We start from the raw sequence: 576,521 nt of genomic DNA, 5'->3' as shown, positions 1-576,521 counted from the left end.
ATTAGACAAGGAATCAAGAAGAAAACTGGAAACATCATTATATACCACAGTGTAAATCTGCATTGTCCCCATATCTTAAAAACAGTATTTAGCTTTGATCACCCTACTTCCAAAAAAGATTCAGTAGAATAACAGGGAATTACATAGAAGGGAGACATAGACAACCAAAGGGATAGCATGAAGAGCAACAGAGAGAAGCAAATTCCTGGATTTTCTTGAGATAAGTTACACACAGGAAACTTAAAGAGACATACCACCTCTAGAAAATTTTTAAGAGCTCTACAAGTGAACAAAGATTAATAAAAACTGCTCCAGAATTTGTCAAGCAACTATCTGTGTGGGGGATAGCTTGTTACTGTGTGTAGCATAGAACTACAAATGTCCCTCTTTTTAACATTTTGCACTCAAAATGTAATACTACTAGAATGACTCCTGTGCTTATCTATGCCTATTCATGCTCACTAATCCAGTAAGAATGTACAAGGTTGTATCAGAGAGGAGAACTTGCACCTCAGACTTCAATTTTACAATAAGCTCTATATAATAGAATGACATCTTGCACATATACACACCAACACACAGATGCACTCTAGCAAGGTCGGTGCCTAGGTTTATATCCAGTCTCTTTGTCGTTACAGCAGTACTTCTAAAGACCTGTTCTGCTAAGAAGTCCATTTTTTTTCTAGTTTATCTTTAAACAGCTTCATCAAAAAAAGCCAGGACCAGATAGAGGACTAGAAAATCAAGCACAGGTGGATTTGAAGATGTGAAAGCTAAAGGCTAATGCCAAAATAAAAAAAGATTCATTATTTAGATCTTAACATCTGAAAAAGAAAAATAATACATGTTACTTAATGGTTTGGGGCAGTCTGGCTCAATCCAATTTAACTCATTAACATTTAACTGCACTGAATGACACCGTCTATTTCTCATGAGGTACTTAGAGTTTTTTATCTTGTGTTGGGATCATTGACATTAAGAACCATGAGGCAGTGTATGTCTGTTTTGGTCCACTCATCTTTGAAAATGTGGGGGGGAGCTGCTTTTTTTTTGAATGATGTCTTGATGAGATGTTTATAAACACTAAACAGTGCATGTCCTTGCCTTAATCTTCATTGATATTGGACCATTTGTTTCGTTCTCTTGCATGTTGACATTAGGCTGCCATAAACAGCATAGTTTGTGATATGTGATATGTGTTTTTGATAGTTTGTGAAATTAATGGACCGGAAAAAGGCCATGTAGTAAATTTCTTCCTCATTCTGGATTACAGGTTGATCAATGGTGCTGTGCTGTAGCTGTCCCTATTGATATAGGAAGTTCAGTATTCAATGAGATACCTTTTACAGTATCATCACTGTTTTTTTTTTAAACAGGATGGAAGGGCTTTGTTTTCTCTAAGCTTTATGATTGATTGTATCCTGATGCGCACCAGGCAGGGGGATCGCTTCTTAGATGTCTAGCATCATTTAGGCACTTGCAAAAGGCTGTCCAGTGACTAGTGCACCCAGTGACTACTGAAGTCCTGTGTGCATCACTCTTTGAACAATCTTTCTGGGAAGCAGCTCTGCAGAATCCTGTGTTGTTGTTTTTTTCCTCCCAAATTTGAAATATATTTTCAAAAGTGATACATGATCAAAGATGCTGGCCTGCTTTAAATAGCTTACCAGAAGTCAGATGTTATTTTAAATGCATCAATCCTCCAAGAATGTAGTGTCTGAAGCACTCAGGCACTGGGCCTGCAGTGTATTTTCACCTCACGATTAACATTCACTGCAAACCAGAAGAAAAAGTTCTCTCTTTCACAAAGTTTATTTTTTCCTTGAGGAAGGAATCTCTGGAGTTTTATGACCTGCTTACCCATTCCCTCCCAGAAGTGGGAGGAATGATGTAGTAGTACTGCCTTGCAGCTATTGATTGTATCCCATGGAAAAGTAATTAGTCCTGGTTGCATCACATAAAGAGGACAGTTTATTATACAGAAGAGGTGAACTACTCTCATGAAAGCTGTACTGTTGTATATGTGAAATAGCAATAATGCACCAGGAAAAATATTTTTATACATCTACGGATGCTGCTTTTAAAGCAATGTAAAAACTTTAGACATGATTAAGTTTGCTACTCTTCAAGTGAAACAGACTACACGGGATTTACTTTCCTTGGCTGCTGCAGCATACAGAGCATGCTGTCTCAGGGTCTGGCTCTCATATGTCTGCCCTGGTTTTGTACTGGCTTTTGTGAAATCTCTGCTTGTTCAAACTGGTGCAAGTGAGAGCAAAACCAAGCCCTCCACTTTGAATAGTGTGCACGTGAGGGGAGAACTGGACATTGCCTCGATCCAGCTGATGCTGTTAATGCCTCTGGCAGGTGCTCCCCCCACTCATCTTTCCTAGCTGAGTATTTTCACTCCTGTGGTTTGAGCAGTGGGATGAAACATGCAAAACTTCCTACTGCTGTGCAAAATCACGAGATTAGCTCAAACCACTGAAAGCAGTCTCAGTTTATATCAGAATAAATAAATTCTGCAAAGAAATGAACAGGGCTATTTCAGACAATCTCTTATGCATGCTCTGTTTTGCAGTGTGGTGACTTCCATCGGATGTTCAGAGGTGTTTTCACTAGTCATTTGCTAATTTGCCACTAAACCTGGAATTGGACTGCAATTTCTGCACAGTATTTCCAGTCTGAATTATGGGCCAAAATAAGGCCTGCTTGCATTATCAGGCAAATACGTAGCGCATTGAAACAGGCAGCCTGACCTCCCTGCACTTGCCAGTTGGTGGGCAGAATCACAGGAAGAAGGTGGATATTTCCAACTCCCCCAACTAGCAGAGTTGCCATGAGCATGACAGAAGAAGAACAACCCAACTAAACTTCCTCAGATATAAGGGAATCCAGGAGGAAAACAGTGACTGTGATATGCTGGCCATCTGGGTGAGCACTGTAACACATTACACCTTGTTTTGAACCAGCAGGTATAAATGCCAGACATTAAAATCTCTATCTTAACTTCCTCATATCTGGGGCATGTTTAGGTTGCAGCTCTATTTTGGCCCAATGACAAATCAATGCCAGCTTTGAAGTTCCAGTCTAAATTTTTGCTTTGGGCCCATCTTACTAATACAGTTAGGTCTGAGTCTTAGAGACTGGCTGTGACTCTCACATATATTCCTTTTCAAGCTCTTCCTTGATCTAAACAACCAAGAGCAGAGGCAATAGGAAAGGGAATACACACATATATTCTGAGGCACCACCTGCATTTTTCCATCTTTGTGAATAAAAATACAAAAAGCTTGATCCATTGAAACAGTGAAAGAGCTGAGGGATAAGTAAGGAGGCAGGGAAGCAGGAAAATGCACTAGAGACTTGTTAGAGTTTGCATGAAGCATTCCTAAGTAGGCAGCTGAGAATAGGATGTTATCTCTGCCAAAATAATGCAAAACAGATTGCAAAATAAATTAATAACAAAGGGCAGCATCTGGGCAAAAGTGGCCACATACACTTTTGATTTATTCCAAGGGGAAATACAATGAGAAGACTATAGCACTGAACCAGAATATATTATAATTTTAAGTTCCTCCTCTAGTGCTACTCAGCTTCTTGAGTTCTTGTTCCCCAGTACACTGTTCAACAGTAGACAAGATAAACTAATGTGTGGATAAGATTAACCACACTTTGTTAACCATGAGCCAATTTAATTAACTGTAGTGGAAGGCGCCATTCACAGATGAACGCCCATCTTGAAAAAGAGCTTGATGTGTGATCTGGGAAGTCTGCCTTCCATATTAGGCAAATTGATGGAAATGATAAAAAAGAATCAGCTCAGTAGACACAAGAACAATACATTGCAGAAGAGCAAAGTCCTGTACAGAATGAAGCTTTATAACAGAAATTAGAGCTCTGTAAAGGAGTCAGCATGGTTCTAAATAAAGATGGTTTGCTTGATAGGGTTTACAAGCATTTCTACAAGGCTTTGAGAAGGCCCCTCACTGAAGACTCTTAAAGACACTATGTTGTCATGGGATAAGAAAGATGGTCCCACATAGATTAAGAATTTATTAAATGATAATCCCAATCTTTGAGAAAGAATAGAAATATCTGGTCAGTTTTCAAAATGGAGGAAGTTATCAGCGTTCATCATGCCTCGATCTGTGATGTTCAACACATTAATGATGTGAATAGTGAGGTAGGATCATTTAGTATTGACACAAAGTTATCCAGAGCAGTCAAACTGACTGCAGAAGAGTAGCTCATGATACCAAGTGATCAGCAATCTTTTGCCAAATTAAAAACGTGAGAAAAACAATCCCAGTGATACATACACAGTGGTGGACTCTAGTACAGCAAGATCACACATTACAGAATAGCTTCACTTTAGAGTTCCAAAAGAGATCTGGATTAGATGAGACTGTATGGATTAACACAGGAGAGAAAATTACTGAAATTCAGAAGCAGACCCTCAGCAGGAGTACAGTGGCATTGATCTCTGAGAGGTTGTGCTGATTTATAGCAACCAGTGATTCAATTCACTTTCTGTCATTAGAGCAAATACTAATGAATATGTCAAAATTTGGAGATGAAGTAAAATAAACTTGCATATGTTTCACAGCTGTTCCAACACTCACTCCCAAGAACAGCTGCCAAGGATTAATTACACAAAAAATAAACTGAACATTAGGAGGCTAGCGATATTGGGATCTTACTAAAGTAAGCAATCACCAAAGCTTTTAAAAATGTTTCTTCTTTCTCATCATTTACAGAAGAGTTTTACGTGAGTTAAATAGTTGTAGAAAATACTAGATGTGATAGTTGTACTCACAGAAAACTCTCATTCACAGACACATGAACTGGCTAGCTGCAATGTGAGCCATCCCCGTATCAATCTTCTGATTTGCTTCAGCCCTGTAGCCTTGAAGTTACAGATGCAATGTGCCTCTCTGAAGCTGTCTGCAGATGTGCATGATTTTTTTTCTCAGAGACTAGTATGTCTGAGTCTACTTTTGTAGTTTTGTGGATTGTGGTTTCCTTAGACCATTATGATGACATTTTTCATGCCTTGAAGATGGCTTGTCCAGGCTCCTTCTAATGCCATTACATTTAACTGAGCACACACCTTTGGACTCCAAAAATGCCATTACACACCTCTTATTCATAACTGTTTTCAGCTGGAACTGAAATGAACCCATTATGAATACTGAGCCAGTGCTCAAAACCATGGCACACTCCACCATGCCCTGTGGACATAGCAAGCTGCCATGACTCAAGCACTGAGCAAAAATGTCTCCTAATCCTGCTGTGCTCGTACAAAAGCCAGTCCTGAGACCAAACTTCTGCAAAACTCTTCCACCCAGTTCCTCATGCACGGAGACAGACACCTGCCTTGACAACCTTATAAATGATCCAAACTTCCCACAGGGCTCCTAGACACTCTTTTTGACCTGCCAATCTCTAGATTTGCATCTATTCATAACTATTTTTTCCTTGCTCACCTATGGAAACTGGAACAAAACATGTAAAGGTTATCTTTTTTCAGAACCATTTCTCCATGATAGACTCAGAATATCTCTGTCAATGAGTATTAGCCTGCTGTTCCTTCTTATTTTATTGGCATGTAAATCCCCCGAGGATGACTCAAGAAACAACAGCTTGCTTCCCTCATAAAGGTCCCAGTGTGCCAGTCCTCTGCACGGAACACAATGGAAAAATAATTGACTCTGTGTAACTAGTAAATAAGAGGGAAGAGTGTATTATACGGTAACTTAATCAAAAAGGGCCCTAGAACTAAATGCATTAAGTCGCTAGGAATATTGATGAAGTCACATAACTGTTTTTTCCTTCTATGAAGAGATGTGATAGTTTTTCAAGGCTTCACCTGACACTGAGCATCTCAGCTTCATAGTAAGTTGTTAATAGCACCAGAAAATCACTTACCCTTTGGGCAGATAAGCTGTATAATATGGACACACAGGCAATGTGCTTAAACACAGAAAATGCTTGGGCAAATCCTACAGTTGTTGATTGTTTTCTCTTGCTTAGTTCAGAAACACCAAAAATTTTCCACCTCAGTTGGATTTAGGCTGGAATAATTTTCTTCCTGACCTTCCTTTCGATTTCTGCTTTTCACAACCTGCATCTCTTGGACATATTAAGACAGACTTCTAGGTACCCAGCAAAAGCTTTTAAAAGAACAACACCTCACCCCGGTATGTTCTAGAGATCAAGAACTGTCTTCAGAAAGTTGCCGGAGATCAGCATTTGGCTTACAAATGTGGCCCTCTCTATCATGAGTTTGAAAAAGAGAGGAGGCAATGACAGAATCAGGCCCAGGATTAGGAAGCAATAACTGTCTCCCAGACAGTCCCTCTGTCAGCTACATTCAGTCAAACCCAGATGCAGCAAAGAATTTGCCCCTTTCAATTTAGTCTTGGAGCCTGCAAATTACAAAGCACTGAGGAGTAGAATAATCTGTCTAAGTGTCACTCAGCTCATAAATCATCTCTTTTTCTGGACAGGAATTTGGAAATACAAAATGATGAGTGCACAGACAATTCCATTCACCGGGCTTGATGAGATTACTGTGCTTTTCCTCACTGCAGCGTAGTTCTGCAGCAAACCTATCGAAGTCAGTGACACACAGATTCAAAATCAACAGGCTTCCTGTTTTCATGGCATAAACCAGTAAAATCTATTCAGAACGGCAGCCCACCAGGAACGCACAGAGCATGCAGGCTTAAAAGAGATCTGTTGATGTTGTGCTGATTTACCCCAGCAAACATTACAGTGCCAAGCTCTAAAATGTATAAGGCTGGTTGTGAAAAGGAAGGAAAAAGACACCTGACAGCTGCCCAGACAAATCTCTTAAGCAGACTGCCCTTCACAATGCAAACTTAGAAGCATTAGGAGCAGAACATCTGTAGCATGTACGCTCCCTTTGAAAGCTTCTCAGCATTCAGACCTTGCCTTTGTTCTCAGCTGCTGATCTAAAATAACTTGTAATAATCTATACTATAAAGGGATTGCTAGCTACCACAGTCACAGTTTCTATTAAGCAGGGCTCTCCTGCCCCCATCTCTTCTACAAAGATAAGAGCAGCACTCCTGCAAATTGAATAGCTTGAGCAAGAATGAGCAATTTTAAACACATTCCTGCTGCCCTTTATTTCTCTTCAAGAGATGGATGTGAAAACATTTAATGGAATATAATTTATTTCACATGCTCAGGGGTATAAGCAATCCCCTTGTGCCTCTTCAGCTGTGAGGCTGATGTCTCTGGACAATGATATGTATGGGGATATTTTAATTGGTAATGTTGCAGCTTCCCAAGTTGACTGCTTGGCAAACAGGATAGTCCTGAGAGAAAACAAGGATGACAATCCCCTTATTTACTACTTCTCATGTCTTTGTAGTTCTGAAGACCCTTTATCATAAAGTCTTGGTAAGAGGGTAGCACTGTGGCAAACTAAGACATGCCATTACTGCACAGAAGAGAAAAGGCTCACCTGGAACAAGGGGTGCCCTTGGACCTGTGGGGACTGCAATCTGCCCTCTATCTAGAAACAGAGGGAAACACAAGTTAAACAGCTATTGTCTGTTTAGAATTAAAATCACATATGAGATGAAGTAGAAAACGGCATCTTACTACATAGGACAAAATCATGTTTAGATTAAAGGGTCTTAACTCGGGCTACTTTCATAGCGAGGAAAAAGTTATCCGGTGATTGGAATCACTAAGGTGTATTTATACTGTTCAGGATGAAGATATGCAAGTTAGCTGTACATAAGTCCAGGTGTGTCAAAACCAGAAATGTTTTCTGGCCTTGCTGAGAAGCTCAACATTGCCTCATGCATTTCTAACAATCCCCATGTAAGTCTGGGTTTTTGTCTGTGCTCTCATAACCCAGCTCAGTCTCCAGGGAAAGCTGAATTAAGGCATGCACTCCTCTTCTAGGTAGCCATCGACGTAGTTTGTCTTTGCTTCATTTTCCATATTTAGTACAGGAACAGTAGCACCAAGCTAACTCACAGAAGTACAAGAGGAAAAAATGTGTTCAAGACTGTGAGGGCTCAGATACTATACTAAGGAGGTAAGCATACAATCAGTCTGGATTTTAACTGATCAAAGAGTACATTTCACCTTGGAAGTAATAGCATTACCGAACTTTACAAGATGAGGCTCTGAAGTGAAATCATCATTTGTTTCTCCACTGTTCTTTTGAACAGGTCCTTTTTCTGCCTTGCCCTGCCCAATGACTAGTCATTGCTGTGACTTCATCTCACACCCGAGCGAGTTTTTGCTTGGAGCATTGTAAGCAGTGTAACAGCAGCAGCAAAGAGCTCACAGACTGCAAAAGCCATCATAAGAACTGAGTAAATACTCAAGCGGTTAGTTTGTGCTGAACTCGGTCCAGTCACACCTCAACAGCTATCCGTACCAAGCTAGACACTTTTAAGCCATCATGGGGGCATGCACACTAGCTATAGTGCGTATGTCCCCAATGACAGAAGTTGAAGATTAGTAAAGCCAAATTCCATATTAATTTACTTACTATGCAGTCCCACCAACAAGAAGAAATTGCCTTGTATTGTTTAATTTGAGTCCTCTGAACACAAGCGGAATGGACATGTTTGGGAATGAGGGGAAACGTGTTTTGTTCCCCTGCCACTCTTTTAATTGGCAATTTGTGATATAAGACACAAGAATAATGAGAGATGTGATTCTTTCCCCACATTCAATTTTCTTAGCCAGTAACTAGGGAAATAATACACCAAAATCTCCTCCAAGTTATACTGGTGCAATCTCATTAGGTTGAATTACATTAAAGAACAAGTTCCTGTAAGCAGCCATTCTGCAAGCTGAGAATTAAGACCCAGGATTCTAAGGCTCTATAGCTTCTTGTTTTGTTTTGTAAAGTGCTGCAGTTTGCTAGCAATTACTGTAGCTTGGAAGTTTCTAGAAAAAATGAACTATTCAGTTTCGTTTTTACAAATCCTTCCCTTTTTTCTGTTTTCCTAAATATAGCATAAAATCACCTTCAGTTTCCACTTGCTTTCTTTCTCCCCATGCTCCCATTTTGGCTTTTTCTTTCCTTTCCCTGTTCTGTCCCTCCTTCATTATTCCTGTCTTCACTGTTTCTCCCTTCAGGCTCTGCTGCCCTGCTAAGGGATTGCAGCATGTGCCTTTGGGGTTCAGCCTCCCTAGGGTGAGAAGAGAGAAATTCCCAAATGTGGGATTCATTTCACCTAACTCTAGCTATCGAAGAACTGATCCTGTGCTGCTTTTAAAAATCCCTTCGTTATCCATGAAAGAGAAATGAGCACCTACAGTGTGTGATTTCTCCTATCCCTAAGAAGACATCTAATGAAATGCCTTCTGCACAATGCTACCGCTGCCTAATCTATACCAGATGCCTAACATTTAGGTGGGTCTCTGAGACTGAGTCTCAGGCTGTCCAGGTACAACACTGAGAAGCTCCTGTTGTTTTGCATAGCTCTAAGAAAAAAAAGAGAAAGTGAAGCAGATTCTCTTGCAAGAATATGACAGCTGATAGATTGCTGAGCACCACACAGTAATAGCAGTAATTGGAAGTAGGTAGATGGGTTGGTTTAAAATCCCTCTGATTTAAAACAACTGCACAAGGTGTAAACTGCATTTCATTTCTATCTGCAATCAGGGTGTGCCAGCTGAAAAGAAGAAAATCAGAATTTAGACATATTTCTAGCAAGATCTGAATCTGGGATATTCAGTTAACTAACTCAGAGAGCAATAACTACGAAAGACATTTGAACAGTTCTGTACTCTAACCCTTCATACAGAACTGAAATTTGAGAAAAATTTGGGGGGAAAAAAAGGATGAAACTAAGTAATGCACACTCTGAGACACTGATTCCCTTAGAAGAGACTGGACTGTTCGTAACTGCACCAGAGTATTCCCTCAGAGACAACTGCCCCCGCGCCCCCCAAAGACCCTAAACTGACTTTTGACAAAGCAGTTCAAATTAGCCAAAGGCATTAACCCACTTCCAGAATGAGACTTAGGAAGGGAATATATCATAGGCATAACAGAGCATCCAAACTGCTATAAGAACTGAGGGGATGCAAAGGGCTGACTATCTGTCATATGAACCCCTGCTAGTATCCGTTAGCCAGTATCAGCTAAACATTTACTATATGATTGGGTGAAGGCTGAATGAAGGGCACTTTATAATATTTACAAGGGCATGTTCTGAACTTTCAGGAGGTTATTTTTCTCCACCTTCCTTCCAAAACTAAACAGATGCTGCATGTTTCTTAGCTAAACAACCAGCCAAACGCTCTGGCAAAGTAGCCTGATACATCAAAAATAATCTTCCCCTTCTCCCCATGCACTTTTCCGCTAGATCCTGAAGAATGAAAGGCCAAAGGCAGCCTCTCTAAGCAACAGCCAACTTGGGAATGGAGCCTCCTGCACTATCAGTAGTTGGATGTATATTTTTTGGATTGCAGATACAAATGGGGCAACTGAACAGATGCACCCTAAAATTTTATGCTGCTAAGGGAGAAGATGAAGCAGGGATTAAAAGCATGCTCAAAATTTAAGATTTTTTGGTTTAAGCATTCCACTGTCTTGGGTACAAGGACACATGAATTAGAATAACCTCAGGGTCAAGGTTATAAACAAAACTGCATACTGTTTACTACTCTTGAGAATTTCTAGTGATGTCAAGGTGACTTTTGTGTGCGGAACCCTGCTATCACAGTGTGGCCTGTGAAGTATCCAACTGAGCTTTGAGGCCCTGTTGATTTTTTTTCTTGTTTATTGTTTTCCCTAAATATCCTTAGACTACAAGGTTTGGGGTTTATTTTTGCCCCAGTTGCTTATTCATCCCTTCTCTAGAACTGTTCTGTTTTGTATTTTCTTCTTTATTATCTTAGAATCATCTAGTTAAATTATGCTTGTGGATAGTCTCTTCAGAACAAAGTAACTTAACCAAGAAACACTTTGAGACTTGACTGACTGTCCTTTTCTGTTAGAAATATCATAGGAAGGAATTTCTGTCAAGGAAGGATATTCCCACCACAGAGCATCACAAAACACTCACCAGACCTGAGTAGTGGCAGCACAGAAAGTCAGCCTGGAATGAAACTGGGTTTTCTGCTTGAGGAGAAAATAAATACAGTGGTCTCTATGTTCCTTCTAACAGGTTCACAAGATGCTGCAGTCTTGCTTCTGCTACTGGCATTCATTCAAGCAAGTTAGGCGAAAGCTCAAGCGAGCACAAGTTTTCATGAAGCAGCTGAGCAAATGCGCACTGTTGTTTCAGTCCATCAGCCCATCTGTTCTGCATTCTTTATGCAATTACATTGCAGCATATAAATCAACAGTGTTTAAAAGTTGTTTAAGACCTACTCGCACTCCCACTATCTACATCTTAGGATCAGTTTTATTACTATCACAATCATTATGACTATATTTCTTCCTGCGCGCCATAAGATATACTACTAAATTCCCACCAATTAGATTTGGAAGCTATTGAGACAGAGAGAAGTTTATTCTTCCCTCCTGGCCATCATAAGTCTTCTTCAAGCATAGAAAATCTCATTCTGAAAAATGGTCAGCCTTCTGTTCCCTCTGAGCTACTACAGCAGTAAAAAAGGGATGAAGATCTCCTTTGCGTTACCCTCTTGTAGGCAAAATCCTGGCAGGAATAAGCTCAGCCCCAGGTTTTCTATTTCAGCCATCCCCAGATACATTATGGCTTTTAGGCAACACTGGCAACTAATGCATGTGTTCGAGCATTCATGCATCAGTTACACCAGGGACAGAAAGACTGGTTGTGTCACTGTGTGGAGGGGGAGAAAAGATTTCCACCCCTCTCTCTTGCCCCTGCCACCTTAGACTACATGCTGAGACCATTCCTTGTGACACAAGAATGTAGTCCTCTAAGAGTATCCTGATTGTCCTGCAGTTCTGCACTTTAATTCCCTCTACTTCAGTTCCAAGGAGAATGCCGATGAGTGTTTTGGAATAAGTGTTCACATGGTACAATCACTTGTTGCACAGAGCAGTCAAAAAGGGTCACAGCTGTTGAGGGCCATCTAGATAATTAGGGATCTATCTCCCAGTGAAATCAAGTGAGACCTGGGCATCTAGCTAGGATTTAGGCACCTGCAAACTTTGCCAATTAATCTTTAAATCCATAAATGTCATTCATGTGTTAGGCTCAAAACAAAGTACATGAAGGAGATGAGATTAGGGAATATCCTAATGTCACCGGCAGGTATTACTACTAATTTTACTATTGCTATTTATTATGGTCATCTGGATGGGATCTTTTCCAAAGGTCTTACCATCGACATAACAAACTGTATTTTCTAAGTATTCTACTCAAATAGGATCTGAGTAGATCAAACACAGGACAAACTGGCAACAGTCTGAACAATATCTGAGAGCTGGTTACTGCATATCACATGGCAACTGGTCTTCTTGAACCTCTTGATTTTAGAGGACACCTAGGCACCAAATGCTGAATAGATGTTTCTCAAAGTCCTGGTCTTTTCCCTAAGAGCATGTCCTTACAGAACAACATAGCATTGTGTGAGACATCCCTAAACCAGCTCCAATGAAGCTGGGATGTGAACACTGCACACTACCTTGCTGTACAGGGCTGACCACCAGGGCCCTGGAAACTGCAAAGCTGCCTAAGTACAGCTACAGCTCTTTCATTTCTACTACTCAGCCATTTGGAAGTAGTTTTGGTGTCTCTGCACTATGTAGCGCAAGCACAGTCTGGATCTTTACACTCCTCAAAGCCTTTTTAAGTCCAGTACTCTATTTCTTTGCTACTTGTACCCAACACAGGGAATTTGGCCATTTGTTTCTTTTACACTTAGTTTTGTCCTGTGACTACACCATGCATAGCCCTTAGTAATTATTTATCTGTATGTGATCGTTTCCTCCATCATCCACCATCCTGTCCTGTGCAAAGGGCACAGAGTGGGAGTAGAGTCGTGCTCCGTGCTGACATGGAGGCTGCTGGATATTCCTTAGGGACACTGTCTTCCCTTACCTGTGAACTACTCCCTGCCTTGTCCAATTCATGTGGAAAGTGTCTTGTGACAGATTCATGAACATTTTGGTACATAGCTTGCTAAGGTCAATAGATTTATCTCTCCCTAGACCAGAAGGCTTTGGTCAAATAACAAGGGAGCAGAAAAGAGTAGCAAGAATATTTTAGTTGTCAGATTATCTAACACCCTTTGAGATGCCAAAGACAAAATGCAGTTCTAACAAGAATGAGAGAGACTCCTTCCTTCAGACTGATACAAACACTCTTACAACACACAAAAATATTTTGGGGTTCTTTCATTTTTCTGGGTCACAAACTAAATACCAAAAGAAGGTAACATATATGGAATAGAGTAACTAACTCCACTGAGACTATGCGAGCCCAAAACAGAATTAAGCAGTCTTGCAATGGACTCTTGAGGCAAGCCTCCCACATATAAACTAATTATAGTTATAACCCCATTAAACAAACACAAACTGAAGGAAGAAAGACACTAACCTATTTAGCTGTACCTAACAATAATTAAACTGTCAGATCTGTATCCCTATCTCAATCTTTTTTCCACCAATTAGTAATCCTGCAGGAAGGTCTAAGAAGCATTTGTGTATGGAATTCCTTTAAATGCCCACCAACAGACTATCTCATAGGATCATAGGATAATTCAGGTTGGAAGGCACCTCAGTAGGTCATTTAATCCAACCTCCTGCTCAAAGCAGGGTCAGCCATGAGGTCAGGTCAGGCTACTTTGGCCTTTATCCAGTTGAAAACCTCCAAGGATGGAGACTTACACAGACTCTGTCCTCACAGTGAAAGTTTTATCTTATATCCAGTCTGAACCTCTCATTGCAATTTACATCCTTTGTCTCCTCTCCTCCCACCATACACCCACTTTGAAGAACTGTGCGGGTGTTCTTCGTAATCTCATCAGTAGTGGCAGGCTGCTGTCAGGTCCCTCCCAAATCCATCTCTCCTCCAGGCTGAACAAACGCAGTTCCCTCAGCCTCTCCTCACAGAGCCTGTGCTCCACCCCCCAACCATCTTGGTGGCCCTTTGGTGAACTTGCTCCAGTTTACTGATGTCTTTATTGCATGGGGGGGCCAAAACAGGATACACTATTCTAGTATATCACCCTGAGTGGAGGGTCACAATCATTTCCCTCAGCCTACTGGCTGTGCTCCTGTTAATGCAGTCCAGGATGCTGTTGTCCTCCTTTGCTGCCAGGGCACACTGGAGGCTCATGCTAAGTTTGCTGCATACCAAGACCCCTAGAGTTTTTTCAGTAGAGATGCTGCCTAGCCAGTCAGTTCCCGGCTTGTGTTGCTTCAGATAGGTTATTCCTTCCCAGGTGCAGGATTTTGCACCTTACTGAATTTCATAGGAGTTCTGTCTGCGCGTTCCTCCAGCCTGCCTCAGACCCTCCAGATGGCAGCCCTTGGGAGTACCAACTGATCTCCTCAATTTGGTGTCATCTGTAAAGCTGACAACAGTGCACTCTGTCACCTCCTCGAGGTCACTGATAAAGATGTGAAAGGGGAAAGGTCCCAGCACAGACCCCTGCGGTACTTCACTTGCTACCAGCCACCAAGGACTCTATGACCCACTAACCACTACCCTCTGAGCCCAATCATCCAACTAGTTTTGTACCCATCTGGTTGTTGTTTGGTGCCTAAAGGTGTTTGGGGGTGGGAGCAGTGAGAAAAGGCAGAGACAGTTCCAATGCTTGCTCTCAGATGGCCCAGCTGAGGCCTTGGGAAACATTCACCACTACCTTATGCTCTCCTAGCTATGGAAGGTCTGTGGTCAGAAGGGATTACTGGATCTTCTTTAACATGGGCCAGAGAATTACATTTAAATCTCTAACATCCTCTACCAGCAATTTCAGCTGCAGAACAAGAGAACCATAAACAACATGGAATGCAATAGGTTAGGCATTAAGTGTTTCAGTCAGTTTTGTCCTCCCTGTAACGTGTGTTACCTGAGAGAGTATGTCTTTGTTGTGCAAGAACACAACACTGCTTTATCCGGAAAGTCATATTTGACACATTGCTATAGCCAGAGGCTTTCTGATTAGCTAGGATAAAAAAGAGCACCCTCCAGACATTTTTTTTTAAGCTTGCTTGCCACATCGAGCATGGCATCACCTGTGCATCCCCCTGGATATTAGGTTGTCTGGAAGGCTCGATCTCATGTGAGTTCTACCCCCACACCTCAGAACAATTTGTCACCTTCATTTACTATTTTCATCTCAGCTTCTGTGCCTTTTGATTTCCAAGAGCAGATGATGGGCATTTCTGTAAAGTTTTGGTCAAGAGAAGCAGCCTTCTCATTTCAGTATGAGCAGATGGCTCTAAAAGCATTTTTTTAATCTGTTTTCTATAGATCTTGCACAGTGGTACATCATACATGTTAGTGAGCTGGATGCTTTTACTGACTGTTTAAGTGCCTTGAGCCAAATCCTTATGGCAGTGTACATTAGTGCTGTTTCTGAATGAACCTATGCTGACTGCCCAGCCAGCCTCCCTCATTCTCACAGTATAACAGATTTCTAAATTGCTTACATCTATTAGCAGCTAATGCTGGTCTTTGAACTGATATTTTCTAGTTATGATCAATTCCCTATTAATTTGACACATTACTAGCCTTGAGTGCACGGAACAATCAGTCACCTTTAATTATTAAGCTGGGATCCATCGGAAGCAAAGAGAGAAAGGGTGTCTTTCATCCTTGAAAACAGCTAGATCTAAGATAAGCAAAACCAGTAACACGAATCATAGCCATAGCATTAATCTTCTTTCAACCACCACTTTGTGCCATAACAGAGCGCCATCTTTTCCTATTTACAAATTGTTGCTGTTTTTACTGTGTGTCCCCAAGGATTTGGCACAACCTGTTCATGTGGTGCAGTCCACACCTTCCACAGCTGGGTTAGAGTCACCACCAGCATCCTGCACCCCACAAGCCCAGCTGTCTTGCACCAGGCTGCGTTCAGGACAGCACTGGGAAAGCAGTGTCAGGTTGTGCATCCCGAGTATCCCGGTGCCGCCTCATTCTGTGATCACTGCAGAGTGCACGTGTGGGCCACATATTGGGCACTTAACAACAAACAAAATACAAGTTTGCTAATGCAGTGTATTAACTCTTACTGCAGGATCAGTTCAGGGGCAGGGAGAATGATCTTTTGTATACGTAAAGTAAAAAACTGATCCATACCTAAAATTAAGGGTGGGGTGGGAGGGAGATCACGTAATACATTGTGGGGCGAGAAAGAGGAATCTGATTACAATTTTATTGCTGGGTGAGATTTACCCTTCTTGTCATTTCCCTTCCTTGTGCAGAATTCACTGTGATTTGTGAAAGTCTGAGGCAAATAAACCAAATTTCTATTTCACAGTGGAGCCATACAAGCACAGAAGCCGGCAGAGAGAAAGTAAGATGCAAGCAGCAGATATAGACAGCACAGTGAGAAGAAGATCTTGTGTAATTCGTAGTAAAAGCACCTTCCTGGGAACCTTACTCTTCCTTGAAAGATTTAGAAACAGAACTACACATAGCAGATATTTTCCTTTTTCAACCTTTTTGCAAGTTGCTGGCTTAGAGATAGCTGAAAAGCAGTAGGATAACTAAAGTATACTCCAAGTTTTCTTTATGCACTTGACTTAATTTAAAAGTGTGAAATATGATTAAAATGTTAACTTTTCCAAAGCCCGAGCAGTAGCTGTGCAGCTGGTGGAAAATAAAGTGACTGACAATTCAGAAGTCTGGAAAACTAGAGAAAGAATCAAAAAATCTCAGTCAGAAAGGAACAAGATGACTTGATCACAGTCTAAGGTACCTACCTATAGATTTGATTTTTGAATGGAGATTATTTTCAGGAAAAAAAAAAAATCAAGATCTAGCACTTGGAAAGTGATGCCAGGTCAGAGCATACGTGAAGTGGTAATTATGAGCTGTGATGGTAACCACCTATTGGATCTATCTAGTTAAGGATCAGGGGAGTTTCTTAAGCTATTTCCAGCTCTCTTTCCAAGAGATGTACTACACACTGAGCCCAAGTTAGAGGCTTCATGCAGAAAGTATTTGCTGACTTTCTCCATCCTGCACAAGTTTCAGACTTGGAAGGTCTTAGTCCTCTTGTTTTACTCCATTCTCAAATCAGTGAAAGGGTGGGAGGGGGGTCACCCTTTCCCTGTGTATAGACGTTTCTGAGCAAACTGTTCAGTCTAATTAGCAGGTCACTCTGCCCCTTATCCCAAAGCCTTGGGTAACCAGCATCTCAGCTACATCTGAGCCTGAAGGTAAGATAGCTTTCAGATCATGAATAACAGATCACATAAGAGGGATGATGCCTCATACCAGCCACTCAAAAGATGTTTCCTCTGGTACACACAAAGCAGCAGAGACTGCATTGCGTAGCCTTCAGGTGCCTCTTTAAGAGTAGGTAAGGCTCTTCCTTGCTCAAAGGCTAGTCACCAGATTTAAGAACTCATAGAGAAAAGACACCAATTTTTTTCACCATTCTTGGCTCCCACGGTATTTAAAACATTCCCATTAGGTCCTCATTTCCACTTTCACAGTATTTTCAGGGAGCTCCAAAAGAAGATAAAACTGAACACAAATAAGGAAAAAACATTAATAGAGTTAAAATCCTCTTCCAAGCACTTCCCATGTATTGGAAACCTGACAGCTGCAATTAGACTGAAGGTCAGTAACAAATCTGATACTCCCTAACGGCTGATTTATACCAGGCAGATGATGATACAGTTTCTAAGTTTTATCACATTCAATCTCCATTTTCACAAACACATCTAAATACAGAAATTAGATGAGCTAAAAATACTACAGAAAGCAAGGGTTATGAATGAAAGTGAAAGGCCTGCCAACAATTCAGTTAGCTTTAAAATGATAGCTTCAGCCATAAGACTGGCCTGGGTAACTGGCCTGTGTTGCTCTGAAGATTCAGCTCAAAGAGGAGAGAAATGTAGTGTTTTCACATAGATTTTCTGCTAAATGCTTAAACTGAGACTGAAGAATATTAAATGCAGACACATTTTTTATGCCAAAGCAAACCAATCCAAACCTACCTTACAAAAACAGAATTAAGAATATGACATTGCAGAGGGCTAAGATTTCATCAGAATGAATAGGCCAAACTAGTGAACATATAGGATAAATCTATTGGATGGATCCTTTGACACTGCCAGTAGAGTAAGTCCTTAGATCAGATAGTTTGGATTAAAGGGATACTGTTTACACGCATGTGTTAGCATTTTCAGGATGTGTTTATATGCTTCAGTGATACAGAATTTAACAGTAAACCAGTAAAGTTTTGGGGCTGTTTTTTCTAAACATATTTGGCTTTTAAATCATGTAGCATAACTGCCTGCAAAATGCTGTAGTCATGGAGGCCATTTCTTTCTCTGTTGTGCACAGAAGATTACAGCAAGTTTTACAAAAGTTTGCTTCCACATAAAGTACACTGCCGCCCTAGAGAGCCTTGAGAACAGCTGTTCTGTGAAGCTGAGTTTTGTCCTTATCTGCAAAGTGAGACAAAAACCTTACAAACCTTCTTGCTCCCTACTCTTTAAGCGGGAGCATACCACCTAATACGGCTTGAGAAAACTGCTGACTTGCAAGTTCTAAGCAAAAACTGTCTGGCTATTAGTGATATATCCAGTCCCGAGTATATAATAGAAGCTTACTCATGATGGCGTTTTTAGGCACTGCAGTAAGACAAAGGAAAAATAAAAATAGTAAAACCTTGTAATTCACACTGCAATCAGATAATGATACCTCTTATCCACAACAAACCAGGCTGTGAAATTGCATGGTTCAATCTAGGCCAATAGTCTAGGAATTAGAAGCTGTGGGGTCTTTTCTATACTCTGTCCCTGGCTCACTCCATACTCCTAGTCATGTCACCTCTTAGCTGTCTTTCCAGTAAATGTAAAGTGAAAATACTGACTATTATTTCATTTTTAGTTGTACAGAGGACGAACAGATCAGAAAGGGGCTGTTAGAACTGCTTTTCTACTTCACTACTTGAAAATCATAAATCAACAAATGTGAAATATGAAAGGGAGAACAAGAGTGCAGATTGAGTTGGTTTAATAAAACTTTTGTGAAAGGTGTGCTTTTTTTCCTTCCTTTTTTTGTAATTTTGTTAGTCCTGCTATACAGGAAAATCCTAGGATTCGGGCTGTAAATGAGGAAATGCAGAAAGAATAGTCCTAAAAGCCCTCCCTGCAACCTCTGAATACAGGGGAAAAGTGCTACTATCAGAGAGATTTGAGTTGAGTTTCAATGTACAGTCAGTGTTCTGGAAAGCATTTATTCCGCATTAAGTCTACATACCTTGACTGGCATGTAAAGTATAGGAGGTCTGCCAAAAGACTGCAAAAGAAGAATAATTTCTAAATAAATACACGCTTGGCAGTCTCTCAATTTAAAATTGAGAATTATTTTTGTCAAAGAACCTGATTTTTCTAAAAATAATAAATCAAAGACAATGCAATTCCCCAGAGGAAATCTGGCCTGTCATTTCTTCTGCAAGGCACTCTGAGGCCACAACAGGAACGGCGCAGTTTTGAACCTGGCTTGGTGTTCCTCCTGTGCCGCCATCTCTCTGCTTCCACATGGGGACTGAGAGCCCACTTACGACAGGCAGGACAACACCCGCCACAGCGAGTCAAAATATTTCCCTGATCTAACGATGCTATTTTCGTTAGGCAAGCTAACATTTTGGTCCTTGGGATCCTTTCAATTGCTCTAGGAGCCTGCACAGTAAATATGTCGCTTTCCTTTGGGGAGCCCGCCAAAAGTAGAAAGCTGATGGTTGTTCTTTCTTTTCTACAAGCTCCTTATATTTTCCACTACAAAGAACAAAACTCTCTTAGCATGTTTTTCTAAAGTATTGTGCTTTCATGTATCCCAGAAGTATTAATGAAGCAGTTGGGACTGCATTTGGAACAATTTAAAGTCTTTACCCCATGTTTATCCATGTAAGAAAGAGCATTAGAAGCACTAGCACTAGCACAAAGGCCTAACTTTTTATTGACATGGTAAGTCCCTGGATAATCCCCAAAGGCTGCTAACATTGTCTAACCAAGCCTTTTACGTGTCCCCAGCTTCCACTCATTCCTCAAAATGCAGTCAGAGAAGAACTTTGGGTTTTATTACTGAAATTTTAGCTCATTCACATATATATCATTACTAATGTTGCTTACAGGCACCTGCATCAATAATTTCCCAGCAGTTTTATACGGAAGACAGCTGTCTGGAGCAGAACCCCTCCCTTGCAAGTCAAATGATAATTTACCAAGGGTAATGGATGGACAGACAGATGGATGGATGGATTTGGGTAAATCACCTGTATGACTGCCACTGAAATTTTCAAAGCAAAGTAAAGAGAGTTGGAATTCCAATCCCAACAAAAACATACAAGACTGTAAGGTCAGCTTTCAAAGAGATTTAAGCACCCAAACAGGCAGGTAGACAGCCAAGTTCACAACACAGACACCACTGATACTACAACCCTAATGAATGTTGCCACTAAACATTTGGTTGCACCAAACCCAGCAGCTCTAGCTGAAGTCCCAGAAACCCTGTGGCAAAATGAGGCTTCAGAGGCCTCAAATCAAGACTGTGAACTAGTCCTGAGTAGAGGCGGAAATGCCTACCTTGCCAAGGGGACCCGATCCCACCAACTGTCTCTGAGCACATGTTGATTGAGTCAGTCTGGTCTCACAGCAAAAATGTTGCTAGCGGGGAGCAGGGCACCACAGCATCTGCATGAAACCTAACTGCACCAAGGGGTGGGAGATGGGGAAGAGAGAGAGAAGGAGAGAGAGAGAGATTTGAAAACAGGGGTCTCCTGCAGCTCATTAGTAAAAGGCAAATCATTGCTTAAAGCCAAAGGAGAAGCATCAGCACTAGACGCACAAAACTGATCATTTGACACCTCTGCACCTTGCCCCGCACTGCCAGATAGCTCTAGTAGTTCCTTGCTTCCAAGCGGCTCTTTCCCCATGGCTGACTTCCCAAGGGTGCTGGGAAGAAAAGACTTACCAGTTCCTGGGCTGAAATCCCATGAGATAGCAGGCTGCCTTCAGAAGTTTGGGCAGAGTTTCCAAATTCCATGTCCTCTGTAAAAATATCCATTTCTTCCTACCACTTAAAGGAAAAGACAAATTCCTCAGGCAGAAGCACATCAGCAGCAGGGTTTCAGAGGCAGGAGGAAAAGCAATGTTCAGTTAAATGCTGACAGGCTGTCAGCCTCTCACCTTGCCACTTAACCTGAAGCAGCAGCTAGTGCAGCAAGGGAGCAGCTGGCTGAATAAAAGAAAAAGTTAAAGAGTGGCACCAACTTAAGGAAAAGAACATCTGTACCAAGGGAGTGAGAAGTCAGAAAAGCCCCAGTTCTGCAAATGCTGAGTCACACAGTTGCATGTACTTTCCTGACGGGTGCTTTGGATTCGACTGTGGTGAGCAGGGGGATCGACAAACCCCTACTGCTACCCATCTGAGAACAACCACCGCGGCATAATGCCCTACAAATGAATCATACAGGCAGAGTCAGTGAAGTGACCTTACACTACACAATACACAACAGCGTACCCCAGAACTGAGCCTGGAGTATTTCTTAGGTGTCAAAAGAGAAGTGTGTGCATGAACCAGTGTACTCTGTAGCGCATGCAACTGAGCAACTCATCTCTTCTCCTTCATCATGAAAAACAGTTTGAAATCAAGACAGGAGCTACATAGGTGTGACATTTCCTTTTCTTGGATTGCCTCCATTGCCTTTTGGAGTCTTCTCCTCTTTGGTCACTAATTAATAGGTAAAATTTCAGAATCATAGGCAAATGTCTGATGTTGTTACATCAAATAAGTGCCTCCTACATGCCTCCCCCAGGGAGTTCAAGCCTATAGATGTGCAATTCCCACTGAAGTTAATTAAAGATGAGTTTTGATAACATACAGTGACCACAAAAATAGATTGGATGGAACCTTCTCACTTGCCTTTCAGAGGGAGAAACACAATTTTGCTGCTGTTTTCTAAACAACTCACTTTCAGAGCTCAAGGGCACGTAAACCTTCATGAACAAAAGAACTACTAAGCACTGCCATACCTTTGAGATACTTGGTCCAAACTTGGCTGGTATTAGGGGACATAGGTCTAATGACATTCGTGGCCTTTCACCTGTTGACATGAGCAGAGACTGTTGATTTCTAAACAATATCATAGAGATCTCAATGACTGTCCAGTCATTTACTGCAGAAAATAACACAAGTCTGATCCCTTTGCTAACAAGCACCTGTTATGGTGACAAGTCTGAGAATGAAGAGGCCAAAATACTTGCGGCTTGCTTCAGTTAAGAAAGCAAGAGCTGAACTCATTTTGGTAGCTGGCTAGTTGGAAAAGGCTGCAGATAATGCAGAGGTGTTCAGATGGTGGAAAGTCTTCTGGACACAAGCATAGTGTTACCAGCTCGTTATGTTTCCTGCTCAGAGGGCCATGCAGAGCACTGACACAGTGAGCAATGCTGGCTAAGGCAAGGCACAATCAGTGGGAGGCTGCCTGGGAATGCAGTGATTTTTCATGCACCTGCTTTATTTTTTGCTCCTCGAGGTGGGGACATGGCTGATTTGAGGCCTGGCGCAAGGAAAACTGAGGCTCAATCCCCTCTGCAGCTTCATCCTGTGTACTCCTACTAGCTATGCACAACTGCTTCCATATATGACAAAGCGACAAACAGTATAAAAATTACCTGCTATTCTCTCAGCCTGGAAAGGAGTCCTCTCAATTTTTCTCCTTGGAGAGAATATAAAGATCCCATGATGGAAGAGAAAAGGGTGAATGAAAAGGTTTAAAGATCAGGGATGAACAGCTGCTTTAATACATTAAGTCTGAATCAGTGCTGCTCTTCATTCATGTTTGGCAGCACACCACGTCGTAGAGCACTGACTCCCTCCCAGTATGAACAACTACTCTGGTGGAGAACCAAGACTATTTCAAGCACTGGGATTTAGAAAGCAAACTGTTCTGCTCTTCCCAAAACACTTGACCACTAATGATTAACTTTGTAATTATTACAACAAAGGAATAGAGACAGTTGAGATACTCATAAAGCAAAGCCTGAAATAATAAAAACCTGTTTTCATTTCAACTTGCATTTCATCTTAACAGCGACATCACTGTTGATGGATACACTGGGGAGTATCTGCCAGTAGCACCAGAACTAGCTTTACTTGATTATATGAGCTGACTGAACAAAACTGTAGAGGCATTTTCAAATATTTATAAAGAAGGGGAAAATATCCTTTTCTTTCTTGGATCCATCGAGCCCTCAGAACACTTCAATTTTGTTTTCATTTGACATTGTTACTAATTTACCCCCCACACCCCAAAAAACTGCATAGTTACCTTGATCAGTGTGAAGAATGAATAAGCCATAAAGCAATTTTCATATTCTGCCTGCAAAAAGACACAACTATTTATCTCTGTCTCCCTTTCATCTATAGACTAATTGCACTTCTGTTTTCTTGCCTATCGTGCCCATCTCACAGCCACATTATGTTATTGTCCCAGTGATGCATAGGGCAGCCAATTCATCCATGAAAGGGTAGAGAAAGCACATGAAGATTCCCCAGCTGAACACAGGTCTCTTGCTGAGGAAATGGAAACACAAGCTACCCTTCACTCACCAGCAGTCCCATCAAGAGGTGAGCCGCGTGAGCACATAGGTCCAGAAGGAGGAGGTCAAACTGTGGCAGATGTCTCATTTCTTTTCATTACAGTTTACGAACTGCATCCAAAAAACGTTACACCACTTGATCACATAGCCAGTTGAAAATATGCTATTTGGGTACTGTTATATTTAACACAACTATGATAATAGCATCAGTAAATCAGTAGGCCATTTTTCACCAACATAGAGGTGGTTTTGTAGTCCTTGAGGATACAAACGGAAATATATTAACTGGATTTCTTCTAGAAATAGGGTTTTCTTTTTTTGTCTTTCTTCCCTCACCCTCTTTTTTTTTTTTCATCTGTACCTTCCTGCAAATTGAATACCAACTGAATGGTTTGTCAGGTCACACTGCCCTGCCACAGGAGGCCATGAATTTTGATTTGCATTCCACATTGACAGCATCACAACAGAGAACTTACCATCTTGTCTTTCTAAAAATGCCTGCAAAAATGACAACTCAGTTTGGTCTTAAGAGGAAAGCTCTGCTTTGTAGTCCCTGTTATAAGATCCCAGAAGTGGCAATGGTAATATGAAGTACACATCTGGCAATGGTGAAGACGTGTATGTCTACTTCTACCTCATCTAGAAGCACCAGCTAAGAAAAAAAAAAAAATATATATATATATATATATAAAAAAAACTTATTTGAACCACATTGGATTTCAGTTGGGTGGTGGTAGGAGCTATCAGCTCAAACTTCTCTGAACAGCCACAGAGCTACTCTACTTCTCACTCTCTGGATGTGATACATGAGGTGGGATTTCATAGCCCAGGTGCCTGCAGAAGGTAGATTTTAAGTTCATGTGTCCAAAACCTTGCATAGAGTTCCCAGTAATGTTAATACGACTATCTTGTTATAATAGAAACTGGTGTGAAATCAGTACAGGAGTAATTCAGAAGTAAATAGCATGCAGAAAAATTATGACTGTCAAATATGGTAAGTATTTTTAAAGCTTTCAAAAATATATCCCCTTTGTCTTATCACTTCCCTGTAACTTAATGTAAAATCCTTCTTCTGATTTGTTAACTCTGAGACTACCTGCACCCAAAACGCCTAGAGCTTGCAATCCTACAAAATAAACTGATTTTAGAATTAGTTCCCTTTGACTGAGCTTTGAAACACCTGTTGATATTAGGCATTGCACAAGCAAGAAAAAAAAAGAACAGGATATAATCTATAGTGGGTTTGTGTTTTACAAGATGAACAGCTGCTTTAAAAATCAGGTTCTTTTCACTCCTCCTTTGTATCATTTTCCTGCTGGGCTTTTCCTTTTACTTGCCACATGTGGTATCATTTCATGACACTTCACTTAGAAGAGTTGCTGAAAAACTTTTCTAACTTCTAGTTCCAAAAGAATCATATCCTCTTGCTTTCTAGCCTTTCTGTGCCAGAGGCGGCAAAATACCGCTGTGTTTTCTCATGTCTCTCTCTCTTCTCTTCCTCTTACCGTCCAAGTGAACTATGGCTGAATTACCATACTCTACTGAACATCAAGGCATGCACTGAGTCAGTGGCTTTAATTGCCACTGGTTACGAAAAAATCTAATTCAGAAATGAATTGAACTGAAGCAGGAGAATCCCACCTGAATGTTGAATGTTTCTTTTAGGTTCTCCTTGTCACTTTCTTCTCCCTTCTTTGCCCTTTCTTGATCCCCCTAGGAAAAGTGTAGGGGGTCTCTGTGGTACTGGAGCAGATCCCTGCATTGCTAATCAAACGGAATAATCTCTTACACTCTCTATACAGCAATATGAAAGGGCCAATTAGATCCGTAGTAACCGAGAGGATAACCATTCAGTTTGATGGCATCCTCCAGCTCAGCTTGTCTTAATGTTAAATGAATTATTCAGGTTAACAAAACCAGAGTCAACTAAAGAGGGAAACAAATGATTTTCCTAAATGAACAAGCTGAACATCAGAAAAGCCAGACTGATTCATTCCCATTTAAAGACTACATGAATTTAAAACAAACAAACAATCAGGGCTACTCTGAAAAAAAGCAGATAAATGAACATGGATATGATTTTAAGCAGAAAAGAACCCAAAAGCCTAAGGACACCCTCTGGGTCACGGTGCCATTATCCCACAGGGGAGCTGACATGCTGATCAGAGAACAAGCAGCAAGGGAGTTCATGAAAGAAATTCATTATAAGGTTGTGATAGTATGTCCTGAATGGGCCCCCTAAATCAAAGTATAATAGGAATATTATACAGTTAAGGCATCCGCCCACCCGCAGGTCTCCTCTTGCTTGTGCTTGTCATCCTTAAAATCTAAGCAGTTCTTGCAAAGCAGTAACAGTTATAGAGTTATGCATATGTTAAACGGCATGCGTATTTACTACTGTCATGGTAAGATTTGTGTCCAGGCAGGCCAAACAAAGGAACGTATTTAAGCAGAGGGCACAGAGGTTATGTAAATCGGGAAACCTTCAGGAAGCGTGAGAAAGAAAATGAACAAGTCTCTCACATCACAGGTGATGTCCAAATCCCAGCCACAGGCAGGTGGGATTTAACAAGCCCTACAGGGCGTTAGCCCAAGAGTGGGGGTTGCAGTAAATGTATGAAGTACCTTTCTGTTGCCGTTTATAATGCCTGACCAGAGGTCCAAGGCATGGGCTGGTTCACAGCGTCAGCTGCACCCCGCAGGGCTGGACCTTACACGAAACTCTGCTGTACTTTCATGTTGCCCTGATGAACAACTGAGGGAAGACAGGAGCTTCGACGATTCTGCTGGCTTGAAAGGGGATGGAGTGAAGCCTGTAATCTGTCAGTCATTAATGTCTGAGTCATGCAGTTTAAATGAATCACCATCTTCTTTAGCCCTAAATTTTATGCCTCGTTTCTATCACTACTATCTTCCCAAACAGAAAGCTAACCTCATCACTGTAGAACATCTTGGATCATTTCTATATCTCTTCTTAAAAACTCTCCTACATAGGTTTCTTTGCAGTCTCAGAACACGACCTATTTTACATTAAGTAGATCTACAGAAGATGTCCTTTATTCTTTTCCCTCTTTTGCAGTTCAAAGAATGATTTCTATCTGAAGTAGTTCAGTCATCATATGTTCACCTCCCTTGATCATCGACTCTGCCTGATTTTCTTTTACCACTTTCTGCTTCCATATTTTCAAACTCTACCTGAGTTGTAGGAATCTGCCTTCTCCTTCCTCCATGAACCCTTCAAGAGGTAAAAAAAATTCATTTACATTTGGATTATTAATTGACATTTTTATCTACGTCTCACACCGCAAACTGACATTTCTTGATGACTGTCTCTCTGACATCTTACTTAGCTAACTTCAGCTCTTCACCTTCTATATATGAGCTCTCATTCATAAACATAAGCTTAACTCATCCAAACAGTAACATGACAGTTGATAGAATTGCTCTCTTCAGTAGGGATGACATGTGCGTCAGCACTGCAGGACTCAGAGACTTAAAGGCCAAGGGAACTTTATAAGTAATGTGAGTGATTGACCATACAGCAACAATAATTGCCCAGAAGAACATAGGAACTGCCATTTCAGATTTGTTCAAAGGTCCATTGAGCCTAACATACCATCTCCAACACTGCCAGCCGTGGGCATCCAGGGAGAAATATAAGAACTAGGCAAATATATAAGATAATTCCCAGCAGTTCCTCCATTAGTCTACCACTGTGATTTTGACTTGCTTGAAAACCTTGCAGTGTGGAGGGAAGGATTACCTTGCCCTAAAGCATGGTGTTAGGACATCTCTTACATTTCTGGTATTGTGATCTTGAAATTGAGAACATCTTTTCTAGATGCTTCCGCAGAACAAATATTCAGTAAGATTGACTTTTGCTGTTTTTTCCTATCAATCCTAGCCTCTGGCCATAAGAAGGACAGAGTTAATGAAGAATTCAGTCTCCGGTGAGCATATCAGCCCTGGAGGTTTATGCAAAACATAGTGTTTCAAACAGAAAAGAAAATTAACTTAAATTAGAAAAGCAAATTGAATAAAAATAGGAAAGGTATTTCAGTACTTGAAGTAGCTGGTACAAAAGATCTTTCAAACGTACTCTGCAAGGAGGGTAAGCAAAGACTAATACCTGTGTCAGAATTCAACCACTAATTATTCAGCATGTGTTAATGTAGTTGGGTCGTTAACATAATTAGAGAAAATCTGTCCTTGCAGTAGACTCCTCATTTTGTTTCAGCTTCTAAGGCTATTAATTCTGATCTAAATGGGAATGTGAAATCCGGATACCATCCAAAACAAAATGTGAAATCTGGTTGAAAGGACTTGTTGTCTATAAAGGTGGCAATTCTGTAAAGATTGTTCCTGTTCTATTGTGTGGTCAGCAGGTCACACAGGTAACCTGATAACGGATGCTGCGGACAACCAGTGACGATGAGCTTTCATAGATCCTACATTAATTTGGTTTACTGATTTGGGGGTGACAAAATCTTACAAGTAGCTCATTTGATCATTCATGCACAGACTAGTGGAGACTATCAGAGAAGAGTGAAAACTTGACTCTTGTCTGTCCTGTGCAGCAGAGAATATAATTCCTCATGTTGTTCTCTGACATTTGCCAACATTTCAAACAAGCATATCCAAGAAAATTTTGGGTAGAAACCAGAATTTGAGCCAGACCCCCACTGTGTAGCTGAAAGGAGAAGATACGTGCATCATGAATAGAGCTGATAGGAAAAAGACAAATGCTTTTTAGTAGGGGTAGAAGGGGTGGTGGGGGCAGAGGCAAGGAAAGCCAGGAGGGAATTGTAACTCTGTCTGGTCACTTTTTGGCATATCTTTTCTTTTGAGAATTATAAATTCTAGCTCAGTTCCCCAGATGGTAACATTCAGCACTACCAGGATTTTCGGTATGTATCTTCAAGAGGGAGTTATCAGGTTCCTTGTGGAACGCATGTCCAGGACCACATCTGAGAATGGGACAGCTGCAGGGAGGGACAGGGGACAGCAAACTTAGCCAAGAGGAAACGCCAAGGGGGTTGGTGCATGTGCTGCCCTGCTGCCTTTGGATTTGGAAGCCTCTACGCAACTGTGAGTCACAGCTTAGCCTCCCCCTGAACGTAATCATCTAAGTTACCCATCACTAGCTTACTTTTTCTTTAAAAATGCAGTGGCAACAGCTTGATACACTTCAGTGATTAGAGTGCTTGCCCAAGAATTAGAAAAGCTCCTTTGCTTGAGGTAAGTCAAAACTTTCTCTTTCACCTCATAAGAAAGTAGGCAAAACTGGGCAAAGGCACTTCTTATCCCTCCTTTAAAAACAGGTATCGCTGTGCAGTTCTCTCTGAGGAAGGGCAACTCTTGGCAGTCTTTGAATAAAACACAAAAAAGTTTTGACACCATTAAAGTAAAAAAAGCAAGTACCTTTTTTCTCCTATGTATAAAACATTAGGTATCAATATTTGTCTCTTAACCACGGGCTGTTTTTTTACAATGTTCCCTCCACACATGGGCCACAGAAAATGTGAAATGTTACATTTCCCACTACTAAAAAATAGCCTTTTAGCTCAAATAGCAGTAATAAGTGCTTTTCAGCTCCTGATGTCCCCAGTTCAATCCCAAGTCTGAAAACTAAAATGGAGTCTATCACACTAAACATCACTTTTTCCTAACAGTTTTGGAGCTGTCTGTAATCAATATATTGTTCCCTTGAAATATATTTGCTGGCAGTTCTTCAGGCCATTAAAGTGTTTGCTTTAGAGATTACTTTTCTCTCTCCCACCAGGCTCATTCAAAGATTATCAATCAGAAGAGAAACATCACTGGGTGCTGCATGTTCAAATAAGCTGAGGAAGAATGCTATGAGACACTATCCAGTTAATAATCCCTTTAGTAAAGGAGACGTAAAAATTTCCCTTTTATTACTCCTGAGCATTCCCAAAGAACAAACCAACAATTGCAGCACCGTATCGTAAACAAAAACAAACCGAGCTAGAACTGCAGATACAGCACCTCACATTTTAGCTCTTATGAGTGCTCTGTGAGTGTGGATAAAAAGCAGTTGGGTACTGATGTTTAAGTAGATTAGAGGGAAAGCTTGGAGCAGGGGATATGGCAACCAGCAACACCCAACTTCCTGATAACTCCTTGCAACTGTGTAGGCCTTATAAATAGTAAGTGAATGGGAGAGGCAAACTGTCAGCACCTGTGTGCGATGAGATTTCCTGTGTTAGCCTGAGCACATAAAACTCTGATGGGAGCCACACCAACCTGAAAGAGGCATCTGGGAGAGACAAAAGTTCCCAGTTGACTAGCTGTGTCCTGCCTCACTGAGAAGCAACATCTGCTGATGTTCTATCAGCACCCCCACTTCTAATTTGGGAAAGAAAACTAAAATCAGAAATTATCATTTTTGCTGATACTCATCCAATCTACCCTGCTGGCTGTGCGGAACTACTCTCTGTGGTGTTTTTCTCTGCCCTGATTTCTAGTGCTCTGATCTGCCCAGGCTTAACTCATTTGTGTGACGGGCATTCCTGCCTTGTTATGGGCAAATGGCTCCATAACCTCAGAGCTCCCATGGTCACAACTGTTCTCCTGATTCTTTCTAGCCTGAATTTCATCCCAGGCCTTTCAGCACTCCCATAGATTGCCAGGACAAAGGAAAGGCTGGACGAAGGCAGCAGAGGAGATGGTACGAGGCAAGCTATCTCAAAGGAAGAGAAAGAGAAGCCGTTGCCGAAGGTCTATTATTCTGGAAAGATACAAACATTCATAAGAATTAGCCTGCAGCAATGAGGTTTTGACTGAGATTGGGACTTCACTGTGAAAACCCAAAAGAAGGGTAAATTTCCAGGCTGCTGTCTCTCATTTTTCCCTTAATGTCTATCACTATTGTTCCTTTAAGAAAACACAAAATCTACAGTATGGGTACAAAAAGAGAGAAAATGTCTTTGAGAAGAACCAAAGTGGTCACCTCTGTCTATCCTAGCAGAAATGCAAAACAGAGATCCACCACCTTAACCCACACACACTCCCATAATCTCTGCTTGGCTGATCCAAAGCCCTGTTAACTATTCAGCTATATAAGGTCTTTTTTCCCCAGAAAAACTCCAGAAGTAAAGGAGTTTTAGTTCATACTGTCTATTAAATAGTAACAATGCAGTGAATACACTTAGGAAATACATACATGGTATCTGAACTTGCACAGATGTCTCCAGTGTTGGTCCATCTTCTCAAACCCTCTTCTTCCATTTCCACTCCCTCTGTCTTCACCATCTTTCAGGTCTTTCGTTCTAACACAGAACTCTTCCCTTTTTTAGTGGCTGAAAGGGAAGAGAAGGTGAGGAGGACTCTCTGAACACATATCCATGGAAGAATGGAGCACAGAAGTAACGGAGACAGAAGTCATGAGAAACAGATGCAGAGGAAATACTGATTCTGGACTACATGGTCAAAAGGCCTTGCATCAGGATACACAGGAGGGGAGACTGAAAATGAATGAGAGCCCGTAAGAGAGATTAGCTGTAAGAGTCAATGCAAGAAAATGGGAGATCAAAAAAAACCCAAAAATGGTGTGGAACAGGAGTGGATGAGAAACAGGCTATGATCAGCTGAACAAGAAGACTGAACACAGAGTGAATTAACCTCAGAGAAGTCCTGTGAGTGGGAAAACAAATTACAGGACCATAAGAATTAATCTAGCATGAGAAATGTAATGAATAGAGTCTGCAAACTTGGCTACATAAGCTAAGAGCATGGGAGTAGAACAAGGAAACAGGTGGGGGACAGACCACACTAGGAGAGGATAAGGGAGATGAGGATCCAGAGAAAGGCAATAAACAGCAAGGTTTGAGACTAAAGGAGCACACAGTCCTCAGGTGGTTGTAGCCAGACACGAGATTCCTCTGTTTCAGTCCCCCTCTGCTGTAAGAGGGAAATGTATACCTCCCCCCAGCTAGAGATGACAACCTGGTGCCGTCAGGTAACTCCAGGAGCTGTAAAGGCTTCAACCTTGCAAATGCCTGTGTTGGTATTTCTGAAACAACATGAAGAGAATTCTGATTTGGCTCAGGTGGGGAGGGTTTAATCTAGCAAATTATGCGTACAAGGTCATGCTATGTGACATGAATGCTGCACATCAAGATCCCCAACATTAGGAAAGGTCAAGACTAACTTTCTTTATACACATTAGACTTATAAACACAAATACAGGACAACTAGCTGTTTTATAACCGTAACCGGTAAGTGAACTTCAGTAAATATATGATTTCGGTCCTGACCCTGCAGCAACGTCTACCCAGCCTTCAGCCTGCATGCCTATCAAAGCAGTTAACACTGGGCTAGTCACTGGGATGCAGGTGTCCTGGAATGCTACAGAAATGGTGAGGTAACCTTGATCTTGATCTGAAATCAACAGAAGTCCTTCCATGGCTCTAACACAAAGGAAATAAACACAGGAAAATATTTCCTACAATACCAAGTATAAATCAGCTATTCTTTCAATACTCAAAGATTTTGAAGTGCACAAAGATATTAGTGGTATCCCCACTATCTAAAGGGGCATGGAAGCAAGTTCCTTGATAGGGTTAGTCTTGTGTTTAAATCTGATCTGCTGTTTACTGCCTCTGCCTTTTAACTCACCACTAGCTCTCTAATCAATAATTTAAATACTGTTCCCTGGAAAAATCATATTATAGTTGCATTTGTTCATGCTGTTTATTGGCAAGCACACTGTGCAAGGCTTACAAAGTCAGCATGAGGGCTTTATGTAAAACACTTACGGAAAACGGCTGTAATTGTAGCTTTCCATTAAGGAGCACAGGCATAACAAACAGACATCCTGTGGAGCAAACAGCAAGAGTCTTTATTTGTTTTCTTTATATTTGATGTTACCATATAAGCAATCCATGTAGTGGTGATCTCAGTTTATAGTAAATTGGGTATTCAATCTAAATCCAGCAAGTGACTTTCCCACAGCTGGTTCCTGCAGACCCAGTTTGGAGGCATGCAGCATCTGAAAAGACTACTGTATAGGGGCTGTCTTAAATAGGCGGGGGGGGGGGGGGGGTTGGGTTACTTCCCTGCAACAGATCCCCAACTAATGGAACTGTAACATTATGCAAAACTTCTTGCCAACTTTGGTCCTCACCAAGAGAAGGGTTGGAAAAGAAGTGTGGCATTTTCTCGTCCTCTTTATACTGAATATACCATTGGTATGTTTTAGTTTTCGAATGTGTTTCTACCAAAGCCTTTTCCAAACTGTGATGAAATCTGTCAGTTGTCCTGCATCATCAATAAAAAGTTGGGTCAAAAATGCTCTCACTTCATGTCAAAGCTAAGATATCTTCAGTTACTCTTTATTTTTAAATTGCAAAGATAAATCTGTATATGATGATGTGGCAATTATCCACGACATGCCCACTCCATACAGCTCATTTAATACCTTCTAGTCAGTACTATTGATCAGCTGCCAGCAGTATTTACTCTGTTTTCTTTTTGGGCTCATCAGTACCTCATTACCAAACAGCCTTTAATGCTCTCTTGTGAGACAAAGCCCACTGATATTGTGCCAGAAACTGATAGCAGTCAGTCATATTTCTTCACTGCTTTTAGCTTTGACAGCTCATTTTTACCAGAACTTTGACAGATCTTTACAGTACAGCTGTGACAGAATTTGTCATCAAACTGACTGAGACAAGCACGACTTTGGCTGACAGGCAAGCGTGTGTGTGTGAAAGACATTCCAGGCAGACAAAAACCAAGTCATATTATGCTAAAATGAGCCAGCCAATTATAGTTTGCAGCATGCTCGCTGTGCTCTGACAATCCAAGTTATGGCCAGAGAGCACCTAGGTTAAAGAACTATGATACCTCCAAGTTCATACAGGTTTAAGAAACCCTCAGTGTTTCTTTATTATATCTGATGGGCTATTACTAGAAAAACATCACAGTAGGCCAGGGAAAGCCCTGCAGCCTGGGACTTTCCAGAGACAAGGGGATGAACCTTTTGCTTGTTCAACTGATATCCACACCAAGAACAGTATTCAAAGCAAATTTAGATTTTATAGCTAAAGAGAAATGTAAAGGAGATGAAATACAGCAGGACATACTGAAATGTCTCTTGATCAAACATCAGAGCTTGAAACTCAAAAGGAAACTGGAACCAAAAGGTTCAGTGTGCTGCCTGTCCCATTGCACCACTGGTGGGAACTCTGACTCAATCCAAATTAATTGCAAACTCCTGTTGATTTCAACAGGATCAGGTTTTCTGATGGTGCTAGTAGAACAAACCATAGAAGATAACAACCTGGCTTATGGATAAAAGTTTAGATCATAATCTGTTCTCAAATAGTTTAAACTGAATTTCATGTCCCATAAGCCTTATTAGTGCTGGGAACCCTTCACATCCTTTCCAGGTAATATCATAACATTGCCTCTTTTGCCATTACTTCAAATCAGCTTTTGTATTGATCTTTCACGCAAAACAGTCTTACTTTACAGGAATCTTAAGCAGCGCATGCAGTTATATGATATGGCTATAGCACAGCATTCTCTCCGAGTTAGTGCATAATTACTGAGGCTAGTGTTTCTCAACAAAGAGTATGAATACCAGCAGCAGGAGAATAACAGCCCTTATTTAAAAGAAGGGAAAATCCTATTTTTATTTATTATTGCAATACATCATAGACTTTTCAAGAGAAAGCTTAGGAAGTTCATTGCTATAGTATTTATATTTAACAAGACAGAAAAGTGCCAGCTGATTTGAAATCTCTAATGAAAATCAGCCAAAAGCTCTTAACCAGAGTAAATCTCAACACCTCTTTGGCCATTATTTGGCTGGCGCAAGCAGCAGTGCTCCAGCAAACTCCATTCATCGCTGCAGTACGTAAAACAATCATAACCAGGTACATCAGATGGAAATCCTACGCAGGCCATTTCCAGAGTCTAGCAGCCTCCCAGGGCTACAAGCTGGGCTGAAATCTTCTTTAATACATACATTATGTTTTTCCCTTGTGATATATGCTGTTTCTATTGCTGCTGACAGATAAACATCTACACTGCGATACGCTTGCATATGCTGAGCTGTCCCTCGCTCCATGAAGACTTGAGGAAGGATTCTTAGAGTCACATATAGCTTTAGGAGCATAAAGTTTGCACTGCCTCTCTCCCTTCAGCCTCCCCCCCCGCCCCCCCCCCCCCAAAAAAAAAAAAAGATTTGACTCTGCTTGATGCTGTTCTAGTCTGACTTTCAAGTAATTTCGTATAAAGTCAATAACATGTTCCTGGCAATAAACTGGGACAGCATAACACATATACACCTTAAAGGAACGTGAAATAGTATGTTAGATGGCTTGTTTACTGCTGCTAAAAGAAACTCATTAAAACTGAATTAACCAAAACTTAGCCCAAACGTACATTTATTTGGAGATTCACGTGTTTCACTTCTGTTAGCTACGAGTGTCCTTTTATAAGGTCAAACCTCCTGGTGTCATGGCTCGTTTACTCTATCAATCAGCCCCATACTGCTGACCATTACCATTTTACTCCACTCTGATGGCTTAAAGGGACCTTAAAGCAAATGTAAATTGACTTTACTTCTACTTGGTGGCCTCTTTCTTTGCAGTAGATGAGAATTTGGCCCATATTATCTAATAGCACCTTTTCTCCACACACACACACACAGCTTGAGTTTGATCCTATGAACTTCATGTAAAGTCTGAGTCTTTCAAACAATAAATGAAAATAGATGGAATTATAAAGGTAAAGACTTCCCAGAAAACAGGATCCCAGAAAACTTGCTGAAAAAGAGACTCCAGGAATAAATTAAAGAAAATCTGATTTACCTCAGGGCTGTGTGTTATTGCTGTTTTTTCTCCTTTCTTTTCATTGTAATGACTTCAAGGTGCTTTAGGCAAATATTGTTTAAAAGTAAAACCAAACATTAAATAGGAGATCTTATCTTAGTTTTGGAGACTGGAATAAAATGGCAGGGGTTGCAAGAAGGCATGGATGTCCGCTCTTCCAATGTGGACATCTGTGGGTTATTCTCTGCTCAGATACCATCCGTGGAACAAATAATGCCATTTCTTAGGCCCACATGGATCTTCTCTCTGTCTCCCACTCGAAGCGTATACCATTTTGTGCTGGTAAACAGCAGACAGGCAGGTAAATCAAGAGATTTCTAAGGATAAATGACAAGATAAATAAATACCTCTGATACAATAAAATAACTGATGCAAACCTTTATCCATGCTTCTACAAATCTAACCTCTGAAGATTTGCAACATTTGACCAATTATTCAGCTGCTTGATCTTAGTGTGTTTTATTTGTACTTGAGTAAAATCAACTCAGTACATGTAAGTGTTGCAGAATGCAGGCCTAAATGACTGAAAATCTATTTTTAACCATTAGCAAAGTCAGTTTCTCACTACTGAAATCAGTTTCCAGGTGCTGAAATGCCTTCTAGTCTAAATTGCTTTATCTACAATAAAAAACCACATTCATGAGCCCAGTATGTATGCAAACTTTTGCAGATTATATAATCTGGGGCAACTTCCATTAGTGTTACAACACAAGAAGATATAGGTTTAGTTTAGAAGTATGACTGGCATTAACAGAACAATTTGGCTTAGACAGGAATACTCAATTAACTTGAGTCTCACTTAAGTTCCTGTCTTTTTTCCTTGCTTTGGAGTTATATTTTCTGCGGTGTCATGATGGGAAGAAAGGAAAAATGTCTATTCAGTAGGTGGTCAGGAAAGCATTGCTGGATATTTAATTCCCAGGGGAACTGCCAAAGCTACCTGCCCTAAAATCAGGGATTAGCAACTAATCCAGCCCTAATGGGTATATGGCTGAGCTCAGTCGGACAAATTATTCTGTGGAGAAGGTCTGTGAGGAACAAACATTTGAGCACCTCTCTCTAGATCTTAGGCAGTCTATTTGATCCAGACACAGTCAGTATTTGAGGCAACACACTCCAGCTGCAAGAACCTTGTGCTTCTCTTGGTCCCCAGCTATATTGATTTGTTTCTCTATCAGCAGATCAGTCACAAAATTTTAATTCCTATTGGAAATAAAAATATATATATAATTTTCTAGGAACTGAAACATGGGAGTTGAGCATTCACTTTTCTGGCAAGTATATTCCATAACTATTTTACCAGAAGACACAGCCTTTGAATTTAATTTTATTGTTGCTGGGTTGTTACACAGTGGAACCACACAGACTACAATGCAGCATTTTTAGGCCAAGTTCTTTTCACTTTGAATCAATTATAAAGAACAAGGAAAAATGCTGAGAGGAACAAGCATAGAATGTGCAAAGAGCACTTTAACGCTTCAGGATACAAGTTCTGCTATATGGTATCAAACTATTTAAACTCAGTACTGATCAGGAACTGATGACTAAGAAGGAGGTAGTATTGGTCTTACTTCTCTTGATACATTTCCAGTCTTACACAAATGGCCAAGATGAGTGGAAACTTCCTCTGGCTGCTGTGATGCTCCGGTTCTGCTCTGGACCATAAGAATTTATTTCTAGTATTTTAACAATCATAATATTAATGCTTAGTAATACAGCTCCTCAGCACTTTTTAAAACCTCATTTGTATGATGCATCCCTTCCCATGTAAAAGGGCCCTACAATTTTGAGGTCCTTTGGATTTTGAAGAAAATAGCATCACATAGATAAAACAGAGATGTTGCACAATTCACATGGCGCAGAACTACATGAGTATGTAGGTCAGGTAATGCAGGGCTACTGCTGATTATGCGAGACCTGGCTGACACTTCAGAGACAGCATAATGCATCTACTTTGTCAGTGTCTCTACTAACGATCCAGAAAATAAATTAGACACCTAGGATCCTGCCTGACACATTTTTAGCCTTGCAGAGGATAAGCAAGCAGAAGCATTTAGTTTGAACAAAGTTTTACTGTACACTGAAAACCTGTATTGTTATCAAAAATATAAAAAGGGCTGGATTCTGACTGCACATGCATATTAGAATAACTTTGCAATTGCTCAGATTTCATCTTAGAGTGAATAGAATATTGGCCACAAGCCACCATCTATTTATTGTGTTTACTCCTGGCGTGACTATAGTTTAACATTTTTAGTATGTCCCCTATAACAATTTTGTATTTCTACTCTCCTCTTTTTTTATTCTCTTCCTGTAAGTTTTAGGACAGGACATTCTATGAAAGGACGTGACTCAGCTTGCCTCTTTTATTCTTCATTTGATTCATTCCTTTAGGAATAGTAAGTTTTCACAGAAACGTAGCACTGGGAGAACCTTTAAGTATGGTCTAGTACAAACACCTGCACTGAGGCAGGATTTAAGCAAATATGCTGGCTGTGTCTGATTCTAACAGGTAAAGACTCAATCTTGAAAATAGCTAAGGTCACTGCAACTTGTATTGACCTTCGTAGATGACAGATCCTGGGTCTGTAAATAGTAGCGTCACCATACTTCCCACTTAGAATTAAAATATAGTTCAAGTGGCTGGTTCTATAAATGCCTCCTTGCTAGCATAACTGAAGCAATTACTTTTGATACAGACAACCTCAGCAAGCTGTATTAAAATAGATCCTTTCACATTCAACACTGTGCAGGACCATGTCAAGTTCTGAGTACCACTTTGTTAGTGTATTTTCACTCAGAATTAAACATCTTCTTGGCGTGTAGTTGATCTCTCAACCCCCACTAAGAATATAATGATATAATTTTTCTGTATGTCAAGCTCTTTTGAACTCCTAAACATATGATAGTTTAGCATGCACAGAAATCCATGCAGCTTCGAACCAGTACCTCATCTACTTCCTTAAATCGGTTATTTTTTCATTTCCCCTGCATTATTTTTCTGTGCCAGTTCCACCCTATATGCAATTGCCCTGTCACCAGCTGATCAGATATCCATGACAAGCACTTTTTTGGTTGTTCAGCCACCAACAGTTTCTACCAGTTTCCCTATTTCTATCTAACCAATATAGTAGCCTTGTAGCATTCACATGAAAAATAAACAAAATTCAGAGGTTTCCTCAGCACTCTGAAAGTATTATTTACAACTTTTGTTCAAAGATGAAATAGGGACATTTCTCATTACCAGACTTTAATTCTTTTCCTCCTTTCTGAGATTGGATCCCATCTTTGAACTCAGGTGATCCCCTAAGCTACAACGCTTTTTTTTTCCAGAGCAGCTGGAGCAATGGGAGACAGGGACAACTTTCTCTTGATTAACCAGTGTTACTAAGAAATATCAGATCAGGGCTGAATGCATCAAGCAGTATGGCAGCTGTGCATCCACCCAACATTTTGGTTTTGCTCCTCCTAAAGACTTCCTTGGGCAGCTTACATGCAAAAGAAATACTAAGTTTGCAAATGGCATGAGGACTTTTTACCAACAGAGCAACTGTTCATTCACAGAGTGTTCTTGTCCTGGTAAAGCCTTCACAGAATGGTTGAGACTGGAAGACATCTCTGCAGATCTAAGTCCAACCCACCTGCTCAATCAGAGTCACCTAGAGCACGTTGCCCAGGACTGTGTCCAGATGGCTTTTAAATATCTCCAAGGAAGGAGACTCCACAACCTCTCTGGGCAACCTGTTCCAGTGCTTGGTCACCCTCACAACCTTGCCTCAATCAACATGTTTCAAGATATAAGGCGGCTGCTCTGAAGAAAGGAGTTTTGATTTACTTATTCTTTTTGTCTTAAGATACTTTATAGATTTTAATCATCCTGATTGTAAATGTATTGAATGTAAATGTTGATGGACCACACTCTGTGACACAGAAAATCAAAGCCCTATCTTAGGGTTTCCATTTTTAATCTTAGGAGGAGTTTTATACTTACAAGACAAACTGAACCAATTCTGAAACCAATTATGAGAAATTTTTGAAAACGTCAGTGTCTTTAATCTGTTACCATGACACAAGTGCTGCTACCAAATTCCTGCCATGTGAACTACTAAAGAAAAACATTTATTTCAGCAATACTGTGGGTATGGCTATGAAGAGGCCTTTTCACCTCTAAGGTCACCATTGAAGTGGAGCCAAGATTGAGGCTAGGTCTTTGTTCATTGCAAAAGAACATGCCCTAATCACATGATGACCTGAGGTAAAACGCAGTGAAGCCAAAGCACCTACGTTTATCCACTAAGTTAACCTGATCATGTCTCCTTCCATGGGACGGCTATAATGTGGACCTTTTGACTGTGCTTTTTCCTCAGGGTAGCTCAAGTAACAAGTTAAAAGGAAAAAAGAAAGGCATTATTTTCTTCCCTAACCAAAACAAGGCACCAGAAACCATCTTTGTCAGCCTCAAATCAAAGCTACAAAAGAGAACAGCAACAAAACACAATTCAAATACAGATGGCCTTTGTCATCTTTCAGATGTTGTCTGTGTTGTCTGAAATTTCTGCTAGGCATCTCCCCAACCAGGTGTGATATCCTGTTAAGTTTTAGGTCATTAACAGAGTCATTGAATGACATACCTCCTCTCAACAGCACACCATGCGTCTTGGTGTCAGTGTCATCGGTAGTTTAATTATCGTAAAAAATGGATTAACCAATTCATTGTTAATGAAGTCAATTCATTCTGTCATCCTATTTCCACTGACAACTATAAACAAGTCTCTTCATGCCACTATTTCCAAGCAAGTAAAAACAGGTGTTTCAGGTTGATGGGTCAAGAGAGAATGAAACAGGCACAGTAAAGAAAATAAAAGCAGTTTGACCCATTTTGTATAGCTGTAACACTGAAAAGATGGGAATTTCATCTACAAGAGGGCATTTTTCAGGCAATTGCATGACCGAATCACCATTACATGTTGTAGGATACAGTAATACAGGGAAGTAGAGTGACTCATACCTAAACAGTTGGCAGATCCATCACTTGGTGAAATCTAGGTCTAATCCTGGATCCACTGAAGACAACAGTGATTGTTAACTTCTGTAGGTCTATGCTTTTGCCTTCAAGAGTTTTGTCTGTTTTATACAAGCTATTCCTGCATAAGCTGTATCCAGTAACATTCACTATTGTACTGCACTTTGCCTTTGAAGATGACAATGGGTACAGCAAATGAGTGATAGGATTATTTAACAGGACTATAATGGATGAAATCTTAACTGTTTAACAGAGGAAATAATTGGTCTCATTCTAGTCTTCCTAACCAGCATTGATATCATCCTTGCAAAGACACTTTGGAGACGCATCTGCATTAAGCCAAATTTGTGTTTTGGGGTGGCACAGCTTCTCCTTTAAAATCCCTCTTTTTCACACAGGATCAGAAGTGGTTGCTTTCTTCAGCATATGGAAGCCACAGGCAAGTACAGTGTGCCACTTTTAGTTTCCATTTTTAATCATTCAGAACTACTAAGCCACGTAAGTGAGAGAGAAAAATTTAAGCTCCAGCATAATTTTCTGTCAAGTCAGAAAAAATCGTCCATGAAGAGTTTGCCTCTTCAAACAGAAAGGCTTCACAGCAATGTGCTGGTGCCACTGACAGTGTTGTTGGGATGATTTCTCTGGTCCTTGGTAGGATATCTCCTTTCTCCCACAAGGCAGAGCCTCCAAGGACTGTGCCACACATGGCATCCAGCCAGCTGGGAGGAATTTGGCAGTGAGGGCTAAGCAATCTCAAATTTCCCTGCACCTTGCCATGAAAGGAAAGCCTAGGTAGTCCTGTTTGCTGAGCACTTGCTGAACCCAGGAGAACATGGATCACCCACACTGCTGATACCTGCCCAAGTCACTGGGATTTCTGGATATGTCTCAGAAAGACTGGAAGCTCAGAAAACACAGGGTGAGAGAAAAACATTTTGAATTTTTTTTTCCAAAGAAAATGAATGAAACAAAAAGTGTGAATTTCTCTCTTTCCACAGAACAGAAATGCTTTTTTTCCAGCTATCTTTATTTTCCAAAGATTGCAAATGATGGAGCTTTAAATCTTGTGCCTGAAATAGACAAAGCAACTTCAATTATATTTGATAAGGCCAGTATCCAGCCAACATGGATTAATACTTTTGTATCCTGGGTATTCCTTAAAACACAGGCATGGACTCTTGGCCTTTGCTTGCCTGATAAATCAGTATCGGATGAAAATGGCTACAATCAAAGTTTCAGCAGCATCTCTTTCCGTGTTTATCCTTCCAAGTACTGTCAGCACTGGTCAGAATGATTGCTCCCTATCCTGTGGTTTGTGCTATATCGTATACTGACATGCATGTTTGTTCATCTTAATTTACTGGGAAGTTCTACACCTCTTTTCTTGTCATTTGCTTGCTTCACAGATGATAAACGATGTTCCTATAGACTCTTTTGGATTGGTTACTCACTTTTCCACAGTATGGTCAGATGGATAATGACACCATCTGATTAGGTAGCTCTTCCCACTAAAGCATCATGTGGGACAACTGTTAGAATCAACAGCCAGCAATAAATTATTGCGTTGATTTCCTTCTAACACGTGCACTCACATTCTGAATGCAGATGGGTTTTATCATGCATCAGTTGGACTTTATGCATACATTTAGATGAGTTACTAGGATTATATAAGTACTAACACAGATTACATCTTTGAGGAGACAATGGTTTGCTGAGAGAAGCTGGAGACTGTTCTGTGGATGTCTCCACAATCAAGGAGCAAGAACAGGACTTCGACAGTTAGTTCAAGACTCTAAAAATCATGATCTTTTGATGTAATCCTTGCTCTCAACCCAGATATACATGTAAATGATTTTCAAAACTATGAGCAAGTGCCTGTTTTCATTTTCTTCCATGGAAGCTGCTGGATGATCAGCACTTTGAAATTCATCCAATTACATGCTCCTATTTTTGACAATTCTTGGCTTAATTATAAGAGAAATTCAGTCAGGCTAAACACTTTTCTACAAACTCTTATTTTAAAGAGGGTGTCATCTCAATATCTCAAAACTAATGCCCAGAAATTGGTTTAGAGTTATGAAACCAAAAATATTTTCAATTATTGCAATTATTCTTTTCCTACTTCCCATGTTTAAAGCACCAAATGTCTCCAAACTTATTCAGACGTCTCTTTTTAAAAAATACTTTTTATTTTAAGGAGACTGTCTGGAGTACGAAGACTCCCCCTCTCCTCTCAGTCTGTTTCCTACATGACATTTTGCTCTCACCTGAACTACATCCAAGCAATTTTTCAGCATTCTGTTATATTTAAGATGAATAGATGAACACCAAGTTCTAGTTAAAGCTCTCTTGCAGGAGAAATACATTTTCAGGAGGGCTGGGAGATAACTTGATTAGATTTAAAGTCAAAGCACCTTAGAGGAAGTTGTGATTGGCACAACTCATCTTCGTGAACATTACTCAGATCAGATACAGGCATACACTTGATCAGCAAATGGTTGCAGCAGCTTAAACCATGCAAGCAACACAGCCTACCTTAGCTCAAAACATCTCCCTCAACAGTTTAAGTTAAGCTGATCAAGTTTGCACTGAGGCAGACAAGGCAGGCTTGCAAATTCCCTTGTGCTTTTCTAGAAGAGGTGATAAATTCTAGCAGAGGAACAACCGCAAACAAATTTTCATGGAGCTGTTACAGCTCTGGCCACCAGAAGCATCTGCCAAGTGAATGAATGTCTACGCCTTGGTAAGGTGCTTTTGTTCGGACGAGGGCAAAGTAGCACAGCGATCAAACTTCCAGTGGGTGCTTTTCCATTGCTTCTGGCATAGACTTCAGGGTATTCAGAGGCCACAGGGATGGAGGAGCCTGATTAGAAGACAGTGGGTACTTTCTGCCTGCAGGTGCAAATGGAAGCCTCCAGAGAAGGGAGTGGGAATAGCAATGATTAATTGCAGGGAAAAATAGTTCGCCAAGAAGTTCGCCTTGGTTCCTGATCAGTAAAAAGCAAAGCCACTTGCAACTCACTGCATGCCAGAGAGACAGTCTGTCAGACATACAAACCATGCTTCACTCAAACACCTACACACAGTTACAGATTTGCTCAGCTCTCGGGATACTCAAAACAAAGACTCTCTTTCATGCCAAAATGCCATCCAGAGCAACTTTGCTTACTTTAATCGGCACAATCAAGAGTAGAAAAGATTTACCTGATGTCTCACTGTGGCCAGCTAATGATACTGCCCTGTTCTTCTCTATTTTGGAACAAGTATTCCCACACCAATCAATGCATTAATAAAGGATGCAGAGAGGAATTAATCCTAGTTGAAAGAGGGACTGGTGGGCTATACATTCCTTCAAGGAGAAACCAGTTCTTAATTCTGTTCATCATCTGTGCCCTGTACCAGAACTTTGTCTTTGAAGTCAACGGATGCAGATATGAACTCTCAGCTCTTTGATGCATTTGAAATGGAATAGAGAGAAGGACAGTGAATACCATCTTATTTTTAGAACCTTTCTTCAGAAAGTTAGAAAAATATAGCTCAGTGTCCTTTTTAGTTGCTGAACTCTCTAATGGCACCCGCTAACAGGCTACTTTAGTTAAACTGGGACAGGAACAGGTCCTGCCTGCCAGCCTACCCTTCTGTTCAAATTTTAATTAAAGGAAAAAGACAACTCTATAGCATTTTGTAATTTAAACTGTAGAAGCCAGTTACAGTGCTAGTTATGGGATTGCTACCTACTGTCTTGAGGGCACCCACAATGTTGTCTTTGTATTTAAAGAATTTATTTAAAGAATTTGTTACTACCTAATAAAAATAAATCACAATCCATTATAAATAACCTATAGTATATTCAGTTGTGAGGTACTTTACCTCTCCTTTGAAGCAAAGTTTCTTTTCTGTAGCCTGATCTTTTAAGCAATGTGCTAATTATTGAGACCATTAGCAGTATGATCCTAATGTATAAAATAAAGTACTACTAAATGTGTTGCTGAGGTAGATATACTGATTCATAATGTGTGTAGTATAAAAACATAAATAAACAGAATTTATTGATTTCTCTGTACATTATTTTACTCTTCCAATCATATCTAAAACTTCTCTCACTCATGAGCCATTCACAAGCCTCATAGGTTGCTTTCTATTATTCTTCAGTCAGGAATGCTGTATCTCTGGCAGGAAAAGAAAAGAGGGAAGGAGGAAGGAAGGAGAGGGAAGGAGAGGTCCACAGGACCATGTCAGCTTAGCAGACTAAAGCCTTCAAAGAAGAGGGAAACTCTCCATCTATCTTTTGAAACAGTGTTTTCATTCAGTCCTGCTAGGTGGGGTGGAAGAGGCAGCCTCAATCCCAAGCCAAGGTCTTTGGAGACTATGGAGAGCCACATGACATCAGACAGCAGTATTAAAGATGTATTCACAGAACTGTAGCTCTGCTTTTTATGCAGCATGGCAGCTGGAATAAGTTAACATTTAGAAAAACCTTAAGAAGCTGAAAACAGGGTCTTATAATGGGAAACATCCAAAAACTTCACAAACAATGGATGCTACCAACTCTACCTATAATAATTAATGCATGAAAGCTGCAACAGGTTGGAAGGAAAAAATTGTCTTCCAAGGTTGGTCGCCAACATTGCCTTATCTCTGGGATACCATTGACTTGATGCATACATCCACCAGTGCCATGGGATTTTGTTTGTTTGTTTGTTTTAACAGCAGGACTTCATTCTTGTCATGAGGCCTCATTTTCATCATCTGCAGCATGTTTTAGTTACTTGGAAAGACTAAATCTCAACAGTCTCAGAAACGTACATTCACGGGCAATTTTAAAGGCACAGAAGTTCTCCTGCAGCACTTAGGCTTTGGACAAGGATGGTTAAGGCAAAGGCCAGAAGAGTGTATTGCTGAAAGAGAAAGATCAGGAGTACCTTTACAGAAGTCAGTGGCCCTACATTGAGCCAAAACAGACCCACAATGTTATCAGTATACAAACAAGCCCATAGTTAAGTTAAATCATGGGATTCAAACCAATTCAGAACACAACGTACATGATCTAATGAATACATTTCCGCTAAGTGGCATTAGAACATCACAGCCCTCTTTCTTGAGATACCAGATAGAAACTACCAAAACCAACTGCAGAGCACCCAGGTCGTGCAGCTCCTGACTCAGAATGAAAAGGTAGATACATAAAAGTGGAAATCGCACTTGTCATAAGCAATGACAGTCTCATTCGGTACCTTCTGAAAAGAGCAGAGAAAGACAGATCCAGAGACACTTCTCATACCAACAACATTTTAGAACCTGCCAACAGTGAAGCAAAGGAAAATATGACAGACTTTAGAACTCAGATCAAAGCTGTATTTTATAAAGAACTGTGAAAACAAACAGGATGAAAACCTGGCTCCCCAGAAAAGTGGGGCCAGAAGGTTTGTCTATACACATCACCTGCAAATGGTCATGAGATTTGAGCAACAGCTCATTCCCACCTCCTCTCCTCACAGGCTTCCTGAAGGCAGGCAGAAAGGCTGAGCAGGGAGAAGATAGTTTCTTGCACAGACCATCTGCCTCAGCACCTTTTGTATACAGGCAAGCTGATCCTCCAGGCAAGCTCCCTGATTTTCTCCTGTAAATTTCTTTCCTTGCTACATTTTTTCCATGAAAGTGACAATTAACCAGTGGCAGATAGTCAACAAGTGCTAATTTACAACCCAAACTAAATTCTTATTGAAGAGAATTTTCCTCTTCATGGTATGTGGACATTTTGGGCTTCAGATACTCAAGACCGGGAGCATCTTCATCCTGTCTTAGGCCTTCATCATATACGCTATAGAAGAAGCTATATGCTTTTTTCTTACTTCTTAATTAAAAGGATCTTAAGATATACTACTTCATTTCCCAATAGATTGATATGTAATATCTTACTCTGATCAATACAAACATAATGTATTATGAGTGGTATTTTCATACTCAAAGGCCTGGAAGGATAATCACTGTTTACTGTAAGGCTGAAGGTCTTCTCAAATATACATTGAGTCTCTTTCACCTAATGAACCTTGGAAGCTAACATGTAATTTTCAAGATGAGCTACCATCTTCTGAGGCAAGGGCTGGATCATGAAAGAAAAGTGAGCCTGCTTATTCATTAGCCTTCTTACAGTCATTTGCCAGAATTCTCTCCAAGAAAGCTGAATCCTATCATCTCTCTCACTGCGTCCCTGGCTTGTCACACAGGTCTCTGATGACAACATTATTCTGAGAAAAAACACAAACATGGTGGAGGAAACTGTACTTCAGGTCAGTGAAACGGTATAATAAAGTCACCACAGGGGTTCCCCCAGACAGAAGAAGTTGTGAGGTAGATTCAAGGCATCACAACCAAAAATCCATCTTTTAGCCTGTTCAGAGATGCCACAGAGACACTAAGGATCACCCACAGAGAAATGAAAGTGAGATCATGTGTGCCTAGTATTTTTTGGATATATGGTTGATAAAGTTTATCGCAATGTCTTACAGTGACTGTAAAGCCAGCCTCAGGCTAGGCCTAATTAACTGAATAACTTGATGGATACATTTATCAAGAAGTGATCGGCACGGAGTGAAGAAAATCACCTAATTCCCCTCTAGACTTTGTGATCCCAAGAAATGAGGAAGCACATCCCAAACAAAACACAGGCGGCTTGGGTCAGTGTAGATTAAAGGGCACACAGATAGCAGCATTTCTGTGTTCCTCAAAGAGAGATACAGAGGTATACTGGGCATCTCAGGCAAGAGTACCAGGAGAGGCTCCATCTCAGATAAGAATCCCAGCTTCATTACGGAGCTAGAGAAGTGCTCAGAAGCTTAATTGAAGGAGTAGTACCCAAAAGGCATCCTTTCTGAAGAAAATGGATCTCCAGCCAGGGACTTGCATGCTGTCCCAACATTGCAATTATTTAGCTGAATGAGACAGACTCTCCAGGAGCCAAATGATTTTACAGGTAACTAATGCTCAGACTGCTTATTTCCATGAACATGTATCTGTCTGTGTTCATTTCCTTCCTCCCAGAATTTTGTTGATCAGTTCTGACTATATCTGATAGAGTAGTGCAGTTTCAATATTCATAGTCTCATGAGCACAGGCAGCCTAGGAAACAAGCATTAGTGTCCTCACTGGGAGAAACAAGGTAGCTTTGTTTCTCTCTTTATTAGATTCCAAATCAGATACACAGCCTATACCCCATCACAGATGCATATCCACAAGAAACATGTTTTCATGCATTCCCCTGCTCACAAAACTACTTGTCTGATTTGGAGAATAAATACAGCCCAGCAACAGATCTACTTGATATATCCATTAAATCACGAACATTGCTGCACCGTGAGTGCCAGTAAGTGGGCTGTTTTGTTGACAATTTCTGGGTAAATTAAGGAAGAACTTGGAGTTAACTGCTAATGGAGACTCAGAGCGCATGTTGTCAGCTCCTCAATCTCTAGGATCAAATGAATTAACTTTCCAGACCTACAGCAACGGCTCAGAGGGGCTAATATGACCCCCTGTGAACTCAGGTAGTATTAAAAGCCCATATAAATATATGAAGTCCTTTATAAATAGGCTTGATTTCTGGACTGTTCATGATGCCCTTGCCACCTATATGTTGGCTATTGAGTAGATCTATTAAGTGTATCAGTATTCCCACTGGACTGCTACAAGGATATTAAAAAAACCTGCTTGGGGCCATAAGGTGATCTGAACTGGACAGGCAATAAAACACTGTTTGTAGCACTCTTACTAGGTCCAATAATGCACTCAGCATCTTCAAACAAGTAATGTAAAATGTGATTATTTCTCCTCCCGACATGGGTAAATTTGGAACATTAGCAAAGACTCTCTTGCTGAATATCAATACTTGCTGCAAGCATGTGTCACTGATGAGCTTTAAAGCTACACACAGCAAGTCAGTCCTACTAGCAAAATAGCTTTGTTCTTAGTTCACAAAGTAGCGTTAATAATGAATGTTTATTACAGAAGCAGCAAATGGTTTCCTGGAGGCTTTTTCTTCACTTTTAATGGGGAAGATTTTAGTGTCTTTTTGTTCGAGTTCACACAGAAAAACCAGGAGCATTAAACACATTCAATAGTGTACATTCACGTGCAGCCTTATAAAGAGACTCCACAAAATCTCACAATGGGAAGTTGTCTTTTTTGACTAAGAAAAGCCTCTGCAGCATGTACTGCATTTCCCTTAAGCTATATCATTGTCAACCTGGTTTGCAACAGTCAGATCTATAAAAGAAGGTCAGCACCGGTAAGCTGCCAGGGCAAAGTTGCATCTCCCCCTTCAGTGCAATGAAGCGGGGTTCAGTCCATCAATTCTTACACTCCTAGGACCAGGAGAGAGCATTTTACAATAGCCACAGCACAGAAATTACTTACTTGCGTTCTTCTGGCAAGCTCCATTTGACCAGCTGTTTTGTAGGACAGTCTGCTCTATAACAGGTCAGGGCATCAGGACTTTACTTATCAATACAAGAACTGAGAATTATTAAAAAAACCTCTTAAATGGTCTCTTTTTTGTGGTCAATGAGCCTGTCTGCTTAGCTCCTTCTCCAGCTTTAGGTATTGGATGGCTAGATAGGACAGGGATCCAGTGAGAACAGCAGGAAAGCACAGGCAGTGACAACACCAGGATACCCACAGAGAGCTGAGGCCAAGAGGAAGGGCTGATCCAGCAAACAGGCATGCAATCACAGTGGACCACACTAGGAGGTTGATGCTGAGTGGTCATTACTGCTGCTATTTTCTATTTAGCAAGCAACTGTAGTCTGATGATAAAGTCCATCTCCTCTCCATTACAGAGCAAATGTTAAAGTACAAAAGCACCTACCCCACCATTAAAGTAAACCAACTGTGGTCTCAGGCCTTTGCTTTCAAATTCTTTCTTACTTTGGTAAACTGTCCAAGCTAGGCAGAAGGCAAACAAGGATTCCAGGACTTCAGAATAAGGTTCTCTGCTTTTTAGGATTTGTCTCTGCATTTGAAGCTTTGCCAGTGAACACCATTTGTGCTTGGAATTTCCAATGAGGTGGCTAGGGTTCAAATGATGACAAGTGTTATTTGTATTTTAATGGTAGTTATTATGTTTGTCAGAAATTTACTGTACTAGGGATACACTGGAGACCTGTCATCACTGAGTACCCGCGCTGCTGCAGATTATGTTTTCCTTTCCATCTCTGATGAGGTTAGTGTCCGCCTGGGGATCATGCAGTTTTTGTTCTGGGACAAAAAAGACTCTCCATAAATAAGCCTGAAAAGGCATACATAGCTCCAGGAAGCTGTAAACAGAAAATTTTTCCACCTTCCCAACCTCACTGTGTGAAAGAATTGGGCTTGACTTCCAGCACTGTGGGTCAGAATTTAGTTTAGTTCCACTTATCCTAGCTAAATGCAAGTATCTGTATCTGAATCTGTAATTGAATATCCTCAAATTTAAAGGAATTTACATCAGTGCTTTGGATCAAGATCGCCTCACACTACTATGCTTCCAGTTTGCAAAGTCCATCATATCAGATTCACTGAATGTATTGATAGAATAAATAATTCATTAAATCAATATGCCTTCTCCCACAGCCAGGCAGTGCTACATAGTAAGTAGTAAGCAGGCAGTACAGTAACGTGCAACTGGCCTCATATTAAGGTCCTAATTACAAGAACTTTAAAAGTGTTAATAAATGTTTAATACACAGTTTAATGGTTAATCAATTCTGTCACATTTTTAGGGTCCAAAAAGTCAATATCTCTGTTGTAAATTTGTTCTGATATACCTACAACTGACACAGTGTATAGTACTCAGGTTTGCAACATCTATATTTTTGTATTTGCCACTGGTACATCATTTAGAAATGAAACATTAATATACTATAATTGAAAACCTGTTCTATAGAACTCCCTTCATCACATCTCTACTACATTGGCATCAAAGTCCTGTCATTTCAAACCTCATATGGCCATTTCACTCCCTCTCCCCTCATAGGGAGGAGTGATTGTGTAGTGCAGCATTTTGTTTTTTCATGATAATTTATTCATGTTCACTCCTGGAAATCTTAAAGATCATTAAAAGAGACTTGTATAGTTCCTTGCCCAGCCTGTTCCTTAACACTTTTCCCTGTGTGCGATTCCATAACAAAGTAAAAACCCTACCACGTATGGCACTGTAATCTACTGCCATGCAAAGCTACCCTGACAGTGCATGGGCAGACACAGCTCCCACTGGGGAACTAATGTTCACTAGGAGTTAAATCAGTTCACAGTTCTGAATTTTTTATGATAGCCATGGTAAGCTTCCTCTCGTGAACTTTCTCATCACTGAAAGAAAGGTAATACTGACACTTGGATCAGGGATTTTGGCCAAGCTCCACCTCTATTAGTAAAGCTAACCCATAAATCACAAGACCAGATTATAAAAGTTGCTGCACAGATGTAATGACCATTTATGAAATATTAATGATATTGTACAACAGCCTCATTTTTAAAAACAGCAATACAAAGCACCTGTTATATAAACACTGTTATATACACATTGTTATATGAAAAGTGAACTGGCTAATGGAGAAACACACAAAAGTGGAAATCGGTGGGAAGCCAGCATCCAACAGAGGCACTGTCTAATAGAATTTTGTGAGGATCAGAACTGGGCGTTTACTACAAATCTAAAATCACTCCTGCTAAAAATGTGTAGATGATAAAGACTGACAAAATTCAGTTCTGCAAAATGGAGGACAGTATCATGAAGAGATTCAGACAAGCAATGGAGCGGAGTTCTTACCACTGTGCTGCGCAGAAGGGGCTAATGTGACCCTTAAGGGTCATTCTAGGGCCCAAACACTCTGTTTTACCTCTGTGTACCACATCAGTCAGGTGATCAGCACTTTAGTGTTGTGTCCTTTTTTTTTTAAGAACATAAAATACCATAAAATCATAGAATAATCTGAAAAAGTCATTCACAAAGGGAAGGAAATGCCTCATAGTGAAAAATCTATAGTATTCAGTTTGTCTGCTGCATCATGGTGAGCTCTGACAGAAACTAATGACTACAAAATGAAGCTTAAGGCCTAAATTTGTGTGCGCGAAGAGTATTAACACCTGGAATAGACTAAAGGAGGTGTCAGACTCTGTATTTCTGAAGTCCTTCTGACCAAAACTAGATGCTGTTTGAAGGATATTCTATTGCTAGGCAAGCTCTTCAATTCAATGGGTGATGACTAATGGTCTAATATACTCAAGAAGTTAGAATAGATGATCTAACGGTCCCTTCTTACCATGAATACTTTGCATTCTTCTTGTACAGCAAGAATAATAGTTTTTAAAGATAAAATGGACAGTCCTTATTTGTTTGTACAAGGATATATAGCCCCATCTCTAATTCCTCTTAGCTGCAATAAATCTTAATCCAATAGAGGAAGAATTGTCTGTCTACTACTCCTTACTTTGAGCAATAGGACAGAAAAGGAGCAAAATGTTCCACTCTTGCTTCCCTCTTATACAAGAGTGGATCAGGAAACGCACAGGAAGCAATGAGCCCCTCCTTGTAAATGGAGGAGGACATTCAGGCTGAAGTCGGGAAAATACCCTTCCTCAGGAAGGTAGTAACACAAAGGTCTGATGAGGACTGTGGCTCAGATCCTTCTGAGGATTGTTCTTCTACATTGCAAAGACACCGTCTCCCACTCCAGGCACCCTAAACAGTGACATGTTCTCTCTCCATTCCTGGAGCTCCACGCTGCAATGTCCTCCACAGCTCGGAAGGATGCATAATGTGCAGCACCAAACCCTAAGGACTCAGGCTGAGTATCCAAATTTCAGTAACAACAGTGCTCTGTAAAGTTTTCAAAAACCACATTTTTTAAGTTCTTGGAACTGAGTTGAAGGTGCAGTCATGGATCCTATTAGAGCCTTTTATGAGTGAGTATGAGATTTCTTACCCTCTAGAACACACTAACACGAACTGAAAACACCACATTAGATTAAGAGAATGTTTTCCTGGCATTAATAATTACAGAAAACAAGCAAATAATCGCTCCCTGTTGTTAAATAAACAAGGCAGTAAATCAAAGACATTTCTTCTTAGACTAATACAACAGCTAAGACAAGCACTTAGCCTAGCACAGGCATAATGAGCCACAGTTTAATTTGCAAAGGTGTCAGGTTTTGCTTTCAGAAGGATCTTTATGCTGTTCTGACAAATCAGAGGCAATGCCAGTTCAGTAAGTGTGTAATTGTTCACTTACTGTCTTCAATGAGGTGTTTCGAACATTGATCTTTCCCTTTACTTGCCACAAGCATAATTGCTTCCCTTATAAAAGCAATTCTAAACTTCAAATCTATATTAAATAAAAAAGTAATTTATCAGCTTGCTTAAGATACCCTCTTCCTTCCTCCATTTCTGTCCTCTTGCATTGCTTAGCTTGATGCTACCTGTGAAGCTGGATACTCAGTAAAACCTATTATAAACAGACATGCAAATGTGGAGCAAGGAAGCTCCCAATTTCTCACCTCCTAGGGAAAAAAGTTGAAAGGAAAAAAAAGCACAAAAATGTTTCTTAAATGATTTTAAAAGTAATTTCCATCCCTTTCCCTGATGCTTTAAAAGAGAAAAAAGAAAGAAAGAAAAGGAGAGAAGGCAAGGAGCAAATGGAAATATGCAAATGAGGTTTCTATTGGAAATCAAATTTAAAATGTATTTATGTAAAAAATGTAAGAATGTAAAATGTGTTTATTTAGTTACTTCAAATGTTTGGGGATTATTGTCTCTGATTATTCCTATGGATCCCTTCTACAGTTTTGTTTAAACAACAACTGTTGATTTCCAGCTTTCAAGACAGTTCTTTAATGCTTAGACTTGAAAGTTTCCTGGCCTTTGTGAGATGCTGATTATCTGTGGGTTGGAAGGCAGGTGGATGTCAGCTCCATACTCACATCTATCCTTAAACAGAACAAAAACAATTGGAACAATAAGTCACCCATGCTAATGAGATTAATCTAATGCGGTAATGGGGTCTAACTTTTCAAAAATGACTTCTATCTTCTTGTGGCTTATTTTCTGTATATCTCATTCACACAACAGTAAAATGAGACTGATACTAAAGTAACATTAAAAAGTTTAAGGACTGAGCTCCTAAAGGAGCTGACAGATTTACTCACACAAAACTCACAGTTTAATATTAAGTCAAACACTATGACTAAAGCTTACATAACATAATACTTTGAATATGCTACAGTGATTTCCCCATGCTTGTAACTAACTGTTGTGTGAAGGCATTACCTCGCAAAGTCAGAAGTATCAGTCCTTTCTCCTTAAAAGTTAGTTTTGCTAAATAGTTATGGAGTGTCATTAAAGCCAATGGCCATTACTGAAGTGACCTCCATCTAGATGGATGCACACCAGGCTTTGGAAAGCCATCAGTTCCCCTTACTCTAGACCTGTGCACAGCACGCTCAGTGTTGTGTTCACCATTCCCTCTGCCAAATTTTCTGCCATACATGGTGGGGATCATAGGATCTTGAAAATTCAGCAACTCAGTCATCAGGCCACAACTTGTCACTGATACAGAGGGTAAGCAGAGCTTCTGTGAAAAGCTGCACATCTGGAAAGCATGGAATCACTGATTCATAGATTAGTTCAAAGTCAGGTAGGATTTAATAGAAAAATATTGGAGCCTTAACCGGGACCCACCTCCAGAAATGCTGGCTGGCCTTCCTATCTCTGATGTTTATCTTTGGAGCCATTCATATTGCGTAACAAAACACCTCATTTCACTTTGAGCCTGGCAACTGCAAATTTCATTTGATGCCCCCATGGTTCTTGTAGTGGAGAAAGCAGTGAACAACTGATCCCTCTTCATCCTCTCTGTGCCACTCACTACAGAAATCCAGATCACAATCCACACTGGCAAAAAAGCAAGGAACCAAACAGACATGATGATCTAAGCCCACTTCCTTGACACTCAGGCTGAGCAACACAACATACAGCTTTTCCAGATAGAAAGATTTTATTCTCCCTAAGAGTGGGTCAGAGAGGAGAAGGGGAAACAGAAACTAGGGGAATGCAGCTTACACAACCATGAGATCTGAGGAACTTCTCCTTTGTTTCCCTACCATGCCTTACCCAGTATTTCATATAAAAAGGATGCTATTTTGGCTTCCTGTAGCAGAGCCAAATAGAGTGCAAATGCCTAGCACACAACCTGTCATACAAACAGAAAGGGATTTGGCTGAAATTCTTTAACCGTTTCAGTGGTACAAGGTATGCAAGATTAAAGGAGTCAATTGCATTACAATTAAGCTGTGCATTTGAGAAGTGCTTTACAAATTAAGGAAGTGTTAGCCATTAGCTGCTGTGCATACTCCCTTAAATAAAGAATGCATTACTGCCTTCCTCCAGCCTCTTTCCAAGCCACCTGCTAACACTGTAATTATTCTATGGGTGACATTTTACAAAATTGATGTCTTGATCTCTGCATTGTCTGACTCAGTAACAAGGTCTTTGTCCCAGAAGTGTCACTTTCTGCTGAAAATAGAAAAATAAGACGACTACAGTGGAAGATACACAGAGTGGCAAAACAGTCCTGGAAGCCATAAAAGTTGCTAATAAAGGCATTCAATTCTTCTGAGGACTCTTCTGTATCATTTTTAAATATCATTCAGAAAACATTAGGCTGCAAACTTTTGGTGAAATTTCTTTTCTCGTTATACACTATTCACATAGTTGGGTATTTTTAAATTTATTTAAGAGCAGTAGCATCCTAAAGACAGTTCTTCAGCTGTAAACTCTAGCTTGGCCAATCCTCTGCAGCCTCTCTACATTTCCCCATAGCAGTCAGTCATAAATTTTCGAACAACGCATTTGCACTGCTCCAATTTGGAATCTCAAATCCTCAGCTAAGCTCCAAAACCAGGCAAATAGCCTATTTGCAGCTTTCCCTCCCAAACCACGATATAGTAGCAAAGTACCAGGAAAAAACATGCTCTCAAACCTATGCCAGGAAGAAGAAAATGGGCCAAATATTGCAAATGTTTGTAACGTCAGGAAAACATGGTGTTTCGATAATTGCATTATATCAATACATTCAGTTTTCTAGATCCAAAAGTGCTTTTCACACTGTGAGTTGCCCTTGGTCAGTTTACGGCACTATGGATAGACAAGTCGGGGTGGCAGATGAGAGCAGAAGCAGCACCCCAGAAAGCAGCGCTGTGTTTGCTGTTCCTGCGCTGTGCGGTGAGCTCTACACTGCTCCGCTGGGAGAGAGGGAGAAGCCCCCAGCTAGAGACACGATGACATTTACATAGAAGAAAGTCCTTTCAGTTCATAAACAACATTTTTTTGCTTTTATGAAGGGTTGATCAATTTTCAGACATCTAAAAATGCGAAAAAAGTTTCAAACTCAGGGTTAACTTGCAGGATTGCAGAGACTAACAAATATTTTTGAACAGATTTGCCCAATTTGCTCGTATAGCCAAAATATAGCGCACGGGCACAAAACACTCAATTTCAAATTCTCGCATCACCTCCAAAAAAAGGAACAACCCACATGAGTTGACAGTACCAGAGACAGATCTGCTAGCACATTCACACTGAATGAAACATTGGTAAGAAACTTGGTACAGAATTTGTCCAGGAAAGCATACCTCCTTAGGAATATTATTTCCAGTGAGTCTCACTAAAAGTTGCTTACATTCCAAGAATAAGCCTTACTTCTCAACTCTGAGCTGCAATATTTATCATCTGGCATTCATGGCTCTCTGATAAATTTTGTACTTTATCTACTGCCATTTGATTTTTCTGAAAAAAATCATTAAGTAGTATTTACAAGAATTTGGTTCCTCAGCACTGCTACACCCATATTCACAGAAGACGTGCTCTCCTGTAAAGAGTAGTTCTATTTCTTGCACCTTTATCTAATCTGAATTATGTTATTTAACTGACAGCCCTTTTTTTGCTTCCAGATAGAAGAAAAAGACAAAGCCAAGAAATTTTTAAGTTTCCACCAAGATTTTTTGAGAGTTATAATAATCATTACAGGAAGCTTACAAATTATGTCTATACAAGAAGCCCCTTAAGTTATCAGAAACAACTTCACCAAAACGATGTTTTTTGAAGAACCTTAGCGTTTATATTTTCATATAAAGAAACAGACTTAAAGATTCCTTCTGGAGGTGAAACTTAAATGCCATAGTACTTTCTTCCTAAAGGGTTTCCCTACTTTGCTGTTTAGTTCTTTTTGCTAAGACTGACATTCATCTAAATCTGGCTTGCTGCAGCCCATCAGGATTCTTAAGCAACAGACATAGAGACTTAATAAATCAGAACTTGTTCTATTCATGCTATGTGTGGTTCAAGCTGTAAAATATTCGAGCAGGATCTGTAGACAGGTGAATGGTTAAAGAAGAAACTAAAAAACCCCAAGCAATCAGACTCTGCTCAAATCAATTATACAAAATTTAGGGCCCAGATTTCACCAGACTCCTATTTAAAACTTGCATAGAATCCTTTCTTTTGTCAGTGATGCTCTCATTTGAGTTGTCCCACTGAAAAGCTTCACCTGTAGTCTAATTTGCTATGGTACTATCCTTCCAATTCCTTTATCTTCAGCATCTTTATCTCTTTTGATGTTCATAAATGTGGTGCAGATCAGTTCCTTAATATAAAATTCTCACCCTTCTCCCCACAAAAAGTAGGCTCTCCTTGCTTAACATGAGTCCAGCTTTGATTCCTTAATGAACTTAAAAATTCAACTGGAGCAGTACTGCTACCACTGGAAATTCTGGCTGTGGTAAAGGTGGAAAAAGTGGGAAAGATGGCCAAATTCTCTATGATTTTACCTACCATGTATGCCCTTGGACTCTCCTGAGTAGGCCAACAGGGCTTGGCTCCCTGTTAACTTTCTCCGGATCCTTCTTTCGCTCTCTGAATTCAACTGTCCCAAAGGCCAGGGTGCTCTCTGGGAGCACAAAGAAAAGTCTCTGGGGTTTGCCGCGTCACAGCCAGGCTGAGAAAGGTCTTAAGGTATCACAGGGAGCCAGAAGACAGCATATAAGTTTGAGGCTGGCTCTAGTATATCTCTAAGTATTCAGAATTTGGCAATACAAATCTTCCTACAGAACAAGCAAGCAGGAAAGAAGTCTGTGTAAACTTTTGCTTTCCATCCCTTTATGTGATCTTCCCATTCAGGAAAGCAGTGGCCCCTTTGTAGGGAGAGGGTATACATGCAAACATAACAAAACTATTCAAACCGCAACAGAACAGAAGAATCAGTCTCTGCAAAGGGGAACATCAAGTAAAGAGTGTTCCTATGATGCCTGTGTCGACAGAGCCAAGCACCACCTTCACACGGGAGATTGCTCAAGGCACTCTATCAGAAGAGGTGGTCTCCCAAAGCTTAATCATACCGTAAGCAGAATTAGTGAAAATGGAAGAGACTTGAGGGAAAGGTTGCCTGGGTGGGGGGCCAGAAGCAGAGCAGCCTGGTCTTAGAGCAAGGCTCCAAGCTGTGCTGTGATAACTGGGGTATGTTCAGACATCACAAGTGGGCCGAGCTGATGCCTTAAAACCAACAGGAAGGAAGACTGATTTCTGTCATTGGTATCCCACCTATGAATTGCTGAAATGCAAAACATATGTAACAAACTATACTCACACTATGCATCAAACTTTTTCTTACAATTCCTGCTGACTGTTCTCTTTTAGCACTTTCATTGCACCCACCTCTTACTGCTGCAGCCAATTGGGAAGAATATTCAGTTGTCTTAATCTGGGCCTAAACATGTAAATATTCTCATTTTTTAATTGCCATCTTATTTTTCAGGAGAGAAAGGAACTGATAAAGCTCTTCATGCTTCAGTGAAAGCTGTAATATTACTGGTACCTTTACACGGCAAAGACAGATCTTTGTTGAATTCATTATTTGTTCAAAGGAAGAACATAGGTCAAGCGTGTAATTTATTCAGAGCAGACATTTTGTTAAATCACTATTAGCTCTTTTAAAAGAGTATGACACTAAGGAACACAACGGCAAGATACAGTTGATCCTCATCTCATCTTCACAGAAGAAAAAAAAAACCAGCTCTCAGCAAAGGAGTTTGAAAGGCGGTACACACCTGAACGCAACTATGAGATCTCACAGTGATAAGGTAAGCTTTAGGCTGTGAGCTTGACTCACCATAGGGCATTAACCCCAGATCATATAAAGCTGAATAGCTAAGGCCTGACCTTCTCAGAAATACTTGAACTTCAACTGTAGGCAGACCTTTTAGGTCAGATAATGCATTTATATGACTCCAGATTCGCACACCTGTGATGGTAGTGGAGATATTCTGGGTTTTCACCAGTATAAGTGAAAGCAGAATATGACCTATGGAGTAGCAGAGACAAGGAGTCATAATATCTGACTATGTAAAAGAGGTACCAAATATGGCAGGCGAGAGACAGCTGCCCTGAAAAGCCCTAAGGCTGGAAAGAACTAAAGAAATGCCAAAATTCTCACTATGGCTCTGGTATCAGCACTGTGCATGACATAGGTATTTCCTCAGAGCATTCTCAGCCAGATTCGTTACCCTCCTTTTAAGCTTCAAGAGTTAAGGAACCTAGCAACCTCTTCCTCTTATATTAATGCAGGCATCTCTTTTGGGTGGAGCGGGGGTCCTGGCTTTCTTGAAATCAGTAAATGCCAGACTTGAACTTCGAAGTCAGAAATCATATTTTCAACATAGTTAGGATGAGGCCCTAACAACAAACTACTGCTGCACAGGAGGAACAGACTGACTATCGCTGGATTAATTCTGTGTCATGTCATCGATACGCCTAACGTATCCCTTAAACTGTACTTCTGGTCAGAAAAATCATGACTAAAATGCCACCCTTACTAAGTTCAAGCCAAGCTGATGAACAAATTAAAGACAGGAATGTATCTGCTAAGGCCCAGACCCTGCAAACTTTGACTTTACTGCATTAATTTTACTCATAAGCCATTTGATGGGACTACACCTTGTGTAAAGTCACTTAGGTGAGTAAAAGGTTCAGAGGATCAGGGATAACATCAATTTCCTGATCCATTTTTTATTCCCTACCAGGGCTGGATTTTATCATTTGCTTTAATATAGTTCATGTGTAATTTTAACGTAGGGAAATAAATATATTCATTCAGCAGGAAGGCTCCCACTGATGCTGGCAAGCTTTGAGCTGGTCTGCGGGTTCATTGCATTTTAACAAGGCACTTCCCAAAAGGTTTAAGTGTTTAGATGTAGAGCACACAGATATGGGGAACACAGACTTACACAGACTCACAGAACTGAGGTAGGAAGGAACCTCTGGAGATTGTTTAGTCCAGTTCCCTCCCCCCCACACACAGAAGGGTCAACTACAGCAGGTTGCTCAGGCCTGTGTCCAGTTGGGTTTTGAATATGGCCAAGGATGGAGACTCCACAAACTCTCTGGGCAACCTGTTCTGGTATTTGTATATTTTGTGTCTCCGTTGTGCTGAGGAACCCAGCACCGGACCCAGTGCTCCAGGTGTGGCCTCACCAGTGCTGAACAGAGGGGAAGGATCACCTCCCTGATCTGACTCAGACTGGAAGAAGTAAGGCCCTCTATATGGTTATAAATGTACCTGCAGAGTAACCTTTACACAGGAAGTTCATGCACTAAGCTTAGCTACTGGTGCTAATAAACCAGGCATATCTTCTTCCATCAGCTAAAGACTCCTTTAGCATACAACAGTATTTTCCTGGAATAACAATTATTGTTAGACAGAACGCAACAAGGAGCATGTAATGGGCAGAACACAGGAAGGTCGGGGAAAAGGAGCATTCATCCTTATTTAGCTTCAGTTTTAAAGGAGACCAAGTTCCTGGGTGCTCCAGCGTAATTTGCAGATGATCCACATGAGTGTATATTCAAACTGCTATACGTGCCAAGGAATCATCACAATAACATCAGTAGGGTGGCTTGGTTGTCTAGGCTTATTCCCATTTCATTAGGAACATCTAGATAAGGATCCAATGCAAATAGCAGTAAGAAAGCATGCAATTTTCTCCAATAGATGTTTAAATAAGGAACAGAACTAAAAGAATACAGATGCCCAGTGATGAAGATATTCAATTTAGGGAATAAAAATTGTGCTGGAGTGCTTGCGTTTTGCATGTTCAGGCACAGAAAAAAAATGTGTTAAACAAAGGAAGATCTGCTGGGTATTTTTGGCCCCTCCCTACAGAAAGCTAAAAAACCCCTGCTATATCCAGCTAGCCTCTCCTACAGCTAAACTTGCTCCAAGATTTAGCAATGTATACAGAGCCCTAGAAATACTGACTTAGTCTAGTGAGCTCTCCAGCCACAGCCATCACTAGCAATCCACCTGTTGTCATGATGATTGCTTAGCCCACTTCTCCCAAATATTACACTAACTCCAGAAAATTAATTTCATAAAACAAAGCGGTTTCAGCATTACAGGATAATATTTCAACATCACAAGGGACTTACAAGCCTAAGCGCTCTTGAAAACTCTACCCACACGTTTCTTTGCTAACCCCAAGGTAAATAAATGCATTTCTAATTGCTCAAAAATAAGAGGTTCTGCTGTGTACACGATAGATCTGAAATAATAAAAAAGTATATTGCTAGGTTCACAGTTCTGAAAGTGCCGCCTGAGCATGGCTGAAATATAGGTTGATAATTACATTAACTACTAAGGCAAAAAAACAGCATGAAGACAAATGCTGATAGTGCAAAACAAACTTAAATACTTTTTCTCTTGCTAGGCTTTCTGCTTACTATTTCTTTAAACACACTGCTGAGGGTCCTTTCTCCTTCCACAGATCCAGGAGGAGATTATTAACCACTAATTCCCACAATCGCCAGGGACTTTTGGAGATCACATCAGCTGAGAACTTCAGCACAGGACAGAGGAGCGATTCTAGCAATACACACATATGAGTACCAAAACTGACACCATCCCAATTACAGTGTTAATGGAGGCAAAACTACAGCCCACCACTGTCAAAACATTCACATATCCCTGAGCATGGCTACCAAACAGTTCCCCCTCTCCCTTGTGCCTGTATATCATACAGGGAGTGCTTGCCTCTTTCTGCACACCACACAAGCCTCCCTAACAGCACCTTCCCTTTCCCCATCCCGTCTCCCAGACTCTGTGATGTTTGCCCTTACACCAGTGCTCTGAGTCATTCTCGTTTCTCCAAGCTCCAGGTCCAAAATCCTCCACTTTCCCACAGCAAAAGGTTCTTTGTTCATCTACTCCCGTCGTGGTCCTTTGTTGTCCCTCATGCCAGAGAAAAATGTTTGTCCACACTGTCCTCCCCAGCAAGAGCCCTGTGTGTCCCAGTCCTCTCCCATACCAGGCCTCTGGGTAAGTCTCCACATCAGGTTTCCCTTACCCTCCTCTTGTAGAGATGCTGCGGGATCCCATTTACTACATACCAGCCTCCCCCCTCACCCAGTTACACCCCTAAGTCTCTCTGAGCAACCCTCTACTCTTTCCCATGTATACCCCACCACTTCCACAACACCATCCCCTCACATCAAGGCCTCCCAGTAGGCCTCAAACCCAGCTTTCCTCCGTCCCTCTCTTTTCAGTCCTTTCCACAACTGTCCTTTCCCCTTGCACTCCATAAAAGGTTTTTCCTTCTCCTGCCCATTAGGAGACCCTGTGATCGCTCATACCTAGCCTCATCAAGAATTTTATCATATCCTTTATGCTACGGTTCTGTTTGCTGCAACCCTTGACGTCAACCTCTTACACTCCCTTAGAAGCTAGTCATGATGGAAAGTGCAAGTGCTGACAGCTTGCAACCTAATTTACTCACCAGGAGCTAGTTGGAGATTGCCAAGGCAAACACATAGCAGGAGGCCCCTGGATCCTTCACTTTTGCTTTTCATTTTTCCCCCTTTTCTTTAAAGCCAATTTGCTGCCCACCAATCACTCCCTGCAAATTTGAGCAGAGAGGTTAATGCAGACATCAGCCTAGAGACGTGATGAGCTACAGAGGTCCCTCTCATGATGTCAATTTTACTGCAGAAGGAAAAAAAAAGGCAGCAATTGGATCGTGGAGCATGCCGCTATACTGATACAGAGCATCGTTTTATTTTCAGAAGCTCAGAGTCCAGTAAGAGCCCTTTACTATTAAAGAATAATAGTATTCCTCTATCATTACAAACTCTTATGTGCCATAAACCATATATGGCCTTATTTTGCCTTCCTCTGAACTTCAGTCAAAGCAATCAGGCTACTGCTAAGTGTCTCTGCAAACCTCTCAGGGCAGCTTTTGGTATAAAGCAGCTGTCCTTCTAGGCACATGCTGTATGTCTATGTAGTATGTGACCATCTTCCTTTCTCAGTTAATCATGCTTCAGCTTAGTATCATGAAAACAGCAGTTTAGCATCTTTGCCATAGTCATGCTTCCCTTTTAACACTCTAAGACTAAAAGTTATTCCAGACTCAGAAGTAAGCTTTTGCTACTACCATTACCCTATCTGTCAAAGGCTATGGTCAGAAAGGCAAAGTTAAAAGCATAAACCTGGCTGCTGCATGCAAGTGAGCAGGCTGCGGGTTTGAAAGGGTGAGAAACAGGCAAACTGCACTGAAGGAAACCACTTGAAAAATCATGGTAAGTTTGCCAGAATTGGGACACGCACACAAGTCATTTTAAAGGTGCATACTGCATGTTCACAGCATGACTTGCTGCAAGTTAACCCTTCCATGTGATCATCAACCACAGACTTCTCCTCACCTTGTAGGAAAGACCAGCTCTGGCCTTTTTCAAAAAAATGTTGTTCTTAACTACAGTTCAATCTCTTTTTCGCATAAATGTTATTACCTTTTATGGAAGTGGATTCAAGTATCTTGTCACCTATTTTATTCCTGCAGGCCTCTTCCCCCCGCCGGAGTCTTCACCATTGTTACAGACCTTCTCAGAAACGCTGCTTTTCGCAGACCTTCACACAGCTGATGAGAACAATGACAGAAAAAGCAGTGTTTGAAAGGGGCTGTTGGAACAGAGCACTGTCAAAAACCTATTGACAAAGATAATTCACACAGGGAAATAAAAACAAAACTGGATTCAAAGTGATAAGTATTTAACAACTGGAACTATTCAGTCCTCTCCTTTAATATTACCCTTTATTCTTGATACAGATTCACTGTAGGTTTTCTTTTCTTTTCTATAACTGGTTTGAACTTCATACTCGTGAAAAGAAAAAAAGAATAAAACTAACAGCCCTCCAGTTTAATTTTACTCATCAGGGAGCAGCAAGAGCAGGGCCGCTCCACAAGGGAGGACAAGCTGAGAGCCAAAGGTGACCATAGCACAGGCAGTGTGTGCCACTGGCCTGGACACCTTCCCACAGGATTTGAACACAGTGGACAGAGCAGGGCAGTGATAATAGCATCCACTGAGTGTCCCAGACAGGGCAATGTGATGAACCAGGTCCAGAATCAAGGCAGGGAGTACAGTCAGGAACAGCAGGAAAGGAGGCCAGAGACAGGGCTGGAGACAAGGCTGCAACGTGGGTCCAACATCCATCCAGGAGTCAGAACTAGAGATAAGATACCTAAAATGTAAGCCCAAGGTCCATCCAGGAAACCAAGCCAGAGACAGGACTGGAGACAGCTACACCTATGAAATATCTCAGAACAAGACCAAAGGCCCAAGCCTGAGCTTAAATGGGATTCCTGGGCCCATGGGCAGAAGATGTGGGTGGAGGCCCCGGGAGAGCCTGATCAGGGTCATTAAGGCCTATTAGTGCCCTCAGGGCACTGATGTAGTTGATGGCTCAATGTCAGGCTGTCAGCCAGCAGCAAACAGCATACCACTGGTGCCAATATTCAGTATCTTCATCACCAACTTGAATGATGACACAGGATGCACCATCAGCAAATCTGTGCAGAGCAATTAAGTTGTAGTAGTGCCCTCAGGGCTCTGACATTATTTCAGTCTGAGGTTATGAACATCTGCTTGCACAGAGCTGGGTCTGGAGTGAATGCTTACTGGTCTTAGGAGTTGAGCTGCCTGCACAAAGGCTGGCTCTCTAATAAGAGAGCTGTTTGAGAAGCCTTGGTCAGCCTCACAGCACTTTGCGACAAAGTTGCAAGAAATTTCAGCAGAGGCTCCCCACAAAGAGCTCTTCCAAGAAGCTTCAGCTGGGGCTCCTCCCTCTACTCAGGAGCAGCTTTTAAGCTGGCACTCTTGTGCTTGGCCCTGCTGGAGCTATACTGCAGCTGTAGCCAGGCACAGGCATGGCTGTGGTATGTACCCTGTTGATCTGAACCTTGACCCGTGGGCTTGGCTTCCCAGCTTGACCTTGGACCTGTCTCTTTGCTATGGTCTTGTGTGAAAATGACTGGGCTGCTGGCTGAACCTGGGCACTATCACCAGCTCTGCCTTGCCCCCATTGCTTGGGTACTGTGGGGCTGCCCCATGGTCAGTGAGGCCCCTGCCTGCCTTGCTGCTGTGCTCAGTGAGGCCCCTGCCTGCCTTGCTGCTGTGCTCAGCTGCCAGCTTTTCCCCTCTTACAGAGCAACATCAGACCTTGCTGCTCCCTGGCACACAGAGCTGCTCATGGGCAGCAATCCTGGTCTACCATGCCCACCCCTCATGAGCAGAGGACAGGTCAGCTCTTGGCTGTTGTACTGAGCCTGCCAGTAAGTGCCACGGACACTGTGTTGTGGGATCTGGAGAGTTTTGCACTGGAAACCCTATAGCTCTCATAGATTACAGCTAAAGTTTGGGGCACAGCAGTGTTTCCTGTCTTCTGGATTTGAGTAAGCCCTGGCTCTGTATGAGATGAGATGCAACTAAGCACCATCCCTCCTCCCCCTTCCCTTTCCCCTGCATTCATGATTTGTAGAGGTGGACAGGCAGAAGGGAGCCATGTGGTACACTCCACTAAGCCTCTTATTTGCATTGAGGAGAACAGGACCTCAGCAAATACTATGGCATACACGTGCTCCACAGGTGAGTAATGACCATTGAGACAACTAATTGTGAAAGCCCAAAGCAAGATGGTATTTTAAATAAAAGAAAATTAAATATAACTTCTACTCTCTATCTTGCAGAGTGTTTCTATATACTACAAAAAATATCATGCAACGATTCCAAAGCAGCCCTACTTTATTTAAAGATGCAAGGGTCTGGAGAAAAAGCAGAATGAATAAAAGCAAAAAACTTCTACTATAAGCAAGATTTTGATGAAATATGAAGGGTCACAGAGCACATCCGGTACAGTCCCAATGAAGGGCAATCCAGGAAATTTCTGTTGGCATTAATTCCCTTAGGAAAGTAATGTATTTGTGACTTGTATCTTCTGCTTTGTTATCAAAGACCAACCTTGGTAAAACTATCAATTTATTCTTGGGATTAGGCACAGTCTTTCAAATTAATTAGGGAGAACAACAAGCGCTTGTGGAATCTGAATGCCCTGAAGGACTTGAAAGGAATATCAAGTGGGTTTGGACAGGTTATTAAAGTCAAGTCATTTGGGAGTGAACTGGAGATTTAAAAGCTTTCACCATGAATCCTAGAGCATATTAGTGCTATGAACAACATTGCTTTTATGCAGGAAGGCTCACTTTACCTTCCCTTATTCATCAAACTGTGACATCAAACTGTACTCCATTCCAAACAAACATAACCATTCTCTCACACCAACATCACAAGCTGACGTTCACAGAGATTTTAAAGCCTCAGATTTAAGGCCAAATTCCTACTTGTAGTTTTATATATGTACAAAGTCTGCTCCAAAATTACTCACAATTTACATTGGCATGAGATCAGAAGTAAGCCCAACAAGAGACAGTACTTCTTATGCTGAGTGGATTGGAGATGACATGCCTTCACTGCGCTGCCGTAAAAATATACCTCTGTTGCACCAAGAATCTGCAATGTGCCCTCCTCCCATAAGCAAAAAGCACAGATGAGCAGGCTGGGCAGGTAAGGAAGATGTTTGGTTTGCAATTGTTTCAAGTTCTACCTCAAGGCATGGAAGAGCAGGGGGAATTCACATCCACCTCTAATTGCCATCATGACGATCTTCTGCTCTGTTGTGGAAGTAAACCAGGCAGAACCCTGAAACGAGCTACTTCCATCCCCGATACACTCACACTCTGTTCCAGACTGAGGCTCTGCTTTTAGCAGAGTCCTATGGAAAGCACCTCTGATCCATAATTTTCCTTATCCAACAGAACTGGAAAAAGCCAATGAAAGTTCAAACAGGACCACTTCTGTTTGGAGGCTCAGCCTGCCATGTTTCATACAGCTCTAATGAGGAGCTCTCTCAAGACTCATTGCTCAAGTCACATTTCATCAGAAGCAGTAATTAAAGCTTCAACTACTGATCCCGAGCCAGATATTAATCTAATGATAAGTCACTAACAGAGGTTATAATCTTATCTGTTTCCCCAGAGAAGACCAATTACTGATCAGTTGCTCTGAACCTGTGAATTGTCAGATCCTATTTCCCTTGGCTTTTATGAACACAGGTGCAAAAAAGTAGTCAGAAAAAAAAAATCCTAAGCAGAATAAAGAATAAGGACTACAATGATGCAGATTACCTGGCACTTCTTGGTGTCGTGAGGTATTCACAGTATTGAAGTCCTTTTTTCTCCCATCACTGTATTTAATAAAGGCCACAGATGTTTTACTTTTAAGCAGGTCACAGACTTGCAAACAGATGAGTAACTGCATTCCTAGAAAACATCTCAGAAAACATCTTTGAAATCTCCTAGCTCAAACCCAAAATTCATGTCTTAATATTTTCAAGAAATACAGTCAATTGAGCACAGCCAGTTTTCAGAGTACATCACAGCCCCACCTTGATTTTGAAGGTCAGTGTGTCTTTAGAAACCCTGCACACAACTCCCCTGTGAAACTGCTACTGATTCCACATTTGCAAATGTTTTGAGACTAATGGGCATATACAGCTATCTGAGACAAACTCAGAAACTTTACAGGCTAATGCATATTTGGGTACTCATGTTCAAGTGCTCATACTGTTCACTGTGTTAACCTTCCCTCTGCTGCTCCCCCAGCTTCATAGCAAATGAGCATCTACTATTGCCTTCAACTAAAAGACTGAGGGGCAACCCCTAAATGGGCTAGGAGACTAACTAGGCCACATCATTCCAAAATTGCAGCCATGAAAAACAGCCTTTTCATCTCCCCCATGGAGAACATCTACAATCCCCAAGTCCCTCAGACTTTAATATTAAAGTATCACAAATATTTAAACATTCCCTTCTGGGCTTGCACCTTTGTTTTAACACACGCAGGTTCACCCAGCTCACTTCTAAACTGTGCTGGGATCTTCAGCCTAAACATTCTTCTTTGGCTTTCTCCTTTGACAGCTCTAGGAGGCATGGTCTGGAAATCCCTATCGCAGACTCAACAGATTTAAGCTCTCATAAAACAAAAAGGCATCTGCTTTCATTTCTCCAGCAACTGTTTTGTGAAGAATGCACAGCAATCTCAAAGCCTAAGAATGGGGCTTGAAAGCCACATCTCCCTGTTCCCACATGCCATGACTTCTGACACCAGGGAATCAGGATCTGTCCGTCTGTCTTTGGCCCAATGTTTTCTGATTTTTTCCAAATTGGAATTCTCCAGCAGGAAGGGCTGACATGACCTCTGTCCCTGATTTGGCTGTATCCTGTTCACGATGGCATTTTTCTGAGTAGAAACTTTGGATTTTACTTCCTTCAAACAGAGGAGGAGTAGAAACTTTGGATTTTACTTCCTTCAAACAGAGGAGGAGACTGAGGCCAGGTCACCCATGTCATAGAAAAGTGTTCTAATTTCAGAGATACTGCAAAAAAAGTCAGGCACCACCCAGAATCTCGTGACTGTGTTTTAAAAGAAAGCAATGAAACCTCCTCACTTCCTCATTTAGTTCTTCAAGAAGGTTACCAATCTTCATTGGCAGCTTTCTGGCCAGAGCAGGAGATATATTCTGGTAAGGAAGGATAAGGCAGTTCCATTCCAAAAAGGAGGATCTGTTTTCAGCATCTGAAGGCACCTAATTCTGCCCCAGCACTGCATAAGGACTATGGACTGAGGGACCGGCTTCCACTGAGAGGAATTGTAAGTCAGGTGCAGCCCTGCTCTGCAGACTCTTCAGCCTGATTTTTAGCTCTTCCCATCTAGATCATTGTTTAGCTCAGCCTTTACCAGGCACATGAGAATTCACACCAAAAAAAAGGGGAAATATGCACCCAGACTTCCCTGGCTCTGCAGCTCAACTTGCCTGTCAGAGTGAATCCCTTCTTCAGTAATGGGGGCAGCAGAGAGACTTTTAGCTCCACAGACCTCAGTGGAGTTTCAGCTGATGGGAAGGTAAGAAAGACAGTGGACATTCTCCCATTCCACTCCAAGATTTGAAAGGAAAGAGGCAGACTTTGCAGATTTCATTAGTTACATACATCTGCACAGCTTATTTTTCAGCAGGAACAGTTGTGATTCAGATACTCAGCATAAACAATTTGTTTGCCTGGGATTCTTCCTCTCCCTGCAGCAGCCAAGTACTAGAATATTTTTGTTTTAGACAATATTTTGGCACACATCATCTTATCATTAAAGCACTGGAAGCAAACATCAGGAACAGAGACCCTTTTTAGACATGATTTTCATCTCACCTAGGAAATTACATTGCTGTCTCAGCTAAAAGTAGACTGTTGTTAATGCTAGCAGTTAATGTGTCAGCAAGCATCATACTACCACTGTGCATTGCCATGTAAGAGAATGTCAAAGAACACGGAAACAACAGTATTCACTGAGTGTCTGAGCCAGGGGCTTTAAGAGATATATGAGAATAGGCAGAGATTTCAGTTCAAGCAATTAGTTCCAATGACTGAGAGGTAGATTTCTGGCTAAAATATATGCAAAAGCTCTAGAAATAAGCCCTTCCACAGCCAGACTTTTCTGCATATTGCTCAGAGGTGGATAGGACAGCAAAACAGCAGTAAGTTAGGAGGGATTTTTTTAGATTTCATGTAAGATCAAACCAGCTGCCGGGCCATGTGAGTGCTCTGTTCATCAATTCTGTGCATTCGAATATAGAGTACAAGTAAGAAAGCAAGAAAGTATTCATCTTCCCTTGACAGCTAATTACACTTCTTGGTAAGTATTCAATAGAGCAAATCCGTACGTATGGTCTGCCTAAAAGACCATGGTGGACCTTTTTAGCTTTGGTAGATGACATCAGAGCTAAGAAGATATAGCAGAGGTAGAGTACATTAGATTGTATATATGGCTTGACTATAGCAGAAAAAATACATTCAAATCGATCAGTTTGGGATTTTTTTTAATGGTAAAGAGCTTACTGAGTATCAGAGTGGTAAAGTCAGACAGAAACAGGTGTATTCTAACACAAACATCCAGATCAACTTGCAGCAGCATGAAATATCCATATGAATTGGCAGAGCTGAAGAAGGGAAATTATTTATCAGTCTATAGGAAGGGCAGTCATTTTACATGGCTGAGACAGCTATGAAAGAAAACCACATCAGCACAGTGATGGGACACTGCAGATCAAACACTCCAGGCAGAGACTGGAATTGCTGTCTAAGCAAACCACCATGAAAGCTTTTGGTTGCTTGGGGAAAATGCCTCTGTCGAATATACATAAATTATTCAGTCATGTGCTTATACTGTTAATGCTGTGAAAGTAAATACAAACAAAAAACCAAACCCATAATATTATTGTTACTTACTGCAAGTCACTTTCAATACCATAGCAATCTAAATTTTGTAAAACAATGGTACAGATCAGGGCTCTACTGAAAACCAGGAGATACAGGTACTACAAGCAGGCTGTAGTATCAAATTTGCCCATTGATCTATTGTACATTTTTGACTAGCCAAGTCACCACATTTCTAACTGCTTTCAGTCTGTTTAGCTCATCTATTTACTGTAAATCTTCAGAGAAGGTGTTATTTCTTTAAAAATTTTGCTTGGAACCTAACACAACTCAGCTATGTTCAAGCCTCATAAGAACTGTCTTTCCTGTGAAGGCCACAATTCACAGATTGTTTTGATAGCAACAGAAATAATATACATGACAGAAGCAAACCCAGGCCAAGTATCAGAAGTAACAAGCACTGCAATCTGCTGTGTACCTAACAAAGAGGCTTTGTATAATTGCTGCTGAGGTCAATGGAAAGATTCAACAGAAATTATTGACACCACTGCAATGACTACATTCTGTTTTCATTTACATTCCCCCATATTTAAATGCTGCAGGAACAGAAACCTTGTAAAGTTTGCAGGAGGCTATTTACAAATGTAGAAGTTAGGGGTCCAACCTTGACGCAGAGAGTGAGGTTAGAGTGCTCATGTGCTTTTGCAAATTCTTCCCTAGCCAAATACATGCAATTTGCAATTGTGCAATTATTTACATAATAAAATACATTTTTTCCAAAGAGAAATAATAAAAAAATCTCTATGGCAATTTCTTCCTAATGACCCGTGCGTTAAGTAACTGCTATTCTAGCTATATGAAAGAGGTTTATTCTATATTGCATCCTCTTCAACATTTTTTACAGATTTTTACAGTTTTTTTATTTCTGTTGTTACGTGTGCAATGATTGCCTCTTCCAATATTTCAATATTTCTGCTTGGCTTCCCACTGTGCCACTTAATATTAAGTGCACAATAAGATGAGTGAATGTTAGCCCATTTCCCCCTGGAGCAAATAATAAGTCATCAGATATCATCTTCAAATCACACAGTACATAATTAATGCAAGAAATTTTAATTTTGTGTGTCACGAGTTCAACACATAGTTCAAAATGTCTAACAATGAAATCAGAGCATTCATCTGTACCAGAAAAACAAAACTCAGGCAAACAAACAACAAGATTTAAGGATAAGAGGTACAAAAGCTTTCCATTCTCTCTGCCTGAATAGCCTGATCTCATATGCCTGAGATCAGTAGAAAATTCTCCATCCCAGTAAAAATAAAAAGGTCAAGTCCTGCTAGGGAGCAAACACGAGATTCTTACAGGGTGATGGACCATACTTGATTTACCAGCACCTAAGTTTGGGATTGTTGACCAAGCCTAAGCAGTGTACACATCTGAATTGAAATTCAAGGTGAGCTGGGTGTTTCCCACATCCTGAGTCACTCACAAAATGTTCCTGGTTACATGAGCAGAATGGGCTGTGGCATCTGCAGTTATACAGGTGGCAGAGGTGGCAAAGACAGTTCACTGAAGTCCCTTTAAACTACTCAGATAATAGCATCTATGTGACAAGCGAATCTCATCCCTTGCATGCTTTCAGACCATGCCAATGTCAGCACATTTGCAGCTCATGCTGGTGACACAGACTTCCTGTATTTTCATAGTGTTGCTACGTTTATCCAATTCATAAAACCAGGCTAGGAAAGCAGTAGAGTCCTGTATATTGCTAATCACCACACTGGAGGTAGCTGCATTTCCAGCATGCACACAAAAACAATCCAATTAGTTATGTGAAGATCCTTCAGGAAGAACATCATAATAGTGTAAACACAGCTTAACCTTGTAAAATTTCTGGTTTAACAATGTTAGCAACATTGTTAATCTTAGAGCTAGATGAGAAGTGAAATGATTCTCTTTCTTCAATAAAAACTAAAATACCATGAGCTACCAGTACGTACCCACTCAGAACTCTTGAAAGTTACATAAAGAACAACTGCCTTGGGAAGTGGGATGCATCAATAATTTTTTAGAACTTGCTTTGAGTGGTACAGCAAACTAACAAGCAAGAAAGGTGGTAAGATTGAAGCATCTTATCAAAACACAGATTCCTGTGTTCTGAATTCTTTGTCTTAAAAGTCTACATAGAGAAGAACTGGCTGTTCAGGGACAGAGAGTATCAGTCCGAATGCCTTGTCTACACCACTCATGAGCAAGGGTCACCACTCTGCAGCTTACAAGTGTCACTTCTTCACCATTGTAACACACCACGTTTGAAATGATATTCTCCGAAGGCACTGCTTATCTATGGATCTTCAGCCCTGGATTTGGAGTGGACCATGTGGCCTCTGATAATACAAAGCACCTTGGAGAGGCGAGCTGCAGAATAGGCCCCAAAATTTTTGATCTTGACACCTGTCAAGTAACAGTATCCTCAACAGAAAGCTCAGCCTTCAAAACTGCTGAAATGCTGGGGGCAATCTCAAAAGGAGGAAATAGAGAGGCTTAGTTCATAGGTGGAGAAACAGAGCACCAGCAGAAAACAACATAAAGTTGCTGGACTGATGCTGCTTCTTTTGTACCTGTTCTGTGGGTAAATACATCATCTCATTTAGAATTTACTTTAAAATCCAAAATAATGGAACTTCACAGTGCAAACTCACTGTGCACTCTAACCCTTCATTTGGGAGCAAACCCGAGTCTGCTGAGAACCCAGTTAATGATATTCCTCATTAGGTAGTTCACTGCTGCTTTTGTTTTGAAGCATTTCTGTTGAGTCTAACGGGCACAAAATTTGCCATCCAAACTCAGAAAATGATCAAGCACAAGTGGAACTGCCCCACTTCAGTTGTCTTTGAGAATCTACAAAAATGAAGACAAGGGTACACAAGCCGGATGAACGTATCACAGACTTTGTACACTCAACAAACATTACGGTCATTTTGTCAGTGCCCTGGTGTTGCCCAGTAAAAATATGCTGCCTTGTGCAGAAGCTTCTATCTGTTTATATGTAACACAGGAAAAATAATGTAGTTAAGGGAAAGAAGACATACATCAAACATACACATCACTGAGGGTGACCTTTAAACAGAAAGCAAACAAGCAAAGGTAAGTATTGTACTAACACTCATTCCCACGGAGTCTGGCTACGCAGGAAGAGGAAACATAAATGAGAGTGAAAACTAGTCTAGGGGAATATTGCCCAGAACTTTATAGGGAAGGGGCCATGTGCACAGCATATGCAGCTTACCAGGAATCATTGCCAAGATGTATTTGCACTCAATCTAGTGGGCGAGTGGTGCCAAATAACCCTTCTGCCTGCTGCCAGCAGACTGTAGGAAACGTTGAGAAGGCACTGGGGGCAGAAAGGAAAAAAAAGTGCTACAAGCTCCTTCTGCTTCAACTTGCATGCTGCTGAAATCTATAAAATGTATGTAGCAGATATACTGCAAAATGCAAGTCTAGGGATTTACCGGGTTATACAGTGCTTAGAGCACATACTAGTGAGTAAAAGAATATAAAGAATGTATTTTCCCTTCTCCCTTCATTACCTGTTGCCTGTGTTTATTCCACCTCATTCCCTTGTCTCCTTTCTCTGCTCTGCTAGCCCAGGCTTCTTTCTAGCACTGCTTGCTTTCTAGAGTATTCTATTCTTTTTATTCTTTTGTGTGTTTCTTCTGGTTTTATATTTGTCCTCTTGTTTTCCCTTGGTTTCTTTTCATTGCCCTTCTCTTCCTCCTGAACCTCCTGCCTCCCCTCTCCCTGCAGCCAAGTCAGCAGCTGGGAAGCTTCATTAGCATTAGCCTCTGCACCGGGCACCCGTTAGGATCAGAATTGACTTGCTTCACACCTCTCCAATCAATTCCCCACACAGCAGAAGTCAACTAGTAAGTGCTGGAAAGGTGCCACATAGCCTCAGCTACCTGTTAGGTAAAGGAAAGCAGGTCAATCACCTCTAACCTTCCAGCAAAATCTCTCAAAGACGAGTTATGATTTGTGAGAGTAAAGGAGAACCCTTAGGACAGGATAAGGAAAACACCATGTAGATCAGGCCATCAGGAGGGAGCCAGGAGAGTTATAAGGCACGGCAGGAAGCAGAATGCTTTTAATCTCTATGAAAGAATAAAAAAACGAAGAAACTTGCAGCTAAAAAACTGCCAGTAAGTATGCTGATTTCCTCAAACAGAGGCTGGAACAAGAAGGATGGGTTTGATAGATTATACTCATATAGAAAACTAAGCATGCAAAAGCATCAGGCACTGTCCCGCAGTCATTGCCACAATCTGTCTGGTCAGCACACTGCCAGGCATGGTTTTGGCCCTGGCCAACTAGAAGCTACCCCAACCTCTCAAGAGGGAGGGTGGCCAGGGACTGCTCCCAGTATAGATGAAGTCACCCTGTTCAGAAGGGGAAGAGAATTTAGGTGGTAAGGACATAAGCCATGACATAAAATTTGCCTTACAGCCAGAGAACTAGCCAAGGATCATTTTATTTACTAGTATAAATATATCACAAAAGGTTTAAATTTCTTAATTCCTTAACCCACTTCCTTGTCACCTGCTCATCCACACTGCTTAAGTGTTACAAGGCTCCCAGATGCTCTTTCACTGTGAATCAACTGGCTTCCTCTGGAATAAAACCTGAGTGGATTCTAGGGACCGTTCACTGACCGTTCACACCAGAGACTGCTCCCAATGACCCTAGGACAAGGCTGCATCAGGCTGCCCTCCTTGCACCCTACCCCATCCACCAACACTGTCCCAGAAGGTTTAGCTCCCTCAGCCCTCATGCCACCTCCCAAATAAAACAGATCCTCAGTTTCATGCTGTAGAAGCACCACTGTGAGGGCTGCAACCCAGGCCTCCTATGCCTACACACTCTGAAGAAAACAAGTAACAGCAAGGCCACAGAAGCATCGCACCAGGCCTGGAGAAGACTCAGAGCCATGTGCTTTCTGACATGCATGCAGCCATAAATGACTGATGGGAGACTCAAAGGCAGTCAAAGGAAGTCTGCAGTGCTGTTACTTCCCCAACAGCAGCTCCTGTGTAATGCTGTGCAGCTCTGGGCATGTTCATTTGGCTTCCTCAGGCTCTTTATTCCTTTTAACCTCAGAAAGAAACTGATGGCTTCAGGAGTTACTATTTTTCCCTGAGTAGAAATCAAGCATCAGAAAGCAAGGTAGACATTTCTGTCATTGTTCTTTAATGCTTTTATTATATATGAACCTTTATGGACTGTTAGGGGTTGATTGTCTCTTCCTGTTTGAGAATTGCCTATCTCTTTCCTGTCTCTTCCTGTACTGAGAATATTCACGAAGAGCTCTTTCTCCTCCCAGGGCCTGCACAGAAACAAAAGGGATGCCAGGATGGTCATGGGGGAATCATCTGGGACAATTTCACTTGTAGAGGATTACCAATGAACCCAGAGAAGGAACCTCACACACATCCCAATCTGAGCTCAGACAAGAAAAAAGTAGAAGAGAAGAATCTGTCCCTGTAACAACCTCTGTAATCCTACAGGCCACTAACTCAACTCTTCAACTGGCTGAAATCCTCAAGGCTCATCAAACTGATGACAGAAGAACTCTAGGAGCATCTTTTCTTTGGGATAGGGTGTTCTTGGGAAGTGCATCATGGGCAGCTAGGTCAGCACAGGTGCGCAGCGAGGACCCATGGCAATACGATATATTTATTTAAAAATATATAATTTTAAAATAAGATTTGTGCTACAAGAAAGACACTGTCTTATCTGCTCTCCACCAGGGTACAGGCTTCTCAGAAAGGACCCGGTGTTGGTACCTGAACACTTGTCAAATAGACAGGAAGAAACACAAAAGAACGGGATTCTTCTAGTACATGGTATTAAGGAAAAATTTCAGGATCAGCCAACATAAGAACAGTCAGGTTGCTCTGTGTCAGATCAAAGGTCCATCCAGCCCAGTACTCTGCATCTAATAGATAAAAACACAAGAAAGTACAGCACAAACATGTAATGCTATGTCTCCCAGCTTTCAACAATTTGGGAATCGGGGACCTCCAGAGTCAGGGTAGAGTCCTCATTTTTAACAAACTTATATGGATAGTTCTTCTGCAAACTTGTGTATTTGCTCTTTAAACCTCTGTAAACTCTTAGCAACCACAACATCTTGTGGCAAGGCGTTCCACAGTATAACTTCACAGTGGTAAAGAACCACTTTCTTTTTTTTTTATTTCAAACATGCAGTACGATACTTTCCATTGATAACACTTTTTTATACTGGAAAAAAATAGTGAATAGTTTATTCCCTACTTATTTTCTCCATACCACTAATGATTTTGTAGATCTCTGGCTGTGATCTACCTCCTTAAAAAGCTGGTTATGTGACTTTTCAAAAAAAGCTTCTGAGGACCAGCCAAAATGGTGCCTGTTCTGAATTACACTTAACAATGATAGCAAACTAGCCTTACTTTACTGAATGCTGTTTTCTTCTTTATCTTTCCAGTTATTGCCAATTCATTTTTCCACTACTTTTGAATGGCTCAGTAACATTTCAAAGTGACAGCAGAAAATGTGCTGGCTTGATTCAACCTCTTTCAGATAATCATGCTTACAGAGCAGCAGGATATAGAGATACAGGTAGACCCATTTCAAGAAACCCTTTGGCTTTCAAAATTTCCCACAAACTATCCCATTGTGGTCTCCTGCTACAGCACAGTGGATTACTAATGTTGAAATGAGGCAAAATAACAATATACGCAGAACGGCATGTGAGGACAGTCAGCACTGTAGTATATATACTCATCCACTTCCACAGTGGCAAATTTATCATTTTGTCATTTCTCCAGGGTGGAGAAATAAAGCAAACAGCAATGAGAATAGAAATTGCCCCAGCAGGAGTTTTTAGAATACCATCTTTGTCAGGAACTCTCTGTTTCTAGCCTGTGCTTTGTCTTAGAGACAGAAAAAATCCTCCGTCTTTCCTGCCGAAACCTAGTTTTCACAGGAGTTCTGCAGACTAACACAGCCACCACTGTCACAGGGGCAGAGAAGTGGTAGGAAAAAGAGGAAGTGTTTGCATTTAGGTGTTTGCAGATATTGCTAAAGGTAGAATCTGAGTTAAGGAGACTTTTCTTTTTCTCCAGCTCTCTTTTTATGATATTAGGAGATTTGTTTTCACTGTCAAAATTCTGATCCATTTTAAACAGTTTTTAAACAATTGTCCTTTGTCTGCTCATTCATTGGTTGTTAATTCTTTAATCTCACACAAGCTAACCCATTCGGACTTCGAACTCCACATACTATGTTGGGATCCTTCACGCCCCTATTCAACTCCTGTCACATGAACTAACACAGACCACGGGTCTTCACAGTCTTGCTGTGAGCTCCCTGGACAATTACTTGTCTTCTGCTATATGTTTTTACAAAGCTTAAGATAGAGAGGTGATCTCATTAAGGGGGTCTCTAAATACCCCCATAATACCATCATCATTGTATTATGCAAAGAAATAAAACTTTCAGCATTCAAACAAACACAGAGTTTATTCTCTCCACCAAAAAAGCCCAGGTACAACCCCCTTATCTATGTCATTCACAATTTCTCCAGCTTCATCATCACATCTGATTTCAAATGAGGGCCTGTTTGTGCATGTATGTGCGTAAGCTCTTGCTAACAAACATCATGGATCCACATTCAACCTTAACATATGTATCAGAAACACTGCATTTGGAAGTTTTTCATTATTAGCTAAGAAAAAGAGAGGTCTCTTCTCCATGACACTGATTTTTTTCCTAAATGTCCAAATTTGTAACGTGTATACTAAAAAAAACCCCAACACACAAAGAGATGCTTCTATTGATTATCTAACTAGATTATGAACCAATTTAAAACCTCTCCAGGAAATAAAGACTCAAAGCATATGGCAACACAGCAGATTCAAAAATATCAAGGCTGCGAAAGGGACAAAAGGTCGGCATTTTGTTTAATACTGACTTTCCTATTGACAGTGAATGCTTTGAAAAGCAAAGGAGAAGTGAAGAAAACAGGCAAAGCCTGGCACTTTAGATCAGGAGTGATAAGCTGATCAGTTTCCCTCTTTCCAGGAGAGACTGAGAAAGCAAATCCCACTTACCATTCATTATAGGTAAATGGTAATGAACTCCCATCTCCTCACAGTAGCAGTGCTGTGAAGACTGCCCACAAATCACAACCATTAGAGCATATTAGACGCCTCCTTCTCACTGCCATTCACTTATCTGGTACCCAAATGGCATCTTCAGATCTACCAATGAAATGCAAGGTATTAGTCTTTAAGTTACCACCAGTTTCACCTCCAGAAACAGGGAAGAATATTGCAGAGTTGAGAAACAAACTGGAAAGATTTATTTTGTCCTTGAAAACTTCTTTACACAGCTAGATTTATTAAAATAGGTTAAGGGAAGACCTGCCTTCAAATGAAGACAAAAAGGATACAAATCTTGCTTTACCTTTCAGTGGTACATGAAAAGTGGTCAGTGAGCAGATAGAGATGTAATCAAACCTTTTAAAATTGATCTTGATATGTGGATAAAAGACTGGGGTTTAAGGAGGAGTTTTGGTGATTTGTGTGAATGATTCTCCTTTTCTTTGGAATAAAAATACACAACCACAAACCAGATTTACGTAAGTTTAATCTACTGTTTCGCAGCACAATCACTGAGCTCCACCTAAAATCACTTTTCAAGGCGTGAGCTGACCTACCTATCTGGATATTTATACCATACCATTGCTTGTGTCTTTGAACCTATGATTGAGAAAGATAGCTGATGATTATCAGTTTTTCTGGGAGAAAAAAATAGCTCATGCTGTTGTGTAAATCACCATGCAATTAGCAGAGGTCCTTCTACCGAGAGATAGGAACCGTTTCTGTAATTCTGGTTTTAATAAATCATCGATTCATGTCAATAAGATTAACCCTGTGACTACATGTCTGTTTAGGCAAACTGTTGACATTTGGGCACACTTATCATGTAATCCAACAGATGGAAAACTAAGCAGTTAAAAACTCATCCCCTTCCAATCTCATCTTTCTCTGGTGAAGTTAAATGAGGTGGAAACCACACCCTAGTAGACTTGAAAAGTCTCAGATTACTAAATTGCCTAAAAAGCAACCCCCATGTCCTACAGAGAATTATAATGCCTGATGCAAAAGCTAAAAAACCCCCACATTTTTAAAAGTGTATAACTGTGTACATAAAATAACAAAGATTATTTAAATAAGAATTCAACTAACTTCTATTCATAGTTTCTTCATGCATGAAGTCAGCCCTTCCTGGCCATAGCCTCATATTCATACTCTGAGAGAACCCCCCTCCCTCCATACAGTACCAATTTCACATAGATTAATTTAGAAAGAATACAAGTCACATACTCGCAGGTTTGTGTGTGCCATGGGTTTCCTTTTCTGTATCCCCATGCCCCTGTATCAACCTTGAGAGATGGAGAATCATATTGAGAAGCTGGTAGCTCTCCAACCTGGGAGATTGCAGCACTCCCCCTGTGGCTTTGTTATAATGTGGAATATCATTGCACTGCAAAACAGTGCTTTCTTTTAGATTCGCGACAGCAAGGAACAGATTAGCCTTAAAATTCTGCTAACACAGTCTTTGCAAAGGCACCCATCTGAGTGCAAATCACAGCGCTCTGTCTTAGCTGAAATATCCAGCTTACAAACAGTAAGTAATAAAAATACATTTAAGATATGGAAAAGACAAAAAGCTAGGGAAATTAACATGGATGAAGATAACAGCAGAAGAAAGATAAAATACCACCTTTCTCCACTCCATTTCCACAACAACGTTCTATCTTTAGTTTAAAAAAAAGGCCTTGCTCCACTACATTTCCACATTAATATTCTACCTTCAGTTTAAAAACAAGTTCCACAGACCTTAACAGCCACACAAATGATCTAGTGCTAATCATTTATTGCTCAACAATAATAACTGTATATGGCTTGTTAGAAATTCAATGGCAACTAATAATAGGATTCTGTTCTGTAGGGTTTTCACGGGTTGTTCAGGCATTGTGAGTGTGCAAGTTTGTTCTCTTTCCCATGGAATGTGAGTGTATTTTCATTTTATTCAGCAAAGTGATTCTAACAGTCACAATATGGCTGGAATGCTCCCAGTATGAAGCCTTTTAAAGGTGGTTTAAGCAATTGCTGCAATGCAGTGCAGATGAAATAGCATATGAACAAGGATTTACAAGGCTGTAACAATATGTAGAGACCTGGATGCATTCATGAAGAACTATGCGAGTAAATCTTAAGCAAGCAGTATGGTTACTTAATCCTCAGAAGGAGAGCATATCCACCATGTGACCATTTGTACATTTGTTAATTTTCCTTTCTTCTATCAAAGTGATACCAAACTGGTCTGCTTTGATAAGTTTTGTGCAAAAAAAACCCCCCATTTTCACACCAGCTGTGAGCTGGATACAATTAGAGATCACACAAAAAATAATGACTATACGATATAGTTAATTACTTCCCACTTACAAGTTGCTTGCTTCCCACTTAAGAATGCTGTTTTGTCAAAAATGAAGTGTTTCCAGGAACACTGATTTTAACTGAAACGCCTCAGATCCAGGATGGAATTTGGAGCAGGACACAGTAAGTCCACAGCTGGGTAATTCAGTCAGAATGGTTGGAAAGTAGGTTGTGCTCGTTGTAATATTTGATCTGGAGCCGAGACAAAAAAAACCCAGGTCTCTAACACCTCAGATGGATGCCCTAAAAATGGGATTATTCACTATTCTTATTGTTAGGAATACTCTATATCCTAGAGTGATCAGCTTCTCTACGCCTATAGATACATACACACTCCCTCCCCCCAAAATGTCTTGGCTTCATTCCATGGCAAAAATATATATATATACACACACACATATATATACATTTTCTACTAAATGGAATTACTGTGTTTTTCTGGGCTGTGCTGGATACATTTTTTAAACTTGCTTTCTGAACAGTCAATGTCAGTGGCAAGTTGTAAAGAATAAGAGCCAATACTCTCCTGTTGTAAATCAAAATTGCTGCAACGGCTTCACTGGAGGTCCATTGATTCATAGCAGTTGATCTTCTGACAAATGTATGTCAGAGACTGAACGAGACAATGTAGGATCTCAACATAAGCAAGAAGCAATAAAGTCATATTGTGACAAAACCTAATAAAAATGTGTGCCTTGGGAAATTGCTGGGCAAACACCATAAGCCTCTTCCACTTACTAAGTAGAACAGAGCCAGTTATATCTAGGACTGGAAAGTCATGTAATATGTATTCCTTCCTTTAATAAACATTGATTATAGGCTTGACGGTGCATCATCTGTTCAATACCAGTTATGCTTCAGTATTTTTGGACCCCTACTACCACAGAAAACTGAATGCGTGCTAATGGATGCAGCTGGCTAAACTCTTTCTGCAGTTAAAACTAATGTGTTTTATTACAAGCTGGCAGTACTTAAAATGAAATACATACTAAATCAAGGGAAGGAAAAAAATCTCCAGTGAGAACCTAATACCTTGGTCCAACTACACACACGAGTCCAGAAAGCTGGTTTAAAGAGCTAGCTGGGTATTCTTGTTGGCTACTATGCTGATAACTTCTAGATCTCTTAACTACAGGAACCTCTCCTGACACATATGGGGCGTAGTCAGAGGGCTGGATTACATGGATCCCTACTAGCAAGCATTGACTTGTGCAGAATCAGATCCTGTCTGGCCATTTTAAATTACGCTACTTTTTTCTGCATTTTCCTGCTTGGGGAGGAAAGCAGGGAGGGGCAAGGCTAACTGTTACTCAACTCCTTGCTGTGCTGTCTAGGTCTTTACAAAAATTTATCAGAATCATTTTTTCTGGGGACCGAAATTGCACTATAAATCCCCAACTCATTTTCCTCCTTTAACAAAAGCACTACATTTTGTTTAATTCAGTCTTCTGGTATGCCATTTGCTGTTCATGAACTTTCAAGATAACTGGAATAGCTTTGGTCAGTTGTTCAACAGCGACAGAAGTTCTCATCAATTTGAAAATATCAGACATATCTAAGTACTCTTTGGCCTGGTGTACCCCTTTCAAGGCTGAGATTGTCATTAGTATTAACTGTGAAAGTCATTAGATTGACATTGAGCCCTTAGTGAAGACTGATGCCAAAGAAACACCTTTTAACATATTTATCCTCAGAATCAAAAACTTTCCCTCTTAGTCAGTAATGGGCCAACTTTGCTTGTTCTTTCTCTTATTACTAATGTACTTGCCAAATGATTTCCAGTTACTTCTGATGTCCCCCACTAACTGCATCTAATTTTGTTCACTGACCCTTCTGATTTTGTCCCTACCTACCCGTGTTAAACTTTCAGACTTGGTCTAGTTACCTGATCTGTGTTCCATCTTCTGTATTCTTCCTTTTGTGTTCAAGGTCAGTGAAGAACTCACGATACAGCCAAATTGGTTTCATACTACACTTGTATTCCCACCGCAGCAGGACACTGTACCCTTAATATTATTTCTCCAAGGAGCCATCAGCTATCTTTACCTCTTTCTTCCTTTAGGTCTGACTCTAACAAAGCATCCTATCAACTCTCAGAGTTTATTGAAATCTACCTTCTTAAAAAACATTGTAACGATTTTCCTGTTTCCCCATTGTCTCTTCCTACCAGACCAAAAAGACTATCATTTCCTGATCAAACCCATACCTTTGAAATATTGAGTTAATTTCCAGTTATGCAATAAGTAACTGCTGAAAAAAATATTTTTACCCATCTCAGTTTTTGAAAGATACCTAATATTAATGAACTCCCTCTTTTTCACTTTTGGCGTATGCCTACACTGAGAAACTCCTTACATGTTCCTGCATAGTTTCTTGCCAACTAGCATTCACACATGGCCACTGAGAGCTCTTTGAAATGTTTATTATCTGTTGCTCCACAATTCAACTTACATTCCCATCTACATATAGGCAGCAATTCCCTGTATCTATGCTGTACAAGAGGAAAGCACATTTCCAAAGAGAAAGAGAAGACCAATTTAACTTGCTTCTTCCCACTTCCATTATTACAGACTTTACAACAAAGGGGTGAAGGTGCACAGTCTGCTCCTCATTTTTTCATTCACACGTAGGCACAATGAACTCTTGAAAAACGGTGTGATCTTAAGCATACATGGACTTGTGTCATCAGTACAAGAGGGATAGAGCAAAAGCAAACAATTAAGCTCTGTCAGATACTTCAGAGGATTCTCAGACATGGGATAAATTCACAGCTCTAAGTATATGAAATATTCATGTAGATACAATTACAAGAGATTCCATTATTTATCATGTCCAGGCATTCATATCCTGTTACAGAAAAAAACACTGATATTTTTACTACCTAGTCCAGGCCCTATCACAAACTAAACAAAGCAAAATGCCTGTGTGTATGGGAGAGCAAGAAATCTCATGCAAGTCATGTCTCCAATTTGCCTTGACATCACATGTTGACTCAGGCCTAATACAGGGGGCCTGATCCAGTAACAACAGACTTGAGCACCTAAAAATTATGCTTCATAATAATGTTTGACTAAATGATTCCTGGTTCCTGGAGTAGAACCTAAAACCCTCAGTGAGACAACTATCCTCCACATAGAGGTTATAATGAGTGTGGTCTGCAGTGGCCAGAAAACAGAGGAGGAAGCCACCTGAAGTCAGCATTGTATTGTTTTGAGCAGGCAAACAATGAACTACAAAGGACACGGATGCATTTTAAATTTTCTTCCTCCTAGAGGCTGCAGAAAGATGTCTCCTGTAGCTTGGGACCTAGGGCCCTTACCCCACTCCTGAAAGCTGATACTTACGGACTTTCTCTCAAAGCAGCGAAGCAGTGTTCACTTTTCTGAAGGGCAGCTAGAGGGGGAAATGCCAGTGGCAGAGGTTGTACCCATTTGTATGTAAGACAGCTAGAAGTAGGATCTGGCAGTAACACTCTTTCTTGTTAAACTTGTACCAGCAAATAATTTTCCAGATTCACTGAGCTAAGGAGAGAGAGCACGGTCAAGTGTTACGTTTCTTAACCATTACAGGGGAAAAAGCAAAGTACTATTCACTAGACAGAGAAATAACTACGCAAGACTAAAAGGAGACAACCAACTGCTTTTCTGGGGAAAAAAGATGGGCCCTAGCTGGCTACATCACCCGAGGCAAAACTAACCTGATCCTGGAAGATCTGTCACCCACTTCTCTCCTATCTTGTACCTTTCACAGTGTTAGCTGGTGATGTCAAATTACCTGTCATTTTCTCTCTAATCAGGCTGCTTCTAATAAAGCTGATTGGCAGGTCACACAAACAAGAGAAAGGTGAAGGAGACCTCCCATTTGACTTTAGAAGAAGTTCTGGGGTAACAGCCAGAGCAGCGAGACAAAAGCAAGGGAAAAGTGGAAGCTCTGCAGTAGAGAGCTGTGGGAATATTCACTAAAGCCATTTTGAGCACAGAAAATTTACAGACCTAGAGGTTTTCTGCTGTGGCATGTGACTCCCATATTCCATATTCAGAGGTGTTCAAATCTTTTGAAGGATATCTGCAACATCTACAGCTTTTAATGATCTTAAAAGGAATGTATAGGAGTGGATATGCTTTGCAGTGTAAGGTCTTACAGATAACTAATTGGATAGGGCATATGCTTAAGTTTGCTCCTAAAATGGCATAATGAAATACCCTATTGATTTCCTATGCTGTTGAGCAGTAAATTAGACTAAATGCATAATGCATGACACTATTTACACTGTATCTATCTTCCCAAGGAAGTACTACTTTTTGGAGAACACTTTCCAGTCCCCCATGTCTACAGGTCTGTCTTCTGAATATTGAATGTTTTTCTCATACAATTTTGTACTTGGAAGGAAACATCCTAAACCCCATCTTAACCATAAATGTCCTCAGGGGAATGGAAGAACAGATACAGCTAAAAGCCCAGCAAAACTTTTACAGTAACAAACACTGATGAACTGCAATGTTCTCTCCAACATTAGTATACAGTGGCATTATTACTGTCTGACACTTCTTCCGCTCAGGTATTGTGGTATTCTATAGAATATATCTGGCTAAGGCATAAAGCAGAGCCAACTCCTCTTTTCCATTATGCTCAACACTGAAACTATTATTCCATTGTGTAAATAATTTCACAGGCAATGTGGTCATGCTGCAAAAATCTTATTCTTGTTTGGAATATCTGTTATTCGTAGTCAAGGTTTGTGTGCAGCCTCCCATAAAAGATACTGGAACCCTGTTAGCATTTAAAACACCTCCAAATTAAAGAATGCCTCCAGAGATAGGGTTTTAGATGAGGTCTATTTCTATTTTTAACATTATGATAAACTAGATCAGGGAAAAATGTTCAAGCACCAAAGACTCAGAAGCCTCAGGCCCATTTTAACTTAGTCATCAGAATCAGAGCTCCAACATGTGTATGTCACTGTAGCGAAAGGCTTGTAGGCCCCTAATTCTCTACAATATTCTTAAAAATAACTTATTCCAGTCACATAGCAGCAGGCCTCAACAGGGCAAAATACTAATAGCAATGAAGTTGGTTTGAGGAATTGCCTGTTCTTCGATTTTGTTTTGAATACAATATTTAATACTAGACCTTGCAAATGGTCTGTAAAATTGAAACCTGTTTGTAAAGCTCTCATCTCTATAAACCTTTTCAGTGCATTTTCATGTGAAATACCTCGTATTCGCTGTAAAAACATAAATCGATTTTGGCATAGGAAAAACATACATATAAATTTTCTGCTTGAGATGAAAAAGGAGGAGGATGAGGAGAGAACCAGTCCCAAAGGCTACTTACTCCCATAGACTGAACTGCAAACATGGTGCCAAGGAAACCTCAGCTACTGCCTTCCTGCACACCCCCACACACTTGCACATGATTGCTTAGCCTTAAGGGAAATTTCTATCTGTCAGTATTCCAAAGGAGTAGGAATTGCCTCTTAATTAATGTATGGTCAAAAGGCTCTTAAAGAATTTTATATGCAAATTATGTTAGAAATACCAACAAAAGCAAGCATAAAACTATACACACTTTGGTTGCCTCCCAGAGTAGTTTGGAAAGATCCTCCTACGAGGATTGCTATCTGTAAGACTGTTGTATAGTATCTACAGCTACTGTAATCCTGACAAACCAGGTAGTACAGGAGGCATCAAACACCCTGTTTTGACATTAACTCCACTGAGGAACACCCACAGAGGGTTGCCAGCCTCCTCTTCCACTCTTGGTGGAGAGCTGATCCTTTGCCTCTAAAAGCAGAGAAACACTATCTGCTCCTGTTTTCAGGGGCAAATCTTTCAGAGTGGCTCTCTGCACATAGGCATTGTTTACTTTATCAAGGAGGCTCTTGGACACTACACACAAGGACTGGCATATTGTCCCACTACTGCTAACTGATACATCACAAGGATTAAAAAAACTACTGAGCTGCTGAAAAATGTAAGCCTGACTGAACAGACACCCGCATGTTTGAAAACCAAAGTAGTTCAGCCAAAATTGAACATCTTTCAGTTCATATTTAAGGTGCATATGATGAGCAGACATTTACCTCATTAAACCTGTAGTTCATTTGTCTCATACTTACACACTTTCTGTGAGCTTCAGAGTCCCCACCCAGGATGAAACACCGCTGCAATACACATGATGAATTGCTGCTTCTCTCCAAGGAGAGAGGTCATCAAGGGAGTTGTAGTTTAACAAATGGCATGCTCCATGGAGGAAAGCAGAAGTACCAATCACCAAAACTACAGCTTTGCTGAGGTACTGTAATATGTTTGATCCACATTTCAGGGCTTGAGCTGAAACACTGCTCACTATGAATGAGAATATCAGAATCAGACCGATCATAATCAAGGAAAGCAATAGAAAAATAATGAAAAACAAGGTAGAACATCTTGTATTTCTAGTAAGATAACATGATAATAATGAAATACAATGATTTGAATTTCTGTTAGTCTTATGTGAGCCTTTGCTTTTTGTTTGTTAGTTATGAAAATGTAAACAGATGAATTTTCACCAGCTAAATGAATATTCAGGAGTTACTCTATTTTCTTTTCAAAATGCAAAAAACACTACAAAGATCTATGTTTCAATTTAATTGTGCACTTAGAATAATTATCTTTAATGGTATTATTTAAAAATGAAAGAATTGGCTTTGAATAAATTCAAGATAGAGATTTATATTCATGAGTGAAGAACTTTTAAGATAAAACCAACAAACTACCCTGAATTCATCTCTCTGTTATGTTAAAATATGCCAGAAGTATTACATTATGATTAATCTGAAGGATTTGAGAGTATGTTGCTCATGACCTGAACTTTTCTATGAAGGGAATATCACAGAACGCCAACCCCTGTACTGTAATCAGTGGTATGTTAAACAAGAGTGTTGTTAGACCCAACACTATATGAGCAGAGATGAATATTTCAGATGAGATTATTCTGATTAAGTAACCAATAACTACTTAGCAGAGCCTACGTACGTACAAACAGTGGATGCTCTATTATATTGCCAGAACAAGAGGACAATGCATACAGCCCTAATAAAGTTGACAGTTACATCTGTTTTGTTGTCCTCCCACTGGCATTCTCTCCTGAAGAACATGCTGGTATGACTGTGTTCCCACACGGGTCACACTGGGAACCCCAGCATCCTTATGAACACCTATGCGTGGGTTAGGTCACAGGGGGTTCTACTGAATCCCAAAAAACAAGTACTGCGCATATGTCACCCAGCAGGCAACCACCACTACTGCCAGCCAGGTGGGGAAAGGACAGGACAAACAAGGACACACCGTGTCTGCCTGTATGACTTATTTCAGACTAAGATGAAGCAAAGGCAGAGGGGAATAACAAAAAAACAAAAAGAAGCAGTGTGAATTTCCATAACTCTGCCTTGAATAAGCATACACAGACAGAGGGACAGGAAGTGGAATCACTGTAATTCCCCATTTTCTGTAGTTACACACCTGACAATACCTTTTCACTATTGGCAACAGGTCCTGAGTAGACTGTAAATAAGCAAGCCACCATGTTACACCAGTGAAGTCATCAGTAATCCTGCTATTTCATTTCAAAAGAGTACAGTCAAGCCAGAGACAGCTCATTCCATCAACTTTTATCCCTATTTCCACAAATAAGTAATAATAGGTAAGTAGGGCAAGGACCTTGAGCCAGCTCTTACCCAGAGGAGACTTTTGATTGAGCTCATTTATTCGCTCTAAGAGCATGCTAAATAAATTACAACATCAGTATAGTGCTAAATAAAATATATATTAGTATTATCAAACGGTGAGCTTATGGCATTGCTGCCACATAGGACAATGTCATTAATGAGTCTTGTTAAATTTAAGAAGTCAACCTGAAAGCATATTTATTTAAATGCCTCATAAAGTTGTGGTCTTTCATGCCACATAGCACTGTGCAGAACTGCTGATTTTAAGTAATTTCGGTCTCTACTCTGAATATAATAATTTTTTTTTTATTTAGAAAATCCTAATTTAGAGACAGATAGCTAGAAACAATAAAAAGTAAGCGGCATATTGCAAGATTTGCTTGCTTCCAAAAAATGATTCCCCCTATATTTAGCTATACTATCTGGGTGATAATTCATTTCTGTCATGTCTGTTCTTAGTTCCCAGTGCTTTCAAAATGGATTTATACCTAATTAATCAGTAAACTGTCTTAATTTAGAAGTCTTCTGTTTTTTTCAAGGGAAGGTTCCCCCACCAAGGAGCAATTGAGATGTTTTCAAAATAGATGCCTGGGTTAACCATCTTTTTCCTCAGCCTTTGAATCAGTTGAGCTGGCTGAATCTATTTGACCTACTCTTAGAAATCACTAGGACTAGGGCTCAGACTGGAGGCTGTAAGGCAGTTACAGCAGTCACAGTGAGAAAAGTTCAGCTGTTTCTGAGCATGGAAATACTGGGCCACAAAAGGTTAAGAGTTAGACTACGGAGCCTCCTGGTTAATGCTTCTTTCCATCCTGATTTCTGGCATACGGCAGGTAACTACCTTGGTACATCCAAGCTATATTGCTGAGTAATCAGTAAAGCAGCAGCCTTGCTAGAAGTGGGGGATATTGACACCACTCAGTAGGTGATCCCTAGGACCTCCAAGAATCTCCCTTACAACACTCTTATATCAAATTCTGTACTACAGTCAGGGTTGTTTAAGCATGCCATCACTATTTCTTCATCTCATTCTAGCCATGCAAAACAGCTATGTAGCATCTACGCCTTCCATGGACATTTCTGGCACCTCTATTCAAATCAGAATTGTCAGAATAACAATTCATATTTCATACCCAAGTTAATTCAATTTGCTTCTACACCACGAAGTGCAATTTAACAGCAGAAGTGAAACAAGACTCCAGCTGTCCCATCCACTTATGTCTCAAACACAGGGCCTCTACCTCCTCTAAGAGACACTAGAAAAAAAAAAATTATCGTCTGCCCAGTCTGTCTAGTATCAAATTAGTTTCTTATTCTTAAATTCTGATTCAGACCTTTGCATAGATGAAAACATGCAAATGTATGGAAGACAAGAAGCTAAGATATTGTACTTCTCATTTATAGAACTCCCTTCTTGGGATTTTAAGCTGTTGAATGCTGATTAGTCAGACATTGCCCTTTTACAGAAGAGGACTGTGGGGTGAACAACATCTCCAGCAGTATTCTCTTATTGCCACACAGAGGAAAGATGCTTTTCTTCTGTGTTCAGGTGGCAAGGTAAGGAATACATCTGAAAAGTACAAAAGTATTTCCAAAAGTACAGTGTACTTCCCTTCTGTACTAGATTATTCTTATAATAAATAAATTAACATACACAGTGAAGTGTTTTCTCCTACATAAAAAGTAATATTAATTATACCATAAAATACAATCACTTAAAAGAATGCATAATCCCACCCATGTAAAAAGATTCCAGTATTTGTGAACACACATACTACTTTCACAGACAAGAGTGTTATCACAGCTGTTTTCTCAAAGAGTATCTGATGAAGCAGGTACTTCATGTCTGAATGGCAGACAACATAAGCTCTGCTTCAAACTTGTCTGAAGAAGGGCAAGGACTCTCTTGAGAATCATTACACATATCTAAGGTGTAACAGAGAGTGAAGAGAGGGTAAGAGAGGAAAGCTTAATCAGATTTTGAGTTTTAGACACATGAGTGCGACAAAGCCTGGGAAATCACAACCCTAGGATCTCAAAATAGCAAACAAGTTCAAATAACAAGCGTTCCTTATTAGTGTCACAACAAAGCAGTTTGGGACATATGTAAAGGTGTGCCATCCTACTCCTGCTAACAAATCACATGTGCACATGTTCATATAACTTCTGTCTTTACAGGAGCTTAAGCACATATACTTCACAGGATTAGGGGTTAAAAGCACACAGCTAGGAATGAATTCACATGCTTTAGGCACAGCTAGCATAGGAAGTCATTCTCTGCTTCCTTTTACACTGATATGTAACAGTTATTCCTTTTTTATTATGTGTTTTGTCCCATTTTTAAATTGAAATGCACATAGTAAAGTAACAAAGGTTAGACAATAGACATAAAATAATAGATAAAGGAAAGAGAAGACAAGTATTATATGCCAAACCATTCCACAAAGCAGGCACTAACCAGACTTCCCATTCTTCATGAGTGACTAATTACTGCACTTTCATTTTGTGCTTGTCAAAGTTAGCCTTCATCTTCCCATCTTTTCAAACACCACCATACTTCTCACAGTATTGCTGAAATCACAGAGAATTTATTAGAAACAAACACTTTACATACCTTTGTCATTTTTTCTAGTACTTTGATTCCCTTTTTCAATTTTCTGCTTGCACAAAAGCCTCTATCCTGCAGTCAGATTTGGAAAATACATAGTCAACTTCCACACAAGATCAGTTTGTTTTTTCACGGAGAAAAAGTGTCAAAAAAGAGAGTGATATGGGAATAGGTGATCTCCCTGGAAATGGATGACTCTGGATTTTTCGCTGTTTCACTTCATCATATATTCTTAAAACCATAGGGAACCCAATTTGGAATATCATGCAAAGAAGTTTCACAGTTAACCTATAGGAAGTCTACACAACAAAGTGTCTGAATTTCATAGAATAGAGGTTAAAATCTAATTGTCTAAACAATTCAGCCCTACTCCCAGGAAACGGGATCGTCCTCTTATTCTCCTTCTTCACACAACCATAGGATAATGTGCAATTCTAAGACAATGAGTGAATTTACATTAGCGTACGTAGTTTGTATCAGGAGTGCCCTTTGGAAGCAGATTTCCCGATCATTTCCACATATTGCTCTTTGGTTTGCATTGCAGAGCAGTCTTGGAGTATCCAGTCGGGACTCCCTTTGAATGAAACTGAAGTGGAAGATGGAAGCCAGGAATGCATCTAGTGCATTTCAAATACTTTCAGTCCCTGGAACCAGAGTAGGGCTAGTCCCAAGCAAAACCCCTGAAATGGAGACAGGGTGGTTCTTCAGTCCTCAGCACCAGCTCTACTGATCTGTTTCTACTGGACCCCAGGGTAGATTTGTTAGGTTGAGGCACTGCTCTGCAAAAGGAATTCAGCACTCCTAAGGCTGAGGTCTCAGACTTTTTGTAATTGCATGCAACACTCCTGGTCACTTTCCCAGGACCAGAATTTCTCCCTCAGTTTCTGAGGTGACTCCAAGCAGAGTTAATCTTCCTGTCAAGTGGGATGCAAATTCAGAAAGAAGAGACTAGAGGGAAAGCATTTAGGTCATTTGATAGAAACTACTGAATTAAAATTCAAAAGAATTTGAAAAAAGTCCAAAAATGCAATGGCTGAATCAACACACCCCAAAACAGTAGCAGAACAATGTGCTTTCTGTCTGAAAACGTATTCAAGGCTCCGTTTATACATCTATAATCCAGGCAGTTGGTCCAAATAATATATTCACTAATTTGTCTGTTAGTTCCAGAAAACTATACCATTCCTCTCCCTGCTATCCTCTGCTAATTCTTGCTACTTTTTCTAATGGCCTGGACTGCTGCTCCATCAATTACATAGAAAAAATAAATTTGCTCCAACACTGCAAAGCATATTACCCTTAAGTATCGGGGTCCAAAGGAAAGCAAAAAATACACTGCATAGTGATAATCAGAAAAGGACATAGTACTTAGAAAGGAAAAAATATGTTTCCTGTTAATCTCCTGGGCACAAGGTCTCCTCAGTCCCACAACATGGCCATCTGGCTTTATCCTTCACAGTCTAAATTCCCAGTATACCTATACTTGGCAGTATATTACTCCTTATTTAATATACAGCCTAAAAAGTATTAGAATCCAAAGCCATGCAATAACACACAATGAGACATATCCATATGTTTCCTTTTTGACTAAAAAGAAAAGGCATCAAACATAGGCATCACAAGTTGCTTTGCTGTCCATATGACAACCGTGCTGTTGCAAACTGCACAAGATAATACCATGAAAAATATATACTGAAGAGACAAAAGTCACATGCACATTGATGGAAATGAAGCACTGCACAGCACTTGCATGCTCACTAGTGTAAGGAAGAGCAGGGCATTTCCAAGCTCCTTGCCACTCTCTGCCACTCGCAGACCAGCTCTGCAGCAGAGAGATGGTAAGATGTTAATGCTCACAGTGCCTTGCTGCACTTCGCTATTGGCACTGGCCACCTCTCTTGCAGAACAGGCATAAGAAAATGTGTGCCCATCCCTCGGGGCTCACACTGACTTCCTGCTTCAAGCCCATCTCTGAGCTTCCCACCAGAACAGCTTATACTTAGCCACACATTCTCTTTGGCCACCTCTGCTACATGGGAGAAAACCCTTGGCAGATAAATAGACAAAGCAGTTGAGGGCAGAAATATCTGGACTGTGATGGGGGAAAGGGTGGAAAAGCTTTAAATCCTTTAACAGAGGCTTACCAGAAAACCAATTTTGAAAAGCCTGCAGCCTTTAAACTACACTGTCATCCAGCTGCTACCTCAGAGGTGCATCTATTTTAGTGATTTACTGCATTGCAGGGTTCTTGTTGGGTGTAAATTTGTTTTGCATCTATACTCGGAGTCTCTCAGTATTGCTCAAGCTCTGGTGCAATCAAAACAGTTTCCCTCCTGAGAAAGTCATGCCCAAGAGCAGCGCCCAGCTCGCCCCACTTGTATTGGAGGCACAAGACTCTCCTGCAGTTAACAGTCTACAGACATGTGGTGCAGGTCTAGGATGAGCAACTCATGAAAACTTGGGTCCTGGAACCATAACACATCACTGCAAATCAAACCCTGATTCTTTCCTCTTTGTGCCACATCAGTCAGTAATACACACCCTAAGCTTCCCCAGGCAAATAATGTCAAAGTCCTGTTATCATGTTATTCAACAGGCTTTCTATTCCCTTATCTGTCTAAAACAACGCTAAAATGCCAACTTGACACTTATTTACCATGAACTGGAAGTTTCACACCACCTCAAACTTTTACCAAAGAAAACGTCAATAAATCAGAAAACGATCTCTAAGGATTTTACATCCTAGTGTTAAGGTCCTCAGTGGGGAAAATTTAGTGTACAAAATCTATAACCAAAGTTATCATTTTTGATGGTGCAGTACTACTGACTTTAATAACCTGACATGATGCTGTAGCCTAATTTTATTCATACACCATGACGTCTAAATAGGAAAAAGAAACAGGGTTTTGCAAGTAGTATACGGGATCACGAGGGTAGAACGAGGCAGGAAATCTCATGCTGAACTTGCACTGTTGAGTCCCTTGGCTCTTTCATTGCAAACATAGGTATTTGACCAATTCAAGGTACAGCGAAAAAGCTGGTATATGATCTTTCAATAGCACAGAGATCCCATACAACTCTTATATGCATGTAAATGTCCAGCAGATATTCCTGTCTTCTCTACTTGATTTTGTATGCCATTAAGCATATTCTGATGTTGTTGCCCTGTATTTCCATGTGAACACACAGTTTAGTAAGCTTGGCTGCTCCCCTCCCTCTCCACACACAGACCTCTCTCCGTTCTTGTGGAGTCCTGCAGTTGCAAGGAACACTAATACGAAAACACAACCAAATCTGCAGCAACAGCTTTACAAACTTAAAATATGCAAATTCCATGGATGCCCTGCCCTATTGTGTAGTAAAATTCACTTGTCAAGAAATACACAACTTCTGCCAATCTGACTGGAACCAAAGGGAACCTTCTGAGGACTTCTACAAACATATACTAATAATTGAACTAATATTCCAAATCAGCTCTAAGTAAATGAACTCCTACAGTTTGTATTTGTTCACCCAGATAAACCTGTCAGATTAAATGTCTGGATTTATATCTATACCTCTGTAATATGAATTATGCATATGCATGTATTAGTAAGTTCTCTGTCTTTCTCTTCTATTAAGCTTTGAACTGGTCCTTTGGGAACTCATTATCTACAGTGAGCTTCCCAGGGATTTGATGTGACTCTACTAGAATTGCTATTGTCTTGTACCTTCCCAGAAAGATTGTGATACTTTTCCTAGGCACCTGCAGTTTGACCACTGACTATTTAATTGTCTAATAGCAGTGAGCATTTTTCCCACCAAGCCAAAATAGTATAATTGAGTTATCAGCAGTATTACTGGTTTATTCAAAGACAGAGCCATTAAACAAGCACATTTCACTAGAGCGAACTGCTGGAACTATTTCAGTGCTGTTCTCCTTTGCCCCGGCAATTCCACTTCAACTTACTTTTCTGTTTTCAAAGCAGGTTTTGGGTTTGGTTTGTTTTTTAACTTCTTTGGGGTGGCAACTTCACCCTGTGCTGGTGCTGATGTGAGAAGACAAAAAGCAGTCCACAGCTCAGCCAGGACATCCTGTTCAGTGACAAATACCCTGGTTAGAGGTTCAAACACAGTGAGAAAGAATGTGCACCACCATCCCCATCACCCCCTCATCCCACACCACCTCATCACTCCCAGTCCCACCACCATCCCCGTCACCTCCCACCCATCCCCATCCTGATCATCCCTGTCCCACCACCATCCCCATCCCCCTCGTCCACCCCCATCTCCATCACCCCCCCATCCCACACTCCCAGTCCCACCATCATCCCCATCGCCCCGGTCCCACCACCGCCCCCATCGCCCTGCTACTCTCCCCACCAAGGCTAGGCCACAACACCCCTCTCAGGCCGGCAGTGCTCCAGGCTGGGCCGGCAGTGTCAGCGGCTGCGCTCCCCACACCCCGTGCCCCAGGCGGGGACCCGGGCGACACGGGGAGCCGCGGGGTCAGGTCTGGGTGGGGACGGGGCCTGGGGGGCGAGGGAGCTGCCCCCGAGAGCGGCTCCGCGGCCCTTCCCGGCGCCCTGGGGCCGGCAAGAGACGGAGGCGGGCTCGGCTGCCCGCTGCCCGCTGCGCGGCTGCTTCCTGCCTCCGGATCTCTCCGTCTTCCGTGGATTTACCCCTCTCGCGCACGGCGGGCACCGGCGCTGGGGCGCTCCCCGCAGGCCGCTGCAGGAACAGCACTCCCGGCGGCGCCCCTCAGCCCCCTCGGCCCCGGCGGCGGGGGCGGCCCCGGGCGGCGCTGCGGGGGGTTAGCGGGCGGCGGGGTGGCCGCTGCTGCCGTTACCCAGCCCGGCCCTGCCGGGCTGCGCTGGGCGGGGGACAGTTTCCTCGCCTCAGCCGAAGGCGGCAGGGAGAGAGCGGGGCGGCCGAGGCCCCTCGGCAGTTTGCAGGGCTGGCGGGCATCGCTGCGGGACGGGGTGGGGGGGCAGGAGCCCCCGCTGTGGGCAAGGGGAGATGTCCCGGGGGGGGGGGGGAGGGTCGGCGCGGGGTGTTGCTCTTCCCACCTCGGGGCTCGGTTGCTTTTAGAAAGAAAAAGACGGCCGCCTCTCCCCGGGCGGGCGGGGAGGTCCCCGGGGCGGCGGCGGCCGTGGGGAGCGGGAGGATCCCCTGGGCTCAGCTCAAAGCCCGCTTCACAGCCCTGGGCTCCAAGAAGAGCTCGAACCTTTCCCCCAAAATAAACGCCGCGGCGCTCAGGGTGGACACCAGCCGCCCCCTCCCGCCCCGACCCCAGCTGGCCGCGCAGGAGCCGCCACCAGCAGCCTCCGGCCGCGGCGTTTGGGCTGAGGGAGGGAGCGGGGGGGGGGGGGGGGGGAATCCCTTGGGTTGGGTGTATTTTTCACACGTCCGGCCGCCAGGCAGCCTGGCTTTCCAGGCTCTTCTTTCCAGGCAGCTTCACCTCGGCGAGGGCTGAGAGCCAACGCGCCCGGTCGGGACAGCTAAAGCCCGGCGAGCGGCCGATGCTCCCACCGCCGCGCAACGGCGCCAACCGTCGCCGGGGAGGGGGAGGGGGCGCTCCGCTCCCCCCCGTGACGGGGCCCGGCCCGGGGCGGCGGGTGCGTCAGAGCTGTGCAAACAGGCGCCGCCGCCGCCGCTATTTAAGAGCCGGCGGCAGAAACGGGCCGGACTGCTGAGCCTGGGCGCACACGGCCTCGCTCCTCGGGTCTGGCCTCGGCGGCGTAGCGGGCAGGTAGGAGCGCCGGGACCCCCCGCCGCCTCAGGCGCCGCCGTTGCGGTGGCGGGCGCCAAACCGGGCTTTCTCCGACTTACTGGGGCAGCGGCTGTGAGGACATCCCGGTTTGCTGAAGGAGAGGAGTTCAGGTCCGGGGTGGTGGTGGAGGGGTGGAGAGGACTTAAACTGCCTTTTAGCTGGAGCGGCGCTTCGGCATTTCTTCGTTCGTCTGCTGCCTTACCAAAAGGTCGCATTTTCCGCATTGCAAGTATTTTCGGTCTAGTGTGTGCGGCGGGCGAGTGAACTTCGTTTTCCCTTCTTTAAAATTGCAAGATTGTTATTCAGTGTACTGTTCAAAAACTTAAATGATTCACAAACTTCCATGCAGGTAATTCATGTATATGTATAAATGGAAAGTAATCTTAGAGCATTAAATATTAGGTACCTTGTTTCTCTTATTAACTGAGAGCAATTTTTATGTTTCCGGAAGAAAAACCTGTTTCAGCTTATATAATCAAATAATCTAGTGAAATGACATCGTTTTTTCTAATATTTGTTTCTTTAAGGAAGCAGCAAAAAATATTCATTACTCCTGAATTCTGTTTTATATCAGGAAGAATATTGTTACACTGCACATTATTTCTTACTCCTGAACAGATTTTACCACCTCAACTGTGAGATTGAATGACTGGGGGCTTGATAGATTTTGTTTTTTCCTCCCATGGGAGCTTTCCTCCTCATTGTATGACAACATAAAGCCACTTGAACACTGAAGTTCAAGCCAAAGAAGGGTTGCTTGAAATAAAGACTCTTTGTAAAACTTTTCAAAATTGAGTATTTGCCATAACGGCAGATTTTAACACAACAGCAAAATCCTGGTGTGTTCTAATCCTGGGATTTTCCTCAGAGCTGGATGTGTGTCTCTTATGTTTTAGTGAAACGTAGCTTCCAAAAAAAAGAAAAGCAAGTAAGAATTGAGTAGATTGAGGAGACATAGCATATAGCACAGTGAATTGGTTTTATCCCTTTCTGTGTCGCCTAACAGCCCACAGATGTGTCTGCCCCTTTCCCAGGGATATTTAACTATTCATGTACGTGTTTTCCAGCTTAACACTGATCCCACAGTTATCCCTCTTAAAAATCCAACAAACAAACAAACTCCTCAGTTTGCTCAGAAACCATCACCTTCAAAGAATGATGAAGGTGAGAATAACGTAAAATGTAGCATATGTGGTCATTCTAACCCTTGGTGCCTTTTCTCTTCAGCAATGTACGGTGGTATATGCATCTGCATGTTCCTTGCTGTGCTCTCGGCAAGCTCTTTCGGACAGCAGACTACGGGCTTGCACAATGGAAATCCACTGGCTGCTGAGCTTGAGCAGAGCTTGACAGAACATCACCGACACGTCCGCACCCCTTCATCCACTGGCCTGCTGAAACCTGTCCCACGGCTGGATGGAAGCATCGACCAAAGAGCTAACATCGGTGCTTTGCTGGCCAAGTATCTCCAGCAAGCCAGAAAAGGTACTGGTAATATCCTCCTTCCTGTGCTGCTTCTGTGTCAGTGGAGTTTTATTCAGAGATATCTAGATGTTAAGGGAACCCTGTCATCATCTAGCATGAATTACTACAGAAGATACGATGTAGATTTTGCCTAGTTATTCCTGAAGTAGAGAGCATTCTCATTCTCTGTTGTTGTAAAACTCTGCCAAAAAGATTTGTACATAGCATCCACTGACTGAGGGCTGGGTACAGGTAACAGGAAAACTTAACCTACCTGTCAGGTTCTTTTTTTTCTTATTATTTTCACAGCCTTATAATTGTTTTGGTATGTTTTGCATCATATTTTTATCTCACCCAAAATCTAGTAATTGCATTTTATTGAAACTTTTTCATATAATTGACCTCCCTCCCTTTTTTAAGTTAGGAGAGTGGGAAAGCTTTTTTGTGGCTAAATACAGACCAAATGGCTGATTTTACCTCGGCTAGAAATATCCACAGCAGGGAAATCTTCTGAGTATTGGACTTTCCGTGTAGTTGTTCCCGGAGGAGGTTACAAAAGTGTGCAAGTTTTTGAAAGATCAGGACTTGCATTCATGAACACAATGGCTAAAAGCAGTGGTAAATAAAAGCATGTTGCTTCAAAATGTGCCAATTCCTATGAGGTTTTGAGTCCCAGGCCACCTGGGAGTACAACAGAATCTTGCAATTACTTAAAAGCCTCCATGGCACTGCATTTGTAACAGGAGAAAAAAATAAGAACAGTGGAATTTGAGGGCTTGATTTTTACCGTGTGATGTATTAGTTATTTAAGGAAGAAACTGTATTACATACATGAGCTAGCTAGGGAAAGAATAAAGCTGTATAATAAGTATGTATTTTACATATATATAAGTATATATTTTACATACACACAAACATATGCTGTCTGTGCTATTAGAGATGATGGATCAGAATTGTTGCATATAGTTCCCCATTGAAACTCCCCCCAAAAAGACATTTTCCCATTTGAAGCAACTGATCTGTGTATAGCTTTGTATCTGAATAGAGTAGCACTGTGGGCAGCCTAATAGCTGTGGACTCCATGGGAGAAAGATGGCTGCCAACCTCAGCAAAAGCCACCACACCACTTGTGGAGTTACACAAATCTTGTTTACTTGCTATAGCTTCGGTCTGGTCTATCCCTGGTCTTGCAGGGAAAAAGGACATACTAGAAGCATAGAAGGCTGAAGGGTGAGGTAGTAATTATGATGACCTGGATATATGGACATTGTATCCATATGGACACAGTTACTGCACTCACAGACCCAGACTGTGTTTAGGATGAAGTTCACTTTATATAAGCAATGGCTTTCTCCTCTCCTGTCTCTCCACGTTACTTTGTGCAGTTCATTTCATCCTCCCCTCCTGATAGCCTCAGTGCTGATCCCTGCACTAGGCAGAATCCCTTTTTTATTTTTGAAGGAGGTCTGCAGTTAAGAGATGTTGCATGCATTTTATACTTATGTGTGCTGGCATACACACTCATTTATATACATAGGGCATGATCAAATTAGAAACTGAGAAAGAATCACTTTGTATTCTGAGAGACTTCATCTCATGTTAGCAATTCTAACCATGTCTGTTAAGGAACTCATTTTAGCAGTTCACCTCTACTAATAGAAAGGCAATTCAGATACAAAGTTCTAAAATTTGGTGCTATAGTTAAAGGTGTTACTGAATAAGAATCTTTTTACAGGAGTCTGCAAAGCAGAATCTTCATCACCTTTCTCCAGCATAGTCATTGTCACTCATCTACATGGAAATTGAACTCCTTATTCTAGTTTATGTGGCCTCTTAAATTTCTGGCTGACATTTCCAAATAGCTTAAATGGATGAAGTAAAAAAGCCATTTTGGATATTTTTCTAAGTATTATGTAAGGGAGAATTTCTTGCATTCATGTTTGTAGATATATATAATTAAGCCTACAAAGATGCTGTTAGCAAATGATGGGATTCTTGTGACACTGCTAAGCTAGTTGGATTCTGACTTGCAAATAAACTTGCTAGTAGAGAAGAGACAAGAGTCATAGGGACAAAGAAGTATATATTTAACTTATAACAATGCATATAGTGTCCTGTCAACTGTGTTACAATCAAAACATTGTTATGTTCCCATTTAGCACAAAGCCTCTCAGCAACACTTTAGAAATCTCTGTAAGACCTGTCTGTTATATTAGTCACTTTTGACCCCCTGTCCAAATCATAATACGCACTAGAAATTTTCATTGAGGGGGGAAAAGAGAGAACATTTGCTAGTGTTCACAGTTATCAGTGATGATATTTGGCTTTGTGATTAATAGAAAGGCTGATTTTAGCCAATATTTCCAGTGATAACAGTGAGAGTTAAATTCTCTCAAGACATTAAGGTTATACGGAAGCATCTTTGCCCAACTGCTACAACTTTGAAATTGTTTGTCTTCTGTGGATACAGCAGAATCAACATGCCTTCTTCAGTGATTTGAGGAAAGATAATTAAGGTGCTGTTAAGGAATTCATTTTGTTGTGTATGACCCCTAGCTTTCAATTAACTTCATCTGCAGGCTTTACAGCATGAATCTGGCACCATGTAGATGAGACATAGTAGCTGTCAAGTCAGCAATGCACACATTTAGTATCCTCTGAGGAGCCCTTGCCAAGCCAGACCATAATGGCACCAGGGGAGCTGTTACAGCCCACAGGTCACTGCAGGCTCAGAAGCCTCTTAAATACCAACATCTGAGTGATGGTTTTGCTCTGTCCTAGCACAGCCGACTATAGTGCCAAGAAGCCATTCTCATAAACTTTAATTACGTATTCTAAATTATGTATGTGAATTTCCTGGCTTTTGAAGGCTTAATGGTAGACAAATGTTCTTTCATAGAGATATTTTTTGCCTTTTTTTAAATATCTAAAACATTGCAGTTTCAGTTTTATGCCACTTACTTTTTACTCTCCTATCCCTCTGCAGCCACCAAGAAAGCAGTGTGGGTTTGTTCATTTTTTTAAATGAATTATCTTCATTAGAAATCATTTTATGACAAAACCTTTGAAATATAAAAGCACAGAGTCAGCACAGACTCCTTCAAAACATAAGAAAGTGTAAGCAAGACAACTGTATGGATTTGGATTTGTGGCCTTCGGCCTGGGCTTTTTTTTTCCTTTTTGATCAGTTTAAGTACCTTTCAAGCCTTGGTCTGAATTAAATATTCCTAATCTCTTGAACCTGTTCCTCTTCCTCACTCAGGACTTAAGCTTATCTTAATTGTTGGCATATGTTAATTTTCACAGTTTTACAGGAGCACAGAGAAAAGTAACCTTTCCCCCCATTTTTAGTTACATAATGTGATGATATCAAGATGGAACATGACTTTTCTTTTTTGAAGTATAAATCCCCCTTGCAAATAATTTGGGTCTTGCATCTCCTTGGTGCCCTAAACAAGAATAACAGACTAAGGCAAGATTGAAGATCAGCATCCAACACTGCTGTGAGAGAAGTTGCACAACCTGTAGATAGGTAATGGAAGTTTCACTGATACAGTAAGCCACGTGTGGGGATGTCAGTCAGCAACAGCATCTCTAGCTGTAAATTCCAGCCACAACCTTCTCAGTTTCAAGACTGTCCCCACTTCTCTGCAAAATCTGGGATTCCTAACTACCCCACTTGTACTAAAGTTGCCTTATAGGAGCTCCTGTGCTCGTATTTACTGCTCTTCAGGTAAGACGGGGCTTTGTGGAGGAGTCCTGACTCAGACCTGAGTCTGCTCTCAAGCAGAGTTATTTTCACTCTGGAACATTCCTCCCATTACTAGCAAACAGGGGTGTGATCTTGTAGCAAGAGCAAGAAAGTCTGGACTTTCTTCATCTTTCTAGTGAGGTAGCAGAGAGAAGGAAACAAGGAGAAATGCACCCACGTTCCTCCCCAGCAGCCTGGAGCAGACAGGGAGACAGTGCTCCCCTCCAGGGAGCTGTAGAGAAGACCAGCAGTGCAGCTCCTGCTGCTACTTTCTTTACTACTGCAGGACGCTCCCTGCAGTAACAGAAAGATGCTGCAAGTTCTCTGCACTGTTTTCAGTTCAGAAATGATACATGCCAGAAACAAATCTCTGCTTGGTCCATTTTCCATTTCACATAAAGAAAACAATCACTTTCAGGACTTTTCTTATAATGTTTCTATGACATTTTCCCCAGCGATGTGACAGTACTGTTATGTGGTCTGTGTAAGTCAAGTGGTTTCGACTATTGCATGCCAACATCTGTAACAAATACAAAACAGATCAGAAAATGGATGAACCTGAAAAACATGTCCAATTATTTGCTCCTCTCCCCATCTCTTCTTCTTTAGGTCCCACTGGAAGGCTCTCAGTTATGGGAAACAGGGTACAGAGCATTGATCCTACACATAGGATAAATGACAGAGACTACATGGGCTGGATGGATTTTGGACGCCGCAGTGCTGAAGAATACGAGTACTCCTCCTAAAGAAATGCAAACTACAGCAACAGGGGAAAAAAAATCACACTCCCATGTCTTTACAGAAGGAGAAATTAATTTGTTGTCCTCTTTAAATCAGTGTTTTGAAATATTATGTACTTGATGTAAATTTGTCTGTAAGACTATACAATGCAATATATACATATGCAGAATTTTCCAGAAAATGTTTTCTTTCTTCTGTGGTTTCTCATACACTGATATTGTATTAAAATAATTTCACTTATCCCTTCTTGTCCTGCCACCGCACATTGCTGGGTGTCTTACAATAAAGAGAGGCAGGAAAATGCCTTCATTCTGCAATGTAAATATATTCCATGTGTTAAGTAGTCAGATGACTGAGCCCCTTTATAAAGAAATCTTGTAATAGTCATGGTAGTTGTGAACTCTAAGGAGAACTTATCCAAATATAAATACAGTAGCACAATATTGCCAGAGAAAGCCAACTGTCTTCATGGTAACCCCATTTGTAAAGGACTGAGCTACATACCAAACCCACAAGTTTGTAGTTAATAGTGTTAAAACTAAAAGAAGCAGCATAACAATATATTTCACCTTCTTGACTTATTTATTTTATATTGTGAACTAAATGTGAAAATTCTGCTCACAGCTACAAATCATGGAATAAATAGAACATTCCTTGCCTTGCGGTGAGTTGAACCTTCCTTTGTGGGGGGGGGGGGGGGTGAGGAAAACTTCATTAAAACAGCAAAAGCTGATTGCAAGGGATGGGGAGGAGGCACTGGAGTAGAGTAGTCACAGGAAACAGTTGCTCCCAGGTCTCACAGAGGCAGCCTGGGTTAGCTGTGTCCCACCTGTGTGGTGGGGGGAAGGAGGGCAACATCTCTTTCCTGACAAAAAGCTGGGCAGAGAGCTCCACACTCACAGCCAGAGAGTAATCTGTGCTTGTCCTCAGCCAGGTGCAAAGCCAGCAGAGCCCAGGGAGATGCTGTCCGTGAGCCCTCTTGCAGTTGCTCTTGCCTGCTGGAGAAGTTTTATATGCACTCTCCTCCTTTACCCCAGCAGCTGCTTCTCATGGCTAAGGAATTCCCTGGATTAAAAAAAGGTGATTTTGATTCACAGAATTTCTCCTAAATGTGTGAATTAGTAAGAGGGGCTTAACATCTTCATGTTCTGAAAAGCATGTGCTTGCCAAAGGAAAGAGAGAACACAATATCTCAGTAGCTATTTCTACAGCAGTTAGTAGAAAAAACAATGTACAGAAAATGATAGAAAACAATTAGACTAAAGCAAAATTCTACCAAAACCAAGAAGGCTGGAAAACAAAACAGTTATGCCAACTGCTGAGCACAGCAAAACCAATCAAGACATTCTGGGGAGTTGTTCCTAACACCAGCTGAGGCACCACCAGCAGACAGCATTGTAAAAATTTGCAATGCGACAAATACTTCAACAAATGGTAATAGAGAATTTTCTTGTTTAGTAATATCAAATCTCTCTTTTGGGGTCTCTCATCTTGCAAAACCAGTGCAACTGCTCTTCTGTATGAATTTTTCTTCATCTTAAGCTCCTTCCAGTCAACCACCTTCCAAGCCGCCTATTCTGGCTTTTCTCAGTTCCTTTCCAAATATAATGAGCCTGTAAATACCTGAATGCTCTCCTTACTTTTGATTATTGCCCATGGGAGAACAGTTCAAAACTCCCATTTTTTTCCCAACACTTTCAAACAGGAGATTAAAACCAATTAAATATTTTTTAAAAAAAGGAAAACACAAACTAGTGCATACATTAAAACACTTCCCACCAAAGTGGTGGGTTTTTTTTAAAGCAACTTGGGGGGAAAACTAGGCTAATATTTTACTTTTTATTAACTTAATGACAGGAGTGTTTAAGCAACACTAAAAAATGTTTCTATCCTTGGTCTGTTTCTTCAAAGAATGTAATATGGGGGGGGGGGGTTATTAATCTAAGGTCATTACTGGAGAATGTCAACATTAGGAAAAAACCTGTGGTTTTATTCTCCCTCTCATTCCCTGCAGGTGGTAGAGTGGAGCGGCAAAGGCAGTAACACATCTTTTCCTCCTATTCGTCTCTTCTGAAAGTCACCCAAGATGCCCATGAACGTGAAGGGTCCCGCATGCAGCCAGCTGACCATTTTGGGGGCTTTCACAAGCCCCTCTGCCACAACGGAGGGATCTCCCTGTTCCCGCTGCGTGCACAAGCCTTGCTTCATCACCGCACTTCACACGAGGCTTTCGGGTAAGAAGAGCCCCACGGCCCTGTCTTTGGCAGTGCAAAACTCCTGCCACAGGGGTGAAGGCTGGGTCCCCAGAGCAGCTTGCGGGAAGTTAACAGAGTTGGGCCATTCTGTACTGCCAACAGGTAAATCACTTCCCAGGCACCTTTCCCATGTACAAAATAACACCCCAACCCCTGCTAAGCATCCACTAATGTTGCTTTTGACCAAACATTTGCTCATTTTAAATCTTGAAAACGGCAATTTTGGAAGAAAATGTTTTTTCGTGAAAGCTACTTTCTTCCTATCATGCCATTGCAAGCAAAGCTTGTCTGGGTTTGAAAGTGATTAAGACAGAGCACTATTTTCTTTGCCAACCCACTGACAGTGTGACATTTGCATGTAATCACATTTGCCGTGTTTCCTGGATGCTGGAGAGCGTCAGACACAACCTGGTCTAATTTTTTTGGTTTTTTTCAGCCACTGTGCATGCCACTTTTAATATTTAAGCTGTGCCAGCGCTGTAAAATAGGCAAAGGGAATAAAGCAACTTGCAGTGATTCACCTGGAATCCAAATGAGGATTTACAACATACTGAATTTAATAACTTCTTACTTATTAAAGTCTTCATAAGAGACTATGATAAAAAACACTACTTCTCTTTCACTGAATTTACCCAAATTAGTCTGTATGATCAAAACAGGCCTTACACTACTTGTTCTAAGAAAGCCAAATACCTCAGCGAATGCACACTGTGAAATGAGTGGGACTCCCTGGAGCTGTGGAAATAGAGCATTTAAGAGTGCTGTGATGTACCTACATTCCCATGTTGTAGCCTCCGTCCACGGTTCAGTGAGGATCATTCACAGCCCACGCGTGTATTAGCAGCAAGGCAGAGCTTTATTATTTCCCCCTAAGAGAGAGTCATCACCACCTGAAACACAGGGATTAAGATTTAGGAGTCTTCAGTCCAGTCTTTGCCATCATCTTCCCTGATGGTTCTGGCCAAATCTTTCACCCTCTCTGCAACACAGCTCGGTAGCGGTCAGCCCTCCTTTTGGCTCTTGCGTATGACATTTGCTGTATTAAAAACAGAAGTATGTTTGAGAGAGCTGCCCCATCCCAGATGAAAGCCCAGAGCACCCAGCCATGGTTATGCTTCTCCCCAGGAGCCCCCTAAGATCCTGGCAGTGAGTGCTCAGCTGTATTTCTGCATCTGCATCCCTGCTGGCAGAGGTGGTCATTTCATTTGGATGTTTTTCCCGTGTCCGGGCTTTAGCCAGTCGGTACTGGCAAACAGGGGCCCCCTTCTGACCGGACTTTGAAATAAACTGTCAAAATGTAAGCGCATTTTGCAGACAGCCTGAAGCTGCCAGTCTCCGTAACCTGCGTGTGGACGTGCCTCTTGGATCAACCTGTCTCTGAGTCTTCTAGCAGAAAACCTCACCTGGGCAGGTTTTGCAGTGCCTGGCCCTGATAAACCTGCATGGAGGTGCACCCCAAGGCAATGCAAAGCTGCAAAATCAAAGCGCCTGCTCAGATGCGGCAGCTTCAGGGAGTGGGCATGTGGGGCAGGGAGAGGTTCAGGTTTGCAATTTTGGATCTACAGGCCTAAAATCTGCCCTGATTCCCTCTTTGCTACTTATAACCCTGCTCAGAACTAACACACGATCTTTGAGACGTTGCTGAGATGCAGACTAGGAGGTTCAGCAGTACCTTCAGTGCAGGGAACGTCTTCCTCATTCTCACTCACAGGAGCAACAGTTTGGGGGCAATAGCAGGAATCATCGAAATACACGGAATTGTCCCATTACAAAATAACACTGTTCCTGGAGGCAGGGAGGAGCAGGCTGTAAGTGACTTTGTGAAATCCTCCTGCTCCTAAAAATCAGTCACCCCTCTGGGTGCAGAAGACATTCTCAAGATGCAGAAAGGCTGTAAAAGCTGCCAAGGCACCGTTCAGCTTCCGGCTGCTGGAGGTGCTGGCTGGAGGTAAAAGGGGGGGGGGGGGGGGTCAGCAAATCTGTGAAACTCCATCAGCCCTGGTAGCTGTAATGCTCATCGGGCCATTAAGGAATACCACCCCCAGGCTGCTCTATTTTAACCCAAAGGAGGTGTCAGCTTCAGAAATGGAGCGCCTGCAGCTGTGGTATGTTGTGCTCCCTGAGTCCCGTGAAGGCTTTGGGCTGAGAAGTGCTGTGGTTTCACCATGCGCTGCGCTGGCAGTCACACAGCCTCCCCGCGCTTGTCTGGGAGGTGAGTTTACTAACGTTGCCAACTTCCCGACATACTTTATTGAGCCTCGCTCAAACGCGTCCCTATGGAAGTACGTTTGTAGGGGCTAAATTAACACTAGCAAAATGGCAAATCAATACTTTTTTGCATTGTTCTCTCTATGGGCTTGATTCAATTAATTCTGCTCCAGCTTTATTAATTTAATTTCAAAACAGGTGCTGCGTAAACCTCCGTGAATGGAGAAGCTTCCCAGAAACTCCATGAAATGTCACATGGGAGAGGCTGTGGCTGTGCTCTGGCAGGGCTCTGCATGCAGCAGCCACAGAGGGAGGCTGGAAGCGGTAAATGTTCCCTGTGGGACAGAGGGGAAATCCAGGCAGGCAGCCAGCCGGATCCCAGAAAGCAAGGGGCGCTCAGGCCATGGGAAGGAGCGAGTCTCCCTCGGAGCTGGGGTGGGCCATAAGAGAAATCTCAGCTATGTCACTGCACCTGCCCCTACATGGTCTCATCTGCCTTGGCGTTTCATACACTTTAAACAAAAAAGTAGTAAAAAAGCAGTATTTGGATGACTGAGCCCAGCACTCGGATACTAGAAGGAGCTGGAGCTGCCACTATTTTTGCAAGGTGAATTTGCCTCCCCTTCTGCCCTCCCGTGGTGCTGCAGTCTCCCCTCGCAGGGATGTTGGCCACTTTGCAGGAGTGTGTGTGAACCCCGCTCTGCTCTCCCCCGCTTGGCTGTGTCGCCTGCACCCTCGCTGCGCACCGCAGCCAGGAAAGTCGCCGTTGCATGCAGCGGCTGAAGCAGCTGCGGCTGAGCCAGGGACACACGCTGTAGCCAGATGTTCACAGCTGCAGCTCTGCCTCTGTGCCTGTGCCGAGCCCAAACTGGGCAGTCCCTCTCTGCTGCCCAGTGGAGGAATTTGCAAGTCAGACAAATTGCGAATGCTACAATGTCCTCGCAAAAATACAAAGGGCTTTTTTTTGGGGGGGGGGGAGGAGGTTGATTTTTGTCTCTCCTCCCCTGAGTTCATTAAAATTCTCTTAAAGAAAAAAACCCCCAGTCATCGGCTTGTTAAAGCTCTAATCTTTCTCAAATGCCTGCATCAATTGAACAACAGTTGGATTCGGCACAGCTTGAAGCCTATTTCGGAGGGACAAAAATCTCTATAATCTTTTAAATACAGACATTGTCTGTTTCTTGAATATCTGCCATCCTTACATACATAAAAGCCTACTGCCTACAGCAACAGCAGAGGAGGTTGCTAAACACCGATAACTTTGAGGTCTTTCATTACCCTCCTGCTATTCCATGTGTTCATTTAGCTGGTTAACCAAATTAAAGCGGCTATGAACAGAGCCCCATGAGATGTCATAGCATGGCTGAGCAATGCAAATTCTCCAGCAAGAACGAGGGCTACCGGCATTAGGTCCTGCCTGTACCAGAGGAACATAGGGCACATTTCACAGACTTTGCTGGATTTTTCAATCCGATAAGGAAAGCTGCTAATAAATGTATTCAGGAAGGTGGGGGCAACTGTTAAATCCCTGTGCGCTGCAGCATTATACAGTGGTGCCATCCAATGCTTTGGACATATGGAAAAGAAAGGGGGAAAGAGATTCATAGGAATGAGCTGATGGTCTGGGCTCTCCAGAAACATCCCCCATGACCACAGCCAGAGCTGAAGATTCGCGATTCTCAGCCCCTCGCCCCCCTCTTACCCTCAGCCCAGCTGTCCAGGTGGATAACCACATTCCTCACTGCCATATGGCAAAGATGTATGCAGTACAGCTTTTAAGATACTTGGATATTGCAAGGATGGAGCAGAAGCAACAGTTTATCAGCCATTTTGCCTTGCGGTGCTTGGTTTAAGGCAGTAGTTTCATTCTGCTTTGAAATTGTCTCAGTGCTTTGAACAGAGAGCTCAGTTTCTGGATGTCTTATGTAGCCTGGGTTACCTAGTGATGTGATTTACTGTCCTCAAGGGGAAACTAAGAAACTCTCCGGATACCAGTACTGCTTCCAGAAGCAGAAATGAGGGGCTGGACAGGGTGTGCTGATGTAACCTATTTTCTCCAAACCCCACTAGAATCACTAGGGGGATGCATCTCCCAGAGCCTGTCCTGCCTTGGCAGACCTCCATGGACAATTTGCAGTTGCTCCTTGTGTATCCTGGTGTGTTAAGCCTGACTCAGCCTCCCTTTCCCTTGACATCAGTGGACTCCACTTCTTCCCTCTTTGGTTTCTCTATGGCCTTCTTTGTCAACATGGGTGTTTTGTCCGAGACATCCTTTCCCAGGAATGCAACGTGGAAGCCCAGTTCTGTAGGCCCTCCAGTGAATACTAGTCCTCCAAATTTTCGTGCATATTTAAATACAAGTTTTCGTAGGGTTCCAGGCCTTTGGGAAGATTGGATTTACAATTCGCTTTGAGACATGATAGCTTAAAAATGAATATAACCACATCCACTCATTTATTATTCACTTAACTGGCACAGAAGATGCATAGCTCCAAAAAAAAAAAAAAAAAAAAAAAAAAAAAAAAAAAAAAAAAAAAGGTGAACAAAAGCATGCATCCTTCTGGATACTTTCAAAACCTCAAAAACTTCAGGATACTTCCAAAACTTTCAAAAACATCAGGAAATGCCAGTACAGCACAAACAGCAAACACCATTCTTTCCAAACCCAAAGATTTAGGTCACTGGAGGAACAGCCATGCACACTAGCAAGGATGGTTTAGGGTTAAAAAAAATCTGTTAATTTTGGAAGGAGAAAAGATGCAGTTTGAAAAGAGCGTGTTGAATAAGTCTGCTTTCTATAGTTCATATGTTACACTAGACTCAGCCAGGACCTTGTCAGCCACAGCAGAGCAGTACCCCATGCAGCTCAGCAGAAAGTTACAGCTGCTTCAAGGGCTGGGTAAATGACAGCCAGATCCCTTATGTGATCTGAGTGATGGGATTCAGGTGGCCAAGCAACCGGGCAAGGGTTGCATACAGGCAGGGCTGCTGCTGCAAGGAGGGAATTGTGAGAATTGCAATGCTGTCAGTGCCACAGAGGATTTTTCAGCCTCCTGTGTCAGAGCAGTTTATCATCAGGGAAACAGAACCAAAAAGCTCTTACATAGTCAAAGATGAGGGCTGATGCCTGGCTACCCAGGCTGGGGACCTATGGCTTATTTTGCTTGGCTACACGCCTTCCTGTATCGGAGTGAAAGCAGCAGCCCTTCGCCGCACTGCAGCAGCTGCTGTGGCAGAGCAGCTCTGCTCTTGGGTGAGAGGCTCCCAAGCGATCTGTGCTGGCAATGAAAGCATTGGGGCGCCCTGCTCTGAGTGGCGTGGTGCAGCCAGCAGATACTGCAAGGACCTCCAGGCCAGGATAAATCCTACCACACACACACATCTTGTACAATTGAGGACAGTGTGCTACCCAGGGTAAGGCAACAGTTTATGCAGAATCAATAAGCATTTGTTTTGCAGCTGGTGAGAGCTTGCAGTTAATTTACTTGAGGCCTGAAGGACCACTGGAAAGCACCCATGCAACCAGCAGTTCCCACCAGAACCAGGTGAGACCTCGGGAGGTGGGTAGTGTTTCTGCAAGAAGTATAGAACTGTGCAGAGCACTGCATTATGCTCAGCTTAATTTTCATTACTCATACTACTACTCTTTAGATGCTGTCACATCATTTTACCTTCCTGTTTGCTTCCACACACTCATTTCTTTTGCCTTTCCTGAGTGATACATCACTGTCACTTACGCCCCCATCGCACAATGAGCTCAGAGATTGAAGCTTCCGACCAACAGGACAGCTGGAAGGATTCGGAAATTGGACTCATGTGGCTGGGTCCTCATATTAGAGGGGCAGGAAGGTACCAAACAGTGCCACAAGCTCCTGACTTTTTTCACTGCAATATCCACATAAAACACATAATAAGCCTGTAAAAAAGGACTAGTTATTTAGTCCAACTTATGATTCAAATCTTATTTTAACTACAATAGGAGAAAAATATATCTCCTTCAAAGTGGTCATGTCTTTTAACACTACAGTCTTGCAACAAGATGCATGCAAGTGGACTCTGTGTTTGCAGAAGTCTCCCCAATATAAACTGGAGTCCTTTTCAGCTCATGCCTCTGACCATAAATACATACTTAGAAGAGGGCAGAACAGATCAGGTTCAGAGGGGCCACAAAGCATCCTGACACAGTACTTATCACTAACAAAATGCAGTTATCTGAGTAAAACTTTTCTTTTTAAACAAATTACATCCTTAAGCATCAACTTTCATTAAGAAGCCTCACTACAAGTACCCTTTGGTGCTTCTTTACTCTCTGTTCTGCACATCTGTGACAGTTCCAGATTTCCTTGTCATTTGCTACTCATCAGAGAGCCTCAGGGCCACTCAGCTCTCCCCCTTTGCTGGAGTTGTGTTTATTCAATTCAGCTGGTCCTCAAGTGCCACTGCTGGAGGCACTGGGCTCCTCCTCACAGAGTCCCTCCCAGTTAACCGTTAACTTTCTGATCACCAGGCTCTCATCAAGCTCAAAGTCTGACAGACAAGAAGGATCTTCTCCTCTATCATCAACATGACATCTGTATGTGCACAGCCTAACTTGGCATCAACCTTCTTCCACAGCTGTCTTATGGAACAATGTCATATTAAAGACAGTTCTCTAAAATGTATTTTGGCATCTTTGTGTCTGGTTTTTCTCTCTGCAGCAAGTATGTGGTATAAATATTATTCTTTCCCTCTCCACCTCGCATACACACATCCCTCTCCTCAACGTATGAGGCTGCATTTTCCCTAAAGGAATCTTCCTATTGTTTATTGCCTGACTACCCCAGTCTCTAGCGAGCTCCTTTACCATTGCTTGGCTCTCGTGGTGGGTGCAGCTTTTTGAAGTTTCACATTACCTGGACATTTAATCAGGAGGCTGTTCCCTCCCTAAGGAAGATACCACCTAAGAGCAGACCTCACTTCTGTCTCTGTTGGAAAGCACAGGATGTTTCCTCCTTACTCATCTTTGTACTTTCACATTTTGTCACCACAGTTTTTACATCATATTAAACAGGAGAGTTCACACCCCTCTCTCAATCAAAATACAGGGACCATGTCACATCCAGCTGTTCTCTTGGAAATCAGATAGGAAAAAAAAAAAAGTAGTGCACCTACTTCCATCTTTTTTTGTTTTGACCTGAGTAAGTTTCACCAGTTCTGACAATCTTAAAAGTCGCAAAACTCTTTAACTACTTCTAAGAATTTAAAAACCAAACATGGTGATGCCCTCTGGTTTTGCTTTGATTGAGGGATGAAAGCAAGGGACCTAGCTGGGAGATTCATCACCTTAGAAAACAACAAAAAAAACCCCAAACAGGGAAAAGCTGAAAAATACGCAACAGGGCAACTTTTCTTTTATTTTATTGATATTAGTGAAGAAAATTTAAATTTCATCTTTCTGATGTGTTACAATTGCTTTCTCTGGTGAGTGGACAACTCCTACTGCTTATTTAAAGGCTAAATAATACTTCCCAATTGCATGATTAACTTCTACATTTTAAGTTCTCATGTGGTATTGCTTTCTTCCTCTGGGTATATAAAATGGTCCATTAAGTCCATGATTTTTCAGAATCAACGGTTATTCTATCTACTGTTTTAAGATACATTCAAATAAAAAGATACTTAAATTTACTTGCAATAAGTGCACACATACAACAGCAAGAGAGCTGATGACATTTTACTAAAACATTTTAAGTTCATAGAATAAATAGAAGTCTTCAAACACATGCAGTAATTGACTGATGTGGTTTTTTTTCCTTTCTCAAAAATATCCTTAGGGTCCATAGCACTACCATAATAACTACTTCATTCAAAAAACCCCAACCCTCTCTCATCACAAAGACTAAAAGACAGTTTCATTTATACAAGCAATTATCAGTGCTAATGATTTAGTAACAGTCTGGTACAAATGGCAATTCACGGCAACTACATGTAGTGTAATTATGGTAACAACAAACAGGGAGCTTGCTTTAAACGTCCCAAGAACTGCAAGGAAAAGAAAGCAGATGTCAACCCTGGCTTGCTCCCCTCTCCCCAGAAAAAATTAAGGTCTCAGCTGTGCTCTAGAAACAAGCTCCATCTCGTCTGCTTCAGTTCCAAAATACTTCAATTTTTTTCAAGCACATAGCAGAAATTTGGGAGAAACCAAGAATAAGATTCCAATGTAACTTAAGATCTCCTGGCTGTAACCAAACGTTGTGTGAGGTCTTTTGTTTTCTTCCTGAAAGAGGCAGGGATTATGTTTGGTTTGGGGAGTGTTCTTTTTTGTTGTTTTTGGGTTTTTTTGTTTATTTTTGTTTTTGTTTTAATACTGGAATAAATTTTCACATACTTCTACCTCTGCTAAGGTCAAACTTTGGATGGAAAAAGTTTCTTTAAAGAAAAAAAACCAGGAAAAGGGTAGGAAGTATTCTCACCTTGTTTACAAGGCCACTTAACAAATGGTCCTTGACATGCATAAAAAGTGTAGATCAATATGATCATCAGCTGCTTTCCCAGCTTGTACCATTCTGTTACTAAATGTTTCTGTGGCTCTCTGCTGAGGTTTCAAGGACACCTCTTCCTAATACTGTTTTTGCTACATGTTCTTTCATGACACTCTTACCTGTCCCTGGGTTCCGCAACATTGACTTCTAGGAAGTCAGCTGCCACATGTACCTCATCAGTTGTGAAAACTGTTTTCTTTGGGGGCACTGGCAAAGTGGGTTTCAGTGGCAGCAACACACGGCAAAGCATCTTCCCCTCCACAATCCAGTGCAGCATTGAAAAACAAAACGAAACAAAAAAAGTCACACAGAATATACTCGTGCAAATGAAACAGCAGTGGTGGAAATATGTCAATGTTCCAGGTACCCAGCAGCCCTGCTGACTTCAACATGATATTGGTTCAAGTTTATCATACTAAGGGGAGGACGGGAATACAGAACAGAAAAAGAAATGTCTTCCATTCAGGCATAACAGCCAGGCACTCCAGTAACTCAGCTCAACTCATCTACAAAGGCAAAGTTAAAAAGACCAAATGCTAAACTGAGTGCTTTCTTTAGTATGTAACAGAGCGTAAATGCTCCCATGCTTCATGTGATATAATCTGAGGTCCCACGTAACACATTCAATAACCTTCCCATGCGCCTTCAACTGTCAAGTTAGGCTAGCTACAGAATTCACTTTTTCTAGTCAAGTTTTTTTGTTGTTTTTCTTTTGCTTTTCAGTGCATCTTAAAAAAAACCTTTTCAAAAGGTTAGCAAGTTAACCTTAATACAGCAATCACAATGTAGAGCCTTTTGCACTTAATTGAACAGTAAAATAATCCAATTAGTTACAATAGATCTGGTATACATTTACACATTTTGTACAAATTTTACACATTTCTCCCATTAGGCACAAAGTTGATTTGTCAAACTCCAGAGGCAATGAAGGGCCAGGGGCAGGAGGAAAGGGGAAAGAAGATCGGAGAAAGAATCTTGGTATTTTTATTTAAAAAGACTAGCTGTAAAAATAGTCCTTCATCGTAAGCTAGTTTGCTTCGGGAGCTTGGTTCCCATGAGGATTCCCGAAGTGAGAGATGTTGGGCCTTTCATCTGCATGCTGGAACCCACCATGGTGGGGAAGCTCCGGTTCCTTCGGATGCCTGTGTTCAACTGGATCCCCCCGATGGCACTTGTCACAGCAGGGCAGCCCAGTGGGAGACCGTCTGGTGCCAGGCCGCCAGGAACAAGGACCCTCACTGGTCCTTGTGCGAGAGGTCCCTGGTCATCAGTTAAAGGAGGAGCTGGCATTTGGCCTGAACTCACGACTTTGGCAATGCCAAACCTCTTGACTTTGTCCACGAGATTAAGGTTGGAAACAGACACGTCAGTCTGACTCTCACTGTTCCTGATGTTCTTTTTATTCCTCACCTCCTTCAAGATCGAGCTTGCAGGCTTCGAAGCCAAAAAGTTGTCATAAGGTGGGCTGGTGCACTTGAATTCAAAAGATGGAGGAGAAGACGACGGTGTCTGCATAGGTGAGTTTGGTGGAGTGGAAGGAATGATTGCCATTTTAGGGGAATATGCATTCAGGAGGGTGCCTTTGCTGGCTCTGTCCCAGCTCTGTGGATTGTACACTGCTGCTGAGATGCCCCTTTCCTTTAACAGCCACACCAGCCCCAGAGACGTGCTCATTGTCGTTGTGGATTCCCGGAGGTTGGTGAAGGATTCGGCCAAACTCAGACGCCGAGGAGTACAGGGAGTAGCCACTGGGGTGCCTTTCAAATTGCTAATGCTGCCACAAGCTGGAGTAGGTGCTGCGTTAAGGCTGAAAGCAAAGGAGTCAAATTAACTTCTCTACTAGGGTACTAAAACCTACTGCAAGATTTTTAACCTTGAGCATGAAATTTTATCCATTTTGAGGCTGCACAGGAAACTGCCATTTCCCAGGTCCTCCCAAATGTGATGGCAAGTACAAAAACATCAAATGCAATTCTTCACTTTGTATACTTCACCAGCCAGTCTCATGGGATTAATACATCCCCCAACACCACATTTACACTGGTAAACTATTAAATCAACAGGTTTGTGATCAACAGCTCCAGTTTGTCCCCCCCCTCCCCAATCTACAGGCTATCCTAACTCCCAGTTGCTTCCATGAAACAAGGAAGCGGGGGAGGCACTTTGACCAATAATACAAGACAGACAGATTTGCTTTTTTGTGTCAATTCTGAGCACATAGAACCTAGTCATTCTAGTAATGCTGGGTCATGACAGGGCCAACAGCAAGGAGGTGAGGGAACATATTTGCTCCAGCAGAATTTGTAGTAAAGTTGCTGGGAATTGGTACTGTCACCAACAGGCACTTCTGTAAGGTCAAGTGCTCCTTCCCTTCTTATGTTTTGCTAAATTTGCAAAGGACGGGTGATCTGACTTTTGAAGGAGATGAACGGTGGTGGGAACAATCATCAAAACAAAAAAATACGAATCAAGCTCTTGGCTATCAATCAGCCAATGTGTAATTAATAACTCAGCAGCAACCAAACATGACAAAGAGCCATTTTACTGTTAACTCGGTGTAACAATAATTTCTATAGTTTGAAACAAGGCTAAACTTTCCACCAACTCTAGTTCTTTCTTTTCAGAATAAGCTATATACAGGCAGTGGATGAGAAAATGTAAATGGGGAATAACCTACACATTTAGAACAAATGACAAGCATTACATAAATATGCTTATTACTATCTTATCACATTTTTTTTTAAACACACTACTGTTGGTTATTAAGGTTTGGGTTTTCTTGAGGGATATCAAATAGCATTCATTCTGGAACATTATCCTTTCCCCATAAGCCAGCCATGCAGAGGAACATGGATGTAACTCAGCATCCATCTCCAAAGAATTACTAGCACAAGGGAGACATGCCAATTGCTCTATGCCACAGTAAGAGAGCTCATGGATACTGAGGTTTTAAGTGTTTCTGGCACTGCAGGGCCAGAAACACTTAAAAAGTTAGTTACAGATCAGGTTAGTCACTGCATGTTTACCTGTGAAAAATCCCTACTAAAAAATTATGGCAGTCCAGGGAACATCACTCACTGAATAAGACAGTTTACTCTGTTATTCCATAAACAAGGAATGAAAAACACTCCAAATTCATGTCCATCTGGGAGAACCCCAAGGGCTCTCTGCAGCTTTAAAAAAAGCTTTCCAAGTATTTCTAACCATGAGGAAATGTAGCTTTTTTTTGCCCCATATACATAAAGTGAATTCTACAGTAATGTTGCATAGGTATGGATTCATCTCTCCAATGGCATTTGAAGGGTCATGAACAATGCAACACTGATGCTAACAGAGTTCACTGACCTAACAGCTCACCACTGCTGACAGAAGGAAATCTTCCCCTTCATCTTGCCAGGTTAGCAAGCAGAAGACACTCAGAGTCACACAAGCACCAATGCCAATGCAAGAGAGGGGAAAAACTAAGCAGCTATGTGTAGGGATGAGGGAAAAGAGTGGGATCTCCTCTTTTCAGCAGAGCCAAGCTGTTGGATGGGCTCTGCCATAACATACAACTTCATCTTAAGTTGGTTCTCTGTACCAGGAAATGTATCAAATAGCTACAGTGGGACAATTTGGTTGGATTTCTAGATGTAGAGAAGCCCCAGGTCAATGAATGAACTGCATCTTTTTTGTCCATATAGGCAAAAGGGCCTAGGTTACATCTTGACTGGAATTTGCAGTCTCACTTCACTCCTTAAGTTAATGAACTCTGTCAAGCCAACGCTACTGTGAATGTAAATTTAGACACCCCAGAATTTTTTGCTCCAAGCCCCACGTCTCGACAATCTTAGAAATCAGTCTAATGGTATTTAGCGATCAGCTGACAGGAGTTTTGATAATACTACAAACTCTAGTCCAGTGATCTCCTGAAAATCAACAGTATTTTAGCATCTTTAAGACACGCCTTAATAAAGGGAATATTAGCCTGATGTTATGACATTTTAAGTCATGTCTTCTCTCCATGGCTAAACAGGATCTGACCAGCAGGATCTGCAGTTATTCGGTACTGTACTAACCTCTAGAGAATGCAAGTGCAACTGCTGAAGGATTTTTTACACCACAGCAGTGATTAAACAAGAGGAGTCCTATATATTCCTGCACATAAATGGTAGTGAAACACATGTCTGAAAGAACTACTGCGTGCCATTATTTGAAAATCAGCCTTGCTAAGCTGCCCTGAAATTTGTCTTCTTGCACCACCTTGTGGGTTTTGGCTGTCAATGCATGTGGCAGACAGGCACTACAGTCTCATAACATTCCCTTCATTTTGCCAGGCCCAAGATCAGTGGCAGGGGAGGTTTCGTTATAGCAGAGCTAAGGAGGCAACACACCGCCACTGTAGCCGCACACACTCGCGCTCTGAGGGCACAGCTGAGTGGAACGGAGGGCTTTGTTCACAATTCTTCTCTTTACCACGGACGAAAGCTGCATCTTCACAGCTTAGAGTTTATGGTGGCAGCCACTGTGGGCTATCTCAGAGAAGTATGGCTACACAGAGAAGTACAGAAGGGTTGAAAAGCATGAGGGAGGGAAAAGAAAGAGGAAGAGAACTTATGTTTTAGAAACTCAAACATGAGTGTTAGCTGCCAGGCTTTTAAAATTTCCTAGTCATAAGACAAACACTTTAGGACACTAATGGCTTATCATTCCAGTAGCTTCATTCCTTCCAGCTCCATATTTCAGTCACACAAATACTTAGATTAGCATTTCCACTAATTTGTCAGCACAGATATACATTACAGTGCAATAAAAAAAATAATCCCCGCAAGAAAGCAGTTGTTATGCTGGTGCCACTTTGCTTGCTTGGGCATTGCTTTAAGTGGGAAATATTTTCCCCATCGCATTGCAGGGCAGCCCAGACACAACCACAAAAACAGACGCAAACTGGCCTCAGCAACGGAGCCCAGTGACAGTCTCTGACTTAGATCTAGAAAAGAAACAAACAAATGAGCACCTCACTTAGATGAAATTTAGTCAGGTTAGAGCGTAACCTGGATTAAAGGTTAGGTTAAAATGCAATCAGGTAGATAAATATCTAAGCTCTTTGGGTTAGCTGGTGCCACACACACACTAGCGTTCCTTCTACATGACCCTGCCAACACACACGCTGCTGGCAGCGTTGCTCACCCCCTGCCACGCTGGGTCATAGTGTCTGCCCTATAGCTCCTCTCAGCATAACGTGACATAATGCAGTTTCCTCGTCCTCCTCACATGACCTGTGAAGAATCATTTATAGTTTAAGGAGCTCCTCCTTACCACGTCTGCTGAAAACATCCACATTATTTATTTGGGTCTTTCTTCCTTAATGATAAATCCCAAATGATAAACTTTGGGATAAATGAGGCACCTGAACATTTACTGAGTGTAGCTGTCAATTACGGTTTGTTAGATTTAGTAACCAGTATAATCAAGGAGTTTACTATAACCATGATTAACAGCAATTCATCAATAAAAAGAATAAAAGAGATCCTTTTTCTGGCTGCAATTCTTAAGTAACAGTGTTGAACGGAAAGGAAGACAGAAGATGACAGAGAAGAGAAAAGTCAGCTAAGCCATGATTAACTAGCTTCATTGCAAAAGAGAAACAGAAGTTACATGTCATCATCATCTATTTCCTTTCCATGTATTTATCACCTTGCAGGTACTCATATTTAAAATCCTTACTTCTCATGCGTTCCTTAGGTAGTCAGTGCACATCTGCTGTCTAAGTAAGTCTAGATACATCATCTCTGAACGGGTACCTACACAATGGTACCCTCCCACATAGGAGCTGAAAGGGACAGAGAAAGCAGCAAGGGATTGTCCTTTCAAACAGAAGAACACACTTAACTGATTTCTGATTTGCTAAGGAAGGAAAGTTCACTCTTTAGGTACAAAATTCATTCACCTTCTCTGGTTCTCAAGTCTTCACCTTCCAAAAGGCTGTGCCTATACACACTAATTGCTCTTATGAAGCCAGTTCACTTGTTTCAGTCTAGGTACTATTAATTCATTTCAAACAGTTGCACCAAGGAACAGAGTAGCCAGTTCTGCGTTTCTGATTAAGTCATGTTCCCTTCAATCCTCATGTACTTCCTGGACACTGTTGAAGCATCTGTTACTACAGTGCTTCACCTGCTCCTCCCTTTTCCTTCTGTACCAAAGATTCCAGTTCCTCCTTCCCAGATGGCACCCTCCTCCGTTGTTATTCGATGAGACAGGAAATGCATACTTTGGTCAATGCAGCAATGACCATTCCTACAAGCCTGTAAGTTCGGGTGCAAGAGTAGTCAGCTTCAGACACTGAAAGCCAGCTTAGTTATTCTGCAATTTTTTAATTACAGAATACAAAAATTTAAGGTATTTTGGTTGCCTTTGTAAAACATTATATACATCTCTCAAAATCAAGTTGGAGGAACTAGAAATGAGAGGAATAATTTGGAGGTCTGTTATAATCCACCAACATGGCTAATGCTTTTCCTTACACCATTGCTTTACATTTCCTCCACAGGGGAACTCGGACATAGCTGAACTCTTGGCCAAACCCTTACCTTGGAGTGACTCGTGTGAGTTCATCGGAAGGGTGCAGAATGCGGCAGGTGGTGAAGGTGAAGGTGGAGTTGGTTTGTGACATGCATTTCCCAGGATGAGGTACTAAATTAAAAAAAAAAAAAAAAAGCAAATTCTTTGCATTTTGCACAGAAAAGGAAAAAAAACAAACTTCTGTGTGTTGGTATGACAGATGCAAAAAGTGATGAGGTACCTCAGACAGGATCAATGCAAGAAAAGCAAAATACATAAGTGTTACGGTGTTCTAAGAGATACTTGTTCTCCAAATAAACAAATCTAGGACTCCAAGGCCAGTGCTAAAAAGCTATGCTGAAACTTCCCAACCACTAACATCGCAAGCAATTCTTGCTCAAAACAGCTTCAAACAAGACAGTGCTTGAAAAGCTAGTTCTCATCTAAACTAGCAGTTTTCATCAGTGGGAAGTTACAACAAACGTTTGCTAGTACCAGCTCGGGAGCACTAAGATTTTCTGAACGCTCATGCATTTCAGGTATTAGATTGATCCACAAAAAGGTATCCCCGTTACTTTTTTTTTTTCAGTAATGGATCCAGCTTGCTAACGCTATAGGAACATACATTGAAGAGTTGGGTGTGAGGGATATGCATAGTGCTATTTCTCCAACTATTTGGCTTTTCACATCCACAATAAGGAACTGGTAGTTGTTTGGATCCACTACTGTACATCTGTGACAATTCTTTTGTGCATGTGTTTTTAAGGTTGTTTAAGAATGTATGTCCTCAGCTGCACTATACAGCAATTTTTGAATATTTGTGAGTAGTTTTTGAATGTTTGTCAACAGTCCCACAAATGCAGCTGTAAAGATGCTACTCTGACAGATTACCAGTAATCTGGGGAAGAAGCAATACAGTTCAATTTAAAACAAAACAAAACCCAAAGCACTTAGGCCAATTTCTTTTTTCTTTGTTGTGATACTTTTGTGAATATATCAATTTGTTGTACAACGCAGCTGTGGTCATTGCAAGATAATTAGAAAATTTAAGAGCCATGCATCTGAAAAGCTGATTGAAAAACACTCAGTTAAATATTATATCAAAGATACCATGATTGCATAGGTTATCTTACCTAATAACCAAAATTAGCTGTGATCAAAAGACATGCACAATAAAAACTGTGTGCAACTCCCTTCCCCTCAGTTTTGCCCAACTCTCTGAGCCATTCCCTGAGTAAGCCACATTTTAATACCACAGTACACAACTATTAACACATTGCAAAGGACAGACAGACAGACCAGCTGGACCAGACACCATTCTGAACTTCCAGAGACGCTTAGCAGAAGCAAGGCAAATCTTAATTGTGGCTGTGTTCCCTTTTTCATATAAAAAGTATCACAGCTCAAAAATAGTGTGTGCAGTTGGGTAGTCCTTTAAGGACTCAGCAGATCAGCAGTGTGTGAAGGGTAGAGCATGGGGAGTGTGAACAGTGGAAGCAGAAGAAGTGGCTAAGCAAACAACATGTGACTTGAGCTAACTTGTCCACCCAGTCAATACTAGGGATGTACCGCTATACATTAAAGAAAGATATTAAAAAACGAACAAAAAACACCCACACTGGAGTGTCATGTTAACACACTCAAATGTCAGCACAGCATAACATAACAATAAGCTCTACTTCACCTCTAGAGACGGTAATTATGATGCTTCAGGAATCCAGTAGCTTTAGAGATTAGTGTGAACAATATAAAAGCTATTACAAGGGAGCACAGCCTAGCAATCATGATTCTCTCCATATTGTAGAGAGTTAAAACAAAATCTGGAGAAAAAGCTCAGGTAACTGGACATGAAAAAAATTGGTTATTTAGGAAAAAAAGGACTTAGACATAACTAAGTAGAAACAAAGCAATTCTCCCTGGATGATGAATAGGGAACAGAATAAAGCAATGCTAGCTTAGGATTGCAAGCTCAACCCAAAGAAGCACATAGCTGTAATACAGAAACTGCATTTCCCCAGTTTGTAATATCCGTTGGACATTCCCTCAGACTGGAAACAGGCACATTGAAGATATATAGCTGCATTAGCAAAAGCAAGACTCATTGCCATTAATGAGTCAGAGATAGGAGAAGGCTGCTAAAAGTAGAGAAGTCATTGATCCTAGTAAGAGGAGACAAATTTAAGTGATCGGAAAAAAAATCAATTTCCAAAGATGTATTCCACCCTCAAATACCACTAAGAAAGTCCTGTACCAGCTTCATCCTCCTTCAGTCAACAATGGGGTGTATCATACTGCTGTTGCATTTTCCATCCTTTGGACACAATACAAAGACAGTGAGAACCTGTTACTGTAAACGAACAGAGTTCATAAAATGGAAACAAAATGATTCATTCCTAACTGAACAATTTTACATAAGAATGATCAAATCCTGAAATGGTATAAACTGGTGAAGAAGCAGTATGTAAGTTTATGACAACAGAGACTGTCTTCACATGTACAGCAAACCGTTGTTTTAAATATAAAACTGAGTGATGAAGAAAACCAGCGCAGAGTTTAAGGGGAAAATCCTCTTCCGTACGCAAAGCTTATTTTTCCAGTAAAGATCTGCAATACCAATGGCTAAAAGATTTTATCTGCAGAACTCTTCTTCCATCTGTTTTATACAGATTCGACTACAGGAACATCTGTTCCATGTGCCCATGGGTGTAAACAAGTACTTTTTATTATACCCTCTTTTTCAAACAAGTGGATGATTAACAATGAAGCTTCATACCTGCAAGAAAAACAATTTGTATATAATGCAATGTTTAACAAAGTGTACAGAAACATCATGCAATTTTATGTATCAGGAAACCACAAACTAAACTCTAGATGGATTTTTTCCCCCTAAATTAAAAATGAAATTAAACCTTCTTTTTCTTTTTACACTCTCTCAATCAGTTCTTAGGCATTGTGGAAAAAGACCCCCAAACATAGCCAAAATAAAGTCTTCTAAGCACAAACACTGTTGTAAGAACATGATGTAAAATACTGCAAAATAGGCAGGTACTGTTCAAGCTGCCTGCAGAGAGCTCCATCTTCTGGCCAAGCAGAGCCCTTCCCTACTCAAAGCACAAAGCTGATTTTACATAGCTCAGAGCTTTCAGGTCCAACTTGAGTACTCAGAGCTTATGGGGGCCCATTCTGCTTGGTGCCAGCAGCCTAATGGATACATTTGGGACACATCCTTCTGCTCAGAGAATCCTCAAAAAAAACCCTGGACCTGGGTTTTCAATCAGCTTGTGTAGAGAAAGGTTCAAAGTTAGAGTAGACAGACTAATGGCCTGTCTCATCCACAAAAATGTGGCAGAAAAATGGAATTTGAGGAAGATCTGTAAGAGGTAGCTATAGTAAAATGGCATTAACTTTTCTAAACTGGGGGCCAGACTAAATCTCTGTTACGTGAATAGTGAGGAGGCAGAGAGCTGAAAGCGTCCTGTAAATCTCCACATTGTATGAACACCTGTTTGTCAAATACAGAGTTATATCAATATAAACTTTAAAAAAAAATCACAAGTCTTCAGAGTATGACTTGATCTACAGTGGCACAAGAGTCGGGTTTTATTCCAATTTTGAAGCAGGCCACTCTGCTCATCATTTCTCTTGCATGTTTTAACAAAAGGAAGAGTCCTAGTTCCCTGGTCCTTCACTAGAGAGACAAGGGGAATTTGTGCACCCCTTTAGCACGGGCTTGTTAGACAGGGGTGAAATGACAGTTGGGCCATGGATGGTGCTTTAAAGAATTAGAAGTTTATTTTATTGCGCTATTGAAAAAAAAAGATCTCTGCCCGTTTTGAAAGAAGGTATTTTCCTCCAGTGGTATCATTTGGGATACCGATTACAGACCTCACTTTTGGCATTCTGTGTCACCAACTCCATTCTCAGGTAAGGTGAAATTACTGAAAACCAGGTGGCAAAAACATACCATGAAAGTACACAGGGCAGGACAAGATTGCTGCTCCACGTACTTGCTTAATTCAGCAAGGTTCACCCCTTCCAGTCGATAGATGGTGAAAACGTTGACACCCAATGCTACCTGCACTGAAGACTCCTGGCTGACAGAGCAGGGAGAACATGGGATATGCTGGAGCATACATGTATGCTGGAGCATACAACAGCTAAATATATATTGCATATTATCTTAAATACATTCTCAACTGTAAATAAACAATGTCCATAGTAAGGTACTTCACGTGGGTAAGAAACATGCAAGCTGCAAAGTCAAGCTCATTTGACTGAAAGCTTACACAGTTAAAAAATACTCAACACTAAGCATTCAAACAGCCTATGCTGGGCTAGGGCTGTATTTACATCTTCCATCACCTTTTCATAGTAGCAAGTAGTAATGTTCAGAGAAAAGCAGATAAAGAGGTTAACTACTAAGAAAAAAGAGAGGTGTGATAAACACAATAGCTGTAAAATGCAAGCATGGTGCTATCCTGAAGTGGTGTAGGTGCCTCTTGAAAGAAATGTTCTTCAGTAATAGTGGTAACTGAATGCTCAGAACCTCCAGGAAGCCGTATATCCATGCCAGTAATATTATTATTATGTTCCTTAAACAAAGTGACAATGACATTCTTTTCTGAAGATCTACATTCCCGGACTTTCCATTTGTTTTGCCTTTCAGAACTGCAAGAAATTAAAAATGGAACCAAGGCAAGTATTCTTTGGATAGGATTTTCTTAGCTTTCTTTTGGCTGAGGTATGCTCATCATATGCATACAATCATGAAGTACAGATGTGAAAAAATATGATTTTATGCAGACTAGGATACCTGCATCAAAAGTCTAACATTTTAACAAGCACAGATCTCAAATGCTAACAGTTTTCTCTTGAAGAAGTAATTAGTGTGAAATATTCATACCATCTTAAAAAAAGATAAATTTAAATATACATCAATATCTCAGTTCTAAGACAGTTTACAAAATTTATTACTTTTCTATACAACGATAACCTCTTAAAAGCATACGTAGTACTCCTGCTAAAAAACAACTCAGACTTAAGGCATTCATTATGTGTTTTCATAATTCTAGGGATTTATTTGGAAAGATCTCCATGTCATTGTTAAGGTCTAAAAATGAAGTAAAGAGAGCTGATCCTGTAAACCCATGTAAACATTCGCCATTGAAAGCAAAACAATCAACGGAACAAATAAGCACAGGTGCTGAAGGATCACTTCCTCTACCCAATTAAGCACACCCTGAACTTGAATTCAGCATAACCCTTTTAGCTTCAAAATGGCTTTGCGATTTGCATTTGTTTGCATAAAGAAATGTGCACCTGAAAGACAATGAATTAAAAAGTAGACTCTGTACAGTTTTATGATATACTAGAATTTGTTTTAAAGAATAAAAATATATACTGAGGTGACTAAAAATCTGTGCTGCAAAAGTTACTTGTCCTAGATGATATTAACATAGTTGTGTCCTATAACTTCTTCACCATTTCAATTACATTGAAAGTCTCCATTCAAGTAAAAATTTCTGGGTGTTAGCTAGAACACCACAATTCTGGAATTTACAATCCCCAGTCAGGCTACTGAGCCCACACACAATTTGGTCTTTACATAGCTCCAACAAACCAACTGCAGGTCATAATTATGCTTGTGTTAATTTCTTCCAAATATGTTCAGTGCCATAATCAGGATATAATCTGAATATATGTTGAGGAAGTTACTTGACATATCAATGCATACTACTGTTCTTAACTTTGGAACAGAAAAAGTTAAGGATCATAGCTTTTTCTTACCTAGAAAACAGAACAATTCAACAGAATGATTTCTGACCATCACTCAGCAAGAAACAACTGATATTCTGTTCTGAATGTATTTATTTTGGCTGCAAGAGATCTTTGTCACTACTAGCAATGTTTGCTTCTCTGGATCTAGTCATTAAAAAAGACTTTTCTTAGGGCTCATCTCAAATTTACACAGAGCAGCACCTGTATACACCCACAAAATGGCAATAAGAATAACACCTCACAGTACTCTGCCTGAGAGCATCTGCCTTGCAAAAAGGGTAAGAGAGAACCTTCAAAGCACACAGATCAAATGATGCAGACACCTACCCAAAAGATTAAGATGATGTACACTTGCTGGGAATGATCCTTGAAGGCACTGTATTTCCAATAATATTTTGTTCTCACACTAGAAGAGCTGTACTTATAGCCTGGCAGACTCAATGGTCTGCCAAAAGCAACCGTAGGGAAGTACTTTCTGGCTTTCATGAATCTCTTCAACTAGAATCTTCACAGCAGTGCTATCCTTCATTACAAAGAAAAACACTACCGCTAAACATTGTACCTTAGATATTTTCCCCTATACTGTTTTTGTTTTGTTTCACTTGCACACTTCCCAGCAAGATCTTATTCTGTACAAAGCCTGGAATCGCCACAAGATCATGCAAGCAACGAGGTCACGGTCTCACGCTTGTGACGGCACTCTACGGAAAAGCGTGTCCGTAGGTGCAGTGGCACCTGCATGGAGGTGGCACCCCTCCCCATGTGCCGTTTCCTAGCAAGGAACCAAGGACAGGCAAAAAGACTGCTGAGGCAGCGTTTCGGGAGGAGCAGGGGTTGCACAATATTTAAACACAAAAAAACTTCAAAACACCCGTCTGATCTCGTAAAGTTCTTCTTCAGCAGAAAGACTGTGGATTCTAAGTAGTACTACCACATTAAGGGCCTACGCTAAAAACATCCACAGGACCTCTTCTGTGTATATACCACCTGACAAACTGCTTCCACAAAAAGCAGACATGGCAGTATCTTTACTTCTTTATTATCAGTTGCCTTGCTCAAATGTTGTGGTGGCACATGGATGCTCTCAAATCCTATGCAGCTCGGCCATTTGGAGAAAGGGTAAAGATCGGGAAATTGAAGTTTTAGGTGGACTTATTTATTCTACACAAATTATTCATTTTGACAAATTTCTGTATTCCTGTAATGTACCAAAACCATTCAGCAAACAATACAAGCTGAAATGAGATTACTAACAGGACAGTTTTGTAAATTTTTAGCTACTTGCTAATTTTTAAGGTAGAAAATATGCTTAGAAACCATGTCTGAGATAACTAGAGTTCTCCCAGGTGGTATCAGGAGGAGCCAGGAAGTAACCTGTTCTACAGTGACCTGTATCCAGATTGTAACGGAAGAAGAAATAGAAGGGAATACAAGTCTTTCTTGCCAATTTGTAATCACAGGGTGGGTCTAAATTTGTTTTTCTGCTACAAACCAAGAGTTCTCCTAAATCATTACCCATTATCATTATCTTTCTAATCTGTTCTTAAAAAAAAAAGTGGATATATACACACAGAGATACATATATATGTGCATATATATGTGTGTGTATAAAGTCCATGGTAATAAAGTTGCACAACTTTTAACACATTCTTGTGCTTACTGTCTTTATAATTAGAAAATTATTGCCCCAAGAGGTAACCCAGATAGAATAATTGCACAAAAAAAGGCTATCCTGAGTACATGGAGAACTGCTTGTTCCCTTTCTCTCTGCAGCAATGCATTTTAAAAATACATGATATTTTTCTCTTGAATCTTTTCTTTTGTAGACCAAAAAAAAGCCAGTTATTTCAGTCTTTGATCATAATCCATGCTTTCTAGATCTCCAACTTTTCTTGCTATTGTTATTTGAACTCTTTGAATAGTAAACGTCTGGACAATATCCAAAACTGCAGAGAACTGTAGCTGAGACCTTATTCATTTCCACATTAATTTAAAAAAAAGCTAGTGTCATTGTTATTGCTGAACAATAGATTTCATAGGTTGAAGTAAATTTTTGCAATGGAACAGGAAGTTGAAGGGTTTGGAAGAAATTTAATCTTACTATAACTGACTGCAAGCAGTAGCTTATTTTCAAAAGCTTAGAGCACTGAATTGCTACTCTTCAGTCAGAGCTGAGGATACTCTGTACTTCACAAAAGGAACAAAGAAATATTATCATCTAGCCCTGAGACATCATCTATTTTTCGAAAGACCAGGCAAATAAGTTATAATTTATTCTAGAAAAAGGAGGGGGAGGGAAGTGTCCTCATTTAAAGTAGCTATGTATAAACATGAAATCTGAAGGAAAGGGGAGTTCTGGTAGCATTTTGATTCTGCACTAAACACAGTTCTTCAGCTGTGGCAAATCTTACCAAAGACTAGCGCTCTTATAAAGGTTATTAAACAAACAAAAAAACCCAAAACACATCTACAGTCTGAGCACCTGCAGCCTCATACCAAAATGGACTGCAAAAATCAGTTTAGAGTATCTAACACATCATGCAGTAGTGAGTCATTTGAAAATACTTAAGTCTTAACATGGTATAAAGGATAGAATTAAGAATAATGTGGTAGATGAGGGAAATGTCATTATTCTCCACATAAAGGCATCCTTTAAATTCTTTGTATCCACTGAGTTTATCTCGCTGAGAATTTAAAAACAGGTAACTATCTGAGGTAACTGAATTCAACCTGCAGAATTGTTTTGCTTGATTTTCAAGGCACTTCTGTTTGTTTCAACAAAGGCAACTTAGATGCACCTTTTGTCATTATTTTGTCTCTGCTTTTTTCCAAAGCACAGAAACCAAAGCATGGCATCATCCCTCATGAACAGTCAGGAAAATGTGTACTATAAACATACAAAATATATATAGCCTATACATTATATACACTGAAGAGTGTGCACCGAATACACATATAAGCCCCATACATGCCAGCACAAGGCTTTGTGAATGAACCACTTCCTTTTAGCAGCCTTCTCTTATCAAAATAGAGTAAATTATTGACCACAAATACTGTTACCAAAAAAAAAGTCGAATTAAAAGATTATTAAAGAAAGGATTTTTGAGCTAATGTTAGAATGGTTATGTTCTAATTATTGCACGCATTAACGTGCAGATGCTACACACAAAGCAATACTATGGATGCTGTTCTGGAGAGATGTGAGAATGGCCCAGTAATCAAAATCCTGTAAAGATGTCAGTTTTACTGGACTTAACGAGTTTCCCTCACCAGACCCCTCATCATCGTCAGTCGCGGACTCCTGCATCTCCTCTGTGAAAGCCTGAGATTGGCTGGGGTTATTCTTGCTGTCTGAAACAGTCACTTGTGCTTGTGACCTCTCACCTGAGGTCTCTGTGTGCTGAACTGGCGTCGAGGTAGTTAGGCCCTTGTAAGAAATGTCACCTGTCTCATCTTCCTCATAGTCATTAAGGCAGTACACTTCATCCAGGTCGAGGTCCAGGGTCCTGAAGCCCTTAGTGACAACCCCGGGCCTTGGGTCCAGGATCCCACCCAGGTGAGGCTGAGCCAGCTGCTGCCAGTGGTGCAAAGTGGCAGAACCTTGAAAGGGAACAGAAAGAGAACCAAAATAAATCAGCAAGCAATCCTAGATCCAAAAGACAGAAAAATCTATTTATGCAGAAATTTTTTTTATGCAGAAATCCAAATCTCAGTCCCACTAAAGGTTTGGAGCTTCTATGAACTGGCTTAAATATTTCTAGGAGGACATGCTACAAGGCAAAACTGCTCCAGTTACTCTTCAGCATTTCCAGACCAACATGAAGTAAACTGGTCACATAAGCACTAGATAGGCTAAGTGTTGCAGTCAGATGTGACCTCCTTGTGCACACACACCTCCCCTCCTCTTCAATATTCTTATCGTCCTAAATTGATGGGATTAAGCAGAAGTAGAAAGAATTTATACATAAGAGTCAGGCTGAGCATCACCACAGAAAGCTTGAAGGACACATACTACATAATCCTGCATTAAGCTCACATGAAGAAAGGTGCTAGAAACATGCTAGAGTTTACTACCAGTGAGTAACAGGAAAATCGCAATTACACAGATTACACAGCAATTTTCACATTCTAACATATGTTAGAAAGCCACATCAACTCCAGGCACATATAAGCAGATAATAACTCTGATCTGTGTGTCAAGTCTGAATACTTGTATGGCTCCTAGCTGAGCCTCTATGCTACAGGAAGCCACTATTCTACAACCAAACGCTACTGTACCTGTAGCTTCCTCCTTGGCAGACAAATGTTTTGAGTGAGGAAAGAGGTGCATTTTAAAGAGAACAACATTTCAATATTCAAAAGTTCAATTTGAGACAATGAGGCAGTAAGAGTAATGTAGCAGGTTACACTGATACATACACTGAGATGGGCCCACTAAAATAAGGGGAAGATTTATCTGATTCTTCAAGCAGTATGAGTAAACACTGCTCACAGAAGCCAAAATTTTCCCATGTGTGCACACCAACCACTACTGCGTAACATTTGGCTTAAAACCATTCATTCTACGTCCTGCAATGCAAACAAAACATTCTTATTTACACTTCTGCCAGCTCCAGTAAGAGCAGTTTTTGCTGTCATGTTTCCCACCTCCAGCAGAGTACAGACTTATTCAACAGGCTGACGCACACGTCTCGGGCAGTATTAAAACACTAGAAATAGTCAATTCTTTGCATGCTAATATGTAAATTCTATGAGACTTAGTAAGTAGAAAAGGGATGGACCTTATGAAACACATTATTTCACACCTGAAAAAATCCCATGGAATGAGAGCAATTGTCATTCACAGTAAGAATACTGCATCACAGGTAGCAAACAGGGAAAACTTCTTTCTTTAGAATGACTAAGATGAGTAAGTAGCATTGAAAAATAAGTCTACCTTACTGTTTCTAAGACTTACAATTTTTAGGTCATCATGAAAAACAAATGAAAAGATTCTGCAATATAGAATACTTTGGATCTGCAATGCAAGTTACTTCAGATGAATGCCTGTGTGTGTATAAAAGGGCATTTATATATAAATATAAATGTATATTTCATTTTGAGGAACTAAATAGGATCTAGACTGATCAGTATCCTTGAGGCTTGAGATGTAGAAGCCATTACAACTCCAAAAGAAATAACTCTAAGGAAAAAAAAAATCCACCCCTCTACCTCATATTCATTTCTGAATTGTCCCAAAGGTTGAGTTTTTGTACTTCTACATAAAAAAAGATTCCAGAATGTGGAGAAATGCCCAAATATTGCTAAATCTTTAGCACAGAGTAGGGCTTTACTGTATGACAATACTCAAAAGTTACAGAACACCAAAAACTAAATTTTCTTTCAGCATGTACTGCATGCAAGTATAAAATCCTACTGCTGGTTCCCATCTATGTATAAGCTTCTGAAGAGGTAATCTTTTTTACCTTATAGATCACCAAAAATTTATATTTATAGAAACTCTGCAGAGTACAAGCATTAAGTTGACAATACTTAAAACCTTTCCTCTGCAAATATATTCACCACAATAACTGTATTTTAAGCTTTAACATTTCTGTTGACATTACATATTATCACTATCTTTTTGAAACTGGAAATCAAAGCAGGAGCAGCTTCAGCCAAAAAAGGAGCATGTTTGAGTTTCTCCACACCTCGGTTACTTTAATCTTGATTTCATAAAATGTCTGTAAGGGAGCCTTAACTTTTCCATACAGAAAATTAACACAAGTGCAGAAAGCAATGCAATAGCTGTCAATGCTCTTTTGATCGGAGGCAGGGGGGAAGAACCCCAAAGAAGGGGGGAATACAGTATTTCCCCTATATTCAGTAACAGGCACCAACTGCACAGTTTGGTAAAATCTTATCAAAAACAGTTGGCATGAGGGAATAAGCATGGAAAAGTGGGACTGCTAGGCTGAAGTGAGCTGAAATTTAAGAGCAAAATAAGCATCTAAATCAAGCAAATGACCTTTGTTCTTCTATTCCCAATACCTGCAAGATTGCATGTGTAGCGTGGTGGTCAAGGGAAGCTTGGAGTGTGTTGGTACCATGATGGCAAAATGGGTAAAGAGTTAATTAGTCCAAGGTTTAGTTTTCATACGAGACATAGGGAGCTCTATCTTGTGCTCATGACACAAGAAGCTGCAGATTCACAGTAATAAAAAAAAAAGACTATGTATCAAAAGCAACTGAGTCAAAAATCAAGCAGTCATCTTATCTGACTAAAAGAAAAAAATTTTCTTTTAAAGGTGTAAGAGAATAGGATTCATTTCTTAGTACTTGTGTCATCCTGTTTCTTTTATTGTGAGGTTTAAAACATTGCTTTAAAGGGGCAAAAGCCACCAACCTGAAATTTGATATAAAGCTGATCTTTTCTTCCCTCGTTTCTATGGCATGAGCTCCCTTAGGAAAATGATAATAAAACCCAAAAGGCACAACTACTGACAACAAACTGTATTTTGTGACAGTAGCATGAAATTACTCAGTTTATCCATGAAGCTGAAGAAAATTTTAAACCTAAGAGAAAATTACTAGGGAAAGAACCTAAGCTGAAGAGAGGAATAGAATCATAAACATGTATTTAACAAAAGATAACAAATACCAAGCTTACGAAACAGGCAGCATGCTACAGCATGCTATGTGATATCAGCATGCTACAAACAAGATGCAAACCAAATATGGTAAGTATTTAAAAGGTCTGATAATTTTAAGGAAAAAAAAGAACAATGAACAAAACTGGGGAAAAAACAGACAGATAGAAAGATGAAGACTGAAAGAGTTTATTGAAAGAAAAAAAGCAGATATAATGGGATAGTGACAGAAATCTATTACAGTGGTAGCAATCAATAACTGAAATGAAGTCAGATCATCTCTTTTCTCACATGATACAACAATTTTTATGGCTGTTTGAAAGCAATCAAGAGAACAAACTACTAAGAGCTATTAAAGAGAATGGACCTGTGCACTGTGGCTGTATTTTCGTTTGAACGGGTAAATATAGCATGTCACTTTCTTCAGAACACAAAAGGGTTATTTTTGTTTCTGAAAATGTCATGCTAAATGTTCCTTATAAATAAAAGAAATTTGTTCCAAAAAATGAAAAAAGGAAATGCTGCAATTAAAACATGCAAAAATAGTATAATCTAACACAACAGTTGTTAAAAAAGCCAACCCCCCCACCATGAAACCAAAGCTAAATCACATAAATATCACATTTCTGAAGTATATGAAGTACTATGGCAAAACAGATTAATTTTGTTTAATCCTGAGTGAATCTACTCAATTTTAACCGTGAGCAGCAACCTGAAAAGACTAAAGAAAGCCAGGTAGAATATATCACTCTTATGTGCTCTGCCTGCTTTGTTAGGCAGGCTACAGAAATTAATTACCCCCAAAATAAAGCTCTAGTCCTGACTACCCACGTGTATTTTGATTTGTTCTAAAAAATATATGGATGAAATTTGGCTAAAATAACATGGTATTTCACACATGAAAGCAAAGTCAGAAACTCATGCCTGCCAATTCAAGACAGCCAACTGAAGTCCAGAAGCCATTTTTAATCACAGAAGTACTCCTGTTAGACCACCTGGAGTACTTGAAATAAGTAACGGTCTTTGCAGACATTTATTTGCAGAACTGAGATTTGATGAACTAATTTGTATCATCTAAGCACCTATAGTATTCCGTTACTTAGATTTCAGATACCCAACGACCTTCCTTCTTTAAGTATTAGATGGCAATGTGAAGATTTAGGTCAGCTATGAGGCTGCACTACTGTTGCATGCGTGACCTGTAACATTTATTTTACTCCATTGGCTGGATTTCTTTCCTAAGCAGCTTTTAAGGCTTGTGGAAAAACATAGTAGTTAGAAGAGCTCAAACCAACAACGTGGATTACTGTCTCTAAAGTAAAAAGAATATGTATTGCAAAGATTTCCTGCTTTCTGGTGGTGGATGAGAGACCACAAAGAGTCACTAAGAAGAACAGATAAAGGCCGAGGCCCTTTGTTATCACCTTCTAGAGGTTTCACAATCTGAAGCTTCTCTGGCAGGTAGGATCGACTGCTGATAGACATTCCCGAATATCCAGTGAATTCTGAAAATCTGGAGTGAGTTCCCAGTGACATGATGCTCTCTGTGGGAGTAACGGAACCACTATGGAGTTCACCCTTTTCCGCCAGTTCCCGCAACTTCCTTTCCTGCTCTTCTTCGAAGAACTTTCTCTCCGAAAGGTAGTTCTCCCGCCTAAGGGACAGCCTACGAAGGGCAGTTTCTAGGTCACTGGAACCTGGTGTCCCCGGGGTTCCAGGCTTCTTCATTCTATCTTCATTTCTAAAGCACAGCAGGGGAGGAAAACAAATGGAGGTAAGGAAGAGAAAAACACTTTGAGAAGGTTAAAGCTTTCACATGACAGTTTTGAGACATACAGCAACACCTTTAAATTTCTGTGTCTGGGAACAACATGCTACTCTTCCTGGAGAGCTAAAAGGCAAACACTGCTACCTTCTCTCTTTCATACTAAACTGTTTCAGAACCCTAGATCCTCATGGAAACTGCCGGTTGGAAAAGTTGTGGTTTAATTAAGAGCTTCCTCCTACAAAGAGATGAGAGGCTCCTAGTTGTTGCTGGTCTCTCATAGTGATACAAACTCAAGTGAGCAGGCCAAGTCTTACATGGCCAATGCTGCAAGTATATCTCAGTGAGTCACAGAAGTATACTACACTGGCAAATATTCACTGTTTGTTTTGGGATATTAGTATATGCATATGCAGTGTATTGTGGAGCTTTACTCAGGGATGGAAGGGTGGGACAAACTGTTGGAACAGCAAAGTCCTGACTGGTTTCATTCACAATTTTTCATATGAGGTTACCTACTTTTTTAAAAAAACAAAAACAAACAAACAAAAAAACCCCTTTGTTTTGGATCAGAAGAGTTAGTTTTGCTGCAACTTAGATCAGAATTTCTTCACATTAATACGAAATAGTGAAAAAATACAGTTAGTTTTAAGTGCTGACCCACATTTTCAAAAGCAAAGAGTGGTTTCACATCATCTGGTGATGATGCACCTCAAAACACATGTGATTTGCAGAGATTGATACAGAAAACTTTATAAAAGCCAGATTTTTTTTTAAATTCAGTGCTAAAGAACTAAAAAGCACAAAATCAAGACACTTTTGAAAATGTAGGTCACTCTTTTAGCCTGCACAACATAAGACAAAAAGAGGAAAATACAAACACTTTGCCTCATATGTTAGAAAACAAAAACACAGCCCAGTCCTGAAGTACTAACCCGTTGTCAGTGGATTCTGTCTCTAGGATGATTCTACTGGTCTTGTTGTCTATCATAATGTTGGAGATGTCTCCCCCATAGAAGCTAGAACGTGGAGTGCTGACACAACTAGAAATAACTGAGTTCATAGCAGAGGACTGGTTAGAGCCTGGGATATTCATTGGCGATGGAGTCATGGATCTCTGCTTGACAACTTGGTTTACATTTCTCACCGTCTCGAAGACCCGCTTCTGATGACTGACGAGACATGCATACAGTTAATAAACACATGCTGGAGCAACATCTTGCTTCAAGAACAGAGAAACAAGTAACAGCTTGTTAACGACCATTTCTATCACAGCCCCCCTCCCTTCACCATCTTGTCCTTATAAGCATCTGATAAGAAGTTTATGTAGCGTCTGATATTTGCCATATAGTCTGTCCATTACATTCAATCCAGCAACATAACACTTTCTTCATTCTAAAATATACTTTAGACAGAATATTTGAGAATTCTGTGCTCAACTCCCTCAAATATTAATCCCAATTAAGTGAAAGAGCATTTCAGTGGATCAGCCAAAAACCTCATAAAGCCATTGTGTGGAAACGAGTTAAAAAACAACAAAAGCTAATCTCCACTCAATTCCTAACTATGAACTAAGCTAATCCATTTTAAGAGAGAATTCGGATTAATTCTGCTGAGTGTCCCTAATGCAAGCAATTCTTGTATCTTTCCTTTTTGTAACCAATTTCCTACCCCCCTAAACAGCATTTCAAAAAAATCAGATATATCATGCAACCACAGGCTAGAGAGAGGCTGTCAGGGCTGGAAACCTAAATTCTGACCTACTTATAAAATTCATTCTTTGTCACCACTGTCCTGATTCCAAAACTAACTCTGTTCATCTGCTTCAGGATTAAGATCAGATGGTACTTCAACAGAAATTTCTTGAAAAAATAAACTTGCCCCACATCACGTTACAAAAGTACCCCTGCTGCTTTGCTTTACTGTTCAACACCGGCTGAACAAAAGAACAGCACACTCATTCCAGCTTGGAGGTAGCACTGCAAGAGTGTATCAGTGACAGTATGCGTTATGCTATTCAGTGTCATTCAAATTTCTATCTCTCTGCCCATGAACACTCATTAGTTGCATCCTCTGTGTACAGCCTCGACGTCTACATTAGCTTGTCTCTAGGAGGCTGAATGTAAGAGCATCTACCAACGAGCAGTCCCACAGAGCTTAGAGTCACCACCAACAACCAAATAAGTAAAACCCTGAGGAACCATGAAACCAAAAAAGGTGTCCATCTTTCGTACATCCATACCAATGGAAAAGACATTTTGAAGAAGTCAAACTAGCATTAAGTTAGACAACTCTGGAAGGACAAAAGGATCCTATGGGGCTTGAGCATGCTCACACCTTTCTGATCTTGCATTTTTCTGATCGACATCTTACTTTGTTGAAGCCTCACTTACAGTTCCTGTCTCCTGCTCAGCCAAGCTTTAGCTATTTGCTGAACTTTGCTTAAATATACTTAAAATGTTTCTTGAAAGCAGCTACTGTATCTTCCCTAATTGTCCATTCCTTGTAAAGCACAGGCCAAAGCAGGGAGAAGTTCTAATAGGCCCCTAATTAGGATTACCTTATCTCAAAGTAACTAGTCCAGTACAAATAGGTGAGATAGACCTATCGCAGCACACATGCAACTTCGGTCAATAAGGCTATTTCTACCCATTGTAACTTTTTTTTAGCTTTTGGAGCTTCTAAAGCACTTAACTTGTTTCAAACACTGTCTTGTTTAACTCAGGAAAACTGTAACAGAAGGGATGCCTATTGTGGCTCACGTGGGTACTTAGTTTGATGTCTGTTACACAACTGCTCTGAATCCCTGTTTTCATTGACATTCTCCTCAGAACCTGGATTGTATCAGAACCTGGATTGTACCAATGATTACCTAGTAATGTGTACTATGAGACCCTAAAAGAGGGCCCAAGGGACAGAACTCACCTTCTAATCATAAACTGAAGAAACCTAGCATGATAACATGTAAGAAAACCAATTATTTTTCATTCTCAGTCCCACATTTTCAGTGCCCAAGAATGAAGATGCAGTTCCAAAGACAAGGTGAAGCCTGTATCTGGCAGGTTTCTTTTGTCATCTTAACCAGAAAATATAAACACCCCAGTGACCAGGCAATTCATTTTGCCTCTTTGTTATTCACATACTCCCAAAAACATTTGCTTCTAAACTCCTAAAGTAACTATTTAGGGTCTTTTTTTCTTTGCTATCAAACAGTAAGAACATAGGAACCAATTCTTTTCAGTCGTACGCCAAGTCAGGAGAATCAGGTTCATCTAAATGCAGTTCTTTCCTCATCGACCCTTCTATCTCTGCTGCCAGAGAATCCTGTTAAAATCAAGAACAGAAGAAAAACACATATCATAGTATTAATAGCTATTCCCACACTGTCATTCCAGACAAAAAAAAACAAGTGTAAAAATCAAAACTAGAAAGCTAGAAGACTACTTGTATCTAGATGACTGACAAATTAAAACTTAACTTTGTACTGCTACAGTACTTACCATCTGAAGAGACATAACACAGATAACATTTGACAAGGATATCACAGAATATCACAAGCAAAAACAGAATCTAGGTCCTCCAGCTTCCCGATCTGTATTTCCTGCTTAGTAACACCCTCCTTCACGTAAGAAGTTTTGCTATAGTTCGTTTTTGTTTAGTACATAAAAAGAACACATTCTTCCCTTTCACAACATTTTCCCCACACAGAGAAAGAAAAACAAACAAAAAAAGCCCCTCACTGATCTTGGCACAAGGTGTTACCTACTTCACCCATACAGTTAAAGCTGGCAGGCTATCATTTCCTCACTGTTGGTCATTATGTGTTACTGCCTAAATGAAGTTAAGTACAGAGTTTAAGTGCCAAACTTTCACAAATCTAAATGATCTTCTGTTCCCTGATTAAACATTTGAAAGTCATTTTTATAAAAGACACATAAACTTGTATTAGTGCAAGCATCCTTTTCTCAAACAGCTTCCAACTGTATTTGAACAAATACAACTTTTATTATTAAGAATATGTGCACTTTAAATTGGCTTCTGCTCAGTCTCAGAAGGGAACATAAAAAAGCAAGCTAAGACTTTATTGACAATTTACATCTTGTTACCACAAAGGTAATCTATTCCTGCTCTTTGCCAGTAGTTAAATGAGGCATGGTAAAAGACAAGGAGGGCCAGATTCTGCCACTTGATTACATTAACGTAACTCAACAGAATTAATGCCCCCAAAAGTTACGGGATTATTCTAGACAGACATAGGCAAGCACAGCCAGGCACAGAACTCGGTAGACATTTTCATCTACTCTTTTCCCATTTGGTTGAAGGTACTGCCTAGTTCCCATGCTTTGAATGTACAATGTCATAATCAAATGAAACTAAGTAAACAATACTGATAACGTATCAGTGAAACTGCCATAATTGAAGTTGCCATAATACATATTAACAACTACTCTTTTAATGAACTACTGAATTTTCAATAACCCTGAAACAAGAAGGTATGTGCAACCTACGCAATTGTCCAAGAACACGAAAGTATACCATAAACGACTAGAAGCCACATCCAGAAACCATTAGGTATCAGGAAACTGTATCTCCAAGGATGTTTAAGAAAAATGGGAAGCTCACCCTGGAAAACCAGCTACAACAGTATAGAAGATGTATAGAACTGCGTAACAACCCACTAATGCTACCATAATTTACAGCGTAAGTATAGCAACTTTAGATCTTGTATAATCCTGCAATAAAAACAACCAATTGCACAGCATCACTGCTTCAGAACCAGGTATGCAGAACTGGTCACTCTGGTATCCCGTGATACTATATGCATACATATTTCATTGTCATCAAAAGAAACCAACCACCCATGCTTATGCCTGGCCTAGCATCCCACCCCTGACACTGTAATTCAGGTCAACAAATACTTGTTTCTTTTGATTGTTAAAATCTGCTCACCATAGGGAAGAGACCAAGAGAGTGGTATCGACGTGATATGGCATTCGGCATAGTCTTGTTCCTAAGGTTTTTCAGCTCTTCTTGAGCTTCATGAAGCATTTCCATGCACTCTGCATACTTGTCTTCCAGCTCTCGCAACTGTAACATATAGACCTTATGGGCTGCAGTACTGTCACAAAAAGCCCACAGGTTCTTTTAACACTGATAAACGGTAATGGGGTAGGAAAGAACAGGTGAATTTATGCATCAATGAAAATCACGATTAACAGAAATATGTAATAGGAAGAGAATACATAAAAGGTTATGCTGCTGATTACAGAGGCTTGGGGCGGGGAGGGGAGAGAAGCTTGTTCTATTTCTTATCTTAAGTATCTACACGAAGCCATAGTCAAGGAGAAGATGTGAAGCTAAAAGTCTCTTTGGTCCGATCACATACAGTGGTACTTATTTCCCTAACTACTGCCACAACCACCAGAGTGGCAAACAGCATGAGAAAAGAACATGACATTTTACAGTGTTCCAAAGGACTTAAGACTTCTATATCTAACCTCCAACAGACTAAGACCATGCCTTATTTTTAGCTCGACTTTTTCAGGAAACAAAGCTTATGTAATCACTCTGTTTTCAGATGTCTCTTGGTCTGTGTGCCCTCACAGTTCAGCTATTTCACCTGAGTTCGGCAGATGGGCAGAAGTCTTAAATACTGCATTCCTATAAGGACAGAGGGAAATGTCATAAAAGGCCCATCTGCAGAAAAAGTTTCAACTGGCATTCTCACCTTAGACACCAAGTAGACCAACTATGAGACGTGTTTACAGGAGATCAGGCTTTATTCATTCTATTTTGTCCATTTTGCATATGTGAATGTAGCACCCAAAAGATACACGAGTTCTGAACTATCCTTTGTTTACTCACTGAGCAGATACAGTATGAATGAGCTTTTCTACATTATCTCATTTTTCAAAATAAGCCTAAGCTACCAGTAGAAATGTCAACCTCTAAAGGGGTTCCCACATAGCCCATAAACCTCAGCTTTTCAAAAAATGCGCCTGTTGGAGGAAAAAATAGGAAGGAAAATGCTTTGAACTCTGCTGGGAACACAGACATTCCTTCATTCCTTATACAAGGGTAACATTATTTAATGCTTCTGGTCCAGTTTAGATTAAAATTCTTATGGTGGAAAGTGAACAGCCATGTCCTACCACTAAATTATTCTAATAATAATCAGTGTACTCACTTCTGCTGTGAGCTGTCGCTGGGCATCTTTAGCTGCTCCCAAATGCTGGACAAGTTCTTCATTTTCAACTGCACACTAAAATAAGCCAAAAAATGGTAGAAATACTGTCCTGTGATGAAGTCTGCATCCTGTACTACAAGTAAGTAGGAAAATTCTGACTTCTCTCATTGCTGTCTCTGCAGCGATATTACCCCACAAGTATGTCATTTAAAAAACATTTAAACAACATTCTAAGATGTTAATACAAGTGAACCCAGCATCAATCCCTATTCTTCCAAATGAACATCCAGACCCTGAAATGGGTATCTTCCCACTGAAATACCTACACTGTTATCTTACTGAAGTCTTTAGGAGATTAGTACAGAATTTTGCACTTAATATTTAAAATATATTTAACTATTGTAGATCATATTCACATCTTTCAATAAATTCCTATCTTCTAGTCAAGTATGTTAGATACTAAACAAACAAGAATGCCCAGATAAGGTGGGTGAAAAATTCCTCTGAAGTTGTAATATAGCAAGAATTCTAACTCCTCTTCCAGCTACAACTGGGGTGAATCGCAGCAGTATTTTTGCAATTGGATGCCTTACAGCTTTTGCCTTTTTTTGCAGATCAACTATCTGAGAGAGAAGATGGGTAATTTCTTCCTGTTGCCGGGCGGCGTCTTCGGTTTTCTTTGCTAGCTCTTCTGAGATATTGGCAATCTGGATGTTTGCATCCCCTTTAAGATAAGTGATCACAATTAACATTATAACACCAAAAAGAAGAAAAAATAACTTCTTTTAGAGCATCACTCAATTCAGCAGAAGCCCTTCCCAATACACAGCAAAGTACTTTTGAAAGAAACAGTAATGAGAAAAACCTCACAAAACACTCCTGCTACAAAGGAGACTGTACTTTCCCTTAACACTGATGTTTTCTATACAAAGCTATTCTGCAGCCAAAAAACATTTATCTTACAGCCAGAATTTTCTGCTGTACCTAATAAGTCAACGGGAAATTTTCTCCTCATAACTCTTCATGTAAGGAAAATAACTACCACTGGGGTGTGTGTGTGTGTGTGTGGGGGGGGGGGGTGCGTGCAAGCAGAGCACAGGGAAGACTGATCTATAACTCAGCTTAAGCACCACTGAACAAAATGCCAAATGAGAAGAAAAAAACCATGCACATACTCAGCTCTTTTACACAGTCGTTGACAAGCTGTTGTTCCTTTTCTTCATAAGTAATTGTTTCAGTCTTCAGCTGACAGGCCTGTTCAAGAAATCCACATCAAATATGCTACATTAGCACACTTGTTCTTTGCCAGTCTGTTGCTGCATTTCCATCCGCTTCAGAAAGACAAGCCTTTCAAATCACTCCTCCAGACACAGTGAGAAACAAGTTTTTTGCCTGCCCTCCCTCATGCTCTGAAAAACGAGGCCAGGTGAACATTCAGCAGACACACTACTGCATAGAGAAACTCGCACCACTATCACCATGTCCCCACTAGGTGTCACCTGCACACTTTGAATAAAAACAAGCCCTAACACAAAGGACACATGGAGCTTGAGCTGGTCACCTGAACATAGCTGGGTATTATCACAAACTAATTAAATGTTTGATTTAAGTACCTGAATTGGGGAAAAAAAAAAAAAAAAAAAAAAAAGAATAATTTAAATCAGAGGGTATTTTAAAAAGCTTGGAGCTGTAACTCTATATCCCACATAAATCTTTAGTGCTACCTCCTTCTCTGCTTTTCTTTTCCCCTCTGCCTCTAGGAGCAGCAAGAGGAGCCTGGCTGCACCTGGCTGGTTCTGTCCAGCACCCCTTGGCTGCTCTAATGTATTCACAGTGCTGGGGACATGTACAGCCATGCACTGACTGCATCTGCAGAGAGCAGCACAGCTCTCAGAGGTTGCAAATCTAGCTCCAAACTGTGCCTCCCTGGCATAGGCTACATCTCCTCCCTGGAAAGGTAGCTAGTGCCGTACAGGGTTCTCCTGTTAGCTCCTGAATCGGTGGCCTTTTCAGTTCTAATCCTACCTTCATTACTCTCAAACCATCTACTGCTCATCTTCCTTGCGCGACTTCGCAATGATGTGTACAGCATTCGCTGTTATGTGGTGTCTTGTCCAAAGATGTGACACTACCTATTTGCAATGGGCCCTGCATTTGCAGTAGAAAACAATAATGATACTCTTTTCGTACATTCATTCTCTACTCAAAAGTATTTCTTCTGCTATGTTCCACCACATGTTTGCAAACTTGTAACATGCCCCCAAAGTTAAAAGTTGTATTGAAAATTCATATAAAATAATTGATTGGATATTCAATTGTGAAGTGTTATTTCTGGCAGGCAAGGAACAGGGTGCGGGAGCACTCCCGCAACTCCCCCCAAACCCAAAGCAGTCTGTGAAACAAACAAAATTAACATTGTTACAGATAAAAGAAAAAGCACAATATTCCTAAAGTATTAACAGCCTGACTTGAAATTCACAATTTGAAGATATTTAAAATTAACTGAAGATATTTAAAAATTTAGCCTACCAGTTTATATTTTGACAAATGCTGAACTTGTACCAGACAGAACATACCAGCCTGCAAACATGGGGGCTGCAACTAACGTCACCAACAGTCTACCAGGTCAGGCTTTCAAGAGGTTTCAAACTGCAATGCTGAACTCTGAAACCTGCTTACGCTGCAACACTCCTGAAGACAGCACCCTCACACACACTGTTAGCAAAGAAACTGCTAGGTGTTTCATGTAGCTTCCATGTTTCAGTCTTCCTTCATTTAGGAGGATAAAGGATGGTGATTAAATAACTACAAAGAGATCTGTGTTACATGTGGGACTCAGTGCTCCTATTTAGACTCTCTTAGAACTTTATTAATAAACGCTTCTTAATACCTGTGCTGTGGCAATTAAATGGACAGTTTTATTAAGCAAAACATAAAGGGAGTAATTTCACCTCTGATCTAAGCACAACATTCTCTTCTTCAAGGTCCTTGAGTTTCTTTTGAAGAGAATCCAAGTGAAAGTAGTTCTGGACAGAGGAAGAAGATTCATTCCTCTTCAGCCTTGTAACAAAAACAAGAGTTTTAACTCATTTTTACTTGCAACATGCCCAGTCTCACAGGAGAAGAGACCAAATAGAGGTCTCAAAAGCAGAGTCGCATGAATTATGCCTTCGTTCATGGCAATATGTACGGGCAACAATATAGTTTGAATGAATTTTAAAAGAACTTAAAAAAAAAAAAAAGTTCCACTTCTTATGGAAAAAATTACTCAGCCAAGGCTATGAGGAAAGAGACAACCTTACTACATGGAGCCACTGAATAGCTTCCTGATTAATGCTGCACATTCCCCCAGAATGCAGCAACAACTTTGCAGGCAAGAGCAGACAGGTGCCTCAAAGCCCGCAGTGCTGCTCGGGCAGCAAACAGCCTGGAACATGCTGTAAGCCATGATTTATTTCCTTCCCTCTGCTGCTGGAAACAGCATGGTGTTTTTCGCAGCATCTCAGGCTCTCCAAGCACAAAAGTGACTCGCGTAGCTTGCTCACAGGCACGTCCCACAGTGGGGTGCAGTAATGGGGACCAATGTTTGCCTTACGGGCACACTGGACCAGTTCCTGTGGAAGTTTTAGTGCTGCATCAGCAGCCTCTCGATATACTTTCTTCTCCTGCCTCTTGTTGGCACCTGTAGAGCCAGCTGGTCTAGTACAAGCCCTTCCAGCTGACACCATGCACCATCTAAGTTCACAGTCCCCTTTATTGCTTCATTCTACAGCGGGATCATTTTGTTACCATTGTTCAAACCGCCCCTGCTTAGTACCAAAGGTTTGGCACTGCAGATTGATAACTTACGGTGTGGAACAGATGGACTCTGGTTCGCTTTCTTCAGCAGCACTGGTATAAAACTGGAGCAACTCATCTTTCATGGAGAGTTCATGGCGCAACTGAGAAACCTGCACAGAGAGGTTGGAGGTCTCTAACTTGCTTTGCTAGGCACATTCTTAAATAAACAGACATTCTCCAAGCATCATCTTCAGACTAGATCAAGATGCCAAGCCTGGAGCAGACAAGAACCAGTTGCTTTATTCCTTAAAAATAGGGACAAGGGTGCCTTTAAAATAGCCCCCCCCCCTTTTTTTAATTAAAAAGCATAATTACACACTGCTACTAAAGAAGGTGAAAGAGACAGATATTTAGGATCAGCGATCCTGATTCACTGTTGCGTTCCTCTTGATTCACATCCACAGAAATAGATGGATTTCAGTGATAACTGCATATTTCAGTGATAACTAATAAGGCACAATCAAGTCAAACATCACTTTCTTTTCCATTTTATATGGTGATTGTTACCACCTGGCACAGATAAGGATCTTGTCTACATTTCTCCAACTTCAAAAGACTTTCAGAACATTACTACAATACATGCATTGTAAGGTTACATTTAGGAAGGATTTCCTTGCCTGTTGACCTGCAGCTACAGAACAACAACATACAGTAGCAGGGCTGCAATTCAATCGTTGCTGCAACTGTTAAGGCTGCCATTGGTTTCTGAGTCAAGTTCAAGGCTTTGATGACTCCAAAACCTGAGTCTAGTAAAGAAAGTAGTATGTGGGAGTCCCACATTTAGTATATACATGTACCAAACAAACAAAACACATCAGAAGGCAGGTGGTTAAAATACTCCGTAATTGTCAGCTCCACAAACAATCTTGGTTATTTCATATTGTGGCTCTCCAAGAAAAGGTACTACAGGCCAAACTACATAGTAACACTTATGCCACTTCACAGCAGCAATTTAGGGCCTCAGTGGTAAGAGATTCATTCTGAATTGCATAGGTATAAGAAGCATAATAGCAGAGAGGTCCATTTTCTTCTACTTGCACTGCAAGACCAGGTCCTGAGTTTTCCCTTTCCAAAGCATAGACTCTAGAGCACATTTCTTTTAGCAGACTTTCACCTTCTGTATTGTTGGCATATTAATATTCGCCGTTATCTTGGCAAAGGACCGAAGTCAGTAAAAAAGATTTAAGCTGCATTTTCAATCAAACAAAAGCCAGCCTCAATGCAATAAAGCACTTAAACTGTACATAATTGTAAGCAAACAAGGTCTTTTCCTTTACTAAAATTACTTGTGTGGAAACCAGATCTCTTAAAGCACCAAGTCCTGCACCAAGTCCAAGCACCAAGAAAATGAACACAGAGTTCATTTTCCCCACTTCAGGGACAGGTAGCACATTCTCTAGTGTACTACAGGAGAACTGAGTCTCAGTTTTAATCATCTAGTACTAGTGGCAAAAGCTGCACAGATTAGAAATTAGTAGAAATTAGTTGAGAAAGGGAAAGGAAAAGCTTTATCCTTAAGACCAAAGGAAAAGTGAAATCCACAGGGGTGCAGAAACCCAAGAACAAGCTGATATGGGTGAGGAAGGCACCGGGATTTAATGGTGAAGTAGGACAGGGTATAAGGAATAGAGAAAAAGTTCAAGAGGCTTCAATGCAAACAGCTTCATCAGTTTTTAAATCAGAACATGATCACAGCCCCTTCCTAAACCTAAGCAGCACAAACCCAAAAGACAAACCCAAGAATCTTCAGCATTTTGCTTAGGTCTATATTGCTCTTTACATATACCAATAAACGTGGCAAGTTACAAGGACACAGGAAAAACTTGAGCTACTTAATCGGATAGCCAGAAAGTTTTGTCAGGACAAGTTTGCTAAGGCCAAGATTTGTAAAGCTGAGTTGTACGTACCATGATGCATATACCAATAAAAGCTTAACTCTTTAACCACACAAATGGAGTGGATCTATACATTACAGAACACCCCCCTCCCCCCCAAACAAATCATATTTTATGCAATTTTTACAGAACACCCCCCAGCCCCCCAAACAAATCATATTTCAGGCAATTTTTACAGAATTTCAAAGCCCCAATTCAATTCTTTTCTCTTATCCCCTGCTTGTAGAGTTGCTCATAATCCAAAATTCAGCTTTAATGGAAGATCTGAAGCCTAGTAAAGAAAGGTCTTCTACATACGAAAGCGTCATAGCTTTAAAACCTGATGATCTCTGTGCCTCAAAAGCATCACTTTCTGAAGGAGTCAAAGTGACAGTGTCAAAGACTGGTGTGGACGGAACATATGGCCCAACACATCAAGCCACCTGGTGTGAAGCTTATTTCTGGTAGCCCTTTCCCCAACCTTGTTCCCAAGTCCCTCTGAGAAAAAAACAGACCTGGCAGAGGCAGCTCATTCCTGTCCCACACCTTCCTCAAACAGCTCCTCCATTCTGCAAGCATAGACTGAATGCCCTGCCCTGCCCAGAATCATTACGTGTATGCCTGGTTAATGCCATACTGGCCAGTGCACAAATAAATTAGTGTCTCACATGATGGGATATGGACAGCAAGCAAAAGCACTGCTCTGAGACTGAAGAGGATTAGTTTTCTATGCCAAAAAGGGTGGGCCACAAAGGAAGTTATTTCTATATGTGTTCCACCACCATTTATTCAACATCTGGGATCCCTCCATATACACTTTCTTCATCAGCCCACTTCAGATCTAATTCAACACCCCATATTCTTAAGAAGTTTTGTTAACAGCCATTTTCTAATTTTTTAATCCACAGTGCTTCATTGCACTCTTGCTCTCCCCTAAAATTGTGGAATTTCTCTCCTTCTTGCTCAAGGCTACATGCAGGCAAGATTCACACACCAAGGTCACCGTCTTTGGTTAGAAGACACACTTGCTTCTGGCTCTGTCAGTCAGTAAATCAGCAGAGCTTAAACAGCAATACTTTTAGTTACAGATAGAGACCTCTCAAAGCATCCTGTAATTCTGTCCAAGATCCATCCATTATAATCTGGCAGTACTTACAGCATCCTCCAGCTCCCCAGAGGAATTCAGTAAGAAATTTTAATTGCATAGATATTTGATTAAAAAAAAAAAAAAAGTATAACAGCATATGGAAGACACATGGTGTTACTTCAGGTGTTGCTTCAAACAATGAAAGTTTTCTGGTACGTTTATAGAGCACGCCAATTTAGGAAGACCTGCACTATATTCTGTGTTTGTCAAAAGTCCAAAACATTATTACTGCAGCCAAAAACTTGGACAAACATACATATTGCAGCAGTCTACCAGCCCATGTTTTAACAGATTCTATTACAGTTCCCTGAAAGAGAGAGACAGCAAAACCACAAGAGGCTGTAAGATCTTAGCAATCTGGACATAAGGTAGAAGATCCCAAACTATAACTCTTTTCAATGCTTCCTAACATTGACAAGTTCGTACATACAGAGTACGTCAAATAAAAATTATCAGTCACAAAAATACATTCTGAACCATCTGATCAATGGAGTCTATGAGATCGCCTAAGAAATTGGCCCAGCACGGAGAAGGCAGAATGCACATATTTCACTGCACGTGCGCTACTGGAATCTCTGCAAATACAAGAAGTGATTAATTGTGTATATGATACCTATATCATATTCAGTTCGAGAAGCAAAAGGAAGCTCTATCAGTATTCAAATGCTATGTTCTAAAAGAGAAAATTCAACTCAGCTATGAATGGAAAAACATTTGGGGAAAAGTAAATAAACAGTTTGAGAGGAAGAGATAAGTGGAGATTGAGAAAAATTCAGGGAGAAAGGAGAATGGGGAAAAAAAGACTGCACAAAGGGAGACGGAAGATGGGAATGAGAGATTAGTGAGATAATCAGAGGGGAGTTACGCATAGAGAAGGGAAACAAAGTAAAAACAGTTAATAGAAAGTAGCAGGTAAGCAACCTAAAACCAAAAGAGCAGCTGGTTGGAGGGGAAAATGAAATTAAAGACAGAGTAAAATTCAGTGGCTTGAGTTTTTCCTCATATCTCCTGATTTGAGGTAATAAGTCAAGTGACTTTTTGGGTCACATTTCTAAAACTATACATGCTATAAAAATGGCTGCTCAACTTGCTACAACTGAGATTGACCTGCTACAGACAGGTTGCCCAAGAATTAACTATGGACAAGGTGAAGGCTGAAGGAAAATTCTCCCCAGCACTGCAAACACAGCGCTCAGGCATACGAGCTTACCTCTTCCCTGATGTGTTCTACTTGCTCCTCAAGGAATTCATTTCTTTCTGTCAGCGACTTATTCTTCTTTAACAGTGACTGGCCAATCCGAGCAGCTAATTCTAAGTCCCGTTCTTTCTGTGAAGCATGAAGAAAAGAAAGCTAATTTCAGATGCTTTATTCATGGAAGAGTGAGAGAGGGAGGGTAAATCTGTGATGAAAGGGTAGGAAAACACTTAAAATAAAAAAAAATTTTTCATTGTGCGGGGTAGCTTCCCCCCCCAATTTTCTCATTTTGTGCCTGCTTATGTTACACCCACATTATTCAGACAAAAATTGACCCACAGAATTATTGAATCATACACATGAAAGCACAGCCTCAAGGTCTAACATAAAATGACAAAAAGGAAACCAGACCTAGTTCTCCTTATTACAGGCTCTGAGAAACTACTGAGGGAAATTATTTTATCCTCGTTATACCATTCGCAGAATGCAATCATAGAGCTTTACAGGCTACATTTTAAGGATTTCAGAAACGCAGCAAAAATACCAAAGAACGTAGACATTCCAAAGCATTTTTCAGTTTCCACTTGGTCCACCTGGAAATAAAATACAGCATGCTGGGCAGGAGCAGAAGCCAAGTCCCCCACACTTAATGTTCAGCTCCCTATCTTCCTTGGGCTAAGTACGTCCTTAGTGCTTTAAGTATAAAAGCAAAAAATAAAAAACAAATCCTATCCCTTTCCCCTTCTCCTTGGAAAAGCCCAGATCTGCATGGTGTGGTTCTTCTCATGCCATGTTTGCCACCTAACCTCCCCCATCTCTATATGCACAGAACTGGAAAAAACCCAGGCAGACAGCTTACCATTTGCACTAATAAAAATTAGAGGCTTATCCTGTTGATGAAGTGTTCTTTATTTTTGCAAAACTGAGACATAGGGTTGTAATCTGTCTGGGACAGGATTATAAACGGCACAATTTTGCACCACTCATTAGGCTTTTTTATTACTATTTTCCTATTCAATTATTAGAACTTTAAAATAGCAGGAAAATGGCACTATTGTTAAATCCCCACTTATCTTTAGTTCAACACCTTTTGAGAAATAGTTTTCCCCCTTTTCCATATTTACTGAAAATATTGCTTTGGGCTTATTTACCCTAGTTAACAGCCATTCAGCTTTTATGACTATTATTTGTTTTGTGTAATGTATATGTTAATGACAAAACCTACTAAACTTACAACCACTGATGATACAGGTTTCAGGTAAAACAATGAATTTGAATGAGGAGACTTTCATAAGGAAAAAAGGAAATTAAACAATATTTGGTAATAAAGAGATGGGTTATTAATAACTGCTGGATCTACAAATAACATTTTCCAAACGATTTTTGAAGGTCAGATTTAAATTTGCATCGAAAGCCACTGGCATTATCTGGCCATAAAATATATAATGTTATATACAGTCTTTCAGAACAACAGGTCCCATAAAGCTATATAAAACATGCTTGGTTTACATATTGGGCCAACTTATTGTTCAGTAACTTGGCTCCCTTCATAAATACAAAGTGGAAAAAAATATATATTGTGGCAGTTTTTACTGTACAGAGGAAGGGCTACCTAGCAGCAAGGTTTCTAACCTCAAAGTTACAAGAGTATTATTACAAGAGCACACAAGAGTATTTCTAGGCTCTTGAATTAACTTTCCTAGATTTCCTATGCAACTTGTAGTGAATCAGCGCTAAACTTCAGTTTGAAATCCAGCCTCTTACTCGCAGGGATAAGGAACTGATTTACTACAGCAATACAGGTAAAAAGAACACTGAAGCTAGATGCCTTTACACAGTAATTAAAAGGGATGAGAAAGTGGGGTCACTGAGGAGTCTGCTCCTGTTCTTATATCCAGACAAGCCTGGTGTCACTCCCATTGCTCAGTTCAGGCCAAAAGGCACAAATTTTTAAAAATCCACATGCATGTTGTTTTAAGATCTCTTTCCTGCCTGCCAAAAGGAACACTATCTTTCACCCTTCCAACTTTGTAATACATTCATTGGGAGTTTCTCAATAAGAAAGCCATGGAGGTGGTTTTGGGGTTGTTTTTAGCTTCTATGTGTCAAGGTAGCAGAAAGACCTACACCTTAACCTCTGCAAATAGATTTAACGTCTTCTGATAACACTGTTATTTGGAGAATGGAGGCAGGAATCGTAAGTGCACATTTGCTTAGAAAAAAAGTGATTAAATCAGAAATGATGGCCAAACAGAACTAAAAGTCTCCCTGAAAAAATTGGTTTTATTAAAAGGTACACATACTGCACATTCCCCCATCTTCTCTTTGCTATCATCCAGACAGAGAAGAACACCAGATGCTTTAGAACACTGGCTCAGCATATCCCTCTAGCATTGCTCCCATGGGTGTGACATTTGGCTATGCATATGCAGAGAAGGAAACAGTTTTGGCCAGATGCAAAATGCTTCATTATTACTAGAAGGAGCCATGCAAACAAATGCAAATCAATCTCAGCCAAACATGACAACCAAGGGAGCAGGGCACAAACAGGTAACAGAGGGTTATTACAAGTTAATGGATTACTCCAAAACAGGCCTTTTAGGTAAAGCAACACTTTTAACTGGTATCTCATGGAAAGTTGTTTTTGAAAGAGTTCAGCTCCAAGCACAAAATGCAGGACTCTGTGCTGAGATCAGATTTACCTATGGCGGGGGGGGATTCAAGCATTCCCATGCTCATCCGCTTGCAGAATTGGAAGAAGAATAGATCACCCAACCTATCCTGCTTAGCAATTACCTCATATTTGACATTGCTAATACAACAAGTAAGCAAATAACATATGAAGGCTTAAATTATACTTGGCCATAAACTAGTACTATTGTAACAGGGATTACAGTCATCATAATTTACTAAAAAAAAAATCCTATGGCAAAGAAAAAGCTTGGAGACAGAGCATGAGAAATTCTTGAATTTTATGTCTCTGCATTTCTGTGGAAAGATGCTGGGATAACAATTCTGACAAGACTGCCTGTGAACTTCAAATAATTTTTATTTTAAAAGACAATAATCCATCAATAACACTATTAGCTTTGTATGTACTGTAAAAATACGTATTATATTTTCAGATGATTTCCCTCCCCATTCATTAGGACAAATATTTGGCCAAAAATAAGTTAAACTGGCCTCAGCTGCAAAACAAGCACAAGTAATGAATTCATATGACTAACAAGTGATCTTTACTCAGAAAGATGACTTCCCTTATCAATGAGATTATGCACACATACACTCGGAGCTCTTATTCCTCCTCATCTGAAAGCAGTCTACCAACAGACTTCAATAGTGGCACCACATAATTTCTGTACTACTTTCTCATACTTTGTATGGCATCTCAAAGAGATGTAATACTTGCCTCTTCAAGAAGACGTGTAACGGCATCTATGTCATTGTATGTTTTAGTCATCTGGCCCACTCTTTCAGCACATAAAACTGTGAGAAAACAGGAAAAAACATTAATCACATTGGTAATATAATCAGGGGGAAAAGCATCCTTTAAAGAGTTCAGGTAAGCCTAACTTTTCATCTTAAAACTATTAATTTAAGCTTTTGGGTAAATATATCAAAGCCCAAATGAAAAAGAAAATATATCAAAGCTTCAAGTTAACCTGAAAAATATACTAGTGTTTCTCTTCTGTAACAGGTATTTGCTTTCGTCAATAGCAGAATAAACCATTAAAATCTTAAAGCACTTCTCTGAAGAAGTGTCACAGATTTATTAAAAATATATATATAAATATATGGCTATAGATACAGATATATCAAGGAAGACATGAAAACAGATGCTCTTAAATACATGACTAGGATTCGATCATGTCACCTAGACACTAATTCTGCTGCACGTAATACATTCTGAGTAAGCAATTGCACTACCATCAGTAACACTGTTCACCATAAAGATACTACTTCATTTTTAACTGATAAGACTTGGGATCTACTATGCGAGACAGCAGAGACAATATAAAACGCACATAAAATAATAAAGGATTCTTATACTGCAGTTACCCAGACCATACCATGGTGACCATAGGATTACTCATTAAAAATGCTCAGCTAAAACTGGGTGAGACAATTAATCACCAAGGTGAAACCAGGAGCTTTGTTAGACTGAAGCAAGTACACGGAAGTTTCGTCTGCCACCATAGATGATTCTTTGAGAAGCCACACTGACTTGCTTAGAAGTCTGCACCACAGAGGTTTTTTCTTTTCTGCTCAAAGCCACTGCTAATCTGAGGAAACAGCAGCACCTTCTGCTCTACCCTTACATATTCTTTTCACTTCCATCTGCACTTACATCTTAAACCCTGTCATTCTGAAAAAAAAGGACTGTTAACAAAGTTAGACGAGCCGATTACATTTAGCATTGGGTAGCAGGCAGCTATAAGACATGCTGCTCCTCAGGGATTTACCTCTGGCAGAACACCAGCTGCAGCGCAGGCTCACAGACTGGCTAATATCGCTGCAATATGCATTCAGGGCAGGGGACCACACCTAATGCCTAATTAGCTTAAAAAAAGAAAAAAAAAAAGGTGCAATGCATACAGTAATGTTACCTGAAGACAGTTTGTCAACCTTAGTAAATATGAATGCCAGATCTATAAACACACAGTATACATAATTTCCCATCAATCACCACTAAGACATAAAAATAATATATCAAGCACAGCAATGCTCAGGGCATCTCTTGATTTTTTTTTGTTTTTTTGGTCATACTTGAACATCAAACTACAGCAAACAGTGAACTTGGTTTCTGTTTATCTTCTTATTTCTCAGATTCTATTCCTGAGGATCAAATCTTGAAAAAGTTTAAGATATTTAGTGACATCAGTAGCCCCAGTGAATTCCAAATACCAGCTCTGACAAGTGTTCAAAAGTAAATTACATTTATCCAAATAATTAAGGCTGCAAGCAGTAACAGTTAGAAGTTTGCACTTCAAGGTAACAATTAGATCAAAATTACACAGCAATATAGAAAATGTAGAACTATATCATTGTACAGGCAAAACTAAAACGCATCTGCAAGCCACAACCTACATGGTCTACTTTTGGCCAATTAACACTGATAAGGTTTCCACAGGAAAATAATTGTGATAGCTTGCAGAGAACGTGAGCTACATTAAACAAACGGTGTATTCAGAGACATTTTTCACGTGAGCTCTACAGAAAGTTTTGCATTTGCAGTGTAACCTCCAAATGCCTCCTCGCAATGACAAATTTAAGATCATAAAAACAAATTTCTAAACACAGCAAGTACTCAAGTCATCCAATAAAGTGTCTATCAGAAGCCCTGACGCCGATGGTTTATTTTCCAAAGCAGCCATGCACTACACAGTTCCCTTGGTTACAACATTCCCTCAGTGCTATAAAATAGTTTGAGATAATCATTAGCAAGTTCATTTTAACTTAGTCCCTAGCACTAATAATCACCGCTGATTGTGGCTATGGCAACCTGACACCACCCTAATGAAAACAAATGTATAACCTTCCCAACATCCAGACTGATAACTGCGTGGGGCTCCCACAGACCAAATATAGCACTTGGCTGGGAGGAAAAGTGATAAAGGTTGACACATGTGGCTGCTCACTACTCCCTCAGAACCTGCCGTTTAATCTTTAACAGGAGGATATCACCACAGTCCAATATTAAAAAGCAGATTTGATAAACACAATACCAGAACATTGTGCTGCATACAGGTACAAGTTTATTTTTAAAATCAACATTTTTGAGATGCAAGGAAAAGGTGAACCTGACAACTTCACACAAGCAAATAAGAGATAAAGTGAAATATTATATTCCGTCTGAATTTATGTAAACTGAAAGGCTGAGTGCCAACAAACCACTGAAACAATCACAACAGAGACCTATTACTAGTAAAGTACTAGCGACCTAGTCACCAATGGCTTTGGTATATCAAAACTTCTCCCAAATCTCTGTCGGTCACTGTTAAAGCTGAAGTCTTTGTATACTATTCTGGCAGTGTGAAATGGTTTCAACATAGCAATGATATATTATGCATCCTCTTGAATGTCCGAGTGGAAACTACATATAACAAAATGCCTCCTCCAGTCAGCTGCCTCCTCTCAGCATCCCCCACCATGCACACAGCAAAAGTACAGAGCTCCTAACCACCGGAAAGGTCTTCCTTTGGGAAGAAAGGCAAGCCTACAGAGAGATGTTGCTCTCCATCCATCAGAAACCAAGACTTAGGGGGAAGAGGAGGTGAAAGAAGAAAAATGATGGGGGAATAAACCAAGTGAGGAGAGAAAGCAATTCAGCAAAAGCCTTTAAAAAACCCAAAATGGTGTTCAGGTGCACAGTTAGTCAACCTGAACAAATTACATGATAAACACTTAGCCAGCTGCTAGTGCAGTGATTTTGTTTTCCCTGGTGCCCCCATTTCAAGTAATCAATGTTGTGATTTGATCAGTGAAGAATGAGGAGGGTAAAAAAACCCTCCAATTCTCTAATGGATCTCACTTAGTAGCTTTCTAGCCTGGCTTGAGTTTCTGATGAACACATGAGAATACATAGCACTACTGGAAAGGTAAAACAAGAGCAAATGAAGGACAACGCTTTGCAATATAAAGCCTCTAGTGCCAAATTACTGACCTCTTTTCTCCTCACTTGCAAACCAGCAGTATTTTTGCTCTAGGGTGATAGAAAGTGCGGTGTCTAAATGCATGCATACAAACATCCAAATCAAATACGCTTTATCTCTCAGTTTACAGAGAAGGCTGCTAGGCAATAAAAAAGAATTAAAAAAAATTGTCTGCAGCAAGCAGAGGGACCATAAAATTCTAGAAACAAAGAGTTAGAAAACAAATTTTGATAACTGCTCTGAAGCTGATATTAATGTCACAGATCCAAAATAGAAAGCAAAATAGAAAATTCTTATCAGGCTATTTTCATGACTGCAGTAAATATATGTAGTCTGGGACATATTTTTGTTTCAAAGTTCTTGGGTGTTTTAAAGCCAAACACAAACAAACAGACAAAGGCTATGCAGATCAAGTATGTCCTCCACCTGAAAATACCTAGCACCATCTTCATATGCAGATTGATGGGTAACCCCACTGCCATGCTTTCCAAGGTGTACTATTGAAAGGATGTACTCTGCTTTTATTTCTCATCACCCACTTAATGCAGCATCTGACTGGAAGCTTCTTGCAGGCTCTGAGCTCTGCATTGACTGAAGCACTGATTCCCAAGCTGAAGACGCGCAGGGAGAAGGGAGGAAAGCAAACATCTCCCTGAACAGCACCGTGAAAGGCGCACAGTCCCACAGCACACTGCTTACAGAGAAGTGTGTTTCCAGAAACAGGACAAAGCCATGGAGGAGAAGGCGAGCAAGAGTACTACTACTGTGAGCTGCTGCAGCAAGCCACCACCTCCCAAACAGGCCACAAAGAGGGGAAATGATCACCGCGGCCAGCAATCATAGGTGTCCTCAGGCCCTGCTCCCTGCACTGACTAGCCAGAGCCAACCCCCAGGGACATGACTTGCTCCTTGAGGTACGCCTCCTCTCTCCCTTTTTCAGATCCATCAAGTAAGGGACAAGTTAAACAGCTGGAAGTAAAAGAGAGCAACTATGGCTGAGGAGTAAAAGATAAGCTCTCTGTCCTGCTCCTCTTCCCATCTATTTCTAATTGCTGGGAAACACAGGTAGGGTGATAGATACTAGCATAAAGTTTGACTTTTAGGTCAGATAACACTGCGTAAATTTGTAGAGTCTAGCATGTAAGGCCCCGGTGCATGGTGATTTCCTTACTACAGAAAGGTATCGAGAAATTACATCAGGGCAAGGGAATAACGGTCAAGCCTGTGTAGATCTCTGGGAATTTTAATGCCTAAACTTCTTACTGCTGAGGTGACAGCAGTGGAGAAACTTCTTGCTTTTCACAGAAATTCCCTGCCCAGAGCTGCTAACCATGGCAATGCCTACCATGCTCCTTTATCCATCAGTCATGTGCAGCTCTGTCTCATGAATAGCTCCAGTGCCTCCCTCCCTTCTGTTCAGAGCTTTCTCCAACCATGGAAAATAGGATGGCAACTCCTCTACATGCTAAGTGCCACCCACCTAGACCTCCAGAGCAGGCACAGTAACTTGACCAGTGGCACCTGTCACTGTCTGGTACTGCTTGGCAAACCCATTAGCAATCGGAGACCCCAGCAGACTCAGACTACTTGGCTCATGTTGGCTTCATTTCTGAACAGCTATTTTTACACTCCAAAAGGTAAAACACCTGCTAAAAATTAAAGCTTCAGTTATACAGGTACCAATAGGTTTGCTCTGGCACCGGTCACTGTCAGCACTACATTGACCTGAGTGAAGGGCACAAGGGCTTCTGAACCTGCCATATTACGTATTTTGCCTTCCAATTAAACAAACACACACGGGGGGAAAAAAAAAAATCTAAAGTGTGCCATCAGCTCTGCTTCTGACCCAGACTGGCAAGATTTTACACGTTTTAAGGTCAACGTGCTACTTTCTCCTCCACTAAAGAGGTGGAGGTTTTGGCAGCCTGGGCTAGAGTGGGGCAGAGGCTTCAGGTCTGCTCTGGCTTGGCACATTTGAGACAGGCCTGAGAGAACATATTCATTGGAATAGCTTAAAGTTTTAAGAGACTGTCATCACAGGAGCTTGGAAAACGTGCTTCTGGGGCATGACTTGTTCTAAGTCAAAATTCAAACATAACACACCAGCAGTTCCTGCAGCCTCATCCCTCCCTCTCCCGAGGCACAACAGCCAGGCAGTTCCTCCAGAAGGCAGACGGGGAGCTCGCCAGGCAGCTGCGACCCTGCTCAGAGGGATAAAGACCGGTCACAGCACACTCACTGCTTCCCAACTGTCAAGGCACACCATGGGTGAGCTCCACGAAGAAATCAAAGAACATAATGTTGTGAGCAATATGCAGTCAGCAAGCACATAATAGCAAGGTGAAAAATAACTACCATAAGTTCAATGGGTAACACCAATAGATTTTTTTTTTTAAAGGGTCACAAGCTAGCTTGCTGTGATTTCAATGGCACAGTTTGAAAATGAATTTTTAATATTAAAGGTGCAGTTATTGATTCTTCCAGAAAAAAAAAAATCACCTTGCCATTTAAGCTATGGTTTAAAGGGTGTTGAATACCATATGAAAGATATCGCAGTAGGCTAAACAGCTTAGTTCCAATATTAAAGCATCACATACAGACCTACATTATTACTTAATCTCAGGTTTAAGAAACAACTACACTATTTTTCTTCCCAAAAGACTGTGCCCAAACACTCACATTGGTAGCCATTTCCAAGTACTTCCTCAAAATAGGGCATGAACTGTAAAAAAAATTTCTTGTGATGAAAGAAGAATCAAGTTCAAGGAAATTTCAACCACTGTCATAAATGTGTTACTTCTATTAGCACAAATATATATCAAATATAGTAACTTGGAAAATGCAGCCACAAAGCAAAACTAAGATAAGGCAAAATGACTGGAGAGAACAAAAGGCTTTACCTTCTTGTTGTCTCCATGTTTGGGCCCCACAATTCATCACCATCTTCAGAGCGTACACCATTTACTGATGTAGCTCAGAATAGCTCTTCTGCCAAAATTAAAACTTTTCTCCCAGGATTTTCCATTATTTTTTCTGCATTATCCACTGAATTACTGTCTTGACATTCTCCTCCTGACTTGTCTCCATCCGTTTCTTGCCAGGAAATAACTGCACTGCAGCGCTTGCAATTAGCAAGTGGGCCTAAAGCTTAAACCAGGATCTAGACAGTAAACCTCTAGGATTTCTTTGGGTTTTTAAACCCTAAGATGAAGTTACAAGCCTGTATTAAAAATCCATGCATTGTCAGCTGTATCCCTCTCCTAAATACATCACCTTTTCTTATTCTGCCAACTCTTGGGGGGGGGGGGGGGGGGAGAAAGGACTGGCTGTGCCAAAACTTTCAAGAATTGCTATGCTTCATTTTGTTTGCTTTAGCATTTGAAGATCATCCAAGCCCTTTTAAGACTTCAGTTCTAGTCAATGTCTTTGGAAAACAAAACAAGCATTTAATATTTTCTGTAAGTCAGACCCGTGCCATGCCTGAAGTTCAGATTCCAAAAGTGATCACTGGACTCTTCTTTCCTCTCTCTTTTATTTATTTATTTTTTAAATTAAACCTGGGCTAGATTCTTAGTCTGCACTTGTTCAGCACTTCAGATGAGGAGGGTTTTTAATGCAACTGTTTGGTAAATACACTGAAATAGTAATGATAGGTTGCCATCACAGGTCCTAAACAGGTATTAGCCTTTACCTGTGCTACCTTCAAACAGGAGAAGCAAAGCATAGCACCAGTTTCACAGTGATCTGACCCAGCAACACGCTAGCCAAGCAAAGCTGAAAGGCCATCTTCGCCCAGCTCTGCTTCCCAGTGGTAATAACTGAGCAGACACTACCAACAATTATCCCTGCACAAAGTTTCACTGCAGTCGGCTCACAGAGTAGCTCATCAACCGAAGAGTAAACACATTGCTGTCAGGCAAATAACTTACAGCTCTGAAGCAGCACACTGGCTAGAGGATTGTCCTCGCTAGGCCTTTTGAAGCTGTTTCCAGCACCCATCAAGAGTTTTCTTTCTATAATGGCACCCAGCATAACGCTAGCTCTGACGCAGAGGCTTTACAAAACAGGTCTGAGGGGCAATCACAGAGTAAGTGTTGTGACAGGGAAAACCAAATGACCCCTGAAGTAAGAGGCAAGTACTATAAGTACACATTTTGCTCACAGAACAGGCAAATCAACTAAGGAGTCTTAACTACACACTTTTTCTTAACCTCGGTTTCATTAGCATGTTAAGAAACAAGGAGCAGACAGCAAAAAAGGTTTTTTCTCCCTTCTCCAATTTTCCTTTCTGAGATACAGAGAATGTATAGCTAAATGTTTCTTCTGTCCAGCATGGAAAGGCTGCACGCTGGTCTCTCCATCTGCTTTTCTCGCAGCATGGGTTGGCTCATCCCCAATACAGCTACTATTGTTAATAGGCACACCCACGTACAAGGAAACATAGAAATATCATACACCTCTTTTGTGCATTTATATCGCTACTACACTGTGATCTGAACATACAGGTGGAGAAGAGAAACATCTTTAAAAGGCATTTCACATGCATACTGAGCTTCTGAGGGCAAGGTGCTGCAGAAACACAGGGCTAAATGTATCCAGATGGAAGTTGGTGTTTCTCTTGAACTCGACAGGAACAGCTTCAGACCATGCTCAGATCCCCACAAAAGGTAGAATCGGTAGCAAGCATAGCACTATGCATGTTTCAACAACCATTTAATCACCAAGAGAGTAGGAATCAAATATAACAAACTATGCTGGACCACCTTTCCACCCTGCCCCAGCCTCTGGTTTTCAAGTTTCCTTTTTATCACTATGTTCTCAAGCACTTATTTTGTACAGACAGGCAAGTTATCTTAACTTCCTTCAAACACATACAACGGGGAAGATGGAGAGTTTATGAGCCAAAGGGAAATATGACTGAAATCTAGGTGGAAGCAAACCTTTACAGGAAATGCATAGGACTTGAATTGCTCATGTAATGGGATTCAAAGAGAACCAATATCTAAAAAAGTCCTTCTCGCTCTAAGGCTTTGGACATAAGAATTGTTTCCCTTGTTTCACAAAACTACTGCTTTAGAGAAAAGTTCTACAGCACACGCAATAACTTCAGTGGTGCATTTTGCCTTTTGCACCTGACGCCCTGGACAAATTGCTAGACTGGCTGGTGGTAGCGTTTGCACAGGAAGGTAAGCTCGCTCTACAGTGGGTGCGCGAGAGGATTTTCAACACCCTCATACTCACATGCCCACTAACTGGCTTGCAGTTCTGCACGTGTCTATTATTTCCACAAAGCACAGCAAGTTTTGGGGGTTGTTTGGACGCTTACAGCACACAACCAAAAATTTGTATTGTTTCTGCGTATATGCTTCCGAGTTCACTGTTAAGCATGAGATTGTTGCCTTCTTTTTGTGCTCATCTTTAGAAACCACCTGTTGGGAATGATAACCTAAACCACACAGTCTCAGACAAGCCATACATATAAACAAACCCGCTACATTTCTAAAGAAAAATGATTTCCCAAATCCAGTTTCATTATAGAAACATTACTGCATAACCTACCTTTGTTGATAGTGTATTTATTCTCTAAGAAGTCTATACAAATTAAGATTCATTCTACTCTAATTTTATAGAGTATTTTCTTACAACTTCATCCAGAGGAACTGCCTACACATTAAAAAAGAAAGTAACGTTTAGTAGGTTTAAATCCACATACATCACTGAAATGACTTATACACTGCCATTTACTAGCATCAAAGCTTAAAACCAAAGGTTAAAAAGTACCTTCTTCCAAGATATCAAGGCTCTCCTCCCTGTTACACCTGCACACTTTCTCATTTTCCTTTGCAGAGTCATATTCAAAGCTTTCCTCTTCATCTACTGACATCGCTGAAGTTATCCCAGATAGACACGCTATGATGCGTTAGTCCCACAGGAAATAGAAAGCCATTCGCTCGGAAGCTACATTTCTGGGGAGAGCAAAGCAAGGTCTCCGCAGGGCAGGATACCATCTTTCTTCACTCACATACTCAGCTGAGGTGCTCCTGAGTGACTGGGTATTTGTCCTTAGCACAAGGGCTTTGCATTGCACAGAGGGTGGAGGAAGGAAGAGACCATCTGCCTAATAACTACTACAATATTTACATTGTTCCTCACACCAGCTGTGAAAGTGGGCAGTTTTCACTCAACAGCTCTGCTAGCCTACTTCATACAAAGCAAATGGACTGACAGCCCTCACCCCGCCTTCTCACTTCAGCCAGTTTCTCCCCTGGCAGCCCCTGCTTTCCCAGGCCAAGTGGTAGCTTCCTGCAAGAGTCACAGCAACGAGGAAGCCTGCCCCGGCCTCGCACTGTCCCGCCTGGCAGAGGGTGTGCACCTTCACTGAGTTAAACCACCCCTCAAGTTACCTAATGCTGCAAATAACAAGCTTCACAGGACTAGCGAATAACTTAAGACCATATATGCACACACGCTAACCCCATTCAGGGGAGAGATCCTGAAAACAATAGCTACTGTATAGCGTGGTCTCACCACAGCATCCACAGCACAGTAAAAGCCACTGCGCAAAGAACTGGGGGGGGGGGAGGGGGTGGTGGTCGTCGTTCGGGACTTTCTTATTCCTTTCACAAAAAGGACTGCGCTTGTACCAAGCATTTTACTGACATATCACATCAGCTCTAAAATACCATGCTTTCTGCAGACAACTTTACGGTTCTGTGTGTTGTGGGAAATTAAATACCTCAAGTCCAGATATGGCACCCTAGTAAATCTTCAAGGGCACGCATATCTTTTCCATTCTGACAACAAACAAAACCGCTTGTGCTCAGACCTTTTGGTCTCCAATGGGTTGTGTCTGCTGAACTTTACCACCCATGTGGGACACGTTCACTTTCTCATCTAACCTTTTGCAACTATAGATATTCAATGTTTGCCAAGTTTCCTCCCTTACTTTCAATGGTGGATAGGTGCCCTTTGCCTGCTGCAGAAATCACTCCTGTCGGGGCACTGCCCCCATGCCAGAGCGTGAGGTGCCCACCAGCGACACGGGGGGCCACGAGGCAAGTGCAGCCCCCTGCCCCTGGAGACAAGAGGCAAGCACAACATAACACTAACAGCAACGCAGAAACAATTCCTCTGTTGCTTCTCTAGTACCACTTCACTACTGTGTAAAAGTATCCAGGCAGTACACTGAAGGCGCTAATTTTATGCAATCATAGCAAATTACTCTACTGAAAGTTTTTAAACTCTTGATGTTTATATACACACAAAATAATAATGCTTATGTAACAATTGCCAACAGATATTAAATGCACAGAAGAGCTCGTTCAGAAAAGGAACACAGATTTTTGATTAAAGAAAAATCTTAACTCATTCTCCATATTACCAATCGGACTTTTGACTGTCAAAGTTCACTGCAATATACATCAGCAGCAACAGGCTCAAGGATTCAGTTTGGGCTAAAAAAAATAGGAGTGTTCTTTTCTCCCCCTATCATGACACTAAAGATGTAATTTTAATAATAATCTGCATTATTCCTAGTTTCTAATTTCTTAACTTTGTGCTCTCTTCATTTCTCCCCTATAAGGGCGGCTCAAAACCTTTTAATAAATCCGTTGGACAGCAAGATTCAAAATCACCCCCTTGCCTCCAGCTCCTGAGGCTCTAAATAGTTCCAGGACTTGTGATCATTCACAACCATCATTGAGCTTGTAACAAATATGTAAGCTGACAATATTTCTCCAGGTACTGTTTCCCACTGTTGGTATTTCTTCTTTCATTTATTCAGAAATTAGAGCTTGAACTTTCCGGAACAGGTCCCGAAACAAATTAATCCAAGCCCCTCTTCTGCAATACTTTCCTTGGTTATTTTTTCCTAATAGACAGTTCATTATTATACTTCACTAGTTGCTCAGCAAAAACTGTGCCATGCAGAATTGGAAAGAACGCATGAAGGACCTCTTCCAACTCATCCAAACGTTTAGCTGCCACTAGGTCTCAGCCAAAATGCTACGCTTCTCATGCTTACACATCTGGATGTTCAGATGTTTTAAGTTAACATTATTTACAGGGGCTCAAATAAAAGACATGACACACATTTATTGTCATCATCAGGAGTACTCAAGAAAGCCAGCATCCAGTGTTGTTCTATCACATTTCTTAAGCTAGAGAATGAAAATTCGGAGAGTAGCCAGACCAATACAACTCCTTTTTTTTTTATTTTGTTTTTAAAGAATTCAAGAAGCACCTTTCCAAGTTTAGGGAGAGAAAAGTCAATCCCTATCAATGCATACTAACATACTATGGTTTTACTATTCCTCATAAGAGTTTAACTATACCTAACTAACCAACCAGCTTATAAGGAGAGAAGGGCTGCAGATGACACTAAAAACGTACAGGTTGCTGCCCAGTATACGTGACAGCATGCAGAAAGTGAATGAATATTCACACATGCTGACTTTTGAACTGTGACTCACATGTTAAATCATGCTGCACGAAGGAGCACTGACATTCAAAAACTCTGAGAAAGAGTGTTGCAAGATCTACCTTGATAATACTGTTGAAGCACACGATCAACTGATGCAAATTCATAATGGGTGGAGAAGGAATGCATACTGTACCCTCACACTATCAACTCATTTTCAGTGGTCTTTTGCATTGAGCCCTGTACAGCAATACTTACATACTAAAGATTAAGAGCCAGGTCTCTCAGATACCAAATATACAGAGGAAAAATGTTAAATTGTACATGGTTCTGAAAACATTTTCTTATCAGGAAAGATTCAAAGGAGATTTTTAATATTTCCTGTGAACACAGAATCAAGGACTTAAAGAACTTACCAAAGCAAACATTAATTTAGTGGGTTGCCACTGCTAAGTAAATTTGGCATAGTTACTCTAATCAACTCACTTAGCAGGTAGACTACCTCTACTCTGAATTAGCTGCTAAAGACATTTACTGCTTCCAGCAAGCTTGCTAAGTGAGTTGCAATGCATCAAACCTTCCAGACATTCACTTTCCTCATGCAGTGTTTGCACTAGGCAATGGGCTGCCTTCACCAACTTGGCAATCAAGGAGACGCATAAACCAGGATCTGGTTTGAAGGGTGCGGCTCGACACAATACGGACAAATATTCTTATCCTGACTCACTACTTCCAAGAAATTCAAAACACTATAACCTTCCTTTATCGATAAAAAGCATCTCTATTTTCACACATAATCACCACAATTAACTAACAATAACAGTGCTGCATTTAGCACAAAGAGATTTCTCCATGAGCAAACAAGTCCTAAAAACAGCAGCTGAAACAGCAGCACCTGGATTTCAAAATATTCTGCTGAAAAAATATGGGTGTTTGAGGGTTGGGGGGGGGGGCCTTGGGGGGAGGGGGAAGGAGAGCAGAGGTAAGAAGGAATAAATTGGTCATTGAACATGTATTTTTTCTTAGTATGTACAGTCAAGCAAAGAGATTGTTCAGATGTTTTTGGGTTTTGCATGTTCCATACTTTCTCAAAGGCCCACCCAAACTAATCTTCTGTCATTCAACCAAATAGATTTTGAGAAAGGACAGCATATTACTTTTGCAGAAAGGGACTGAACATGGCCAAGCAGATTAATGAGAAAATATCTCTACAGTGAAAAAGAAGCCGGGTGCAGATAAAATTAGTAGCAGCAGCTTAGGTCTGACTGAATAAAAAAATAAAGAGTCAATGGAGGAACACAGAAAAAGAAATGACATGGCAAAAGCAGAAGACTAGGAAAATTATATCAGCAATTGCATGAATATAAGCAAAGTACGACCACATTGATCAAGCATAGAGATAAAAAAATGCAGGAGTCCAACACAGACAACCTGAAGGAGAATTTTAGCTCTGCACCTGGAAAGCAAGGGCTATTTCAGAGTCTGCACGTTAAAGGAATCTGCAAAGTTCTGACAGATTTAAATAGCAACATCCACTCAACAGCCAGGGTAACACCCCAGCTACTCTGTCCACAGGGATGGAGACAAAGGGGGCTAATGTGCAAAGGAGATAATGAATCATTGTAAGTGCCCAGACATCAGCCAAACTCACACAGTAAGCCAGAAGGTGTTAGACACGCAGGGGTTGAGTAAGAAGGTTTCTTGCGCCATCCACAGAGCAGGCAGAGGACTGGCACACGTCTGTGAAGTTACCTGTAAGTGAGGTGCACAAAGAAAAAAGCGGGGAGATCCAAGAGCTCTCACAAAGAACCAGAGCAGTTCTCCTCCTGAAGCACTCTCCTAATGCTCCCTTACAGGAGAGATCAAAAAGGAGGAAAGAACTGGGACACTGACTCACACCTGTAAAGGCAGGCTGGTATAAGTGAGAAGACAGGCACAGGTAGCTATGTCTGAAGAGGCAAGGAGGTCAAGGAGAATAAGCATTAACACTTAATTTTTCTCCAGCTAAAAAGGAAGCAATGGAACTTGCTGCTAATAGTTTCAATGGAAAGGAAAAGGACACAGAGGAGAGGAGCTCCAAACAGTAACCACAAACTGAACCAAAGATTAAACATTTCAATATGAGGAGGAAGACGACCCAGGTAAGAGTTACAAGCTATGGAGAAGAGCAAAAGCAGCATAAGAGGTGCCAGAAAGATCAAAAAAGCGAGATGAAGTAACTTCAGCAAGCAGGAGAGGTTGGAATCTTTGGCATGTGTGACAAACAGCGCACGGGGTGATGGGGGTGGGGGTGAGAACATCTTCTCCAGAAGAAATTCCTGAAACAACAGAAGACAGAAGGAGCCAGGCACACACACACAGGCGCACACCTGGAACTGCAGGGAGTGAACTCTCAGGCACTAAAGTGCAGTTGTTTAGCTGAAGAGTAATGGGAGAAACTGAGAAAAGAGTAATTTGATGCAGAATCAACAGGGATTTCTCTTGGAAGAGGAACAGTACTGTTGGAACAGACTGTTCCTTGAGGTGAAGAGAAAGACTGGGGCAACAAGCAGGCACAGGGAGGCAGGTGTTCATAAAAATTCCTGCAGGAAGCTACTCTTACCCATTTATTTATGTTTGGGAGGGTTTTTTTATTATCATTTTCTGTGTTTTTTCCCCATGTTGTGGGAGCTGTTTCTTTTTAAGAATCTATTTTTCTTTTAAAAACTTCCACCTAGATGAACTTGAATTCTGAGAGAAAGTGACATTTTATTATCTTCCCACCTACCATAACCAAAAATAAACTCTGTAAAGGACCTTACATAAAGGGATTACTTCATTATTCCAACCCTAGAGAGTCCGGAAAGATTTGTAAAAAGTAAGTTTGAACATTTGTTCATTTACTTTTGCAATGTATTCAAAAACCAAAAAATTACTGCCATCAAATGCAAGTTGAGAACATCGTTACTGTGTTGCTCCCTATGGAAGCTCAGTTAAATCTGAGGTAACAGAGTATTGCTTCATTTCCTATTTGGTTAAATGATATCCTTAAAACCTAATCCTGGTGCAATTCTGGAATGCTTTTTTCCTTGAAAAGCAAGAAGTTACAAGCTGCTAAATTATTAAAAAAAGTAAAACAAACAAAAATCACACCTTTTAGATGAAAATCCAAGCCCCCATATCTTTGGCAAAGAACAAAAGAACAATTTCACCAGAAAAATAATTCTGTAGGGTAATTTCTTAGGAGGTTTTCTAACAGTTTTGGTGTACTGCTCACTCCTCCACTTTTACATTTACCGAAAAAAGGGGGAAGTAGGTCATGAGTCACGATTGAATGCAGACACACATCTGACCTCCAGAGCACCTATGTATAGCAGAGAAATAAGTTCTCTAACCACGCTTCATCTCATCTTAAAATAGACATTTAAAACAGGTCAGCTGAGCTGCAACTGCCTATCATTCTCTACTGATTATAAAGGGAATCTCAGGCAAATGATTCGGGTAGAGATGTTTGATTCCCTACCATATATTTGTCAAGAGAGATGAATCTCTTGCAAGATGTCACCTACTCCAGGTTTTGGAAGGAGCTGTATTTTTTACTGTACTTTTAAGATGCTTTTTATCTCCCAGTACAATCAGAATACCTTTTCCCTAGCAACAGGAAACCCCAATGCTATTTCAAACCTAAATTCATACACCAGTGCCAGAGAGTATGCCTTCTACAGCCCCTCCGAAATTCTCCTCTCTTTCTCTCACACATTCCACCCAGGAGAAGCAGATGAAAGCTTAAGACCATGTAGTTCCATTAAACCTTACAAGATTGCCACTGACTCAAGATGCTGAAGCAGAACTGACAGCATTATCCTTTGATCATGATAAAAGGTTACTCAAACTAAAGCACTATGCCTTACACATAGGAGAAATGTTTCCCTACTGAATATTAAACTCTGCTTTCTCTTTAGAGAGGCAATCACTCCCAAGTATTTCAAATAGACAGCCAGCACCAACTGTAGCTTGCTTTCCTGGAAAAATCATGTTGGGTGAGGGTTCAACACTTGCAAGAAAACTTGCAAGCGCAGGATCAGACCAACCTCTACAGTGTTCTTGAGGCCCTCATCCCACCAGATATTCAAATGCTTTCCTAGTACCTGTTGCTTATTCCACTAGCCTGGAACTCCCTAGTTTCTCCAGTGGAGTACACACCTTCAGAATAGCACCCGGATAGAGAGCTTCAGAGCAAACTGATGAGCAATGGAGCTCTTAGCTCCGATATTCAGACATGCCACACTTTTGCCTAATGGACAGTCATCGTAGAACCATAAAAAGAAACATAAAAGACACTATATTTAATCTGGAAAAATCAGCTACAACTTTTAGTGACAGCATAACTGTTCTATTTCTTAAGCTTCCAAAACCAGGCCAGCCCAGCCTGTTACATCACGCAGATTAATCAGATGCTGCAGCATTTACTAGGGTTAAACCTAGAGGATGAGAGTTATATAAGACATTCATCCAACTAGAAGTGGTCAGACCTCAAATAAACATGCACCTTTCTTCTTGGATCGCTGACAGTAACGGTCATTTACATACACAAGTTCAAGTTTTACAAGCTTCTGAAACTGCATTCACTGTTCAGAAACACAGCACAGAAACAAATGGAGGCACCCGACACTGGAAGGCCCTCAGGGCCTTAATAAGCCACCCAAATTTTGACACACACACACATTTCACTATTCATGTCCCCTCCAACACTATCAAAACATTATGAAATATCTTTGTGTATTATATATGTACAACCCACATCCCCTGGGCCTAGTCTCCTTAAAGCTTTTCATTCTTTGCTTCACTGTCATCTTGAATTTGCCTTATTTAAGCCATGCTCTTCAACCAGAATATATTCTAGATGCAACTATTGCTTTCCCAAGGCTGCATTCTGTTTCATAGGGTTACCACTGAGCACCATGGATGCAGAAGCTTGATTATTCCACTTTGCAGACTGTACAGTTTTAGGCATTCCTCCTCCTTCCCCACATGCCCTCCATCAGAAGTCTGATGGAAACAGTCTGTGCTCTGATAAAGAAATGATCAGCCATACAAATAGCAGAAAAATCACAAGAGGCTTGGAAAAACCATGCTTGCCAGAATCTGTAATTTCTCAGTTCAAAAAGTTAATCTCCCCAGTTCTAAGCAGCTATGGTTTTATAGGTTTTTCACAGAAAAATAACCAGAGAGAAAACAGGTACTGCCCATTACCACATACTAAATACATATCTATTACCTCACATCAGTAGTGCAAAAAAGAGAAACTTCAATTGCAAACCAATACAGAATCTTACAGTAAGTATATTTAAATTCAGCTCAATTAGTATTATACATACAGTCAGCTTTTCAAATATTTCTCCTTCTGCCCAAGGAGAAATCATACAGTGCATAAGCTGCTCTGCCACTCCCTCTGAAAAAGAGAAAGCCATATAGCAGCATCTGCCGTAGCATGCTCACAACAGATGCTGAAGTGCAATAAATGTGCAGGCACCCTCTGCCACACCAGGGTGCTGCCTTTTTCAAGGTACTTCATTTTTGAAAGCAAAGAAAAAACATGGTCTTGTCTTACAAGCTCCAAATTCTGCACCAAGAGACTAGAAAAAATATTTACCATCTGTGCATTCTTCATAATACCAGTCCAGTTCATAATAGTCTGCTTCAATAAATTTCTGCATAGTCAGGATCCTTCAGCAATACAGATGAGATTTCACTGTGCTGCTAAGGTCAAGTGAAATGCAGCCATGCTTCCCTGCCTTTACAAAATACTGTATTGCAAGGAAGCTCACAGAAAGCTGAAAATGAGCTGCACATTTTCAGTGAAGCTGGAACTAAACTAAAGGAGAATGGGAAGCTGGGGGGAAATGAAGGGGAAAAAAAAATGCGAGGGTGAAAGGATGCAGAAGGAAGATTTATAAAGCAGATGCCCTGGCGGCAGCTCTAATAAAGAGGCTCTGCACAGGAGCCTCGGATGGGTGTTAACAAAACCATCCTATCAAAAGGCTGGGACACTGACATGGGGGACACACACCACCACTGCTCAGCTGCTCCTAACTCCTTCCTCTCCTGCCTGCTCACCACATCTCTTTCAGGCTCACATGTTGCCATGGAGACAAGCTGGCTCCAAAAGAGATGCAGAGATGAAGGAAAGGCATTTTGCCGTTTCTGGCTTTACAGACCAGTAGTGTCCCTCCACAGTGGAAAGAACAGAAAGACGATACAGATCTCTGCTGACTGCTTGCTAAAGGGTGGCAGCATACCCTCACAATTCACTGGGTACATGCAATACATTAATAATGAAAGTCTAGTGCATTACTACTCCCCCCCACACACTTTGATAAAAGCCTGCCTTCCCCATGGAAGATGAAACTACATTACTGCTTTGTTACGTTATTCTGGGCTGACATAATAGAATCTTTTATGCATACTGCTATTGCAGAAGTGACAAATATAAAATTAAAGAACTACAAAAATTGGACAGCAACACATTTCCTCTTGGAATAAAGCTCATCTACTTTCACCTTCGCCATGAACCACTGACCTGTTTTTTCAAGCATCTAAGCTTCATGGCAGAGAACAAGGGGTTAGGACAAACTTGCACCATTCTGTGTTTCTAAAAACGCAGAACTCTTCACACAGAATAGCTTAATGTTTTTCATTTCCAAAACATTTAGTACAAAAGAGATCTTTCTTTCACATCACCCAAAAAAATGGTCTTTAAGTTATTAGAACATAATCTGAGGGATAGATGGCATTAAATCATCATAATCGAGTATAACATTTCAGAAATTATGTCTGAATCCGTGCAGGTGCAGTTAGTGAAGGACTGACATCCATTTTGTTAACTGTCGCATGTTCTCCTTCACCCCTTTCTCCATCCCTTCTTCAGGGAACTGTATTTCTTCGTCAACACCAGTAGCAGCTTTAGGATGGAAAAGTTGCAATATATTGTAATAATACAGAATAGGCCACACTGGGTCTGACCAAGTAAGCGCTTTTCTAGCCCAGGACTTTGTCCCCAGCCATGGCCGTAAACAAATAAGGGAGAACTGACAGCCATACACAATACTTACCTTGATCGCCCTCCTAGCCTCCAACTTATTTCAGCTTCGGAGATTTCCCCAAGACAGATGCAGTTTCTACTTTTAGCAATTCTCGAAGGACTTGTTCTAGCTGTCCATAAGCCCATGTACAGTTTTAGTACCTCCAACATCCTCTTGCAAGGAGTTCCACGCATGGACGACCCATGAGACAGGAAAGCATCACCTTTTGTTTTGAAATTCCTCTTACTAACTTAATTTGATGCCCCAGCTCTGGAAATCTGAACACTCAATATGTTTCTCTCTTTCCCAGTCACTCATGAGTTTGCAGATTTCTATTATCCCTCTCACTCATACTTTTTCCAGGTTGTTGCCACTTATCCTACTCCCTGTATGGCATCACTTTGCTTTACTGTACTAAAAATAGATAAGGAATAGTCAAACTGTACAGAAAAATACACAGCTCTCATAACTACATTATATAACTTCAGCTTTACTAGTATCAATAATTTTACTATTGCAGTAACTGAGTTTGGGGTTTACCACATTCCTTTTGCATATTTTTGGCTGAAGCACAAATTAACAGACCTGTTCACGTTAAGACTCAGTGGCAATAGGCTGTGTTATTCACTCATTTCCAAAGTTCCAATCCAGGGACAAACTCAGAGACATATGGGCCTGCAAGTACCATGCTGCACCAGAAGACAACATGTTTTTAAGTCTGCAATTACAAAAATTCACTGTGCTTATCCTATGATATAGTAGCCTATATGACAATCTGCACAAGGTTTGTAGTTCAAGGGCCTCTATCCATTCACTTTGTTTAATCCCCACAGACTAAGATTCATTGAACTTCTTCCACTATATAAAATATTTATGTCTAACTTCCTAGACAGTAGGAACAAGGTACATTGCTCCAGACCACTGTGAACTATAAAGATTCATGCACGCTGAAGCGCTAGAGGTCCTCTGCCAAATACAATTCCCTCTTGTACCCCCAAGATGTTTCTGGGCAGGGCAGCAAACGACAGTCCATGCATCTAAACCACCAGTTTTGTTCAGCTCCACTCATGTCCCTGCCCTTTCTGCTCCTCAAGGCAGCCTTAGCCATCCTGGGCCAAGGCCTGCAGGTCACCCACAGGGACATCCATTAGTCAGTCTTCAGACAAGGAGATTCAACATTTGCACCTCAGTTATTGCTGGTGGACAACTGAGTAGGGACAATATCTGAGGAACATTAGACAACTTGCTCTAAGTTGGAAACACTGCTGTTCTTGGGCGGGCTAACTCTGAGCAAAGAAATCCAGTCGTAATCAAGGTGCTGTCATGCTTACGGCACCTCCCCCTCCATTTATAGCAACCCTTATAGGATATCAAAACGCAAAGCCAACAAGAACCAAACACAAGGGCTCTGCCTGAGCTGCAGCTGCCGGAATGAGGGCTGCTGTCTTCAGCTCCTGCTATTCCACACCCGTCACAGGCCAGGATGACTTCATGTCCTCTTAGCTTTTCTGGCCTTACATGTGAAAGGCACAAAAGCCGTTCTTATTTCCCCACAGAGGAGAGAGGCTATCCCAGCCATAATTTTTGTATTGAGCTAAGCATAGCCTTCCTGAAACCAAGACATGCACACGGAGGTAATAAGGGTCTAAAAAACAAAACAAAACTTCATTTTGATAAGGACTACACTATTTTTGGCTTATTTTTGCTGATTGGAGTTCTGCCTAGTATGCTCAGTATTCATGTGAAAGCAATAAGATACACACACACATTAACTTCAGGTTAGTAAAATCAAGTGATTATATCAAGAAGCCAGTAAAAACCTTTGGACATAGAAAAGTGAAATACATCTTCGAAAAATTATTCGTATTTTGAATATTGTGAGCATTTTCTCCAAACATGATCATTCTGCTCTCACACTGTGCATGCCATATTGCAACACACGGGAACATGACAAGGCACTCCAGCTCTAGCTTAGTCTCGCAGGATTTCAGTTATACATACTGGCAAGGAGACAACGGCACTGCTATTAAATGCAATTAAGGCTGCACCACTAAAATACCGTCAGAGAAAAATAAAAGTTTCTATGGCAACTTTAACTCAATTGCTCTGCACATAAGCCATTTGTTCCACTTGTAATATTTTTGTCCAAAAGGTAATTTAACCCTGGCAATGCTTTTAAACAAGCATTTAAAATATAAAGAATGCATATTGGCTACCAGCTTAAACTGCTGCAGGAACTCTCCTTTGTATTCCCTGAGATTTTAAACAAAGGAAATTTTAACATACTGGAATTTTCTTCTCATTTTCTTACATGCACATACACTTCAACGAGACAAGCTAAAAACAGTTTAAAATGTTGGGGAGGGAAGTTCCATGTTTTATTGATATTTTTCTACAGAGTTGATTGGAAATGCATTGGCTTATTTCAGAAAGGCATTACCTTTCTCTGCAGAAAATCGCTTGCGTGCTCTAATCATTTCAGAAGGCCTCAAGAGACATAGAAAGATGAGGTTAAGTGACATGATCATCCTAGCCTGAAGACAGAAGCTGTGGACAGTAAGACTATATATCCAGGTCTCCAGACACAAGCATCTCTTTAATAATATGAGAAAGGGTAGATAAATCATGATTTGGGGAAAGAGGGGTGTCAAGTCAGGTGTGAAAGTCCAGCCAGGCTCACAAAGCAGCTGCACACTTGCAGGACCCTCTTTCAGCCTCTCCAGCCCTGGTTTCCTTCCTACAGCTACACATCAAATTCCACTTATGTAAAAATTACCAGAATGGTATGTTTTTCATGTGTGCTGCTTCTACAAACACTGTATTCAAATCTCCATATGACAACACTGCATTTGACTGTGCTACTGCTGTGTTACTTGCTAAGAAGTTAATCAGATACGTAAAGAAAGATTTCAGGTGGTAGTGCTGTGATTACGCGGGACTTTTCACTCGCTTTGGAAAAGAAATACACATTCATTCAGCACTCCCTTCCAGCTACTGGATTTTATTCTACTTTTGTGTTTAACTTAAACAACAAAATCAAACCTCTTATTTGTTCCCTACAAAACAAAATGCACAGACTGATCAAGGATTCCAGCTACACAGGCTGAGTTCCTGAAGTCTGCAGCTGCAAGGTTTTTGGAGGGGCAGAAATGTTGGCTCAAGAAGTTCCTGAGCCCGCTCCACCTTCCCTTCTGCTTCAACAAATCTGTGCTGCAGGCAAACCTACCCTCACTCGTGAAGCAAACATTGTAAACTGGATCACCAAAATTAAACAGGTCACAAAACAAACAAAAAAAATAAAACAAAAAGCAAACCTCTCGCTTGTTTTTAAAGTGCTATCTATCTTTAACAGAGGTAATTTCAGCTACCTAATATATAAACACGGCCCCCAAGAAAGTTGTACAAGCATACTCAAGAGGGCAGTGAACCATGCTGCTGGGGTGAAAAGAAGCAGTAAGTCACCTCTGCTGGCAACGAAAATATTCAAAGAATGTCATTATAGTATCTCATCACAATTCATGCTTTCCCATGCCTTAGTCATTCTCGGCCCATCTTCTCTAAGCCTTTCCCAGTTTTGGGAGGAGTCTTCCAAACTGAGCAGAGCTAGAGTATTCCCACAGCAGCTACAATGATGCATTAGCCCCCATTTATTACCTTTGGGTCCAATTTCTTCTCGTGGCTCTAAGCATGACATTGAGATGTTCAGATAATTAAACATCATATTCTTTCATTAATTCTCAGAGTCATTGCCATAAAGTCCCCCATCCCACTAACACTGTCTGGAATCTCTGTTACCAGAAGAACAGCTGTATACTCCACCATTATGCAATGCGTATTAGTCAGGTTTTGCCCCAGTAGTTACTTTACAAGCTGATATTTTAAAACAGACTTAAAGAAAAAAAGTTATTAAGAAGCATTAAAAAACAAAGCAGGACAAATAAAAGACCATCTGATTTCCCCAAGGTCAGCCTGGTATGCCATTATTTCTAAATTGGGATCTCATTTATTGAAGTGAACATTTATTGGCATTCCAGCCTCTAAAAGAACATTGAACAGGAGTAATTCTATGACTGCATCTTCGGTAAGAATAAAACCCTGCAATTTAGCACAAAGATTTCTGCCAATATAATATTCCATTTAACAAGAAGTTATCGTGGCTTGCTTAACCAGAAATGGAGTGGAACAGATTAGTGAAAGCATTGTACCAGCAATTTTCCAAGTTGGCATTTAGAAAAATGAGTGCTTCATGATGCTCCTTGGTCCAAATGGGATTATTACCCAGGTCTTCAAAATGGCACAGATACCTTTTACAGATGAGAGAGAGCATGGGAAACATCTCACATTCCCTTTCAAGGGCCCAAAGGGCAGGCTGACCTCACCTAGTGCAGACAAAAGGCTCTTCTGATGCAGAGGGGGATTCTAAGTGCTCCCCTCACTGAAAACAAAGTGATTTAACTTGAGACAGGAGTGAACAGATGAAATTAAATTATGTATGGACAAAAAAATATCTTGCCCAGGAAAATTCCTCTCCTCCCCCAGATTATTGCTGGAGTATATTATATTTGAGTATGCATGAAATCAAGATTGGTGTGGTCTTCAGCAACCTAATTGCAAAACAAGTTGTGTAGTTTAATTAAAGTATCACTGGGCATACTTAAATACAGTGAGAACATTATTATAGCACAAACCAGACATTCCTATAAGAAGCCACATTTTGAACTTGTACTCAAATATGCACAACTATCCAGTACAAAGAAATGAAAGTAAAGTTCTGAAGAATTAGATCTTTTGTAAACTGTTTACCCCTCAGAAAATAACAAACTGAACCTCAATTTTTTTTTGTGGCTAAAGTTATCCAAAACCAGCAAATACCATTTGTAAAATGAAAGAGCTTAACAGCATGCTTGACTAGGTAGACAGAAAAATATTATGGTAACATAGTTATGACCTATTTTTCTAATAAAGAAGAAAAAACCCACTGAAGGTCACAACTCCAGCTTTGCAGGAGAGGAAAGGAATTCAGGTTGCATTACATTGAAGGGACTGTATCTGCTCCTCTAGAAGTCCAGGTCCACAATGATCCATCATCACCCAAGTAATAGGGAAGCACAGAGGAGAGCTGTATTTCTACCTTCTTAGATCGCATTTTGACATTAGAGATGGAATGACACTTTGCTATATCATACATTGCCATAGCACAGTTTAGACTCGCACAAAAGACATCCTATCTCAAGAAGTTAATGAGATTGGAAAGATGCAACTTATTTGATTATGCTTTAGGTCAGAGCAGCTTTGTTTTGCTCATTCAGTGTGGATTGGCTCAGTCCTCAGTTTGTACGAACAAAGTAGTGAAAGAGTGGTCCTTGAGAGTTTCTGAATGTAAAAGAACAGCTGCAGCCCTAATATGCTACTTAGTTACTTCCAAAAGGTATTTTCATTCAAGGACTCCACTTCATGATGGCCAGTTACATTTTAAAAATTAATTCTTTGCATTATCAACCCCAGGATATATCTTAAATCCCTAAAAAGGTTGCTAATAAGCTGTGTGGCTATTGAAATATTCATCTTTATGCCACTATCTTCATAAATTATTTCAAAAGGAGGGCTAAATAGCTCTGTATCTGTGCTGTTGAGTGTCATTCCCCATCTACTTCTGTGACTGCCAGCCCATATGTGGTTGAGGACTGGACTGAGGACCTCAAAAACAAAAGCCATATGAAGGCAGAAAAATCATTTAGAAATCAAATACCTTTTCTCCTTAATTTCTCAGATTTCAGAACTCAAAGGTACTTGCAAAACAGTGATAATGGCAAAATTTGGTGCACAGATCTGATGTAGTTTAACAGGATACTATTAAAAGTCAAAGGCGAAGTCATTTTAGAATTCCAAGCATAACTTGTTTTTCAGTTGCTTGAATTCCAACCAAAGCAAGTGAGTTGTATAAAAGGAATCCCATAGGAATGAAACAGCCAACTGCAATCAGGATTTTGCCTAAGAGTCTTGATCTAGTTTGTAGAGACAGATTTAAGACAACGGATCCGAAACATTATTCTGGTATATGTTTTTTTTCCCCACTACAGAAAATGTGAGTCCATTTACATCAGGCAAGATCACCACTCCTGTTGTGATATCTTGCAACACATCTCCGTTCCATTAAAAGGAGTTTAGACAGTATAATATTTTGCTGGAAATGGCAGAATATTACTCGGATCAACATAGTACAAGGTTGCAGTGCTTCAGACAAATTTTTACTTAATTAGTTTGCCTTCTATAGCAAAAAGATTATGGAGATACCAGAGATTCAAACAATAATGATGCAAGAGCAGTCATTTCTCCTGCAAAGTATCAAGAAGCAAGTTTTTCAGAAATCAACATTTTGCAATGGTAAAGATCAAAAATATTAGCTAAGTATTACGATCAATTTAAGGAATCTGAAAAAGGCATTGGAGAACTGATTTTACCTTATTTTATAGATCTGTTGCATTATTGTCCTTGAATTATCTTGTATTACAACTTACACTCAACATTTCTATAAGCCTACAAGAACAGAACTAGTAAGCAAAAGTCATCTGAATACTAAGAAAAACTAATTTGTAAATTGGGTTTACTGGCAGAGAGGATCTGAACAGAGGAGCTAGGTTTTTGGTAGTTAAGTAGTCTTGGCTTTGAGGATCCACCTGAATTAAAATAAAACTTTTTATACACACACACATACACGCACTAAAGAATCCAGTTTGTAATTAGAAGAGCCCTTACATTGAGCAATTTTTTTTTAGATCATATAAAAAGAGGTTTAAAGTAACTGAGAAAAAAAGACAAAAGATACTGCTCTTACACAAACCTCCTTTAAGCTGTAATTACTTTGAGTGCTGAGATTATCATAAACTGGACATACTATGGGCATTGTAGGTCATCTTAGATCAAACTATTCCATACTGCCTGAATGCCCACTAAAAATGAAGTCAAATCTTCAGTCCTGCTGCACTAAGCCTTCCCTTTTTTTCCCCCCAAGAAAGGAACAGTGAGGACCAGCGAGGAACAGCAGCAACAAGAAACCACTTTAATCGTCGCTTAGCTTTTGGAAATGCCTACAACTAGGGCCAGAAATGAGGCATGAAATATCTGCAGTCTGCTTTAACTCCAGCAGATCTGGCCAGTTGTCCCTAGGTGGTTCAAAAATTCCTGCACTGCAGGAGCCGGACATGGCGGGTCACTAGGTAATTTCTTATAATAAAGTGAGGGTTACAGAAGACATCATCTCACATACTAATCAACAACAACACTGTTACTAAATATATTTTTAATAGAGAAAAATAAATGAAGAATGGGAATAAGAAAAAATTGCTTTTTTTGCTGCTCTGGAATTTTCCAAGTATTAAGTACCTATCTACTCAAACTTTATTTAAGAGTTTGCCTGCCTAGCTTTACAAGGAAGAGGGCAACATGAATGCCTTGAACCCTACCTGTTAGATGTCCAAAATACTGCTACTGCTAATTAAAAACAAAAGAAAAAATACAGGTACACACACACACACAAACACACAAGATCCACTAAGCCACATACTACTGCCCATTTCTCCAACTGTTAATAATCCAGATGCTAAACAATTGAGTGTTCAGAAAGCAGTCACTAAACGCACAAAAATTATTTCTGAAAACACTAACCGAATCAAAACCTCCAGAGCTGCTGCTGATCTTCAATAAGCTGTTTGTGCGCTCAGGAAGAATTAAAAACTATTTTACATCCTGTCAATCCTACTGAACTGGACCGCACTTGGAAACAGTGGCATTATGTCATCTAACGAAACAAGACCAGTTTCTATAGTCAAATTTGTACAATTCGTACACAGCCGTAAGATCCCCACCACCACCATCACATGCACACACGGAGCCACACTCCTCAAAATTCCTACTGCTTTTTTTATTTTAAGGTCACATCGTGACTCAGCTGTAACCACTACACATCATTAAATGGGTAAGCAGAACAAGTTCGGTGAACTGGGAAACCAGAACAGAGTCAGTAGTAAGGTGCACATCACTGCCATACAGCACTCAGATGACCAAGAAATGAGTGTAGCATAAATACCTACACTGTATAGATCTTTATTTAAGAAGTCTTGCTAGTCTAGAACTTGAGATTAAACTGGTTTGATTACCAAGTTTCCCACTATGCACGAAAAAGAAAAACTGTGGAAGATGCTTTTGGTTCATTTTTCAGTTTACTGAAAGCCTTCCCAAACCACACTGGCTTTGTATGCTATCTTTGCATTGAAGCTCGATTCACCCATCCACCCTCGTGCTTACCTTTGGGTACCTGTTTAATGCTTTTTTTATATTTTAAGGACAAATAATAGAAAATAACAATAGTTGGCATTCTGTGAATACCAAGTTACTTTTGAGAACAGTTGTATTCCATGCACCCTTTGCAGTAGAGTCTACTATGCCGTTATGCTCTATTAAAGATAGATGTACAAACCCAGAGAGACCTAAAGAAACAATCAACAAATCAAGAACCAAATGGAGATGCCCATTAAGACTGCTGTCCTATCGCGAGTACTGACACTCATTCTGCTTTACAATTCACACAAAAAAATTCTCTATTCACTCAAAATGATAGACCATTTTTCTAAATCTAATTGCTCCCTTGTAATATGTTTCATATGGTAAAAAGGAAACACAGCAGAAGTCTTATACCATCATCATCCTCTCCTTTTCTCCCCCAAACACAATAATTACTCAGTCTCAATAAAACAAATATGGGTGAGCATTAATAGCTACTAATCTCCTTTCTGCCTGAATGAAAATGCACCTGTACACCATACCAGCTTGATAATACACTATTCTGAATGCCTATCAACTCTTCAGAAAAGCTTCATCATTTCAATGCTTCCACTTCAAAGGACAGCAATGCAATTGCCAATTCCATTATTTTCTGAATTACTCCCACTAGGAATATTTCTCAGGGATTCTCTCCTGGGAGTAAATGCATACACAGATGAACTTGAACTACAGAATACTGTCACTACAAGAGATTTAGATTCTTTCACACATAATGGTCTTTGGAGACATCTGTATTTATCTAAACAATTTCAGGGGCTTTCTTATAAGTGTACTATTCAGAAATGAAAAAAAAATCACAATCAAACAGCTATATGTTATCACAAGTTTCCTAGTACCAAGCCTGATTTATAGAAAAGGAGAATACTAGATGGATAATGAGAACCAATTATAAAATGCATAATGAGTACATGTGAGAATGCAAGTGCACGTGTCCAATACAAAAATCATGTACTGTAATTCATATACATATGAGATTTTAAATAGCAAATCAATTCTTTACACATACAGTGCAGTAGTGTATCAGAGAGAGAGAGGGGCCATGGAGAATTACAGCATTATTTTCTGAGCGCAGCTTAAAGTTTGATTTGCAACCCCAAACCAAATTAGAGCTTTTTACACCATCTTTTCGACAAAACAACTTTCTCCGCTTCATGTTGCCATTCTGAAGTGGGAACAGATCAAAAAGATACTACAGTTTGAGAGTCATTTACTTTCAAAACCAACTTACTTCATAGGTTTGAGATAGTCAAATTTTCACCAACTTCAGAGCACTTTACAAGACTTTACCAGGAAGGCATTTGAGGAATTACTGAGTCGAGATTTAAATTTTGGTCATGATATTTTAAAATTTTGGAAAAAATCCACTATCAAATTGTACATCTATCTATATGAACACATACTTGATCTTGTGTGTACATATATATTCCCCCTCCCTTTCAGAAAATTCTTCTTCTGTGGACCCTCAATTTTTTTTTCCCCCCCTAAGTAACCCGGCAGTAGGATTCAGAGGGTCAGAAATCTGCCTTGTTCAGAAACTTACAAAATTAGTCAGGACAGAGCTGGAGCTATGGATAACAGTCACAGTCAAGTCGGAAGTTAAAAAGTCATTAAATACGGTACCAGGCCACAAATGTATTCCAAACCTACAGCAGATGCAAGGAAAAGAGTTACTCTCAATCACCAAAAAATTCATCTCAAATGCCTTTTCAAAATTATTTTTTAAAGAGGGGTGGGGGAAGGAAATGCAATTATGAGCAATAGAAGATTGAAGTGTTTCCCTAACTCCAGCTGTTCATGCTAGGTATCATGTTATATCCTGGTTTGGAAGCTGACAGATACTATACCACTGAGGACCATAAACAATTGTAAGATTTAATTTTGCAGCTAAAGTATTCTGCATTAGCTCGAGTTTTAATATCAATCTTCTTTTATTTATCTTTGAGTGTCTCTAAGAAGCTTGGAGAAGGCATAGCAACATTCTGTAAGAGTGGGAGGTTTTAATTCTAATAAAAGTATTTATTTTGCAGTAAACACTTTTGAAGTGCAGCAAAATTGATGAATACTTTCTTGGCTTACAGAGAAATCTGACAGATAATAAATAACAAAAATGAGAGTTGTTGAATTTAACTATACCTGCAGATGTCTTAGACCACACACATACAAGTTTCCACTATTCACAAGTTTGCACTAGAACTTTTCCAATAGACAAGCTCCAGTATTTGGTCACCCCCTTGTCAAGGTGTTTTAAAAGCGAGGGGCACAGAACAGGTACAAAAGGTGTGCCCTGAACCGCTACGCCGAAAACGTGCCACAGTGCAGGCAGCCACTGCCCAGAGAACGCTCTCCAGTGGGGTGATGGTACAATTCACAGGTTTTTTGTGCCCAGTGTGCTTAAAATAGTATTTTTATTTTGACAGCTACTTTTTCATAAAGCAACATTTAGAGTGAATGTCCATTTCCAAACATGCTGAAGTTTTATGGCCTTGTACCCTCTCACATGTTACATAACTTGTTCACAATAACTGAACAAGGGTACTATCAGAGATCTCAGTTTCCAGGCTGTCAGTCCAAAATTACTTATTTTAAATTTCGTAAAATACTATCTAGGCACAAGTGCCTGTGTAGAAGTAGTAAGGAATCAACTTTTCTTTATGGAAGTTCTCCTTGCTCAGTTCCTCCTCTTTAAGCAGTTAATTCCCAGTGAAAGCAGAAAACATACACTGGGGCAGGAATTACACTTGTACATGTGCAGTTATTACAGTCATGAGCTGAAAGCTGGATAAAACTGAGAAAACACAGTTTTTGGCCGCTACTGCTACCTGAATTCTCTGCTATGGGTAGCTTCATTTTGTGTCCGTTCCTAATAGCCATACACAGCTACAAGTGGCATGCCCCACCAGCATCTCGGCTGAAAGAGTTCAGATGCTTCCACACAGTTTTGCCTGCCTTGTACCATTAGCAGAGCATCCTTCCCGTACTTAATGCAACAGTCCCCCCAAATAAACAAGCTTCTGGACAAGACAGGACTAATCCAGCTACTGAGACTTTGGGAACTTGACATTTCAAAAGGTTTCTTTAAGCCATCTTGTACCATTGTTATAACAACATTAATGGACTGATACAAAACAAGGAGCTGTAGGTACAATTGATTCCATAGATCAGCTTCAGCTTCCCCTGCCCTCCACATTTCCCATTATTTGTGCCTGAATATAAGAAAAAGCACAATTAGGCTGTCAACAAAAATATTTAATGCCTCTTTTACTGAGGCATTCAAGTCAGTACTCAGTACTACATATTCTTAATGCTTTTCACTACCAACTTACAAAGTGAATTCACTACCTACCTTACAAAGTGAATTCTCCAGGTGCTTCACAACACAAAGCAGCTGTTTTTACAAAGTCCTGTATGAGTCCTGTAACTCACCCCTGTTGAGCTCCACAGTGCCTCAATAAGTCTACCTAAAATCTATCTACTACTCCAATCTACATAAAACTACTAGTATTGTAGACCTACCTACTACAGTTTTAGAACATAATCTATAGGCTTGGTGTTCTGCAGACTATTTTAACATGCAACTAATTCAGAAGTGCAACCAAATCACATCTTCATGTGAAACCATGGAAAACAGAAGAAACCGTTAACCATAAATTGCTTGATAAATCAACAAATGGAGGACAAATCACAGAAGTCCACTTGCATGGCTAAATCAGCACCCACAATGGAAGAAATCAGAGACATATGAAGCCAGTCAACATAAGAGGATCTGGAGACTCAAGCAGAAGAAAAGAATGAACGGAAAAACCATCTGAACTAAATACTCAATTTGGTTCTTCACAGAGAGATTTTCACAAGTCTTTCCTAAAAGCTTAAGCTGCAGGACAATGACTTAACTACATGTAATGATGATGGCACACAGTAGCATCAGACAACAGTGCAACATGTCAGAGGACATGTTCAAAACAAGCATATAAGGAGCTGGGTCTAAGCTTTCTACATTTTATAGATGTAGAAATTGCAGTCTCTTGCCCGAGAGAGTTCACATACAAAAGAGCAGTGTTTCACTAGTGGCAATTTAGATAAAAACTAAAAATAGTTTTTAAATCATGTATTATCTCATCTGCCTTGTTTTCTCTTTTATACAAGTTCTGATTTAAGGAGAAAGTTTTAAAATGTATTTTGTTTTCATATAGAAACAAAGCAATGACTCTTCAGTTTCTTCAGTAGTCAAACTTTTAGAATTCACAAGTTAAGCCTATATCAAGCAAGTACCATTTTCATGTGCTTAGGCTATGATTAGAAGCACTTATTATAACATTATGCATGATCATAAACATGTACATGCTCAAACATGTATTACCAGAAATATTCAAAATCTGAAGAATAAACAAGAATTTCCAGCCAACTAGAAGTTGAACTGATACAGGATTAAAAATCTAGAGGCTTTCAGATTTTTCCCAGAGTCTCCCTTCTACCAACCAAAACATAACCAAGTTTCTTACTTTGCAACCAAGTGTAACTGAATTTAAAGGCTATGATATTAGATAAGGTAGAGATGCACATGCAGAGATTACAAATGCAACTGCTGTTTTGACTAAATGTTTCCTTTGTTCTCCATCCACCACAGACCTGAAGAAAGCAATAAACAGCAGATACATCTCTTGCTTTTCTCAGTTATAACAGACTACACAGATATTTCAGTGAAGGTACCAAAAATGGCGCTATTTTATTCAATCTTCAGTACAATTTGTGAACTTCTGACTTACGGAAGTATTTCAAGGTCTCTTCTATTTGCTCAGTTGTTAAGTCAATACTGGCATCAGGAGAAATGAGAGGTGTATGAAGCCAGTCGTCGTGGTCATAACCATAGATTGTATCAGCTCTTAGCTTGTAATGAGGCAGCTGTTCTTCCAGCAGACTGATGATTTCAACTTCAGGAAGATCGGTACTATTGCACACATCTGAGAAGAGACAGGGAGGGGACAGCCTGTTAGTTATTTTAAATCAAATACTTTACATATAAGCTCGCAAGGATGTCAGTTTGCTTTGATATTACCAAGAATTTTCTGCATGTAAAGAACAGCAAGATACTAATTAGAAGGTATGACTAGCCTAAATTATCAGAAAATGGAATACTTGCTAGCACAAAATATCAGGGCGTGCTCTTAGGGATGCAGGGACTCCTCAGTTGAAGGATAAAGGGAATAGAGAAAATAAACAGCGAGTGATGGCTAAGGCAGGGCAACCTAGGTATGGAGAAAGGATTAGCACATATAGGAATTTACATTTGCAATGTGCTACTTGGCATATGATTTTTAGTTTGTATGCTTTAAACTTGTCCTTGACTTGGCTTTTGACCACATTTCAGTGGCACTATATCCTGCCTTTGCTGCTGGCAGACTTTTCTCAAGAAAAAAAATCCAGGATTGAAATAGCAGATAGTGTCATAGTTTACACCAAAATGAACTGGTAAAGTTGGCTGCGAGAACTTTTAGGGCACCAGCCGACACCATTTCTGGCTGCATTCTGTGATATTAACCCCGTCATGTTCAGAAGAATATGACGTTCCCACACAATTTTAAAAACAGGGACAGATGGCCATTAACAACTACAAAAATGCTGCAATTTAAATAAGATATTTAAATTTAGGACAAGAGGCAGCAGACAAGTTTTAACATAAGAAATTCCAGTTCAATGTAAAGAAAGTCATTTTCCACCACAATGGTGGAAAGCGACACAATAAAAAGATAAGCTAACCCTATTTTGGATGAATTTGCACTAAGGAAGGCTGCTCACTTGCTGTACAATACAGCTCCATCTTTAACCAGTGCCATAACTCTTACAACGGTTGCTAAGACTCACTCCACAGTAAACAGTGGAGACTCTCAGGGCCCTGAGTACACCCATAGGTCTTCACAGCCCTGACAGGGCTTACCTGGGACCCCCACTCACACACCCAGTGCCTGCTGGGCCCCCCCTCCCATCCTCCCGAATGGGGGTTGTGGGTGGGCCCTGTACCCAGCTCCATCCCCTGCCGACCCCAACTCATTCACAGGGCTTCCTGGATTGACCCTAGACCTGCCTCATCAGCCGGCATTTGTCTGACCATCGCTGAAGCGTCAATTTAAACTGTTACAACCAGCACCCCTGCCGTGCTCAGGCACAGTGGGACCATGCTCTGCTGGGGAGGACATAGCCCCTCCTGTCTTGTGATTACCCACATCTCCCAGATCATCTTCCCTTGGAAAGCAGCCCCGCTTTTGCTGTTCCCTGACAGAGGTACCCGTATTCAGAAGGGATAACCTCATCATTGCAGGAATGATGCGGACCTGCAAGCTACTGGAATTACTTTCTGTCAGTTGAGAAGTTATATTGCCAGAAGCATCATCCCAAGAGGGCAAGAACATTACTATCTTATCGGAATGCAGGACAGAGGACAGGAAGCTGAACTCAAACCATGAATCTCCTGCCTATATCCTTTACTGGGTAAAGCCAAATATAGCTGGATACACTCCCTAACTATCTCATTTCAAATACATGCAACATCCCAAGAGCAATGTCAACACTTATTGCTCAGGAAATATTTTGCAAAAGCTACACACAAAGAAATGCCCAATATGAACAGGCAGAGGCTGTGCTGATTACAAGCTACTCTGCTTGCAGCATGTATACTAGTAAATCAAAAGTAGTAACTGCAACGCTGTAATCATTCTCCCAAACTTTTAGTACTTAGCCAGAGTCAAACATACTACATACAATGCCACACAATTTTTTTTCTTTTTTTTGATGCTAAAAAAGTTTCTAAAGAGACGCTTGAAATTGCTGTGTAGATAACAAGCTACAACGTGCCGCAGCCTGCTGATCTGCTACCAAGGCGCTTAGCTCCATGCTTGGTTCCCCCTACAATACGCAGCTTACCAAATCCCAAATGGAGGGAAAGCTGTTGACTGAAACTAAAATCCACTAAGGAAGACTGGACAATACCTTGCGATGGTCCAGGGAGTTTATTATCTCTCAAGAAGTGCTCCGTCCTGCTTTCACCCAAACTGTTCTGCCATTTGTTGCACGTGCCCACACACACTCATGCATTCTCCATCACACATCCTTCTGCAGTGACATTAGCAGCAGGAGTAAGTGCTCACACCTGCAGCAATGCTATTTTTACAGAGCCCTGTGCAAATGCAGAAGTCTGCCTGCATGCATCATTTTAAGATGAGCCTGCAGCCCTCAGAGGGCAGCTAACTTGCAGAGAAACAAGACCTTAACCCCATGGTCCAAAGCTGAGAACTAACCCATAAGCTACAAGCCTCCCTTCTTCCCTCACTACCTTTTTAATTGCTGACAATGTGCATCTTGGTGCCTTAGTGCCTGCAACCATCTGAGTTCATAAAAGCCAACAGGATCTTCTAAACATACCTGTTTACATTACTTTTGTAAACTTTTAAAGACATGCGTGTGCATGTCTGTGTGCACAGTTGGTTCTTCTTTTAGCCAAAATGTTATGTTTTTCACAAGAGGAAAATTAAGAGTCTACATAATCAAATTGAGGTGGTCATCTCAGGAACAGGGAAAAGTAAAATGTCTGAAAAATTTAAAAACTTTTAAATTCTCTCTGCTTTTAAATAATTTTCCAAAAGAAATGGACTGACTTTATAGATAGAAAGAGTAAGTTTCAAACACATAATTTTATGCAGCAAAGTAAACTAGCTTCCCATGTCATAAAATGTTGCAAAAAATGGAAATGCAAGAGGAATTGCCACCAAGATTTTAGAAGGAAAAAATACATACTCCCACTCTTAAAAAAATCATACAATTTTACTGCAGAAAAGAAATTCATGTGAATGCAAAGGAGAGGAAAGATGAGATTTATAGTGGAATACAAGTCAGCTAGAACAATTTTTCTGCTCTATCATATAACAAATCCTGAGGGCTTCTGAGCAATTCAGAAGGCCCAGCTGAAAAAATCCCATATATTAATGAGTAACTGGAAAGACAACTTAGTATGATGCCATTGTCATTAACTTCTATTGTGATTTTAAAATCTGTAAGCCAGCAGGAAATAGGATCAGGCTCTGATGTAATCATCTATTTAGAAAAACAGGACACAGTAATTACACTTGTGTATGACTAAATGTTAGTACACCATTTAAATCATGGCAGTATTCTCCGTGCTACAATTACACAGTCTTCCCCCACACTTTTCCTCCCCTTCCTTTTCTGAAGGGCAGGCACTTGTAGTTATGTGCAGGCACAGAGACTAATGCCATTCCCCATCCTGGGACACCACAGCTAGATTTTGTGGAAGACCCTGACAATGTTTCCAGATAGTTGTTTTTGCAATTTTAATCAGAATATCAGAAATATCCAAATACCTGAAACATCTTTTATGTTGTATGATTAAGTTCACTGAAGTCCAACAGATTTTGTCCAACAGACATAAAACTTGCTGCTACCTCTTGTCCTAAATGGTAACTTCATTTTATTGAGTTAAATATAACACTTTAACTCCAAGCAGATTAATCAATCATTAATATAAATGACAGAGTAAAATACAGTTGAGTCATCTCCTTATAGATGCCTCTGTTACAGACTTAGTATTTCTGTAGTTTAAGTGATTTTGAAGTTGCAGCTTTCTGGACATCCTAGGCAAATAGGAAAACTTTTACAAGCAAATGACAGCCAACTTAATTAGTTAAATGTTTCCGTCTCAGGAAGTATGGACACATGATTCTAACTGAAGTGTTGGTCATTAGAAGTTCTGCTTAAAGAAAAAAAAGCGTTGAGGGAAGAGTTCTCTCTCTTGCATTCTGCAGAAGTCTGAAGCTTTTGGCACTTCACAGAAGTAATTACATATAAACAAAGTTTGTTAATTCTCTTCTCTCTCCCTATGATTTTTGCAGGTAATATGTTCTACTGCTGTGCTATCTTCATAGTTCAAATGTGGCAAGATACAGGAAAAAAACAAATGCACGCGCATGAACACCCATCTCACCTCTTTGTGGTGCAAAATAAGTTTCTCCATGCCCTAATCCTAGGATGATAAAGGAGATGCTGCTCAGTTTGCTTTGTAGGAATCTCTGTAAAGATCCTTCCCCTTTCCCAGTATGTTTTCCCGAATGAGATTAAAAATTATCTCAGAGAATTTGATTTAAAAATAGACAATTTTGTTGCTTCTATTTCTAATTCTCTCCTTCAATACATAAGATCTCAAACTGGGCAGAACAATCCAGTTGAGTTTTCTTCTGCATTTTTTCTTACTACTTCAGTATCTGTTGGGTAATTACCAACAGAATGTTCATTAGTTTGTTCCAGGCCTTTCCACGTATTGGCATTTGACTGATGCATTTCCCCTTCTTTGGGCCTCTGAAACCTCTCTGCCCTCACCCTCCCAACTGTTTTAAGACAGTCACTAATGGTTCACTGATTGTTTTTTTTTATTAGACTTACTAGACTAAATACCTTTATTTCATCTGCTGTGTTTCTTCTAACAAACACCCCTTATCCATCTAATGCATTAAGTGCAGTAAGTTAACTTTTCTTCGTGGAGATATGAGACCTCTTTGTGGAGATTGAAATGGAGATGGCATCTTCTTTCTTTCTCTCTCCAGTTTTTCCTGTATTACTTGTTTGACCCCTTCATCATTAAGTATCAGAACCTCTACTTGCTTGTCTCCCTCCTGTTGCTAATATATTGACAGAATTTTTTTCTTCCTGTACTGTTCTGGCCTCAGAGAGCCTTGAAAGAACTCACTCACTGAGCAGTGACCCAGAAAGAGCACACAGTCCAAGCTGAACACCAGACAGAAGAGAAATCAATCACTTTTTCCCTTGCCCTGAAAAGATCCAAGCAGCTCAGAGTCCAATCAAGTCTACGAGACTTTTTAAGCAAACCCACTTGGACTCAGTTCAACAGAAAACAGGTGGTAGACAGAATGGCGACTCATGCCAACTGGCAAGAGATAAAAGAAAGTTAAAGGGAGAGGGTAAAACAGGGGCACAAAGAGGTTTCACACATGCAACTCCACTAAACTTGGCTCTTAACATCCATCAGTTCATAAAGCATGCAGGATGATCTCTTGTTTGTGAAGGTGAACTTAAGCCACTTTAAAGAAGCCCAGATTTTCAAAGAATGGGTGCTATCTAAAAATTAGGCCTTTAACATCAGCCAATTTGAGTGCCCTGTCCCTGGGGGTGGGTGGAGAGGAAGAAACATTATGTCCCCTCCCCCCAGAAGTGATCAATTTTTAGGAGAACCATGTGAGGATAAGAATACTCTTGGTTATTTCAGGATGCACACTCAAGCCCCTCTTCTGCTGACAAGTGAGCAAGGAGTTATCAAATGGAAATTGGAGTGAGGGGTCTGAAACAATGGGAACTGACTAGATCAAAGCTGCACAGCCTCATGGACTGCTCCTCTCCCTCCATGCACCTAACATCACATAGATCACGAGAGACTGTGTAGAGGGCTGTTGCCTAGTACCATTTTCATCCTGCATCCATTCAACCATGCAATATATTAAATAACTTTCCATGCAGTGTTCAACATATATTTAGTTGTCAGTGTTATTTGGATGGGAGGAACTATGCCAGCATCTCATGACCAATTCAACCTCAGTTTGAACTGAAGCTGATAATTAATAATAGAAAAGGGAGATATTAAAAATAAGTACAGAGATAAGAGAATACTTATAACTTAATTATGGATGAGATGCATGAGAAAAGGTGACAGAGGGAAGGGGAAATCCCAGACAGATACAGAGATCCCATTCTAAACAACACAGTAACCCATGCAGCCCATCTGCCACACTCCATTCCCTACAAGGCTTTTGGGCCTCACCTGTTTATTGCAGAACTCCCCGGTGAGAGGTCCTCAAAGCTTAATTTGCTCAAGAAAGTAACACTAGGATAAAAGGTTAGTTCAGCCTGCAACCCAGAGCAGCATTAAACAGCTACGAGTAGATAGCCACTGAAGTAGATAGCTATCTTATTGTAAGAACAAAACTTAGCTTGACTGATAAATAGGGAGCACCTCTTCAATTCCTGTATCGATTTCACATAGAAGTTGTTACAAATCCAGGGAAAATAACCTAAAACGAAGAAAGGAAGAAACCAGGACAGAAAGTCTGCAAATTTCAAAGCGTGCCTTAAAGCCTGGTACCTCTAGGGGGTTTTTCAGAAAAAGCACAGCTAACCAGGAAATTACAGTCGTTGTATGGAATATAAAGTATTTATATTTTGACTGTCTGGATCCTGGTCTGAACCATCCTGAATCTTTATAGCTTTATTGGTTTGTTTTCAAGCACAGACTCTTTCAGGGTTAAAGGGTGGGGGGTTACTACATACCCTGCTAGCAGTAGATACTGCCACCTGGTGTGAGAAGAACCTTATTACCCGATTCCTATAAGCCTGAAAAAAAATGTTGTTAGACACTTCGATTAAGAGAGGGTTGCAATTGTTTTTTCATGTGCACTACCAATGGCTCAGCAGAACTAACCTTCTCCCTAACTCACCAGCTTGAGCTTTTGGGTATTCTGAAAACACTCCAGAAAAAGCTGCAGGGTTTAGTTTCTCTCAAGACATTGCTCTCTGCCTGGACACCAGGATGACAGCCACAATCAGGTATCAAGTATAAACTCCCACAGCTATAATTAGAGCAAAACCCACAAAGGAAATTCCCTGTAATCCCAACCATGTTAAGGGCAGTGCTCAAGAAGGGACAGGACAGTGCGTACAAGGAAAAAGGAGGAGAGTCATAAGAAAACTACTCAGAAACTGTACTGCTCCTGGACTCTTCAAATGCTCTCTTCAAAAGGGGGCTCAGTAGTCACTCTCAGGCAGATTCTTGCACATCCCCCCATAGAATTCAAATTTCATAAATTGTCAGTCTTTCAGGGCAGTTGAGGAAAAGGCAGTAGGTAAGAGCACAGAAAGAAAAACAAATGAGGAAAAAACCCACCAAGGAAAATCTCTGGAAAAGCAGAAAGAATGGAGAAATCCACCACTGCACTTCATGGAACTGCCTACTCCTCTCCCTAGTACTCAGCCCCCCAACACTTAACTCTCTAAAATATTTTAAAACTTTGAAAATGGCTTGTCAATAAAAGATTTAAAAAAAGAAAGCCAGCACATACTACCTGAGAAAGGTCAGTTCCAGCGCTAGCTCCCTATTAGGTAAGAGAAGATTTCATTGCAGAACAGGGCTACTACTGCACGGAGACTAAAGTCCAGCCACATGTAATGCAAGAAATTAAAGTTCATCACTTGAGGATAGTCTGTTGTTAAATACTAGTGAATTTTGACCGCTATTTTTGCGGCATGAGATGTGTGCCCACACACAGAATATGAATTAAAAACGAAAACGGAGTCTGTGTTCCTCCTCTGAATCCAAGGCTCAGCACCACTTGTAAAATCCTGTACACCTCTACATAAAATGACAAGATTCTGTAATACTTGTCCCTTCACACAAAAATAGTAGAAAATTTAATGCTTTCAGGTAGGAAGTGCCCTGTTTGTGATTCTCAGTGTTCTCTGCATTCCCCGTTTCTAAACAGGTGAAGGAATATGCAACTCCGTAGTGCTAAAAGAAGTCCCATTGAATCAGGCTGGAAAACTACTGGAAATTCCTTCAAAGAAAGGTCAGCTGAAGTAGCCTGACAACCAAGCAAGACACCCTGGCTATATTAGGATTCCCCTTTCTGGTCAGGCCACAAGCCTGGAGCCTAGGCATGTTCCAGGGATGGCAGAAGAAAGCTGGTCTTTCCCTGACTGCTTAGCCAGCAGGTGTTTGCCGCTGTTTGAAGTGGTCCGACAGCCTAATTTTCCAGTACTTACTTTCAGTTTAGACAACCATGGAATAAGCTGCTTACTATAATGATGAGCAGATCTACATAAAAATGCAATGCAGAAGACAGATAGAAAGGATAGGTAAGAAACTTCAGCCTTGCAATCAAGCTGCTTGCTAGTGCACTGTGGAGGGAAATACAGTCTGTAGTCACTTATTATTTAAGCTCTATGGGCTCACATAGAAATGGACATTAAATACAAACTTGGATCCAGAGTTACAAGTATTTCTTGGGCACAGTTTAGCCAACAATTAGCCTGTACATACACATAACATGCCAAAAGCCAGGACTCATCATGCTCCTATTCAGCTTAAGTTCTAAGATGGGCAGGAGGTGGAGAACTGTGATGAGGGCTTGCAAATACACCTGCTGAATTACTGCTGAGGGCTGTATGTACACGGTGCGTGCATTGATGTACAGAGTGTGATTAGCTTCTAAAACGACACAAAGAAAATAATTCCTAGCAAAAAGAAAATTTACCTTTCTCCCAACTCACCCACCTGCCCAAAGGGAAAGACGCCCTTAGCATATTGAATTGTCAAAAGCCTCTCAGTGCTGGCTGTAAAGCCAAATTGCAGAAAGAAAAGCTCTGCAATGAGAAGGGTGCCTCATACCTTTAAAGTCTGGCCTCTTCAAACAGTCATGGCAGCTTTTGTAACTTGATTTACGTGACAGGATTTTGGAAGTGGCAAGCCCTACCACACCTTTAAAGTTGGTTATCTAGTGGTTTTTCTAAACATGGAGAATACTGCACACAATTCGGTCTTCCATGGGAAAACAAAAACATCCTGCACCAACCTCAAGTATTCTCATTCTGAGCTGCCACAGCAGTGCTCCTGCTAACCTGGAATTCAAGTGCCACCCACTGAACGTAGAGATCCCAACTGGACTTGCCACTTTGTACAGGTGGGGCATCGTAGGAAAGGCAGGCAGTATTTACGGTAGCTGTGTGGGCACACTGAAGCACACAGCAGGAATGCTGGATGAGAAGTCAAGCCCATGGCAAAGAAAGCAGCACCCAAATGGGGATTCTTGTTATATTCTGTATGCAATGTCATGTGTCACTTCAGCAATCTGACATTTGATATTTTAATTCAAACAAACATGCACTTACGAGGGCAAGGATAGAAATAGGAAGGGAGAAGACTTCAATAGCTAGCTCCACCCTGGAGAACAAGTCCAGCTTCATTGCTAGAAAAGAAATTCTCTTCTTCCCTGAAATTAAGTTTGGGGAGGGGGGAACAGGGAGGAAGCATAGCACAGGACATAACATAATTGGTATGAAGGACCAGATCATTCAATATCCACAAGAATATTGCTGCCGGGGGGGTGGGGGGGGGGAGATGTCACCACACCCACACACTACACTGATCAAGCCACTAAGGGTACTGGAAGAAAAAAAAAAAGTTGTTCCAGTTCTGCCATTGTAGGCACTGGTCAAGCCTGTCTGTGGGGTGGACAGGCCATGGAACCCATACAGGGCCCAGGGCTCAGCCTACATCTGCGTTTTTGGGTGCATAAAGCACTTGTATTTCCAACATGTTACCTTCTTTGGGAAGGAATTCTACTTAGGTTCCACAATTGAAATTCTACTTAAATTTGGTGATTGAAAGCATTTTGAAGAGACAAGCTGGGAGAAAATTCGGCATAGCTGAGAAAAAAAAAACTTCAGAAAAAGATGGGGACAAAACAGGGAAGGCAAAGACTAACATAATAAAAATCTTTGAAAACTGCAGTTTTGCTGTAAGGAACATCCTTCTAACAGTATGTTATTTGTTAGGTTGGAATCAAAGTAGGGAGATTTTCTCTCTCACACAAATTCCTGTTGGGTATTAAAAAGCTGAGACAAATCTTGGTGATGAGAAGCCATTAAATTAGTACATCCCTACAGCACATTATGCCATCAATTTAAGTGAATTTTGCTTCAGTATGAAAATGTTTCCCCTGTAGACAAATGCAGCTATATTCATGCACTTCTTTCTACATTAAACAGAAAATAAAAGGAAACACTACCAAAGGCCATTCTTTTAGAGCAGGAACAAAAGCTATTCATACATCAAATGCATGCTGGCAACACACTGTTTAGCAGCAGTAAGAATAAAACACATTCATTAACCATTACCATCTTCCAGACCTCAGCAGCAAAGACAGACTGAGAACATGTCTCAGAAAGACAAAGGAACCCATTGATAAGTCAGAGTACGGAAAGCCCTGAAAAACAATTGTCCTGTTATTGCTTGCCGCTTAGCCCAGCTACATAATGTGAGTATCAGCTCCTAAAAAATGGCTGTCACTGAAATTTAGGTATTGCCCTAATCTATTCTTAATTTTTGCTTATATGCCTTGCTCTTTACAGATGTTGACTTTAATGTAAGATATTTGTTTTATGATGTACACATACATGTACACTGAGGAAAAAAGATAAAGCTACACTCAGATTGCAGGCCATGAAGGAAAAATAACAGAAAACAAGTATTTTTCACATATTTGAAATCACCAATAACCAAGTGTAGCTTATTAATCCTCCAATGCTGCTTCACAGGCACTTGGCCTTAGAAATTCATTCTCCAAAGCACAAATCCAAAACAATGACGAATACTTGTAGCTCCCACTCTTTCCCCACTCTGAGTAAATTGCACATTTAGGAATGACAAGTATGCATCCCAAAGTGAAAGAAATCTAGAAATGAAGTAAAAGATGTCACACTGGACTTTGGTAATATCTGTAGTAGCTTTCATGATGTCTCAAGAATTGAGAGTTTACACCAAAAATCATACTTCCCTTTCTAGTATGATATATTATAAGTCAGCAAGAGGGCTAGACAAGTAAGTAGCAGAGCAGTAGCAGCAGAATGCTTTGGGAGGAAGAAGAAAAAAGGATAAACCTTTTTAAAAGGAAAAAAGAAAAAAAGAGTATGCCTGTGATAAAGATTAAGATGTAACAACCTGTCATAGGAGTGGAATCAGGAAAAACATTACAAGAGTAAGAGCTGGAAAATGACTGTGGCAAAGCAGAATGAAAACAAGTGAGAGAAGCTGTGTGAAGTTCATGGAGAACCCAGCAAAAGCTCATCAGAAAATTCAAGAAGTAATGCTGTAGCAGGCATAGAGAACAAGACCATTTTGTTACAGTATGCTAGACAGAATTAAAGCCAGACTCAGAAAATGGTTGCAGTCATGCTCAAAGAGTTATCTCTTTTTAATATTGCTAGGATATCTGAGAAGCTCTAGAGAAAGAAAGAAAGAACACTCAGAATTTAGCAATAGCTGTTTATAGAAAACAGTAGGAAAGAAGGAGAAGAGACCAAAATCAAAATCGAGTTTAGGGGATGAAGCCTGGTAACAGGAATAGCAGAGCAGCTGGAGTGGGGTAAGAGCCTAGGTTCTCAAACTTCATTTCAAAGAAAGACAAAAAAAGGTGGGAGAGGAGAAGGCTGGAGTGTGAATAGAGGTTTTTCAAAAGCATGAAGGTGGTGGATAAGGTGAATGAAGAACTGATATTCACCAAATCCTGCATAACTAAAACTAATACTTACACTGATCTCCCGCTGGTTTCTGTAAGTACCGCTGTACACAGCGGTTAAAAAACTGGACGACCAGTGACTGTGCAGACAGACAGAATCAGCAGGTTAAAAAAGGGATTAGACAAAGTCATGGACAACACTGTCCAACAACAGATGGACACTAAGAGAAGTAGGCAGGGATGTACCCTCTGTATCCCTAGTACAACAGTTCTGGATGATGGGGGATACATATGCTGAGAACAGACTACCAAAAGTGGCTGGACTCATGTGCTCCCCTAACCTTGTATCTGCTATTGCCGCTGTCACAGTCACAAATGGGCCACTGCTCTGACCCACGAGTGCATTTATGTTCTCAGCTTGAGTTACAAATTGAACAGCTCCACCAAGCAATGATCTTATACCTCTTCTCTCAAATCCACAAATCCGAGGAATAATTGGGAAGAGGTACTGCAAGACATCAACTGAAAAAGGAGAGTGTTTATGCTGTACAGGGAATACCCATGAAAAGAGAGAAAAGTAGTCATAACAGAACTCAGAGGTTCAAATGGACAGAAGCAATACAAAGCTGTTACTATTTGATCAATGCTTATGTAACCATTTTTTAAGGGGCTTAGAGTACAACTACTACCCAGCCTCTACCAAAAACCATGCAGCACCCTGCTCAGCAGGCTCAGAGTACCAAGTAGCACAAGGCCTGGTATCTCAGTCACCCAGAGATTCCAGATTTTCTCATCTCCCAAACTGTAAAATCAAAGCATTCTAGTAACAACCTGCATCACCAGAATCATTTAGGAGCTCTCTTGGGATAGTCAGCTTTGTCAGGCTAGGAACAGGAAAAATGAAAAATTCAGCCTTTTGAACAAAAGTATACACTTTAGATGGCACAGGCTGGGGAGGAAGGGGTGGAGGGAAACAGAAACATAAATCCTGAAGGCCTTAGAGATACCCCTTAAAATTGTCTGCAGAAAACTGGTGAGTTGTGCCAGTTGTCTTTAGAATCAGTGATCAAAACTAGCCAACTCTGCCATGAAGCGTGGTACATTTGATGGAAGAGAACAGAAGTTCCATTTCATATGAGAAGAGAATTAAAGCCTAGGTTGGCAAGAGGGGGCTGTTGGGGGGTGGGGGGTGCAGAGAAAACCCGGGGGGGGGGGGGGGGGGAAATCTCTCCCCTAAAAATCTTTGCTGCTAGGAAATGCTGTTATGCTTGACAGCAAGAGAAAGTTGGTTTCTCCAGATGCTATAATTATTGGTCAATGCAGTCAGCCTCCTAAGTACAGTAAGGTTAAAAAACAACACAAACAAAAAGCACAAAACCACAAACCCACAGAATAGGTTATCATCACAAGAAGTTTCCCAAGAATCCTCAGGGAATTGCCCAGAATAAGTGACAGCCAGAGAACACATTCCTGACATGCATTCAGAAAGAGTAATTAGTATAATGAATGAATAAATCATAGAAACTAACGAAGGAGCTAGACAATTTAAATCACAGTCCATTCATTCTCTCCTTTTTCAGAGAAGGATGAGGGAAGCTTGAACAGCATATTAAACAGTTAGCTCTTGAACTACCAAGTATACCATGCCAAAGCCACTGCAAATAGCCTTCAGACATGCGAAAGCAGCCTGAAAGTTAACTGACTGAAGATGTGTAATGTTACTATGTTCAGAACATTTTAAGAGAAACAAAGAAAAAAGTGCAAAGTGAATTGTGATATATGTTCAGGTGCCAGAAAAGAAATTCTGTACTGCACCAACATTTCAGAGCTCCATCCCGATTGCACTGTCCGTGTCAGGCACGTGCCTGACAGCAGCTGATAGACAAGGAAAAGGCAACCAGGCCAAGAGGCCTTTATACTTCACAGAATTGAAACATTTAGCAACTGACATTTAGTAGCAATATTCCTTTATCACTGCAAGATTACAGCCCTTTCTCCCTTACAAAAAAAGCCCCATCCAAACAAGAAAGTAGTCAGAGAGGAGGAAGTTCTCCCCTCCAGTTGGCGTTTCCTCCATCAACACCTGACTAAACATATCTGTGTCCACACTGTAATCACAGTGCAGAGAGAGATCTCCAAAGGCGCTTTGATTCCCTTTCTAACAAAGCTACGCTAGATGGTGCTACATTCGTATCTTTACGTTCTCAGATAAATGGTAAGCAGCAAGAAAAAGAAAAGCTTGAAGGAAGAAACTACTGGGATGAAGTAAGCGCGTAATACACATAGTAGCAGAGCGCCATTTCCATGTCATACCATGCTGGCCCTACTGTCCACCAACCTCAGACCCGGAGTCTAGTGCTGTCCACCCTATTTGCCTCTAGGAGTTCCCCAAGTGGCAGCAATAGAAACTCAATAAATAAGGCTACATTGACATTTTCACTTAAAGCCTGAGAGAATAAATGATGCACCAGTAATGTTTTTTTGGATACCAACTCTTAAAATATTCTCAAAATACATTCTTTTTAGAAATGGCTCCAGCAGCCCTATTTAATTTGCCCCTCTATGCTCAGATTAGTCAGCACAAATTCAGAATTGCATACTTGTGGAGACGCAACACCTCCATTTTAGCAACCACAGGCTTTGGATTGCTTTGCTATCATCAAACTTGGTGGGAAAGAAGTCTTTAAGGGTGCTCTCCCCCACTCAGTGATTACACTGGCTTAAGGAAGCCTTTCCTTTCACCTCGCTCCTCTTTGCCACCCAGGCCCCTCTCGCCCACTCAGTCCCTCAGCCGTGCCAGCCTAACTGCTCTTCAGCCATGCAGTACAACAGATCAGAGGTGTGATCTAGCTCCCCTTATCTCCCCTCTTCCACAAGGGGTGGTGGGGAAGGGGACCGAGACCAGTTTCCTAAAAATAGCTCAAGCTGCAGTCCCAGAGAAATCTGCACAGACACAGCTGGAGGGTGGTGTGGGGACTGGTAACATTAAAGCTAACCCCGTACCCAGGAAACCACGCCTGGAACAACCCGCGCACAGAACGCACCCGCGGCCACACCGCAGAGCACTCGTGCTCCAACCAGCAGTGAACGCAAATACTGCTGCCAGAGAGCGCTCAAATGCCTATCTACTGCCAGCAACAAACAGAACAGATTTAAAAAAAAGCAAGGAAGAATTTAAAATTCTTTGAGCACCAACAGCTTTTTTCTTGAAAATTTAAAAAGCAGTAACATCAAAACCATGTAATTTGTTCCTAGGCTTAAGTTATGTCACAGTCAACTTGAATGTCACTGTCACTAGGTGGTCATGCTTCAGCAAGCATCACCAGCCAGCACTGCGACTCAGCTTCCCACGCTTTTTTGTTTCACAGTGTTCAAGCATTTGTTTACAAGAATTTTTGAAGACTACTTTTACAATAACATCTGCATCTCAGACTAAAAGAAGATGTTACCCTGATTGCTGCGTTTGAATATCCCTGCTTTAGGACTAGCCTAGGCTGAGCATCAGAAGAAAAATTACAATATATACAGACCTGATATGAGCAATTTCTTTCTCACTGAACAGTTCAAAGCACAAATGTTGCTGACCCGTCAGTCAGGCCTACACATCAAAATCTTCACACTAAAATTTCAGACAATCTTCCTTTCCCCTGTGAGTATCCCTCTTTTTGCTTGCCTTCAGTGAGCACGCTGTATACCAAATGTGCTTCATTTTTCCATCTGATAAAGGAGAGATTTTTGCAGTGCAAATATGAGAACAATTCCAAAATCTCGGTCTATGTTCTTTGACATCTAGAAAGCACAATGAAGAGTTGTAATTCAGAGTAATCCATTTTCAAAAAAGAAAGCTATTTCTACTGCAAGTCTTACCATCTTGTCTCTAGGTCACGTACAGTATGAACTTATTGCTGCAGAACAGCTGATCATGGAAAACAACATTACAGGATCAAACCACATTTGGCTGACAATCAAGCAAGAAGAAAAATTCAGAAAGTACATCATGCCAGAAAGAATGTGAAGTAGGAAAACATGCATTGACTTCAGCTTAAAAAAAATTACTTGGAAAAATAAAAAGAAAGGAAAACAGAGTTCACCTTGCCTTTTACGGAACTGTAATCAAGAAAAGTATTGATTCATGGAAGAAGTGGGTTGTTCAGGCATGTAGTCAGAAACAGAAAACCAGATATTAACATCTTGCTGCTTGCTTGCAGAGGGGAAGGGAGAAGACAAGATACAACCAACAGCACAACTAGCAGGAAAGGTCCTTCTGCAAAGGACTTGGGGGGAAAAAAAAACAAAACAAAAAAAACCAAAAAAACAAAAAACCCCACAAGATATGCTACCAGGAATATATCTATGTAATGCCTGGAGTTTCCAGTCTACTTACCAGGCAAATACCTAGAGGGCAGTCAAAAATGAGTGTCCAGATTATAAACTAACCACTCAAGAGATCTGAACATGATACAAGGAAGGAGGTTGGAGGAGTTAGTTTCTGTTAATAGAGCATTTATTTGATGTAGAAATGTACCTGACTGGATGTGACTTCAGTCACTTTGCTTCTCAAGGCAAAGAACATTGAGCTTTCCCAATGGCTGAAAACTCACCCCCTCCCCCTTGCTCTACCTGGTCTTGTGTAGCGAAGCAGCTGTGCTTGGCAAGCAACTCCTGTGTCCACAGGCATGGGCTTGCCTTTATTTATCTTTTTTAATTAAAACAATTATTTAATTGTGTTTTAAAAAGAATGGGAATAGAGAAGGCTGTAATGGCAAGAGTAGAAAATTCCAGAGGGTAAATTAATGGCAAAAGACAAGCTTCATCAGGAATAAAACTAAATTCTAGCCAAAGTCTTACTTTGTCATCTGAAGTTCTGGGTAACTCTGTCATTAGTTTCCTCTGCAACACCTAAGCAGGCACAGTATGCCTCTTTCTCTGTTCACAACAGTGTTCCCTGTACTGATCCATTTTTATCCCTAGACCCATCACTTTGAGTAATAATTGCTATGTTCCCACTCTGTTCCTCAATAGGGCCTATGTATGTATGCTCTTATTTCTTCCATTACTGGGATGTAGGGAATAGGGGTATGCAGTGCATCTCTCTCCTTTTTCAGAAAGTCAACCTTTAACAACTACACAGCAGCTGGGCAGAACTAAGGTAAAACGCAGTACGAAAGTACTTACTGATGGTCAGCGTTAACTATCTCTGACGACCCACAGATGATTCCAAAAATGGCTGGATGTACTGCCATCTGGCAACCAGTTAGAAGGGTCCCAATGCGTTTTTCTTCAGTCTGCTCATTTCACCCTCCTGAAAACTCAGCCGAATCCCCGAACGCTCTCCAAAGACCTTGGAACTGACAAGGTCACAGTTCCAAGCAACCTTTAAGCTAGAAGAAGCCTCACAGCTCAGCCAAACCATATATTTGGAATGGAAACTGCCTGCCATTTGATGGCCATATCAGTGACTAAACTGAGTTACAGTGATTATTCAAACACAGGAAAATTGGGTCAACTGACCACATCATTAAGAACTGAATTCTATTTAAATACCATGTTTAAACACATATTCCATTCATTTGTATGAGCTCTGTAATAGACATTTAATCTTTCATACAAGCATGCAGAAGGAGCTGTTTCTTATGCATTAACTATTACAGTTCCAGAATTAATGTAGCAAAACCAGGACAGTTTTGAAAAGCAGAGGTGGAGAGCCAAAACATTGAATGCTACCTGCTGTTCCCCCCATCTCCCTTGTGGGAATCAATTCATGTATCAACATAAAAATCTCAATTACAGTGAACACCAGGACAACCATTCCATCATTTTAAGCTGCAGTATTTTCTTCCCCTTAATCCTGACTCTCAATTGGTCTAACAAGAAAGAGTGCACAGAACAGCGGCAGCACTATCCATGAACCAGACACCTAATCAACAGCTTAACAGCTTAACTACACAACTCCATATCCTTCCCAACATAAAAGGCTTTATTGCTTACCAGTAATGGTGCAGGCATCTCTGTACTCTCTACAGTCTCGCACATCACCTTCCACTGCTTCACTTACATAGTGTTCTTCATGAATGCCTGTGTCACAGGCTAGGACTGCATGGTTCGACAGCTCTGAAGGAGGCACAGTGGTGGCCAAAGTGCAGTCGTGCAAAGCTGTGGCGTCCAGCTTGGCAGGTTTCAGAGGGTTGTACAAACTGCCATCAGGGGGACCAGCACTGGAGACTGGGTCTGGCTGGCAGAAACAGAACTCTTTCTCTTTGCTAGAGTTGACTTTGAGAAGTCTGCAAAACACAGAAAAGCAGCAAACATTTAATTCAAGCCACTTCAAACAGCATAAATTAAAACAGATTAACTTTTTTTTCCTTGAACATTAGTTTATCATGACAAATTCAGCAAATACTAGAAAACAAACACACTGCACAGAGCAGCTGCCAGTCTTTGTGCCTTGTACAGTTATGTCAAGTAGAAGTTCCTTGTACAGTGTTGTTCACCAGAATTTTGCCTAGCCCTCCTTGGAGTAAGCATAGCCCCTCAGCCTTAGGACACCTTGGCTCATTCACCAACTTCTTTTCTCTCATCTCAGCTAAAGGAGAGCTACATGTAACCCAGGCCAGCCTGCGGTGTGAGCCATGCTCTGCAGAAAGACCCTACATCAACGCTTGATTTTCTGATCCCTTAGTAACATCATCATTTGAAATTGGTTGATATCAAACAATGCACAAATGATTAGGAGCTGGTATCACCACCCAGAGAGGCTTATCCTCCCCACTAGATCAGTGTGTGCAGCCTGGTCCTGCCCTGCCAGACTGCCTAGACAATTGGCATCATTGCTCCCTTTCCAGCCAGTTAGCATCTTTGCTCCCTGTCTGGAGTGCACAGGGAACAGGAGGGGAGTAAGTGAAGGTGTAGTGGGTTGAGGGGGTATCCTCTTATTCCTGTTCTCAGGGCTTCAGCCTCAAAGAGGGGACAAAGACCCTCCAAGACAGATACTGATGACCTTGGCAAGGTTAAACTGGCTGGAAAATAAGGGAAGAAAAGCAATTCCTACCCAAAAGCCTCACTGAACCTTTTGGATAAGGGGCTAACGGTACTGCAATAATTGGTGACATGATACTGCTTTCGGCTATCAGCACTGTAAGAAAAGATGCTAACTGTCATTACCACTAGCAAAAGAAAATAATCATGGCATTGCAGAAAATCAGATTTGGGAAAGGACTTGCAAGGCAGAAAAGACTGACTTCATATGTGCAGTCATAATAAGGTGTAAGCAGGGGCTTAGGAACAGGCCACACAAGAACCCCTGTTCTATATTGGAAAACCAGAGCATCAGCCAGCAAGATGACACTAATGTACTGGTTTGCAAGCAGAAGGTATGGATGCAACTTCACATGCACATGCAGCAGCCTAACACGCTCTGTTCAGTGCTTCACTGAGAAGCAGAAAAAGCAATTCTCAGGGAATCCTACGGGAAAGGGTAACTACCTTCTGGGGGGCAGCTACTCCCCATCCCTACCTTCTGGGGGGCAGCTACTCCCCATTGTTTCAGGGACATCATGCAATAAAGTCACAATATTGCACCAACTTTCAAATCTTCTTTTCTCAACCTATTTTTCCCTTTCACCACAGACATAAGAATAAAACAACCAAATTCACTCTCTCTCTCAAGAGGGCTCTACAATGACTTGTTTACATTGAAATTAGGACACCACCAACTGGAAAATGGATAGGCGACCAACTCTGAAAAAAATAAAACCATATACACATCATGACATTTCATTAGGTTTTCTTCAATAATATACATTTTTATTTCTGCATGGCATGGAGTAACCTGAAAATAGTTCTCATATTCAAAGGCTCAAAACCTGTATTTTAAAATAATCACAACAGTTACAGGAAAAGAATGAGATGAGACATTCACATTTTTCCCTATAATCAAACGATAAAGTTATGATGGCATACTCTCAAACAAGTGGTACTCTACTGTAGCAATCACAGGAAGAGAAAGTTTCACATGAGTGCTTTAATAGAAAATCTTATGGTGCCCCTGCAGAGCATCCATTATTCCTGCACTACTAAAGTACACACTGAAAAGAACAATGCAGTCACTTGTCCTGATCATTTTTGCATTGGTCCCCTTTCAAGTGGCTCTTTTGGAATAACAGGAGAGAGATTATTGATGTTAAAAATTAATCACTCAAATGAAATTGGAATTAAAATGCAAAGCTTCATTTTTCCTCTGAATTTAAGACAGAAACAGCACAAACTATTAGCAAGAAAACATACTGGCAATGCACAGACCACATGATTAAAAGAGGGCTTCATTTTGTCACGGTTCCTGTCACACATCCATGAATCATATTTGTTTTGAGAAACTGTTGGTTAAGTTGCTGTTGCTAGCAAGGACACGTCTGAAAATAGTTTCGCACTCTTCTTACCCTTCCCTCCCCACTATTCCCCATGGCCTGCCTTTACAATACCAGGACACTAGTAACATATAAACACTAACAAGTGAAACAACATTGATAACAGAAGTGTAATTTGTGGGCAAAAGTCTTTAAGTGAGTTTTGAGGATCTGAGATTTCATATTTACAACTTTTCTGGACACTCACTGACATCCAATATTGGACACATCTGATCACTTCTTCTTGCTCACCGCATGTTATCTCCCATATACTCCTGGCCGAAGATACCTTTGGCCAGAACATAGCATTGCAAGTGTCCCTAGACTCAGAAGCTTGTGTGGAATGCGTTTCACTTTCCCCCCTCCACCCAGCTTAACATCCACCTCAGGGAAGTACCATCACACTAGTCCTCCCTTTCCTGAATGTTGCACTACAACAGTTTCTGCCTTCAACTGCACTGCAAGATAGAGAAAAATCAGACCAGAACCGTGCATCTATGGGAACTACAAGCAAATACAGCTCAAATCCCCCCCCCCCCCCCCACAAAACACCACTAAACAAGTCAGTCTGCACAGTCTGCTGCAGAAGCCCATGCAAGATTTATGTGAGAAAGAAATTCTGGATTAAGGAAGAGATTTTGCCTTAAAACATTGTATCTTAAAGGAAACAAAACAAGCATAACTGCATGTACTTGCTCCCTTTCAGACCTTATTTAATATCACTGATTTCCCTATATACAATGGAAAAAAGTTTGGACTGTATCTAGCAGACCCATAGTGGCACTGTATGCATGCCTCTCTTGCAAGACCCCCTAACCCAGGCACATATTTTAAAAAAAAAAATGCACCCAAAAAATCCCTACTCACCCTACTCACCTAAATCTTCCCACTGCAGAAAAACAAACCATAGCTGAGCAGTATTTGCCTGAGTGCCAAAGCAGCCATTAAGAGAAACAGACCTATACCCATGAAACATGAATATTTAGAATATTTCTTTAGTCCGACACACATCTCCATATATAGTAGTCATAACTAGAAGACAATACAAGTTGTTATTGCAGTGTTTTGTGTTCACTCTTCACATCCAAACAAGCACACAATTTACAGGTCAAATTATGGCTTTTCTTGATGAAAATACCACACATTTATTTCTTTCCATTCTATAGTCCACAGCAGCCTGCACACAGGATTTAAATAACTCTTCTCTTCTACCTAACATAACATAATCCAGCTTTTGCCTTGGTGGCTGGATTGGCACCATTTCTAACAGTCTAAAAAACAAAGACAGTTTGGGGTCAATAAACAGAGCTTAGTCTTTAGAAATACTTGATTTAGTATGTTTGAACTAATTTCTTAGCTTTAAAACTGTTCGCAGAAAAATCACAATCACATAAGTTTATCATTTAAATATTTTTTAACCAGGTCACATTACTCTGTAGAAAAACTGATTTACAAGCTATTTGGTAGAGACTCATGTAAAACTTGCACTTTGTAACAGGCCAGATCAGCACGGCTGGAGCAGTACTGTCAGAGCAACAGCACTTTCTAAAACCACAAGAAGACAGCGTAGAGCAGCGTGAAGATTTGCCCCTGCACACCTTGCAAGCCTCCCCTGTACAACACCCAGATGTTGATCTAACTCAAAACAGTCTTAAAATACAGAATTTGCATAGCTATATGTAAAGCCTAAACTGTATGTACATCAATCACCACTATCCTGTAATATATACCTACACAATATTTTGTACTCTGACTACAGCCTAATGAGGACTTGGCCAAGTACCTTGTTTGGCTACTGATGGCAGAGGACCTGTGGCAGCCCAGATTACAAAAGCCAGATCAAAACTAAGTTGTGGATAAGCAGCATTGCACTCTATGCTAAACAAGCTACCCAGCTACAGGCACCTAGACAAAGCAGTTCAAAGCTGAGATATGTTTACATTAGACAATAGTCAAATCTGGGGGGTTTGGAGGCAAAGAAAAATTCTCCGTCAGTCAGGCAATTTTATAGTTCTGGGTTCTGGTCATTCAAAAAAAAGTTTTGAGGGTTTTATTTTCAGCATGTTGGGGTGAGGGGCTGTTTCATATATATTTCATGCAAATACAAATAAAACAAGCCACCTCCTGTTTCAATCATCTGAGATTAATCCTGATTTCCTCAAAAACTTAAACACAACCTGCGCATAATGACACAAGTGAGCTAAAGCATTGCTTCCCCCTGCCCTCCCTCAACTTCCCTGAAAGCAATAGAAGAGATGGAGCCACCCAGTGACGTACCTATCCAGGGACCCACAACACCAGCGTGCATTGTTTGTAACCTTTTAACATCATTCTCACTACCAGCCCTGGTGACAGCAACAGCAAGTTACTCTAGTCCTGAAGCGGCAGAAACCTTGCAAACAGCATAATACCTGAGGGCCACAAGCCACTGCCTGTGTCAATTAAGTTTTCAACAATTTTTAGTTATCTAGTTCAGATTCTGAGGATCAAAGAATCATTATATTCATTAGTCTGAAACACCAGCTTGATCACTGCAAGCATCTGAAAAATTACAGAAACACTTCCTTAAAACAGGGAAAAGGATCTTTCTAGTGCTTCTGATTATAAAAATCTCCCTTCTTCACTGCTTTGCTGCACATGCTCTCATACTTTGCGTACCTTAGCAACTTGCTTCAGAGCAGTAACACTGTTTTGAAGCAAACCCCATCTCCATTTACCATGAGCTAGCTCATTCCTCAGAACAGCTTTGGTGCACATGAACTTGACTCCTTTTTGAGTAAGAGAACCTGAAAACCCATCCCCAAAACATGCTTCAAATGCAACCTGCCCCTAAAGAGGGACATGAGACTTCAAATAACTGCAGGCTACACAACTGCAAGGTTCTCTGACACATACCTATTACTTTTTTCCTCCTTCAGAAAGCTTCAAACTGCACAGGTAGTGGGAACACTGAGCCCAAGGCACCAAGCTAAATCTAATCCAAAGTAACCCCTGCCCCCCAAACCACTAAGACGCAAGAAGCCTCAGAACCAACAGCTCTGGTCTACTGATCCATCCCTACTGGCTGAAGTACTCGCTAATTTAGCTAGAGCCCCAGGGTACCAAGCAATAGAGAGCACTTTCCACTCTCAGCACCTACAGGATCAGAGCTCTGTGGCTCCAGGCATTCGCATGTACTAAATGTGAAGGTTAAACACTTCAGAAGGTTTCAGGTTGTGCAAATTCCCCCCTTTTATGTACTCGCAAGAAACCCACCTGAAATGTTCTCCCCTGTTTTGCACACCACTTTCTAAGTCCCCTAAACACCTGTTTTACTAAGTGTGCAGAGTCATTTTTCAAAAAGAACTCTGAAGCTTCCTATTTACATAGAAACCTTTCTTCAGATATAAAACACTCCATCTAGACACTAGAGCAAATCAAAGCCAGTTTTTCTGTCTGCCCTATCTGTGAATTAGATTAACACCCTGGCCTACACCCAGCAATTTGGAGTACACTCTTCAGTCTGTGGCTTAGAATAAAATCACTGAATCTGATCAGAGCAACTTAGTAAGACTTGCTTCAAGCATTCAACTTGCTCATTTTTTTACTAATTCAAAACCTGCATTTACAAAAGCTTGGGGGGGCAGTTGTTTTGGGGTTTCATTTTTAATTTAAAATCGTTTCTTCACTGAGTGAGTGGGTGGGCTCAAAAGCCAGTAAAAATGCCTACACCAAGTTAAACACACTTTTTCAGATCATAAAGAAATAAAGCCAGACCTATTGCAAATGGCTGTTATCTATGGGGTCACTATTTAATCTTTATCTAAAGACTGTTTGTGAACCCAAATATTTTCAGACTTGTTTTAACCTTGTGCCTTATAATATACCCTCTTACAAATCACGGTTCCCCCCCACTCCCCGCTTCAGAAGCTGTTTTAAATATGCAGAATGATTGCTCAGTCAAACCTCTAGTTAGAGGGACATAAACAGTCGAAATATCATAGCTGAGTGACAGAAAGTGACAAGCAGTTTATCCATCTCCAGACAGCAAGTACTGTTTCTCGCATTAGAGGAGATCAGTACTTTACCTCAACTTAAAGGGAGAAAAATCTTGGACAACTTTGTTTTTCCATTTTGCTTTGAGGGCTGGGAAGCATCCAGTGCTTGCTCACTCTCACTGTTTCCTTTATGTGGTCAGTACGAGTCTTTCACTGGCTGAATGGGGGAAGGATAAAGATTAAAAAAAAAAAAAAAAAAGTCCAATTCTTGCCCAAAGAGCAGAACATACTTTAAAGCCTAATGAAACCAGATGGAGACAGGTTATTGGAAGCATCTCCTAAAGCACATGCTAAAGGGATGTGAAGTCACATGCACAATGAGAACCATTACTGCAAACATGTGTCTCTAAGAAAAAAGTTAGTATTTGGATTTAATAAGAGTGAACAGCCTAGCTCTTAAGTTTAGCCCAGAAAGATTCAACAGCACTACAAGCCTTTACAGATGGAAAGAAATTGTTTAAGACAATTAGTAAATAGGGGTTTCACAGAGGTAACAGCTACAGCTGGCACACAGCGAGATGCATGCTGAGGAAGGACACATTGCCTAAGTCAGTTCTGGGCAGTCAGGGCTAACCTACCTCGGCAGTGACACAGACAAACACCGGCCCACGTTCAGACAACCACCTTATCAAAAGCCAGTTTTAAAGCCATCCATGAATCTTTTTTATCAAACATCTTCCATAGACTACCTTGAAGGGAACACCACCTCTCTCTGAACAGAGATTTATTTGTTTTTGTGTGTGCGCAGGTTTTTTTGCTTTTTGTTTTTTTCCCCCCTCAAATGTCCAGTGACCCAGGCAGATGCACCCAGGCTTTCTGCTACCACAGATCACACAAGACTTCTTAACTCAAGGCTGATACTGTGTTTAAACCATGACATGCTTGTTTCTCACGGGAGGACTGGGAACCCTTTAGTCTAGCCAAATACAATCTTTTCAAATAAGTATCAGCACCCAGTGGTTATGTCACACGCTCTATTACGAAGGATCTTCTCAGGGATGTGTCTCCCAGAGAGGGGCTCTTCAGCCTGAAAGCATTCTTTAATAGTTTCACATGCAGATTTGAAGGCTTTTTAGAATCATTTTTTATTTTTTTAAAAAAATCATAACCAAGAGTATTAAGCACATGAAGGCATCCAAAGAGAAAATAATCTCAGGATAACTGCCATTGACACAGCAATGTCATTTAGACATTTAGCAGAAGTCACTGCTACAGAAGAAAAGCCAGAATATCAGCAGTAATAACCAAAAAGATGCTTAAGCAACAGTATAAATAAGTAAAGCACAATACCTTAAACTCAGTGTCCCCCAGGCTGCTGTTGTGACCTCATCTGGCCTCATTTTGACTGCTAGGTCAGCAGCCAAGACTGAGTCATGCTTTCTCAAGAAGCAATGCAAGTCAAAGCATCACAAATAAAAAGCCCCATAACAACAGAGAGGGGAAAAGTTGTTCTCCACAAACCAGAGGTTCTCACCGCTAGGACTTGGCCTTCAGCATGAGTCCATCAGTCTCTCCTCTCCACAGAAAAAGGAAAAGCGGAAGCACAGTGCAAGACTAACCCTCAGTGTGACCTTGGCAGCTGCGGGTGCAGAAGTGTGCTCTCATCTAGCTTTATGTAACACTGCCCCTCTCTGAGGTTCCTTGAGGCAAATGTTTTAACGTCCTATAATCAGTTCTTCCTTTTAAGACGCACGTTACATTATGAGCTTTATACAGCTCCTTCTTCTTTCGTTTCATATAAGCCACTACCTTCCCCTCCTTTTCCCCCTCCCACCCGCCCAGTAGTGAATGAATAAACTGAAAACGTTTTTAAGTTGGTACACTTCCTTCCCTGCAATGCATCATGCTACCAGCTGGGAGACCTCAGCTAGACTTGTCATGTACCTGTCTTGGAAGGAAAAAAAACTGTGCTAGCCACCACCACAAGGACAGAGCGTATGAGAACTGCACGTACAGCAAGAAGGAATTAATCGAATAGTAAAACAAAGCTCAGAGGTACAGCAATAGTATGAACATCTCAGACACATACTTCTTATTGACACCAAGGTATATGTGAAGTGCTCACTGAAGTAGCTCAATGCAAGATGAGTTCAAGGGGTATCACGCAATACTTGCTGAGAAGAAAGGAAGGATCTACTGACTTCAACAGACACTAAATCATTTTGGAGTAGGCTGTTGCTGTGTTCAGCACATACGACCTCCTGCCTCACACACAGTCAGCAACAAGAAAAGAGGCACAAATACACCAGAGACACAGCCAGCTACCAGTAAAAGGAAGAAGGGGGAGGGGGCACCCACCCACCCAACAACTGCCTTACTGAGCACTGCCCGGGTCTAATGAAGCATGCAGGACATGAAGATACTCACACTGAAATAAGTTACCATCCCATGCCAAACCTCTAATCCACAGGCCAAGCTATACCTTCTTCCTCAGGACAATATGAAGGAGTAAATGAAACCAGTGAAAACTGCCAAAAGCCCATGCTGTACTAGTAATGTTGATGCAACCCCCTCCCCCCCCCCCCCCCCCACACAGTGTTTAAACAAAGATACAATTAGCCTAACTGTCAACCAATTAGGACCAAGTGCTGTAGTCAAGTAATCCTGAACAAAGAAGGGACTGACTCAAGCCACAGATATTTATCATGACTTAAAAATGGAGAAACAAAATAAGATTTTCATTTTGTTTTGCATTACTATTGTTTTTCTATTACAGAAGGATTTTTGAATTTCTCACCCTTCACACTGATTTCTGAGAGTCTACATAGAGCTGGAATAATTTAAATAAAAAAGATACTGTTTTTGCAGGATTACAGAAAGCCTAAGAATTAACACAAGTTGTCATTACTTCAAGTTTTGACAGCTGTCCTTTTGAAGATATTTACATAAAATATCACATAATAGAACCATGATTTCTTCTTTTCTTCACTCTTTTTGACTGCAAAGAGACAGTGAGAACAGGGGTAAGAAGAACCAACTGAATAAGGAAACGACTCCTTGCAAATAGCCCTAACAAACCCTACCTCTTGTGTGCTGGTCCACTTAGCTTCAGATTCAGTTTACTGCTTTGAACCAAGTTAGATAATCATATGAGATAGTTAAAAAAAGCAAAACAATCTACTTCGTAAGAGTGACCAAATATTTTCTCAATTTTGCAAAAAGTGAACACTTAAAGTTTCCTGTTTCTGTTAGAAGCAGTTTTAAAGATGACTACTAGGAAGCTTACCTCCAGAGAAGTTCAGACCACCAATTTGTGCTCTAAGATGCTAAGAGGCTCCAGCTTTGCTCATTAGCACCAACAGCCCTCAGTCCCCGGCAGTGAGCCTCCCCACATGCTCCAGCAACTGGGGTTATCCATCGAGAACCTCCCTCACTCTTCAGGGTTGCTTTACCACCCTAAAGATGCACACTGTCCTTCAGGACCTAGCCCACAGTTTCTTAACTGGCTGTCAAAAACAAAACAAAAAACAACCCCCCCCCACCACACTCCCACTCTCTTGTATCCATTTTCTTTTGCTGTCTTTAAGCAGTTAAGAATGAGAAAAATGCTTTCAACCGTGTTTGGGAGGGTGGGAGTGAACTGAACCCATCTCCATCACAGACTCTGTAATTTTAGCCCCTCTCTAAAATTTTGGGCTGGGGAATACAGATCACAGCTCTCTTCAAGAAGGAGAAAGCTGCACCTCCAACATTTGTGGATTTACAGGCACTGGCCTTAAAAGTCAGTTTAGGTACCACTGCTGTGGAGTGACAGAACAAGACTATATATTCCTAAGCAACCAGGGTCCTGGGCCTTGTGCGGTTTACACCAAGCCTTGGTCACGTGGACTTCCCAACTGCAGAGACATGAGCTGCTGACTAACAGGGGTGCAGCTCAACACATACCATTCCAGTGCAGGACTACTTTCCTTCTGCTGCCACAGAAGCTGATGGCTGCATCAAATGGGAGAAGTCCCACGGCAGTTCTCAAAAACTTACAGTACAGTTTAAAAATAAACTGGCACAATTATTCCCTCAAGTCATTTTTCTGCTTATGAAATTTGCATGCAAACATCAAGAATGAAATAGGAAAATAAGAATTTGGTACTTAAAGCCTTTCTCTGTATACCCAGTATATTACCATATACATGCGTCTGTGTTCTTGGGAACCTAGGAATGTTTATCTTAACAACAGGCTGCGGAATTTAAGTAAACTGGGCCAATTATCTGTGGCTTAATGCCATTAAAGTCAAAGTTACACCAGCAGAGAGGGTTTGCATCAGTGTTCTTAGCCAGGAGCATTAACATGAACCTGGCAATAGCAATACAGTGATACAATCTGTAACAAAAAATAAAAAAAATAAAATAAAATAAAAAGCTCCTTACAAGGGAGAACTACACAAGATTACAAGCCAAGTGGTGTAAAAAAGCAAGTTTAACGTACTATGTATGAAGTTTTGCTTCATTTCCAGACTGAACTATCTTAACTATGCAATAAAGTTGAAATCCAGCATTGTGACTTTTCCACAGCAGCATAGAAACAAAAGTCTGAAGTCACTCAATACATGTAAAACTATCAAACTCTCCCAAGCAGTCTGGAAATTTAATTTTGGAAAATAATTACAATAACCCTTAAACATGGTGCTTTTTAAAGTTGTCCTCTGATCAACTCTTGTATGCAAACACATATTCTCCAAGATGGATGTTGAACTTCACTTATTCACCAGTCATGGCACAAGCAGTAAGGAAGCACTTACCCAAACTGTCCCCTGCCACCTACTGCTCTATTACAAGTCCCTGCCGATGAAGGGAGAACTAAAACTACTCTAAGTGGACTAGGCAGGCTGACCTGCTTACCAGTCAGTCAATTCAGTTTCCCACTTATCAGCATGCCTTATGACTTATTCATATCTTATCACCCAGTCAGAAAACATTCTGAGTATACCAACAGCCTCAGGCAAGCAACCAAGCCAGTTTTCAGCAAGAAGAAAGAGTTCTTTAAAGACCCTTACTTGTATGGCTTGTAAAGTATGTACACACACACACACATCCCCCAACTGAACTGGTTGTCTGAAATTTCTCCAAGAACTCACCCCCATTTTTCACTACGGTATCAAAAGCAATCCTTGCATGGGCATGAGAGGAACTGGACAAATTCAGTAAAATACAGACACATGATAATGCTGAAAGTACACAACAGCATGAAGTTTATGACTATGCAAGTATGAGAAATACCGCATTTGAAGCTTACTTGCATTTCTTCATTCAACTGAAAAAATACCACTGATATATTTGATTTTTTGCATTTTCCAGTTTACAAGAGAAAAGTATCTCACAATAGAACAATATTATGATGCTTGGAAATTTCTTCCTTCATGTTTATCACGATCTAAATTTTGCAGAGCTTGGAAGGGACTGGTCTAAGGAAAGCAAAGGTCCTATCAGCCTCAGAAGCACACAATGAAGATTTATTTTTCTTGACTCATGCAGATATGCTGCTATATCAAAAGCAAGGTTATCACTTCCAAGAGTCAGTTTCCTCAAAACAGTGATAATATTTACCCATATGTAAAACTAGGACATCTTCTGGACTCTCAATGACCACAGTTACATTTGAAGATGATTATAAACTCTGTATCACTAAAGGAAGTATCACTAAAACCAAAGTAATAGTCCGACAGCCTTAAAAACTTTCACACTTTTTGCCTGAGTATGTAGAAGCAAGTTTCTGTCAAGCAAGCTGTGGAAGATTCAGATTTCTAAATCAACAAGCAAAATGGAAAGCAAGGCCTATGTGTACAGTCTCGAATATAAACACAGGATTTCCTGAAAGGAACAAACCTCTTCTTACCTTCTCTGTAAATTCCCTGTGTAGATTGCTCATTCGGCATACAAACTCTTATCTGAGCTAAAATAGGTAAAGAGAAGCCAACATTTGACAGCTGGAGCCAATAACATCAAAGAGTGCTTTGAGACTGAGCAAATTACTTCTAAAACGTCATCATTTAATCTTCACAAGGGAGAACTAATTTTAGGTTTTCTGTCCAGTATGTTCTAGGGAGTTGCAAGCACTAGATCTTAAAGCTTTAATATACCTTTCACTGGTAAGACAAGGAAAAATTAACTTTCACAGAAAGGGCTGCATATCACATCATTACAAAAGAGCATTTTTAGAAAAAAATACTTCTGCATTCTGTGTAGGCAATGACTTCCCTGAAATGAAGTCAGCCTAAGATTTAACAGCTTCTACTGTTCATGCAGAAAAGCGTTTGATCCAAATTTAGCCATGCTTTAGGCATCAGCAAGTTGACATACTACAGCGTATCCGCCTGAAGGTTTGTGACCCAACAGAACTTTCAGCAAGATGTCCTCTAATACCATTAGAAAATAAGTCCAAAGGCAGTAAAGGTCTCCAGGCTATCACTTGCCCCATACAACTAACAGTTGTGGCTTTGTTTAACAAATTTTTGGTCATCCTTTTGGTCTGAAGTAAATAAATGCAGTTCTTCCCAAGCAAAAGAGTTCTTAGAAGTTAAGACTGTAATCTAACGAGGAGGTTAAAATTTTTTCCCCACCAAGATGCAGGGCATTATACATTACAGTAATTACTACTGCAAAGTAGAGACCTGGATACACTAGCCCTCTCTTTCTTCCTTTGCTGGTCTGGATCCAGGCTCAAGTTTTCAGAAACATACTGCTTATTTGTACCCACTGCAGGGTCCAGCAAAGGCACAAAGCCATTTCTGCTATGAACCATTTTCTGTTCTCCTCTGTAGCCTAAAAGTACACAGGCTCTTACATAGAAGCAAGCTGCCAATCCAAGGGGACGGACCTTCAGGCCCCTTCATGTTGCCAGCAGTCAGCCAGGAACATTCACCATCAGCTGGACCTGTCACTTAAGAGCCCATGGAAGAATATTGTATTATAATGCCTCTGTAGGACCCCATAGGTCACAACAGTGTGACTCAGTTTTCACATCCCTGTTCCCACACCAGTGAAGAAGAAAAAAGTGTGCATGTACCTCACTTATTAAATTGGGAATAAAGATTCATCATCAAAATACCCTATCGATATTCAGCATCATGCTGGAAACTCCATGACCAAAAAGGAAGCACAGTAACAGTTTATTTTCTGGGCAGCATCATGCACTCCATAGCACTGTCCCTGATTAAAGGGATGTTAGCAAACTTCACTTCCCCTGACTCAGGCCTAGCAACAATTCCCTTGTAAGCTTCTGCCACTGCCAACATCAGCAACTGACTTGCCAAGGCCAAAATAAGCCACTCTCTTATAGTTAAAAAGGGATACAGCCCCTCCAGGTGCATGTCTTGGTGATGAAAAGCTGCACCAAAACTTTGCCAGGGCTCCATTTCTCATGATGGAGCGACAGATACACAGTTCTCACAGGTCTGCGGTTTCACTATGCCCTGCTCACACCCTTGCTGCAAAGTTGCTGTTCAGCCCAGACTCCACAGCCACCAAACCCACAACAGCTGCCTGCACAGTACCTGCCCACAGCCCAAACACTTGGTGCAATTTGAGCAAGGCACGCTGCCACGTTCTCAGCAGGACAAACTGCTGTGGAAATGCCCTCTTTCTCAGTCCAACTCTTTACCTACACTGACTGCGGTAGAAACAAGCACGACTATTAATAAAGTGAAGGAAAAGGTCATTAACTTGACTTGGATCCATGACTTTCTAGGCTAAGATCACTTGCATAGGATGACAGACGGGCCAGATAAGAAACCAGCTTTCCCAGAACATACCATGAAAGTGCATGGAAACAACACAATATACACCTGTAAGGTCTCCCACAGAGTTCTGCTGTCAAATAAGTACTAATACACCCATGCTGATATGGAACAGAAGGGCGTTTTACAACTCCAGCTTGTTTCAGTTAACCCATGATAAGGCTACAGATAGGGAGGAGGAGGAAGAGTAACACAGAACAAGTTCAGCATCAGAAAACAGCACCAGTTGTTAAATGATTTTTTTTTTTTTTTTTTTGCAAGCTTTCTCCTTCTAACATTTGCTAAGTGTCATTTCAGAGGTTTCCATTCTTCCAAGCTTTACACTCTGTTCAGTATTTTCAGGTCTGAACACACAAAGAACAGAGCCCTTCATTAACTTTTGGTAGGCCTCTACACGGAGATGCCAACTTAACGGTGCAATTAAGAACATACACATAGCACAAAGAAGGATATTTTCTTGCTACTAGAGCACATATGTGATTTACTGACACAGTATTTGGCTGCAGGAGAAAGCTTCCAGGTGCAGACAAGTTTTTCACTTTCCCCTTGCACAAGTTTTATCCTCATTAAATGAGAAGTTTGTTTTTGCAGTCATGTGTCTCCACAACTATTTCACTGAAAATATATTAGTCCATCCTGCTCAGTACTATAGGTGCACATCTGTGCATAGTGGGAGAGCATATTCCTAGAGACCGCAACACAGCAAGATAGTTTGAGCACAGTTCTGTGCTTGTTCCAAATGTGCCCGCAGACAGTACAGCTGCGCAGCGTCACGTGGTCATTCATGGTGCAAAGTAACTGGCCCGTACATTGGCCGCATCGTTCCAATGTTCCTATGGATAGCCACCAGGCCCAGTGACAGAGCTACACATGCCATCAGCTACAAACCCAGATGCTGCCTTAATATGGTTTGTGTCCCATGTCAGTTCCCCTAGATGCAAGATATGGGGCGTGATTTGGAAAAAATGGCCACCATGTTTTTAAGCATTATGGTCTGTGTTCTTCACACAAACTACGAACAATTGCAAAAGCAAAACTGAGTTTTAGCTAGCAGTATACTTCAGCATCCATCTTAGGAGAAATAGTTTTATTGGCATTAATAGACAACTTCACTAGGATTCTAGTACAGCTCTGCGTTTGTTAGTACCGCAGTCATCTGACAGCATACACTTGTTCCAAATCAGTCACAGGCACAAGACTCCATTCTTATCAAATGCAACTAGGCAAGTCTGCAGATGACTGAGGACACATGCTCTACACGACACTTTTATGACAGAAGGTAGAATATATCTGATCCCACATAAAGTTAGTGTCATATGCAGAATTTTTAGGGTTAAACAGCCTGCACAGGCAAAGTTGCATGACCAGATTAAGCCCAACAAAATCTGCAAGACTGCACATGAAGCACAAGGTTCGGTCCCCATACAATAATCTTGGCAGCTCCAGGGCCTGCCAGTCAAAATGAAGAAAAACGATGTTCCGCACAAGTGTTCTGACTGGCTGGTGGAAAGAGAGAGAGAGACATATTTTTAAGAGAGAATACTTCCAAGTGAGAGAAAAAAAAATAAAAAAGTTAAAAAAAAGCTTGTCATATCCGATGGAAGACACTACCCTGGTATGGAGAGATATAGTATGACAGAACATACAAAACTTAAAAATAAATACTAAAAAGAGATAGCTATTCTTTCACTTCCACATGCCTGCAAATGTTCGATTTCATGAAATATTATTTTATAAAACACTGTAGCAAGAGACACAATTTAGCTTACTTTATCTTCAGTGCCCTGACAGTAATGAAATACACATCACCAAAGTGTTTCTGCTATGTGGCAACATTCCCAGGTATGGCACTTGCAAAGTTTCAAACTGTTTAAAATTCCATTTTAAATTCTCTACCTGTAACTTTTATTTGCACAGCTAAACACAAGTGAAGAAAAGCACAATCACTGAGCCATGCACACAGAGACTGAAAAACTGGAGATAACCATTGACTTTCTTTTGCACTAGGACAAATTGCATATTAAAAATTAAAAATAAATAAATAAAAAAGGAAAAGGGGATAAAAGCACTGCAATATATTTAGGGCAGTTTCGCTAGTTATTTTCCCAGCAGGAATAACAGCGACTTTCCTATCCAGAGTTCAGAGCATAGCATACAAATATGTCTGCAGCAGAAAACTAGCACAAAGAACAAGGTGGCCCTACAGTAAGCACACTTACGTACAACAGTTCTCTGAACAAAAGAGATAAACCTGAAGCTCATGAAAGAGTGTTTTTTATTATTTTTTTTAGTATTAAAAAGCTGCCTGTAGCTAAGCATCATGATTAAATTCAAGGTTTCACAATTTATAACTATTTCCTTTTTCACTACATGATGCTTCCTTAGTCACTGTGCAATCAGCATAGTCCTGGCTTAAGAAAAATAAGTATACAACTTACTAATCACTCCCACTCCACCCAAACTGTCTCAGGTCAGAGCCTCTCTACTAACCCATGGTGGAGAGCAGCAGTTTTCTCAGAGGAGTTAAAAGGCCCAAGTTTCTTAAGACACCACGTATCCAGACAGCCCTTGAACTTCACCACAGTCAAAAGGAAAGAAAGGTGGCACATCCCCTTCACGCAGTTCTACCCATTTCCCCCCCAGTAACACGAGGATTACTCCTAGGCCAACAAATGCTTTCTTCATCAAGGTAACACACCTGAGATACATGCCTTTACTTTACAAGCTACCAGGAAATATCAGCATAATCAAAAATAGATTCAACAGTTGGAAGTGAAAGTTACCTTCCCCTCCCACCCCATGCCCATGGCAGCTCCCATAGGCAACACTCTGCCAGGGCTCTGTCCCTCAATAACTCTAACAGCCTGATCAGACCATTAAAAATAGCTTCTTGACTACAAGACATGTACACTATCAGCAGAAAACATTTCTGCAGACCTAGTAACATGCCCACAGCTCTGTCTAGTGACCTAACAGACTAAGGACACAAACTAAAGGAAGATTTGTCAGGTTGGGGAAGCCTTACTGCAGACAGCCCATGCCCGTCACTGAGAGAATGAGGGGGGTTTTTTTTGTTTTTTTTTTGGGGGGGGGCGGTTTCTTTTTTCCTTTTCTTTTTTTCTTTTTTTTTTTTAAAGTAACAGATGCTTCACAAGCAATCTCAATAAATTGTCTGGGATTATTATTTTTTCATGACAGTAAGGATATTATAATCAACATTGACTATGAAATCTGAATACCTTAAAACCATCAATCTCAAGCACACTTAAATATATTAGCTTGCAATCCAGCAAAATCTCCAACAATTCTCTTTCTGCAGGTCTTTAAAAGCAACGTGTAATAAGGTACATGACACCAGGGCAACATTCTCCAGACTTCAGGAAGTATTATTACCATTTTGCATTGGAGAAAACAGGCAGGGAGATTAAAAGGCTTGCCCAAGTCACTTTTGTGTAGATACCTGTGATGTGGGTTCTGTTATTTCATCGCATGCTATGATCGCTAGTCCAGGAAAGAGTGCATGTGAAATCCTTCATTGCCTAAAGTTCCAAGATGCAGAATTAAAAGACAGCGTCTCAAAGACTTGTGCAGGGGCATGTGTTTTTGTCAAACTTTCAGACAGCAGAAGAATTTCGGTGGCATTACATGAAACAGAAGAGTGCATTAATATCAAATATACCCAAGCTGCTTGTTCTCCTCCTATCTCTACATCTAAATTCTCTAGTTTATCAGTCCTCACTGTATGGAATAAATTATTGATCTGAGGTTCAAAAGTCATACACGAAAATTTTTTTTGCATTTTGAGAGGCAGTGGTAGCAAAACCTACTTTAAGAAAAATGAATCCTACAGATTGACACTGTCCTTCACATAGATGTTCTCAAAAATCCAAGACAGCCATTTCTTGCCAGAAGAAAAGCAATGAAGTATTGCTCAATGAAGTCAAAATATAAATATTTCCCTCTTTCCCCACTTCAGAGAATTAGTTTTATGCTAACTGATAGATTATACTTATTCTTAAATTATGGTAAATGCATATGTAACAGCAGCAACTTGACAAGCAGGAGCAGGCCTTCTTGAGACATTGTATGAAATGGTGTACTTCACTGTATAGCTCTGCTCAAGTGCTACCTAAGGCGTCTTAAAAGCAAAGAGAAAACCCCAAAACAAAGAAACAAGCACACCACATCACCTTGACTCACAGCATCCACATTCTAGATATTTTATCTCAGAAGGAACGTCACAGCTCTCAGAAACACACAGAAAAAGTTAGCAAGATTAAAATTTCACACGCACAAAACTGTCCTCTCTGTACAGAAAACAAGTTACTGCAACTTCCACCGCTCACTCCTAACTGCAGACAGCACCGTGACTTATTCTAAGTGGATGGAACAGACTTCCCGTGTCATTATAGCAAAAACTCTGCAACCAAGCACTGAGATCCTTGTTCTGACACTGAATTCCAATCTTATTCTGTGAGGTTTGTAGAAATTAACTTTCTTCAGAGAATTTAAAAAGCAAAGCATTTAATAGGGATTTACAGACGTCACTCCACTGGCTGACAGTTGACATATTTTCAGGGCTGATGCTCCTATCAAACACAGGTCTAATCTCTATAGACAAAGCTTTTAAACATGAAGATGTCCTATTCGGCTGTCTTTGCTTTTGCGATGATGTGGAGGTGTTTTAATTCTTCACATGGAAGACAACAGTAACTTTCACAACACCACCTTGCAAGCTGACTCACCATTTGTGAAGTTATATATCCATGACCGCAGAAAGAATTGCATGTCATCAATTTTGACTGCATTAAGGGCTCTAACTTTAAGCAGTCTGTGATCAACAATAGCTACTTTAGAGTTTGAACACCATACTTCAGAGGCTTTTTTCCCCTGTATAGCTGCCTCCACATCAACAGTATGGTTTGACCCAAAATAAATTCCTTTGCAGAGCCAAAGTGATACAAATTAAAAATTTATGCTTTCAAGTATAACCTAGATGTGCAATCTATTTCCATACATATCATCCTTTAAAGATTTAGAGCGTTTCCCTCCCCCTGTCAACGTCCAACCGAGATGCGAGCAAAGCAGGACTTTCCATGGCTACTGTAAACATACAGGGAATCCATTCCTCCATTTGTTTTTCCCATGACACTTTCACTGGAGGGCAAGTCACATCAGCTACACGATGACCTTCCTACTGATGTTATGTAAATGATCACTCCAGAAACACTAAGTTTTCTGAATCAAGTTAAATATTACTGTGCTGTTGATGGAACAGATACCATGAAGTCACACTACTGGGAAAGGGAAACATACAGATAAACTTGGGCATGACTTAAGAAAAAGAGCAGAAATCCCACTAGGTTTGCATCTTTCTCTCAAAGACAGAGAGGAAAAAAGAATTTGACTGACAGTAGCCTTTGCCATTTCAAGACAAAGGCATTCAATTCAAGTTTTGGGGGGATGTGTGAGTTTTTTTCCCTCCAAGGGAAGGGGTGGCAGAAGATGAGGATGTGTCTCAATTTACCCACTTTCCACTCAACTTTGAGAGAGGGGCATTTTCCCTACCTCATACTTTCTCTCCCTCTCCCCATCCCCTAAGAACTTTGCTTATGGGAAGAAAAGGAACAGTCAGCTCAAAAGTCACCAACACTTCTCAGCAAACTTAAGAATATCCTGACCAGAGACATCAATCACTTCTTGATTTAACTTCCCCCAAAAAGTTACCAGAAGCAATACCAAACAAGTGCCCTGAAGACCACACTCAGGATGCCCGTGCTGTAACTCTGGAGCAACTCCACTGAAAGCTAACTAAACAAGTGAAAATACCAAAAGGCTGATTTTCCTTCACCTTCCCTTGTAAAATTTGGTGTAGCTGTGCACTAACAGTTGCCACTGTTTGTATTTCTTGAGGCTAAAGAGTGGGGCCAATGGGAGGAAACAATCTGGTCAAAAACAAATAAAAATAAGCTCAAGGTCTCTTATATCAATACATGTCTAAACTGGAATTTCCACATGATATCCAAGCTATCTATATTAAGCTTCTCAGTCTTCCACTAAATTAAGCTCTTGAGTGGCTTAAAGTTCACGTGATTTTTTTTAGAGCCTAACTAGGCAGCTGATCATATTCCTTCTGCATCTCCTGTATTGAAAGTTTGTCAGCTACATTTTTCATCTGCATTTCCAGCTCTCCTCCCGATGAACCCCTGTACGTGTGAAATCAAATGACAACATGAAGCACAATTCAAAGGCATCCTCTTTTAGAGTGAGAGGATGTCAGAATGAGATGAGATCAAAGAGAGCAGTGCCGCAGCTGATGCGGAAATAGTTTCAGTATTTGGAAATCGAAGAACATGGAAATCACTAGATGAAATATACTCCTATCATTTCTAATGCTCATGTTTTCCCAGTAATGCCTATAAAGCTCCACAGTGAATAGCAATGTTTTCAGGGCAGGCTATATTGCTCTAAAAGGCCACATATCCATCTCAGCCTTTAATTTCATATTTGCAATGAATGAATTTGAACTGAATATGAAATGAATGAATTTGTCAAAGAATAAGCCAAAATAAAATCCTAATTGGAAAGTCTAATAAATATATTATAAATTAGATCCAATACTTTCCATTCTGCTTACAGAGTGCATTAAGATGAAATTACTCTTTCTTGCAAGTCTCCAAGGGCTCCAACTTTTAGTACAGACCTGCTCTTTGGTTCTAGGTGTGTGAAGCAAGCTTGGATAAAAGCAATCTGCTCAATGAACAAGACCTCAAGATTAGAGTAAAAGCTTCCAACAGCACCTTTCACACAGAGTCTCCTCTGCCTCCAGCTTCCTTCTTATAGTTTGTGTTAGTGCTATGTTTTGGGACACAGTTCATCAGAAAGAAACAAAGCTGATTTCCACTGTAGTCTGTGCCATAGAAATACATAATCAGCAACACCCAAAATAACAAGGGGAAGGGGCAGGGCAATTCATTGAAAACACTTCTGGTTTTAATGACTTCTTTCAAAAAGGCTTCTGCCACAAGAACTCAAAATCTGTTGAAGATTCGTATTTATCCTCCATATTTTACAGATGGGTTAAAAAAAAAGTGGGGACAAATTCTGAATCATTATGTCATACATATGCTAGCCTCACTAGAAGTAAGGCCTAATGGAGAGAAACAGGAAGGGTGGGTAAGTGCACAAAGAGAATACAAGCTCTCTGACTTCACAGTACCCTCCTGTTTTATATTGCAGGGCAAACCAGGAATTTGCATGGGGAAAGCAAGCCAGACAAGAATGAACAAGGGGAAAAAAAAAAAAAATCTATCAGGTGTACCCCATTGAGGAACACTATGTTCTTCAGTCTACCCCCTACAGACAAAGGCTCCAACTAAAATGCAAGTGCCCTTCAGTTTTCTTAATAGTGCAAAGTAATACTACTCCAGCCACTGGGGGCAAGGGGAAGGAGGAAAGCAAAAGCAGCGGACGAGAAAGGTATTCTTTCTGCTGGAGATGGAATTCCATCTCTGCCTAACTACAATTACACTCCCATATTTTGCAAAGTCTTATTACAGATGCTAACAAACTCTACAGAAAATCCTCATTTCCTTCCCTCCCCTTCTCTACAGTTGTCTAAAAACAGCTGTAGCAGTGAGATTCCAGGGTTTCTAAAGGGATTTTGTTTCTGTGTTGTTTAAGTTTTGCAGGTAATGCCAGTCCAAAGCACTTCTATAAAGCTAAAATTCAAAATTTAAAGTTTTTGATTAAGCAGCTTCAGCTTCCTTCAGGTCAGTCAATCACAGAGCAGGGAATAGCTACCATAGGTCTCATTCCAGAGCTAAAAAGCTCCCAACCATGGAAAGGCCCTTTAACTGTTTTGGCTCCAAGATGAAACGGGTTTTGTAACAAAGAGCCTGTGAGCAGTAAAGTTAAATTTGATTTCTTCTTTTAATTTAATTATAAGCAGTTGCAAGTTTTTACAGATTCATTAAATGTACTCATTCTTTTAACAGAGTTCAGACACAGCCAAATTGTGGGGAAGTAAAAAGAATTAGCAAATTATATAGAATTGTTCTTCATTTGAATATAGTAACAAAGACTGCTACACTAAAATTTGTTGGTAAGCGAATAAATCCACAGCAACTATGCCTGCTAGGAGGAAAAAATGAATAAATAGCTTTCCCACCCTTCTGTCACCAGAACACAACCCGTACTTAATTTTAAGAGCAATCTAGAATTTCAGAGTCACCAGAAACTAACAAAATTAGCCTTATTCTTAAAATAATAGACTTTCTTGGAAAAAAATTGCAGATACTTTCCAAAATTCATGCAGTAATTTGTAACCATTTTACTTTTTCAGTTTGAAAGCGCTGGTTTCAAGTTTAAATACAGACAAGAAAAACCTCAAATCACATCCAGGAAATGAGCTTAATAAAATGAGGATGCCCCCAGCACAAATCATCTTTTGGGAAGAAAATGGTCAGATCTAAGCTCCTTACATTGTAGAAATTGCTATTGTAACAACAAGAAGTAGCCCACTTAGGCATCACTAATAACATATGTCAGTAAACAGGCTTACAGTTACCAAAGTATCTATCAGCATAAAAAAGTTAATACACATTGCATATAAATACTAATGCATAGTTCTTGCCTCTGAAGCTCCAGGTTCACTGATAGGAATCAGTGGTAAATAAACTCTCCCATGAATATGCTGCCTCTGTCCCAAATAACTGCAATTTATTTGCAGCTGAAAGGCTGCAAAGCTGTGCAAGTAATTCAGCTCGCACTGATTTACCTGCTCCCATCAAAGCACTTGTTTAATAACCACAGCATGCCTTAAGATACCTGATGCCCAAAGGAGATTCATCTGTAAGCTTAAAAATCTTAGATAGCTCAGATTCCTGTTCTCAAAAACTTGTGGTGACAGCATTGTAGCTAACCTGACAGTTTACTAGAACTTTAGACCTTGAGGTACAACTCCAAACAGGGGAGAAGGGAGAGGGAGAAACAGCCACAGCAAACAGCCATCTTTGACCCCTTCAAGCACACTACATTGTCAGCACTCTATTTAAAAAAAAAACAAACAAAAAAAAAAACACCAAAGCACAAGTCCTTCCTCCTACCCCCGCAGAACAAAACCTGTATGTTACAATACAACAGCAGTTCAGCTCAGCATTATTTGAGAAAGAGACCAGGCAGCATTATCCAGTGCCACAGTCTGAAAACAATGTTCAGCTAAGCTGCAGAGTAAGGGATTTCAAAAGATACTAAAGCAGCATTTGCCATGTTTTAAATCAACTCAGACAAAGGGATGGAACATGGATAGCGATGCCTCTGCACAAACACTACATACATACGACACTCAAAGCAAAACCCTGTGAGGAGAGAGAAACACCACCAGGGATTACAACTCTGCAGCAGCTGTTGCTGTACCTGATTTTCAGCTCTCTCTGCTGTTGATCATCTGCATGGCATTTCTGCTGTTGATCATCTGCATGGCATTCTTCTTTTCTCGAGTCTTCTCTCCCCCCCCAGAACTTCACCATTTAGCTGGCAGGCTCGCTCCAAGTGTTGCTTCTCTTTACGTTTCCCCCACACGAACAGTTCTTTATGCTGTAAGGTCATTCGAATGCAATTGTAACTTTGGCTCATGCACAAGTTTCCTCGCCCTCTCTTGGCAGAGCAGTTACACAAACTACCAAACTGAGTCAAAGAGAAAGGGTTAGACTACTCCTCTCTTGTCGGTCTGCTACATTAAAACCTTGAACCTTTGAGTGCATTTCACAATACCCACAGCCTTAACCACATCAAGGAATTTGTACGTTCATCACAGAGCAGTATAGATAACTATATGCAAGCTTCCTCTAACCAGAGCAAATATTAGCATATCCTTTCCCTTCAAACATCATATAGAAAACACAGGCAAAAAACAGGGACATTTATCACAGTCAAGAAAACACTAGGACATGTTTCCACAATCTTCACAAAAGCAATCAGATTTATCCACAGAACAAAATAAAGCAATACTTTAAAACTGCATACATTTCAAAAGACTAAGGCTTTCTTATATGAGTCTTGAAATACTGATGGAATAACAGAGCTATGATCTCATCTGGCAATCACACAAGTACTTTCACAAATGATGCCATGATCAGTTGAATTTATCCTGCAAAGGAAAGAAAGTCACAAACCCTACCACCCTCAAAATGGCATGTTTTACACAGAACATGGCCTGTCCCCTCAGCAAGCCTGGGGTTTTAAGAATTTGAAGAAGTTTCTCACTCTTCGCAAAACTATTGGGCAATTTCCTTTCTTAATCTCTCCTACAAGATGGATCACAACTGTTCTCAGGCCATCTCCTGTCCCCTTACAACCAGGACAAGTTCACATGTGCAGCCACCTCTTCTCCCAGTAGCAGTTCTTTGTGGACTGATCCAATTATCATTTTCAAAATAGAGGATGCACATACTTTTTCTTCAAAGAGAAAGTCCACACCAAGGACAGCCTTTTGAATCTTGGTAAATACAAAATAAGACTCCCTCCTGCAAGACCTCTGCGAAAACAGACCCTCCTTCAGACAAAATAAAGGATAATCTAATTTTAAGCTTTTCTCATCTGGTCCTGCTGAAGCAATCTTCCCACTCATCCCCAATGAGCCAGAAAATGAAGTTCAACTGTAACTATTTAAGGACTTGCATCTATATTGATCATTACTTGCAGTGCTTCCTCTTAGATTAAGCTTTGGGTGCTGCCAACCTATCTCAGATCAAGAAAAGTCTTCTTACTATATAAATCCTTTATGTTCATGCAAGTATTCCAACTGACATGCATTCAATCATTTCGTTATTCTCCAAATCAAGATTGAGCATAACCACATGCCTGGACGATGGCCAGCCTTTAAGGTACACAAACCTTCATTTCTTTTATCAGTGGAGCTGCAGATAATCCCAATACCTTTTCAAACCACTGTTTGCTGCTAAATGACACTTCTGACTCATGCGGGTTTAACATATTAAAGGGCAAGAACTGTTACAAGTATCAGGCTGTAATTACAAAAGTCTGAAAGTCACCATATGGTGAACAGTGAATTTCATTAGCTAACTTCAACTTAAAAGTGTAATCCTGCTCTCGTGAGCACCTGTATACTTCATCTTAAGCATGAACACAAACATCTGCAACAGGAGAAATTTAATTATTTTGCTTTTGGGCCAGACAGCAAAGGCAAGATTTAATGTAATAACAAGTGAAAGTATTCCATAGATCCTAGTAGCGGAGAAAAACACTGTACATCTATTTCAAAGGAAAGAGCTTCCCCTCCCCAAGTTAGTTATACCACTTAGTTCCACTGCGAGACAGACCAAGTTTTTCCAGTACCATGGATTTTTTTTTTAAATTTTTTATAAAAAATAAAAAGATAGAGAGAGAGAATCCCTTCCCCCAAGAGCTGCAAAAACAAGAAAGAGAGAGGAAAGAAATACAGCACTAGTCTTTCAGGAAAGAGTGAGTATCAGTTAAAGACAATGCAGAACCAACATTCACAGCAACATACAAACATAGCACTTCAGTGCTCAGGGCATGGAATAAAATACTCTTTTTAAAGGGTGAAGTTTCAGAGACAAGTGTTTTCTTTTCACCAACATACAGTACTAAAGAGGAAGATTTCCTGTTCATCCTCTCTGTGTGCAAGTTGGTGTTTCCACAGAGGTTTTCCTGGTATCCCAGCAGGTAAGAGCATCTTGTGAAAATCTTTTTCCTTTTCATTCATTTTTTAAATTATGAAATTAACTTTTTCTAAGAATTAAGAATTTTTCAACTAATGTTTTTCTTTTAGATTTTCTACAGAGTACACATAATTACCGCCTTTCATCTGCCTTGTCCAGGCATCTTTAACACTAGGAAGATTTGCTGACACTATAATCAAGAATGAGAAGACAGTAAGACTATTTATCCCTTGCCAAACTGTGTCATTGTTCAACATTCAGCAGGATAAATAAGAATTTAATTCTACAACTGGCTGGCTACTAAACCTTAAATGGATTTACTTGGGTTGATTATTTGGCAAAGTTTATTTTCAAACACAAATCTTTTCTTTGTATATATTTTGGGCAGCCCCACATACAAGATGCTCTTACGCAACTGTGGATGCGAATTGCCAGACCAGCGTACCTCAGACCTTCAAGGCATTCTACTGCATTCCTCCTTAAATAATTGATTTGCTGTTAAAGAAAGGAAACAGGAATATCAGCTATTTGCCTTATTTTCACAGTGGAAAACTAATTTCAGTCAAGACTCTGCTGAACAGTACTTAGGTAAACTGTTTCTGAGTGACCACCATCCCTTTAATTATTAATTATGAAAACAAAAGGCATGTATAATCCCAAAGCATATATCAGTCAAGCTAAATGAAGTACATGTAATGAGATTAAATCCCTACTAAAACGCAGTCAGCTCTATTCCTGAAGGATAGCAGACAAAGAGATAATATGATGAAAGGGAGAACAGTGACAGATTCTGACATCTGGGCATCACCCCAGATTTTGCAAAAAGTAACACAGGACCTTTATTAACAACAAGCAGTTTTTCGGGGCTGTTCACAAACCTAGACCTCCTGTAAATGAAAGTCACCTGGTTGATATCATTTCCAAAGCCTCAAGCATTGACTGCAGATCTCCTGGCCACCCATAAAACATTATGTCACCACAGTAGAAACAATCCAGACAGGCATGGAGGACTGCACAACCTCCGTCTACTAACACTCCATATCCCCAAGACAAGCACTGCCTGTTTCCTGGTGGCGTGGCAGAGGTGTTGAAAGTAACCCAAGTTTAGAATCTGACATTTCTACCTTTGATAGTTCATTTGCAATGGGGAAGAACAAAACAAACAAAAAAAAATCATAAAAGGCACTACAGGCAAAGCACAAGACTTCTTGTTTTACTCCACCTGCAATGTATTTCAAATCAACCTTTCTAAACTATTATATTGCAAATCTGCCGAACAATAAAACTTTCACTGCCATCTCAGCTTGGTGGTTAGGAAGGAAGAAGTCATTGCCATTTTAAAATAATCTAAAGATTTGGTAGAAGAAGGGAAGTAGCTTGTCACTGCTTAATAACTAGTGTTGTTTTACTAATTCAAAGTAAGAAAAACTAGTCCTATGTAGCAACTGTCATTCAGTATGGTAGGTCTATGGATCTAAACTGAAGTGATGGGCCAAGAAAGTTTACAAAGAAAACTGCTATGTATCATTTTATAATGAAGAATATCCCCTACACAGCCACTTCACACCCACACAAGCAACTATGTGTTCAATCCAAAATCCTGCCCTGCAGCTTCTTTGAAAATACTTTATGTAGGCAGGATAAATTATGATTCAAAACTAGAACATTTGGAACATGTATCAGCTTTTCAGACATCCAGGCACAGTCAGTAACCAGCAGTATTTTATACTTTATAATATTAAGACAGTCTGTTGTTCTGCCCATTTGCTCAGAGGGTAAGTTACACGGCTACTGCAACAGATTTGTAAGCCACAGGAGAGACATAAGGTTTAGGATGAATTTAGAAAGATTAAAGATTCTGCAGAAATAGGACTGAGAATTATAATGCAGGAAGTGTTTCTACTTTTCTCCTCCTCTAACATGCATTTGTGGTCCAGTATTAAAAGAAGTGTTTCAACCTCAGGAATAAGAAAAAAAAATGCAGTTTGTTCCCCAAATAGTCCTCTTCTGCCTTGGCAATCTTGTAGCACAAAAGAAAAGAAATAACCCCCATGCACACAAAAGAAGAAAAACACACACACACACACACACACACACACGGCCCAGTCCATTATTATTCTGCATAACAAGGATAGAAACCCTTCCAGGGCCAGAGGTACAACACAACAGATCACAAAGCATCACTCCATGCCTCAGTCTTGCATGGTCTCCCTACACCATAACCCCTCTCACCTCCATAGACAAGTTATGCAAAGATCATAAAGCTGCATTGACTAGTTCTGAGCACTAGTAGGTGAAGCTCTACTGAGGACCAAAGGAAAAAAGTCTCCTTGCCATCTCCATCCTCCTTCTCTACACACAATGTAATTGCTACACATTATCCAAGACCCTTGCAGTTGCAGGCTTCCCAAGTAATGAAGTGGTTTCCAATCAACCACCGCGGCTTTTTCTTTGCATTTAAGGAAGGAGAGAATGATTCCTTCCCTACTCCAGAGGGTGCAAAAGTCCTCTTCCTTCAAATTACTTCAAGCAATTCATGCATATATTTGACAACATACTATTTCATTCATGCTAGTGTAAGATTACTTTTAAAAGACACCTTACCATTCAGTATTAATGCGTAAGGACAGATGTGGAAGAGAAGCAATGATTCTTACTCAATGTCTTTGAATGAAAATGGCTCTTAAGGAAGTAAGGAAGGAAGAAGACTTTAATCTTCGTTTATTAGCGAACTCAGCATATGCTCAACAGATTTAGACAGGTGCCTGTGCCAGGAAACTGCAGGGATTGACTGAGGAACACGCATCAGAGTCAGGTACAGCTAGTCCACAGTAATGGGCACATCTGCAGAAGACAGCACTAGACACTCCCATTCATCTGCCTCTACCCACACGGGAGCCTGCTGTTCCAGATGGCAAATAGGTACAGAGAACTATATGGCTTTTTTCTGAAGTCAATTTAAAGAGGAGAGGAGAAAACAAACAAAATACACAGAACATGTCAGCCGGTTTTAAATAAGAATTGGTTCGGTGTCATCCTGATTGTGCTAAAAGCCTTGAAAACAATGTCAGGAAGTTGCTATTACAAAAGCAGACAAAGCACACATGCTATCCTTCCCTCAAACCCAAATTCTCCTGACTCCAAGTCTGTTAGTAAGTAGTGCTTGAGATTACTTAAAACAAAAATATTTCAGAATAGATATCAGACTAAAAGCAAAGCTATTTAGTATTTGTTTTCACCCATAATTCCATCAAAATTAAAATAAATGTGCTTTTGGGGGCAGATAACTTATGTGAGCACTCAGTTGTGATTTTAATAAGCTCAAGTATTTTAACATCACTGAAGACAATTCCAGCAAGCTCTTGTGTGCTCCTGGACAGCATAACCCTTTGCTCTACTTACAGCTGCCAGTTTCAACCACCAAGCTGATTCTTTCATTTTTCAAAAGTTACAGCTAGGCCTCTAAGACTGAGTTAATGTACAGTCTAACAAGTCAACCATGGCTCCAATTCTGCCCTCAGTTATACTCCAGTAATGCCAGTTAGTAGAGCTGTGTTACATAGGATTTACAAAATAGTAACAGAGAATAAAACTGAAAGCTCTGAACTGAAAGACTGTTTAAGCACTTAGTCAAAACATTAAACCTAAATGCATTAGTTGCCTGGAACCTGTAAACTCCTAAAGCCACCAGCAAGGAAACTAGCTCTATCAGTGAGGCAAGCTAAATTAAATTACTTACACTCCCAACAGCCCTCTCTAACCACATATACCCACAGAAGACACAATCTCTCCATTGACAACTCAGTGTTGTATTCAGATATGGCACCACTCTAATTATGAATCAGATTGCTAGAAGAGAATAGGACAGTTAACTTACTGCTGTTTAATGAGCGGGCTCTTGTTAGTTGTGAATACATTCACTGTACTTATTAAATCAGGAGGCAATGAAGTTCTGAATACCTCATTAAAAGGATCCAGAAATGCTGCTGCTTTGTTTGACATGACTACACACGCCGCGTGAGTTAGGAAATGAGCAAGATGTATAAGCCCCGTCCTGTTGGGCCAGTTTTAGGTTTAAATTAGGAGGAATGAGACAGTGTGAGAGAAGTATTCTAAATGAGCAAAAACCTGAAGAAGCAGGAGTAAGTTTCTCTTTTTATTGATAACTTGAAGCAAGAGCATGCTCAATACTGTAAGATGTCAACAATAAAAAAAAGCATTGAGCTTATTAAAAAAAACCCTGACTCATCCCATACTTTTCTTCAGGGGTTCAAGAGCAGGAGTATGCATTAATCATCAATTTGTCAATTAAACAAGTCTTAAATAATAAACACACATACACCCCTAACAAGGTGATTCTTAGGACATACAAATATATAAATATATATATATATATATTTTTTTCCACTGAAGCCTGACAGGTTTTGTATAAAATTGTCTTTTTGTGTTTTAATTACAAAGAGAAGTTTAACAGTCTAATAGTATAAACTTAGTAGAATCCATTAATATATTGTATATTTAATAAGCCAGGAAAGCAATACATGCTTTAAAAGCTGAACAGCAAACAGGCCAAGCATGGATTTCCATACAGCTGCTCTCTAAAACCAAAGTCTGATGAGATGCTCAACCAGCTTTCCCCCTACTCATTTCTGAAAATTGTGAAATGATGACGGTTAAAGATCTAAATATGGATATGGAGCTACATTACCATCTGTACCTAAACTTTTAGTACATTTGTTTGAGCAGCAGAAAGTGAGCATAAAACTTAGATTCAGCTGCAAAACAGCTATAGCAGATTGATTCTCATTTGTGTTGTCTATCTCTAATAAAAATAACTATCATTGCAAATGCAAGACAAGACTATATTATACAGTTTATAATACAAATTATAGTATATTAAAAAATAACATCAGTGTTTCTTGTATCATTAAGTAAAACAGGCTGATATCAAGTTTTTCTGTCCCCCTCCCAAAGAAAAAACAAACAAACAAACACACAACCACCACACCCAATGGTATTTATAGTACATTGAGTATGACTGAAAGGGAGGGAAATTGGCTAGCAGGCTCCTGTACACTCTCCCTGAGAGATTTAGAACATATGTTCAGTGAAAGGATAAGATTTACATCTCCCAAGGGTCAATCCATCTACCCACATGAGAATTTTCAAATTTACAAATTAAAATGGGTGACCATCAGTTGTTTAGCTTTAGTTAATTGTTTTGTTTGGCCTTTCTGCCAGGATCACATGTATATGAACTGGCATCTCTGATGGCATCACTGGAATTGCATGGATGGGGTACATTTCTAAGACATGCTTATAACAAATCCTCTTTTCTCCCTCTTACCCCACATATAGAAGAAAGGTTCAGTTGCTGAAGTTTAGAATAAATGAAGCTCAGCACAGCTTAATATTCAGCACAAGACTCAACTAGCTTAATCCAAGCAATTATTTTTCAGCCAGAAAGTAGCTGATATTTTAAGAGGATACAAAAATACTGGATTTTAATCAGTCAAGAACTATCCAGGAACCGTCACCTATCCAGAAACTACTTTAAAGTACAGTATCACAAGTGCATTTACCACAGTCTCCTCCCATCTTGCCAACAGGAACAGGTATTGCAGACACGATAGCTCATCTCTTACCTGGGAAAGACATCTGCCAACCAGTAACATCAGCGCAGTATGACTACACTTGCTCCAAGCCTTCAGAACACATAATAAGCCTCTGGAGTTCATCAAGACCTTGATTTTCTCAGTTTTGCCAACAAAATAATCTTTAAGAAAAAAAAATCCTTTTGATTAAGCATGCAGACTTAATGCAACAGTCAGTGACTAATTCTCTTAAATTTTCTCTGGGGCTTGCATTATAATCTCAGTAACACAGGAGGCACTGTTCTTTTCATGGGAGCTATGCAACTGTGCAGACTGTCATAACATTATTCTAATAGCAATTGATTCCTCACTGCTATCACCGAGTAATCAAAACCTAGGTCTCAGCGCATGGACTAGCTTATTTTGTGTACGGTCATACAGCAGTACTCTCAAATGACTGAGGTTAAGCTGTAAAACAGCATTCGCGCATGTAAGCAACCAAGGACTCTTGGGGTCATGTCATGGTCCTTTGCACTGCGGTAAACTGAGTGACTTCTTTTGTCCTGTACTGTGGGAACAGCCTGGAGAACTATCCGTCTGTCCAACGGTTTAAGCCAGCACCATTACTGCAAAGTAGGGAGGCTATCAGTTCAGGGACAGAGTGGGGGGAACCAAGAGAGGGAAAGAGGGAATCGCATTCAGATGACAGCTGCAGATGTATCTCTTATCAGAAATATGTACCTACAAACAGGTCCTAGCACCTGACTGAGAGCCTGGTTCACTGATGTGTCTGTGTACACAAAACAGCACCAACATACACACACAACAAAACACACGAGACCAATCCAACATGCACATTGTTAGCTTAGCAACACTTTTCTCAGTTTCAGATGGAATGGTGACGGAAAATGAATATTCAGCTTTTGAGATTATACAGCGTGCATCTATAACATACAGAAAGGAACATGCACAGAGAACATGCATAGAAGATGCATGAGAACCCTGGAAAGAATTCAGTTTTACCTGATTTATTTTGTGTGCTGTTCTCTTTAACCATACTAAAAGCTCTGTATGAGAGAGCTGCCTGATTAGAGTTAGGAAACTGACAGATGGATATATAAAAACATCAAATATTGCATTTTCTTCCCTTTGTGCTTAACATAAGGTACCTCATGCAGCTTCTCAGCTGTTTTAACTCAAACCTACACACTCTTTAATGACAGAAAGGAAAAGATGATGCTCAGGGAATTGTTTAAACATTCACTGCTCTGCTTAGCAACAAAATGTTTACATAGTTAAAAAAAACCATAACACAAGAAATACAGGGACTTGCATGTTACCTCTTATAAATGGCTGGCAAATTAAATCAGCATTCTTCAGCTCCTCTTTTGTTTTGCCATTTTGTCAGTCTAGCATCTTCCTGACATATACCTCCTTTTTGCATTTTGTACAGCACAGAGCGTATCAAAAGCCCATAGAACACTACAAGCAGTTTGTTATTTATATTACTAGGATATTTAAAGTGGTTAACTGACTTCCAAAAGAAGGGGACACAAATCACACATTCAGAACAAAACAGGACAAGCATACTCATTTCCCATCAAGGGCAGCCATGCTTCTCTCAATGCTATATGCCATATCACCATAACATAATACAGAATAGTTCTGTTCACATTTTTTATCACCACAGGGTTATTCCTTCTTTCCTATGCATGTTTTACATCTCGTTTGGTATCTCATCACATACATTTAATAACTTAGGGCAGGAACAGCTTTTCGTTATATACATATACAAAGCTTAATACAAAAAGGGCCCTGTCTAAATAACGGTGTCAAAGAAAATAGGAAACAGCTACATGAGCGGCAAAACATGCCAAAGGACTCGAGTCCCAGCTATTCCCCCAGAGTCATACTTTCCAAAAAAGCATAAGTTTGAGTACTTGTGTGTATTCTCATATGATCAGCTTTTTCACTCTTATTTCAAATACTCCAAAATGTATTTGGTACTGCAAGTTAACATAAGATGTTCTTCAGTTGCATGGGGGGGAAAAAAAAAGAAATCTGTCTGTCACATGGAAAAACAATTTGTCAGATGTTTCTTTTTCCATGTACTCCACTGCACCATATATGGGGGACTGGAAGAGAGCCTAAGAACATCTGCCACAGACTTTAAAATCCCTAATAATAGCACAGCTGGTGTCCCCAGTCTAATGATCCCAGCACAGACTCACGTGACCGCTCCTGACTCTCGCCCCCAAATCAGGCAGAGCCGAGAAACACTCAGTTGGACATGTTCATTCATTCTCAACTCAATTTGCGTTTCACAAAAGAACCAAACACAGAAGGCAAACTGAAATGCTACATCACAAGTAGTTCAACAGTTCTGTTTCTATAGGATTTTCCCACACTCCTTTCATTAAACTTTAGCAGAACACTCTCTATTCCATAAAATGAAACTACACAAGAAAATAGCTGCAAATCTGACTGTTTAGTGATCCAAGGTTAGAAAAAAAAAAAAAAAACTTTTAACTGCACTTCATCATATAATGGAGTGGGTTTTTTCCTCCTATTAAACTTGTAGACGTCCATTCCTGCCCATTTAGTTAACTTAACAATAGATGTTTCTTGCTAACTGCATTCTTTTAAACATGCTCGGAAGCTAATTTATAAAGCAACAAAAAATTCAAAGAAAAGCAAAAAGAGCAAGGAACTCAGGAAAAAAACCTGTAACTATTTTTTAGCTCATGCTGAGTCAACATTAGGCATTAATAGGTATTTGTCATACAGATGCTTTAGAGAAACATCCGAGATTTGCCATTCCCAAAGGGTGTTGCTAGGGAAACCATATGACAGACTTGGTGAAGGTGGGAACAAAGAAAGCAATGTCTGGGTGGGGGTGGGGTGCCCGAGGTTTTCATTGCACTTCAGCCCATCCTCCGTCGTCTTTACTCTTTCATCTACACAAAACCATAGGTAGCTTTCAGGAGTCAACAGGCATGAGTTCAGTTTATTATTCCTGATGTGTGCAGGCGCACCCAGGAACAGCTACAGCAGACCAGTGACTGACCACCTGAGCACAAGACAGGAGGTGTTCTACAGTCACGTTTATTCATTGGCAAAGCATGAAGTGCTGGCTACTTTGGTAGATTACTGTATCCACAGTAACATCAGGCTGAATACTGAACTCTACTTTGCAAGTACAACCCATTTAATCAATCTTCTGTAAAACACCAACATGTGACGCCAACATCCTCATTAGAGAACATTTTCACCTTGTTTCCCACAAGAGAGGGGGCAAAAATCCCAAAAGCAGATAAAGACAAGGCTTTATAAGTCCCTTTACTGCCCAGTAATATTGGCCTACTTTAAAATCAAATCTATTTAGCAGATAGTCTCAATTCATTTGCACCACATCACTGAACAAAAGCAGAAGGGGGGGGGGGGAAATACAAAACAATTTACTTTTCAGTTTATAGAAAGCACTGAAGTCCAAGAAAGGCTAGTACACAAAATCAGCCCAATTATAGTAATCAATTTGGCTGTGCCAAACAAACTTATACTCATGCATCAGTTATATGTGCCTACTTCTGTTAGCCCTCTATCTGATTTTTAATGTCTCTTCCAGCCATAAGATCAAGATAAATTTAAAGTAGCATTTTCTCACTTGAGTCTCACAATTACGATTTAAGCAAAACACATGCTTTTTTTAATATAGTGAAAGAAATAAAAAAAGACGAACTGCCCCAACTCTCCAGCCAAAACTCAAACATTAGAGGGAACTAAGTTTAAGGGGAAGCAAGAACCTACAGCAGATGAATACAGGAACATCTACAGAAAGAAAAGATCTGGCCCCAACGTACATCAGCTTGATCATGAATTCCAGACAAGACCAGAAATTATACAACACTGTCTAGCCCCAACTCCTCACAGAAGGCTGCGTGTGTCAGACAGAGTGCACTGTAGGTTTGACAGGGCAAAAGCAGCCTCATAAAGCGCTGTCCTATGGAGACAAAACTGCTTCATTCCCACCTTAAACTGCAACTGGGGAGTAGACTATGTTATGGCAGCAACAGCTGTGTCACAAGTGTGGAATTTGGCAGTAGCAAAGATCTGGGCTTGCACCAATAATGAATTACACCACTTTTTAAAAATAAATTTGACATCAGACATACAGAAGAAGTCTTCTGTTGCTGTTCTGTTGGTTTTGTAGCAGATACAGTAATGACAAGTAAGACACGTGATGCCCTTCAATTTGGCAGAAAAGAGTGCAGTTCACAAAACAAGCATAAGCTCTCAAAGACACAAGTGCATTGCAGAGCTAACAAAGTTCCCCTGTGTAAGTCAGCCCACACCTGCTGGCTCTGAGTGGGCACATTACTGCTGTCTCCAGAGTTTGATTCTTCACTTGCGTCAGGCCCAAACTCTTTTCCTCCTCTCTGGTGTCACATGCTGTAGCGTCAAGTCCCATTTGATAGAAAGTGGGTAGAGACAAGAAGTCCTGCTGAGTGGGTTAGTACTTTCACACTTTGAAGAGAGGCAGACCGTAGCCATCCACACTGCAGCTGAACTGCACTGCAGTGAAGCTATTTCATTCAATACAACAGTATCTCCATATAGTTCACAAGCACTCACCTTTATTCTACTTACAATATCAAGCTATTAATAGGGAAAAAGCCATAAAACCTACCATGCACACTTTCCAGACTATCTGTATGCTATGCCCTTCCTCAACGACTTATAATTCATCCAGAAGATACCTCCCTTCCTGAGTATTTTAACATGTGCCTTATTAAGCAGCTGTCCTGACAGAACTTGTGCTTTGCTACTCAGGAAAGTGGAAGATCAGAAGACTGCTGTGCAAGACAAATAGGTAAGCTAGGTAACAAAGAAAGGCACAATGCAAACATTGTATATCTGCAAAGTAATCATTTGTAGATACAGTTACCACAGCCTGCAATAGTTCCTGCTTGGCTCAATTCCCTTTTTTCCCTGAAAATGTTTCTTTCTGACAGTACTGCTGAAATACAGTCTTTCTCCATATGTGGTAGATTGGGGGTGGAGGAGTGTTGTTTTAACTGTATAAACTAACCAAAGTCAGCTCATAAATTACATCAGATCACACAAGTATGCAGCCACAGAATAGCCTAAAGCCCTTCTAAGCTACAAGTAAGCTTGGTAACAAGACAGTCCTCTACCTTGCACTGCCTTAACATCCAGAGTTGCAGTCTGAATATTTGATTGACACCAGCTGAGCACTTATATAATGAGGCCATTGGCTACAGTGAAAGTCACTTAGCTAAACTTAGCTCAAAGAGCAACAAACCCCGAAAGCATGCACCATGGAATTACTAGCTATTTCACAGTGCTTCTCAATCTTGTGCCAGCTGATGCCCTCCTTGTCTTGGAGGAAAAAAAAAAAAAAAAAAAAAGCAAAAGTTAACAGAAGTGACCAGCACATTCATATTATTGCAAATTTGTACTGATTTTTGAGTTTGACATGTTCTGCAGACAAGAGGCAAAACTCAGAATATCCCAGATGGCATCACTATGCTTAGTTCTTCCATTTACCAGCACTGAGCTGAGACAGGCTAACTGTCCTCCTGTCTACACCATCTCCAAAGCAAACTGCCCCATTCGCAAAACCAACCTTCAAGGCACAAATGGAAACTGGTGCAAAGAGGGCACCAGTGTTCCCAAGAAAAACATTCACTCCCTTTTTTGCTTTCTTCCCATTTAACCTGCCCACACACTTTACCATGAAGTATTATACCCCAAGGACAACTTGAAACAGCAGAAGCGTCAGTGCAAAAGTATTACAAGAGCCATTTGCAAGTGCAGCAGACAGTTGTTTCATGCTTCCATTTGCTTTGTGGTCATTTAGAAGAGTGCAATTACAAGAGCTCCATACAAAGTAAAAGAAACATACACTGCACAGAGCTCTCTTAACCTGAAGGTCATATTGTCAGTGCCGCAAAAAGGCAGCTGCTGACATTTTGGCAGGCTCCATATATTGCACAAATCAAGATCCAAGAAACTAATTCAGGGATACACTCAAGGTGTCAAGGATTCCAGGCTATCGCCATAGCTGAAGTACTTTAAATACTAACTATACTTAGTCTGATGCACTAATATATCTAGCAATAGAAGTTTAGCTCTCTCTCTCTCTCTTTTTTTTCCCCCTTCTTTTTAATGTTAAAAAAGCGCAGTCCAGAGGTGCAGTCAAGACAAAATCCTGGCTATTTTTATCCAAATATCACATCTTGCAATGGATCCTTAAACCAGAAAAAAAAAAAAAAAAAAACACAAAACAACACACACACATGCACCCCCTATCGCAACATTCCTTTCTCCTTCTCCACCTTTTTCACAGCAGGCACACTAAAGTTTTGCTATTCTGGAGTAAATAGTAACCTATGCAGTTGCTAGACTCTTGTTGGCTTCTGCAATTATTTCCTGAAAGAGAAAATATAGTCCCCCAAAATTTTAAAATCAGTAATCCACAACCTGACAATTTGGACTCTACTCAAGGAACCATTCCTGACTTACAGGGCTGCCTTCTGCTTCTCATAACTGACAGCCATTATATTTGTAAAAAATCACCACTAGTTTTCAACTCCTACTAAAATCTGTTCTCCAAGGGGTTAGTGAGTCTTTTTTTTTTTTTTTTTTTTTTTTTTTAAAGTGCCTGTTAAAACTGATCTAAAGCTTTTGTTAGATATGAAAGGAGTTAAGTAGTATAACTTCTTTTGGCCAGCACATCTATCTCTGAAGTTTTTTTTTTATAAAATGTGGCACACAGAATTAATTTTCCTAAACAACAAGATCTTAGTATCTTTTGTCAAAAATCAATTTAGAAAATAATTTCAATTTTTTAATGTAAGATTTAGGTTAAAAAAAGAAAAAAGCCCCTCATTTGCATTTAGTTGTTTCCATTTAACATTATGTGCCAATTTCTGTCTTTCAAATACCCCTGGCATGCTGCCAGTTGCTACCAAGAACTTCATAAACCAATAACTGACTCCCTGTATAGAAAGGAAGTTGCCAGCTTTTTTTTTTTTTTTAAAAACTGAATAGATAAAAGATCTGTAATAACTGACATACAAAACAAAGCTAGATAAATGGTATGGTTAAAAAAAAAAAGGAAAAAAAACACAGAAGGGAGAAGTAGAGGAGAGTAGCCAAACTGTAGGAAATCATGAATGATACTTGAAAGTGTCCTTAATGGCCTTCAGGAACATCTAATGTCATAATATGCCGAGATCCCGAGAGTTCAAATTTTTTTCACTTCTCCAGTAAAAACTCTGTTAATACCATTGAGCAATACAGTGACCAAAACAGTCCCCCCAAAGTCTGTGCTTCAGCTTTATGTATACTCAATTCCAAGTTGCCACCTGGCTGCACTATCAGTTTTCCATCACAAAACAAACAAGTTTCCAGTTACAGAGCAGAGCAATAAATAACCACAAACACACGCACAAGAGAAGTGAATTACCTGTGGTAGGATTCAAATCAGAAGAACAGACTGATGCCCTCTAGTTTCATGCTTTCCAGATCTCTGGAATTAGAAACAAGTATTCTACAGCTGTTCAGCCTAGGCGTTTGTTAAATCAAAAAAAAAAAAAAAAAAATCAAATAACCTTATTACCTACACTATAATGACTGTTTTTTCTTTCAGAGAAAAATTTGAGGAGCAAACAGAAGAACACAGTACTACATCTACTGTAACAAGTCATGTTGTAAGCTAAACAGCTGCTCATTTTTTCTGACTATGCCGCCCCTCCTATTTCCTCTTACTCATTTCTCCTGCTTCAAAATTATATCATGTCTTTATCTCCAAGCTTCCCCTGCTGGTCATCAGATCAAACAATAAGCTTGCAGCTAGGTGAATTTAGGAATTTCCTCTTCAGTATTCTTGACAGCGTAATTACTGCTAACAACCTACTATCTCAGATAACAGAAGCAGGACAGAGACAATTAAACAATTTTCCCCAAGCAGCTCTGCTAGCCAAGATTATTATGTTTGCTGCCTTCCTTTATAAAAAGCAGCTAACTAATGATACAGCTTTGATAACATTATCTCTCCTTTTTGAAAGGGAGACACATAATGTACACGTTACAAATTCAGGGAGTGGTTCTACACACCTAAGCCAAACTAAACACTAGCTGACCTCGCCTGCGTACTCCTACCTTGCCTTTGTGCCACTTCCAGCATTTATCTAACACCCTAAGAAGCAGATCAGGGAGTCAAAACCTCAAAAAACCCTACAAACAGACAAACAAAACTACTTAAGAAAAGAAAAAGGTTTTCCAGTTTGCCTCCCTGACCTGCTTCACCATTGGATCACAGTTAGCACCAAAGAGCTGTTCACAAAGTAGTACCAGGCAAGTGCTAGCAGTGACAGGAACACATAGATGAGGGTAGGTGAGAAGGCAGGACTACCCCCAACAGAGACAGTGAGCTGTAAAATCAGGCTAATTGACTGCAAACACACGGCCTCCAAGCACACACTTTCCAGTCATCTCAAGCTAATATAAGCTCAGGCTGCCCTGAATGCACAGCCTCACTCCACCACACACCTACCCTTAGGCCATGTGTTCCTGTCACTCCTCTTCCCCATGCAAATACTGGTGCCCATACAGCTCCCAGTCAACATGATCAAGAAAGCAACCTGGCTGAAGGACTAAACCCAGGGGGGGTGTGTGTGCGCGTATGTGTGCGCATGCATGCAAGGGATGGAAACAGGGACAGGGAGCACAGTTTTACGTAATTTTTTGCTGGTTCACTGCATGGCCATACAAGAACTAGTGCCAGCATGAAGGATGGGTGTGTGGATGTGGAAGGAGAACTATCCTCTTCTGCAGCTTCAGTAGCCTGTCAAGAAACCACATTTTTAAACAGTCAAAGCACTCAGCTGAGACATTCTGCTAGGCTTACTTGCTGTGCTGGTTTAGGCAGTCATTTCCTAACTTCTCTCTGCAGCTTTGAGGTTTTTCAAATATCGTCGAGGCAATGCTGTCTTCCAAGCTTCTTGCCAAGAGGACAGCCTTCCCTGGTGGGAGTCAAACCACCAGTCTTTTCATTGATAGCAGAACGTGCTAACTGATGGCACCACAGAACTGAGGGAAACCACTAGGTGAGTGCCTAGAGTCAGGATCTACACAAGCATTAACCCGTGATTTGACATCAATAGTCTCTTCCAGAGATCCAGAGAAACTGAGGTTTTAGTTTCAATTTATTGAGGTGAATTCAATAGTGATATGAAATCGAAGCTAAGAAACTGAAAGGCAGCAGAAAAACTAAGAGACATTTTTGTTATCGTTGTTGAATTCATACATGCTGGAAGAGTAGCTGTGCTAAATCTACAAATCCAAAGAATAATCTATTTGGTCAGTTGGTAGAAAGAAAAGAAGATGAGCTTTAGCCACAAGATTTTTTTTCAAAGGAAAAAATTGAGTGTGATGGACAATAAGGACCATTTAAGAGTACAGTTTTGTCCATCTGAACTGCAACTTCCATCTAAACAACAGCTGACAAGCCACACATCAGTCATGGGAAGAAAGATTCTTAATCATCAGTTTTATATAAGTAAATATGTCCAATTAATGCAAATTCTTAATTTTTGCTCTCAAAATTCATATAGATCAAGCATATTGTATTCCCCTTCACAAAGGTTAGTACCAACTTTACATCAAAAACTACAATTAGATGCGTATCATTTATACACATTTTCTGCCATCAGGTATCATCAACACCAATTTGGAACAGGGATAAAATTCCAAAACCTCCCTTATTAAGTGAAATAAGATCATAATAAAATAATGAACGCTAAGAAATCCACTCTGATTTTAAGAAATATATTCAGCATCCACACCCAAAGTGAACTGGCACCAGTCTACCTGTTCCACCAGGACTCAGAGGCTTTTCAATATGAAAAGTTAGGTATCTACTGTGTGTCATTGATTCTACATTTACTCCCTTTGAACTACACCTGGTTCCAATCTTTGCCTTCATAGGTAGGTATCCCCAGCTTTAATATCTTACTTATTCCACAAAAGCAGTTTTCTTAAGAAGAAAAAAAATTTCCTAAAATTAACAGGAAAAAAAGCAATATCCTCACAAACAAAAGACAACAAATAAATCCCGTCCAGATCCTTTAAGTCAAAATTCCTATTTCTCTCCTTGCCATCCTTTTTTGCACTACATCAATACAGTGATACTGTAATAACAAAACTTTCAACTTATCTTCCCTTTCTTTCCTTCCCTTTCACGAAAACATACAGCAGTAAACATGCAGCACATCCACTGAAAGCTGATAAACAGGGCAAAATGGGTGCAAATGTTTATTGTTTGGAAGGGGAAAGTGAATATGCCAGACTAAAGAAGCCCTGAGACTCTGATTTACCTGGAATAGTCACTAGTGAGGAAGGAAAGATGGTGCTGTGCTTTGTATGTGCTGTGTTCTCAGTTCCAACCCCCCTTTTTGAGCACTGATCTTCTTCATAGCAAAAAAAAAAAAAAAAAAAAAAACCACCAAAGCTGGCTTCAAAGCTTATCAGTTTTACTTCAGGCAAACGGAACACACAAATCTGGCTAAAGTCACTATTGTAATAGAAGCACTGTCCATCTTGAACAACCTACCTGCCAGACACGTACACTGTTTAAACTCCAATAAAAAGCACTGAAACTTCTTGAATAAATCATATACTCCTCAGAAAGGGGACAGTCTCCTTGCTGTTGGTACAGTGGAATCCAGTCCTACTTAGACCTTTTCTTTTGTAGGAGAATTTAATAATATATACTACCAACTTTAGTAGTAAAAAGATATGCAAGTGCTGTACTCATGTCTGCCCAACAGACTGCCCTGTTTAAATAACACATGAGTGGCAGTTGATTAGGCTCAGATACTCTACCCTGCCTGGTTTTAACCAGTTAATACCAGAGAGAGTATGCCCATCAGCTGAGCATAAGTGACTGACAGGCTTATAACAGATTCACAAGAATCTTGCATTCTAGTACTGGTATTAATTCCTCAATTACCTCAGTCATGTGTTTTGATCTTGCTGACCTTAGTCCTTTGCACAGTGAGAGAAGACAACATTTTTTTTTGACTTGTGAGTGCTTAAAGAAACCCAGTTCATTAGAAGTTTATGTAGAATGTTTTGAAGCTTTTGCAATGCAAAAGAGCAAAGTATTTAAGAAAGCTGCTTTTGCCTGAGGTCTACAACAGTTCCTAAATTAAGTCTTATTTAGTAGGTAAAAGTAGTACAAGTAGGTGTCACAATGAACTCAATGTCCTGCACAAAAGAGATAGTGTAATGTATATCCAATAGAATAACAGTAGAGACAACTTTGGATTTTGGGACAAAATTGTATTCTGTCAGATAAACGCAGTACCTATCCTTTCTCAGCCTTTTCATTCTGAGGGCATAGGGTGTCTTGCAAAGTAAGATTTTTGAGAAAGCCATTATGGAGTAAAAATCTAGGGGGAAAAAAGCATGAGAGAAATCAAAAGTTATAAACATTTCAGATAAAAGAAACATTTTCAGTTCAGATTACTTTATATTGGAAAGGTATGGCTCTCAGGTCAACCAAAGGCGACTGGGTCAAATCATAAAATGCTTATCTACCACCTGACAAGATTACATAATGCTCAGGAAACACAGCCATAAAAGCAGTGATCTTGCTATGACCTTCACACATGCAGGTTTGCAGAATTCATTAGTGGATGAAAGCCTCAAAGAAAGTAGTGTTTTTAATAAATACTAATCTCCATCCCCTCCATAAATTCCTGGGAGTGATCATTACTATAGTATTACCACCACAAACAGAAATCCACCATTTCTTTCTGAAGGCAGTATAATTTGTGATTATTTTACTACAGCAGGACTTCCACAAAAAGAAAACATGATTTCAGAAAGACTGATTTATTCCTCATCACCTTACATCAACAATCCATAGATCCTCAGAAATGCAGCTGATATGATCAGTCATAGCTGCACAGAACAAAGAAATCCCATTCGAGAGAAGGTTAAAAAAAAAAAAAAAGAAAAGAAAAGAAAAAGCAGCAATCTAAGGACTTTGACATTGCTCCAGTATTTTGAAGTTCTGCTCATTTTATAGGCACCATTGAGGCAATATGTTTGCATGGATGTGGACTGCGAGATTTCTGCTTACTGCAGAGGAGTGGAAGGTTTCCCCCTTGCTAAGCCTGTGAACGTGCCAGTATTCAATAGTCAAACTAGGCTTTCTGGGTCAGGCATTGCCATTAGTAATGCAAGCTCCATTTCTGCAAACATTAAAGAGGACACTAAGAGTCTCCATTTCCCCCAAGAAGCATATACTGAGTAACAAGACATCACTTTTAAGAAGTACCCTTCTCCTTAATCAAAATTGCTCTGTAGTAGTCTCTAGGAGACTAAGTTACGGCTGTCATGGAACCATAACTTTCATGCCAATCCTCACTTGCATTAAGTTATCATCTAGTATGACATTAACTGCACATTCCTTTAAAAAGGATGGGAAAATTACATGAACATGCAGTGCGGAAGTGCACTTACTGGTTCTCACTTACATTAACCACATCATGGCCTCAAAAATGTGCATGCACCTACTTATTTTCAGCAGCCAATGTATCCACAGTTTCCATTCTTCACCGCAGTTTCCATTCTTCACCTCTAAGCTATAAACATTCCCATTTTACTAACATTTTCCTACTCTTTGGTTTCCATTAAAGCATGAGACAAACCGACTTAGCATTAGTATAAACCATATTGAAAACCGATAAGTGGTTTCCTCATGTTTTACTTAAAGCACTGGAGTTATTACCCCCCCCCCCTTTTTTTTTTTTAAATCAGATACATTTTCCCCCCTAACAATCTTAAGACAAGTGGGAGACTAGATGACTTGTTTATCTGAATAAAAAAGGAACAACATTTACATTTGCTTTAAGAAGTCCTAGCTTTCTTCTGCTGTTTCTAATCATCTTTGACAACCTCCCCATCCCTCTGTTGTTTCTACACAATTTTTGAAAAAAGTTTTCAGGACTGCTTTTCACTTGGTAACATTTCTCAGGCATCCCAGGGTAGCTGACCTCACTCACCATAAGAATGGCTAGGTAGATGCAGCTCCTTCTGCAAGGCCACTAACTAGTCAGACACTATAGGTTTAGGAAAAAACAAAACAAAGCACGCGCCACACACAGATCCATCTACCAAACACAGAGCTCACTCAACACACTCCATAGAGCTCTTGTTTTCACATAAAACCAAACAGCAAATTTGGTTCTTTTGCAACACATTGCCAACAAGCTCCAATGCAATTCTTGACTCTCAATCAATTTGTATTTGTCTGCTTTGTGCTCTCTACAGCAGTTATTTTCATCCTTGGGTTCACGGATTACCTAAGGAGGCCTGCAAAAGGCACTAGGGAAGTAACTTCCACATGCTTTACAACGACACATAAGACATTTCTAAAGGTATTTGCATGCCTCCTGGAAAGCTGCAAGAGATCTACAAATTAAAAGCAGTCAGAAAAAAAAAAGTCACTGTCTCAATACAAACCTCTCACCTCTCCTTTTCAAACCCTTCAGATCACATAGTATCAAAAAAAAGCAAAAAGGACAAGAGCAATTTTTGCATGGCTGTTTCACTAGGAAAGCATTGTTTAATGCACAATACCTGGATAATTTTTCCCCAGAGCAATTACAAATAGAAAGAGAAATCTTAGTTCAGATCAAAAGACTTCAGTGTAGAGCAAGATCATACTTCTGCTAATCTGTCCAAACCATCTAGTAGATCTTTCTGGTCTTATGACCTATGAAGAAAAATATTGACCTGCTGATGTTACAATAATCAAAATATATTTGTTCTTATTCTATTGATGTTGTATAGGTTTTTTGAAAGGTTTTCCCTTTTTAGAAGTCTGCTAAGAACAAATAAATGAAGAAGAAAGAAAACGGTCTTTTTTTAAAGTTGGTTTATATTGCTTTATAAACCTAAAACCATACCGCTTCACACATTGAGTTTTGAGGCTTGCATTATTCACAATAAAGATTATAATCTGTGGGCATCTTGCTCAGGGAAGAGTGCTTTGAAATGCAGACTGAACTGAAAGTTTGTCCTTTTGAAAGGAATGAAAATATTCAAATTTATCCTTAGGTATATTCTCATTCTGTATCATAAAGGACAATGTCTACAGCCTCTGAACATTAACTATGCCGCATTTCTCTCTTTGGTTCATACAGGTGCTGGGAGCTAAGAATATTCCATAAACAAACACTTAGCAGGCTGCTGTCAGCCTTAGCATTAACATCTCATCTATGGACACGCAATTGATTTTGACTACACCACACCTTAGCATGCAGTTTCACAATCTGCTTATGCTTGCTGACGACTTTCCCTCCCCACACCAAAGCCTCAACCACTTATTCCTCCTGCTTCCTTCGCCTCACTGCTAAAGGTTGCTCAGTTGCACAGAGGGTCAGATGAGATGGACGGTCTGAATAAAAGCCAACCTTAAAAACAGTTCTCAGCTAAGTCATGGAGTTGCTTCCTAGCACCGAGATAGGGAAGAGGGTGGAAGAAGGAATGCACAGCTGGGGGAAGCTCTGCTGGGCAGCAACATTGCCTTACACAAAATAAGCCAATAATGAAACATTGCCAGAGTTTTTAAACTGAGCTCTTCTCACACTTCCTTCCTTCTTTCTATTTCTCTGACTTCTACAGTGTTACGAAGTTTTGCTGTAAATAAAAGCAAAAATAGCAGGGCTCTAGTATGCATTAACCCGTGAGAATACTTAAAAGAAACGAATGGAAAAAATACAAGGAAACATGAACAGCTAAGCATCTCTGCATTGCTTCAGTTTACAGTAGCTAATGGATTGAGAGTCAGAAAACAATCCTGTCCAGAGGAGTGGTAAGATAAGGCAAAGAATCAACTCCACGACAGTCACCAACCGATTTAAGCTGAAGGAAATCCGTCAACATAATTGAATCTAAGAATTATCTCTGAGCTAATCTGTTTGTGCTATCAATAAGTCTCTTAGCTAGATAAACATAAGCAGGATGACTAAATAATGTGACTTCCCCCCCCCCGTAATCAATAGGTTCCAATACAAAGAGAATATTGATTAATCAAAGTTCAATATTCTTTGTCTAAAACCGTCTTTTATTTAACAGTGAAGGCCTAAAAATTAAATTAGGAGTCACATTATTCACTGCAAGCAAAGTAAAATAACAGCACTTGTAAACTCACTGATTTATTCTGTAATACCTGAGGAATAGATAGCCTTAGCACAGATACAGAAGAATTACTTGTACATAGAACAGGGTACAAACACTTTATAGCCTTCTAGTGCCACAGAACGGCTAATCCTAAAAACATTCTTTCCTGTAACAGACTAGGCTAAATTATGAATTCTAAAATAGTCATACAGCTATCACAATCAAGCCAGACAGTAAGCAGAAGGCTTTGAATCAGACACCAACTGATCTTAAAAGCCTACATTAACAGGAAGTTGATTCTCAAGATTTTCTCTCTCCCTGTAGCCCTGCTCCCGCACCTGAATCCACAAAAGCGATCCCTCAAAGCAACTCTAGCATTCCAGTGAGGTAAGGGCATTGCTCATCCAGTTTTAATCATGGAAGCGTGACACAGAAACATATCTTCATGGCATAAGCACTGAAGATCACAAATTGGTTTTACAGACCCAGTATTAGAAAGCACAGTTCACTACAAGTGAACCATTTACAGATACATGCAGTATCCACCATTCAGTGAACAGAAAGTATTCCTCCTATTTATCACATTTTTATGATAACTCTGCAAGCCATGGGGTGTACCATCACTACTAAAATCTATTCCTTTTAATAACCCTTATACAACATACAAGCAACAATGGCATTCGCAGTAGAAACTAGAAACAATATGACTGTTATGTAGGAAGAGGCAAGTAAGCCTTTGTTCATTTTAAGGGTAACCCAAGTCTATTAATCCTTTAATCTGGATCTTGATGGCATTACTAAGCACATATGAAGAACTGCAAAGAACATTTGGAGATAGTTCAAAAGGCAGACAGAACCTGGTACAACAGCATATCAGTAATAGTTCTGTGACCAGCAGGCTAAAACACAGCTTTTAATTCCTTGTTCTAAGTATTGGGACTTCTCATATCATACTGGTCTATCTGTTCTTACATTAATATTGAAATAGTGTAAAAATAAGCAGCGTATGAAAGCAACTAGTTCTGCGAGAGTTAGAAGTGGTTTATTGAAATCTTGAAGTTATATCGATGAAGTACCTGGCCTAATATTAGCCTAACACTGAAGACTATTATTAGAGGTAGCACCAATTTTTGGCAAACAGAACAGCCAAGCCATTACTACAGGGGGACAGGGGAAAAGGGAGGAAGAGGTATTTGTTTTAAAATTTGAAATTTGGGGAATATGCTATTTTTTTTCCTCCAAACTAACAAGAAATGCCACTAACCTCAACTTACCAGTACCCACACAACATACTTGGGGGGGGGGGGGGGGGAGGGAAGAGTGTACAACCTTGCCTGCATAAGCAGATAACAAATGGCAAGGAAGTTTAAACCACACAAAGCAAACAATGTCCCACAAATACTGCTGGTAATGCTAATAGCAACGCTAAACTACCCTAGTTCTGGAATTCAAAGAAAGTTATTTAAAGACTTTGGAAGAAATCAATTTTAAAGAAAACACTCACACAACTTATACATGGCCTTCCCTGTTGTTCTCTCTCCTCTTCCAAGACAGTTTTGAAGAACAAAGGAAATTTTTAAGGAAAAAGATGGGTTTGGCTTTTGGAAGGGGGGAAAAAAGGCTTGTTTTCCACTTCTTGCCTTTAGTGCAGAAAGTGTACAGGTCTATGTACTCCATTGCTCAGTTGTCCTTGTACCTAGATTGTTCTTGTTGATTCTGCCTTAAAAAACACTCATTCTCAGAATTCTGTCTAGTAAACTACTTTAAAAAAAAAAAAATCCTGCATGTAGCTTACTGTATGTCACGGCAGATACTGTGAGAAGTTTCAGCATTTTTCCTGGTACTAGTTTCACACTTCCACAGTGGCAACAGTGAGAAACACCAGTGTTAGTCAAGTATGCATTTAAAACAGAAACATTTTACCTGCACTAACTAGCACCATTTCAATCTCATTTTTCTATCCCAAAGTAGATTGGCTAGAGTATTTCTAAAACTCAAGAAACCCTGAGAGGTTCAGAGAGGCCAGAATCAAATTACTTCCACTGGCAGGTACAAAAGCAGATAGTCATCTGTTACAGGAGAGAGAATGTGCAAAGTAGACAGGAGCTCAGGTATGAGGAACAGCAGAAAGAGGAACAGCTGGGTCAGGAATCTGCAGCCAGGAGCTCCAAACAGTCCCACACAAGCCTTCTCAATCTGATTTTGCTCCTTGGTAAATTCAAGTTAACTTACTTCCAACTCCTATCTGCATTCCAGGAACTGATACAGTGTCAAGTTAGTATCCATTAAAATAGGCGGGGGAACCTTGCAAATCCCGTAACAATACTGCTTCAGTAGTCAGGACTCTGGAGTAAACTAGTCTAAAGATCAGAGGTTGCTACAATAACTTTAGATTTCACAGAGATGTGTGCATACAGAGGTCAAACATGAAACACCACACACAAATCTATGTGCCAAATCGTATTTATGCTCCCTCAACACACTGAAGTGCTAACCAGTACTCTGGAAAAGGCTCGAGATTCAGTTAAAAGTCAAGGGTTTTTCTGGATCTAGAGGGACTCTATAGTTGTTATCCACCACGCAGCTAATTCCACTGCCAAGGACATCCATGCAACTGACAAACTCTTTTTAAGTTTCAGTTCAACCGAAACTTATTTTCTATCCAGATATTCAGCAGCCTGGTCTTCTCTTAACCCACCAGCTCACATTAAAAGCTGAAAACTCTCGCCTTCCATTAGGACTTTTACCCTTCTGTTTTCCCTCCCCCATGACAATACTCATTGAAAAACAGAAGATAAATAGCTATAATGATGGTTTAATATGATTTTCTTATGTTGTTTCTTATGTGGCTCTAAGACAATTTTCTTATCCGCTATCATCAAGGATTGCTTTGGCTCAATTAAAAAGGGTTACAGAAACCTCAGAGAAGGCATGTCTTTGTGACATATACTTACTGGGGTGCTTCTTAAGTAAACTCCAAAAGAACCCACTAGTAACAGCCACATTTAAGCAGGGTTCAGTTTCGGTATGTACAGGAGCAAGGGCATAATTTACAGTGCATGAAACTATAACACACAATAGTGAAACACACTTATACGGCAAACTGATCGGAAGAACTATTGCCTTTTATTTTGTTGTTTGTGTTTTGTTTTTTGCTTTTGCTTTCCTGCTCACAAAAAACATTACACGCATGATTTAATCCCTGTGGACTGAAAGGTTCAAATAAGGTTGCAGATTCCAAGACAGAGAAGAGTCCCCACAGGGTGGACTTCTTACAAACACAACAGAGCAAGAGAGGAAAAGCAGCCTGGATGCTAACAGATGTTCCATGTTTTGGACATTTCCTCCGCTTCCCTGATTTCACACAAAAATAGCCTTGTCTAAGCACGAGGCTCAAGACTATCAGCTGCAAACAAAAGCAGACCCTAAGATCTGAAATTTGTTATAAAACATAATGGAATATTTCAGTCACTTTAAATAGAGACATGCTTCCAAACACTATCATAATCCTTTACACTAAAAAAACTAACAAAGTAAGTTAACTATTTAGTCTCCCATCACAGATACGTACAAGCAGGGATCCTTCTAACCGACAAGAGCAGCAGCCTTCCCGTAAATAATTTACGGGCCCAATTTTGCAAGCGATTCTTGAGCCGTGGTGAATAATTACACCCAACTGCCTCTTTCCTTGGAGCGGGTGGAAGGGACAAAGGCACAGAGGCAGCACAGACGCGGTGCTCCGCCTGCCTATAACTCAGCCGGCTGTGAAGGTCGCCCCAGTGTCATTGGGCCGCGGGGGGCCCGCGAAGGAGGACGCGTTATATGCTGCTCGGCGACATACGCCGCCCCGCAGCGAGCGGGGCCGCCCCCCTGCGCCGTCCTCCCGCGGGCAGCGCCGCTACGGCGCTCGCAAGCCGGCGCCCCCCGCAGCCGCTCACCTGCGGGCAGGCCGCGGGAGGAGGAGGAGGAGGAGGAGGAGGAGGAGGAGGAGGCCGAGGCGGCCGTCCGCGCGGCCCCGGCCGAGGAGCGCCCCGCACGCCACACAAACCGTTACCCGCCCAACCACCACGGCGGCTCGCGGCGCCCCCCGCCTCGCCTCGCCCCGCTCCGCGCGCCGGCCCCGCGCACTCACCCCGCTCCGGCCCCCGCAGGCGCGCGCGCCGCCAACGGCCCCGGCGCCCGGGCGGCCGCACCCCCGCAGGCCGCGGGAGCCTCGCTGCAGGCGGCCACCGCCGGGCCGCTGCTCCCGTGAGCGGGCAGAGCGCAGGGGCTGCTGCTGCCGCCGGCTGGCTGCTTCCCCTTCCTCCTGCTGCCCGCGCCGCATGTGCCCGCCTCCCTCCCGGTGCCGCCTCGGGCGCCCTCCGCTTCGCCGCCGCTGCTGCTTCAGCTCCGCGCTCTCAAACAGCGCCCGGAGCGCGGGGACGGCTGCAGACGCCTCCCCGCCGGCGGCGGCATGCAGCTAGGCGGCGAGCGCACGTGGGGCGGCTGCCGTGAGGCGCGGCAGGGCTGCTCCGCTCGCCTTTACCCCGCGGCCGGGCAGTCGTCGGGAGGCGGCGCGGACACCGACGGGCCCGCGGCGCCTCGCACGTCGCCTGCGGGGCGGGAAGGGCAGCGTCCCGCGCAGAGCCGCCCGCCGGCTCGGCAGCCGTTAGCGCTCCCCCCGCCCCCCGGCGGCCATTACCTCATGGCCCAGCCCTGCCGCGGGGGCGGGGCCGCGCGTCGCCAGGCAACGGGGCCCGGTACCCGGGCCGGGGGCCGCGGCGCCGGCTGCCCCTCGCCCGGGGGGCGCCCGGTTCGGGGGCTGCGCTGCTCGGGCACGGCTGGGGGGCGAGGGGAGCCCGTAACGAGTCCCCAGTTTTGTTGTGGTACGTGCAAGAGCGCAGCCTCCCTGACCGAGGCAAAAAGCTTAAAGGAAACCCTAGCCCACCGCCCGGCCAGGCAGCAGGGAAGCTAGCTGGCAAGGCAAGGGGAGGGAGGGTTGTGGTGGAAGTCAGACACTCGAGATACGTGTTTCTGCAAGTTTTGTAGAGGATGAAGGAGAGGAATCCTGCTCGTGCCCTCACGGAGGGGAAAGTTGCAGTAAGAGTGCAACACATCAGAGGCCAGAAAATCCCCAGAGGGATTTTGCTGCTAGCGTCCAACTTACAGGGAAACACTTCAGTCTGGGTTCTCAGTGAATCCAATCATAAAAAAGCAACACACAGGACATTAGGATTTATTATTTCTGCAGCTCACAGGACTATTTGTTGGAGGAGGTTTTGATTGTTTTTGTTTACTGGTAAGGGAGGAACAGAATTGTATCTGAAATTACAGCTCTTAAGATCAAAGAAGTTGCAGTCATGCTGGTGACAGGATTCAGGACATGTGGAGTCTACGCTATCCTCAAACTAGTATAAATGATTTGGGGGTTTGACCTTGAATAACCTATAGGAAGACAAGATCCAATGATTTACAGATGCAGCCAAAGACAACCACAGGTGGGATGTAAGCATGTGATAGAAAAGAAGGAAGGAAGTTACGAGGACAGCACAGGGTTCACAGGCATCTGCCAAACAAGTGTGTCTTTAACATAGATCTCCTGGAAGTGACTAAGGGTGCGGTTAGGTGAAACGTGAGTCAACGTAAAAGCTTGCTGCTGCCAAAAGGAGCAGGCTGCTTTCCACCACTTCTGTGGAGGAGACACGCAATCCTGTACCTCTCTTGGGCTGGCTTCAGTGCTTATCTGATTCCTCAGTGAGTGATTCAGTTCACTGACCTGACAGAGAACTGTTTAATTTTTTCTTTTCAACAGTTTTCTGCCAGGTTAATGAACTGAATAGATTCACCCTATGGCCATATAAGTATCAGAGTACGCACAAAGGAAACTGTATATCTGCGAGAAACAGGACCACCCTTTCGACAGCACTGTTACATCATCTCAGTTGTCTCATCTAACCCATCCCTAAAATTGAAGCTTCATCTTACAGCTAGGAAATCTAACACCATTAAAAGGGGTGGCCTCTCCAGCCCTCACCCTCAGTTGCATGCTCCCAATTGCTTCGTTTATGCCCAGTCTTGCATACATGTGACCCTAGGCTGGGCAGGTGAGGGAGCTAAGTTAGGAGAAAACCAAGAAAAAAGGATCAGTTTTCTGACAAATTCCTGAAACAGCTAACCATGGGGTCATACGAGTGACAGAGCTAGCACAAGAGAAGGAACACGACTGTGCACGCGGGAACAGGGGATGCAGCCACCCTTCTGGAGCAGCTGGGTATTTGTTATAATGTGAAATATAAGCTCAGGACAGCAGTGCAGAGAAAGGGGCTAGTCCCATGAAAGAGAACTAGAGCTGAAGAACAGATTTTGCTCCATGTTCTAAAGAATGGGAAGCAGAGAAAAAAGTGAACATGGGCTGATAAAAAAAAAAAAAAAAAAAAAAAAAAAAAGCTTTCACTTCCACAAAAACAGAGAAAGACACACAACAGAGATAGCTGGAATAGCTTTGGATCAGAGCTCGGGAAGAAAATCCAACATTAAAAAAAAAGACTTCTTGTTAAAAACTGATTGATCTGTCATTGGATCAGATCAAGAAAACAGTCCTGTCATCTATCTGTAAGGAACAAGGATTTGAGATGTTCCTCTAAGGTTGAAAAAGATTTGGCAGAGTGAGCAGAAGTCCTTCACAGTGGGACAAATGGCAAGGCTGCATGCACTATAAATATACAAACACAGTCCAAGAAGAAACCAAGAAATTAATCTAGAGTTAAAACATCATTAACATTTCCAATATAGCTCTTCCTCATAGCTCTTTGAAAGAGTAGCTTTTGAACTGAAATATTTTCTAGCCAATGTTTACACAGTTGTGATTTGTGTATGTTTAAAAAAATACTGTTTAACTATTTTCAAACAAAAGCAAAATAAAAAGAGAACCTCACATTTTTGTTTAGGAATAAACATAATATTCTTAAATCTGCAGATTTAATGTACAATCTGCTTGTAAGAAATTGAAATTAGTTAAGGAATCTCACTTAGGGTAAATAGTTTTGAGTGTGGTAGAGATCTGGTTGAATATTACAGGTTTCAAAAAATATTCTATGCATACATGGCATATTGCCCACAGCTGTTTAGACAGTTTTGCTATCAGGAATAATTGAAGAAGAGCTGAACTACACATAACTGTGTAGCAAACTTACACCTTGTTCACAGTAGGAAAGTGTTCTGTTGACTATGACCAGATGACCTGATATTAAAGGAGTAGTTCTTGTCTGCACTTTATCATACTATGTCTATGCTGTGTCTATACTTGCCTATACTGCATTATGTCAAATAATGTGTAAGTCAACAAATCTTTTAATGCTGTAAGATTTGCCTAACATAAATGAGGCTGGCTGCACAGAGAGAGGTGCAGATTCCTTATACGAAAGATCTTAGAAGACTTCCACTAGCTCCCAGATATGAGTCGACCGGGGAGAGGAGCTGGGGGTGGGGGGACAGCCTGTCCCTCGCACATATGGTGCATGTCTGCATGCAAGTCACGGGATAGGGGAGCAGGTGTTTGGTGGCTGCATATACCTCTTCTTCCTTCTGACTTTGTTGTGGCTTCCAATAGTGCATATAAACATACTCCTTTGCATTCTTACTGCTGTCTCAGCTCATCTCTATAGTAATCCTGAAGTTGGCAATAGAGTTACAGTAATCAGATATTTTAAGTGAAAAAAAAAGACATTTCCCAGACTTCCCTGCCCTCTTTGTTTTCATTGCCCTCTCTGTTTCTACTCCCTTCTTAATTATCACACTCATTCATTCTCAGTTTTGCTTCCTTGATCACATCTCTAAAACACGCTTGTTATTCCTAACTGCCATGCTAAAATTGAAGACTTCTCAGATGTACTTTTCCGTGAGCATGCTAATGCTTTTATTGCATCTTCCTCACTTACGTTGTCTCTACAACTTCTTTTGTGGTCCTTGTAAAACAATCAAAGAATACAATATTGCTTTAAAAGCATTTGAGACTGCTTTCAGAATTCTCAGGTTAATTTGCTGGCTGAAGATCATGATAGTAGCTATGATTGTATAGTAAATGATTTTAATCACTGAGACCTAGATAATGCCAATGGGCATGAATAAATGATCTGAGAAATAAAAAATCACTGGAATATATCCTGCAACTCTGTCTGTTACCTGGATGACAGAGCTGAGAAGGAAAGAGTTGTGCTGCTTCCTCTTTTTGCTCTTCCTGTTTAAACTTTGTGTTACTGGCCCTATTTCTCATATTTCCTTCATAACAGCATGCACTAAGCAATGCTCTGAGTCCTTGAAAAGGATCTATGCCTGTACAACATCTTCTCTTGTTTAGATTTTGTTTTCTGGAGAGATCGTTACTGCTATTACCTGAATATCAGCAGAAAAGATTTTCTTGCTCAGAGCTCTAAGCTTCCTTCAGCTAGTATATCCAGCACTGATGCTTTCTCCTTCTTCAACTGATTTTATTTCATTTTCTTTCCTACAAAAATGTAAAAATACACTCTTGTTTCAACACAAAATCATTTCAACCCACAGCACTGCAAGAGATAATGCTGCAGATGGAAAGAAGTTCTCAAACTCTTTAGACAGGCTTCCCTTCCTTCTTTCCCTTTATGTTTTATGTTCATTTTTTGCTTCACAAAAGCACAGAAAGACTTAATCGATGTCTTTGCCTACAAATCCAAGCTCTTCCTAATCATGCCTGTACAATTATTGTGGTATACTACTGAGTCTGTACTTGTGTTCTAATGACGCAAATATCCACATGTCCAATGCTCCAGTGCATGATGAGAGCTCTCACACATGGATTAACAAGTACCCTTAAGGAAGCTGATCAGCACTCCAATCTCAAGATTGAACTTCATTTGATCTTCTGTCTGCAATGACCAAGTGCTAAGGAAGAACTTCTTAAACTGTCAGCTGTCACTCACAATATGAGTGCTCCTAGTACGTTTCAGCAGGACATCAAACAAGTCAACTTAAACCACCCTCTCAGCATGTTTATGTACAGAACAATTTCAAGGAGTTTAAAGAACTCTATTCTCCAGCAAGTGCTTGATGAGACGGAACACCACAGGTGAGGAAGGAATTGCGGCTGAATGTCGCACTGCTCTTCCTTTCTCATCCTTTATGTTCCAGTCCTGCATATGGTGTTGAAAGGGAGCTCTGGTAACAATATGAAATCAGAAGCTAAAATATTGTAGCTCAAACAAAACAAACAAACAAAAAAACAAATAATCTAAGTGACAATAATTATTGCAGGATTAGATATGTGATCCTGGCCACCAAGGGGGTATCTTAAAGGAGCTGAATAAAATAAAAGATATCCCAAGAGCCGGTATCCTATCAGCATAGTTGCAAAAGATTCCCTTGTAATTTTAACAGCGTCTAGATGTGGTATCCTTTTAGAAAAGAGGAAGGGATAATTGGTTTTATTCCTTGAAAATCTGCACAAAATTCTGGAAATGCTCCAAAGACATTTTCAAATCACAAAAACATTAAATAGAAAAGTTCTTTCAACAGTTGTGCTCATCATCAATACTGGAGAAACAGCAGATCTATAGACTGAAAAACTGCAAAACAGGTGACTTGTCATGATCAATCCTGAAAAATAACTTTGTTACTGGTTAATTAATCGGGTTGGAAGACTCAGCACAGCCCTCACTAATTCTAACAAGAGCAGTAAATCAGTTAACAAACATGCTCAAATCCAAAGAGCTTGATGATGCTTTAAACTGAAATTTATTGTGGCAGCCAACAGCAGTCTTTCCTTCTGTTGGTGTCATGCTCCTGTCTTCTTGCCCCATCCATTATACTTTGATCTGACCCTAAAATGAGCCTGGTTCAGGAAGTTAAACTGTCTGAAAACAAAACGATTAAGGGACTGGAGCATCTCTCAGATGATGAAAGGTTGAGAAAGCTGAGATTGTTTAGCCTGCAGGAGAGAAGGCTCAGGGGGGATCTTTTCAATGTGTATGAATACCTGAAGGGAGGGAGTGAAGGTTTAAGTCTAGCTCAGTCCCTCAGTCCAGTTTGCTGAATTGGATGGCTACAGAAACACTTCCACCAGGACAGAAGTGAGCACTGATGGAAGCAAAAACTAAAAGTAATGTGAAGGGGCTGCATCTTTCAGAAGAAATGCCAGCCATAGCATTGGTTAAAGCGTTAGTGAAACTTTGACCTAAGGAGAGCAAACATAAATAATTCAAAAAGGAACACAAGGGAAGCGAGAGGCTAAATTAAAAATGTGAAAATTTATGCACAAGCTAAAGCATAAGCACAAAGCAGCAGAGACAAATTTTTATAAAATTAAAGGAAGACAGAATGGTCTTAAGGCGAAAATTCGTTTTTAAAAATGTCCTGCATAGAGGATCATATATAATAATTGTGGCATGAGAAAGAACTATTCCAAAGCCTACAGTCTGAAAAAAACATAGGAAAAAATCCACCACAATGAGAAAGAAAACTGTGACTCAGAGGATGGGGTTTTGCACATATTTGACATTAATGAAATGCAAGTTAGAATAAAGAGTTTGTAAATTCGGATTAGCATTAGAAGTGAAGACAACTACACAAACAAAGAGTAAATTAAATACATGATCACAAAACCACAGCATTTTGCAAGAAAAGGAAAAAAATGCAAACAAGCGAAGCTGAATGAAAATTACGCTGTGGAATGACGATAATACCCGCAAGACATTGTGAGTTCTAATCAGGATACAAAGGATATCCTGAGTATACATGCTGAATCTTCAGAGAATGCAGCATAAAAGCTATTTCTTTCTGCTGGAAAAGTGAAAATGGAAACTCAGTAAAAAAGCATCTGACCCTGTATGTTTCTCAGATGAGTCCAAACTGCTGTATGTATTTGAAAAAAATGGGATGTCTTCCAGAGATGTTATACCTAGAAAAGATAAAAGTAACTCAACCAGCACAGCATCTGCTTTGCAGAGTCTGTTGCATTAAAATAAGGAATATTTTGAACAGTGAAATTCATAGAAAAAAAAGCATCATTAATAAGTTTACATAATCTACAAATTATGTAAGCAGCAGGATGATCATTGAAAAAAGCAAACTTGTTATCTATATTTGAAGAACTGTTACTCTGAGTGAAACAATTTTGTGTTCTGTGATGACAAATATTTTGACAAGGCCTATCCAGCCTTTCTGGACAAGAAAGCAGCCATTTCATTAGATTTTGGAAACCAGAAGGTACATTTAGGTGCTGAGAATGCTGTTAGTAGTGAGACTCAAAGCAGGAGAATATCAGCTCTGCCAGACAGACTCCCAAGTCACCATCATAGCTGATGATACTCAGGAATGCAGATCTAAGGAATGTCTGGTAGAAACTGTGGTAATCCACTACAATTAACTCATTACTAGCTAAAACTCAACACAAAAAGAAAAGGTGAAGTTGTTTTTGATTTCAATATCATATGCAGACCGGTTGCTGACCTCCCAAGGAAACCCAATGATTCTGGACAGGTAAAACTAGTCTGTAATATGCAAACCTTTAAATGTATTAACTCAGAGAATATTAAAATCTGCAAATTACCACATCTCTTTCAAACCTTGGAGGCACGCGAAGCATTGAGACCATAATGGAGAAAGACAGAACACAAGCATGCTATACATGCAGTATTGGTGACCTTACAGGTTGATCTAGTGAGGCGAAGTTTGGAGTACTATTCTTATACAAGATAATGTTACTAGTTTTTGCCTCCCCAGTGACACAGACACTTTGGATTGTTTTGCAGTAATGTTTCCACTGTGAAAATTTCAAACTGTGATGAAGAAAACAAACTTCCAGACAGAAAAATTCCAGAAGCTACCAAAAGAATTTGAAAAATCATTGCTATTTCCAAATATCAGCAGTATATGATACTGAAAGTGTAACATTTCAATGTATTTAACAACTTCAGAGAAAGGCCAGTGAATACAGCTGACTACTTATCTAGAGCATCCTTGTACTGGAAAAGCAAGATGACTAAATTATGATATGAGAACCTTAATGTTATCACAGAAATGCAGAACGTAAAAAAAACCCACAAATTTTTACTCAAACAGGGAAACTGTATGCTAGTTTCAAGAAAGCACTGGAAAAAATCTGAGAATAAAAAATACAAGATGAAGATGTGTTCATGCGCATGTCTATCATTCCGCCAAGATGATCAAAGACTGGAAAAGTGGCCCTGTTTACTTCCCAAGAATGATAGAACTATGAAGACTAATGGAAAATAAAAATAGTATTATGTAAAGGCAACTGAATCATAATACCCAGAACGCTGAGAATAGAAACTCTCTTGAGAATGGGGGTCAGTGCTAAGAAAGCAAGAAACACCATGTACTGGCAAGATGGGATAGGGCGTGAGTAATCATGATAGCTGGGAGGAAATCTAGGACACATGGCAAAATAAGACAAAAGTGTGTAGCATCTTCAACAGGCGGTAGAGTAAACTAAAGAACAGACCTTTTACCAGAGGAAAAGAAACATTGAAACATACCCTAATATTATAGGCTACTAGTCAGACTTTTGGGAACCAGATGAAATGTCGGGACCTTCCACAGTATTCACTGCAGTTTGAGCAGCGAAGTGTTTTAGCAATCCTGAACTATGTGGTTTCAACACGAGATCCCAGTTTACTTTAAATTTGGTCTTATGTTTATTCGAGAACTCGAATTTGATTACATCTGATCATCCCATATGATAGCCCGGAAAATAGTAAAGCTGTGTCTGCTGTAGAAATTTCTAGGAGTATTAAAAAGTTGCAAATAGTAAAGCGACTATTTAGCATTCCATTCCTGAACGTTGAAAATATTCCCATAGAAAAGTTCACAGCAGTTGGGTACAATGCTTGAAGTCCTGTTCAGTAACTGGCAGTGGAAGGAATAACAGAGAAAAAACAGTAAGGAAAAAGGCCAAGCTTACTATAAGTGCAACAAGGTTAAGAGTCTCCCAGAATTACAATCCTGATTCTCATGCCGAAGCAATGAGTAGAAATCCAAATCTGGAGTGTACTGAAATTAGGCATCCAACTGGTCAGAAACATACAGACACTTGTAATGAAGTGTGCGTGTCAACAACAACAAATTGCCATAGTTCATGACTAAAGGGAATTGGAAAAAGAGAGGTATAAGTCAAGATGTCTACCTGTGTCTGCTTTTAAAATTCATTATGAAGACATTTATTTTGAAAGGCCTTGAACCTCTGCCTTGTTTGATATCAAAACAATTTTCCCATGTGTTTCTCTGTATATACTTTGTATTGCTATAGCTACTTTGTGAAAGTTCATACCCCCCCCCCAAAATGGGATATTTACCTCTTTCACAGCTTTTTTTAAAATTCTTAAGCACTTTCCCTGAACACAGTGCTGTGCAATATACAACATAAAAAAAAATCCCTGGGTAGTTTAACCAAAAGCTGTACATAGGACAAAACACTAGAAAATGCTGAAGCTAAGGCTGTAACTCGATGGTTATTATGGTTTAGTCTTGTCCTCTTGGAGAGGGAAAAGGAAATTGACTTTTCTAAGTTTTGCCATCAAACTGATGTTGAAAGCAGCTATGTGCTTGACCTAATATTCTATTCTTTCTCCTTTACGTCAGCCACCTTTATCAGAGACAAAGACAAAATAGACAGTTTTCTAAAATCTAAATAAATCCCTCTTCAAAGCATACTTTTCTTGTGTCGACTGAAAGAAACTAGGTGATATCTATTAATATATTCAATTTATTTATATCTACTCAACTACGCATCTACATTAACAAGGAAATATAGTTTATTTTGCTTATGCAGTTTCAAAGCTGCAACTTCATTAGTAATAACAGATCAGCTCTATAGCAGTTGAAAACACATGCAGCAAAATGGGACAGAATTTGAAGATATTAATACACATGGTATTTTCCATTGCTTATGAGCCCAGGCAATTCTATATGGATTTTCAACAAAATAGCAAAAATTAAGTCTGTGTTCAGCGCTGACCCCTCACCAGTTTTTTAGACTACCAAACCCTTCCACACCTGAACTGTCACAAAATGATAGTTTGCTGAGCTGCGTAACTAATGAACCTGATTACCTCTAGATTTCTGCTTTGTGGCTACAGCATCTGCTAAGTTAAAGGTATGCAACAAAACTGAAGTGTTTCTTGCAGCTGACAACTTTCTAATGTCCCTCTCTCAAGTAGTATTTTTTTTGATGAGTTCAGAAGCTATTAGGAGGGCAAGGTGAAGGTGGGACAACTGACAAAACATAATTCTTTAAAACTCTCCTTAGAAAGACACACCTGAAGTTGTTACATGTTTTGATATATCAATGACAGTAAGGTCACTTGTTCAGCCTTTTTAAAAGAGTCTTTGTAACAAAAAAAGAAAGAAAAAACAGTACCAAACAACCCTCAGATGAAAAACAATAAGAAAACTCCATTTTACTACTAAAAATGGAAAACACTTGCTCTAAGGGCTAAATTTTGCCACAATAAACTGTTCCCCAGTTAGGTGCTTACAGATCGCCGCAAGAGGCGTCACAACCTAATACATTGTTTTGAAGATCGTTAGAACTACGCAGGTTTAATATTCTGTAATTGTGTAATGTGATTCCAAGGAAAACAGGGGGAAAAAGGCAGAAAATGCAAAGCACTCGGGCACCGCGAAACCCCCCGGCGCGGCGTCCGCCCGCTCCCGGCCTGCCCGGCCGGCCTCGCCCCCCGGTTCGTTAACCCAGCACTGCCGGTTGCCTGGCAACCAGGCAGCTGCCCCTCCCGCCGCCCGCCCCGTCAGGCACGCGCTCACCCCCGACTCCTCCCCACGCCGCCAGCTCCCCGCCGTGGCGCGCTCACGCGTGCTTCCCCCCGCCCCCCGGAGAGACACCGCCCCCTCCCTCTGCGGCCGAATCCCGCAACATCCGGGAACTCCTCCCCTCTCCCCCGGGCAGGGGAGCGGCGAACCCGCTCTGAGGTAACCCTTCCTCGCCTAATCGCGGCTCCGCTCTGTTTCCGGCGTCGGGTACTGTATCCTGGATACGGGGGCGGGGTGGCGTCCACGCGAACGGTGGTTGGGGGGGTGAGGCGACAGTCCCGCGTAGTACTTGGCGGAGTTTTCATGCTAAAGTAAGGAAATAAAAAACAATTACCGGATTTTCTCTGGTTTTTGTTTCGATGCCTCTCTCACTGGCTGTGTTTTTTGTGTTTAAGCACAAGTTTCCCCTTCAGGCACATGGAAGTCCCTCCTCCCCCACGCTGCAGCATGGGAGATTCCGTCCCAGGGGCGGAGCTCTGTGGATTGCGGTTGATGGCGGCGCCGCGGCAGTAGCCCTGCTGCCTCTTTGCTCGCTGCTAGGTACGACCGCCGCTGTCCCTCCCCCCGCCCGCGTGCCTAACGGCCGCTGGCGGACGCCTAATGGTCCCCACCTAACGGTCCTCGCGAGCCTGGCTGCGCGCGCGGGCAGGGTGCCTCCCGCCCCCCCCCTGCAGGGGGCGCGCAGAGGAGCCGCGGCGAGGAGAGAGCCCCAGCCGGCTACCGCCGGCCTCCGCCCCTACCGGGCACACACACCGTAGCCCCCAGGTTCCAACCTGGCAGATGGGCCCGGGGGGCCTTGGTGTGGGGCATACCCTCGCTTGCACAAGGACTTCCGAGGGGCTGGAGACCTGTGTTGCAGAGGGATGGCGTGCCATATGGCATCCCCACCGCTGCTGCAGGTGGGCCTAGAGGCTGTTGTGTCCTAGCAGTTGGAGTACAGTGCCCTGGGTCTCCCAAGTTGGCATCTTTTGAGTGAGTTTTGATTTTAGGAGATTTCAGGCCCTGTATATGCTGCACGGATCAGGGTATTCTGTCCCCTGCCACCAAGGGAAGAAAGGAATGCTTTTGGAACTGTGTCTCCTTCATGCTCTGGTCTTATATTCAGGCCAGAGTCAGTATGGTTCCTTCTGCAATGATAGTCCACTGCTTTGGGTCCATTGGTAGTTTCAGGTCTGATACTGTAGTGTTGTAGCAGGTAGCCATAGCAACCATCTTTCCTTCTTTCAGATGCTTCTTTTCATTTTTTGTGTTTTGTGGGTTTTTTTGATCTCTTTGGTGGTCTTGGCATTTTATATCAAAGTCAATGAATATGCTCCAGCTGTTGTAAGTTTGTCTGTTTATGAGACTTGCCTCATGGATTTGTATATCGAATGACAATGTGTAGCCATTACTGTTGGGATTTGGGGATGCAAGACTAGATGTTCCTCTCTTTTCTGCTGCCTTTTGTGGAGCTGATAGTAGAGGCTATTTGCAGACACTGCCTGTCATGAGGCAGCAATGAAGGCTTCCCTGTCCTGTGACCATGACCTCCATGTCCCAGGATGTATTTGCATGTCATTGGTCTTGCTCTTATCAGATAACCAGATGCACCTGTCATTAAGCCTGGCATATGTTTGTGTGGTTTGTCATGTGAGTAGATAACACTGCCTTTCATATACCAACATGAGATGTCTTTCATCCATTTAACATGTATATGCTTCGGTCATTTGATCAAATGTACAAGACAAGTTGAAGAATTATTGGGAAAGAATTGCAAGGAAAGGGCTGTGGCCAGGTAAATTGTGAAGGTGAGCTGTGGGTTTGCTATCTCTCTTGTTGGATGCATTTCTGTGGCATCCCTGTTCTGTAATCTTTGTATGGTAGAGGAAAATAATACTTTTTCTGGTCTTTGTCCAGAAAAAGAACGTAAGGGATGGTGCAATAACTACAGGAAATGGAGAACAGATATAAGAAAGCGGAAAACCTCTTCTCTTCTGGTGCTGTATCTTTGAACCTTATTTTGGAATGTTTGGCAAACTGATTCTTGCAGAATTGCCTTGTTCTCATCAATAATTGAAGAAAAAGCGTTTTCCTTCCTATGTTATACTGGCTGGATCTTGCCATACCTTGCCGTTTGCTTAGTCACCATTGTGATTTTCTAAACCTCAGCTTTCCTTTCAAATTGGAGTGTTCTAGCCTTTTAAATTTCTCCTTGTAAGGCAGTTACCCATGTCTTTGATCACATCAGTTGTTCTTTCCTGCACCTTTTCTAGCTCCATTTCATTCTTCTTGAGGTATGAAGAACAGAACACAGTTTGTGAGATGGGGGCACACAAAGATTTTTCTGTGGTGGCAAAATGACACCTCCTGACTTGTTCTCAGCACATTTCCTAATGGTGCCCAACACTTTCTTTTCACTTGAAGTCGTGTCTGAGAACTTGGGAATTCTGTAGTCTTTTTAGTCTTTGATTTGTCTATCACTTTGGGAGCTTTGTGTCTCATGAAAGAGTTAAAGTGAAATTGAATTCTTGGTTTGTAATTAGGTATTTGACAGTAACAGTGCTTGGACAGCCCTTGCTCTCCAACCTTGCTGATTATATTTGTTGCTGCACTGCCCTCTCCATTATGCTGTTTTTCTGTGGTTGTAAGATAAGCATATTGAGAATCGATCTTCTTGGGGGGTGGGGTGGAGGGGAAACAACAGTGTTATAAACGCAATGTAAAAAGTGAGATGAGATGAAGTGAGTGAGATGAAAACATGCAACTCCAAATGGCTCAGTATTAATTAAACTGGTACTTGGAAGAACTGGGTGCTGAATATGAAGTCAGCCTGGAGTTGGAAGGATGTAGTACAAGGAAGCTGTTGGGGATTAAGTAGCAATATATCCTGTTTCTGGAATATGCTGATATCGGGATCCTGTATCGTGCTGCTGTTAACCCAGTGGAATAGCCTAAGAGCAGAATGGAAAGCTGATGCAGAGCTCTTAGTTCATGTATTACAGTTGCTTTGATATTTGCCATCAGTTCTCACATTGCTCAAAATATTCTCAGGAAAAAATAATTATGTAACAAAAGAACAAACCAGACTTCTCTGAAAAACACGTAACTATTTAAATGTAAAAATGCCTGTGCTTGCAACAAATGACAAATGTTTCATTTGTTTCAGTACATAAATTGAAGCATATACAATTCTACAGACAAAAATGGTAGTTACAGATAAAAACTAAACTATACTTTTCTTATGGAACTCCCTGACTCTCACAATGCAACATTGGCCAACAATTTTACATAGTTTTTATCTGCAAGAAATAGTTTCTATGAGAAATTCTTAACACTAAGTCCTATAACTGAAAAAGCTCTTTTGAGGCTAGTATTGGTAGGAATACTGATTTTTCTCACAGAGTTCTCTATATTTCAGTTTTGTTGATTTTATCGGTTATTTGGTAGGTTTAAATTGTGTGATGAAAAGTTGCAGGGACATATTTGCCTGAAATGTCTTTGGGCAGAAATGGCAATCTTTTTTGACAAATCTTTCAGTTTAAAATATTTGGTAGTATGATTTTTATTTACAGATAAACTATTTACAATTCGTAGTTAGTAGCCCAACTGTAACTTTTGGAATGCGTTAAGAGCTTTGGAAGTGGAAAATACTATCATCTATTCAAAATTTATATCAGATTTCTTAGGAGGAGGCCTTCTGTCAAGCAGTTATGTTTGATCTTGCTGGAAGTGTGTAATCCCCATTTTAAGAGCTGGGAAGGTGCATATTATATGCCAATGGTTATTAAATTTAAATGCTTTCTCCCCTCCCCCCCCCCCTTCTTTAAGGATCTAACAACACATTTCCAAACTGTTGCCAGCGAAGCATCCTAAAGTATGGAGAACTTTATCCTTTATGAAGAGATAGGAAGAGGAAACAAGACAGTTGTTTATAAAGGAAGAAGAAAAGGGACAATTAATTTCGTTGCCATTCTTTGCACGGAAAAATGCAAAAGAGCTGAAATAACGAACTGGGTAAGAAATGTTTTTCCTGCTACATATGGGAAAAGATACAGATTCCAAAATCGTGATTGGACAGATAGTATTAAAAAAACTAGCAAGTACTTTTTTACATGGATTTGTCACCATTTATATCAGCTTCTTAAGCTTTCGAACTAGATTTTAAATGGAGGGTTTTTTAAAATGTTTTTATTTCTGTATTTCAGCTGGTTTTACTGATGTTTAAAACGCAGGACTAAACACACTTTTTACCAAGCTTACTGTTTCTATACCCTGTGAGAGAACCTGTCATAGTGACGTTCGTGTAATGCTATGCTTTATTTTGTTCTGTTGTGCAAATCCTGTCGTAGTAGTTTTCAGCAGATGATCACTTTCATACCTACCGAAAAGAAATTATTTTTGGTGAAGAAATAGCATTTAAGGTAAATCAGTTTTGGTTTGTAAAAGCTTGGCAGTTTTAAACCTATAGTACTTCCTGGGAAATGAACTGTAGTTGGTACAGTTAAACATTTCAAATATCTTTTTCCCACTAAATACATTTTGTTTGATATTCCCTCCCATTGTTTCAATGATACTGGGTGATTATGGATTTGTTCAAATTAAACCTTTTGTTCTTTGAAGCACATGAATTTTTCCTACCATAAGCTATTTAGATTTTGTACATTTTAGCTTCCTTACTTTACATTCCTCTTAGAAAACCATCAGACCTCCTGTTACCGCTTTGACAAGACATAGAAACTATTCATGTATCTTGTATTATTTCTGCAGAAATTAGGCACTCTGGGTGTGATAGCCAGAGACCATTAATGATTGCTCTTGCCTGATAAGAATGAAGAGAAAATTTCTCTTCCTGTACTCACCCTATTGTCTCGCATGTGACTTCTCACTGAAAAAGAGTATAGGAACATAAGTTTGATGTCAAATTTCCATTTACAGTGTTACCATTTTAGTGATACAGAAAGGTTAAGTAGTGCTTATAGATTTATAAGGTCTGTATTTGAGTGGCTGGGGAACTTTCCTATAGTTTTTGAAATGGGTAAGTTGGGCAAGGTCTTTGGGGAAAGTTACCATTCCTCTACAAACATGTTAGAGGATCATTATAACCTTTTTAGTGCATGGGAAAAGGTAAGAGAAAAGGCAATTGATACAGAGTAATGTTGTATTGTGTCCCCCCCACACCCATTTCAGATATGTCTTTTGTACCCCAATTTACTACACTAAGAACTTTGTTCTAGGTTCGTCTAACTCATGAAATCAGACATAAGAATATAGTGACTTTTCATGAATGGTATGAAACAAGCAACCATCTCTGGCTTGTAGTGGAATTATGCACAGGTAAGGTTAGCTCAAAAGCTAAAAATTCATTGAATTGGCACTTATTAGAGATTTTGCATAGTAGTTTTTCCACATCAAATACTCAGATCTTTGAGAAGGGTAGATAAGTTAATGATCAGATCATTGAATGTTCTCTGAATATATAAAAAGTGTTTGTGCTTTTTGGAAGCATTTTTCTAACATGTTCTAATGTTTTGAAGCTAACATAAATAGAATAAGCCATGGATTTCTTGCTAAGTTTGTAGAGCCTTGAAAATTACTTTTGAAATGTGAAAAATGCATTCTGTCATTTACGTGGAGGATATCTCTTGCTGTCTTAAGGTGACAAAACTGTTTCTTTTATCAGATACAGTATACTTCTGTTTTGCTAGTTGCACTACTTTTCTCTCTGTGTTTTTTGGCATATTATGGGATTACTTTATATGTAGTCTTCAAAAATACATTTTAAAATAAGTGTTAATTCCACATGACGGAAAATTTTTTTACTAAGAGTTAGGTATTTAGTATGAGCCTGGTTTTAAAGGAATGACTAACTTACTGAACAGCATAAAAGAGACCTGGAAATAGAATGTGAAGATTCAGCAGCGTTGAGTTAAATTTTAAGATTCAGCAGTGTTGCTCAGTAGTGAGGAAAATCTATTATGTGATTGGAATAAAAGATCTAGTGTGCTTTCTATGCAAAACTTTTTCTGATACTCTGCTTTCATTCAGGTACTTAAACTTTGTGTCATCCTTGTAAAAAGCTATAAAATTTGTAAAATATGAATGGTAGATAAACCAGGAAACCCATAGATAATTCAGGAAATACAAGCTGCAGTCTCAGGGAAACAGTCTAGGTAGAGGAGTAGTGGAAGGATGAATAAGGAAGAAGAGTGGGGTTTGGGAGGAGATGGGAATGTGGAATTTAAGCCAGGAGATTGGGACAGGAAGGAGAGACTGGTTGAGCAATGAGCTTGTAGAAGACAGGGGTTGGGAGAAGTTTGAGTTCTGTGAACAGTCAGGACAGGCGTGACTCAAACAGGATGAGTCCCATGACATGCCTGAAAATCAGTGGGCTGTGAGGAAGCAGGTGCTGGAGGTTGGATAAAGAGATATATTTTGCAAGGACAGAGAAACTGAAACAATCAATGGGGAGAAGTGTAGACAGCGGATGTGAAGCCCAGGGAAGGATGCGGGTGATACAGCACATGTAAGAGAGATCTGGAAAGCTTTGTAGGTGTAATCTGATCAAAAACAGAGGCAGGGTTTGAAGGAAACTGGGGGCGTTGGGATGACAGAGGGACCTCTGTTGGGTTGAGAAGTCCAGAGAGGTTAAGCATAGGACTTGCTGGGCTAGGAAGCTGGAATTTGTATGAGAAACCTGGAAAGTGAAAGTTTAGTCCTGAGGTTTTTTTTAAAAAATGAAAAAAAAATTCAGGCATACAAGAATTGAGATAGGGAAAGAGAGGACTGGACTGAAATATGTGTGTGAAGAATAAACAAAAGAATCTGTCTGTTGGATGATGCCATCCTTTGGACCCCAGAATGGAACTACAGTCTTCCACTGACTTCATAGGCAACAGAAATAGGAAAACTGATGTCATTGGTTTTAGTGCCTGTTCTTAGGAGTTGATAGCCTCCTCTTGGTATTGTTTGTTCTCTTGACTCATGCAGTTGTGGTCTGGATAAGGAAGCTGATAAACCCTAAGGGTACTATTACACTGTTATGTGACACAGTCTCTGGGTTGTTTTCAAAGTCATGCACTCAGTGTAATTGTGGTCAAAATTAAGATTTTTGTCACAATCTTGGAAATAGATTATATCTGAACATCTTGGAACTTGTAACTGTTGTGTAGTCTCAAGAAGTTTAAAAACTAAGAACTATTTTTAGTAGTTACTGATAATGACTTTTGCTTGATGTCTTCTGAAAAAGCTTATATAATGTCCTTGGCAATTATTTATTTGGCCTCTTCTTTATATGCAATTGATGCCTATGTGTAAACATATTTCAGGTGGTTCTCTAGAATCAGTTATTGCTCAAGATGAACATCTACCTGAAGATGTAGTGAGAGAATTTGGTGCTGATTTGATTACTGGTTTATACCATATTCATAATCTTGGAATTATCTTTTGTGGACTGACGCCTGGAAAGGTAACCAAGAACATGATTTGTAGAGGACATCCCCTGTTAATTTGTATGTCATCAACATTTAATTTCCATTGTGCTATTGGTGAGAGGCCTACTGCAGATTGGAAGCCTACTGAGCTTTGCAATAAATGTAAACACAATGAGAGACAAGTCTGTAACTTGGAAGTTTATGGTCGAATTGATATATTTCCCTGTTGTATGTTTGATAGAATGTGATAGATTCTTTTTGAGCTGGTGTACTGAAGTGGTATACTGATGTGAATTAATGAAGGATTTCAGTTCTTAATTCTGGGGCAAACAACTTTGTACCTAATCCATCATGCTGCAGAGCATTTTGAAGAATATTTTGAGAGAGTGAAGTTAATTACATTTCCTTTGTAAATAATCTCCTATGCTATTTCCACATATTATTTAAATTACCATCCTACTGTTGTGTAAGACAAGATTGTTTTGACTTTACATTCTGGTTACTACATAAATTAACCATGACCAAAAGTTTTTGCTTAACAGTAATTCTGTTCTTGATTGTAACTCCTTAAGTGATCAAGTTGCTCTCCTCCCTGAATGTTCTGTAAAACTTATAGGTTGCTGGGCAGGAAGTAAATATGTGAATAAAACATAGTGGAGATATGATTATATTTTTCTGAAGAAGAATGGAACTGTAAAGTACTCCTTTGAATACAGAAACTGTGTGCCAGTGAGACTGTTTTTGATCCATCTGCCTGAATGGGTTATTTCTTCAGACAACATTTTTGGGACTGTGAAGTTTTCTCTACCGTGAGAATAGACAGTGACTGTGTAGAGGAAACTGTACAAGCATTGGACAAAATCTTTGAAATTTTCTGCCAAATAAAATTAGAAATATTCACTATTTTTTGCATTTTCCTCAAGTGAAACAATGTTTCTTTCTACTGTCTTTCCTTTGGTAACCTGTTCATTTAGATTTAATAATGAATAAACCTCTGAGTTCCATTGTGAGCTTCTTCTGTAACTTTTGGTCGTAAGGAAAAAAAAAAGATATTAGTGTTGACTTAAAGGAAAAACTTTTCAGTGCATTCAGATATGGCAGTGGTGATCTTTTTACATACTTAGATGATTTCAGATTGTGTGTGTGGGGTTTTATAGTTTGTACTGGAAATTTCAGCAGTCATCAATTTTAAAATCCGATACTCATGTTTGGATTATCTTTATTCTTCTAGATCCTGCTGGAAGGGCCTGGCACTCTGAAATTCAGCAATTTTTGCTTGGCCAAGGCAGATGGTGAAAACTTGGAAGAATTTTTTGCTTTAGTTGGATCTGAGGAAGGAGCAGGAGATGTCAGTGAAAGCACTCCACAAAGATACCTGAAAAATAGATTCCGAGGTATAATATATGTTCTTATTACCCCAAACTAACTCAATCCATGGGGAGGGATTGAAAGTTACTTAAAAGGTTTTTTTCAATTTTGAGAGGAGACTTTAAAATGTGATAGTTGTTCACTGTTCTTTTGGGGCTTACAAAAGTTCTAGAGAACCTGAGTAATTAATGGTTAGAACTTTGTGTAGTTGTAGATATGTTATTACATACCCTTCCTTCTGTTGTGTGATTATTTGTAAAGATTGATGTGTTTGCCTCTGTGTCGGCAACGGAAAGCACAATCTGTAAGTTTTCTGTAAGCAGGTTTTACCAGTTCCACGTATGGAGAATTTAAGTAAGCTCAAAAGCAAGATTTTACTCTTACTTGAGCAATACTGTTCAGAGAGATCATAACATATGGAGAAAATAGGAGAAAGCACTTGAAAGTGAGTAGGAAGAGAAGAAACAAGTATGTGGTCCAAATTCTAAGTCTTACCTAAACTTCTTTTTGTAAGAGCTGGAAAAGTATACTTCTGTCTTATGATGTATGATAGAATAGTCATTCCTGGCCTTTATTACTTGTTCTAAATAGACTTCAGGTTATCTTTGCATTGAAGCTCAGATGCAAGTGATTAGGTATAAGGGTTGAGAGGTTAAATAAGTGTAATGCAGCCTGTGAAGTTTCAACAAAGCTGTATAATTGGAGGTGGCTTATTCTGAATTGCCCTTTGCAGCTTGACATCACATGTCAGTAATGTAGTTTAATGTACAAACTTTCTATCATGAGTGAGTTTTCAATAGCTTGTAAACTGTTCTTGATACTTTCTGCATTGTGGAAGAAAAAAACAAAATTTCAAGAATTAAAAGAACCCCACCAAAAATCCAAACCAAGGTGAGTTATACGAATAAGATCTGAAATGGTTCAAGGTAGCTAATTAAATGAAAATATTAATTCTTGGTTTGGGTTTGCTGAGGAGACTTCATTCTTACTAACTACATGCTTACTATTTGCATGCTAATGGAAATAGTAAAACTGTGAAATACTGTATCTTCATGCATTTCTCAAACAGTCAAATAAGCACAAATAATAGAATTTCAAGAATGAGGAAAATAACTTTAAATTAGGGAAATTCAGTGTTCAAACTGGCTCCTCTAATTCATGAAATTGCATTTCTATTACTTAGTTGATATAGGGCAGTATGTACAAAAAAAAGAGTTAAAGGAAATAGCATACTTGGAAAGTTTTGTGCCCCAGTTACAGAGCGGTAACTGATAAATAATTGATGTTGGAAGTATGATAAGTGAAGAGAAGTTGTTTTAGAAATTAGTGATGTTTTGTCTCAGAAAAATTGGAGCTATGGAATTATCTATGGATTTTTCAAAACAGTATGCACTTCAGGCCCTCTGTAGGGTCTAGGACTGAATTCTGTTAACTTCTTGTTAAATGTGTACATAAAGTTCAGTAAGTACTACAGACTTGCTTTTTTCATTGGAGACTTTGCACTGCTCTTAGGTATCGATTTAGCAATGGTTAAGAGATTGTCTTTCATAATTTTATTGACATAAGACTTTCAGTGTCCTTTTTTTGATGTAAATGGTCCATATGATCTCTGGTTTGAGGCTTGACTGTTTCATCCCTTGTATTTAGGAATGATCACTTTTTTAAGCACAAAAAGGTTACTGTACTTCAATTTCAATGGACAGATCCATGCAAATGCGGTAGGCTCCAAGTGCTATGTTGTTTTTTATCATATATTATGAAAAATTCAGAGTCTTGATTTTAACATTCAAAATCTTTTAATAGGCAGTATCTTGGAGTGTCTCACAGACTTCTTTCCAAGATAATGATGTGTCATAGCGATTACTGGTATCGGGAACAATGAAATTCTTGGCAATATTTTATGCAAACACAGAATTTTCTTAATACTTCACTGTCTTCTGCTAAAGTCCGTACTGGAAGTACTAAGACCAAGAACAGATGTTTATTCAGGAAGAAATACAAATCTAATCTGTTTCCTGTTGTCTTTCAGAACAACTGTCTTGATGTGTATGGTAATGACCTATCCTCACTTAAAAAAAATAAAACCCAAGAACAAAAGAAACCACAATAAGCTTTCTAAAGGACTATGGAATTGAAATTTTTGCTGTGTTTTGGCAATTTTTGTAGAGATCTTAGAGAAACTAGTTACTGTTTAGATGGGAACTACTGCCTATTTCTTTTTTGATGCCAAGACAAGTTAAGGGTTTGCAGATAAGCTGCTATAATTTGCTATGTGACATTTTCACACTGTTTCAGTGTGAAAATAGCTATAACTAGTTTAGATTAATGATCCATTTTGCCAGCTACCCTGATTTTTTTGTAAGAGTTGTCTAATTCTTTGGAAGTTTATGTCTTAAGACACCTTAATTCTATTTATTTATTTTTTTAAATTTGAAGTAACATAATCATATTTGTTATTCTCATGTGAATAATGTTGTCTTTCTGTCTGCTCAATTTGTTTGGCATTGGATCTCCCAAGGTGCTTTAGAACACTCATGTTACTTATTGTGTTAAGAAAGTATAGCACAAACCAAGTTGGGTAATGGAAGTGAAACAAACAATAAAATAGCTTCTATAATCCTACGTAATTCAGTACATATATAGGGAGGAAGAGGTACTTTTGAAATTACTTTGGTATTTCAGCTTTTCTTATCCTAAGTGAGTTAGGGATATCTTTACTTAGTGTGGAGACAAAGTTTAAAGTGTTGAACGGGATAAATGCTGAATGAGTAATCAAGTGCATTACGCATACTGTGTTTTGTAGGCCCTCCATTATACACAGCTCCAGAAGCAATAAGGGGAGAAGACTTCTCCAGATCCAGTGATCTGTGGTCCTTGGGCTGTTTACTTTATGAAATGTTCTCAGGTTGTAAGTTTGTGTATATATTAAATATCTGTGATAATGAAAACATATGTTGTGGTTCCAATGTAAATTCTGCTTAACTTCCTAGGGAAGTTAAGACAGAGAAAAATTTGAGATAGGTGTTAAAGATTTCTTCAAGAGTATACCAAATGTACTTCTTTTTTTGTTTATTAAGGTCTTAATGAGGTCTGTATAAAATAATCAACTGAAGTAAGTGTTGAATGACCCTTTTGACTGAGATCTGAATATGATGTTAAGCACCTGTGCTCAAATATTATGATTTTAAAATTATAACCATACTCACATTCTCACACTATAATGTTTTTATTCTCTTCAGTATTAAACTCTGGGTGCATTCATTTGATCCTTGAAAGAGAAAGCTGGTTCACTAGTATAAAGCTAGAGTCATTGGGCTTCTTGCAGATAAGGTGAACATTAGTGTTGGCTGCAGGTGGAAGGGAAATTTCACCACAGAAGAGAAATATAATGCAGTCTTCTGAAATCTTAGATAATATGCTGCTCTGTTGGATCAGCATAGCTGTACAGATGTTGAGATTTCTGCCTAGACCTTCTGTTTCTGCCTTATTGTTGATTTGTGCAGAGCTACAATGGTGATCTCCATCAAGCCGTCTTAGGTGCCTGTTCTGTCCTTGGTCTCTTCTGCTGTTCATTGTAGAAAAATGTAATCCAAGGTCTTATATTTAAATTGACAAGTGAACTTGGTAAATGGAGTTCAGGTTGCAGGTTTGTTTCTTTTGACATTTCCTTAGGAAAATGAGCTCACCATACATCATTACACCTGACAGTCATTTTGAAGTTTGATCGAACTGCCAATAAACTACTTTTTTTCTGTAGGAAGACCACCGTTCTTCTCAGACAGCTTTGCTGAACTAATTGAAAAGATTTTATATGAAGATCCATTGCCACCTAGACCAAAGGGTAACATTCTGTTATAGTTAAATGGGTCAATTCAGTATAATACTTACAAAGTTAAAGTTTTATTTCGCAATGCTTCTTCTGAGGCTGAGTGTTTAAGAATCACTTTGTTGTCCCAGGTGAATGTTAACGTTGGCCTTCATTTGATATGAACTTTCTCCTTTAATGATGCATGCTTATTTCTAGCTTGACAAACAGACACAACATTTAAAGAATTAAGAATTAATTAAAGAATTAACAGTAAATCTGCATTCTGGAGTGGAATTTTTGAACTCTGTCATTCTGGGCATCAGTGATATTTATGGAGGCACTTAAATATTAACAGCTCTTTTCAGCTTATGGTAATGTAGTCAAAACAATGACTGTTAGAATAAATTTTTTGTTATTTGTTTTCATTCTAAATGGTATTTTGTTTTTGAAGTAGATAAATTGCATTTTATAGTTTCGATCTCTCAGAAATAAAGTCTTTGTCAGTTAAATAGGAATTATGGAAACTGCTTTTGCGTAATAGCAGGCAACAGTAGTTCTCTTAAAATTGTCACAGTTGCAATATATTAAATTTTGGTTAAAGTGTCCTTCAGCTTCATTTTACTTCTTGCTAATAGCTATGTGTTTCTCTTTTGTCTGTTCTTGTGAAAGCCATAAGCTACATTTTTCTCAACTTCATCAGTAAAGGATAAATATTTACCTTAGTTTGTGCATTTATACCAAAAGTCAAGATGAAAAAGCAGAACCTTTTGAAACAATACGTGGATAGTTTTTAAAAAAGTTTAGGTTCTCTTATTGCTGAGCAAACTGTGAATACTGGGCAATTGTCGTATGGTGCTAGAATATCACATACTGACATAGGTAGTCTTAAAATACCACAAGCACCAATTGATTCAGAAACGTATTTATTTGTTGGATAATTTTTAACTTTAAAATTTGAAATCTTTTATAGGACTATTTTCAGTAATTAATAGTATATGGACCACACTTCACATAAGCTTCAGATATTATTTTCATTGTAGCTAATGGGAGGTGGCTATAAGAGAAGCTTTAATATGTTTTGGGGACAGATATTTATAAATGCAATGTTGTTTTTTTTGTGTGTGCATTATAGGAAGCAGAATTATTTAGAAAATTTCAATTATTTCCCTAGTTATTAAGTTTCTTCTGTAACTACAAATTCATTAGTTTTTAACTGGAGGACAACTTTTCTTTTTTCTTTTGTGTTATCAACAATTTTAATGAGTTCAGTGACCATCATTTTTCTTTTTTGAGATCCTTTGAAATACAAAGAGTTCATATTTAGGACTCTGTATACATTTAGATTTTTATTAGATGAAATTACTATTATTCTCAAAACTGTTCTAATGTGATTTGCAGATAATGGTTTGAGCTGCATTGTGTGACAATTGTTTTGGCGTTTGTTGCTGAATTCTTATCTTCTTAAGTGTTTCCATTTACAGGCTCTGCTTTTCAGAAACCGTCTGCAGAGTTTGTTAGTTTGCTTGCTGGCTTACTTCGAAAAGATCCACAGAAAAGGTAAGCTATCCACTCTATGACAATTGTTCACATCACCTTTTTTCACTTCCAGAATAAAATCATTGCTATGATACTGTGTGTGTAGTATTTTCTAGGTGAAAAAGGATGCAAAAATCTTTTCATTCTTCACGTAAAGGAACAAGTTGTACTCTTTCTCATGTGAAGATGTACAGAATGAATGTTTTGACTAAATATATTTGTGTAGTTAGTGCTAAATAAGCAATTTTACAACAGAAGTGATGGGCAGTTTTAAAACCTCGTGACTTTGCTTTTCCAGAGGAATGAACATGTCTGTTTTTACTAGACTTTGATTTATAGATGCTATACTTAAATTGTTAAATAATGTAAGATTATCCAGTTACCCAGTAGGGTAATTCAGGTAATTTAAATGCGAGGACTGGCCATGCAGTTTCCTTCATTCTTAGTATCATCCTTCTCTGTTATGTGCCTCTTCCATTTTGATTTGAGGCAAAAAGTTTCGCCTATAAGAGAACTTCTTTGACCAAGTAAAAGTGAAAGATGGGATCAATTAGTCCAGATGTAGTGCCATTGTGTTCAAAACTTTGCCTGGTAGCTCTTTATGTTGCTATATTCTGTCACTGCTCTTTCAGTTGATTTTTCTTTTTTTTTTTTTTTTTCCTCTTCCCCAAAAGGCTGAATTGGAGAGACCTGTTGCAGCATCCATTCTGGAAAGGCTCCTTTAGCCATTGTGATAATGATTCTGCAAACAGTCAGAACATAAGCTCAAGGTACTGTAGTGTAGGTTCAACGGAAACTTCTTTTGTAATTAGTATAAATGAGCATATGTTTTCATATATTTTATATTCATATTATTTATTATATATATAACATATTTATTTTCTGGTAGTCATGATTTTTTTTTCTGTGCATTTCTTAGTTTTTGAATTTTGCTTAGGATTCATGTTGTTAACTAATCTGGTGAATGGAATTTTACACCATTCAGTGGACAGTTTTCAATGTTGAGGAGTTATATTATCCTGTTAGTATATTACAGTGTCTGTTTGCATTCAACAAATTTCTCCTCTGACTCTAGAATGTGTTAAAACTTCTTACTCAGGTAAAGTAACTGCTCTCATCTTCATTTATTTGTTTATATAATAATGATGCATAGTAATTTGATTTAAAATACTCTTTGAAAGCTTTTGGAGAATTTTGTAAATATGGATGAATGTTCTCTCTGCTTTACTGAGACTCTTATGCATTAAGGTTTAGAACATTGCAAAGCGTATCATCACGGTATCCTAGATTTGTGTGTTTCAGCCTTATGTTCTTGCAAATACAACTGACCCATATTCCTTGCTTAAAATATTAATCTAATGAGTTTTTTCTAAATTTATAGTATTCTACATTGCTATATGTACAGTCTCCAAACCTTTTGTGAAAATAGGCTGTATGCATTAATATAGTTAGGCTTCTTCAAAGCTTCTGTTATTTTACTGTTTGGGATTTTTTTTGTTCTTTTTTTGTTTGTTTAAGTTTGAGGGTATTAGTCTTGTTGGTTATGAACACTTGTTCCAAATATCTGAAAGACAGTTTAGGTTCCAATCCAGGGAATTACTCTGAAAACAGAATAACTCTTTTTGAATGCTGAATGTTCTTGTGTTGTATCTATTTTTATAATCCATCTTGTGGTGTTTAAATCCCTGTTTCTGATAACACTGCTGCAGTATTTCTGGTACTTTATTCTAGCTTGAGACATTGCTCACTGTCTTTTGATATTTTTTTTTTATTACCTCTTTTGCCACCAAAGCAGATAAAGAGTGAAGATTTAAAGCTCATACCTCAAAGTAAGAATTTATTAAAAGTATTAGTGAGATTTATGTCAGCCACCACTACAGTGGTCATCTTTGAGCAATTCTCAGGGAATTAGAAGAATCTTAATCTCTTAAAAAGCATTAGGCTATTTGACATTAGTCTTGAGGGTTTTCTAATGCATCTGAAATATCCGCTGAGGTATGTAGTAATCGACATATCTGACAAACCTGGGAGAGGGACTTGAAATGCAAAAGAAGCCCTGTATGTTTTGCTTTCCAAATATGAGGACCATATAGGTAGTTCCTTTGCAGCAGAGGATAGACTAATATTTGATATCTTAGAGACCCTTCAGGAAGATTGTGTGACCCAGTGCCATGTGAATAACAGGGAGTGTATTTAAAAAAAAAAAAAATCCTTGCAATTAGATGTGACATGTCAGTCCTTAAGCAAAAAAAAGGTAGTTTTTATTGATCTTAATCTAGGTTACAGACTTCATTATTAAAAGTATGTTTTTTGTGACTGTTTCTTGTGAAGATTGAAGGGTATCTTTACAGCTATTAATATTTCTTTATAGCTCTGACATTATTGGTATAAATTTAGCTTTTCTAGTTTCTTGCATGCAAGTTCTACTGGAGAAGTTGGAGAATTATTAATATTTCATAAGTCACTTGCTAAAAGCTTGTTTGCCATCATTGATATTACTGGTATAAAAAGTATTTGTGAAGCATGTACCACAACAGGATGCTATCTAAATCCTATGTTAATAATTGCAACAAATAACAGGTATGATTCCTTTGAGAAGTGTGTGTGTGTGTGTGTGTGTGTGTGTGTGTGTGTGTGTGTATATATTTTGTGTATATACATATATATATTTTAATGTGTCTAATATCTCTTATTAAACAGTAGTGAAGACACAGTGTCATCTGTATGTTGCGATGTCAAGGAGCCAGTAGATCCTCATAAAGATCTAGATAACCTGTCATCCTCAAGAACAGATAATAAGCTGCCTAGCAATTCTTTCAAAATAGGTAATATTATTCATTGCATTATTTTGAATTATTTTGTGTCCTGTGAATTGTTAGTCTCTTAGACTCACCAATATACTTATTCTCTATGTTTTATTTCTTTTTAACTTCTGAATGCAAATTCATGTTCTCTTCTCAGTAGAAAATCTGACTGAATTGCAGCCAAAAAGTGCAGCTGATGGTGAATCAAACGAATCCATATTTCTCCTCAGGTATGAAAATCAAAAGAACAGTTGGAAAACACTTATAAGCCCATATATGTTTTTTTCTATCTTTTCAGATATTTTATTGTTCTGTATGTAACATTTTGTTAGAGTGCTTCCTTTTGAATTTTATGTCGGCAGCTTAGTTAATAAGACACCTTTTGGAGAACAGTTAAAGCAATTCTGTTATTGCTTTATGATACTGGTTTTGTAAGTGAAGTCTTTTGATTTCTTAGCTGTTTGGATAAACAGAAGACTTTATTTAGAACTTTTTTTCTTTCTTTCATACTTTAGATATTAAAAATATGTTCCATTGCCTTCTGCTTAAGAGCCACTAAAAATATTATCTGCAGCTGTTTGTCATAAGCTATTGGCAACAATTTACTAAGTACTAAAATAGGTATTAAGTAAGAAGTAGTGCTTGGTGTAACAGTGAATTGTGTTAGTTCAGGCCTGATTCTGAAATGTTGTCCTAGCTGTTAAGCCAGACGGGTTCTCTGATAAAGGTTTTGTTCTTGTACTCATCAAGCAGAAATACTTCCATTTAAAATTAAATATTTTTTTTAGGCTTGTGTAGTCTGAAAAAGGACTTTTGTGCATGATAGTGTGTCTATTTTAAAATTATTTTGATTGGTTTAATAAAATATTACTTCTCATCTGACTTAAAACCTTATACCATCACAGGTAAAATAGTACTGTTAGTAATTTAAAATGGCATTTGCTTCTTGTTTTAGGAATCTATTGAGAAGAAAGCTGCCGTGGCATTACAAACACTTGTTAGAATTTGGATTGTAGGCTGTTATATCAGGAATGACAGTAGATAATAGTATAGTTGTAAGAGCAATGTATTTTATTTATAATGAGTACATTTATTTAAATATGAAATTTGAAATGTAATACAGTAAAATTCTGTATTCTTTGTTGAAATTCTCTGTACTTGAACGATTGAACTTCTCAAAGCAGTATGTATTACCTGTTAACATTTTAAAATATTGAAGTGAAAGGAAGTTGCTGACTTGGCACTTGACACTAGAGTTTACCTACCTGTTAAAGTGGTGAATCAGCTTTTGACAGCCGTAACTTTTTACATGTGCAAAGGGAATATTTGATAAATATCTTTAAATGCTTTCTTCATTAATAGAAGGTAATGTATATGTTTACTTGCAAATCAAAGATTTGATTATCAGAAAAAGAAAGCTCTGATTTTGTTTAGTGTTTGTATTTTTAGCTTTCTATTTACTTTTCTAGTTTTAGTTGTTATTTAAATCAGCAGGCTAGAAAACTGATTTAAACAATTCTAACATTGATTTTAAACACTTAATGCATGCTATCCGCAATGGGTCCAGTAGTGGCTTTACTAAAACTGCAGACTTGCATTGTTCTGGTCTCTCCTTTTTTCCCTTATAATTAGCAGACAGGGTTTTTAAAAAGAGGATTTGAAAACTTAATACAGCTCACATTCATATACCAGAATCAGTCAGTTTTAATACCTGTTACCTTTGAAAGAGTTGGCAGTCAGAAGAGAAGAATAACATAAAGTAAACTGCGATCTTGTCAAGTTAATTCTCTTGGGATGTTGTTTGGTGACATGTTAAATATGAGGAGATAAGATAGTAAAGTTTTAACATCAAGTTTGGAGGACTGACTGTGGGTGGAAAAATAATCAAACAGCATTCACTTAACCAAAATACCCCAATCTGTCCCATTTCTAACCAACAAACAACTCCTAACCTGATTAGGACGTATCTAAAGACAGGAAGCTCATGTTTAGTTGATGGAGCAGGTATAGAATTTGTGCCTGTCAGCTTTGAAAGTTTACCGTATGATATGAAGGCTTCGAAAGAAGAACTATAGTTTTACAGTGAAACTTAATACGCATTCTTTGTGTTTTCTTTTGTTTAAGTTCTCGTCCCACTCCTAGAACTAGCACTGCTGTAGAAGTAAGTGATGCTACTACTGCCCCTATCCAGAGTTCTCCCCAAAGAGATTTGTGCTTGACAAAGGTGAGTGGAAAAATAGTAGTGGGGTGGTGATATCTTCATAGTTAAAATTTTAACCTGGAATCTATGACAAAGTCAGCTTTCTTCTCCTTTCTGCCGTATTTGTAACAGAAAAGCAGTTCCTACAGTAAGTAAAGTTGTTATTTTTTAAATATTTGCAGAACTTCAGATGCAGGAGTTGAACATGATGCTTAATATATATATATTTTTTTTCCCCAGCCCATAAAAGGAGATAAAACTATCTTAATCTACATTCTGAAATTTAGGTTGCAAGCTTTTTGACCTGGGACTGTTTCCTCCTACATGTTTGTTTTTCCTAATTTCTAGTTAGGATGTCTAAGCCTCTGCGCCATTACACAAATAAAAAGTAATTCAGAATATTAGTTATTTACATGGCCACACTATGAGGTATAATGTTTAAAGATAATATTCCAGGGATAAACAAAGATACCCCATGCACCCCCTGCAAGGCTGCCTTTTTTTAAAAAACAAAAAACAAAAAACTTTGTTCTTGTTCTAGGCTAAAAATATGTACTCAAGTCAGCAGGATATGGAGTCAACATTGAAAGAGCTCATTTACACTGAATCTGATCTTATCGTAACACCGATCATTGACAATCCAAAGGTATAGCAAAATAAAATATTAGATTCAGGAACTTGTGGGTGAGGCTATTTTTGCAGATAAAATTTCAATCAGGGTGAAACTCTTTTCCTGTATTTTATAATTCTCTTTCTAAAACAGTTCCACCCAGTCATCTGGCAAGCTCTCATGCAAGTTTTTGGCAGTCTTTTATAGTGCTATTGTGTTGCTAAGTTGGAGAATTGATTTATTTTGGAGTTGAATATTAATGTTAAAGAATTTCCTACACGGAGTGGAGGCTACTTGCTCTGTTCTGTGCTTTTGTAGATATGTCTTCTGATAACTTGTGTTCATTTAAAGAATAGTTCTTAAAGCATAACTTAGAATGTCTTGGTATTTTGGTGTCTTGGTACTCAAAACAAAGCTGTCTGTGAAGGCTTTAACATTAAGAGTTAGACCTTTCCAGAGTAACTCTTGTTACTCTGTAAAGTTTAGACATGATAATGTTTCTAATAACCATGAACTTTTTTCCTCTGGGAAAGATGACCTGAAGTTGCAAGAAATGTCCATTCATTTTGTCCTGCACATTCTGATGTGGGAAACTATAGTTTGTCATGAGCCCCTTGAGTGGAGACTGTTACTTCTTCAGTGCCAAGAGGAAGGTGCAGGCCCAGGAATAATTGGAGCTCTACACAGCGAGTACCATGTAACTTGTGTGTGTGGGCTTATGAGCAGTATTGGTAGAAGGAATGATAGATGAGTACCCCCTTAGTCTTCCTTTTATTTCTATCTGCAAAAAGTAAAGTTATTCTAGCAACTTTACTGAGTAAGTGGCAGATGCAGGAAAAGCAACGTTTTGCATTGAACTGAGTATCTAGCACACTAGAAAGGTCTTATAGTTATCACTTTAGCGTGATGATTTTTTTTTTAATGGACTTCCCAACCCTCTCAAATAGCAATTAAAGTTCTTATGCAGCTAAATAGAGCAACTACCTGATGACTCTTGTAATGTCTGAGGTGGAGGTGGGGGACGTTGTTGCCCATGGAGAATCTGAGAGCTGATGATGCATTTGAATACCACCTCTGTAAATTCTCAGTTCTGCCTCATGATTTGAGTTCTGCCTCATGAAGCTTTAGCCCTTTATTGCCTTCCTTACTACAAGAAATGAGATTGGGAGTGTGTATGTACTGATATGAGAGATTGAGACTGATGATCTTACCATGCAATGCCAGGCTCACAATCAACACAAAATAGCCCACTAAATTCCAGTGACACATAACCTGAGTCATTGCATATTTTGCAGTCTTAAGACTAAAGGACAATACTGACACCTAGTAAAGCTGAAGGGCTTGTAATTTAATCTCTTGGAACTGGACCTACTAGATTCTGGCAGAACTTTAAAAGTCAAAATGGCAGATCTATTTGTTTACATAATAAAAATTTCTTGTGTCCTGCGAACCCATGGAGTTGAAGGCCTTTTCTTAGAGGAAAAACTCTGTTCACATCGTGGTTTCATGTGTCAAAAGCTTAAACTCCACTATACAGTTATCTTTTGTGTATGCTTTAGGTGCTGAAAATCACACTCATTGTACAGTGTCTGAGCAGCTGTAGTGCAAAATGATGTGTTGTGAAAAAAGTACATCTGACAAGTCAGTGTTAATATGAATTTTCATATACTAGAATGGTGTGGTGTATATATACTGTACAGTAGTGAATTGCTTAAAGGTTTCATGGGCTCTCAGCTGCGTATCAGACTATCTTTTCAGTAGATTAAGCAATCTTCTGCACTGAAGTGAGATAAAAATGTAAACTGAAAAAACCCAAACACTTTGTAATCGCATTAAAAAAAATCAGTTGCGTGGAAAGACTAATGACATAATTTTACCCAAAGGTTGCATTAAATCCAAGTATCTGCTTGAAAGAAGTATGTAACAGAAAATAATTGAAAATGCCTTGATAATGAAGAGTGATTTGTGTACCCCTCCTCCACTAGTTTTGTGTCTTTGTGTTTTCATGTTTGACTACTTAAAAACTTTCAGAAATGCATTAAGACGTCTAGAGTGAGTCAAGTCATAATGTCTTTGTTTACTTTTTACATAGATAATGAAGCCAATGCCAGTTAGATTTGACTTGAAAACTTTGCATATACCAGCACATTCAGGTATGGCTCTGCTAAAGCTGTTAAAACTTGTCAGTTCTGCATATGGTTGTGTAACTTGTTATCACAAGACCTGTAGCCTCCCTTTGTAGATGATGAGTTGCCACAATACAAGGGAGAATTAATAATTGTTTTTCTGTAATTTAAGTTGCATATGTACTGTTTATAGCTAGACTAATTTTGAGTAGACTTTTCAATTATACTCCCTTTCTCTCTTTTCTACCCTATTCAGCTACAAACCCATGCTCAAAAGCTTATAAAATAAAGTGGGAGCAAACCAGCAGATTTTTATTTGTAGTATTTTTGGAAATAACTAAGGCATTGTAACTGGAATATTCAACCAAAAGGATTAAAATTTGATAGAAGCAAATGAAAACAGGATCTGAAAACTTGCAATGTTGGTCAACCATAGTATTAGGCAGCCTTGCCAATCCCACCTGTAATGGTGAAATGTTCCTAAAGGAAATGTGGAGCTATTTTTTTCTAATGCTCTGGTCTATTTAGGGAAGTATTGTTAGGCTTTACTATGCTTAAAGAGGGATTTCAGCCAAAAATGTACTACTACTCATAGAATTTGGATAGCGCCTCTTCCTAGAGATAATCAAGTTCCTTTTTTTCTTTCTGTAAAGGATGTATTTTGTAGAGTTATTTTGTTTAAAGAAAAAAATATATAGTTGGAATTGAGCACGACGTCCCCCAGTATCCCAATCAAAATTGTAGTAGCAGAAAATAACTTGTATGGAATAAAGTCCTACCAAAATGCTCAGATTCGAATGCCTAAGGGTTTGGCATTTTATTTCATATTATTTAGGTGCTTAAAATCAATCAGTCTGATGTTCTGAAATGTTTTATTGTCTTTATTTGCTTAATATGGGACAGTGTTTTTTGTGGTTGTAGTGTTTTGAAGGTTGCAGCTTTTTTCTGGGTAGTTTTCTAGTCATTTTAGAAGATAATGAATCTGCTGCCTGTCAACATTTTTTCCTTTATGATTAAAAGTAGTATCAAAATTAAGATATCTGAAACTCTTTTCACCTTTACTAATATAAATTAGAATTGCCTTCATTAATCAGCGTTATTACTTGTATGTAAAATTGGTGTAAAAGAAAGGAGACAAACTCTTAAATATTCCGTACTAGAAGTGTCTCAGAATAGCAGATTACTTAAGAATAAACCCAAACTGAGGGAACGTATGGTTAGAGTGGACTGAGCTTAGCCCTTGAGACTGATACGGAAGTCTTTGAAAATTCTCTTTCCATGTACAGTGATCAGTGATTTGTAAAGCACAGCATTTATGCTAATTGTCCTTAATGGCTGTTGACTTTTGTCTTGCTGTTTAAGTCATATGTGCTCTGATACTACTAAAACTTAAACAGATAGATACATACATATATATATATGAATAGTTATACACACTTTAAATTTATTGCAGTTGATTCTGAGTAGATTTCACTGACTTTTTCTAATTTTTGCCTTATCTGTAATGAAATTCCATTTTCTTAGTAAAAATTAGGAATGATTAAGGGAAAAAACAACTTCCTTTCTTAAATGCAATGCCAGTCAGTTATTTACTTAACTGAATAAAACCCAAAGACTTTCCAATTTCAAAAATGTTTTTATGTATGTATTGCTGCCTTTTTATGCTTTGTACCTTTTATAATAACATGTTTTTTAATATTTGAATCTAATCACACTTTTAGTATTTAAAATTTTGAAACATCTTCTATTCAAGTTGATGTTTTAATCTAGTGCATTAAAGATTTGTTACCTTTAACCACTTGTTTGTTTCTTATCATTAGCTGAGAAATTATTATCTATGAAAGACATGGACTGGAATGACTTCTTGCAACAAATATGTTCATTGCTTGATTCTGTTGAGAAGAATACAGGAGCAGCACGTTCTAAACTGAACTTACTGTATTATCTGTGCACTGTGGCTGTCCATAAGGAGGTTGCAAGCAGGCTAATGAGCTCTCAGCTGGTAAATATCTGAAGGAATCAATGTTTCACATGCTTGTTGTTGTAGCAAAAATCAGCTGCCTTTAGTTCTGTTTCAAGAAACCATTGTCATAATGACCAAAATAATACAGCAAATTAAGTACAAAACAATGGAAAATGCTTATGAAATTCCATGTCAGGATTTTAAAGGAGCTGAGAGAAATCAACTCTTTCTCTTAGATTTCAGATACTTGTGCCTTGTTAGATTTGTAAAATGGTGGGATTTTTTTATTGTTTTTACACTTGATGGAGTTTGAAATTACGTATGATGAAATTTTTAGTCTTTGTAAATCATTAAGTATTTGACAGAGAAGACTAGCTGAAAAAAGTGTATGTGTGAATGGTTAAAATCAATTTTATTTGGCTATATCTCCATAAAGATTAACAAGAAAATCTATCTGAAGAACAAACAATAGAACTTGCATAAAGCACTGCTTCAGAGAGCATGCTCTCTTAAGAGGCTGTGGTAAAATATTTTTCTATCATGTATTCTAGTATTTGCCGATTATTTTTGTTAATTCTCACAAAAATAAGTTTTATTGCTTAAACTTGTTGAATAATATTATATGATAATCTGTAGATGAAAGCAATGCAGCTTTGCTCTGTATAGTGGTAGTTGTAAAGAAAATATTTCTTTAATACTCTGATACATGTTTAGTATTTAGTTTAAGACAGGAATATAAAAAGAAAGGATATTTCTCCTCTCAGATTGCCATCACTTTTTTTGAATCAACATAGTTGGACAATATCAACAGTATTCTGTTACGATTCCTTTTGCAAATGCTATCCAAATATATTTTTACATAATAACTGATATTTTGGTTGATATATATATATATATATATATATATATATATATTTAATATCACTGAGGCACATTAGAACCCGGAAAACCACTAATGTTTATGTATCTTCTTTAAACTGTAGTTTCCTGTATTAATACAGCAGCTGCGCTCAGCCACCAGCTGGGATATGTAAGTAACAATTATTTTATATTAATTTGTTCGAATATGAATTATCTCTTGAATTTTTTGAAGAAATACTTTAACAGTTTTTGAGGGAATTATTCGGCCTGTCAAACCTGCTGTGGTATACTTGATTGACATTTTTTAGTGTATATAACATTGAATTTTTTCAGTGTTGACTTAATACACTGTTGTTTTTCAGGATCAAAAATTATAGAAAATCTCTAAAAAAAAATTTTGTCTAAAAGCTACACAATTTAGTATATTAAATAGCGTTGTTCAAAACCCCTGAATAAACCAACCCATACCATAATAGTGGTAAAATATCCATAATGGTAGCTTTTATAAAAAATATACTTGTTGAAATATTTCAAGGTGATAGTGCCCTCTACGGCTTGTTTTATAAATGTTGATTCTATTATTCCTTTTCTTTTTAAATGAAACGTCTAAAACTGATTTGCTGGTATAGCTGGCAAAATGGAAATGAAATCTATAGTAAAAAGTTTGATCTCTAATGGTTTTTTGTATTACAAGAGCGCTATGACAACGAGCATGACTAATTAGTATGACTATAACAAACTAAAACATCTCCATCTTCAGCGCTAGAGGAAAAGAACATGTCTTTATGCATGAATTTATTGCTAAATTGTAATGAAATACAGAAATAATTTGGTGATTAAAACATTTTATTTTAATCTGCTGATTAAAAGACAATAGAAATGAGAAGAAAGTCTGAGCTGTAAACAGCACTTCAGAAATTTCCTGCCCTTAGTAATCTATGCAAAATATAAATAGCATGGCTTGTTTCTTTCTTTGTTCTTTTTTAACATTTTTTTAATGCACCTTAAAAAAAAAAATGTTTGATCTGCAGACGTGCCAAAGTTGCTCGAGTGATTGGTTTACTGGCATTACACACATCTGAACTCGGAGAAAACGTTCCTGTTTCTGAGGTAGTTTTCTCTCTCTCTTATTTTTTTGTGTTTTATTAACGTTTTTTATTATTAATGTCGGTTTTCACACTTTTTTTGACCTCTGCTTTGTTTTTCCCCATATGTGAAAATGGGAATATAATTAATTAATTAGACATATAAACCTGTTTGATTGTGTGTGGTAGTAGCGGTGATCTTGACTAAACTGCGGCAGAACTACCCACCAAAGATACAAAACTCTAGCCTTTTTTTTTTTCTTCTCTCAGAATGAAGCAGTCATTTTACACTGATTTTTTCTAATTAGTATTAAAATATTTTAATTAAAAAATATTTTAGAACTTTGAAAAAATTAGATTGAGAGAAAAGAATTATCGAAAAAATCCTAATTTTTTTCGTGTCTTCAAAGTAATTTTGTATATGTAATCTAAAATCAGATAACCATAGGTAGTGCGCAGCTTGATAGTTCTTTTATAGGAAAAGTAGAAAGAAAGGAGTCATTTGGGAATTTGTGATCTGCAGAGTTCCTTTGTTTTCTCAAAATGAAACTAAGTGAACTGTGAGTTTGTTGAACATTACAGTGGACTGACATCTATTGTACATTGTGTGACACTTAAAATTATAAATAAATAATTCTAACTTTTAGGTTATTACAAAAATTCTTTTAAACAGCACTATATACTGTATTAAGATATAAGACTGTAACTTTTCACCTTCTATGAGCTAGCAGGTGCTCCAGCTGAAGTTTTTTGACTGCTGTGATTTAGCAAATGTCAAAAACGAGTTGTAGCCAGTAATGTAATGTAACAACATAATGTAAAATGCCTAGTTGTGATCCAGTTCTTACAGAGAAAAATTTGTAACACAAAATCCCAGAGTTGGTAGCTCTAAATAAGGTTCTTTTTGATGGTCTTATTAGACAAATTCAGCCCTTACAGAAGAGAGTGAAGAATGGCTATACTGGCCCAATCCAAAGGTCTGTCTAATTTGCCACCTGTACTGTGACAGAAGCCAAGAGTGGGTACATGGAAAAACATGTAAGAGTACTGCAAGCATCTACTCATATTTCTGCATAATATGCTCTACACATCCAGTGATATGCAACTCTGGGATTTTTTGAACCAGGAATAGAGTCTTTGAATTTCTCTAGTAATTTTCTGAACCCTTTTCAGAATCCATAACGTCCTTTGGGAAGAAACTTCACTTGGCACGCTGTTTAACTGTGAAGATCTTGGTCATTTGGCTTCGACCTGGTACTTTCTAGATCTGTTCTGAGGCCTGCTGGTTCTTACATTACAAAGGAAACAAGCATTTCATATTCATCTTCTCTATGCCAGTTATGGTGGGGTGTTATGGAAATTTACTAAACTTCTTTTTGCTCAGCTCTTTTCCAGATTAAAAAGTTCCAATTTCTTTAGTAGTTCCTCATAGTAAAGGTTTGGTCATCCTTCTTGCCCTCCTATGCCCTTTTTCCAGATCCCAGTAAATCCTTTTCAAGGTAGGAGACCAGAACTGCACCCTTTTAGGAGGATATAGGTGTATGAGTGATCTATGCACTCAGACAATTTTCTATTTTGTTTCCTCTTCTGTTCCTGGTAACTTGTAACATTCAGTTTGCTCGTTGGCCACTGTTGACAGAGGTGATCTCTTTGTACAACTCCCTGCTATAGCCCCAAGATTTTGTTCTTAAATATGAAAAGTCAATTGAGAGCTCAGGAAGATATGAATCTAGAACTACTTTTATCCCCTTGTGTATCACTGTATGTAGACCATTCCCCCCCGCCTTTTATCACTCAATCACAGCCTTTTTGCAGTTCTCTGTTACCTGATTATTCACTCTTCCAGATACTTTTTTTTTTTTTTTTAAAGGGCCCAATGTAGACTCATGCAGGACACCACTGCTGGCTTTTTCACTGTTGAAACTGACTCTTCATTTCTGTCTTCAATTTCCTGTCTTTTACCCAGTTATCTATCTATCTATGTAAAGACATTTCCTCTGTCTTAAAGGTTGAAGCTGCACCATATAAGTTTTCTTCTCTCCCCCTGCCATTTTTAATGGTTTCTTAAATAGTGAGGCATTGAGTCCTGAAAAAGCAGAGAAACTATGAAAGAAAAGAAAGTTCCACAGATTAAAGTAAACTTTCACATGCTATATGCCAAAAGCCTTTAGCTTTTTGCTCTTTGAAAAATTAAGAACTTTTCAAAAAAATTTTTTTTAAGATTCTTATTCAAGGTGGTCTGTGATCTATTCATTTTATTTATATCTATATCTATCCACCAGAGGTCACTCAAACATAACAATAAAATGCAAGTAGACTACTACTGCAGATTACAGTCTGTGCTGGAACAGACTATAGACAAAGATATACCATGGAACTGTATGCTGTCTTTACTTGGATGTATTCTGATATTTAGGTCATCTTAAAAAATATTCATAAGAAGAATAAACTTTTTTTTAATCTGTGAATTCACTGTAGTTTGTCTGTCTCCATTTAAATGTTTTTAGGTGAATACTTTATTGATTAGAACAAAATAGAAACTGATTTCTTACATGTTTTTCTTAGAACAAAAGAAAGGAAATTTATCTCATATATATATTTTTTGGATCAGATACCTTTATTGAAGACATATTTCATCTGTAACTTTTTCTACCTCGCAATTGCCATGTAAGTTATCGAAGCAGTGGCTGAAGATGGATAGGTCTATTTTTTTTTTTTTTTACCAACTTAATAACATAATTTTTTTCATGGAGTTGCTTTTTACAAATGCTAAACACTTCCTATTATTTATTCCTAGTTATCTTCATAAAATTCTGAAGTTGAGATGTTTCCCCTTTGTATTAAATTTCAAAGCTGGTTCTTAAGATCTAGATGTTAGTGCTTGGAAAGGAAAAGTGCTTTTTCTTCATCCTACAGAAAAACTCTCCCTGAGTTAGGAAGGCTTGCTTCCAGGTATGACTAATGTGTCCCAGTTATTAAAAGAAGCTGCTGTTCTTTCATCTGTATGGGTAGGCTATGCCTTCTACTGGCCAGGACACAGGCATTTTGAACATACAGTTTCAGACTTGATCTTTTATTGTATTAAGAGATGATAGAGCAACTTCATGGAATGCCCTCATGTCACGGAGCAGTATCTACCTCTTATGTGACCAGCCTCCTCCATCTGTTGAGTCCTTCTCTGCCAGTCCTTTTCGAGGCAAAAATCTAGTCCTCTTCCTTGCCTCTTCAAATTTGCCAGTTAGCAATCTGTCTCATACTGTGACTGTAGGCAGCTGCGCATACTTTTGTATGGACCAGGGTGCACTGCTGTACTGAGTATTTAAAGGGCTCCAGGACCTGCTACAGTCTTCCCATTGGCAAATTTTATTGCAGAGCCTTTGACTTACAGAACTCCATAGGTAATTTAACAGAATAGGCCTGAAATACTGAGCTTTTCCTGCTTAGAGTGTGATTTCTCTGTCAAAGCAATGGAATATCCCAATTTCTGTTTACATCCAGATTGAAACTCTGAATAGTTTGAGCCTTTTTATTTCTGATTTTTTGAAGTGTGATTTGGTGGATGCTCTCTACAGTTGCAAAGTATTTGCATCTTTACAAGTGGACTTTTATGATTCCTTTCTCTAGCTCTTCTGATTACGTATACTCTGGTCCAACTGTACAGTTTGTTCCCATTCAGATTCTCAGTGTCAACTCTAAATCATGTTTCTGGCTTATCTCTCTGATTATGCCTGTATCTAGGCGTATCCATATCTGTTCATATTTTAAGGATGTTCAAATAAATAATAGTCTCATTCAAATATTTATTCCTAAGCCAGTTAGTTTTGCTGTTTGATTGTAAAAATATTTTTTTGACTCTGGTCAGATGATCATAATTTTATTTTATCCTTGACTGTTTTCCCCACTGGCACTTATTATTTAGCCCTGATGCCTCTTCTGTGAAAATAATACCAATTAAAAAATGTATAGGAAGTAGATGTAACCAAGCTGAATTGTATTGGAGTGTGTATAAGAGTATTTACATGTGTGCAGATGCACAAATGTCTACTGTTTTGTAAAATGATTATTTTAAAATCTTAAAATAATCTTTCAAACAAAATCAGGACGGTCACTTAATATTTTTGTTTCCAGTGGTCTACTGCATATAACTTACTGATTTGCCTGGGGCATGTGGGAGGCACACAAACAAATAAAAGGTCAACATTTCTGTTACATTAGCATGTGCTGGCAGCAACTCATGGAGTATTTGAGAAAAGTTCTTCCAAGTTAATAAACAGAAAACTAATTATAATCAATATTAATGACAATGAATCTATCATAATTACATGGGAATTCTGGATTGCTGCAGCAAATTTTAAGATCTTTTATCATAGTTGTAGGTAGTATTCAAAAAATAATTTAATCAATCCAAATTAATTGGGCTGGCTTTATTTTGAAGTCCAAACCAAGTGGGTAGTAGAAAACAAGGAAATTTTCAGTTACTGAACTGAAAGCTTACATTGCTGATAGCAGGATGAAATGCTGCTTTGTAATTCTCTTAGATTAATTGCCTGATCAAAGCAAAAATTGTACCCTTGTAAAAGACGCATTTAATTGGCACTGTTGTCACAGAGCCCATTAAATTACTTCATTTTTTTTCAGGAGATGAAATAGTACATCTTCGTCATTAAAATGACATCAGTGGGATTGCTAGTATGGCTCTTTGCAACAGTCCTCAAGATCTGGTGTGTCTTATGATAGTAAAGATGCTGTATTTTCTTTTATATTCTTCAAGTCTGTTATTTTTGGGATATTGAAGAGCTATGCAGCTGGGATCCTTTCTTCAGTGGATAAATATATAAAACTCTAGAAGGTAAAAAGCTGTCTGGAAAGATTATTCTGTGTTTTTTGGTATTTCATTCAGGATTCTGAACATAATGTATATTCCTGCTAAATCTCTGCTTTTAAAACCATCTTCAGCTGCTCCTATCATAAATACAAGTGACCTTGACCATTTCATACCTCAGGGAGAAGTTTATTAAAGAGAGAATGAAGGGTAACATGCATTAAGGGGGGAAAATAGACCCTAAATTAACAACCATGTAGAAACCTGAAGAAATCAGTTGGCATCTAGATAATCTATCAGAGTTAAGCGGAAAACAGCTTCCCATTAAACATTTTTGTTCCCTCATCCAGTTTGCTGCGCAAATGCTTGTGCCAGTGCAAGGGACGTAGGTAGCACAAGGTTGAGTCTGTTTTTATTGAAGGTGGCAGTAGTTATACTGGCTTGAAATGACTGTAATTATGGCATCACACTTGGAATGAATATCTGTGTGTAGTAAATAAGAACATTGCGTGGATTGCTGGAGCATGCATCTTTTTTTGTTGTTTTTTCTTCTCTCTAACAGAAGCAACAGTATAAAGATTGTTTGCCATCAAAGCCTCCATTTAAAAATTCCACAACCAAATAATTTTCCATATGCGTTCTTTTTCCCTTTATCATTCATTCACCTGTCTAGTATTCAGTTCAATTACTAGGACTAGATGGAGAAATGAGCCTTTATTATTCTTAAATATAAACTTGTATTTTTTTTGGTGTAATCAGCCATATTCAAAATCAGAATGTTCTTAAGTTTACAGCCTACTTCTTAAGTTTTAGAATATTAAACCTGTGTTTTTTTTCCCCTGAAAAAATAATGAGAACTTTAAAAAAAAAAAAAAAAAAATCTTACTCTTTGCAGTGCTGAGCGCTTTCTTTCCTACTGAAGTAAGCATATAGTATTAAAGGTATGAAAGCATAAAACTCATGAATGTTTTCAATGAAATGCTTTTGCGGTTTTGCATATGACGTTGTTTCGAATTACAACTTCAGAGTATTTTTATGATTACCGCTTCCCCATCTTTTCTTTTTAATAGCTATTTTCTGTTAGATATTGTGAAGTATGTGGCTCAGTGTCCAGTTTTGTTCACATCCTTCTTCTGCACTGATATTTCATCTACCTGAGTTTTAAGGTAGAGAAGGCTTCCCCCATCAACCTTCTCTGGAACCCTGTGTGCAGTACTAGCCACCCTTTCTCAAAGATGCTGTAGGAGTTAAAGATGATTTTCAGAAAGATAACAAGAATCATTAAGATAAGTAATAGTTCTCTTAGGGAAGTAGTCAGGTTGTTTAGTTAAAATATATCTTTGAATCATCCTCAAATAATGAAAAACATCCTGATATACATTCCCTATATCATTCGTATCCTTTAACTTAAGAACAAAGCCACTTTATGAAGTTGAGAAGTGGTGAATTAAGATCCAGTGAGAGGATATGTATATTCACATTATGCATAATGAGGCAGTGAAACTTCTTTCCATATGAGCTCACGAAAGCCAGAAAGTTAGTAAATTTCAGAAAGATTTTAAGTTGTTGATATGGAGAAGAAGAGCATCAGAGATGCATAATATACGTATTATCAAGAGTATCAGAGATACTCTTTTTTTTTTTTTTGTACTCTTTCTTAAGCATCAAAAAGCAGTCTTGATCCAGTTGATAGCTGCTTTGCAGCTTGTGCTTTTATCGACCAAGATTTGTCTTCTAAAATTGTAATTTCTTTCCATATATCTTGGTTTTTAAATAACTGAATAATGCTTTTTAGGATAATGCTATAATAATATCAAACCTTAACGCACTGTCACAATTGATTTGTAGCTGATGCATACATTGAGTTATGTCAAGTTCTTTTTTTATGCCTACTGAATTTATTGTTTATAGCTGAGAGAACTTGTATTTACATTTAATAACTAACATAAAGCCATTGTATAGTGATATTTCAGAAGAAACTTATTTGCATAGAGAAAGGAGGACACTAAAATTTACTTCTGCTTTGGAATAAAAAATTGAAAAGAAAATGTTACCTGCACTTTTCTGTATACGTGCTGTGAAACTGAAGTGCAATTTGGATATAAAACTGCCGTATTTGACTTGCTTACGTATAGAGTAACACTTCTCACATCAGAGAAGACTTTAAAAGGATTCTTCATAATTGGTTATAATGATGGAAGTATGTTTGATGTTTCACCAGACAGCTTGTAGGACAATATTCAACTTATATGGTTTCCTGTAATCACAGACTTTGTTGGTTCCATATCTCTACCTATCTTTGTTACAATATTTTGCAATGCAAGCTGTGAAATTTCTGTTTAAAGCATAGTGTGACTCTGTTTTCTGGATGAAACCTTTGTATTAATCTCTTTTAATGGAACTGCAAGCTAATTTCTCATGTTCTGTTATTTTCATATCATTGAACCTTATGCACAAGTGATGTCTTGTATTATTTGGTGGTGCTAGTATGTCAGTTCATATTTTTGGCTGTTTAAAATTATGTATAAATGAGGTCTTATGCAAGATTTTAAATTTGTATGCTGAATTTCATTTTAGTAATTAATAGTCTTAAATAATCCTAGTTTGTAGACATTAGTAGGTGAAATAGTTGAACTGTACTTTGTGTTCCTTTTTGAAACTTGGCACAGGTTTGGCAAGATCCATCTCCCTTCCCACTGCATTTGTTCTAAAAGTGGGAAAGTTTCTTGTTTCAATTGTTCTGCTTTAAGCTTTTCATTTTCTAATATTACATACTCACTTGTTCTCTTATGATTAGCTATTGACTATTGCTTACTGCAGTTAAAGAAACATAATTATCTTACAGAAATACAGTAAAGTTCTGACTTCTCAAGTGATAAACACAGTATTTGAAGCTTAAGATCTGTGTAACTTACCTGTTAGCATGAAACAATCATCATATATGGTTTAAAATGGAGCTGCTCAGGCTTTTTGCTTTTTAATGAAATTTCATAATTTTTTTTTGGCATTTTGTCCATTATAAGGTAAATGTGGAGCAAGGAATATAATTAAGCCCTACTTAAAGTAGCTAAAATATTTTAAACTTGTAGTTGAAAGCAATATTTTGATCCCCCCCCATACACTATAAAATATCACTTTCTAAATAATACAGAAGTTACACTTTTTAACTTAAATTATGTGGTAGTCAATAAGCTTCCACATTTTAACTATTCCTTTGTCCTAGATTATTCCCAGTTAGCTTTTACAGATGAGCGATTCTCATTGAAGGGAGTTTTACATGATGACAACGGTAGGATCGGTAATTTCTTTTAATGGCAATTATCCCTAGTGAGAACCAAATTTACTTCAAAATATTGAGATATGTTACCTCTTATGTTCCATTTGAGAACAGGAAATATGCAAAGAAGTTTCTGCTGTGCAAAACCTTGTAAAAAGCAGAGCTTGACCCAGTGAGGTCTTACTGTAAAAAAGATAAGTTAAAGGAAGTAAGATAAGGATAATTGTTAGGTTGCGAAATACATGCTTACGCTGCCAACATTCAGTTATATTTTTCCCTCAATTCAGATGTCATTCAAAACTTAACTTCTCCCCCCCCCCCCCCCCCCACTATATATGTTTTAACTTACCTGAAATTGGTAGATTTAGGAATAGGAATGCCTCAGGGCAGAGGTGGTTTTTTAAGGAGGGGTGTAAGAGAGGAAGGTAATGCTTCATGGGTTAGTTTGTGCAAAGCATCCTTTGCTAGGGCTGCAGAGAATGAAGCTTGGAAGCTCCTTTGATTTGGAAAGCAGCTTGAGGGTTCTTGAATAGCCTTTACGTTGTCCCCTGATCCTACGCTGATAAGCATTTTCAGGTTAACTTAATTCCCGAGGAAAATGATAATTATATGAAGTGTACCGTGTGCCTGACAGCTTCCTTCATTATGAATGTACTGTGCAGTGGGAAGCTTAGTTTTCCTGACTGATGTAAGATGTGGGCTTTTTCTGAACTCATTTCAGTTTGTCCCTCCTCCAGCATAATTTTTTTGAGGTTTTTGGCATATATTCTTGTGTTCTAGTCTGTGTATGCATGGAATAATTTTGCCTATATTGGGTGTATGCATGAATCTAAACTTACTATGTTCAACAGTTTCTTAGAGCTTTTTGGCTATGGACACATGCCCCCTTCCCCCATAAATGCACATGCATACACGCGTGTGAGTGTGTACACATCCACCCAAGCCAAACTGAATGTGCATTTTGATCCCCCACCGCCCAAGCCATTAAATCCAAAACAAGTAAATTCAAGTCCCGTACAGGAAACATAAGGTATGTTGCTATTTTCACAGATACATAAACATGATTATTTTGCAGCGTTGAAAAAGAAAGACTCAGTCTGTCAGTCGTACTAAACGAATGTGATGTTAACAAATGAACTCAGTCAGGCGTTTCACCAGTAAACTTTGGGAATACAGTCTTAGCTTACTCAGTAAAGCCCGTACTCTTGAGAACATTGAGAGCAGTTTCAATGAGAGAGGAATAAATTCTGGAAATCATAGAGCCCCCAGAATGCTTACTGCCTGCAGTCCCTTCTCTGTATTTAAAATTAAGCAGCTAAATCCATCTGTAGAAAATGCAGTAGGGATACTTAAACAATGTTTACTTTTTAAGCTAATAAGCAGATCTGTCAGCTAAAGGAGCTGGGCTTCTCATGAATGCCTGCCTTGCATTTTACTTGACTTTTTAACTGAATTACATAAAAGTTACCATTTAGCATATCTACCTCTTTCTTTCTTAGTTATGAGGAAGTTTAAGCAGGATAAAATTGTCGATTTTTAGAGGGTGTTTTTTTGGTGCTTAAAAGTACAGTCTCTGAGCCTTTTCTGTGCTTAGTGTGTTCATAATGTTGTTTTCAGATATGGGTGCTCTGTTGTCTAAAAAGAAATAAGTGTATACTACAGCCTTCTGGCACTGAGGCATTAATAATGTCTCTCTCTTCTGCCTTGCTCGTATTGTTTTTGTGAAACCTGTAGAAACATAGATCTGAGGTTTCTACTCTTGTTCAGTTTGATAGAAATTGAGTAAGAGATTTCAAATGATTTCAGGGAAGGAGGCAAAGCAGACAGGCACAGATGCAGATAGCATGACTGCCTAAACCTTTTTTCCTTTGGAAGAAAAGGACTGTCAAAATGATTCTCCTTTTTATGTTATGTTACACTTTTTGAGGTGTAACACCACATATTTTTGTCCCCAGTTTTCATGAAAATAACACAGCAAAACATAAATAAGGGATTTTATATGATTGCACATCATGGGACAGAAAAAGGGCTGAATTTATCAGCATGTGTTATAGATTTAGTTAAAATGTCTTCTTTCACTAGCATTTTGGGCTTCCTACGTAGACATTGGCCTTTGCTTGTAGCATCAGTTTTTTTTGTTGTTTCTTTCACTAGCATACAGTGGTAAATTCTATTGAGTAGAAAAATTCTTTCTTACGTATTTTTTAAATAGACAGAAGGTTCCTGTTAGTTTCAAAATAGATTTTCTAGCTAATTAGAACATTTCTAATGTATTAAAGATGATGGACATTATAGGACAAATAATTTTGTGTATTAGAAAGAACATCCCCAGAAGATCTCTTAAAGCTGCTTATGTCTAAGACAATCATGCTTCTGTTTATAACGTGTAATTTTGTTTATTTATGGTTTACGGTAGAGCTGACATCTGTTATTTTAAATTGATGTGTCAGATACACTGGAGATGAGCATGATATGAAAGGTGAAATAGTTTTTCTGTAATTGAAATAACATAGCAAGAATAACTTTTATGTAGATAAAGTGAAATATTTTGTTGTTTTGTTGTATTATCAGCAGAACCATCAGATATACACAGAAAATCAACAGTGAAGTGAACATTCTTACTGTCAACAAGACAGACCACATAGCAAAATTTTTTCGTGCCTCACCTTGGTAGGAAACACATGACTCTTCCTGTTAATTCTGGAGAACACATCTATGAGGGTTTTCTAAACATTTCTTGGCATTATTTTGTCATTTGCATGATGTTTACACTCACATAATAAAATATTGCACTACTTTGTTGTAGTGCTATTACTTTTTTTTTTGTTTTATATTAAAACCAACTCTCCAGCTAGACCAAGCTTTAATAAATTTCCGATACTTTTTAATTTCTTTTTTGAGCCAACCAGATTTGTGTATATGTGAGTTGTTAGACAACAATAATTTGCATGTCGAGGTATTTAGTTCTTACAACTAAATATGTAGCTTGAAGAATTAAATGATATAGTCCTTCTTCCACATTCTTTTGTCTTGTACTTACAAAAAATGTAGACCCATGGAAGAAAAAGAAAAAAAAAAAACCTAGCCTTTTCTAGCACATACTTGCTTGATTGGTACATTTAGGTTATGACATGCTTTTATTATAGAAATCACACACTGATGGTAGCTGAAAAGCCCCCCCCCCCAGTTTCCTGCTGACTGGGGTGCTTTTCCTCTGGATACCTTCCATGTCAGCTATCAGCTGGAAAAAAAGAGTGATTTCAGGCTGGAACACGTTTAGAAAAAATTTCTGGAAAGAATTAGGCAAGTTCTAGCCAAATGGGACTATGTCTAGTTGTTTTTGTCACCAAACAGAATAAAGAAATGTGCAATAATTGCTAAAAGCAACTGACTTTAAAGAAAATCGTAAAAAGTCTGGGGCTATAAAATTTCTGTTACATTTACTAACAAATGAAAAACAGATCTAAAAGATTCATAAACTAGTTCCTACTACTTGTGTCAGATTGTATCCCTTTGGGATCTTGAGTTTGTTTTAAAATAAATTAATAGACCCACTGTATGAATTCATGACATCTAGTTTGCTACTTGTCTGCTAAGACCTCTTCCTATGGCAGTTACATAAAAGTTGAAAAGAGAGGAATTTTCATGATGAATCAATTTTGCATTGTATTTTACCTGGAAGAATGTCATGTATATCCACCCCCTATTGCTCTCCAGAGGAGCTATACTTCTACATCAATCATGCAACAAGTTGTACATTTGCTTATCTTATTTTCACATCCTGGACAGTATTAATACCAGATTCAGAGTCTGAATCAGACTTCCCTTCTGTCCTCGTTGTTCCAAGACCTAGTTTATTATATCAAATGCAAAACTTGCAAAACCAAAATATATCACTTGGACTCTTTTTTGTCTTTTGTCTGCACCTCACAAAAGAGTTTGTCAAAAATATCTGTTTTTTGTCCTGTCACTTCTCTCTTCAGTTGAACCACTCATTGGTTTCTATATATTTAACCATCTTTTGCTGAGCTTTAGTGGAACACAGGTGCATGTGGATCCAACTTCCGCTTAAGTAATTATTCCCTTTGAATGTTTTACCTATTCACATTCTAGTGAGAGGAAGCTAGGTAAAATGTTCCAGATGGTCAGGGAACTCTGGTCTTCTGTTTTTCAGGTACTATTTTGAAGATGAGTACTTAGCATAAATACTATTGCATTTTCTTTTCTGGTTAGTGATGATGCTGTCTACTTTCTCAGCTTGGTGACAGTGCTTTTCCACAAGGAAAGTGAAAATGCATTGGCATTACTTGCATACATTACATGATAGGTGTGAACTTACAAGACACTGAACTCGAAAGTAATTTCTATTATGCTCGGGGCATAGACAGTTTTTTTAAAATATCTTCAAGGGTCTGCAGCATTACAAATGCATTTTAAATTCCACTAATGATTACTGACGTTATGTACTAATAGATTAAAGATGGAGTAATATTGTAAATCTATATGTTGCCACCTACTTCTTAAGGTGTAAAATACCTCTTCTTTGTGAACATGCTTTGTGAACATTTCTGGACTGTTAAAACTGTAGGGAGACTCCTAGATGTAGTTTGAAATGGGTTGAAAATCTCCTATAGATAATATATTGACTCCATGTTGAAAATCTCCTATAGATGATATATTGACACCAGGCATTAGATTGTTGTAAATGAAGGTGATGGCTGTCTGTCCAGATGTGAATCTTACTACTTTGCTTTTTTATTGTAATTATATTGTATCCATCCAGTTTGACAGCTACTATAAAATGTCTAGATAATGTATTAAACTTAATGCTTTTATCAGCCACTGTGGAATTTGCTGTTCATTACTAATTACTATATTGAAAGGGAAAGTGTAGGCAGGTTGGGGGGGGGAAGTACTTAAGCTAGGAAGGAGTTTTTATTTGATGGACTTGGTAATTACCATAAGTTTGACTTCCTGAGTTGCATTTTCCAGGTATTAAACTTTATTTACTACCTAAATTTATACTGCCCTTTAACCTTGATTCAAAATCTGTGGGCAGATTTTTTAACTTTATATTTTTTTTTTAATGGAAGGATGAAAGCGTATTTAAAATCTGGCGCAAATCACTATTGTCAGGAATAGAAGTAATGTTTACACATGGTAGAGGAAGAAGGAGCTTTCCTTCCTCCTTTAGGATATTTTATATACATTTTAAAAATGATATATTAATATTTGATACTATATAAATATAGTAGTAATATATAATGATACTAAGTTTATAAATATACATATATTTCTATAACAATAGTACTTACATGAAGTATAAGTGATGAATCACAGCTACTTCTGTGATCTGCTTCATAGCTTCAGTTGCAAAGAACATGTGAAGAGCCTCTTAAGTTTCATTAAAAGACCAGAGGCTCTCCCTGTTTGGTGTGTGACATCTTGTGTGAGCTTGTATTTCCTGCACATGGAGTGTATTTGGTTACTCAGGTGTTCAGTGAACAGGTGACTATCATAGGGCAAATTTTTAGACTGTACACTCTTTAAAGAGGAAAGAAAGGTCCATTACCTGATGCTAGTTAAGTACAGACTGGAATTTGGGAGGCTGTAAGTATTTGTTTTAAGAATAGGGAGCATCCCCTATAACATATGGTAATTATTTAATTTTCAGTGTCCTCTACTAATTCTTTTTGTCATACCCCTGTACAGTTCTATTGTTTTCTGGATTCTGGTAATTTATGCATTTTGGGTTATGAATCTCTTTCCAGGTACTAAAGTTACTCTTTAAGGGATATATTAATCATAATATATTGAAATAATTGATATAAAATTTATGCAATACATATTTTTTGTTTTTTAACAGATTTTATCCAAAGTCAGCCACTAATCTATGGCTCGCTTCTTCAGACAGATTTTCTTTCTTGTTTATTAAACTAGTTATTTTTTAAAATGAGAATTTGAATTTTTTGCAGCCTTGACTAGCTTTTTGAAAGTTTGTAAGTGCATAGGAAATGAAATAATTTCTCTCTTTAAACTTTTTAAACTCAATTTCACAACTTTTTCATTCAAATATGAGAAAAAAGTAGGAATTGGAGTGTATGCAATCTGTTATCCTCCTCTAACCAGTTTTGAGTAAAAATAATAACTAAGTGCTAGTCCTAAAATCCTGAAGGAGAGTGAGTCCAGAAACAGTTACTTCTGTTCACTAGCATCAGATACTGTTCTTTCATTTAATTTGTATTAATCTTAAAACTAAAATTCTTAAATTTAATCAATAACCAAAAAAGCTACAGAATATAAATAATCTAATATATTTAATATGTTAATTACATTTTCTAAACAATTTTAATTGAATTGTGAGGCAACCAAATAAACCTTAGTAAAAGTATGTTTGATAAATGATTCCTATACTCAAAGTTGAATTCACATTTTTAACCTAAAAGATAGGAGTCTGAAAATTTTAGGACTACATACATGAGTGTATTTGGATAATGTATCATCTTATGAAAGTTACCTATTTATTAACTATTCTTTCGAAGAATAAAGGTTACAAGTGCAAAACAAGATTAACGTCGGTTATTTAAATCAAGGTTTTTTGCTGGTTGAGATACGTCATTAAAACTGATAATTTTGAACAGCCTCCCTTGATTCTCTGTAATAGAGGTATAATTTGAGTTGTAATCTTTTCGTCATGTCCTGCCCACAAATAAACTTAACTGAAGTACGATGGTGACTTTATATCCTTGGCTAATCTGCTGGGGACTATTGGCCACAATTCACGCAATCCATCCATTCTGTGCAGTCTATATACTGTTTCCTGGTGTGTTCACTCACAATCTAGAGCGGCTAAGCTGAGGGGAGTTAACTCAGGCATGGATAATGTGAGTTAGTGTTATTGGTTCCACAGTGAAAGTAACTCTAAAAATAATAAAAATATATTTCATCACAAAAGGAATAGTAATTCTACATAGCTATAGAGAGCAGATCTAGTGAAGGAGAAAATGCTATAATTATATAGTTGGCATTTAGTGTAGAATTGTGCTTGAACCAAGTTGACTACTACTTTCTCCAGTGGAAATACTGGCAGCTTTAAAACCTACTGATTTATTTATTGATTTACTTAAACATGAAAGTTAAGTTCTCTGGAATGGCAGAATATTTAAAGTTGCTCAATAACATCTGGAGAAGTCTTCTGAAAACAGTTAATGAAACTATGTTAAAAAAAAAAGGGGGGGGGAAGGTCAAAGTTTGTTCTGCTTCATTTGAAGAATTATTTCTTGTTTTTATATTATTTCTCTGTACAGAAATTGGGTTTTTGTTATGAAGTTGTTAAGTAGGTGAAGGAAAATCAAAGGAACATCGAGGACAAACTCTTTAGGGCCCCAAGGAAGAAAATTCACTTTTCATGTCCTTAAACGCTTTTGTAAATCCCTGTGCCATGTGATTTTCACAGAATACTTTCTTGTGAAGTCTGTTAAGATTTTATGGTAGTTTTCACAGATTATTTTCTCTCAGCCTTTGAGACCTTTTATCACTATTTCGTCTCTTTCTATCTAGATACAAAGGACAGTAGGGTTGGAGTCAGGAATCTATTCTCTGGCTACAAAAATGTTATGACTTGCAAAAAAAAGAATTGGATTTAATATTAGCAAAGGATCTAGGAGACAAGAATACTTATTTAAGAATCAGCAGATTTTATGCATCTTAAATTTATGATCATAAAAAATGTAAACCTTGTAACAAATGCAGTTCAAAATCCAGCAAATAAAAAGTGATGTCTATGAGTGGTTTTCTGATAAAGATCTCTAGAACAGGACATCTTGCAATAAATCTGAACTGATTTATAAGTAGTTCATAAGCATTGAGGCACTTTCTTCTGTCAGGGTGTTCTGATATTCTGAACTGCAAGTCAGGGATGATAAAGAATTTCTTTTCAGATGTTTCAAGATTATATACATTTTTACTGGTCCTCTCCCAGAAAATAACATTCTTTTTTTCTCCTCCTAGCATATCTCTCAGTTGAAATATTTTCTAAGTCCATATTGTTTTGCAGTGTGTTTGCTCTGTGTGGATAAAAACTTTAATGATGTGTTTATTTTTTATTGGTATATACTATATGTTCCATTAAGTATTTAATAATATATTGCAAATTTTTATTGGGGGCTATATAATGACAAATTTCTCATCTGCTGTGCAGTAAGCAGTAGCTGAAATGTGTGTTTTGGCATTTATATATGGTGGGATGTGTTTGTTTTATACAGATTGAAATTTATGTTGAAAACCACAAAATAATTTTTTAGCTTCCTGAAAAAACTCAGAATAGATCTATTTTCTTTCAGCTGCTTTTTGCTTAATGTCTAGATTGGACTGTGTTTTGGTAGGCCTCATTTACTGATTATACATATGAAGTACAGAAGACTCTAGTAAAATGTGTAAGACAAATTCACCATGTTTTGGTATATGCAAATTGTGGAATCTAATTTGATATTATGAACTGATTTGGTTCTTTTGTTCTGTGGCTATTTTCTGATGCATTCTGGATCGCATTCCTTGTGGTAAGAAAGTAGTGGAATGGTGCCTGTCATGGCATATTCTTTACAACTGAGAGACCAGTTGAGAAAGAGTTTAGGCAGAGCACAGATTGCGTTGTGGGAGGGGAGAACTTTTTTTTTTTTAAATAACTATTATTTTTTCTGGTGCTACCTAAAGTAAAACAGCGTGTGACTTTGGAACTCTGAAAAACTTTTGCATTATTATCCTCCTATTACCGCATGTCCCTTCAAAGGTAGATTACATTAAATCCCTTTCAGAGGAAGGATTGTAGCTTGCTTTGCTCTCTCCTTTGGGAGTAAGTACAGAAGTGGCTTTGGCCCATAGCTTTTCTAACAGGATAGACTAAAGTCCTTTCAGAGTTTTACTGTAAATTGGTCACATGAATGACAATAGCACCTTTCTTTTGCTCCAGATCAGACTCCTAATCTTACATACTTCAGTTTCCTCTGCTTTCTATTGTCCTTTCAACTCCATCTGTTTGCTCAACTTCATGCTTCATATTTCCCAAGCTTTTCCCTCTCCTACATTTCTTTCACACAAGCTATGCTTCCTTGGTTATGCCCAGAAAGTGTGTGTATATTTATTGTTTGCTTCTGATCCTTGTCACTTCTTTGTCTAGGTGGTAGCTGCAGCATCCAAAAAATTGGAACGAAAATCGGCTGTTGTAGCTACAATGCAGATATATGAATGTGGTTATATTTTGCCATCCATTTTTATCTTGCTGCTTTTCTTCCATTTCAGAAGTGTGCAATATGGCATTACAGTCAGAAATATCATGTGTTCCCTTTGTGGGGGCTCTGTGTTTAGCCCAGTGTATAGTCTGTCTCCATAACCTGCTCTCTGTCACGTAACCTTCCCTATTTAAGAAGAATATGAAACAGTTACAGAACACACAATGGCCAGCGAGTCACAGTTTAACCACCTCTGCGTTATCTTGTTCTGACTGCATCTGTCAGATTTTGTGAGTTGCTTGACTTTTCCAGGTCGCCAAGTGAGGTGGTTCCAGATTTTTAAATGTATTACCTGAAATCTTATTCTTTGTTGTAGAGCGGGCTATATGGGTATTTCAGCTGTGTGTAAAACTAGTCATCTGAACCATCTGTCATGGTTCATCTGAAGGCTAATGTCTGCTGCAACTTTTTCAGTGTAGGGAAAGCTTTTTAATCATGGTAAGACTGCAAAGCCTGTAAGTGTTAATGTGGTGGTACTCGTGCAGCTGAAGTGAAGTTATTCCTTCAGTATGCATTGAAGCCAATGCTCTAGAGAGTTAGACTTGGATCCTCCACAGAAAGAAAGGAGAAAGGAGCCCATGCTGGTATATAATCAGAACTGAAAAACTTGTATCTTTTTGTTGGATTAATTTGAAACCAGTCTGCACAATGGGTTTTATGTTCTCCATTTAAACACTAAGCAAAGTCTGAAGACATCTTGGAAAATGGACTGTACAAAGTAGGTGGTTTCCAAGAACTGCCACTGTTTAGACCATTTGTGCCTGGGTTGAAATGCTGCTAGTTTGTATTCAAATAGGGCTGTAAATGTTGAGTTCTCTGAGATGAGTTACTTGGGCTGTGCTGTGTATACAGACAGTACTTGCTCAACTGGGGAAAGCACCAGAGTATTTTTATTTCAGCTGGTTATCTCTTCCCTATTGTTTAACTATATTTAAAAGCAGTTTAAACTGAGACAGAGCCATAAAATGTTCATTACAGTGATCCCATACTGATTTTACTCTGATTTGATTAGTTAAATAAGACAAATCTTTATTGTATAAAATTTCTTTTTATTCAGATTTTGATGGCATTGTGGCTATCTAAGACCTGGAGTTCCCAATGACTTTGGGATCGGACTGTGTTGGAGTTAGTCCTGTTTAAATTATTTTTTTATAGAGAAGCCTGTTGTTCTCTAGCAAAGAATAAACTACACAGATGAAATGTCTTAGTGATAGTGCTGATATGCTTTTGCTGTTTAAAGAGGAAAGGAAGAGGAATATGCTCCTGCTACATGCTTGCTGCACGTTGGAGCATATGTGGGAGAGCTAACTATCTATCCCGGCCAGAAGACAGTATGCTTTTCTATTTAGTGCATGGTAGCTAAATGGTCACTTGTTCTCTTGACTGGATTTAATACTAAATACTAGGCTAAAACCTTGTCCTACATACGTATGGGGAGAGTGGTTTCTTACTAGGTCATCTGCACAAGATGAACCAGAATTTCCTTTTTGCTTTTCAAATTTTTTTTTCTCTCAATATAAATATTATTTATCGATTTTTTGCAAACAAAGTCTGAGGTACAGAAAGCGTAAATATGTCTGGTGTTACACAGTGAGTCAGTGGTAAACTGACTGAGATCAGGAGACAAAATGTAAGTGTTCATATCTCCTGATTTAGTATCTACACAAAAGGCAGCAGTGGTTTGTTTGTTTGTGTTTTGTAACCTGATGCTGAGAGGAACTTTTAGATCTTTTGTTCTAAAAGAAGGAATAGCAACTAGTCTTTCTTTCCTGGTGGGTCTGCTTCTGTTTTCCTGGGGGAAAGGGAAGAAGAGGTAGCTGACAATGGTCTCGAGGATATTTCCATATTGCATTTTACTCTGTCTAATATAAGCTGTTTTGTAGTTAGCGTTGTTTTTTCTTGTCCTTCCAAGCTTACTCTATGCTTTGTAAATGGATGTGTCACCTAAGTGAAAACTATATGATTAAGGTGTCATTTCAGATAAAGCTTATGTTACCTTCCACAGTATGTTTTGTCTGAGAAAAGATTACATGTGTTGTTGTTATATGATTTATTTTTATGTTAGGCAATCATAATTTTAACTGAACTGATCAGAGAGAACTTCAGGAATAGCAAATTGAAACAATGCCTTTTGCCAGCACTTGGGGAGCTTCTTTACCTCATAGCCAATCAGGTAAGACTATCAAGTGACCCGTATATATTCCTTTAATGTATGTGAAAAAGATTTTTGCATGAAAAATTAAATAAAAAACAAACGTTTCTGTTACTTGTATCCTCAACTGTATGAATTTCGAGAGTTTCTTTTCCATGTATGTTCTGTGATACTTTTTTTTACTTTTTGAGGAGCATGTTAATGCAGACATGTACTTCATCTAAGAGGATTTAAATGGCATTCTTCAAATAGAGAGTCTTGTTAACTCCATAGAATGATGACTTCATCAGTCACCATCAGAACTAGTGGCATCCATGTGGCAGATCTAAGGGTTAGAACACCTTAGCTAGAGACTTTGATTAAAAATAGTGTGTATCAGGACAGCCTATAATATCAATAAATTAATGTATTTATTTCATATTAGATATCATCCTGGCATAGTTGAATTCATAATACTGTGGAAAAGGAAATGAAGTAATCCTGACTAATTTCAAATGGAATTATGTTGATTTCTGACTAGAACTGATTTAAACCTTTAAACTAGAAATGCTATTAATGGTAGGAATTGAAGATGACAACTCTTTGAAACCCCAGCTTTTTTTCCCCTTATTTTAAGAATAAGAAACTTTCTTTTATTTATTAGGAACTAAGGTGTGTTCAAACAGAAAAAGGCCAACCCAAAACAAATGTTGAGTGCAATTCTCTGACTGCCCTCAAAGTCTAGGCCTTTGCATTAACTGCATTGTTTTATTGGTCTAAATACTATCACATAAGTTGCCAGTCTGTGAGGTCACTCGATAAAGGAATGAGAGTACAATGTGGATCTCTATTTTGGCTTATTATAGATATGGCTATGTGCATAACATCCACGTTTTATTGTCTTTATCCTCTAACACCTTTGTGTCTTCCGCAAGATGAAGTGGTTGCCTTGCTTTTGTAGGTTAGCAAACATCATCCTTTGCTGATTAGGCCATTGCCAAAATCTCTGTCAAACACACGCATCCACAGAACACGTTCTCACACTGCGAAGTTATGTTATGGAAAATATATCTACAATCACAGTTAATTTTTCTACAATCACAGTTAATTTTTAGGTGTTTTCATGTTTTGTTAGTTTTCCTTAGAGAAAAATTCTGTACTTGGTGTCATCTGATAGATTGTAAGTTACATGATTTTAACCACTAATAAAAACTAATTAACCTAGAATTCCAGCTTGAAAATTATATTTGGCAAGAGTTAGTATTTTGCACTGCTTGATTTTATTTTGAAATCAAACTTTAGTGGTTAGAACAACTCTGTTTACAGTGGCTCTGTAACAAAATGATTTGGATGTACTGACCATAATAGTTTTTTTTCTTCTAAAAGTGTAAACTAATAATTTTAAAATATATATGTATTTATGAATTTCACAGAATGTTTGAAGCATGACAACTTGTCTTTAAATGATGAGTCTGTCATGTTTCAGGAAGATCTACAGCAATGTGTTGCATTGCTCTGAATTATAACTAATTATTAGAGAACAGGAAGAACAGATTTAGAACTGTTCAATGTGTATGATCTCAAGACACTGTATCTTTGTAAAACTTCAAAGATACCAGTGTGATTTGTATATCCGGAGGTACTGACATTTGTGTCATACTTAAAATAAATAAATAAATAAATAAAATATTTTGCTCATTATAAAGCTTTTCATTTGCCAGTACTGTACCTGTGTATCCATAAAGTGCAATAGTGTTGTAGACATTTTATTGCTGGTTAAACTGCAGAGCAGTGTTATTGGATGACTTTGTCAAGATCACACAGCAAGTCAGTGGTAATATATGAGGAATCAAGAATGTTTAGTCCTAGTTCAAATCTTCAAACAGCAGACCATTATGCTTTGACTTATTTAAGAAAAAATATGATAATTGCATTTGGTTGATTAAGAACTATATATAATCTGTTATTTTGTTTTTCTGTGTTTTTTTTTTTTTCCCCCAGTTTGCTTTTCAGCCTGCTTCATTGTCTTATGAAGCTCCTAAATACTTACGTTTTAAACTGTGAGCTTTTGGAGGCATTTCTGTTGCATTTGGGTGGGGGAGGGGTGTTTTTTTCTCCTCTAGGGTTTTGCTAGGTGCTTCTAGGTTCTAAGACAATGTTAATATTAAATAATGATTGAGTATTTCTTTTTCAGTTATTATGAATATATAGCTTCTGTCAGCCTTATGCCAACCAAAACTGATTCTGGGCGCTTGCTAATATAATCAGTTCAATAAATGTATAATTTCTGAAGGAATGGTTGCTTATCATACTTTGTCAACTTATTGAAACAATCTACACATTGATTTTATGGCGTATCATCTTATGTACACTATTTCTCACTTTCCCAAATAAGGCTATTCTTTTGCTATTGCTAATGTCTGTTTATTAGCCTACATATGGTGTTCTAGTCAAATCTTCGTTTGTTTAGAAAATCCAAATGTCTTCCTTCAAATTTGAAAATGTACATTGCGGGGGCTGTGTGTGTGTGAGAAGTGGAGTTCATTAACTTCAAACAAGAATCAAAATACTGATTAAACTAACAGGGAATTAGCCCTTCCAGCAGGGTGATTTCAGGGAAATGTACATAAGGATCTTGGGCTAGTGTTGATTTGTACTGAAGGCTATTTTCAAGTATATTTTGTAAGTTTTATAAGTCAAGTTAGTTTTATTAAACACTGCATTTCCCTGAATAACTTGAATATTTTTTCCAAAGCAAACTTACATTTTTTTTAGTGCACAGACAAAAGTAATTTTCTGTTTTGGTATAATTAAATCACATTTAAAGAGAAGTCTTATTCACTTCCAATAATCAGTTGTCTCTTTCTGAATTAATCAAAATGATCAAGAGGAATGTGAGATCATTTTATGTGTGTGAATTAGCTGGAATCAATGAAAACCAGAAATATTAGGACAAATTCCATTATGGATCTTGGAGAGTATTTAATTAAGGTAATAAACATACCAATTTTTGTGCTGCACATGAAATAACGTTAGTAATAATGCCCTGGAATTCATTTTTTAGTATATGTTAATTTGAAATTTATATAATGTGAATCTTATTAAAAGATTAATTAAGGATTAAGAAAAATTAAGCATTAAGATGTTACCTATTTTTTATGTGGGTGAGATTATTGTGATTTTTTTGATTTAATCACTTGTGCTGTTGGCCTCATTGCAGGAGGAAAAAAAAGAGCACCCTAGAGAATGCTGGGTTGTTCCCTTGGCTGCTTACACTGTGCTAATGAGGTGCCTTCGGGAAGGGGTAAGGCTCTTTCATTGTCCTCAGTAGAATCTCTCCACTGTAATAACCCTTTAGGCATTGTGTGAGGATTGTAGCCTGCAGCGCTGCAGTACCTTGTCAAGCAAGTATTGCTCTAGAATTTAAATAATCATGATAAGACCATGACTTAAGCAGAAGAAGAATGCAAAACTGCAGTGTCGTTCTCTGTATATTCAATGTTTATGCATTGCTGCTTGGGTTTTGGAAATTGTATAGTAAATAAAAATTACTGCTAGTAAATGCTGAGTTTATTCATACTGTGGCTTTCTTTTGAGAAATGTTCCAACAATGTGTACTGTCTTCCTAAAATGTATAGTTTGTACAGTTTATTTTTTAACAAGATTTACTTTCTACCTAAAAAGTGGCTGATGCACAGGTTTTTAAAAACTGCACTGTTATCTTATTGGATTATTAGTGCTCTTTTGAGGCCTAAAAGTAATAACTAGTTTTTTCTGCTGCATATGCTATGCTGTAGTTTTTATTTTTCTTGGTGATGATTTAGCCATGTTAAAAGAGGAGAAGAACATGCCTATAATTCCAGTTTGTAAAATGAGAAAGAATTGAGTAGAGTGTTGGCATTCACAGTTTATTTGAGACGAGCTGACTTTATTTTTGCCCAAGGCAAAGCTAAAGGCAGAAAACATGATGGGGAGTTGATGGAGGTGGGGAAAGCAAGATAAATCCCCCTTTTTTTTCCTTTTTTCTGGGATCTTTATTGCCTATAGAATGTGATTAATGGTGGAAGTCTGTAGATGCATTTCAACATCTTCAAAACTTCAGGTGATCAAGAACACACAGCTGTGTGTATATTTCCAGTTCTATATTCATAGTTACAGTAAGATGCCATTCCAAGGCACGTTTGTGAGAAGCTATTTATTGTTATCTGTGAATATTCAGGATATAGGAAGTAAATGGAAACATCCAAAAGAAACTAATTTATTCTGGAACAATGAAATAAATTCTTAGTCCTGAAACCACTCAGAATTTTCTTAGTAATTTATCTTCCCATTTTTTTTCTTGGAAAAAACCCCCACACAGTACATTTTACTTGCAACTATTTGAATTAATACCTCTGTAAGTTTAAAGTTAGCAAGTAAGTTAACCAAGCACAGTTCTGGATTTCTACAATTTCTGTTTGTGAAAATGCTAGAATTTTGTAATGGAGTTGTGTTAAGTAGTAATGTTTGTATTAGTACAGTGCATATTTGGTAATACAAATTGCTCTGTCTCAATTGTAGCTGCCCCAAGTTCCTGGAACAGCACTGATTGAAGAATCAAAAGTATACATAAATACATAAAGTACCTCACAACATCTGGGAATGGAGAAAGAATTGTACCACACGCTGTTATTAACTTTTGTAATTTCTTTTGCTGCTTTTTGCTGCACTCATGTTGCAACCCTCTCTTTATCCTATGTAACTTCTTTACAAGCCATCTCTCTTTCTTGGAAAATGATGTGGCAGCATCTAAAACTGGATGGTTAAAATTACATTAGTAGTAGGCAGCTATTTGCAAGAGGTTTTAGTTTTTAGGGAAGTAATAGATCAGCTATAAAAGAGAAAAGTTTTTGTGCCAGATGTTTTGGATGCGGGAGTGAGGGAGTAGAAGAGAAATGAATAAAGATGGGAAAAGTGAGAGAAGGATTTGAAAATAATCAGTTCAGTTTGTGGTATTCCTTTTAAATGTTTATTTATATCTGTTTCAAAGCATGTAGAAGTGAGACTACTGGAGTAGATGCATCCAGGATGATAATGTATCAGTCTTTTCAGTGTTTCTCAGTATTTAGTGAAAAGGAGATCTTACAGTTTTTAAAAGCAAAAGTTAATAAAATTGACTTTGTGAATTTACATAAAAAGGACTGTGCAGTGTTATAAGAATGACTTAGCGTATAACCAGAAATCTTTCAGAAAAAAATCTTAACATATTCAAAGCTGTATAATCATAGAGCAGTTTAAGTTGGAGGGACCTTGAGAGGTCATCTAATCCAACCCCCTGCTCAAAGCAGGTCTTATCAGATCAGATTGTTCATGGTTGCGTCCACTTGAATATTGAACACCTCCAAGGATGGTGATCTCAACTTCGCTGGGCAGCGTGTTCTAGGAGGGGATCACCCTCATAATAAAAAAGGTTTTTGTAATATGTGATCGGAATGTCCTATGTTCCAACTTGTGGCCACTGCCTCTTGTCTCATGGCCATGCACTTGTGATAGGATCTGGCTACACATCCTCTGTATCCTCTAATCAGGTAGTTGTGATATCTCCCCTGTACCACCTTCTCAAGGCTGAACAGACCCAGCTCTCTCAGCCTCTCTTCGTATGTCATGTTTCAGCCATCTGACCAACCTGATTCTTTTCTGTGATGAGGAGGTGACTGGTGCTGTGGACAAGGGGAGGGCAGTGGGTATTGTATGCTTCGACTTCAGCAAGGCTTCTGACACAGTCCATCGTATGGGGAGGGCAGTGGATATTGTATGCCTCGATTTCAGCAGGGCTTTTGACACAGTCCCCCGTACGCTCCTTAATGACCAGGATGACAGGATGGAGTATATTCTCAGCAAGTTTGTGGACAACATCAAATTTAGGAGTGAGGGTGGCGTCAATGTGCTGGACAGCAGGTCTGCTGTTTGGAAGGACTTGGATGGGCTGGAAAAATGGGCTAACAAGAACCTCATAAACTTCAACAAGAGCATATGCAAGGGTGTGCATTTGCGATGGGTGCAACAGGACAGGCTGGGGGCTGACTCCCTAGGAAGCAGCTCAGCAGAAAACCTGGCCCAGGGATACTGGTGGAGAGCTGAACATGAGCCAGCAGTGTGCCCTGGCAGCAAAGAAGAGCAACTGCATCCTGGCTTGTATTAGCAAGAGTGTAACCAGCAGGTCCAGGGAAGTGATCCCTCCCCTCCATTCAGCACTGGTGAGACCACATCTGGAGTTTCATGTTCAGTTTTGGACTCCCTAGTACAAAAGAGATAGTGACATGATAGAGTAAGTCCAGCAGAGTGCCAGCAGGATGGTCAAAATAACCGAAGAAAAAAATCCCTAATGTTCAGAATTATTCTCAGTGCAAAAGACTATATGATTGTAACTAGAAAACATTAAACATGCTCTTTAACATAACATCTGGCAATGAAATAAGAAATAATGTGCTATCTATGGACACAGTTATATAAAGAAAATTAAGATCAAATGCCTTATATATATATATATTTTTTTCCTCTTTGAGTGGAGGCAAATCATAGAGTAATTTAAGTTGGACCTCTGGAAGTCATCTGGTCCAGCGTCTTTTCAAAGCAAGGTCAACTTTATTAGTTGGATCCAACTTCAAATTTTGATTAGGTTGCTCAAGGCTTTATCTAGTCAAGCTTTAAATAACTTCAAGGATGGTTATTTTACAACCTCTCTAGGCCCTTGCTTCTGTGTCTGAGTGCTCTTGCTGTGAAGAACATTTTTCCTTATATCTAATTGGAATTTACCATGCTATAGTCTGTGTCTGTTGCCTCTTGACCTTTCATTGGCATCACTGGGAAGAGTCTTGCTCCATCTTCTCTATAACGACCTATAAGGTGGTGGAAAACAGCTGTTATCTCCCCCCTTTAGCTTTCCCTTTTTCAGGCTGGACAAACTTAGCGCTCTCAGCCTCTTCATGAATACCGTGTGCTTCTGCCCCTCAGTCGTACTTGTGGTCCTCTTCTGGACTCACTCCTTTATGTCAAAGTCTTCCTTGTAGTGGGAATCTAAACGTGGACAGAGTACTCCAAATGTGAGATCACATTTCAGAATAGATGGGAATGATCACTTCCCTCCACCAGCTGACCGCACTCTTGCTTATGCAGCCCAGTCTGCAGTTAAGCTTGGTTGCCACCAGGGCACACTGCAGGCTCGCGTTCAGGCTGCTCTCTGGCTGACCCTCCGGATACCCCTCTGCCCTGCTGCTCTCTAGCCAGGCAGCTCCCACCTGTACAGCTGCGGGGGGTTATTCCAGCCTAGGTGCAAAACTTTGCATTTGTCTTTTTTGGATTTCATGAGGTTTCTGTCTTCCCATTTCTCTGGCTTGAAAGCCCTCTTACATTAGCAATTAACAGAGTTAAGTTTAATTAAATCACATATTGATTTTAATTATTTTAAGCTTCTTTAATAAAATTTTATCTCTCAGTATGCTTTCTATAGTTAATATGTAAATGTGGTCTCTGTGTTTATGACAAACTAATTTTTTGGTAATAAACTTTGCATTACTGCACTGGGTTAAGTATGTGCATTATGAAATACTTTCATGTAATCTTTTATTGCCAATTAGGAAGCTTTATTTGATGTCTTTAATAAGAATTTAAGAAAGTAAAACTAATTTACATCATTCAGTACCATAGTTCATATAACCTTGAATTTCTTAAGATAAGTTGGCTGTTTTTCAATTCCATTAGGAATTGCTCTGAAGTGTACTTGGATCTCTGGAGTTCTAGTAATAGTTGTCACTATCAGATCAGACTTACCCTTGGAAACAGAATAATAGAGGCAGGAGAGAGTTTGAAATGTGCTTGTGTCCCTTTTATTTGCCAGTAAAGGAACAAAAAGTTCAGAAAATGCATGTAGTGTCAATTTTGCATACGTTCTATACCTGAAAATCTAACAGTAGCAAAAAGTATATAGATTAAAGGGCTTTTAGGATAGTAAACTAGTAGATTGGAAAATACTTTTATCAGTAGGGGAGCACAAGTTCAGATTTACTACACTTTAACACTGATAAATTGAGATGGAAGTTATTTTTGGTTCAGGCAAAGAACAGGCATGTTCAATGTTGTGTCAAAATAAGGAAATTGGTATACTCATAAATAAGTCACGTCAAGTTGGACTTGTCATTGTTCAGCTTTGGTATAATTTTCAGTCTGTCAGAATCTATGTGGTAAGTGTTGCAACCCTTGCCTACTAACCTTTTACAACAACTTTTTCCAACAGTGACACAAAATTCCTGATATAAGCATTTGCATTTGTGTCCAAGTTCAACTTCTAAATGTTTGCGTGTCGTCGCTAAGATCGCAGGGTCCTGATTTCTACAGTTAAGGAGCTTAGTTCCTACAGCAGTAAGAACAAGATTGTTTAATGCTCACATTCTCAAAAGAGAGGCTTCTGCAGATTTTTCAGGGCTCTCTCTTGCTAAAGTTTGTCTCCCTGCTGTCACAGTCTGTCGATGTTCGTATGTTATGTAGTCACATGTAGTCACTTTTTTTTTTTTCTTATTTACTATTAGTCACATAATGCTGATGTGGCTGCCTTTTTCCTTTCATCCATTTCTCTCTCTCTCTCTCTCTCTCTCTCTCTCGATCCTTCATTTAAACATTTTTTTTTCCAGATAGTCGTCTTAGTGGTAATCATCTTTCCCATATCCAAACTGCTCTTTTATCCCTTTTATTATTTTTCTTGGCTTGTTTAGGTCTACATTATGTTGCTTTGACATAGTCGTGCAGTGAGAATAGACAATGGAGTCAGGAACTGTATGAAAGTGTTCTTAGGAGCCTTCCTGTGTGAAAGCAGGAAGGAAATATTGAAAAAGCTTTCAGGAGCTTGGTATCTGTCCATTTCTGCTTACAAATGGCATGTAAATGTAAGGTACTGCTATGCATAATTTTAGATATGACTTCATAGAACCCGGAAAAATTATATATAGGCAATATATTTTCATGGATAAATTAATATATACAGCTATCACTAATAAACTATATCTGGCTTTTAGAATGTGCACAATCTTCTCATTTAAAAGTGTGGCACCTGGAGAATGTACTTTAATCAGAAATAGTGCATGAGGTTACAAAGTGCAATTTTCTGTCTCTTCCATATACATTTTTCAAGGTACCATATAAGCAAGACTGTTAATAAATTACAGCTTGCCAGTAAGTTACAATACACATTTTCATCCTTCATGAGAGTTCTTCCTTAACGAGGAAAGATAAAAATCTGGAATTTTTGGTTCTGAACTAATGAGAAATTTTAACAATAGAAGATGATCAAGAAGTGGTTAATATTTAATATAAGGCAATATAACAGAGGGTAGAAATCCTCATGTAAAATAAGTAGTGAGTAACATCTCTCAAGTTTATACACTAACAAGATTCTTTTTCTTTTATGTTTGAGCCTGATTTTTCCTTTGCTTCCTTCTATTTGATAGTTACAGTGACTTAGTGGTAAATTTTTTTGTAGAAGGGCTCAAGTACAATACAAAAGAGTGGCTTAATAGGGACACTTCTGTTTTGATAGTCAATGTTATTGTTCTGTTTACCTATTACTGGAATATATGCTGTATGCAGGTTAGTAAGTGTCAGAGGTATAGGGTCCCAGTTTGGCTTCGATTTTGCATCTGTACGGATCTTTACTTAGAACGTATGTTCTTAGCCAGAACAGTGCCTTCACAATGAGTTCAGAGAAGAAAGGAGACAAGGAGATTATTTTCTCAGAAAATATAGGACAGTCTATACCATAAAAGTAATAGTCCAAATCATACACATTCAGACTTCCATTTCTAGGTTAGGTCTCTAGTTTACTGACAGAATTATTTTTTCCATAAAAGGTATTTAAAAATGTATTTCTAAGTGTTCGTTATCCTTTGTGAAGGATTTATATCACAAATTATAGTCAAATGAGATTTGATTCTTATAATCATGAATGCTTAGAATCATACAGGTTTATTTCATTAAGTTATGTTTGTATTTTCATTCTGTCTTTTTAGATTAAAGGAAGAATTATATGGAAGTCGATTTAGAATAATGATGGACTACTGTCTTACTTCCTAGATCTTTTAGTCTGCTTCTCAAATGTTTCTTTATCAGTATTGTGCTTTATCTCAAGTATAGCTATCTACACACAATATAGTATGAAAAGGTCATAAAATATTTTATGGTCAAGGTGTAAAGGATATTATGATGTTTTTATGTAGTATGTTCTTTAAGGTAATGACTGTATCCTCAGTGCCTCTGAAATCTGTGGTGCACTGTTAGTTCTTCCACAATCAAAAATAGTATCCTGTAGATTCTGCTATTTCCAAAAAATGAAAGTAGATGCATCGATAATTTTGATTTGCTTAATTTCTTTTAAAATTTGAATAAAAAGACTTCCTTAAAAGAAATTTTCCTTTAGCAGTTTACATCTATTTATCCTTTTGGTATCTGCTTTCTCACCTACGGGTCATTTTCACTAAACATTTGTGATTCTAATCAAAAACAGAGTTAGCTGCAAGTGTTTAACATGACTGAAAGTTAGGAGCTCCAAGTGCATTTTGTAAAACTAGTTGAAATCTAAAAATAGACAAAGGAGAGTACATGCTTCTTTTTGATACAGTTCTATTCAGAGGTTTAGCTTTAACACAGTTTATGATATCAACAGAGGTTAACTGTTACATGGAAGCTCTTTACTTGCATCTTGAAGATCCATTTAGTTCCACTAACATAGCTTATGTCCTGGTAACATGACAGGATGACTCCTTTAGTTAAGAGGCCAAATATTAGTTTAGCTCAGGCTTCCCTTCCAGAGACTTAATTAAGCAGAAAATGGTACAAGTCTTGTTGCTTAGACAGTGCTCAGGAATAGATCCCAAAGGGGCTTGGATAGACATCTCAGGTGGCAGCAAATGGAATTACTCTGACAGCCTCATTGAGTTTATAGAGCACTGTGACGATACATGACCCTTTTCTAGCCAAGATAGTAGAATGACCGGTTATCCGGCACAGGTTATAATTCATCTCAGCAGCGGCTGAAAAGAACAAGATAAAACACACGTTCAGGACCAAATTTTGTAAAGAAAAGTTAGAATTGCATCTGGAGATCTGTTAGCATTCGTAATCACCATTATCTGCTGCATAGTGCTTTTACTCTGGTTTATTTATGGGATTTTAATGTATTTAGTAACTGTTCAAAGCAGCAGTGGAGCTCCAATTAGTGTTCCTAGTAATCATTTAGCTTGTAAGGGAGGCTTACCTTGAATATGAATGTTTCAATTATGGAGTGGATTTTAAATGCTTATACCTGATAAATCTATGCGTTTTTTAACCTTACCTGTGCAAAAAAATAGACTGAGATTCAGAAGTATATTTCACTGGAAAAGATTAAAAATATTATTTATAAAAAGCTTTGAGACACCTTATTTTGTTAAACATATCTGTGTATCTAGGTCTTTAATAGATTGAAATGATATGATATATTGCAGTAATAAAAACTATGTAAAAACCCAGGAACCGATCTTTTTTGTTTTCATAGCTGTAAATCAAAGGAGGACCACAGAAATTAGTAGAGTTTTATAACAGAGTGCAACTCTTTCAAATGGGAGTTGGCTTTGGTGTCTCTTTTAACTGTTTGGATTAGAGCTGCAGTTCTTTGGGAGAACAGGAAGTATTAGCATGAAAATGAGTATGAAAAAAGCTTTTTTGACAGCATTATACTAGAGTTTCCAAACATTTCTGCATCACTCTGTATTTTAGAACGCTTAAGTCAGTAGAAGAAAGAGTTGGTATAGAATATATTTTTAATGAAATGAGTGTTCTCCACTTCTTTTTTTGTACTTTTGTACTGATTTCCGGAAGGTGTCATTATTACTGCCTACAGTTGTTGGGGGTTCTGATTTTGAAGATAAATGTCGGATATCCAAAGGGTAGTGGGATAATGTGGAGATTAGTATAAGAAAGAAATCAATTAGATATTATGGTGAATTATTTGTGAAGCCAGACTGTGAGGTAGACTTGACAAATTAAATTGGTTGTCCTTCTTATGCTAAAAATTCACCCTTGCTGAACTCATGGATATCGTTTAAGTCATTGTTGAAAAACCTTGCTTATTCAAAGTTACAGATGGAAATAAGGTGGGGCAATGCCCAGCCAAAAAAACTACGAGCAATAAATCTTCCATTTCTGTTAAGGTAAAGATGTCACACACTTTGATTTTAAGTATGAAGTTAAACTTCCATTGGAGTCAGTAACAGTTTTCTTGATTAAAAAAATCTACTGCCATATAACATTCATGGTATGCTGATGGCTCATCATTTATTCTGACATGATAATTTTTTATTCCATGGAGGCATTATAGTGTGTAAAGTAATATGTAGAAATGAAGTAGAAATTAAAGATACATGTATAGACTACGTGTAGTGTGGATGAATAACCTTATGTATTTTGATAGAATCATTTGGTGGCTTCCCACAAACATTTTTGCAGCTAAGAAGATTTGATTAGCATAAAAAAAATCACCAAGAGTTGAGAATCTATTAGGGAATTTAGGAATTGCGGTAGTAAATGGCTCCCAAAGGTTTATCTTAGACATTGGTCAAGACTGTGTATTTCCAAAGAGGAAGAAAAGGGAATAACAAGATAACCTGACTTGCAAGAAGACTTCTTCTTTATCCCCAGGGGTTATTGGTTGTTTTGGGTAAGAAGGGTTTAATCTCTTTAGTTTTGTTTTTCCTGATATAACTGTATGTCTCATTTATAATCATGCTGTTCAAAGCCTATTGTAGTGATGTATGTTGGTAAACAGATATCTATTCATAAAGCACTGATCAACACCTTTGACATGACACCTTTTCATTTTTAGTGACTGCATTTAATTCAGGCTGATCACTTACAGCTGAAACATTTTGTGTTTAAATGATATTTCTATTAATTTTCTTTACAATAGAAGAGCAAGTGGTGGGTGAATAGGATTCATAAACATAATTTTCTCAGAAATAGTTGCAGTTTCTTGTGAAATTACTTTCCCAAACTTCAAATAAAAATTAAGAAGCCACACTAAGAGAGTATACAGTGAATAAAACATAGGCATAGTAATTAGTTTAAAAACAAGTCAGAAACTTAAAAATGCTTGCATATAAGCTTTCCTTTCCACTTGCCCCTCTAGGAAGAGCGTGTAGTGAACCATTTGGCAGCTAAAATCATTGAAAATGTTTGCACTACTTGCTCTGGCCATGCACAAGGATTTATTACAGCAGAAATTGGACCTGTGTTGTGGTACCTTTTCACACATTCTACAGTAGATTCCCTGAAGATAACTGCTGTTTCGGTAAGTAATTTCATTTCATAATATTGATGTGTTTTGGGTATTATTTTAGAAGCTTTAAATATTTTGTATGGAATTTGAAATTGTGTATGCATATTTATATTTCATATTACATTAAAATATATTTACATATTTTTTGAAAGTGAAAACTGAACATTTTGGATTCTAGAATTTATGTTATTTGAGATGCTTTTCTTATTCTATTCTTACAGAATTAATATTAATAGTACCTGTTCAAAGATGGCTGAAAGGTGGTTCTAGGAGGATGTGCCAAAGTTGATTGGCTTGCAGTATTTTGCTATCATATTGTTATATTTCTCTATGGCAATATCTTGTAAATAGTACTCTGCCCTTGTTCATGTTTATTTGCCTTCACTGAGAAAACCTATAATTGAAACCTAATATATCTTCTGGTGCTGAAAACGAACATAGGACAAAATCCTTGCAAGTTCTTCACCGCTTGGAGCATATGCTTTCTTATGCTGCTGACCATGACTGGTGTTTGAAAAGTTTAATCTTTCAAGGAATCAATGAAATTCTTGCAAATTGAAATTTGGCTTTGAAATGTTGTCTCTCACTTCAGGAGTGATGATTATTTTTATTACAGACAGCAATTTATTGATAATATGACACTCAAGAATATGTTTAGTGAGCTCATACCTCCTGTCCACTCATTTGAAAACTCAGACTAGAGGTGAAAGGCTGGATTGTATCCTTGAGGAAACAGGGCATGCTGTATGAAGAAACTGAGACTGTGTGCTTCTATGTTAAAAAACAGAGCGGGGGGGGGGGGGGGGGGGGGAAAGGCAGCAGTTGGTATGATTCCTGGACTAGAAAGGACAAGGAAGAGGAGGTACTGAGTAGACTATTTGCATCAATAAAATGTCCATCTAGTTTTATTGTCTAAAAAACATATGTTCATTTTAAGTGGACTTGTCCTTTTTTCTTCCTTCCATTTTTTTTCCTTTTTTTTTAAGGACAATAAATGATATTTGAGGGAGGTGGAGTTGTTTCTTTGCTTTGGTCATATATATTTGTGAAGGGGGAGTTAGTGTGTTCTTGTGTTATGTTCTTGTGCTTTGGAAGACCTAGTGCTGTAGTCGCATCTGAGATGTTAGAGACATTAATTTTTTTTTTGAAGTTTACTTTTATTATTAAAAGATTGGGTTGTCATTGAATCTTCTTCCTTTTCTTGATTAAGATTTTAGAGATGTAGAAGCTAAATCATTCTTGTCTCAAGCTCAGCTTTTAATTTCTGAACATATTAGATTTAGAAATTACTGGATTTTGTAAACCAGCCATTTTGAGAATAATATGCATGTTTACTGTACTAACCTGTTTGTTAACAAGTATGTAGATGTAAAGTAGTTTAACTGAGGCAAGTGGAACCTGCGTTTGGATGGACTCTAGATAGTAAACTGCTATATATGACATTATGGTTGGAAAGATATGAGGAGCAAAGAGACAGAAGAAAGATGCTTACTTTTATGGTGACCTGAATTTCTACGGTGTGTTTCATCTCTATTTCCTGCTGTCTGTGCTCCTTCCTATCACTGTGTTATCTGATACCACCTACATTCTGTACTGATGAAAGACCCAAGCACAGATTGTGCCTCTTCATCGTTCTTATCCTCTAGAGGGAAAGGTGACAGAGTGGTGTAACATTGCTTGATGTTGATGGACAAAGATTTTAATTTGACTTGCATGGGATACATAGCAATACATCTCAAATCCCATGTCTCTATAGAGAAGTAGCCTTTTTACCTAATATTTATATTACAGTTGAAACCATATGAAATCATCTTTATTCCTAATTTATTGGAAAAGTTGTCAGCATGTGTTTTTGTTCTCCATTATTTTCAGTAAATAAAAATAAAAATTACTGTTATTTATTGGGACTTTTTTTTTCACTTTTGTAGGCTTTATGCAGAATTACTCGTTACTCACCCAGTGCTTTCCAGAGTGTCATTGAAAAAGTGGGATTAACAGCTGTACTAAATTCCCTGGCAACTGGAATATGCAGAATTCAGCAGTATATGCTCACCATGTTTTCTGCTATGTTGTTGTGTGGGATTCATCTACAGAGATTGATTCAAGAAAAGGTTTGACTTCAAATTAATATTATTCACTGGCACAAAATTTCATTAATGGAAAGTTAAAGTTGCCTCCGCTAGTGTTTTTGGTTTTTGGAATGTTTAATTCAGTGGTGCTCAAGTCTGTGAATAGCAGGAAATGAGGAATAGATATTTCCATTTTCTGAAAACTAGGAAATGCAGATTTAATGTCGTAATAGAGAAAAACATTTTAAAGGCCCAATAATATGCCCCAGAAATTGCTACTTACAGAAAATTATCACTTGTTTATGTAATGTAGATTATTTATGTGTTTATTTATATTTAAAACAAACAAAAATATGAAGTAATGAGGTGCATAGCTTTTTTTTCCATCTCTCAGATCCTCAAGAGCTAGTACTAATGGGTACATAAATTGCTACTGCAGCTAGAATTCAATCAATTCAGAAAACTCTAGCCTGACAATAACCGATAATGGCCCCAAGGAAAACAATGAGAAATGCATGAGGACAACTACTTTGACTTAGCGCTCTTAAACATTTGAAAGGGAAAATAATGAGTGTCCTGATTGAATCTAAAGCTGTGCTTGGATTATGCTTTCCTTAAAAGACCTTAGGGCAATTTGTAAGTGAAATGTCATGCAGAAATCACCATTTTATTAACTTAGGCAGGTTTTCTTTTTAATGTCACTGAATAAAACTACAAGTTCTGATGTATGTCTAATACAATTTTTAGAAGAGATGATTAAAAACTTTCTATTTTGATCACCAAATTAAATTCTTTCACATTCTGTGTTTAGAAAAATAGTGTTCGTTCTTTGGCAGTAAGTTTTTACAATTCACAAACAAAAGTAATCTGCCTCTACTTGTAGAGAACAAAAATCACTAAGAAAATAGGACCTCCAGCTCATGTTTTCATCAGATCGTAATGTATGCTGTAAATTGATACTCATCTTGACTACAAAAAATACATTAGGCTTTACTAGAGAGCAGTTAGCTTAGTTTCTATATATGTCATTTTCAAAATAATATTTAAATTAAATAATCTACTGTCTTCCACTGATCACTTCTTGCAGCCTCAGAGCATTCATTCTCTTCCTAAAAGTTATTTCTGTGCCTTGTCAGAATTGCCAACTCATTCTAAGTGCGCGTTAGCTGGCCTTAAGCTTTCCACAGATTCCACTACAACAACATTAATAGATGGCAAATTGTCCCATAACATCCCATTTTCTAACAGTGCACCATATTGTGAGTTGGTGATATATTCAGAGAAGTATATTTAAAAAATATTCACTTGAATATTCAGAGAAAGAATATAATGCGTAACAAGAATGGCTACATCATGATGTTTGCTGTGAAGAATTCCTTGTTTGTGTAGGACTTGCGTTGCTAAAAGGACCCTCTTTCTGACACTGCAGTTTTTATGAACTATTTTTTATCAAAGTTTTGAGTTATATTAAAAATAATCAACTCTGAAACTCTTCAATCTACTTATACGAAATATAAAATATTATTTTGGAATGCAGTACAGTAGTGGCTGAAACTTCGTAGCTTTAAAATTGCTGCTTAATTCTTAATGAAATATCATAGGTGTGTTGTGAACTAGTATTCCAGTTTTGCAGATTAGAAGGCTGAGGTGTAGACAAATACAGAATTTCTTTCAGGTGCATATATCAAACTAATGCCAGGAATAGGAATAGTACTCAACACTATTACTAAAAGAATCTTGTGCTTTAATAACAGAATTCTGAAATGTTGGTGTCTAGTTCTACTGCATGTGACCACATTTGACACCTGTATCTTCCTTCAAGCTACGATAAGTCCATATCTCATATAACATCTATGTTAGTGCCCCCAATTAGACTGTAGGATCTCAGAAGCGGAAACAAGATTTCGATTTTCTTGAATAGGACCTAAAAATATAAGGACTGCCAGGTACGATCACAGTACAAATAAATTTTTTTTTTTTATTGCTAAAAGCTGAAGTTAATAATCCATCCACTTTTCAATATTCTGTGAGCATGTCACACAAGTCTGTCTTAACTAAAGACAGGAAAAGAAAAAAGAAATTTGTGGTGCAGGTCTCCAAAGTGTTCTTCCTCTTGTAGAATTGTAGTATACTACAGCTTAAGAGTTAGAAGGACCTTAGTGTTATTCAGGAGGTAATGACAAGGTTGTGACTATCCTTTTAATACAACTGCAAACCAGTATATTAAAAAATACATAAAGATACAAATTCATCATGGAAGGCATTTAGCTCTGTATGTGTTTCTGGAAACTCCCTTAGCTCTGAAAACTTACGTTTGGCCTTATTTTCCACTCCCTTCAAGAACAGAGATGAAACCAGTTACTGGGGGGGGGAAGCACTTATAATGTTGCTCTCATATTTCAGTTGCCTTTTCTGATTCTTTGTCTTACCTGAAAATGGGCAAGTAGCAACCTCTGATGTTGACTCTTTTGTCAATATCAGTATGAATTAATAAGAGGTATCAATGTCTTTAGTAAAATCTTTATAACTCTTAACTTTTAAGATAATATTATGGAGGTATTTGCAATACATAAAAAGAAAATTTGAGAATACACAACAATATAAAAAATAATTGCTATGGCAGCTTAGTTTCTTGTATAGTGAAATAATGGTCTACCTATTTTCTCCTTCTGTAAAAAGAAATTCAATTATTTCCTTGTTTTTTGTCATATGTTTTAAATTTGCTTTGCTATATTACTGACAATCTTGAGTATAAAACCATGATCTTGTTACAAGAGACAGCGTGTTCACTTGCAATTGAAAGAGTGTCCTTAGCCTGCAGAGTCTCCATGGATACATCAAACAGTTGCAGGGTAGGGAAGAACAATATAACAGTGAAACAATTAATATTTAATGTAATAGAAAGTATTTCAGCAATTTTGGCTTTTCTGATATGTCAAGTTCTGCAGGTCAGCAAAGATGTGCTACAGTCTTTCTTTGGATAAACTGTTGCTGTTTTGCAGTCCCCAAACAGTTGACAAATGTCACATTTATTTCTTAATCTAGATCATTAAAAGACTCCCAGATAAGTCTGATGTAGATAATTTTAACTGACTATGTTGTCTTAACCCATGGTAACCCCCACAAATAATATTAAAATGTTCTTGTTTTCCAGAGCTTGAGGACTACAAATAGGTGTAGTCAGCTGTGTTTTGGCTTGGAGTTGCATGTGTCCATGTTACGTTGTCACTGTGCTTGGTCTATCAGTGTTAACAGGCAGGATGTTGCATTTTATATGCATTTACTCCAAGTGTGAGGCTTTACACGGTTTCTTCTCGTTATTTTTTTTTTGCTATTCTGGGTTATTTCATAAAAAAATAAACACTTTGTTAAAATTTCAGTCTTTGCTTTTCATAGGTAATATTTCAGAAATTTCCCCTGCAGGCTCTCACTAGAGGAGCTGAAAGTCATGCTCCATTATCTGTTGACATGTTTAAAGCAGTGAACTTTAAATTGTCCGTGCTAATCAGCCATGAGATTAAGAACACTCTTGTTTATGAACTAAATTACAAAAATACAGCAAAAGAGTTATAGAATATATAACAGTTCATTCTTCTGGAATTTCTGTAGTTATTGTCTGTGCTGACCTCTCTTGCAGAGAGCATTAAAATGGAATCTCAGTGAAATCTGGCGGCTTCTGCAACTTTTACAATCCTTCTGCTCTCCCTCTTCCAGTCTCTGTAAGAAGGCATTGTTAATTGTTGGAAAAACTGTCTCTAATAAATCTTATTCAGTGCTGGTTTTCAGTTTGAGTATGAAGTTTCTGTCTTTCAGTTATTCTGTCAGCAAAAGGATTTGCGTAGTAGTTAGTATGTAAAACGTGCATCATACTGCATGATTTAAAACTTTGTGTATAAGTTGCAGGCACACAGCAGGTGGCTGCTTAGTTCTGTAGTATCGCTCACTCTACACCCAAGTCAAATGCAGACACTGTTCAAATGCAGTTTCTGTTGATGAGGCTGTTTGTACTCAGTCTACCTCCTGGACAGAGTCAGTTGAGTTGACTCATTTTTTTAAATTCTGAATCTTTTTGGGGAGGGAGAGAGTAAGAGTAAGGATTCAGTGCTCAGAATCAGGCATTCTGATCAGAAGTTGATCCACAAATATAATTGCTGTTGCCAACAGAGACATCTTTGGAGATTGACTTATTTACCATATAGCCCAGTTGGTCTTCCTAAAAGAAAAGCATGGATCAGGAGCAGAGGTTTTTATTCTTCAGAGTTAGATAATTCTACAAAGGGTTCTCACTTTTTCTGTTTCTTCAGGAAATACTGTGTTGTTGAATAGAGCATAAATGATCATCATCTTACGTTTTTTACAACTAAGAATACCTAACTCTGCTTTCATAATATGACATCTTTCTTCTTGCCACTGATTCTCAGTTTTGTTCCCCTGGAAGTTGAGGCAGTACACGTTAATCTCAGATCTTTTCACCTGTCAGTCCACATTCTGGAAATTAAGAAGGAAAATCTTTCCAATATACAAGGCAAAACAGAGAAAAAAGCTGGAATTTCAGAAGCCAGTCAGCTAATCATTGTTAAACTTTTCCTAGGGAAATTTTTTGTGGTTTGTTATTCTCTCTTCCTCACCATCATTGTTAAATTTTTTAAATGTTGATTTTGTTTGGATTTATATTGACAGGGAGGATGGAGTTAGGTGGGATCTTAGGATCTTGTACATTGACTTTAGGAATGGGGAATGGTCAGTGGGTTAGGAAACTCATGGCTCATTACTGCTTGCAGTTCATTCTTACTTGGGTTGTTCCTTGAAAAGGTATTCTTTACTTCATGAACCTAAAATAAAATGAGATAGTATGATCAGAGGAGGTAGAAACAGGATTACTATCCATTTGAAGCACCTTATGTTTAATTTAAGGATGTGTTGTATACATTATTATATCTGACAAAGGCATTTTTAATCTTTCTGTGTATGTGGGAATTAGAAGGTAAATATTTCATCAGATTTGTGATGATATGTATATATTTGAAAAATGCATCAGTTGTCTTTTAGAATAATTATATTAAAATATCATATGTTTATCCTTAAGGTAAGAATATTTTTTAACTATAAAGTCCATCATTTTTTACTGCATTATGTAGCACTCTGGACACAGTACAGAAAACAGCATTTGCTTACTGCAGCTCTTGAAGTTGTACAAAGCAGCTTTGCATTGGGCCAGTCTATCTTGGACAAAATACCTTTATTTAGTACTATTTAGTGAAATTTTTGGCTATGAAAATGGTATGAAAAGGACTTTAGCAATACACAATGAATAATTTAAAGGAGGAAATTTTAAATGCATATAGTGATAAAATATAGTATACTAAGCTTTTTCATAAAATAATATTAATGTATTTGTGCTTATTCCTACCAAGGATTTTGTGACTACAGTTATTCATTTATTTGAAAGTCCTTCAACTTTCATTCGAGCAAAAGCCTTTCTGGTCCTGTTGCAAGTTTTAATTAATAACAGAGAGATGTTGCTACTCAGTTGTCAAGCAAGGTAAGGTTATAATATAACATATAATTAGATATGTGACGTTTATTTCCAAAGTCCTACCTGAAATGCTTTTATATATGTGATATTTTCGAGTCAGTGTTTTAGAAGTGAACTATTTTCTCTGTAATATGAATGCCTTTATAAGAATATTAAGAAAAGAGTTGTCTATTTGGTATTTGGTCATGAGATTATGATTACTCACAAGAGGAAGTTCAGAGAAGAGAGAGAGCAAGGAGAAAAAAGTATGGAAAAAGAACAAAAATATGATGCTGATTATCAGGTTCCAATCTGGAGTAGGAAGAACTATAATAATTGTTAGGAATACAATATGTATGTGGTTTGATGCACATGAAAGAGCACCATAGTGGAACTTATGTGTAGCGAAGGTGGGGCTAGTGACTGGAGGATCTTGACATAGCCCGGAAATAAAATGAGTGCTTTGTCTTACTTTTAATAAAAAGTAGTAATGCTAAATGTGAAGACAAAACAGCTAGATAGGGAAGAAGAGTTCCAATTCTTGTTTCCACGTAGCTTTTACTTTTGAGAATTTTACTTTTGAGAATGAAGGGAGGGAAGTGTGTTAGGTGTGTAGTTGACCTCAGTAGTATGGAAGACTGCAACCAATATTGAAGGAAAAATAGAGGGTTAATGGAATAGTCTTCAATACAAATAATGGGAACAAACTGCTCTCTGTGCATGCTTTATGTAGTATTGGTGTGCCCCACCTACAGATGGTTATACATGAACAATATTTGATCAGAGTCTACTTATAGGTCACAATTTACTGTTCAGTGTCAATTTCATCTTATTTTTCCTGTAGCTTTCTAGACAGAAGTCCTGCCTATATGTACCAGCTGACTTCCTGAAAAATATTTTAAAACTCAGTCATTGTGGCTGAGAGAGGTTTGAAAGCGTGAAGAATTTGACAGTTTCTTTTTGAAAATTCTCTTATCAATATGAAGTTCATGGTGGTTATTTGGTCATAGTTACGCTCCTTATATTGTTACTTTCACTAATAATGTTAGTGATACTATTATCAGTTAAGAAAAATAACTTTAGTCTCTATTCATTGAATCTCCCAAATTAACTGTTGTGCATTTTTTCTCTAATATTGCCTGCACAGTGCTAGTAGTTTACAGCTATTAAAAAATGTGTACTTCCTGCCCTAAGGAGCTTAGAAGCAGTGTCATTCTGCACCTGTCAGAAGGTGCATAAGGTGGCAGAGCATTGTTCATTGTATGTTTTTTTGAGGAAGAAAGAATCATAGATGCATTCAGAGACAAAAAGCTGTCTCATACTATTTTTGTAGTCAAAATGGGAACCACAGCGTGTTTGGTGGCCTTGCTCTCTGGCCCAATTAAAAGCCTTTGTATACAAGGCAGAAAAGCAAAATAAATCACAATTTTCAAGTTTTCATTGTTTCTGATTACAACAATAAATAGCAAAAAGTAGCAGCTTAACAAAACTGTTTTAAAATTAGCTAACTAGAATAGGTTCACTCTGTCCCTGTAAGAAATTATTCTTCAGGCAGCTTATGGACTGCAATACAGAAGGTAAAAAACATGTGCTGACCACAGTTGAAGACTAATGGGGTGTAGTGTAGAGTTAATCTTGACAGTTAAAGGATATGGGTCTAGGTAGATACAATTTAGTTTAAAGCCATTGCTTTGCTAATCAGAACCCAAGATGACCCAATGATCCTGTTCTGTTTTGAATAGCATGGTTATTTTAAAATCAGAGCATGTAATAAATGCCAATGTAATTGCTGTATTAGTTTTTCTTGTAACTCATTAATGAATAAAAAGAAGGATCTTAACATTCCTTGCTTAAATAAAATAATACAAGTCTGATAAGTAAAACTGCAGTGCATGTACATAAGGTCATCTAAGAGAATTCATTACCTGAAGATCTATTGCAACCTCATGTCTAGCATGGCCTTCTATGTCTCATGCTGGCCCAGAAACCTAGTCCTTTTGACTGAGAAAAAGAATCAAAAAGGTTGCTCAATCAAATGAGAAAGCATGGAAATGGAAAGCTGGAGGGAACAATGACTCACGTAAGTCAGTGATTTGGGACAAAAACTCCCCCAGCAAACTGTAAAATTGTATCAAACTTAAACAAACAAACAAACAAACACTTTTTCTTAAAAAAAAAAAGGGGGGGGGACATAGGTGTTGACCCTTTTAACTAGCATGACCTACTGCCCAATGTTGCAGCTCTATAAAATAAAAAATGCATCTGTATTAAACATCCTTTAAATATCTTCATCCTTTTTTGCTAGCAGAGGTTGACTAAAAACAGGTCCTTGAATTGTTGGGGCAAACTGTCTAAGTATAGGTTTAGAGCATGCAAGACATCTACTCATTTATCAGAGCTGTCAGTCTCCGTGAACTTAGTGAACTGAAGAACCTTCTGCAGGAGAGGAGACTACCAGTGAGAGACCTCCTGCTTTAGGTTCAGTCATTTGGCAGCAGGTCATCTCAGGGCCATGCACTCTTTTCCCCTATTCTGATGCTGCTGAAGTTGTAGCTGAACCATATTGATACCTAGAGTTGATTTTAAGGATGTAAATTAAGAATTGAGGATAAATGTCACTGATACAAGGGAACAAATGTATTTTAGAAAACAATACTTAGACCTTGAGAGGTTACAGAGTCTATCCCTCTGATCCAGGTCAAGGCCTATTACATATCCTTAAGAAATGTTTTAGTGGAAATCGGTGGAGATTCCATAACCTCCTTTTGTTGGGTATTCTAATTGTTAGCTATTTTTAACTTTTAAAAATTGATGCTGATATCTCATTGAAATTTCACTTCTACAGGTTAAGAACAGGAAACACGCAGAAAACAATTTAGACCCTTTCCTTTTGCAGTGACTTCTGTGTATTTGAAGACTCTTGTCACATCTCTGCTCAGTCTTCTGAACTTTGACTAGATCTTTTCTTTCTTCCTACTGATCGTACTTTATAAGTGAGCAGTTCTTAATCTTTTTAAGTACTGGACATCATTCCCATTGCCCAATGCTGTTAACTCTCTGAAATTCTCTCCTTTTCCCTCCACTTTTCCAGCTGTTCTCAGTGCTTCTTCCTTGTATCTTCTGGTCTTATCTTCGTCACAGAAAGGCTTACTAGCTAGGTTGCCATTTGGCTCACCTTGATGTCCCTCGCCTTGAATGTTACTGTGCACCACTGATGAGATGCAAGTCATTTACTGGGAAATAAAGTTTAAGACCCCTTGTCATTCTTGTTATTGCCAATGATTCACATTGTTATTGAAATGGGATACCTAAAGCTGGATACAGTAATGCAACTAAGGTTTTATTGGTGGTGAGTGGAGTGAAAGAATTCATTCACATGTCTTATAGATTACATTTCTGCATGTATTTCCCCAGCATGTTATTTTTCTTTTTTGTGATGTGATGTCATTGTTGACTTGTGCTCACTTTGATCTATTGTTGGGGCTGGCACAAGTGTAGAGGGAGCAGAGAGCTGTCTTGTGCAACAGAGTGCATGAGGTGGCAAAAATCAACTCAGGAGATGAGCTTCGGCTGCTCTAGTTGCTTCTGATATTACTGCTGCCAGCTGTCTGTTTGCCAGAAACTAATTCCCTTATAGTAGGGCTGACAAACAGAAATGTGCCCTCTCAACTCAGTTCACAGTATGGCATCTTAGCAGCAACCTAGTTTCTTCCATGTATTTGCCATTTGAGCTACTGTGGTCAACTAGGAACTGGAGAAACTTGCATCTTCAGTGAGTGAAGTGAGAGGGAGTTTCCATCAAATGTCCTGAGAGAGAATTTGGATACAATGATGTCTCAATTCTCCAAAGCTAAATCCACAAGTCTTAGTTGTCACTGCCCTCTGTTATCCTTTCAGTTCTGTTATCCTTATATTATACAATTGCTATTCCTGTTACCAAGATAACAGTTTTTTGGTGCTGATGAATCTAGCATTCACTCTACCCCGTATACTCCAAATCTCCTTTCGTTTCAGAACTGTCTTCTAGGTTCTAGGCCTTCAGTGTGTCTTTGGACCACAAAAGCTCTCCAAGTATAGAACCATCTATATGCTAATAAGGACACAATTTTATATGTTGAACTTAACATAGTGATTTCTTTGCCCCTAAAAATAGTTCTTTTTGCCAGTAAATTGTTTTTCCCTCCATATTGCCAGCGTGGGCTTTATATAATTTTAATTTAAATTGTTCTGTTTTATATATTTAAAAAAAAACTTAAAGCTTTTAAGAGTAAGATTAAAGAGTACAGTCTGGTTTTCAATAGTTCTCATCTACCACACATATCAAAATTCATTGTAATTGAATACAATTTGCAGAAATAGGAAAAACAGAAGATGTCCTTATAGTTCTTATAGTCTCTGGGAAATGCAGCTGAATGTTTTACCTCTGGGCTATTGCAGATATGGAAGGTAGTTACTGAACAGGCCATTGGTCTTGTCTGTGTAGCATGGTTCAGGAAGGAGCCGGTGAGTTGTAGAATTCCATAATATTCACGCGTTGTTTAGAGACCTAATCCTGCAAATATGTCCTTGTGTAATTCTTATTTCATTGGGTATAGCAGTTTTATGATGGAAATACACACCTGCTAGGATAAAAGTTTCTGTTTGAGTCCCACAGTTCTGTTTCATACACTTGAAAAAGTTTGTCAGTTATTTTCATACTTGTAGAAAAGAGCATTGATTTTAAGGATGTGTAAGAAAAGGGATAGTACTGAAGTATGTTCTCAAAATCTAGAGCATGGATTTCGCTCACCAGTGACTGGTTCTGTGCACCGCACACCCAGGGAGTTTGAATCTGAAACAAAGATGTCAATATTAGGCCCTTCTGTCTATTCAAAAGAGCATTTTTAAACATTGCCTGAAGCATTCTGTTATAGGTATATTTTTAAAGCAATCTCTTCAAGTTCACCAATGACTAATAAATCAGTTACTATAGCTTACTATGAAAAATGTCATTATGTGGACTAGTATAGCTATACAGCATGTATCAGTTAGAAGCAAGCAGAGAGTTTGTCTTGAGAAATCTTGAATATCTGATTACCAGAGAAAGGATATAAGGCTAGTTAGACTTTGGATCTCTTTCAGTATTGGCATTCTTACTTATACTGACAATAATAGGCTGTAATAAGAATTCTTTTTTTTCTGGATTGAAAGTTTGATTGCCTGTTACTTAAACTATACTTGCTTTTGGAATTCTTACAGGTTGGAAAAAGTTGTCTTTAATCTTTGCTTGTATTATGTATATTGGTCATAAGTTTCAAAATAAAGTGGGTTTTAAAATTAGTCTCTCCCTATTCTAAGTTTGAGGAGGGATTCACTCCGTATGTTAGCACCGTATCTTTGTTTAAGCTAGTAAGGTTTTTTTTGCCTGTTGTTCCATGTCATGGTAATTCGTGTTATTTTTAAAATTAATTTATTCAAAAGGGAAAATCCAAAGTTTCAACAAAATTACATCTTGATTGTAACCACAGGTACTGGAAACGTTTGCTTTAGCAGTATTTTTGAGATAGAGTATCCTTTTTTTTAACGAGAAGTAATTTTTGCACTTGCTTAAATGTAGACTCGTGATATATATTGAAAGAGACAGCAGAAAGGCCACACCAGGAAAAGAACAGCAAAGCAGCAATGAATACCTGTCAAAATGCCTGGATCTTCTCATATATCACATTGTACAGGAACTGCCAAGAATTCTAGGTAAATTGAGTTGCTTATTGAACAAATCTTACCTTTTCATACTTTCTTGAGAAATACTTAAATATCTCCCTACAGGTGGAAGGTGGAAAGGTGGCGTTTTCTGATTATGTAAAGTTTGCATGACATCAGCTTCACTACATTTCTTAGTTATGTCATGATCAGATATTTTGTACTGGAATCTTGCATGAATGATTTTCTATATTGATGCTTAGTATTTGCAGGGTGGTAAGTGCCAACAACTCGGTCAGGATTGAGACCCAGTTGTACAAGATGTTTCCTCAATGTTCTAAAGATATTCCAAAGATAGAAAAAGCTTAAGAACAAACTTGCCTTATAAAACATATAAAGCAACATTATAAAGCAAGGAGAGATGCAGTAGGACATATCTGTGAGTATGTGTTTATATGTTGAGTATGTGCTTCAGGCAATTTTTCTTAAAAATTTTAACCTAGATACTTCAGTTTTTATAGATGGCAGGAATTGACTACCTTATGCTTAAGAAAAGATGGCAAGATGCTCTCTGACAGAGCATCAGTGCTTCTTCATCCCACCCTTTATATGTAGGAATAAGGACTTAAAGTTTCAGCAAAATAGCCATTGTGTGAAAGAGAACACATTTGGCCAGTTTTGTGAAAATTTGAGCTTTTGAAAAGATGAAAAGCTACTTGGAAATTTGTACAGGTCATATGTGTTCAAATAGAAATTTGCATGGGTTTAGCAGCTAAATTTTTGCTGTGCTTGAATATGCTCAGGCCTCTCATAGTTGAATGAGATGCTGGGGAAGAGAGGACTGGTAAAAGGAACTGTGAAGGCATGCATGTGAATATGAAAAAACTTGCATGTTACAGGGGATAATTTGGACTGATTGGGCAACTAGTGAAGAAGCTGGGGTAGAAAGAAGTTTGAGAACTAGAGCATCTGAGGCAATGAAGAGAAGTTGTTGAAGCAGGATGTGAGTTTTGGCCATTTAAAAACAAAAATAATAGAATCTTGAAAAATTAACGAGGGTCTGTTGTCAAGGTGTGAACATACTATTGATATAGAATAAAAGAGATGTCACAAAAATGAGTCCAGAGAAGTAAAAATGGTGGGATTATCTATCCTGGAAAAAAATATACTATATAATATGTGGGGAAAGATGATGTTTTTACTTATCAATGTTAATTAGGAAGGAGGGAAAAGAAGAGGGAGGGAAGGGAGGGGGAGGAGGGAGCAAGGGCAGGGGAGATAGATGGAAAGAAGGGTAGGCTAGGAAGGAAGGGTGAGGGAGGGAACAAAAAGGGTAGGAATGAAGAGGGTGGGAGAGAGGAAAGGGGAGGGAGGGAAGAAGTGGGAGGGAAGAAGAACTGGAAAAGGGAAGAAGGATTAAAGGGAAGGAAGGGAAGAAGGGGGAGTGGGATACAGAAAGGGATGGGAAGAAAGAAGGAAAGAAGGAAGGAGTGGGAAGGAAGGAAAGAGGGGAAGGGAGAAAGAAAATATGAGATTGGTGTGGTTAGTCTGAATCATCAGCATCAAAATGGTTATTAAAACTCCACACTTTCAACAGAGAAAGAGTAGAGTGAGAAAAGTAAATGGGAAGACAAAGGAGGAAATGCTGAGAGTCTTCAAGAAGAGAAAGGGAGTAAGACTGTGTATGATTTGTCATTAAATTACAAAATTATTTTTCATAAAATTATTTTCTTAAGTGGTGATATCTGATATATTTCTCATTGGATATAAATTATTGATAGAATATTAAAAGAGAAATGGTAGCACTGCAAAGGCCAGTAGACCTAGATGTTATGCTGCCATTTTGAAAGAAAGTTTACTTATTATGAAAAGGCAAATTTTTCCTTGATGCAAATATAGGGTTCTTTTTTTCTAGCTAATATCAGGTCCACATATTGGGCATGTTTCAGGATTTGGAAGCTTCAAACTATAAAAGTTTTGAGGCTGATGTTAGCCTCTTACTGTCTGTATGTACTGTATGCATCTAACACAGTAGGCCCTGATAGATTCCTCAGGATCTGAAAGTGCTCTAAATCAAAATAGTTGTTATCATTACAAAAAATAATACATCAATCTCTTTAACATGGGTTCTGCTGGTTTTTTTTTACTACTGATATACATCTTTAATGGCATTGTGCATTGTTTGGACAACTGATACAGCAAGTATAAATTTTACGCTTTGTTTTTCTTTCCAAGCTAGATATGTGTTTTGATTGTTTCGATTAAGATTAACTTTATCTGTCCATATTTGTCAGAAGGCTTCTTCTTTTTCTTGCTGTGAGTGTGAGGAAGGAACACATTCTTCTCGAAGGGGTAAAAGTTATGGTCCCCTAAGAAAAATGACCAGATTTGCAAAGTGGAATACTTAAAAGCAGTTTCACTGTTGAATTAGAAATTATTCCAAGCTAGCTTTTAATAGACATTTGTTCAAGCATCTTACTGATCCCATCTTCTTCCACCAGATGGAGCTATAAACTAAATAGATTAACAAATAGAGAATAGAAATTGCCCTTAAAGATATATTTCAATAAATGAAAGTATATTGATAATCTGGTGAATAACTTTAAAAGTTTTCAGTTATCTTAGGTGAGTAAGTGATTTTTACTTCTGTATTTATAATATTTAACCTGTTTTTATGAAATAAATATAAACGGCTTAGATCATACTAAAAACTGAGGTGACCATGTCTATTTATCATTTGGAAAATTGGCAAAAGTGATGATTATATAGAGCTTAAAATATAGAAAGAGGGTAGAAGGTTCAGTTGATTTGAGTATCTGCTAGTAACCACTAACAGGTATTGGTGAATTACAGTGTTATTAATTCAACACAGAAATGTGTTGATGAAAGGGCAATATTTTGTCTCATGTATTTGGAAAGATTTAAGTAACACCTTCTTTTTCTTGAGCAGTTTGTTGTAGAAGGAGTCAAATCTTTAAGCCTAGGTATTTTTACAGTCTAATTTAGTGCCAGGCTCTGTCATTCCTGCTTATGTGAAAACTGAACTGCATGGGAGCAGAAGAAAAGCACTGGTATTATTCAACATGAATAAACTTGGTGACTTACTTTCTAAAGAAGGGCCTGTTCTGGCATGAAAATTGTATAAAATACTGAATCAAGTCCTTTATTTGTTTAATGTCTATTTGATTTGCTTTTTACAGTTTTGTGGAGTCCTCTCTAGGGAGGATATTTAGTAAGTGCTCTTTCAAGGACGAGATTTGGCTTTTAATATTTTCAGGCTGTAAGGATTGAATTTTCTTTCTTTGCATGTGCAGTACTGCTTGTCTCCCGCTGCTTCCATTTTAATCCCATGCAGAAGGTGTTTTGTTTTCTGAGACAATGATTAATGTAACAAAAACTCAGCATAATGTTCCTTGATTTTTTTTAATGCCTCTTGTAGTTTGAAGTACGGTTTTCACTATTGTAATGAGAATTTTGTTCCCTCATTATTGTGTCTGAGGTTTGTTTCAGAGGTAACTTAAGTTCTCTCATTGACCTGCTGCTGCCTCTTTATTTGTTCCATGAAAACATGAGAATTCCTGTTGCTTTAGATAACTTTTGTCGTTCTTAAAACTGCGTGTGTGTGGCTGATGGGATTTTGGAAGGGGGGAGGGTTTTTTGTTTTTGTTTTGTTTTGGTCTGTACTGTGCTGCAGGAGAAGTACACTCCTTGAACACTATGTGATCCAATAATGGTGAAGGTCATCGTCAGCTAAGTCATGAGAATTTTGCCTTTGATTTCACTGGAAATAGAATTGTGTCCACAGCATTTCAAGAGTCTAATTCCATGCCCATGTAGCCACTCAAAGCCAGTATAGGCCCACCCTGCTGCAAGGGGTAGTTCCATCTTTCCTTCTCCACCTGCCTCATGTTTCTGTCCTCGCCCTTTCACTAAAGGTAGCATTTGTGCATCCGTCCCTGCAGCTGGAGCAGGAAATGGGACCTGGCTGAAAACTAAACTAGAAAAGTGTTGGTTCAGTTCCCTGATATATATGCAGTCACATGAACACTAGTTCATCAGGAGGGAGAAAGTGGGATTGAATGTGGAACAGAGATACTTTGTCATTTGCTTTTGTTTAGTAAACCAATTATGTTAGGTCACTCTGAAATGTTATTTTCTGCAGGTGACATTCTCAGTGCCTTAACTAATGTCTCTGGACGTAAACACCCGTCAACAGTTCAGGCCAAACAGCTGAAGATGTGCCTTCCCATGATGCCTGTAGTGCTTCATCTTGTGACATCCCAGGTAGATTTTTCTTTTCAGAAATTGTTAAACAAAAAACCTAAACTGTTGCAATTTCCCAAGAAGCAATTTCTGCTGATTATAATCAGAATGGACCAAGTACATCTTTTCTTAATGTAGAATTATGTCAGTGAGTATTCCAGCTAAGTAACAGCACTAAAGATGTAAACCTTATTTTCGCATTTCATAAGGCAACTCTGGTGATGGAAGCAAGTATATATTTTTTCTTTTTTTTTTTCTTTTAACATAGATGTGAAATACATGTTTTACTTTTTCTGGTCATAAGATATGCACTTATTGTAACTTTTTTTTTAACTTTTGTTAAATTCAAACAGATATTTCGTCCCAAGATAGTAACAGAGGAGTTTCTTTTCAATTATGGGATCTTACTTGTGAGTAGAACCTTTTGTTAAATTAATTTTTATTTAGAAAAAATGCATATACATACAGTTTTTGGAATTATTTTAATGTAATTACATTAAATTTATAAATCAGAGAAATTGAATTTTATTCTGAATGTAACTTTTTAGCTTCTATTGGAAATTGTGTATATTACCATAAAATGTTTTCTATAGTAATAGATAGGGTCAAGGGGAAAATATGCTATCCTGTGCTCAAGTATAGAGAAACTTTGCACAAGTCTGATAAATTGAGAATTTCCTTTGTGCTTTATTTTACAGTAGGAAGGCTTGACTCTGAATTACACACAATATTCTTTCTAGATTTCTAAGACGAAGTCATGAGTAGAAATGAAAGATAAGTTATAATCTAATCTATATTTAAGGTGTTCTTTCCTTTTGTTATCTTTTCTGCTTGCCAGTACTTTTACACTCTATTTAGTTGATGAAAAGCTGAATATTATAAGCTACAGAGCTAATATACTTGTCTCATATAACATCCACAACCTATTTATGGCATTAGCAATAGAAACTGAACTGGGATTTTAAGTGTGCCGTAAAACAGTATAGTTAAAATGAAGGAGTACTGTTGTAATGTAATTTCCTTCTACAGAAACAGTTCTTCTTGCCAAATGAGACAAAGCATATTCTAAAAGTTACATGTCAGCGTTAAGCAAACACTTTTAAGTACACGTGTATTTACTTCCATAATAGCATGCAGAAATACTTCACCACAAACAGCTAGATTACAGTTTACTGTTAAGATTCTCTTCTCTTTTGATTCCAAGAAAATGTTGGTTTAATTTAGCTCTACTGGCCTGCAATTGAAAAGGTGTCCACAAACTATCTTTAGAAAAAAATAGCATTAAAATTAAAAAAAAAAAAAAGTAACAATTGAATTGCAAACTCTTTTATTTCTTTTCAAAATATTTGTAAATAGGCTGTAGATTTATTAATGGTTGTGGATCCACCATTTAGAAGGTGTATGTGCTCTGCCAACATTGTAGGTGCAGCAGAGCAGGCACAATATCAATTTTCTTTTGATGCTCTTCCAACTTGCTTGAACTGGAGATGACTGAAGAAGTCATCTTCTAGTTAGTTTGTATTCCAGTCCCTTTGGCTCCAATAACAGCTGTAGCAGATTTACCAGTACGTGTTAATTTTAGATTTTGTGATATTGTGATTTTGTACTTTTTCAGAAGTGGGTTAGCATCCCCGTTTGAATCCTGTCTCCCTGCAAAATAGTTGTGACTTCTAAGCTACAAAACTAACATATAAAAACAATATATAGACTTGAAAAAAGTTTGATTTCTATCTCATATTATAGCTAATGAGTAGCAAAGCCGTTTAGAAAGCTCCTGCTGAATATTTCTTGCATTTTGTCCTTTATCCTAATATCCATAGAACAAGGCAATTCAGGTACTTGCATAGTCTACTTCAATTTATGCATAAAAAAGAAGGGCAACAATGCATATCGAATTAGTGTTCATTTTATATAAACTGTGTGTTGTGGTGTGACTAATGTAATTCCCTCTGGAAGAGCAACTATCCATTCTGCCAAGGAACAGTCTACTCTGGAACTGTTTAGCAGTGTTCCCACTGACATCTACAAAAGTACATTTGATCATCAGCTCGTATTTTTTCGAAGTACTATGATGTAATCAAGGCCTCTAAGACTTTATCAAGGCAGTCTTTCAGGGCTTTTTCTGATTTATCCCAAAGACTTATTCCAAAGAATGAGAAATGATTAGGAGTGGAAAGATGTGTGCTTGAAATCTAGAAGGAAAAAGGTAGTCATTTTCCTGTAACTGTTGTTGTTTGAGAAATAACTTATTTTTTTCTTGCTGCTTTAAAGTTGTTTCCATCATCGTTATAATCCTCAGTACTCTAGCACAAAAACTGAGATGGAGTTGGGACAGTCCTTCCCTTTTGTTTTCAGCTGTGAATAGAAAGACAAGGAGGACACATGCTCTGCCCCAAAGGCATAGCTAACAGTAGTTACTAGTTGAATGCATAGCAGACAAACTCACCCAAAGTGGAATATGCACACCATTCCCCTCCATTGCTTAAGGAACAACAGATTTATGTATAGATTGGTCTTGACGTTATGGTTAGATGTGAAAGGGTCTTAAATGAGGAAACAAAATAATTTACTCTCCTCCAACACAGATTAATTAAATTAAAACTAGTAGCTTTCTTAAAATGAGCAGGAAGACAAAACGATAACTGCTTTTTTATAGAAGCAATTGGTTTTTATGACTGCCTCTGAGATATTTTTAAATTATGAAATATATAAATAATTTCTAACTCTATTTTTGATTAGAGAAGAACCCTTTAGATATTTTTCATGTATTGAGAAAAAGGTAACCTGTGCAGGCTCTTCTGCCAATTTAAAATATAATAAAAGAAATTGCAATTGACAGTGAAATATGAAACAATTTCAGAAGTGTCATTTACTTAATGCTTTTTGTCACATAAATAAATAGAAATGTGTGTAATTGAAAATCAGAAAGATGTTATCCATAGTAACTTCTATTAAATACTGCATTAGTAAATAAGAGTATTTTAAAAATTCTGTTGAGAATTATTCCTCTGCAGCAAGTGTCAATAACATCTTCTGCATTCCCCATGAAATAAACAGCTATGCACAGGAGTGAAATCAGATGAGTGAAAACAAAATTAAAAGGCAAAACACTAATGGATATAATTAATAATCTGGGACAAGAAAATATTATACTATATTTCATTGTCCCTGTTCCTCAAAATGATTACTTATTTAGGTGATTTTTAGCAGAAGGCTATGCCTTTTTGCATATACTTCTGCATGTAAGTGTATCCGTAGTGTATGTAGTGTGCATGGAGATCAAAAAGATGGTGCAAATAACAGAAAATTGCATTTTCTGGAGGGTCTTTGGTCTTTTTAATGAGTTATTTTAACATAACCATATCCAAGACAGTTCAAAGTCTTTTTAGAAAACACAATTTTCTGTTAACAGTAACGTCAGCCATTTAATTACTGCCTATTCAGCTGGAAATGTTATCATTCCTGACATTAGTCAGAGTAATGGTCGTTACTGTACCCTACTTTTAAGTGTCCAGCAGCACTACATGTTTACAAAACTGTTATAACTAGATTGTAAATGCTTTGTGTTTCGTATCTTAATAATTATGAGAATGTTTCCTGTGTTTAGTTACATTTACATTTTCTATTTATAGTCTCTTAAAGAATTTCATATTACAATTATTCAACAATTACATAGAACTGTTAAAAATGCGTAACACTTCTTTTTGTTTTTAAAGTGTTTGTGCATAAATACTTCTTTTTCTGTAGAATTTCATCAGATCAATAGATTCAGGAGAGACAAATTTGGATGGAGCAATAGGTAAGGTAATTTGTGATACTGCTGTATTTTTATATGTAGGCATTAGAAGTGTAGCATTTTATAAAGAAATATAATGATTTCTACCAATAGGGCAAGCTGCATCAGAAGAATTGATTAAGACTACTTTATCAACATTTGAAGCGGTAACACAGCATCCTGTCTTGTTGACAATCCATCGCTTGACAGTAAGTCTGGCAAGAAATTAAACAGTTGCAGGCTAATTGGCTGAATTCCATTGATAAATGGAATGTTTTGAAGATTTAGAAGCTGTTTGAATTATGGCTTAAAATGTATTGTGGGTCTATTTGACAGGAAAAATCTTTATTGTTTATAGAGAGATTTAATTTTCAAAGAAGAGAGGCATTCAGACTCAGTTTACTACATCAAGTTGAGGAGTTACAAAGAGAGTGAGAAGGATATTTGCCTAAGGTTTAGAAATAGCAGTTCTTAAAATGATTTTCATGTAAAATATGAAAGCAAGTATGTTGCTCATACCTCAAAGCAAGTATGGTCGCTATATATTAGTGAAAACTTCACCATGTTGTTTGTCATGCTTTTAGTATGGCCTGAAAGGACCACCTCTGAGGGTTGAAGACCCACATTCCATCAATACTCTTCCTGATGAGATCGTTGACATGAATAGCAGTTTATACCAGTTATGGCATTGCTTTTTGTTTCAGTTTAAGTGCTTGCTCACTAAAAATTATGTGACAATTACCAAACTCACATACTGTAATCTTCTCAGATCGCTAAGGATTTGTTTTCTGTTCGGTATTTAGTCAAATTATTAACTTTGAGCTAAGCTAGCTGAAGCTAGAACAATTACACTGTGAAACAGTTGTCGGCAAAACGGTAGCTTAGAATGTTTGAAGTAGTGATTGACAAATCATTGTAACTTGTCCCGCTGCATTTCTTTGCCTCAATTTCCACTGAATGTATGTATCACCATACTTAGTGAGGTCACCATTTAATTCAAATTGAAATTTGTGTGTTTGTATTGCAATTAGGTTAATGGCATGGCACTGTCAACATAGTAGTTAAGACAGGCATTAACAAATTGGGCTAGATAGAAATGGGTGATCTCAGAGAGTGTTTTTTTGGAAGTTGAATCTTATTTGTTTGAAAATTTAGATTGCAAAGTCTTAAGAAGTGAAAATAGTGGAATTAATCAAAAATACAAGCTGGAATTTAAATAACTGTTTAATGTTTATTTACATTAATGCTCACAACCTATTAAGTGTGTGCTATTCAAGAAAATGTCCTTACCCACAAAAATCTAACCAATCAATATTCAGAGGGGAAATAGTACAGAATAATACGGTTCAATATTCTTTTAAGTGGTATGGCAATGGGTGTTCTCTAAAGGAAATTTAAATGTAGGTAAGGAATATCTGCATGCCTGTCAGTATGTTAGTAATGGTGTTATGATATCATTTTAGAAATAACCTCCATTTTTTAAATAGTTGTTTAACTTCCGTGGGTTTTCAGTGTGTCTTATATTGACAGAAACACGTACCATTTTTACGGAGGTCCATCAATATTTACTGAAATTCCAATACCTTCTGTCAACACATTATATAAAATTTCCCTAGCTGCTGTTTAAACTCTAATGGTCTGTTGTCGTACCCCCTATTCCTCCCCCTGCCAAGAAAACAGCAGCAAGGGAAGAGCTCCGCTTTACCACCCTTCATTCCCTACTCCCTTCTCCACTTTCAGTACAACATTATGTTGAAGGCAGGGAACTACTATCCCACTCTTTTAAGTAACCACTGGCTAGTAGTAGATAAGTTTTGTTTAAGTATCTGAATTTGTGGGAAAGGGCTTATTTCATCACATATGGTAAAAATTTTAGGTGTTTGTTTAAAATCCATGTGAACACGTCAATTAAACTTGGGTAGCTAATGGTAAAACTTCCTGCCTATCCAATGCTTGTAAATTTTTGAAACCTACACTTTGGTAGAATAGCTTCCTTGATTTTGAATAGATGTATTTTGAAATATATTAACTAAAAATAATTATATCCATGTCAATCAACAGCTTTTTTTGAGGAAATAAAATCTGTTACTTTGCTCGCCCATTTTCATAAATAACAGTTATAATTTAAAAGAGCCATCCTGAGACTCAGCAAATAGCCATTTGGACCCAAAATACAGTGGAGAAAATGCCTTGAATTTAGTATATTAGATTCAAGAAATTGTCCACTGTAATTAATAATCTGTAACCACATCTGTCACTACTGGTGCAAACAGTAATTAGTTTAATACTATTTACAAAGTCTAGTGTGCTAATTATTCCTGAATGCACAGCTCATGTTACTTTAGAGGAAAGTGCTACTTCATCTTTCATGATGCATATGGAATATTTTTAGAAATCCTATTACTCAAGGGATATCTTCTAATTGCGGCTCATTGAGCATGACTGGAATCTATGAATATGCATACCACCACCCAACAGAATATGGTGCTGTTTTAAAGAGTTGAAGCAAGACATGTTGAAGGTTCCAGATCAATACTTAAGTATAATGGTGGTTAATAGGAAACACTTTTACTGAAGAGAAATGTGTATCTTAGGTTGTTCTTTGAAGCCTGGATTGCTCATTTAGATAAAGTTGGTTATGAAAAGCGTTTCGTAGAAGAGGGGGGAAAAGAAGCCAGAACCTTCTTGAGAGGATGCATTTTTTTTCACTACAACAGTGACATTGCTTTCAACTTTCTAATGGGAATGAAACTTATCTTTGTGAAGTTCAATGAACTTAATAAAAAATGAGGTTATATTAAGCAAGCAGAACCAGCGTGTTTTTCAATTCAGTTCTGGTTTTAGTTTAGCTACAATGGAAATTACATAGGTTAATAGGAATTTCAGAATAACACTTCAGGTTCTTTTCTACTTTGAGCAAAAAAGAACTGCTTGTTCTGGGTTTTAGGTCATGTTTGATTTGCCTCTTTGTTCAAGGTATAGATACAGAAACATTAAGTTGTTTTTTTGTGATCAAATTTCTGACTGCCATCAAATAGAAGTCAGTTATTGAGGAGGTTCTTTTCTGTGGTGGCTGACTATATATTGCTAAGTAAGTTAAAGTCGAGGGAAATTATTTTAAAGTACTCAAATGAAAGCCAATAGAGAGTGGTAGTTTTGTTTTGCCTATAGTTGTGTGCATTTTTACAAGATGATAACTAGAGACACTTCAAGCTTTAAAAAAGCTTTAGGTGTTTAGGTACTCATGTTATGATGAAGGGCATCATGAAGAGTCTGTATAGAGTGGAGTGGAATATAAACAATGGTGTCTTAAACTGGCACAAGGCCAAGTGTGTGTTTTCCCCGCTTACTTAAAATGGAAAAATATTTTTTAAATTTAGATAATGAGTGGTATAACAATATTTATTTTGATGTTTTGGTAAAGGTTAAGATGTAATTGGAAAAATTCTGTGCTGTCATTTGGAACTTTCTTCCTTTGATCTGTTAACAACAATTATTTGCCTGAAAAAAGACCTATGATAATTCAGAGCCCTTTGAGTGGTGATGAGATTCATAATGGTTGTCAGTTCCTGTAAGAGTCTATTCCATACTGTAACTAGCTTCCCAAAATGTACTATGTATCACAGAATCACAGAATAGTTGAGGTTGGAAGGGACCTCTGGAGATCACCTAGTCTAACACCCCTGCTCAAGCAGGGTCACCTAGAGCATGTTTCTCAGGATTGTGTCCAGGCTGCCTTTGAATAGCTCCAAGGATGGAAACTCTACAACCTCTCTGGGCAACCTGGTCCAGTGCTCAGCCACCCTCATAGTAAAGAAGTTTTTCTTTGTGTTTGGACAGAACTTCCTGTGTTTCAGTTCGTGCCCATTGCCTCTCATCCTATCGCTGGGCACCACTGAGAAGAGTCTGGCCCCATCCTCTTTACACCCTCCCTTCAGATATTCATACATATTGATAAGGTCCCTTCTCAGCCTTCTCTTCTCCCAGCTGAGCAGTCCCAGCTCTCTCAGCCTTTCCTCATAGGAGAGATGCTCTAGTCCCTTAATCGTCTTAGTAGCCATATGCTGGACTCTATCCAGTAGTTCCATGTCACTCTTGTTCTGGGGAGCCCAGAACTGGACACAGTACTCCAGATGTGGCCTCATCAGGGCTGAGGAGAGGGGGAGGATCAACTCCCTTGACCTGCTGGCAGTGCTCTGCCTAAGGCAACCCAGGATACTCTTGGCCACCTTTGCTACAAAGGCACACTGATGGTCCATGGTCAACTTGTTGTCCATCAGGACTCCCAGGTCCTTCTCTGCAGAGGTGCTTTCCAGCAGGTAAGCCCCCAGACTGTCCTGGTGCATGAGGTTATTCCTCCCTAGATGCAGGACTCTTCACTTCCCCTTGGGAAGACAGGCAGAGAAACATTGAAATAGTTGTCTCTTCCAAGCCTCCTTCTAGTGGCAGTTGAATACTTAATTACCCTGAAACTATGGCTTGTATCTGTTTCTCTTTTGATTGTTAAAGTAACACACAGTCTTTGCAGGAGAATTTGTATTAAAGTTGTGCTCTGCTTCCAATAAATATGACCTTAGTAGCTAATAAGAATACTATGAAAAAAAAACACAGCTTTTGAAAGGTTTCTCGTGATTAGAGTTTTCCTTGCAGGAATCAGTGAATGTTATGGACACGGATGTTCCAGCTTTATATAGTATACCCGTTTTTCTAAAAAGTTTTTGACAAAGTTGTGTGCCAAAGGCTCTTAAAATCTTCTTCCTCTTATCCTATGACAGATCAACTTTTTTTAACTAGTTAAAATATACTAAGTAGAGAATAGAGATCAGTTTTAAGAATTTAGGTATATTGAGTGGTGCCTTACAAGGATCAGTGTTGCAACATGTGCTGTTTATAAATAATCTGGAAAGCAGAATGAATAGTGAGATGACAGAACTGATTGATGACACTAAGTTATTCACAGTAGTGAAAACTAAAACTGGCAGAAGAGTTGCAGAAGTTTTTCGAGATATTGAGTGAAAGGAAAATAAAATGACATGCAAATCAGTATTGATAAATGTCAAGTGATGCGCACGAGGAAAATCATTCTAACTATGCATACATTGTGTCAGGCTCTAAACCTCTTGCTACTGCTCTAGAGATTTTAGCCTACTTTTTCTATGAAAATGTTAGCTTTATACTCAGCCATGATCAAAAAGACAACTAGATTATTAGGAATGACTTGTAAAAGATCAGAGAAACAAGCAGAAAACATCACTATGCCACTAAGTCTATGGTGCTCCCAAACCTTGCATACTGAATACAGTTCTGGTCATTTACTCTCAAGGAAGATGAAGCTGAACAAGAAAAAATGCAGCTCAGTGATGCAAGGAGAGACTGAATAGAAAAGAACTTCAGCTTGGAAGCAAGAGACTGAGGATATAAAATTATTAGTGGCATAGAAAAGATGAACTGGAAATAATTATTCATGTTTTTTGTAAAATGTGAATGAGGGAGTATCAAGTTAAATAACTAGATAGATGCTCTAAAATAAACAAAGGAAGTGCCTTTTTATACTACATAAATATGGAATTCAACGCCATAGGTATTGCTCATGCTAAAAGTATAAATATATTAAAGATAGGATTCTTCAAATATATAAGAGAAGGCTAGTAAGCATTATTAAATGCAAAAATACACATACATCTTCAGCTTAGGAAGTTTCTAAACTTAGAATTGCTAGAAACTAGAGTTTTGCTTTATGCTTGGTGTATTTCTTCTGCTCTTTTCTTTCTGCTCCTTTCCGATTGTCTGAAACCAGATTACCAGGTTTCATCTACATTTCTGTTTTTTCCAGTACATGTATATTATAGCTGGGAGATGTGACTGTAATGTGTATAGAAGCTTTCAGTATTTCCTTGTTAGCTTGGGTGCTGATAACAGCACAGCCTTTAAATGTCATCATCGCAAAATTATTACAATGGTGACTTTGTGCAGTAGGGATTCATCATGAACAGGACATCAGGCTATTTAGTGGGTGGTAGAAACCCATACTGATATGGCTATGATCTTATCAGTATTCAAACAGTCTAGTTTGTTCAGGCTTAAAGAAGATTTCTCACTGTTTTTTGTTAATGATCTTAGCAGTAAAGAAGGAAACAAAAATACTTAAACACCGTCATATGTTCATGGAGATTTGATTCCAAGTAGGTGTCAGTAGTCATTTAAAAGAAGAAAAAAAGTATCCTTGTTTGAGTATTCTGTTTGTTCCAGGATCTCTCTCAAAAATACCATCTGTGCTTCTGTATACAAAACTTACAGAAACTTATGTACTGCACTGGTGAATTTATTAAAAATCTTTTTGTGTACTAAAGACAATACTATTATATTTTCCATTCGTACAATCCAGTTTATTTCACCTCAGTAATCATTTGGTTAGTTCATATCCTGTTTTCAAATTTGTGTACATATCAGTAAAAAACAAAAACAAACAACACAACAACATTTGGCATTTGGCAACGAATGGCATGAAGAGAAAAAGAAGCTTTCAGAATTAGGACATATTCGTTTTAAAACTCATGTACAGTTTTAATAGTTTCTTCTTCCTTGTGTGTGTGCGTTCTTCTATGCTCTTGCATCACCAGATATTTTTCCATAGGATTAGTGCTTCATTTAGTTGAGCTCTGTTCTACTGCCAAACTGACATGAGGGAAACACCTGTGATGGAGAATTCCACACTAGTCTGTTTGCCAAAACTGAGAATTTTGTTAGAAAAAAGTCAGAAAAAGCTACCAGAATTGTTTTAGACATAATTCTCATTGTAAAGCACATTCTTTTAAATTTATTTAGCTCTAAAAAAGACTTATGAATAGCTAAACTACATTCTCTGATGTGGAAAGACTATTGTTAATAGTGGATGAAAGTGAAAAGAAGATCTAAGTTTTGGAAATTGAAGTTGCATCATACCATTGTATACTGCCATCTTAATCAGTGTCAGTCTGAATTGATGCTGATGATAAGTGATTCTTCATATTCTGAGTCCCTGCCTTCCTTCAGACAGTTAAGAGCTCCTTTTTGCCTTGTTTCTGTCTTGCAGCTTTAATTTACCATTTAAATATGCCTCTTCATTTGAGAAGTATTGCAATAGTTTGTACTGTTTTTTTGACTGAAACACTTTGTGTATGTGCATTTTTTTTAATCCTATCTCACAGGTTTGTTATGACTGATATACTACTATTTTTAAAGCAGTTTAGAAATCTCTACTGAGGGAGCTGTTGGAGTGCAATGTAGTTTTATTATTTATCTTATTATATATAAACTGAAAAGGCCATGAAATATTTCAGAATGAAGAAGTGTTGAGTAGTGAATTGAATAATTATGCATTGCTAAATGATATGCTTTGTTTAAATGCCTGGAAAAGTAGTAGTTTACTGCTAATCCCTAATTTATTTTAATCAGTTTAGAGCTGATTGCTCTCCATCCATTCTCTCATTGCTCCAAAAATGTATATATGAAATGTCTAAATTGATATTTACCAGACAGTAAGAAGCCTGTATTTTGATTATATCCTTCTTGCTTCCTAATTTTTTATTTTGTGACTTGACCTTGAGTTGGAAAAAACTCTGAGGTGGTTCTGCTTAGACTTTTTCCTTATAGTGAAGTCCCAAAGATGGCTAAAAAGGTTTCTAAACTCAAAAAGCAGATTTTAATAAAATATGAGAGTGCTTTTTAAATAGAAGAAGACATGATTACCTAATGACAAAATAGAAAGGAAAAAGGGTTCACTTCCTGCTACCATCTCCTGAAATCTGGAAGCTTAGCCCCCTAAGCGTAGTCAGTTTGTTCTCAATCCAGAGGATCGCCTCCTCTGTCTGATCCAATCACTCTTTTCAGAGGACCATCGCATACCAACCCATGCCAAACAAAACAGATAGGTCTGTCACGCTCATCTTATTAAACAGCAAGATCTATAGGTTAAGAACTTGCTCCTTGTATGTATAGATAGTATACACTCCTTATTGCCAAATTCAGCTGAAATTAGCAAAGCAGGAGAAACAGAATATAATAAACTACTTCATTATCATAACGAATGTTTGACTACCTTCTTTTTTTCAAGAAATCTTTGTAATGCCATAACTGAAGCATAGCAAGGCAAGATTTCTTTCTGCAGTGAGTACTAAATGAATTGCGTTCCCCATCCATACTCACACTTCTCCATGCTGATGTCATTTTGCACCACCTGCATCTGGATACTGCTTTCTCTATTCTCTCTGAAGATATCTTGAGTATGGAGTGTATTTCTAAACCAGTCAGCAAGGAGAAAGATTCTATCAGAAAACCTAGAATAACACAGTGTCAGTATTGCTTGGGAGGTGTACACAGGTAGGCAAGAATACCTCCTGAAGGAACAGAATTATAATAAAATGTGTGGAGAATCTGCAGGTGGAAGAACTATCACTTTTAAGGAAAAAAGATCTGTAAAGTAGGGGAGACTGGCTGTCCTGAAGTCTTCAGGAAGTGGTGGCGTTTATTTTTGGTCTAAAGCCTGTCCTAGACAAAAGATCAGGTCTAAGTTATCAAAATAAATGGTTTGATATTATACTGTAACACAAAGATGCCATTTCAATTTTTTTAATGTAATTATGTTTTGTTTTGTTTCTCCTCTGTACTCAGATCTCTGGAGTATGTCCTGTCTAAGTAAATTATGTTTTATCAATGGCATATGCCTTAGCAATTTATTCTCTTAATGGAGAGAATACTTCTAATATGCTATTTTTGTAATATTAAATGCATAATACTGAGTTAGATCCTGGTTTGCTGTAAGTCGACTTCAGATGGAGCTAAGCTGGTTATTGCTGTGGCAGATGATTAATCTGTAACTCAATATGCTCATGGATAATAGAAGAGATTGGATATTCTGTTTTTATAATTCAGATCTTCAATTTATAAAATTTTAATGGAAGTCTCTGTGCTACCAGAATGGCTGAAGCTAATGTTGCATGAAGACTCTCTACTAAGCTGAAGGATACTTCATTAGAGGTAGTAAGTCTTCTGTGATATAGTTTGACTGTTTACAGGTTTGTTTTAGAACCTTATTTGATGATTAGTTTATGGATTAAAACATGAAGATTGATAGATAGTCAAATATTCCTTTTTTCTTAATATCTTATGTCTGTAGTGAATTCTGTATTTTAAATTAAAATTCACTCTTAAAGAATTATACTGGAATTGCTAACCATTGTTTTTACTGAAGAACATTACTGCCTAACTCTATGACAGCTTACCAGAGAAAATTGGACTTGGTGGCTTTATAAGTGTGATTATGGATGAATTTCCATGATTGTTCATTCCTTTGATTAAGGACTATAGCAGTGGAATAAATATAGATGATAATATATCGCAGTTCTATTTTTCCTCTGTGAATAATCTAGGCCAGATCTTTCTAATTCTCTGTTTCAGGTTGAAGACTATATCCTCCCACCATTAGTTTCCCTGGTCCGCAGTCAGAATGGTAAGTATATGGCCACATCAGCTACAGTTTCCATGAATTCCACATTTTGTTTTAATTGGACTTCAGTGTGGTCACATTCTTGGCACCTTTATTTTCAAGTGGAATGGAGACTCTTCAGCTTGCGGTTGCTCTCAGAAATCACATCACTGCTTGTAAGCCACGAGGTCATGGCTGAGGAGAAAGAGGAGAGCCTCAACTCAAACAGCAAGCTTCTGTCTCTCATTAGAGACTCATTGCTGCCTCAGTAAGTATAATATTGCTGCTCTAATGGGGAATAACTTGATACTCAATCCGTTTTGACAGCATATTTATTTTAAATACCCTTTATTTTTAAATGGCAAAATGAAAAGAGAAATAGCAATAAACTGCTGTCAGAGTTTTCTGCCCAGTGTCTCTTTCCTAGGTTTGTTCAGTACTTGGTCATGTATAACACAAACACAACTTCCATGGAACACTTTAGTATCTTGGTGATACTGTGCCTCTGGAGGCTCTTGGAATGAAAGGAGTTTCCCCTAGATTTTGGGCTGTGTTTAGATACCTCCTCTTTGCTCAGCTAATAAAGTCCGAACATTATAACAGCAATATTTTTTCTCTGTTTTGGATACTATGCCTTCCTGGAAGATGTTCTGAAATCATATGGAATGGCATATTAACTTTTAGAAAGGAGAAGTGCAGGATGGATTAATCCTTTATGAACCACCTAGGGGTTATTGTCTCTTAATCACATTCCTTTGCCTGCTGCCTCAAGCAGCAAAAAATCCTATAGCAGAGTTGAGGAAGCTACAGCCTGTGGGCCACATGAGGCCTGGAACTTCATTTGTATGGCTTATGGTCACATGAGGCCTGTCATTTCAAGATTACTGCAAGTGAGCATAAATGCTGCTCTGTATTTTATGCATATTCATACTGTGAGCTGATGCCAGGTATCCATAGAAGGAAAGAAAGCACAGACACAGCATGAGTGCAGTAAACGTGAGTCCTCATTTATCTTTTGCATTATTCAAGGATAATGTTACAGTGTATTTTAATGTGTCTTACTAAATACTTAGCTACTCTAAGTGAAGAAAATGTTCCCCACCTCTACATTAAGTAAATGGCAGAAGGATGGAGGAGTGGATGTTGGCTTGTGATTAGAAGCACAGTGCCTTCCCAAAAGTGAGACTGTCTCTTGCCAATTGCCTGATGTTCTTAAAATCTGAAGACCAAAGTTCTGTCCCTGCAAGATGTGTAATCTTCTCTTTCCTCTATGGGAGAGAATGGGGCAGAGAACTTAGAGATGTAGAGAGAAGCTTAGTTCCACACATTTCTTCACACCATCTTTTCACTGGAAGACATAGGATATGTTAGTATGAATTAAAATTGAAACTGGAAATATGATTCAAAAAGAGAATATATGCATTATTAAAACCTATCAGGTACTTCTGTTCAGATAAGGGCAGAGACCTGGAGTGAAGAGAGGTAGGTTCTGTCCTTGCCTTGAAACTTGATAAAGTGATTAACCCCTTGAAGATCTGTTTGTGTTGTACAGCGTTTCTCACTGAACTGGAAGATGGGTCACGCTAACTCCAAACTGAAAGGCAAATAGCCAGTGTGCAGCTCCAAGCTAATTGGCTTGAGTGAGTGAGTGAGTGGCAGGGCTTTTTGGTTCTGGAATACTATGATCCCACTTTTGGGTCTTCAGCTGCTATCTTTGCATGCATTGCATTGTAAATGCATAACAAGAGGGGCTTGCGGTGGCTCAGAATCTTGATACCTGTCTTGGTTTAAATATTTCCTGAGTCAGTTCTTTCATCTCATCAGTAGAGATGATGATACTTGTATTTGAAAAGCACTTTGAAACTATCTCAAGTAAAGAAATAGTAAAGTTTATGATAACTGGAATATACTGGAGCTTGGTATAAACAGAGTTTTTCTCTAACTTAGAAGCACAGGGGAAGAGTATGTAAGTCTTCAAGTGACTCAGAGTTAACTAGGGTCAAAGCATTTAATACATTACTTGAACCTGTAGGCTGAGCCAACTCTTTGTAAATATGCTCAGCTGTGGGGAGTAGCTGATTAATGAAAGAAGGCACAGATGAAACAAAAAGCAGAAGAGGGGTTCAGGATTTTCTGCAAAGAGAATTCAGAGGAAAGACTGAAAGAGAAAAGTCAAAAACTCACTTTTGACTCAAAACTTTCAAAGCTCAGTTTTGAGAAACTTTGAAAAGAAACTAAGAAAAGACTGGAACAGTTTCTTTGGATGTCAAAAAAGACAAGGAAAGTAATTTTTTTTTTCAGCAGTGTTCCTGGTATGGATCAGAAAGTATTGATGGGAGATAGGAATGAGTTCTTATCTACTCTCTACAGTTCTCAAGACAGGCTTTATCTGAATGCCAAGGGGGCTGGCCTTAACCTAGATAGAAAGGAACTTAGGACTCCATGTAGCCTACTGTTAAATATACCATAAAGCCCTATCCCAAGAAGGAAGAGTTACCGCAAACTCTGAGATAGAACGTAAAGAGACAAACTAGCCCGTATGTGGAGACTGAAGAAGTATTTGTCGTTTAGTCTTTTGTTGCTGGACAAAGGATGGGACAGAATATGATGCAGCTTGTCTTACAAGAGGAGGGGAGGGATGGAATGGCTGCTTGTGGGCAATCTGTGTAGCGAAACAGGTATTTCAAACCCTTTTAATCCTGCTTTTTAGGAACAGAGAGTTGTTGAGTATGGAAGAGATAGGTATCTGGGTGTAATAGATGATGATCTATTTAAGGAAGATTCTAACTGAACTCATTTGTGTAGCTATTTCATACCTGTAAATATATTCCTCAAGTTGATTTGTTTAAATGTGAAACTGACTCAGGAAATAAAATTTTGGTTGCTATGCCTCAAACCTAAATGGGCCTCTCTTTGAGATGAAAGCAGGAAAAAAGTAGTTACTGCTTTTGTCTCATCTCCTGCATCATTTTGAAAAGTGGTAATTCCATTAAATATCTGTGTATTTGTTGATCAGAACGTTAACTTTCTCACAGGATTTTGATCGAATGAAATAGTATCGTTATTTCATTTCACTTCACTTAAAGATTGTTTTCCCGAGCATTTGGTAATCAAAATGAAACTTTCAGCTCTAGAAAATGAATGTGATGCAAATATTTTCTATTACATAGAAACTGCACTATCCAGATTTTTTCATTAGAAATTCAAACATCAGCTCTCTTATTAATTTCTCAAATGAAAAAAAAAATCTCATTTACACATGCTTCCCCTTTTACTAGTTCTGGCTCAAATTTGAAGTGATGAAATATAATCAGGAATGTTACATAGTTTGTCCTTACTAGACTGCCAAGCCAGTTCTGCAAGAACAAAATCCTGGATACTTCAGAAAGCAGTAGATAAAATGTTTAGTCTTTTTTAACTGCTTAAGAGAATTCATATCCCAATATCTTTAGGTCCTCTCATGATTGTTGCTTATAGAAAAGATAAGACAAAATAAGTCCTGGCAGTTTAGTATCTGGAGGTTACTGAACTATTATTTCTTTCTCTAAAACTGTTGATCCTAAATTAGTTTGCATTTTGAAGTGGCAGGAAAGTCGCTGGATAAACACATTCAATAGTAATGGCTCTCAAGCAAGGAATTTTTTCGCTTTGCAGAAGATTCATAGGTTCATAACTTCTAATGGCCTTTATTCATGCAATGCGTTTATAGTAATTGCTATGAATATAATATTCATATTAGTAATTTGTGTTTTCTCATGTGGTATCTGGTTTGATAGATCACTGCACCTTTGCTTAGAAATACCATTTACTAATATTATCTTTGGGGAAAAAAACTGAGTTTTGGATAAAAAGAAATAAAGTAAGAGTTTTTTTATGGAGCACGAGGGAACTATGATGCTAAGTGTTCAGAACAGTATTAATCTCTCAGATATAAAACATAGAGGGCTTAAAACTGTTTATAGTGGACCTCGTTTAGGGAAGATAGTGATGTGCTTATAATAAAACAAGTATGTTGGCAAGTGCCACGTTTTTAACTTAGCGTGGCCAAATCATTAAATATTAGGAATTACAAGTTTGGAGAGGTAAATCCACGTCCTATGAATGAGCTGATGACTTCTGGTAGCTGAGTCATTTTAAATGAGCTTTGCTTGCCTCAAAAGTTGTAGTTGTAGATTCTGCAAATCTACAAAGAAAATATTTGTGAATAGTTCCATTATCTTTGGGAGGAATATGTATTGCTCACGTGTAGGGCTTGCAGGATCAGGGTTTACGAATGTATTATGGTATTTTTCTCCTTTTATGAAGGAAGGAATTTCTTAATCACCAATGAGGAAAACAGTTTTTCTTCAGGAACTAGAGTATGTTATTCGTAAAGGAGAAACTTTAATCACTAAAGACGTGAAGCCAACACTGAGCTCTAATTGGTTAATAATTTAGATTCTCCAATGTTTTAGTGGTTTGTGGCTCTAGGACAGCACATTCAAGTGAATATGCAGTAGCAGTGCTACATTGCTTGTTGGCTGTGTGCTTGTGTGTGAATGTTAGTCTCTACGAAGGAACTCCTCTTGGCTACATCAAGAATCCCCAGAGCAGTATGCTCTACCCTCATGGTCTTAAGATTGCCCAGATCAGAGACTGCCAGAAAGCATCAAATGTCCTTTTCTACCTAGGCTTCTTTCCTGTGAAAACCAGAGTGCTGAGGTGTGGTGATGAGGGAAAGATGATGGTGAGGAAAGGGGATCTTCATCTCACTGAAGAGCTAGCGCAACACCCAGGTGGTGGAATGTGATCCAGATTCCGCAGGGATCCTCACCAGGAAAGTCAAGATGCGAAGTAAATTCTTCGTGGTTTGCATTGGGTTCTTCCCCCCTGCCCCATCACAATTCAAGGAAGTGAGACATGCTGTGGAAGCATTTTGGTGCACAAAACATGATAGCCTACCACATTTTCCTCCAAATCATGTTTTTTTTCTTTTACAAAGCAAGGAATTTGTTTCCAATTCTGTTACTTCCATCTGTTTAGAATAACACTATTTGTAATCAAAAATGATATTCTGACATGACTGAATCTATCTGTCTGTCTGTCTCTCTTTTTTTTTTTTTTTTTTTTTTTTTTTTTTTTTTTTTGTGTGCTTACTTCTTTCTGTCTTCCATCATTGTATCTTATTGTCCTCCAGGTATACTTTGATTTGAATAAATAAAAAATAAACAGTCCTGTTTGCTTGGGCATTATTTGAATGTTGGAGGCAACAGCAAGGTCGATGTTGGTTTTCAGCAGCCTGTTTTCCCTTACCAAAATTTCAATTAGGTGAAAAATATTTTGGAATGTTTCATAGACGCTTCTTTCGTAGTTTTATCTTAACCTCACTCACTCTGAATAAACATTGATTTGGAGTATTGTTGTATTGTTCAGCGCCACATTACTTGGAGGATGGAAGAATGCTGAATTTAAAGCAATTTTTAAAAATTTGAAATAAAACTCAATGTAAGTATGTTATAAGTAAAATATTTAAATTGGAGAAAAACACTATGTAAACAAAATAGAGCTCAATTGCATAAGTCAGTTTACAGTCTTTTTGAGCTCCCACTACATCTTCTACCCTCTATTTTGAGGCTTAGTAAGAGATTTTTATTGTGTTTCTACTTACCTCTTGAACATACATATATATTACTGATGTGTCCTTTTATTAATATTACTTTTGGACTTAATCTGATGCTGTTTTTTAAATACTATTTCTAAATAAGTCTTGTTTGTTGCTTTGCACAGTTCCAAACAACATTGCATCTCCATTGTGGATAATATATTCAGAAATGATGTGTTTTTAGTATCATCAACTTACTAACACACATCTCTTGATTTTCCCCCCCCCCCCCCGGCTCCCCGCCCCATTGCAGGTATGAGCACATTCTGATGGCTCCTGACCCAGTACCAGTGTATGCTCTGAAACTGTTAGTGGCCTTGACGGAACAGAGCCCTGCTTCTGTGAGGTGATACAACCACACATTCTCTGTTGTTCAGTCTTCTCTTTGTTTCAGTTTAATTATTTTTCACTAGAGAGTTAACAGTAACATAGATCTAAATGCTATGCTGTTCAAACTGGTTTAATGGTGAGGAGATTTAGCAAATGAACTCACTCTCAGAACTCTTATGCTATTTTTAGATGACCATAATTATTTTATGATTTTTATCTCTGATATTTAGTTGGACTAACTCTGTGTTAAGCATTTAACTTTTTAAAATATTTTCAATGTTAATTTTAGTATTAAAACGTTACTTAAACTTTTGTCATATGAAGCATATTTATACTAGAGTAAAGGCGATGTGCAAGTGTGCGTTAAGGGTTTAGAGCACTCAATTCACTTCAGAGCTGTTCCATCTTTCCGCAAACATGGCTAGCCTTTTAATGTGTATTTGAGTGTTTGATATACAGTATAGTATACTCAGTATATTTTAAAAAAATCTTTTTGACTTTAATATCTCTTTCTTACTGTTCCACATAATAAATTCAGGCTACCTGTAGTCATTGTTTAGGCTGTGGTAGGCAAAAAAGTGACACAGAACTTAAAGCACATTTGTTGGAGTTAATAGGAAAGCATATCTCACACATCTCTGCACACACAGAGCTATTCCTCTCCCCCAATCTGTGCCCAAGTCATAATGCTATAAAATGTAAGTGAAAATCTGGTGATTCTTGCACTCACTGCTGTCTGTTGGTGTTTCTCATAGTGTTATAGCTAAGGAGTCACTGCATACCAGACTATCTTGCTTTGATTGATCGAAATGAACACAGGATAGAAAACATATCAACAAGGAAATTCAATTTGTTTCCCACTGTTTTTATAATAAAAAATGAGAACATCCTCTTCATCTTCTATAGTGCTACTGTGAGCAGTGCTTTCATATACTAAGGAGATTAAAAATGAACTAGAAAATTGAGTTGTTTGAGATTTTAAACAGTTTGAATACAGTAAGTGTAATACTTAATTGTATTTTTATTGTATACAATCTGTTTATGCTACTGCAGGATTATATGTATTATGCAAACATAGTATTATTTTCTCTTTTTAGATTAAATCTACTGAGATCCTAATTCTTTAAGAATGATGATAAAATATTTCTGTAACTAGAGCACTGGATATTGTGGTAGCACTCTTCCTCTGCCTAATGAATTCTCTTGAATTGAAGAATTGTGTGTGTTTGCCTGTGTGCTTCATGTAGCTCGATTGGGGATGCATACTCATCCTCATAATCTGCTTACAGCAGACAGTACTTTTTTTTTGTTAACTTTGTTGAAAAGCAACTTTAGATAGCTATGAACTATCAGTAATTCTAAATACCAGTATATTCAGTACTGTTATTTAAGGATAGACTACTAGATTCTGGGTATTAACACATCTGTAATTGTCCTATTTCTAACATGTCTTACTGTCCCTCTTCGTTTCCTTTCACAAAAGAATTTATTTGGCTGGTTTTCTGAAGGAACAAAGTTTATACAATTCTGCTGGTCTGTCTTCTTCCTGGTCCTCTAGCTTCCCGGCAATTTTTGAGGCACTGGATAATTCCAACTAAATTTTGACAGATGGTTAAAAGGTGAACAATATCTTTCATAAAGGCTAGTGAACTGTTAGTTAAAGGAGGGAAACCAGATAAATGCTCTAGTTAACACTAGATCACACTTGATTCTGTTTTGGCTTGGCAACTAATTAATCAGTATACATAGTGTTCAGAATTGTTCCCAGCACGTGCTCTCTTTTGCCTCACCAGTTGGGAACATGGAAAAAACCTTCAATTGTTATGATTGACAGTAAGCAGGTAACATTGGACACAAATCCTTTGGGTCCAGACTGCGTTAGATTTGTTCCTTGTGGGAAAAACTCTATGATACTAGTGATGAGGGTCAGTTCTCATTGGGTCTCTGTGGCTTGTCCAAGTTTATTTCATCCATAGTGCCTGGCTTTCTAGGATGAACACTTTTCACCTGTGACTTGAATAGCTGTAACAAAGGCAAAATGATGGTAGTAAACAGATTGTAAAAACGCAAAATGGTTCAGTTGATACTTACCTCATTGCTTCCACATCTTTCAAAAATAGCACTCATTATTAACCTTATTTTGAAGTAGTAAAGAATGAATGGGAGGAAGATGAGGGCTCCTTGTGTTTTTGTTTGTACCACATGGTAGCTTCTTCTCAGACATGTCCAACTAATGCCTTCCTCTGCCTGCCTGTCTTTTCTTTAATCTTACCATTTTTCCTGTTTGTCTCTGGCCTTTCTTTTTTATTCTTCCCATCTCCTCACATGCTTCCCAATAGAGATAACGCATTTGAGGAATCCTTACTTTAGAATTTGAAAAAAGACACATGCACTCTAAATCTTTAATCTCTTCTTTGTCTCATTTTTTTGTGGCTATTTCCATAAATCAGCTAACTAGTTGCAATACCAGAGGAAAAACCTTCATTTTTTTTTCTTTTTTTTATGCTTCTTTTTGTTTTGTATTGCATCTAATTTGTTTTATATGGCAGCAACACAGTTATAATAATATTATTATATTTTTAATGTCTTAAAAGCTTATGATAAAATATTGCTAATGCACTATACATATTTTAAATGCCTCAAATACTTAACATTTTTTTGAACATTAACATTTTTGGAAAAAAATAAACTTTGCAATTTTTGTCATTGCTCTACTGTTAGGGCAGCTTTTAGCCTTCTGTGTTATGGAAGATGTACCATTCTATTACTTTTCAGTTTAGCAATGGAGAATTATCATCATATCCCATTAACATGTTGAGAATTGGGACTCTCACAAACATAAGTTCCAGTGCATGTAAGATGGTAGCTGCAAAAACCTTTATGTTTCAATGAGCACATTAAGTGTTCAGACATCTGAACATATAAGCATTCATAGGAGCAAAACCTTTATGGGGAAGATGACTATTTTGTTGTTCAGTTTCTTCATAATGGATTACAGTATAAATGAGTTTGGTGTTTCTCTTAGATGCCTGTTTTTTTACGTCATAAAATAACTGCTGGCTGATAAAGCCTGATACAGCTTTCATATATTGAGAAAATGGTAGGCATTGGAATGACGAGCTTTGGAGAGAATTTGTCCATCATTTGTCTATTCTATACTTGACTTGAGGCTAGTAGTCCTGCTTTGAGGGCTACCTACATTATTCTGTCATAATACTTCTAAAAATATATTGCCCTGTTTTCTTTAAGAATTTTTAATATTTTACTATATGAAAAATTGCAGATCTTAAAGCAATGAGAGAATTAATAGTAGAGTTTGCCTTCAGCTATTTTGACAACAATGATTTTTAAAAGAAGAGATTGATGTTAAGGAAAAGTACATATATAGCTTGAATTAATTCATCTCTAGACTATTGAAAAATTGCATTAGATTTTTTTCCTTTATTTATTTCTTTTGGTAGTTTGTACTTGTATAAGGAATTGTTGGAGGATCTGAGCTCCTGAATTCAAACTGGCAACAAATGTTTGCAGAAGGGTGAGATCTGGTTTAACTATCTGAAATCTCTGTTCACCAAGGGCAGGATCATTAGGTACCATGTCTTTTTTTGTGTTTATGAATTAAACTTAATATACAGGGATATATATACTGATTAAAAACCAGATTTAATCTGTGGAGTTTTTGTTAGTTCCTGCTTTGAGTCTTCTACATTGTTTTGTTGTGATCTGTAATGATCTAATAGCTACATTTTCCTAATGGTAAGGAGGTGGTTACATGAATTTCTTAGCTTCTATTTATATCATATATATTTTAGCTCTTCTTAAATGTGTTGACTGCCACAGTACATTTTTAACTGTGCTTTTTCAGGAAACTTATGTTGGGCCATTTTTGGTGTATCATTCTTACCTGGTTCTTAGTATCATAGATAAGATTATGAAATGCAGGTATATGTTTTGTTGTGTGCTTTTATATGAAGATGCTTAATGTGTCTGTAGCTAGAAACGTACAGCATTTGAAGATATGGATATAGCTGAAAGCTAAACACTTGAAACTGTGGATTCTGGATTTTCATAGACTGCTGAAATAGACATTTCTGGTTGCAAGGAAGCGAGATAGCGAAGGGAATAGGACAGAGATGAGAGCAAGAAGAATATTGTATGTTTGTAGCCCAAATTCATCAATGTTTGGCAATGTATAGAAGAGTTATTTTGTTGGCAGCGTGTGTGCCCACATATCTCAATTGGATCTGCAGTTTTACAGTGGCATTTCAAAATCTAAACATCTGCAGATAAATGCAGGTATCTCAAAGACCTTAAATTCATGATTACATAGAATTCATCTTATGCTGTAACTGTAAGAGAGACAAAGATCTCGGGGTTAACATCAGCATGATGCAGATTGCATAGTGTCCTAATTTCTGGGTTTCTAGAGTCTTCTTTTGACAGTCTGCATTTTTATTTGTTGGATTTTGCTTTCCAAGGAAAGTGTGTACTGCCAGTGCTGATATTTAGCAAGCTAAATTAGAGAGAGCCAGTTTTCAGTATTAAATAACTCATTTCTGATAATACTACAGTTTCTTTTGATACAGAGTTCCTTTTCAATTTTTTTTATATAAATTTTGGTTATTACAGTAGTCTGTTAAGTTTTCTTTCATGCTTGTGTTATTTGTTACACACGTTCATCCTTCTGGAATGCTGCTGTTCTGGGAATTTCTGTTATTTCTCATACCTTCTAATGCCATACCTTAAATACCTGGGTATTTCTTGATTTCTCAGTTTTGTGTAATGTTGCTGTCCAGCTTGTCAGAGAGAAACAGAACCTTACTTAAGCCTTTTGTTCTGTCTTGTTCCACTCAGCTGGAACAACTACCCAATATAAACCTCGACAGGGTGATGGGCTACATCATTTTTTTTCCAGGACTGACCTCTTAAAGAAGCACTAGAAAGCTGTGTGCCATGACCTCTTACCTACCCGTATCACTTGGCCTAACTAATGTCTGAGCACCCTGCTTTATTACATGTCTCTGTACATGAAAGCTCAGACTTGCTCAGCTTTAGAAGCTGAAACTTCAAGATGAATGTCAGATATTGCATCAGATGCAATCATGAGAATGGGACATAAGGTCATTTCCTGAGGGAGAAGTTGTCTAAAAACCAATGCTGTGGGCCTTTCTAGATCTATGGTGAATTGAAGGACAAGGGGAGCAAATCAAGAAACCTTCCCCTCCTCCTCTTACTGTAAATGTCCCAGGCAGGTATTAGGAACTGCTCTAGAATAGGATTTTCACTCCAGAAGTGGAATAGGAGGCAGAAAAAATAGAAAGATGCTGAAGAGCAACGAAAAAGTCTGCTGCTTCTAAGTGCTGCAGATCTAGTACCTTTGAAGATGGTAGATGGATCAAGCACAGCAGACTGTCTTGGCTAATTAAAATCACTCTTTATCATGGTATCTTTGGAATCATCCGAGAATGGTCTAATTTTCAAACTTCATTTATGCTACTGTTCATACTGATGCACTACCTGTTAAAAGCCATTAAAGGCACATTTTGGAGTCAGTGTTGGTAATGGGTTGATCCTCTTCTTACACATCATGATGCTTTGCATTAGGCTTTGTTTACATGTCATTGTATTATGAAGCAGTCCCTCTAGCTTCCAGGCCCTTGACTTCAGGGGGAACTCCCCACCCCAAACACAGTTTGACCTCTTTTTTTCCTTAGAGTTGAATGTGGTGCTTTTAACTAGTTTGTGTTGGTATGATTTTGGTAAAATTCATTTGTGAGCATTGTGCATTGATTTAAAATATAAATACAAACATATATATATATATATTTATATAAAAAGATTATGTCTGGGTATGCTGTACTTCCTTTGCCATTGTGCTAGAGGGCCAGTGCTTCAGTGCTTTCCTTTCCTGGTGAACTGATTAATATGTGCTTATGTTAATTGCTTTAAATGTACTTTATATTGATCGTTAGTCACTTTATTTTCTAGTTTAAGGTTGCAGTGCTAACTTAATTCTATTTGCTTCTAAATTAATTCTTTTTTTTACTGTTTTTTATACGTTTTCTTGTTTCTTGTAGTGAATATGATTAAAGTAGTACGGAGTACTTTTGGTAAGGGGTAAGCCTATAGGGTTTAGTCCAGCTGAACTCAGAATTATATTTTAGATGTGTACACAGTTAGTGGGAAAATCACACTGTAGATGGATTGAGAGAAATTGTAAGAGGATGACACAGTTTTGTTAGAGCTTTTGGGCTATTTATGTGCATTTTGGACCTGATTCCTATTATACTGGTTTCACAGCTATGAAAATTGAGCCACATAAGCCCTGGTTTTCTTGTTAGTGAGATAATGCTGTTATAAAGTAGCAAAGAATTCATAGGGTCTTTTGTTATTAGTTATATTACTTGATATTAGATTGGCATGTGTGCTGTTTTATTGCATCACAGCAAGCAGGAATACTTAACATTTAAAGAGCCGGTTTATGGGCAAGTTAAGTGTCAGCTAATAGCACTGTTGTCAAGTTGCACATCATTGTAATTCATATCAAACAGGATGGTCAAAGTTCATTATTACAAGTGAGTTCTCACAGTCTAGTCATGTACTGACCGTAATGCTAATTACTGTTTTTAATGTAAAACACAACTCCTTCTTAGTGTTACATTCTCTAATAGTTTCCCTTTAGTAAAGAAATTAGCTATTAACTTTATATCCTGTTGTTTCATTTCTTCTTGGGGTTGCTGATCAATTACTGAACAACGAAGTTTTAAAAAATGAAACTGCTATTTGATGTTACTATTGTTAAGTCAGTTACTGAAAAATGTCAAACTGTAAGCTTCACATTTGGTCTTTTAAGATAAAACATTAAACAGAAAGATAAAATATCATTCGTTCCTGGTTGTTTTTACTTTCAACGGTGAATTTTTGCTGTTGTGAATGTAAGAATTAAAAAAAAAAAAGAGGAAAAAAAAGAAAAAAGCAAGCTGACAATGAAGAAGAGTCAACTTATTAGGGTGCTACTGTTGGAGTTAGTGGATTCAGTAATGCCACAACCTTCTGTTTAGCAGGAGACAAATCTGTAGTCCTATCCAGTCCAGTATGTTGTGTTCAACAGTAGGTGCCAAGAGAAGGTGGTAGGGAGAAGGCAAGCATACAGTGATATTTTTCCTAGACTTTCTCAGCCTCCCATGAGTTGTGTTTCAGAAGACATGGTGCTTTTGTAGGTAATAGCAACTGAGGAATCATTTTCATGTAATTTATGTGGATTCAAGAGGATATTTGAAAGATCCCCCCCCCCCAAAAAAAAAAAAACCCAAAAAACTTGAAGATGATTATTCTTTATACGCAGTTCACTTATGCTAAGGAATAGCTATGAATACTGAAAGTTTAATCTGGTACTTGCTAGCTTAATTTGATGCCTTCAAGTTCTTACACTGGAAGAGATGGCAAACAAAGAATTCTGTTCGTTATTTGCAAGCAACCCACTACTTCATAAATATCTACTGTATTTTCTCCCTTAGTTTTTCCAGTCTGTGCAGTCCTAGTATTTTTAGCCTTATCTTAGTCTTTTCCTTTACGGAAACTCTTCCTTTGATCAACCTTTTGGCCTTTCTCTGTACTTTTTCTAGTTGTACTGTATCATTTCTGAGATAGGGGTATTGGACTAGAACTGCAGTACTCAAGATGCTGGTGCACTATAGATTTATGCAATGACATGATTCATAATATTTGACTTGTTTTTTAACTGCTATTAAACATTGTCTTTATAGAACTATCATTTATTTCCCAGAGCTCTTTGTTCCTGAAGAAGAACAGTTGAGTTCACTACTACTTATACAAAGCTAGGATTGCTTTCTATTCAAGTTCTTCACTTTACACTGAGTTTCTCTTCTATTTTTCAGTCGCTCAATATCATGCAGTCCTTCTTGCTGTCCCTCTCTTGCTGTCCCTCTCTTGCTGTCCCTCTCTTGCTGTCCCTCTCTTGCTGTCCCTCTCTTGCTGTCCCTCTCTTGCTGTCCCTCTCTTGCTGTCCCTCTCTTGCTGTCCCTCTCTTGCTGTCCCTCTCTTGCTGTCATTGCCAACAATGAGAATATTTCGTATTTTCTGTGTGGTCATTTTATACCAATCATAAATTCTGCAAGGGACATGATCTTTAGACCAGCTTTCTCAATGTACTGGTGGATATTGTCTATAGTCTTTAATAAGCATTCCTTTTGCTTTGTCCTCATACTTCCCTCTGTTTATGGTCAATGACAAAAATTTTTTTTTTCTTCTTAGTATTCAGGTTTTACTCCCCCCATACACCCCACAAAAAGAAATCTAGGATCACTGTTATTTCAGAATAATGTTGGTGATCAATTGGTCAGAATTGTTGCACAAGAAAAGGTGGCTTCAGTATCTGCTAGAGTGAAATTGTGAAGATGCTTCTTATCATTTATCTCCAAACATTTACAAATTAGTTACATAATTTTACAATGAATACAATTTACAATTTTATATGTGTGTGTTTGAAGGAGTTTTAATTTTCTGTTTCCCACTAGGCACATATGAGGCAAAGTTTCATAATTCTAGTAGTAATTTTTGGAGAACCAGAAAAGTTTGTTTTCTAACAGCTAGGCAGACTCTCAAAAACATCCCCTTATTGTTGCAAAAAAGAGGCCTAGTTTGCTGGAATAAGAGAAGGAGCTGTGAGAGTCTAAGATGAACTGAATGAATTCATTTGCTTTCAATGTAATCCTGTTGTTTGTTTTTAAAATTATATATCTGCATTCTGATATGTTAGGAAGATTCTACTTGTCTTGTGTTAATTTGCCTACATGACAGAAATATGTTATTCAGAACAGAATGAATTTTGTGGAATGATAGTCTGCAAAATTTGTATTTTGCCTTCTAGTAGTAGTTCTTTTCTGAAGCACGTGGTCATAATGCTGAATACAGATTTTTTCATGTTCTAAACTTAAAAATTCATATCCATGAATTTACTTGCCCTATCAGATTGAGTTGGAGGAGTTACTGGTTGACCACTTATCCCAACTTTCTATCATGCTACTGAAGTGGCACAAGGTCATGAGTTTGTTGCCCATTGGCACTCAAACTTTCATGATCCTTAATTAGTCCAAATTCCTGTAATATATTACATTAGAAAAACTTCCTTGAGAAATATATTAATTTCAGTATTAGAATTTTGATTGCATTTTGTGATAAGGTCCTTTTTTGGCAAATTGAAAACCCTTTCTCCATTTTATCATTTTAGATTCCATTTTAATATTGTAGTGTAGTCATACAAGCTTCATCCTTTTACTTGTCATATTTACACTGTCAAACAATATGTGACTTTATATGCCAAAATCTAAAGTCTGGGTCTTAATACAAACAATATGTCCTGTCAAATCTCAAGCAGTGATACAGCTAGAGATTCATCACAAAATTGTGGTTCTTGAATTATTCCTGTTCTACACGAATTACGTCTCAAATAATGTTCACAAATAACTTTACTGAGTAAGCATCTGTTGTTTAGAATTCTGCATTTTGACTGTGTGTTAATTTTCCAACCTTTATTCCAGTTTTTCAATTTGACAATGAAAACATTTGCACACTTGTGTCCTATTTTTTGGGTTGGTTTTTTTTGTTTGTTTGTTTTTTTTTTAGTGAAAGATCCAGAACAAAAGTCCAGGTGTGAACAACAACAGACTGCAATGCAACATAATATAAAGAGCATGAATTCTTAAGCCGTTTGTCAGACGTTTGTCAGCTTGTCAGGGGTCAAAATCAAATTCTTTGTCTGTGTTGGACTCTGTGGGTTTGTTTGTTTTTTTTTTTTTTTTTTTGTTTTAGTGAGCTCTGCATTTTTATGGTAGAAATTTGACATGTTTTCTTTGGCTAGGGACTACCTGCCACTGTATTACATGCCACTGATTTGGATGCATGTAAATCATACCTATAAGGGAGGAAAAATGCAGTGTGTCTTGTATTTGAGGAGAGAACTTATTAAAATGTTCAGTTACAAAGACGTCACTGCTAGACTTTTATTTATAAAAATAAAGTAGTGGCCTTATTTAATTGTTTTGCAAGTGACACAAGATGGGAAGTTGTGTTGATCGCACTGTATATTTTTTTCTAGCTTTATATATTAGCCAGGTCGAACACCTGCAACTGAAATATTCATCCCATCACTTTTTCAACAGAAAAGGAATTCTGCATAGGGAACAATGTGCAGATATTCTTCATGCCCAATAAGTAAGAAGTTAGTCTTATGCTGTCTCCTCAATACCACCTTCATCAGCGTGCAGCAGAGTTATTCGTGTGAGAAGTCAGTGCAATGCAATATAAATTCACGTTCTCATATAAGGCACTGCCTTTTGCAGGCAAGTGCTGAGAAAAAGAGCTTAAACTTTAGACCAGAAGTCATGTTGTAAGGCCTTTTAACATCGGTAGGAAATGTAGGTGCCTGGGATTTTTCAGAAATCTTGCCTGTAACAAAGGGCTTTTTTTTGTATTCTCTGTCCCTCACTAGGCTTGCATTTTGCAGCAAGGCAACTTAAGAAAAGTAGATCTTGCACACTTTTTGAAAGCAAAAGCAGAGGCTTCATCTCATTCTGAAAAATGGTAAATATTCAGATCATACTGATGTGAGTCTTTATTTAAAAAAACCAAAAAACAAAAAACAAAAAAACCCCCAGATGATCAGTTACTTTGAGCCACTGTCGATTATATGGGTATAGATTTGAATGAGGAAAAAAAACTGTGAGTACTTTGATATTTAGAATAATAATTTACTTGTATGATTATGATTGTGTATATTTTCCAAGCATGTGATAGGACCTAAAAAAAAAAAAAAAAAAAAGTTTATGGAGTATAAAGCTGCTCTTATTTTAGAATACGGCCATTCTATGAAATGAATTCAGTAGCTTAACTCCTCTTTCCTCAGCTTTTAGGCTTTTCCTTCTAAAACTCTAAATGTCATGTAGCAACGGAGAATGTGATAATGTCACTTTCTCTCTTGCACGTGTACGCAAAGTTGGGATAAGTGAGATAGATTTAAGCTTTGTTACAGAAATATCTTAATACATGTCTTGTGACTTATTACTTCAGCTAAGTTATATGCATAATTTTCTTCAAAGGCTGCAGCTATTTCTTGCTTGAATCATAAAGGTTTGCAGATGACCTTTAAGGATGGCCAAGTTGGCTATGGGTTTGTCTTAGCTTATCTCAGCAGAAAATATAGGTGACTTTGTAACTCTGTAACAAACAAGACTGCTTACAGTTTTTGAAACCAATTGTGGTGTTCTTTGCCACAAAAGAGTTTTTCGAAGTTTTGCCTAACCTGAGAGTCCTTAGTTATTCTTGGTATTCTATTGTACTTTACTGACAATTTGTTCTTGGATTAAATGTTGCTTACATAGCAAAGTAAGCAGCTTTTCTCAGCTGAAATAATTAGAATATGCCTCAAGCATAAGAAGTTTATACTGACAAATCTGAGTTTTGTCAACATGTTTGCTACTACATTAGTTGCTTTTTGGGGGGGATCTGTGGTGTTTAAAATGATATTTTTTACATCTAGGATTGATATACCTGCTTCAGCAAATTCTGTATTATGGGCATGGTCTAAGCTTTTAATTAAACTGGTAGATTTGGCCATGGAAAATGACCTTCTTGTAGAGAAGATTTTCAGGTAGCACTAAACTATCATAACAACTCTTCTTCCTATCTGCTGTCCTGGGACACTCTTATGACCTGACTGGGTTCATGTTGCCATAAAAGTTTGCTTGGGTGTTGACAGGTGCCTTGGAGAAGATCAGCTTCAAGTTACCCTAACCTATGTAGGCAACTTGCTGGGGCTTCCCTGGCAGGAGGGTGTTTTTTCTCTTCAACTTCATTAGAACCAAAATTTGTTTTTAAATTCAGGATTCTTGGGCGTAATACTTCTGTTTTCTAGAATAATCCTTTGCTCTTTCAGAATATGTTATATTGTTAGGTATAACTTGTGGGGTTTTTTCCACATTCAAGTATGTAAGAAAAATTGACTGCATTTGGCTTAGCAAGCTATGTTAAACATGTTCGTATAGGTGCATACAATTACATTGTTATGTTTTGAAATGGTTAATGGATGCATTTTACTTGTTTCTAGTGCATCTGCCAGTGCTGTCCAGCCTAGTAAATCTTCTTATCCTAGAAATAAAATCAGGCAAAGCCTTTGTGTAGATTCCATATGGTCAATGTTATTATATTTCAGTGAATGCAGTAAGTAGAGAAATAGCAAAATAATGTGGAATAAGAAAGCACATATGACTTGTAAATAATTCTCAGTTCTTCATAAGTATGGCTGTTCTATCGAAAAGGATGTCCGTCTTTCTTTATTATGCTTCCTTAGCATAAGGGTTTTTTTAGCAAGTATGATTAATTAGGGTTCTGATAGAGTATGTGATGATATAATTCAGTTTGTCATCATAGTGTGTGACATGCACTTTATTAAAAAATATAAAGCTTTTTGAGATTTAAGAATAGAAAAAGTGCCTAAATTTGAAGTAGTATTGTTTTTGAGAATATTCTTCTTTCTTTTATATGTGAAGGTATGTGTCTGATTTTAGTGGGAAAATATGGCTAAGTTATTTCAGGTAACCACTCCTGAGAACTTTTAAGAGAAGTGGCTGGAAGTGTGTCATATATTAATATGTTAAAACCAAGAAGGTAGTTAATAGAACATACATTAAAAAGGAAAACACAGCATATTTATAAATTCACTGTGTGCTTTGTGGGTCTATTAGTTCAAATTGTTTTGTGCTGTGTTGACTGTTTCATAGTCAAAATAGTATTGTGTTTCTGAATTTTAATTAATTTCTGCCATTTAAAAAATATTAATTTACTTACTGTTCCATTCACTTGCATCACATCAGTGAAGCAGACCTAGATATAATTTCCAAAGCAGCATTACATTGCTGTCTGTACTTAATTGCTGAAGTAGAGCTCATTTTTTGAGAGCTAGTCAAAAGCTGAGGTTCTGGGTCATGGATTTTAGCAACAGCTTTTGTGCTGCTCTGCTTCTTTTGCGAGTTTAGTATGTTAAATAAGAATTCAACATTCTCTTAAAATAATTTTTTTAAAATATGTTTTTACAGCTTTGTTGAAGAAAACCACCTTGTTCCTGTTCTTTTCCAAGTCATCTTGGTAAGAATAAATTTCGTTTTCTATATGTTTTAATGTATGTATTGTATCTCTCAAATCAAAGCATGTCAAACTTTTATAAAGTGTCTATTAAATTTATTAATCTTTGATAAAGTGAAGTTGGACATTCTATCAATACAAAAGAATTTAGTGCAGGCAGACCTGTATGTGGTTCTCATCAACTATTTATTTGTGTAAATACTTTCTTTTAGAAAGACTTGTCTTTTCTGAGCCATATAAAAGTCTGAACAATGAATGATTTCATATGATTCTTAACTAGAACCATATATTTAGCCTACTCAAATGGCAAGGGCTAAAGAATATTTATTTTATTTAACAGTATCAAACCAGAGTTTGATTATGAAGATAATCCCCCCTCGCGCTGTTAATACTTCATATTGAAAGAAATTATATATGAATTAAGGATGTTATTACATCCTTTATGTATGTAACATGCTGAATTTCCATTGCTAAATAGAGATCATAGTGATGGATTGCAGTTCTGCAATGTTGAGAAAAAACATGCTAATGAAGAAGAAAAATCTATGGGATAGTTTGGAATCTGGGTATTGTGCTGTCTACTAGCCCTCTCATTGATAATTTCTGGGATCTCTTGATTTTTTTTTTTACCCTTTTTTTATTCATAGACTTGTATCAGATAAGTGTTATGTTATGTAAACATGCTTAAATATGCATGATTTTTGCAGTGCAGGCAGATTGCATAGTTGTTATTGTATCATTCTTGAAATTCAGTCTTAGGGTAGAACACGTTCATAAATGTGAGATTCTGAATGAAGTATGATTTTCCTTTTTTCAATTTATTTTCACCTTTTCTCTTACTTTGCAGTGATTTGTTTCACTGCCTATTGTTATAAATCACTTTAAAACCAGATATTCAAATAAACTCTTTTTTATTAAAATTAACTCTTTATTGATGACAGACTTGTCCAGCAGCATGTAGAACATAACTTTTATTATATCTGATGTACATATATGAATGTACAAATCTGAGAAACTCTTCTTCTGACAAGTATTAACAATAAAAACAGCATTTCACAGCATTTCATAAAGAAATAGTATTGACTGAAGTGGTACTTAAAGCTAGTCAAGTGTTTCATGTTAATATCCTCAAGTACATAACTAACATTTGAAATTTGTCCAGGTGTTGGAATTTTGAAGGTTTACTGACAAAAATGACTAATATATATTTTTAGGTTAGCAGATAGCTATGAGAATATGAGGATGATCTCAAGAAATGAAGTCTAGAAATCTGTCCCAGATTTTGAAGAACTTTTTATAATTTATGTATAGTCACGATATGTGAAATGTATGTATGTCATGGTATGTAAAAGTAGGATAAGCTGGAGTCAGCTAGAACTACTCCTCCCCAACCCCCAGTGCACAGTTTGACTTAATGTGTGCTAGAAATAGCTTTTTAGAGAATGGAAAGTACCTAAGCTGAGAACTGTATGAATGTTAGTCCATAAAAATTAAGAGGTATCTTAAACCTCCGTAGCTCTCTTGGAGCTTATGGTTAAACCTGTGGGAGGAAAAAGCTTATAATTTTTAGAGAGGAAAAAAACCATTTTCAATGTGCTTTGGGGAGAACTCATGTAGTCACCACGTATGGCAGTTAAGCTCCACGAGTACACTGGCTACCGGCTGTGATTGTGGCTGGCCCAAGGGATGTGGCTGTCCCTAAATGGGAGTGCTATCCTCCTTACTGTTCTCCTGTTTTCTACCTGCAGAAGAGTAAATTCAGCAAAGGAAAGATAGACAATTGGGAAGGCTCAATAACCGGGACTAATCAGAGGATTAGCACGTTTTGGTTTTAAAGCCATGTGGGTAGCATGTGACTTTTACCAGCAGGGTCAAACAAACTAATGGAAGTAGTATGCCTGCAGATGAGAGAAATGGGAACTTGAGATGCAGCAATGCTAATGTTCTGGGGGAGTTTTCAATGCACTCCAAAAAAAAGAAAGCAAAATGAAGGTACGACTGCAGTATGAGTAGACGTTTATCTAGCTATAATGTCTAATGAGGTCAGTAAAGATGTCGTGATCTGTATCTGCATATGCTTTCATATACGCAAAAAAGAAGCACATTGACAATATGTGTGAGTATATACAGAGCAATATGACATTGAAAAACAGAGGGAAAGATGAGATAATAATGTGTGAAATTTAAATGATGTGAACTCTCTCTGGTAACAAGCTTAAAAATAGTGAGCCAAATTCCATGATGATTTTACAAGCTGGTGTAAAGTATAAACATAAAATACAGATGTTGATCAAGTAGAAGAGATGGTAGCAGGAAAAATTACTGTGGTATATGTTGCAAGTTATACTTGCTACTTTTTTTCTACACCCTTAGCATTCTGTTTGTAATATTTTGTCTTTGTACAGTCTCAAAGCTATGAACTGTCTGAAAAATCAGTATATTATACAAAAATATTTTTTGACTGTCATAATATACTGTAAAAGTCAATTTTTAATGGAATCGGAAGTGTTTTTCTTCCATATTTCTAAATTGTGTATTCATGTTTGTAATTTAGACTGCTACAAACGTTTTTCTAAGTTAGTAGCATTACAGTTGGTATATGTGCTATTTTCTAGTCTATCTTCCTTTTTTTAATTGGCTCTTATTGTACCCACTGAGGAGAAAAATTATTCAAGATTGAAGGCCCTGGGGGAAAAAAAAGCCAAACCCTTCCACACATCATAAATGTTACCTGGCCTTTCTTTAGGGCTATCTGAGTCTAAACTATTGCATGTAAAAGAAATTCTATATGACTGGTGAAATTGTATTTTTCTGCAGATAAATTTTAAAGATAAAGCTAATGATGCTGGTGATTAGGAGCTCAGTGCTATTCTCTTTTTAAAGTCCACTAGTCAATTGTGTGCCTATCCTATTAAAGTCTCTGGTATAAGTTTTAACATGCCAGCATCTCACAGACCAGCTTCCACTGTCAAATCATTTTTGCACCATCCAGTATTTTTAAAGGTCAGCGATCACATGATATGTGAGGGAACACAGATGGTTTTTAAAGACACATCCTTTTAATGAAAATGCCTTTCTAGTAAGTCTGAAAGTTATTACGCTGGTAAATGATATCTTACTATTAAATACCATTAACCAATGGCAGATATATCTTGGTGTCTAAATTGTATAATCTAATTTAAAGGTACAAATTTAACTGTTCTTTTGTATTGTTGATCTATCTTTAATACTTTTCAACAGTGTCTAATTTTAGCAAGTCCACATTTTCATCAGAAATTTTCTTTACATTTGTTGAACTAGTTAAAATTATATTTAATTTTTTAAAATAAAGTAGAAAGCTGTTATTATGGAAATATAATATGTTTCTTCTCATAGTCATATACATATTCATATCTTTTCATTTTTTTCCTAGTTATGTCTCAGTTTAAGCTTTTATACTGTCCCTGTGTATTTTGGGACTACTATATGAGTCCATATGAAAAGGTTAAATTAATTACATCATTGGACATCTTAAGCTAAAGGATCACATACCTTTCATATTTTTAATAGAATGCAGTAAACTTGTATCAAATGCTCAGAAAATGTTCAAAACCATTGTTATGCTGACAGAGGATTTCTTCTTGGAAGGTTTGCTTTGTTGTAATTTGATTGCAATTCAAAATCAAATTTATCATTCCATTGAGCTATAAGAAAGGGAGTACGAACTAAGCATGGCTATATGAAAAATTTCAACGGTTCCATTCAAGTTAGTTAAACATATTAATACTTTAAAAGAAAAAATAAGCCACTCCAATTTTGTTTAGTTAAGAACTTCTTTTCATGAAGTCTAATCATTTTGTGAAAACTTTCTCTGAGCGGGGATATATACCAATGTAAAACTAGACAGCTTTAAAAGTATGCCTTGATTTAAAAAAAAAAAAAGTCAAAACCCTTCTATAAAAAACTCCTAAAAAGCCATGTAGTAGCTGAATGGAAGAAGTGGTTGGATTTTGTATTTCATTTTGAATTTTAATTGAGAAGAAAAAATCAAGGAACAGGAACTGGTTATGGTCAGAGATGCCACTCCCTGTGATTCAGTTAAAGCAGGGAAGCCACCTACTTAGAGCCATTTAAAAAAAAAAAAGTGGAAAGTCTTAGTTTTTTTGACAAGTCTGTCCTGTGAAAATGACATAAAAGAAGAAAAAACTACCAAAGAGAGGAGAAATAGTAGCTTCACCATTCCTACTTTTCTAGGTTTCTGTTTTCTACTGAGAGACTGCAGTCAAATATCATTTGAGGCCACAGTTAGATTCTGTACTGTTTTCTTGTTCAGCAGCCACATGGACTGATGCACACATAGGAATATGCATCAGAGGTTATTGCTATATTGCTATTAATTTACTTTCGTGTGCGTCCCTAACTAACCACATTTTAATCCAGCATGATTCCTACTGCATTAGTTGTCTGTAGGAATGGGGCGCTTGCTTCTAGATCTAGCAAGTACTTGTAGGTCATCCAGGGTGGATACTTATGTGCTTACATGTGCTTATGTGCTGTAGGGAGTACAGATTGATGCTACCAGACTCAGCTACACTAGAAAACTATATGGTGAATATGGCCAATAATATAAGCTCTAGCACTTCTTGTAAAAAGGCATTTGGCCCTCTACACTGTAAATGAATTTTGGGCTGAGGTCCATCTTGAAGTTGAGTGCTTGCATGAGAAGGCTGATTTGGCAGTGATACGTCTGGATGTTTCACTGCAGTCTGCCGGCATGCTCAGTTCTTAAAGAAAGATGATATCTGGGAATGGTTAGGGAGCATGTGTTTTAAAGAACAGGAAATAGTATTTATTTTAATAGCTTTGTGTGTGGTATTCCTGTTTCTGATTGCGTGTTCAATGCTATTATAAAAAGTTAAATGCAATAACTAATTTTGATGTGCTTTATCTGCTCATTCCTGCTTTTATGGAAAATCAGCATTTATAAGATATCTGAAATCAAAGTCCAAGAATGATTTTGTGGCTTCCACGGGATAACCATTAGTGTTAAGAACCTGAAGTCTATCCATAATGAATTTCTTTAATTTTTTTTTCTATTTGTGAAATGTGTGCATTTCCTAAAATCTGCTAGATTAAATGGCAAAATTCTATGCTGTGGCAGTGTATTTTATGTAAAACTGCTGTGACTGGCTAGGAGTAGATTTCCTATACTCTATGAGGATTTCTGAGAGTGAAAATAACAAAGTACTATTGTAATGGGTGACTTACAGAGCATTGCTTGTTTTGAAAGAGATTTCATATCCAAATATGGATTGAGGGGAAATTAGTGAGAAAGTGTTAGACCATCCTGAGATGGTGTGACATTCTGAGAAGTTTGAAGAAAACAGATGTGACACACTTAAAAATTGTTATAAGTAGAAGAATACTTTAACAAAGATTATGGTATAATTTTTTCCAAACTGGCAAATTTTTTACTGATGTGTTGAAGTCTCATGTCAACATTCAATAAGATATTACATTTATTCTTTTCTTAATGTGAAGTTAGTGTTTTTAAAGACTAAATGAGATATTGTAAAAGGAAATGGTGTACAATTTCCAGTTTTCAAGAACTAAAATATAGCTCCTCTGGTAGAAATATTTTTCATTACTAACTTGCTTAAGCACTTTGGTTTAAGACTGAGATGTCTGAGACTACTTCTTTCTCTTAATTTGCTAACTTAATAAGAGTATATGCTTAGAGATAGACCTGCACATCAAAATGCATACCCTTGGAAATTTGTGCAAGTGTAATATTTCTGAGAAGATTTTAACACAGAGCAGAACCTTACATTAGAAAAGCCTTTTGAGAAACAGTTATTTTTTATTTTGTCATCAGTCTTTGTCTGGAGCTTCTGAGGAGAGTTTATATATCTTCACGTTTGTAAATGTTTGATTAGTGTTGAATCAGGCTGTTAATCTGTTATGGTGAATTGTTTTCCGCTAGTATTAACACTGTACACAGAATGCACTCTTAACAGTTTTATTTCTTGAAGTCTTACTATTATCTGCTTAATTGATGGTAATGAAACTATTACAAGCCAAAATGCATGGTACAAAATCTACTTCTGATTGTTGTTAGTAATGAGAACCCATGATATGTGGTTCACCCCCAGTCTTATTTGATAGGGTTAACGATGAAAAGGTCAGCAAAAGTTTCCTTTGCATGGGCAGTCCTCTGCCAGGAAGATTAATAGGAGAATGGTTTTAAATATGATTTTACCTTATGCTAGACTTTCAAGTCATTTTTACTATAACCAGGAAGTTTAAGCTTATCTGTGCTGTAGTCAGTTTGTGGCTGCAATTCATGAAGACATCTCCACCTACCTTTGAACTAGTAGTGTGGCTGATAATATTAATGTGGATGCAGCAAGAGAGCTTGGAATGTACCAAGCCTTCTCATGACAGCTTAATACATACTTGGGCAGTTAGCTGCTGCAGCCACACTGCCTTGGGTCCCCTGGCTAGCTCAAAGCAGAGGATGTCCGCACGATTAGTGTATGGATGTCCCATACCTGAAAAAATCAATGTAATTTGAAGAAATCTCATGGAAAGAACTGGGGTGTCAGAAGTGGTGGTAACATATTCCTGACCTGAAGACTGTGTGGCAGCAGCATGCTGCTTCTGAGAGATGCGTTATATCTCCTGTGTTGTGTGGGCACAACTTCTGTTTCTTTTTTTTTTTCTTTTTTTTTTTTTTTTCTTTCTCCTGCAGATCATGAGTTTGGGCTAATGAGAGAAATATTGTATAAATAAAACCTTTGGATTAAGACTTTAAAAATGTTCTGAAAAATTCCTGTTAAAGCTGCTAGCTTTAAACAGAGCCAAAGTCATTTACTTTCCCTCCATGACCTTGAAAGAATTGTTGTTGCTGTTTTTCCAAGTGGTGTTATAAGCTGATTCTTTAGTTTCTTATGTAGAGCAATTTGAGTCAAATAGTTTTGACTGTGTTTTTAATTCCTCTTTCTAAGCTTGAGAGATCGTAATGGCGGTAGTTTTATGTGTATTTGTTATAAATAACAGAACTGGAGAAGAATAGGTTTTTAGAGCAGAGTACCTGAAGCACATGATTCATGGAAGGAAGAACGGACTTGTTGGTAGAACGGTGAGAAAGAGTTAAGAAAAATGCTTTCTGTTCCCATTGATGATCCATATTTCTTCTTGACCCTGGGCAAATTGTATAAGCTTTCTTTTTCAGATGCAGTTAGTGTGCTTGGATTTTTTGGGTGTCCAGCGAGGACTTTGACAAAATTATTAAAAATTGATACTCAACTTTCTGAAAACCAGGCCTCTTCACAACCGTCCTCGCTGTATATATGAAATGGAATTGCATAGAATTGTTCTCACTTTCAAAATTTCAAGTGCAGTTGTCTACCTTACAGTGAGGAAAAAAAAATCATTAGGGTCTAAAATATAAATATACATCACAGGAATGTAGCGATGATTAGCTCGTTAGAGTTTGGAAGGTATTCAGTGTTATGAGAAGCACTACAAATAAATAAATGTGAGCAGTCTATTTCAGGACTGTACGTCTGTGTAGATCTATCACCAAGAGAGTTGCTGGTGGAAGATGAAAAATATGTGAGGGGAAGCAAATCTAGCCTTTAAATCACTTTAATATTATAAATTGATATTGCAGATAATAAAATGACTTTTAATAAGGAAAAAATGATTACTAAAGCACCTCCTTCTATCGCTCTTTCTCTTATCTAGGAAATTATTTTGAACAATTGCTCCCGTTAGAGGAGGGAATAAAGTTACCCACAGAATCACCTGAAGCTCCACATAAGTACTTCTGAGAGAAAAATTGAGTCCACAGTACTTGTGACAGTGTTATGTTCTTTTATAGGAAAGAAATTCAGCTATTTGCATCTTAAAAGAATTGCTTTCTCTTGCTAGACACTTATATTTTAGTGTGTATGCCGCATAACTACTTTTTTATTTTATATTCAGTGCTAAGGGACTTAAGAAAAGTCATGTATAAACAATACTCGCATGTGTTTCTTGGTAGCTTTTTTTATCTTGTCCTAGAAAGACTAAATTTTTACAGATAATAAACATAGTCTAAAAGGCTTTAATAAGTTTTCAAGGGAACTATAACATAGTGGAGAAGGAAAACGCAAACAAATAGTAAAGTATGTAAGACCATGTCTTGCAGAAATAGTGACCATGGCTACTGCTGGTACTAGAATACTTTTCTAATTTTTTTGATGATGTGACTGTGGTATATCTCTTCGAGCTCACTGTTCATGCTGTATTTTACTGTTCTTCAGTAAGCAGGGAAAGAATACTGCTTTTGCAGAGTGTGGTGATTTTGTGTGGTGGTGGTGGTGTTTGTTTTTGGGTTTTGTTTGTTTGTTTTTTTGGTGGAGGGGAGTACTGTGCCTAGTTCTGGGCTTCCCAGTGCAAGAAGGACACTGACGTCACAGGGCCAGCCCAGTGGATATACACCATGATGGTCAGGGGGCTGGTGCACATGGCATATGAGGAGAGGCTGAGAATCCTGGCTTCATCCAGGCCCAGAAAAGATGTCTTGGAGGAATCTTTTATTGCTGCCTGTAACTACCTAATAGGAGAATGTAGAGAAGATGAAGCCGGACTTTTATATGCAGCGCACAGTGAGAAGGACAAGAGGCAATGAATGCAGGCTGGAAGATGGGAAATTCCAACCTGATATAAGGAAAACATTTTTTTTCCCTGTGAGAAGAGTGAGCAGTCTCTGAAACAGGGGCCTGGAGAGCCTGTAGAGCTCCATCCTTGGAGATATTTGAAAATTGACCAGACACAGCCCTGAGCAACTTGCTCTAATGGGACTGCTTTGAGCAGCGGGTTAGACTGGAGACCTCCAAAGGTCCTTTCTACCTTACATTGTTTTGTGATTTGATTGGCCCAATCTAGTCTGTCTTGCTTTAATAAAAATAAAAACACCACCACCAACAACAAAAACTGTATTGGTGCCTGCAAACACGTTACGCCATCACTGTTCACTGTCTTCTAACCATAGTTATGTATGTTAACTCTTGGATTAGGAACCAAATCAGTAGTCTTCTAGATCAGTCTGGGTTTCTGAGCTCAATATCCTTTCCCCACTACCTAAGCCCCTGTATACTTTGACCTTTAAGTGAGCAAGGTGGAAGGATGGTAATGATGTTGCCTATTCAGCTGAATTGGCTCCACTCCCTTTTCTCCCTTACCTGAGCCAGCAAAATTCTGTACTGCATGAGAGTGTTTTCTTGTGAACCAAATCCAAGATGGACTGTAGGCAGGGTTGGTGCATGTATAAAGTCAACAGGTGTTTTTGAAAACTTGTTTGGCAGTACTCTTGGACGTTATGAAAGTTATCTTAAATATGAATATTGCTTTTGTGGTTTCTGAATAGTGCTCTGAACAAATTTTTAAGTGGTATATATGAGACTTTTGTGATTATGTAATTTAAATATTGCTGTGGAAAATTTGGGGGCAGAAGAGGTGATCTTGTTTTCCTAATGATTATATTTTTACTTAAAAACAATGTAGCTCTGGACTTTAAGGGAACATGCTAACTTCAGCTTTGCACATACAAAGAAGGTGGTTGCTATTAGATTTTTGTTTGAAAACTAACAAGTGGTTAGGAATACATAGTTTGTTCAAATACTGTGAGAGAAGAATAGTTTTAAATTCTACTTACACTGTTTCTTGTATTTGAATTGCAAAGTATTTTTCTTCAAAAATTGTCTGTTTTTGCAGCACTTGGAAGTGTTTTCTGCAATGGCTCTTTCTTTACTATGCTGCATCATTTAAATGTATGTTGGTCAGGATTGTTCTGTATAGTTCTGAGATTTAAATATTGAGTGCTTAGAAGACTTAAATATGTGTGTGTGTGTGTGTGTGTGTGTGTGTGTTTATGTATGTATTTTTATGTCATGGAATTAGAGATTGCTTTGAGAGTTTTTAGAAGGGTAATAAAACAGGCCAGTTTTAAACTTTAAAAAACAAAACAAAACAAAAAAACCTGTATTAAACTTATTACCTGCACACTTCATGTGAACAGTTAGTTCTTAGACATAATTAGTCATTATCGCTACATATTCACTACACATACAAAGCTCCTCATCTTTAACACTTCTATTTTAAATTAGTTCTGAGTGTAAAATGTCATGGAGCTGATGCTGCATAGTTAGCTCTGATGGCTTTGTTCCTGGATGGTCCCTGTAGTCACTGGGTTCAAAGTGATCAGGATCAGGCTTGAGAGCTCTTTAATGAGAGAAGGTGGAAACTGAAAGAGGCTCCTTTCGTTCTTCTTTTCTGAGTTGTTGCTGGTGTTTTCTGTTTCTTGTTTTCCTCCTAAAAGAGGAATCTCAGCTGCTCTTGATACTGCTTATTTTTGGTTTTGCCAGTCATCTTTCTTGTGTGTTTGGCAGGATGTCCTGCCTGTCTATAATTTTTGCATGTATCTAGTTCTTTATCTTACAGTTTTTTGTTACTTGGATACCTTGTACATGCAACTGCACAGGTCTTTTATCTGCCCCTTTTAATAAAAACTGTATCTGAGTAGTGCACTTTTAGTTTACAGGTGTCTCAAGCCTCTACTTTGGCTATGTGAGGAAACCCCTGTACTTTTGTGTGCCAGATGTCAAGACAGACACAGGTTTATCTCCAGAAGCTGAAGCTATGATGAAAGAGTCAGGCCTAATTACTGTAACTATAGGTCTAGTCTCAGATTAAATTCAATTCTTTGAGTCTGTATTCTTCTGAGTAAAAAACTTTTGTGAGGAATAACAAGATAGATTTAATGGTTTGCATTTTCTGCATAGACAGAAGCTGTATGATCTGTCAAACTGAAAATTAGGAAGAGGATGCTAATTCTTTTGATGTTTTGCACTGCTCTTTTTATATTGCACCAGAGTGCACTTTGACGTATAGCATAAAGCACAAGACAAAGATTTTTGCTCTGCAGCCGTGTTTTGGCTGTACTTTCCTTCGCTAGTTCGGAAGTGAAGCTTTCTAGAATCTTTTTAGATCTCTACCGTATGAGCTTCTAAATCTCTGAATTTCCACTTTTAAAAGTATGCACAGACATAATAGATTTTTGCAATATTTTTTTTGTCAGATGTTTGGGTAGGGGAAAAAATGGAAAAGAATACAGGTAATGGTCTTGACATGATCCAAAATATTTAAATTAAACTGACAGATGCATAAAATTCTTAGTAAGTACTATAAATCAGTATAGATGCTCTGGCTTGCTAAATTCCAATCTGTTTTTACCTGCATAGGCAAAGCTGGCAATATGTTTAAAGATTTAAACCTTTGTTGCTACAGACAGTCAGGTATACTTGTGGGGATTTTTTGTTTTGTTTTTTTTCTTGTCAAACACTCTCTTCAAGTCAGGCATTAAGGACAAATTTTAAGTTATACATACTACTATTTTACCATCCCTTTCTACTGTGTATTTGGACAGTTTTCCAAGGAATTGTACATTTTGTGAATGTTTGGGCTTGCTGAAAGTTGGAAAGCAGTATCTATTTTCCAGGCAGGGGTAATTGGTTCCTCTGGAAATGTGGAAGTCTGTCCAGCAATTTAAGTTACGCATCACAGCATGGAAGCCCTACAACTCTCTTTTAGCAGCAGGTCTTTTAACAAGTGAGTTGGTTTTCCTGTGTCTGATGTGCATGAAATCTCTCACAAGCCAGAGATGCTCTGGACTCTTCTATACTCTTACCCTTCATTTCTTATATACTCTTACACTTTCTTAATTTTTTTTTTCCATTTCTAATGCTAGGAATGTGCAGCCCTATTGCTGGTTTTAAATCATCTTGAAAATTCAAGTGTGACATATCTCACAATTTCCAGACTTGTTTTAATTTTTGTTTTTGTGCCATATCAGTGGCCAAGAGAGCATCTGTTATGTCCTTCAGCACCAGGGTAAGGAGTGAGAGACAATGAAATTTGTGTGTATGTCCTTTTCTGGCATAGCTTACTTTGTTTCTTGCTGTTCAATCAGAATGTTTTACGATAATATTTTGTAATGTGTAAATATCTTAACCTTTTTTCAAGAAAAATGCTTCCTACTTCCTTCTATATAGTTTCAAGTTTGATTATTTTTGATATATATTCATGTTGAGTCCTATTGTTATATAGCTTTGTTTGCGTCATCCAGACTAACGTAGCAAAATAACAATGGATTTTCATATTCAAGAGGGGAAACACCTTACGAAAGATGTATAGGAAAAATATTCTTTCGTCACACCTGATTTTTTGTGAAAGTTTTGTACATAATCTTCAGGATCTTGTACAATTTAAATCCTCATGAGCTTTTTTTGTTACCCAATATTACTTTCTTTCAGTTGAAATTGAACTACTTTTCAAAGCAACACTGAAACCTGTATATATTCTGAAGTACTGTGCAACTTGTCTGCTATAAAAACTCCTAACTATACATATGCAGTGATACAGTCTGTGTTGGCCATCATTGCACAGGAATGAGATACTGTGATTAGAAGAAAGCACAGCTTAAAAACATCTGCTTAATGGTTAGTCAGAGGAGCGAATTGAATATTATGAATTGTGAGGGAAACATACAGTGCTAAGCAGAAAAATGTTATGCCACTGTGTGCATGTATGATTTCCTGTCTCAACAAGGATATTGCAGAACTGCAAAAAGTGCAGAGAAAAGAGTCAGGTGATCAACCAGTGTAAAATAAATTATTCTTCCATAATCTTTAATCTTTGAAGGAGATGGAGAGGGAGCTATCATAGCTTTTGAAGTCATGAGTGGCTCATAGAAGGTGACAATACTACTCACTCTATCTTCTAATATAAGAACTATGTTTAAGAGCTAGAGAGAGCTAAGACTGTAAGAATTAAAGAATACTGGCAGTTGGTACCTTAAATACTGACAAAAGGAGATACTGCTTCCTGTAGTATGAAGTTCAGCTGTGAGCTGTGTGCCATAAGGTACTGTGGGTGTTGAAGGTTTACTTGGATTCAAAAAGAGACTGGGCAAATTAATGGAAGTGTTGCACTTACTTGTCAGGTGATGGTTGGGCGGGGGGAAAGACTGCAGCTCTGGGAAGCAGGTGAGGCTGCTCTTTCTCCTAACTGCCCGTATCCCATGGTCTGCTGCTGTGCAGCCCTGCAGCCTCTTCTTCCTCTCTGGGAGCCCGCACCGCGCCTCGGCCTGGCACTAGATTGCAGATCGCAGATCAGGCTGAGGGGGATGTGGAGACCTGGCGCAGAGGAGGAGCTGTAGCAAGTGCTGCAAATGTGTGAAATAGGTGCTGTTCTTTACTGCTACCATGTGAGGACAGGAAGAATCCTTGCTTACCTCATTCTAATACATTAGACTTCACAAATCTAGTATCAAATATGTCCTTTACTCCCATTATGAATTGGAAGTTATGGGGTGAAATCCTGACCTTGCTATTGTTAGTGTGAATTTTGTGGGAGATTTTAAGTGGGTCATAGTTTTACTCAAGGTTTTTATTGATGGTGATTAGTTTCTATATCTAAATTTTTTTTTTGCTGTAGCAACAATATTAAAGCAAAATCTTATTCATTCCAAACTGCATTTGTCACTCTGATTAAGAGTAGTACACGAATTTATAATCTACCTCAACATTTGCTTTACAAAAGAAAAGAGAACACATTTAAGGAAAAACAGATACTGAAGTAAAGCTGAGATGCTTACTTTCCAGAACAAGAGTTATTGCCCATGTGATTAGAATTTTACTGTGACATTATCACTGTTCTGTCAAATGATTGAGGCATATCCGTTGATCTCATCTAAATAAATATAGGTGTAGAAATGTGGCAATTGCTGACTGTACATCTATTGACCAGCTGCCTTCTGATGGCTGAGATAACGGGCTATTGTGTGCTTCACAATAGAGCTTGTACAAGAATATTGAACATCCGTGAATAGCTTTTGACTGGCTGAGGTTCTATATTATAGTTTTGAAGTCTGGTCATTTGTCTAGAATTCTGTCTGGTTTGGATTCATTCATATATAATACATTCCTTATGTTAATGTCATCTTGAAGAATTCATATTGAGGAATGATAATTAGATTTTAGAATGCCAGTCTTCCATGAAGTAAAGCAATTTAAATCTTCATGCTCTACTCTTGCCTTTCTGTTATTAACTATAGTTATTTACTTATCAGCTTGTATATTTAGTTTCTGAACACATTTTGTTTTATAAAATGGTTTTTATAGGCAAATTTAAAAATCATTGCTATACTAAATTAAATTTTGATTTAAATATATGCAGAAAGATTACATCTACCATGATCCAGTCTTAGTTTACCTGCTCTAACTTTCTAATTACCATTTTAAGCAATAGCATCATCTCAGAGTTGGCTGAAATTTTGGTAGTCTCTTTTTTCTCTTCTGCTTGTCTTTTCTAGTCTTCTGCTTGTATTACAAGGGTCAGTTTCTGCCCCTTGTTTACTTTGGGAAAGTAATTCTTTACTACTCATGTAAGTACAGGAGACAAAGGGCAAACTGTGCCCTACAACTACTTTTTTTTTTTTCTTTTCATTTACTTGGCTTCTTTTAAACACCTGCCTACCAAATAAAATAATAATCTGTTCAAACATCGTGGTACTAAATATGGTGGCCAAAAGTCTTCACACTGCAGCTTAGCTGATAACCATAAATCGATCCCTGTGGCAGATAATGTAAGCACTGTTTAGTGGATGATACTGCTTTTAATTTTCCGTTGCTATTTTGTGTAATTTGATATGGAGTTTGGAATGAAATTAAATTGTGTACAAGGACAAAGCAGAATTGATTTACTTTAGTCATTTGAATTTAGTTCCATCAACATTCACAGTAAAACTTTTGGTAGAGTATGCACCAAGCAAAAAGGACGCGTACATGTGTTGATCGATCCTTTCATTACTGCAGAGAGCTAAGGATTATTCTGTAAACAGTCCACTTTATTTGTGAAGTTCCACATTTGTTTGGCCTGTAACAAGTTCTGGAGTAGGATTTAAATTCACTACACGTAGCTATCTTTAGGGCTCACATCTGGATGGCATTGCAGGAGCATATTGCTGAAAGCAAACAGCCTAGCAGTTTTGATGATAACAATGGAGTCTGAGAAAACACGGGATGCCTGAATAAGATCCCATTAAAAAAGGGGGAGCGAGAGGGATGTCTAATGCAGTCCATTTAATGTAGAACTCTCCAGAGAGTGAAGTGGGGATTATGCCTGCTGCCCTTCTTATTAAAGACTGGTAGAGAAGATGCTCGCTGGGTGAATGGTATCTCCATAACAGATGCTCTATTACTCATGAATGCGTTTCTAATTACATCTTAATGATCTCAACCACAAATAGGAAAACAAAAACCTTTGTCTCCCTGAGTGGTTACCTTAGTGGCTGCAGGATTGGCAAGGTTTAGATTATCCATCTCCTCTTACTAATCCCAGGGGACTTCATTGTGAGAAATGAGACTTGTTTATGATGGGGAATTAAATTGCTGTAAAAGGTTATTTCAACAGACAGTTGGGAAATCATAATAAGATAATTTAGTGAAAAGGGGAGCTAGATTATGCTTAATGAAACATGATTAGATTTAATTTTCTTGCTATTTCAGTCATTAAAGGTACATTATCCTTTCTCAGACTTCATTTGGGCTCTTTGCCATAGACTCGCTTTTTAGTAACAGAAACTTACATGTTCCATTAAGATATGAAAATCGCTAATAATACCATACTCTCCTGTCTCTATTTTTTTAAAGTTTCAGTTACCAACTTTTCAGATAGATTTTAGCTATTTTCTTCTTTCAGCCTTTTATTTCCTCTTGTATCTATTGTACACATTTTTCAGTATGAAGAACTATTCAAGGAGGACAGGTTGAATGGAATGATGGAAAAAAAACAATATAATTATCTTAAATAATATCTGTAAAATAGCTTATTTTGAGTAATTAAAAAATTAACTCCTTTAGCTATTACTAATATCCATGTCCTAACAAAGTTAATGTTTTAACCAGTTCATATAAAACATGTTTCTATGCTATCTTAAACTGGTGGTCCATTTATGTGGACTTTTTTTTTATTCTTTCCTCCTTCAGCACAGTGATAAATTATGTGCCTTTGTATATGGGATAAAATTTCCTTCTGGCCTCTAGTGATAATAAATTTAGTTCCTGATGATATTTTATTGCTTCTCTCTTAGCATCAAAATATTCCTTTATTGTAAAAGTACCCAGCTCCTTTTCAGGCTGTGAATTCATCTGGGAGTAAAACTACTTTTCATTGGTAGACAGCGTGGACAGAGCAGCAGTATCTTGCTCATAGGGAGCTAATTAATCATGGTTTTCAGGCTTGACCGTGTTCTTTGAGGAAGGAGATATTTGGGTTATTTAAATGTTTCAGTATATTATGCCACTTTGGAGGTAGGTTTCACTCTCCAGTTCAAGGTGGAATTTCTGCTCAGTGTGGTAAGGGAGATAGAGGGGAGAGGCAGACCTCTGAACAGACAGTAACCCGTTAGTCAAGAATGCCTTAGATGTTGGGGCCACATTCAGGTCTCTGTTCAGAATCACTCAGAGGGAATGGTTGACTGGATTTCTGAAGCTCAGAATATATATTTTTGACTACCAGGCAAGATGTTATATTAGCATCTCTCACTATCTCCTACTGAATTCACTTCAATTTATATGTATTTTCCTTATAGCAGAGGCTTCTAATGATCTGGACTTAGAATGAGGAGGAAAAAGAAGAGCTTTAGTCCTCTACACATGACATGAAAATGTGAACCACTATGGGGTACAAGTAGTGTGAGAAGCTAGGGAGTAATCAATGCAGAATGAGAACATCTTTTGAAAATCTGAACACTTGAGGAAATGGAAAATCCAAATCTATTTGGAAACACCATAGAGTCAAGTCATTCAATTTTAAATGTTGCTAGAATAGTTTCATTTTAATTTTATATACATATGTAGTTTCTTGTAAATTATTTTAATTAACTATAATGTAGATGTGACATGTTTCCTGTCCTCCTTTTAAAGCAATAGGCATAAGCTCTCCTATAATTGTTTAGGGATATCTGTTTACTACTGAAATGAGCAGGTTGGAAAAAAAAAAAAAAAAAGTTCACTCTTTTGGGACTTGATGGCCATATGTTTTCATTTTTTTTCCAGGAGATACCTTTCTTAACAATAACCAACAGCAGGAGGGTTTGAACTGAACCTGTTCTCGCAAGAAAACATATATCATTGACTGGAATATATCTCTGTTGTTAACTAGAATTTATTTTTATAACCCAAACCAATTTTCAAACCTGGGTGCCTAAAGTTAGGTTCTTTAATTGGTATGTAGGCACCTAACTAGAAATGACTGGTTTGGGGAGAGCAGGGGTGGACGAAGAGATTATGAAGAAAAGTATGATAAATTATTTGGAGATTACCCTGGAAAGACATGCAAGTTAAAAAAAAAATAGTATTCAACATGTTATTCTGTACTTATTATTATTACCAGCACTTTGCTTCATCTTCAAAAAAGAAGTAGGTCTTATTTAGAAGAGCTTCCTGTTTGCTGATGTTAGTCATTCTTGAGTCTGTCTTTGATCCATCTGTTAATCTGCTATAAAAATGGAATAAATTATGGTTGATCATATGTAGCAGCAGTGAGCATACTTTCTTTTAAGTCATGGCAGCTGATACCTCTTTGCAAATGCTTATGTGAAGCAGAATTGTTATTCTTTCCTTGTATTCCTGTAGATCTGAGGTAGGACCAGCTTTTAAAGCAACGTAGTCCTTTTGCTCCTCTTTGAAGCGTAGGACTTGAGTTCAGAACAACTGAGAGTGAGAGTTTCTAAAAGTGGTGTTCTCCTTGTGCTGGGCAAGTGCACAATGGATGCCACAGGGAATACTGCTGGGGCAGTACCTGATGCTGTAGTGCTGAGTGTATCTGTGCTATGAGTTTCTCAAACTGTCTACTGCCTGACACTGAAGGTTGCCGCTGTGGGAGTAAGACTCTGGTCATGCAATAATTCATTGTGCTATACACTTTTTGTGCACTTGGGAGAAGCAGATTCTGTTTTCTGCCTTTTCTTTTGGGGTTGGGTGAGGAGGACAGTTAGTGCTTTAGATCTGTAACTTTAATTGCAGTTGCTATGTGAAAAGGTGGATGTTGTCACTCAAGAGACTAAGTATAGGTACCATTTTAAATTGACAAGAATAGTAATCTATTAGCACATATAGGTTTACATTATGTCAGTTCCACATTGCAGGTATGATTGGAATTATTATTGTATTTCTTGTCAGCTCTCTTTTCTTTCATGCTCCACTTTACTTCCTTTTCATCATTTCCTGCTTAGATGCTGTTTCATAGTCTAGCATTGCTGCCGGACCACTGCCAGCTGAAGGAACTGTTGCCTTCAAATATCAATGAATTCCAGTGGCTGGAGGATATAATTCCTGTGACTGATGTTGTGTTCATGCTGTCAGTATTTTATAGAACTGAAATGGGGCTGTCACTTTATAAGTATTTTCCTGAATTACATTCCTGAAGTACTACCTACTAAAGTTAACTTCATCAAGTTCACTTTTTATAAGGTCACAGGTGGAGACAGAAGAGAATAAGTATCATATGCAGAACAAGAGGGGAAAAAAATAAAAACAAAAATATCTTGATTAAAGGAAACAATGTTATTTCTGTCTCAGACCAACAAACCAAAGATAGGTATGCCTTCTTTAGTTTTGCACAGGAAGAACTAATTTAAAAACAAACTCTGGAGTCTGGAATCTGCAGCAGCATCCTAGAACATTTTAAGCAAAGAGAAGATACAGTCATTAACTTCAAAGTTCTGGCTTTTTATTTGCTAAATTTATTTCTGCTTTTGAATTTTTCAACCTAACTATATGCCATTCCTTCTGGAAGATGGTAATAAAGCAAAATCATGTTACCTCACACAGACTTTGATTAAAGAATAGAGTTGGTGGCTCATTTGGTAGACAAATGTAGGCTGAGGAGTGGATTGAGTCTTTATGGGAGATAGCTGGATAACAGTAAGCTGAATTCCTGTTGTGTCTACAAGTGAAAGCATGATTCCATTATTTATATAGAGGGGAAAAAATTATACCTCCTTTTATTTTTTTTTCCTTTGTTCCAGTTCAGAACCCATCAGCTATAAATTCAAACTGCTCCTTCCAAATACTCCCATATGTGGTTCTTAGTACCCGACTTGTTTCTCTAAGAGCTGTGAAATTTTTGGTGGCTATGAACACCACACTTGTTAAGTTTGGATTTTGCAAATACTTATTTTTGTGAACTAATATTAAGAGAGGTAACAAATAGTTCAAGTCTTGTTCATTTTAAATATGCATATCAAATCCGCTTGTACTCAGTGTGTTAATCCAAGGTTTCACTGTGGCAGGTGCACAGTTAGGGCTAGTACAAGTAGTAGGCTCATACTAGTAGGTTGGGTAGTATAGCAGTAGGCTGTAATCTTGCCTTGTGACAAATTCTGAACCTTTGCCTCAGCATCACAGTTTCAGGCTGTTCAGCCCATTGGATTTCACTTTCACCCCAGCTCTTTCTACTCTAGGACTTCATATACACAACTTGAGATAAGAAGGCGGTGCATTCATCCTTACATTCTTGAACAAGTGCCAAGATAACACTGTGATAAATGGGGTGCGAGAATATGCTGGGTAATATACATACTATTTATCTGGGAACATTAATTTAAGGTAGAGTTGAAAGTAAAGATGGTATAGCAGTAATTTAGAAGAAAATACTTTACAGAAATAGTTTATCCATAAAGCCTATTCCTATATGTCACAGAGTAATGCAGCTAAAGTATTGACAAATCCAGGAAATGAAACACATTTAATCATTTGATTAAATGGTTAAGGTGTGCTGATGTTCACGGTCCTAAATTAACCAATTAAAAAAAAATTTATGTTTGAATCTGCCATCCACGATGCCTTTTTTTTTCCCAGTATTCAGTCATCTGGAACCAGTGCTAAAATGGAGGACCTAGCCCATTTGTCCTCATTCTGTGACCTTCTGCAACATCAGAAGGAAGGGAGGAGGCTGAGTTGAAAGGAGGTTGTTATGATTTAGATTTGGGGCCAGGCAGAAGATTATGGATTGTCTTCCCTTGACCATGGATCATCAAGTGAAGAGAGATCTTGATAAATAAACTTTCCCTATACTATTTCTGCAGAATGTATTTGAATTTCAGTCTTAACTCTCAACATTAAAATTAACTGATTAATGTTCATTGACTATAATGACACAGAAAATATGAGCATTGTGACGATGAGTAAATTATTTAGCAATTATTCATTTATATTTAATAAGCATCTTGTTTTGCAAAACATAGTTTTTATTTATTGATATCAATCAGTTTATCATTTCTCTTGCCTTGTCTTTCCAGTGCAGTAATATGAATGCAGTTTGCTTGAAGCATAATTGCTTGTCTATCCAAGTCCAGGACAGGTACATGAAAGAGATGCACTCTTTCTCATGAGGCGGTAATGCTGGCTGTATTACTCTTCAGCACTCTTCAGCCACTCAGTTCATTAAGGAATATTGTTGGCTCTCACCAGTTTCCTACCTTGGGGCATGGTGCCTTGATACCAGCTAACAGAAGATATAGGTTTCCTTGCCACAAAAATAAGTTGAGTGGGGAAGGGCTGGAACACCCATTCAGAGTAGTATTGCTACTCTGAGCTGAGTGAAATGTTGATAGCTGATACGAGCAGTCTGATTGGTGAGCATGTTTGCTTTCTAGACGTACTTCTTGGGAAAACACAAACCCCAGAGCCATTATAAGAAACAGGTGTCCACGACTGAGATTAACATGCTGCCTTAAGAAAATCTTAGCTAGAAAAGCCAGAGGTGCCTTATGTCTTTCAGAGTGGGATTTAACTACTTGGCAAATCCATAAATTCAAAATCTGAATCATAGAAATTGTTAGAAGTAATTAATAAAATGACTTAGAAGATGTCAAAATGTAATCAAACTGTATCATGAATCTAGTAATAAAATATTCAACAGATGCTTCCTTTTAATGTAACAGCTCCTCATTTTTTTCAAGTTTTATATAATTTGAGTAAATAATTATCAACATTTTCTGTTGCATTTGCAGACTGAGAAAAGGTGAAAGTATGAAAAATAACATATTTCAGACTGAGTATTATTAATTATTTGAGGGTAGAAGGAATAAAACAAAGGGTCAAACCAAAATTAAACATGTAAATGTGTTGTTCTTGCCACTTTTGACAGCTTTAATATATCTCCCCGCAATCCAGCCAAATTCTGGTAGGGAAAAGCATCCTTTTCTCATTGAAACAGGTTCCATTTTTCTGTGTTTCTTAGCTTGTCAGCTTTCGCTAACATTCGTTCACTAGTCCATGGCTGCTTGTTCAACACCTTTCTCTCCAGTACTATTGAGTTTTAGAATAGTCTGTGAGTATAAAGAATAAAACATTCAATTTCAGATTGAGATGGACAATGGGTATTTTTCTACCCTTTGCTGCATCCTCAGGAAAGGTATTTTCATCTGCATCTCAGTAGGCAATATAATTACTGAGTCAATATCAATTTCTGCTTTTAACTATTAATTTAGCAATTAATTTGCTATAGAGAGGGGAGCAGGTTCAGCGGGAGAAGAGATAGAGACCAGTTCCTTAACAGTTGATGATGGATTAGGAAACTCACCTGGAGTACAGGAGACCAGTGTTCAAATCCCTGCATGGCCCAGTTCTACCAGAGACTTGAAACTAAATTTTCAGTATATAAGCTGAGTGCCCTAACCTCATACCCTCTTCAGCCTATGTCTCTTTCTGATTTTAAATACAAATTCCATTCTGATGCCCTCAAACCTTCTCTAATCAAAGTTTTAAATATGATCCTTTGGATGAGTCTAATAAATCTATGTTCTCTAACTTAAAATGTCATTAGCAAATTCCCCAAACTCATCTAAACTACTTTCCTTGTAATGGCAAAAAGGCTGTCTTTTGCATCAAAGGAAGGTCTGTCTGGAAAAAAGATGTCGGTTGATGGATATCTGTCATTCTGCAGTTGTTTAAGGACCACCTTGCCATTGATGCTGAAAATACAAGTCTGAGAAGTGAGACTTTTGCCATGGGAATTTCATGGTTTAGTGGTTGATAGCAGCTTCCAAGTGACTCTGCTGTACAAATGCTTCACTCATACTTGAGACTCTCCAAAGCGTCAATGAATTGTGGAATTAAGCATGAACTTACTGCTGTGGTGGTATCAGTTACTTTTTGAGCTTCATTGCTTCAGAACACACCAGCATGAATGCTTCGAGGGTGCCAGGATCTTCCTTGATATGAGGAATTTAATGCCCCAGAGTAAGATATCTGTAAATTCTCTTCAGTATTGACCCTTCAGTCTCAAGCAGAATTTTTTGTTTAAGGTTGTTCTGGATGTTATTCAGAAAGGCTAGTTTTAATATTAGGGAGGCTAATTTCCCTAATTCTCCACTCTAGGTAATGCAAAAAAGGGTGTTTTTATAGGGAATTGTTTCAGTAGTCTCTCTGTGAACAAGTTTGTCCCTATTCCTAGAGAGAGGAGTCTTCTCAGGCTCCCTCTGTTGACAGTAAAGCAAATTTGCCTTTGTGAATGCTTTCTGCACTCCTAAAGCCATTTAAGAGCAAAAAGAGAAGCCTTAAGGTTTCATGGGTGCCAGGAGTTTGGGTACAATGCTGTAGAAAGAAGAAACAGCATTGAATTGGGAGACTTGTTGCAGAGTTGCTTTGCACTTCATCTGTATCAGTGTATATAAGGTTGTATAGCTGGTTATAATTTTCTGTGTTGTGCTGCAACAAAATTGATCCTGTGCTTTTTTCCAAAAATTGTACATAAATTTCACTGAATTAAACCATTATTTTCTTGTTCATTTTTGCCAAGATCACTGTTTGATTCAGTGGAAAACTTTCAGGCTAATAGCTGTTTTTTTTTTTTTTTTTTTTTTTTTTTTTTTTTTTTAACTCAGATAAACGTAAAGGAAAGGCAAGGACAAAAAAGGAATTCTTGCTCAGGATTTGGGACCCTGGTATTTTATGCTTTAAAAATTATACACTAATATAAGAAGTGTATCAATATTCTGGGATCTTTATTCCTTTTACCTTGTATGAGATTGTATTGATGACATGCTTTCGTACTGTTACTCTCTTATAACTTTGAAGGATGTCTACCTCTCATTCTGAACATTATTTAGCATTTTTCTTGTTGTATAACTTGTAAATCTCGTGCTTGCTGACATAGGGCAGTTTTGTAATCCTTATTAACTTACTACTTAAATCCCTCCTCTTGGAGAGGCATGACTTTTTTTTAACTTCTACAAATTGAAACATAGAGTGGTCATCTCAGAGAAGGAAAAGTAGTTTCCCTTTTGATAGGTTAGAATATAGCATAAGAACATGATTTTTGTTCACAGGGCTTTCCTGGGGTCTATTCTTCTTAGGAGTTCTGTTCTCAGGGGATTTGGGTGCAACAGAATAAAATGAGAAGAGAAGGGAGTAGAGAGCCTCTCTATATTATCAATTCTTAATGTTGGTTTCACAAAGGAAGCACTTGCATGTCTTGACAGAAGCTGGTTTTCTGAAAGTAACAATTTTCATCTTTTCATTCTATGGAGGCAACCTTCTTTAGAGATCTTTTTGTTGTAAATATTGCCTTCCCTCCTTATTCCTCATTAGATTCTGACTATTAATACAGCTACAGTTAGATGCTTGCCTCTAAGATAACAAAAAATTAGGGGAAGTGGAAAGGATGCAACAAATGAGTTCCAGGATAAAAAGAAAGATTGTTAGGTCTCTGATGAAAATCTGCAGACAGACATGGCCAGAGAACGTACTTGTAAATTGATGGTTGAAATGTACTTCTCAAAAAATGCCATTGTGAAATTTTGCATCACCTACTGCAGTGGGATAAGAGAAAAGACTGACAACATTGCTTTCTGTTGACTGGTACTTGACATGCGAGGTATTTATTAGTGCTATCCTTCCTCCTTCATCACTCCTTAATAATTACTCTCTGGTTCTGTTTCCCTGTCCTCTCTTAACTTTTCCTAAACGTTTTGTGACTAAGAATATGTGTTGTTGTTGTTTTTTTAATATTCTAACAGGAGATTTTTGCGAAACTTGCAAGGCTTCTGATATTATTGTGTGGACTGAATATATCACTGTTGTGATGCATCCAAGAAGAATCACGACCGTTTTGGAAATCAGTTGCCAGATTAATAGCTGCTCCTTATTATACAACCATACACAGAGGAAAATATTGTGAAATATATTGTGAAATATTAGTTCTGTTAGAACTCAGCTGTTGAAAAAGGCTCTTTTTTTGACAAGTGGAGTAACAAGAGAGATGTCTTTTGCAGAATGATCTTACTTCTAATTTAGATTATCCATAAGCAAAATAGTATTACGTTAATGTTAGAGATCATATTTACACACTTTCAGTTTATGCCTAACTGGTCTTATGCATCAGAAGCAACAAAATGTCGAAGGCCTGATTAACCAGCTATGTACACATAGGTGGATTAACTGCTTCTCAGTTGACTTTCTCTTGTGATTGAAGAACAGTATATATACTGTTGTGAATGTCTCCTACAGGCTATATGCTAATGATATCAGTTTTGTATGAAAGGGTTCTACTGTTACATCTAGAAAGGTTTCTGGTCTTCTACTTCATGTATACAAAGTAATAAAATATGTAAAAATAAGCTAGGTTGAATGCAATACTAAACTGTGCTCTTGTTAAAGCTTCTTGCTAATATCAGTGCTTTGGGTTATTTCGTATTGGCTGTACCATGCCACAGAACCTCAGATAAATAATAGAATCTTTTAGCAAATATGGTTCACTTTTATAACTTTCTTCTTTCAATGAATTTAGTATGAAAAATCAAGACTTCTTGTTCTGTCTCCTTAATTATCTAACTTGCATTCATAGGTCATATATAGGCTTGAGAAGGAGAGTCTCTAGTACAACTAAAGTTTTAAACACTCTGATTCCACTGAATGAATAGTATTAGCACACTGTGTAGTAGTCCTTAGACTTAATTATGGCATATCTCCAAAGTTAGCATTTACTGCATTTTTATTTTCTGAAATCTTGGATAAATGACTAGGAGGCATGTATATGAAATTTCCCAAGTCAGTAGCTTCTTATCATAATTGCTATCTGTTTTTGTTATCTAAAATGTAATTAAAATACTGTAGTCTGCCTGTGCTGTTTTAAGTTCTGATACACTAAAAGGAAGAGAAATGGTGACTTTAGACCACAGTATCGTGCCAAGGTTCACACACCCACCTTGTTAATTCACACTCTCCTACCTAACTGACTTTAAAAAATAATTTGACTGATTTTTTTGTAGTAACATACAACCCTTCAAAATTAGAATGAAAAGTTTAATGGCTTAAATGCAGTGCAGTCCTATTTGAAAAGCCTGATTTATCTTCTGTGCTGCTGCTGCTTTTTTTTTTTTTTTTTTTAATACTAGTATTTCCTTGTTATGCCCTTGGTATTTCATAGCTCTCCTTTTTAAGCACTGAAGCAATTAGTTTTGAGAAGGCTGATTCTTCAGGGTCCACTGCTTTCCTGCCTTTCATACGCTAAAGCTGTACATTTTAATGAAGTTGTTTCATCTGTGTTGCCAAACACTAGAATTTTGCTGCTTCAATTCTAATTATCTCTGCTGGCAAATGCTATGTTTTATTAAAGCTGTCAAGTGCACTGTTCATTAAATGCCCACAGTCTGTGGTGCTGTGCACACAAATTAGATCAGCTTTGCTCCTTGATAGATTATGAAGAAGTTAAATATTTTTATATAAACCTTTAAAATCTAGTCCAACAGCAATTAATGATGACTTAGGTAAGCAAAGTGTGCCTGTGGCTTCTTGAAATCTAGTATCTCGTCACAAACCATTTTTGATACATATGTTAAAATTACAGTAATCCAGCTGAGTACACTGTTTGTCTGTAAGATTACTTTATTCATTAAGGGACCATTTCCATTCCTAAAGATTCCTACAGTTGCATCCTGAATGCTAGTTTGTATACTACAGTAAGATAAATTTTGTTAAATATGCATTAATATATGCAAAATACATTAGTGTTAGCCTTTCATTGAAGGTTGTATAATGTAATTGATCTCCACTAAAAGCAAAGATGGCTTCATTTTAATGTTACTAACCTGACGAATGCAAAAGATTGCTATGGTAAACAATTACCAGCTTCTCTTTTATAATTGCTTATTTTGAAAGGGAATTTTACTGCAAGATATTTATGTGAAATATATGGGGCACTAACCTCAAGATGACAAAAAATATACTTTCAAAGAAAATAATTTGAGTCCTCTGTCATTTTGGCACAGGTGGATTTTTTTGTTATTTTTATATTTTCCTCTAGATATCTCATTATCTTGAATAACACGAACAGTCATTCTTACTGTTTAATTTGTTGTGTTCTAAATGCTCTTTAAGAGAATTAATCAGACATTGTGATGATAGCTAATCAGATGAACATGTTATCGTTTGAAAAAAAGTTTTTCTTACCTTTCAGCTATCTGCAGGAAGTAAATTCAGATTTATTTTTAGTAACACGGCTTTATGGCATCACTTCGCTGCATTAAAACATGTAGTGTTTATACTTTCCAATATAGCATTTAAATTTATTAGGCTGTATTTTAGACCTTCACAGAAACAGATATTTATTGTACTCTATTGAAATCATAAATGATATGTCAAAGTGCTAGGTAAAGTAAAAAGAACTTTGGGATTCTTGGATATATTTTTTTTGAGTTTGGTAGGAAACCACAGTCCTTCAAATAACTATGAACTATTCTTCCTCATCTCTTCTTCTTATGTTCCAGTTTGGAACCTCAAGGTTCAAAGGAACTATATTTGTTTATATTTCTTTATCTGTTAGCGTATTATGCCTTATCAAGTATGTTTCATGGTATTTATAGGAAGTAATAGCATTTAATTTGAATTTTTGAGTGCAGAAACAGAAATCAATACTCTCAAAGCAAACATCTGAGCCTCTGCTGGCCAAAACTTTTTATTCCGCAGTTAAACGTTTAAAGAAAAAGGTTTATTTTTCACATAGCATGACTCTTTACACCACTGTAACAGAGCACCTTCAAAAATGGAATTGAAGGTGCACTTCACAGAATTCTGAATTTCATCAGACTAGTCAAGAAATAAAAATTAGGAGTCTCTCACTTGAGAATTTCCTGCAACAAATTATGAGATATTCTCAGGTAGGGGCTCAAAAAGTGTGGCATAAATGCAATGCTGATGATTTAGTCTTTGCCCAACCCAGAAAACCATTTATAAACTAGAGATACTACTCTGAATTTCATTCATAGATTGAGGAATGGATTCTTGGAAGAACAGTAATATGTTCTTTGTGATTGCTGCTGGTTCACAGTCAAGCAGCCTCATTCTGCACCAGCTGTGGTATCTAGATGATCAGTAAGATTATTCCAAAGAAGGGCAGATTGCTATGGTTGTTTTCAAGTGCATATCTGAGGAGATTGTAGGTACATGAGCAGATACATAGAAAATAAATTGTTCTGGGCCACCAGCATTAGCTGGTCTCCTTTTTTTTAAAAAAAAAAAAAAAAAAAAAAAAAAAAAAAAAAAAAAGAGTATGAACTTTCAGGGAGAGTGTGTCTTTGTCTCTATTCAAAAGCTGAAGTTATTTTTGTCTTTTAAAATAGTTATCCAACTTCAAACCCCTGGTCTTTTAGTTTTTTTGTCTTGTAGAACTTCAAGTTTAACTTGTTTTAAAGGCCTGCTGTCAGGCAGGAGATAGGTCAAAAGAGAGAGAGCATGTTCTCTAACCCTGAAGTAACCGAGTGATGTCTCTATATACAAACTAAATTTCAAAAATAATAGCCCCTTGAATTTCTGTGCACTATCACAGAGCATGAAGCTACATTAAACAAGTGGAAGATCAGGACAGTATGAGGACATTGGTGATACAGAATATTCGATGGGAAAGGGAAGCATGGAAGTGACCCAGATATATGTGAAATATGACTGTTTTTTATTGATGTTGTCAGTTTCACTTTTGATGTATGTTTTTATTTGCATTTGAGTCTGAACAAATAGGAAAAAATAATTCCTGAACCTCATAGGGACATTTGAAAAGTTTTCAGGTTTATGTTTATATTTGGGTTGAGATTTGGAAGAGCTGGTCACAAGCTTATCACTTTCCTATTTTGGCTTCTTGGGAATTATGTCAGTTGCTATTGTGACTAGTGTGACTCTATGTATGTCTTGGTCACCCTGCCTTATCCAGCCCTTTCAGGCTGATTGTGCAAAGTGTTTTAACTACAACAGTGGCAAAAGAAATTTCTTTGTAAACCAGAGCAACTTGCCCTTATCAGTATGGCCTCAGAAAATTGTGAAACACCACTGAAACAATCCAACAAGCATGAGAAAGACATTGTTTGAATGATGTAATTAGATACAGAAATAGGTATCTGATGTGTATAAAAAAAATTAATGTTATGCTTGAGGGAAAATCCAGCCTTGGGTGCAAAACGGAAAATAGTTTTCTATGATTCACTGTGGGTTATCAGGCTGAAATGGAAAAGAATAAAATTGTTAGTGAAATACCATACAAAGAGAAAATGTTCTTGGTTTTGAATGTGTAGAAATTAGAGGTTGATAATGCTCTGTACATGAAATTTTAGGACTGACTAGGATTTTTTTTTCCTCAGTTCAAAAGTAGTATGTGAGAAGTTTTGGTCCAAGATTTAGATTTGGCTGCCTGAAATTGATATTCTCTTTAAAATTGCTAAGAGAAGATATTTAATTGATTGTCCTGTATTTTAAATGTTGAATTTTAAGGGATTGAGAGAATATTGCTTTTGTATTATTACCTTTTGGAAAGGAATAGTCTACTACTAATCTTGCAAAAGGAAAACTAGATTATTTTAACTTTGTATTATTTTTTTATTGCAGGAACACCAAGACAGTATACTAGGTAACACAATGCAAAGTGTAATCGCCTTACTGAATAATTTGGTTGCTAACAAAAGCACAAACATGATGCTACTCTATGAAGAAGGTATGTCTTGTTTTCACTTAATTATTCTCCTTGCTACAGATATTTCCTAGTCCCTTGTAATATGTGGCACTGTGTGAAATGTTGGGCTTATGATACATATTTTTATTTTGTAGTGAATTGTTAGATAATCACAGTGTAACTGACTAGAATTCCTCATCTCTGCATCTACGTCTCTTACTGTTCTTGGTTAGAATTATAACTTTTAGAATGTTGTTTCCACAAGAAAACGTGATTATAAAATAATAACTGACTGAAAGTTTAATTATGCTGATGAAGAATGGCTTTGGAAGAGAGTGGGCTAGAACTCTGACTATAACACTGCAGAATGCAGGACAAGAGAGCCTCTGCAAGTTCTTCCTTTCTCACTACTCAAACCTGTTAAAGGATGAGTTACAGAGTAATGCTGTATTAAAAAAAAAGAGAACAAAAAACAAACAAAAAACAAAACAAAAAACCTGACTGCTGTCCCAGTCAAGCAATGTAGACTGATGGGGTGGAGTGCAAACTGACTATATAGCCATAGTGTGAAAAACATTCCACATCTTTATTTCACTGTATTTTATTATTGAAGCTGCCTTTCATTTAGAAATTGGTTCTGGTTTACAAAATGAAGAGAATGTTTCTGCTGTTGATATCTATACAAATTTGTTTGAAAATTTATTAGGATTATACACTTTGATAAATACTAACAAGACAAATAATACAAATTGTTTAGGCTAATGAATAACTGACATCCAGCAGTATAGATCTACAGTACTATTTGGGTAGAATAAATCAAAGACCTAGACTACTGGCATAAGAGTATATAGTATACTCCAGAAAGAAAGGGAAGAAATTTGCATTTTAAGTCTAGACAGAGAAGTCTTTTCTTAAGCTAAGAATTGAGAGGAAAACTTTCTGAATTCTCTAGGCAGAGAGAGAAAGGAAATGAAAATGAGGCTTCATCAGTGTGTTGCTCTTCTGTAGATCATCACACTGGAAAAGGAGCTAGATGAGACATAATATAATTAATAGTATAAGCACTGATGACAATGATGAAATTTGAAGAATTTTATCTTAAGTATTTAAAAAAAACCCATAAAAATCACAACACAAACCAGCCTGGAACTCTGTAAAGATTTGTAGTAGTGCTCATGCCCTTGTTTTCATAATTACCTTAGTTGTTAAAGCACTGATTCAGAAAGTAGGGGACCTGAATTCTTGGCCCTTTGTACTCTGAAGGGATTGAATGGGCAATTCCATCATTTAGGAGACCATTAGGAATTTGACATCATAGGTAATGGCATTCTCCTCTCCTCCAATTGAAACAGATCCACTCTGAAACTAGCAATATGAGAATCGCAGGGCTGGAAGAAAAGAAAGTAGAAGAAAATATGATTGAGTTTGAGAGGTTTGTAGGGTTCTGATTCTTTGGCTAATTCTCAGGAAAGTGCCTATTGCACTCAGAGCTACTTAAGGGTTTTTGGGCTTATACGTACATGCTACTTTGCTTTCTTTGGGCATATTTGCTTTGTGCATTGGAACATGATGCAAAAATCCTAAGCACTGACCTGATCTGCAACTGGATAACTTGTTAAAACTGCACAATGGCATGCAAAGAAGTTAGCGCAAATCCCACAAGCACTATAGACACATACTTGGGATGCTTTGCGCTAAGTACTATACTATACCTTTCTGCATGGCTAATTAGGTTCAAAACTGTTTAACAAGATGATAAAACTGCATCTGTTCCCTAAACGTCTCTGTACTGTCTCACAGGGCAAAGCATTTCATGTTTTTAATGCTGCTGGATGTATGCCAGTGTTCTTTTACTTCTCATTTGCTCTAAAAAGAAAAAAAAATGCATCTCTTCCATCGTGATAGTTCCCAAATTAAGGAAGTGGGATAGAAACATTATTAAAGTCTTTTATCTTTTCCTTGTTTTATGTCATGAATGATTCCAGTAATGTTTTCAGATCTTTAGGGATCAGATAACACTAACTTGGGCCCACTGAACTTCATCATCCTGAGTAGGAAGAACTGCACAGCAGGCAGAAATAACTTATCTTAAGTAATGTTCCTATCTTCTCCCATCCCGGCTAATCTTCAGAGTACTGAAAACCTGGTGTTTGGCCAGTGCCGTATTGATAAAGGGCCTAATTGTCAATTAAAGAACATCTGAAACTTGGTTTCTAAGAATATTATGGAAGTATTGATTTAATAGTTGCAGACTGTAAGATTTTTTTTGAATGAAAGCAGGAGAAAAGTTATTCTGTACAAGATGGAGGGCTTCCTCCCCCCTTCATTGTGCGTTGTAGATATATGGTATTCAGTACAAGAAAATATCTTAAGGTACCTCTGCTACTTTCTCTAATGTTTGACTTTGTCATTTTTGAATGATCTTTGTGTTACAAAAAGAGACATGATCTGGTAAAATGAGCACTAAACTTCTGCCAATTGCAGTAAAAGATCTGGGAGTCCAAATGGACAAGCTGAACATGAATCAGCAGTGTGCCTTTGCAAACTGCATACTGGTCTGCGTAAGAAAGAATAACCAGAATGTTGAGGGAACTGATTATTTTCTTCTATTTGGCACTTGTGAGATTGCATCTGGAATGTGGTGTCCAGTTTTGGGCTCCAAACTGCAAGAAAGGCATTGGCAAGGAGAAGCAAGCCCAGAGGAGGGCAACCAGGATGATTAGGGGGCTGTACAACACAATGTATTTACTTGCAGTCGGTCAGTCCCCTGCACTGCTACACATGTTATTCCATCCCAAGGGCAGAACTTTGTATTTACCTTTCTTAAACTTTAAGATGTTTATGGCAGCCTGTTTCTCCAGCTTCTCAAGCTCTTTCTGAATGGTGGCCTAAAGCTTTAATTGCACCAACCGCTCGCCCCGTTTTGATGTGGTTTGCAAGCCTACTGAAGGTGCATGCTGTTCCATCCTATTAACAGTCTACATCCAGGCTCTTAACGAAGACATTCAACGTTTATGAGCTGAAATGCTGTCTAAGAACACTGAAGACAGAGTATTATGGTTGATTAATTTCTTTTATTTCCCCATGACAGTGTGATAATTAATTCATGTATATATGTTTCTTTAGTAGTTAAAAACCCTAAATGCATGCTAAACATTATAAGGGACTCAGATTATGAGGGCAGATCTCCTGTTGAGTTTTTTTGTTTTAAGAGACTTTTTTTTTTTTTTAAGACCGTAGCAGTGAGGATTGCTTTGCAATTCTTTGTATGTCTTTCTTCAGCTGCCAAGAAACAATATTTCTGCAGATGGATCGTTCAGAGACCCTAGTCACTCTTTCCTTTTGTGCTTCTTAGGCTCTAGAACTGTCTTTTTCCTTCTCATAGGAGTTGTATTAAGTGATAGAGGTTTTTAAATGGTTGCAGCCCACGTGTGGCACTTTCCCCTTTCTTGAGAAATCTTTCATGATGGCACTTGCTTCATTACCACTGCTGTAGTTTCAAATTAATAAAAATGATATGGTCATACATTTTACAACTTCCATACAAGGTAGACTGTCTAGGATTAATTTCTCTCTCCCCTGAACTGTGTCATTTTGTGTGACAGTACATCAGGCATGTAATGATAACCACCTGTAATGTTTAACGGTGAAACAGAGAATAGCATACCACAGCTAAAGTCACAGAGGGAATTTAAAATTGCCTATGCTACATTATCAACTTCTAAGCAGTTTTAATGTTAAAATTAATGACAATTTCTGCTTAATAATCAGAAGGGAATAATATGATTCAGTTTAATTACTGAGACTGGAAGTCAGTAAGGAGACTGGGTCTCTTGTGAAAAGTTAAAGATGAGATGCTAAAAAGCCAAGACAGCATCAGTCATTTTTAGCATGGTCTTCTAAGGAAGTGAGCCTTGTCCTGTCTCCCTCTGTCTTGGCTTCTGTCTGCCAGTCTTTCCTTCCTCTCTCTCCCAATCTTTTGAAATCATTAGAAAACTTTAATTTCATTTGACAGAGCATAGAGGTCCAAAAAACAAAGTACTTATTGGTTCTATAATAATCAATAGCTGAGGAAAGGAGAGAGATCCAAGTTATGGCCGTAGCTGAGGAAAATTATAGCATGGGCTCATCAGTCATCTGTTATATTTGGATTCATGGCTAATCAGTCACAGTATACCAACTCCAAAGTAACCAACTACTTTGAAAGAATGGATTTAAAAGAACTTTTCCTGAGAACCTTGAACGTGAGTACGGCAAATAGAGAAGTGCAATAAGAGACATGTAAAACATATATATGTGTACTTATTAAGATTCTTTTCTTTCTGTAAATATATATGGAAAATTCCCAAGTTATAAAATTTAAAAAATCATGAAGTTGGCGACCTATTACCTTGGACTAAGCTTATCCCTATAGAGATTAGGTTGTTAAAAACAAAGGTCTCATTGCAACCTCAGGTAGAAACTAAGATGTTGAATGTGAGAGGAGCATCATCTTAGAACTTTTTTTCTTCTTTTGTCATTAAGTTATGATGTGATCAAAGCAGAGCTAACTGGTCTGAGTTTATATCCTGGATTAGAGGTGAAACCTTCTCATCTGTGATTCTGTTTCCCTTAGTGTTCATTACATTAATTTATAAAGCATAAAACTAATTTTCTTATACAGTATGCTGAGGTCTACTAGTAGGCCTATAAAGATGTATTAATATCACTATATTCCTTCTGGCCTTTTTTGTATGCACTTCCCATTTGCTCTTTAAGGTATCTGCAGTCTTTTATTTTAAATTTGTAACTGTTGAGTTCAGCAGCATGCTGGCCCGTGGCTGGGGAGGCTTCCTGTGTAATACGAAGGGGCCCACAGGATCAGTTAGTGCTGGGAACTCACTCTCACTATAGCACATGCTTATAGCTGGATGACATACGAGGGAGCAGTGCCAGCATTTCTGGAGCAGAGAAGGGGAGTCATTAGTGAAAAGGATGGCAAGTTATTGCTGTGGAGATATGCAAGGATATAAGATGCAAATCTGTAGGAAACCAGGCCTCGTTAGTTCCACTGGTTGTGAATAACCCACTATGTATTACTTTGCACTTCTCATGTTAAAAGGATTAACATTTGTCAACAAGTACTGTGAAATGAATGCCCACTTCTAGGTTTTGGAATCATCAGAGCTTGTTAAAAAGTTACTGCCTAATTAGTGTTTGCAAATGCTGATTTAAAAGGAAAAAAAACTCCCAAAACATCAAGTTTTGTGATAAGATGCTCATATACTGTGTTCCTGTACTTCTCAGGTTTGTCTGTTGACTAGACACATTGTCTATACTCAACATGTTGTGTCTATTGACATACATTGAGATACTGAAAATTTAGACATATGACATATCATGTCAGCTGACCAAAATTTTAAGTAAGATGTACCACAAAGTGAGGTTTGGCTGTTTAATAAGTGAATGGTATTAGTATGCCAGATGGCTATTTATTAGTCATAATTTCACATAATTAAGCCAAGTTAATCACAGTACTTTATGTAGTAAAGCAGTCTTGTTCACTAATACTACTCGAACATACAAGATCTTTATTTTACCTTCAGTTTACTCTTTTTGCTATCTTTGTTTTCTTGGGTTTTTTCCCCTTTTTATGGATAGTTTGCATGAATTAAAAATAGAAAATATTTAATTGTCTTAATTGTCTGTAGCTAGCAGTACTTTCAACCTTTTAGGGTCTTGTTCGTCTCCTGGGACATATTCAAAGGCAAGGCAATTCTTCATTTGAACTGTTACATCATTTGCATTTTGCTCATAGAAAGAGTTTGGACATATTATATTGGAGTGAGAAATGTGTTTCAAAGGCTTCACCTTCTTCATCATGATCCTCATTTTTAGGAAGTGAACAAAACAGGTTGTTGCAGAATTAATTTTATAGGCTGCAATGGACAACTTCTGATTGTCTATAGCTATTTATCTACTCCTGACAACCCTTGAGTTTATTACATTTGTATGAACAGCTATTTCAGGATAGAGAAAAGTAATTCCTTAGTCTTTATTAAAGGCTTCTGCTCAAAGCTGATCTTGTAAATTGTTTGCAGTCCAGTATTACTTACTAATGAGTTTACATTTTTTAGCTATTGGAATGCCATTTTAGTCCATAAAGGATTTATCAAAATTTTTTCAAGATGGTCTTGTGGGGCAATGATGTTTACGTGAAGTTCAGTGCAGTTGTGCTGGATTGTATTACCTTTCCCAGGCTCTCCTGCTGTACTTCCGTGTTTGGCTACTATACTGAAGTAATCACCTCTGTCAATGAAAGCAAAGATGTTTGTCTGGATGTTTAGAAAGAGTTTCCATTACATGATACAACATATCCTAAATTTTATCCTTTATGTGTCAATGCTGTTGAATCTCAACAACTAAAGTAAAAATGAAATTGTGGGTTTTACCACCCACAACAACAATACTAGCCTCTGAGTTCTTCTTTAAATATGTAAAAGCTATTAATAGTACATGGTAGTTCAAGCAGTTTCCGTAAAACTGAATTTCCAAAGGAAGGACCTTTAGTGGAAATGTAGAATGTCAGGTACAGCAATTGTTATATCCAATACCATATTAAGAAAGCATGGTGAGCACTTAAAGCAGGGACAGCTATTTAAAAGGAGATGATCTACACTAAAGCTTTGTAGTCAGATTGTCATAACTCATTTGAACCTTGGGAAAGAAAGATAGTAGTCAATTTCATTGGTGAGGTATCCTATTCATCTTGTGGCCCATTACTCTGTCTTTTAGTCAAATGTCAAGAGATTAGTGAGATTTCCAATGTCTTTGTGTGTTGTATTGTTAAAATCTGTTAAATATTGCATACCCCATAAGTGGCATTTGTGAGACCAACAATCCAGCTTTAACTTTTTTTTTTTTTTTTTTTTTTTTTTTACAGAAAAAGATTGGCAGTCAATCCTTTATATAGATGTTTAATGTAATGATAGGTAAATGACAATGAATTCTGAACTCTCTACATAGGTGCCAATGACTTGTAGCTTATCTAAATCTTTAGAGAATATTTTTCTACCTTTCTCTCCCTTACCAATAATTGTATTTCAGTTTCAGTCTCCAAAAGATGTTTGATTATGCTGCCCATTGCTTAGACCTTAGTAACAGCTTCTACCTTGCCTTGCCAGCTCTCTCACCTCCTAAATTAACATTCATGAAATTAGACTTTCTTGTCAGTTAGATAATGGTGCTTCTGAACGATGACTGCCCTGATATGGTAACTCAGACCCTCTTCCTTGCGTTACCCACCTATGCAGCACTACTTTGAACTACAGCAGAACATTGAGAAAGTGTTAGACAGTGGGAAATTGCTTGGGACTTCAGTTTAAGGAATGCAGGTGAGTTATTGGAATAGGTGGTTTCAAAGTTGCAGGATTTCCTTCCAAAGTAGGAGTTTGCCTTAACTAACCCTAAAACAGTGGTCATGAAAAGATTTAGAGAAAGTGAAAGCAGGAAGGAAAGAGAAGGACCATGGATTAGTCATGAAGGGGAATGCTACTTATAAGTGAAAGGTGGCAGTTATAGAATCCTATGGAATACATTATTTAAACCAATACACACTTAAAAAATATGATACAGACTTAGTTTATAAAGAAAGCAGAGACAAATTCAGACTAGTTTCTTCTTTTGAGGCCATTTGCTCATTCTTAGTACTCCCTTGCTTGCAAAGAACAAAACCTTGCCTTTAAATACAGAGCATTCTGTAAGAATAATCTTTTCAAGATAGCATATCAGGTAAAGAACCTTTGAATTATTTTTACTGCACTGTTTTCACGCTAAATAAATTTGCACCGTTTAGATATTCTTCACTTTATTTAGTCATCAACAGTGTCTCAACTGAAGTACTGGTCTTGATGACTTTGCTATAATTTATTTGTTATGATTTATTCTTGCAGCAATTTTCTGCAAAGGTTTTGCAGGATGCAATATCAGAATATTTCTTCTCTGACTGAAGATATAAAATGTGTTGTTCCAAGGGAGTACTTTTCACCTGCTTATTGTACAGCACCCTAACCATCTGTAGCTTAGTTCGTATGCAATATGTGGCATTTCTGGATGGAAGGACTGGTGAGGAGAATAAATCAGAGAAGTTAATGTGAATAAGAGTGCTAAAACCGTTTTTCTATATTCAGTCAATGTTTAGGAACAAAATGCTCTTGGTTCAAAGTTACAATAAGAAGAGTTTTTTAAGTACAAAAAATACATGCTGATAGGCTTGTATCATCCTGTCACAGTAGCTGCAGGTGATGCTGCTGTACCATTTGGACGTAACAGGGAAAGCCTCCCAGTTAGGAGGCATACGTATTACAGATGTAAGCCTTTTATAATTCCCTGCTAATATTGTGATAATTAGTTCAACTCCTGAGATGTGTATATCCAAAGATAGTAGTCATGTGTCACTATGTTCATACGAGTAACATTTAATATGAGAGGTTGGTAGTGGCCAAGCCTGGAGAAGTCTCTACTAGGAAGTTATGAAGTTCAGAATGTCTTTTAACAGTATTAAGATATGATTTTCTGACCCAAAATGCCAGTCACTCAGGTGGAAGGATATAATATGACATGGGCAAACTTCGAAGTCTGGTATCATAAAAGGTAAGTGGGAACCATATCAAAATAGCGTATTAGTAGTGGAGTCTTTGAGGAAAAAACAACCTTTGTCATCTTGTGATATTCAACAATATAGCCACTTGAAAAGAATGAAAATAGAAACTGTAATTGCTGTGAGAAACGGGTATGCCATTGAAGAAGAACAGAGCCTGTTGTTGTTAACAACCATATCCATAATGGGCAAAATGTCACAGCACACTTGCTAAGACTTCAAAGAATAAAATAAGTTAATAAAGGCTCAACAGGTTGTTACATCTTCTCTTGCTGGTGCTACACTGTAAAAGAGAAATGTGATTGAAGTAACCTTCACTAATACAGTCCCTGTGGCCAGGCAAGCAGAACACCATAGCTGGCAGATTAAACTACCTAAAATCTAAGTTTAGGTCTAAGTTTGACATCTAATTGATTGAAAAGAAAGGATTAGTAACAAAAAAAAAAATTCAAAATCTTTTAATTCCATGGAGTTCTAATTTGAGAGGCCCTACAAAGAAATGTGATGACATAATTGATCAGCTTTGTTTAACTGTGGGAAATTAGTTCAGTAAGTATAGCTATCTGTTTTTATATTTCTAATATAACAACCATAATGGATATCAAATACCTGGGCAAAACTAAGACTTCAGGTTTTGACTGAGCAATTATACTGTCTGGTAAAACTTAGAAGCAGAAGACTAATTTGAAAAATACATTTTATATGCTTAATAGTATAAATTTGAAGTCATGGATTTTGTACGAAAGGATGTGGAGATTTGCAGACTCTCTGATGACAAAGTCAGGATCCTGAAAAAGCAGAAACTCTTCAAAGCCTTATGTTCCTTTTCACCTGCTTACCCATAACAAGGATGGTTATATCCTTTCCTCTAGAGATTGTCTTCATTCAGGTTCATTCTGGATTCTGCTTTTCCTGCCATGTAATTTAAGCAACATTGTTGGACATAATTCTATTGTGAGGTGAAGTTTTCCTGTGAGGTGAAGTGCAATATTAGGACTAGTGGATTTGATCAGTTTTGGAGAAAATGAGTAATTTGGTAAAAGCCTAGCTATCATTTCAGCTACAAGTTAACCACTAATGACATAAACTATTTAAGCTGTTGCAGATAACGAATTAAAATCTAATTATGACACTGTCCCTGTGTAGCTTGTCAGATACAATTAGTTAAGCTATAAGATGATAAGGAATGAAATTCAAAATGTAGCTATATATTTGAAAATTTACCCAGCTTGAATACAGTTACTATGCCATAGAACTTAGAGCTAGTACTTATTTTCAATTTTAGCTGGTTAGACAGTCTCAATATGAAAGCAATGTATCTCTGCCAATTTAAGGAAAGCGTAAAGTTGTAAAGGTACAAAGTACTGTATACAAAATTAAATGACATCAATCATTACTCTGCCATAGGGGTTAATATTCTTCTTCAGATGTACTTACTTAATTCTGCTGAAAGAAGTTCATCCTGTCAGTTGCTAAGAACAAGCATCAGTTATGAAAGGACTAGATCTATGCAGTGGACGGATGATCTTTGTGGGTTTTTTCCACTGATTTTAAGGAAGTTTGGCGTTTTTTGTTTTGTTTTAGATGTTTTCAAGAGTTATCCTAGCTCCTAGACAGTCAGATATTTTTCTCTTCTTGCGTTACTTGCAAGAAAAGTGTGGACTAAACAAATGTGTTAATCTAAAAAAAAAATCAGTTATTTAAACAGTTTGTGGGCAAGTAAACTTTAGAATAATTTTGTTTTTAAATCAAAAAGGGCATTATATCATGATGGAATATATGCCGGACTTAAAGGTAACAAATTAAAATGTAAAGTTCTACCTATCATTCTATTTTAATGAAATGGTCAAACTTCAAGGCTCAGTTTAGTCACAAGTCAGAGATTACATGTTTTCCTTGTAATATGAAGGCCTATTTGTGAAACATATCCTGTTAGCCTCGCACCCCAACATACCACCGCACTGTTTGTTTGAGGATAGGAAGCAAAGTAATTTGTAATACTTCTTGCTTGGCATGGCTGCATTAAAAATAGTAAAACCAAGTGGTATGCTGTTTGTAAATAGGTCTTACCTGTCTGACCTGGCTAGAATAGATGGGCACCCAAGGGCTTACACCTGTTTGGGCAAACCATTAGCACCTGTTTTGACAAGCCAGAACAGACTGATTTTGACCTATGAGAAGGTTCTTTCTTTGGTCCAGACTAGTCTTAACCCATTTAAAAGTGTAGGTAAACACCAGTGATATGTAATGGATCTTGGGGAAGAGAAGAGGAACTGAATTCAGGTCTGGTTTGCTCATTGAAGAGCTCTCAAATCTGGCAGTCTTAGATGTGAAGAAGTATCAAAGGAGCCATGGAAGCCACCAATACAGCATCACACTCATGGTGGTGTACTGTTAAGGCTTGACTGATAAGTTGGATTAATGCTTAACTCCTAATTGTTAACATATAGATTGCCTAGTAGATTAACATAAACAAATGGTTTTTGGAAGTCTTGAGATTTTGGGGGGATCTCAGACTCACAGAATACTCCCGTTGTGGTGGACCCTAATACCCTAATAATAACAGTTGCTACATCCTGAAGCAGCTGATGGCACCACTGGAAACTTTGGAATGCTTGTCTTTACTCCTTGATTATGTACTGTTTTATTTATCTTGCATCCAAGTATTATCCTATTACCTGTCCATCTGTCAATTCTGCTTACTAGTATTGTGCAAGAAAGCATCTCTGAGGGAGTCAGGAGAGCTAGGTTGCTTTTTCAGTCACTTCAACAGCTTTATTTTTTTAAGGTTAAAAGGGAGTAATGTTTACCTCCTTTGAGAGGACTTGAGAAACTGAAGTTTGTAAAGCCTTTTGAGAGTCCCAGTTTGTACAAAATTACAAAGTAGTATTCTTTATATTTAGAAAATTTTCCTGTGATATTCTTGCTTTTCCGGTAAATATATCTTTATTTTTCATATTTTACATAAAATACAACTTTCATATATAGTCTTTATAATTTGATGTTTTTTCTCTTGCTATTCAGGATCTAATTTTGTAACTCAGTTTAACTTATTTATTACAGTGTTTGTGAAAAATAATATTTGTATGTGCCTATAGTATCTAAATATTCATCTAAGAATTCATACAGGTAAGTTTCTTTTGAAGTCTAAAGCCATAGACCCATGTCTATGTAAAGATTTTCCACCATTCTAATTCACGATGTGTTGTTTGTATTCTTGTTAAAGTTGTTTAGGCAAGTTACCACTCCTTAACTGGTGTGTTTTGCCTTTAGCATTTGGTTATTACCTTCTGAATTTGATATGGTAACTGATTACATGTATATTTCTATGCATGCCCATTTATATGTTATAGCAGTGTATACGCGCGTAAGTAGTTTCTGCAAAGCAGCTGTGGGGTATATGTGACCGATCTGCTGTAGTAACCTCTAGCTGAGGGACAGTGATTAAGCTGCTCTGACAAGAATGCATACGTGCAAATGCTCACCCGATGATGCATTATTTTTTTTAAATGCATTTCATAAATGTGGTGCAAACACCTTTATTTAAACAATATTTTGTCTCACTTTAGCTTAAGCTTTTTTTCTAATTGTTTTTTTCTCATTGAGCTTTTTCTAATTTCTAATTCTAAGGGACATTTAGGAATATTGATAAGTATCAGCATAGGCTTTTGCACAAGCACAACTGGATTTCAAATCTCTTTTTTTATCAAATCAGTATAACTTTTCATTTAAAGAGGCCATAACTTAATAAACAACACTTTTTTTTGTTTCACAAGTAGGATATAAAGGTTCCTGCGGATTTCTTCATGTTGTTGGAAGATACTGCATCAGTTAGCAATTCTTTCTTTTTGTTTCGGTGTTAAAGAAGGTCTCTGACCCTAGGTTTCCCAAAGCAGAGTCTCAGACACGGAGTATCACAAACTCACTTACTATAAATGGTACAGTGGTGAATAGCAGCTCGAGCTAGGTGTCCCCGGAGAGGGACCTCAAACAAAGAAACCCCTGGGCAGTTATAACTTATCAATCCAAGTTCCCCACCCCTCACGCAGTAGTTTGGACCAATAGTAATATTCAGGTCTGGCTTGTTCCTGTTCCTTACTGGGTCCCATCGTTGTCTCTATGCAGGCTGTTTCTTTCCTTATCTTTACTGTTGTGGCTTCTGCTGATGGATGTACCTTCGTTCCCGGTTGGGTCCCGTCCTTGTCTCTCCAGGTCCGGAGGAGGTAGTTCCAGACCACAACAGTTAATGCTGCCCCAGCAGTGAGAGGAAACTTTGTTTCTCAAGGTCCTGACGCCCTGCGCAGGCCTTATTTCAAAGTCTTGACATCCTCCCCCTCGGAGCGTGAGACACAGGAACACAAACTGCTTGTAACTTCCTTATCTTTCCAGCTCGAAGCAGCTCTGGGGCCCTCTTTTACTGAACTAGGTGAAAGTTCCTCATGGTATCTGCGTGCGGCTTAAGGCTTCAGCAAATTTAGCTACTCGTGCTAAGTAAGTTTTACGTAAGTTGTGCTAAGCGGCTAACTCTCGACAGCCCCAGTCTGATAGTCTTTAATATTGGGGAAAAATGTTTGCTTCCCTTTGAATTTTTGAGATGAACAGGTAAGCCAAAGGATCTCTTAATACAATCTCAAGCTGTTTTTCTGTCTTTTAGGAGACTAAAAATTGGGAAGATTCCCCCCCCCCCCCCCCCCATTACAACCCACCTTTTGAAAAGATAAGAAAAAAGGGTGGAAAATTCTTGTTCACCTACCTCTATTTAGTTTCAACTTATCTTTCCTGAAGGCCATTCTTTTTTTGCTTATCGTATTGCAGGTTGCTTACTCAAAAAACTTTCACTGCTATTCCTGTGAGATGTGGCAAAATCCTATAAAGTGTTCATAATGGATTTATTCACACTTTCAGATCATATTTCCTAGCTATTATGCCCAGATTGTGACATACAGCTTTTAGTCAACGATACAGCCATGAAATATGACTTATTTCACTGGGTGACAGCAAAAATGCTACTGTATGTGTTATATAGAGATTGAAAGAAACAGTAAAATTATCCATAATGGCTCAATAGTCTTTTGATACACATTTCTGCTGAATTTACTTGCTGGGTCCTTTCCAAACACAGACAGATATATATTTTGGTGCCACCACCCAACCCAGAATGACATGAAGTATGGGTTTATACCATCATTTAACTTAAAGAAGTTAAGATTCCAGAACTGTTCTTTACTCTGCTTCAGAACTTGCTTTGGACTTCGGTGAATTTGGAGAGAATTCAAACAGCAATGGTTCAAACAGCAATGTGAGAAGATGAATTTAGAGGCACTGTTTTTTCTGTGCTGTGAGAAAAAGCTGTAAGCAAGATAAAGAGAAGGTGGATACAATACTCAAGGGAACAGATTATCAAAGCAGGCTAAGGGGCTGTGACAGAAGATAGGGAAACAACAGTGTCCCTCACAAGATTTTGCTCACTTAGGCAGTGGGTCAGTCAATCATTAAGATCAAATCTGTGCATTAGGAGATGAGCATGGATACAGATATGCTCAGTCGGGATGTACCTAGCTCACTGCAATAAAATTTATGGTATGCAAACATAAGGTAATAAAAGATATTCATGTGATCATGCTTATAATCAGTTACAGTATTGCATTCAGAAGGCAGTAACTGACAGGTGTCGCAAATAAGCTCCTAATTCAGATCCGTAAAGCTAGCCAGTATTTATGCTGCCTGTGACACCGAGTCTCCCTGGCTGAGTTGTATCTTACTGTCCCAGTTCAGTGGAACATTTTGGCTGACTAAGTTGTGCAAGATATTTGACCTCTGCTTGCTGTGAAATTGCTATACTGAAAACTTAGTTATATAAATCTCTCCTTTCTGCTGTCTATTCCTTTTGCTTTTCTCCAGTTCTTGCATAATTCCTTGACAGTGCAGTTCTGCAGCTCTTCATTCCTCCAGTCTTCCTATCAGAGCTGCTTTTGCTTCATACAGATCCAGAGCCATAAATCATCACTTTCTGTAACTTGTTTCCAAAGTCCCTCTTCCTTACAGCACAGTCTTCATTAAGCCTACTAGGGTCTACCTTTTAAAAAAAGTTAATAAAGAAAGGAGAAGAGCAAGTCTGTTTCAAACAGAGCAGAGCTCAACTGTTTACAGAGAGCAGCTGCATATTGTTTCCATCTGCAAAAAATGTTAGCTCCTGTATTGAAATTTACTGGGCAACGCTAAAACCATTTGACGTATCAGCTTTGTCTCTCTGAACCGGCAAAAGTGTTTCCTCACAAAAACTGAGGGAAGTCCTACCAAATATGCCCTGATGCTGTTATTCTGTAGGCTACCTGTTGCAATCCTAAATTCTAGATAGAAGCAGTGACCTGTGTTAGATCTGTTGCAGAGCATATTATCTTAGGAAATGCTGGGGTTATTACTCCATTGTTTAAAGTTACTATTAAATTTTATCACCCCTGACTTTTCTCTCTTAAATGGAGATAATATGGGGGAGGAATGAAGGAATACAAGCTCTTCACTGCAAAGTTCTCTTAGTTCTCTTTCCCTTCCCCCCCCCCCCCAGATGTATATCTCATCATACAAAGATATTGGACTTAGTGTCTTCACCTGAATGTTCTTTCTAGAATCAGTGGTCTAGGCATAGGCAGACTGGAGGAGAAATTTAGGTGCACAGGAGTAGGGCCCAAGGGACAAAAGAAGTGACACATGAAGCACCCCCTGACTACTTCTAAATGAGGCAGGTTGGAGCAAGGCTTCTTGGATTGGAGCAGTGCAGGTTTGTCACAATGGTAAAGTTATTGGGACCTTGTAGACCATTTGTGCATAATAAGCTCCCATGCCTAGCAGAGCAGGTGTGCTAGAGAAGAGAAGAGGCAGTAAAACAGGCCTCATGCACCAAGCGTCTTTCACTCTTCCACTGTACATCTTCACAGGGCACCACCTCAACCAAAGAGTCCTAAAGCCATCTTTTCTGTTCTGTGGTGGCCATCTCTCCCACTGTAGTTGTAACAATGCCCTTAACTTCTTTCTCTTGTCAGGAAGAAATTAGTTGGCTCTAGAACAAAGCAGCAAGAGCCCAAATTCTCAGCTAAGGCATCATATCCACAGCAAGATTTAGCCCAGCTCCATGTTGAGAGGGGTGGTGTAATTCACTGTTTTGGTTTCAAAACCGGGTGGCTTAGACTGAGATAGCATAGTAGACCAAGCCATTCTTTATGATCTCTCAGTAGTGCCCTCACAGAAGCTATGCAGAGGCAAAGAAGCATTCGGACACACAGGCTTATAATTCTTTTGAGTCAGGACTGCTCCTTGATTTAAATGAGCAGAACTGTAGTGCCAGGCAGTCAGCTGACTTAGTGCGGTTTGATGCAGGATAGCTGGGGTCAAGTAAGCTGTGTTGACAGAAGATGAAGGCTTTGTTGGTGTAGCTTGTACTAATGGTGAGTATTGGGTAAGGTGCTTTAATTACAGCCTGAGGTGAGAGGGGGATCACTGTGTGAGGGGTTTGAGCTTGGAGATCCTGGTAGGAAGGTCAAAGATCATGGAAAGGCCAAAGTAGGACAAGTGTCCATTCAAACAAAACAAGACATAAGCCTGAAACACTTAATAAGAAGGTTAGTAATATCTGAGGTGAGAAGTCTGTGGTTAGATTTTGGAGATTTAATCAGATGTGGCCTTATTGGTATGGCCAGATGAGAGCAAATTAGAAAGTGAGTCTGCTGGTCAAAGCTTTCCTAATGCTTTTTTTGGAAAACAGTTAACCTAGTAAGTTCAAATGTCTTAGTAGGGCCAGCAATTTCTGTCATTGTGGCTATGGCATTATCTGGTCCTAGTCATACAACCAGATTTACTGTCATGTGACATCCTGACTGCAGTTTAAATCCTTTGGTCACATAAGTGTAAATATGCCAATACCACCTCAGAGAGTTGCAGTTCCTGGTTGTCAGCTTTTATTTTTCTTCTGAACTTAACTGATAATAATGTAGAACATAACTGGATCTGCAACACAATGTCCTGTATTGTTGTAATAATCAGCAACAAATTCCTTTAGTTGGTACTCTAGCCTTTGCTGTTGTGCTTTGGTCTAGTTGTAATAATTCTAAAAGACTCTCACTTTGAAATCCAAGTATTTGTTAGTTTTGGTCCTATGAAAGGTTGATGCAAGTAGACCAAGAGGAGTAGAAATGAATACTTAGTATCTTTTCTTTCAGAGCACAACTTTTCAGTAGAGAGATGTATAGAGTTTTTACACTTATTTTTTACTAAATATGTGTAGGAATATTGGTCAGCTCTGTTTTATTTCTGCCTTTTAAAACTGTTTGCAAACTTCAGAGAGTTTTCTGAAGCTGAGGTTCATTGGTCCTTATCACTCTCAGTCCAGGAACTCTTGAATGCCTAGCTAGAGCAATTAGTGCTGGTAACATTGTTCAAAGCTGTTGAATGTTGTCAATTTGTGACAACAGTCTAGTGCTGTATCTGCATTCTAAAGCTGTTCATATCTGGACTGTACAGGTTTTGTCAAAAAAGCAGCTCTCCAAGTTTGAATGTGGTCTCTCAAGGATTTGCTAGAAGGGGAAGCTGATGCCAAAGCAGAGGCACATTTAGATATTTGAAGCAGATAAGCAAGGTTTAATCTTATGTGACAGGAAGTCTATTATTAAAATAGCAATCTCTTTAGAAGAATTTCTGGTTCTAAATAAAGCCCAGGATACAAATTCCCTCTGTATGCTATCAAATGGTAATTGTTGCAGGCTTGATCTCTCTGAGCAGTAAGTCAAAAGTCTGTTCCGAAAATCTTGTTGAATATAAAGATTTCCTGATCTAAAAAATATGAACAGATTTGAGTCTGATAATGAAGAACTTCTTGTCTAGTTTTTGCCATTAATTTGAGGACTTTATGCAGCCTTTCCTTTTCTAAAAGCATACACTGTGTATTAATTCACAACACACAAGTGGAAGCTTTTCCGTGTAGTTGTGAAGCAAAACAACAGCCACTAATATCTCAGTCTAGTTTTAGAGGAGATTTTAAAGACTGTTTCATCTCAAAGACTAAGATGTCCTGTTACGTGGTTTTGTTTCTGATGTGGATCATTAAAACCTGCTATCTGGAAAAATTCCTAAGCATTATCTAACTTCTGTCTGACAAAATCAAGAGATTTTAGTTGCCCTTGTAAGGGATGTAGCAGAATCTATCAGGATTTGACTTGAAGTGTAGCATAACCATGCTTTATAATGGAGTACCATCTCTAATATATCTTTGAAATATGGGAAAAAATATCTAGCTGAAGAGCTGCTAAAAAGCTTACTTAATATCAGCAGTAATATTAGTCAATCCAGACAATGTGATTTTATCACTGTCTTATTTGTTCTTTTCATTACTGAAGGTTGTGCTTGCAGGCACTGCAAAATTGACGTATTGAAAGATGGTGTCAAAAAAAAAAGTTTCAATGTGTGTGAGAACAATTCAAGTTCGGTGTCTAATGCGTGCACCACTGGAGACGGAAATATTTTAAATGTTCACCGCTTGAAGTTACTGTATTACCTCCACCTCCAACCCTCCCCAGGTCCTGCAGCTGAAAGGGTCATTTGTGTGTGAATCTGCTTCAGGCAAAATCAGGTGGGTTAATGCAGGCTGCCCATTTGAGCAGTTTAAAATAACCTAGCATAGTTTGCTGGAGGAGACTAGGAAGTACTCACCCTCCCATCCTCTTCCCTCACCCCCCAAAACTGTAGCAATAGCAATTCAACTCCAACAGTTGATCACTAGCAAACATTTGGCAAGAACTAGTATTTGCAGTAAACAAGGCATATGAAATGAATGTCTGTGAGGCAGCCGCTAGTGTTCTGTTCTGTCATACTGTCAGTTACTTCTTGAGATGATAGCACTCAATTTTATATCCATCAAGGGCTTTATGCTCCCTGATCAATAAAAAAAGGATCTTATTTGTCATGTAAGTAACATATGCATTAGTGGCAGAACTGGTAGCGCATCTTATGATACTGTTGGGTACTAGATTTCATCTCTGGAGAGCAAAACTTTAATTTGAATAAATAATTTAAAAAGAAATGTTTTGATTATGTCCAGTCCCATAACCTTTCTGATATGAGCATTTAAAGTGTGTGTCCAGTGGGTGCTATCTTTTTGATATATTTTCCACTTATCTTTTTGATAAATGTCCAATTTTTTTGTCCAGTTATTTTCATGCTACTTTTACTGAATGTAAGGAGCAGATAGCATTTCTAGAGACTGTGATGCTAACTGTATGGTCTCCAAACAAATCAAATCTGACTGCTGAAGTGAGACACTACTGAAGTCTTATCAACACTCTGAAGAGATCTCTTGAACATCATTACTATCCATAGTTACATAGCGTGCTCTCATGTCAACTTCAGAAATTTTTTCTGATAGAACTAGAAACATATGGATGTTCTGATAATTGTTTTGAGAGAAAGTTATCTTCTGATCCTCCATTCTATTCCTGCTGAACAAGTGTGTGCTCATGTTGAACAAGTTACATTCCTGGCACTGAGGACCCTCTCAGTAAATGTTGTTTAGAACAAATCCCCTGCCTTTCAAAACTTTGGTGTTGCATACTCAGGTGTGCTGTGAACTTAGTTTCAAACAGCTTGACTGTGTTTTCTGACTTGATTGTAACAGGGTTGAGTCATTCTGACACCAAAACTTGAATTCACCTGAAATTTTGTTACAGAAAGCTTAAGGAGATTCTAGGATAGAAAAATCCCCATCTTCTAATTTTTAAAAGTGATAGCAACTCCTAAGGGATCAATGGTTGTACTTTCAGAAATACTCCTTTTCCATGTATGTCATTCTAACCACAGTTCTTTATGTAGATTAACAGCAGTTTTGCCCAGTTTGTGTCATTTGTTGTATTTTACTGTTTTTGTACTGACCAGTCAAGCATATTTAGCAGTATGTGATTTTATTCATCCTAGATTGCTCAGGAAGTTATATTTTTCCTATCTTTTGTTATACCTAAATACTTTTTAATGAGAAAATCCACAAAGCTTTTTTTTAAATCTCTCAGCTGTTCTAAATACCTGTTAGTATTAATCACCTGCATGATTGTTACATAGATTAAATTTTATAAGAAGGAAAACTTCTGTGTTGAGAGGATTTTCTTTGGCTTAGAAGAGTTTGGCATAGTTCCCTCGGGATTCGTTAGTTCTGTCTGTTTTCTTCACTAGCGAAAGATGTCAGCAATAAATTGTTGCCTTCTAACAATAGCTGCCAAACTTTGCCAGCCCTGAAAAAGAAGAGCCATGTCATGTCTCTGTCCTTGAATGTGTGATTCAAAACAAGAAACCCTGCCACTGTAAGTGTCAGTTGTATATTTCTCTTAGGCATCCGAACTCAAGATAATATAATGCTTCCCCGTCCACTTCTAATCTAGTTGTAGTAAAGGCAATAACTGGCTTTTCTTTCCTGATTGTCCCTCACCATATCCATTTTCGTGGATGTGAGGGAAGGACTGCCTGCTCTGGCACTATCTTTCAGTGCCTAACGGCCATGTGGAAAAGCTGAGATACAGACTCTTCCCGTAAAGAGAAGCTCTGGACAGCCTTGACCACTGCAGTGTGACCACTTAAAATGAGGTTTTTGTTCCTCAGAGTCAATGATTCATTATTCCACTACAGAATGTCCAGTAGCTTATCCAAATGTGCAAAATTGGCTTCCTTAAATACTAATCAATTTTAAGGTCAGAGTAGAAAATAATTTTCAGAGCAGCAATCATACAATTAACAATTTCAACAGCCACTTCTTTTTCTTTCCACAGAATCTGATATTCATGACTCACCAAGTCTTGCAAGATTCTGAAATCCACAGTGTCCTAATTTTAGATCGTAGTTTAGTTTTCGCTGAAGAATATTATACTGCTAACACTTACAAGTTGTTCTTAAAACATAAATAACAATAAAAACAGTGAACCTCTTTAAAAAAGGTTGCTACCCTAAACATAGAAGTTTCTTTAGGTTGGCTACTTTCAGTTGTTCAGAAGAGATAACTTTGTTACCAGGACTGTGACGCAAAAATCACCAAGTAATTCGCAGGTTTATATAGGTAAATGTGATTTTATGACGAACCTTTATGACATAATGGATAATTTTATGTATTGAGGAGCTGTTCTCTGTGCAAAAGAATGGATCAGACTACCATCCTGTGATTCTTCCTAGCAATAATTTTGAGTTTTCTCATGAATTTTAAAAAGATGATGAAATATGTTTGCTAGTTAGTCTGGCCTTGCAGTTTCTAGTTTCCAATATGTTGTTATCTTGATTAGTTTAAAAAACAAAACAAAAAACAAACAAAACAGGTCACCTTGAAAGTAAAAGAAGGAAGGAAAGTCTAGTAAATATATACTCAGCAGCATCCCTGGAGAGTCAGTTGTGTAGGTGGGACACAAATGGAAAAAACAGTTCTTCAGAGATGGACGTGAAGACAGGAACAAAGAGGAACCTTTTTGCCAGGCTGCAGATTTTACCGAGTGGCTGGCGGACTGTGTGGCAGCATTGTTAGGGGCAAGTGCACCTGTTCTAACATTTTCTTCTGCTAGAAGCAGACAGGTTTGCTGAATGCTCTAATTGCTGGTAGGCATGAAAGGATTGCCTAGAAGATTGCTTCCTAGGCTGTCCTTTGAAGTTTCATATGACTTGGAAGTGAAGATTTCTTTTCCTTTATCCATCTTGCTAATAGTTGAGAATAAAATACCTCGTCTCCAGTTTTCATTCCTGAAGGTATCACAGCACATTCTATCCGATTAGCTGTATCATGGGCCGAAAGACTCCTTTTATCTTTCAAAAAGATTTGTAGAACACAGACATAGGCATCACAGTCCGCGTTCATAAAACACTATTAACTACGTGTTCAGTTCATTGCAGGGGTTTCTTTAGGCAGGAAGAATACTCTGCAGTGAACACTAGGTGTGTCAAATGCTATAAAAGCGAAGTGAGGAATTTTGGATGCCATCCCTTTAATACAGATTATTAAACTAGAATCATAATTAAAACAGTTTCTTTGTAATTCTAACTATGGTAGTTTGTCAACACAATAATTCCAATACTTGAAAAATCCAAGTTTTGTCGCACTTTTCTGCAGAATTTGAATAGCAGAGAACTGCACTGAAGTTTGGTATCTTGAAAATGTCTTTACCTTTACAAATAAATATAAAGTATAGCTAGTGCACTATGAAGCATTATAATAAATTTAGCTAGGCTGTCAAATATAAACTAAATGATGTGATATATTTTATTTCAATAGTTTTTGTGTTTGCTGAACTTTGCAAATTAGCAGAATAAAAAAAGAATACAGTAAGTTGGTTAGTAAGATTCTACTTAAATCTCTTAATAAGAAATGCCCAGCTGAAAGAAACAATGTTGCCTAACTAATATGTGTAAGCTGTCACTAACACATTCCTCTTGACAAGGTGGACTATTGCCAACATACTTGGAAGTCAACATACTCAAAAGTGTGTGGCTTTTTTCAATGGAAATCTTTGATTTATTCCAGCTTAGCTGTCAGCTATGATACATAATTCAGATTCAGATCCACCACTTTCCAATTTCAGGGGTGCATGGAGTGTGCCTTTTGACTCAGGGCCTATTTGACTTTCTAATGAACAGCTGAGAATTATTGCATAAGGAACAAATATCTGTTAATTATGAATCAGAAATGTATTGCATGAAACTTTTAAAGATAAATATTGTTTTAGGCTTTATTGAAAATTAAGCATGTGGTTCTTGAATCAATTGTAAAATCTAACAAAAAAAATCTTTGAAGTATTGCTTTTTGAAATACAGACAAATATAGACATCACTATGCAGTTTTTGTATTATGATTTACTGAATTATGAATACAGTTTCCTTCTTTTTTAGAACTGTATGCTCTTTTTTCAGACTACCTCATTTGGGATTAAATTGTTTGGAATGCTGATATGTATTTGTCTTGATCTTTATAGCTACCTTTGAGTACTTTGGGTACAGTGCCAATAGCCAGGGCTGTTAAACTTTCATTGAATTTTGACATGGTCACTGTAAATTATACCACTTTCCCAGCTTCTTCTTTTGAGGACAAGGAATGTATGTTTTGTCTTGTGGTGTAAGCAAGGAGTATATTTACATGTCTACAGCTGTGGTCTCCAATTTTCATTTGTTTGTGACACAAAGTATTTTAAAGGATATGTCTGAAATGTTATTTTCTTGGCAAGAGATCTGTCTGTTTTATTTTTTTATCTGTGGAACCAAGTGTTTGTGTGATTCCTTCAGAAATCAGATAGTGTGTTAGGGAACGTTTTGCATGGATGTTTTATTTTAGATGTCTTTATTATAAAGTTCTGATGTGTTACATTTTCCTAAGGTATTTTAAGTACAGGAAAAGATTGAAGGTTGAAATTTCCAAATTTAACATGCATGTCTTTGTATCTATAACTCTGTGTGCGCATGCATCTATCTATGTAAAATACAGTAATTCTGATTTTTTCATTAGCTAAGTAAATGTGAAGATTCTGCCACATTTCAGGTGCTCATCAGCATGTTTCCCAATATACATCCCCCTTGGATGTAAACAATTCAAGAGAATAAAATCTGTCGGATTATATTCTCATGTGGATGAGTGAGGAGAAGGCTGAGCCTTCTCTTCACCTCCTCATTCACTGAACAGCAGGGGTGAGCCACTTGTGAGAGAAGCAGTATGGTGTGGCCAAGAGAATAAACAAGTTGTTCTCTTCAAAGTGGAAAAGGATGGGATTGCAAATCGGAGTCAAAGATCTTTTTGCTTTGTTGACTACTAGTCATTTTCTGCTTAATGCTATTAATGCAGAGAGGACTACTGCCTAAAAATTCTTGCTAATAACAGCACATATGTACCCTTCATTGGACAGGTCTTCTCAGTGTTAATCTCCAAGTACCTCTCCTAAGGGTTATATGTACGCCATCTAGAAATAATAAAAGTGACTCATTCATTTTGATGTGGCTGTGGGTTTTGTGGTCATATACAGGGAGAAACAGACTGTACTTGGACATATCTCTGCAGGAAATATTGCAGACCTCACTTTGGTAGGGACCAATTTTTACTGGACTGTTTTCTTAGGTTTATTCTAGTTTAGCCTGGTGAAACAAGGCATAGAATAACCACAAGTTTTGTATTGGGTAGACGTACCATTATGTCTGTTTATTTTCTTCTTGGTGGGTAGTGGTGACATCACTGGAATATGTCCCTGCATGCTGTCTCATTTTTTGTACGAAGTGTTCAGAACTGCCGCAGAAACTGTACTTTTTTTAAAAAAGAGAAGGAAATTAAATGTGCAAGATTAGACTGATATGATTTTGAGAGTCTGGTTATGCAGACAAAAACAGGAAATTCAAAGTTTAGCCTGAGCTATAGTCCATCAATCAAACTGTTGTGGAAGAATAACGCTAATAATCATAAAAAACACAAAGATGTGAGATTTAAAAAGAGTGCAAGTCTTAACAATCCTGACCTGTTACTGTATTCTAAAGGAACGTTTTTGTATTTAATTTCCTTAGGGAGATGAGGAGGAGAAGAAAGGGGGAGGAAAATCTTTCATGGAAGTTTGGTTAGTTAATGGGGCAGCTTTCAAAGCAAAGATAGTTAGGCACTCCATATATTTGCCTACTCTCAAAACCTTAATGGTGTAATTACTGATTGTTATTCTATAATGTCTTATTTTAATCTTATACTTTTATGTTTGTAAAAATACATATGATTACTTCTTAGAGTTAAACTCATTAAGGCAGCTCTGTACTCATAGTGTTCAGCAATTGGTTCTAGAGCAATGATCTGAGGTTTAAAATACGGTTTAAAAAATAACTCATACATTTTACATTCATCTTTGCGGCAGTACTGTGTACTTCTGGGATACACTTTGGTCATATTTTCATACATTTTTGACAGTCATGGGGACTAGAGTCTTGCTGAAGTTCTCAGAGTTACACGAGTGCAGGAGAGGAGGCTTTCATTCAGTATTACGAAAGTTGCAATAAAATTACGTGATCTGGCAATTCTGGGTCTAGTACTGAAATAATATATTTTTTACTCATACATTTTTCCAAATGGCAAGGGGTTGGTGGGCTTACAGTATACCTCTGCAAGAACATTGCTGCAGACAGTGACTCTTGACTTTCTTCTTCCATACCCTCTCTGAGTCGTTGTTTCCATATGCTAGAGGTGACTTGCAGGAGCTACTTGTTAAGCTGCCCTGTGTTCTTTCTTCTCTTTTCCGTCTGCAAAGAACTGAAACACCTTGACAGGCAAAAATCAGTTATACTCTAATTCCCCATGTATGAAATAGAAGAGGAAGCAGGAGAAGAGGCAAGGAACTAGTTAGGAATAGCTGGGATAGGAAGTGCTACCATAGTCCAGTCTACACTGCAGCAAGGGTTCATGCCTGGCTATACTAAGATAGGTCATCAGCAACAAGGAGTCTTTCTACTGCCTCTAGCACTCAGTCATGAGCACAGATCTGGCAGCAAAATCCTTGTTGCACATGTGTCCAGAGAACTGCAGAGCAGCACAGTTTTATTCAGGACACCATGCTGACAGCAGCCATACTGAATATCAGGCTCACAGAAATTTCACCCGTGATCCAAAACGGGGTGACACATCTCTCATGATGAGAATCTTAACTGAATGTTTACAGCGGTCTATTTGAAGCTAGTATTCCATCAATTATTTTATTCTTTTTGTCTGCTTTTACTGTGAAACAGTTATGCTTCATTATAAATTCAGAATTCTTTTTTAATGGAAGTGGTTATAGTGATCAATGAGTCATGGAAAATATTATATTTGGTATCATAGAAAAATATGATTTTATATAATGCTTTCAACACTCTAGATATTATCCCAGACAAACTCACAAGAAAGGTATTCTTCCTGTTATATTAAGCATAATCCTGTTCAATTCTACAGTTAAAGCATATGGAGAAGGTTGCAACTGATTAACCACTTAAGAAAGAAAACTTTAGGCTCCAAGCTTGATATAGTTGCTCTGTCATTCTGTAACAGCTTGGAGAAATTGGTAGCTTCTCATGACCAGAAGCGTTGTTACAGACTTTGCATACCAGCATGCTACAGAAAAGTTAAGGATTCCTTTTAGGTTTTGTTTAGTGTGTTACATAATTCTGCATGCATTTAGCAAATCTGTATCAGTTTAGCTCTCTTTATAAGCTGCCCCAAACAAGAAAAAAGGGAAGGTAAGTATAACAAGGAGGAAAGAAAAAGAAGAAATTTAATAAATATTTGTCGTATGTGTGAAATTTAGTTTTATGCTAATCTGTTATTTTTAACTGTGCTACCTTCAAAATTGTTTTTCTTTTGATAGCTTTTTTTTTTTTTTTTGGTCTCACTGTCTATATAGGACTGGCTCATCACATCTGTAATCTCCTAATAGAAACTGTGGCTCTGTACTTGGAGGCAGATGATAAAAGCAGCACCAAGACAGCAAATGCACTGCTGCTGTCCTTGCTTGACATTTTGCACTGCATGCTGATGTATACAGCAAACATTGTACGCCTGACTTTACAGGTAATGGAATTTACTTTCTGGTGATCACCATCCTAAATAAATCTTAGATTCCTTCCTGTTACCCTAATGAAAAATTTCCCACTGTTCTAATTTTGTTAAATTCTTAGTTTGATGGATGTAGGAGAGCATACATTTTCAGTTGTGTGTCACTGTTTCATGTAGTTACCTGGCTAGAATGGGTGCCTCACTATGTGCTGAAAACAGATCCTAGCCAACTGTTTCCTTTCTGGACACTATAAATGGCTTAATTTGACACTCTCTCGGTGATAGTTCACATTTTCCATCAGTCCTTTTTAAAAGAAAAGGATTACTCCATAAAAATCAATTTTTATTATAAATCACACATGATTACTGTACTTGAAAAGCATACCTAACCTGTACATGTGTACTTACAGAAGTGTTCTCTCTCTTACGCCACTCAGTTCGTCTTCTGATTATAAGTTACTATTTGAACACTGCAAAACGTGGCATTGATATGGCTCTGTCTTGCAACCAAGACTACCTACTCCTTAAAAATGGAACACAGAACGATATTATTCAAAGAAGTTACAGATTGCTCTTAAGAAGAAAATAAAAAAAGTGTTCACCATTCTTTTTAGATGTAATGTTAAGCTAGTGTTATGTTTGCCTTGTTTTTAAATTAACTGCTAAATGCCTTCAGTCTTTCAGCTGGAAGTGACTTCTGTTTAGGCTAAAAACACCAGCACTTCATCTTCATGTTGAGTTTTTGATGTTCTTGGGATTATCTGGAGAAGAACAGAGAATCCTAATAGGCCCAGCATATCTCAAGGGCAGAGATTCAGAAGATTACAGCTAGGTTGTATTATATTTCAGGACAGGGCTTTGTTCTTCTGAAAAGATTCTACTGTAGTTTTTTTAGAAGATTTATTGTGTAAGCAAGTGTTAAAAGCCCACCTTTGTTTTTACACACATTTTCATAAACAATCAAAACCCAGATATTTTGCTGAGATTTTTTTTCCCTTAATTTTTGGAAGAAACATAATTTAGATAGACGATGTCATACCTTTGTCTTTTTTGAGTTCTCTAATACCATGTATAGGGTAGTGCTTTACAAGTTCTGTAATGGGTTGCTCATCTATGAATCACTTTGCAAATCAAATTTTGTAGGCTAATTGCTGATTGTTATATTGTTACTAACACTTGTATAATCGTAGAGAGCTTAGTTCTGCACTTGTGCTCAGTATAACAGTGTTGAAGTCAATTATGCTGGAGAACATGTGAGGAGAGAGGATCTTGCACAGAGATTGGTAATATTAGTGGAACTGACAATTTTTTATTTAGATACAAATGAAATCTATACATTCAAGGCCAAATTCTATTCTGACTTCACATGAATACATCAACTGATTGATGTAGTAAAACTTCCAGTCAAAGTAACCTGCTCTGCTCTGGAAGACTAACAGGGAATAAAAGCAGCTGGAAGACTTTGAGTTTTGAAGCATAACTCTGCCCTGTACCCCTGTAAAACTAGTTTTAGGGTGGTATTACTTGCCTTGACAACAATCATCACGTAAGCTACTTTAGTACACATGCCCTCTTGAGTGATGGCCATTAGTTGGTGACTGCTATTTACTGTGTAGCTACTGCATATTCCTCTATCCACGTGTCACTGAATGCGTGGTCAGAGTTGGTTATTCCATACACTGCAGTGATATCAGACATTCTTTCCCCATTTTTATGGGGATCTTATGGATAAGATACCTTCTAAAACAGCACTGAAATGGAAACCCAAATTCTCTCATAATATCCATTACTGAGGCTTAAGTTGACTATAAAGATGGTACCCTCCATGTGAATCCTTCTTTTTATATAAACTTTTTGTATATAAAGAGATAATCTCATCCAGTTGAGTAGGCAAAATACAGTACCATTATGATAACTATATCCAGCTTTATTCAAGAATTTGTGCTCTCTGATCCAAATACTCATGTTTTAATGGAAATGATACAAAGGTTCAGATTAATTTACATGTGTGTGTGGAACAGCTTCATCATATCTTGTTCCATAGGGGATTCACAGGAGCTGGAAGTAACCTATAATCTGAATTTGAGAAGTGGACTCAGTACTTAATGACTTAACATAGGTTTCCTTTAGTGATATCAGTCTTTCTGTTTTCAAACACACTAAATACACACTTTAAAGAAAATGGTCAAACAACCCTGATGGAGGTTGTCTCACTTCTCATCCAAGCACTAACCAGAAAAAGCTTTTATAGATTCTGTTGAGGTGAAGGTAGTTTACTTCCCTTTCTTAATTAATATAATCCCTCCATTTTTTTCTTCTCTATGCTGTGTGTTTTTGCCTATCTTGGACTCCAGCATTCCAGGTCATTTCAGTTAGCCTCAATAAGGGATGTGCCAATGTGTGTTACTACTTGGAGAAACTGCTTTTCAGATCTCTCTTATTCAAGAGTTCTTCCCAAAATAGCGGCATTATCCTTTCAGCTTCAGTATCAACAGTGCAGCTTCAGCAGTAACATCTCCTGTCTCAGGGGACCCGCTATGTGCTCACTCAACCAAACAAAAATCCTCAGGTATTACATGTGAATGATGGGTTTCGAGATTGAGCTTCAAATGAGACACAATATGAAATGATTTTTAAATATGTCTTCTAGATAAAATTTTTATTAAGCTGTCCTCTAGCAGCTGGACTGTAAGGGTCATGGTCCAAAACTTCTGCAAGATAATGAAATTATATGAAAATCTTTCAGTCAGACTGTTGGTGTCTTGGAGCAATGGACAGGTCATAATAGCACTGCCTAGGATGGCAGTGTGTGTTGTGATGGAGGCACATGACAGTGGTCAGAATTATAAATATTAACAGATCTTATCACAGACTTTGGTCAGTGACACATTTCATTAGTTCCTATTTCAAAAATAATTTTAAAAATTTTTAGTAAATTATGACTATTTCAGGAAGCAAAGTGAGTCAGGAGGGCAAAAGTGGACATCAGTGCTGAGAGTCTTGTTTTCAATTGCACTCAAAGTTATTCCATATAAATGAAAAAATAGGGTGAACTGTTAATGTGAAAATATACATGCCATATTGAAATAGAATTCATATACATAAAGCGGAGTGTATAAACAGATGTCTTTGGCTTTAGAGATACTTTTGTGTATACAGTTCGTAGCATTTTGCTGAAGAAATATCATGTAGGTCGGCATATTCTGTCTGTTCAGAATGGGCATGACAGCATGAGTCCCTTTTGCTTTCTGCTTATTGTTACATATACAGTCAAATTGTTACTGCTCATTTGGAGTCTAGGAATACTTAACTAAAAAAGAGTGTCTCCTTCAAGTCTCCTTCAAACTTCCATTTAACTTCTACTGCCTAATGGACCTTATTTGTTTCTCATAACTGAACGCTCACCAAAGCTGCTTTTTATTTTTATCTCATCTTATTAAGGCACAGAAATCTGGCATAGGAGGGGACACAGAGGCTGCTGAAGACCTTCTGCTTATCAATAAACCCCTGACGGACCTAATTAGCCTGCTTATTCAACTGGTAAGAATTTGCTTGTTCGTAAATCTGTTGAAATGTTGCTGAAGTTGGAATTATTCATCTGCATTCAGCATCTTAGAGGTCTATTTGCTAGGTTTTCATTGTTTTTAAATTCCTAGTACGAAGCAGGGAAAGGAAGGATTTTATGGTTTATAAGAAATTGCAGGTTACAGTGACTTACAAGTTATAAGTGACATCTGAGTAAGTCTGTCACAAGAATGGAAATTGGGGATGGGGGTGTGCAGATTCTCAGCTAGGCTGCATAAGTACAACCAGGTTTTAGCCCTTTAAAATGGACTAGTGATCATTGCATAGGGAAAAGATGATACTCAGAATTTGAAAACAGTAAGTACTGCTACCATTACAGAAGTCAGTGAATTTAAAATTAATTTGCTTTTAGTGATGGCTTTTATTACAATTTTCTTGGTTTTGAGCCTTCTGAGTTTTTTTCTTAGGGATTTAGTTTCATTTTAACATGATCCTGAGGGGTTTAGGAGTAGGAGAGGTCTCTGGTAGCCTATAAACAGCTTTTCTGTCTGTCTGTTTAAAGTCAGTCTTTTTCAGGCTTTACTAGGTATCACAGTGCTGCATTGAAATCTCCACAGAGAACTATACCGTGGCCCTGACACATGGCCACTAGCTCAGCCTCCATCATACTGTGCCAGAGATTTATATTGGCTGTGTTTTGTAATGGCTTATACGAGAGGAAGGTGTCTTGAGCTGGACAGGGCTTTTAAAGGTGTGGTATACTGCCTCAGCCTTTTAGGCAACACAAAGGCAGAGAAGTGATATCTGAAAATATCTTTGTGGCATCAAGCTATCCTTTCCAGGTTGTTTTTTTTAGCAGCATTTCAGATTCATGGAAGAAGCTAGCATGCATTTCTCTGGAGTTTGAGTATGTTCTCTTCCAGCCCAAAACTTTTTGGAGCTGTTCCTCATAGTTTTGCAGTAGGTTTTCAGATATGAATTCCTGTAGTCCTTTAGTTTTTACTACCTTTAGTACTATCCATCATCTTTTATGTTGGGAAAGTCTGTGGGTTTTTTTTTTTTTTTAATTAATCTTCTGTATTACAATTGTTGCAAGGCCCTCCTTTGGATTTTTATAATTAGCTATTAACAAAGGCTTTTTGGAAATGTTTGCTGAATGACCTAAAACAGAGGAATTGAATTTCAGCTACATAATATTTCATCTTTATTAATTGCTTTAGTTTATTTTTTCTTAGTTTTTTAAATCACTATATATGGTATAAAAAGTAAGACATGAATGGATCAAATGTTTCTTTAAAGTGAAACTAGACATAAATTTAAATTCCATTATCTCCCTAAAGAACAGGAAATTAGAAGCTAAACTCTACTCAACTTACACCACCTGGAAATCTTTTGTAAGCTTTTAATTAAAGGATAGGATAACTGTAGTTAGCATGTACTGGTTAGATTCTGGCTTGCTCCTGTACTTCAGAAGCATGGCTGCAAATTACTACTGTGTTTTGCTTTGTTATTTATTTCTTCATATTTCTGTATGTTGAAAATGCTTAGTGAAAAATCTGCTGACTTGCAAGTAAAGAGGAAAGATAGTTGGTGCTTAATCTTTTTTTTGTTTTCTAATTTTGTTAAATATTTTGTAAAAGTGAGAGATTTTTCTCTTGTAATGCATATGTGATAATCTTTATATGCATGTGTTGAATTGGATTTATGGAAGTTATTTCACCTAGCTCTTTGTTAGATTTTGTATCCTCTACTCATTGCTGTATTAAACTTTCCCTTATAAGATTGGAAGAGTTTGAAAAACGGACTAAACATTTTAAAAGTTAGGAAACATTTGGGGTTTTTTGTTTTGTTTTGTTTTTTTAAAAAAAGCCTTGCACTGTAATTTCAGTTTCATACCTTCAATCTGAATATCTGTCTCTTCTTATTCTATAGATCAATTTCAAATTACAAAAAACTTCCAATTTCTTTTCATAGATTACAGTAGCTCATATGAAGTTAGTCTGTAGAACCAGCATTTCCAATATTATATGGAAAAAGTCCTGCGAACCATCACATGAGAAAGTAAAGATGAAATTCACAGTCTCCAAATTTCAAACATTAAATAACTAAAAGAAAATGGTTTGAAACCATGTAAGATTCTTCATTAGGTTTGGTGTGATTTTTTTTCTTTAATGTTAGTCCATATTCCCTATTGTTGAGGTATGTGCAATGAGTATTTTTGAACCAAAACATGTTAATTAGCAGTTTATTATGCATTGTCATGCCTTTAGAGATGAGTAAAACATGACACCCTCTTCAACTATTCTTTGGATCCCTTCTGTTGTCCTATGCCTTGTCCACAGTGAATGGTCCATGATTATTCTTTATTTCTACTGCCCTGATCATCTGAGCAAAAACTTTGCTGAAAACCATGAATATTAAGTAAAAGTTGAGATCATTTCAGTTAGCGGAAAAGATACTGGGAAGTAGTGGGGCAGATTTACCCATTTATATCTGTAGTAGAGGCACTTAGTGACCCTCTGGTGAGCACTGCTGACCACAGGTCTACAGTTAGCATGCACTAGGCATTCATGTGTCATTAAGAAATGTCTATTTGGATGACGTGTCCCGAAAAACTACATTTACATTACATAAGGAAGTATGTAATATAATAATCTCTTTTCAATACGCAGAACATTTGCAGATTTAGCATTGTTTAGCATTTCGGAAAATCGGAACGCTCTCGAATGACTGGTATTCATTCCCACAGAATGGTGGGTTGACAGCACAAAACGATAGCTAAAGCTTTTTCGTACAGCATTTGTTATAAGTATTTTTCATGTCCTCTCTTGCTCTACTTATCTCCTGACCAATCTTGCGAGGAACTCTAAGTCATCTTTCAGTTGTGGGTATGGATGCTTTGGAATCTTTCTGAATCTAAACAGCTCAATCTCTTCAAAGTCCTATTTCCATTAGCTGATTGTGTTTAGATGTAATTGTTTTATTTGGTTTGTGTTAAGATCTCAAGTGCTGAATTTCCAAAAAGTGATCAAAACAGCCCCAAAACATTATTTTTGAAGGTACCGACTATAGTACATTCGAAAAATCTATGTGAACATGTAAGCATATCAGTCCAAAAATGAGGGCCAGCCACCTGTGAAGGTATGCAAAAGTAAGAAATTAGAGTACAGACATTATGTGCTTTCATTATATGTTGGAGGACATAATCTACAAAATTCTTGGTTCACACATGATTTTCTGGCCATTATTAAATATTGCATTCAAATGTGTCAAAAGAACAGGGTTTTTGTTTCAGTTCCAATCTGTAGATAACTTTCTAAATACGAGTAAGTCAATTAATGTGGCCTCAGTACTGGTTCATTGAACCATAGCTGTAGCTTGTCATGGAAAAAGTCATGTCACATACTAGACAGCACAAAACATTAAAGGCAAGACATCTTGGGAACATTCAGTATTCGAAGACTATTATATGAAGATTTAGTAGATGCCATCAACCTATTGAGTTAAACTCATATATATTAATTTAATGTTTGTGTGGAGTCTTACATATCTTTGTGTTTCTCATCACAGAGTATGAGAGCTGAAGTTACTGGTAGTCAATGCAAACGGTGCTACTGAGAACAAATTAGTGCAAGTTTTACTGATAGAGGGGAGTAGTTTTATTCTTTGCTTTGATTCAGAAGGTGTAAAGGGAGAGGCTTGATTTGAGGAAGGCTATACTTGCATTAGAACCAAGAACCTGTTAAACTATAGTATTGTTCCTTTGCAAAATTGAATAATACAAGGTAAGCTTGGCATTTGTGGAAGTTGTTCATGAAAGCCAGCTGTCTCTGGTTAATTCTGTTTGTGCACTTAGAACAGAGAATGGGAGTGTCTGGTTGAACTAACCTCAGATGTCTTGGGATAACCATGCTGATGTACAAACACGTTGCACACGAAAGCCTCTGTCCAGAGGGAGAGGAACTATATGTTCCCCCTGTAATTGACAGTTAAGCACAAAACCTTTACCTGGGGTGTCATCGTGAGGGACCCATGACTGATTTAAAGGAGCGATTATTTCTGGAATTTAGATGCTTAACATCCCTCAGTATTCTCCTGCTGTCAGAGATATTGGGGAAAAAAATATGAAAAATCAATGTGTGTTGTGTTCAGTAAGCAATCTGCAGAACCAGGCCCACTACACTTAACGTCTTTTTAAGGTGGAACTGGGGAAACCCTTCGTAACCTTCTGGAATACCTCACTGTTGACCCTCCCCACTTACGTATCTTCATCTACAGATGGTAGACAGATGTCTGATTGAAACCTTCACAGGAATATCCTACTGCTTTATCCACATTCAGTATATTCTTATATGTACCTTACTGGCCTAAGGATTTCCATGGGACTTCTCTGATGCTTCAGGCTTTAATATTGTATTCTATAAGGATACATGGACATGCTTAGGCATAGTCAGTCATATACTAGTTTCTCCTGTATTTCAAATTGGCAAGGCATGAATGCACCCGTTAGGCATGTTACTGTGCGCGTATGTTGCGCTAGTTTGTTCTGCCTCTATAATGGACTTAGTAGTATGGCCACAGTCCTGTGCTGTTCAGGTTGCATGACTTCTCAACGCATGGGTGGACCTGATGCACAGTTGTCAGTAGCTGACATGCTCTGTGTTCATTCCTTTTTGTGTAGCAGGATCCTACATAAAATTGGAAGTCATTTCATTAAGAGTTCTGCTAATTAATTTTATTTATTTACCTGCCTACCTATACATTATTTGAAATATGAAAATTCCAAAATTTTAGGAGTCATAACCTTCTTAAAAATGTTCAAATTTTGAAATTTATATTTCTAAAGTTGTCTGTGATGGGAGTCATCCATAACAATACTTAACTATAGTTTTTAATTTAGAGGCATCCAGTGCCTGCAGCCCCACTCCCGCTGCTTGTAGGACCCCCTTAGACACACAAACACATGCACAGACACACACACACTGTGGATCCCTCCAGTAACTGGCGTTAGACAGTCTACCCAGTAACGGGCTCTTGGATCTTCTCCTCTCCAGTTGCGTCCCACAGAGGCATATGCATACATATACAAACAGGTCTCAGTCGGCTGCCAGACCCCACAGTCTCTCTAGCAGCTGGTCTGAAACCACTGGTAGACAAGTCTTCCAGTTGTCTCACTCACAGAGACACGCACATATACCTGACTCCCAAGCCACATATCCTGATTGCCAGCTAGTCAGGCTTGATATTCACTCGTGATCACACACTGATACACCTACCTTCACCTGCTCCAGTTGCTGGCACCACAGACACATAGGCCCTGTGACCTGTGGTCTAACTCCAGTTGCTGGCCCTTGGATCTCCACACACCTGTACACAGAATAGGGAGTCCCTTCACCCAGGAAAAATTAGAAAGAGAGTTTAATGGAAAGACAAGACTGCACTGATCGGGTGTAGGGCATGGCCAGACAAGCGTACTGCCTGTTAACATGCAGCTGGCCTATTTTGTCCTTTACCTCTATCTTCCTACGTTTGTTCCTTCCCAAACCTCTTTGATCCCTCCCTTTCCCCTCCTTTGGTTCTTCCCCTAAACTTCCCATAATTCCATTTTGTACAATCCCAAAACGTTCTTTCCTGGCAACCCGTAATAGCCCATAGCCAGTGACCCCCTCAGTCTGTGTGGTGCTCTGGAGAGCCTCTCACGTTGACTCATGGTGTTGGAGGTCACCTCCGGTCCATCACCCTCCTGCAACAGCCCTGGGATGAGTTGGGGCAGAAACTCTGTTTCTGTGACTAGTTCTTGCACCCTCACCTGCTATTGCACCTCTGTGCTCCTTTGTGCGTGTGCAGGTAGGTGACAAGGCAATCATAAATATTTTAGGCTCTTTAAATCGGACTGAGCTCTTGGTACCCAGGTGGTATAGTATGTTTCTCCTAGTGCTTTTGGATACAGCTGTAAGAGCTACAATGTAAGCTATGGCTTGGATTTAGAGCTACTCTCAGTAAGTGTCTTTATGGATATTCTTAGCATACTGTAGTATGCAAGATGATGAAGAATGCATTTGCACTGCAAGAAGAAAGAGAATAGGTGATTCATTATTTCTTTCCATTTCTAATTTGTTATGATGACTTTTTAACCTGTTGTGTCTTGTACTAGGGGGGATTGGGTTTTGCTTATATTTGATTTTTTTTTCCTCTGTCTTTTTAGTTTCAGACTTCCTTAGGTAGAATCTGAGAAGGACGTCTCTTGCAGGTCTGATTCCCTTTCCCTGGTCTTCTGTGCACCAGTGCCTTGGTGCCAGAGTTGCTGTGTCTGGTGAAATTTGACTGGCATCTAGGATGAATATTTTGACCACGTATTTTTTGTTTTCTTCATGTGAGCCTTGGTTAGGGATATCCTTAACCCTCTCAAGATTTCTAAGCCAGGAAGAGGAGACAATGCTCAGGGAGAGAAGAAAAAAGGTTCTTTTTCCCTGTCCCCAGAACCCCTGCTTATTCTTTTTGAATCCTTACCTGCCACCACTGCAACCTGGCATGAGAGGAATTTGTGACCTCCATCTGAGCTGAAAATAGGCATGACAGAGAAGCATCTGCTACGGTTAGACTGTACTGACAATATATGCAGAATAAGTGTGCTTGGAGAATATCAGAAGCTCCTTGGGTGGTGCACCAGTACAGGATTGACCCATGCTCATCCTGCAGTCAGACAATTTGTTTATTCTATGAGAAGCATACCCCCTCTGGTAAACAGTAAAACCTTTTGTCCTTATGCAGATGGTTGCCCCTTTATAACATACTGGCACTCATAGCTTACTCTACCTTAACCATACCCACCTCCTGCCTAACTGCTGACAGCTTCTTGTGCCTTGCTATTAACACAGCCAAGTAAAACCAGCATTGAAATGAAGTATAATGGATCTCTCAAGATCCAGGGGTGCTCCATACCCCAGGGTCACACAAACAGACTTAGGCTAACCTAAGCCAAGTTCTGCAGACCTGCCTGTTGTACCTCTCTGTATTCGTTGAGTTATGTAGCTATGTAACTATTTACTATTGTTTTGAGGCATTCAATTCTTGGTGAACTTTAGTTTCTGCAGATAACAATGAGTGCCTTAAATTTGGACCTAAGTAATTGAGTTCAAATTATTTTCTCTGATCTGCTATTTCTCCCTGTCTTACCATATTTATAGTTTCTTTTGTCACTTTGAATAATTGCTTTCACTCATTGATATTTATATCCTTCAAGTAGATGATTGTTTCCTGCCTCATTTACTTATCTATTTATTTATTTATTTTCCTCAAGATCTGCATGTTTATCACTCTTAATAATCCCTCAAAAATCAATATGAGTTAAACTCACAAATGTCAAAAACTTAGAATCAATTTTTCCCACATGTAATTGTGATTTAGTCTATCACTTAGGGCATAGCAAAGCAAGTGTAAGAAACCTAGATTGCATCTAAATAAAACTTCAAAGTTCTTAACGTGAAAGCAGAAATAATTACAAATCTGTCATGCAGAAACACTGCAAATACAAAGGATTCAGTATTTAATCTCATGATCAGTATTGCCCTTAACTGTTCAATCAGAGGAAAATAAATTGAGCATTTAGTCGTCTTCTTGGCAACTTCAGAGTTTAGAAGTTAATTACACTTAGCTTTTTTGTCTGTTTCTCTTCTTGAAAGTAAATGCAACTTGATTATTATACTGAAGCTTGCAGCAATTATAGAAGGGCTAAAATACCTTTTACTGCTTTAATGTAATGGTTATACTGGTAGATGGGTCTCCAGACCTCTTGATGTAGGTCTGCATTTGTGCTGGCTTCTAAATCAGAAGTCTGATTATAAGTGATAACTTCCTGTAAACTGAATGGGCTTTGTAGATAGCTGGAAAGACTATATTGTCTTGCCACTATTTATAAAATGGAGTTTGACTTCTCTGTAGATATTACATTTCCCTTCAGTCTGTTCTGCAGCCTGTCAGATTGCTAACAGGTAGCTTGTCTTACCTTTTGGCAATAGGCTTCTTCATTACAGTGTAACCAGTAACATTTATAATTGATTATTGTGCTCTGTGGTTTTGTATTTTACTGGTGAAAGATCAGTTAATCATGTGCAAACATGAAGACAAATATGAAGCTTTGGTGCATGTGGTTGAGTGAGATGATCTCTTCTAGGTCCGTTTTGTCTCTAGGTTCCACCGATTCTAAGGCTGTGCCCTGACTTCAGCTCAGAGCATACAAAGGTATTTGCCATTGAATAATGAAAATAACTGCGAAAGAATGATAACCCCATAGACAGTGTAGAATTCTATTTCCCATTTCTTGGGAATACAGAGAGTTCCATGGTGGAAGTGGAAAGATGTAAGTTTATTTCCTGTACTATGTAGCATATTGCTGAATTGTATTTGAAATGTTATCTTCAAAGTATTGTGCAGAATTCTTTCTTTATAGAGCTACCTTTAAAAAAAAAAAAAAGAAACAAAAACCACACACAAAGAAAATGAGAATATATTGTCATAAGCACAGAATTTTAGAATGGGAATTTAGTTTCTCAACAAATAGACTGTATTAAAATGAACTGGAAAAATACTGTTCTCTAAAATGTTTTCCCTTAGGTAGGAGGATGACAATTTTGATCTAAGCCAAAATATAATATTTTAGTGTTTCATTTAAAACTGTGCCTATTTACTAATAAGAATAGCATAGTAAAGTTAACAGATGTAATAATGATGTTTTGCTTTCATGTTTTGTTTAATGTTTGTAAAATCATCTTCCATATAGTTCCCAATGGTGCTTCCTTTACAGCACATTCTGTAATCACGTTACTGATCTAATGAACATCTATCTCTTGTCGTAATAAACTCTCTTTGTGTGTAACCTCATTAATGCGCTGAAATAGTGTCCCCTCCGGGTATTCCAGACAGTTTCGTTGTAGCTCTAAAATTAGATGCCCTAACAACTCTAACGATGTGAAAACTGCCACTTCAGCTCAAAAGATCACACGTTTCTTGCAGTGGTTTGCAATTCATGAACACACTGTAACTGGTCTCACAATGAAGGCATCTTTGACAACTGACTACAAAAATATAGATGTGTAATAATAATAAACTTCCTGTTTTACACTGCATTAATCTTCAAATACATAGAGCACATAGAATTAAAGACGAGTAGGATTTTAAATTATGAGCCTGTTTACAGGAGATTATAACTTGGCCATAAAAATTAAGTGAAAAGTGACACAGAGTCTTCATTGCACAAAAACATTGCCATGAGGCATTACTTCATTTTACAGATTCTAAGTGAAAAATAAATCTACAGTTCTGAGTTATAGAATGGCAAAAGCTATAGCTTTAGCTCTTCAGTGTATTATTTTAAGGTGTTGGGGTTTTTTTCATTTTTGAGCTATATGCTAGAAACAGAAATGGACAGCAGCCCAGAACACTAACAGCTGCATGGAGAAGGGGTGCTAACACTTTAACCTTGTTGAAAGGCTGAATTCATAATTCTCTCTAAGACTCATAAAGCAAAAGGAAATGAAAGACAACTAGAGCTGTTTTATGCAATTATGAAATATTAGGGAGCGAATCTTTTCTTGAGGAGTTAGAATTCTAGTTTTTCATGGGTTTCTCTCTCACTGAAAGAACAAAAACTTAAATACATGCTGTCTTGCAAAACTATACATACATTTCAAAGACTTAAAAGATACTTCTTCATATCAAATGTAATTGTTATGTTAGAAAAATTATTGGAACATTATTCCACCTGGCCAAGAGTTGGACCATCCTTTTTTTAATCTAGCAACATGATTCTAGCTTTTTGTTCTTATTTGAAATGAGAAAGCATTTACTTGGAATTCTGTTTTTCATTTCTTGGTTTTCTATCTTTATAGGTATTTATTAGACTTTCAGTCATTGGTTTTGTTTACATCAACATTTTTCTTCACACCCCCTGTTCTTTATTGTCACTGATGAAAGTACTCATACAGACTGGCAGCCAATGTTAAATTTCAGGTAGCAACATGGGCCCATCTAAATCACTATCTGTCACTAGCGATACAGTGTGATGGTTAGAGTTACAGAGAAAAGTACAGATACAGACATATTCATAGAGGGATATCTTTTGCTGAGTTTTCCTCTTCCAATTAAACTACTGATGGGTTATACTGTGGACCAATGATTCCCACCCCCTCCAGAGTAAATCCTGTCCTTCTTGCTCCCATCTTGTTTTCTCTTTCTTCTTCCAAAACCTATGCAGTTATCTTTTTACCCTACCATTTTCCAGGATCACAGCAACTCACTCCTTAAACTCTGGATGACACAGGAGCTCAAAGGGACTCTGGAGTAGAGGAGCAGAAGAGCCTGAAATACAACAGGGGTTGAAGGGATTTGTTGGCTTTTGATTGAATAGATTGATGCCATGGCCGGTGAGGTCTGCGAGTCCTGGAGTGATACTAGTGACTAAGTTTAGAGGATGGTCACTGACAACTATCCTGTAAAGGATGAGGGTGTCTGAGGAGAAGATACAATGGAGGAAGAGATTCAGGATCTTCCTTTCTCTTGCTTCTCATTGGGAAAAAGAACAACAGCAACGCTGGTAAAACGATGGGAATATAGCCTGGTTAGGTTGCATGAGGTTGGAAAGCAGGCCCAACCAGCGAGACTTGCTAGGGTGAACCTGTGATCTCTGTGGAGAGGAGATAGCAGGGCAATCTAACCCTGGCTGCTACTTGCTTTTCCAGTACTGAAGGAGCAGGGGAGTGAAGGGGGCAGCAGATGGGAAGTGTGAGCTCAAGCGCCTGCTGCTGCTGCTGCTTTCTTCTCTGTTGAGGAAGGGAATGCGGGGTGGAAATAAGTAAAGCCATTGACCGGAGTCCAGCTTCTCCTCACCTAAGCTTAAATGTCCACTGTCTCACTAACTGAAACTGCTGAAAACAACTTTGTGGTGACAGCCTGCTGTTTGGATTCCTTAGGAATAACTATAGCAGGCTGAACTTCCTTATTCACTTCATTGAAAGTGGTATGGTCTCTGGAAGAACTGCAAAGGCTGCTGTGCTTCATGTATTTCTTTATGCGTGATTGTTGTAGGGGGAGTCCTCTGCAAAGACCAGCCCACACCTTTCCTCTCCTCAGTTTGATGTTCAGTGAGCATCTCAGAAAAGCACCTTGGGAACAGTCTCTGTTTTCTTTTAAGTATGGCTACTGTGATTATTTTTGTTTATTACTTAAAGGGTTTTGTGCTCTTGCTTTTGGAGACCAGGAAATTAGCCTCCATTGCAATACTAGAGAGAAGAAATATCTAAGTATCTGTTTAAATCTACACTTCATCTTTTTTTCTTTCCTTTTTTTTCTTTTTTTTTTTTTTTTTTTTTGGAGTTAGCAAGCAAACAACATTTAAAAATTGAGTATAGTTCATGTCCTGTGACTTTTTTTAGGGAGTAGTTGATACAACTGTGTACACTGGTCTGGTAACAAACTCTTAAGTTGTAACAATGCTTTTAAAAAGGATAGGAGAGAGAATTTAAGCAGTTTATTTTTTCCTTCCTTTAAGTAGTAGCATTCTTTTTCAGTAAAGGAAATGCAAGTCAGGTCAAAGCCTCCAGTGAGATCAGTGGAATTTTTTTTGGCTTGATAAGGATTGAAAATATAAATAGGCAGAGCTATGAAGTTTGTTACTATTTGTAGTTTTTCCATCTTTTTAGCCTTGCTGTTTATGTTGATTAAGTTATTAGATAATTCTGGATTTTTGAAAAGAAGCGATCAAGTTATGTGGCTTTTAGATTGGAACAAAGAAAAAACATGTAGTTAAACCATGAAAGAAGAAATAGCAGCTATAGTCCTCTCACTTACATATCACATTTTATTTCATCTAATTCTGTGTCTTAAGGCTATGTATTCAGAGCTTATATCTCAGTTCAGTCTGTTTTAAACAGCCAGTTTTATGAATCTGATGGGAAACTGAATCTTATTTGCATGCAGATTTCTAGGGAATTGTTGCTTGGATGTTTGAGGACTATATGTCTGATGATATGTTCCCAAATTACTTTAAAATAACAGTGTAGGTTTTCCTGGAAATGAAAAATCTTAGGAAGTTTATACTTCAGATTAAATGAATGATTGTCATTGAAATGGTTGTGCATGTGTGAGCACCTCACATATAGAGAGATGTATTATTTTGCAGTCCTGTAAGGAGAGATTATATAAAATTTTATTATTATTATTATTATTATCAGTAAGGATAGTCTGTTAACAGTACTTTAATCTACCTTATTTGTGATTAAATATATTTTTTGAATTAAATAACTGAGTAAGAAAAAAAGAGATGTTTTTACTCTGGTGTACTTTATTGGTAAGACCACCGCTGGTATATTGTGTTCAGTCCATAGGTTACAAGGCCAGAAAAGCTGTTTTAATCACTTAGACTAATATATAAGACAAGAGATAGAACTTTCCTAAATTAATTCCTCATTACAGCAAAAGCTTTTTTGTTGTAGAAAAAACCCTCTGATTGTGATGTATAAATTGCCTGTGATAGAGAGTACGCCTCAGATCTACGGAAGCTCTTTCAGTGGTTAATTGCCCTTATTAAAAAAAGACAGAAAAAAAGAAATCAAAGTACATCTTCCTTCTAATCTGAATTGCTTTAGATAAAGTTTTGAGCCATTGTCTCTTGCTAGTCCTTTTTCAGGTAGAGGAATTGACCTATCATCAGCACTCTGTTTCTCACATGGACCCCAAAGAGCATGATCAAGCACCCTTTAACCTTCCCCTTCATAAGTTATATAGACTGAATTCCTTCAGTCTTTCACTGTTAGATAGGTTTTTCAGTATTTATCATCCTTTTGCCTGTTCCCAAGAAACCTCTGTGATTTTTTTCAGTGTCTTTCTTCAACTTCTTGTAGCAGAAGTGTGTTCCTGTTGTGGTCCCAAAAGTGTCAAATACAAGCGTTATCCAATTTCTCTACTTGTAATTTCCAGTTTCTACTTTGAGGAATGATATAAATCATATTTAGATAGTTATGTCTTACTACCAGAAGCTCATGTAAAGATGATCATTAGCCATGTCCCCAAATCTTCTATAATTTTGCTTCCCCAGAGAGTTTCCTCCATCCAATTACTAGGGCCTGTTCTGATGTCCACTCATCAATGAAATGTAGAACAGACAGAATTCAGAAAAGAGCTCCAAAAAATATTTAAAATCTGTGAAATGCACCTCTTAATGTGAATGTGACTAGGCTATAATCCATTAAAAGCTAGATAACCTGTACTTTACCTCAACCAGAAACCATAGACTTGATTTAGAAATAATTAAATGAAGTTTTATGATGTGTGTTATGGAAAAGATTAGACATCATTACCATAATGATACTTTCTGATCTTGATACTTCTATTTAAAGCAAAATGTACTGTCCTAAAATAACCGAGTTGGGAGCAATATTTTCAGTGCTTTTATGATGTCACTATAGATAGGCTATTTGATATAATCATAGTGGAGACATTCATATGCTGCTGGTTAAGAACAGATATATTTTAATTATATTTTAATCATTTTATTCAGGTCAGTTTAATGGAATTATTAGTCAAACAACTAGCAATCATTCTTTCCTGCCACAGTGCAAATGTTAATACTCTTCCCAATCCCTAGTGATATGGAATTTTGTGAAATTTGAATTTGTTTTTTGTTTGTTCATTTTTAGCTTCCCAGTGAAGATCTTGAAATATTCCAGAATGCATCACAGTGCTTATCATTACTGGTTCAGCTGTACGGAGGGAACAGTCAGGAGAGCCTGTCTCCAGAAAACATGGACAGCTTTGCTGAAGTACTGAAGTCCAAAAAAGATACAAGACAACTGAAGCTTTTGTTGAGAATTATAAAGAGACTGGTGAGTCAGCTTCTAAATGTTTTAAAAGTCCATGTAGGCTTTTATGTCTTTGGATAATTTTTGTTGATAATTTTGTCCCTTTAAAGTAAAAAAAAAATATAAAATGAATCTGAAAACAAAATATGTGAAGTGAAATTTCATGTCTTTAAATTTCAGTTTAATTTCTCTGGAAAAGACATTTTTCTATATTTAAAACCTCTTAAAATATTGTTGGGTGTTTCTGATTTGAGTTAACCGTTCAACCATTTAAATGGCTCGGATTATTTATGTATTTGTTTAGTACTTTGGCTTTATGAATTATTGGAACAATTTTTTGAATGCCTTTCAAAAGAACTAACCTTGTAGCATTACGTAGCTGCTCAGAAACATAGTGCTTGATTTCATGGTAAATAAAATGCAGTTTTGTACTTGAAATAGGCTTATACATAGACTGTTGACTCTTCATTCTTTCAAAGTGGTAGGAACTACTTATGGTAGAGTGGTTGTAACAGAGATTGTCGATCAGTTGGAGTCATACTGGGCCTTAGTGTGATGACAAGTTACTGACATCTAGGAGTTTCAATTCTGTCATGCTTTGTCATGGTGGCATGATTGCAGCATTCTTTCTCTGAAGTAGATTAGCTAGAAAGCTTTCTGTATCTATAACATTCTTTTAGATAATGCCATGCTTTTTATCTTGACCTCTCTTGAAAAGAAGCTTTGCCTGCATTGTCAGCACGCAGTGATTGATTACTCCATCCTTTACTGTACTCTCTGTGAAAGAGAGTACTCAATTAAAAAAGGGTGACTTCCCCAGTGTCAGCAGGAGAAGAGGCATGAATTTTGCAAGTGCAGCGCTGGCTATTAGAGTAAGGCCATAATCAATACAGGAGTCACCCTACTTATGGAGTTAAGAGGAAACAACCCTACTGTAAAGCCTCCAGAGCTGTTCTGTCCTCTTTCTCCCACCCACTGGATTTACATCACAAGAAAGTAAAAACAATACTCGTCTTCCCAGTTTTGCTCAGTCCTGCCTTTCCCTAGAAGCAGCATGAATATATAAAATTAAAATTGATAGTCCCCAATGATGTTTAAAATTAATAATTTCTCTCATTCTTGACATCTCAGGTTTCACTCCTCATCGTCTTTATTTTCACATGGTTTTCTTGAGAATTCTAGCAAAAATTTTAAATTTGCCTGTGCTTCTTTTTCTGTGCAATTGCTGTGCAGGGTAGAACTGTTTTTTGCTTTTCCACAAAAGTGAGAAGAATAAAGAGGCAGCAAAGTGTGAGGAAAGGAAAGTGTAAGGGAGGCTGCAATACATTTCTAGATTATTCCATTTTTGCATGGCTGCTGACTGCTTTCCTTTCCCTCTTTTTTGACAGTTATTATTCCAAAGTTGTCCTAGGGTAGAGGATATTTAACATGGAAATTTCTGTTGATTATCCTAAGAGAACAAAGCTATGCTATCACCTTTTGAATCTTGCAAGTTCCTGTACTTCATGATCTTTCCTTTTGTATACCAGTGATTCTGGTACTTGCTATTTATTATATCAGGCAAAGATTTTCTGTAATTATTTTAGTGAGATCATAGGATTTCTTTTGAAAGCAGAGTTTATAGATAATTTGACAGATTATATAATAAATCTTGCATTATTTCTCTGAACCTTAAAAAGTCCTGTTCACAGGAGGTGATTATCTTGTCAAAATTGTAGTAATCACAAAAGACATTGAAATATGATCATATCTATTTAAGGAGGATTCAACCCACATCAGCTGTTCATGGTGAATTTTGAAGCCTAGAGCAAACCTAAAATGTTGCTTAAATATGAAAAAAATTGCAATAGAGGGATCACTAAGTTCACCAATTTCCATTCTTGCTGGTCAGTACTTGTATATACATCTTTCCAATCTATGACCATGTTAACTTCAATGTGTCAGCCACAGCTATGGCTTATATAAGACAGGAATATAAAGAAAGAATTCAATATATCTATTCTAGAGCTGCCTCTATTATCATGTATTTCCAAAAATAAGGCAAAGGCATAGCGTTATGACTAGTTAGCACTTTATCCAAGTGTTCTATATGTCTCCAGCGGGCCTTTAATTTCAATTTCAGAATATTTGATTTTAAAGCATGTCAGAGAAATTGTCAACTTACAAGGTGGCCTTTCCTTGATGCAAAGGAAACTTACATCTATGCATTATTTTAATTTAATAGTATTCATTAATTAAGTTTTATCTCCAGTACCCAAATAGGTGATGGTTTTTTGGACAAAGTCAAAGGGGGTTTTTTGGTTGTTTTTAAGTGCTGATTTCTCCTTATCAGCTTTGACTAGCAAATTGACTACAGGGCAATATAAACTGCTCATACCATCTTCTTACTGGTTTTTGCACTATAATTTTGTTGTATTCTGTATTTGGTATTTCGTTAAACAGAAATAAAGATATAGGCCAGACTGGAGGAAAAAAAATTAGTGCAGACTTATTAATGGAACCTCCATGAGCAACCCTTTTCATGGCTTTATTTTGCTGTAAACAGAAAGCATTAGGAGTGAAAAGTGGAAAAAATAATGCTTTGAGTTCACATTTGTAGCTCTACGTAAGGGTGATTCAAAAGCTTTAAAGAGGCAGCATTGGATGTCTTCTTTCTGTTTTTTGTAACCACCTCTTAGCTTTCAAAACTTTAGGCTCTGTCAGGCCCAGGTTCACGAGTATATTTCAGGGATGATCTCTCATTGTCAGTGCACAGAAACTGAATAAAAAAACTGAGTCAAAGAAACACATTTTTTTTTTTCCCATGAGCCCTTTTACTAACTCTCTTGTTCTGGTTGCTTTGTCTTGGGTACACAATGCTGCTATTCAGATATCCTTGGTATATCCTTCAGATACCCCTTTTAGCAGCATCTCTGTTACTGATCAGTGATGTCAGGAGAGTATCTTTTTCCATTTACTGGTTATAGAAGCATCTCTTGCCACTCTTCGTGAAGATCACTCTCTCATGACGTCCTCTTTTCTGTGAAGATAGTGTATCATGTTGCAGTCAGTAAATCATCTACACTGAAGCATTTCTTTGAGAAATGGAGGAGATTCCATTTCGGAAGCAAGTTTTTCATTTATCTTCCTGCCCCTCTTCCTGCCCCCTTCCCCCCCCACCCCCCAAAAAAAACCTCCCTCTACCTGCTGTCTCAGTTTACCATCTAGTATGTAATGCCATGGTTTTTAGGCAAGTGATTCTCACCAGAACTTTTATAGAACTAGCCAACATCTTTTCACTGGACACATAATCACTGCAGGATTACAGCTTGGTACCAACAAACAAAATGTTTTCAACTTTTAAAGCAAGGCAAGACTCTCCTTTATGCCATCTGTTGATATGCCAAAATTCCTCTGAGAAGAGTGAATAAGCATCAGGCTTTAACAGACAGGGCTCACTGTATCCAAAGACCTTTGTTCCATGACTCTTACAAAATACTTGTCAGAAAGTATATCTGAATTCTACCTAAGACACAGTTTTTTATTTTGATATTCTTTCTAGAACCTCTTTTTGATTATTTCATCCTTTATTCTGAGTGATTAAGACATTTAGGAAGTTGTCTAGACTTTTGATACCCTGTGTGGATCCATATAAGGATTTCCCAAACTGTATTAGGCTGTGTAGTAAGATGCTGATGTTAGAGTGGCAGTACTTTAGCTATGGCAAAGTCCCTAACTTCCATTGATTTCATCAGAGGACTACGAAGCAGTGATTTGCTCTCTCTGCCAGCCTGGGCAACAAAAATGCCATGTTTGTCTACTGGCAAGCACATTCGCTGTTTCCAATGAACCAAAGCCTGGGAACCAGTGGTCAGTACGTCCAAAATATTGTTCATTCATGTCTCTATATATTTCTGCGATGTAGATTAGTGACAATATCATCTTGAATCTTATACAGAGATTTGCTGAGTTCACATATTATGAATTGACATCTATGTATTTGTATATTTTTAAAAAATGTGTATTTAAAAAAATGTATATATACACACATACATATATTTTGACTGTAGTAGTTCCCAGAGCCCAGATTAGGTCCTCGTTACATTAGCTACTGAGTGTGCATATTGAAAACAGACTTTTGGAGCTTGAAGAGATTTACAGTCTGAGTAGCACAAATGTTTGATTTAGGAGAGCAATTTTGCAAGCCCTCTGTAAGTCAAACCATTTACTGGAGGTTTGCTCCTCAGTGGATTCCTACAAGTTAGACTATACAAAGTTTGCCTCAAAGAAGAGAAAACATTTATTTGAAAATATCACATGGTGATTTTCAGATAGTGTTGCTTTTATAGATTCAGCTCTGAATATTCAGCGCCACAAGGAGGTGCTTTTGCAGCAATTCCCAGCAGAGTCTGCTTCTCTAGAAAGATTTATAAAGCTAAGTGGGACCTGTTGGCATATCTCCTGCCATGAAAGTACAGTTCTCTCAAAAAGTCTCAGTTAGTAGGAGGAGAACTTCTTACGGGCCTTTTTCCTAATCTGAATCTTTTAAGTATGCCTTTAATCTACTCTGTTACTGAAGTAATCTCTTACTAAAGGAATCCATTATATTCCTTTGCTCAAAGGAATAGTTTTATGGCAGAGATCTGTGTTAGACTGTGCATACAATATTCACTTGTGGGTTGCTGACATGTATAGGTATGCTTATTATAAATACACCTGTTGCTAATATTTTCCTTAAATGATACATCTTTTAAAACGTGGATGATTCTTATGCAAACAATTTCTGTCCTTCATTAATATGTATGTCTTTTATTTTCAAGCTGTTACCAAGCCTGCATCCCTTCTTGAAAGACCATCTTTTGTTGGCTTCAGTCTGTAACAGAATATCTTTTGGTAGGACAAAGGATTTTATTAGATATAAACAACTAATTATTCTTCCGAGAAGAAAAATCTAATCAATGCAGCAATACACTATGCATATCATAAACAGGCCGGGTTTCTCAAAATACTTTGAAGCAAATATATGAGAAGTATAATGCTACTTCTTTTCTTTATTCCTTCACCATTGTGTCGAGAAGCTCTCTCTGCTTATAAACTCCACACAAGCCTTTGTGTAATAGGTATGGACAGGTTTTAATGAAATTTGAGAGTCTCTAGAGATCACAGATATGGAGGCCTTTAGCACAGTGCTGTTGCCTAGCAACCGTAAGCGATTATGTTTCCAGGCTCTGTAATAACATGATATACTCCTCTTCTGCCAGTCCCCGATGAAAAATGTAATGGAAATAATCCCTTTCTAAAGGGTGCACTCTGAAAGTGTTTGGGAGGTGAAGAGAGGTTGGTTTTTTTTCTTTTTTCCTTCTCATTCACTCTGGGTTTTAACATAGGCACAAAGTAAGTTTTTAAGTATAGGCTTTTTTTTGAATTTTGCGAATGTTTTGACTGAAATACATTTTAATGACATCCCTAAAAAAAGTGGTAACAATGTTTCTGATTAATATTAACAATCAATACTGACATTTATGAATCAGAATTGCTTGTCTATGCCATTCTGTTTCCTTCAGTCAGGAAGCAATACACTGAATTCCAAGGAGTTAGGCAGAGCTAGTTTAAATTAGTCAGAAGATTAATGCAGCTAATCACAGTACTGTAATACAATTTAACCAACAATTAAACAGTAATTTAAGTAGAACTACTATAATATATTTAAAACAAATTTAGCATTTGGTGGACCTAGTTCTCTCATTCTCTCTTGTGATGCAGACCCTTTGCTGTGCTTTCTTGTTTACTGAAAAAAGTATTGAGCCAATATTGATCAACTTACCTGAGTAATTTAGGATTAAAACAAAAATGCAAAACTAATTTAAGCTGTATTTAAACTTTGTGTTCAGTGTGTAATAATATATGGGCTCTACCAAATTCTCATGGAAACTAAATATTGTGCTTTCATAGCTAAAGCCTTGAGAAAAAAATATTTTAAACGTACTAAAATAAAGCATTTTCAATAGCAATCTGGAAGAAAATACCTGATCAGTGAAAAAAGTGTGATTTTGAACAGTCAAAATTTAATTTGTTTGCAGACATTCTACAAGCAATACAAAGTCTTTAAAATATGGATCAATTTTGCTTTTAAATTATTGACTGGATATTAAGAATAACATAACTATTCAAAAAACACTTTTCTAAAGTACTATATGAATATGTTATCCTTATGATGTTGTAGCTGATTACTATTCGGGATCCCATGGCAAAAGTATGCATGGTTAATTTTAACTTGACTAATTATGTTCTGTGAATTGAAATCCAGGACACAAACTTTCATTGGATATGGTTGATAAGGCTTTACATTTTTCATTTGAAATGGTTAGATACTATCTTAGAGGCCTATGACCTGTGTGCATGGTTTATTTAGCATGCAAAGGGCTAAATTCAGGATAATTTATATTTATGTAACTTGTGGAGTGTTTTCAGGATGCTGAGAATAAGTACAATGTATTAGCACTACTCTAGACTTTTTCTTTTGACCTTTGCATCCCATGGTTTTTACTGGAGGTGGGGAAAGAATATTTTGCTATTTAGATTTATACACTTGGTTAGAACACTGAAAAAATTTGAATAAGTCTCTTCTGTTTGTGATTAATCCTTCTCTTTATTTAGCTATTTGAATTTTACAATATCATTCTTTCAGTTGGCCAAAATTCTTAAGCACAGCATTCTAATATTTTAAGGTTGGGTACTTATGTTCTGCCACTCCAGTACCTATCCTTTTATCTTACGAAATTAAACAGAACAAGTACGTATGGATAAGCCTTGGTCATAAGTGTAATCCTTGGAATTTTTAACTTCCCTGATCTTGTCACTTTTGATACTGTCCAGAAGCTCTGCAGTTGATACCAGGTCGCAGAGCACACTGCACTTTGTCTGGTATTTCCATCACATAGACAAACACCTGACTTACTAGCAAATCATATATAGAAGTCCTGTACCCCTAACCATTTTGCAGGAGAGGGTGAAATTAAGTCACTTATCTATCACCCCGGAAGTCCAAACAAAGGCTTCCCTTCATTTTTCCTTCACGTGTGTTTGATGCTCACATCTTCTTTCTAGCATACAGCTGGATGGCTCCTACTTTTGCTTGCTGCTTTATCATAGTAGCTTTGTGTTTTAATATTACTTACCTACCCTCATAAGTTACAGTGAGGCCTCGATGTTTGCAAAATATTTAATGGTCCTCAGATAAGCAGTAGTAAATATCATGCAACATTTTACTTAGGAGGATCCTACCAAATCCAGTAAGATAGGACTAAATTATCAAAAGTACTTTCTCAGCTTAAATCTTAATTCCAGTTTGCATAGATTTCCTGAATCTGCAGCATTAATGAGAGTGCATGAGCATTAGTTACTGCTTTCATTATTACTGTAACTGAATTGCATGAGTACCTGTAAACCAGGACCCGATTGTGGTAAACTCAATACAAACATAGTAAAAAGTGCTTTCTTGCTGGAGAGAACAATGGAGCTTGTTACCTGTTTTCAAAATAAACTCGAGGAATTGCCTGAAATTGACTCTCCTAAATAGGAAATAATTTGACCCAAAAAAGACCATCATAATCCTGCATAACACAGATAGTTTGGCAGTGCTCAGTTGTGTGTAAGCAAGAATGGGAATTTAACTAGTTGTTCCTGACTGATAATACAGAAGTATCTTCTTTTTACCCCAAATTTAAATTCTTATGGTCACATTTCAAAGTCTTTCCTTAGTTTTAATACAGTCTTAGTGTAAGGCTATTCCCAGAAGCTAAAAAAGCTTTTCACGTTTTTTGTTGCATAAGTTGAAGATGAGATGTAGATAAACATAGAAGCCAGATTCACTGTGGCTTTTTGCAAACTCATATTGCAACAAAAGTTCTCTTTTTAATTATATCTATTCTCTTAAACTTGGTCATCTTGCTGACAAATTTACTGAGGGTGAAACAGTTCATTACATTTTGGTGTGTAAGTAAAAATCTTTACTATGTACTAGGAAGAGATCTAACGTGGGAAGTAGATTCTCTACCAAGAAGGAGTGGTCCTTTCTTTGTCTTCCAAATCATCTAGTACTGGACCAGTCAGAGTCAAAGGGCCTGACGCATCCTCTTCGTTAATCTTCAGTGTGCCGCTATTCTCCTTGCCAACATCTCTGTCTGTTTACTTTTAAATATATTTAAAGTTCTGCACTGTAATATGGCAGCTGGCAAATGTTAGCTGTATATCTTGCTTTGTCCAGATCCTTATAGTCTTCCTCTTACAAAGCTGGAGCATAGCTGGCAAGCTGGTGTTTTCAAAAATCTTGGTCTGAGCAAATCTACAGGTCACACAGAGCTTGACGTAATATCCATAGCGTAAAAGTGAAATATGTGCTTAAAGGGTATTTTGTAGATGAGACTGTATTGGCCAATGAACTTTGAGGATGTGGGACTCTGGGGCACGTGTATTAGGCATAGGAGACAAATAGATGGGACATTTGGAATATGGGTTGTTAGATGGAAACTATGAGTAAAAAAAATGACATACATGAAACAAAAGTATGCTGGCTTTGACAATGAGGCCAAGCAATATGACCATATGAAGCAAAAGGAAGACAGTGTTTAAGGAGCTAGAGGCTGTTCAAAAGATCAAAAATGAAAATTATTTTAGAGACATCAGTCAAAATATGCATGCAGTGAAAGAAAACAAAAAAAATTTAAAGTTTTTCTGTGAATATCTCATGCATCTAACATTTTCTGGAACTAGTTGGTTGAAGTATTCATTAACAATAAGTGCATGCTCTTAAAGTTCCCCAAAAGAGGGCCCATGCTCATATACCAATGCCTGGCAATAACTATAGCTGTGCTTTTTTAAAATGGTGCTGCACAACTGCACGAGTCCATGATTCATGCAAGTGTTCTGAAATAAGGTTATGTTTAAAAATAGCATTTGTGTGCATTGAGGTTAGGCTTTCAGTAGATTTCTACAGTAAGTGACTTCCCTGTCCCTCTCCGCCCAAGTTCAGACAGTGATTCAATCCAGCATCTTCAGTGATGAAACCTCCACATTTTAAATTATGAAGACTGTACTAGTTAAACATTTATAGAAGTGCCCAGTGCTGTCATTTATTTAAACTATTAAAATGTAATGTTTTTATATGAACATCATTATAAATTTATAACAAATGCAATTTTTGGTGATGCACTGTTCTATGGACTGTGAATTACTCTCCTAAATTTCATACAGCAGATGCTTTCTCTGGAATATAATGCCTACTTGATGAGTTCATATGATGCAGTATAAGAATATCTCATAATTTGCATAGCAGTTCTACTCTGATTATACAGCTTGCTTCTTTAGACCTTTTAGGGAGCATTTTCTGAGCAAAGATTTTGACACACACTTCTCAGTCTTGTCAAAAGCAAATGATTGCCTAAATCTATTAATATCAATAAAAAGGTACCATTTCCAGAAATATGTAGTGATCATTCAGAAATGGCTCCACAGATGCATATTGTTTTCCGGTATCATATAGCTCCAGTGACTTTAAAAAAATCATTTTGGCAGATATGTTGGTGTTCTCAGTTGCAAGAGAGCTGTTGTAGGGCATGACCCTAGTATATATACCTTGAAAGGCAAAAATGGTATGTTCTGTGTTCCAAAGTCCATGATACCGCACCTTCCATATGAAATTCTGATCTTAATTATGCTGTAAACCCATGGTAATTGTAGTGAATAGACTTACTGTGTATTAGAATTGCATCAGAAAAAGATAATTGAAATAAAAATCTGGTGGCCCTACCAGTGCAAAATAATGTGTGTGCAAAATCTGCCATGTATAGGTGGTGTGAAGTGCATACACTAAAACATTGGGGTGCATAAAACTAAATAATAGCTGAAACAAATCTACATGATTCGTAAGTACGGCTTACTACTGGTCCCATTTTGTCAGTAAATAAAATGAAATAGTCAAGGTAGAATACCTTTTCCTCATTCTGACTGAATGCTCCCTTTGTGGCTTTTCACACAAGAGGCAAGCATTTCCTGGGGGGTGTCTGCCTGTCCCCTGGGGCCCAGCTCTGCCCTGCTGTGGGCCTCCAGAGCTGTAAGAGCAGGATTTCCTGGGGGGAGCCCAGGCCCAGGTGCTGCTGGGGTGAGTGTCAGAGCTGGAAAGCCCAGGAGGACTTCCTGGTGAATGAGCATCTAGTCAGCCCTGAGACCCCTCAGCGATTGGCTGTGTGTTGCTTGTTCTCATTAGAGTAAAAGTCTACGCAGAAGAGATTACAGTTAGAAATAAAAACAAGTTAGTCTTTTACAATAAAATAATTTTCAGGGAAATTAGCATGTTAACATAGGATGTTACTTTTCTTCCAAGTACTACATCTTAAATATGGTAAAAAGTAATTTTAGCCTATATGATAAATAACAAGTTCGCATTAAACATAAATGGAATCATTGTTTATAAAGATATGATCAGGGCCCTCTTTCATCATTTTAAACTATTAGTGCAGTTTGTGTATTTGCAATATAAATGGGGGTATATTCATGAAATGGCACACATTATTTTCAAAGTCCAAAACAATAAAATGGCTAAAAGCAATTTGTGCCCCATATATCAGTAAGATGTGTGGTCCCAACTCTGCCGATATAGTAATATTTCTCTTAGTTTGGTGAGGAAAAATTTTATTGCTGGAAAGCAAATTATGGCTGTCATTGAAAGACTTAAGAAATAATATGCCTTCAGGATTGCTTGAGTGGACTGTTGCTCCACTGAGGAGCTCTGATGACATCAGAGAGAGATGCTCATGCAATTTATTCCTGTAATGGGAATTCCAAGATGGAATATATATTATATCTTGAAGGTGATGTTATTTAATAATGAATGATTTTATAGACTCTTCTAGTCTCTATATCATGTCCTTGTTCCTTCACCATTATATTTATTAGGATTCTTTGCTCCCCCGTCTTTATATTCTACACTTTCACCTCTACTCATACGTTTTTGATTCTTCTCTCAACTCATGTATCACCTGCTCCTGATATTTCTTCAGATTTGCTTTTCTTTTCCTTTAAATGAAACCGAATGCTTTGTGGGAACTGATGTTGAAATTTAGAGGAGCAAGAATGTTAAGATGCCTACTCTCATGTTACATTTTGGCCACTGCAGGTCTCAACAAGATCCTGTTCCCTTCTTGCAAGCTTCATACGTTAATTTTGCATAACTATGATCTCAAGAGTACATAATTACATTAGCATACTATTATGTGCTTCTGTGTACACCTATCAGGCTTATATACTTTTCTGTAATCCTTTCAAATATTCATGTTAAATGATAACTCCTCATATGTTTTTAGTATTTCCATCTACGTAATGGCTAAAATTTTCTAAAATGACTAGGGTCATTCCAAATTCATCTGCAGAGATTCTAAAGGAAATCTAATGTTCTGAAAGTACTCATTACTTACTCATAATATCAGGCCTACAAAAAGTTGGTTTGATTTGGCATCCCAAATCATTAGTCACTTTTAAAAAGTCCTAGCAAAAAACTATTTCTCTTACAAAAGGATTGAAAGAAGAGACAAAAGAACTGACTGGAGAGCAGAAGTTCTGTAAACTACTATCTATTTTGGGCTGATGATTTTAATTCTGTTTGAGTCTAAATTCTCTCTGTTACACATTTCTAGAAAATGAACCTTCCTTTAGTGGAATAGGACGCTGCAATATGAGACTAAACTATGGGGGAAGCCTAATAATCTTTCTGAAAAGCAGAGCCAAAACCAATAGGTTTTTGTTTCTTAAATCTTGTCTTTGTGTCTCTTTTCCACTCCCCTTTTAACGAACTATTTTAAATGGGAGATGAACCTAGTAATGATCTAATCAAGCTTTTGACCCACAAAGTTCAAGTGGCTTTGAAATGAGACGAGCCAAGTTTGTCGATCTCTACTAAAAAATAATAGGAACGAACCATCAATCTGCCAAGGTTGTTTTATTTAGCTCTTGCCTAATACATTATATAATACTTCAAGAACTTCAAAAATGACAAAACTTTTAGTTGTACTTGGATAAGAAAGTAGAATGCAAATGTAATCACTCTGACAGTGATTTAATCACTCTGGGACATCTGGGAGTAAGGCAAGGTGCGGAGGACAGTAGCAAGATGTGGAATGGAATGTGAGAGGAGGAACGTTATCTATTTGTGAATATCTATAAGAAAGTGAAATGGAAGCTGTAAGAGATGAGACATATAAAGTAGTGATGAACAGTATCTCAATACCATGATAGTATTGCAGTTTTGAATGTATGTCATTCCAAAACAGTATGAAAGGCATTGTAATGCCTTTTGATACTACTGAAGATGCTAATTTTAATGTGATACTGATCTTGTGTCTGCACAGCCTGTCCCCACTGTACCTTCTCTTTGATCCACCCACCCACCCACCCAACCAGAGTGGTCCAGCTTGCAGCCTCTTTATTCTAGCAGAGGGGAAGGAAAGACATGGGAGATGGTTGCACTCATCACGTACTTCTGTATTCCTCTCCCCTCTGATAGACAGGGATGCTCTTTCCAAATCCTCTGCAAAGAAGCTGGATCAGAGCTGGATTTCTATGTTACAGCATCTGTGGTGGTGACTGTGCTTCAGTGAAGTTCTGTGTCTTCTGGGAAGACTTTAGGGAAAGAGAAGGAGTACCAAAGCCACCATGCACCATAGTGTCACCACTGGATCAAGTCTTCCCTTCCCTAGCCTTGATCTCATTATTCAATCACACAAAAAGAGTGTATCCGTTATAAGCAGAGTCCACAAGGGTACTGGACAGCTGAAAGCACTTCTAGTAGAGTCTATGTGATGCTGAAGGAATGGCTGCTAAAGCAGCCAGAAGCACAGTAGTCTCTGCACCTCCTGCTCTTCCATCAACTGTATTGCTTTGCAAGGCAGCCTGTGGTGTGCTTCAGCAGGTGGGTTCTCTCACGCATTAGGGGCTGTGCTCCAGCTATACCTGAGGCCACACTTGCGGTGTAGAAAGTATGTATGTCTCGTCTAGAGGGCCACTGTATAGTGCAAGCATCACCTTTGTGTTTGAGACTGTATGTTTATATGGTACTTAGTATAGTCTTGGTTTGGACTGGAAACTTAAGACATGTAACTAGAAGGAATAATCAGACAAAAAGAGTGGAAAGTAAAAAGAAGAAAGTTTGTAATAATGGAGTGCATGAAAGGCTTTTTCTTCTTAATCCTGCCCTGAACAATCATTTGTTTACATGTGGTATCTTATATGTCAAAACCAAGATAACTTTGTCGGACTAGTACAAATGATTTCAGGACAAACAAACATTTGGTAGTGCCTGCTGTAGAACAAAGAAGAGAAAAAAAGGGAAACTGTTGCCCATATCTAATTATATATATCCAGAAATATGAAAGGCTAGGCCTTAAATTCAATGATGGTGCTAGAGTTGCACATTGTAGCTTTCAGTTCACCAATACAACAATCCTGAAGAGAAATTTGGGGAAACAGATTGTGTGTTTCTTATGCAATTAATACGTTGTTAGATCTAATGCTTGAAATATTGAGGTGTCTTATAAGGGAGTTGTCAGAACTTTCATATAAAACTAGAAAAAAAAATCAAATAAAGAAAACTGTCATGTTTTCTGCCACTCAGATGGCTTGCAAAGCTCATTATTTTCATGTTATTTTCCTGACATTAATCTTTTCACTAAAAGCATGTGGTTGAAAATAGAAGGATAATTAGCATTAGCCCATTTATGAGAAACTGCTGGTGACAGAAGCTTATTTATTGTTGTGTACAATTAAAATATGATGTGAACACATGAGAATTTACATTAAAACAAGATTGCAGCTTGTCAGCAGTTTCCTTTGTTCAGCGGCATGTTTATTAGATTACAGCTGCTCACCTACTTTTATATGACTTTATAATAATAGTAGCAACGTGTTCATTATTAGAGATGTCTAAACCAGTTTGATTACACAATAGACAAAGGAAGAATATATTTGATATAACCTATGTTAAAGAACTAGATCTGGAAATAAGATTTTATATATATATATAAAAATATATGTATATATATGCATGTGTACATACATATTTTATACACATATATAAGCACACATATATTTATGAAAAAGACCTTATTGTCCCATCTTTTTGATGTTTTGTATTTTCTAATTCCTTGCAGTAAGTGTTGCTTATGCATAGCACATAAGGTGATTTATGTAGATCATATTGCTGGTTTTTTTTTTTTTTTTTTTTTGAACAACTGCACAAAATGTATCCAAAACCAAACATTTTAACATCAGGAAAAAAAGGATATACTTTTTTTTCTTAATTTTCTGTCATTATACAAAGCAATTTTAGCAGCGTAATAGTTGGGCTTAGCTTATGTACAGAAGGATCTTTGGAACTGGTAGTCTTGTTATTAAGAAAAAGGTCAGCTCCTTTATGTTCCTTGGCTTAGATGCACTGCAAGGAGATCGCAGTAAGATGTCCACACCATTTTCTGGCTCTTGTAATTGGATGGGCAGTATTTCAGATTCTACAAAGAGGAAGGTAAAAGGTTCATCTGTCCTGTCCTGTTGCTGACATGCAATGTCCTGAAGGAAAACAAGGCAAGAATCAGGACCCTCATTTCCTTCTGGTCTAAAGATTTGATTGGGCATAGAGGAGCAGTCGGCAAATCCCAGTAAAAGCAGATTCTGGGCCCTTTCCTGGAGCTTTCTAAAAAGCAAGATTTTACCCATTTGGGAGTGAAGTAGGGCCTTTACATCTTCGGGGTGCCTAGATGACATACCAGCACTCAATATGGTTCACATTGCTCTCCATGACTGTTGAGGAAAATATATGTCATATTCATATTCTTGGGGGGTTTTTTGTTTGTTATTTTTAGTCACCATGTACTCTATGTCTAGCTATCCTATGAACTTTCTGAAGAGATAAGTATTGTCTGGCACGGCTTTCTGGCTGACTGCATGTCTCTCTTAGCTGTTGTAGTTCTGTCTAGAGGGGTTTCTCTAGTACTCATCACTGTGAGCATGGGTACTAACCGAGAGAGAGTTGCTGTAGCACGTAACTTTCAACAGAAGCTCGCCATCAGAATTAAGACCTTAGGCGTATGCTTCAGGTTCATTAATATGAACACAAAAGGCTGTGCTTAAGAGATTTCTTGTAACTCTCCTGACTGAAAATAATTCTCTTTCTTTGCTTTGCTAATGCCTATGAAAAAGTGTTTCTCTCACACGCATGCATGTGTGTGTGTGCGCGCGCATACACGCGCGCACACACACACACACACACACACACACACACACACACACACACACACACACTCGCATGTTATTTTTGCTAGGGAAGCAAAAGCAGAGGTTTGTAGCAAATAATAGTGGGAAAGTGTTCTGGTACTTCTGAGCCCATGATAGTCTATTATGTACAGCAATGGAATGCTTGTTGCTACCTGCAGTATGTACTATTCAAACGACTTTTTTCTGAGGATTGATGGAGAAAGGGGTGTCTCTCTTTTGTTACTTCTACTGTAATTTCCTTTGCCAAAAAGTTTCCAAAATATCACAGAGTCTCATTGCCCTGTATGAACATGTAAGTTCAGTTTAAATGCCAAGCAGCACTTACAAATGTGATCTAGATTCACCGCTTCTTATTTTAATGACACATTTCTGCTATTCCTTTTTGTCTAAGCATGGTATCATTGACATTAAAATGAGTTACATGTTCAGAAATTCATATTCAATTTAAATAGTGATTTAGGTAAGACTGTCTTGATACTCTAATGCCAGGAATTATGTCATTTCTAGTTAAGTAATTACATGTGTTAATAATATTGTAGAATTATACCATGTTACATAATCATCTCCTTATGGTACTTTCCTAATTCACCTCTAGTCTCCAAACCATTGGGCTGAATATGTGGGCAGAAAATTCTAAGTGGCATTGTCAGTGGTTTGCCCTCTGATGGCATTTTTACCTTTACAGCTTTTACTCAAATCTGTTTATTAATTTTAAAATATAGAACAGCTCATAATAATCATTATATACTCCTGTGATGTCACCGAGGGAAAAAAGCCACAATTGTTTTAATGTTCTCACACTTGAGAACTGAAGTTTAAAAACCTCATAGTTTTAACACTGTAGAAACCATTCACAGCTTCTTGTTCAGTACACAAGCTAATGGCAGCTTAATTGTAGGCTTAAAAGTGAAAGTGGTCTAAAACAATGAAGGAAGAGAGAGGGAAGAACAGAACAGGTAGAAACATCATCATGCTACAGCATCTGACCTTAACCTTGGATAGCAGAATTACTTGAGAGGGATTTTTGCTATTCTTCAGTGTATAGAAATGAGACAGGTATGATAGACCCAAAAGTGGACCCTGGAATTTTCAAAAGAAGAAAAGCAACCTAGATCCTGTCGTTGAAACCCAGAGAGCACTAGATATACTTCCTGAAAGTCTGAATTTTAAATAGGATCAGTTAAAATGTGATCTATTATCTTTTACTTCTCAGTGGAATCTATATATCTACATTTTTTATTTTATTAGGAGGATTCATTTTAAACTCTTCAGAATGTACCTGTGCTTTGAAATATAGCTGGTGTTGACTGGTGTGTGTGCGCTCACAAGTGCTAGAAATATGCAACAGAGCAAAGTGATGCTGTGATAAGAAAAGTGTTTCATGCACATGTCCAGGAAACTCTGCCTTCAGTTATGTGCATGTTTGCAGTTTTGCCTGAAAGGGAATTTATGAAAACCTTTTTTATTTCCATGTTTATTTTGGTTCACACAGTTTAAACACATTGAATTTCCCTTACTTTTTGGTCTGGATGAAACACCAATATCAAAGCAAAAGTCAGATACTGTCCTAAAATGTTTAGGTTTTGTCAAGATGTGAGTAAGCAAACTTTGGCTGAAATTTGGGAATTGGTAATGAAACTCAAAGCCAATCTTTGTTCTCTTATAGCTATTACGAAAACAACAGTGAATGTTGGTAAGTTTTTACATGAGTCCCAAAAATCTTTTGTAGTTGCCATTTGTAAAACCCTATAATGTTTCTCATTATTGAAAATGATGTGTTAGGTAGACTGTTTTTATGTGAATATGAAAAATTTTGAGAAAGGTAACCTATGGTTTTGTGCCAGCTTATTTTTTATCAGTTTGCTTGCTTTTTAATTTCGAATGGTAGAATAGTAGTTGTAGTATTGCAAACCATGTTTTATAAAAATTCCAAATAAAATTTTCTCTTTAGCTGCATCATCTAACCTGCAGCTAAAGCTTTCTGCTAAAGCAGAATACAAGTTTATGAAAAGAAATGTTCAGTATACACATTTGAGATAATTTTTTTTCTTAAATGACAGGTGATAACTCTTGAATTTTGATCCTTGGATAGCCAAATAATTTGACAAGCCTGCCTTCCTAACTTAATGACTCCGATTTTTATTTACATTCAACTAGCACTGGTTTATTGATCAAACAAAAAGTCTGGGGAGAGAAAGGGAAGGGGGATTAATTGGTTCAGGCCAAATGAAACAGAATTGCAGGGAACGAGCTTTAGCATAAAAGAGAAAGTTTTAATCCTACATTAAGTATTTGACGTCATTTTTAATTATTTTAGACATCTGTTCTTTATGAAATTCAGTCAAATTTTAAACAAGAATGTTATTTAGAAACAAAAGAATATCCTAAGATGCCTCGCAGAAAACTCTGAAGTGCAAAAGATTGTTAGAGACTTTCAAGGCTTTGTTCTCAGTTGGTTTTGTTCTATTAGTATTGTGGTGATAGTCGTATCAAGGAGAACACACTTCAGTTAATCTACGTTAAAAATCAGATAGATCTTCAATAACTTTCCAAACCCCTCATTTCTATTGTTAGTCCAAAAAGAGTCCTGTTTGCCCCATTAAAGGTCATAGGGATGATGTTCATTCAGCTGTTTCACTCTTTTCTGTGAATCAGTAGAGATGATTTCTTTTAAAAGTACAATCACAAAGTATTTATTATAGCCCTCTGCTTCTGCAAGCTTCTGTCGAAGGTGCCAGCTAAAGCTAACAATAGGTGGAGATGCACAGTTCAGGATGAGAGGAGGGGTGCTTGCAGGCCGCAGGCTTGCACGCTACGCATTTCTTGGGGTAGCCATGCGCTGGAGCTGTCTCTAGGTCAAAGCTGGCCTGTTGGTGTTGCTGAGCTTGATTCAGGCAGCTTGGGTGTTTGTCTAGTTCAAAGCTGTTTGGATTGTCGGGAGTACTACTGCTTGGCAGGCTGAGCAGAAATGACATTTTATTACAAAAAATTGTATTGTCTCAGCTTTGAGGAAAGTAGAAAGAAATCTTGTTCAAGACAATTATTATGGGAAAATGTGAGCTGTTTTTAATCTCTGCCTGGAGACATGGAAAACCATGAAAACAGCATATCTTTTGGAATACTGCAATGGGATTGTGTATCAGCATCCAGCTGCCTGGTCACCACACACCCATGAGGAAGTACGCCTTCAGTTGTACGAACAGCCTTCCACAGAGAGGGAAAGGGACCGTGGTGTTGGATTTCTTTGCTATTGTGCGCCGCTGCCTGTTCTGCAGTTTGTGTTACAAGTAACGTGGCATTCTGCTCATTTCTCACTGACGCTCAATGGTGAAAGCCCGTTCAGTTATACTGGAAGCCCTTGAAGCATTTCACAAGCTTTGTTCTCATTTATGTGTTCATATTGATTCATGTGCTGTCCTGGGGATGATTTTTGAGACTTCTTTAATGCATCAGGATTTATGATTTTATATTTCTACATTTTGTTGCACTGAGGGAGATTACATAGAGTTTAAAGGAAAGTGAAAATTGAATGAGAAGGGATGATCAGAGATTAAATCTTGCAAAATGAAAATTTTGGTTTGTTAAAGCAAGAAGATTGAAGGTAGACTTTCTCTAGGCTTCCTTTTTTGATAGAGACAGACTTCATCTTACTAGCACAATTCAGAATCTAACCATAGTCCTAAGACAAGGTTGAATTCAGATGCTTAGGTTTCTAATGCCTTAATGATGGGCTGTCAGTAGCAGAATGAGGCAGCTTGATTAATATGGGGAGCAGACAGAAAACTGTCTGCCTGCTGATTCACGCTGTATAGCTTTTGCTGACAAATAGAATCTAATTCAAGATTTCAGATTTTTACTGGTAACACTTCAAATTGAGTAAATCCTGAACCTTCATTGCCTTCCAAGCATCCAATTTTCAGTACTCTAAGCATGCTAATCTGCAAGACTATTTTTGGCCTAAAACCTCTAACCTGCTCCATTTCCTGCTCAGGAAGGTGAAAATGACTTGCATTCCATTAATTTCACATCCAAGTAACTTTTACCTTCTGAATTTCTGTGTAGCACTAAAATATTTTGACCATTTCATTACATCTTGTGTAGGCATGGTATTTTCTGTGTGGTATTAGGTTTTCTACATGTTCTATACTGACATCAGGGAACTATATTTAAGTACTACAGCTTTAATCTCACACTTAAATTGTTAAGCAATCAAAAACCCAATCAGCAGTGCATTTGTTTCATATCTATTCATGTAAAATTTCTACCATTAATAAAAAAATAAATCCAGAACCTTGAAATTTTCCAAAGACACCAGCAACTTGTAACAAGAAAATTGGTTTAAACTAATACTGTACCCTGAGAATTCTGACAGTAGTTCTGATATTGTCATCATATTTTACTATGTCATTTTTGGTTGATTTAGCCAAGTTGACTAGTGATAGAATTGGAAGTAAAGTTCCCTTTTTCCTGATTCCTCATCCTCTAGTGTGACCATAGATGATAATGATGTATTAAAGAGAAATTTAGAACAATATAGATTAATGGGGAGAAAAAGGCATACAGGAAGATATTATATTGCTGTATAGAGAGCACTGTTCCTTATAGACAATGTCAGACAACAAGTGTTCTTAATTCAGTTATAGGAAGACTGTTGGCATACAAGGAAATGAAATTATTAGGACTTAATTTTTTTGTACTTTCAATAGTAAATTTTAAGTGACCATTGAGCTCAAATGCTTGTCTTGATCCAGAGTACTGTTATTTAAATAAGAAAATTGAATGAACGTGGTAACAATGAGCCTGAAAAGGTCAGCAGATGTTAATTCAGTTCTGCAAACTCTCTTACTGTTCCTCTTATTTAGACCATTTTGGCATCTTTCTGCAGAATGAGATAAGACTATTAGAGGGCAGGGTTTAGGGCATATTTGATGGGATGAGGAGTTAAAAACTGTTTCAGAAAAGGCATTCAGCAAATCATAGGCACCGTGGAACAATAATATTGTTGCCTGTTACAAATAGATTTCATGCTGAAATACCTTCATCTTAGTATGACAAATCAGATGCAAAGTAGAGATTAATTTATATTTTGAGATGTTGTTGCATAAATATTATGATAAATTTGTTCAACAGTTTTTTTTTTTTTGAAAGCAAAGCTCTTCTGTTCTTATGTACAACCACGTTTACAATTAACTACATAATAATCTTCCAAGATACACATGCAGCATGGAATAGGCTTTCTTATTTGATTTAAGCACATCCTATGTTCACTAAACTAAGAAAGGCTCAACTCATGCAAACTACTAAAGTGTCATTTGACACAGTAGAGATACACCGGTTTGTACAAGCTGAAAGGTTCTACTGTACGTTTGTGGGGCACTTCTGCATCCTGTTGAAGTTAAAAGACTTTGGGCTTAGTTACTGTCTTGCTTGATTAGGCCTCCAACCTCAGCATGTCTAATTTTAAGGTATTCTGACCAAGTGCTGCTTCATAATGAAGAGCGGAAACTATGGCTGCATATATTAAGTGTGGTTCCAGTAGAACTTCTATTTAGAAGTGCATTCCTACTTTCTATCTGTCTCTCATTATTCTGCATCTCAGATATGTAAACTGAAAATATACTGTAGGTCTGGAAGATTATTTTAAATATAAAAGACTTTTAACAGCTGTTGTGCTATTCTCGTTGATGAAGTAAAATGAAAATTACAGAAGCTAAGCATTTCAATCAGTATATCTAAATTGCACTTCATTTAATAATGGAATACACACAGGAATTAATAGCAGAGATGTATTCTGAAGACTAATTTGAAGACTGTCCATACTGACTTGTAAGGCACCCTAGTATTCCTTGTGATGAGAATAAAACCATGTAGAAAAACAAGGATGGAAAGAAATGGACTGAAGCCGGTGAGGCCAGCTTACTGCAATATACATGGGCTGAATCAAATGTTGTCAATACTTAATAAGTAATGCTTCTTTATTTGCACATTGACATGTTAACCAACAGTGGATAGTTCTATTTTTATTGGAAGTGCTAGATTCTTAGCCATGTCCATAAAAAAAACCTTTTTTTTACAAGAAAAATCTTTTTTTACAAGAATGTATTCCTCCTCATGTCAATCCCTTCCACCCACACACCCTGCATATGCATACAGTAATTTAGCATGACATTCACGAAGAAAAACACCATTTACAATCAAGACATCAAATTATGCTTTAAAATTAAGATTATAGAAGTTCAGTGCCTGAATTTGCATAGAAAATGTCTGGTTTGCATAATAACTTGCAATCTATTTTCCTTCTCTAATATTCAGTTTTAAACTCTATTTAATCATTTAGCTATTTCTTTCTGGAACCCACTGAAACATTAATATTTAATTCTGGTCAAAATATTTTGGCTTGGTTATTTTTCATCCTCTTGGATTGCAACTGGATCTTTTGCAGATCTGTGGGATCCAGATTTTCCCCTATTCTCACTTTGCTTTACCAATCATTTGTGGCCTTCTGCTGGAGTTAATGATGGATACTGGTAACCAAGTTAGAATTTCAGCTGAGACTGCACTGAATACTATCTCTAGATCACTAAGTTATCTTTGGTGGGTCTTTGTCTTTTTTGAGGACGTATTTTTTCAGCCTGTCATAGTTGCATCAAAAAATGTCCTTCTGTTCAGTCAGCAAGGGATGCATATGTGTGACATACTGTAGCCAAACCGTACTCTTCTCAGGAGCATAAAATTTAAGAAGTCATAAAATTGTAGGTTGGTATTTGTAAAAATGAGGCATGGTAAAGTAACTGCCACATGCCCCATTGATTCTTAGGATTTTCTTTCTCCCAATAGATAACATTTAGCTATGTAATTAATTACCTTCTTTGGAAAAATAATTTATTTTCATTCCTTTCTCTTCAATATTTTTTCTTCACTTAGTGTTTCAATGTACAATATTTTCTTAAAAAAGACCAACACTTCTGTAACTTGAGAAGTGAAATACTTAATCTAGTCCAAATACAAAACTGCAGGCTTACCCGCATCAGTTCAGATGTCAAAAAGTGAGTTAGGAGGTAGTGTGTGCATCCTGGTTTTCTTATAATAGAAAAATATTACAAAAAGAGAGATAGAATGATTCAAAGACTCAAGGATCTTAGTTGCTCAAAAAGATTAGATCTGCTACTCTATTCTTTAGGAAAGAGTAGACTAAGAGACCATATTGATTTATTTTGAATTCTGAGAAGAGGAGAAAGGGTGAGTTATCAGGTTATTTAAGTAAAGTAAGACCAATACAGGGAGGTACATTCATTTCTCTGAAAGGAGGTGGGAACTAAAGAAACGTGTATAGATTTCGTTTCACTGAGAAAATAGCTGAAATATTCAATAATTCATCAGTTGTAGTAATCCATAAAGTTTTCTACTAGTAGTAGCTGAAAGTAAGGATGAAGTAATGATGCAGATTTATTCAAGCTGAAGTTTAAATTAAGTCTGGAGTGGAGTTCAGATGTGAATATACAGAATTTTACAAGCTTTTCTTAGGAGAAGTTACCTGCTAGAGCCAGAAGCAAGTCACAAGATTTCTGTTATTTTTAATAGCTCAGATTTCATGAACTCCATTGTTTTGTTATGGCTTTAAATATTTCTGCAAATTTGATCTGAAGTTTTTTTTAAATGTCTGTTCCAACAGACTGTTATCAGAACAGATCAGAAAATAAGAAGAAGTCTAATTGTTATAAGGAAATACGTATGAGTGCCCAAAAGCCAAAAATATGAGTATGTTTGGATAGAGGAAATAGGCAAATATACCTCTGCACCCTGGAGGAAAGTTCAGTCAGAGTAAGGGGTAAAGATCACTTCTCTGAGGTCTTGCTGCAGTGCACTTACAGCTTGTGCCACTGTAACTGGGCTGGCACAGGTATGGCACCAAACCCCACTTGTACTGCTGCAGCATATGCTGAAGGAAGAAGCTTTTCTGTTGGCAAAGGTACCAGCAGCCTCTCATCTCTAAGTGACATAAGCCTACCTGACAAATGCGCTCTCACACTGGCATAGCTGTATGTGCACCAAAAGCTTTGCTGGAAAAACAGCTTCAGTGATGGGGAACTTGAGTTTTTCACACCCTGAGCTAGCTATGCTGTGTTGGCAGAGCTTTATGGTGGAGACCAAGCCTGAGCAATGAAAGGGATGCCCAATAGACAGTCTTGTCCCTTCCTCTCCTAGCATATTCAAAACAAGACTATTAGGTCTAGCAGAAAAGCATAGGCAATCTTTCCCAAAGTAGTGAATGGGAGAATAGGGAAATAAAGCTATTTCTTAGTATACCAATCCAAATAACCTACACCATTTAAAAAAAAAAAAGAAAAGAAAGAAAAAGAAATCCACCCACACAATAGACACAAATATTTTAAAAACAGTAGCTAGTGAAAGTTGAAAACAACCAGCATTTAAGAAGATACTATTGTATCCTGTTGTAATCCTGTTGTATTCCCATAAGAGTGCTGGCGTGATTCCTAGCCTTTGATGGGGCCTATACACCTGGTTCCAACTGCAGGACTGGAGGTATGATTTCTTAGCCATCTGACATCTCTAAAAGTTATTTTTAGATTACAACCAGAATTTCTGTTTTGCTTCATTTAAATAGCTGTTGAGGATAATTTGAACTAGCCCAGCTGATTTTGCACTGAAGTGAACAGACAACACTTACTAACTCAAGCTGAGAGAACAGTAAGATGCAGTTTGATGTACGGCAGTACCTGAAATCAGTGAATCCATGTTTGCAGTGATTGTTAGACCAGGGCATTATGTGGAATGAAAATCTTGGTTAAAAAGCACAGTTTTTAGCTTTTACACAAGTCAACAGGTTTATATGAAGACTCTGGGGGAACAGTGGCTTCACCTTCATCTGTTAATGTGAGTGGGAAAAAAAAATGCTCTGCTAGGATTTTTCATATAATGGAAGCTCACCACAGCTGAAGGGGAAGGGACTCCCTCATCTGCTTGGCTCCTCTCTTCCTTTCCTCCCTGCCACATGATTCTTCCTTTGCCTCATGTCAGCTTCCACGCTCATCTGCCCAGAAAGTAGGCCAGTTCAGCTTGCTGGCCTGACAAAAAACACCTGCTGCTCCAGTTAGTTCTCTGCCATTTTAGTGAGCGGAATCAGTTGAATGTGAGAGCAGATGACTGCTAGGACTTGTCTCTTTCAGTAACAGCAAACTCTTAATTTGTATCAGGTTATTTAGTAAAGCCGTGCCCCTAGGGTGAGGTTTCACAAGGTGCCTGAGCTGTTTTAACATCTTGCTACTGTAAAAAGGGAGAATCCCCCAGTATGCGGTTCCCACTGCTCTCCTTGCACTCGCACTGCCTCCCCTTCAGCTGCTTCAGCTCACTCAGCCACCCAAAAATGAACCCAGCCAAACAAGTGAACAGTTTTATTTCAACTTAGTGGGTTAACTTAACTCATAGAGATATCAGACAAGCGCCAGAGCCAGCACAGCTGTGGCATGGCACTGGGAAGACTCAGCAGAGAAGGCAAGGGGGCAGCCTCTTTTGGCAGCAGAGGGATGTTAGATTGGCACAGCCACACATTACTTCAGACATTAACACAACAGTTTCTTCTTTGTGAAGATGCACTCTGGGTTGGAATTCATTTTAAAGTTTAAAACAATATTTTGGATCCCAGAGAAAACAGAAAAGGTGTACCTTCTTTTCACAACAAAAATGGTTGCAAATCAAAGGTGAAAGAGGCAAAAATAGAATTGTAATTTGAAGCTGTTGGGAGCCAAAGACTACCTACATTGTGAGTGCAGAATAAAGGCATTTTCATTTGTTAAATTTTTAATGCAGTCTAACACTTCTGCAAGGAATGCTGAGTTTCCAGCAGTCTCTGATTCTTTCCTGAAATGGAAAAAAAAGGTGTTTCTGTAGCCATTAGCACCCTAATTAACACCTTATCTCTTCTTTTGAATGGGTCTGTAGGAGAGCTCGTGCAGCTGGGGAGCTGGAGTTAAAAGTATCCTGGTGAGTAAGCCTGAAGCATGAAAGGGGAAAAATCATAAAGAAAGGGAGAGCTTGGTTAATGTCCTTGGGGGAAAAGTATAAGGTACTGAAAATAGGACAATGAATAAAAATCAATATTAAAACACTAGAGACTGGATCCTCTGCTGGTTATCATTTGGCATTGTTTTACCGAAGTCAGTGCTGCTACACTGAAGCCTTTAAAGAGGCTTGCCAGCCGACCTATTTGGGGAAATCTTCCCCCCTGTTCCACAGTGGTGAGCCACCTTAAACTCATTCTTCACATGAAATAAGTCACTGGGGTAAGGCAACTTTTTGTCAGGATGGCTGTGTCTCTGCTCAGGTTTTTGCCAACTCTGTTAATGATACGGTTTTGTGATTGCTTTAAACCAACCTGTGTGTGGGCTGTCGTCAGAAAGGGAGGTCCAAGCCATGTGTTTCTGCTGCCTCCCTGGTGCCAGTATGAGTGTGAGCGGTAAACTGTAAAACTAACCTAGACAAGAACGTAGGGGAGGGCTTGGCCAGATCACTTCCCTGATTTCTCACCATCTGATTGCACAAATGCCAGTGCTGGCACAGAGGCAGGGTGGGAAGACTTGCTGCGGGAAGACGGGAAAAGCCCTTCGGCAGCAGCTCTGACTCAAGTTGTTTTATAGTGGTGAAGAACCCGCAGCCTGTGAAAAGAATAGGGATTTTTTTCATCCTGTCTGAAGGAATTGTGAACTGCTGTAGTGTTGTGGCATACTTCACGATAGAAATTCTGTTTGACAGACATTCGTCGCTTATGAGGTTGGCCCAGATTTTGCTCAATGTAGGTCAGTAAGGAGTGCTGTCTCTTGTTCCCAGCATATCACTACACTTTATTGCCAGTAATAACGCAGGATTTCTTAATTAATTTTCCTCTGTGTAATACAACACACAGCTAAGCCTCTGATGGAATACAACTACAGTTTCCAGTTTAACAATATATTAAGGTGTGTCATTAATATACAGTTACATATGCTAAGTCCTGGCTTATGTAAGCAGTAACACACAACAAGGCGTGTTTTTGTCAGCCAGTATGCATGTATCTTGGATGTACTGGGGCAGCAGTGTTGCTGAGGGCTATAACACACCCAGGGTGTGGGTGTATTAGCTGACTAATACACAACTGGTAGTGTTATTGCACTCATTAAATATATTGAAAAGTTTTAAAGTAAATTAAGATCTAAATTATTAAGAATCAACCCACTGCGTAACTGGAAGTGAACAAACAAATCGACATTGCAGCACTACTTCTACCTTTGAAATTTGCCCTTTTGTGGGTCTTCCTCACACGTAACAGCGAGGGGGTTGTGGTTTGACTGTGGAAACAGTCAGTCTACTTTTGCTGAGCCACTAGTCCTCTGAGCATGTGTTTCCTGGGTCTCTGACCAACACTGTAAAGCACTTTAGCTATCACAAGCCAGTGGCAAATTCAGCCATAAATATACTTAATCTGGACTCTCAGCTTTTGCTTGGCAGATGGTAAGAGTAACATATCATGGATGAGGAGGGGAACACTTGTCGATCATTTCTGTCTTTTGCAAAAAGCCTGACTTTTCCTGCTCCTTTTCCTCATTGCACACGTTTGCTCATGGAATAGGGAATAACCTGAGGACTTTGATACTGCATTTATACTTCTGCACTCTCTGCTTGAAAGTGGCATGTTTTCCACAGTTCAGTGCAACTTTCCAAAATAGGTATTTTCACAACTGAATGCTTGTCACTACCTTAAAAATGTAGAAGAAGCATCAGACAGTTTATTGTAATTTAGCTTTTCTCCTTCTTCACTGCAAAGACGAGATGCTATAATGAAGTTCATCTTTATGTAACTGAATACAGATGGAAGTTATTTGAAATTCCTTAGCAAATCTTTACATTAACCTGCACTATCTAAAAATGGTGAAGGTGTCCTCCTTGGTGTCTTAACTCTAAAATGACCAAATAAATATATGAGGAAAATGTTTAAGAGAACAGATCATTTTCTGTATGTCTGCATCTGAAATGCACTTTCTGAATTCTTTCATACATCTCAGGGATGTTTTTACTTTCATATTCGCACTTGTGAAATTTCAGGCTAGATAGTTCATTTTTAGTGAAATTAGTAGTTGCTTTGATCTGGTTTATGGGTGGGTGATTTTGGTGGGAATCAGAGCAGGTCTTATCAGTGAGTCATTTTCAGCCATTGATGGAGAAGTATAAGCAGTAACAGTTACAGCTGCATGACAGAGTAACATGATTCTGCTGTTCCTAGTACTCCCCTGTGCTTACTGGGAGTTGGCATTTGTATCTCAGCTCAGATATTTCTGCTCTGTATTTTGTACTATGCATGTACCTAACATCTACTTTCTGTTTTCCATAATGTTTCGTCCTTGCTCAGAGAAGGAATGCATATTGGGATTTTTTAAAAAGTATAATTGCTGATGACTTTACAGTCATTTTCCAATCTACTATTTTTTATATTTATAGCTAATCTTGGTGACCTTGTCATGCAGACACCTGTTTTCCTTCGACTCTGAAACTGTTTTATTTGGCTCAGAGAACATCTGCTAGATGCTCACTTTTGACATGTCACTAAATGTGATCAAGGATCAGATGGCTAACAGATAGCAGTGTGTCAAGGATGCCTACTGATACTCCTCCCATTTATCAATATTGTCCAAGAGATAAAAGAAGCTACACTATAACCTTCTGTCCTCTCAAAGTCATCTGATCCTCTAACACTTTACTTACTTATTGAAACAAGCTATTGATGAAATGAGAAACTACCTTAATGTGCAAGCTATCTAGAGTTTTTTCTCCACGGACTAGGGTAAACTAAGAATCATTCTGCTGATGTCAAAGCTGGTGTAAAGGGCAATTGTGATTATGGTGTTTCCAATAAAAGTGCCAAGATACATAGCATTGTATTGTGTGTGATACCAACATGCCTGTGCACATGAACAATGGAAGTCTCAGAGCTGTGTAGAGGACAACGTTTAATTGCACTGACTTAGTTTACCTGTGGAACTGTCAGTTTGAATGTATTCTTAGCCTAAGTGCAAATGTTATTTTGATACAGTTAAGCCAGGATTTTACCTCTCTTCTCCATTACTGTTTTTTTGTGCATACCTTGTGGCTGATCAAAGGTTGTACAGAAAAGCTTGCTGTTATCTATACCTTGCCTTGCATGCTGTGGCCCTGTTCTTGTGAGCCAGATCTTTGACCACTGCAACAGTACAAATAAATAATATTAATGGGTGTTATATCTGCTAATGTGAGTAATCTGACCAGTTTTTGTTATTACTGATGCAGTATTTAGGTATTTTAGTTGCATGATAAAATATGCACTTTTTTCAGTTACGTATGTATAAGAATAGGTAAACTCATATCTTACTGTAAATATGATATTTTGGAAAATATCACCTTAACTTGTTACGCCAGAAAATTCTAATGTGCCAAGGACTGTCTTTGGTTAGAAGTCTTCCTGGAGAAAATAGTAAAAGGAAAGGTACCTCTTAGAGTGTGCCCTGTTATGACCTGTCATTCTTAGTTACAAGTCCTTCACAGGACAAAAGAAGGAGACTTAACTTCTATTGAATATATAAAGAATTTCCCCAAGGCAATTTGACAGTTGTGTTAGAAACAACCCATTGCAGTAAAGTGACAAAAATTGTGTATCCTAGTAGGAGAGGGTGGAAGGTTATTTAATTATTTTTCTTCAATCACAGTAAAATTATTGAAGCATATACAGAAGAGGACTAGCTGGCATCTACTTCCTCAGCTCTGGAACCAGAAAATAAATCTCAGTCTGTGGTAATTCTAACTCATTTTGGCATGTTGCAGAATGCCAATATATATGTTCCATGGCATTGTGGTTCAAAATCAAAAATCTACTAACCCAAGTTATTAGGTTTTCCCCATAAAAATTGTAGTTTGACTCCTCCATTTATCTTGATGTTCCCACCCTAATAAAATTGGAAATTTGTTGTTTAGGACAATGAATGAATGAATGAATGAATAGCTAAAGAAAATTGCTTGCTATTGTTAGGGTAATTTATGTGCTATAGAATAAACCACTGTCATGGGTTGATTGCACTTTTTCCTGCCCAGTACAGTTGTAAATCCTTGACCATATCTATTAGTCAGCTTACTCAGTTCTCTACTATGTAAGAGTAATATTAATGGATACAATTTCAGAAAAAAAAAAATGTTTCTATTGACTGAATGAGATCCCTGTGGATTTAATTTTGTTATGTCTAGAAATAAGTAAACCTGTTGCAGAAAGTTATAAAGTTTCTGCAGTATTCAAGCTTATTCTATGATATTAAAATCTATCTCATACCCCGGTAACTTGTTATAACTATTTTTGTTTAAAATTACTCTGATAAAGTCACTAATATCAAAAATACTAATAATGTGATCCAAAAGGAAAATAATTTGAGTGGGAAGACTTGTGAGAACTGAACCTCATATGTCTGGGTTTTGCTTGGATAGGCATAAAGCGTGTGTGTACTGTGTGTGGGGCATTGGTGTCTGGTTCCTCCATCATTTATGAGGCATAATCTCATCATGCCAAGGTCACATGAAATCAGAAAATATGAGTGGATATGAAGTTTTATCTGTAGAATATTGTTACATTACAGATGTTGATCACATAAAAATGGTAACTTATTGTGTAAAGGCTAAAAAAATCTGTATCTTTTCATATTCTGTTGATGTTGCTACAAATGTTCTACAACTGATTTGATAGTGCTTTAGATTTTAAATATCCTTTAGTACCTGGGCAATATTCCCTTAAGAAACGTATTTATTATGTTGTTTTTTATTTATCTGAATTTTCTACAAGTGAGGTAAAGTGAGAAGCCTGGGAGAACTTTTGTTCAAATCAGATATCAGAAAGGGAACATCTATGTGTGCGCCCCATTGGGTCTGCTCACTGGAGCTGAGTAGACTGAGCTGTAGTGGGGAGGATGTGGTCATTACAGCCTTTGTGCACGGCTGTTGAAACTGTGGTAGCAACAGACGTTTAAACATCTATCACCAGTGTTATTCTAGTATGATTTCCAAAATAATATGGAGACAGGGAAAAGAAACAAAGCTATCTGGGAAAGTTGTTTACTGTCGCATAGTATTTGGGAGAAACGGTGTGGTGAAACTAATGCGAGAAAGCACACTAAAAGCACGTTAGCCACAAGACAGCAAAATTCTTTTTCTGTTTTCTTTTTCTTTTCTTGTGTGGCATAGACAAGGCCTAATATGACATGTGTGGTTGCTTTTTATTGGAGTTTTCTGACTTGGCCCATTGCATAACATTTGTCTGTAACTTTGAAATATTTTGGCTCTGATTCGTCATAGGAGGTGTCTGCCTCAGGTTGAAATGTTCCCAAGCAATTCTGGCTGAAATTTTAAAAGCTTATTGGAAGGATACTAAGAGTTTTTATTTTATTACTATTACTCTGGTCATAGATTAAAAAATTCTAATGACTTTCTTATTTTTGTTCTGTTTTTCTGGAAAGCTATTGCCTATGGCAAAAATGTGACTTTTGTTTTGGCAATACAGCTTTTGCCATACCTTGAATTCTCCTTGTTTGAAAAGTTTTTTTAAAAAGCTTGAAACCTTTGAAAAACTGGCAGCTTATTATATACTCAGGAAAGATTTCTCCTGTGTTAGTAACTGCAATGTCTGAAAATCGCGTTCTTGCTGAGTATGCTAAAGCTTCTCGCAGCTCTGTGGCCAATCATATGGCCCTGCAACAGCTGTTATGTCTGACTGAACAGTGCATGCATCATCCCTATCTGAGACTGAGCATGCTCCATATCCTCCTTGGTCCTACGCGTGATAGGATTGGAAACATGCCATCCCTAAAAAGCAAGTACGTTCCAGTCTAGGGCAAGAGAGTGAAGCCAGATTCTGCACTTTGCAGTTGTTGCAGTTCTGAGCTACAGAACTGACAGCAGAACTTCAGATTGCCCAGTATGTTTTGGGTCACAAGATCCAATGATCTGGAAAATGTAAATTTAATGCCTGAGCTAATGTTTTCATGTCTGTTGATTTATTGTGATCTAATGCTTTAATTCCCACCGATTGGTCATCTTCATGGTCTCATGGAATCAAATCAACAACTGGGGCAAAATCAGAGTGCTGTCTTTCAGCCAGATCTTTAAAATGTGCACTTCCTTTCTTACGTGTATATTTTCACTGCTCTTTTTTAAAAGTCTGCAGCTGAAAACTTAGCCAGATGTTTTCAGCAGTCTTGAAAATGTCAGAAGATTGTTAAAATAGGGAAAGCTTTTTCCTGTAAGGCACATTCAGAAAAGTGTGTGAGAGAGAGCATGGGGTATTATTATCAAAGTAAATCTGCAACTTTGACTACAGAATTAATTTTCAATTACATAATAGATGAAAGTTCTGGTAGTGTTGAGGTAACCAGTGATTTGGCCTTTGCTAATTTATATGAATGCATCTGTGACTGCATAGAATTCACGTGTAGAAGTCACTGTGTGTGTCAAGTTCAATGACAGAATATTAGCGTCAATAATATAATAATTCCCGTCAGCCTGGCGGATAAAATCAAATGGGAAATGCTAGTTACCAGAGACCTTTCACCTCCACCTAACAATTTAGAGGCCACACAGTATCTCAGAAACTGTTGGTTTCACTGCTTGATGATCTCTGCTGTGGCATGAGAACAGCTGGTTTTACTGACCAGTTGTCCGTGTTACAAATTGTGTGACAGGGATGGTTTCTCACTGAGAGACTATACAAACTGATACCTGACTGATCTTTTATCGATTCTGGGTGGGGTGCTGTGTCTGTATGTATTATCTTCATCGGCGTTGAATGGAACAACTGTTAAGCTTAGATAGTGTTCATTTAGTTCCTCTGAGCTGGAAGGATGTTGAATAGCTAAGGGATAAATCCATGGGCAACTGAAGGAATTTTGGTGAAGAGGTAAGCAGCTGAACACTTTGGTAGAACCAGTTTTCTTAACTGAAGACAAGTAGTGCATGGTCTTATTTCACATTTGTAGCTTGAGGGTCTTGATTAATCGTGAGTGCTTCTGAATGTCTGTGTGACCGTCTTTTCTGTTACCTACAATTCTTGAAAATATTTCCCAGCCATTTGTTTCAGACACATCAGTACAAAGTCCATCCTTTTGTCACTTTGAGCTCAGAATATTGTGACATGCTTAAAAGCTTCTAAAATACTTCCACTGATGCAGAAGACAACTGGCTATTTGTTACATATTGTTTCTTGTAAACAGAGAATTTGGCATGTAATTTACATTTATGCACAGTTCTCCTTTTTTAGTCTCATTTATTGATTTGAACCTATCTTAGATACATAAAGTACTGCTTCTGTCCTTGTGCAATACTCAAACACTGGTTAAATATGAGCATCATTTTTAATTAGGTTTCTCCAACTGCTGAATTTGCTGCAGTCTCTGGTCTGTTCTCCATTAGATTGCTAGTCAGAAATTGTTGACCTTTAGATGATGCTGTAAAAGCCATCTATTGCTGCAGGCTTTTGTGAAGAAAGATGCAAAGAAGTATTATCTCCTGTCAGTCAGCCATGTAAACAAACTTGAATATAGGCAGCAGTTCAGCTTCCAAGATCTGAGTTCATTCAAAGTAAGGAGGGAGAGGAAAAGCTGTGAACCAGTGTTCCCTGCCCACTATGGAGTCCTTTTTCAGCTCTTGTGCTGTAATAAGATGTTGTCATTCTCTTTTAAAATCCTCTTATTCCCCATGGGCGAAACTCCTCTTAGCATAGTCCCAACCAGTGCTTAAGTCGCCTTTTGCCGAGTAAGATAATGGAGCCATAACCCCTAAGTCTTTCGGTCCCTTACCACAGTTCTAGTTCAGGCTCTCTCAGTTGCCGGATTCCAGCTTATTCTTAGGGCAGTCTCACCCATCAGATTTCCTTGTTCCCAGTCCGGTGTTAGCACTTTTTGTTAGGTACCTGTCAGCCTTCTATTTCCATATCCTAACTACTCTTTGACTCTTTCCCTAATTTAGCATCTTCTGTCCCAAGCCTTCAAAGACTGTCTAGAGAATAAATGCTCCTCCTTGCCCCCAAATATTGGTTGGCAGCATACTTGGCAGTCTTTGGTTTTCTGGTAAAACTACAAGTTAGTTGCCCTAATGTTTTAAATATGGACATCTTAGAAGCTTTTACTCATACAAATGCCACTGATTTGTCTTAAGTTTGAGTCCAATTTAAAACGAGACTGACAAGTGGTTCTCCTAATCACAATGGAATGATATTTTTGCTCTTTCACCTGCCTTAGGTAAATTAGCAGTGCATTTTAGTTAAGCAAATTTTCTCCATTAAATGGTAAAGACATTGTTCTTGTGAGTATTTTGGTTATATTTTCAGATATGTTTACAACATTTTCTAATTTTAACTTCCTTGTTTTATGAGTCTGAATGTTAAACCTGAGATTTCTGCTTTTCATTGAAATGCTATTATATGCTAGTTTTACTGTTCTTGAATGTGTTATGGCAATAATATTATTCTGTTTATCTGATATCATTACCATGAGCTTTTGTTGCATTTAAAAGAAGAAAGAGTTACCTTTTCTTGGCTCTGAACATCCATTCAGACAACTCCCACAGTTCACACCCATCCAAAATTATCTTCTTCTCATAAATAGCTTTGTGAATCTTAGTTCTTTGCACTGCCTTGTTTTCCTTTTAAAAAGTGCTTGCCAGTTGTACTCTCCTTAAGCAAGAACCAATACACCAACAATTTGTTCTCAGAGTCAAAAGCTAGATACGTTAATCATATTTGTGTGTTTGTCATATATATTCTACAAATACATGGGAATAAAAAAAACACTCTTCTAATTTCTGTTTTCAGGGGAGAATTCAGAAATTACACCATATAGGAAATGTCACTCTTGAGTGTACCTTTTGAGGAGAATTGCTCTGATATGCAAAATTTTGGAATAGAAATGTAGTAAGGGACAGACTCAATCACTATATGTCTTATCTTTAGGAGCATTCACCAGGAGCTGTTTCAAGGGAAATCATAAGAAGCTATCACAAGACAGTTATGAAATAGCCTACCTCCAGGCAAGGCTTCTGTCAGAGGACTTCTGAATGTCTACAGTTTTCTATCTGTCTTGGAATGTTTATATCCATAAAAATAAAGGGGATAAGACTTAAAAGGTTATAGGAGATCTGTAGTAGTAGTATAGATTATTGTTTGTGAAGCTCTACCAAGCTGAAGATTTGTGTGTTATTTAACAATTTCAGTCATCCAGGTTATACTTTAATGTGTCTATTTTTCAAATAATTAACTAATAACACAGATAAAGATTCCATTATTCATGGCCATAGACAGTCCTCATCAATAGTTTATCAGTTCATGAAGTGAAAAATATATCACCTGCAATGAAGGTTCTCATTCATCACTATTTACAAAGGTTTTGAGAAGCTGCTGTATCTTTGTATCAAACTTCATTTTTTTAGACTGATGCATTAAGTATTCCTCCTCAGAGAAAAAGAGGGGCAATTCTTATACTGATAGATACTACAAGAGTCACTCTTCAGACCTTTGGATTTTTTTCTGTGGAAGTTGAACAATTTTGTCATCTCAATCTGTTCTTTATGTATAAAGAATTGTCTAAAAATTAACATGTTATAAAAAGAGATTTTAGAACAAACTGGTAAAGTGAACAGTAACAGATCAGCTGGTCCTGCTGGTAACTGTTGAAGAATTCTAGAGGAACTCGGACAAAATTGCTGAGCCTGTAATTGCGGTATGCAACCTATCAAGAAAATCAGCCTCCATCCTAAAAATTTTAAAAGGGCTCCATGGATCATTTTGAGAACTTCAGACACTCAATTCTGATTTCTGTTAAGTCTGAACTGGTAGATGTGATTATAAGGAAAGGATGGGTAAACAGAAAGGTAAATATAACAGATTATGTAACGGTCAATATGATGCCTGTAGAGGAAAGTCATATTTCTCTAGTTCTTTGAGTGAGTCAAGGAGCATGTGAAAAAACATAATCTATTTGATGTAGTGGTCTTGGATTTTTAAAAAGCTTTTCATAAGGTGTCTCAGTAGAACTTCCTAAAGCAACTAATATGCCATGAGAAAGAGAAAAGTTCTTCTCACAGATTAGTAACAGCTTAAACAATAGGGAATAATAAATGGCTAGTTTTGCATCATAAACATAGATTACTGTCATAATCCCACTGGAATCTTTGCTGTTCAATGTATTCATAAATTGCCTGGAAAAAGAGATGAACAGTACTGTCATAAAGGTTTTTGATGACACAGAATTATTCAAAACTAAGCCTGACTGTGAATATTTGCAGAGAACTCAAAATACTGATTGAATAGATGACAAAATTGCAGATAACATTCAGTAATGGTAAATACTGAATAATGTATAGAAAGAAAAATTATCCTGTCATCCTAACTATACAAGCCTTGATAGCTTCAAGGACAGTGGTCTGAGAAAACTGTCCATGGGGCTGGGGATGAGTAGGGAGCTACACTCTGACAGGTTGACCCCTTACATGGACTGCTGCCTGGTGTCTGTAATGGTCACCAGCTCTTAATTTTGGCCAAGACCAGCCTATGATCATTTTTGCAATAGCTTGTTGGAGGACAAGGGCTTTGTAGAGGTCTTTCAGAAGTTTTGCCTTGCTTGGTAGGAGGGAAGATGAGTCTTTTCCTTAGCCTAAAGGTGCTGGGATGTAGGGCAGGTGTGTACCAGTTCTTTTGCTGCAACAACGTCAGAAGGGATTGTTGATGGAGGGTTGTAGCAAGATGGTATCTGGTACAAGAGGTTTCAGATCCTAAAGGCACCCATCTACCTGCCCTAGCATACTTCTGTATTGATTGATAGGAGAAAGAGGATACACTCTGTGTCCTCAGAGACTTCTGGGCCTGGCGCATGTTTCTCTGTTCACATATCCAACTTCCTTGGGAGAGAAATTGGAGCATGTGCGTACTTATATTCCTTTGAGAGGTAGAAGGGTACTGAGAAGCATGTTACCAGCATCCTGGCATAGGATGACACCCTTCTTTCCAATCTAGAGGAGATGCGAGAAGAAGCAAGGGTTCTCTATGTACACCTTTCTTCTCTGGATTCAGTGCATTCTGGCACTTGCCAAGCCTTGTGGGATAGACTGTCAGTCATCAGCATGGAGACTGGGAGCAGCTGGAGCTGTAAGAGGAGGTTTAGGCAGGGAAGAGAAGAGGTAGTGATGTTGTCTCAGCATCCAGATTAAGACCTGATGGGAAAGCAAGGGATCATCCTTTCCTGAGGTGACAGGGTTCAGACCTGAGGTCTGAAAAGGTGGTGACTAAGTACATGTGTTTTCTGATCATGCATGTACTGATAATCCCTGATAATCCCTAATCTGATAATCCCTCCAAGATTCTTGCCTGGAGGGCTGCCAAGGCAAACTCTACCAACTGAGAGGACCATAACCAAGGCTTGCTTAGGGACTTTGTGAGAGGAGTCATGGTGGTGGTGTTAATCCTCTCAGTTATCTCTCCCTATGGCTGGCTCTACACACAGACTGGCTTGAAGGGGTTGAGGCATGAGGCTGTGGGTGCAGCAGTGACCTCCTCTAATGATGCAAAAGAGCCCCAGTCCCGGCCATGAATTGTGCTTGCCATGTTTGTCCCCTGGGATTAGTGTCCAGGCTCCGTGTGGGTGTCTCCAGAGGGATGACTAGCAGAGTGGGGCTTGGGGCGTGTGGGGTCTGGGAGGCAGTGTACAAGGGTAGGAGAGTCAGAAAGGATCAGCAGGAGAAGAAATGATTTCTTCCTGCAAGGTGGCCTCTTCCATACTCTATGGCATACATCTTAGTCCCTCACTAAGGAACCTGTCTTCTTGTGTTTGGTGGATTTGGCAGGGCATGCCTGCCTGCAGCAGGGAGACATCCTATCACCCAAGTGGGCTTGTTTGCTGGTGCCGTGGAGGGACAGGAGACATCTGTGGGTAGTCAAGACCCTCCATTATTTAGAGGGCCCAAATTCCTTCTTCCTGGGCTAAGGGGCAGTCTCTCTGGATTTGTCCTGGGGCCCAGCAGAGGAAGAAGTTGGCTTCCCTGGTAGAGCAATGAACTCCATAGAGAGATCCTTTGTAAGAAACAGCGAAGGACTCCTCTAGCCTCCCCCATTAAATGTGCTGCCACCAGCACTGGATTGGGCCTTGCTCTGGCAGCTCTGGGGGGCTCTCCTCCTGTGGGTTGGTGATTATTGCCTTGGAGCTGGGGGAAGTTTCCTAGGGGGAGAAGCATCTTAGGTTAAGAAGTGGAAGGGGTAGTTTTTAAGAGGAAGGGGAGAGGGAAGACGGCTGAGTGAGGGGAGCCGGTTCTGCTCCTGCTGCTGCAGTTAGCATGTGCCAACCCACTGATTCATACGCGGGTAAGGCCAGTCCATTTCCCCGTGCTGGCTGTGGGCGAGGTTTGCAGGGTGGCCATTTGAAATGGGTAGCTGTGTCATATACCAGGATCCAACAGCTTTAGGCCTGGCAGGCAGACTTTTAGTCTGACCTCGTCTAGTAGTCAGGGAAGAAAAACAGTAATATGTCCTACAGTCGATCACAAATCCCGTTAGTAAATCAAAAATAATGGTAATAGGAGTTGTAAACAGTTTACAGACCGAAATATGTGAAATGTGTTCCCACAAACAAAAAAGCTGTGACTAATAAGTAAAATGGTATATTTACTGTAATTTCTGAGTGAAACTAGGATCTAAATTCACTGAGTAAATAAATGATTGGAAATTATTAATTTGCTTTTACTGAGTAAAAGGGAGGACTAAAGAGTCCTGTGTTCTGAGAGCCTGACACGTGATAATGGTGGCTCCTGCAGAAAAGCGTAGCAGTTGTCTGAGTCGCTCAGTATCTACCATTGGCCTTTCTATAGATTATAAATCATTAAAGCCCAATATGCCTACTCTGGAACTTGAACAATAAATTTTACCTTACTAAGATGTTTCATTTGAACTTGCCCTAGGAGTCTTAGGGGCTGAAACCCTTATTCCAAGTAGGCTGGAGAAAGTAACTGTGATCTAAAGCTGTTCCAGCAGGCCAAAGCCTTGTCTTACATTACCGTATGGAGGGATGAAAGTTAATTCATGTTTCATTGTCAATTCATTTCTTGGTTTCACTGCTAAGAATGCCAAATTTGCTGGCAGTTCAGCGCTCGTAAAACATGCGTCTTCTAAAGGAGAAGGTGAGACCATCACCTCATTTCTTGCAGATCATCAGATGTCCGTCAGATGGGGGAACTTTGTCTTGGATTGAATTTAAATTAACAGTTTAGATGTGAAAGACTTGATATCTCATTAGCAATCCCTTGATCCACCCAGTTCCCCTAGGTGCTGTTTTAGAATGATAACCCCAATCATTCTTTAAATCACTGTAAGCAATCAGTTTTAAGTGCAAGAAGATAAGACTTTTCCGGCTAGTCAGCTCTACAACAAAAACAGGTGAGCTAGGGGCTTTGATCAAACAGGTATTCTTTTAAGTCAGATTTATTCATTTTAGATTTTGTTTCTACATGTCCGATAGTATGCTAGAAAATAATCGAAATACTGTATTAAAAAAAAAAGATTAAGAGCTTCAAAATGAAGCTGCTAGCCAATTTAGATTGAGTTGAATGGTTGAAATAGTGCAATAAATCTCTTCTTTACTGTACAAATTTTTTTTAATCTGTCATAAAGGTGATTTCTAGGTACTTTAACCTTACCAAAAAGGATCACAGATTTGGTTAAACTTCAGAACTCCTTTAAACTGCCTTTTAAAAATGATCAGACAAAACACCAAGGTTTTCCTTAAAAGTCTCAGTGTCACTATCTCACTTTCCTTAAGCCTTAATAGGCTGCCACTTATGTTGCTTGCACTATTAAGTGGTCAGGGCCTTTGTAGGTATTTGCTGAAAGCTAGATTTGCTAGAGTAAATAGGAATTGTGTTCATTCCTTTTCCTGGAACAGTGATGAGATCATTGCATTGGCTTTGTATCATGACGTGATTAAGTTTGCACTGTGACTCAGTTACTTTGTCCTGAAGGACAAAGTTATAAAATTGACAGCCACTGTGGTTATAGGACCAAAAGGCAGTATCTTGTGGCAGACCTCCAGATGCTCATTCTGGGTCTGTAAATGGTAAGTCCTGTGTTTTTACAGGAAGACAATGTAAGAGTATATGATGACTTTATTTAACCAAGAATCTGTCTGGTTTCATTTCCATAGCTGTGTTAATATTTAAATCATTGACCTAATCAGGTTAAGCGTGAGCCGAAACATCTAATTTTAAGGCACGCCTTGTTCATGGTAGTTGTGCAATAGCATATTCAAAACAGTGATGTAATTAGCTACACCTCAGCAAAAATACCTGAGAGGTTTTAACCTGAAGCCTGTGAGAGAAAACAAACTGCTTTATTAAGTTACAAAATGCTTTTTTTGGAACCTGAGCATTCTTATTGTGAGTATTACCTAGTTGTAATAGTAGCTTATAATTTATTTCTCATAGTCAAAAAGAAAATGAGAGGAAAAAATATCCAGTTCACGTCCTGATGAGATCATAACCAAAAGCTGTGTTGTTGGTAGTTGTTTTGTACATAGTTCGATATGATTGTCTATTCACCTGAAGCCAAGACTGCAGCAGTGGCAGTGGTGTAAGCTAGGTGTAAGGTTCACTTCCCGATCTGTGTGGGCAAAGTTTGCTGGAACACTTACATTCATTATGATTAAATTTAGTCAGTAGTATTAATTTCTTAAACACTAAATTCACCCACAGGATAAAAGCAAAAAGCCGATGCATGTGTAAAATAAGAAAATGTTTGTTTCTCTACTGATGTTCAAATATAACATATTTTGAGATAACATAAGTCACAAAGGATAATTTCGTCCCTGAAAGACTTAATCATATAATTCAAGATTGAAGTTTAACTTGTCTCAGCAAGCATTTCATGCCAAATAAACAATGCATTACTCAGCCAGTTAACATTCAGTCACAACAGCTGGGCTCATATTTATTAGAATTTTCACTAGCACTTACCCCACACTTTTACAGAAAAGTCACTTCTCTAATATTTTTTCTGTAGACATTAACTTCTAGGCTGTTTGTTCAAGATAAGCATCAAAATGAGGATGTAAAGGTCAATCTATGCTGTATTACAGAGTTACAAAGAAGAAGAGTCAGTTTGTCCTCCAGCGAATGCTCTCCTATCCAAATTAAACTGTTTAGCTTTTATAGGAAAAGGGATTTTTTTCTTTAGGAATTTATCAGAGTTGGTGTTTGTGGAAGAACAGACTCTACCCTTATTGTGGACATATTTCTGCTCTGAAATTTTATCAGCTTGTCTTTTCATCTCTTTATCTACACCTTTTAATGACAAGTTTGTGAGCTCACGGTTAAGGCTTTGGGAGGCTATGCTGCCCTACCTGGTCCTCTGCCACCTCCTCTTCACTGTCCTGCCTCTCGGCTGTCCCCACTCGGCAGGAGGGACAGCAGAACAGAATGTGAACCATGTTGTAGCTCAGCTTGTTAATGCAGACCCACCTTTGTCAGCTGTTTAAACTAATTGGACAAGTTGTGGACCAGGGCCAATGAGATATAAACAGGTATTTCTACTTTGGGGACAGCAACCTCTTGCAATGAAATGGGGCAGGCAGTTGGGGCAGTGATGTTTTTAAACCATGGCAGCTAAATCCATGAGAACCTGTTTGTCAAGGTCCTTGGACAACACAACTAATGGATGGCATAACTAGTCTTGATTTTAAAATGTTTTATAAAAATTAGAATGAATTAAAAGTTTTTTTCCTCTGTTGACAGTGATTTTTGCTCAGAGTTTTAATGTTTACTATGTTTTTAAAATAAGGACTTCCGTAAAGGTACCATCGAGGTGAAGGAGCTGAAGGAGCTATTGCCCCCTCAGTTTGAAGTTAATGCTCCCTTACCTGAGACAACACAGATGACTGCATGAGCCCCTTGAGTCTTTTACAAGATGGAATAGAACGGGTTAGGGGAAATCACCCTCAGTGGTGGTCTAAGCTAACCCTGTTAGTGCTGCAATTTAGGGGGTGCGTCTACATAGATTTGACATTCTAGCTAGTGTTTGATAATTTCTTAAACTACTTTAACTCAAGTACTTGTGATTGACTATTTACTTAATTGCATGATTGTAATTTAGATAAATTTTTCAACTACCCACCAGAGAAGATAAACTGGAGTATCTGTGGTAACAAAGTGCCAGACACAGCCTTCTCCTCAGAGAGGAAGAACAATTTAAGTAGATATTTTGTAGCTGCTACATTCATTTCTTGACACTGTGATGTATTTGCCCTTGCCTTGTCCCACTTCAGTGATTACTGAGGCAGTTGCATTAGGAAAAAATTGTCCTTTCCATGCCCACTAGCTGTACAGAAAACACTTTCCCTTGTTCCATCTGCCATAAAATATGCAGAGTTCTTCTGTGTTGCCCTCCTTTTTATACAGTCAGGGATGAGTTACCAGCTACTTGAGTTTATCCTTAAAGAAAATGAGCCTTGGTCTTCCCTGACTTTTATTAACAGTAATACAGTGTATTGCCATTCAGGTCGCTAGTTAGTGACATCACGTTGGGCTTGCAGCTTTTGTATCTTTTCTTTTACTTTTGATAGAAGATTGCCAGGTTGAAGAGCCTGATCCTTTTCGCTGCTTTTTCATATGTGTTGGAAATGGCAGCTGATAAGGATGAAGATGACTGTACAGTACTGTACTGAGAGAAAAAGGTGATTTCTATTTTATCTTCTCTTTGCAAGTTTTTGCTGTAAATCATCTAACCTTGTCTTCGAGTCCTTTTGTTTTTGCAGTTGCAGCAAAGAAACTCTGCAGTGTTTACATTCATCTGTATCTTGAAATATGATTATAAAGAACAGTAAAATAGTATTATCTTGGGGACAGCTGCAAGATTTTCTCTCATACTGAGACTGCTGGGAGCTGGGACTTAATAACTTGGTAAAAGCATAGGAAAGCTACTCAGGAATCTGTTCCCATCAGTCACTGATGAAACTGCGATAGAATCAGCCAAGTGTGTGTATGTGAGTTGAGGGGAGGAAGGGAAAATGGATATGAAATCATCAAATTACTAATTGCTCGATATAACAGCAGGTCTCATAAATGGGACAAAGCATGTGGAGTCCATGCATAACAAAATGAAAAGGAAGATATTGACAAAAACCAAAACATGAATGTACCGATGAGTTACGGTTTTCTGCAGTGTGAGATGGAGCGAGTAGGACTGATCTCTGAAGTAGCTGTGAAAGAGCTTGCTCGCAACCTAGCCTATTGCACTGCTGAGTCTAAATTAAATCTTATGAGATACTCTGTTTATTTGGAATAAGTAGTGTAAGTCTGGAAATACATATGTCTGTGCTAAGTGCAGATTCAGGTGGCCATTTTTGTTGATGCTTGTTTTCACAATTACTCTGACATTATAGTATTCAGTCAATCTGTAATGGCTGCTCTTTAATTACAGTGAGGGGGGGAGAAAGTCAGATCTGGGACTTGATTTTTTTTCAGAAAGCAACAAGAATGAATAGTCTTTATTCCAGTGGCTCTGATACTGTAGGCTCAGGTGTTCCAGGGGGAACTGTCTTTCCCCCTTGTCTGGAAGGTGTCCACTTTGCCAGACCTCTCTAGGGATTGGCACTGTGATGGTATTTGGGTACTGGGAACCCGCTGTGATTACGAGTAGATATGGAAGCTGACCGAAAAAACAGTACTGACATGGTCAGCAATGAGAAATATGCTCTCTCTTCACACGGACAGATGTTTTGCTTCTGGTTGTACAGTGAAACTGGCAGTTCTGAAACCTGCTGCCTGTTTATTTGATTCGTAATTCAAGGCCAATGTGCTTCCCAGTGACTATCACTGTTGTTTTTGTTATGGAATTCTAGTTCATTGTTTCTGTGGGCACAGAAGGATCGCCGTGCTCATCTGGTGTTTCAGTGCACTGTAATTTTACATACTGCAATACTGTTGAGATTGCCTAGCTGTGTCATTTGTTGGACTCATCACTATTACTTCCTTTTGACCTCCTCTCTGTAATTTCACGTGCATGGCTTACTAGCTGCTGTAACGATACCTAAATGCAACTGGGCTCATTAAAAAAAAAAAAATGAATAGACCAAAATGGTTCTTTCAGAGGTCAGTGAGGACCAGCTGGCTAGCTGTTTGCTCTCTGCCAGGCACTCAGAGCCATCTGTCACATGACAATAAGCAAGCATAGATTTTGGGAGACCATTTGTTTTTATGACAGTTTTTACAATTTTATGGAAATTGAGCCATTACATAAAGTGTAATTTTCCTCAGAATTGATGTTTTAGAGACTTATATCCCCATTCAGTCATTTACATCTAGTTGCTTTTTACATAAAGCACAAATATAGTAAAGTTTTTCTCCCCTAATAAAAAATCTTCAGACTTAAGTTTTGTCTTCTTTTCAGTATGTGAAGGACTCTATCCATGTTTGGCACTTAAGGAAAACCTTGAGGGTTATATCCAAATTTTATCTGTCCCTAGAAACCAGGAAGTTTGCATGTAATTTCTACAGAGGCTACAAATGAACTAATGTTTAATGCTTTAATATTTAGTTTTAAATCATAGCCTACAATGATTTTCTAAAAAGATTTTGTTGCTCTTTTCAGTCTTTAAGTATGTATTTTTCATAATCTGCTTTAGTTCTCAATATACCTCATCATATCCTTGCTATTCCTGGTATATCTAAAACATTAAGTCAAGCTTTACAGACTTTTAGTTGTTGGAGTCCTGTGTTCAAGTCCAGGTTACAACCATGTTAGCATGAGCTTTCCAATTTTTCTTCATCCCCAGTGAAAGTCAATCAATGTCGCAAATGCACCACACCTTCTGAGGTCACAGAAAGGTTCTTCTCAAGGGAAGCTAGGAGCTTTGTATAGCAGATCAGACTTAAATTGCACTGACAGATTTGTATAAGGAAAACTTTAACAACATCTTCTGAACTAACTCTGGCTTCATTAAGGCATAGTAGTATTTTATTTCCATGAGTAGCATTTTAAAGCAAGACAAGGGACAATGCCAAGTTGGAAGTGTTATTTTTTGAATTTTAAAGCATAAAGCCTCCGAATTCCTCGATAAACTCTAAGTGCTCTGCAGTTCCTAGGGGTCTGGATGGTTCACCCATGCATCACAGGCATGGCTACTCAAGTGTTTGTGTCCTTACATACATAAGTATTTATGAAATTGGTACTTGCTTGGTTGCATACGTACTTCTGTGAGGTAAATGCCATTTAAAAGTCAGCACTTTCCAAAATGTGATGGATGTCACTATTTTTCCCAATAGTGAGAAGACAAGTTATCTGTCATAAGGATTCTTACTCTTACAAATGTATATTTCAAATTATTTGAATCGTCATAGCACCAAATATACCAGGGAAAGATACAGGTTGAATTATACCAGGTACTATGTACATGGAAAGAAGGCCATCCCCAGTCCATGGAGCATACTGATGAAAGCTGGATGTAGCTCCAAAGAAGAATTTTGGAGTCAGACTATCTTGTGACTTCATGTGGATGGTGGAATTCAGGGATCCTTTTTAAAAGCTGAGTTATTAGGACCATAAAAGATGCCAGCACTGGTAAAAGAGCACTAGGAGTCAACATTTAAGAGGGTTTGGGGGTTACGTGTCAGAAGCTATTTTAGGAGAAAGGCCTATGAAGAAAAAGAGACTGTGGAAGATGTTTAAATCTGAGAACCTTCTCAGATCCAGAGAATGATGAGCTTCAGGGAAATTCTAGGTATGCGGAGAACTTGTCTTTTTTGTTTTACAGTATGTTTTCATAAATGCTTTCAGTCTTTTTTTGATCTAAGGCAACTAGAAACCTCTGTCATAGATAAGAGCAGCTTCTATCGTCGCTTCTGAAGAACATAAATGTATGGTCTGAGCCTAAATTTCACCTGCTGTGGTAATAAAAAAAATTCCAGTGGATTTCCTCTTTCCTTCTGTAAGGGGGAAATCATATGAGGCCATCAGAGTAGGTGTACCTGGGCAGTGGTGGTCTCGTCAGTCCTGCAAGGTGAGGACAGGGCACTGCCTGGTGACTGCGAGAAGAGGAATTGGAGGGGGCTTGCAAGGAGTGCGTAAACTCCGTATGTGGCCCTGTTTCACTAAAGCTGATGCTTGAGGAGAGGTGAAAAAGGCAAACTGGGATTATTGTTGGGACAGAGTGAAACTAGCCTGAAGTGGTACCTCGGGGAGTCAGCGGCACATAGATGACAGATGAATTTGTATTTGGAGATGAGATCACCAGCAACAGGGTGGCAAGTGTTTATTTTTAAAGTCATATTGATGTTGTGTTTGCTTATGGGCACGTGTGACTTGTCAGCCCGGCAACCTTGTATGGAAGTCTGCCTACAACAGCTTTGAGACACCTTTTGCCAGACAGGACTGCAACCTACTTCCACTAATAAGGTGGTTGTGGACAGCTGGCTCTAATGGATGAAAAGCGATTGTCTTACGCAGTTCTGTGAAGTCAAACATTTTAAACTCAGTAGTTAAGAGAGGATAGAAACTGCAATAATGGATATTTCTGGGTTATAAAGACATTTTGTATTTCCTGAAAGTGAGCTGAGAACACTGTTGGCAATAAAAACAAAATGAAGAAATCAAGCAAGACGGAGAGCACTCTTCAGTTCAATGATTAACCTGGGTTCAAATCTTCTGTTACGCTTAGACAATGCCCATTGGAGTTGGTAATTGTATAGCTTTGCAAAAACCGTGGAATACGCCTCTATGTGCTATATATATGTTGAAGGGCAGAGAATAGTGTCAAGGTGTCAAGCAGGGTCCACGGTCAGGCAGCAAGTCTGTGGTGTGTGGGAGCCATTGCTTCTCGCACTGCGAGCAGTCCTGGAGGCAGCCTGGCTTGCAGACTGCTAGACACTGGTTCGTTTCCAAGTTACCAGAGGAAATTACTTTGAACTCGGAATAAACCTGCACGCACATACAAATTAAAAGGAAACAAAGCACACAGAATGAAATCTTGCCCTTATCAAAGTCAAAGGAGTTTGTTATTGACTTCAGTGAAGCAAGAATTTTATCCATAAAGAAGAAAGAAAGATTTCTGAACTCTAAAATCAGAGCTTTGCTGTCTGATGTAGGTTTATCGTCACAGATACCTGCTTGTTTTCACATGTATTTGCAGGATCTAAAGGCCACAAAGTCTTTGTAATTGTGTCTGAAATACATGACTGTAATCATGCCTGCCAAAGCACACCTGGATCACTCACGCTTTTGTAACTTTCCTTTCTTGTTTTTATGGTGCAGCAGCATTGCACAGGCCTGTTCAAATGAGCTGGCAATTAGTAACATAAATATAACTTGTCCAACTTGATTTGTCTCCCCCCTGCACACACACACCTATTGTGTGTCTGTCTCTCTCCGACGAAACCGTTTATAGAGAGAAGAGTAGCAAGGAAGCATGCTGTGATGGGGTGAATGTCAGAAATATTTTTATTCTTTCAGAATGGGTTCTCATACGTTATAGGGAGCAAGAATAACCTGTGGCCCTCCTCGTGAGCATGCAGTGTTTCCGAGCGCACACTGACCTTGGGAGTTTCTTCTCTGTAGTTGCATAGCCTGGCAAGGGTTACTATTACTTTTCACTAAATAACTAGTAAATTGTTTAGACCTAAGCCCTTTGACAGGTCCAATGCCACCTACTTGCCGAGAGCATGTCTAACAAATGCCAGATTAAATGCTTCACAAAAGGCCATTGAAGATATTTGGGATTTTGGGGGTTGTTTTGTTTTTTAAAAAAATCTTGCCAGCAGTGTAACATTGGCCTGATGGCATTTCCCTGGTAAATGGGAGATCAGGCTTAATTTCTGTGATCTGGAGAGCTGTACTGCCTCTTGCCTCCCAGCAGAGTCCTTGTGTTTTTCACTAGTTGTATGGGACCCATCTAACCCTCCCTGCCTCTCCTCGTCCTGTGGAAACTGTGCCACAGCTACAAAAAATACACGGTTCGTTTGCCTCAAAAAGTGTGTGTGTGTGTGGGGGGGGGGGGGGGGGGGCTGCAAGAGGGCCTGTGAGCCTGCAGCCTGGGAGAGGCACTGAGAAAAGAAGGTGAGGTTTGGAGTTTTGGTCTCTGCCATCTGGACTATTTGTTTTCATTTGCTGTTTTAGCAGTCTAGGCTCCAGAGGGGAATGGGAATTCAGATGGCTTCTTGTTCAATGGGCAGGTTTTCATGTCCTTCTGAAACTAAGCTCTCCCCCTGCACTGCACAGGTATCTAGGACTCCGCTCGGGATTGCTCTCCGGGGGCTGACACCTAAAACACAGTCTTTGCAGCATCTGCTTTATAGGCTCCAAATCCTTTACTGAGCCTGGCCCTTAATCGCACTACATTACTTTGTAAGCTGAAGTGTGCAGGCCTGCAGAAAGAATGACAGTCGCTGATCCATTTGATATACCAGCTTCGCACACGCGCCAGTAGAGGGATTTATTTTGAAAGAAATATTTATATTGAGTAAGTTTGAACATGATCAGTGGGCCCATCAGTTTTATGTCCCACAGATGCTCACCCGAGCAAGTCCCTGTTTGCAGTGTATTCTTGGTTACGGTGCTCATCTGTAACGCAGGAAGGCTGAGTGCTTCTGCCTGCATCCAGTGCCTGTAAATAGCTCAGTGCTGCCAGCCTGGGAGGAAGAAGTACCATTAAACGCCTTGGGATAGGCACAAGATGGGCAGCAGTACTGGGAATGTTTCTGCCCCAACCCAGCCATTGTGTTGCATTTCTGAAGTTACTAACCCATTGACTTCTTTGCTGGGCTGTCACATCAGCTATAGTGATGTTTTTGACACCACTGTATTTTGTGACATTTGTTTCTTAAAAATGGGAATATGGTCACACTAAGCAGCTGTGAATAGCCATCAACTTTCAGTCACCACCAAGCCAGACTGAATTTGAAAAAGCAGCTTTAGGGATGAAAGGCTCTGTGTCCTCCTGACAGTCCCTTGAGCCAGTCAAAGGCAGAGGCAGGAAGGAGAAGTCCGAGATGCACATTTTAAACTCTGGTGACAGCACTTACTATGAAGACATTATTTGAAATCGTGCAGTAGGAGCGTGCTTAACTCTTAGCTGCCTATTTTTTTATTAGAGAAGCTTACTTGTGTGGCTGCTCTCAGTCCGTGCTGGTAAAGTTCAGTGAGAACTCAAGCTAGCTGACTCTGCAAAGATAATTAGCTTAATTATATTCAATTTTGAGAAAAAAGTAGAAAGCATCCCTTTATGGGGTTAAAATATTGAGCAGTGCTTGTAGAAGAAAAAAAATCCAAGTATGTGTGAAGAAACAGTTATGAAATGACTTGCTTATATCTGTGTACATAGACGCAGTGATAGCTTGTAAAAATGAATCTGTTGAGAGAGGACATTGTAAACATCTCAAGTAATTATTTATTTGAGAAGAAAACATTTGATGGTACAGCTAAATATCCTCCTGAGGCCTTTCTTCAACCAAAAAAAAAATTGTTTCAAATTAAAAAGTTCCTTATTTTATCTGATAAATGTATTATTTCCCAATTTCAGTACAATTGACCACACACATGTTGAGCTTAGAGTTCAACTGAAACCCCAACAAAGCAGGAGAATTTCTTCTTCTTCAAAATGATGAGAGAGTAGTTTACTTCTTAGGACATTTAACTCAGTCATAAAATACAGAATGGTAGTTACAACTAATCAGTGAAAGTAGTTCAGTATTATGAAACCAAAGGCATTAAGAAAAGAGATTGTCCCTTAGATTTCCATGTATGGCTAATTCTAGCTTTTGCCATTTCTTGAAAATTGAATTTAAAAAATCACCCCTGCTTACACCAAGAATCCAAGCCTCCCTCATTTATGAGCAAAGATGTTCTTCCAGTGGGTGTTTCATGTTGTATCTTTTCCAGCACTCCCCTTCAGCAGCACCCTAATACCTGAGCAGCTATTCTAAATTTTAGGAAATACCAATCTTTTCATATCAATTACAGTATTCTTTATGACTCATCCTTGTTTAATAGAATTGAAGAGAGGAAAGCTACTGAATAGTTATTAGCTTAATAAAGAAAAGTCATTTTGAAATTCTTATTAAATTGCAATGAGTGCACAACTAAACTGAGATTTAATTACATTTTTAATTAAAGGAATAGCTATTGATTATGTCATTGAATATGTGTTGTAGCCAGCCCTAACAAATCAGCTTTATTACAAGAGATCATTAAACCAGTTGTTAAAATTCTAAGTGAACTCTTAAAAATAGAACTGGCGTGGATAAATCTTGTAGTGATGTTGGGTAGAAGAAAAAAATAATAAAATTAGTGAAAAATACATGCATTTCAAATAGCTGGATTATTGGTGGTTCTCTGTATTATCATTATTTTCATTTGCAAAACAAAACAAAGACAGAAATTGAACATTTTTATGAAAAGAATACACAGGTAAAATTTTATGTTTGTTCTTCAAATTGAACAGTGATCCCTGAGATCAGCCAATTTTTCTCCTGACTTTTACATGAAGCAGGATCTAATCCATCTTATTTGAGGGGTCTTCTGATAATTCAGTGAACGAGAAGATTTACCACACAGTCTAATAGAAAAGTGGCAATTAGATGTTGATGGTCACAGCAGTAACAGCAGGAGAGTAATGACAGGAAGGTAAGCAGGTGCGTTCAAGCTACTTACAGGGCACTGGCAGCTCACCCCCATTCAACCTGCCGCATTGCTGACTTAATTTAAAATATCTACGGGCTGCTAAAGATGTTAAAGGCCTCATCCTGTCCCCCCCTGTGGTACCACCTTAGCTGCTGAAGGGAAGTCGAATGGGGAGGCTGCTGCCGAGGGGGAGCAGATGATCCCATAGGTCCTTTTGTTTCTATCTGCTATGATTTCTGTGCATATAAAACCATTTTAATCCTTTTCATTCAAATGTATTGTGTCCACAGAAGAGTATTCGTAATAATGAGACAAGGCATATGGCAGCATAGGCAACCTTACCGTGAGATCCTGTTGCTCAGCTGGATTAAGTTACTGATTGAAATAGAGCATTTTGGAATTAAAAATTTATTTTGTACAAGATTTTACAGTGGAGCACATTTTGAATTTGCTGTCTATGTATTATGCACAAAGGCCAATCTCTTAAAAGAAAATGAAGGTTGTACAAATTCCAGCACCTGGGAGTCAGGACGTGTTGGAAGTAGGGATATCTGTGTAGCCTTTATTTGACCTCTTAGTTGTATGGAGCATGATCCAGTCCTTAATGACACGATCCGCCCACCCCCGTGACCCCTCCAAGTGTGCGGGAGAGATATGGGGGACAAGTGTGGCAAGTGGAAGCATGTGGCAGGGGCTGCTTAGTTGCAGGAGTTGTGAGAAGTGTTTAACAGGGGCACGAGTACCCTTTAGGGAGCAAAAACAATGTTTTGTCGTTGCAGATGCTGGAGAGGAAAGTGCTTTATTGCGACGGCTGGCTCGGTGCGTCTCTGTTCTAAAATGCAGAACCGTGACTACAAAAAGTCTCCTGTACCTGCAGGATGACAATTAAAGCAGAATGGATTACGGAAATAAAAATTGAAGGGCTCAGATAGAAACCTTAAGAGAGTAAAAAGGCTCAATGACCTGTAATCAGGATTTACCCATGATTTGTGCTTGGGTAGCGGGGTCACAGGTTTTTTCCCGAGGCATAGGGTAGATTTTTGTTCACTCCAGGCAGGTCCCTGTTCCCCGTCATTATGTAACTGTAGGAAGTTCTGATTAGAGATGTAGTGACACCGCTGTTGTAGCGTCGCTGCTGCTAAATCATGGTGGGATGGCAGCTCTAAGTACAGCTCCTCTGGTGATTTAAGAGGGACACTTAAAGGCGTATCACCCAGATGTGTGATCAATGGTAAGTGGGGCCAGCCGTGGCATGTTTAAAGCTTGAAAGTGCTTGCCGGATTTTGGGATTGAGAGTTGTCCTTTCGAATATTAACTCCTCAGTATCAGTATAATCAGCTGCGCTGGTCTTCTCATTTCCCTTTCCTTTTGGCCAAGATTTACTTACCTTCACAAACAGGAACTGACACGCAGATCTTTTTTCAGCAATTTTTCGAGATTTGGGAGCCCCTTCAGTAAGCTGTGCCGCGATGCCAGGTGATTTCATATTATATGCACCATGGCCTTCCCGCTGAACGGGTCAGGAAACACACAGCCCCATGTAGCTCTACAGTTACACTGCTTTAGGCTGGAGGATCAGTAAACCAGTCATTGCAGATCAGCGTGATAAAACACTTGTGGCAAAACGGGCTATAACCAGAACTCCCTCGGCATGAAAGGGCACACAGCTGTGGCCAGTCGTTCCCCTGTCGGTAGATGACCGTTCTGATCAGGCAAGATCCCTAATGGCTGAGGAGTGGCAAGAAAAAATCAAATATGCAGTTGCTAGCGTTGTGGTGATTTTTAACCTGAGTCCTTTTAGATAAAGCGCACATGTACTGATCTGAAGGCTGTTAGAGGCTTGGTTGTTTTTTCTCTCGAGTGACAAAATGAAAGTGACTGCCTCCCGGAGATCTCCCTGAAACTCAGAATAAGTGGGTGTCGTATTTGCATTGGTACTAAATACGGAGTCAGGATTGGCAGGCTGTCATGTGTGAATTTTCACACATACAGTGACCCAGAACAAGAGTGAATCTTGTTAATTAAACCAAGCCATTTTAGACAGAGTCTGCCTAAAATTCACCCCTGTTTGGTAAAAGGGGCTTTCTCTGGGGTCTCATTACTGTCACGTTGCATTTACAGTTGTAACAAATGCTGTAACTTGTTTCCCTCTCCCCTATCCCACAAAAAAAATGACCTTGGAATTTCTTGCAAAGCCTTTGATAACTTTCTTTCTTTTTGTTCCAGGTAACTTCAAACGCAAAGCACTGGGAGAGCGTGAAGAATGGTGGCGACACTCTTATCCAGGCTCTGGAGAGACTGGCCCAAACTGCCAGGTGAGTGCCCTCAGGCTCTCAGGAGCTTCCAGGGCTGCGCGCATTCGTCTGACACGGCCTTCTCCTGTAATCGCCTCGGGTGCGGTGCGAGCTTCTCGTGTTACTGCCACCGGCCCTCCCCCGCGCGCTGCTCTCCCCCAAACTCCTCTCATTCAGAGCTTTCTCGTTTTTCTGTTGCCACTGCTGCGGCGCGCTTTGATCGCCAGCTGTGGCTCGCCAGCGCGTGCTGCCCAGCCAGGCTCAGCGTGCGTCCACGTGTGGCTGGTTTTTTCAGTTCCAGACAGTTTGCCTTTTTGTAAGCACCTTCTGGTCAGCATTTCTTGGCATAGCGGGCCAGCTGCAAAATGTAATGTTTGTGCCCCGTTTTAAAGTAACTGTGCTTTGTGCATTTGAAAGCTGACTATGCACAGCCAAAGACATGAACTGCTTTCGTTGAAGAGCCTGCTGTTTTTCTGAGAGGGCATAAGACTGTGGGGAATGCCGCAGCGTTCCTGGTGAGAACAGAGGTGCTGCTCCCAGCAACTTGGCCAAACCTCAGCTCATCCCCCTTAGAGTTTTCCTCATCTCATCGCCCTTGGATGTACGAACAAATGAATAATTGTCCCTCAAAATAAATGCTTTGCCCTTTTGCCCTAGGCTGTTAGGCCACATTTCACTCCTGGTTGAAATAAAATGCGCAGATAAATTGTAGCAGAAGTTGAAACACTTAAATGATCTTTTCAATGCTCTTTCCGCTGCCAAATGCGGGCTTTATATGGGCCAGTCATTTGAGAAAATTGGCTCCTCAGCATTAGGGCAGGGTGCGCGCTGTATTAGAGGGAAAGGGGATGTGGGCAAACGAGAGGGGGAAATGGTCAGGACGTGGTGAGCCTAAGGAGATGCTTGCTGAGGACTACCAGAACCTGGCGTGAACCATCTGCATCCCTCCCACATCACACAGCAGCTGACTCAAGCTTTTTTGTATGACACATTAAATTATCTATCTAAAATAAAATAGCAGCTCTCCCTAAGGGCGAGATTAGCCCCACCACTGAAGATGACAGTGGTATGACAATGGGGAAAGAAGGGTTTTTCCTCTTTTAGAACTCGTTCTCACTCTCTTTCATGGCATTTCAGTGTCAGATGCACTAGACAACCCATCCTGTAGCTGTCTTTAAATCGTCTTTCCTGCCTTCCTCTAATTGTCTGTTATCTACACATTTCTGTACTCAAAAAAACCCACTTACTACAGAAAGCCCAAAATAAACAGCCCTCTCTCTTATTTTCACACAATATGCTCAGCACACCAAATTCTAGCTGAAGTCAATGATGAGTGTTTTGCTACGTTAGCGTAAGCCAAGTTCCTCTGCTGTGCTGAGCTCCAGCACTGCAGCAGCAACATAGAAACCCCAAAGGGCTCAGAGATTCCCTATCTCCGGGAACGTATGTCCCTATTCGCCCGCTGAGGAAACCACGAGGCTACCTGGATCTTTGGGCTGTAACAGATTTGGTTGTGGATGAATTGGCAATGGGGCCACGGGAAAAGCCTGGGATCAGCGAGCTCATCAGCTTTAGCTGGATTGAGCTCTTGTTTATGGAGGTTACAGATGTGCTGCCATCCTCCAGTTTCCCTTCTCTTGTGTGCCATCTTTCTTAGCATATTCCTTATTGCCTAGTAAATTTGGCCCCCTCTTCTCACCTGTGCTGTGAGCCCCATGGAGAAGCCTTTCTGAAGTGCATGCAGAATCAGAAAAGCTTTAGAGAAGGCTACAACTGAGATCCTGGATCGCAGCCACCCTCTGAGTTGTCTAAACTTCCAGGACCTTCCACCCACATATAATCACTAGGTTAAAGTGACTGAGGAATGTTTTTGCTTTGCCCATTTTTCACAGACAGGTTTCAAATCTTTTAGTCTCCCTGTGTGGCTGAAGGCATGTACCAGCAAAGCAGTCTGTGCTTTTGGAGGGACATCATTGCTCAGACAGCAAACTGCTTTAGGTGTTCCCTGCTGCCATGTAGCAGCCGTGTATTGCCAAACTCTTCCTCTGCTATATGTTCTCAACTAGTCAGAACAGTTTTTAGAGTAACATATAACCCATTCTGCTTCATAGCTATGTGGAATCAAACCTGGACTTTAAAATGTGGGAGCTTAGTCATCTATTTTTCAGTGAAGGCAGTTGCCAAGATTAATTTGTTTCAGATAACTGCAGTTTCTGATTTAAACTGCTGCTTTATTAAGAAATTGGCTTAAAGAGTACAGACTGATCATTTGGATTTCATGGTTTGCTCTGTGTTCCCCAAAATGTGGCATGTCGGTAGGTATTTGTCATTAGCAGAAGCAGAGGAAGTTGCAAATTGGGCTGCTAGTGTACTTGCATGAGTTAAAGACAAGTCATAGCAGCCTATAAAAATCATCTTGTTTCTGTGGACTGGCAGTGTTGTGTTAATTTCCCTGTTCCAATGCTGGGAAAAAAGCATGTGTTTTCCAGCAAGAAAAATTAGGCAAAATATGTGCAATAAATAGGAGAGGAAGCGAAGCAGGGGGGAATCACACCATTCAATTGAAAACATGCAGAGCTGTGTGTGGTAGGGCATTCAATCCGCCTTGCAAAAGGTGGGCAAAACCCTGTGTGGCGCTGCCTCCACAAGCTGAGCGGTGCTGCATTGAGAGCTGTACGGGTGAAAACAAAAACATTCTGCTGTCAAGCTGAAATTGTGTATGTGGGGGCATGGGCATAATAAAATGTATTTTCTATTTTACAAAGGCAATTGAGCAAGGTAGCAGTTACTGTGGCTTTGAACTGAAAGGATTGCTTTTTTTTTTTTTTAACATGAGGTTTGCTACAGACAAAATTGCTGGTGGCCTATCACTGCTTAACAGAAAAGCAGGATTTTTAGTAAAGTTGTTCAATGGCTATTAAGAATTTTCCCGCATAGAATAAGAAAGACAAATGTAGGATTTTTTTTGTTGTTGTTGTTTTTTGAACAGAAAGTTTTCTCTTGAGACTAATAGATGTTACTGTGTGTTTTTTTTTAAATTCCCAGCTCCCATGCTGATGTTGCTGTTGCTTCCTTGGCATTTGAAATTCTGAAAACAGTGGGATGTGACAAGCTCAAGCCTACCAAGTGAACCATTTTTGACCAGGGTGATGGCATGCACAAGTTGTGCAGCTGCTCAGCACTTCTGGCCTGTATGAACTGCTTCAAATGAGCCAGGCAGACCTAATTTAGCCAGCTAGCTGAGTTTTCTCTGTGGATGAGCATATGCATGACTTTGAAAGGAAGGAAAACTGCCCCCCCCCCCCCTTCTTTTTTGGTCAGGGTGAATCCTTGCTCTTGTACCTATTGACATTATGTGATGTATTTCAAGTATTTATTTGACATTCAGCATTTGGAAAGTGTAAATTAAATAAATATAACAGTACAGTTATTTCACAAGATGAGCAAAACGTGTTTCATTATTTTAAGCTGTCAGGATTTCTTTTTTTTTACATCAGGTGACTGCCAGAACTGTTCTTCTTAAGGGGTCATCTCATTCATGCCTAGGGCTAGTTCTAGATAATACCTTTCAACCAAAAATAAAATTTACTTCATCTCATACAACCAGAATCAACCTTGTGATCACATAAAGGCTAAGTATTTGTGTATGATGTGTCATGTAAGCATGCTAGAGCAAGTTTTTACCTAATATCATGGGTTCTTTTGCAAGAATCTTTGTACCTCTGTTGCCTAGTACTGCAAGGCTTGGAGCTGCTCTGGTGAAGCAGTGTTGTTCTCAGCTGACAGCCTGCCTGCCTGCCCAGCCTCTTTGAAAACAGGTGAGCTAATTCTACTTTTTTTGTTGTTGTCATTTATCCACAATAAAAGATTTGATAATCTAAGAAGAGCCCTCTAGAACTATCAGATGCCAGTGTAAAGCAGTAACATCACTTTTCTCTCCATTCCCTGGGAGAATTAAGATCAGGTAAGTCTGGTGCTTCTCGCTTTCTTGGTGAAGTTTATCTTTCAAAGTAGCAGCTATGTTATTGCCACACCTAAGGCAGTTACCTTATTGAAAGTTGCCATTATAAGCTTAATTTTGGAGAGAGCAGTTCTCTGACTGATGATCAGGCAAGCAAACAACACAAGGCAAATAAAATGACTTTAGTTTGTACTTTTTACTGGTGTTTTCTTACACTGTGTTAAGTGTCATATACTTTTTCATAGCTTAACAGGTGGAATTACAGCTAGAGTTATTAGATATAGGAAAAAGACTACTGCAAGCATTGCAGGGTGGCTTTTATTTGGTAGTATTTTATAGTAATGGTCCTCTAGTGCAAGCATGACCAAGAGAAATGAAGCAGGGCTGCTGAATTGAGGAGACTTGCCTCTGCTTGTAGTTGCACCAACTTTGCTCCACAAGCAGAAGGACACACTGCTCAACAGGTGCAGGCAGATTGCCACTTTTGCAAATTCATTCAGGTCTCATCACCTTGGGTTATGACCCCAAGCCCTGATCTTTCACTGCTGAGAGCCCTTGTGAGTGCTGCAAATTGAGATGGAACTGCAAAGCATCATGTGCTCTGGGCAGAGGCCAGAGGGTAAGGACAGCTGTTCAGTGCAGATGAACACACACGAAAAGTTACCAGTAATTTAAGAACTACATTCCCTGCTTTCATCTATATAGATGCTGCCTCAACACAAAGAGAGTTACACACACACACACTGAAGACTGAGGACACCTGAAAATGGGTTTAAGCTATTGGACCCACTGACAGTTCTTAAAGGACCTTCATCCGGCCCTGCTGCAAGTGCATTTCTGAACTGCTAACAGACCTGAACTAATGTGTTGTCTTCACTTTTTTCAAGTCCAGAAGTTAATACATGTCAATCACTATGTGCAGTTGCCTCAGGTCAGGCTAGACCTGACCCAATACTGGGGAACCAGCCTTAGCAGAGCATCATCAGTTCAAGGGGGAAGAACTACATCATGGCATTTGGACTCTGCACTGCAAAGGATGAGCATTCCTTAGTGGGTCCTTGGTCCCCTCGTCTGAAGTACTAAAGTTGTTCTGCAATTGCAGGACAACTTTCAGAAAACTGTAAACATGCAAATACACTTTACAATCTGAAATAATTTGACACAGAGTGAATTAAAAGTTTACTTTAATTTTGAACCATTTTATAACTGCATTTTTCTCATGAAGCATCTGTATCACAGCAGGCTACAATAACTTTGGGATAAAAGGCAACTGGTAAACTGTCCAATACAAGGTTCCAAATAAACAGTTCTTACTGGCCCCTACCCAGACATATCCCAGATAAAGTTTTTGATCAAAAACATGAAATAGATCCACCTGCTTATTTTAAGCATATTAAAAAGGAAACTAATTGGACCATTTCTATTTGTCTAGTTTTTTTTATACAAAAAGGCTACACAATGTTACACTTTATTCAGGATACAATTAGAGCGATTATGAATTAGTGTTCTACATCTTTACTCAATCCTTAAAAATTAGAAACTGCTGTAGCATATTCACTATAACTTAATACTACAAGAGACTTTAAAAAAAACTAACAATAATTACGGCAAAAAGAAAGGCTACTTTCAAAGCAAGCAAGGTCAGTACCATTACAGAGATTTAAAAAAAATAATAAATTTTTAACAAGCAAGGCTAGGGTTTGATAAATTCCATCTTGCAGTTCATTCTTGTGCATTCTTCATTTCTTGAATCACTCCCAAAATCCATTTGTATTATTACTCCTCGACCAAAAAGGACCAGAACAAAAAGTTTACTTCAATTGTTCCCATAGGAAACTCAGCTTGGTTAGTGTGTCAGGCACTTTCTGAGATACTAGCCCACCCCTCGAGCCCTCTCAGCAACTCTACAGGCCAATCAATGCAAGTTCATTCAGATGATACAGCTGCAGAGAGAAGAAAAAAGGTGTCAGTGTTCTTGCGTAAATGGTTATTTTTTATATATCAAGACTGCACGAAGCTGGTGCACAAGACACTACAGTTAATTACTTCCACACTTCATGGCAGAAGTCAGTTTGGAGTGTACTGATCACACATTTCCAGAGCATTTATTCAGTGTTCTTGCAAACTGGGACCCATTTAAGCCATTCCCTCCCTGCCAACCAAGTCCTCAGTCCATTAATCTGTTTTTCTTTTTTTTTTTTTTCTTCTTTTTTTCTTTTTTTAAATTCAAGGTTTGAGCTTCTTACCTAAAGGATGATTTACAGGTCAGTATCGAACCAGGCCAACTGATTACTGTCACCTGGAGGCAGCCCATCCATAAGGTCCTGGGCATGGCCAAGATCTGGCAGACCATCAACTGGGTAGTCAGCACCAGGGTGGTGGCCACCCATTTCATGTTCCATCATAGGGTCCATACCCAAGGCATCCTGACCGTATCCGCCAGAGTGGAAAGAACGGTAGCTAGGATCTAAGAAAGTTAAAGGTGGCAGAGGGAAAAAAAGCACAATGTTAACAGATGTTAGATGCATCAGAAGCTGCAAGTATAAGTGTGTGAGATCTTTGTAGCCATCTAATTTCTTTTTCCTAGTTCAGCCAAGTTCAAAATCTTTTGCCTGCCCCAATGGCTATTCCGTTGTTTGAGACAGCCTTCCAAGTGTGATTCTGCAGACAAAGCACACTTCAGTCAGAAGCACAAGCAGATTCCAGCCAAGCCATTAGTCTGCATAATAAACAATACTAAAATTCAACAATACTGCAGCAAAACCAGCCTCCACGACTGTAGACTTGCGTCTGAAAGACTACCCAAAATAGCTTCAGATCCTTAGGGATAGGTTTGAGTTCAAGTCTACAGACATTTATGGACTAATACATTCAAGTATTAGGATTAGTTTTAAAGAAAAAATGCACTTTTGGAATTGTCAAGCCCATTTATAAAGGATTTAAAAGATTTCTGGAAACAACAGCTCAGTGGGAGATGCTCTCACAAGACTCAGACAAGTGAAACCAGTTTTGCATGTTCATACAGCTCCCATTTCAATACAGTCAATGCTGCTGAAGAAACTGGTTATTTAAACCAGCAGCTCCCCATCTGCCTGTCAGTTTGCAGTATCTTGCTGAAGAGTGATTCACTCTTCACTCATTTGTGGTTCCCCTTTAAAGTCTATGACTTGACTTCATCCAACTTAAGTTTAGTCAAGGGGAATGGAACAGACATACCATCTGCGCGGTATCCAAGAGGTTCTCCCTGGGCACCAATATCAAGTCCAAGATCTGCTGTCTAGAGGTGCAGAAAAAATTACAAAACATTTAGCATCAGGTCTTTGGGGCAACATTAGTAATTTAGAGTTTGAGAAGTTTTAAAGCTTGCCCAAAACCCACTTTTAGCAACTCTTCTGCAGTGAGCACTGCAGCATGGTACTTATGTGAACATGAAAATGCCTTCTGACCCAAGCATCTGCATCCATTACGTAACAGACAGATTTAGGCGCAGTAATCCATCGCTCACTGGAAGGAGGTTCATGTTTGGGAACAAATAAGACACAGCAGGTCTACGAACACTCCTCCTCTGCTCTACCTGCCCAACCTTTGCAAGTCAGCTGTTCAGAGACTCCTGAGCCAGCAATATAGCACTGAATAGTTTTGAATGGACCTCCCCAAGTTTGTCCAATTACAGAACTGTGTATCTGCAACATAACTACATGACTTTGATCCAAAAGAGATATCCCATTTTAGCTGTTTTTCACATTACTGGGGTAGACAGATACAGACTTTAGGAAAATAGAAAGGTAAGCACTGAACTAGTACAAATCAAAGACTACTGTCCTGTAAGTCCCTCCTTACTGTACTGTAAGTACATACGGAGCAAACTAGGCTCCTGAAACTTTAGACTCTAAGGGAAAGAAGAAACTTAGTGAAACCTTCCCTCTACCCTATGCACACAATTTTTTTTCAAACTCTGTTCACTTTAGAGCCCTTTAAGCATCAAAAAAGGCAATACATGGTAATCAGCCTGCAAATATTTTCAAATGAGAGAGCTTAATCCTAAGGAGAACACAAGTTGCATGCCCACCCCAAGCTACATGGTTTGCCTGAAGGAAGCCTCACTGAGCACATTTGTATTTATGCTTCCCTCAAATCTCTCATGCCTCAGTTTTTGCATTTAGAGCTCATCAGGTTTGGACAATCCACAAAAACTGGTCGAAATTCCTAGAGATCATTCCAGAGCGGTCCTCAGAAATGTAAGGCAGCAGAGACATATGATGTTCTTCTATATGGCTTTGCTCTAATGAGCAAAATGAAAATTACATGCTTTAGGAGCAGAAGAGAACGGACTTTTCCTATCTGCAAGGGAAGCACAAGAACATCTGCTGGCTCAAACAAGTCTGTACGCTTCAGGAACTCTATTTCTGCCAAGTTTTCCTCCACTATGCAATGGATTCCCAAAACGCTCAGCCTCACCGCTCTATATATAAAGTCTTGTCCTACAGCAAGAGTACATACATCAAGCCTGTATCATTTTCTGGAGGTCTAAAAGCACAGGTTCACAGAACCTGAACATGTGGAGAGTACAGAAGCTACAACCACATGTAAAGCTGAACCTGTATTAGTGGAGGCATCTACACTCCACTACAAGGAGGGAGGGCTTGGAAGCACAGTTCTCCCCAGGGAATAGTTGATACAAAGATGCAACTCACCTCGTTCCAAGCCATTGGCTCAGTCCGGAACAGAGAGCTTGTCAGTTCAACAGAAAGTCTCTTCTTGTAGTCTTGTGGTTTGTCCTCAGACATTCTGAACAGCACTGCAGCTGCATATGTTGCTATTGAAATAAAGAGCAAGTTTAGTAGCAGTCAAGTTTTCTATCCAAACATTAAAAAAAAAAAAAAAAAAGGTTGTCTTTTTTTTTTTTTTTTTTTTTTTTTTTTAAAGAAATGTTCACTTACCAACACCCTCATTCCTAGAATGGAGCAGTTCTGTTAAAGGGGCAGTTGCTCCTTCAGCTTCGATTGCTTCAGCTGCTTCCTTGTCTTGAGCCAGTTCACAAAGTACACCTGCAGCTACTCTCTGGATATTCTCAATTGGAGAGTACAATAACTGCAACCGAAACATAAGAGTTTCTTTAGCTCTTCAGCACAATTTGACTTAGCAATTCTACCAAACAAACATAAGTGTCATTTTACAACCTTTTCAATATGTACTACTACATTTTCTTGATCTCTTGCTTACCTGCACAAATAGTGGAATGGTATTTAGACCCCTGATTACAATTCGATTATGAACATCACGTGCAAGAATATGCAGAGCTCCAGTGCAGCCCTCAACAATTTCTTCCATCCGCACACCCTCCTAGTAAGGGAAAGAAAATTTTTTTTTTTTTTTTTTTTTTAAGAAGTTGAGATACTGAGTGCTGTCTTCTGAAAAGACTGCTAAAAAGCTGATCCACACTTTAGTACCACCTTGTCAACTAACCAACCAAACTTGGCCCCTGCACAAACATCCCTGCCCAACAGGGCTCATATCCACTGTTTATCCCTGGCTTAGAAGCTTACATCCCCATTAAAAGAGTTGGTCTTGTTTACCCAACTAAATTCAGATTCCAAAAAAGAAGGGGAAGCATCGCAGGGAAGATATGCCTAAAGTTCTCATTTTTATATAGTTCATTATAAACTTAAATGTCTAGCAACACTAGCTTCCCCCCCCCGCCAAAGCTGAATAATTGGACAGTGTGGCAGTTTACTAAGTTTGAAACAGTGGTAATCAGTAATGAAGAGGCCCCTCTTGCCTCTGCAAGTGTTAAGGAGACTCCTGTACTAGTAGATACCACTTCTATTTGTTCATGCTAAGGCAACTTCCCTTTTGTTAAGGTGTTTAACTGGGGAAAAAAATTGAGGTTGATTATACCACACCAACCTGGTATCTAAACATGGTAACGAGTATGGAGCCTGTACAATTTCTCAGTATTTTTATGACTCTAGACACCCTTGAAGATTAACATTAAGCTGTGATAGCATTCCTAAATCCTTGGTTCCAGTAAGGATGTGATTGTTCTAGTTTCCTGGTAGCGAACTATTTCCCTTTTCAGAGTAGGCAAAACCAGTGTTACTCGGATCTACTAGATTCACCAAATATTTAATGTTAAGTGTTCAAGAGGTTCTCATTAAAATAAGATCCAAGTTCGTTTTCACTTTGTTTTGCTTTAGAAATGCCTCAGGTCTGCCAAGGCAGAATTATCAGTACGCCAACAGAAAAACATGAATTACAGCAAACGTTAGGACAACAGCTATTTAGACCAAACTACATAGCAGATACAGACTGAGGAGTTTTAGAGAAAAGTTTCACATCTGACTTTAGTTAATGGCAGCCACTTACCACAAACTGCTGTTGTGTTCCTCCCATAGAAGTACGTCGCTGGGTATCTTGGTGTGCTCTAACCAGCAACTGAACTAACCTTGGAATAGCACCTTGTTCGCGCAGCGGGGCATGGTTTGCAGGACAGAGAGCAAGATTGCGGATCAGACCAACAGTAGCCTGCAGGTCATAAGGGGGATGAAGAATAAAGGAGCATGAGGGATGCTTATTATTAGTGTTGTTTTTTTTCCTTTTTTTTAAAAAAAATCAGTTAGGCCTGAACAGTTGAACCCCTGTTAGAGGTAACCTGAAGCTGCTCAACTGAAGTAACTTTCCCATCACTCAAGTTACATTCACCAACACTTTGGAAAAAAGCATTTTTCACACTTAAGATGGAAGTCTGCTGTTACCTTAAAAAGCCAGCAGTTTGCAGTACTGAAAGCTATTATTTACCTTGATCAAAGGCCAGTGTGAGGGCGGGTGCAAGAGTTTAACCACCACTGGGAGTCCGTAATGGAGACGTACTGCATTCTGAGCCATCTCAGCTTCTTGATGTCTGCTTGTGAGGTGACGGAGCGCACAGATAGCGGGTTCTGTGATGTCTTCCCTGTCTCCAGCCCGAAGAACTGTGCGCACAAGAGCCTCGATGCCACCAACTTGGCACACCATCATCTTGTTCTTGTAATTGTTGCAAGTAAGGTTAGAAAGGATACCAGCAGCACAAGTTACAACATTGATATCATCTGATCCTAAAAGCTGAACAAGAGTTCCTAGAAGGCCTTCCATTCCCTCCTGTAAAGGAAGAGGGAAGAAAATTTAGCCTCTCTCCTCTTGCACTATTGTGGCTTTTGATCCCAATTCCTTAGAAGGGCCACCTACCTGCTTGGTTGCAGCATCTGACAGATTTCTCAGAGTCCAGAGACAGTTCTGGACAAGACGTTGGCTTGGATCTGTAAGGTGCAGTCCCAAAGCTTGCATCCCACCTAGAAGACAGTACAGTATTGACACCCATTACTTAGATGCTGATGTTGTGAACAGTACTCTTCTCTTTAAAATCAGAGTGCATAGCTCATGAGGTTATGGTTCCTTCCTGGCGTTAGTACCCTAATATGGCTAGGCCCTAAAACACTTTATTACATCTAATAAAGAAGCTGAGATTCTTTTTGTGATGCTGAAGACCTTCTAAAGGTATGCATATTCTAACGGGACAAGTCTAACGATGCTCAGCTGCTAAGCCGCAAAGGCACCCAGCTAATAACACGGTAGACTTACTAAAAACAGACTGCCTTTTAGATTTTTGTATACTACAGGCCTCCCAAAACTAGTTATGGACTGAAGGACCAATCTGAGTTCAGCTTTTGATGCTGGCAGCTTCTGTTCTTGTGTTGAATGTACTGACCCTGAAGTACAGTATAGCTTTTTAAGTAAACCACTTACCAGCCTCAACAATAGCAGGTTTGTTGCTGGAGCAGACTGACAGCACCTTCAGCACCCTACTTGTGGTCCACAATAGTTTCTCGTACGTATAGGTCCTCATTATGTTTACTAGAGCCTGGGGCCCACCACTTGCCAGAATAATCAGCTGAAAGAGAGCAAAAACATAACACTTCTCTGTCACCTCCTGTGCATATGAGTAAGCAGTAACTGTTCCTAGCTTGTATCCGTATGTTATGGATCTCTAACATGACTGTTCACATCTTCTACTGGTCAGGTACGTAAGTCTTGCAATCTTGTTATAAACAAGACTGTGTATCCACAAAATAGCATCCCTCACCTCTTAGCAAGGTTGGGACTGACTGGCAAAAGCCTCACACCGCTGAGGATTCAGAATATGGAGCTCAGTACAGAGGAACTGACAGGCCATTCACAGCACAGAAGTGCTTCAAGACCTGAGGCACTTACCTTACTTTCTTGATTGCCATAGGCTAAAATCTGAAGGCAATCTGTTGTGATGGCCAAGAATTTAACATTTGTCTTGTTAAGCAAGGCGACCATTTTCTGCAGCCCACCAGCTAGACGTACAGCCATTTTGGCTCCTTCCTGATGCAACAGGAGATTATGAAGAGTCGTGATGGCATAGAACAGCACAGAGTCCACTGGGGACCTACAAAAGCAAAAATCTAGTGAGTACCTACACCTACCTGAACAGACTAAAAACCACAAGTACTCTCTCATCAGTCCACATACCCGAGCATTTTAACCAAAGCAGGGATGCCTCCTGATTTGAAGATAGCCAACAAGCCTTCACGGTGATGTGAGAGATTGTGTAGTGTACCTGCAGTACAACGGGCTGTTTCTACGTCATTCGTATTCTGCATGGTACGCACAATAGCAGATACCATTTGAGGAGACCTCATAATAGCATGGCGAGATGCTTCCTTCTTGGATAACTGATGAACCATAACTGCAGCCTTGTTCACCACCACCTAAAGAAATTTTTGAAGCAAACTTTTAGTTTTAAGGTCATTAAAGAGGCCCCACAAACAGGCTACATGAGGTAAGATCCATACATACCTGGTCCTCATCATTCAACAGTTTGGTCAGTTCAGGGATTGCACGAGTTGCAAGTTCAGCATCATCTTGGTAGTTTATCAAATTAACAACAGCATGTTTTAACATCTGGGATGGCTCAGCCAAGCGCTGCACATTAGTTGGATGAGCAGCATCGAACTGTGTGGATGGGATTTGCATTCCTTCATCCAGTGTTTCAGGAAACATAGCGGCACGTACTCTCTGAGCTCTAGTCATCGCATACTGGCCATCAATATCTGAAAAACAAGATGAGTCTTCACTTCTTGCTAGAAATAGGAAGCTTATCTTCTATATTAGTAATAACTCAGTATTTAGGTTTGTGTGTCAGCAAAACCAGGGTTGCCTATATGATAAGTTAAGCTTATGTTAAAGTTATGATAATAATGTTATGTTATAATGATGTTAATAATGTCATGGTAAGTTGAGCATGTTTAAACAAACCAGTGTAATAGAGAAGGACATACCAGCAACCTGTTCCTGGGTAAAGGACTGAGAGAATCCCTGCTCCCACTCATACAGGACTTGTGTTGTGTCCACATCTTCCTCTTCAGGATTTCCCTTGCCACTCAAGGAGGGAGCAGTTGTTGTGGCACCAGAATGGATACCAGAGTCCAGATATGACTGTTGCTGCCAATGACTGACTGCTGCTTTTCTGTCTGGCTCCATTGCCATATCCAACTCCATCAAGTCAGCTGTAAGAAATCATTGTTGAACGATTAAGTTCAGAATTACTCCAGCACATAATAGCCCCTCAAGAGATGACACAGATTTTAAATGAAAATAAACTGTTATAAACAACCATCTCAATCCAGCAGAAGGAGCACTGTGAGTGAGACAGCAGTTTTAATCTGAGGCATTATCCTGCAACAATACAGACATCTACAAACCTCACCAGCAGGTAGGTTACTGTGATTGTCTTGGCTTGTACTGCCTAAAGGTTCCCCTTCCGTACTTAAAACATTTTGTATCACTTGAATACAGTGAAGATGACAAACCTGTGTGCAGGTTTGAGTTTCAGTAGTGGGACATTCATTACTGTAGTAGAACAGACATTATCCAATTCAAAATGATTTTCACAAAGGCAAATAAGGACCTGTAGCCAGCTTAACACTGCTACGTTCTAGTAAAAGAAAGTGTGATGCATTATATACCTTGAGTTGCCATGTTCCTTCCTGTGCTCCCAGAACTCTTTCCTGTTACCTTTCAGAGATCCTAAAAAAGAACAAGTTTAAAACTTACTGAATGCTCATCAGGGTTTCAAATTAGAACACCAGAACCACAAACTAAGGCTTAGCACAGCTTGCCATTTCACTAACATTGAGAGTGTAATTGATGCCTATTAGCAAACTCCCATGGACAGAGGAGCAGAAAAACCAGATGTTTCACATAGACTTTTCCTGGCAGATTGTATGCATGTATATGAATTGCCTCTTAAAAATGCAAGAGAAAAAGAACTGAAGACTGACCACAATGGAGCCAGTTTTGACTTCTCTATCCTTGGGTAAAACGAAGTCTAACATTAGATTCCAAAGCTTTAGACGTGCTGCACAGACAAGAGCTAAATGCCAGACCTGCTCTTTCTCCTCATAAGACAGCAGAGCAGTTCAGTGGCCCTCTAAGACTAGGAAAACGGCTTGATACAAGGCTCCAATGAAGATTTTGTGAAGAAACCTGAAATGACAATTCAAGGCAAGCTACTATTATTTCAATGGTACAAAGACTATCAAAAGCTTTACAATTGAACCTCCTTTACTCCTTTCCTGTACCACAAGAAGATACACTGATTGCTACACAAAACTAAGTTGAACCAGCCTTGGAAACAAATATTCTCTTTTAGTAGCACATATTAAGTCATCAAAGTTGCTCTCCCTCCCCCCCCCCCCCCCCCACCGAAAGCCAAGATAATTAAGTGCGGGGGGCTGAAATATTATTAACTGCCACATCAAACTCCTCAGTATGCGCTTCCACGTGGTATCACCAAGCAGTACAGGAGTATTCGTACCATAAATCTACACCTGTTTCCTCACTAACCTGGAAATAGAAACTCAAGGCAGCAGCTTCACAGTAGGTCAGTCATAGCTGTTGGATTTCCATTTATTACCTTTGTTCCCTGTCCCCCTGCAGTCCAACACTGTTTTCAGAACAAACACAGTGCTGGTGACAGCCTATTCCAGGCACTAACCAAGCAGAAATATTTGTAGTGGTAACTAGTGCAGTGAGCAAAACCATCTCTTCCAGCAATCAGCTTTCGACATGCCGTTAGGTGTTACAGCTATGCTGATCAAAACATTCCTGGACAATGAAGTAAAGGCAAGTCACTAATCTCTTTAAAGGACAGGTTTGAAATAGTATGTCAGGAAAACCAAGTCCATTTGACACCATACTTGTGTAAAGACACAGCTTCACAGTTTAAGTGTTTCCTTCAGGAGTAGCTATAGAAAGCCATAATGAAACAGAAGTCAGGCCGGCAGTTTTAGGGTTCTTGCTGAATAGAATAGGCAACTCTGAGGCAAGCTTACATTTTGCTGTCTCAGGGTCAGCTGCAGAATACCTCAGCAGTTTCTGATCAAACTCATTACTTGGCTGCACAAATGCCAGCGCTGTCCGACTCCGTGCTCCTACCACTTTCCGTAGCAACCCTTTCCTTGCTCTTTTAAAATGGACAGTAGATTTGCATCTGTAGCAGATAAACAGCACTAAACGTGATGAGATATACAGTAAGCTATGCAGTTGGAAATGCTTGCTACCTAAACTGGTCCTATCCCACAGCCTGGAGACTGGCCAGTTCAGACTATTGCTCACGTTCTGCACAGAGGATGCATACTGCAATTAGAGCACTGACAATACCATCATGTTTTTCCAGTCCTTTGAACGCTGCAAAATATTATTCCAACTTGCTGTTAAGAATCTAGCGTGAACAGTGGTAAGGCGAAGAAGAGACTAAGTCATGCTGTCAGGTTCAAAATTAATGCATAAATTTTCCTGATTGGCTAAGTTGGAGGAAGTACTTATACACAATCTAGGTAGCTCCTTGTAGGCTTTATGCATTACTTTGTCAGCCCCACTAACACCTTCCAAACAGCAAAAAGTGGAATAGCATTAAAGGTTAAAATTAGTATCTTTGTTTCCCCTAGTCCCCACTGTAAGTCAGATGCCCAGGAATGTATTCTTTAACCAATAATCTTTTCAATTAAATGCAATTTTCCAATATCAAACTGTGGCAACATCTAGCCACTATACTCAATTAGCAATACGCTTAGCACAAAAGCAGCTCTATTTTTTTTTGTAATCTTTTTTGCCTTCTCCTAGCAAGGCACTACTGATAGAAACCCATCACCATATTAGTTCAGAAGTTAACATACTGGTAGCTGTACCAGTCAAGAGCACTGATTATGTTCTGAGATATTTACTACTACCTTAGATTCAAATATGCAATAGGGGATTTGGTAACAACGTACACCACCTCCTTCCACTGTCAAGTTCTGCATGAGTGAAGGCAGTTGGCTTAGAGCAACTGCACTCTGAAATGGTGGTTTCACTTTCAGCAGCCTAAAGTAATTAGAATGAGTAGCTGTACCAGTCCTACAACCCAAGAGACAAGGCTAGCTACTGCACTGCAACAACATGTTAGCAATTAAGCATACTGAAGTAAGTGTTCAATATGTGCTGAAAACTGTATTATCACAATCAGAAATATTCAGTCTAACATGGAAATGCTGACCTTAAATCAGCCTGTTAGCTGCACCTCAAGGTTTCTAGCTTTTTAGACTGCATTTCATAGAACTGTAATAAAACAAAAGAAAAAAAAAACGCCACAGCAGTTCCACCTAGCATTTTTGATTTAAATGGGAAATTGCTTTTAATCCTCAGAGTTCAAAATAACTTCAGACTAAAGATACCCAGGGAAAAGGGGTATGTTAAGTTTGTTTTTAGGGTTTCCATAACTGAACACTCTCCCATATTTTCCTTCCAGTTCTCTTCTCATTTTACAGAGGGGTAAATTGAGCCCAGTTACAACTCTGACAAAGGGAGCAACAACCCCAAAGCAGGTACAGATGTTTGTGCTATTACTTCCCTGACAGAAGCCAAATCAATACATGCCCTTATAAGAAAGGCATGAGGGATAGACACAAAACACCACACCCACCTTACTAAGATAATTAAGCTTGCACTATCCAAACATGAAGCATATGCCAGCTTCTTTAAATCCAGCTCTCATTCAAGCTAGTATTTATTGAGGACACGCAACTAGTTATGTTACATTATCAAGGTCAGTAATACACAGATCTTAGCCATCAGCAAGAGAAAAGGATTCAGTACACCTGAGAAACTTAAGTAAAACAGCAAGCTTCTGTAAGCCTCACCATGTTTAAGACTACCTGGTGCTCAGAATTCAAGTCTGAGTTTTGATAAATGTGATGTCACCTAAAAAACCATCTGGATGTACTGCCAAGAGTTATGGGACTGTTAACCTCTTAAAAATCTTCCCCACGACAATATCCACTTGTTAAGCAAGCATAATCAGCTTTGTTTTTTACTGGAGGATTCTTTTGTTAATATTAAACTCCTTATATGAAAGGCAATACAAACATTGCACCGTGTACCATCAGTCCCACTCTTCTATTTGAAATCTTTTTAAAAAACTCAGAAAAATGGTTTTGTAAGCTTAACAGGCTTGAGCTACTCAGATGCACTACAAAAGTGATTCAAATTCCCTGGTTTTCAAAACGAAGAGAGCAATATTTTAACGATGAATAAAACTCATGCACTAACTTCTAGTTTTGGAGAAGAGTTAGGCATATTATCAAGTAGATCAGCAAACCTATAGCATTTCTCAAATGTGAAGAATAGTTCTGAACAGCTTCAGTAAAACCTAGATAATTTTCTTTCTAAAGTTGTAAGACTCCATTTGGATATAGGGTACAGTGAATTATTTACTTCTGCTGTCTCACAGACTGAAAACCAGGAAAACAGCTTGTTGAGGGGTGAATTCCAACCTGACATTTATCTGCCTGCTACATCAAGACAATACAGAACATTTGCATCTCTGCTGCAGGGTTTTTAATTATTTTTTAAATGTATGATAAACCCTCTTCATTATCAGTTAAGCCAAGATGTTAGCCTATGAAACAGCCCATATACAGAGCTTATATTAAATAGAATCGTCCGCTTTCTTTCAAGGTTGTCTAAAACATCCTTAACAGAAAATCGTTGTTAAGATTCATTCAGATTATGCCCGACAGACCTGATAAGGTAAGTCAAATGCCAACGCTGGAAATTCTTCCAGAAACCTTTTGCTTGAAAGCGGTATCAGAAAGGAAGATTGACACATCCCAATCACTGTAATCCACTTAAAGGGAACATGTCCATTGACCATGTTTACATGAAAAGCTGTATTGACATGAGCTCAAGATACAGTCACTTGGACTCTGGCTGCATCTTATCTAGGACAGGCCAAGTTACTGCATCCTTAACCACCTGTACTGAATGACACTAGCATTTCCTTACTTAGAACATGCAGATTTTAATCTTGTCATGAAGTTACTGCAGTTAAAAACACAGATGGCACACAGAAGTGGAGAAGAGAAAAACATGCAGTGGCAACTAGTTTTCTTTAAGCGTTCAGAAGTTGTTGCAACCGCTAGCAAGGCGTTACTTGAAGCATTATTGGAAGCATTCTTTGGATCTACTTTTGCATCAACCTTTTATTCTAGATTAAAGATAAAAATTCTTTCCTCCCTTCCTTCCAGTTTTCTGATCAGAGGAGCATGCCCACCACTGTTGCCAGCAATTTTAAATTTCTCCTCTTCAAGTACAAGCACAAAATTGACAAGCAACTAGTCTTGTTTCATATTAGTCTTTGCAAAGTGAAGAGTTAGCAGCCAAAGTGTACCAGCATCATCAGTCCCACAACCAATAGCATGAGTTAACCATAGCACTGATTTCTGTGACCCAGGGACAGAAATTAAGAACTTAATGCAGCAGAAACTTCCTAGTTAACCTTACTTTTAAGGAGGAAATGAGGGAAATAATTCAGTTATGAATTTTTAATAAAAAATTCCTATCATCTTATCCTGGAAGTGGCTGTTCTGTTTTCCAGAAAGGGAAACCAAGGACAGGGAGAAGGCAATTCTCAGAGCAAGATAGTACTAGTAACTACTGGACCTATCACAGAAGCTTTCATGGTATGTAAGCTTTCTTTCAGAGATCAGTGGTTGACCTTATCTCCTTCAGGAATCCTCAGTCTTACCTACTCTATAGGTCTAAGCATCTTCCAAAAGGCAGACCTATTTCTACTACTTTTAGTTAAAAAAGAAAAAAAATCCAAGATGGGCATTTACTATTCATTAGTAATAGCACTAAGCCAATTAACAAAGAGCTCAGAAAGGTTGAGGTAGGCATCAGTACTTTAAAGGAAGAAAAGAAAGAACTCTGTTTATCAGTTTTTTGAAAGGGAGAAGGACGTTACAGGTGACCTCTAAAAACTGATTTATAGATGGCTTATGACCAGATGAAGGCAAGGCTAGGACTTGTGGAAAATGATCTGGGGTATCTGCATCCAGCTCCCAACTTCAATCTTTTTAGTTGCAGGGTAAGAAGGAAAATATCCTGGGAATTTAAAGATTGTCCTTTGATTTCCTAAATTGAGGCCTCCAGGGCATTTTCTTTAGTAGCTTCACAGGCTAAGGAAGTACAAGAGGTTTTACCACCAGAAATCTATTCTCAAATAGAGCTGTACAAACTGCAATTATTTTTTATTCAAAGGGGAAAGGTCCCTTCTCCCACACCCTCCCAAAATATGAAAGTTAGTAGATTTCAAAAACAAGTCTGTTAACTATTCAATTTTGTTTCTACACCAAGCTCTGTGAGTGAAGTATGTTTTGTAGATAGTTTAGGAGGTGCTTCATGTACCACATGCTTTTGTAAGACTAGCAAGAGGTCCTGAATGTACAGGTTCAGCTTTATTTGTCTTAAGGGATTTTAGAAGCTTGCTATGAGAATGACAGTTTTGGTTTATAATTGTTCCACAGAATGAATAGAAAACACTTTATTTCAACATGGGAGCAGGTAACATGGACAAGTTTCACATTTAAAGCTTGCATATTATAAGCATTTTGTTTTCCTTGTACAAAGGCAACACAATCAAATACAAGTTTTCCTTAAATATATTCCATACACCAAAAGAGAGAGATTGAACAGCATTTCCAGGTTTTGTTTAAAGTAGTGGCATTTGCAGTCCTCAGTCACTCTGGCAACTCTGAAAGGAACTGTCTTTTCATTTGCTTCATCTTTAAAAATCTTGCTTCTAAGTTCACAACAAGGTGCATAATACAAGTTTAGGAATACTCTCCTGGATTCACTCCTCTTGCTACATGCAATTGCAAGTCTTGTGCACAATTAGTTTGAAGTCAGAATGGTTATAACCAGCGTTAGAATGACGAAAGCATTTTTACATGACTCTTGAATTAAAAAGCTAAAAAGCTAAATTTTTCAAGTATCTCCTCATACCAGTAGTTTAAGGGCCTGGGTGGACAAAGCCACTATGGACCTCATTGGAAGACTAGTTTTCAAATAGTAGCTTTGGGTCATGAGTTAATTTTTAAACACAGATATATAGCACTTAGATGCTTGTGAGATAGTGAACCTGAGTGTAGTTGAAGTTTACCTGATTAATCCCAGGATTTAAAATTTAAAGTTCACATTATTAACAGGCTTCCTTCAGCTTTCAGTAAACTGACTGTTAATATAAGGTAAAGATATCTTGTTACATGACATCTGCAGGTTACCTACATAAAGGAAGTAGGTTAAGGTATGTAACATCAGAAGAAAACAAGTTGAACCATACAGCCAAGGAAAAAACATTGTATTTTCACAGCTCTAAAAAATTTCCACCATCTTCCTGGTTAGGTGGTACAAACACTGATCTGTAGCCTTTGCTACCAACTCAGAAGAAACGCCATAACATCAGATACAGGATCATTTCTGCATTTAAGTGTTGCACCAACATGTGGCAGCCTCAACTATTTCAACAGTATTACAGAAAATTAAGAGCTACCAACAGTGACAAGAAACTTCACCTCACCTGCACAGCATGCACGCATTCTGAAATCCAGCTTACTGATCCTAGATTGCAACTGAATAGATTCATTCTTAAACTTTAATTCATGGCCAAAGCAGTTTTGTCACTTCAAGTGACACTTGCTTAACATCACTCCCTCCAACCAGTAAGGAAAAATGCAGTATTCTGTTTAGATGTGATAGTAAGACCATCCAACGCAACATTTTTCAAGCTAGAATACACTCAGACAATACATTTTGATGCCTACAGAAGGGTAGAAGATACCTTGTAGACAGCAGTACATTCTATTTCAGATTTAACTAAGCAGATCACAATGAATTCAACTTCTGAACCCAGAAAATACAAAAAAAAAGTAAGTGTCTTAAAGAAGCTGTTCATAAAGATCTTTAGATCTATTACTGCTATTAAACATTACAAATTAAGAAACCTGAACAGTATCTTCTTTACTGACCCTTCCTCAAATGTTAACAGGCTGCAGCTTCCAAGCTTTAAATATCATTAATGCAGAACAGAATTCCTGTTCACATGCTCATTACCTAAAGCAAACAACATGCAAGTGTTTGTTGTTGTTAGACTCCTCAAAGAAAAATTAAAATGATTACAGCTGCTTAATGGAACTGAAATATGGGTCTCTGGTAGTCTTTACACTTAAACTGGGTTAGCCACATTATAAGAGGATTTATTCTTCCCAGAAAAGCCTAGTGAAGGAAAGATGCAGAGTTTACAAAGGAAGAAAACCCCCAATGCTCATCTGTGAATCCAAATAGCATTGGGTACACATGGCAGAGGGAAAGGGAAGGAACCTCAAAGACTCCACAGCACAGTGGTAAGGGTCTGTTCTAACAGTTTTCACCTTCCCAAGAATCAGAGCACTCTATCGTGATCTTATACACAGAACACTCCACTGCTCTACCTTTCCCCTCTACAGGAGGGTAGTAAGGGATTGTACTCCCCAGTCAGCTTGTCAAATGATTAACTGTGACAGCACATTAAATTCCAAGTGCAGTTGAGACCAGACCAGTGTAATACATGCACTAAGATCCACCCCAACCAAGAACCCCCTCCTTTTTTTTCCCCCCTCATCCTAACTACAAAATACCACCCAAAACAAAGGTATTTTTATTCTGTCACTGAAGAGCAACCTTAGTCACTAACTAGAGGTTCAGGTATCAAAAACATATGAGAAATGGGCTTCAGGAGCCTCACTGCCAGATGCGAAGTCTTTCAGCCACAGGCTTTGAATGTCACTAAGACAGCACTGTGAGCCACTAACACAGCCTTCAGGCACTAACAGCCTGTTCAGTTAGTCAGGGTCTTCACAGGTACTAAGGCTTAAGTACCCGTTCAAAAATAACTCATTAAAAGTTTCAATAAAGCAACAGTTAACACTGGTCTGTCAGCCGTGGTCAGCCAACAAACACTTGACATAATCACTCCAGGTTCTGACCTCACCTGGATCAGAATCCAGACCAAGCTCAACAGGTAGGTTACCAAAAAATAACACACCAGAAGAGTATCACAGCTCATTTGGGTACTAACCTGCAAGATCATCCTATGAGATGAACTTTGAAATTTTAGAGCCTGCTGGGAAGTCCCCCAAAATGAAGGTGGCAGTATCATAAGAGCTCTGTAATACTTTTGATGCAGAGTATCTTGTTCTTTAAGAGACATATTAGAGAAGCTTTAATGAAAGTTACATATTGCTAGGACATTTACAGAAAAGTTAGCTACTTAGTAGCAGTTGCCTATTAAGCTAGTTTAAGATATCAGTGCTGCCCTGCAGAACTTTGATGCTGATCAGAACCTCAGGCTGAGAAGTCATATGGCTGGGAATACTATGGGATGTAAAGACTGCACTTTTGCACAGCCCCATAAACTTTGCTACTTTAAAGCATACTTATACACTGCAGAATGTGAAACTTCATGGCTCTGGATATTGTCAGTTCATGGAAGTTGCATCTGTTGGATCCATACCACATTTATTTTTCCCTTTACCTAGAGACACATTTAAGAGTTGCAAAAGGTCTGTCAACGTAATCTTTTATATTCAGAATCATGAGAAAGCATATTAGCAGCTCCTGAAAAGATCTGGAAACTTGAAAGTCAAAGTGATCTTCCCCCTGAAATAGCTATGCTTGATGCAGTGGGTATTCCTGTTTATATTCTGTAGAATCTCTAGTTGTTTCCAAGAGCTATATGCACTAGCTGTGCTCAAGCACCAAGAAGTTTAAAGAAGCTATCAGTTCATGCTTGGGAATGATGGTTTAATAGAGCTTTTCACTGACAAGTATATTGCAATGCTAGCAAGATCTGTAACTTAATATAGTAGTCAAAATTGGCTACAAGTATCTGTGCATCCTCCTCCTCTGTCCAAAAGGAGGAACTGATGATAGTCTGAACACTTAAGATTAGATGGGAGAAACCGCTTCAACTACTTACCAGATGTTACACATCCAGCTTTAGCACAGAGGTAATATTCTCCTCCATGTAATGCACACATCGATCCTCTAACAGCACAGTTTGCAGCTTAGTATTAAAGGACTGGTATGACAGTTAAGTTTATGAATTTGCATTAAGTTTGTAAAATACATTATCAATCCAATTACTGGCCTCACTGTTTAGACCAACTAAGCTACCTCTAAACAAGCACCATGAATTCCCACAAGTAACCTCAGAATAGTTTAGTCAGTTCTGTTTAGAAATGGCTTCACTTTGAATTTGAAGTCTTTTGGTCAACAGCAAGCATTTCTGATTAGGGCTTTTATGCAGCATTTGTTATGTTTGAGTGTCTTTACAGCTGGGAAAATCATCAAGAGTTGTTTTATTACCAGCCTAGAAAGTTACCACCTCTTATCTGCATTTTGCATACTCCTGCCCTTCTCAGTTACACACGAGCCTAACATTTAGTTCGTGCTAAAACTCACCTAATCAAGTTGCACTGATTTGCAGCTTTTGGTCTGTGTGTCTCTACCCTAACTTAAAAAAAAAGTTTGTAGTAGACAGTGGCAGTAGCCAGGATCAAGCAGCATTCTTCAGTCTTACTTCACCATATACAAAAGTACCACCATCATCACCATTTAGATACTACCTATAAGAACTCAGACAAATATTACACAGCATTTTTCATTAAACACTTTGTAATCAAGTTCGGCAACAAAGCACCGCCAACCCTCAAGCTTCCTTGCCCACTTAGTTCTGAGTGGGGAAAAAAGATAACTTAATGGTTCTGCAGTCATTTACCATGATTGCATATATCACTAACAACCAGGCTGACATCCACTGCATTAGAGAATTACCCTTCCTACTGCCTGTGCAGAACTTGATTATTTGTTTCCACACTAATACAGTGACAGTTTAGCAAAGTATCTCCCTTCCACTCTGATAAATATCTATCCATAGTCTAATTTCTTCTTAGGTTGCAATCATGCAAGCCAACCCCTAATATGGATGCTAAGCATTAATCTCTGTGGCTTAAGAAGCCAGAGTGATTAGTCATAATTGCACTGACACTAATGAAATACTTATGAATCTGAAAGTGTGTAGTGGCTGCCTTAGCCTGTCTGTCAGAATAACTATGTATTTATATTAAGACATACCAACAGCCCAAAAAGTACTGTTCAAGCAACAAACATGCTAATGAGGTCTGACACTAACTATGATGTTCCTTCAACTCACTTTTAACTAAGGCGAACCGACAAGGCAACAGTATTTATCAGCACCTTTAGGAGGTTAAGATTTCTGGCCACTGGAGGGCACCTGAATTGTTGCCAGGACAATACAGAACTGTTTGCTAGACTTGCTGCAGAGTTAGACTTGTATAAATTGGAGAAGTTTGCTATTTAGCATAGTAAGTCAGTCTAGAAATGCTAGTCCCTGCAAATTTGCTTAAAGTGTGCATTATGTTTGTCAACTCCACTAAGATCAAACTAGTTGACACACTTTTTTTTAAGATCAAACTAGTTGACACACTTTTTTAAAGCAGCAACCTAGAATGTTAGGTTAAGTCTTCCAGTATTTAGAGGAACTAATTTATTCCTTAATCAAGGCTCCAAAGGTCTCTACTATTCCTAAATCAAGTATTTTACTGACTTCTGTAATACCAGTCTAGCTAATGTACATTGTTTTAGTTTCCTAAAACAACCTAGAATATTGTTAAAAAGTAAGGTCTTTGGCAATCAAGACTTCTGAGCAACTTCTGTACCCACACTTTTCAAGAAGTGGAAAGCATAGGAGACACTACTTTGATATCAAAACAGATTCGAGAGGCCAACCTGAGCTACAGGTATGTTTTATTTGCTCATACTATTAATTTGGTGTTTCGTACAGACAGAAATTAAAAAAAAAAAATCCTTAGGTTTTCTGCCTTTCACTTGAAAGTGTCAGTGCAAAAGTGTATCCAGGTACTTTCTTTATAGAAGAGGCAACAGAGGTCATAGAATACTAGCATATTAAGGTATTACCCTTTCAGGCCAAAGTCTGATCACAAACTACAGAAAGTAAGCCTTGCAGTAAAGTGCTAGAAATAGATATTACAAGTTAACCCCTGTCAAGTTACCTTATGTTGACAAGTTAACCAATTCAGATAATCAGATACACTGCTTTGTACCAAAGTACCTTCAAAACAACTCTTCCAACACTTCACTAGAAAGTCAGCCAGCAACACTGCCCTGCCCATCTTTCACCAGGATAGTTACTTTGCCTAAAGAGACCGGAAGAGTCACATGGAAAAGTTCCTGCCAAGGAGCTTGCAGAATTTTGTGTTAATACAGTGCCATTTCTAAAGTTACACTTAACCACACAGTTTGTCACACAGCAAGTTAGGAGGCTCACAACTTGCAAATGCATGTTGTGAGAGCTAAACAAATCCTGATTGTCTACATAGTTTCTCAAAGTTTTTATCAGGCCTCATGAAGTATGATCATCAAGATAAGTAAGGTCAGTCTCGATTTTCCTGCCATGGTATGCAGTCTACCAAAGTCACAGAACAAGTTTTGCTGCAACCAACTGCACAATCACGGCAACCCCTGTGTTACCAGCTTTAACTCTGAAAGAACATATATGATTTTGATTACTGCTGTATTTGTACACTAGTCTAGATACCAGACAAGTTTTGCAAAAACATCTTTATCCATGAGTTTTTAGAAAGCACATTCAGACTTGACAACACTGAAGCTTACAACGGCTGCCTCTCCAGTCTCCCTCCTGCTGCTTCCCTCTCCATACATCAAAATACCCCTGAATTATTTTAGAAGGCCAGCAGTATTACTCATTTTTTCTTCTTTTCATCTGAATTTACTTTCTGCAGTGTTCTGAAGGGTTTGATACAAGCTTTTGGTAATGCTAAGTCATGAAAGACCAATATTGATTTTGCAAAAAAACCTTATGTCTGAAGGGCAACTAAGATTTGATAAACCATTTACTACTGACACACCATATAGCCATAGCACAATGCCAGTGTTTGCAGCAAACTACATAACAGGCAAGAAGTACAGCCTACTTATTACTTAGGCAAGAAAAGAAGCTTGGTTTGCTGAGGATATAACAACACTGAATTTGAAGAACTAGCTGACTTTTAGATCAAGCCTTACCTTAAACTAAACCCTTGCTCTTACAATCTGTTTTATGCTGTCCTTTCATTTGGCATGTTTTTACATCTCTCCCTGATACTCTAAGCAGCAGCCACACAGACCAACATGAACATTCCCAAGCATATCCGTTTACACCCAAATTCAAGTTACCCGAACTAACAGCTAAGCAAATAGGATATTTCTTTAGAACAACTGCAAAACAGCAAGACATTTAATATTATTCTATATACAATAGCTGAATTTAGACACTCAATAAGGGTACCTAGATGTTCAGACAAGGCTTTTTCAACAGCACTAGCCATCATGCAATTGATACAGCCAGATGATATCTACAGCTGTCAGCACCTTCCAATAAAAAAGTGAAAGTGCAAGATTAACATTAGGTTCCTGGAGTTGTCAGTCACTTGAAATTCACACTATAACATGTCTCAGTGGACACCCCTGAGTTTTGTCTTTTGTGCTGTTTTAAAGCTTTGCAGTAGCAGCTTTGTCAATCAGGAGCAAAATCATAATTGATAAAGTAGCTCTCCAGTGTGTCTGAACTTAGGATCAAGAACACCATGCTACTCTTCCAGGTAATTTTCCAGTCTATGCCTTTACTATATTCTCAGCACAAAGATCCTGTTTTACTAAAATCCCTCCTTGATTTCCTTCCATCGACCTCAGCATACCAGCCCAGCCTCTTTCCATTCACCACTTGCATACTTTGGGGGATGGGAGGACCACAGATGTCTGGAATATACAGAGTGTCAGAACAATGGCTGCTCCATGAGAAAGAGATCAAGAAAAAGTAGCTGATTGCAGAGATTAACATTACCATTCATAGTTACAAATTGCTGATACTGCCTTCACAGCCTGCGTTTTCTTCCCAAAAGAACTCTTCCCAGAAGTAATAAGAGTCAAAGAGAGACTGCAAGAGGTCTTACATCAAGTTTTAGTTAGATAAGAGTTTAAGATTTCGCTAGATTTTTAAGACTTCAAACTGTCCCAAGAGGAACTCATCATGCACAAGACAGCTCAACTAAGCTGTTGAGGAAAAATACACCTGAAGCTCTCTGTTCCACAGAGTCAGAAATAAGTTTCCATTAACAGCAAGTTGCTTCATACAGCTCAAAAGTGCTTTAGTTTGGAGGCTGGAGGGCCTCCCTTCCCCCCTCCCCCCGGTCGGCCACGGCGAGTATGCGCTTCCCTCCGCAATAAAGGAGCCTCTACACCGCCTAAGTCATTCTCTACAAGACTCCGGTAACGAGGGTGTTAAAAACTTAATGTGATTGCTCCCAGCTTCAGGGAGCTTCATTTCGAAGACACCCAGAAGGAGCACAACCTCTCCAGCAAACACGCATGCAACTACGACAGAAAACCCCCAAGACAACAGATTAGTTATCTACCTCTGACTGCAGTGACCGTGATTAGTTAGTTATGCTGAGTACAGATAAACCCGTCCCCTGTTCACTCTCCCCCTCCTCGATCACCACCGTGGTCTGGAGCCCGCCGGCGAGTCAGTACCCCCGCCTCAAAAAAAGGGGGACGGGGGGGGTGAAAAAAAAAAAAAAAAGAACAAAATCGGTGCGAAACTACTCTGGCCTCGGCCGCAAACGCAGCAGGGAGCAGAGTCTCACCTCCTCCCACAGACCCGTGCAACTACCCCCTCGCCCCAGGACGAGCTTCCCAAGAGACACCTCGGGAGCCGCAGCTGCCACCTCCTGCGAGCACGCAGCTGTCCGGACCTCCCCAAACAAGAGTCCTCTCCTCCTTTCCTGCCTCCCCCCGCCTCTCTCCCACCCAGGCAGCGCCCCCCGCCCCCAGCCCCGCGCCCTTCCCGCCTCGGCGTCGGCCGCACCCTGGACCCCCCGGCGGCCACCGAGGGGAAGGTCGGCCCGGGCTCGCCCCAAGTTCCCGCCGCGGAAAGTGGTACTAACGTCGCAGGGGGGCGAGAGCGCAGGGTCCCCCCGGGCTCCGTCTGCTGCTGCTGCCGCCCGGGCGATCCCGGTCCGATCCGTCTTTCCTTCCTTTTCTTCCTCCCCGCTTCCTCGCTCGGCTCTTCGGTGGCGGCGGTGCCCCCGCCGCTGCCTCCCAGGTGGCGACCGTGCGGGGTGGCGGTGTTAGTCCCCTTGCCCCGAGCGCCGCTGCTTCTCCTACCGCCCAACCGAGCGAGAGGCTTAAAATGGCGTCGCTTACAAGGCGGTTCTTATAGTGAGCGCCGGACTCGGCTGTATCCTGCCGCCGCGGCCGGGCCCAGCGCGCAGCATTCCACAGGCTCCCAGCGCACAGGGCAGGGGGAGGAGAAATAGTGCCCGGCTCCCAGGGCGGAGGGAGACGGAGAGCAGCAGTGGCGAGAAGCGGCTGGGAGTGGGGGGAGGCCGCGGCGGCGGCGCGGCGGGGGGAGGCAGGGCGGGCAGGGGCGGCGGCGGCGGGGCCGGCGGGGCCGGGGCCGGGGCCGGGGCCGGGGCCGGAGCCGGAGCCGGAGCCGGAGGGGCGGGCGGCAGCGTATCCCAGCGGTGGGGGAGAGCGGTGCGAGCTCAAGGCTGGGAGTGAAGTTGGTGCCTCAGGGTGGGGGAGAGGCGGCGGCGGGGGATTAGCCCGGGGGTCCCCTTTCTTCAGCGCGAAATAATCTGAATTTACGGGGGGCGAGGCATGCGCAGGGAGCGCGATAGCCCGCTTTCGCTTGGCATTTGGGAATGGAGATTTATTTATTAAATAATTTTTTTTCGGGCGGGGGGGGGGGGGAACACACGCCACCAACTCTAGGGAAACTCGCGTTTTGCCCACGCTGGCTGCGGGAGGCTCGCGGGCCGCGTTACCGCCTCCAACCGGCCTCCGGCTCGGCTGCGGCCGTCGGCGGAGCTGCTGCCGGCCGCGGGGCCGTTGGGGGCCGTTGGGACCGTTGGGGCGAGCTCGGGGGAGGTGGCGGCGGCGCCCGCTCACGTCGGCGGAAACGCGCTCTGTTCTGCCCTTATAAATATTTGTGAGGAAGCAGTTGCCAAAGAAAGTATCTTGTTATGCAATTTATTTATTTTTTAGGGAAGAAGCAGGCTTTCCTCCACCCCCCCCCCACCATACTCTGCCTGCCTCTCGTCTCTTTAGTCAGTCGTAAAAAACAGGAAAATATGAATTGCACAAGGTCTTTTTTGCGGTGTGCGGAGCCTCGTAAAGGCACGTATGTGGCTGCCTCTTGCTTGGCGTTCACGGGCTTGCACAGCAAAACGTTTCCCAGACTTTTTGCGTGTGCCGTCTTGCAAAGCGTGTTTAACGCACCCCCAAAAGCGTACCTCTGTGTGAAACAAGGACTATATACCAACGTGTTTATATAAAACATCCATTGCTAGTGAAAGATGGATTTTTTTTTCCAGTATAGATTTGCTTTGGTACTAGCGGATGTTGGGGGTTGAATACTTGGTCTCGTGCTGGAGAGCCTCATGCAGCAGCTAGAGCTTGGTGGGGAAGGAGAGGCAGCACTGGGGAGATGCACGCTTCACATAGAGGCCACCTCTCTACCTGGTTTTCCACAGATAATGCTATTTTAAATAGACTCTGAATTTCTGCTCAGAAAGTTACACTTTTTTAAAGTTTTTTTTTCCCTATTTGTTGATTTATTTAGTAATGTGCCGTCTTAGACTAAAGGACTTCTTCGACAGTGCTGCTTGATTTTCACATCAGCTGCTTCATAGCAGTAGCACTTTTTGAACATGGGATTTCTCCCTGCTCAAATAAAATAAAATAAAGGTGTAGGGCTTGCTGCACACAAAACACCCCGAAACTCTCCCAGGTGCTGCAGTGGTCCAGGGCACCTGCCTGCACCTGCCTGGCATGGGGCAACCACATGAAGCTGTGATGCAGTGGGGCCAGTGCAGGGGTCCCGGGGCTGGAGGAGCTGTCACTAGTGAAGGGGCACTGGGAAGTCAGCAGTGCTAAAAAAAACCCAAACAACCCCCCCCCCAAAAAAAACATACAAAAAAACAAGACAAAAAAACCCATACAACCCCTCTACCCACCCCCCAAAGAAAATCGCAAACCACTTGGTTATTCCCCACTCCTCTCTGCCTTTGCAGGACATGCAGCATCCACCTGCCGGCCTCCCTGTGCACTGGGCCACCTCAAGCCCTCGCTAGGATGAAGTACCTCTGGGATAACCCTGAAGTTAGAGGGCCAAGAAATACAGCTTTCCTTGTCATGCTGTTTTCTGCTAGGATGGTTGCCCGCTTCGGCTACACTGGCTGAAAGGAGGGCAAGAAGAAGGAGAACTGTGCAGCAAGAGTAGGCAAAGCAAATGCTGTGGGATCAGGGCCTGCAGGCTGCAAATGCTGATGAGCTTCCAGGGGACTTGCAGGGTGTGTTTGCACGGCACAGGAGTGTGCTGCTGTGAGCAGCAGGACCTTGCCATCCTTGACACCAAAACTTTGATTCTGCTTATGCAAGTCCAAGAAAGCATGCTTGGAGATTGGTTTTGCTTTTTAAAAAAAAAAAAATATGGGAGGGGATGAACTACATTTTTTGTGCACCTCCTTTTCTCAGCTGCTTTCCTGTACAGCCTTGGGAAAATCATGTCTGCCTTGGTTTCACCCTCTGTAAAATGGGGATAATAATAATGACAGACCCCTGCTTTTAGATTGCTGGATCAAAGGTGCTATGTAAGTTCAAAGTGCTGTTTCTATAGGGTATTATTGCCAAATTCACTATCAGCAATTCCATTGGGCACTTGATAACAACAGTAGAATCAGTCAAACGCCCTTGATGCATTGCATGGTCCCAGATACCTTTCAGAGCCTCTTTGTGTGCCATCCCACCCCCTGAGGTCTGCAAGGATGGGGCTTTTGGAGCCTGGATTTTGCAGAAGCAGGAGGGGTATAGTCTGTGTCTTTGCTTCTGGCCCCTGAAGTATGGACCGCTTTTCTTTTTGACCTGATGAGGACTGCTGGAACTAGCCCATTTAAAAACAGGTTTAAAACATGGAACTTTTTTTATATAAATATATATATATATAAATTTCATAAGGCCTTTAGCACATAATGCTAAGCTCTTGTTGATTTTGAGTTGTTTTACTCTTGCATGGTTTGTTGTAATTTTAATCTGTATTTGTTTCATTGCAGAGTGGTTAGGATGCTTTCAGATCTAAACATGATGCTAATAGAAATTTGGTTCATCTTAGCTTTGCAATTTTTAGCTATTAGGTACCTAACCATTTTCTAAAATATCACCTTTTTAAAGAGACTACCCCAGGAAAGCTAATACCTTAATAGCTGGAACTGTTGCAATTGTGATTAACTTACAATACTATTCTTTCAATTACAAAATGTTTCTAAAATACATTTCATGTTTCTGAATTTTCTAAAATATAATGGTATATGGTCCAGTGTCAAAACAAGAAGGGTAAATGTTATATTGGATATTACAGTGCAGGGCTTCCATGAATGAATTCACAAAAATCCAGTTATTTTTCTTCTACTACTTTTCTTTTTTTCCCCCAAGAAGCATCCACTCTGTATATACAGCTTCAAAAGTTTCTTTGGAGCTCTTTTATACTTTAGTAGGTTTGTTTTGGAGACTATTTGCTAGATGACTATGCCGCAGACATATTTTTTTCAAAAGGTCAAGCAGTATTCTAACATGTCCATTGTGTATCACTGCAGTAAGAAATCCTCAGTGCAAAGGAGAGCTTCATGGTTAAATTTTAAAAGATAATGATTTAAATCTTTTTGTTAGCCTCTTTTTTACATCCTTAGCACTGCTTTTGGGGAGTCAGCTTTTAACACCGTAGAAAGCAGGAAGACCATTAATTAAAAATAACAAACAGCTAAAGATAAACTTAGTTGGTCACCTTTCCTGATGAAATTCTGGCATTTAGCAGTGTTTTTAAGGAACATAGTAACGAATGAGTAGGAATTGCACTAATATAAGGACAAAGCAAAACTACCAATTACGGAAACATCTAAGGCTCTGGGCCTGAATCTTTGATTTCCCATATGGATCTTAAAAACATATGCATAATTAGCTTCTAACTGTGCATAATCTAGGAATGTATTCAAGAATCAATTACAGATATTTTTTAAGACACTGACTAAATATATATTCACTTGTCAGCAACAAAACACATCATTGTGACCCTCTCAAAAAAAAATCTTCCAGCAAAGAAAAGTTATAATGTATTTAATAGGTCATGTATTTTCACTTTTATACAGGAGTGAAGGGGAAAATAGAGGAGATGCTTGCAGTATTTAAGCCTTCTTTGTGTTACAAGACTAATCAATTTAACTTCTGCTGCATGCTTGAGAACTACGGTTTATTAATACAAGTCGGAAACTTTGCTATGTTATAGCAAATAGCTATGCCACTCAGGCTCAATGTTAGTTCAAAACGTGTTCTTTGTGGACAAAGAGGGAGAGAATTTACCAGACTCAAAATACTGGTGAGATTTGACTTTTCTCAAAAAATTATGGAATAAAATTATGCCAGTGTGTAGCTTGAGGTCATTTTGAATGGAAAGGAGACAGCAACAGTTATTAATAAATTAGTATAGAAAATACTGATTAAAACACCTTGTTAACTGATTGGAATGAGAAAAATTGCAGTACTCTGCAAACACGGTTCCAAGCATCAGAAATAGAATTGTAATTGGCCAACAATTTGATTAAAAACAAAGTTATGCTTTTCTTTAATGTTTCTATTTTGAATATATGCAATATACCTTAGTGTTTCTCTCTTTAATTCAGTACATGTGAATGCCTGTAGCAGTTTAACTTTATATACCAGGTATGTTTCAGAAACTGAAAAAAGTTTCCAGCTGATTTAGCAGCTGAGGCATTACTCGTCAGAATATCTGATTACTGGCATATTAAGCAGCAGACACAGTGGAACAGAATAAACATGAAGCACTGCATCTGCCAAATACGTATATTTTAATTACTGCTAACCAAATGAATAAATAGCAGGATGGCTTTGTATTTAAAATTTATTGCATGATGATAAACAGAAATCCACATTATTGTTCCTTTTTAAAATTTTGTCATTATCAGGTATTGCACAGCACCTAAATTTTCATTTGAAATCTCTCTGTGTGCCTGTCTCTTAATGATTATGGGTCTTGTATTCCTAATTTAAAGCAATTGCAATCGTTGTGTTCAGCCACCCTTGCAGAAAAACTAGCCACAAACAAATGAAAACAATAACAGTCGCAAAGGTGTGACACCTACCTTCTTCTTCCCAACTCAAACTCCATCCACATGAAACCACCGATTTCTCAAAGTTGTAACCCTTTAATTGTCAATACTCTAAGCATGCTAGGTATATACAGAAAGCTGTCTTTAAAAGGTAGTTGATGTATAAATTTTGCCTTTTTCTTTCAATAGCTTTAGGCCAGATTTTCTTATTCAGAGCAATTGATTCTAATACATAATCTTAAAACATAAGATAATAAATTATTAAGATGAGATTTTTCTGTTCAGACCAGTCTTTCCTAATTACTGTACAATCTGAAAATGTCAGAACATGAGGGTAAGAGTTTCATTTGAACAAGTCTCCAGATAGGTTGTGTACGGACTAGGGCTTCAGATTTTCCTTACACCTCAGAAAATTTTCTGTTTCCTTTCTGGCTGCAAACACTAAGCACCTCTGCAAACACCTCCGGTTATCTAGACAGTTGGCTGCCCTTACGCAGTCTGGTAATCTTAAAAATCCTCTGGTCAGAATGAGTGGCTTTTAACCAACATTTTCATTTAGAACGGAAATAGTAGTTGTAGCATTTTTGCAGTTATGGCAAGGAAGCACTGTCTTTCTTAGATTTCGGTTTTGATTTCTCACCCGCGTGAAATATGGGTAACGCTATAGTCTAGGCGTATTTACGGACACCATTGAAGGGAGGCTAGGAGCAATGGAGACAACAGCTGGAAACGCCCAACGACACAACGCGATTACAGTATGTTTTCCTTGCATTGTTCTTTCAATTCATAGTAAATTTCATTCCAGCTCTTAGAAATCATCATTCTTATTCCCCCTTTTTATTTCAAAATGGTTGCATATTTTTCATTCACGAAAAGGTTAAAGGCGTTTCCCCATCGCAGGAGGGATTATCTTACCGGAGGATTCTGGGACTGCAGATGTATACTGCGGCAAAATCCTAAATTCATCGGCAAAAAAAAATCATTTCCAGACCCCAGCTGCTAAAAATAATAGAATTATAGTAAATCATTGATAAGATTAAAACATAAAGCCATTTTTACATTCCAAAGTGCTCTGAAACATGAGTCTTTTCTCTTAATTCATTTCTTAAATAATGCAAATTTTAAAGTAGCTTTTCTATCCCAAGCACGCAGCGCCATGAAATCGATAATTTTTGATCTTTTGGTTAGTAGGCAACATGGTGAGCTATTGCAGTGACTGCAGGCAGCAGACATGTTCTTGTCAGCTAAAAATTTTCATATTGTTTTTGAGTCCATTGAGATTTGTGGATGGGATACAGCCAGTTATAGCTTCAGCTTGCACTTTGCTGTGGGGATGTAAGCCAGCACCGTTTTAGATGCATGTAAAGATATAGATATATGTTTTAAAAACAAGAAGCATTACTGGATTTTAAACAAAAAATTATGTAAAAAGAATGGCTGGTGTGATTATAATCGCATCATGCAGGGTCCACGGTTTCCATTTAGTGAAATTTCGCAGAGGGCAACTTCTTAAGAACATCCCTGCTGTGCAGAGTGAAAAGCATGAACAAACCAAAGACAGAATTCATCTGTGTTTATATTTTACAGACAATGAAAAACCTACTCTTTGTATGCCTTTTTTTCCACCTTATTATTTCACGAAAACTGCAGCATTTTCCCCGCCCCCACCCGAACACTCACCACCCCAGCACTGCGGTGTACGGTGTTTCTTTCTCTCTTTCTTTTTCGTTCTTTCTTTCTTTTTTCCACCTCTTCTTTTTTTGCTTTCACAAATTCTGCATGCGCCATCTTTGTCTATTGTTATTCTTTTTTAATTTCACTTGCCCATTCTCTTTCAAATCAGCTAATAAACAGAAGGCTAAATGCCTGATCAATGCTTATGTGTTACATTCCCCTCATCTTTTTCTTTCTGAGAAATGAAATAAAAAAAAAACACCCCACGCCCCAAAATTTCTGTATTACCATAACCTGTTGTATACAGTGGTGATAAAAAAACATTATTAACATAATAGCAACAGCTGCAGCCTAAATAGAAGCTATGAGATAATAAATGTGCTACAACAAATTAATTTGCTGCAGGTGCTTGTGCTCCGAACTGCGTAACCCAAGCCATTTCAAGTCTGAATACAATTATTATTCCCCCCACATGCTAAAATAAAGTGCAGAGTGAAATGTCCTGTTATTATAAATATCTTGTCCTGTCTCCTGAACATTTTAATCATCAGCAAAGAGTGGAAGAAAGGATTTTAAAACCCCTGTAGGAATCTGTGGCATTTAAAAATATTTAAAGAGGCTTCAAGTCATGTCCAGGCTTGAAGAGATAATGTCTGTCTATATATTAATTTGCACCTATTGTCTCTTAACCAGAGGGCTATAGGTAAAGATGCACTGAGGTATTATATATGTGCAATTGGCAAGGCAGGGGCTGTAAACATTTCAGCAGTAACAAATGCATATTTGTATATGTTGCCACTTCCATTTACTTCACAGTAGAGAAAAAAAAAATCTCTGCAATTTGGTTTATATGATGTGCAGTGAGCTAAGCAGAGACTTTTGCTGTCTTCTGTGATAAATTTAGTGTTTATGGAAGCTAGTTACTAGTTACCTTGCAGACATATGCCAATAGCATGTTGCAGCATTCTTAAGACTATGAGGACAGGAAGTTAAATGAAGCCAAGTGATTGATTTTTATTTGGGCAACACAATGCAAAAATTAACTATGTGCTTTTTTTTCCTTTACCTTTTTTAGTACTCACAGACCTAATTGTTTGAAATCTGGTGAAAAGGCAAAATTAAAGGCTAAATTGTGCTGACTTCACTAGCTTTTTCATTGCCATAGTATACACTGCTTTTTTTTTCTTTGCAAATGTAATTCAAGAACTTATGTGTTTAGAAGATTGATTATTCTCACAGAGTAACCTTGAAATGTTCTTTCTGTGATCTCAAAAAAAAGTATCATGTGTATCCTAAGAGAACTAACCAAACTAATTCCTTGCATAGGACACATTTCCTCTGTGTTTTGGCACAGCTTTGTAGTGATCAGAGAATCTAGAATAAACATTAGTGGTGAAGCTCTGCTTGCACAGTAGTGTCTGGGAGGGTGGTGCAGAGAGAGATGTAGTTAAACTGTACTGATTGTGCAACCCTCATTCACAGTGATGAGCGCCTGCTTGCATGAATTGTCCCAGGGAGGTCAACTGGATTACTCATGAGCAAGTGTGAAGTTGCACAACCAGGCCTTAAGCTAGAATTTGCAAGCTCAAGTCCCTTTTACCTTAATAAGAAAACATATAATCAATTTAGCAAAGACATATATACTGTGCTAGTGAAAATTGTTTTGTTTATAATGCAGCTTTTGTATCAAACTCTTGTTTCTGCTGGTGCTTCTTCATGTCTGCTCCGAAGATCTGATTTTTAAGTTGTTAGCTGGGCTAAGTTTCCCACGATGTTCATAGAATTTTTCTTGGAGTAACAACTGGGACGCGAATCCCTAAATTTGAGGCATTCATCTCCATAATAGTTCATGGTAATGTGTCTCCCGGTCATCATCCAAGTGAGTAAACAGCATAGTATTTCTACATACAAAGCACAGGGAGAAAATGGGCTTTCCCAAACTTCTGTGCAAACTTCTCCACAAACCAGTGTTTCCTTTCTCCTGAAGTAAAGCCTGTGCTAAAAATGAGTAGTGCTTTAGGCTCCGTCCCCTAGGCACCACCTAAAGAAGTCTGGTGTGAAAGTAATTCAGTGTCATGGTCTTAAGAGATAAAGTACTATTCATGTTCTCGAAGGGTGGCCATGTTTTGCTGTCTGGTGTTTCAGTAGGGGCATTTGACCAAAGGCTGGTAGTACAACCTGGCTAAAGGAATAAAAGGTAAACACCATTATTCAGGAATAGGCCCAGAGGAGAACTGATTGACTGGATCAACATTTCATAACTTGTTCATCCACCTACATGGTCCCTGTTACTGAAGCACCTGACCACCTACCAGTCTCATGTTATCAGACCACAGGATAGAAAAATGCAAAAAAAAGAAAAAAAAAGGGACAACTGTAGCTAGACTGTGGACCAGGTTTTCAGGTATTTAGGCAACCGGTGCAATATTTCATACAATCCCTTGATCCTTTTAACAGGTGGTTTTGGAAATTTTACTTGGTGTCTGCCAAGCAAAATGGCTTGCTTGGCATCCTGCAGGAAACCTGGGAAAAAAACCCACACTTGATCAAAGTCCCTTGGTACCTAGGCCTGAACGGTGAGCAGCACAACTTCCTTCTGCGCTCGCCCTACACAGGAGAAATTCATGTAATTGCGAAGGGTGACTCCATATAAGTCATTATATTGTGGGAGACGTGCAGCTGCGTTAAGAAAACATATGCAAATTCTTTTATAAGTATTACACTTCCTGATGAATTTCATGGGAGGAAAAAAGTAGATACACCAAGCTGTTTAATTTTCCATGATAAAAAACCCTTCTCCCACCAAAACCAAAAAGAAAGAAGGGGAGATCTGATCGCTGTCTCTGGAGAGAAGCAGATAGTGTAAGACAACATGTGCAGTGCAGGTGATGTGACTAGCTACTTTTTATTGCTGTGTGTATGACTGCAACAAAGCAGAAGCTATTTTTTACACGGGCTCATGTGACCCGAGATTAAGTTTTATTATTAATGTTGACTGTGGGCCTAATTCTGCCAGGTGCTGAGTACCTGGTACAGAAAACATTTGTTGAGAGCTAAGAAAGGCCAGTGGGACTACCCACACAGCAAATCTTTAGCTTCATTAGATTTGGTAATATCTGCCCTTCTGCAGGATTGTAAATGACTTGAATTTTTCCTCCTCAGAGTTTCTGTGAACAGCGCTTGCCCAGGTTACGTGTCTGCGAGTGCACTCCTCAGCATCGGAGATGTGAACGTTAATACAGGAGCATAAAGCACTTTCCTGGGCTGTGCTCATCCACAGTCTCGCCCATTCATTTGTGTGGGTTTTACAATAATGTTTTGTTACTGTTTTGTGTCAATATTTGCTACTGCGCTGGCTCTGCCTTTTTCCTTCCACCCACCTTTCTCCTCACGCACGCTGCCAGAGAAGTGTGGTTTGACTGAAACCATTCCAAGAGATATTGCCATTTACTGCAGCATCGCTGGATACAGTTTTTCAGGCAATATCCATGGGGCTGGAGGAGAAACAGAGTGTGTACGGCCTCGTATGCATACCCCTACGGGGGTCTTCCCAGCTCTTCCCTGGCTGGCCTGATGGCCAGCTGCTTTGCAGTCTGGAGAGGGCCCTGCCATGTCCTGGGGAGCGGGTGTGGAGCCCCACAGCTTCTTCATCGAGCCTCAGCTCAGCGAAGAGTTTCTGTTAAGCACGGCTGGAGGTTGTTGGGCTGGGGCATGGGTTCCCTATTTCTGAGCTCTTCTTTCACCCTCTGCAGTGTTGGACAAGTCAGTCTCTCCCCCCACACATGGGATTACCTCCAGCGCAGTGAGGGACGGTAGCAAAGTGTCTTTGGACGAAGTGGTTCGTCCTGGGGACCGAGGCTTCTAGAAACAGAAGGGGAGAAGGGTCCTTGCCGACAGATTTATTCATACCTGTACAGGGGCCCGTTGCATGTGCAATATTACAGGGCCAGCTACTGCTATTTCCCTGAAGCCCTGGGCGAGAAGGCTGGGCTGGCAGCTATTTCCTTCTAGTAATACTGCCTTTACCCTCCCAAAGTTGCTGCGTTTGCCATTGCCTTTCCCTACCCTCCGGTTGCTGCTCCCATTTTGAAGCCACACAGCTCCTCGAATTATTATTTTTTTGAAGCGAATTAACACCACTGCCCAGTGGTGCGGTTCTCCTGCGTTGGTGATGTGGCAAGGCCTCGGGGTTCGAGTCTGACGTGGCACACAGGGCGCAGGGCCTTGAATGCGCTCGAGCCCCTGCTGCGGAAGGAAGCAGGAGCCGATCCGGAGTTCTGCCGGGGGAGGGATCTGCAGTGGAGATGGGGAAAAAAAACAGCCGGAGAAGGGGGACGTCAGCTGCCAGCCCTGTCTCCTTTGAAGATCTCTGCAGCCGGAGGGAGGATCAGGTTGCCAGCAGACTCTCTCTTCCCGAAACATACTGCCCCTAAAAAAAGGCGAGTGGAGCACAAATTGCTTTTTCCATTCACCCCCTCGCCCTGTGATCCTCCCCTCCTGCCACTGCCACCTTGGAGGGTCTTGTAGCAGGGCAGTGGTCCCTCGGTGGCTCTGTCATAGCCGCACCAAGGGGCTCATGCAGCTTGCTGTGTAGCTTGCTAACCCCTTGCCTTCAGCCATTGCATTTGGGATGCAAGGTATTTTTTGTGGTCCTGGAAATAGCCAGCACCTGGGGTTTTATTTGCTTTCAAACCTATTTGCTTCTAACATATTGTCAGCTCTGGATAACAAGTTTCATCCTTGTGTTTTCCTTTGTAAATGCTTCGGTTTCATTATTCAGCGAGTGACTGTACAAATTGCAGGGTCACAGACTGGAGAAGGGGAGAGTGGAGGGAGAGTGCCTTTCTAAACAGCTTAAAAATGGGTGAGAAGGAGTAAAAATACGGAATTTTTGGCATGAAGGCTTGAGCAAAAAAAAAAAAAAAAAAAGAAAGAAAGAAAGAAAAGCTTTTGGCACAGACACAGTTAAATATGAGTTTCACATTTCTGAAAAGTAAAGACTACCTGAATGTATTCACTATTTGAAATTCATATCTGGTCCTGTACAAGAAATGTAAAAACTGATACTGACTTTTAGGAATGTCCCTCAAGACCCTTGTACACCTACGTAGTGTTGCCTTTCCTTTCATCCTCTGGTCAGTCAATACTTAACCCTTTTGGATTCTGACCTTTTCATAGCATGAGAGCTTGGTATAGAACTGATCAGATAGTTAAAAGAATATTCTTGCATATTTTCACAAATCAAAGCACCATGCTTGGTTTACTGTGATTTGTGATATTAGAATACACAGCAGTTTGTTCATTGAGGCAGTAAGTCTCTGAAAAGCTCTCCTAATTTGTTTCACAAACCTTTATTTACTTGAAACTTCATCCCATATATTCCTTATTTTTTACTCTTTCTCGCTCATTAATCAGATGTTTAAAAAGCACCGCATGCCCAAACAGCAAGCACAGAAGTTTCCATATGATTTGTACAGTCATTGAACCCCCCAGATAATCAAAGCAAATAGTTTGAAAAGAATATATAAGGCTGATTATTAAGCACTGATACAATTTAAAAATATGCTCTAACCCAAATGGTAGTAAATGTACAAAATAATGCCAAAACAATAATATTCAATGATTTCTACACATCTAAAACATTTCAAAGTACACACCAGTCTCAGACTCAGTAATATCCTTGACTGTTGTCTGGTTTCAGGAGTATAAGGGAATATTGTTACAGAAAAGGTGACAAAAATACATCTTATTGGAACCGAGAACCAAAGTGAAGCAGCTGTACATCAGAGAGAAAATCTGAACCAAGAGACTGATGATGAGTATGGCAAGTACTTTTTCTTGCTTATGGGTGGAAAAAGCCAGAGAAGTCTCCGTTTGAAGACAAAGCACATAGTAATGTGATCATAAAAATCTACTAATGGGGACTCTGTGATGTACAGTAAATGTATTCCTTTCAATACATTATTCCCTCTACCTGCAGTCTTTTAAGGTTGCGTCAGTCTGTTCTGTGGATATGATGCATCAGCATCGCTAGATGTAGGCAGAGCTGAATCTCCTGCTTCCTTATTACTGCTATTATTTATGCTGTTGTTATTTAATACTTATATCGCACCAACTCCTACGAAGTTCAGGCAGAAATGTCACACCATTCCTGCGCGATAGTGTGCAGACACTGCGCAGGCACCGTCCGTGCTCTGCAAAGCCTGTGGCTGATGGAAACGAGTGACATGCCGAGGGTGGGGAGAGGAGTGTGGTAATTATAGGTGGGGCTGGTTATACTACCTGTTATTAAGGGCTTGCCTGACACTTCCCATTTTAAGACCTGTTTTTGGTGGTTTGTAACTACTTAGAAAAGTTTAACCATTTGTCTTTCACTAGGCTTCTGTCCTTGGCTGCCAGTGCTACTCAGCCAATATTATCATGTTGTTTTATTTCATCTAGGCATCGTGGCAGGATTGGGACTGAGGGAGGGAGCAGCAGCTTTAAAAAAATACAAACAAAAAAATCTTGTCATGGTGCCTTTCATTGTTTTTTTCTGAAATGGGGACTCCGATATTATAATGTCACCTTGTTCCCTTGTATTCCTCCTGCTCTCTGTCTGCATCCATCTGTTATCTCTTTTCGTAGCTTATGAGCTTGTATTTTTGTTCTGCGTTTGTACAGTACCTTACTCTGCCGGGTGCCGGTCCATGGTTCAGCTACAAGCTAAAGTAATACAAATAAATACTCTGGTTTTGCACAGGATGAATGCTTTTGGGAAAGAAAGAAATGTTTCCATCCAGAAAACCTTCATGGTGTCTTCCTTACTGATTGTGACTCCCAAATGCTTTGGCCAGGAATTGCTTACCTTTCCCCTCACAGTTAAAGTGCTGGAAATGTTTCATATTCAAATATGAGTGGCTTTTCTTGTCAACAACAGCTCCTTTTGGAAAATGCTGTTGCTAAAAATAAAAAAGGTTGTTTTTCAGCCTCTATTTAAACAGGAACATAGTGCTGTTCGGGAATCAGGCAGAGCAAAAGCTTATTCCCTTTACCTGTGTGTTTTGCAGCAGCACGCTGAGAGGAAGGCAACAAGCCGCTGAGTTCATATTTGCACTGGAACTGCAAAACAGAGGGCCAGATTCATTAAGATTGTTATACTAAGTCAATATGACCTTTGCCTTTGTATTTCGCTTCCTTCGATTGACTTGAAATTGGACTAAGCAGCGAGCGCTGTGCTCAAGAGTTCTGAATTTCTTCGGCAAAGGTCGATGTTTTCAACTATAAGGAGATCGTTGTTTCAACAGTGATTTTTGTGTTACCCATAAAGGCTCACAGGCCATTTCATTCACCTCCTTTATAGTCAGTATTTTTCATCACCATTAAACTGAAGAGTTGACAAAATCTTACATAATTTAGCCTTTTAGAATAAGTGCAGGAATCACTGGACTCGTTAAAATACCATGTTGTTAACATCACGTTTACAATCTGCTTTCCACACCTGACGCCCAATCCTGCAAAGCACCGAATGTTTGGGCTTCTCTTGCTTTAGTTTTTGTTTTAAGTATGAGCATCTTCCTCGCCCAGTGAAATGAATGTCCTTGACATCTGCAGGATCCAACCCTATGTTTAACCAGGTCAATAACAAAAATATCTGAAGGCTAGCTGTTCCTATTGGGATTAGGGATGTTCTCCTAAATGTGGGCCTGTGTACTCTCCTTGTAACCTGGTTAGGCAGTGTGTAATCTATGGCACACTTTTACAGTGTAATCATATGGAAAAGTCCTTCACCAAAAAAAAGCAAGCAAACAACACTAGATCTCAGCAAACCGCAAACGTGCTTCAACATCGGAGTGTGGGCAGACCCAGGAGCTGAAGACTATGTCATGCATCACACACAGGGTAATTTTCTGCTGATTTAAAAAAAACACCCTAACAAATCTGATTTGACCTACGATCTTTATGTGGCTGTGATTTGTGTTTAATTTGTTCTTTCCCTCCAGGGTGGCCTCTACTAGCTTTCAGCGATGTAGCAAAACACAAACAACATCCCCCCACCCTTCTACCCCCCATCTTTTAAAAAGCAGCCCGTAGTCCTTGCTCGCAGGTCTCCCAGCTGAAATAGCAAAACTGGCTGTTTTCCCTTTGAGGACCACACTCTTTACACACATGCACATGACTCTTGCAGGGGTCAGTGGGAGCATATTACGCAGGATTTGAGAAGAGACTTCAACCCTGTCTTGGTGGTGTTTTTCCTAGGATCAAGTGGAAAGATGGTGTTTGCAGGACACAGTTTGCTGGCAGCAAGCCAGGCTCATGCCAGCTGCTGCAAATGCATGGTAATAAGCCTATTTCTATGCGAAAGAGCTTATTGCTAATAATTTCTGTCAGCCTCTAACCTATTAGTATTTTGGTTTTTAAATCAGCTGTTTACAAGAAGTATTTTACTTTTTTTTTTTAATGCAGTGTTTTAATGCAGTGTTGATGATTACCAGCTCCATCTGATTTATCCAGCCCAGAATTTATGTTGGTTTCTAATGATAAAAAGTAATAAAAAATAAAATGAAAAATATTTCCCCAAACAACTTGTTTTTTCCTCCTGTCTAGAATTAATATGAACAAATTTCACATTAAAAAGCAGAATCTGCAGATAGCCAGCCTCACAAATAGCCTTGTTTTCAATCATTTGGGCTCTGGATGGATGCTGCTTGGAAGAGACACAGAAAGGTGGATTAACCTGCTAGGAGTCAAGAAGACACAAATGATAATCTTTAGAAATTGACAGCCCTAAAGTGATAATCTCCTCTTCTGATGCATAAAGAGACTATGAAAGAGCCATGTTTTGCCAAAATATCAATTTTGAGCTGTTCTAATACGAAATGATAACTAAAGGCATAGTGGGAGATCCTGTAAATGCCACTGTGAGCATTAGACAATCTGTTACTTTTCTTGTGGTACAACAACTTTTTTCTAAACAGTAAAGGGGAAAATAAGGAAAAAGAAATGAGTGACCAATATCAGTATGATTTCAAGGATACATATATCAGTATCGCAAAGTAGACATCAGAGTTGATGTAGGCCATCAGGGAGCCCAGGGGCTAAATTGTTCTTGAAGACCAAAACTTGCCAGGAGCTGGTCTTTCTTCTGTGGCAAAGCTGAGTGGGATGGAAGAACCTGAATTTCTTGCCTGTCCCATGTGTGGCTAGACAGGTCTTCACCAGCACTCATGTATGTCATGAGTTTGAAATCCACATTAACATTCTAAAATAACAAACAATAACTGTGTGAGCTTCCAGGCTCTCCAAAAGCCTATTTATAGGCCCACATACCAACAACTAAATTCCTGCCGTATGCTGCCTTCCCCAACCAATGTTGCTAGGTGAGCGCCAGTTGGATCACCATCCCCAAATGACCGTTCCTGTTCTAGAAGGACCTCAGATAGCTGCCTCTTTGGCTCTCCTCCAAATAGGATTTGCAAAAGACAAATCTTTGTTTAGGTGTGAATTGACGGATTTATTCTGGTCTAAATGAGAGGAGAGCTGGCTTGAACTTCTCCATTCAGGCCCGCCTTAAGTCCTTATCTTCCCTGGTGATACAAGATAACATGGGAGGTGAATTCCTTTGGCATCTCACCCTGTATAGCCTGTGACTGTCCTCTGAGACATCCTGTTTGGAAGGAAAGTCAACAAAAACATCTCTGATGTTCCTGTGAGAGGTCCTAACTATTTGACATTTTTTCAATAGAAATAGAAGAGAAAGGAAAGTTCAGAGTCTGTTCCACAGAGTTATATGCCACAGGTACTGCTGTGTTTCTCTTATCTGATCCTCCCTTAGAAAGATACCTAATCTCATTTCAAAAGTTGCCAGGGCCAGAGAACCCAGCAAAGCCTTTGGGAGGTTGTTCTAGTAGTCAAGCATCAGCACTTCCAGTGTCTAGTCTGAACTTGTCCGGTTTCAACTTCCAACTTCTTGGTGTTGTTATACCTCTGTCTTCTGTACCGCACAGCCCAGTCTGAAGCTCTGTTGCTTGTGGTGGCACTTACGGATTGTCAGATCCAGTTCTTCATTCTCTCTGTGATAAAATGTCAGCCTTTCATTATTCCACAGGGCACATTTTCCAACCCTGCCCTACTCTACAGCTTATTGATGCCCTTCTTGGCTGCAGACACCAGAATGGGACAAAGTGGCTATATCTACGCTGTACCTGAGCTGCCAGGTGACATGATGGGCTAAAGCTGCCCAGGTCACTGGCTGGCTCCACACATCCATGTAGCGGCCTCTGGGACACTGTGGCATGGGAGGCTGGTGTTCCTGGTTGGGACAGCCCAAATTCAGCAGCCCCTACGTCCCATCTGAGTTCCTAGAAGACAATGGCCAGGACAACGGGCTAGCTGGTCACAACCAAATCAGGTGCACAGCTGTCCAGCCCACCCACACTGCTAGTAGGTGCAAGTTCATTCACCACTAAAGCATCATATGGACCCAAGTTTTCTGCTCCCTGGCAGTTCCCCCAAAGTGGAGTCACACCCAATATATAGATTGGTTTCACATAATGAGGCTGCAAGGTTGCTAGGATTCATGGATGGGCTTAGGCCTTCACTGAATGAACCAGTGCCAAAATGTAGCCTCTGTATCCTGAGATTTCCCTGTTCTTGTCTTAGAGATTTGCTCATTTGGCCACTGCATCTCCTCAGGGACAGGTATTCATGCGGCTTTTGCCATGACCAGAAAGCTTTATTGGTTTGTGGGGTAGAGTCCCTGATCCTGTAATGATCTCCTACACTCTTAGTTTCTTCACACCTCTGTTCTGGGGTGTATTAAAACATGTATTGCTTGCTTGCCAAAGAGCTCATTCTGCATGAAAAACCTGTCTTCTTTGTTTACCCCAGTCTCTGTGTCATCTACAACTTTATCAGTGAGGATTTTGTGTTTTCTTCCAGGTCACTGATGAAAATGCTAAGTAACTCAGCTGTGTTTTTTAGCAAAAAGGGCCCATGGGACAGTCCCCTGTTACGTATAGGTTCTTAGAAAATTTGGGATTCTTTTTATATCAATCACAAAATTCCCCTAAAGGTAAGCTGCCTAGGAAATGACTCCTATCAATATCCCACTAGTATTCCAGAGCACAGCTCTACTGCACAGGGAGAAGAGATTTACACATATTGAATTCACTGTTATTACTTTGACAAATAGCATAATCCCTCAGAGCTAGTTCCTGCATAATCACTTCTGTATGTTTTTAGTGACCTTAGAAACAGAACTAGAGATAAGAATAGTTGAGAAGATGGAAGACAGCTTACCAGAGCCTCCTTTGCTCTGGGCTGATGCAGGCTGCCTGGAAACCCTTAAAAGCTGTGCTCCAACTTCCAGTGTTTCCTTCAGTTTTGTAGTGACAAGAGCACCCACTGAAAGGTTGGGGTTAAAGAGGAGTCTGTTTCAAAGGAATGCAAAGGAAGAATATGCATTTTTATTTTGCAGAACAGGGCAAACAAAGATGTGTGTGTGTGTGTGTGTGTGTGTGTGTGTTTTAATCATGGCACAGACAGATCTGCCTCTGTGAAGCTTTTATGCATCAGATGCTCTTCAGTAGGATTCAGGCAGGGCTGCAACCCCAAACAGCTGGAATAAATTTACTGATCAACTGAAATGGGAGCCAGCATTGTCTGGTTTAAGACATTTTTAATGCCTTATCTTTAAGAGCTTGAATTGAAATTGTGACGGCTCCGTGTTGCCTGCTCTTTCAGATTCAGTGTTGTGGAGAACTGTGTTCATGTTGTGATTACGTATCTGGGAGCACCTCTGACATTTGCCCCCCATGATGTTCATAAGAAGATGTCTTTACACAGCCTTTAATAATGTGCTATCCATGCAGTGTGTCTATCAACCCAAACCAAAGTTTTCTATTCTTTATTAGAATTATTCTTTATTTTTTGAGTCCTTCTATTTCTTTCAAATACGGGATTTTTGTTTGTCTGGGTTTTTGGATTCTCAGAGAAAACAAAGTCAAATAGGTGAGATATGCATTTTCCTCTGAAGGTGAGGATGTCATTTCATTCCCTCCTGCCATGTCCCATATAGCTAACAATGCCAGGGAAGTTTTAGCTAATGAAACTGTGATACTGTCAAATGCATTTCATGTCTTTCTTTGAGAGGAATATTATGGAGCTGATTGAAGGCTCTGCAGACATTAAAGCCCATTCATGTGTTAGCAATATGAATCCTGTGTGGTGCTGCATCTTCAGGCTTACTGTTGTGGAAGTGTTTGTAACACTTCCAGGGGTCGCAGTATGAAGGAATCTGAGCAGTTGCATTTACCAGAGTCTGTCAACATGTTAGCTTAAAAACAAGAACCAAGTTCTCAGATCAGATTTATTTATTAGCATAACATACAACATGACCATACAGGGCACACACTCAAATGTTTTGTTCTAAAAACGAGATTCAGTAATGACCTACACTTTATTTTTCACACTCTAGCAAATGAGTACATCTTTTACAACATATACACCTTCGGCCAACATGCAATTTCATGGGTTTGAGAGAAAAACGGAAACTTGAGAACACATTTAACTTTATTTCATGTTTTGAATGCCTATGTGTGCTTCTCCCCAGTACATACAGTGTCTGTTCCAATACCTAAATGCAAACAGACATGGCAGAGCAATAAGAAAACATTGAGATATCTTGCGCTTCCCATGAAAAGGTTTACTAAATACCACATTGCTAACTCACACTCTTCAGAGACCACCCAGAGTGTTTCCAGTGTGGTCATATACCTATGACTGTTATTTTTGCAACGTATATGGAAATACACTATGAATGAGTAAAACTGATCTGTAATTGTTAAAGGCCATGGACCAAAATACACTATGTTGTTTTGTTTATTAGCTGAAAGAAATCCCAGCCTCACTAAACATTAGTTTTTTTCAGTGGCTTGCCCGTGATTAGTGCCTCAGTCAGGTTCTGCTGTAATTTAATTTATTACAAGCAATGTCATTTTATCAGTAGCATGCAACATGTATTGCTTGCACATTTTCTAAAAGTGTAATTAACCTTCAATATTGTATGGGTTAGTTAGTGTTGAAGGCTTGAGTGTTGGGGTTGTTTTAGCTTGTTTTTCTTTTAACACTGACCTTTTCAAATTCCTTCCTAGATAATGGGATATGACTTTTAAATGGAAGATACAGCTTTCAAAATGATTTAACATAATAAGAGATAAAATAACTGAGGAACTGAAAAAGCAAATAGTGCCTCTGACTTAAAAGGAAAACAAATATCAGTGCCCCTAGCTATTGTCTAATGTGTAGATATTTGAAAAAGATGGGCCTTCAGAAAAAGACCAAGCCCTAAACCAAACACCACCACTTCAGAGTTGGGAAATTTCTAAAATATCAGACCTTATCTCTCAAGATGAACTGTGAAACCATTACCAACCTCATAAAACAAATTTTTAAAGGACAGTGTTTCAAATATTTTTTGAACAGACTGGAATTGCGAGTGGCAGGGAGCTAACATGATCATTTGCTGTAGGAGGGCTCAGGTTCTTTGCTGACCAGCGAGTCCTCCTTAAAGGGAGTCACTGAAGACACAGGGCACCAAGGACACCAAGGAGGGCAAGGAGAGAAGGGGCATGTTCATCCCACCCAGCTTCAGGCATCTCACCTCACCCGCCTGCACAGCCCGCGGAGTGAGGCTGGGCTTGAGTGTCCCAGGCCGTGCTCCTGTGGCCCTTCATGCTGGACCAGAGTGCTGCCTGGTCGCCCACGGTGCATATTTCATCCCCGTCAGGCCTGGGCCCACAATCCCATTCCTGCTGAACTCGCCAGTGCACACAGTAGGGGGGTTTTGCCAGCATTATGCTTTTATCCCGGCGTTATGTGGGCTGTGGGAGGCCAGCTGATAGCTGAGCTGGCGCGACGTAAGAAGGGTGCAGCTGAACAGTATCTGATGTAAGGCTTCATGGTGCAAAGTTACCCATCAGCATCTTCTTGAACAAATTGGAAAAGGAGGAGTGAGTTCAGGCTGGCTCAGCGCTCTGTTTCATGTGGCATCGTTGGTCCCACTTGCCAACCCCAACAGGAGGAATTGACTTATCCTGGGGGAAAAAACAATTCTTCTGATTGCAAAAGAGAGCTGAGGTGTGCCTTGCTCTGACTTGTTATGCTCTGGCCACGTTGGTTGCCTGGTTCAGACGCCTCAGAAAGACCCAAGACTCCCTCAGCGCAGTCCGAGCTCTGCTCTGAGCTGCCATGCCTTAGGAAAGATCCAGAGGACCTGAAAGTATGGACTGATGAACATTTACCAGGCTCAGATGTTACCAGGAACTGCTGCACCTCAGAAAGTAAGACATTTTCGTGGGGGAGGGAGGAGATCGTTTTCTAAAGAGAACAGTATTCAGCATGTGCCAGAAATAGGTATGGTCTCTGTTTTTTTGTTTCCAACACTCCTGATTTTTCTCACAATATTTAGTATTGTTTGAAAAAATTATCTCCTGGAACAGTGATCGTTTGAACCTTTCTTCCTCTTCTTTTCCTTTTCTTTCTTTCTTTCTTTCTTTCTTTCTTTCTTTCTTTCTTTTTTTTTTTTTTAAGGAAAGGTATCTGGATCTTTCAGTGGTGGAAAAAAATGAAAATGTTAGCTTAATGGGCCCCAAAGGCTCAGATAACAGAAGGTAAATAGAAGAAACACAAGTCTATTTATTTGGGATTTTTTGCAGTTTTATGAATTTCAGACAAATCCGTTGATCATTTGGAACCTCAGTCCTGATCTATGAAGACTCAAGGTTGCAAATGCTATTAGCGTATATGCTGAAGAGTTTCAGCTGATAAAGTTGTGTGTGGTGTGCTATCTCATATGTTCTCTCAAGGCAAAGTCAGGCTCGAGAAATGAGGTTTGACTTCATTTACTCCATGTGACCTTAGACTGCTTCTTAAAACAGTCTGTTCTTTGTTTCTCCAACTGTCAAATGAAGATAATGATTCTCACCCATTCTTGTGACAGTGCTTTGAAATTTTTAAATGAAAATATTATTTATATTCAAGAAGTTCCCAGACATGGAAGATGAATGATTTCCATAAGTGCAATGTATTTCTTCCTTGTGTCATTCCAGTCTGGAATGTCATGATGAGTTTCTGGCGCTCCCACACGCTGAGGATGGGCATGAGAGAGAAATACTTATAAACATTTTATATGTGGGTATTCCCTCTCTGTCATATGCTTGTGTGTGTAATTTTATGTGTATATGCATGTGTGTGTGTGTGTGTGTGTGTGTGTGTGTGTGTATCAGCTACATAGAAAACCTCTTGAAGTGAACGTGGAGCTTTCCAATCTCACATTTGTAGGGCTCACTGCCTTTGTAGCACTCTCAGATAACAAAGCTGGTAAATACTGTGTCACTTTAAAAGGTCAGACATCCCATCAGTCTGTTGCCTAGTGAAATATATACATTCAAAGCATTACTAGTTAAAAGGATGATGTAATATTTGTCACAGGATGATCTCATGCCAGCACACATACCTTAATGCAATATTAAACTAAGGTCTGGTCTGCATAATTTTGGTGTCTGTCCAAATGGTAATGAAAATTCACAGTAAGCCTCTTTGAAGGGGTGATCAGATGCCCACAGAGCTCCATGGAAAAGATCTCTTTTTCAAGGATAACCCATTATGCTGGGCACAAGTCTCACTATGGAGGAGAGTCTAATATCCAAGGCAGCAAGAGATCTACTGTTGTCTGCAAAATGACAACTGCCACCCTCTTCCCTAGTCGATGGACCAAGTTAGTAGCTCATCTCTGCTTTCTGCTGTGGGTTTTTTAGCTCAGAAGATACACTGTTAATCTGAATTTTATTCTTCCTTCTCCTCCTGGTTCTGCACATTTCTGTATCTATGGAGATTGTCAGAGATTCCAGAATTTCTGCCACAGAAATCCATGGCTGTCTTTGGTTCGATTGCGGTTGTTTTGAAAGGAAGATCTGCTTTTTTGGGGTGGAATCAGGGCATTATGTTTCTATTCCCACAGCCTTTACTTTAATAAGTATCTCAGAAGAAAATTCCTGCTTTTCTTCTGCCTCTTCCCCTTTTTCTTTCTCCATGCTTATCCTGTTTTCTTTGTGCACTGTTTGACTATCATTGTGTAAACTGTGTTTGGTAAGTGAGAATAAGAAGAATATGAAAAAGGAAAGAGGTAAAATGAATATGGCAGAAATACACATTGTTGAGGGAAAGAGTTTTCTGCATCACTCCTTATAAAGCAGCTTGTCCATTCTTGGCTTTATACAAGTAAATATTAAGAATATTTTATATTGGGAAGACAATGAAAGGGAGAGAAAATATGATAGAAATAGGTAAGGAGGAATGCCAGCAAAGTTGTGACCATCTTTTATACTGAATATGCATTTGGTAAGGGGAAACACAAACATTTGCAGATGTCCCCGATGAAAAAAGAAAGCATGGAAACTCTTCTTCTCATGTTGTTGCAGGTTGGGCGACCTGGAGAAATCCTGATCCAGATTTGTTTAGATCTCTGATCTTTCATGGTCATCACTGAAGAATGATGCCAGCTAGGGCTGACGCTATCTGGGGCCAGCATTTCTGAGTGGCTGCAGTGACAACAAGTTATTTACTGCAGAAAGGGCTGGGGGAAAAGAAACTCACTGCATGATGTCATTTCACAGGGAGGACCTTCCTCTTCAGGGAAGCAAAGTTTCTCGGTATATGTAATTTCACAGCTGAGAGGCACTACCGTGTTGTCTTAAAGTGTTTAAAAAAATAAGCAAGAGAATCTATCACCTTTTTTTCCTAACCCATGTTGGAAGGAGGTGATTTAATATGGATGTGGTTTTTGCTGTGGTGGGTGGGGTTTCCTAGTGAATTTGCACTGAGAAGAGGGAGAACGACCAAATATGAAATTTCTTCTTCTAGGGACAGCCCAGGCTAAGGAAATTAGCCATGCCCAGCTTTGGAGAAAAGCAGAACTGCTATTGGGGAACTAGCTGTCATCACATAGGGATCGCTACAAGACCAACAGAAGAAACGTACTGGAGGACACATACTCAAAATTCAGCCATCTGCAAAGTGCTGCTAAATACACTGGATGGGGAGCTGAACCAACTCGCATCCCGTATCATTCATTATAACAATGTCTACGTAGTGTGGAGAACCACCTGCTTGAAATCAATAGAGATTTAATGACCTATGAAGGGAAAATAAAACATTCTGCCAAAATGCAGAAGGGGTTCACAAAGCACATTGAGCCCTGGACAAGAGAGAGCATCTTGGGAGAGGCAATGAGCATGATGACAGGGTGCAGTTGGACCCTGGGGGTCAGAGGAGGAGCCCTGCTTGGCCAATACGTACTATCACTATCATATAGCTGTAATATCAAAGAGTGACTGATTCATTTGTGAAAGCATCTGAACACCTTTCCCTGACTAAAGTGACAATTATTTGTCTCCTGAAGGGAACTGTGTAAGGAGGAAGGGGAAGGAGCAACGTGAAGGGGGCACAGCCAAGAAAGCAACAGTCCCATTAGATTTTAATAAATTTAAACCCAGCATAAGGCTGGTGATGTAAAAAATATTTCTAGCAGATCTAAAGAGTCTCCCCAGCACTGCCATTAGAAACTGTGGTTCAGGATTACTGACTGATTTCTTGTTTATACTGTGTAATGTGTGCCCCAGACAGGTGGGACTGTAAGATATTTAGCATTGGAGTCATTATGAGGCCCTGAGGTGTACTTCAGGAATTATCTGGGCTTGGGCCAAATAATGCATTAGACAAGTGGTGCGTATTTATTGCCAGGTTGTCTTGTAACTTACTGTCTCTCATTTAAGTTTCTAAGTCAGTGGAAGTAGAAATAAGAGAGACCCACTAAGCCATCTAGTCCATCTTCTGATCAGTGCAGGATTGCTCTCTTAAGTACAATCACTTGTGTTTTGCCCATGTAATTTTAAATACATCGTGATACATCACTTCATTTATGAGAGTAGTCAATACTCTAACAGACCTGTCAATAAGTTTTCATTTTCTTTTACATTTTTGCCTTTAAAAATACCATCCTATTACTAGTTATGCCCACTGGTGTTAATAACCCTTCCGACATATATAGATGTCTTTTGGAACTTCCTATGTTCATTGCTTAGCCGATAAATATATCTTTAGGGCCAGACTTTTACACACTTGCCCATAATATTTTGCTTGTAAGTGGCCCTTTCAAAATAGGAGAAAAGGACAACATAAGAACTAAGCACTACTCTGTGGGAATAAAAGGTGCTCCAATCCACCCCTAAACTGTTTTAATCTTCCCTTAAAAGTCAGCGCAGACAATCCCTTAGACATTATTGTTGCTCTCCACTGAAGCTGCTCTTTTAGATGCTAATAAGCTACCCAGAAGCGAATTTAGTATTCCTAGTGTGGTCACACCAAAGCCATGTGGAGTGGAACCTTTCTTTCCCTTTTCCAGGAGGTGATATCTTTGAATATACAGCCCAAAATTTCCCTTTCTATTTTTTTTTGCTCAGTCACATTTCATTCACTCTCTACTATCACCCTCAGGCTTCTTTAGCATTACTTTCCCCATTTTCCCTTCTGAGGAATAACTGAGTTTTGGATTATTTTCCCTAGATGTGTCTTGGTTTGAATTTTTTTCAAGTTGAGAGTCTTTCTGTTATTTTCTCCCCGTAGGTCATATCATGTCATCAGCTATTAAGCACAACTCTAAATGTGGATCATAAGTTATGGATTTCATTTTCATTGATTTTCAAGGGGGAGGAAGGAATTGACAATTACCAACATGTCTGAATTTAAATTCCATCCTTCTGCTATCAACAGTAGAAAAATGGGGATTTATTTGTTACAGCTTAATATACAATATATTATTTCAGATCAAATATTTTAACTAATATTTACTGTTTAGAAATTGAAATCTTCTCCTTAAATATCCAGAAAAGAGGCCCTTCTAAAACATTTATTCATAGCCAAATGGCATATTTATGGTGTAAAACAATTAAGTCTCAAGGAAAAAAAATATGGGAGTCCTCTTTAGGATGGCTGTAAGATGGACTGGGGAGAAAATTGTAGCCTAGTAATTACAATGCATTCACAATTCAAGATACTATATTAAGATATGCTATGTCTAATATATTTTAAACTGAATTTCCCACTGATATAAACTGTACAATGAGTCCAGTTGAATTATATGTTCTCTGATGGGTGAAGCAATTTGGTCTGATTCTTGCAAAACTTGAACCAAGGCACACAGATGTTGTTGGTTACAAAAGTACTGCAGAAAAAGAAAGTGTCTGTCATGCAGGAAAAAAATTCTGCACTCATTTATACTTAGTGTGCTCCAGGGAAGACTTGCAAGTTTGCCCTTGTGAAACTGAACACAGTTTGCTGCTTTGCTTAGATATATCACAACATAAATAACCCAAGTTTCAGTTCCATTTTACAAGATATAGATGTTCCTGGCACCAGCGTTTCTTCTATTTCAAGGTAATTCATTGGCCTAGATTGCCTTTTCTCGTGTAATCAAGCTGATACATGCCCTAAGTTCCCATGCAAAGGCATTATATGAAGATGGAAGGACTTAAATTCACCTGTAGCAGACAACCAAATTAACAGTGTGTCAGACTGCAAGCAAACCACACAATGACTGTTTATCATCTCTGTGTACGCCTCACTTGGTAGGGAACATTCAGTATTAATAATCGAACATGGGAAAAACAAAAAAACAGGAAAAGGTATGGGATTCTTGAAACGGCTAATATCAGTTCTTCCCTAGCAATCTGGGAAATAAACATCTGTACTTTGGTGGATGGTGTTGTAAATTATTTGGTATTGCTATGAAGAAATAACTGAAACAAATCCAGAACTTACACGGAAATTATATAGTTACTGTTAGGTTATACTAGACCTTGGAAAAGTTTTGACAAAAACTGTATTCACCAAAAAGTGTGGTTTTGTGTGAAATGATTTTTAATTGCCAGCCTTTTTTTTTTTCCCTCAGATTGACAGGGTGATTTCACCATAAAATTTCGTTGTTCAGGACAAGCCACCTTTCTTCATTGATACAGTTTGTCCTGTCCCCTCCATCTTTAAAGAAACTCAACACCAAATGTGTGCAGATACCCAAAGACTTATTTTTCTTTGCCACAGGCCCCCTCCATGCTCTTCTCTGGTCCAAGCCAGCATACGGGCTTGCCTGGCCCTGACGTGACCTGACTGAGCCCAACTCAACCCCCACCCAAGGCAAAGGAGGGGAGCAGCCTCCTGCCTCCCAGCAGCCCTCCGTGGGGACCCTGGCTGCCCCCTTTCCGCAGCTTCCCTGGGAAGCGCTGTTGCGGGAGCGGGGGGGAGCGGAGCTGGAAAGGCTGTGCACAGGCACTTGCCGGCTGTGAGGGACACGGACCCAGCTGCAGTCGATGGCTTTTTCAACACTGTCAGTTGGATTTCTTCCCAGGAGAGTTAAATGATGAAAAGTGTTGGCCATCCACAGGTATTTTATACTAAGATTCCCAACAACATTCCCCCCCCCCCCCCCAGCTCTTTCTATAGAGAAGAATACCCACAGACATGTGGGTAAAGATTTAAACTAGACCTGGTTTCAAAAATGAATGTACTTTTCTTTTTCCCAAGTACAATCAGAATCTGAGATGATGAAATACTGTGGGAAAGCAATTGTGGGAATAATCTGTTATATCACTCCAAAAATGGCAGCTCCTGACTTAATTAGCTCACATAGCTTGAGATACATAACAGTGACCATTATAGAAAGCTTGATAATAAAGAGTAATGATACAACACAAGCCCTTTAAATTAGCACAACAAATGCCAAGATAATGCAGAAACAGACTCTCTAGGATGCTCTGTCTCATTTTTAAGGAAATCTTCCCAGAGATGGGAGGTACAAGACTCTGTCCTTTAATTTGCTCTACTTTGTTTGATTCTTCCTCTTTCATGTGCTAAATTCCATTCCTTTCCAGGAATATAGACAATTTTGCATATTCAAAACTTTTGGAAAAGTATCCAAATCTTTTGATACTTATCCTGACCAGATCCAACATGGAAGTTTTCAAGCAGTAATGAACCTAATAATCTATAGAGCTAAACAATAATTAACACCAATAATAAAAAATAGACTGTAATAATAAAACTGTAATAATAAAATAAAAATCTAAGCTTGATCTGGGGAAATGGAAAGAACATATAAAATCCAAATGTCAGATCCCTGCTATAATGTTTTAGTTCCACAGTAAAAGCACTCTGCACTGTTCTGTAGTAATGGCTCCAAAAGGAACGGCAGCATCATTATAAGATATGGTTTTGGACCATAAGTGTGGAGCACTTGGCCTGAGTTTGCACTTTTTAAAGCAGGTGGCAAAACTCTCTGTAGAGAGCAAGCATGCGGCTTGGGAATGCAGATGTGTGCTGCTCTGGACGTTGTGGCTGGTTGAGGGCTTGGGAGCACCTGGCAGGAGGGTCAGAGAGGGGAAAGGCACTTCTGCATCCAGAGCTTGGCAGGGTGTCCCAGGGGACTTTGGTTTCCCAGCTGGGAGGAGAGCAAAGCAACTTGCTGAGCACTGCTGTAGAGCCCAAAGACACTCACTTTTATTCTTTAGTAGGTAGCAGTGGCTGGGTGTTCAACGCTATGGACTTCTACATTTGCCTCTCGTGTATATTTTACTGGATTAAAACTAGGGCACTGTGACATTAGAAGAGTAGCTCTTCTGGGACAGAAGCAATAGGTGGGAGCATGTACCTACACCTCAGCTACTCCAGTTTGTATCTTGCATATTGGTTCAAGCCACCAAGAAGGGAGGGGTAGTGCTGAGATGCTAGAGTGTGCAGTGCCTAAATTATAATGGCTGAGACTCAGACACCAGTTCCCTCCTGTTGACTTTGTTGTCAGGAGATTGTCGCCCAGCAGACGGGTGGTAACAAACTGCTGGGAGGCAATAACAACATTTACTCAATAAATGTGAATGAGGCCCCTATTTTATTTAAAGTTACTGTCTGCTTTTGTAGCTGGCTGACATCAGTATAGTACCATAAGGCAGTGACTCCTGCAGTGATTTCAGATTTTATCTGGGAAAGTGGAGCTTGCACAGGCAGATCTTTCAATCCATGCTGAGCTGTAGTTGGGGTTTAGCATCTACTTGCAGGGAGCACCTTACAGACCCAGGGCACTAATTCTCAGCAGCTCTATTCTTCAGTTTTTCTTATCAGTAACTTGGGACTGAGTATTGGTCAAAATGACAGCTGATGGAGAGGAGCATAAGATTTGGTTCATCAGTTAAATTAAATCAGTCAAGTCCTAGGTGAGCTACCAAAGTTATTAGTGTGATGTATAAGACTTGTTAGTTCAGTACTGCTCTGTGACTGCTTTCCTTATTTATTACTTTGACCTGCAATAATCTGATGGTGCAGAGGATTTTAAGCACATGCTCAAGTTTAAAGACAGTCCAAGGGAGGTAAGCAAGTGCTTACATTTTTTCCTGAACAAAGGCTTCACAGACGAATGTGTGGGGCTGGCATCTGTCATATAGCTTCAGTTTTTGTAGCATGGTGCGAGGCAGATTGTATTTCTCCTCATGCATGAGAAAAGACTTAATTTTGAAAATATGACTGTTAGCAATGTGGATGAAGTCCTGGATTTACCTGGAGATGGGTACTTACAAAGTGAACGCATTAAAAATAATTTCTGTGGCAATCAATTGTCCTTCAGAGTGAAAGGCTTACTAACATGTCTTATTAAAAGCCATGTTAGATAGCAGTAACAGAAAATAGTTATACAAACATATATGTATATATAACATGGACCTGAGCCACAGACTTTGTAGCCCAGACCAGAGGCTTTGGACTGACTCCATGGGATGCCAGTGGAATCAGTCATTCGGTGTTCTTGGGTGTTTTGTTTGGCCATCTCTTGACTTAGGGCTCAGTGCTCACCTAGGGACAGGACATAGTCTTATAAGGACAGGATAAGCTCTTTGAACTTGAAGAAAAGGCCATGCTATCTTATACCCAGAGTTAGCTCACATGAAGACTTAGGATTCCCTTTGGAAAACAAGAAAAAGAAAGAAAAGAATTGACTAGGCACTTAGGTTTTGGAGAGCCATCTTTGCTAACTGCACCAATCACTGTCTCATTCAGCAGCAATACTACAACCAGAGAAGCAGCTACTGAGTAAGTTAAGTGCTCTCTGGATTTTGCCAGCCAGCCATTTGCTTATTCTGGCTGCAAAGTAGATAAAGATCAAAAGTATTCCACCAAAGAAGCATGTGCATCTCTAAAAGGGCTATTTGTAAGTCTGTAGCAGCTCTTCATTTTGACTACTCGCTGTAAATTTAAGATAGTAACTCCTGAAGTACTGGAATATTGTAGTTTTCCCAATAACACATCAGTTAAAATGACTCAAAGAGTTTGTCTTCCTTCAGCCAATTGCTTAACATGTCACTTCAAGAAGAAAATGATTGGAATTCCTTTGAACTCAGAATCAGATCACTTATTTCAGTGGCTAAGTATTGACATCTGATCATTAGTTTAGGAACTCATTTATCACCTTTTTTTTACCATAACCTCTGCAGGTGTCCAAAGTCTTCCTTGACACTTCTCCATTTTGTGCAACCACCTGGAACAGGTGGAGATGCAATTGCCCTCTGCACATTTCTGTTACGTTGGCAGAACTGTATTGAGTTCTGCCACTTTTCCTGGCTTGTGTTTTGTTATGTTCCCAAATTGGCTTTCTGGAGAGGCCTGCTTAAGTGAACTTGAGCCAATGAAACCCAAGGTTTCTTGGTTTTGTTGAGTCAACAAGCCAAAAACCAGGAAGGCTGGGTGACAATGACAGAGTGCTTTGTGGTGATTTGGAAGGTTAGCTATTTCAGCTGCTTCAGACACACCAGATGCAGACGAACTCGCTGACCTCAAGGTACAGAGCCAACCGATATGTGAGCAACAGGATGCAGAGGACTCACTGTGCAGGAGACTTTCAACCATCTGCTGCATGCCCAATGGATCTGATGCATCCTACAGCAGAGTCACCGCTCATGCACAACTGCTGCGTGGCAGTGTAGCAATGATTTTCCCAGGAAAAGCGGTACCTCAGTGCCTGAAGTGGGGTGTTTGGGGGTAGATTGCCATTAAATGGGAGACCGTATCACCCAAAGGCAGAGGCTTGGTGGCAGATCTCCAGATGCCTAGAGGAAGAAGTTAAAAACCAACTTCCGCTAGAGCCCCGAGGGAGCTCTTTGTGAGAAAAGAGTGAACAATCAGACCCAAATCCCAAGAAGACTGTTATCCCTTCTGAATGCAAAACAAAGAAAATGTGCATAAAACCCAGAGTTTTGGTGTGACACTACTGGTATTGTACATGGCTACCTTCATGGAAAAGTGGCTGAAAAAGGAGGTCTGCATCTGTATTCTCTCATGCAAGTTTTGTTTCCAGAGCTTGCTGTGATAATAGTGACATCTTCAAAATCTTTGCAGAAGCCAAGGAATATGTAGTGAGAAATTAAGCGCAGCTGTATCTAGCAAATAATATTTAATAACAGCTCTGTCTGACTCCTTGAATGGGGCAAACTTTTTATAAGTGACACTGCAACCATGTATGGGACTAATTTGGAGAACCAGATGTGGGACATGTGTGACCGTCCAGCAGCCATGATCAACAGAGTAGATTTTGTAATCTTCTGTATGCTCCTCATATTTCTTTTTCTTTTCTTATGCTTCTTATATCATTGCATGCACACAGAAACACACATACAGGCACAGCTTGAAGTCCTGACTCTACTGAAGTCAGTGGCACAAATGACTTTGGTGGAACTGCGATTTCATGTTTGGTGTATAACTCTGTAGAGTCCGTCACTTTGACATATTGAGAGATCAGCGACATTTCCTGTCTCTCAGAACTCAGACTTCCACCTTACCTAGGTATGGTCTAGAGTTAGCCTGCAGGCTATAGTTAAAAAAAAATGTGATGTGCTGATCACCAAAGAAACATTTATTTATTTTGCCTACAGCATGAGTTGGCCATTTCAATACTCAGCTCTCTATAATTACATTAATAAAAATAAATCTGGAGTGTCTGCCCTTTACCCAGCTGAGGGCTACACTTGAGTTTTATCAGAGCCAGAGGGATGAATCTAATTTGTTTAACATAGATCAGTCAGATCGCGACTGGCCTTGTAATACAAAGGTGATAACCAGAGATGCCAAAAAGAGCTAGCCACCTACGGACTCAGATCAAACAGGACCCGCTATGTGGGGCCTATGGTACACTGACGACACCTGCGCATCAAAGGCGACCCCCAGAAGAAAAGTGAGCCTGTGACCTTTCAGTTCTTCATGACGTACAAAGAAAGCCCAAGAGACTGCTGTTGGGTTTTCTTAACTCCATTTGATATTATGTTAGAAATATGCAGATAATTAAACCTGAACTGGTTTCATTACAGTTTCTTTGTTTTGTCTAGAAGCCTTCTTAGGGGAATTTTTTTGGATTCAGGGCTTTCTCACCTTTTTGGAGGGCCAGCTATGCACTGGAAAGGCTCCACTGGTAGGGCCTACACAGTTTAGCAGCAGTGCACCGCTGCACAACTCAGTGCACAATTTAGCACCACAGTCCAGGCCCCACGTGTGAGCAAAACAAGTTGAGCCAGTAAAGTACGACACCGCAGTGTGTCTGGCCCAGGCACAGAGGGAAGTCGGCTTTCGTGTCTCTGATGGTCGCTGATGAGTCAACAAGGCTCTGCCAGGTGGACCTGGCCAGAGACATTTCGCCATTCTCCTGCGAGGCATTTGAGTTGAACAGGTAATGACAAAACGAAAAGAAGCAGCAAACTATAAATGTTCTGACTAAGAAATCCTTGCTTCTAACTGTGTTTTCTTGCACTTCGCTACCTGTGCCCCTGTGACATTATAATCATACCATACCTATAATACCAGTTCTCTGGTATCCACAGAGTGTTTTGGGGAATAGAAGAGCTAAGACTCAAGTTTCTAATGCAGGTATAAGAGAAAGAAAACCTATAAATATATATAAAACCTAAAAATTATAAAACACATATGGAAAAACAGGCAAAAGCCTGTTGCGTCTTCTCTCCTCTTGCATCTTTAACAATATCAAGATGGGAGGACCTGTAATGTACAGTCAAACCACAGAAACTGTGAATGCCAGTCTGGATGCCAGTTGCACATTAATTTTGTTCTGACCTGAGTGGGGTCTCCAGCATGTGCTGGTTTTTGCTGGTCTGCTGAAGAGATGGCATTTCTCGCTGCTACCACCACCAGTGATGCTACTGGCTTATGCAGCTCTGAGTCCTCCACCCATTCTTCAGTTTTGCAGTGCACCCCGAGGCCGAGCAGGGGCCAGCACAGGGGAGCCCACCTGGCTAACAGCAACACAGCAAGGAAAGGCAAGCAGAAAAGGGCTGTTTTCATGCTGAGTCAGCACATCCTTCTGGCTCACTGTCCAGCAGCCCAAAACCAGGTGATAGCACCATCGCTGGAGGATGGGGTGGGAGCAGGCACTCAGGGGTGGCAGAGGGGCAGGAGAGGAAAGAAACCCTGCATAGGAGACACCAGAGGAAAGAAATGCTGAGGAAACAAAGCTCTCTTAGAAAAGCAGCCCATGAGGCCATGCAGTCTTGTTGACTGGGAGCAGTGCTCATTGCCACATAGATCTTCATAAATGAAACTGTGGGTCAGTTTTCTCATCATGTTCTCTATGGAAATAACAGCGCATGCTCTCTGAGTGCCTTGCTGCCCAGGATTAGTTGCTTCCTCCTCCTTGATGGAAATACTAATGCATGATCTGCTTGCTACAGAGTAATTGGCCATTTTAGATCATTACTGGAGAAAAACATGGCAGAGTCTTACTCGTCTCACTGTAATGCTAGTGTCTTCTGCAGCAGAGAGAGAAGAAAAGACCTGACACTGCACTCAGTTTACTTTTGTCTCAGTACAGTACTGACTGCATGTGTTTGAAAGGCTTGTATTGTATCACTGTTCTTTGTTATCAGGTTTCCCATGGTGGTCAGTGTTACATATCTTACATTGTTTGAGCTAATTAAGTCGGGGAATCAGGGAAAGCACATTTCCGGTGGGAATTTATTGCCAAAAGATATTTCAGCTGAAGAGGAAGAAAAGGAAATCTCCCTTTATGTCCAGCATTCCAGAGCTATTTCATAATATTCAGCAGTTAGTCTGATGGAAATAAACTGACGACAATGTCAAGAAATGTGGACTTTAGAAGTTTTGCTGCATTTTGCAAAATTTAAAAGTATGATAAAGTAAGGAGTCTGTGTAATCGCAAAAATGAAAATCTCTAAATCAGCTTGGCTGGAAACATCGTAAGACATGCTTGTTAATAATCTATACACCATTGAGTGTTAGCTCTCAAGGTGCTCTCCACTGCTCTATTGTTTGCACCCACTTTTAAGTTTCTTTACAGCAGAAATGCAGTGGTGGTGTTTGAAGTCTTCATTGGCATGTATTAAAGATATCAGAATAGATAGAGGGGCAGGATTTGCTATTGCCTGCACCCAGCACAGTCATTTGCACCAGCACAGAGGGGTGCTCGAAGTGCTGCCACGCAGAAAGACCAGCTCATGCCTGTTTTGCACTGGTGCACATGTCCATGCTGTGACCAGCTGCCAGGAACAACGGGGCAGGAAGGAGTTTCCGAGCCATGCTATCTCTCACTGGGCTATTACCTCCTTGATTTTCTATAGCAAATCAGTGCGTGTGACTAAAAAGGTTTGACTTCCCCTTTCTGTAAACACTTAGGTGTCCCATCGCACTCTTTCTGCCTTTTCCTCTCTCCAAGTCCTCTGTTAAGCAGGAGAAGCCGTCTGTGGAGCTGTCAATCTTACTTATCACTGCCCAGCAGGTACAAGCCTGCTCCGGGAGGGAGCTGGCTGTCCTTCCTGAAAATAAGCCCTCGGCGCGCCACCTCCTCCAGGGCTCGGGATTTGCAAGGCTCTGCCTTGAGGTTTGGGAAAAATGTATCTATATCCATATGTATATCTATATCTCCATCTGTATCTCCATACCCATATGCATATCTATATGCATATCCATATCTATCTATATCTATAGCCATATCCATATCCACATCCATATCCATAATAAATATACATTTTATATATATATATATTTTTCTTTTCTTGAGTTGTGATGGATTAACAGGACTATGTTAGGTCATCAGGTGATTTAAACTCATAGGGTGAATTCTGTGCAACTCTCTGACACATCATTTTTGAACCACATTTCCAGGACCTTCAGCTGTCCGTCAAATGCTGCCCACATGACAAACCCTTGACTGTGACATGATTGTCGTCCCAGCCAGAAAGGGAGACTCTGCTCTTAAGTGTGGGACATGGCATATAGAGTCCTTGTTAGGAAATCCAGTGTGGGAACAAGCCCAACTTTTCTTTCAAATAATATTAATAATCATAATTGATGGGGTTGGTGGTAATGATGAGGATGATAATAATTTATTGTATTTATTATATCACTAGTAGTAATTTATTATATTTCACCAGTAGGTCTAAAAATGCTTTACTAAAAGAAGTAAGGATCATTATTCTCCATCTTCCAAAGGAAACCTGAACAACCCTGTAGTATTTTTGATTATTAAAGGAGTCCAGTGTTTCCCATGGCAAGGTCCTGTTTTCAACTTTTTGTAACTTTTGCCCCACTTCAACTATTTAGGGTGAAATTGTGAATGCAGATGTCTTCTGAGGCATGATTTTTTTTTTTTTTTTTTTTTTTTTGGTATAGGTAGTTTCAACTGAAACATTTCAGCTCTCTGAAGCAGGAGGAAAAATAGGGGATTTTACCAATGGAAAAAGAAAAGGCTGGCGACTTTATCTATAGAAAGCATTGCCACTACCTCTCATTTGAAGCAAGGACTTGAAGTCTGGTGTCACTATACTGTCAAAGAAAGTTTGCCTAATTTCTAGGCCTCTTGAAAGCTGCAGTTTGCACATGATCACCACAGATGAGCATGTTTGAGCAGCCAAATTCCCCTCAGATTTTTGCAATGAGCATGCTAGAATGCAACCTACCATTGCTATCAATTAATACTTTAGGTCAAGTGAGAAGGGTCTTGAATAGAAGAGATTCCAGCTTTGCTAATGACACATACAGGTACCAAGGTGAAGCCAACATGTCAGTCTTTTCTCATTTTTTTCAAACTAGGAAATTACATGCCAGCACTGTTAAGAAGATTGTGTTGAGACTGCAAAATCAGGGAGCCAAAGTCAAGGTTCTCTTTGTAACCCTATGCCAGTCCCTTTGTGCAGATTTTATTATTATGATCCGTCTTTAATTAAATGATGATGCTAATTTTTTCCCTAATTCCCCATCCTTATGTAGTGCACAGGATGGTTCTGCTGTTAAAATTAATGAAGACTGTATTATGAAGAAAGCCCGTGGCTGTTGGGTCCTTGCCCCATGTGTTCCGGTATCTGAAAGATATGCAATAAATGAGGCAGTGGGTTACAAGAAGGGAGAAAATAGCATGGTGGCTCAGGAATTCAGCTACTGGATTGCATACTTGCTCCTGCCACTGAATTCGTATATGATGCTGCCAAGTCACTTAAAGCAGATTTTTCGCTGATTGATGCTAACTGCATATCCTCCACTTCCTGAGTGCCTACCTCAGCACCCAGCAGCTCAACTGGTGGCCATCTTGCATATTCAGGGCTACAGGTTCAGCCAACAAAACAATTTTAACATCTGAAGTGATTTCCAATTCTCATGCTTTGGAGTTTCCAAAAGCAGTCACCCATGTAAGTGGGCATTTTTCTCCAACCTTGCTGTGCCATGCTATGCCTATGTATATATGACTATACCTAGCATATAGTGCACTGTCCAAAACATACGCACTGGGAAAATTCAGCATGCTTATGCTATACCTTCATTCACTATTTGGCAGGAGAAGCTAAGGAGCCATCTGAATGCCTCTGAAGAATAGAGGAAAGCCTGAATGTCTTCCCAAAGATGAATAAGGAACCTATGTGACTCCATGGGAGAAGCTGGGGCTCTGCCAGGCTGAGCAAGGATCTGTGTGAAGCCAGCCAGGGAGAAACACCAAGCATGGGAGCATATCCAAACAAGCACTTGCCTCAGAGCCTCACTGCAGCTGTCTGTACTCTCAGGGGAGCCGGGACAGCAGGTCTTTTTTGAGGCTAGGTCTTTAACGGCAGAAGCGTCCTCTTTGCAGGATTGCCTCCAGAGGAGAGTGTGCCCACAGAGTTGGCAGACCTTTTACTACAGGCCCACCCATCCTGTCTCACAGGTCAGCATCCTTGTGTCCCGGCTGGAAGCAAGAAGGAGAGAGGGCCGTGGTCCAACCCTCCATTTAAGCGTGCCCATGGCACAGCCTGGAAGAGCCCAGGGGTAAGAGCAAAGGCGGGATGAAGACAGTTAGGGAGATGAGAGAACCTCCACCTCTTGGGAGTCAGGAGAGCAAGTGCCCTCCCCCAAATACGTACGCACCCCTTAGCACCTGTCACACAGCCCTGTTGCCCTGTGCTGCTCTTGGCCAGGCATCATGAGCAGGCTGTGGCAAGTGCCAAAGGATGCTGAGAGGGTGGCATGAGGTGGGGCCTGAAGACCTGTTGCCATCTGCTCTTCCCACGTCTCCCCACTGCCTCTCCTGGCTCCTAGCTGCCCCTTGTCCCTCTGTGCGCCTGCGCAAGGAGGAGCGGAAAGGAGATCCGAGAGCTGGGTTTGGCTCCTGGGCCTGCTGCTGCCTTTGCCAGGTGAGGCATGGGATAGGCAGTGCTGCGAGCGGGGTTCTTCAGCAGGAGGCCAGAGCACCCAGAGCACCCTGGTCAGTCCCCCTGTGCTTTCCCTGAAAGTCAGTGAACTGGTCTAAAATGCAGAGCTTGTATTCAAATAGATATGACAAGTGCAAAAAGTATTTGTGCACAGGAAACGTGCCCTACTGCATGCAATAAAGCTTGGCAGTGAAAGAGGCCCTGAGAAAGGTGGTGTGGGGACCTTGTTGTAATGTCTCCCTCTCTGGTTTTACTAAATCACCAGTCACAAAGATAGGCCCTTTGAATGATCTGCTGAGCTGATAGAAAATAGGAGAATAGCAAAGTCCCACTGGAGATGTGGAGGAAGATGAATGGTACTTAAAGAACCCAGTCTGTGAAATCAAACCATTAAGAAGCAATCTCTGAGCTGGTCAGCTTCTCTTGCCTCCTTTCTATTATGATAAAGGAAAAATGGGAAGGGAAGGGAAAGGAAGGAAAGAGAAGGGAAGGCAAGGCAAGGCAAGGGGAGGCAAGGGAAAGAGCACTGAATATTTCCTTCTATTCCACACAAGCTAAGGTGCTGAACTTGCTAAAAATTTTCTTATGTGCAGAAAGGAGTTTTTGCACATAGTCCCCCTAATGTTGTGGGACTGTTTCTCCCCTCACTTCCCCATCCGCACTCCCATTATATTTAAGTCTATTCAGAGCCCAGGTGGTGAGTGCTGGACACTTGGAGAACCTGAAACCAAGGAAGCAATGCAGCCATCTCTCAGCAGGATGCAGGAGAGCGAGTGAGAGAATAATGTCCCTATCACCTCCCTAGTGCAGCAATCTGAGTGCCAAGAGCAGAGCAAACTTCTGGGCTGATAGCAAGTGAGGAACAGCAGCACTGTGTTTTCCTGAGGCCATGATTTGAGATGGAGCTGCTGCAGCCTTGATAAAAACTGCAACAGCCATGGCAAACATGACCTGCTCCATTATTGAATTGTGTGGTGCGATTTTGTTTTTGCATTTAATATTGGTAATTATGCAATTTCTAGACAACTTCCCTGTCATAACCAGGGCAGCAATGCTGACAAAACAGGCTTTAAATAAGCACTTGTCAAAGTAACATCTATTTTTGTTTGCCCTATTTAGCACTGTGTTTAAGGTCTACAGTGGAAATCTCAGATAATTTTAAATACATGGTGTAGTTATTTTATCACTGCCTCACAATATTCAAAATCCCATACATCTGCAGAATAAAAGTGTTTGAACAGAACCTTTTGGTGCTTCCTGCACCGAAGGTCATAGCTTTTGCAAGACCAGCTTGAGAGCTAGGAAGCACAGGCAAGCTTTAAGGCTCCTGAGCCCTTCTTCAGGCTCTAAGAACTATTGGACAGAAAAGATTCAATATCCTGCTATTTCCCATCTCTGAAACCTCCAGAGGATTTTGCAGGGGAAAAGGAAGAACAAAACCACTAATGCAGGACTTAGCAGTCCTGTTGTTCCTCGGGTAAGAACTAAACAGTAAGTAATCTCGAAGCCTCCTTGTTCATAATTAAGAGAAGACAAGAAAACCTTTTCTCCTTCTTTCATAAATTCTGCTTAAGGCAATGGTCTCCAGCGTCATTAGGCACTGGGCTGTCCTATTTGCTCAGCTTCAGAAGCAAGGAGTGTAGGTACAACACAGCACATTACAAGAGCAATGCTTCAAACCATGGTTTCTTATCCTATGTTCTGCTCTATGAAGGGACAAGTCTGAAACTTAGCTTTGCCACAGAGAGAAATAGGGATGACCACAACAGAAAATACATGGAGACTCACTCTTCAGGTAAGGAAAGGCAGGCGAGACCAGCCATTGTAGAGCTGTGATGGTCATTGAGGACTGCTTCCTTTATGAAATAAAAATACCAGCTCAGCAGAAAAGGATTGCAGAGTAACATGTGGGAGCAATTTTGTACTGGTTTGTTTAGGTTATTCCTCCCTGTGCAACACTATAGGCTTCCTAGCCCATCCTAAAAGTCTGTGGTGTTTCTGTATAGTTTCTGAAGCTCTACTAGGACCTACATGGTTTCCTTTAAAAAACCTTGGGGAGAAGGAAGAGGGTTTGGGAGAATCCTTGCTGCCTTTATGCAGAGGACAGTAGGAGTTACAGCATTTGGAGGTCCTGTGTTTTGAGCAACACCCTTGCTTCCCCTCCTCATTTCTACCAGCGGATACCAGAGAGACGGCCAAAGCAAACATAACACATGGGAAATGGTCTGTAAATCCAAAACAAAAGAGGTTTTCTTTTATCAGCTGTTTCCTGTTGTCAAAGAATAAAATATTGCTTTAACCTTTTTTTTTTGTGCAGTGTGCATAGAAATGCAGTAAGTTATTTAACTTTTTAAACAGAATTCAATTTTATTCTGTGTATTAAAATAATTCTGGCATTAAAATAGTACCATCTGTGTCCATTTGTCCCCACTGCATTCCCTCTCTTCTCTGGTGCATGGGATAAAAAAGATAAGTCAGTAGCTTAGCAGGTGAGGCAAAAAAATGCTTTAAATTATAGTAATTTAATGGCACCTGTCTTCTTATTCCACTGAGCCTCTTCTGCTTGGCTCCTGGAAATGTGCACAGAGGCTGGCGTGGGTGCAGGGTGACCCTGCGTTCCCGGAAATCCCCGGCTGCCTTGCTGCTGCTCTCTATCTCCTCACTCCCAAATGAGCTCCCGCAGCACTGGTCACCCGCAGCTCCGAAGGGTGAGCTAAGAAGCTGAAAATAGCCTCTTTTCTGATAATACGGGGCTCCGTTTATAAAGGCGACGCTCTGGCATCCCAGATAAGATGCACACAGCCTCCTCTGGTTATGTTCCCAGCATCTCGAACCTCTCTCTGCTGGGCAAAGAGGCTCTCTGGTGCTTTTCCTTATACGCTAGCATGACTGAAAATGCTGTTACCAGAGGAATTACTGGTGGGACAAAACGAATCTGATGAAATCACAGTCACGTGATTGACTGTGAACCAGGACTATGAAATATGGCAGATTTTGCCGTATTTCCAGAAATACGACAAGCTGCTGCCAGGACAGAGGCTATAGGAAGGGCCTGCAGCTTGCCCTCCTGCATGTAAGCGCTTTACAGCGTTTGGGTGAGGTGGGTGGTGAGCTGTGAGAGAAGGGAACAGTTCCTAAATGCATGGGCACCACTGACTTACTGAAATCCCTGGCCTACAAAAGGCAGAAATGATCTCTGAGACGTGATAATCGTGCCGCCTGGCAAACATTAGTTAGCAGATACACAGCTCGGCTGAAATGTTGGCTGTAGCTATATAGTGAGCAGGCCCTTCCTTTGGGAGCGCTCCCAAGGGTGCATTTTGCAGGCTGGGTGCCATGCTCACCGGCAGCACCTGTACTTCTATATTATATGGTTATAACGCTTGTATGCGGATACCCCTTCTAACATCACCAGCTGGGCAGGAACACACGTCTGAGTCCTGGCGAGCTTGTTTCCTACTGGAAAGAAGGACAGAGTCTAGTTATGTGATCATATAATAAATGTACTCCAGACTAGGGAAAACTATGGGCAACCAGAGGTAGATAATACCCTCTTTCAGTAATCAGGTCAGTCCTAAACCCTGGGATTATGTCCTCTGTCTCAAGAAATGGTGCTAATTAAAAAACACTCCAGAAAGTGGTATTTTCTGCTACTCACGCAGCTCCTCCTCTTGTGATCAGAGCCTTGCATCATGAAAGCGGGCAATAGCACGGCATGTCTTCACAGGACTGAACACTTCGTTGCACCTTTAAAGGAAAAAAATTGGAAGATGCGTTACAGTGCTCTCTGCTGAAACTTGCCACAGTTGTATTAAACATGTCTCACTTGTGGTGCTTCAGTATCTCTCTTAGTTTATAAACTACAGTGTCATCATGACACGGTTAAAGAGATGCAGAATATTTTGGACAAGATTAAGGTGCAGGAGATAAATGTATGCTGACGCTTGGTTTCCAGCCATGATTTAGCATATGTTTACATACATGATTTTAAATTCTGGGTGTAAATGAGGCACGGATATGAGCTGATAACCATGTTCTTGGATAAAATATGACTAGAAACACCAGTTGCTTTAAGATTTGATAATTGTGTGATCTAGCAAGCGTGAATGAGAACATAGTAGACCTCCCTAAAGTATTAGTTGCAGGTATATCCTGAGCAGACCCTTGTTTTTGGAGTATTTATAAAGTAGTAAGCTACTTCTGTGCAGTAGCATACTCGTCATCATGAAAGAAATGCACCTAAGTCTGATTCTTTAGGATATGTTATCTGATTTCCATCAGAATAGCCCAAGAAAACCTGAAGTAAGCTGCAACTTAATCTGAAATACAATTGTCCCATTTTAACTCAGAAGTATGATATTGGAGGTCTCATTTCTTAGAGGCGAAGAGCTTACAACACAGCTAAATGGTCCATCAGGACTCCCAGAAGTTATATGAGATTTTTCTTTCATCTCCAGAAGCCTGCTTACCTTCAATGCACAGGACTGTTTTTCTGATAGCAGAGGAACTGGATCACATTCAAATAAAGCATGTCTTACCCTCAGTAAGTTTAAGTTATGCAGTATGGGGTCTTTCCACAACTAAAGTCTAGAGAGATGACCTTTAGGCTCTCAAGTCCTTCCCAGTCAGGACTCATAATCCCACTGTTTAATTCGTAAATAGGAGTCAGGAATCTAAATACTCTGTTGGGTCTAGGCCCTCAGTACATGTTGTATGTGTATCTTGCATAATTTTGCTCTTGCTTTTCATTAATTTTCATTTCTCTCCCCCCCCCCTCCCCCCCCCCGCCCCGGGTTTCTTTGGGAATGGGATCTTCTCAAAAACTGCATGTGCTGTGCTCTGGAGAAAGGGTGTTGCAGATGGTGCCTTCAATAGGAGCAGGTAGAAAGGACTTTCTAGAAAAGGACTGTCAAAAGAAACTTTCCCTCCACTTCTTTGTCATGATGTTCTGTGATGACCAGCAAAATGAACTGGTGTCCCCACAAAACCATCATGAATTCTTTTAACCAAAGTGCAACGGTGATGATTTCTGTGACTCGCATTGTCCACCAGGCCTGCAAAATTGTAATCCCACTGCTTCTTACAGCAAGTGCAGTTGGATGTATATGTACTCTTTGTACGTATTGCACATCAATAACCAAAGAGAAGAGTTTTTTTTACTAGATCAACTAAAGAAGAAAAGTTTTTCTCTTCCTTCCCTAACTCAGCTACAACACCTTATATTTCTTCTTCTGGCCCTGCCTGAAATCTCCATGTCTTATCACAGGAGAAAAAGGAGCCTTTTGTAAAATACTTACAAATTTTGCAAATGTTATCTTAAGCTTTTTTCCAGGAGACATGTTATTGAATGCATGAACCAATAAAAAACCCCTCAGGGAGCAGAAGGCTGAAGGTGCGACTGGGTTTTGACTTGAGATATTAGACACTTATTGATCATATTTATCACTTCACAGCACAGAGAGGAAATGCTAACTAGAAATTCTTATTTTTTATTAGGGGAATGCCTAGGCTTCATTCTTTCTAGTCTTGAATCTAATAGTATAACATCAGCTGCTTGTTCTTGGAAGTAAAGTCCTCCCCTGAAACAACATATATCTAGCTCTGTAGCCTTTTAAAAAACAGTGGGCCAAACAAGTTATTGAATCAACCCAGGCACTGTGGTTTTAACTAGGGATCCTTCCAGTTAAATCAGAATACATCAGAATTCATGGTTCTCATGCCTGCATCAGTCCTGCACAGAAGGGACAACACTCCAGAGAAACAATCTGACCAGAACTATGCAGACCGGGAGGGACAGTGTGGGAAACTTGCAAGAACAGAAAATAAGAACTAGAATATCTTTCCTTCTCTCTTGACCCACATTCTCATTTCAAAGGCAGTATTATCCTTTCTCAATCAGGTGCTTAGAGTCTGGTTTGAAACAATTATTATCATTCACATGAAGCACTTTATTTCCCATTTAATGCTGTAGCAATAGCAATTGAGAATTCATGTCTCCCAGGCATGGGGTAAATGAGTGCAAATAAAACATCTCACTGCCACAGTTCAAAGAAGTGGCCTTTTATGTATTCTCACAAGGGTAGAATGTCGTGTCTTCGTTTTGCAAGGTTACCGCATATAAAATTCAGGAAGGGTTTTGTAGCAAGGTTCGAATCAACCCTAACACTGCAGTGAACTGATGGATCAGCTGCCACAAAATACTTATACTTAGCCCAAGTATATGTGCTCCTGGCAGTGCAGAAAGGAATAGTGGGGTCTGAAGACCCCACTATAAGCAAGGTCAGCCTGAGAAATTAACAGACTCTCCCTTTGTATTAAATACCGATCAAGAAGAAGGGAAATATTTCAGTCCATCTTAGGCATAATATGCAAAATATGATATACCAGGCAAAACCCTGAGGCCTCAGTTCCCCAGCCACGATGGAAAGCAATTCAAGAGGCTTGGCAGACTCACTGGCATTCACCTCCTGCCAAGGCTGGCTGAGTGCCATACCTGGTTCAAGGCAGGGCATCCTGAGGGCTTGGTCCAAACACCTGATGGTACCTGGTAGGCGGGTGTGCAGGCAGGTGTGCAGGCAGGTGTGTCTCTGGTCTCCACAGTATGTTTATGCTGCACACCCACTGCTCTCTGCACTGTGCGAGGAGCAGACAGACCCACGGGTCTGCTCCTTGCCCACCTCTCTCCACCCACAACCCAGTACTTCTGGAAACATCATCCTTGACAGCTCTACTTCCCTCTTGGGCTGTGGGAACCAGGAAGAAACAAGGCAAGGACTATGGCTTTCTCCTAGAAAATGTCTTCCGTAGGAATCCCTCCCTTCGGCAGGTGGGATCCTTTCAGCCTCATCTACATCCACAGAAGGTTGCTGTTGAAACCCAAGAAGAAAAACTGATGGTCTGTTAGTTCCTGGGCCACAGAGAAGTATTTGGATCAGCTCTCAAAATTTCTCCAAGGAGCAAATAAATGCTCCATCAACAAACTTTCTCATTTTCTTCACCATATTTCCTGGCCAGCCAAAATTTGGTGGCTATTACTCATGGGCACTTATGAAAAGGAAAGGTCATTCCACTTAGTGCTTTCTACATGCCATCTTGATTTTCCGACAACACCAAAAGAGGACGCTTCTTGGTGGAAGCTTCTTTCGACATGGAGAAGACAGGACGGGGGAGTAGGGCTTTCTTTTTTCTGCGATTGGTGATTTTTGCCAGAGGATGTATTGCTTCTCTCTTAGTCCCATGGTGTGGCTTTTTATTTTTAGTCTGGATGTTGGCAATTGGCAATCATGATTACAGTCTCTTGGAGCACTGCTTCGGGTGACATTCATCTGGAGAATGTTGAAACATAGGGGAAATAATTATAAGCAGCAGCTGCAAGACATTTTTCACCCCAAAGGACACAGAAAAATCCAGCATGACTTTGAGACATGAGAGTTCAGCTGAGGATACCGCCAACCCCTTTATCAAGCTAGCATAAATCCCCCAAACAGACAGATCTATGTGACACAGCGATCTCTGAGTAAACAGAATTAGTTACTGATCTGCTGTCTCAGCAGTGGATTTAGAATTGGATCAATTCTCTGTTCCTGACTATGGGCCAGGTTGGCCTTCCCTGCCAAACTGCCCTATGTGGCTGGAGCAGCACAACAGCCACACAAAACCACTTTGGTTCTCCTCATCTCATAGGCTAGACCCAGCACAGGCTGGAGCAACATTAAGAGCACACAGTCACCTGCTGCATCCTCCTAGCACCTTGGTGGGAGAGGAATAGCAGTAGCAGGGCTGAAGCTGTGGCTAAAATTCTTTTCCCTACTATGTTTCCAGCTATGCGGGCACTGAAGGAAGAGCAAGGAGCTGGAGTGTGTTATTTGGGAGTCTTCTTGCATCAGGAGCAGTCTTTTCTTGCAACCTTGGTGCTATTTCTCTGTTGCGGCAGAGTTACCAATAACTCACCATGATTCAAAATGAGCAGGCCAAGCTCAGTGCTGGTGTAGGCAGGCGACATCTGAATATCCACTTAAACCAGGTTTTGAACTTAGAATGGTAGAATACTCTAGGTTGGGAAAGACCTCCTTGTCTAATCCCGTGCTCAAAGCAGGCCAACTTCAGAGTTGGAAGAGGTTTGAATGGTGTGTCTCCTGATCCAGAAGCTCCTGCAGTCCTGCCTGTGAGCCTTGGGAGGAGTGGGCTGTCTGGGCCCCCTCTGCATGTCAGACTCCAAGAAGAGAGAAGGGCACAGGAGTGAGCATGCTGCCTCAGGCAAAGCGTTGAGTTACTAAAATATGACATATTTGGACTCACCCTTGAAAAATCCTTGCTAATTTCAGGTATCACAGAAACTAGAAAATGACCTTGCCAGGGCCTTTCCTGGCTCCCGTATTGCCGTGGTCCTCATCGCTTGACTGCTATTTAAATCATAGCCATCAAAGCTTTGCTGTTACCACTTTGTTTAAAGCTGAATGATGAATGATCAGTCTGCCCAACCAGCCCACCGTGTCTCCATATTTTGCTTGAACTACTGAACCCTGTAGAGCAGGATCAATGCACTCACATGGTGGAGAGAAGGAAACTTGATGGAATCTGAGATTTTGCAAACCTCCCAGAACACATAGAGGTTTACCAGTCAAGTTAGAGTTAGAAGATGCATGCAGTTGAAAGACATTTTTAATTTAAGGGTGAGTAGAGCTAGCTAGATAGCTAGTCAGCTATCTATCCACCCTTCCCAGCATGTTATTTTTCACAGAGACACAGACATATACATTTACATGCATGCATACTTAATATATGTCAGCATTTTTTGTAACCTAGCATTTATAGGATGCAAGCCTCCTCCCAAAGCTAAATCTGACATAATAAGCCATCCATACACATTCAGAAACATTCATGGTATACATTACAATTTGCATAGGAGCTTTTGCTATTTCTGCTGTTGAAAGCAGAGTTCTGTCCATATTAGTCTCATCTCACTACTTCACACTTGCCCAAGGGCATTTGGGTTACATGTGCTTTGTTCTGGACCACTGTACTCATTGGTATCAACTGCAGGAGAACTTGGAGCACTGGGGTGAATGGGGGGGAATACAGTCAAAAGCACTGAAGCTTTACTGGCACTCAGGCAATCTCATCTTCGTCTCCCCTAAAGCAATCAGGTCCCAGCTTGAACTAAAGCATAGCCGTGCAAGCAAGCACAGGTTCAAAGTGCAAATAAATACGTGCTCAAGGGCTCCCTGTGGGGATGGAAGGTGAGCAAAAACAAAGGTAAAGACATGGTAAACATACCCAGCCTGCCTGGAAAGAAGAACAGGTTTGCATAGGATGGGGAGCTGGGAGAACGTATCACAGCCCTGCTTTCTGAACGCTGCCGAGTTGTCTGAGTCTCCATTGTTCTTACAAACAAAATGCATATATCTAATTGAGAAGGGAGGGAGGTTTATTTAATTAATATTTGTAAAGTATTTTGACTCAGGCATAGCCTAATTGAGTTGTCTCTGCACTGAGGTTCTCATTGAGGTGCAGAAGGAAGATTGTGTTAGTGTCAATGAACGAGAAACTACCATGCTCACCTCAGCTCAGGGCTCTTCATCTGAATCTTATGTGGTATCTTATTTAGAGGAGGCTCTCTCTATGTGTATATACATATATCTGCTCTCCAAACAGCAGGCATGTGGCATCAAAAGGAGAGCAAGCAAACTGGGAAGGGAAACGCTATTGTTGCGGGTAAACTAACACTTCTATGGGGTGAAAACAGGTATTTTCAGTTTTCCCAGATGTAGGTCCATTCAAACAAGCGCAAAAGCAGAGCACTCTGCTAGATGAACACATTTTTTCTATAGAGACAGATGGATCTTGTTATACTATTCCTTTTCAAATGGAGGCTGCAGCACGAGGACACTGCAGGCCTGTTTTGGGACCCCAGGTCCTTGGAGAGTGAGAGAGTTCCTGATCACACCAGCAAGGACTCCCTGTTGCATTCAGATGTTGCCTGTGAAAAGCAAAGTTGAGTGAAGTTTTGCTTTGCTTCACTGAGCTTTACTGTACCAGTTATTGTTCTGAAAAGTGAAGAGATACCTACTACATCTCCTGGGAAAGCGAGAAGCAGCTTGCTTTGGAAGAGACGGTATTATATCGAAGCTCTCAGCATCGCTGCCTATTTTTGGCTATATGTATTCATGTCTTCTTGAATTTCCCCTGCAATAACAACTTTGTGATTAAATGAGTAGAATAAATGGCTTCAGAGCAGCTGGGGATGGGCAGAAATGTAATTATTCATTTACCGATAGATAGTGAGGTAGGTATTGATTTATATAGGATATTAAATGTTCTGGAGGATGGGAATGAAATACTATTAGGATTTTAAAAGAGGAAATATTGCCACCTTGTTTTCCACTTTTAAGCATCTGTGGGGAGAATACTGCTCTGCTAATGTTAGACCATTGCAATGCTTTGAATTATTTAGGGATCTTCAGTACAGGCTGATACATGTGTAAAAGCTTTCTTATGATAAATCAAATTTGTTAAAAAAAAAAAAACCCTACAGGTCCTTTTTTCTTACTCACCTATGGCACTTCTGTAAAGGAAATACAGCCAAGCAGAAAGTTTCATTAAGAAATCTATCCATCTGTCTACCTACATATATATCTGTTTCTCTCTCTGTCTCCCTCTCTCTTTCGCTCTGTGGGTGATATTACAATTGCTGGACATTACACTTTTGTATTTGGTGGGCAGGCGAGCGGGGAAGCCCCTCTGGTGTGGAACCTGCGTGGGGCGAGAAGGGCTCAGCATCCCTGGTCCTGGTGGGGCTCCAACTGAGTGGCCGCAGCTGCTTTTCTCAGGGGGTAAAGTGAGGCACAGGAAGGCCTGCAGCATCCTCGGGGACACCCTGCGAGCCAGCGGGAGAGGGAGGATCGGCAGTCAGGGTTCCCTGGCACATGCTCCCTTCAGCTACCCACGGTGCCGTGCCATCCCCACTGTGCTTTCGATGGCCTCAGCAACCCCTTCTCATCCTCCTTCAGCTTCCTCCTTCAGATTTATTTCCAGAATTACTTGTAACTTTTTCTGGCAGGGGTTTTCCCCTTCGTTTTCTTTTTTACCAAGGCATCCAGGTCTTTTTCCAATCTTCCACAGACTAGCTATGGTTCATCACGGAGCTTGCTTTTTGGTCAGTCTTCTGCAAAGTTTTATTTTTTTGTTGCTGCAGAACAAAATGCTTCTCATACTTGTGTCCTCTGGTGATGGGGATGTTTCAGCTATGCATTTCTGGTGACGCATGCAGAAGTACAACAGCAGACATTTCTCTCCATGAGGCGTGCTAGCATTGACGGATAGGGCTGCTAACAGCCTACCGATGTGAATGTGCCAGTTTTCCTCCCAGACAGTGTTAATGTTCAGTAAGGCCTCCTTGCGTCTCTTTTAGCTTTCTCTTCAGGTCTCCAAGTAAGATTGTTTAGAATTTTTTGGCAGAAAGTGGGCTATCAAATATTCACAGCTTTCAACAGGTAAAGTGTTTGTTTTGTATAGATGATGTTCACTGTTTCCTGGGGCAGAAAGAAAGCGTTGGGGTCAGAGCTATGATGAAGTGTGTGCCTCCCTGTTAGAAATAAGAATATCCACACAGCATAAATAACTGTTTTAAGGCCCAATCTGTCCTCTTATTCCCACTAGTTTTGTCAAATCAGTGCTGACATATCTGAGGACAAACACTGTTGTTCAGGTTTAAGACTGGTATATTTTCAGTTAATTTAAGATGCTGCCCAGCCTGCCCAATCATCAGACTCACTGCACCAGTTGTCTTGTGCTGGCCAAGCTATGATAACCAACTGCGTGCTCTAGGATCATTGCAAATGCCAGGCAAAAGACATCTGCTTAAACCTCTTTCATCAACACATTTTCTTTTGAGAGCATGACCATGTCTCTTAGGCCCCAAGGAACAGAAATCTGAGCATCCCAACCATAAGATAAGTACCACCCAACATAAGCAAATCGGCATATGTTTAAAATGAAACACAGTCTTTCGCATTGTTTTAGAGAAATCTGTTTAAAACTTGGGACTTTCCACTTGGGGACTGTCTGCATGAGAAAGCTACTTTGCTGTCAGTGTGAGAAATGCTGGGGTAGTTTTGCCTAAGCTAAATAGGATCCAGCTTCAGTAGACAAAGAAACTATACCCAGTGCTCTACGGCAATACGAGCACTAAATAATGGATGATCAAATACTCAAGATAACATGACTGTGAGCAACTCATAGAGGAAACATTCACTCATGGATGTCCATGAAAACTATGAAGTTGACAATTATGAATCAAGAAATTCAAGGTGATCATGTGTCACTCATAGATCAATTGTAACTAGGTTATAGGGCTATAATCAGCCAGAAATTTGCTTGCCTGTTCAGCACTCCTAAGTATAAACTTAATGTTGGCTTTTCACCACTGATTCAGAAACAGCAATAACCACCACCAAATTTTCTAGTGTGCTAGCGTAGTTTAAGGTGTAATGGCCAGGGCAGGTCCTGGAAATTCTCAGAACAAGATTTGTCTCTGATTTTTCTCAAAATGTAATGCATACACACTGTTAATTGGGGCAAAAGCTGAAAAGAAATTGTAGTAAAATACATTAGCTTGGAAAAAAAGAGTGAAAGAATTTTAGAATTACATTGAAAATGTTCTTGGTGCTGCACATCACCTTTACGGATGTTTTCAGTAAGATTTCTGTAACCATTTCCATGGAGGTTTTTTATTTCAAAAGTTATAGTATTATGCAATTCTCCTTCCAATCTAATGTAGGTCAATGCAGAAGGAAATAGTTGCACTGTATAATATTTGATATATAATCTATCTGTCCAGCTATCTAGCTAGAAAGCACTTTCTCTGGAAACATGAATATCTTCTGCATACACACTACAACGCTAGGTCTTTGTGTACATTTCAGTTCAAAGTTTTCCATCTTAACCCTCCCTCTTGTTTGCAAGTCAATGATATTGATGTTCTCTATTTTCAAACTTTTCCCTTGTTTTAAATGTATGTCAACAGAAAAAAGCCAGCTCCCTTAACATATAGTGTAGCTCCATCTCTAATCCAAGTTCATTAATAAAAAATAAAGATTTGCATTTAATTATTTCAGATGAATGCCTAACAATACTTCGTATGTGCTAATTTGGCACATAACTGAGAATACATTTCTCACATCTCATTTCTTACAGAAGCAAAAAAAAGTTCATTTCCCCCCAAAGTGATTTGAAAAATACTTTCGTTACACATGCTTTCACATTTCTTCCAGTATTTTACATTCCTGTGACCTACATACTCTGTGGAAAGGCACTATGTCTAAGGTCAATGAAACATGAAAATGAAACCCTGAGAGCAGCCACAGAAACTACCTTTTACTCACCACTTCATCTGTCAGCAATGCTGAAGTTTAGCAGCCATCTATTATTAAAGAGACCAGGACATTTCAGTCTAGAGAGACATGACTAGGACCAAGGTGGTACTGTGCTATGAAACCACAAATGACTAGAGACGGTGTAAAGAGGAGGATTATTTACTGTGTTTCGTTGTGTAAATGGGATACCCAGTGAATTAATCTAGGAGTGGTTTTAAAACAAATCAAAAGAAGCCACCAGCACATTCTTACACTGCAAAGTCATTGCCACAAGATATTTAGATAATATTTAGAAATTTTTAGAATTTAGAATATTTAGAAAAGGATAAACAGGTGGAAAAATTTATTGCATAAATGAATGGAGGTAAGATCGATTAAACATGATAAGCATCAATACAACCAGACATGCCATGGAGAAGATGAACACAGGATGGTTGTCTACTATTTCTTACCATTTTATTAGGTCTCCAATACCTTTTTTTTTTTTTTTTTTTTTTTTCAGTTGACCAGGCAGGAAATCCTTACAATAATTACACATGTGATTAAGCTGTGGAACTGATTGCTACAGGATCATGGGAAGGCCAGAAGTG

General features: G+C 39.0%; 4 protein-coding genes and 1 long non-coding RNA gene across 11 annotated transcripts; 3 read left to right on the top strand and 2 right to left on the bottom strand.

Moving 5' to 3' along the window:
- Window positions 1-96,768: 96,768 nt before the first annotated feature.
- Window positions 96,769-103,521, top strand: CCK (cholecystokinin). The gene is made up of 3 exons (XM_026094011.2): window positions 96,769-96,886; window positions 98,135-98,392; window positions 102,732-103,521. The coding sequence occupies exons 2-3, from the start codon at window positions 98,137-98,139 to the stop codon at window positions 102,866-102,868; spliced, it is 393 nt and encodes a 130-aa protein (XP_025949796.1). The 5' UTR covers window positions 96,769-96,886; window positions 98,135-98,136; the 3' UTR covers window positions 102,869-103,521.
- Window positions 103,522-112,707: 9,186 nt separating this feature from the next.
- TRAK1 (trafficking kinesin protein 1) lies at window positions 112,708-225,371 on the bottom strand. Its single transcript, XM_064506440.1, has 17 exons — window positions 225,166-225,371; window positions 201,568-201,860; window positions 184,042-184,236; window positions 152,215-152,291; window positions 148,821-148,937; window positions 144,599-144,699; window positions 143,701-143,809; window positions 141,925-142,003; window positions 141,343-141,473; window positions 140,750-140,824; window positions 139,513-139,650; window positions 137,810-137,886; window positions 135,498-135,734; window positions 134,222-134,538; window positions 129,439-129,768; window positions 120,420-120,522; window positions 112,708-115,654 (listed from the first exon to the last, which is right to left on the bottom strand). The coding sequence occupies exons 1-17, from the start codon at window positions 225,276-225,278 to the stop codon at window positions 114,865-114,867; spliced, it is 3,282 nt and encodes a 1,093-aa protein (XP_064362510.1). The 5' UTR covers window positions 225,279-225,371; the 3' UTR covers window positions 112,708-114,864.
- Window positions 225,372-263,095: 37,724 nt separating this feature from the next.
- On the top strand, window positions 263,096-500,610 carry ULK4 (unc-51 like kinase 4). Of its 6 annotated transcripts, none has more exons than XM_064506435.1 (37): window positions 263,096-263,224; window positions 266,873-267,058; window positions 268,279-268,378; window positions 270,370-270,509; window positions 271,706-271,868; window positions 274,646-274,747; window positions 275,600-275,683; window positions 277,132-277,207; window positions 277,861-277,956; window positions 279,887-280,011; window positions 280,148-280,220; window positions 282,115-282,214; window positions 282,732-282,836; window positions 284,893-284,953; window positions 286,747-286,928; window positions 287,873-287,919; window positions 288,782-288,860; window positions 308,287-308,394; window positions 311,573-311,656; window positions 321,542-321,703; window positions 323,620-323,802; window positions 329,175-329,302; window positions 334,872-335,005; window positions 339,117-339,238; window positions 339,571-339,627; window positions 342,965-343,016; window positions 343,107-343,201; window positions 352,428-352,479; window positions 352,579-352,723; window positions 358,350-358,442; window positions 371,539-371,587; window positions 400,549-400,654; window positions 426,644-426,810; window positions 430,237-430,335; window positions 444,012-444,197; window positions 496,390-496,478; window positions 499,503-500,610. In XM_064506435.1, the coding sequence occupies exons 2-37, from the start codon at window positions 266,921-266,923 to the stop codon at window positions 499,585-499,587; spliced, it is 3,867 nt and encodes a 1,288-aa protein (XP_064362505.1). In that variant the 5' UTR covers window positions 263,096-263,224; window positions 266,873-266,920; the 3' UTR covers window positions 499,588-500,610. The 6 variants fall into 6 exon arrangements, with proteins under 6 accessions (XP_064362505.1, XP_064362508.1, XP_064362507.1 ...); XM_064506438.1 differs by lacking the exon at window positions 263,096-263,224 and adding an exon at window positions 263,496-263,605 and having other exon boundaries at window positions 279,890-280,011; XM_064506437.1 differs by lacking the exon at window positions 263,096-263,224 and adding an exon at window positions 263,496-263,605 and having other exon boundaries at window positions 280,151-280,220.
- A 975-nt stretch (window positions 500,611-501,585) lies between these two features.
- Window positions 501,586-525,115, bottom strand: CTNNB1 (catenin beta 1). Of its 2 annotated transcripts, XM_026094075.2 has the most exons (17): window positions 524,883-525,115; window positions 510,867-510,966; window positions 510,447-510,507; window positions 509,760-509,987; window positions 509,278-509,531; window positions 508,951-509,189; window positions 508,666-508,867; window positions 508,201-508,345; window positions 507,643-507,746; window positions 507,217-507,555; window positions 506,785-506,943; window positions 505,642-505,761; window positions 505,359-505,509; window positions 505,113-505,234; window positions 503,635-503,695; window positions 502,665-502,885; window positions 501,586-502,361 (listed from the first exon to the last, which is right to left on the bottom strand). In XM_026094075.2, exons 3-16 carry the CDS (start codon window positions 510,457-510,459, stop codon window positions 502,677-502,679), a joined length of 2,346 nt encoding a protein of 781 aa, XP_025949860.1. In that variant the 5' UTR covers window positions 510,460-510,507; window positions 510,867-510,966; window positions 524,883-525,115; the 3' UTR covers window positions 501,586-502,361; window positions 502,665-502,676. The 2 variants fall into 2 exon arrangements, with proteins under 2 accessions (XP_025949860.1, XP_025949859.1); XM_026094074.2 differs by lacking the exon at window positions 510,867-510,966.
- Window positions 525,116-525,300: 185 nt separating this feature from the next.
- LOC112979652 (uncharacterized) lies at window positions 525,301-530,005 on the top strand. Its single transcript, XR_003258233.2, has 2 exons — window positions 525,301-525,474; window positions 527,013-530,005. It is a non-coding gene; the product is annotated as an uncharacterized LOC112979652 (long non-coding RNA).
- The last annotated feature ends 46,516 nt before the right edge of the window (window positions 530,006-576,521 follow it).

This window comes from Dromaius novaehollandiae, chromosome 2 (genome assembly GCF_036370855.1).
Source record: "Dromaius novaehollandiae isolate bDroNov1 chromosome 2, bDroNov1.hap1, whole genome shotgun sequence".
Lineage (NCBI taxonomy): Eukaryota > Metazoa > Chordata > Aves > Casuariiformes > Dromaiidae > Dromaius > Dromaius novaehollandiae.
This window is presented reverse-complemented; position numbering and strand designations above follow the sequence as displayed.

Bases quoted from the DNA above. Each gene is read 5' to 3' on its own strand.
- CCK (XM_026094011.2), top strand. From the start codon at position 98,137: ATGTACGGTGGTATATGCATCTGCATGTTCCTTGCTGTGCTCTCGGCA. The intron at 98,393-102,731 runs GTACTGGTAATA...CTTCTTCTTTAG, and splicing joins TCTCCAGCAAGCCAGAAAAG to GTCCCACTGGAAGGCTCTCA.
- TRAK1 (XM_064506440.1), bottom strand. From the start codon at position 225,278: ATGGTGAAGTTCTGGGGGGGGAGAGAAGACTCGAGAAAAGAAGAATGC. The intron at 152,292-184,041 runs GTAAGTCAGAAG...GTTTTCTCACAG, and splicing joins AGAGACCTTGAAATACTTCC to TTTTATGTGCTGAAAGAGTG. The intron at 129,769-134,221 runs GTGATAACAAAG...TTCCCTTTCAAG, and splicing joins GATTGTGAAACCTCTAGAAG to GTTCTGCCACTTTGCACCAC.
- ULK4 (XM_064506435.1), top strand. From the start codon at position 266,921: ATGGAGAACTTTATCCTTTATGAAGAGATAGGAAGAGGAAACAAGACA. The intron at 288,861-308,286 runs GTAGTTTTCTCT...TTTTTATGTTAG, and splicing joins AAAACGTTCCTGTTTCTGAG to GCAATCATAATTTTAACTGA. The intron at 352,724-358,349 runs GTAAGTATAATA...GCCCCATTGCAG, and splicing joins AGAGACTCATTGCTGCCTCA to GTATGAGCACATTCTGATGG.
- CTNNB1 (XM_026094075.2), bottom strand. The intron at 509,190-509,277 runs GTATGTATGGAT...AAATTTCTTTAG, and splicing joins TGTTGAATGATGAGGACCAG to GTGGTGGTGAACAAGGCTGC. The intron at 505,235-505,358 runs GTAAGTGAACAT...TTATTTCAATAG, and splicing joins TTCTAGGAATGAGGGTGTTG to CAACATATGCAGCTGCAGTG.